This window comes from Taudactylus pleione, unplaced genomic scaffold (assembly GCF_031769625.1).
Source record: "Taudactylus pleione unplaced genomic scaffold, aTauple2 ptg000440l, whole genome shotgun sequence".
In the NCBI taxonomy this organism is placed as follows: Eukaryota; Metazoa; Chordata; class Amphibia; order Anura; family Myobatrachidae; genus Taudactylus; species Taudactylus pleione.
Genome location: NW_028284842.1, coordinates 1,681,169 through 2,175,453, shown reverse-complemented (window position 1 = coordinate 2,175,453; position 494,285 = coordinate 1,681,169). Strand labels below are relative to the sequence as shown.

The 494,285-nt window shown below is 48.2% G+C and overlaps 1 protein-coding gene across 1 annotated transcript; it reads left to right on the top strand.

Annotated features, from left to right (window-relative positions):
* Window positions 1–28,094: 28,094 nt before the first annotated feature.
* LOC148505738 (uncharacterized) lies at window positions 28,095–470,014 on the top strand (the record flags this gene model as incomplete). The annotated part of the gene is made up of 4 exons (XM_088447799.1): window positions 28,095–28,343; window positions 116,082–116,336; window positions 466,234–466,361; window positions 467,210–470,014. Coding segments are annotated over 3 exons (617 nt in total), but the record flags the coding sequence as incomplete, so codon positions are not given.
* Window positions 470,015–494,285: the final 24,271 nt, after the last annotated feature.

Here is a 494,285-nt window from a genome sequence, read left to right as displayed (position 1 = left end):
CGCAGAGCACCGTACACACTGTGCGGACATAGCTGCCGCAGAGCACCGTACACACTGCGCAGACATAGCTGCCGCAGAGCACCGTACACACTGCGCAGACATAGCTGCCGCAGAGCACCGTACACACTGTGCAGACATAGCTGCCGCAGAGCACCGTACACACTGTACAGACATAGCTGCCGCAGAGCACCGTACACACTGTGCGGACATAGCTGCCGCAGAGCACCGTACACACTGTGCGGACATAGCTGCCGCAGAGCACCGTACACACTGTACAGACATAGCTGCCGCAGAGCACCGTACACACTGTACAGACTTAGCTGCCGCAGAGCACCGTACACACTGTGCAGACATAGCTGCCGCAGAGCACCGTACACACTGTACAGACATAGCTGCCGCAGAGCACCGTACACACTGTACGGACATAGCTGCCGCAGAGCACCGTACACACTGTACAGACATAGCTGCCGCAGAGCACCGTACACACTGTACAGACATAGCTGCCGCAGAGCACCGTACACACTGTGCAGACATAGCTGCCGCAGAGCACCGTACACACTGTACAGACATAGCTGCCGCAGAGCACCGTACACACTGTGCGGACATAGCTGCCGCAGAGCACCGTACACACTGTACGGACATAGCTGCCGCAGAGCACCGTACACACTGTACGGACATAGCTGCCGCAGAGCACCGTACACACTGCGCGGACATAGCTGCCGCAGAGCACCGTACACACTGCGCAGACATAGCTGCCGCAGAGCACCGTACACACTGCGCAGACATAGCTGCCGCAGAGCACCGTACACACTGTGCAGACATAGCTGCCGCAGAGCACCGTACACACTGTACAGACATAGCTGCCGCAGAGCACCGTACACACTGTGCGGACATAGCTGCCGCAGAGCACCGTACACACTGTGCGGACATAGCTGCCGCAGAGCACCGTACACACTGTACAGACATAGCTGCCGCAGAGCACCGTACACACTGTACAGACTTAGCTGCCGCAGAGCACCGTACACACTGTGCAGACATAGCTGCCGCAGAGCACCGTACACACTGTACGGACATAGCTGCCGCAGAGCACCGTACACACTGTACAGACATAGCTGCCGCAGAGCACCGTACACACTGTACAGACATAGCTGCCGCAGAGCACCGTACACACTGTGCAGACATAGCTGCCGCAGAGCACCGTACACACTGTACAGACATAGCTGCCGCAGAGCACCGTACACACTGTGCGGACATAGCTGCCGCAGAGCACCGTACACACTGTACGGACATAGCTGCCGCAGAGCACCGTACACACTGCGCAGACATAGCTGCCGCAGAGCACCGTACACACTGCGCAGACATAGCTGCCGCAGAGCACCGTACACACTGTGCAGACATAGCTGCCGCAGAGCACCGTACACACTGTACAGACATAGCTGCCGCAGAGCACCGTACACACTGTGCGGACATAGCTGCCGCAGAGCACCGTACACACTGTGCGGACATAGCTGCCGCAGAGCACCGTACACACTGTACAGACATAGCTGCCGCAGAGCACCGTACACACTGTACAGACTTAGCTGCCGCAGAGCACCGTACACACTGTGCAGACATAGCTGCCGCAGAGCACCGTACACACTGTACAGACATAGCTGCCGCAGAGCACCGTACACACTGTACGGACATAGCTGCCGCAGAGCACCGTACACACTGTACAGACATAGCTGCCGCAGAGCACCGTACACACTGTACAGACATAGCTGCCGCAGAGCACCGTACACACTGTGCAGACATAGCTGCCGCAGAGCACCGTACACACTGTACAGACATAGCTGCCGCAGAGCACCGTACACACTGTGCGGACATAGCTGCCGCAGAGCACCGTACACACTGTACGGACATAGCTGCCGCAGAGCACCGTACACACTGTACGGACATAGCTGCCGCAGAGCACCGTAAACACTGCGCGGACATAGCTGCCGCAGAGCACCGTACACACTGCGCAGACATAGCTGCCGCAGAGCACCGTACACACTGCGCAGACATAGCTGCCGCAGAGCACCGTACACACTGTGCAGACATAGCTGCCGCAGAGCACCGTACACACTGTACAGACATAGCTGCCGCAGAGCACCGTACACACTGTGCGGACATAGCTGCCGCAGAGCACCGTACACACTGTGCGGACATAGCTGCCGCAGAGCACCGTACACACTGTACAGACATAGCTGCCGCAGAGCACCGTACACACTGTACAGACTTAGCTGCCGCAGAGCACCGTACACACTGTGCAGACATAGCTGCCGCAGAGCACCGTACACACTGTACGGACATAGCTGCCGCAGAGCACCGTACACACTGTACAGACATAGCTGCCGCAGAGCACCGTACACACTGTACGGACATAGCTGCCGCAGAGCACCGTACACACTGTGCGGACATAGCTGCCGCAGAGCACCGTACACACTGTGCAGACATAGCTGCCGCAGAGCACCGTACACACTGTGCGGACATAGCTGCCGCAGAGCACCGTACACACTGTACGGACATAGCTGCCGCAGAGCACCGTACACACTGTGCAGACATAGCTGCCGCAGAGCACCGTACACACTGTGCAGACATAGCTGCCGCAGAGCACCGTACACACTGTACGGACATAGCTGCCGCAGAGCACCGTACACACTGTGCGGACATAGCTGCCGCAGAGCACCGTACACACTGTGCGGACATAGCTGCCGCAGAGCACCGTACACACTGTACGGACATAGCTGCCGCAGAGCACCGTACACACTGTGCAGACATAGCTGCCGCAGAGCACCGTACACACTGCGCAGACATAGCTGCCGCAGAGCACCGTACACACTGTGCGGACATAGCTGCCGCAGAGCACCGTACACACTGTACGGACATAGCTGCCGCAGAGCACCGTACACACTGTACAGACATAGCTGCCGCAGAGCACCGTACACACTGTGCAGACATAGCTGCCGCAGAGCACCGTACACACTGTACAGACATAGCTGCCGCAGAGCACCGTACACACTGTACGGACATAGCTGCCGCAGAGCACCGTACACACTGTGCGGACATAGCTGCCGCAGAGCACCGTACACACTGTGCGGACATAGCTGCCGCAGAGCACCGTACACACTGTGCGGACATAGCTGCCGCAGAGCACCGTACACACTGTGCAGACATAGCTGCCGCAGAGCACCGTACACACTGCGCAGACATAGCTGCCGCAGAGCACCGTACACACTGTGCAGACATAGCTGCCGCAGAGCACCGTACACACTGTGCAGACATAGCTGCCGCAGAGCACCGTACACACTGTGCAGACATAGCTGCCGCAGAGCACCGTACACACTGTGCAGACATAGCTGCCGCAGAGCACCGTACACACTGTACGGACATAGCTGCCGCAGAGCACCGTACACACTGTACGGACATAGCTGCCGCAGAGCACCGTACACACTGCGCGGACATAGCTGCCGCAGAGCACCGTACACACTGCGCAGACATAGCTGCCGCAGAGCACCGTACACACTGCGCAGACATAGCTGCCGCAGAGCACCGTACACACTGTGCAGACATAGCTGCCGCAGAGCACCGTACACACTGTACAGACATAGCTGCCGCAGAGCACCATACACACTGTGCGGACATAGCTGCCGCAGAGCACCGTACACACTGTGCGGACATAGCTGCCGCAGAGCACCGTACACACTGTACAGACATAGCTGCCGCAGAGCACCGTACACACTGTACAGACTTAGCTGCCGCAGAGCACCGTACACACTGTGCAGACATAGCTGCCGCAGAGCACCGTACACACTGTACAGACATAGCTGCCGCAGAGCACCGTACACACTGTACGGACATAGCTGCCGCAGAGCACCGTACACACTGTACAGACATAGCTGCCGCAGAGCACCGTACACACTGTACAGACATAGCTGCCGCAGAGCACCGTACACACTGTGCAGACATAGCTGCCGCAGAGCACCGTACACACTGTACAGACATAGCTGCCGCAGAGCACCGTACACACTGTGCGGACATAGCTGCCGCAGAGCACCGTACACACTGTACGGACATAGCTGCCGCAGAGCACCGTACACACTGTACGGACATAGCTGCCGCAGAGCACCGTACACACTGTGCGGACATAGCTGCCGCAGAGCACCGTACACACTGCGCGGACATAGCTGCCGCAGAGCACCGTACACACTGCGCAGACATAGCTGCCGCAGAGCACCGTACACACTGTGCAGACATAGCTGCCGCAGAGCACCGTACACACTGTACAGACATAGCTGCCGCAGAGCACCGTACACACTGTGCGGACATAGCTGCCGCAGAGCACCGTACACACTGTGCGGACATAGCTGCCGCAGAGCACCGTACACACTGTACAGACATAGCTGCCGCAGAGCACCGTACACACTGTACAGACTTAGCTGCCGCAGAGCACCGTACACACTGTGCAGACATAGCTGCCGCAGAGCACCGTACACACTGTACAGACATAGCTGCCGCAGAGCACCGTACACACTGTACGGACATAGCTGCCGCAGAGCACCGTACACACTGTACAGACATAGCTGCCGCAGAGCACCGTACACACTGTACAGACATAGCTGCCGCAGAGCACCGTACACACTGTGCAGACATAGCTGCCGCAGAGCACCGTACACACTGTACAGACATAGCTGCCGCAGAGCACCGTACACACTGTGCGGACATAGCTGCCGCAGAGCACCGTACACACTGTACGGACATAGCTGCCGCAGAGCACCGTACACACTGTACGGACATAGCTGCCGCAGAGCACCGTAAACACTGCGCGGACATAGCTGCCGCAGAGCACCGTACACACTGCGCAGACATAGCTGCCGCAGAGCACCGTACACACTGCGCAGACATAGCTGCCGCAGAGCACCGTACACACTGTGCAGACATAGCTGCCGCAGAGCACCGTACACACTGTGCAGACATAGCTGCCGCAGAGCACCGTACACACTGTGCGGACATAGCTGCCGCAGAGCACCGTACACACTGTGCGGACATAGCTGCCGCAGAGCACCGTACACACTGTACAGACATAGCTGCCGCAGAGCACCGTACACACTGTACAGACTTAGCTGCCGCAGAGCACCGTACACACTGTGCAGACATAGCTGCCGCAGAGCACCGTACACACTGTGCAGACATAGCTGCCGCAGAGCACCGTACACACTGTACGGACATAGCTGCCGCAGAGCACCGTACACACTGTACAGACATAGCTGCCGCAGAGCACCGTACACACTGTACAGACATAGCTGCCGCAGAGCACCGTACACACTGTGCAGACATAGCTGCCGCAGAGCACCGTACACACTGTGCGGACATAGCTGCCGCAGAGCACCGTACACACTGTACGGACATAGCTGCCGCAGAGCACCGTACACACTGTGCGGACATAGCTGCCGCAGAGCACCGTACACACTGTACGGATAGAGCTGCCGCAGAGCACCGTACACACTGTGCGGACATAGCTGCCGCAGAGCACCGTACACACTGTGCGGACATAGCTGCCGCAGAGCACCGTACACACTGTACAGACATAGCTGCCGCAGAGCACCGTACACACTGTGCAGACATAGCTGCCGCAGAGCACCGTACACACTGTACGGACATAGCTGCCGCAGAGCACCGTACACACTGTACAGACATAGCTGCCGCAGAGCACCGTACACACTGTACAGACATAGCTGCCGCAGAGCACCGTACACACTGTACAGACATAGCTGCCGCAGAGCACCGTACACACTGTACGGACATAGCTGCCGCAGAGCACCGTACACACTGTACGGACATAGCTGCCGCAGAGCACCGTACACACTGTGCGGACATAGCTGCCGCAGAGCACCGTACACACTGTGCAGACATAGCTGCCGCAGAGCACCGTACACACTGTACAGACATAGCTGCCGCAGAGCACCGTACACACTGTGCGGACATAGCTGCCGCAGAGCACCGTACACACTGTGCGGACATAGCTGCCGCAGAGCACCGTACACACTGTACAGACATAGCTGCCGCAGAGCACCGTACACACTGTGCAGACATAGCTGCCGCAGAGCACCGTACACACTGTACGGACATAGCTGCCGCAGAGCACCGTACACACTGTACAGACATAGCTGCCGCAGAGCACCGTACACACTGTACAGACATAGCTGCCGCAGAGCACCGTACACACTGTACGGACATAGCTGCCGCAGAGCACCGTACACACTGTGCGGACATAGCTGCCGCAGAGCACCGTACACACTGTGCAGACATAGCTGCCGCAGAGCACCGTACACACTGTACGGACATAGCTGCCGCAGAGCACCGTACACACTGTACAGACATAGCTGCCGCAGAGCACCGTACACACTGTACAGACATAGCTGCCGCAGAGCACCGTACACACTGTGCAGACATAGCTGCCGCAGAGCACCGTACACACTGTACGGACATAGCTGCCGCAGAGCACCGTACACACTGTACAGACATAGCTGCCGCAGAGCACCGTACACACTGTACGGACATAGCTGCCGCAGAGCACCGTACACACTGTACGGACATAGCTGCCGCAGAGCACCGTACACACTGTGCGGACATAGCTGCCGCAGAGCACCGTACACACTGTACAGACATAGCTGCCGCAGAGCACCGTACACACTGTGCGGACATAGCTGCCGCAGAGCACCGTACACACTGTGCGGACATAGCTGCCGCAGAGCACCGTACACACTGTACAGACATAGCTGCCGCAGAGCACCGTACACACTGTGCAGACATAGCTGCCGCAGAGCACCGTACACACTGTACGGACATAGCTGCCGCAGAGCACCGTACACACTGTACAGACATAGCTGCCGCAGAGCACCGTACACACTGTACAGACATAGCTGCCGCAGAGCACCGTACACACTGTACAGACATAGCTGCCGCAGAGCACCGTACACACTGTACGGACATAGCTGCCGCAGAGCACCGTACACACTGTACGGACATAGCTGCCGCAGAGCACCGTACACACTGTGCGGACATAGCTGCCGCAGAGCACCGTACACACTGTGCAGACATAGCTGCCGCAGAGCACCGTACACACTGTACAGACATAGCTGCCGCAGAGCACCGTACACACTGTGCGGACATAGCTGCCGCAGAGCACCGTACACACTGTGCGGACATAGCTGCCGCAGAGCACCGTACACACTGTACAGACATAGCTGCCGCAGAGCACCGTACACACTGTACAGACTTAGCTGCCGCAGAGCACCGTACACACTGTGCAGACATAGCTGCCGCAGAGCACCGTACACACTGTACGGACATAGCTGCCGCAGAGCACCGTACACACTGTACAGACATAGCTGCCGCAGAGCACCGTACACACTGTACAGACATAGCTGCCGCAGAGCACCGTACACACTGTGCAGACATAGCTGCCGCAGAGCACCGTACACACTGTACGGACATAGCTGCCGCAGAGCACCGTACACACTGTACGGACATAGCTGCCGCAGAGCACCGTACACACTGTGCGGACATAGCTGCCGCAGAGCACCGTACACACTGTACAGACATAGCTGCCGCAGAGCACCGTACACACTGTGCGGACATAGCTGCCGCAGAGCACCGTACACACTGTGCGGACATAGCTGCCGCAGAGCACCGTACACACTGTACAGACATAGCTGCCGCAGAGCACCGTACACACTGTGCAGACATAGCTGCCGCAGAGCACCGTACACACTGTACGGACATAGCTGCCGCAGAGCACCGTACACACTGTACAGACATAGCTGCCGCAGAGCACCGTACACACTGTACAGACATAGCTGCCGCAGAGCACCGTACACACTGTACAGACATAGCTGCCGCAGAGCACCGTACACACTGTACGGACATAGCTGCCGCAGAGCACCGTACACACTGTACGGACATAGCTGCCGCAGAGCACCGTACACACTGTGCGGACATAGCTGCCGCAGAGCACCGTACACACTGTGCAGACATAGCTGCCGCAGAGCACCGTACACACTGTACAGACATAGCTGCCGCAGAGCACCGTACACACTGTGCGGACATAGCTGCCGCAGAGCACCGTACACACTGTGCGGACATAGCTGCCGCAGAGCACCGTACACACTGTACAGACATAGCTGCCGCAGAGCACCGTACACACTGTGCAGACATAGCTGCCGCAGAGCACCGTACACACTGTACGGACATAGCTGCCGCAGAGCACCGTACACACTGTACGGACATAGCTGCCGCAGAGCACCGTACACACTGTACAGACATAGCTGCCGCAGAGCACCGTACACACTGTACGGACATAGCTGCCGCAGAGCACCGTACACACTGTGCGGACATAGCTGCCGCAGAGCACCGTACACACTGTGCAGACATAGCTGCCGCAGAGCACCGTACACACTGTACGGACATAGCTGCCGCAGAGCACCGTACACACTGTACAGACATAGCTGCCGCAGAGCACCGTACACACTGTACAGACATAGCTGCCGCAGAGCACCGTACACACTGTGCAGACATAGCTGCCGCAGAGCACCGTACACACTGTACGGACATAGCTGCCGCAGAGCACCGTACACACTGTACAGACATAGCTGCCGCAGAGCACCGTACACACTGTACGGACATAGCTGCCGCAGAGCACCGTACACACTGTACGGACATAGCTGCCGCAGAGCACCGTACACACTGTGCGGACATAGCTGCCGCAGAGCACCGTACACACTGTACAGACATAGCTGCCGCAGAGCACCGTACACACTGTGCGGACATAGCTGCCGCAGAGCACCGTACACACTGTGCGGACATAGCTGCCGCAGAGCACCGTACACACTGTACAGACATAGCTGCCGCAGAGCACCGTACACACTGTGCAGACATAGCTGCCGCAGAGCACCGTACACACTGTACGGACATAGCTGCCGCAGAGCACCGTACACACTGTACAGACATAGCTGCCGCAGAGCACCGTACACACTGTACAGACATAGCTGCCGCAGAGCACCGTACACACTGTACAGACATAGCTGCCGCAGAGCACCGTACACACTGTACGGACATAGCTGCCGCAGAGCACCGTACACACTGTACGGACATAGCTGCCGCAGAGCACCGTACACACTGTGCGGACATAGCTGCCGCAGAGCACCGTACACACTGTGCAGACATAGCTGCCGCAGAGCACCGTACACACTGTACAGACATAGCTGCCGCAGAGCACCGTACACACTGTGCGGACATAGCTGCCGCAGAGCACCGTACACACTGTGCGGACATAGCTGCCGCAGAGCACCGTACACACTGTACAGACATAGCTGCCGCAGAGCACCGTACACACTGTGCAGACATAGCTGCCGCAGAGCACCGTACACACTGTACGGACATAGCTGCCGCAGAGCACCGTACACACTGTACAGACATAGCTGCCGCAGAGCACCGTACACACTGTACAGACATAGCTGCCGCAGAGCACCGTACACACTGTACGGACATAGCTGCCGCAGAGCACCGTACACACTGTGCGGACATAGCTGCCGCAGAGCACCGTACACACTGTGCAGACATAGCTGCCGCAGAGCACCGTACACACTGTACGGACATAGCTGCCGCAGAGCACCGTACACACTGTACGGACATAGCTGCCGCAGAGCACCGTACACACTGTGCGGACATAGCTGCCGCAGAGCACCGTACACACTGTACAGACATAGCTGCCGCAGAGCACCGTACACACTGTACAGACATAGCTGCCGCAGAGCACCGTACACACTGTGCGGACATAGCTGCCGCAGAGCACCGTACACACTGTACAGACATAGCTGCCGCAGAGCACCGTACACACTGTACGGACATAGCTGCCGCAGAGCACCGTACACACTGTGCAGACATAGCTGCCGCAGAGCACCGTACACACTGTACGAACATAGCTGCCGCAGAGCACCGTACACACTGTACGGACATAGCTGCCGCAGAGCACCGTACACACTGTACAGACATAGCTGCCGCAGAGCACCGTACACACTGTACAGACATAGCTGCCGCAGAGCACCGTACACACTGTACGGACATAGCTGCCGCAGAGCACCGTACACACTGTGCGGACATAGCTGCCGCAGAGCACCGTACACACTGTACAGACATAGCTGCCGCAGAGCACCGTACACACTGTACGGACATAGCTGCCGCAGAGCACCGTACACACTGTACAGACATAGCTGCCGCAGAGCACCGTACACACTGTGCGGACATAACTGCCGCAGAGCACCGTACACACTGTACAGACATAGCTGCCGCAGAGCACCGTACACACTGTACGGACATAGCTGCCGCAGAGCACCGTACACACTGTACGGACATAGCTGCCGCAGAGCACCGTACACACTGTGCGGACATAGCTGCCGCAGAGCACCGTACACACTGTACAGACATAGCTGCCGCAGAGCACCGTACACACTGTACGGACATAGCTGCCGCAGAGCACCGTACACACTGTACGGACATAGCTGCCGCAGAGCACCGTACACACTGTGCGGACATAGCTGCCGCAGAGCACCGTACACACTGTACAGACATAGCTGCCGCAGAGCACCGTACACACTGTACAGACATAGCTGCCGCAGAACACCGTACACACTGTACAGACATAGCTGCCACAGAACACCGTACACACTGTGCAGACATAGCTGCCGCAGAGCACCGTACACACTGTACAGACATAGCTGCCGCAGAGCACCGTACACACTGTGCAGACATAGCTGCCGCAGAGCACCGTACACACTGTACAGACTTAGCTGCCGCAGAGCACCGTACACACTGTACAGACTTAGCTGCCGCAGAGCACCGTACACACTGTACAGACATAGCTGCCGCAGAGCACCGTACACACTGTGTAGACATAGCTGCCGCAGAGCACCGTACACACTGTACAGACATAGCTGCCGCAGAGCACCGTACACACTGTACGGACATAGCTGCCGCAGAGCACCGTACACACTGTGCAGACATAGCTGCCGCAGAGCACCGTACACACTGTACGGACATAGCTGCCGCAGAGCACCGTACACACTGTACGGACATAGCTGCAGCAGAGCACCGTACACACTGCGCAGACATAGCTGCCGCAGAGCACCGTACACACTGCGCAGACAGCTGCCGCAGAGCACCGTACACACTGTACGGACATAGCTGCCGCAGAGCACCGTACACACTGTACGGACATAGCTGCCGCAGAGCACCGTACACACTGTACGGACATAGCTGCCGCAGAGCACCGTACACACTGTACGGACATAGCTGCCGCAGAGCACCGTACACACTGTACAGACATAGCTGCCGCAGAGCACCGTACACACTGTGCAGACATAGCTGCCGCAGAGCACCGTACACACTGTACAGACATAGCTGCCGCAGAGCACCGTACACACTGTACAGACATAGCTGCCGCAGAGCACCGTACACACTGTGCGGACATAGCTGCCGCAGAGCACCGTACACACTGTACGGACATAGCTGCCGCAGAGCACCGTACACACTGTGCGGACATAGCTGCCGCAGAGCACCGTACACACTGTACAGACATAGCTGCCGCAGAGCACCGTACACACTGTGCAGACATAGCTGCCGCAGAGCACCGTACACACTGTGCAGACATAGCTGCCGCAGAGCACCGTACACACTGTGCAGACATAGCTGCCGCAGAGCACCGTACACACTGTACAGACATAGCTGCCGCAGAGCACCGTACACACTGTACAGACATAGCTGCCGCAGAACACCGTACACACTTTACAGACTTAGCTGCCGCAGAGCACCGTACACACTGTACAGACATAGCTGCCGCAGAGCACCGTACACACTGTGCAGACATAGCTGCCGCAGAACACCGTACACACTGTACAGACATAGCTGCCGCAGAGCACCGTACACACTGTACAGACATAGCTGCCGCAGAACACCGTACACACTGTACAGACATAGCTGCCGCAGAGCACCGTACACACTGTGCAGACATAGCTGCCGCAGAGCACCGTACACACTGTACGGACATAGCTGCCGCAGAGCACCGTACACACTGTACGGACATAGCTGCCGCAGAGCACCGTACACACTGTGCGGACATAGCTGCCGCAGAGCACCGTACACACTGTACAGACATAGCTGCCGCAGAGCACCGTACACACTGTGCAGACATAGCTGCCGCAGAGCACCGTACACACTGTGCAGACATAGCTGCCGCAGAGCACCGTACACACTGTGCAGACATAGCTGCCGCAGAGCACCGTACACACTGTACAGACATAGCTGCCGCAGAACACCGTACACACTGTGCAGACATAGCTGCCGCAGAGCACCGTACACACTGTGCAGACATAGCTGCCGCAGAGCACCGTACACACTGTACAGACATAGCTGCCGCAGAACACCGTACACACTGTACAGACATAGCTGCCGCAGAACACCGTACACACTGTACAGACATAGCTGCCGCAGAGCACCGTACACACTGTACGGACATAGCTGCCGCAGAGCACCGTACACACTGTACAGACTTAGCTGCCGCAGAGCACCGTACACACTGTGCAGACATAGCTGCCGCAGAGCACCGTACACACTGTGCGGACATAGCTGCCGCAGAGCACCGTACACACTGTGCGGACATAGCTGCCGCAGAGCACCGTACACACTGTGCAGACATAGCTGCCGCAGAGCACCGTACACACTGTATGGACATAGCTGCCGCAGAGCACCGTACACACTGTGCGGACATAGCTGCCGCAGAGCACCGTACACACTGTGCGGACATAGCTGCCGCAGAGCACCGTACACACTGTGCGGACATAGCTGCCGCAGAGCACCGTACACACTGTGCAGACATAGCTGCCGCAGAGCACCGTACACACTGCGCAGACATAGCTGCCGCAGAGCACCGTACACACTGCGCAGACATAGCTGCCGCAGAGCACCGTACACACTGTACAGACATAGCTGCCGCAGAGCACCGTACACACTGTGCAGACATAGCTGCCGCAGAGCACCGTATGCAGACATAGCTGCCGCAGAGCACCGTACACACTGCACAGACATAGCTGCCGCAGAGCACCGTACACACTGTACAGACAGCTGCCGCAGAGCACCGTACACACTGTGCAGACATAGCTGCCGCAGAGCACCGTACACACTGCGCAGACATAGCTGCCGCAGAGCACCGTACACACTGTACAGACATAGCTGCCGCAGAGCACCGTATGCAGACATAGCTGCTGCAGAGCACCGTACACACTGCACAGACATAGCTGCCGCAGAGCACCGTACACACTGTACAGACAGCTGCCGCAGAGCACCGTACACACTGTGCAGACATAGCTGCCGCAGAGCACCGTACACACTGCGCAGACATAGCTGCCGCAGAGCACCGTACACACTGTACAGACATAGCTGCCGCAGAGCACCGTACACACTGTACAGACATAGCTGCCGCAGAGCACCGTACACACTGTGCAGACATAGCTGCCGCAGAGCACCGTATGCAGACATAGCTGCCGCAGAGCACCGTACACACTGCACAGACATAGCTGCCGCAGAGCACCGTATGCAGACATAGCTGCCGCAGAGCACCGTACACACTGCGCAGACATAGCTGCCGCAGAGCACCGTACACACTGCGCAGACATAGCTGCCGCAGAGCACCGTACACACTGCGCAGACATAGCTGCCGCAGAGCACCGTACACACTGCGCAGACATAGCTGCCGCAGACCACCGTACACACTGCGCAGACATAGCTGCCGCAGAGCACCGTACACACTGCGCAGACATAGCTGCCGCAGACCACCGTACACATTGTGCAGACATAGCTGCCGCAGAGCACCGTACACACTGTGCAGACATAGCTGCCGCAGAGCACCGTACACACTGTACAGACATAGCTGCCGCAGAGCACCGTACACACTGTACAGACATAGCTGCCGCAGAGCACCGTACACACTGTGCAGACATAGCTGCCGCAGAGCACCGTATGCAGACATAGCTGCCGCAGAGCACCGTACACACTGCACAGACATAGCTGCCGCAGAGCACCGTATGCAGACATAGCTGCCGCAGAGCACCGTACACACTGCGCAGACATAGCTGCCGCAGAGCACCGTACACACTGCGCAGACATAGCTGCCGCAGAGCACCGTACACACTGCGCAGACATAGCTGCCGCAGAGCACCGTACACACTGCGCAGACATAGCTGCCGCATAGCACCGTACACACTGCGCAGACATAGCTGCCGCAGAGCACCGTACACACTGCGCAGACATAGCTGCCGCAGAGCACCGTACACACTGCGCAGACATAGCTGCCGCAGAGCACCGTACACACTGCGCAGACATAGCTGCCGCAGAGCACCGTACACACTGCGCAGACATAGCTGCCGCAGAGCACCGTACACACTGCGCAGACATAGCTGCCGCAGAGCACCGTACACACTGCGCAGACATAGCTGCCGCAGAGCACCGTACACACTGCGCAGACATAGCTGCCGCAGAGCACCGTACACACTGCGCAGACATAGCTGCCGCAGAGCACCGTACACACTGTACAGACTTAGCTGCCGCAGAGCACCGTACACACTGTACAGACATAGCTGCCGCAGAGCACCGTACACACTGTGCAGACATAGCTGCCGCAGAGCACCGTACACACTGTACAGACTTAGCTGCCGCAGAGCACCGTACACACTGTACAGACAGCTGCCGCAGAGCACCGTACACACTGTGCAGACATAGCTGCCGCAGAGCACCGTACACACTGCGCAGACATAGCTGCCGCAGAGCACCGTACACACTGTACAGACATAGCTGCCGCAGAGCACCGTACACACTGTACAGACATAGCTGCCGCAGAGCACCGTACACACTGTGCAGACATAGCTGCCGCAGAGCACCGTATGCAGACATAGCTGCCGCAGAGCACCGTACACTCTGCACAGACATAGCTGCCGCAGAGCACCGTACACACTGTGCAGACATAGCTGCCGCAGAGCACCGTACACACTGTGCAGACATAGCTGCCGCAGAGCACCGTACACACTGTACAGACTTAGCTGCCGCAGAGCACCGTACACACTGTACAGACAGCTGCCGCAGAGCACCGTACACACTGTGCAGACATAGCTGCCGCAGAGCACCGTACACACTGCGCAGACATAGCTGCCGCAGAGCACCGTACACACTGTACAGACATAGCTGCCGCAGAGCACCGTACACACTGTACAGACATAGCTGCCGCAGAGCACCGTACACACTGTGCAGACATAGCTGCCGCAGAGCACCGTATGCAGACATAGCTGCCGCAGAGCACCGTACACACTGCACAGACATAGCTGCCGCAGAGCACCGTACACACTGTACAGACAGCTGCCGCAGAGCACCGTACACACTGTGCAGACATAGCTGCCGCAGAGCACCGTACACACTGCGCAGACATAGCTGCCGCAGAGCACCGTACACACTGTACAGACATAGCTGCCGCAGAGCACCGTACACACTGTACAGACATAGCTGCCGCAGAGCACCGTACACACTGTGCAGACATAGCTGCCGCAGAGCACCGTATGCAGACATAGCTGCCGCAGAGCACCGTACACACTGCACAGACATAGCTGCCGCAGAGCACCGTATGCAGACATAGCTGCCGCAGAGCACCGTACACACTGCGCAGACATAGCTGCCGCAGAGCACCGTACACACTGCGCAGACATAGCTGCCGCAGAGCACCGTACACACTGCGCAGACATAGCTGCCGCAGAGCACCGTACACACTGCGCAGACATAGCTGCCGCAGACCACCGTACACATTGTGCAGACATAGCTGCCGCAGAGCACCGTACACACTGTGCAGACATAGCTGCCGCAGAGCACCGTACACACTGTACAGACATAGCTGCCGCAGAGCACCGTACACACTGTACAGACATAGCTGCCGCAGAGCACCGTACACACTGTGCAGACATAGCTGCCGCAGAGCACCGTATGCAGACATAGCTGCCGCAGAGCACCGTACACACTGCACAGACATAGCTGCCGCAGAGCACCGTATGCAGACATAGCTGCCGCAGAGCACCGTACACACTGCGCAGACATAGCTGCCGCAGAGCACCGTACACACTGCGCAGACATAGCTGCCGCAGAGCACCGTACACACTGCGCAGACATAGCTGCCGCAGAGCACCGTACACACTGCGCAGACATAGCTGCCGCATAGCACCGTACACACTGCGCAGACATAGCTGCCGCAGAGCACCGTACACACTGCGCAGACATAGCTGCCGCAGAGCACCGTACACACTGCGCAGACATAGCTGCCGCAGAGCACCGTACACACTGCGCAGACATAGCTGCCGCAGAGCACCGTACACACTGCGCAGACATAGCTGCCGCAGAGCACCGTACACACTGCGCAGACATAGCTGCCGCAGAGCACCGTACACACTGCGCAGACATAGCTGCCGCAGAGCACCGTACACACTGCGCAGACATAGCTGCCGCAGAGCACCGTACACACTGCGCAGACATAGCTGCCGCAGAGCACCGTACACACTGTACAGACTTAGCTGCCGCAGAGCACCGTACACACTGTACAGACATAGCTGCCGCAGAGCACAGTACACACTGTGCAGACATAGCTGCCGCAGAGCACCGTACACACTGTACAGACTTAGCTGCCGCAGAGCACCGTACACACTGTACAGACAGCTGCCGCAGAGCACCGTACACACTGTGCAGACATAGCTGCCGCAGAGCACCGTACACACTGCGCAGACATAGCTGCCGCAGAGCACCGTACACACTGTACAGACATAGCTGCCGCAGAGCACCGTACACACTGTACAGACATAGCTGCCGCAGAGCACCGTACACACTGTGCAGACATAGCTGCCGCAGAGCACCGTATGCAGACATAGCTGCCGCAGAGCACCGTACACACTGCACAGACATAGCTGCCGCAGAGCACCGTATGCAGACATAGCTGCCGCAGAGCACCGTACACACTGCGCAGACATAGCTGCCGCAGAGCACCGTACACACTGCGCAGACATAGCTGCCGCAGAGCACCGTACACACTGCGCAGACATAGCTGCCGCAGAGCACCGTACACACTGCGCAGACATAGCTGCCGCAGACCACCGTACACATTGTGCAGACATAGCTGCCGCAGAGCACCGTACACACTGTGCAGACATAGCTGCCGCAGAGCACCGTACACACTGTGCAGACATAGCTGCCGCAGAGCACCGTACACACTGTACAGACATAGCTGCCGCAGAGCACCGTACACACTGTGCAGACATAGCTGCCGCAGAGCACCGTATGCAGACATAGCTGCCGCAGAGCACCGTACACACTGCACAGACATAGCTGCCGCAGAGCACCGTATGCAGACATAGCTGCCGCAGAGCACCGTACACACTGCGCAGACATAGCTGCCGCAGAGCACCGTACACACTGCGCAGACATAGCTGCCGCAGAGCACCGTACACACTGCGCAGACATAGCTGCCGCAGAGCACCGTACACACTGCGCAGACATAGCTGCCGCATAGCACCGTACACACTGCGCAGACATAGCTGCCGCAGAGCACCGTACACACTGCGCAGACATAGCTGCCGCAGAGCACCGTACACACTGCGCAGACATAGCTGCCGCAGAGCACCGTACACACTGCGCAGACATAGCTGCCGCAGAGCACCGTACACACTGCGCAGACATAGCTGCCGCAGAGCACCGTACACACTGCGCAGACATAGCTGCCGCAGAGCACCGTACACACTGCGCAGACATAGCTGCCGCAGAGCACCGTACACACTGCGCAGACATAGCTGCCGCAGAGCACCGTACACACTGCGCAGACATAGCTGCCGCAGAGCACCGTACACACTGCGCAGACATAGCTGCCGCAGAGCACCGTACACACTGCGCAGACATAGCTGCCGCAGAGCACCGTACACACTGCGCAGACATAGCTGCCGCAGAGCACCGTACACACTGCGCAGACATAGCTGCCGCAGAGCACCGTATGCAGACATAGCTGCCGCAGAGCACCGTACACACTGCGCAGACATAGCTGCCGCAGAGCACCGTACACACTGCGCAGACATAGCTGCCGCAGAGCACCGTACACACTGCGCAGACATAGCTGCCGCAGAGCACCGTACACACTGCGCAGACATAGCTGCCGCAGAGCACCGTACACACTGCGCAGACATAGCTGCCGCAGAGCACCATACACACTGCGCAGACATAGCTGCCGCAGAGCACCGTACACACTGCGCAGACATAGCTGCCGCAGAGCACCGTACACACTGCGCAGACATAGCTGCCGCAGAGCACCGTATACACTGTGCAGAATATCCGATAAAGCTCCTTCATCAGGACAGCGTACACACCTATACAATCAAATGGCCGTTCTCTCTATATCAAAAGAACAGCCCAACAATTGTATAGGTGTGTACACCACGTGCCTATACAGACACACTATACACCACGTGCCTATACAGACACACTATACACCACATGCCTATACAGACACACTATACACCACATGCCTATACAGTCACACTATACACCACATGCCTATACAGTCACACTATACACCACATCCCTATACAGTCAAACTATACACCACATGCCTATACAGACACACTATACACCACATGCCTATACAGTCACACTATACACCACATGCCTATACAGTCACACTATACACCACATGCCTATACAGACACACTATACACCACATGCCTATACAGACTCACTATACACCACATGCCTATACAGACACACTATTCACCACATGCCTATACAGACACACTATACACCACATGCCTATACAGACACACTATACACCACATGCCTATACAGACACACTATACACCACATGTCCATACAGTCACACTATACACCACATGCCTATACAGACACACTATACACCACATACCTATACAGACACACTATACACCAAATACCTATACAGTCATACTATACACCACATACCTATACAGACACACTATACACCACATGCCTATACAGTCACACTATACACCACATGCCTATACAGTCACACTATACACCACGTGCCTATACAGACACACTATACACCACATGTCCATACAGTCACACTATACACCACATGCCTATACAGTCACACTATACACCACATGCCTATACAGTCACACTATACACCACATCCCTATACAGTCAAACTATACACCACATGCCTATACAGACACACTATACACCACATGCCTATACAGTCACACTATACACCACATGCCTATACAGTCACACTATACACCACATGCCTATACAGACACACTATACACCACATGCCTATACAGACTCACTATACACCACATGCCTATACAGACACACTATTCACCACATGCCTATACAGACACACTATACACCACATGCCTATACAGACACACTATACACCACATGCCTATACAGACACACTATACACCACATGTCCATACAGTCACACTATACACCACATGCCTATACAGACACACTATACACCACATACCTATACAGACACACTATACACCAAATACCTATACAGTCATACTATACACCACATACCTATACAGACACACTATACACCACATGCCTATACAGTCACACTATACACCACATGCCTATACAGTCACACTATACACCACGTGCCTATACAGACACACTATACACCACATGCCTATACAGTCACACTATACACCACATGCCTATACAGTCACACTATACACCACATGCCTATACAGACACACTATACACCACATGCCTATACAGACACACTATACACCACATGCCTATACAGTCACACTATACACCACATGCCTTATACAGTCACACTATACACCACATGCCAATACAGTCACACTATACACCACATGCCTATACAGACACACTATTCACCACATGCCTATACAGACACACTATTCACCACATGCCTATACAGTCACACTATACACCACATGCCTTATACAGTCACACTATACACCACATGCCTATACAGACACACTATACACCACATGCCTATACAGACACACTATACACCACATGCCTATACAGTCACACTATACACCACATGCCTATACATACACACTATACACCACATGCCTATACAGTCACACTATACACCACATGCCTTATACAGTCACACTATACACCACATGCCAATACAGTCACACTATACACCACATGCCTATACAGACACACTATTCACCACATGCCTATACAGACACACTATACACCACATGCCTATACAGTCACACTATACACCACATGCCTTATACAGTCACACTATACACCACATGCCTATACAGTCACACTATACACCACATGCCTATACAGTCACACTATACACCACATGCCTATACAGACACACTATACACCACATGCCTATACAGTCACACTATACACCACATGCCTATACAGTCACACTATACACCACATGCCTATACAGTCACACTATACACCACATGCCTATACAGTCACACTATACACCACATGCCTATACAGACACTATACACCACATACCTATACAGACACACTATACACCACATGCCTATACAGACACTATACACCACGTGCATTTAGAGTATTTGGATTTGCAGCACTTACATTGGAGCATGTACTGTATATAGCAGATACAAGACTGGATATAGAGATGGAGGGATTAGCACTGCTGCACACAAGTGACTGTGCTAATCCGTCCATCAAATGCAAAAGGAGGCGTCAGACACCCTTTGCTGCATCTGTGCGATCTCATCACTGTCACCGAGGTTGCAGCCTGGGATCACCATTGGAACAATCACTATCACTGTTGCCCATCTCGCCAATATGTAATATGTAATAACATAGCGTATGCATTGCGTATGTTATTACATATTGCATAGCGTATGTTATTACATATTGCATATCGAATGTTATTACATATTGAATAACGAATGTATTAGATATTGCATAGCGTATGTTATTACATATTGCATAACGTATGTTATTACACATTGCATAACGAATGTTATAATGTATTCTTGGATGAAATCTCTGAATCAGGCCCTTAGTCTATAGGGAAATCATTATTTAAATTTAAGGGGCTCATTTATCACCAAGTTTAAAACTTTCACAATAAGGATAAGAGTACAATGCGCTGGTGTCCAGCCATATTTACTCTGACTTCAAAATGCCAAATTACACAGGGGGCTCTGCTCCCCGCAAAGACAATATAACAGAAAAAATGAAAAGTGGAGCAACATCAAGAATTCAATAAATTTTTTACACATTATTAGACTTATATAAATAGTTTTTTTTTTATTAAATAATCTTTACTGTACTACACTTCATTTTGTGCATACGTTTGTATTTCATGTTATTGTTGCATTTGTACATAATGTGACAGAAATATGCTGATTTGCTTTATTTACAGATGCAGAACGTCAGAGGCCTGAGTGGAAACTAGAGATGTGCGCCGACCCCGTGTCTTGGTTTTGGATCTGGATCTCCCCTGGTTTTGGATCTGGATTGGTTTTGCCAAAACCTCACCCCCGTGTTTTGTTTTCAGCTAAAATCACAGAAAATGGGCATTTTTTGTTCCTACAGTATTAATAACCTCAATAACATTTATTTCCACTCATTTCCAGTCAATTTTGACCACCTCACAGCTCACAATATTGAATTTTTTCATCTAGTTAAAGGGCCAAAAGATTGCATCCAGCTTGCTGGCTCAAAACTGATTGATATAATTATTAATAGAGTTGCAGACTGTGCAAGATGATGGTTGGGATACCCTTGAGGATTGAAGAATTGATAGTTGACGGTGCAGCCCCTGGCTGTAACATTGATAATAAATTAATTAAAAAACAATTCTTTGGGTGCAGCCCCTGGCTTTTAAATCGATAATAATTAAAAAAACAATTATTTGGGTGCAGCCCCTGGCTGCATAATTAATAAAAATAAATTAATTGGTGCAGCCCCTGGCTGTAAAATTGATAATAAATTATTTAAAAAACAATCAATTGGGTGCAGCCCCTGGCTGAATAATTAATAAATAGAAATTCATTGATACAGACCCTGGCTGTAAAATTGATGATAAATTAATTTAAAAACAAATCATTGGTTCCTAAACCAACCATAACATTAATTTAAAATGTCAGGCAGCAATGCCCCAACCAGCACATAATGGAAAGGAAAAAGGTGCAAGATGGAATAGTCCTTGGGCCCTCCCACCCACCTTTATGTTGTATACGAGACAGGACAGTTTAACAAACCAATCGTTTCAGCGACAAGGACCGCCAATTGTGGCTGAAATTATTGGTTTGTTTGGATCCCCATAAAACAAGCTACCAATGTGCATTGGACATAGATATGAAAATGATCCCATACACAAACTGACTTTACATTAGATGTTGTCGTTGTCCTCGTCATCCCCATCAGTGTGTACATTCTCTTCTTCACACAAAATTAATTTTTCCCTGCTGGAATCCACCATAGGCGCCTCTGTAATTTTTGATGTAACTGTTGGTAGAGGTCTTCCTCATGGAATTTATAATTCATTTTAATGAACATCATCTTTTCCACATTTTGAGGTAGTAACCTCCTACGCCGATCACTGACAAGTTTGGCAGCTGCACTGAAAACTATTTTGGAGTACACACTGGAGGGTGGGCAACTTAAGTAATGCAAAGCCAATTTGCGTATGGGACTCCAAATTGCCTCTTTTTCCTGCCAGTACTGAAAGGGACTGTCTGACACGCCTATTAGGCATGTCAGACAGTGCTACTATGCCTAATAGGCATGTCTATGCTATGTCTGAAATAGTCCTCCACCATTCTGTGAATGGAGACCGCATCACACATAGTCACGGTAGAAGACATGTCACTAGTAGGCAGTTCTCTCAGGCCCGACCAGATGTAATTTTTTGGTGAACGATCTGCATGACCAGCAGGCATTCCATAAGGAAAATTTAGGCCCTCATTCAGAGCCGTACGCTCTGAGCAGAGCGCACGCTCTGAATGAGGGCCGGCCTCCATAACTATGGAGCGTCCTCCTGGACGCCCGTATAGCTGTGGGTCACCACCCACAGCCTATACGAGCGTGCAGTTTGATGGCCGCGATGGTCATGACCATCGCGACCATCGAAACTGCGATCCGGAGCCTGCGGTTGAGGTTTTCAACCGCAAGGCCCGGAGTGATTTTGGCTCTATCAGAGCCAAAGTCACTCCCACTGACATCACTAGTGATGTCAGTGGGCCGGCTTCTGACGGGAGGCGCTCCCTTAGGAACCTCAGGCACGCCCCCGGTATGCCCACCAAAGGGGGCGTGCTGTCAATCAACATCGACAGCACGCCCCCTTAGATCAGACACAACGAGCGAAGGAAAGTCCTTCGCTCATTGCGTCTGGCGCATGTGCACGACGGAGCTCCCTCCGTCATGCGCATGCTCAGTGCAGAACATCAACCCACTTGCGAGCGGACAGCCGCTCGCGAGTGGGTCTGAATCAGGCCCTTAGTTTTTTCCTGGCACTGCAGAACTGAAGGAGGAGATGAAGGCATTTCACGTGCGGCTGCAGCTGACAATTTTTTTACCAACAGCTCTTTGCATAGTTTTAGATTTCGGTCTGTTGGAAAAAAAACTCACAAGGTAGGACTTATACCTAGGATCCAGAATGGTCGCCAAAATATATTTTTCAGATTTCAATAGAATGACGACTCTTGGATCCCGGTGAAGTGAATCAAGGGCTTGATCCACCAGTCTGACATACTTTGCGCAATCGCTCCGTTTCACCTCCTCCTTCAGTTTCTCCAGCTGTTTTTGCAAAAGTCCGATGAGGGGAATGACCTGGCAGTGTCTGAACTAACTTCACGTGTGGCAAGTTCAAAGGGTTTGAGAACCTTGAACAACACGGTAAGTATTCTCCACTGCACTTGAGTAAGGTGCATTCCCCCTCCACAGCCTATGTTACAGGCCGTTGTATTGCCCTGGATGGCATTTTGCTTTTCCACCATCCTATAGACATTAAACATGTGTTGACATGTGTTGATAAATAGACAATTAGTGAAGTAAATCATGATTAGCTAGTCGTGGTAACCAATTTCCTGTGATTGGACCTATTAAGCTCCTTATTTAAGATGAAGGACAGTACCATGGGCATCCAGCTTGAAAAAGTCCCAGGAACGGGATGAAACGTGTTGCTGCCCGTACCTGTCCTTGTGTCCTGTTTTGTAACCTGCTCCTGCAAGTGGTCTGAGTATTTGCAGCTTTCCGATCCCGGTGTGAGGGGATTTACAAGACGTGGCCACGCATACTCCTCCACCCGGCAAAACCCCCTTGGCTTCCTCCCAGTCCCAGCCTCCGGCAGAGAGCCTTGGAACGTGATTTTTGCTGCAATACAAAGGAGACTGATATCCGATCCGGCTAGTATCTCTCCACACAGTGTTCTCTCACCGGCTGTAGTGTAATCTTGTGATCGGTCAGTACCTACTTTGCTCCAATACAGTGTGCGCCCGACGGGGTGACACTTTGAGCTTACAAACCATTCACTATTTACAATATACAAGTCTCAGACTGGTCTCATTGTGGCTACCTGTTAGGATATTCTAACTGCAGGCTAGCGGTTACAATGTTACAGCATACAGCTACAAATCAGCCAGGTGTGTTTTATGTGAATTTAATACTCTGGAATTCTTCTGTGCAGTGACTACCTTTCCAGCGATTCCTCAACTTAGCACAACCATTCTGTATATTCTCCCTGTGCTTGCGTGGGTTTCCTCCGGGTGCTCCGGTTTCCTCCCACACTCCAAAAATATACTGGTAGGTATATTGGCTCCCAACACAAAATGAACCCTAGTGTGTATGCGTGTACATGTGATAGGGATCATAGAGTGTAAGCTCCACTGGGGCAGGGACTGATGTGAATGGTAAGATATTCTCTGTAAAGCGCTGCGGAATATGTGTGCGCTATATAAATAACTGGTAATAAATAATAAATAAATTACTACCATTTACACACCAGCTAGTTCAATTGAATTTTATTGCATGTATTTATTGTATTGTGTATATGTTTTATGGTTATATTGAACCCTTGTTGAATTTATATTCCAATTGGTACATTATTATATTAAATCTAATTTATACTGTTTCCTTTCCAGCGCGGTTATCTTATTTTTTCTTCAGTGTTTGCGGGGTTGCAATTTGTTCCCCTTCCTTATTTACCGCTTCAGGTCACTTGTAGTAGTTCTAGTGTGTTGTAGGCAATACACCTACCCAGTGGGCTGTCACATGACTGTGACAGCCCACTGGGTAGGTGTATTGCCTACAACAGCAACAGCAACATCTCCCAAAAGACAGCTGATACAGAGGCAGGATACTCTTTGTATAACTTTTTTCACTAAGAGGCATACCACTGAGAACCTCTTAGAAAAACTCAGGGAAATCATTGCTAAATGGCTTACCCCACTTGGACTCTCCTCAGGATTTGTGATTTCGGACAATGCCGCCAATATTGTGAGAGCATTACATCTGGGCGAATTCCAACACGTCCCATGTTTTGCTCACACAATTAATTTGGTGGTACAACATTTTTTAAAAAATGACAAGGGCGTGCAGGAGATGCTCTCCATGGCCCGCAAAATATCCAGACATTTTAGACATTGGGCAACCGCTTGTCAAAGATTGCATGACCAGTAGGTACTGTTAAATTTGCCCTGCCATCAGCTGAAGCAAAAGGTAGTAACTCGGTGGAAATCTACCCTCTATAGGCTTCAGCGGATGGAGGAGCAAAAAAATACCCAGCGAGAGCAGCACTGCTAGCGAGGTCACAGGCTGGTATCACCATAGCGACCATCGGTCACGTTGGTGGACGTCACAAGGCCGCCAGCCAGCTAAGCCTCACCTTACTCCTGGCCCTTGTCACTCCCAGAAACTGTGAAAAGACTAGATCAGGTCCTTAGCTATACAGTATCTGCGATCAGTTGCGATCACTCCTGGTTGCAATTGTGTTTGCTATCCTGTTAGTAATTGTGACTGTGTACCGGTGAGTGTGTTTAAAATGCTATTGCAGTTCTGTAGTTGATCGCACTTTTATGCGTACGCTGTTGCAGTTGCGATTCGTGCTGATTCAGGCCATAGCGCAGTGTGTTCGGCCTCTATGGAATCGGATGGTTGGTCTGATAAATAATAAACCGCACATTAGATGCGACCTCCCGATCCCGGCTGTTGCAGGAGCATTATAAACCGATTTTCGGCTAATGCTCCTGTATCGGGACTGCGCACTCACCTACACAATCCAAAGGCTGTTCTCTCAGTATCAAAAGAATGGCCCAACGATTGTATAGGTGTATACCCAGCTTATTACGGAGAAGTTACCCAGATTGTACCCATCCCCCAGACAGCAGACACACAGGAGCAAATGAGTTTATTCTGCTTTACAATTGTATTTCTCTGTCATTTTGTAATTAGCCCTGTGGCACCGACCTGTCACAATGTATCACCCATAGGATGAATATTCTTGTAACTAGTATCAGGCAGAATCACTGAGTAAGACTGATACCTGCACCAATCATACACCGAACAACCTTTGTACATATAGTGAGTGATTTCCATCTATTACGCAGAGTCCATTAGACTGAGGGGACCGGGGGTCTCCCCCTACACAATAAGGCTTCTGTGCTCCAATCATCTGTATAAGAAGCATCAGTCTCATAGAAAGTATTTACTATCATTCTAATCTGGGGGGACGGGATTTCCGCCTAATGTCTTACATACCGATGGTGAGGATGATAAATACCAGACCCTGTACAACGGATGCCATCTATAGGATATGTCCTGTATTATTAAGCCTTTTCCATTTAGTATTTAACAGGCATATAATATGAAGTGTATTACGTTAATGTTAAATCTAATTTTGCTTATGAATTATGTCGTAGGGCCTGATTCAGAGCCGGACGCAATTAGCGCTCGCTCGTCCAGAAAATAGGGGATGGCTATTCAAATGAACCGTTCGCTGTTTGCGGTCTTTTCACGCCTCTAGGTCTGAACGAGCGAACAAAACTTGCTGTCGTTTTTTGGGAAACTACGCCCCCTGGCCGCTTGCCTCCTACGTTATGTCCGCTATTTATTAGATTAATCGAGTACATCGACCAGGGTATGAACTGCTCGCTATTCTTGTGGTTGGTTTTTGCTACCGCTATATTGCGAGCAGTTCTGACTATAAAACAACCCAGTGACGTGGTCAATGACGCTGCTGTATTAATTATGCACACCCATAAAACGCCCGTTTTGACCTTTAAGCACGCCTGCGTTCTGATCTCCACTCCCCGTTTTCAAGCACCTTCCCCTGTTACCACCCACATACGCCTCCTCCTGTTACTGAAATTATCAAGCATTCGCTATTTTGCGAGCACATGAATTTCGACCGCACTGACTGGTTCGTGCATGCGTATAACGATCCGTACACATGCGCAGTTGGGCAAACATCGCTCGGAGCGAACGAGCTGCCGCTTACGAGTGGCTCTGAATCAGGCCCTAAGTTTGTAATATTAGTGTGAATACTGTAACCACACACCAAACCAATGATCCCAGCGCTAATCTGGAAGTCCAAATACTGTAACCACACTTTATATCATGTTTGTATTTTGTTTTCTATACAGGATTGACCTTGTGCTACAGCCTAGGACAGGGACATTCAACATGTGGACCTTCAGCTGCTGTGGAACTACACGTCCCAGCATACCCTGCCATAATTTAAGCATTCAGCCATAGGGAAACTGTGACAAGGCATCTTGGGATGTGTAGTTCAACAGCAGCTGGGGGCTACAGGTTGAATACCCCTGGTCTCGGAGGACATTATTAATATGTGGGAATAGCTTAGTACAGTATTCGGAATTGTATATTACTGAAGCTACACAGTACTGTAGCTAATGGAGGTTACACAGATATCAGCCCTAGTTATGTGCGTTCATTGGGTGTCTCCTTAGTACCTCTGTCTGTGCCTGTCGTTATCTCTTCATGCCATAAGGATGGAAGTGCTAATGTTTCCTGCATAGTAGAGGACGGGATGAATGCCTCATATACATGGACTGTGGATGGGGAATACTTTCATGGAAATAACAATAACATCACTTTACGTGAGAAATATTTCATCCCTGGTGCAATAAATGTCACATGTTCTGTAACAAACCCCATCAGCAACAGCACCAGTAACCCGACCGAAATCTCATGTACAGGTGAGTGGGGACTCTAATATAAAGTACACGCATACTCTGCTCCCTATTCTCACCCTGTGCTATCACCTCATACTCTGCTCCCTATTCTCACCCTGTGCTATCACCTCATACTCTGCTCCCTATTCTCTGCTCCCTATTCTCTCACCCACTACTATTACATCATACTTTACTCCCTATTCTCTACTCCCCCTCTACTATTACCTCATACTCTACTCCCTATTCTCTACTATCCCTCTACTATTACCTCATACTCTGCTCCCTATTCTCACCCTCTACTATCACCTCATACTCTACTCCCTATTCTCACCCTCTACTATCACTTCATACTCTACTCCCTATTCTCTCCCTCTACTATCACCTCATACTCTACTCCCTATTCTCTCCCTCTACTATCACCTCATACTCTGCTCCCTATTCTCTCCTCACCATCTACTAACACCTCATATTCTGCTCCCTATTCTCTCCTCACCATCTACTATCACCTCATACTCTACTCCCTATTCTCTCCCTCTACTAACACCTCATATTCTGCTCCCTATTCTCTCCTCACCATCTACTATCACCTCATACTTTGCTCCCTATTCTCTCCTGACCATCTACTATCACCTCATACTCTGCTCCCTATTCTCTCCTGACCATCTACTATCACCTCATACTCTGCTCCCTATTCTCTCCTCACCATCTACTAACACCTCATACTCTGCTCCCTATTCTCTCCTGACCATCTATTATTACCTCCTACTCTGCTCCCTATTCTCTCCTGACCATCTACTATCACCTCATACTCTGCTCCCTATTCTCTCCTGACCATCTACTATCACCTCATTCTCTGCTCCCTATTCTCTCCTCACCCTCTACTATTACCTCATACTCTGCTCCCTATTCTCTCCTCACCCTCTACTATTACATCATACTCTACTCCCTATTTACACCCTCTACTATCACCTCATACTCTGCTCCCTATTCTTTCCTCCTCTGCTATCACTTCATACTCTGCTCCCTATTCTCTCCTCACCATCTACTAACACCTCATACTCTGCTCCGTATTCTCTCCTCAACCTCTACTAACACCTCATACTCTGCTCCCTATTCTCTCCTGACCATCTATTATTACCTCCTACTCTGCTCCCTATTCTCTCCTGACCATCTACTATCACCTCATTCTCTGCTCCCTATTCTCTACTCAACCTCTACTATCACCTAATACTCTGCTCCCTATTCTCTCCTCACCATCTACTATTACCTCATACTCTGCTCCCTATTGTCTCCACACCTTCTACTATCACTTCATACTCTGCTCCCTATTCTTTCCTCACGCCCTCTCCTCACACTCTGCTCCCACCTCACGCCCTGCTCCCTCCTCACGCCCTGCTCCCTCCTCATGCCCTGCCCTCTCCTCATGCCCTGCCCTCTCCTAATGCCCTGCTCTCTCCTCACGCCCTGCTCTCTTCTCACACCCTGCTCCCTCCTCACACCCTGATCTCTCCTCACACTTTGCTCCCTCTGCTCCCTCCTCACACCCTGCTCCCTCCTCACACCCTACTCCCTCCTCACACTTTGCTCCGTCTGCTTTCTCCTCACACCCTGCTCTCTCCTCACACCCTGCTCCCTCCTCACACCCTGCTCTCTCCTCACACCCTGCTCCCTCCTCACACCCTGCTCTCTCCTCACACCCTGCTCTCTCCTCACACCCTGCTCTCTCCTCACACTTTGCTCCGTCTGCTTTCTCCATACACCCTGCTCTCTCCTCACACCCTGCTCTCTCCTCACACCCTGCTCTCTCCTCACACCCTGCTCCCTCCTCACACCCTGCTCTCTCCTGACACCCTGTTCTCTCCTCACACCCTGCTCTCTCCTCACACCCTGCTCTCTCCTCACACCCTGCTCTCTCCTCACACCCTGCTCCCTCCTCACACCCTGCTCTCTCCTGACACCCTGTTCTCTCCTCACACCCTGCTCTCTCCTAACACACTGCTCCCTCCTCACACCCTGCTCCCTCCTCACATCCTGCTCTCTCCTGACACCCTGCTCTCTTCTCACACTCTGCTCTCTCCTCACACTCTGCTCTCTCCTCACACCCTGCTCTCTCCTCACACCCTGCTCTCTCCTCACTCCCTGCTCTCTCCTCACACCCTGCTCTCTCCTCACACTCTGCTCTCTTCTCACACCCTGCTCTCTCCTCACACTCTGCTCCCTCCTCACACTCTGCTCTCTCCTCACACCCTGCTCTCTCCTCACACCCCGCTCTCTTCTCACACCCCGCTCTCTTCTCACGCCCTGCCCTCTCCTCATGCCCTGCTCTCTCATCACACTTTGCTCCCTCTGCTCCCTCCTCACACCCTGCTCCCTCCTCACACCCTGCTCTCTCCTCACACTTTGCTCCCTCTGCTTTCTCCATACACCCTGCTCTCTCCTCACACCCCGCTCTCTCCTCACACCCTGCTCCCTCCTCACACCCTGCTCTCATCACACTTTGCTCCCTCTGCTCCCTTTTCACACCCTGCTCCCTCCTCACACCCTGCTCTCTCCTCACACTTTGCTCCGTCTGCTTTCTCCATACACCCTGCTCTCTCCTCACACCCTGCTCTCTCCTCACACCCTGCTCTCTCCTCAAACCCTGCTCTCTCCTCACACTCTGCTCTCTCCTCACACTCTGCTCTCTCCTCACACCCTGCTCTCTCCTCACACCCTGCTATCTTCTCACACTGCTCCCTTTGCTCCCTCCTCACACCCTGCTCCCTCCTCACACCCTGCTCTCTCCTCACACTTTGCTCCCTCTGCTTTCTCCATACACCCTGCTCTCTCCTCACACCCTGCTCTCTCCTCACACCCTGCTCCCTCCTCACACCCTGCTCTCATCACACTTTGCTCCCTCTGCTCCCTCTTCACACCCTGCTCCCTCCTCACACCCTGCTCTCTCCTCACACTTTGCTCCCTCTGCTTTCTCCATACACCCTGCTCTCTCCTTACACTCTGCTCTCTCCTCACACTCTGCTCTCTCCTCACACTCTGCTCTCTCCTCACACCCTGCTCTCTTCTCACACTGCTCCCTTTGCTCCGTCCTCACACCCTGCTCCCTCCTCACACCCTGCTCTCTCCTCACACTTTGCTCCCTCTGCTTTCTCCATACACCCTGCTCTCTCCTCACACCCTGCTCTCTCCTCACACCCTGCTCTCTCCTCACACCCTGCTCTCTTCTCACACTGCTCCCTTTGCTCCCTCCTCACACACTGCTCCCTCCTCACACCCTGCTCTCTCCTCACACTTTGCTCCCTCTGCTTTCTCCATACACCCTGCTCTCTCCTCACACCCTGCTCTCTCCTCACACCCTGCTCTCTCCTCATACCCTGCTCTCCTCCCACCCTGCTCTCTCCTCACACCCTGCTCTCTTCTCACACTGCTCCCTTTGCTCCCTCCTCACACCCTGCTCCCTCCTCACACCCTGCTCTCTCCTCACACTTTGCTCCCTCTGCTTTCTCCATACACCCTGCTCTCTCCTCACACCCTGCTCTCTCCTCACACCCTGCTATCTCTGCACACCCTGTTCTCTCCTCACACCCTGCTCTCTCCTCACACCCTGCTCTCTCCGCACACCCTGCTCTCTCCTCATACCCTGATCCCTCCTCACACACTGCTCTCTCCTCACACCCTGCTCCCTCCTCACACCCTGCTCTCTCCTCACACCCTGCTCTCTCCTCACACCCTGCTCTCTCCTCACACTTTGCTCCCACTGCTCCCTCCTCATACCCTGCTCCCTCCTCACACCCTGCTCTCTCCTCACACTTTGCTCCCTCTGCTCCTTCCTCACACCCTGCTCCCTCCTCACACCCTGCTCTCTCCTCACACTTTGCTCCATCTGCTTTCTCCATACACCCTGCTCTCTCCTCACACCCTGCTCTCTCCTCACACCCTGCTCCCTCCTCACACCCTGCTCTCTCCTCACACCCTGCTCTCTCCTCACACTTTGCTCCGTCTGCATTCTCCATACACCCTGCTCTCTCCTCACACCCTGCTCCCACCTCACACCCTGCTCTCTCCTCACACCCTGCTCCCTCCTCACACCCTGCTCTCTCCTCACACTTTGCTCCATCTGCTTTCTCCATACACCCTGCTCTCTCCTCACACCCTGCTCTCTCCTCACACCCTGCTCCCTCCTCACACCCTGCTCTCATCACACTTTGCTCCCTCTGCTCCCTCTTCACACCCTGCTCCCTCCTCACACCCTGCTCTCTCCTCACACTTTGCTCCCTCTGCTTTCTCCATACACCCTGCTCTCTCCTTACACTCTGCTCTCTCCTCACACTCTGCTCTCTCCTCACTCTCTGCTCTCTCCTCACACCCTGCTCTCTTCTCACACTGCTCCCTTTGCTCCGTCCTCACACCCTGCTCCCTCCTCACACCCTGCTCTCTCCTCACACTTTGCTCCCTCTGCTTTCTCCATACACCCTGCTCTCTCCTCACACCCTGCTCTCTCCTCACACCCTGCTCTCTCCTCACACCCTGCTCTCTTCTCACACTGCTCCCTTTGCTCCCTCCTCACACACTGCTCCCTCCTCACACCCTGCTCTCTCCTCACACTTTGCTCCCTCTGCTTTCTCCATACACCCTGCTCTCTCCTCACACCCTGCTCTCTCCTCACACCCTGCTCTCTCCTCATACCCTGCTCTCCTCCCACCCTGCTCTCTCCTCACACCCTGCTCTCTTCTCACACTGCTCCCTTTGCTCCCTCCTCACACCCTGCTCCCTCCTCACACCCTGCTCTCTCCTCATACCCTGCTCTCCACATCCTGCTCTCTCCTGACACCCTGCTCTCTTCTCACACTCTGCTCTCTCCTCACACTCTGCTCTCTCCTCACACCCTGCTCTCTCCTCACACCCTGCTCTCTCCTCACTCCCTGCTCTCTCCTCACTCCCTGCTCTCTCCTCACACCCTGCTCCCTCCTCACGCCCTGCTCCCTCCTCATGCCCTGCCCTCTCCTCATGCCCTGCCCTCTCCTAATGCCCTGCTCTCTCCTCACGCCCTGCTCTCTTCTCACACCCTGCTCCCTCCTCACACCCTGATCTCTCCTCACACTTTGCTCCCTCTGCTCCCTCCTCACACCCTGCTCCCTCCTCACACCCTACTCCCTCCTCACACTTTGCTCCGTCTGCTTTCTCCTCACACCCTGCTCTCTCCTCACACCCTGCTCCCTCCTCACACCCTGCTCTCTCCTCACACCCTGCTCCCTCCTCACACCCTGCTCTCTCCTCACACCCTGCTCTCTCCTCACACCCTGCTCTCTCCTCACACTTTGCTCCGTCTGCTTTCTCCATACACCCTGCTCTCTCCTCACACCCTGCTCTCTCCTCACACCCTGCTCTCTCCTCACACCCTGCTCCCTCCTCACACCCTGCTCTCTCCTGACACCCTGTTCTCTCCTCACACCCTGCTCTCTCCTCACACCCTGCTCTCTCCTCACACCCTGCTCTCTCCTCACACCCTGCTCCCTCCTCACACCCTGCTCTCTCCTGACACCCTGTTCTCTCCTCACACCCTGCTCTCTCCTAACACACTGCTCCCTCCTCACACCCTGCTCCCTCCTCACATCCTGCTCTCTCCTGACACCCTGCTCTCTTCTCACACTCTGCTCTCTCCTCACACTCTGCTCTCTCCTCACACCCTGCTCTCTCCTCACTCCCTGCTCTCTCCTCACTCCCTGCTCTCTCCTCACACCCTGCTCTCTCCTCACACTCTGCTCTCTTCTCACACCCTGCTCTCTCCTCACACTCTGCTCCCTCCTCACACTCTGCTCTCTCCTCACACCCTGCTCTCTCCTCACACCCCGCTCTCTTCTCACACCCCGCTCTCTTCTCACGCCCTGCCCTCTCCTCATGCCCTGCTCTCTCATCACACTTTGCTCCCTCTGCTCCCTCCTCACACCCTGCTCCCTCCTCACACCCTGCTCTCTCCTCACACTTTGCTCCCTCTGCTTTCTCCATACACCCTGCTCTCTCCTCACACCCCGCTCTCTCCTCACACCCTGCTCCCTCCTCACACCCTGCTCTCATCACACTTTGCTCCCTCTGCTCCCTTTTCACACCCTGCTCCCTCCTCACACCCTGCTCTCTCCTCACACTTTGCTCCGTCTGCTTTCTCCATACACCCTGCTCTCTCCTCACACCCTGCTCTCTCCTCACACCCTGCTCTCTCCTCAAACCCTGCTCTCTCCTCACACTCTGCTCTCTCCTCACACTCTGCTCTCTCCTCACACCCTGCTCTCTCCTCACACCCTGCTCTCTTCTCACACTGCTCCCTTTGCTCCCTCCTCACACCCTGCTCCCTCCTCACACCCTGCTCTCTCCTCACACTTTGCTCCCTCTGCTTTCTCCATACACCCTGCTCTCTCCTCACACCCTGCTCTCTCCTCACACCCTGCTCCCTCCTCACACCCTGCTCTCATCACACTTTGCTCCCTCTGCTCCCTCTTCACACCCTGCTCCCTCCTCACACCCTGCTCTCTCCTCACACTTTGCTCCCTCTGCTTTCTCCATACACCCTGCTCTCTCCTTACACTCTGCTCTCTCCTCACACTCTGCTCTCTCCTCACACTCTGCTCTCTCCTCACACCCTGCTCTCTTCTCACACTGCTCCCTTTGCTCCGTCCTCACACCCTGCTCCCTCCTCACACCCTGCTCTCTCCTCACACTTTGCTCCCTCTGCTTTCTCCATACACCCTGCTCTCTCCTCACACCCTGCTCTCTCCTCACACCCTGCTCTCTCCTCACACCCTGCTCTCTTCTCACACTGCTCCCTTTGCTCCCTCCTCACACACTGCTCCCTCCTCACACCCTGCTCTCTCCTCACACTTTGCTCCCTCTGCTTTCTCCATACACCCTGCTCTCTCCTCACACCCTGCTCTCTCCTCACACCCTGCTCTCTCCTCATACCCTGCTCTCCTCCCACCCTGCTCTCTCCTCACACCCTGCTCTCTTCTCACACTGCTCCCTTTGCTCCCTCCTCACACCCTGCTCCCTCCTCACACCCTGCTCTCTCCTCACACTTTGCTCCCTCTGCTTTCTCCATACACCCTGCTCTCTCCTCACACCCTGCTCTCTCCTCACACCCTGCTATCTCTGCACACCCTGTTCTCTCCTCACACCCTGCTCTCTCCTCACACCCTGCTCTCTCCGCACACCCTGCTCTCTCCTCATACCCTGATCCCTCCTCACACACTGCTCTCTCCTCACACCCTGCTCCCTCCTCACACCCTGCTCTCTCCTCACACCCTGCTCTCTCCTCACACCCTGCTCTCTCCTCACACTTTGCTCCCACTGCTCCCTCCTCATACCCTGCTCCCTCCTCACACCCTGCTCTCTCCTCACACTTTGCTCCCTCTGCTCCTTCCTCACACCCTGCTCCCTCCTCACACCCTGCTCTCTCCTCACACTTTGCTCCATCTGCTTTCTCCATACACCCTGCTCTCTCCTCACACCCTGCTCTCTCCTCACACCCTGCTCCCTCCTCACACCCTGCTCTCTCCTCACACCCTGCTCTCTCCTCACACTTTGCTCCGTCTGCATTCTCCATACACCCTGCTCTCTCCTCACACCCTGCTCCCACCTCACACCCTGCTCTCTCCTCACACCCTGCTCCCTCCTCACACCCTGCTCTCTCCTCACACTTTGCTCCATCTGCTTTCTCCATACACCCTGCTCTCTCCTCACACCCTGCTCTCTCCTCACACCCTGCTCCCTCCTCACACCCTGCTCTCATCACACTTTGCTCCCTCTGCTCCCTCTTCACACCCTGCTCCCTCCTCACACCCTGCTCTCTCCTCACACTTTGCTCCCTCTGCTTTCTCCATACACCCTGCTCTCTCCTTACACTCTGCTCTCTCCTCACACTCTGCTCTCTCCTCACTCTCTGCTCTCTCCTCACACCCTGCTCTCTTCTCACACTGCTCCCTTTGCTCCGTCCTCACACCCTGCTCCCTCCTCACACCCTGCTCTCTCCTCACACTTTGCTCCCTCTGCTTTCTCCATACACCCTGCTCTCTCCTCACACCCTGCTCTCTCCTCACACCCTGCTCTCTCCTCACACCCTGCTCTCTTCTCACACTGCTCCCTTTGCTCCCTCCTCACACACTGCTCCCTCCTCACACCCTGCTCTCTCCTCACACTTTGCTCCCTCTGCTTTCTCCATACACCCTGCTCTCTCCTCACACCCTGCTCTCTCCTCACACCCTGCTCTCTCCTCATACCCTGCTCTCCTCCCACCCTGCTCTCTCCTCACACCCTGCTCTCTTCTCACACTGCTCCCTTTGCTCCCTCCTCACACCCTGCTCCCTCCTCACACCCTGCTCTCTCCTCATACCCTGCTCTCCACATCCTGCTCTCTCCTGACACCCTGCTCTCTTCTCACACTCTGCTCTCTCCTCACACTCTGCTCTCTCCTCACACCCTGCTCTCTCCTCACACCCTGCTCTCTCCTCACTCCCTGCTCTCTCCTCACACCCTGCTCTCTCCTCACACTCTGCTCTCTTCTCACACCCTGCTCTCTCCTCACACTCTGCTCCCTCCTCACACTCTGCTCTCTCCTCACACCCTGCTCTCTCCTCACACCCCGCTCTCTTCTCACACCCCGCTCTCTTCTCACGCCCTGCCCTCTCCTCATGCCCTGCTCTCTCATCACACTTTGCTCCCTCTGCTCCCTCCTCACACCCTGCTCCCTCCTCACACCCTGCTCTCTCCTCACACTTTGCTCCCTCTGCTTTCTCCATACACCCTGCTCTCTCCTCACACCCCGCTCTCTCCTCACACCCTGCTCCCTCCTCACACCCTGCTCTCATCACACTTTGCTCCCTCTGCTCCCTTTTCACACCCTGCTCCCTCCTCACACCCTGCTCTCTCCTCACACTTTGATCCGTCTGCTTTCTCCATACACCCTGCTCTCTCCTCACACCCTGCTCTCTCCTCACACCCTGCTCTCTCCTCAAACCCTGCTCTCTCCTCACACTCTGCTCTCTCCTCACACTCTGCTCTCTCCTCACACCCTGCTCTCTCCTCACACCCTGCTCTCTTCTCACACTGCTCCCTTTGCTCCCTCCTCACACCCTGCTCCCTCCTCACACCCTGCTCTCTCCTCACACTTTGCTCCCTCTGCTTTCTCCATACACCCTGCTCTCTCCTCACACCCTGCTCTCTCCTCACACCCTGCTCCCTCCTCACACCCTGCTCTCATCACACTTTGCTCCCTCTGCTCCCTCTTCACACCCTGCTCCCTCCTCACATCCTGCTCTCTCCTCACACTTTGCTCCCTCTGCTTTCTCCATACACCCTGCTCTCTCCTTACACTCTGCTCTCTCCTCACACTCTGCTCTCTCCTCACACTCTGCTCTCTCCTCACACCCTGCTCTCTTCTCACACTGCTCCCTTTGCTCCGTCCTCACACCCTGCTCCCTCCTCACACCCTGCTCTCTCCTCACACTTTGCTCCCTCTGCTTTCTCCATACACCCTGCTCTCTCCTCACACCCTGCTCTCTCCTCACACCCTGCTCTCTCCTCACACCCTGCTCTCTTCTCACACTGCTCCCTTTGCTCCCTCCTCACACACTGCTCCCTCCTCACACCCTGCTCTCTCCTCACACTTTGCTCCCTCTGCTTTCTCCATACACCCTGCTCTCTCCTCACACCCTGCTCTCTCCTCACACCCTGCTCTCTCCTCATACCCTGCTCTCCTCCCACCCTGCTCTCTCCTCACACCCTGCTCTCTTCTCACACTGCTCCCTTTACTCCCTCCTCACACCCTGCTCCCTCCTCACACCCTGCTCTCTCCTCACACTTTGCTCCCTCTGCTTTCTCCATACACCCTGCTCTCTCCTCACACCCTGCTCTCTCCTCACACCCTGCTATCTCTGCACACCCTGTTCTCTCCTCACACCCTGCTCTCTCCTCACACCCTGCTCTCTCCGCACACCCTGCTCTCTCCTCATACCCTGATCCCTCCTCACACACTGCTCTCTCCTCACACCCTGCTCCCTCCTCACACCCTGCTCTCTCCTCACACCCTGCTCTCTCCTCACACCCTGCTCTCTCCTCACACTTTGCTCCCACTGCTCCCTCCTCATACCCTGCTCCCTCCTCACACCCTGCTCTCTCCTCACACTTTGCTCCCTCTGCTCCTTCCTCACACCCTGCTCCCTCCTCACACCCTGCTCTCTCCTCACACTTTGCTCCATCTGCTTTCTCCATATACCCTGCTCTCTCCTCACACCCTGCTCTCTCCTCACATCCTGCTCCCTCCTCACACCCTGCTCTCTCCTCACACCCTGCTCTCTCCTCACACTTTGCTCCGTCTGCATTCTCCATACACCCTGCTCTCTCCTCACACCCTGCTCCCTCCTCACACCCTGCTCTCTCCTCACACCCTGCTCCCTCCTCACACCCTGCTCTCTCCTCACACTTTGCTCCACCTGCTTTCTCCATACACCCTGCTCTCTCCTCACACCCTGCTCTCTCCTCACACCCTGCTCCCTCCTCACACCCTGCTATCATCACACTTTGCTCCCTCTGCTCCCTCTTCACACCCTGCTCCCTCCTCACACCCTGCTCTCTCCTCACACTTTGCTCCCTCTGCTTTCTCCATACACCCTGCTCTCTCCTTACACTCTGCTCTCTCCTCACACTCTGCTCTCTCCTCACACTCTGCTCTCTCCTCACACCCTGCTCTCTTCTCACACTGCTCCCTTTGCTCCGTCCTCACACCCTGCTCCCTCCTCACACCCTGCTCTCTCCTCACACTTTGCTCCCTCTGCTTTCTCCATACACCCTGCTCTCTCCTCACACCCTGCTCTCTCCTCACACCCTGCTCTATCCTCACACCCTGCTCTTTCCTCACACCCTGCTCTCTTCTCACACTGCTCCCTTTGCTCCCTCCTCACACCCTGCTCCCTCCTCACACCCTGCTCTCTCCTCACACTTTGCTCCCTCTGCTTTCTCCATACACCCTGCTCTCTCCTCACACCCTGCTCTCTCCTCACACCCTGCTATCTCTGCACACCCTGTTCTCTCCTCACACCCTGCTCTCTCCTCACACCCTGCTCTCTCCGCACACCCTGCTCTCTCCTCATACCCTGATCCCTCCTCACACACTGCTCTCTCCTCACACCCTGCTCCCTCCTCACACCCTGCTCTCTCCTCACACCCTGCTCTCTCCTCACACCCTGCTCTCTCCTCACACTTTGCTCCCACTGCTCCCTCCTCATACCCTGCTCCCTCCTCACACCCTGCTCTCTCCTCACACTTTGCTCCCTCTGCTCCTTCCTCACACCCTGCTCCCTCCTCACACCCTGCTCTCTCCTCACACTTTGCTCCATCTGCTTTCTCCATACACCCTGCTCTCTCCTCACACCCTGCTCTCTCCTCACACCCTGCTCCCTCCTCACACCCTGCTCTCTCCTCACACCCTGCTCTCTCCTCACACTTTGCTCCGTCTGCATTCTCCATACACCCTGCTCTCTCCTCACACCCTGCTCCCACCTCACACCCTGCTCTCTCCTCACACCCTGCTCCCTCCTCACACCCTGCTCTCTCCTCACACTTTGCTCCATCTGCTTTCTCCATACACCCTGCTCTCTCCTCACACCCTGCTCTCTCCTCACACCCTGCTCCCTCCTCACACCCTGCTCTCATCACACTTTGCTCCCTCTGCTCCCTCTTCACACCCTGCTCCCTCCTCACACCCTGCTCTCTCCTCACACTTTGCTCCCTCTGCTTTCTCCATACACCCTGCTCTCTCCTTACACTCTGCTCTCTCCTCACACTCTGCTCTCTCCTCACTCTCTGCTCTCTCCTCACACCCTGCTCTCTTCTCACACTGCTCCCTTTGCTCCGTCCTCACACCCTGCTCCCTCCTCACACCCTGCTCTCTCCTCACACTTTGCTCCCTCTGCTTTCTCCATACACCCTGCTCTCTCCTCACACCCTGCTCTCTCCTCACACCCTGCTCTCTCCTCACACCCTGCTCTCTTCTCACACTGCTCCCTTTGCTCCCTCCTCACACACTGCTCCCTCCTCACACCCTGCTCTCTCCTCACACTTTGCTCCCTCTGCTTTCTCCATACACCCTGCTCTCTCCTCACACCCTGCTCTCTCCTCACACCCTGCTCTCTCCTCATACCCTGCTCTCCTCCCACCCTGCTCTCTCCTCACACCCTGCTCTCTTCTCACACTGCTCCCTTTGCTCCCTCCTCACACCCTGCTCCCTCCTCACACCCTGCTCTCTCCTCATACCCTGCTCTCCACATCCTGCTCTCTCCTGACACCCTGCTCTCTTCTCACACTCTGCTCTCTCCTCACACTCTGCTCTCTCCTCACACCCTGCTCTCTCCTCACACCCTGCTCTCTCCTCACTCCCTGCTCTCTCCTCACACCCTGCTCTCTCCTCACACTCTGCTCTCTTCTCACACCCTGCTCTCTCCTCACACTCTGCTCCCTCCTCACACTCTGCTCTCTCCTCACACCCTGCTCTCTCCTCACACCCCGCTCTCTTCTCACACCCCGCTCTCTTCTCACGCCCTGCCCTCTCCTCATGCCCTGCTCTCTCATCACACTTTGCTCCCTCTGCTCCCTCCTCACACCCTGCTCCCTCCTCACACCCTGCTCTCTCCTCACACTTTGCTCCCTCTGCTTTCTCCATACACCCTGCTCTCTCCTCACACCCCGCTCTCTCCTCACACCCTGCTCCCTCCTCACACCCTGCTCTCATCACACTTTGCTCCCTCTGCTCCCTTTTCACACCCTGCTCCCTCCTCACACCCTGCTCTCTCCTCACACTTTGATCCGTCTGCTTTCTCCATACACCCTGCTCTCTCCTCACACCCTGCTCTCTCCTCACACCCTGCTCTCTCCTCAAACCCTGCTCTCTCCTCACACTCTGCTCTCTCCTCACACTCTGCTCTCTCCTCACACCCTGCTCTCTCCTCACACCCTGCTCTCTTCTCACACTGCTCCCTTTGCTCCCTCCTCACACCCTGCTCCCTCCTCACACCCTGCTCTCTCCTCACACTTTGCTCCCTCTGCTTTCTCCATACACCCTGCTCTCTCCTCACACCCTGCTCTCTCCTCACACCCTGCTCCCTCCTCACACCCTGCTCTCATCACACTTTGCTCCCTCTGCTCCCTCTTCACACCCTGCTCCCTCCTCACATCCTGCTCTCTCCTCACACTTTGCTCCCTCTGCTTTCTCCATACACCCTGCTCTCTCCTTACACTCTGCTCTCTCCTCACACTCTGCTCTCTCCTCACACTCTGCTCTCTCCTCACACCCTGCTCTCTTCTCACACTGCTCCCTTTGCTCCGTCCTCACACCCTGCTCCCTCCTCACACCCTGCTCTCTCCTCACACTTTGCTCCCTCTGCTTTCTCCATACACCCTGCTCTCTCCTCACACCCTGCTCTCTCCTCACACCCTGCTCTCTCCTCACACCCTGCTCTCTTCTCACACTGCTCCCTTTGCTCCCTCCTCACACACTGCTCCCTCCTCACACCCTGCTCTCTCCTCACACTTTGCTCCCTCTGCTTTCTCCATACACCCTGCTCTCTCCTCACACCCTGCTCTCTCCTCACACCCTGCTCTCTCCTCATACCCTGCTCTCCTCCCACCCTGCTCTCTCCTCACACCCTGCTCTCTTCTCACACTGCTCCCTTTACTCCCTCCTCACACCCTGCTCCCTCCTCACACCCTGCTCTCTCCTCACACTTTGCTCCCTCTGCTTTCTCCATACACCCTGCTCTCTCCTCACACCCTGCTCTCTCCTCACACCCTGCTATCTCTGCACACCCTGTTCTCTCCTCACACCCTGCTCTCTCCTCACACCCTGCTCTCTCCGCACACCCTGCTCTCTCCTCATACCCTGATCCCTCCTCACACACTGCTCTCTCCTCACACCCTGCTCCCTCCTCACACCCTGCTCTCTCCTCACACCCTGCTCTCTCCTCACACCCTGCTCTCTCCTCACACTTTGCTCCCACTGCTCCCTCCTCATACCCTGCTCCCTCCTCACACCCTGCTCTCTCCTCACACTTTGCTCCCTCTGCTCCTTCCTCACACCCTGCTCCCTCCTCACACCCTGCTCTCTCCTCACACTTTGCTCCATCTGCTTTCTCCATATACCCTGCTCTCTCCTCACACCCTGCTCTCTCCTCACATCCTGCTCCCTCCTCACACCCTGCTCTCTCCTCACACCCTGCTCTCTCCTCACACTTTGCTCCGTCTGCATTCTCCATACACCCTGCTCTCTCCTCACACCCTGCTCCCTCCTCACACCCTGCTCTCTCCTCACACCCTGCTCCCTCCTCACACCCTGCTCTCTCCTCACACTTTGCTCCACCTGCTTTCTCCATACACCCTGCTCTCTCCTCACACCCTGCTCTCTCCTCACACCCTGCTCCCTCCTCACACCCTGCTATCATCACACTTTGCTCCCTCTGCTCCCTCTTCACACCCTGCTCCCTCCTCACACCCTGCTCTCTCCTCACACTTTGCTCCCTCTGCTTTCTCCATACACCCTGCTCTCTCCTTACACTCTGCTCTCTCCTCACACTCTGCTCTCTCCTCACACTCTGCTCTCTCCTCACACCCTGCTCTCTTCTCACACTGCTCCCTTTGCTCCGTCCTCACACCCTGCTCCCTCCTCACACCCTGCTCTCTCCTCACACTTTGCTCCCTCTGCTTTCTCCATACACCCTGCTCTCTCCTCACACCCTGCTCTCTCCTCACACCCTGCTCTATCCTCACACCCTGCTCTTTCCTCACACCCTGCTCTCTTCTCACACTGCTCCCTTTGCTCCCTCCTCACACACTGCTCCCTCCTCACACCCTGCTCTCTCCTCACACTTTGCTCCCTCTGCTTTCTCCATACACCCTGCTCTCTCCTCACACCCTGCTCTCTCCTCACACCCTGCTCTCTCCTCATACCCTGCTCTCCTCCCACCCTGCTCTCTCCTCACACCCTGCTCTCTTCTCACACTGCTCCCTTTGCTCCCTCCTCACACCCTGCTCCCTCCTCACACCCTGCTCTCTCCTCACACTTTGCTCCCTCTGCTTTCTCCATACACCCTGCTCTCTCCTCACACCCTGCTCTCTCCTCACACCCTGCTATCTCTGCACACCCTGTTCTCTCCTCATACCCTGATCCCTCCTCACACACTGCTCTCTCCTCACACCCTGCTCCCTCCTCACACCCTGCTCTCTCCTCACACCCTGCTCTCTCCTCACACCCTGCTCTCTCCTCACACTTTGCTCCCACTGCTCCCTCCTCATACCCTGCTCCCTCCTCACACCCTGCTCTCTCCTCACACTTTGCTCCCTCTGCTCCTTCCTCACACCCTGCTCCCTCCTCACACCCTGCTCTCTCCTCACACTTTGCTCCATCTGCTTTCTCCATACACCCTGCTCTCTCCTCACACCCTGCTCTCTCCTCACACCCTGCTCCCTCCTCACACCCTGCTCTCTCCTCACACCCTGCTCTCTCCTCACACTTTGCTCCGTCTGCATTCTCCATACACCCTGCTCTCTCCTCACACCCTGCTCCCTCCTCACACCCTGCTCTCTCCTCACACCCTGCTCCCTCTTCACACCCTGCTCTCTCCTCACACTTTGCTCCATCTGCTTTCTCCATACACCCTGTTCTCTCCTCACACCATGCTCTCTCCTCACACCCTGCTCCCTCCTCACACCCTGCTCTCTCCTCCCACCCTGCTCTCTCCTCACACCCTGCTCCCTCCTCACACCCTGCTCTCTCCTGACACCCTGCTCTCTTCTCACACCCTGCTCTCTCCTCACACTCTGCTCCCTCCTCACACTCTGCTACCTCCTCACACCCTGCTCTCTCCTCACACCCCTCTCTCTTCTCACACCCCGCTCTCTTCTCACGCCCTGCCCTCTCCTCATACCCTGCTCTCTCATCACACTTTGCTCCCTCTGCTCCCTCCTCACACCCTGCTCCCTCCTCACACCCTGCTCTCTCCTCACACTTTGCTCCCTCTGCTTTCTCCATACACCCTGCTCTCTCCTCACACCCTGCTCTCTCCTCACACCCTGCTCCCTCCTCACACCCTGCTCTCATCACACTTTGCTCCCTCTGCTCCCTCTTCACACCCTTCTCCCTCCTCACACCCTGCTCTCTCCTCACACTTTGCTCCCTCTGCTTTCTCCATACACCCTGCTCTCTCCTTACACTCTGCTCTCTCCTCACACTCTGCTCTCTCCTCACACCCTGCTCTCTCCTCACACCCTGCTCTCTTCTCACACTGCTCCCTTTGCTCCCTCCTCACACACTGCTCCCTCCTCACACCCTGCTCTCTCCTCACACTTTGCTCCCTCTGCTTTCTCCATACACCCTGCTCTCTCCTCACACCCTGCTCTCTCCTCACACCCTGCTCTCTCCTCATACCCTGCTCCCTCCTCACACCCTGCTCTCTCCTCACACCCTGCTCTCTCCTCACACCCTGCTCCCTCCTCACACCCTGCTCTCTCCTCACACCCTGCTCTCTCCTCACACTTTGCTCTGTCTGCTTTCTCCATACACCCTGCTCTCTCCTCACACCCTGCTCTCTCCTCACACCCTGCTCCCTCCTCACACCCTGCTCTCTCCTCACACTTTGCTCCGTCTGCATTCTCCATACACCCTGCTCTCTCCTCACACCCTGCTCCCTCCTCACACCCTGCTCCCTCCTCACACCCAGTTCTCTCCTCACACTTTGCTCAGTCAGCTTTCTCCATACACCCTGCTCTCTCCTCAAACCCTGCTCCCTCCTCACACCCTGCTCCCTCCTCACACCCTGCTCTCTCCTCACACCCTGCTCTCTCCTCACACCCTGCTCTCTCCTGACACTTTTCTCCCACTGCTCCCTCCTCACACCCTGCTCCCTCCTCACACCCTGCTCTCTCCTCACACTTTGCTCCCTCTGCTCCCTCCTCACACCCTGCTCCCTCCTCACACTTTGCTCCGTCTGCTTTCTCCTCACACCCTGCTCTCTCCTCACACCCTGCTCTCTCCTCACACCCTGCTTCCTCCTCACACCCTGCTCTCTCCTCACACCCTGCTCCCTCCTCACACCCTGCTCTCTCCTCACACCCTGCTCTCTCCTCACACTTTGCTCCGTCTGCTTTCTCCATACACCCTGCTCTCTCCTCACACCCTGCTCTCTCCTCACACCCTGCTCTCTCCTCACACCCTGCTCTCTCCTCACACTTTGCTCCGTCTGCTTTCTCCTCACACCCTGCTCTCTCCTCACACCCTGCTCTCTCCTCACACCCTGCTTCCTCCTCACACCCTGCTCTCTCCTCACACCCTGCTCCCTCCTCACACCCTGCTCTCTCCTCACACCCTGCTCTCTCCTCACACTTTGCTCCGTCTGCTTTCTCCATACACCCTGCTCTCTCCTCACACCCTGCTCTCTCCTCACACCCTGCTCTCTCCTCACACCCTGCTCTCTCCTCACACTTTGCTCCGTCTGCATTCTCCATACACCCTTCTCTCTCCTCACACCCTGCTCCCTCCTCACACCCTGCTCCCTCCTCACACCCAGGTCTCTCCTCACACTTTGCTCCGTCTGCTTTCTCCATACACCCTGCTCTCTCCTCACACCCTGCTCTCTCCTCACACCCTGCTCCCTCCTCACACCCTGCTCTCTCCTCACACCCTGCTCTCTCCTCACACCCTGCTCTCTCCTGACACTTTGCTCCCACTGCTCCCTCCTCACACCCTGCTCTCTCCTCACACTTTGCTCCCTCTTGCTCCTTCCTCACACCCTGCTCCCTCCTCACACCCTGCTCCCTCCTCACACTTTGCTCTGTCTGCTTTCTCCTCACACCCTGCTCTCTCCTCACACCCTGCTCTCTCCTCACACCCTGCTCCCTCCTCACACCCTGCTCTCTCCTCACACCCTGCTCCCTCCTCACACCCTGCTCTCTCCTCACACCCTGCTCTCTCCTCACACTTTGCTCCGTCTGCTTTCTCCATACACCCTGCTCTCTCCTCGCACCCTGCTCTCTCCTCACACCCTGCTCTCTCCTCACACCCTGCTCCCTCCTCACACCCTGCTCTCTCCTGACACCCTGCTCTCTCCTCACACCCTGCTCTCTCCTCACACCCTGCTCCCTCCTCACACCCTGCTCCCTCCTCACACCCTGCTCTCTCCTGACACCCTGCTCTCTTCTCACACTCTGCTCTCTCCTCACACTCTGCTCTCTCCTCACACCCTGCTCTCTCCTCACACCCTGCTCCCTCCTCACACTCTGCTCTCTTCTCACACCCTGCTCTCTCCTCACACTCTGCTCCCTCCTCACACCCTGCTCTCTCCTCACACCCTGCTCTCTCCTCACACCCCGCTCTCTTCTCACACCCCGCTCTCTTCTAACGCCCTGCCCTCTCCTCATTCCCTGCTCTCTCATCACACTTTGCTCCCTCTGCTCCCTCCTCACACTTTGCTCCCTCCTCACACCCTGCTATCTCCTCACACTTTGCTCCCTCTGCTTTCTCCATACACCCTGCTCTCTCCTCACACCCCGCTCTCTCCTCACACCCTGCTCCGTCCTCACACCCTGCTCTCATCACACTTTGCTCCCTCTGCTCCCTTTTCACACCCTGCTCCCTCCTCACACCCTGCTCTCTCCTCACACTTTGCTCCCTCTGCTTTCTCCATACACCCTGCTCTCTCCTCACACCCTGCTCACTCCTCACACCCTGCTCTCTCCTCACACTCTGCTCTCTCCTCACACTCTGCTCTCTCCTCACACCCTGCTCTCTCCTCACACTGCTCCCTTTGCTCCCTCCTCACACCCTGCTCCCTCCTCACACCCTTCTCTCTCCTCACACTTTGCTCCATCTGCTTTCTCCATACACCCTGCTCTCTCCTCACACCCTGCTCTCTCCTCACACCCTGCTATCTCTGCACACCCTGCTCTCTCACACCCTGCTCTCTCCTCACACCCTGCTCTCTCCTCACAACCTGCTCTCTCCTCATACCCTGATCCCTCCTCACACACTGCTCTCTCCTCACACCCTGCTCCCTCCTCACACCCTGCTCTCTCCTCACACCCTGCTCTCTCCTCACACTTTGCTCCCACTGCTCCCTCCTCATACCCTGCTCCCTCCTCACACCCTGCTCTCTCCTCACACTTTGCTCCCTCTGCTCCTTCCTCACACCCTGCTCCCTCCTCACACCCTGCTCTCTCCTCACACTTTGCTCCGTCTGCTTTCTCCATACACCCTGCTCTCTCCTCACACCCTGCTCTCTCCTCACACCCTGCTCCCTCCTCACACCCTGCTCTCTCCTCACACCCTGCTCTCTCCTCACACTTTGCTCCATCTGCATTCTCCATACACCCTGCTCTCTCCTCACACCCTACTCTCTCCTCACACCCTGCTCCCTCCTCACACCCTGCTCCCTCCTCACACCCTGCTCTCTCCTCACACTTTGCTCCTTCTGCTTTCTCCATACTCCCTGCTCTCTCCTCACACCATGCTCTCTCCTCACACCCTGCTCCCTCCTCACACCCTGCTTTCCTCCCACCCTGCTCTCTCCTCACACCCTGCTCCCTCCTCACACCCTGCTCTCTCCTGACACCCTGCTCTCTTCTCACACCCTGCTCTCTCCTCACACTCTGCTCCCTCCTCACACTCTGCTCTCTCCTCACACCCCTCTCTCTTCTCACACCCCGCTCTCTTCTCACGCCCTGCCCTCTCCTCATACCCTGCTCTCTCATCAAACTTTGCTCCCTCTGCTCCCTCCTCACACCCTGCTCCCTCCTCACACCCTGCTCTCTCCTCACACTTTGCTCCCTCTGCTTTCTCCATACACCCTGCTCTCTCCTCACACCCTGCTCTCTCCTCACACCCTGCTCCCTCCTCACACCCTGCTCTCATCACACTTTGCTCCCTCTGCTCCCTCTTCACACCCTGCTCCCTCCTCACACCCTGCTCTCTCCTCACACTTTGCTCCCTCTGCTTTCTCCATACACCCTGCTCTCTCCTTACACTCTGCTCTCTCCTCACACTCTGCTCTCTCCTCACACCCTGCTCTCTCCTCACACCCTGCTCTCTTCTCACACTGCTCCCTTTGCTCCGTCCTCACACCCTGCTCCCTCCTCACACCCTGTTCTCTCCTCACACTTTGCTCCCTCTGCTTTCTCCATACACCCTGCTCTCTCCTCACAACCTGCTCTCTCCTCACACCCTGCTCTCTCCTCATACCCTGCTCCCTCCTCACACCCTGCTCTCTCCTCACACCCTGCTCTCTCCTCACACCCTGCTCCCTCCTCACACCCTGGTCTCTCCTCACACCCTGCTCTCTCCTCACACTTTGCTCCGTCTGCTTTCTCCATACACACTGCTCTCTCCTCACACCCTGCTCTCTCCTCACACCCTGCTCCCTCCTCACACCCTGTTCTCTCCTCACACCCTGCTCTCTCCTCACACTTTGCTCCGTCTGCATTCTCCATACACCCTGCTCTCTCCTCACACCCTGCTCCCTCCTCACACCCTGCTCCCTCCTCACACACAGCTCTCTCCTCACACTTTGCTCCGTCTGCTTTCTCCATACACCCTGCTCTCTCCTCACACCCTGCTCTCTCCTCACACCCTGCTCTCTCCTCACACCCTGCTCTCTCCTCACACCCTGCTCCCTCCTCACACCCTGCTCTCTCCTGACACCCTGCTCTCTTCTCACACCCTGCTCTCTTCTCACATCCTGCTCTCTCCTCACACTCTGCTACCTCCTCACACCCTGCTCTCTCCTCACACCCTGCTCTCTTCTCACACCACGCTCTCTTCTCGAGCCCTGCCCTCTCCTCATACCCTGCTCTCTCATCACACTTTGCTCCCTCTGCTCCCTCCTCACACCCTGCTCCCTCCTCACACCCTGCTCTCTCCTCACACTTTGCTCCCTCTGCTTTCTCCATACACCCTGCTCTCTCCTCACACCCTGCTCTCTCCTCACACCCTGCTCCCTCCTCACACCCTGCTCTCATCACACTTTGCTCCCTCTGCTCCCTCTTCACACCCTGCTCCCTCCTCACACCCTGCTCTCTCCTCACACCCTGCTCTCTCCTCACAACCTGCTCTCTCCTCATACCCTGATCCCTCCTCACACACTGCTCTCTCCTCACACCCTGCTCCCTCCTCACACCCTGCTCTCTCCTCACACCCTGCTCTCTCCTCACACTTTGCTCCCACTGCTCCCTCCTCATACCCTGCTCCCTCCTCACACCCTGCTCTCTCCTCACACTTTGCTCCCTCTGCTCCTTCCTCACACCCTGCTCCCTCCTCACACCCTGCTCTCTCCTCACACTTTGCTCCGTCTGCTTTCTCCATACACCCTGCTCTCTCCTCACACCCTGCTCTCTCCTCACACCCTGCTCCCTCCTCACACCCTGCTCTCTCCTCACACCCTGCTCTCTCCTCACACTTTGCTCCATCTGCATTCTCCATACACCCTGCTCTCTCCTCACACCCTGCTCTCTCCTCACACCCTGCTCCCTCCTCACACCCTGCTCCCTTCTCACACCCTGCTCTCTCCTCACACTTTGCTCCTTCTGCTTTCTCCATACACCCTGCTCTCTCCTCACACCATGCTCTCTCCTCACACCCTGCTCCCTCCTCACACCCTGCTCTCCTCCCACCCTGCTCTCTCCTCACACCCTGCTCCCTCCTCACACCCTGCTCTCTCCTGACACCCTGCTCTCTTCTCACACCCTGCTCTCTCCTCACACTCTGCTCCCTCCTCACACTCTGCTCTCTCCTCACACCCCTCTCTCTTCTCACACCCCGCTCTCTTCTCACGCCCTGCCCTCTCCTCATACCCTGCTCTCTCATCAAACTTTGCTCCCTCTGCTCCCTCCTCACACCCTGCTCCCTCCTCACACCCTGCTCTCTCCTCACACTTTGCTCCCTCTGCTTTCTCCATACACCCTGCTCTCTCCTCACACCCTGCTCTCTCCTCACACCCTGCTCTCTCCTCACACCCTGCTCCCTCCTCACACCCTGCTCTCATCACACTTTGCTCCCTCTGCTCCCTCTTCACACCCTGCTCCCTCCTCACACCCTGCTCTCTCCTCACACTTTGCTCCCTCTGCTTTCTCCATACACCCTGCTCTCTCCTTACACTCTGCTCTCTCCTCACACTCTGCTCTCTCCTCACACCCTGCTCTCTCCTCACACCCTGCTCTCTTCTCAAACTGCTCCCTTTGCTCCGTCCTCACACCCTGCTCCCTCCTCACACCCTGTTCTCTCCTCACACTTTGCTCCCTCTGCTTTCTCCATACACCCTGCTCTCTCCTCACAACCTGCTCTCTCCTCACACCCTGCTCTCTCCTCATACCCTGCTCCCTCCTCACACCCTGCTCTCTCCTCACACCCTGCTCTCTCCTCACACCCTGCTCCCTCCTCACACCCTGCTCTCTCCTCACACCCTGCTCTCTCCTCACACTTTGCTCCGTCTGCTTTCTCCATACACACTGCTCTCTCCTCACACCCTGCTCTCTCCTCACACCCTGCTCCCTCCTCACACCCTGCTCTCTCCTCACACCCTGCTCTCTCCTCACACTTTGCTCCGTCTGCATTCTCCATACACCCTGCTCTCTCCTCACACCCTGCTCCCTCCTCACACCCTGCTCCCTCCTCACACCCAGCTCTCTCCTCACACTTTGCTCCGTCTGCTTTCTCCATACACCCTGCTCTCTCCTCACACCCTGCTCTCTCCTCACACCCTGCTCTCTCCTCACACCCTGCTCTCTCCTCACACCCTGCTCCCTCCTCACACCCTGCTCTCTCCTGACACCCTGCTCTCTTCTCACACCCTGCTCTCTTCTCACACCCTGCTCTCTCCTCACACTCTGCTACCTCCTCACACCCTGCTCTCTCCTCACACCCCGCTCTCTTCTCACACCACGCTCTCTTCTCGAGCCCTGCCCTCTCCTCATACCCTGCTCTCTCATCACACTTTGCTCCCTCTGCTCCCTCCTCACACCCTGCTCCCTCCTCACACCCTGCTCTCTCCTCACACTTTGCTCCCTCTGCTTTCTCCATACACCCTGCTCTCTCCTCACACCCTGCTCCCTCCTCACACCCTGCTCTCATCACACTTTGCTCCCTCTGCTCCCTCTTCACACCCTGCTCCCTCCTCACACCCTGCTCTCTCCTCACACTTTGCACCCTCTGCTTTCTCCATACACCCTGCTCTCTCCTCAAACTCTGCTTTCTCCTCACACCCTGCTCTCTCCTCACACCCTGCTCTCTCCTCACACCCTGCTCTCTCCTCACACTGCTCCCTTTGCTCCCTCCTCACACCCTGCTCCCTCCTCACACCCTGCTCTCTCCTCACACTTTGCTCCCTCTGCTTTCTCCATACACCCTGCTCTCTCCTCACACCCTGCTCTCTCCTCACACCCTGCTCTCTCCTCATACCCTGCTCCCTCCTCACACCCTGCTCTCTCCTCACACCCTGCTCTTTCCTCACACCCTGCTCTCTCCACACACCCTGCTCTCTCCTCACACCCTGCTCCCTCCTCACACTCTGCTCTCTCCTCACACCCTGCTCTCTCCTCACAGCCTGCTCTCTTCTCACACTTTGCTCCCTCTGCTCCTTCCTCACACCCTGCTCCCTCCTCACACCCTGCTCCCTCCTCACACTTTGCTCCCTCTGCTCCCTCCTCACACCCTGCTCCCTCCTCACACTCTGCTCTCTCCTCACACTTTGCTCCATCTGCTTTCTCCATACACCCTGCTCTCTCCTCACACCCTGCTCTCTCCTCACACCCTGCTCTCTCCTCATACCCTGCTCCCTCCTCACACCCTGCTCTCTCCTCACACCCTGCTCTTTCCTCACACCCTGCTCTCTCCTCACACCCTGCTCCCTCCTCACACCCTGCTCTCTCCTCACACTTTGCTCCCTCTGCTTTCTCCATACACCCTGCTCTCTCCTTACACTCTGCTCTCTCCTCACACTCTGCTCTCTCCTCACACTCTGCTCTCTCCTCACACCCTGCTCTCTTCTCACACTGCTCCCTTTGCTCCGTCCTCACACCCTGCTCCCTCACACCCTGTTCTCTCCTCACACTTTGCTCCCTCTGCTTTCTCCATACACCCTGCTCTCTCCTCACAACCTGCTCTCTCCTCACACCCTGCTCTCTCCTCATACCCTGCTCCCTCCTCACACCCTGCTCTCTCCTCACACCCTGCTCTCTCCTCACACCCTGCTCCCTCCTCATACCCTGCTCCCTCCTCACACCCTGCTCTCTCCTCACACTTTGCTCCTTCTGCTTTCTCCATACACCCTGCTCTCTCCTCACACCATGCTCTCTCCTCACACCCTGCTCCCTCCTCACACCCTGCTCTCCTCCCACCCTGCTCTCTCCTCACACCCTGCTCCCTCCTCACACCCTGCTCTCTCCTGACACCCTGCTCTCTTCTCACACCCTGCTCTCTCCTCACACTCTGCTCCCTCCTCACACTCTGCTCTCTCCTCACACCCCTCTCTCTTCTCACACCCCGCTCTCTTCTCACGCCCTGCCCTCTCCTCATACCCTGCTCTCTCATCAAACTTTGCTCCCTCTGCTCCCTCCTCACACCCTGCTCCCTCCTCACACCCTGCTCTCTCCTCACACTTTGCTCCCTCTGCTTTCTCCATACACCCTGCTCTCTCCTCACACCCTGCTCTTTCCTCACACCCTGCTCTCTCCTCACACCCTGCTCCCTCCTCACACCCTGCTCTCATCACACTTTGCTCCCTCTGCTCCCTCTTCACACCCTGCTCCCTCCTCACACCCTGCTCTCTCCTCACACTTTGCTCCCTCTGCTTTCTCCATACACCCTGCTCTCTCCTTACACTCTGCTCTCTCCTCACACCCTGCTCTCTCCTCACACCCTGCTCTCTTCTCACACTGCTCCCTTTGCTCCGTCCTCACACCCTGCTCCCTCCTCACACCCTGTTCTCTCCTCACACTTTGCTCCCTCTGCTTTCTCCATACACCCTGCTCTCTCCTCACAACCTGCTCTCTCCTCACACCCTGCTCTCTCCTCATACCCTGCTCCCTCCTCACACCCTGCTCTCTCCTCACACCCTGCTCTCTCCTCACACCCTGCTCCCTCCTCACACCCTGCTCTCTCCTCACACCCTGCTCTCTCCTCACACTTTGCTCGGTCTGCTTTCTCCATACACACTGCTCTCTCCTCACACCCTGCTCTCTCCTCACACCCTGCTCCCTCCTCACACCCTGCTCTCTCCTCACACCCTGCTCTCTCCTCACACTTTGCTCCGTCTGCATTCTCCATACACCCTGCTCTCTCCTCACACCCTGCTCCCTCCTCACACCCTGCTCCCTCCTCACACCCAGCTCTCTCCTCACACTTTGCTCCGTCTGCTTTCTCCATACACCCTGCTCTCTCCTCACACCCTGCTCTCTCCTCACACCCTGCTCTCTCCTCACACCCTGCTCTCTCCTCACACCCTGCTCCCTCCTCACACCCTGCTCTCTCCTGACACCCTGCTCTCTTCTCACACCCTGCTCTCTTCTCACACCCTGCTCTCTCCTCACACTCTGCTACCTCCTCACACCCTGCTCTCTCCTCACACCCCGCTCTCTTCTCACACCACGCTCTCTTCTCGAGCCCTGCCCTCTCCTCATACCCTGCTCTCTCATCACACTTTGCTCCCTCTGCTCCCTCCTCACACCCTGCTCTCTCCTCACACTTTGCTCCCTCTGCTTTCTCCATACACCCTGCTCTCTCCTCACACCCTGCTCTCTCCTCACACCCTGCTCCCTCCTCACACCCTGCTCTCATCACACTTTGCTCCCTCTGCTCCCTCTTCACACCCTGCTCCCTCCTCACACCCTGCTCTCTCCTCACACTTTGCACCCTCTGCTTTCTCCATACACCCTGCTCTCTCCTCAAACTCTGCTCTCTCCTCACACCCTGCTCTCTCCTCACACCCTGCTCTCTCCTCACACTGCTCCCTTTGCTCCCTCCTCACACCCTGCTCCCTCCTCACACCCTGCTCTCTCCTCACACTTTGCTCCCTCTGCTTTCTCCATACACCCTGCTCTCTCCTCACACCCTGCTCTCTCCTCACACCCTGCTCTCTCCTCATACCCTGCTCCCTCCTCACACCCTGCTCTCTCCTCACACCCTGCTCTTTCCTCACACCCTGCTCTCTCCTCACACCCTGCTCTCTCCTCACACCCTGCTCCCTCCTCACACTCTGCTCTCTCCTCACACCCTGCTCTCTCCTCACAGCCTGCTCTCTTCTCACACTTTGCTCCCTCTGCTCCTTCCTCACACCCTGCTCCCTCCTCACACCCTGCTCCCTCCTCACACTTTGCTCCCTCTGCTCCCTCCTCACACCCTGCTCCCTCCTCACACTCTGCTCTCTCCTCACACTTTGCTCCCTCTGCTTTCTCCATACACCCTGCTCTCTCCTCACACCCTGCTCTCTCCTCACACCCTGCTCTCTCCTCATACCCTGCTCCCTCCTCACACCCTGCTCTCTCCTCACACCCTGCTCTTTCCTCACACCCTGCTCTCTCCTCACACCCTGCTCCCTCCTCACACCCTGCTCTCTCCTCACACTTTGCTCCCTCTGCTTTCTCCATACACCCTGCTCTCTCCTTACACTCTGCTCTCTCCTCACACTCTGCTCTCTCCTCACACTCTGCTCTCTCCTCACACCCTGCTCTCTTCTCACACTGCTCCCTTTGCTCCGTCCTAACACCCTGCTCCCTCACACCCTGTTCTCTCCTCACACTTTGCTCCCTCTGCTTTCTCCATACACCCTGCTCTCTCCTCACAACCTGCTCTCTCCTCACACCCTGCTCTCTCCTCATACCCTGCTCCCTCCTCACACCCTGCTCTCTCCTCACACCCTGCTCTCTCCTCACACCCTGCTCCCTCCTCACACCCTGCTCTCTCCTCACACCCTGCTCTCTCCTCACACTTTGCTCCGTCTGCTTTCTCCATACACACTGCTCTCTCCTCACACCCTGCTCTCTCCTCACACCCTGCTCCCTCCTCACACCCTGCTCTCTCCTCACACCCTGCTCTCTACTCACACTTTGCTCCGTCTGCATTCTCCATACACCCTGCTCTCTACTCACACCCTGCTCCCTCCTCACACCCTGCTCCCTCCTCACACCCAGCTCTCTCCTCACACTTTGCTCCGTCTGCTTTCTCCATACACCCTGCTCTCTCCTCACACCCTGCTCTCTCCTCACAACCTGCTCTCTCCTCACACCCTGCTCTCTCCTCACACCCTGCTCCCTCCTCACACCCTGCTCTCTCCTGACAACCTGCTCTCTTCTCACACCCTGCTCTCTTCTCACACCCTGCTCTCTCCTCACACTCTGCTACCTCCTCACACCCTGCTCTCTCCTCACACCCCGCTCTCTTCTCACACCACGCTCTCTTCTCACGCCCTGCCCTCTCCTCATACCCTGCTCTCTCATCACACTTTGCTCCCTCTGCTCCCTCCTCACACCCTGCTCCCTCCTCACACCCTGCTCTCTCCTCACACTTTGCTCCCTCTGCTTTCTCCATACACCCTGCTCTCTCCTCACACCCTGCTCTCTCCTCACACCCTGCTCCCTCCTCACACCCTGCTCTCATCACACTTTGCTCCCTCTGCTCCCTCTTCACACCCTGCTCCCTCCTCACACCCTGCTCTCTCCTCACACTTTGCACCCTCTGCTTTCTCCATACACCCTGCTCTCTCCTCACACTCTGCTCTCTCCTCACACCCTGCTCTCTCCTCACACCCTGCTCTCTCCTCACACTGCTCACTTTGCTCCCTCCTCACACCCTGCTCCCTCCTCACACCCTGCTCTCTCCTCACACTTTGCTCCCTCTGCTTTCTCCATACACCCTGCTCTCTCATTACACCCTGCTCTCTCCTCACACCCTGCTCTCTCCTCATACCCTGCTCCCTCCTCACACCCTGCTCTCTCCTCACACCCTGCTCTTTCCTCACACCCTGCTCTCTCCTCACACCCTGCTCTCTCCTCACACCCTGCTCCCTCCTCACACTCTGCTCTCTCCTCACACCCTGCTCTCTCCTCACAGCCTGCTCTCTTCTCACACTTTGCTCCCTCTGCTCCTTCCTCACACTCTGCTCCCTCCTCACACCCTGCTCCCTCCTCACACTTTGCTCCCTCTGCTCCCTCCTCACACCCTGCTCCCTCCTCACACTCTGCTCTCTCCTCACACTTTGCTCCCTCTGCTTTCTCCATACACCCTGCTCTCTCCTCACACCCTGCTCTCTCCTCACACCCTGCTCTCTCCTCATACCCTGCTCCCTCCTCACACCCTGCTCTCTCCTCACACCCTGCTCTTTCCTCACACCCTGCTCTCTCCTCACACCCTGCTCTCTCCTCACACCCTGCTCTCTCCTCACACCGTGCTCTCTCCTCACGGCCTGCTCTCTTCTCACACTTTGCTCCCTCTGCTCCTTCCTCACACCCTGCTCCCTCCTCACACCCTGCTCCCTCCTCACACTTTGCTCCCTCTGCTCCCTCCTCACACCCTGCTCCCTCCTCACACTCTGCTCTCTCCTCACACTTTGCTCCATCTGCTTTCTCCATACACCCTGCACTCTCCTCACACCCTGCCCTCTCCTCACACCCTGCTCTCTCCTCACACCCTGCTCCCTCCTCACACCCTGCTCTCTCCTCACACCCTGCTCTCTCCTCACACTTTGCTCCATCTGCATTCTCCATACACCCTGCTCTCTCCTCACACCCTGCTCCCTCCTCACACCCTGCTCCCTCCTCACACCCTGCTCTCTCCTCACACTTTGCTCCGACTGCTTTCTCCATACACCCTGCTCTCTCCTCACACCCTGCTCTCTCCTCATACCCTGCTCCCTCCTCACACCCTGCTCTCTCCTCACACCCTGCTCCCTCCTCACACCCTGCTCTCTCCTCACACCCTGCTCTCTCCTCACACTTTGCTCCGTCTGCATTCTCCATACACCCTGCTCTCTCCTCACACCCTGCTCCCTCCTCACACCCTGCTCCCTCCTCACACCCTGCTCCATCTGCTTTCTCCATACACCCTGCTCTCTCCTCACACCCTGCTCTCTCCTCACACACTGCTCCCTCCTCACAACCTGCTCTCTCCTCACACCCTGCTCTCTCCTCACACCCTGCTCCCTCCTCACACCCTGCTCTCTCCTGACACCCTGCTCTCTTCTCACACCCTGCTCTCTTCTCACACCCTGCTCTCTCCTCACACTCTGCTCCCTCCTCACACTCTGCTACCTCCTCACACCCTGCTCCCTCCTCACACCCTGCTCTCTCCTCACACTTTGCTCCTTCTGCTTTCTCCATACACCCTGCTCTCTCCTCACACCATGCTCTCTCCTCACACCCTGCTCCCTCCTCACACCCTGCTCTCCTCCCACCCTGCTCTCTCCTCACACCCTGCTCCCTCCTCACACCCTGCTCTCTCCTGACACCCTGCTCTCTTCTCACACCCTGCTCTCTCCTCACACTCTGCTCCCTCCTCACACTCTGCTCTCTCCTCACACCCCTCTCTCTTCTCACACCCCGCTCTCTTCTCACGCCCTGCCCTCTCCTCATACCCTGCTCTCTCATCAAACTTTGCTCCCTCTGCTCCCTCCTCACACCCTGCTCCCTCCTCACACCCTGCTCTCTCCTCACACTTTGCTCCCTCTGCTTTCTCCATACACCCTGCTCTCTCCTCACACCCTGCTCTCTCCTCACACCCTGCTCTCTCCTCACACCCTGCTCCCTCCTCACACCCTGCTCTCATCACACTTTGCTCCCTCTGCTCCCTCTTCACACCCTGCTCCCTCCTCACACCCTGCTCTCTCCTCACACTTTGCTCCCTCTGCTTTCTCCATACACCCTGCTCTCTCCTTACACTCTGCTCTCTCCTCACACTCTGCTCTCTCCTCACACCCTGCTCTCTCCTCACACCCTGCTCCCTCCTCACACCCTGCTCTCTCCTCACACCCTGCTCTCTCCTCACACTTTGCTCCATCTGCATTCTCCATACACCCTGCTCTCTCCTCACACCCTGCTCTCTCCTCACACCCTGCTCCCTCCTCACACCCTGCTCCCTCCTCACACCCTGCTCTCTCCTCACACTTTGCTCCTTCTGCTTTCTCCATACACCCTGCTCTCTCCTCACACCATGCTCTCTCCTCACACCCTGCTCCCTCCTCACACCCTGCTCTCCTCCCACCCTGCTCTCTCCTCACACCCTGCTCCCTCCTCACACCCTGCTCTCTCCTGACACCCTGCTCTCTTCTCACACCCTGCTCTCTCCTCACACTCTGCTCCCTCCTCACACTCTGCTCTCTCCTCACACCCCTCTCTCTTCTCACACCCCGCTCTCTTCTCACGCCCTGCCCTCTCCTCATACCCTGCTCTCTCATCAAACTTTGCTCCCTCTGCTCCCTCCTCACACCCTGCTCCCTCCTCACACCCTGCTCTCTCCTCACACTTTGCTCCCTCTGCTTTCTCCATACACCCTGCTCTCTCCTCACACCCTGCTCTCTCCTCACACCCTGCTCTCTCCTCACACCCTGCTCCCTCCTCACACCCTGCTCTCATCACACTTTGCTCCCTCTGCTCCCTCTTCACACCCTGCTCCCTCCTCACACCCTGCTCTCTCCTCACACTTTGCTCCCTCTGCTTTCTCCATACACCCTGCTCTCTCCTTACACTCTGCTCTCTCCTCACACTCTGCTCTCTCCTCACACCCTGCTCTCTCCTCACACCCTGCTCTCTTCTCACACTGCTCCCTTTGCTCCGTCCTCACACCCTGCTCCCTCCTCACACCCTGTTCTCTCCTCACACTTTGCTCCCTCTGCTTTCTCCATACACCCTGCTCTCTCCTCACAACCTGCTCTCTCCTCACACCCTGCTCTCTCCTCATACCCTGCTCTTTCCTCACACCCTGCTCTCTCCTCACACCCTGCTCCCTCCTCACACCCTGCTCTCTCCTCACAACCTGCTCTCTCCTCACACCCTGCTCTCTCCTCACACCCTGCTCTTTCCTCACACCCTGCTCTCTCCTCACACCCTGCTCCCTCCTCACACCCTGCTCTCTCCTCACACTTTGCTCCCTCTGCTTTCTCCATACACCCTGCTCTCTCCTTACACTCTGCTCTCTCCTCACACTCTGCTCTCTCCTCACACTCTGCTCTCTCCTCACACCCTGCTCTCTTCTCACACTGCTCCCTTTGCTCCGTCCTCACACCCTGCTCCCTCACACCCTGTTCTCTCCTCACACTTTGCTCCCTCTGCTTTCTCCATACACCCTGCTCTCTCCTCACAACCTGCTCTCTCCTCACACCCTGCTCTCTCCTCATACCCTGCTCCCTCCTCACACCCTGCTCTCTCCTCACACCCTGCTCTCTCCTCACACCCTGCTCCCTCCTCACACCCTGCTCTCTCCTCACACCCTGCTCTCTCCTCACACTTTGCTCCGTCTGCTTTCTCCATACACACTGCTCTCTCCTCACACCCTGCTCTCTCCTCACACCCTGCTCCCTCCTCACACCCTGCTCTCTCCTCACACCCTGCTCTCTACTCACACTTTGCTCCGTCTGCATTCTCCATACACCCTGCTCTCTACTCACACCCTGCTCCCTCCTCACACCCTGCTCCCTCCTCACACCCAGCTCTCTCCTCACACTTTGCTCCGTCTGCTTTCTCCATACACCCTGCTCTCTCCTCACACCCTGCTCTCTCCTCACAACCTGCTCTCTCCTCACACCCTGCTCTCTCCTCACACCCTGCTCCCTCCTCACACCCTGCTCTCTCCTGACAACCTGCTCTCTTCTCACACCCTGCTCTCTTCTCACACCCTGCTCTCTCCTCACACTCTGCTACCTCCTCACACCCTGCTCTCTCCTCACACCCCGCTCTCTTCTCACACCACGCTCTCTTCTCACGCCCTGCCCTCTCCTCATACCCTGCTCTCTCATCACACTTTGCTCCCTCTGCTCCCTCCTCACACCCTGCTCCCTCCTCACACCCTGCTCTCTCCTCACACTTTGCTCCCTCTGCTTTCTCCATACACCCTGCTCTCTCCTCACACCCTGCTCTCTCCTCACACCCTGCTCCCTCCTCACACCCTGCTCTCATCACACTTTGCTCCCTCTGCTCCCTCTTCACACCCTGCTCCCTCCTCACACCCTGCTCTCTCCTCACACTTTGCACCCTCTGCTTTCTCCATACACCCTGCTCTCTCCTCACACTCTGCTCTCTCCTCACACCCTGCTCTCTCCTCACACCCTGCTCTCTCCTCACACTGCTCCCTTTGCTCCCTCCTCACACCCTGCTCCCTCCTCACACCCTGCTCTCTCCTCACACTTTGCTCCCTCTGCTTTCTCCATACACCCTGCTCTCTCCTCACACCCTGCTCTCTCCTCACACCCTGCTCTCTCCTCATACCCTGCTCCCTCCTCACACCCTGCTCTCTCCTCACACCCTGCTCTTTCCTCACACCCTGCTCTCTCCTCACACCCTGCTCTCTCCTCACACCCTGCTCCCTCCTCACACTCTGCTCTCTCCTCACACCCTGCTCTCTCCTCACAGCCTGCTCTCTTCTCACACTTTGCTCCCTCTGCTCCTTCCTCACACTCTGCTCCCTCCTCACACCCTGCTCCCTCCTCACACTTTGCTCCCTCTGCTCCCTCCTCACACCCTGCTCCCTCCTCACACTCTGCTCTCTCCTCACACTTTGCTCCCTCTGCTTTCTCCATACACCCTGCTCTCTCCTCACACCCTGCTCTCTCCTCACACCCTGCTCTCTCCTCATACCCTGCTCCCTCCTCACACCCTGCTCTCTCCTCACACCCTGCTCTTTCCTCACACCCTGCTCTCTCCTCACACCCTGCTCTCTCCTCACACCCTGCTCTCTCCTCACGGCCTGCTCTCTTCTCACACTTTGCTCCCTCTGCTCCTTCCTCACACCCTGCTCCCTCCTCACACCCTGCTCCCTCCTCACACTTTGCTCCCTCTGCTCCCTCCTCACACCCTGCTCCCTCCTCACACTCTGCTCTCTCCTCACACTTTGCTCCATCTGCTTTCTCCATACACCCTGCACTCTCCTCACACCCTGCTCTCTCCTCACACCCTGCTCTCTCCTCACACCCTGCTCCCTCCTCACACCCTGCTCTCTCCTCACACCCTGCTCTCTCCTCACACTTTGCTCCATCTGCATTCTCCATACACCCTGCTCTCTCCTCACACCCTGCTCCCTCCTCACACCCTGCTCCCTCCTCACACCCTGCTCTCTCCTCACACTTTGCTCCGACTGCTTTCTCCATACACCCTGCTCTCTCCTCACACCCTGCTCTCTCCTCATACCCTGCTCCCTCCTCACACCCTGCTCTCTCCTCACACCCTGCTCCCTCCTCACACCCTGCTCTCTCCTCACACCCTGCTCTCTCCTCACACTTTGCTCCGTATGCATTCTCCATACACCCTGCTCTCTCCTCACACCCTGCTCCCTCCTCACACCCTGCTCCCTCCTCACACCCTGCTCCATCTGCTTTCTCCATACACCCTGCTCTCTCCTCACACCCTGCTCTCTCCTCACACACTGCTCCCTCCTCACAACCTGCTCTCTCCTCACACCCTGCTCTCTCCTCACACCCTGCTCCCTCCTCACACCCTGCTCTCTCCTGACACCCTGCTCTCTTCTCACACCCTGCTCTCTTCTCACACCCTGCTCTCTCCTCACACTCTGCTCCCTCCTCACACTCTGCTACCTCCTCACACCCTGCTCTCTCCTCACACGCCGCTCTCTTCTCACACCCTGCTCCCTCCTCACACCCTGCTCTCTCCTCACACTTTGCTCCTTCTGCTTTCTCCATACACCCTGCTCTCTCCTCACACCATGCTCTCTCCTCACACCCTGCTCCCTCCTCACACCCTGCTCTCCTCCCACCCTGCTCTCTCCTCACACCCTGCTCCCTCCTCACACCCTGCTCTCTCCTGACACCCTGCTCTCTTCTCACACCCTGCTCTCTCCTCACACTCTGCTCCCTCCTCACACTCTGCTCTCTCCTCACACCCCTCTCTCTTCTCACACCCCGCTCTCTTCTCACGCCCTGCCCTCTCCTCATACCCTGCTCTCTCATCAAACTTTGCTCCCTCTGCTCCCTCCTCACACCCTGCTCCCTCCTCACACCCTGCTCTCTCCTCACACTTTGCTCCCTCTGCTTTCTCCATACACCCTGCTCTCTCCTCACACCCTGCTCTCTCCTCACACCCTGCTCTCTCCTCACACCCTGCTCCCTCCTCACACCCTGCTCTCATCACACTTTGCTCCCTCTGCTCCCTCTTCACACCCTGCTCCCTCCTCACACCCTGCTCTCTCCTCACACTTTGCTCCCTCTGCTTTCTCCATACACCCTGCTCTCTCCTTACACTCTGCTCTCTCCTCACACTCTGCTCTCTCCTCACACCCTGCTCTCTCCTCACACCCTGCTCCCTCCTCACACCCTGCTCTCTCCTCACACCCTGCTCTCTCCTCACACTTTGCTCCATCTGCATTCTCCATACACCCTGCTCTCTCCTCACACCCTGCTCTCTCCTCACACCCTGCTCCCTCCTCACACCCTGCTCCCTCCTCACACCCTGCTCTCTCCTCACACTTTGCTCCTTCTGCTTTCTCCATACACCCTGCTCTCTCCTCACACCATGCTCTCTCCTCACACCCTGCTCCCTCCTCACACCCTGCTCTCCTCCCACCCTGCTCTCTCCTCACACCCTGCTCCCTCCTCACACCCTGCTCTCTCCTGACACCCTGCTCTCTTCTCACACCCTGCTCTCTCCTCACACTCTGCTCCCTCCTCACACTCTGCTCTCTCCTCACACCCCTCTCTCTTCTCACACCCCGCTCTCTTCTCACGCCCTGCCCTCTCCTCATACCCTGCTCTCTCATCAAACTTTGCTCCCTCTGCTCCCTCCTCACACCCTGCTCCCTCCTCACACCCTGCTCTCTCCTCACACTTTGCTCCCTCTGCTTTCTCCATACACCCTGCTCTCTCCTCACACCCTGCTCTCTCCTCACACCCTGCTCTCTCCTCACACCCTGCTCCCTCCTCACACCCTGCTCTCATCACACTTTGCTCCCTCTGCTCCCTCTTCACACCCTGCTCCCTCCTCACACCCTGCTCTCTCCTCACACTTTGCTCCCTCTGCTTTCTCCATACACCCTGCTCTCTCCTTACACTCTGCTCTCTCCTCACACTCTGCTCTCTCCTCACACCCTGCTCTCTCCTCACACCCTGCTCTCTTCTCACACTGCTCCCTTTGCTCCGTCCTCACACCCTGCTCCCTCCTCACACCCTGTTCTCTCCTCACACTTTGCTCCCTCTGCTTTCTCCATACACCCTGCTCTCTCCTCACAACCTGCTCTCTCCTCACACCCTGCTCTCTCCTCATACCCTGCTCCCTCCTCACACCCTGCTCTCTCCTCACACCCTGCTCTCTCCTCACACCCTGCTCCCTCCTCACACCCTGGTCTCTCCTCACACCCTGCTCTCTCCTCACACTTTGCTCCGTCTGCTTTCTCCATACACACTGCTCTCTCCTCACACCCTGCTCTCTCCTCACACCCTGCTCCCTCCTCACACCCTGCTCTCTCCTCACACCCTGCTCTCTCCTCACACTTTGCTCCGTCTGCATTCTCCATACACCCTGCTCTCTCCTCACACCCTGCTCCCTCCTCACACCCTGCTCCCTCCTCACACCCAGCTCTCTCCTCACACTTTGCTCCGTCTGCTTTCTCCATACACCCTGCTCTCTCCTCACACCCTGCTCTCTCCTCACACCCTGCTCTCTCCTCACACCCTGCTCTCTCCTCACACCCTGCTCCCTCCTCACACCCTGCTCTCTCCTGACACCCTGCTCTCTTCTCACACCCTGCTCTCTCCTCACACCCTGCTCTCTCCTCACACTCTGCTACCTCCTCACACCCTGCTCTCTCCTCACACCCCGCTCTCTTCTCACACCACGCTCTCTTCTCGAGCCCTGCCCTCTCCTCATACCCTGCTCTCTCATCACACTTTGCTCCCTCTGCTCCCTCCTCACACCCTGCTCCCTCCTCACACCCTGCTCTCTCCTCACACTTTGCTCCCTCTGCTTTCTCCATACACCCTGCTCTCTCCTCACACCCTGCTCTCTCCTCACACCCTGCTCCCTCCTCACACCCTGCTCTCATCACACTTTGCTCCCTCTGCTCCCTCTTCACACCCTGCTCCCTCCTCACACCCTGCTCTCTCCTCACACCCTGCTCTCTCCTCACAACCTGCTCTCTCCTCATACCCTGATCCCTCCTCACACACTGCTCTCTCCTCACACCCTGCTCCCTCCTCACACCCTGCTCTCTCCTCACACCCTGCTCTCTCCTCACACTTTGCTCCCACTGCTCCCTCCTCATACCCTGCTCCCTCCTCACACCCTGCTCTCTCCTCACACTTTGCTCCCTCTGCTCCTTCCTCACACCCTGCTCCCTCCTCACACCCTGCTCTCTCCTCACACTTTGCTCCGTCTGCTTTCTCCATACACCCTGCTCTCTCCTCACACCCTGCTCTCTCCTCACACCCTGCTCCCTCCTCACACCCTGCTCTCTCCTCACACCCTGCTCTCTCCTCACACTTTGCTCCATCTGCATTCTCCATACACCCTGCTCTCTCCTCACACCCTGCTCTCTCCTCACACCCTGCTCCCTCCTCACACCCTGCTCCCTCCTCACACCCTGCTCTCTCCTCACACTTTGCTCCTTCTGCTTTCTCCATACACCCTGCTCTCTCCTCACACCATGCTCTCTCCTCACACCCTGCTCCCTCCTCACATCCTGCTCTCCTCCCACCCTGCTCTCTCCTCACACCCTGCTCCCTCCTCACACCCTGCTCTCTCCTGACACCCTGCTCTCTTCTCACACCCTGCTCTCTCCTCACACTCTGCTCCCTCCTCACACTCTGCTCTCTCCTCACACCCCTCTCTCTTCTCACACCCCGCTCTCTTCTCACGCCCTGCCCTCTCCTCATACCCTGCTCTCTCATCAAACTTTGATCCCTCTGCTCCCTCCTCACACCCTGCTCCCTCCTCACACCCTGCTCTCTCCTCACACTTTGCTCCCTCTGCTTTCTCCATACACCCTGCTCTCTCCTCACACCCTGCTCTCTCCTCACACCCTGCTCTCTCCTCAAACCCTGCTCCCTCCTCACACCCTGCTCTCATCACACTTTGCTCCCTCTGCTCCCTCTTCACACCCTGCTCCCTCCTCACACCCTGCTCTCTCCTCACACTTTGCTCCCTCTGCTTTCTCCATACACCCTGCTCTCTCCTTACACTCTGCTCTCTCCTCACACTCTGCTCTCTCCTCACACCCTGCTCTCTCCTCACACCCTGCTCTCTTCTCACACTGCTCCCTTTGCTCCGTCCTCACACCCTGCTCCCTCCTCACACCCTGTTCTCTCCTCACACTTTGCTCCCTCTGCTTTCTCCATACACCCTGCTCTCTCCTCACAACCTGCTCTCTCCTCACACCCTGCTCTCTCCTCATACCCTGCTCCCTCCTCACACCCTGCTCTCTCCTCACACCCTGCTCTCTCCTCACACCCTGCTCCCTCCTCACACCCTGGTCTCTCCTCACACCCTGCTCTCTCCTCACACTTTGCTCCGTCTGCTTTCTCCATACACACTGCTCTCTCCTCACACCCTGCTCTCTCCTCACACCCTGCTCCCTCCTCACACCCTGCTCTCTCCTCACACCCTGCTCTCTCCTCACACTTTGCTCCGTCTGCATTCTCCATACACCCTGCTCTCTCCTCACACCCTGCTCCCTCCTCACACCCTGCTCCCTCCTCACACCCAGCTCTCTCCTCACACTTTGCTCCGTCTGCTTTCTCCATACACCCTGCTCTCTCCTCACACCCTGCTCTCTCCTCACACCCTGCTCTCTCCTCACACCCTGCTCCCTCCTCACACCCTGCTCTCTCCTGACACCCTGCTCTCTTCTCACACCCTGCTCTCTTCTCACACCCTGCTCTCTCCTCACACTCTGCTACCTCCTCACACCCTGCTCTCTCCTCACACCCCGCTCTCTTCTCACACCATGCTCTCTTCTCGAGCCCTGCCCTCTCCTCATACCCTGCTCTCTCATCACACTTTGCTCCCTCTGCTCCCTCCTCACACCCTGCTCCCTCCTCACACCCTGCTCTCTCCTCACACTTTGCTCCCTCTGCTTTCTCCATACACCCTGCTCTCTCCTCACACCCTGCTCTCTCCTCACACCCTGCTCCCTCCTCACACCCTGCTCTCATCACACTTTGCTCCCTCTGCTCCCTCTTCACACCCTGCTCCCTCCTCACACCCTGCTCTCTCCTCACACTTTGCACCCTCTGCTTTCTCCATACACCCTGCTCTCTCCTCAAATTCTGCTCTCTCCTCACACCCTGCTCTCTCCTCACACCCTGCTCTCTCCTCACACCCTGCTCTCTCCTCACACTGCTCCCTTTGCTCCCTCCTCACACCCTGCTCCCTCCTCACACCCTGCTCTCTCCTCACACTTTGCTCCCTCTGCTTTCTCCATACACCCTGCTCTCTCCTCACACCCTGCTCTCTCCTCACACCCTGCTCTCTCCTCATACCCTGCTCCCTCCTCACACCCTGCTCTCTCCTCACACCCTGCTCTTTCCTCACACCCTGCTCTCTCCTCACACCCTGCTCTCTCCTCACACCCTGCTCCCTCCTCACACTCTGCTCTCTCCTCACACCCTGCTCTCTCCTCACAGCCTGCTCTCTTCTCACACTTTGCTCCCTCTGCTCCTTCCTCACACCCTGCTCCCTCCTCACACCCTGCTCCCTCCTCACACTTTGCTCCCTCTGCTCCCTCCTCACACCCTGCTCCCTCCTCACACTCTGCTCTCTCCTCACACTTTGCTCCCTCTGCTTTCTCCATACACCCTGCTCTCTCCTCACACCCTGCTCTCTCCTCACACCCTGCTCTCTCCTCATACCCTGCTCCCTCCTCACACCCTGCTCTCTCCTCACACCCTGCTCTTTCCTCACACCCTGCTCTCTCCTCACACCCTGCTCCCTCCTCACACCCTGCTCTCTCCTCACACTTTGCTCCCTCTGCTTTCTCCATACACCCTGCTCTCTCCTTACACTCTGCTCTCTCCTCACACTCTGCTCTCTCCTCACACTCTGCTCTCTCCTCACACCCTGCTCTCTTCTCACACTGCTCCCTTTGCTCCGTCCTCACACCCTGCTCCCTCACACCCTGTTCTCTCCTCACACTTTGCTCCCTCTGCTTTCTCCATACACCCTGCTCTCTCCTCACAACCTGCTCTCTCCTCACACCCTGCTCTCTCCTCATAACCTGCTCCCTCCTCACACCCTGCTCTCTCCTCACACCCTGCTCTCTCCTCACACCCTGCTCCCTCCTCACACCCTGCTCTCTCCTCACACCCTGCTCTCTCCTCACACTTTGCTCCGTCTGCTTTCTCCATACACACTGCTCTCTCCTCACACCCTGCTCTCTCCTCACACCCTGCTCCCTCCTCACACCCTGCTCTCTCCTCACACCCTGCTCTCTACTCACACTTTGCTCCGTCTGCATTCTCCATACACCCTGCTCTCTCCTCACACCCTGCTCCCTCCTCACACCCTGCTCCCTCCTCACACCCAGCTCTCTCCTCACACTTTGCTCCGTCTGCTTTCTCCATACACCCTGCTCTCTCCTCACACCCTGCTCTCTCCTCACACCCTGCTCTCTCCTCACACCCTGCTCCCTCCTCACACCCTGCTCCCTCCTCACACCCTGCTCTCTCCTCACACTTTGCTCCCTCTGCTTTCTCCATACACCCTGCTCTCTCCTCACACCCTGCTCTCTCCTCACACCCTGCTCTCTCCTCAAACCCTGCTCCCTCCTCACACCCTGCTCTCATCACACTTTGCTCCCTCTGCTCCCTCTTCACACCCTGCTCCCTCCTCACACCCTGCTCTCTCCTCACACTTTGCTCCCTCTGCTTTCTCCATACACCCTGCTCTCTCCTTACACTCTGCTCTCTCCTCACACTCTGCTCTCTCCTCACACCCTGCTCTCTCCTCACACCCTGCTCTATTCTCACACTGCTCCCTTTGCTCCGTCCTCACACCCTGCTCCCTCCTCACACCCTGTTCTCTCCTCACACTTTGCTCCCTCTGCTTTCTCCATACACCCTGCTCTCTCCTCACAACCTGCTCTCTCCTCACACCCTGCTCTCTCCTCATACCCTGCTCCCTCCTCACACCCTGCTCTCTCCTCACACCCTGCTCTCTCCTCACACCCTGCTCCCTCCTCACACCCTGGTCTCTCCTCACACCCTGCTCTCTCCTCACACTTTGCTCCGTCTGCTTTCTCCATACACACTGCTCTCTCCTCACACCCTGCTCTCTCCTCACACCCTGCTCCCTCCTCACACCCTGCTCTCTCCTCACACCCTGCTCTCTCCTCACACTTTGCTCCGTCTGCATTCTCCATACACCCTGCTCTCTCCTCACACCCTGCTCCCTCCTCACACCCTGCTCCCTCCTCACACCCAGCTCTCTCCTCACACTTTGCTCCGTCTGCTTTCTCCATACACCCTGCTCTCTCCTCACACCCTGCTCTCTCCTCACACCCTGCTCTCTCCTCACACCCTGCTCCCTCCTCACACCCTGCTCTCTCCTGACACCCTGCTCTCTTCTCACACCCTGCTCTCTTCTCACACCCTGCTCTCTCCTCACACTCTGCTACCTCCTCACACCCTGCTCTCTCCTCACACCCCGCTCTCTTCTCACACCACGCTCTCTTCTCGAGCCCTGCCCTCTCCTCATACCCTGCTCTCTCATCACACTTTGCTCCCTCTGCTCCCTCCTCACACCCTGCTCCCTCCTCACACCCTGCTCTCTCCTCACACTTTGCTCCCTCTGCTTTCTCCATACACCCTGCTCTCTCCTCACACCCTGCTCTCTCCTCACACCCTGCTCCCTCCTCACACCCTGCTCTCATCACACTTTGCTCCCTCTGCTCCCTCTTCACACCCTGCTCCCTCCTCACACCCTGCTCTCTCCTCACACTTTGCACCCTCTGCTTTCTCCATACACCCTGCTCTCTCCTCAAATTCTGCTCTCTCCTCACACCCTGCTCTCTCCTCACACCCTGCTCTCTCCTCACACTGCTCCCTTTGCTCCCTCCTCACACCCTGCTCCCTCCTCACACCCTGCTCTCTCCTCACACTTTGCTCCCTCTGCTTTCTCCATACACCCTGCTCTCTCCTCACACCCTGCTCTCTCCTCACACCCTGCTCTCTCCTCATACCCTGCTCCCTCCTCACACCCTGCTCTCTCCTCACACCCTGCTCTTTCCTCACACCCTGCTCTCTCCTCACACCCTGCTCTCTCCTCACACCCTGCTCCCTCCTCACACTCTGCTCTCTCCTCACACCCTGCTCTCTCCTCACAGCCTGCTCTCTTCTCACACTTTGCTCCCTCTGCTCCTTCCTCACACCCTGCTCCCTCCTCACACCCTGCTCCCTTCTCACACTTTGCTCCCTCTGCTCCCTCCTCACACCCTGCTCCCTCCTCACACTCTGCTCTCTCCTCACACTTTGCTCCCTCTGCTTTCTCCATACACCCTGCTCTCTCCTCACACCCTGCTCTCTCCTCACACCCTGCTCTCTCCTCATACCCTGCTCCCTCCTCACACCCTGCTCTCTCCTCACACCCTGCTCTTTCCACACACCCTGCTCTCTCCTCACACCCTGCTCCCTCCTCACACCCTGCTCTCTCCTCACACTTTGCTCCCTCTGCTTTCTCCATACACCCTGCTCTCTCCTTACACTCTGCTCTCTCCTCACACTCTGCTCTCTCCTCACACTCTGCTCTCTCCTCACACCCTGCTCTCTTCTCACACTGCTCCCTTTGCTCCGTCCTCACACCCTGCTCCCTCACACCCTGTTCTCTCCTCACACTTTGCTCCCTCTGCTTTCTCCATACACCCTGCTCTCTCCTCACAACCTGCTCTCTCCTCACACCCTGCTCTCTCCTCATACCCTGCTCCCTCCTCACACCCTGCTCTCTCCTCACACCCTGCTCTCTCCTCACACCCTGCTCCCTCCTCACACCCTGCTCTCTCCTCACACCCTGCTCTCTCCTCACACTTTGCTCCGTCTGCTTTCTCCATACACACTGCTCTCTCCTCACACCCTGCTCTCTCCTCACACCCTGCTCCCTCCTCACACCCTGCTCTCTCCTCACACCCTGCTCTCTACTCACACTTTGCTCCGTCTGCATTCTCCATACACCCTGCTCTCTCCTCACACCCTGCTCCCTCCTCACACCCTGCTCCCTCCTCACACCCAGCTCTCTCCTCACACTTTGCTCCGTCTGCTTTCTCCATACACCCTGCTCTCTCCTCACACCCTGCTCTCTCCTCACACCCTGCTCTCTCCTCACACCCTGCTCTCTCCTCACACCCTGCTCCCTCCGCACACCCTGCTCTCTCCTGACAACCTGCTCTCTTCTCACACCCTGCTCTCTTCTCACACCCTGCTCTCTCCTCACACTCTGCTACCTCCTCACACCCTGCTCTCTCCTCAAACCCCGCTCTCTTCTCACACCACGCTCTCTTCTCACGCCCTGCCCTCTCCTCATACCCTGCTCTCTCATCACACTTTGCTCCCTCTGCTCCCTCCTCACACCCTGCTCCCTCCTCACACCCTGCTCTCTCCTCACACTTTGCTCCCTCTGCTTTCTCCATACACCCTGCTCTCTCCTCACACCCTGCTCTCTCCTCACACCCTGCTCCCTCCTCACACCCTGCTCTCATCACACTTTGCTCCCTCTGCTCCCTCTTCACACCCTGCTCCCTCCTCACACCCTGCTCTCTCCTCACACTTTGCACCCTCTGCTTTCTCCATACACCCTGCTCTCTCCTCACACTCTGCTCTCTCCTCACACCCTGCTCTCTCCTCACACCCTGCTCTCTCCTCACACTGCTCCCTTTGCTCCCTCCTCACACCCTGCTCCCTCCTCACACCCTGCTCTCTCCTCACACTTTGCTCCCTCTGCTTTCTCCATACACCCTGCTCTCTCCTCACACCCTGCTCTCTCCTCACACCCTGCTCTCTCCTCATACCCTGCTCCCTCCTCACACCCTGCTCTCTCCTCACACCCTGCTCTTTCCTCACACCCTGCTCTCTCCTCACACCCTGCTCTCTCCTCACACCCTGCTCCCTCCTCACACTCTGCTCTCTCCTCACACCCTGCTCTCTCCTCACAGCCTGCTCTCTTCTCACACTTTGCTCCCTCTGCTCCTTCCTCACACTCTGCTCCCTCCTCACACCCTGCTCCCTCCTCACACTTTGCTCCCTCTGCTCCCTCCTCACACCCTGCTCCCTCCTCACACTCTGCTCTCTCCTCACACTTTGCTCCCTCTGCTTTCTCCATACACCCTGCTCTCTCCTCACACCCTGCTCTCTCCTCACACCCTGCTCTCTCCTCATACCCTGCTCCCTCCTCACACCCTGCTCTCTCCTCACACCCTGCTCTTTCCTCACACCCTGCTCTCTCCTCACACCCTGCTCTCTCCTCACACCCTGCTCTCTCCTCACACCCTGCTCTCTCCTCACGGCCTGCTCTCTTCTCACACTTTGCTCCCTCTGCTCCTTCCTCACACCCTGCTCCCTCCTCACACCCTGCTCCCTCCTCACACTTTGCTCCCTCTGCTCCCTCCTCACACCCTGCTCCCTCCTCACACTCTGCTCTCTCCTCACACTTTGCTCCATCTGCTTTCTCCATACACCCTGCACTCTCCTCACACCCTGCTCTCTCCTCACACCCTGCTCTCTCCTCACACCCTGCTCCCTCCTCACACCCTGCTCTCTCCTCACACCCTGCTCTCTCCTCACACTTTGCTCCATCTGCATTCTCCATACACCCTGCTCTCTCCTCACACCCTGCTCCCTCCTCACACCCTGCTCCCTCCTCACACCCTGCTCTCTCCTCACACTTTGCTCCGACTGCTTTCTCCATACACCCTGCTCTCTCCTCACACCCTGCTCTCTGCTCACACCCTGCTCCCTCCTCACACCCTGCTCTCTCCTCACACCCTGCTCCCTCCTCACACCCTGCTCTCTCCTCACACCCTGCTCTCTCCTCACACTTTGCTCCGTCTGCATTCTCCATACACCCTGCTCTCTCCTCACACCCTGCTCCCTCCTCACACCCTGCTCCCTCCTCACACCCTGCTCCATCTGCTTTCTCCATACACCCTGCTCTCTCCTCACACCCTGCTCTCTCCTCACACACTGCTCCCTCCTCACAACCTGCTCTCTCCTCACACCCTGCTCTCTCCTCACACCCTGCTCTCTCCTGACACCCTGCTCTCTTCTCACACCCTGCTCTCTTCTCACACCCTGCTCTCTCCTCACACTCTGCTCCCTCCTCACACTCTGCTACCTCCTCACACCCTGCTCTCTCCTCACACGCCGCTCTCTTCTCACACCCTGCTCCCTCCTCACACCCTGCTCCCTCCTCACACCCTGCTCTCTCCTCACACTTTGCTCCATCTGCTTTCTCCATACACCCTGCTCTCTCCTCACACCATGCTCTCTCCTCACACCCTGCTCCCTCCTCACACCCTGCTCTCCTCCCACCCTGCTCTCTCCTCACACCCTGCTCCCTCCTCACACCCTGCTCTCTCCTGACACCCTGCTCTCTTCTCACACCCTGCTCTCTCCTCACACTCTGCTCCCTCCTCACACTCTGCTCTCTCCTCACACCCCTCTCTCTTCTCACACCCCGCTCTCTTCTCACGCCCTGCCCTCTCCTCATACCCTGCTCTCTCATCAAACTTTGCTCCCTCTGCTCCCTCCTCACACCCTGCTCCCTCCTCACACCCTGCTCTCTCCTCACACTTTGCTCCCTCTGCTTTCTCCATACACCCAGCTCTCTCCTCACACCCTGCTCTCTCCTCACACCCTGCTCTCTCCTCACACCCTGCTCTCTCCTCACACCCTGCTCCCTCCTCACACCCTGCTCTCATCACACTTTGCTCCCTCTGCTCCCTCTTCACACCCTGCTCCCTCCTCACACCCTGCTCTCTCCTCACACTTTGCTCCCTCTGCTTTCTCCATACACCCTGCTCTCTCCTTACACTCTGCTCTCTCCTCACACTCTGCTCTCTCCTCACACCCTGCTCTCTCCTCACACCCTGCTCCCTCCTCACACCCTGCTCTCTCCTCACACCCTGCTCTCTCCTCACACTTTGCTCCATCTGCATTCTCCATACACCCTGCTCTCTCCTCACACCCTGCTCTCTCCTCACACCCTGCTCCCTCCTCACACCCTGCTCCCTCCTCACACCCTGCTCTCTCCTCACACTTTGCTCCTTCTGCTTTCTCCATACACCCTGCTCTCTCCTCAAACCATGCTCTCTCCTCACACCCTGCTCCCTCCTCACACCCTGCTCTCCTCCCACCCTGCTCTCTCCTCACACCCTGCTCCCTCCTCACACCCTGCTCTCTCCTGACACCCTGCTCTCTTCTCACACTCTGCTCTCTCCTCACACTCTGCTCCCTCCTCACACTCTGCTCTCTCCTCACACCCCTCTCTCTTCTCACACCCCGCTCTCTTCTCACGCCCTGCCCTCTCCTCATACCCTGCTCTCTCATCAAACTTTGCTCCCTCTGCTCCCTCCTCACACCCTGCTCCCTCCTCACACCCTGCTCTCTCCTCACACTTTGCTCCCTCTGCTTTCTCCATACACCCTGCTCTCTCCTCACACCCTGCTCTCTCCTCACACCCTGCTCTCTCCTCACACCCTGCTCCCTCCTCACACCCTGCTCTCATCACACTTTGCTCCCTCTGCTCCCTCTTCACACCCTGCTCCCTCCTCACACCCTGCTCTCTCCTCACACTTTGCTCCCTCTGCTTTCTCCATACACCCTGCTCTCTCCTTACACTCTGCTCTCTCCTCACACTCTGCTCTCTCCTCACACCCTGCTCTCTCCTCACACCCTGCTCTCTTCTCACACTGCTCCCTTTGCTCCGTCCTCACACCCTGCTCCCTCCTCACACCCTGTTCTCTCCTCACACTTTGCTCCCTCTGCTTTCTCCATACACCCTGCTCTCTCCTCACAACCTGCTCTCTCCTCACACCCTGCTCTCTCCTCATACCCTGCTCCCTCCTCACACCCTGCTCTCTCCTCACACCCTGCTCTCTCCTCACACCCTGCTCCCTCCTCACACCCTGGTCTCTCCTCACACCCTGCTCTCTCCTCACACTTTGCTCCGTCTGCTTTCTCCATACACACTGCTCTCTCCTCACACCCTGCTCTCTCCTCACACCCTGCTCCCTCCTCACACCCTGCTCTCTCCTCACACCCTGCTCTCTCCTCACACTTTGCTCCGTCTGCATTCTCCATACACCCTGCTCTCTCCTCACACCCTGCTCCCTCCTCACACCCTGCTCCCTCCTCACACCCAGCTCTCTCCTCACACTTTGCTCCGTCTGCTTTCTCCATACACCCTGCTCTCTCCTCACACCCTGCTCTCTCCTCACACCCTGCTCTCTCCTCACACCCTGCTCTCTCCTCACACCCTGCTCCCTCCTCACACCCTGCTCTCTCCTGACACCCTGCTCTCTTCTCACACCCTGCTCTCTTCTCACACCCTGCTCTCTCCTCACACTCTGCTACCTCCTCACACCCTGCTCTCTCCTCACACCCCGCTCTCTTCTCACACCACGCTCTCTTCTCGAGCCCTGCCCTCTCCTCATACCCTGCTCTCTCATCACACTTTGCTCCCTCTGCTCCCTCCTCACACCCTGCTCCCTCCTCACACCCTGCTCTCTCCTCACACTTTGCTCCCTCTGCTTTCTCCATACACCCTGCTCTCTCCTCACACCCTGCTCTCTCCTCACACCCTGCTCCCTCCTCACACCCTGCTCTCATCACACTTTGCTCCCTCTGCTCCCTCTTCACACCCTGCTCCCTCCTCACACCCTGCTCTCTCCTCACACCCTGCTCTCTCCTCACAACCTGCTCTCTCCTCATACCCTGATCCCTCCTCACACACTGCTCTCTCCTCACACCCTGCTCCCTCCTCACACCCTGCTCTCTCCTCACACCCTGCTCTCTCCTCACACTTTGCTCCCACTGCTCCCTCCTCATACCCTGCTCCCTCCTCACACCCTGCTCTCTCCTCACACTTTGCTCCCTCTGCTCCTTCCTCACACCCTGCTCCCTCCTCACACCCTGCTCTCTCCTCACACTTTGCTCCGTCTGCTTTCTCCATACACCCTGCTCTCTCCTCACACCCTGCTCTCTCCTCACACCCTGCTCCCTCCTCACACCCTGCTCTCTCCTCACACCCTGCTCTCTCCTCACACTTTGCTCCATCTGCATTCTCCATACACCCTGCTCTCTCCTCACACCCTGCTCTCTCCTCACACCCTGCTCCCTCCTCACACCCTGCTCCCTCCTCACACCCTGCTCTCTCCTCACACTTTGCTCCTTCTGCTTTCTCCATACACCCTGCTCTCTCCTCACACCATGCTCTCTCCTCACACCCTGCTCCCTCCTCACACCCTGCTCTCCTCCCACCCTGCTCTCTCCTCACACCCTGCTCCCTCCTCACACCCTGCTCTCTCCTGACACCCTGCTCTCTTCTCACACCCTGCTCTCTCCTCACACTCTGCTCCCTCCTCACACTCTGCTCTCTCCTCACACCCCTCTCTCTTCTCACACCCCGCTCTCTTCTCACGCCCTGCCCTCTCCTCATACCCTGCTCTCTCATCAAACTTTGCTCCCTCTGCTCCCTCCTCACACCCTGCTCCCTCCTCACACCCTGCTCTCTCCTCACACTTTGCTCCCTCTGCTTTCTCCATACACCCTGCTCTCTCCTCACACCCTGCTCTCTCCTCACACCCTGCTCTCTCCTCACACCCTGCTCCCTCCTCACACCCTGCTCTCATCACACTTTGCTCCCTCTGCTCCCTCTTCACACCCTGCTCCCTCCTCACACCCTGCTCTCTCCTCACACTTTGCTCCCTCTGCTTTGTCCATACACCCTGCTCTCTCCTTACACTCTGCTCTCTCCTCACACTCTGCTCTCTCCTCACACCCTGCTCTCTCCTCACACCCTGCTCTCTTCTCACACTGCTCCCTTTGCTCCGTCCTCACACCCTGCTCCCTCCTCACACCCTGTTCTCTCCTCACACTTTGCTCCCTCTGCTTTCTCCATACACCCTGCTCTCTCCTCACAACCTGCTCTCTCCTCACACCCTGCTCTCTCCTCATACCCTGCTCCCTCCTCACACCCTGCTCTCTCCTCACACCCTGCTCTCTCCTCACACCCTGCTCCCTCCTCACACCCTGGTCTCTCCTCACACCCTGCTCTCTCCTCACACTTTGCTCCGTCTGCTTTCTCTATACACACTGCTCTCTCCTCACACCCTGCTCTCTCCTCACACCCTGCTCCCTCCTCACACCCTGCTCTCTCCTCACACCCTGCTCTCTCCTCACACTTTGCTCCGTCTGCATTCTCCATACACCCTGCTCTCTCCTCACACCCTGCTCCCTCCTCACACCCTGCTCCCTCCTCACACCCAGCTCTCTCCTCACACTTTGCTCCGTCTGCTTTCTCCATACACCCTGCTCTCTCCTCACACCCTGCTCTCTCCTCACACCCTGCTCTCTCCTCACACCCTGCTCCCTCCTCACACCCTGCTCTCTCCTGACACCCTGCTCTCTTCTCACACCCTGCTCTCTTCTCACACCCTGCTCTCTCCTCACACTCTGCTACCTCCTCACACCCTGCTCTCTCCTCACACCCCGCTCTCTTCTCACACCACGCTCTCTTCTCGAGCCCTGCCCTCTCCTCATACCCTGCTCTCTCATCACACTTTGCTCCCTCTGCTCCCTCCTCACACCCTGCTCCCTCCTCACACCCTGCTCTCTCCTCACACTTTGCTCCCTCTGCTTTCTCCATACACCCTGCTCTCTCCTCACACCCTGCTCTCTCCTCACACCCTGCTCCCTCCTCACACCCTGCTCTCATCACACTTTGCTCCCTCTGCTCCCTCTTCACACCCTGCTCCCTCCTCACACCCTGCTCTCTCCTCACACTTTGCACCCTCTGCTTTCTCCATACACCCTGCTCTCTCCTCAAACTCTGCTCTCTCCTCACACCCTGCTCTCTCCTCACACCCTGCTCTCTCCTCACACCCTGCTCTCTCCTCACACTGCTCCCTTTGCTCCCTCCTCACACCCTGCTCCCTCCTCACACCCTGCTCTCTCCTCACACTTTGCTCCCTCTGCTTTCTCCATACACCCTGCTCTCTCCTCACACCCTGCTCTCTCCTCACACCCTGCTCTCTCCTCATACCCTGCTCCCTCCTCACACCCTGCTCTCTCCTCACACCCTGCTCTTTCCTCACACCCTGCTCTCTCCTCACACCCTGCTCTCTCCTCACACCCTGCTCCCTCCTCACACTCTGCTCTCTCCTCACACCCTGCTCTCTCCTCACAGCCTGCTCTCTTCTCACACTTTGCTCCCTCTGCTCCTTCCTCACACCCTGCTCCCTCCTCACACCCTGCTCCCTCCTCACACTTTGCTCCCTCTGCTCCCTCCTCACACCCTGCTCCCTCCTCACACTCTGCTCTCTCCTCACACTTTGCTCCCTCTGCTTTCTCCATACACCCTGCTCTCTCCTCACACCCTGCTCTCTCCTCACACCCTGCTCTCTCCTCATACCCTGCTCCCTCCTCACACCCTGCTCTCTCCTCACACCCTGCTCTTTCCTCACACCCTGCTCTCTCCTCACACCCTGCTCCCTCCTCACACCCTGCTCTCTCCTCACACTTTGCTCCCTCTGCTTTCTCCATACACCCTGCTCTCTCCTTACACTCTGCTCTCTCCTCACACTCTGCTCTCTCCTCACACTCTGCTCTCTCCTCACACCCTGCTCTCTTCTCACACTGCTCCCTTTGCTCCGTCCTCACACCCTGCTCCCTCACACCCTGTTCTCTCCTCACACTTTGCTCCCTCTGCTTTCTCCATACACCCTGCTCTCTCCTCACAACCTGCTCTCTCCTCACACCCTGCTCTCTCCTCATACCCTGCTCCCTCCTCACACCCTGCTCTCTCCTCACACCCTGCTCTCTCCTCACACCCTGCTCCCTCCTCACACCCTGCTCTCTCCTCACACCCTGCTCTCTCCTCACACTTTGCTCCATCTGCTTTCTCCATACACACTGCTCTCTCCTCACACCCTGCTCTCTCCTCACACCCTGCTCCCTCCTCACACCCTGCTCTCTCCTCACACCCTGCTCTCTACTCACACTTTGCTCCGTCTGCATTCTCCATACACCCTGCTCTCTCCTCACACCCTGCTCCCTCCTCACACCCTGCTCCCTCCTCACACCCAGCTCTCTCCTCACACTTTGCTCCGTCTGCTTTCTCCATACACCCTGCTCTCTCCTCACACCCTGCTCTCTCCTCACACCCTGCTCTCTCCTCACACCCTGCTCTCTCCTCACACCCTGCTCCCTCCTCACACCCTGCTCTCTCCTGACAACCTGCTCTCTTCTCACACCCTGCTCTCTTCTCACACCCTGCTCTCTCCTCACACTCTGCTACCTCCTCACACCCTGCTCTCTCCTCACACCCCGCTCTCTTCTCACACCACGCTCTCTTCTCACGCCCTGCCCTCTCCTCATACCCTGCTCTCTCATCACACTTTGCTCCCTCTGCTCCCTCCTCACACCCTGCTCCCTCCTCACACCCTGCTCTCTCCTCACACTTTGCTCCCTCTGCTTTCTCCATACACCCTGCTCTCTCCTCACACCCTGCTCTCTCCTCACACCCTGCTCCCTCCTCACACCCTGCTCTCATCACACTTTGCTCCCTCTGCTCCCTCTTCACACCCTGCTCCCTCCTCACACCCTGCTCTCTCCTCACACTTTGCACCCTCTGCTTTCTCCATACACCCTGCTCTCTCCTCACACTCTGCTCTCTCCTCACACCCTGCTCTCTCCTCACACCCTGCTCTCTCCTCACACCCTGCTCTCTCCTCACACTGCTCCCTTTGCTCCCTCCTCACACCCTGCTCCCTCCTCACACCCTGCTCTCTCCTCACACTTTGCTCCCTCTGCTTTCTCCATACACCCTGCTCTCTCCTCACACCCTGCTCTCTCCTCACACCCTGCTCTCTCCTCATACCCTGCTCCCTCCTCACACCCTGCTCTCTCCTCACACCCTGCTCTTTCCTCACACCCTGCTCTCTCCTCACACCCTGCTCTCTCCTCACACCCTGCTCCCTCCTCACACTCTGCTCTCTCCTCACACCCTGCTCTCTCCTCACAGCCTGCTCTCTTCTCACACTTTGCTCCCTCTGCTCCTTCCTCACACTCTGCTCCCTCCTCACACCCTGCTCCCTCCTCACACTTTGCTCCCTCTGCTCCCTCCTCACACCCTGCTCCCTCCTCACACTCTGCTCTCTCCTCACACTTTGCTCCCTCTGCTTTCTCCATACACCCTGCTCTCTCCTCACACCCTGCTCTCTCCTCACACCCTGCTCTCTCCTCATACCCTGCTGCCTCCTCACACCCTGCTCTCTCCTCACACCCTGCTCTTTCCTCACACCCTGCTCTCTCCTCACACCCTGCTCTCTCCTCACACCCTGCTCTCTCCTCACACCCTGCTCTCTCCTCACGGCCTGCTCTCTTCTCACACTTTGCTCCCTCTGCTCCTTCCTCACACCCTGCTCCCTCCTCACACCCTGCTCCCTCCTCACACTTTGCTCCCTCTGCTCCCTCCTCACACCCTGCTCCCTCCTCACACTCTGCTCTCTCCTCACACTTTGCTCCATCTGCTTTCTCCATACACCCTGCACTCTCCTCACACCCTGCTCTCTCCTCACACCCTGCTCTCTCCTCACACCCTGCTCCCTCCTCACACCCTGCTCTCTCCTCACACCCTGCTCTCTCCTCACACTTTGCTCCATCTGCATTCTCCATACACCCTGCTCTCTCCTCACACCCTGCTCCCTCCTCACACCCTGCTCCCTCCTCACACCCTGCTCTCTCCTCACACTTTGCTCCGACTGCTTTCTCCATACACCCTGCTCTCTCCTCACACCCTGCTCTCTCCTCACACCCTGCTCCCTCCTCACACCCTGCTCTCTCCTCACACCCTGCTCCCTCCTCACACCCTGCTCTCTCCTCACACCCTGCTCTCTCCTCACACTTTGCTCCGTCTGCATTCTCCATACACCCTGCTCTCTCCTCACACCCTGCTCCCTCCTCACACCCTGCTCCCTCCTCACACCCTGCTCCGTCTGCTTTCTCCATACACCCTGCTCTCTCCTCACACCCTGCTCTCTCCTCACACACTGCTCCCTCCTCACAACCTGCTCTCTCCTCACACCCTGCTCTCTCCTCACACCCTGCTCCCTCCTCACACCCTGCTCTCTCCTGACACCCTGCTCTCTTCTCACACCCTGCTCTCTTCTCACACCCTGCTCTCTCCTCACACTCTGCTCCCTCCTCACACTCTGCTACCTCCTCACACCCTGCTCTCTCCTCACACGCCGCTCTCTTCTCACACCCTGCTCCCTCCTCACACCCTGCTCTCTCCTCACACTTTGCTCCTTCTGCTTTCTCCATACACCCTGCTCTCTCCTCACACCATGCTCTCTCCTCACACCCTGCTCCCTCCTCACACCCTGCTCTCCTCCCACCCTGCTCTCTCCTCACACCCTGCTCCCTCCTCACACCCTGCTCTCTCCTGACACCCTGCTCTCTTCTCACACCCTGCTCTCTCCTCACACTCTGCTCCCTCCTCACACTCTGCTCTCTCCTCACACCCCTCTCTCTTCTCACACCCCGCTCTCTTCTCACGCCCTGCCCTCTCCTCATACCCTGCTCTCTCATCAAACTTTGCTCCCTCTGCTCCCTCCTCACACCCTGCTCCCTCCTCACACCCTGCTCTCTCCTCACACTTTGCTCCCTCTGCTTTCTCCATACACCCTGCTCTCTCCTCACACCCTGCTCTCTCCTCACACCCTGCTCTCTCCTCACACCCTGCTCCCTCCTCACACCCTGCTCTCATCACACTTTGCTCCCTCTGCTCCCTCTTCACACCCTGCTCCCTCCTCACACCCTGCTCTCTCCTCACACTTTGCTCCCTCTGCTTTCTCCATACACCCTGCTCTCTCCTTACACTCTGCTCTCTCCTCACACTCTGCTCTCTCCTCACACCCTGCTCTCTCCTCACACCCTGCTCTCTTCTCACACTGCTCCCTTTGCTCCGTCCTCACACCCTGCTCCCTCCTCACACCCTGTTCTCTCCTCACACTTTGCTCCGTCTGCATTCTCCATACACCCTGCTCTCTCCTCACACCCTGCTCCCTCCTCACACCCTGCTCCCTCCTCACACCCTGCTCTCTCCTCACACTTTGCTCCGACTGCTTTCTCCATACACCCTGCTCTCTCCTCACACCCTGCTCTCTCCTCACACCCTGCTCCCTCCTCACACCCTGCTCTCTCCTCACACCCTGCTCCCTCCTCACACCCTGCTCTCTCCTCACACCCTGCTCTCTCCTCACACTTTGCTCCGTCTGCATTCTCCATACACCCTGCTCTCTCCTCACACCCTGCTCCCTCCTCACACCCTGCTCCCTCCTCACACCCTGCTCCGTCTGCTTTCTCCATACACCCTGCTCTCTCCTCACACCCTGCTCTCTCCTCACACACTGCTCCCTCCTCACACCCTGCTCTCTCCTCACACCCTGCTCTCTCCTCACACCCTGCTCCCTCCTCACACCCTGCTCTCTCCTCACACCCTGCTCTTTCCTCACACACTGCTCTCTCCTCACACCCTGCTCCCTCCTCACACCCTGCTCTCTCCTCACACTTTGCTCCCTCTGCTTTCTCCATACACCCTGCTCTCTCCTCACACCCTGCTCTCTCCTCACACCCTGCTCCCTCCTCACACCCTGCTCTCATCACACTTTGCTCCCTCTGCTCCCTCTTCACACCCTGCTCCCTCCTCACACCCTGCTCTCTCCTCACACCCTGCTCTCTCCTCACAACCTGCTCTCTCCTCATACCCTGATCCCTCCTCACACACTGCTCTCTCCTCACACCCTGCTCCCTCCTCACACCCTGCTCTCTCCTCTCACCCTGCTCTCTCCTCACACTTTGCTCCCACTGCTCCCTCCTCATACCCTGCTCCCTCCTCACACCCTGCTCTCTCCTCACACTTTGCTCCCTCTGCTCCTTCCTCACACCCTGCTCCCTCCTCACACCCTGCTCTCTCCTCACACTTTGCTCAGTCTGCTTTCTCCATACACCCTGCTCTCTCCTCACACCCTGCTCTCTCCTCACACCCTGCTCCCTCCTCACACCCTGCTCTCTCCTCACACCCTGCTCTCTCCTCACACTTTGCTCCATCTGCATTCTCCATACACCCTGCTCTCTCCTCACACCCTGCTCTCTCCTCACACCCTGCTCCCTCCTCACACCCTGCTCCCTCCTCACACCCTGCTCTCTCCTCACACTTTGCTCCTTCTGCTTTCTCCATACACCCTGCTCTCTCCTCACACCATGCTCTCTCCTCACACCCTGCTCCCTCCTCACACCCTGCTCTCCTCCCACCCTGCTCTCTCCTCACACCCTGCTCCCTCCTCACACCCTGCTCTCTCCTGACACCCTGCTCTCTTCTCACACCCTGCTCTCTCCTCACACTCTGCTCCCTCCTCACACTCTGCTCTCTCCTCACACCCCTCTCTCTTCTCACACCCCGCTCTCTTCTCACGCCCTGCCCTCTCCTCATACCCTGCTCTCTCATCAAACTTTGCTCCCTCTGCTCCCTCCTCACACCCTGCTCCCTCCTCACACCCTGCTCTCTCCTCACACTTTGCTCCCTCTGCTTTCTCCATACACCCTGCTCTCTCCTCACACCCTGCTCTCTCCTCACACCCTGCTCTCTCCTCACACCCTGCTCCCTCCTCACACCCTGCTCTCATCACACTTTGCTCCCTCTGCTCCCTCTTCACACCCTGCTCCCTCCTCACACCCTGCTCTCTCCTCACACTTTGCTCCCTCTGCTTTGTCCATACACCCTGCTCTCTCCTTACACTCTGCTCTCTCCTCACACTCTGCTCTCTCCTCACACCCTGCTCTCTCCTCACACCCTGCTCTCTTCTCACACTGCTCCCTTTGCTCCGTCCTCACACCCTGCTCCCTCCTCACACCCTGTTCTCTCCTCACACTTTGCTCCCTCTGCTTTCTCCATACACCCTGCTCTCTCCTCACAACCTGCTCTCTCCTCACACCCTGCTCTCTCCTCATACCCTGCTCCCTCCTCACACCCTGCTCTCTCCTCACACCCTGCTCTCTCCTCACACCCTGCTCCCTCCTCACACCCTGGTCTCTCCTCACACCCTGCTCTCTCCTCACACTTTGCTCCGTCTGCTTTCTCCATACACACTGCTCTCTCCTCACACCCTGCTCTCTCCTCACACCCTGCTCCCTCCTCACACCCTGCTCTCTCCTCACACCCTGCTCTCTCCTCACACTTTGCTCCGTCTGCATTCTCCATACACCCTGCTCTCTCCTCACACCCTGCTCCCTCCTCACACCCTGCTCCCTCCTCACACCCAGCTCTCTCCTCACACTTTGCTCCGTCTGCTTTCTCCATACACCCTGCTCTCTCCTCACACCCTGCTCTCTCCTCACACCCTGCTCTCTCCTCACACCCTGCTCCCTCCTCACACCCTGCTCTCTCCTGACACCCTGCTCTCTTCTCACACCCTGCTCTCTTCTCACACCCTGCTCTCTCCTCACACTCTGCTACCTCCTCACACCCTGCTCTCTCCTCACACCCCGCTCTCTTCTCACACCACGCTCTCTTCTCGAGCCCTGCCCTCTCCTCATACCCTGCTCTCTCATCACACTTTGCTCCCTCTGCTCCCTCCTCACACCCTGCTCCCTCCTCACACCCTGCTCTCTCCTCACACTTTGCTCCCTCTGCTTTCTCCATACACCCTGCTCTCTCCTCACACCCTGCTCTCTCCTCACACCCTGCTCCCTCCTCACACCCTGCTCTCATCACACTTTGCTCACTCTGCTCCCTCTTCACACCCTGCTCCCTCCTCACACCCTGCTCTCTCCTCACACTTTGCACCCTCTGCTTTCTCCATACACCCTGCTCTCTCCTCAAACTCTGCTCTCTCCTCACACCCTGCTCTCTCCTCACACCCTGCTCTCTCCTCACACCCTGCTCTCTCCTCACACTGCTCCCTTTGCTCCCTCCTCACACCCTGCTCCCTCCTCACACCCTGCTCTCTCCTCACACTTTGCTCCCTCTGCTTTCTCCATACACCCTGCTCTCTCCTCACACCCTGCTCTCTCCTCACACCCTGCTCCCTCCTCACACCCTGCTCTCATCACACTTTGCTCCCTCTGCTCCCTCTTCACACCCTGCTCCCTCCTCACACCCTGCTCTCTCCTCACACTTTGCACCCTCTGCTTTCTCCATACACCCTGCTCTCTCCTCAAACTCTGCTCTCTCCTCACACCCTGCTCTCTCCTCACACCCTGCTCTCTCCTCACACCCTGCTCTCTCCTCACACTGCTCCCTTTGCTCCCTCCTCACACCCTGCTCCCTCCTCACACCCTGCTCTCTCCTCACACTTTGCTCCCTCTGCTTTCTCCATACACCCTGCTCTCTCCTCACACCCTGCTCTCTCCTCACACCCTGCTCTCTCCTCATACCCTGCTCCCTCCTCACACCCTGCTCTCTCCTCACACCCTGCTCTTTCCTCACACCCTGCTCTCTCCTCACACCCTGCTCTCTCCTCACACCCTGCTCCCTCCTCACACTCTGCTCTCTCCTCACACCCTGCTCTCTCCTCACAGCCTGCTCTCTTCTCACACTTTGCTCCCTCTGCTCCTTCCTCACACCCTGCTCCCTCCTCACACCCTGCTCCCTCCTCACACTTTGCTCCCTCTGCTCCCTCCTCACACCCTGCTCCCTCCTCACACTCTGCTCTCTCCTCACACTTTGCTCCCTCTGCTTTCTCCATACACCCTGCTCTCTCCTCACACCCTGCTCTCTCCTCACACCCTGCTCTCTCCTCATACCCTGCTCCCTCCTCACACCCTGCTCTCTCCTCACACCCTGCTCTTTCCTCACACCCTGCTCTCTCCTCACACCCTGCTCCCTCCTCACACCCTGCTCTCTCCTCACACTTTGCTCCCTCTGCTTTCTCCATACACCCTGCTCTCTCCTTACACTCTGCTCTCTCCTCACACTCTGCTCTCTCCTCACACTCTGCTCTCTCCTCACACCCTGCTCTCTTCTCACACTGCTCCCTTTGCTCCGTCCTCACACCCTGCTCCCTCACACCCTGTTCTCTCCTCACACTTTGCTCCCTCTGCTTTCTCCATACACCCTGCTCTCTCCTCACAACCTGCTCTCTCCTCACACCCTGCTCTCTCCTCATACCCTGCTCCCTCCTCACACCCTGCTCTCTCCTCACACCCTGCTCTCTCCTCACACCCTGCTCCCTCCTCACACCCTGCTCTCTCCTCACACCCTGCTCTCTCCTCACACTTTGCTCCATCTGCTTTCTCCATACACACTGCTCTCTCCTCACACCCTGCTCTCTCCTCACACCCTGCTCCCTCCTCACACCCTGCTCTCTCCTCACACCCTGCTCTCTACTCACACTTTGCTCCGTCTGCATTCTCCATACACCCTGCTCTCTCCTCACACCCTGCTCCCTCCTCACACCCTGCTCCCTCCTCACACCCAGCTCTCTCCTCACACTTTGCTCCGTCTGCTTTCTCCATACACCCTGCTCTCTCCTCACACCCTGCTCTCTCCTCACACCCTGCTCTCTCCTCACACCCTGCTCTCTCCTCACACCCTGCTCCCTCCTCACACCCTGCTCTCTCCTGACAACCTGCTCTCTTCTCACACCCTGCTCTCTTCTCACACCCTGCTCTCTCCTCACACTCTGCTACCTCCTCACACCCTGCTCTCTCCTCACACCCCGCTCTCTTCTCACACCACGCTCTCTTCTCACGCCCTGCCCTCTCCTCATACCCTGCTCTCTCATCACACTTTGCTCCCTCTGCTCCCTCCTCACACCCTGCTCCCTCCTCACACCCTGCTCTCTCCTCACACTTTGCTCCCTCTGCTTTCTCCATACACCCTGCTCTCTCCTCACACCCTGCTCTCTCCTCACACCCTGCTCCCTCCTCACACCCTGCTCTCATCACACTTTGCTCCCTCTGCTCCCTCTTCACACCCTGCTCCCTCCTCACACCCTGCTCTCTCCTCACACTTTGCACCCTCTGCTTTCTCCATACACCCTGCTCTCTCCTCACACTCTGCTCTCTCCTCACACCCTGCTCTCTCCTCACACCCTGCTCTCTCCTCACACCCTGCTCTCTCCTCACACTGCTCCCTTTGCTCCCTCCTCACACCCTGCTCCCTCCTCACACCCTGCTCTCTCCTCACACTTTGCTCCCTCTGCTTTCTCCATACACCCTGCTCTCTCCTCACACCCTGCTCTCTCCTCACACCCTGCTCTCTCCTCATACCCTGCTCCCTCCTCACACCCTGCTCTCTCCTCACACCCTGCTCTTTCCTCACACCCTGCTCTCTCCTCACACCCTGCTCTCTCCTCACACCCTGCTCCCTCCTCACACTCTGCTCTCTCCTCACACCCTGCTCTCTCCTCACAGCCTGCTCTCTTCTCACACTTTGCTCCCTCTGCTCCTTCCTCACACTCTGCTCCCTCCTCACACCCTGCTCCCTCCTCACACTTTGCTCCCTCTGCTCCCTCCTCACACCCTGCTCCCTCCTCACACTCTGCTCTCTCCTCACACTTTGCTCCCTCTGCTTTCTCCATACACCCTGCTCTCTCCTCACACCCTGCTCTCTCCTCACACCCTGCTCTCTCCTCATACCCTGCTGCCTCCTCACACCCTGCTCTCTCCTCACACCCTGCTCTTTCCTCACACCCTGCTCTCTCCTCACACCCTGCTCTCTCCTCACACCCTGCTCTCTCCTCACACCCTGCTCTCTCCTCACGGCCTGCTCTCTTCTCACACTTTGCTCCCTCTGCTCCTTCCTCACACCCTGCTCCCTCCTCACACCCTGCTCCCTCCTCACACTTTGCTCCCTCTGCTCCCTCCTCACACCCTGCTCCCTCCTCACACTCTGCTCTCTCCTCACACTTTGCTCCATCTGCTTTCTCCATACACCCTGCACTCTCCTCACACCCTGCTCTCTCCTCACACCCTGCTCTCTCCTCACACCCTGCTCCCTCCTCACACCCTGCTCTCTCCTCACACCCTGCTCTCTCCTCACACTTTGCTCCATCTGCATTCTCCATACACCCTGCTCTCTCCTCACACCCTGCTCCCTCCTCACACCCTGCTCCCTCCTCACACCCTGCTCTCTCCTCACACTTTGCTCCGACTGCTTTCTCCATACACCCTGCTCTCTCCTCACACCCTGCTCTCTCCTCACACCCTGCTCCCTCCTCACACCCTGCTCTCTCCTCACACCCTGCTCCCTCCTCACACCCTGCTCTCTCCTCACACCCTGCTCTCTCCTCACACTTTGCTCCGTCTGCATTCTCCATACACCCTGCTCTCTCCTCACACCCTGCTCCCTCCTCACACCCTGCTCCCTCCTCACACCCTGCTCCGTCTGCTTTCTCCATACACCCTGCTCTCTCCTCACACCCTGCTCTCTCCTCACACACTGCTCCCTCCTCACAACCTGCTCTCTCCTCACACCCTGCTCTCTCCTCACACCCTGCTCCCTCCTCACACCCTGCTCTCTCCTGACACCCTGCTCTCTTCTCACACCCTGCTCTCTTCTCACACCCTGCTCTCTCCTCACACTCTGCTCCCTCCTCACACTCTGCTACCTCCTCACACCCTGCTCTCTCCTCACACGCCGCTCTCTTCTCACACCCTGCTCCCTCCTCACACCCTGCTCTCTCCTCACACTTTGCTCCTTCTGCTTTCTCCATACACCCTGCTCTCTCCTCACACCATGCTCTCTCCTCACACCCTGCTCCCTCCTCACACCCTGCTCTCCTCCCACCCTGCTCTCTCCTCACACCCTGCTCCCTCCTCACACCCTGCTCTCTCCTGACACCCTGCTCTCTTCTCACACCCTGCTCTCTCCTCACACTCTGCTCCCTCCTCACACTCTGCTCTCTCCTCACACCCCTCTCTCTTCTCACACCCCGCTCTCTTCTCACGCCCTGCCCTCTCCTCATACCCTGCTCTCTCATCAAACTTTGCTCCCTCTGCTCCCTCCTCACACCCTGCTCCCTCCTCACACCCTGCTCTCTCCTCACACTTTGCTCCCTCTGCTTTCTCCATACACCCTGCTCTCTCCTCACACCCTGCTCTCTCCTCACACCCTGCTCCCTCCTCACACCCTGCTCTCATCACACTTTGCTCCCTCTGCTCCCTCTTCACACCCTGCTCCCTCCTCACACCCTGCTCTCTCCTCACACTTTGCTCCCTCTGCTTTCTCCATACACCCTGCTCTCTCCTTACACTCTGCTCTCTCCTCACACTCTGCTCTCTCCTCACACCCTGCTCTCTCCTCACACCCTGCTCTCTTCTCACACTGCTCCCTTTGCTCCGTCCTCACACCCTGCTCCCTCCTCACACCCTGTTCTCTCCTCACACTTTGCTCCGTCTGCATTCTCCATACACCCTGCTCTCTCCTCACACCCTGCTCCCTCCTCACACCCTGCTCCCTCCTCACACCCTGCTCTCTCCTCACACTTTGCTCCGACTGCTTTCTCCATACACCCTGCTCTCTCCTCACACCCTGCTCTCTCCTCACACCCTGCTCCCTCCTCACACCCTGCTCTCTCCTCACACCCTGCTCCCTCCTCACACCCTGCTCTCTCCTCACACCCTGCTCTCTCCTCACACTTTGCTCCGTCTGCATTCTCCATACACCCTGCTCTCTCCTCACACCCTGCTCCCTCCTCACACCCTGCTCCCTCCTCACACCCTGCTCCGTCTGCTTTCTCCATACACCCTGCTCTCTCCTCACACCCTGCTCTCTCCTCACACACTGCTCCCTCCTCACACCCTGCTCTCTCCTCACACCCTGCTCTCTCCTCACACCCTGCTCCCTCCTCACACCCTGCTCTCTCCTCACACCCTGCTCTTTCCTCACACCCTGCTCTCTCCTCACACCCTGCTCCCTCCTCACACCCTGCTCTCTCCTCACACTTTGCTCCCTCTGCTTTCTCCATACACCCTGCTCTCTCCTTACACTCTGCTCTCTCCTCACACTCTGCTCTCTCCTCACACCCTGCTCTCTTCTCACACTGCTCCCTTTGCTCCGTCCTCACACCCTGCTCCCTCCTCACACCCTGTTCTCTCCTCACACTTTGCTCCCTCTGCTTTCTCCATACACCCTGCTCTCTCCTCACAACCTGCTCTCTCCTCACACCCTGCTCTCTCCTCATACCCTGCTCCCTCCTCACACCCTGCTCTCTCCTCACACCCTGCTCTCTCCTCACACCCTGCTCCCTCCTCACACCCTGCTCTCTCCTCACACCCTGCTCTCTCCTCACACTTTGCTCCGTCTGCTTTCTCCATACACACTGCTCTCTCCTCACACCCTGCTCTCTCCTCACACCCTGCTCCCTCCTCACACCCTGCTCTCTCCTCACACCCTGCTCTCTCCTCACACTTTGCTCCGTCTGCATTCTCCATACACCCTGCTCTCTCCTCACACCCTGCTCCCTCCTCACACCCTGCTCCCTCCTCACACCCAGCTCTCTCCTCACACTTTGCTCCGTCTGCTTTCTCCATACACCCTGCTCTCTCCTCACACCCTGCTCTCTCCTCACACCCTGCTCTCTCCTCACACCCTGCTCCCTCCTCACACCCTGCTCTCTCCTGACAACCTGCTCTCTTCTCACACCCTGCTCTCTTCTCACACCCTGCTCTCTCCTCACACTCTGCTACCTCCTCACACCCTGCTCTCTCCTCACACCCCGCTCTCTTCTCACACCACGCTCTCTTCTCACGCCCTGCCCTCTCCTCATACCCTGCTCTCTCATCACACTTTGCTCCCTCTGCTCCCTCCTCACACCCTGCTCCCTCCTCACACCCTGCTCTCTCCTCACACTTTGCTCCCTCTGCTTTCTCCATACACCCTGCTCTCTCCTCACACCCTGCTCCCTCCTCACACCCTGCTCTCATCACACTTTGCTCCCTCTGCTCACTCTTCACACCCTGCTCCCTCCTCACACCCTGCTCTCTCCTCACACTTTGCACCCTCTGCTTTCTCCATACACCCTGCTCTCTCCTCACACTCTGCTCTCTCCTCACACCCTGCTCTCTCCTCACACCCTGCTCTCTCCTCACACTGCTCCCTTTGCTCCCTCCTCACACCCTGCTCCCTCCTCACACCCTGCTCTCTCCTCACACTTTGCTCCCTCTGCTTTCTCCATACACCCTGCTCTCTCCTCACACCCTGCTCTCTCCTCACACCCTGCTCTCTCCTCATACCCTGCTCCCTCCTCACACCCTGCTCTCTCCTCACACCCTGCTCTTTCCTCACACCCTGCTCTCTCCTCACACCCTGCTCTCTCCTCACACCCTGCTCCCTCCTCACACTCTGCTCTCTCCTCACACCCTGCTCTCTCCTCACAGCCTGCTCTCTTCTCACACTTTGCTCCCTCTGCTCCTTCCTCACACCCTGCTCCCTCCTCACACCCTGCTCCCTCCTCACACTTTGCTCCCTCTGCTCCCTCCTCACACCCTGCTCCCTCCTCACACTCTGCTCTCTCCTCACACTTTGCTCCCTCTGCTTTCTCCATACACCCTGCTCTCTCCTCACACCCTGCTCTCTCCTCACACCCTGCTCTCTCCTCATACCCTGCTCCCTCCTCACACCCTGCTCTCTCCTCACACCCTGCTCTTTCCTCACACCCTGCTCTCTCCTCACACCCTGCTCTCTCCTCACACCCTGCTCTCTCCTCACACCCTGCTCTCTCCTCACAGCCTGCTCTCTTCTCACACTTTGCTCCCTCTGCTCCTTCCTCACACCCTGCTCCCTCCTCACACCCTGCTCCCTCCTCACACTTTGCTCCCTCTGCTCCCTCCTCACACCCTGCTCCCTCCTCACACTCTGCTCTCTCCTCACACTTTGCTCCGTCTGCTTTCTCCATACACCCTGCTCTCTCCTCACACCCTGCTCTCTCCTCACACCCTGCTCTCTCCTCACACCCTGCTCCCTCCTCACACCCTGCTCTCTCCTCACACCCTGCTCTCTCCTCACACTTTGCTCCATCTGCATTCTCCATACACCCTGCTCTCTCCTCACACCCTGCTCCCTCCTCACACCCTGCTCCCTCCTCACACTTTGCTCCGACTGCTTTCTCCATACACCCTGCTCTCTCCTCACACCCTGCTCTCTCCTCACACCCTGCTCCCTCCTCACACCCTGCTCTCTCCTCACACCCTGCTCCCTCCTCACACCCTGCTCTCTCCTCACACCCTGCTCTCTCCTCACACCCTGCTCCCTCCTCACACCCTGCTCTCATCACACTTTGCTCCCTCTGCTCCCTCTTCACACCCTGCTCCCTCCTCACACCCTGCTCTCTCCTCACACTTTGCTCCCTCTGCTTTCTCCATACACCCTGCTCTCTCCTTACACTCTGCTCTCTCCTCACACTCTGCTCTCTCCTCACACCCTGCTCTCTCCTCACACCCTGCTCTCTTCTCACACTGCTCCCTTTGCTCCGTCCTCACACCCTGCTCCCTCCTCACACCCTGTTCTCTCCTCACACTTTGCTCCGTCTGCATTCTCCATACACCCTGCTCTCTCCTCACACCCTGCTCCCTCCTCACACCCTGCTCCCTCCTCACACCCTGCTCTCTCCTCACACTTTGCTCCGACTGCTTTCTCCATACACCCTGCTCTCTCCTCACACCCTGCTCTCTCCTCACACCCTGCTCCCTCCTCACACCCTGCTCTCTCCTCACACCCTGCTCCCTCCTCACACCCTGCTCTCTCCTCACACCCTGCTCTCTCCTCACACTTTGCTCCGTCTGCATTCTCCATACACCCTGCTCTCTCCTCACACCCTGCTCCCTCCTCACACCCTGCTCCCTCCTCACACCCTGCTCCGTCTGCTTTCTCCATACACCCTGCTCTCTCCTCACACCCTGCTCTCTCCTCACACACTGCTCCCTCCTCACACCCTGCTCTCTCCTCACACCCTGCTCTCTCCTCACACCCTGCTCCCTCCTCACACCCTGCTCTCTCCTCACACCCTGCTCTTTCCTCACACCCTGCTCTCTCCTCACACCCTGCTCCCTCCTCACACCCTGCTCTCTCCTCACACTTTGCTCCCTCTGCTTTCTCCATACACCCTGCTATCTCCTTACACTCTGCTCTCTCCTCACACTCTGCTCTCTCCTCACACCCTGCTCTCTTCTCACACTGCTCCCTTTGCTCCGTCCTCACACCCTGCTCCCTCCTCACACCCTGTTCTCTCCTCACACTTTGCTCCCTCTGCTTTCTCCATACACCCTGCTCTCTCCTCACAACCTGCTCTCTCCTCACACCCTGCTCTCTCCTCATACCCTGCTCCCTCCTCACACCCTGCTCTCTCCTCACACCCTGCTCTCTCCTCACACCCTGCTCCCTCCTCACACCCTGCTCTCTCCTCACACCCTGCTCTCTCCTCACACTTTGCTCCGTCTGCTTTCTCCATACACACTGCTCTCTCCTCACACCCTGCTCTCTCCTCACACCCTGCTCTCTCCTCACACCCTGCTCTCTCCTCACACTTTGCTCCGTCTGCATTCTCCATACACCCTGCTCTCTCCTCACACCCTGCTCCCTCCTCACACCCTGCTCCCTCCTCACACCCAGCTCTCTCCTCACACTTTGCTCCGTCTGCTTTCTCCATACACCCTGCTCTCTCCTCACACCCTGCTCTCTCCTCACACCCTGCTCTCTCCTCACACCCTGCTCCCTCCTCACACCCTGCTCTCTCCTGACAACCTGCTCTCTTCTCACACCCTGCTCTCTTCTCACACCCTGCTCTCTCCTCACACTCTGCTACCTCCTCACACCCTGCTCTCTCCTCACACCCCGCTCTCTTCTCACACCACGCTCTCTTCTCACGCCCTGCCCTCTCCTCATACCCTGCTCTCTCATCACACTTTGCTCCCTCTGCTCCCTCCTCACACCCTGCTCCCTCCTCACACCCTGCTCTCTCCTCACACTTTGCTCCCTCTGCTTTCTCCATACACCCTGCTCTCTCCTCACACCCTGCTCCCTCCTCACACCCTGCTCTCATCACACTTTGCTCCCTCTGCTCACTCTTCACACCCTGCTCCCTCCTCACACCCTGCTCTCTCCTCACACTTTGCACCCTCTGCTTTCTCCATACACCCTGCTCTCTCCTCACACTCTGCTCTCTCCTCACACCCTGCTCTCTCCTCACACCCTGCTCTCTCCTCACACTGCTCCCTTTGCTCCCTCCTCACACCCTGCTCCCTCCTCACACCCTGCTCTCTCCTCACACTTTGCTCCCTCTGCTTTCTCCATACACCCTGCTCTCTCCTCACACCCTGCTCTCTCCTCACACCCTGCTCTCTCCTCATACCCTGCTCCCTCCTCACACCCTGCTCTCTCCTCACACCCTGCTCTTTCCTCACACCCTGCTCTCTCCTCACACCCTGCTCTCTCCTCACACCCTGCTCCCTCCTCACACTCTGCTCTCTCCTCACACCCTGCTCTCTCCTCACAGCCTGCTCTCTTCTCACACTTTGCTCCCTCTGCTCCTTCCTCACACCCTGCTCCCTCCTCACACCCTGCTCCCTCCTCACACTTTGCTCCCTCTGCTCCCTCCTCACACCCTGCTCCCTCCTCACACTCTGCTCTCTCCTCACACTTTGCTCCCTCTGCTTTCTCCATACACCCTGCTCTCTCCTCACACCCTGCTCTCTCCTCACACCCTGCTCTCTCCTCATACCCTGCTCCCTCCTCACACCCTGCTCTCTCCTCACACCCTGCTCTTTCCTCACACCCTGCTCTCTCCTCACACCCTGCTCTCTCCTCACACCCTGCTCTCTCCTCACACCCTGCTCTCTCCTCACAGCCTGCTCTCTTCTCACACTTTGCTCCCTCTGCTCCTTCCTCACACCCTGCTCCCTCCTCACACCCTGCTCCCTCCTCACACTTTGCTCCCTCTGCTCCCTCCTCACACCCTGCTCCCTCCTCACACTCTGCTCTCTCCTCACACTTTGCTCCGTCTGCTTTCTCCATACACCCTGCTCTCTCCTCACACCCTGCTCTCTCCTCACACCCTGCTCTCTCCTCACACCCTGCTCCCTCCTCACACCCTGCTCTCTCCTCACACCCTGCTCTCTCCTCACACTTTGCTCCATCTGCATTCTCCATACACCCTGCTCTCTCCTCACACCCTGCTCCCTCCTCACACCCTGCTCCCTCCTCACACTTTGCTCCGACTGCTTTCTCCATACACCCTGCTCTCTCCTCACACCCTGCTCTCTCCTCACACCCTGCTCCCTCCTCACACCCTGCTCTCTCCTCACACCCTGCTCCCTCCTCACACCCTGCTCTCTCCTCACACCCTGCTCTCTCCTCACACTTTGCTCCGTCTGCATTCTCCATACACCCTGCTCTCTCCTCACACCCTGCTCCCTCCTCACACCCTGCTCCCTCCTCACACCCTGCTCCGTCTGCTTTCTCCATACACCCTGCTCTCTCCTCACACCCTGCTCTCTCCTCACACACTGCTCCCTCCTCACACCCTGCTCTCTCCTCACACCCTGCTCTCTCCTCACACCCTGCTCCCTCCTCACACCCTGCTCTCTCCTGACACCCTGCTCTCTTCTCACACCCTGCTCTCTTCTCACACCCTGCTCTCTCCTCACACTCTGCTCCCTCCTCACACTCTGCTACCTCCTCACACCCTGCTCTCTCCTCACACGCCGCTCTCTTCTCATGCCCTGCCCTCTCCTCATACCCTGCTCTCTCATCACACTTTGCTCCCTCTGCTCCCTCCTCACACCCTGCTCCCTCCTCACACTTTGCAACCTCTGCTTTCTCCATACACCCTGCTCTCTCCTCACACCCTGCTCTCTCCTCACACCCTGCTCCCTCCTCACACCCTGCTCTCATCACACTTTGCTCCCTCTGCTCCCTCTTCACACCCTGCTCCCTCCTCACACCCTGCTCTCTACTCACACTTTGCTCCCTCTGCTTTCTCCATACACCCTGCTCTCTCCTTACACTCTGCTCTCTCCTCACACTCTGCTCTCTCCTCACACTCTGCTCTCTCCTCACACCCTGCTCTCTCCTCACACCCTGCTCTCTTCTCACACTGCTCCCTTTGCTCCCTCCTCACACCCTGCTCCCTCCTCACACCCTGCTCTCTCCTCACACTTTGCTCCCTCTGCTTTCTCCTTACACCCTGCTCTCTCCTCACACCCTGCTCTCTCCTCACACCCTGCTCTCTCCTCATACCCTGCTCCGTCCTCACACCCTGCTCTCTCCTCACACCCTGCTCTCTCCTCACACCCTGCTCCCTCCTCACACCCTGCTCTCTCCTCACACCGTGGTCTCTCCTCACAGCCTGCTCTCTTCTCACACTTTGCTCCCTCTGCTCCTTCCTCACACCCTGCTCCCTCCTCACACCCTGCTCCCTCCTCACACTCTGCTCTCTCCTCACACTCTGCTCTCTCCTCACACCCTGCTTCCTCCTCACACTTTGCTCACTCTGCTCCCTCCTCACACCCTGCTCCCTCCTCACACTCTGCTCTCTCCTCACACCCTGCTCTCTCCTCACACCGTGCTCTCTCCTCACAACTTTGCTCCCTCTGCTTTCTCCATACACCCTGCTCTCTCCTGACACCCTGCTCCCTCCTCACACCCTGCTCTCTCCTCACACCCTGCTCCCTCCTCACACCCTGCTCCCTCCACACTCCCTGCTATCTCCTCACACTTTGCTCCGTCTGCTTTCTCCATACACCCTGCTCCCTCCTCACACCCTGCTCCCTCCTCACACTCTGCTCTCTCCTCACACCCTGCTCCCTCCTCACACTTTGTTCCCTCTGATCCCTCCTCACACCCTGCTCCCTCCTCACACTCTGCTCTCTACTCACACCCTGCTCTCTCCTCACACCCTGCTCCCTCTGCTTTCTCCATACACCCTGCTCTCTCCTCACACTCTGCTCCCTCCTAACACTCTGCTCCCTCCTCACACCATGCTCCCTCCTCACACTCTGCTCTCTCCTCACACCCTGCTCTCTCCTCACACCCTGCTCCCTCTGCTTTCTCCATACACCCTGCTCTCTCCTCACACCCTGCTCCCTCCTCACACTCTGCTCCCTCCTAACACTCTACTCCCTCCTCACACCCTGCTCCCTCCTCACACCCTGCTCTCTCCTCACACCCTGCTCTCTCCTCAGACCCTGCTTCCTCCTCACACTTTGCTCCCTCTGCTCCCTCCTCACACCCTGCTCCCTCCTCACACTCTGCTCTCTCCTCACACCCTGCTCTCTCCTCACACCGTGCTCTCTCCTCACAACTTTGCTCCCTCTGCTTTCTCCATACACCCTGCTCTCTCCTGACACCCTGCTCCCTCCTCACACCCTGCTCTCTCCTCACACCCTGCTCCCTCCTCACACCCTGCTCCCTCCTCACTCCCTGCTATCTCCTCACACTTTGCTCCGTCTGCTTTCTCCATACACCCTGCTCCCTCCTCACACCCTGCTCCCTCCTCACACTCTGCTCTCTCCTCACACCCTGCTCCCTCCTCACACTTTGCTCCCTCTGCTCCCTCCTCACACCCTGCTCCCTCCTCACACTTTGCTCTCTCCTCACACCCTGCTCTCTCCTCACACCCTGCTCCCTCTGCTTTCTCCATACACCTTGCTCTCTCCTCACACTCTGCTCCCTCCTAACACTCTGCTCCCTCCTCACACCCTGCTCCCTCCTCACACTCTGCTCTCTCCTCACACCCTGCTCTCTCCTCACACCCTGCTCCCTCTGCTTTCTCCATACACCCTGCTCTCTCCTCACACCCTGCTCTCTCCTCACACCCTGCTCTCTTCTCACACTGCTCCCTTTGCTCCCTCCTCACACCCTGCTCCCTCCTCACACCCTGCTCTCTCCTCACACTTTGCTCCCTCTGCTTTCTCCTTACACCCTGCTCTCTCCTCACACCCTGCTCTCTCCTCACACCCTGCTCTCTCCTCATACCCTGCTCCCTCCTCACCCTGCTCTCTCCTCACACCCTGCTCTCTCCTCACACCCTGCTCCCTCCTCACACCGTGCTCTCTCCTCACACCGTGCTCTCTCCTCACAGCCTGCTCTCTTCTCACACTTTGCTCCCTCTGCTCCTTCCTCACACCCTGCTCCCTCCTCACACCCTGCTCCCTCCTCACACTCTGCTCTCTCCTCACACTCTGCTCTCTCCTCACACTCTGCTCCCTCCTCACACTCTGCTACCTCCTCACACCCTGCTCTCTCCTCACACGCCGCTCTCTTCTCACGCCCTGCCCTCTCCTCATACCCTGCTCTCTCATCACACTTTGCTCCCTCTGCTCCCTCCTCACACCCTGCTCCCTCCTCACACTTTGCTCCCTCTGCTTTCTCCATACACCCTGCTCTCTCCTCACACCCTGCTCTCTCCTCACACCCTGCTCCCTCCTCACACCCTGCTCTCATCACACTTTGCTCCCTCTGCTCCCTCTTCACACCCTGCTCCCTCCTCACACCCTGCTCTCTACTCACACTTTGCTCCCTCTGCTTTCTCCATACACCCTGCTCTCTCCTTACACTCTGCTCTCTCCTCACACTCTGCTCTCTCCTCACACTCTGCTCTCTCCTCACACCCTGCTCTCTCCTCACACCCTGCTCTCTCCTCACACTGCTCCCTTTGCTCCCTCCTCACACCCTGCTCCCTCCTCACACCCTGCTCTCTCCTCACACTTTGCTCCCTCTGCTTTCTCCTTACACCCTGCTCTCTCCTCACACCCTGCTCTCTCCTCACACCCTGCTCTCTCCTCATACCCTGCTCCCTCCTCACACCCTGCTCTCTCCTCACACCCTGCTCTCTCCTCACACCCTGCTCTCTCCTCACACCGTGCTCTCTCCTCACAGCCTGCTCTCTTCTCACACTTTGCTCCCTCTGCTCCTTCCTCACACCCTGCTCCCTCCTCACACCCTGCTCCCTCCTCACACTCTGCTCTCTCCTCACACTCTGCTCTCTCCTCACACCCTGCTTCCTCCTCACACTTTGCTCCCTCTGCTCCCTCCTCACACCCTGCTCCCTCCTCACACTCTGCTCTCTCCTCACACCCTGCTCTCTCCTCACACCGTGCTCTCTCCTCACAACTTTGCTCCCTCTGCTTTCTCCATACACCCTGCTCTCTCCTGACACCCTGCTCCCTCCTCACACCCTGCTCTCTCCTCACACCCTGCTCCCTCCTCACACCCTGCTCCCTCCACACTCCCTGCTATCTCCTCACACTTTGCTCCGTCTGCTTTCTCCATACACCCTGCTCCCTCCTCACACCCTGCTCCCTCCTCACACTCTGCTCTCTCCTCACACCCTGCTCCCTCCTCACACTTTGCTCCCTCTGCTCCCTCCTCACACCCTGCTCCCTCCTCACACTCTGCTCTCTACTCACACCCTGCTCTCTCCTCACACCCTGCTCCCTCTGCTTTCTCCATACACCCTGCTCTCTCCTCACACTCTGCTCCCTCCTAACACTCTGCTCCCTCCTCACACCATGCTCCCTCCTCACACTCTGCTCTCTCCTCACACCCTGCTCTCTCCTCACACCCTGCTCCCTCTGCTTTCTCCATACACCCTGCTCTCTCCTCACACCCTGCTCCCTCCTCACACTCTGCTCCCTCCTAACACTCTGCTCCCTCCTCACACCCTGCTCCCTCCTCACACCCTGCTCTCTCCTCACACCCTGCTCTCTCCTCACACCCTGCTTCCTCCTCACACTTTGCTCCCTCTGCTCCCTCCTCACACCCTGCTCCCTCCTCACACTCTGCTCTCTCCTCACACCCTGCTCTCTCCTCACACCGTGCTCTCTCCTCACAACTTTGCTCCCTCTGCTTTCTCCATACACCCTGCTCTCTCCTGACACCCTGCTCCCTCCTCACACCCTGCTCTCTCCTCACACCCTGCTCCCTCCTCACACCCTGCTCCCTCCTCACTCCCTGCTATCTCCTCACACTTTGCTCCGTCTGCTTTCTCCATACACCCTGCTCCCTCCTCACACCCTGCTCCCTCCTCACACTCTGCTCTCTCCTCACACCCTGCTGCCTCCTCACACTTTGCTCCCTCTGCTCCCTCCTCACACCCTGCTCCCTCCTCACACTCTGCTCTCTCCTCACACCCTGCTCTCTCCTCACACCCTGCTCCCTCTGCTTTCTCCATACACCTTGCTCTCTCCTCACACTCTGCTCCCTCCTAACACTCTGCTCCCTCCTCACACCCTGCTCCCTCCTCACACTCTGCTCTCTCCTCACACCCTGCTCTCTCCTCACACCCTGCTCCCTCTGCTTTCTCCATACACCCTGCTCTCTCCTCACACCCTGCTCTCTCCTCACACCCTGCTCTCTTCTCACACTGCTCCCTTTGCTCCCTCCTCACACCCTGCTCCCTCCTCACACCCTGCTCTCTCCTCACACTTTGCTCCCTCTGCTTTCTCCTTACACCCTGCTCTCTCCTCACACCCTGCTCTCTCCTCACACCCTGCTCTCTCCTCATACCCTGCTCCCTCCTCACCCTGCTCTCTCCTCACACCCTGCTCTCTCCTCACACCCTGCTCCCTCCTCACACCGTGCTCTCTCCTCACACCGTGCTCTCTCCTCACAGCCTGCTCTCTTCTCACACTTTGCTCCCTCTGCTCCTTCCTCACACCCTGCTCCCTCCTCACACCCTGCTCCCTCCTCACACTCTGCTCTCTCCTCACACTCTGCTCTCTCCTCACACTCTGCTCCCTCCTCACACCCTGCTACCTCCTCACACCCTGCTCTCTCCTCACACGCCGCTCTCTTCTCACGCCCTGCCCTCTCCTCATACCCTGCTCTCTCATCACACTTTGCTCCCTCTGCTCCCTCCTCACACCCTGCTCCCTCCTCACACTTTGCTCCCTCTGCTTTCTCCATACACCCTGCTCTCTCCTCACACCCTGCTCTCTCCTCACACCCTGCTCCCTCCTCACACCCTGCTCTCATCACACTTTGCTCCCTCTGCTCCCTCTTCACACCCTGCTCCCTCCTCACACCCTGCTCTCTACTCACACTTTGCTCCCTCTGCTTTCTCCATACACCCTGCTCTCTCCTTACACTCTGCTCTCTCCTCACACTCTGCTCTCTCCTCACACTCTGCTCTCTCCTCACACCCTGCTCTCTCCTCACACCCTGCTCTCTTCTCACACTGCTCCCTTTGCTCCCTCCTCACACCCTGCTCCCTCCTCACACCCTGCTCTCTCCTCACACTTTGCTCCCTCTGCTTTCTCCTTACACCCTGCTCTCTCCTCACACCATGCTCTCTCCTCACACCCTGCTCTCTCCTCATACCCTGCTCCCTCCTCACACCCTGCTCTCTCCTCACACCCTGCTCTCTCCTCACACCCTGCTCTCTCCTCACACCGTGCTCTCTCCTCACAGCCTGCTCTCTTCTCACACTTTGCTCCCTCTGCTCCTTCCTCACACCCTGCTCCCTCCTCACACCCTGCTCCCTCCTCACACTCTGCTCTCTCCTCACACTCTGCTCTCTCCTCACACCCTGCTTCCTCCTCACACTTTGCTCCCTCTGCTCCCTCCTCACACCCTGCTCCCTCCTCACACTCTGCTCTCTCCTCACACCCTGCTCTCTCCTCACACCGTGCTCTCTCCTCACAACTTTGCTCCCTCTGCTTTCTCCATACACCCTGCTCTCTCCTGACACCCTGCTCCCTCCTCACACCCTGCTCTCTCCTCACACCCTGCTCCCTCCTCACACCCTGCTCCCTCCACACTCCCTGCTATCTCCTCACACTTTGCTCCGTCTGCTTTCTCCATACACCCTGCTCCCTCCTCACACCCTGCTCCCTCCTCACACTCTACTCTCTCCTCACACCCTGCTCCCTCCTCACACTTTGCTCCCTCTGCTCCCTCCTCACACCCTGCTCCCTCCTCACACTCTGCTCTCTACTCACACCCTGCTCTCTCCTCACACCCTGCTCCCTCTGCTTTCTCCATACACCCTGCTCTCTCCTCACACTCTGCTCCCTCCTAACACTCTGCTCCCTCCTCACACCATGCTCCCTCCTCACACTCTGCTCTCTCCTCACACCCTGCTCTCTCCTCACACCCTGCTCCCTCTGCTTTCTCCATACACCCTGCTCTCTCCTCACACCCTGCTCCCTCCTCACACTCTGCTCCCTCCTAACACTCTGCTCCCTCCTCACACCCTGCTCCCTCCTCACACCCTGCTCTCTCCTCACACCCTGCTCTCTCCTCACACCCTGCTTCCTCCTCACACTTTGCTCCCTCTGCTCCCTCCTCACACCCTGCTCCCTCCTCACACTCTGCTCTCTCCTCACACCCTGCTCTCTCCTCACACCGTGCTCTCTCCTCACAACTTTGCTCCCTCTGCTTTCTCCATACACCCTGCTCTCTCCTGACACCCTGCTCCCTCCTCACACCCTGCTCTCTCCTCACACCCTGCTCCCTCCTCACACCCTGCTCCCTCCTCACTCCCTGCTATCTCCTCACACTTTTCTCCGTCTGCTTTCTCCATACACCCTTCTCCCTCCTCACACCCTGCTCCCTCCTCACACTCTGCTCTCTCCTCACACCCTGCTCCCTCCTCACACTTTGCTCCCTCTGCTCCCTCCTCACACCCTGCTCCCTCCTCACACTCTGCTCTCTCCTCACACCCTGCTCTCTCCTCACACCCTGCTCCCTCTGCTTTCTCCATACACCCTGCTCTCTCCTCACACTCTGCTCCCTCCTAACACTCTGCTCCCTCCTCACACCCTGCTCCCTCCTCACACTCTGCTCTCTCCTCACACCCTGCTCTCTCCTCACACCCTGCTCCCTCTGCTTTCTCCATACACCCTGCTCTCTCCTCACACCCTGCTCTCTCCTCACACCCTGCTCTCTTCTCACACTGCTCCCTTTGCTCCCTCCTCACACCCTGCTCCCTCCTCACACCCTGCTCTCTCCTCACACTTTGCTCCCTCTGCTTTCTCCTTACACCCTGCTCTCTCCTCACACCCTGCTCTCTCCTCACACCCTGCTCTCTCCTCATACCCTGCTCCCTCCTCACACCCTGCTCTCTCCTCACACCCTGCTCTCTCCTCACACCCTGCTCCCTCCTCACACCGTGCTCTCTCCTCACACCGTGCTCTCTCCTCACAGCCTGCTCTCTTCTCACACTTTGCTCCCTCTGCTCCTTCCTCACACCCTGCTCCCTCCTCACACCCTGCTCCCTCCTCACACTCTGCTCTCTCCTCACACTCTGCTCTCTCCTCACACCCTGCTTCCTCCTCACACTTTGCTCCCTCTGCTCCCTCCTCACACCCTGCTCCCTCCTCACACTCTGCTCTCTCCTCACACCCTGCTCTCTCCTCACACTCTGCTACCTCCTCACACCCTGCTCTCTCCTCACACCCCGCTCTCTTCTCACACCACGCTCTCTTCTCACGCCCTGCCCTCTCCTCATACCCTGCTCTCTCATCACACTTTGCTCCCTCTGCTCCCTCCTCACACCCTGCTCCCTCCTCACACCCTGCTCTCTCCTCACACTTTGCTCCCTCTGCTTTCTCCATACACCCTGCTCTCTCCTCACACCCTGCTCTCTCCTCACACCCTGCTCCCTCCTCACACCCTGCTCTCATCACACTTTGCTCCCTCTGCTCACTCTTCACACCCTGCTCCCTCCTCACACCCTGCTCTCTCCTCACACTTTGCACCCTCTGCTTTCTCCATACACCCTGCTCTCTCCTCACACTCTGCTCTCTCCTCACACCCTGCTCTCTCCTCACACCCTGCTCTCTCCTCACACTGCTCCCTTTGCTCCCTCCTCACACCCTGCTCCCTCCTCACACCCTGCTCTCTCCTCACACTTTGCTCCCTCTGCTTTCTCCATACACCCTGCTCTCTCCTCACACCCTGCTCTCTCCTCACACCCTGCTCTCTCCTCATACCCTGCTCCCTCCTCACACCCTGCTCTCTCCTCACACCCTGCTCTTTCCTCACACCCTGCTCTCTCCTCACACCCTGCTCTCTCCTCACACCCTGCTCCCTCCTCACACTCTGCTCTCTCCTCACACCCTGCTCTCTCCTCACAGCCTGCTCTCTTCTCACACTTTGCTCCCTCTGCTCCTTCCTCACACCCTGCTCCCTCCTCACACCCTGCTCCCTCCTCACACTTTGCTCCCTCTGCTCCCTCCTCACACCCTGCTCCCTCCTCACACTCTGCTCTCTCCTCACACTTTGCTCCCTCTGCTTTCTCCATACACCCTGCTCTCTCCTCACACCCTGCTCTCTCCTCACACCCTGCTCTCTCCTCATACCCTGCTCCCTCCTCACACCCTGCTCTCTCCTAACACCCTGCTCTTTCCTCACACCCTGCTCTCTCCTCACACCCTGCTCTCTCCTCACACCCTGCTCCCTCCTCACACTCTGCTCTCTCCTCACACCCTGCTCTCTCCTCACAGCCTGCTCTCTTCTCACACTTTGCTCCCTCTGCTCCTTCCTCACACCCTGCTCCCTCCTCACACCCTGCTCCCTCCTCACACTTTGCTCCCTCTGCTCCCTCCTCACACCCTGCTCCCTCCTCACACTCTGCTCTCTCCTCACACTTTGCTCCGTCTGCTTTCTCCATACACCCTGCTCTCTCCTCACACCCTGCTCTCTCCTCACACCCTGCTCTCTCCTCACACCCTGCTCCCTCCTCACACCCTGCTCTCTCCTCACACCCTGCTCTCTCCTCACACTTTGCTCCGTCTGCATTCTCCATACACCCTGCTCTCTCCTCACACCCTGCTCCCTCCTCACACCCTGCTCCCTCCTCACACCCTGCTCTCTCCTCACACTTTGCTCCGACTGCTTTCTCCATACACCCTGCTCTCTCCTCACACCCTGCTCTCTCCTCACACCCTGCTCCCTCCTCACACCCTGCTCTCTCCTCACACCCTGCTCCCTCCTCACACCCTGCTCTCTCCTCACACCCTGCTCTCTCCTCACACTTTGCTCCGTCTGCATTCTCCATACACCCTGCTCTCTCCTCACACCCTGCTCCCTCCTCACACCCTGCTCCCTCCTCACACCCTGCTCCGTCTGCTTTCTCCATACACCCTGCTCTCTCCTCACACCCTGCTCTCTCCTCACACACTGCTCCCTCCTCACACCCTGCTCTCTCCTCACACCCTGCTCTCTCCTCACACCCTGCTCCCTCCTCACACCCTGCTCTCTCCTGACACCCTGCTCTCTTCTCACACCCTGCTCTCTCCTCACACTCTGCTCCCTCCTCATACTCTGCTACCTCCTCACACCCTGCTCTCTTCTCACGCCCTGCCCTCTCCTCATACCCTGCTCTCTCATCACACTTTGCTCCCTCTGCTCCCTCCTCACACCCTGCTCCCTCCTCACACTTTGCAACCTCTGCTTTCTCCATACACCCTGCTCTCTCCTCACACCCTGCTCTCTCCTCACACCCTGCTCCCTCCTCACACCCTGCTCTCATCACACTTTGCTCCCTCTGCTCCCTCTTCACACCCTGCTCCCTCCTCACACCCTGCTCTCTACTCACACTTTGCTCCCTCTGCTTTCTCCATACACCCTGCTCTCTCCTTACACTCTGCTCTCTCCTCACACTCTGCTCTCTCCTCACACTCTGCTCTCTCCTCACACCCTGCTCTCTCCTCACACCCTGCTCTCTTCTCACACTGCTCCCTTTGCTCCCTCCTCACACCCTGCTCCCTCCTCACACCCTGCTCTCTCCTCACACTTTGCTCCCTCTGCTTTCTCCTTACACCCTGCTCTCTCCTCACACCCTGCTCTCTCCTCATACCCTGCTCCCTCCTCACACCCTGCTCTCTCCTCACACCCTGCTCTCTCCTCACACCCTGCTCCCTCCTCACACCCTGCTCTCTCCTCACACCGTGCTCTCTCCTCACAGCCTGCTCTCTTCTCACACTTTGCTCCCTCTGCTCCTTCCTCACACCCTGCTCCCTCCTCACACCCTGCTCCCTCCTCACACTCTGCTCTCTCCTCACACTCTGCTCTCTCCTCACACCCTGCTTCCTCCTCACACTTTGCTCACTCTGCTCCCTCCTCACACCCTGCTCCCTCCTCACACTCTGCTCTCTCCTCACACCCTGCTCTCTCCTCACACCGTGCTCTCTCCTCACAACTTTGCTCCCTCTGCTTTCTCCATACACCCTTCTCTCTCCTGACACCCTGCTCCCTCCTCACACCCTGCTCTCTCCTCACACCCTGCTCCCTCCTCACACCCTGCTCCCTCCACACTCCCTGCTATCTCCTCACACTTTGCTCCGTCTGCTTTCTCCATACACCCTGCTCCCTCCTCACACCCTGCTCCCTCCTCACACTCTGCTCTCTCCTCACACCCTGCTCCCTCCTCACACTTTGTTCCCTCTGATCCCTCCTCACACCCTGCTCCCTCCTCACACTCTGCTCTCTCCTCACACCCTGCTCTCTCCTCACACCCTGCTCCCTCTGCTTTCTCCATACACCCTGCTCTCTCCTCACACTCTGCTCCCTCCTAACACTCTGCTCCCTCCTCACACCATGCTCCCTCCTCACACTCTGCTCTCTCCTCACACCCTGCTCTCTCCTCACACCCTGCTCCCTCTGCTTTCTCCATACACCCTGCTCTCTCCTCACACCCTGCTCCCTCCTCACACTCTGCTCCCTCCTAACACTCTGCTCCCTCCTCACACCCTGCTCCCTCCTCACACCCTGCTCCCTCCTCACACCCTGCTCTCTCCTCAGACCCTGCTTCCTCCTCACACTTTGCTCCCTCTGCTCCCTCCTCACACCCTGCTCCCTCCTCACACTCTGCTCTCTCCTCACACCCTGCTCTCTCCTCACACCGTGCTCTCTCCTCACAACTTTGCTCCCTCTGCTTTCTACATACACCCTGCTCTCTCCTGACACCCTGCTCCCTCCTCACACCCTGCTCTCTCCTCACACCCTGCTCCCTCCTCACACCCTGCTCCCTCCTCACTCCCTGCTATCTCCTCACACTTTGCTCCGTCTGCTTTCTCCATACACCCTGCTCCCTCCTCACACCCTGCTCCCTCCTCACACTCTGCTCTCTCCTCACACCCTGCTCCCTCCTAACACTTTGCTCCCTCTGCTCCCTCCTCACACCCTGCTCCCTCCTCACACTCTGCTCTCTCCTCACACCCTGCTCTCTCCTCACACCCTGCTCCCTCTGCTTTCTCCATACACCCTGCTCTCTCCTCACACTCTGCTCCCTCCTAACACTCTGCTCCCTCCTCACACCCTGCTCCCTCCTCACACTCTGCTCTCTCCTCACACCCTGCTCTCTCCTCACACCCTGCTCCCTCTGCTTTCTCCATACACCCTGCTCTCTCCTCACACCCTGCTCTCTCCTCACACCCTGCTCTCTTCTCACACTGCTCCCTTTGCTCCCTCCTCACACCCTGCTCCCTCCTCACACCCTGCTCTCTCCTCACACTTTGCTCCCTCTGCTTTCTCCTTACACCCTGCTCTCTCCTCACACCCTGCTCTCTCCTCACACCCTGCTCTCTCCTCATACCCTGCTCCCTCCTCACCCTGCTCTCTCCTCACACCCTGCTCTCTCCTCACACCCTGCTCCCTCCTCACACCGTGCTCTCTCCTCACACCGTGCTCTCTCCTCACAGCCTGCTCTCTTCTCACACTTTGCTCCCTCTGCTCCTTCCTCACACCCTGCTCCCTCCTCACACCCTGCTCCCTCCTCACACTCTGCTCTCTCCTCACACTCTGCTCTCTCCTCACACTCAGCTCCCTCCTCACAATCTGCTACCTCCTCACACCCTGCTCTCTCCTCACACGCCGCTCTCTTCTCACGCCCTGCCCTCTCCTCATACCCTGCTCTCTCATCACACTTTGCTCCCTCTGCTCCCTCCTCACACCCTGCTCCCTCCTCACACTTTGCTCCCTCTGCTTTCTCCATACACCCTGCTCTCTCCTCACACCCTGCTCTCTCCTCACACCCTGCTCCCTCCTCACACCCTGCTCTCATCACACTTTGCTCCCTCTGCTCCCTCTTCACACCCTGCTCCCTCCTCACACCCTGCTCTCTACTCACACTTTGCTCCCTCTGCTTTCTCCATACACCCTGCTCTCTCCTTACACTCTGCTCTCTCCTCACACTCTGCTCTCTCCTCACACTCTGCTCTCTCATCACACCCTGCTCTCTCCTCACACCCTGCTCTCTTCTCACACTGCTCCCTTTGCTCCCTCCTCACACCCTGCTCCCTCCTCACACCCTGCTCTCTCCTCACACTTTGCTCCCTCTGCTTTCTCCTTACACCCTGCTCTCTCCTCACACCCTGCTCTCTCCTCATACCCTGCTCCCTCCTCACACCCTGCTCTCTCCTCACACCCTGCTCTCTCCTCACACCCTGCTCTCTCCTCACACCGTGCTCTCTCCTCACAGCCTGCTCTCTTCTCACACTTTGCTCCCTCTGCTCCTTCCTCACACCCTGCTCCCTCCTCACACCCTGCTCCCTCCTCACACTCTGCTCTCTCCTCACACTCTGCTCTCTCCTCACACCCTGCTTCCTCCTCACACTTTGCTCCCTCTGCTCCCTCCTCACACCCTGCTCCCTCCTCACACTCTGCTCTCTCCTCACACCCTGCTCTCTCCTCACACCGTGCTCTCTCCTCACAACTTTGCTCCCTCTGCTTTCTCCATACACCCTGCTCTCTCCTGACACCCTGCTCCCTCCTCACACCCTGCTCTCTCCTCACACCCTGCTCCCTCCTCACACCCTGCTCCCTCCACACTCCCTGCTATCTCCTCACACTTTGCTCCGTCTGCTTTCTCCATACACCCTGCTCCCTCCTCACACCCTGCTCCCTCCTCACACTCTGCTCTCTCCTCACACCCTGCTCCCTCCTCACACTTTGCTCCCTCTGCTCCCTCCTCACACCCTGCTCCCTCCTCACACTCTGCTCTCTACTCACACCCTGCTCTCTCCTCACACCCTGCTCCCTCTGCTTTCTCCATACACCCTGCTCTCTCCTCACACTCTGCTCCCTCCTAACACTCTGCTCCCTCCTCACACCATGCTCCCTCCTCACACTCTGCTCTCTCCTCACACCCTGCTCTCTCCTCACACCCTGCTCCCTCTGCTTTCTCCATACACCCTGCTCTCTCCTCACACCCTGCTCCCTCCTCACACTCTGCTCCCTCCTAACACTCTGCTCCCTCCTCACACCCTGCTCCCTCCTCACACCCTGCTCTCTCCTCACACCCTGCTCTCTCCTCACACCCTGCTTCCTCCTCACACTTTGCTCCCTCTCCTCCCTCCTCACACCCTGCTCCCTCCTCACACTCTGCTCTCTCCTCACACCCTGCTCTCTCCTCACACCGTGCTCTCTCCTCACAACTTTGCTCCCTCTGCTTTCTCCATACACCCTGCTCTCTCCTGACACCCTGCTCCCTCCTCACACTCTGCTCTCTCCTCACACCCTGCTCCCTCCTCACACCCTGCTCCCTCCTCACTCCCTGCTATCTACTCACACTTTGCTCCGTCTGCTTTCTCCATACACCCTTCTCCCTCCTCACACCCTGCTCCCTCCTCACACTCTGCTCTCTCCTCACACCCTGCTCCCTCCTCACACTTTGCTCCCTCTGCTCCCTCCTCACACCCTGCTCCCTCCTCACACTCTGCTCTCTCCTCACACCCTGCTCTCTCCTCACACCCTGCTCCCTCTGCTTTCTCCATACACCCTGCTCTCTCCTCACACTCTGCTCCCTCCTAACACTCTGCTCCCTCCTCACACCCTGCTCCCTCCTCACACTCTGCTCTCTCCTCACACCCTGCTCTCTCCTCACACCCTGCTCCCTCTGCTTTCTCCATACACCCTGCTCTCTCCTCACACCCTGCTCTCTCCTCACACCCTGCTCTCTTCTCACACTGCTCCCTTTGCTCCCTCCTCACACCCTGCTCCCTCCTCACACCCTGCTCTCTCCTCACACTTTGCTCCCTCTGCTTTCTCCTTACACCCTGCTCTCTCCTCACACCCTGCTCTCTCCTCACACCCTGCTCTCTCCTCATACCCTGCTCCCTCCTCACACCCTGCTCTCTCCTCACACCCTGCTCTCTCCTCACACCCTGCTCAATCCTCACACCGTGCTCTCTCCTCACACCGTGCTCTCTCCTCACAGCCTGCTTTCTTCTCACACTTTGCTCCCTCTGCTCCTTCCTCACACCCTGCTCCCTCCTCACACCCTGCTCCCTCCTCACACTCTGCTCTCTCCTCACACTCTGCTCTCTCCTCACACCCTGCTTCCTCCTCACACTTTGTTCCCTCTGCTCCCTCCTCACACCCTGCTCCCTCCTCACACTCTGCTCTCTCCTCACACCCTGCTCTCTCCTCACACCGTGCTCTCTCCTCACAACTTTGCTCCCTCTGCTTTCTCCATACACCCTGCTCTCTCCTGACACCCTGCTCCCTCCTCACACCCTGCTCTCTCCTCACACCCTGCTCCCTCCTCACACCCTGCTCCCTCCTCACTCCCTGCTATCTCCTCACACTTTGCTCCGTCTGCTTTCTCCATACACCCTGCTCCCTCCTCACACCCTGCTCCCTCCTCACACTCTGCTCTCTCCTCACACCCTGCTCCCTCCTCACACTTTGCTCCCTCTGCTCCCTCCTCACACCCTGCTCCCTCCTCACACTCTGCTCTCTCCTCACACCCTGCTCTCTCCTCACACCCTGCTCCCTCTGCTTTCTCCATACACCCTGCTCTCTCCTCACACTCTGCTCCCTCCTAACACTCTGCTCCCTCCTCACACCCTGCTCCCTCCTCACACTCTGCTCTCTCCTCACACCCTGCTCCCTCCTCACACTTTGTTCCCTCTGATCCCTCCTCACACCCTGCTCCCTCCTCACACTCTGCTCTCTCCTCACACCCTGCTCTCTCCTCACACCCTGCTCCCTCTGCTTTCTCCATACACCCTGCTCTCTCCTCACACTCTGCTCCCTCCTAACACTCTGCTCCCTCCTCACACCATGCTCCCTCCTCACACTCTGCTCTCTCCTCACACCCTGCTCTCTCCTCACACCCTGCTCCCTCTGCTTTCTCCATACACCCTGCTCTCTCCTCACACCCTGCTCCCTCCTCACACTCTGCTCCCTCCTAACACTCTGCTCCCTCCTCACACCCTGCTCCCTCCTCACACCCTGCTCTCTCCTCACACCCTGCTCTCTCCTCAGACCCTGCTTCCTCCTCACACTTTGCTCCCTCTGCTCCCTCCTCACACCCTGCTCCCTCCTCACACTCTGCTCTCTCCTCACACCCTGCTCTCTCCTCACACCGTGCTCTCTCCTCACAACTTTGCTCCCTCTGCTTTCTACATACACCCTGCTCTCTCCTGACACCCTGCTCCCTCCTCACACCCTGCTCTCTCCTCACACCCTGCTCCCTCCTCACACCCTGCTCCCTCCTCACTCCCTGCTATCTCCTCACACTTTGCTCCGTCTGCTTTCTCCATACACCCTGCTCCCTCCTCACACCCTGCTCCCTCCTCACACTCTGCTCTCTCCTCACACCCTGCTCCCTCCTCACACTTTGCTCCCTCTGCTCCCTCCTCACACCCTGCTCCCTCCTCACACTCTGCTCTCTCCTCACACCCTGCTCTCTCCTCACACCCTGCTCCCTCTGCTTTCTCCATACACCCTGCTCTCTCCTCACACTCTGCTCCCTCCTAACACTCTGCTCCCTCCTCACACCCTGCTCCCTCCTCACACTCTGCTCTCTCCTCACACCCTGCTCTCTCCTCACACCCTGCTCCCTCTGCTTTCTCCATACACCCTGCTCTCTCCTCACACCCTGCTCTCTCCTCACACCCTGCTCTCTTCTCACACTGCTCCCTTTGCTCCCTCCTCACACCCTGCTCCCTCCTCACACCCTGCTCTCTCCTCACACTTTGCTCCCTCTGCTTTCTCCTTACACCCTGCTCTCTCCTCACACCCTGCTCTCTCCTCACACCCTGCTCTCTCCTCATACCCTGCTCCCTCCTCACCCTGCTCTCTCCTCACACCCTGCTCTCTCCTCACACCCTGCTCCCTCCTCACACCCTGCTCCCTCCTCACACCGTGCTCTCTCCTCACAGCCTGCTCTCTTCTCACACTTTGCTCCCTCTGCTCCTTCCTCACACCCTGCTCCCTCCTCACACCCTGCTCCCTCCTCACACTCTGCTCTCTCCTCACACTCTGCTCTCTCCTCACACTCAGCTCCCTCCTCACACTCTGCTACCTCCTCACACCCTGCTCTCTCCTCACACGCCGCTCTCTTCTCACGCCCTGCCCTCTCCTCATACCCTGCTCTCTCATCACACTTTGCTCCCTCTGCTCCCTCCTCACACCCTGCTCCCTCCTCACACTTTGCTCCCTCTGCTTTCTCCATACACCCTGCTCTCTCCTCACACCCTGCTCTCTCCTCACACCCTGCTCCCTCCTCACACCCTGCTCTCATCACACTTTGCTCCCTCTGCTCCCTCTTCACACCCTGCTCCCTCCTCACACCCTGCTCTCTACTCACACTTTGCTCCCTCTGCTTTCTCCATACACCCTGCTCTCTCCTTACACTCTGCTCTCTCCTCACACTCTGCTCTCTCCTCACACTCTGCTCTCTCATCACACCCTGCTCTCTCCTCACACCCTGCTCTCTTCTCACACTGCTCCCTTTGCTCCCTCCTCACACCCTGCTCCCTCCTCACACCCTGCTCTCTCCTCACACTTTGCTCCCTCTGCTTTCTCCTTACACCCTGCTCTCTCCTCACACCCTGCTCTCTCCTCATACCCTGCTCCCTCCTCACACCCTGCTCTCTCCTCACACCCTGCTCTCTCCTCACACCCTGCTCTCTCCTCACACCGTGCTCTCTCCTCACAGCCTGCTCTCTTCTCACACTTTGCTCCCTCTGCTCCTTCCTCACACCCTGCTCCCTCCTCACACCCTGCTCCCTCCTCACACTCTGCTCTCTCCTCACACTCTGCTCTCTCCTCACACCCTGCTTCCTCCTCACACTTTGCTCCCTCTGCTCCCTCCTCACACCCTGCTCCCTCCTCACACTCTGCTCTCTTCTCACACCCTGCTCTCTCCTCACACCGTGCTCTCTCCTCACAACTTTGCTCCCTCTGCTTTCTCCATACACCCTGCTCTCTCCTGACACCCTGCTCCCTCCTCACACCCTGCTCTCTCCTCACACCCTGCTCCCTCCTCACACCCTGCTCCCTCCACACTCCCTGCTATCTCCTCACACTTTGCTCCGTCTGCTTTCTCCATACACCCTGCTCCCTCCTCACACCCTGCTCCCTCCTCACACTCTGCTCTCTCCTCACACCCTGCTCCCTCCTCACACTTTGCTCCCTCTGCTCCCTCCTCACACCCTGCTCCCTCCTCACACTCTGCTCTCTACTCACACCCTGCTCTCTCCTCACACCCTGCTCCCTCTGCTTTCTCCATACACCCTGCTCTCTCCTCACACTCTGCTCCCTCCTAACACTCTGCTCCCTCCTCACACCATGCTCCCTCCTCACACTCTGCTCTCTCCTCACACCCTGCTCTCTCCTCACACCCTGCTCCCTCTGCTTTCTCCATACACCCTGCTCTCTCCTCACACCCTGCTCCCTCCTCACACTGCTCCCTCCTAACACTCTGCTCCCTCCTCACACCCTGCTCCCTCCTCACACCCTGCTCTCTCCTCACACCCTGCTCTCTCCTCACACCCTGCTTCCTCCTCACACTTTGCTCCCTCTCCTCCCTCCTCACACCCTGCTCCCTCCTCACACTCTGCTCTCTCCTCACACCCTGCTCTCTCCTCACACCGTGCTCTCTCCTCACAACTTTGCTCCCTCTGCTTTCTCCATACACCCTGCTCTCTCCTGACACCCTGCTCCCTCCTCACACTCTGCTCTCTCCTCACACCCTGCTCCCTCCTCACACCCTGCTCCCTCCTCACTCCCTGCTATCTCCTCACACTTTGCTCCGTCTGCTTTCTCCATACACCCTTCTCCCTCCTCACACCCTGCTCCCTCCTCACACTCTGCTCTCTCCTCACACCCTGCTCCCTCCTCACACTTTGCTCCCTCTGCTCCCTCCTCACACCCTGCTCCCTCCTCACACTCTGCTCTCTCCTCACACCCTGCTCTCTCCTCACACCCTGCTCCCTCTGCTTTCTCCATACACCCTGCTCTCTCCTCACACTCTGCTCCCTCCTAACACTCTGCTCCCTCCTCACACCCTGCTCCCTCCTCACACTCTGCTCTCTCCTCACACCCTGCTCTCTCCTCACACCCTGCTCCCTCTGCTTTCTCCATACACCCTGCTCTCTCCTCACACCCTGCTCTCTCCTCACACCCTGCTCTCTTCTCACACTGCTCCCTTTGCTCCCTCCTCACACCCTGCTCCCTCCTCACACCCTGCTCTCTCCTCACACTTTGCTCCCTCTGCTTTCTCCTTACACCCTGCTCTCTCCTCACACCCTGCTCTCTCCTCACACCCTGCTCTCTCCTCATACCCTGCTCCCTCCTCACACCCTGCTCTCTCCTCACACCCTGCTCTCTCCTCACACCCTGCTCCCTCCTCACACCGTGCTCTCTCCTCACACCGTGCTCTCTCCTCACAGCCTGCTCTCTTCTCACACTTTGCTCCCTCTGCTCCTTCCTCACACCCTGCTCCCTCCTCACACCCTGCTCCCTCCTCACACTCTGCTCTCTCCTCACACTCTGCTCTCTCCTCACACCCTGCTTCCTCCTCACACTTTGTTCCCTCTGCTCCCTCCTCACACCCTGCTCCCTCCTCACACTCTGCTCTCTCCTCACACCCTGCTCTCTCCTCACACCGTGCTCTCTCCTCACAACTTTGCTCCCTCTGCTTTCTCCATACACCCTGCTCTCTCCTGACACCCTGCTCCCTCCTCACACCCTGCTCTCTCCTCACACCCTGCTCCCTCCTCACACCCTGCTCCCTCCTCACTCCCTGCTATCTCCTCACACTTTGCTCCGTCTGCTTTCTCCATACACCCTGCTCCCTCCTCACACCCTGCTCCCTCCTCACACTCTGCTCTCTCCTCACACCCTGCTCCCTCCTCACACTTTGCTCCCTCTGCTCCCTCCTCACACCCTGCTCCCTCCTCACACTCTGCTCTCTCCTCACACCCTGCTCTCTCCTCACACCCTGCTCCCTCTGCTTTCTCCATACACCCTGCTCTCTCCTCACACTCTGCTCCCTCCTAACACTCTGCTCCCTCCTCACACCCTGCTCCCTCCTCACACTCTGCTCTCTCCTCACACCCTGCTCTCTCCTCACACCCTGCTCCCTCTGCTTTCTCCATACACCCTGCTCTCTCCTCACACCCTGCTCCCTCCTCACACTCTGCTCCCTCCTAACACTCTGCTCCCTCCTCACACCCTGCTCCCTCCTCACACCCTGCTCTCTCCTCACACCCTGCTCTCTCCTCACACCCTGCTTCCTCCTCACACTTTGCTCCCTCTGCTCCCTCCTCACACCCTGCTCCCTCCTCACACTCTGCTCTCTCCTCACACCCTGCTCTCTCCTCACACCGTGCTCTCTCCTCACAACTTTGCTCCCTCTGCTTTCTCCATACACCCTGCTCTCTCCTGACACCCTGCTCCCTCCTCACACCCTGCTCTCTCCTCACACCCTGCTCCCTCCTCACACCCTGCTCCCTCCTCACTCCCTGCTATCTCCTCACACTTTGCTCCGTCTGCTTTCTCCATACACCCTGCTCCCTCCTCACACCCTGCTCCCTCCTCACACTCTGCTCTCTCCTCACACCCTGCTCCCTCCTCACACTTTGCTCCCTCTGCTCCCTCCTCACACCCTGCTCCCTCCTCACACTCTGCTCTCTCCTCACACCCTGCTCTCTCCTCACACCCTGCTCCCTCTGCTTTCTCCATACACCCTGCTCTCTCCTCACACTCTGCTCCCTCCTAACACTCTGCTCCCTCCTCACACCCTGCTCCCTCCTCACACTCTGCTCTCTCCTCACACCCTGCTCTCTCCTCACACCCTGCTCCCCCTGCTTTCTCCATACACCCTGCTCTCTCCTCACACCCTGCTCCCTCCTCACACTCTGCTCCCTCCTAACACTCTGCTCCCTCCTCACACCCTGCTCCCTCCTCACACCCTGCTCTCTCCTCACACCCTGCTCTCTCCTCACACCCTGCTTCCTCCTCACACTCTGCTCCCTCCTAACACTCTGCTCTCTCCTCACACCCTGCTCCCTCCTCACACTTTGCTCCCTCTGCTCTCTCCATACACCCTGCTTACTCTTCTGGTTTACACTTTGTGTCACATTTTCTCTGCTCTCTCTCAATTAGCTCCAGTGTCAGAGCCTGTCCTGAATGTATCTTGTCTACAAAATGGCGGCGCTGTGTTCTCCTGCCAGTTGCTGAGTGGGACAGATCCCTTGTATTCCTTGGCAGTGAATGGAAAGTTAGTGCATGTGAATTCTAGTTCCTCATTGGCCGGTGTGAATCACACGGAGCCCTCAGGAGGTCCCTGGAATGTCTCCTGTACTGTAAGAAACCATTTGGGGGAATCTTTGTCCTATTCTTCAGTCCGTGCCTGTCCTGGTGAGTGTCACCTCTATCATTTCTGTGATATGTGAGATGTATGCTGTCTCCTAGAGTCACTAGCAGCAGCCCAGTGCCATACATGCCAAGTTACACCCACCCCCTCATTGGCATCTTGTAGTAAATCTCTCTGCCAGGGTAGGCCAAGGAAGGGTGATTAATATTCCCTTGGAGTCCTCTAACCATTAATATTGATCCAGCTAAGGCTCAGTGGCTGATCACCCCACCAGTCACCGCGCTGCTATCAGCCTTTATCCCACTTTATAGTGTATGTTCTCTGACTGTGCTCCTGCCCTTATGTATGTTATCGGGCTTCTGCCATTCTCTCACTATACAATACTATTGTGCTATGGGGATGAATCCCGAGCTTGGATTCTACTGGAAAACACAAACTAATAGATCAGAGGTTGGAAGGGCAGATTACCTTTCTTCCACATTGTACATAGAGCATACAGGGAGCAGCTGGGTGTGCGCTATGTTCATATATACTGACCATTATATAAAGGATATATAGTACTTTAGGAAATAACCAGCCATATAATAGTATATTTATATGTAAGTGAGTATATTGTAAGTGTTCCGTGGAAGGTGATATGATTATCACTCTGTCAGCTAACTATATTAATGAAGGATTCTGTTATATGGGTATTTAGTAGGAATTGTTTCGGACAGCAAAACATATTAATTAGATATATAATCCACATATAAAACTGGATAAATGACCACCCTCTCTAATAACATCAGCAAAGGACATGACTCTATATATGGTCGATGTAATTATCTAATATGTGATCTATATATAAACATATAGCCAGTGCGCTTATTGGAAGATTTCGGCTTAATTAAAACGTATAGCCAGGGTGCGTGCTGGGAAATTGTTACCAAGCTAATAATATACAATTTCCCATAGCCATAGACTCAGAGTCGCTACCTGTAGAAATGGTTACATATTGATACTATCTGATACAGCAGAGTAACAGAGCATCATCTGGGTATAATCTGTATCTATTATAAGAAATGTTACTCTGTATGAGTCTGTACAAAATCAACAGTGAGGAGCTTATTATTAATGGAGAATTTTGCTCACATTCTTGTATTAAACTAATAGTTTGTTATCATATAATTGACTATTGAAGTGAACTTTATCCTACGTGAATAAAGATTAAGGCCCTCATTCAGAGCCGAACGCTCTGAATGAGGGCCGCCCTCCATAAAAATGGAGCGTCCTCCTGGACGCTCGTATAGCTGTGGGTCACCACCCACAGCCTATACGAGCGTGCAGTTTGATGGCCGCGATGGTCGTGACCATCGTGACCATCGAAACTGCGAGCCGGAGCCTGCGGTTGAGGTTTTCAACCGCAAGGCCCGGAGTGATTTTGGCTCTATCAGAGCCAAAATCACTCCCACTGACATCACTAGTGATGTCAGTGGGCGGGCTTCTGACGGGAGGCTTTCCCGTGGGAACGCCCCCGTCAGGGAGGCACGCCCCCGGCACGCCCACCAAAGGGGGCGTGCTGTCAATCAACATCGACAGCACGCCCCCTTTGATCAGACACAACGAGTGAAGGACTTTCCTTCGCTCGTCGCGTCTGGCGCATGCGCACGACGGTGCTCCCTCCGTCGTGCGCATGCTCAGTGCAGACCATCGACCCACTTGCGAGTGGACAGCCGCTTGCGAGTGGGTCTGAATCAGGGCCTAAGGCCCGTATTCAATTAGATGTGAAAAGCCATTTTCCGCAAAAAAGTATCGCTGATGGCAGCTTTTCGCATGGTCAGAACTTATCACCGTATTCAGTTCCAGCCGCTTTTTGCGTACGCGGAAAGTCATTGCAATGTAATAGGCGAAAAACATTTGCCTCTGAATAGCAGGAGAAAAGAGGTGCAAAATGTTTATTTTGGGGTGCAAACGTGGGGAAACCACTCAGCACCCTTGGGACAACCCCCCAAAGGACAACTGTGTCAATACATCCAAGAAAACGCCTAAGAACACCCCCAAAAAATACTTTCAATTTGGGGGCGAAAAAGTAAAAAGTGGGGGTACAAGCATAAAAAGTAGCAAAATAAACTTCTTGGGGGTCTGCAAGGATGGGTCGGGGCATTTTAGGATTGCAGGTGATGTAACAGGTGCATGGTTCACATTTTTTAAAACTTCACTTTAGAGACTTTAAAATATGCTAGCACCCACTTTCATGTACCCCAAATTTGTCAGGACAACTTATTGTCCCCCCAAAATACTGCTTAATGCCTGTCTTCACCACTTTTACAAGGATGCTAATAGCCAGCAATTGTCAAAACTTAAGTACCCAAAATAGCTTTATTAGGGCTATTAGTAATCATCTATATTGATCCCCAGTGTTATGCATCTTTTTTAGGGGGTTCAGGCTGATTTCCCCAATTCTGACAGCACTTTCCACCTGTTTCACATTCGCCGGGTCCCGTTTTCGCCTGTCTTGGAATTAAATATGGCGAATAGTGGGGGCGCGCACAATAAGTTTCCACGTCCAAAACCTGTGATGTCAGCGTAAAGTCAGGGAGGCAATATTTTTTCGCGGATGCAAAACTAATTGAATACGGGCCTATGTTGAATATATACTATACTGGCACGCTTATAGGAAGCATTCATTTTACTGTGGTATAATATGTAATTTACATAAACCCTATTAGGATCATATACAGAGGAGAACCTGGAATATAGTATAAGAAGATCTAGGGGTAAATTTACTAAGAATCGAGTCTGGGAGAGTTTGCTCTTTTTTCCACCTCGATTAGCTTCACCGAAACTCGGGAGATTGAGGCTCCTGAAACTCTCAAATTTACCAAGAAGTGAGTTTAGCTGAGAATGAGATGTCCGATGGTGAATCAGAACGAGATATCTCCCCCGAGTAGCAGGTTTTGCGGGAGATTTCTCCCCCGAGTAGCAGGTTTTGCAGGAGATTTCTCCCCCGAGTAGCAGGTATTGCAGGAGATTTCTCCCCGAGTAGCAGGTTTTGCAGGAGATTTCTCCCCCGAGTAGCAGGTTTTGCAGGAGATTTCTCCCCCGAGTAGCAGGTTTTGCAGGAGATTTCTCCCCCGAGTAGCAGGTATTGCAGGAGATTTCTCCCCCGAGTAGCAGGTATTGCAGGAGATTTCTCTCCGAGTAGCAGGTATTGCAGGAGATTTCTCCCCGAGTAGCAGGTATTGCAGGAGATATCTCCCCCGAGTAGCTGGTTTTGCAGGAGATTTCTCCCCCGAGTAGCAGGTTTTGCAGGAGATTTGTCCCCCGAGTAGCAGGTATTGCAGGAGATTTCTCCCCTGAGTAGCAGGTTTTGCAGGAGATTTCTCCCCCGAGTAGCAGGTTTTGCAGGAGATTTCTCCCCCGAGTAGCAGGTATTGCAGGAGATTTCTCCCCCGAGTAGCAGGTTTTGCAGGAGATTTCTCCCCCGAGTAGCAGGTTTTGCAGGAGATTTCTCCCCGAGTAGCAGGTATTGCAGGAGATTTCTCCCCCGAGTAGCAGGTATTGCATGAGATTTCTCCCCCGAATAGCAGGTATTGCAGGAGATTTCTCCCCCGAGTAGCAGGTATTGCAGGAGATTTCTCCCCCGAGTAGCAGGTATTGCAGGAGATTTCTCCGCCGAGTATCAGGTATTGCAGGAGATTTCTCCCCCAAGTATCAGGTATTGCAGGAGATTTCTCCCCCGAGTAGCAGGTTTTGCAGGAGATGACTCACCCGAGTGTCCTCTCTCTGCAAATCTCTCCCGAGCCAGCAGCCTGCACATATAGTGAGATATATAAATGAGATTTGTGTAAGCTGCTTGTGTTGTAGCTGTAAAAAAAATGGGTTAAATGTTTTGTTAAAAAAATAACATGGGGTCTCCCCCTAAAGCTTAACCAGCCCCGGACTTGCCAGCCAGTCCTGGTTTCTAAAATTATGGGGAGCAAAATGTGTATGGTTCCCCCGTAATTTAGAAATCAACACCAGGCTGCAGGGCCAGTCCTGGTTTTAAATATAGGGGGAAACAATTGCGTAGGGTCCCCCTATATTTAAAACCAGCAATGGACCCAAAATGGCCAGGCAGTAATGCCACAGCCCAGAGACCCTTTCACCAGGGCTCCGGGGCCAAAGCATTATCATCCCAAGCCGGTCAGGCCAAGCCGGGGATCTCAGGGGAGGTGGGGACCTCTGAGAAAAGGGGTACCCCCTCTTCCTAAACCCCAGGCTTGGACTGAAGCCCGGGGCTCTTCCCCGCAACCCTGGAGTGTTCAGTACGGGGGTAATAAAGTGGGAAATAGAATTAAACTATTGTATTTTACAGTGGGACTACAGGGGCTAGCATACCTGTGCCCCCACTGTAAAATAAATAGTTAAACAAATACAAAACACATACACCGTGACTACTACGCTTTATTACATACACCTACCCATTCACACATACTTACCTATACCAGATGTTTCTGTCCTCTTCTCCAGTGTAATACTTAATGAGTGGCCCTGCAAAAAAGATTGCATACTCACCTATATCCTGGCGCTGGTCTCCGTAGCATCCCCGGGACTTGGCAAAAAAAAAGACGACTTACCTGAGCCACGGACCCACTATCTGTACATGTGTTGCCGCATATACAGATAGCTCGCGAACCTCAGCTGATGGGACTGCACGAGGTTTGCACATCCTGCCAGCCAATCAGCAGCCGCTAACTGTAGAGCAGCCACTGATTGGCTCCGGCTACTGACCGTTCCCACCTCCCATGAGTTCCCTGGCTTGGCCTGACCAGCTTGGGCTGATAGTGGTTTGGCCCCGGAGCCCCGGTGAAAGGGTATCTGGGCTGTGGCATTACACCCCGGTCGGTTTGGTCCGTTGCTGGTTTTAAATATAGGGGTACCCTACGCAATTTTTTTTCCCCTATACTTAAAACCAGGACTGGCCCTGCAGCCTGGTGCTGGTTTCTAAATTACGGTGGAAAACTACTCATTTTGTTCCCCATAAGTTTAGAAACCAGGACTGGCTGGCAAGTCCGGGGCTGTTTAAGCTTTAGGAGGGGGACCCTATGTCATATTTTTTCTACTTTTAACAATTTTTTCGCAATTTACAAACAGATACATACATGGATCACAGATTACAGGCAGAAACATACATGGATCACAGCGATCTGTGTATGTTTCTGCCAAACTCTCAGATCACAGACAGATGTATTTATTTCAGGAGTTTTTACAGGAGAGTTTTCCCATCTCATGAGAGTTTAGAAACTCTCCGCTTGGTAAATTCCCGAATCCTATCTTCACTAGTGAAAATGTTCTCGAGTTTTGCTGATGGTGAATTGTAGAGCGTTTGGTAACCAGTATTTTCCCGTAGTAAAGGAGATCTCTCTCCCGAGTTTGACATCAGTAAATTTGAGAGTGGGAAAAAAATTCCCAAAGTCTCCCTTAGTAAATTTACGACCTAATAGTGTATATTCAGCTGAGGTCCATAGCGTACACTGTGCTCTCTATTCTGACCTCAGATATTAATAATTGATATAGAGATTATTCTGTTACTGTCAGAGAAATAATGTATTTGTCTGATATATCTCCTTAATTATTCACCTATTAACCAATAATAACACTTGATACAAGTAAATACCATGCGGTGCCTAAATTACATTTCCCGAGGTAGCCTAAATAGGTTCACTAAGGGGCTCATTCACTACAGATCATGGCTGCGATTACGCACGCAGTCTGGCTGCGATGATATGCTAATCCATTGTAATCGCTATTCCCTCACAGCACTACATAGGGACGCCTACCTTACCTTACATACATCCGTAATACTTAGCAAGACTGTGACACCATCGGTAACATGGAGTACCATCACAGCACTACATAGGGACCCCCACCTTACCTTACACACATCTGTAATACTTAGTAAGTCTGTGACACCATCAGTAACATGGAGTACCATCACAGCACTACATAGGGACACCTACCTTACCTTACACACATCTGTAATACTTAGCAAGAATGTGACACCATCGGTAACATGGAGTACCATCACAGCACTACATAAGGACGCCCACCTTACCTTACACACATCTGTAATACTTAGTAAGTCTGTGACACCATCGGTAACATGGAGTACAATCGCAGCACTACATAGGGACGCCTACCTTACCTTACACACATCTGTTATACTTAGCAAGTCTGTGACACCATCGGTAACATGGAGTACCATCACAGCACTACATAGGGACGCCCACCTTACCTTACACACATCTGTAATACTTAGCAAGACTGTGACACCATCAGTAACATGGAGTACCATCGCAGCACTACATAGGGACACCTACCTTACCTTACACACATCTGTAATACTTAGCAAGACTGTGACACCATCAGTAACATGGAGTACCATCGCAGCACTGCATAGGGACGCCTACCTTACCTTACACACATACGTAATACTTAGCAAGACTGTGACACCATCAGTAACATGGAGTACCATCGCAGCACTACATAGGGACCCCTACCTTACCTTACATACATCTGTAATACTTAGCAAGACTGTGACACCATCGGTAACATGGAGTACCATCACAGCACTACATAGGGACACCTACCTTACATTATATACATCTGTAATACGTAGCAAGACTGTGACACCATCGGTAACATGGAGTACCATCACAGCACTACATAGGGACCCCTACCTTACCTTACACACATCTGTAATACTTAGCAAGACTGCGACACCATCAGTAACATGGAGTACCATCACAGCACTACATAGGGACGCCTACCTTACCTTACACACATCTGTAATACTTAGCAAGTCTGTGACACCATCGGTAACATGGAGTACCATCGCAGCACTACATAGGGACGCCTACCTTACATTACACACATCCGTAATACTTAGCAAGACTGTGACACCATCGGTAACATGGAGTACCATTGTAGCACTACATAGGGACGCCTACCTTACCTTACACACATCTGTAATACTTAGCAAGTCTGTGACACCATCGGTAACATGGAGTACCATCGCAGCACTACATAGGGACGCCTACCTTACCTTACACACATCTGTAATACTTAGCAAGACTGTGACACCATCGGTAACATGGAGTACCATCGCAGCACTACATAGGGACACCTACCTTACCTTACACCCATCTGTAATACTTAGCAAGACTGTGACACCATAGGTAACATTGGTACCATCGTAGCACTACATAGGGACATTTACCTTTCCTTACATACATCTGTAATACTTAGCAAGACTGTGACACCATCAGTAACATGGAGTACCATCCCAGCACTACAAAGGGACGCCTACCTTACCTTACACACATCTGTAATACTTAGCAAGACTGTGACACCATCGGTAACATGGAGTACCATCGCAACACTACATAGGGACGCTTACCTTACCTTACACACATCTGTAATACTTAGCAAGACTGTGACACCATCGGTAACATGGAGTACCATTGCAGCACTACATAGGGACGCCTACCTTACCTTACACACATCTGTAATACTTAGCAAGACTGTGACACCATCGGTAACATGGAGTACCATTGCAGCACTACGTAGGGACGCCTACCTTACCTTACACACATCTGTAATACTTAGCAAGACTGTGACACCATCGGTAACATGGAGTACCATCGCAGCACTACATAGGGACGTCTACCTTACCTTACACACATCTGTAATACTTAGCAAGACTGTGACACCATCGGTAACATGGAGTACCATCGCAGCACTACATAGGGACACCCACCTTACCTTACACACATCTGTAATACTTAGCAAGACTGTGACACCATAGGTAACATTGGTACCATCGCAGCACTACATAGGGACACCTACCTTACCTTACACACATCTGTAATACTTAGCAAGACTGTGACACCATAGGTAACATTGGTACCATCGCAGCACTACATAGGGACGTCTACCTTACCTTACACACATCTGTAATACTTAGCAAGACTGTGACACCATAGGTAACATTGGTACCATCGCAGCACTACATAAGGACGCCTACCTTACCTTACACACATCTGTAATTCTTAGCAAGTCTGTGACACCATCAGTAACATGGAGTACCATCGCAGCACTACATAGGGACGCCTACCTTACCTTACACACATCTCTAATACTTAGCAAGTCTGTGACACCATCGGTAACATGGAGTACCATCGCAGCACTACATAGGGACGCCTACCTTACCTTACACACATCTGTAATACTTAGCAAGACTGTGACACCATCGGTAACATGGAGTACCATCGCAGCACTACATAGGGACCCCTACCTTACCTTACACACATCTGTAATACTTAGCAAGTCTGTGACACCATCGGTAACATGGAGTACCATCGCAACACTACATAGGGACGCCTACCTTACATTACACACATCTGTAATACTTAGCAAGACTGTGACACCATCAGTAACATGGAGTACCATCGCAACACTACATAGGGACGCCTACCTTACCTTACACACCTCTGTAATACTTAGCAAGTCTGTGACACCATCTGTAACATGGAGAACCATCGCAGCACTACATAGGGACGCCTACCTTACCTTACACACATCTGTAATACTTAGCAAGACTGTGACACCATCAGTAACATGGAGTACCATCACAGCACTACATAGGGACGCCTACCTTACCTTACACACATCTGTAATACTTAGCAAGACTGTGACACCATCAGTAACATGGAGTACCATCGCAGCACTACATAGGGACACCTACCTTACCTTACACACATCTGTAATACTTAGCAAGACTGTGACACCATCGGTAACATGGAGTACCATCGCAGCACTACATATGGACGCCTACCTTACCTTACACACATCTGTAATACTTAGCAAGACTGTGACACCATCAGTAACATTGAGTACCATCACAGCACTACATAGGGACGCCTACCTTACCTTACACACATCTGTAATACTTAGCAAGTCTGTGACACCATCAGTAACATGGAGTACCATCACAGCACTACATAGGGACGCCTACCTTACCTTACATACATCTGTAATACTTAGCAAGTCTGTGACACCATTGGTAACATGGAGTACCATCGCAGCACTACATAGGGACGCCTACCTTACCTTACACACATCTGTAATACTTTGCAAGACTGTGACACCATAGGTAACATTGGTACCATCACAGCACTACATAGGGACACCTACCTTACCTTACATACATCTGTAATACTTAGCAAGACTGTGACACCATCAGTAACATGGAGTACCATCCCAGCACTACATAGGGACGCCTACCTTACCTTACACACATCTGTAATACTTAGCAAGACTGTGACACAATCAGTAACATGGAGTACCATCGCAGCACTACATAGGGACGCCCACCTTACCTTACACACATCTGTAATACTTAGCAAGTCTGTGACACCATCGGTAACATGGAGTACCATCGCAGCACTACATAGGGACGCCTACCTTACATTACACACATCCGTAATACTTAGCAAGACTGTGACACCATCGGTAACATGGAGTACCATCGTAGCACTACATAGGGACGCCTACCTTACCTTACACACATCTGTAATACTTAGCAAGTCTGTGACACCATCGGTAACATGGAGTACCATCGCAGCACTACATAGGGACGCCTACCTTACCTTACACACATCTGTAATACTTAGCAAGACTGTGACACCATCGGTAACATGGAGTACCATCGCAGCACTACATAGGGACACCTACCTTACCTTACACCCATCTGTAATACTTAGCAAGACTGTGACACCATAGGTAACATTGGTACCATCGTAGCACTACATAGGGACATTTACCTTTCCTTACATACATCTGTAATACTTAGCAAGACTGTGACACCATCAGTAACATGGAGTACCATCCCAGCACTACAAAGGGACGCCTACCTTACCTTACACACATCTGTAATACTTAGCAAGACTGTGACACCATCGGTAACATGGAGTACCATCGCAGCACTACATAGGGACGCTTACCTTACCTTACACACATCTGTAATACTTAGCAAGACTGTGACACCATCGGTAACATGGAGTACCATTGCAGCACTACATAGGGACGCCTACCTTACCTTACACACATCTGTAATACTTAGCAAGACTGTGACACCATCGGTAACATGGAGTACCATTGCAGCACTACGTAGGGACGCCTACCTTACCTTACACACATCTGTAATACTTAGCAAGACTGTGACACCATCGGTAACATGGAGTACCATCGCAGCACTACATAGGGACGCCTACCTTACCTTACACACATCTGTAATACTTAGCAAGACTGTGACACCATCGGTAACATGGAGTACCATCGCAGCACTACATAGGGACACCCACCTTACCTTACACACATCTGTAATACTTAGCAAGACTGTGACACCATAGGTAACATTGGTACCATCGCAGCACTACATAGGGACGCCTACCTTACCTTACACACATCTGTAATACTTAGCAAGACTGTGACACCATAGGTAACATTGGTACCATCGCAGCACTACATAGGGACGTCTACCTTACCTTACACACATCTGTAATACTTAGCAAGACTGTGACACCATAGGTAACATTGGTACCATCGCAGCACTACATAAGGACGCCTACCTTACCTTACACACATCTGTAATTCTTAGCAAGTCTGTGACACCATCAGTAACATGGAGTACCATCGCAGCACTACATAGGGACGCCTACCTTACCTTACACACATCTGTAATACTTAGCAAGTCTGTGACACCATCGGTAACATGGAGTACCATCGCAGCACTACATAGGGACGCCTACCTTACCTTACACACATCTGTAATACTTAGCAAGACTGTGACACCATCGGTAACATGGAGTACCATCGCAGCTCTACATAGGGACCCCTACCTTACCTTACACACATCTGTAATACTTAGCAAGTCTGTGACACCATCGGTAACATGGAGTACCATCGCAACACTACATAGGGACGCCTACCTTACATTACACACATCTGTAATACTTAGCAAGACTGTGACACCATCAGTAACATGGAGTACCATCGCAACACTACATAGGGACGCCTACCTTACCTTACACACCTCTGTAATACTTAGCAAGTCTGTGAAACCATCTGTAACATGGAGAACCATCGCAGCACTACATAGGGACGCCTACCTTACCTTACACACATCTGTAATACTTAGCAAGACTGTGACACCATCAGTAACATGGAGTACCATCACAGCACTACATAGGGACGCCTACCTTACCTTACACACATCTGTAATACTTAGCAAGACTGTGACACCATCAGTAACATGGAGTACCATCGCAGCACTACATAGGGACACCTACCTTACCTTACACACATCTATAATACTTAGCAAGACTGTGACACCATCGGTAACATGGAGTACCATCGCAGCACTACATATGGACACCTACCTTACCTTACACACATCTGTAATACTTAGCAAGACTGTGACACCATCAGTAACATTGAGTACCATCACAGCACTACATAGGGACGCCTACCTTACCTTACACACATCTGTAATACTTAGCAAGTCTGTGACACCATCAGTAACATGGAGTACCATCACAGCACTACATAGGGACGCCTACCTTACCTTACATACATCTGTAATACTTAGCAAGTCTGTGACACCATTGGTAACATGGAGTACCATCGCAGCACTACATAGGGACGCCTACCTTACCTTACACACATCTGTAATACTTTGCAAGACTGTGACACCATAGGTAACATTGGTACCATCACAGCACTACATAGGGACACCTACCTTACCTTACATACATCTGTAATACTTAGCAAGACTGTGACACCATCAGTAACATGGAGTACCATCCCAGCACTACATAGGGACGCCTACCTTACCTTACACACATCTGTAATACTTAGCAAGACTGTGACACCATCGGTAACATGGAGTACCATCGCAGCACTACATAGGGACGCTTACCTTACCTTACACACATCTGTAATACTTAGCAAGACTGTGACACCATCGGTAACATGGAGTACCATCGTAGCACTACATAGGGACGTCTACCTTACCTTACACACATCTGTAATACTTAGCAAGACTGTGACACCATAGGTAACATTGGTACCATCGCAGCACTACATAAGGACGCCTACCTTACCTTACACACATCTGTAATACTTAGCAAGACTGTGACACAATCGGTAACATGGAGTACCATCGCAGCACTACATAGGGACCCCTACCTTACCTTACACACATCTGTAATACTTAGCAAGTCTGTGACACCATCTGTAACATGGAGAACCATCGCAGCACTACATAGGGACGCCTACCTTACCTTACACACATCTGTAATACTTAGCAAGACTGTGACACCATCAGTAACGTGGAGTACCATCGCAGCACTACATAGGGACACCTACCTTACCTTACTCACATCTGTAATACTTAGCAAGCCTGTGACACCATCGGTAACATGGAGTTCCATCGCAGCACTACATAGGGACGCCTACCTTACATTATATACATCTGTAATACGTAGCAAGACTGTGACACCATCGGTAACATGGAGTACCATCGCAGCACTACATAGGGACGCCTACCTTACCTTACACACATCTGTAATACTTAGCAAGACTGTGACACCATCAGTAACATGGAGTACCATCGCAGCACTACATAGGGACACCTACCTTACCTTACACACATCTGTAATACTTAGCAAGACTGTGACACCATCAGTAACATGGAGTACCATCGCAGCACTACATAGGGACGCCCACCTTACCTTACACAAATCTGTAATACTTAGCAAGTCTGTGACACCATCAGTAACATGGAGTACCATCGCAGCACTACATAGGGACGCCCACCTTTCCTTACACACATCTGTAATACTTAGCAAGACTGTGACACCATCGGTAACATGGAGTACCATCGCAGCAGTACATAAGGACGCCTACCTTATACACATCTGTAATACTTAGCAAGTCTGTGACACCATCGGTAACATGGAGTACCATCACAGCACTACATAGGGACACCTACCTTCCCTTACACACATCTGTAATACTTAGCAAGACTGTGACACCATCGGTAACATGGAGTACCATCGCAGCACTACATAAGGACGCCTACCTTACCTTACACACATCTGTAATACTTAGCAAGACTGTGACACCATCGGTAACATGGAGTACCATCGCAGCACTACATAGGGACGCCTACCTTACCTTACACACATCTGTAATACTTAGCAAGACTGTGACACCATCAGTAACATGGAGTACCATCGCAGCACTACATAGGGACGCCTACCTTACATTACACACATCTATAATACTTAGCAAGACTGTGACACCATCAGTAACATGGAATACCATCGCAGCACTACATAAGGACGCCTACCTTATACACATCTGTAATACTTAGCAAGTCTGTGACACCATCGGTAACATGGAGTACCATCGCAGCACTACATAGGGACCCCTACCTTTCCTTACACACATCTGTAATACTTAGCAATTCTGTGACACCATCGGTAACATGGAGTACCATCGCAACACTACATAGGGACGCCTACCTTACATTACACACATCTGTAATACTTAGCAAGTCTGTGACACCATCGGTAACATGGAGTACCATCGCAGCACTACATAGGGACACCTACCTTTCCTTACACACATCTGTAATACTTAGCAAGTCTGTGACACCATCGGTAACATGGAGTACCATCGCAACACTACATAGGGACGCCTACCTTACATTACACACATCTGTAATACTTAGCAAGACTGTGACACCATCGGTAACATGGAGTACCATCGCAACACTACATAGGGACGCCTACCTTACCTTACACACCTCTGTAATACTTAGCAAGTCTGTGACACCATCGGTAACATGGAGTACCATCGCAACACTACATAGGGACGCCTACCTTACATTACACACATCTGTAATACTTAGCAAGACTGTGACACCATCGGTAACATGGAGTACCATCGCAGCACTACATAGGGACGCCTACCTTACCTTACACACATCTGTAATACTTAGCAAGACTGTGACACCATCAGTAACATGGAGTACCATCGCAGCACTACATAGGGACACCTACCTTACCTTACACACATCTGTAATACTTAGCAAGACTGTGACACCATCGGTAACATGGAGTACCATCGCAGCACTACATATGGACGCCTACCTTACCTTACACACATCTGTAATACTTAGCAAGACTGTGACACCATCAGTAACATGGAGTACCATCACAGCACTACATTGGGACACCTACCTTACCTTACACACATCTGTAATACTTAGCAAGACTGTGACACCATCGGTAACATGGAGTACCATCGCAGCACTACATAGGGACGCCTACCTTACCTTACACACATCTGTAATACTTAGCAAGACTGTGACACCATCAGTAACATGGAGTACCATCGCAGCACTACATAGGGATGCCTACCTTACCTTACACACATCTGTAATACTTAGCAAGTCTGTGACACCATCAGTAACATGGAGTACCATCGCAGCACTACATAGGGATGCCTACCTTACCTTACACACATCTGTAATACTTAGCAAGACTGTGACACCATCAGTAACATGGAGTACCATCACAGCACTACATAGGGACACCTACCTTACCTTACACACATCTGTAATACTTAGCAAGACTGTGACACCATCGGTAACATGGAGTACCATCGCAGCACTACATAGGGACACCTACCTTACATTACACACATCTGTAATACTTAGCAAGTCTGTGACACCATCAGTAACATGGAGTACCATCGCAGCACTACATAGGGACGCCTACCTTACCTTACACACATCTGTAATACTTTGCAAGACTGTGACACCATCAGTAACATGGAGTACCATCACAGCACTACATAGGGACTCCTACCTTACCTTACACACATCTGTAATACTTAGCAAGACTGTGACACCTTCAGTAACATGGAGTACCATCGCAGCACTACATAGGGAAACCTACCTTACATTACACACATCTATAATACTTAGCAAGACTGTGACACCATCAGTAACATGGAGTACCATCGCAGCACTACATAGGGACGCTTACCTTACCTTACACACATCTGTAATACTTAGCAAGAATGTGACACCATCGGTAACATGGAGTACCATCGCAGCACTACATAGGGACACCTACCTTACCTTACACACATCTGTAATACTTAGCAAGACTGTGACACCATCGGTAACATGGAGTACCATCGCAGCACTACATAGGGACACCTACCTTACCTTACACACATCTGTAATACTTAGCAAGACTGTGACACCATCAGTAACATGGAGTACCATCACAGCACTACATAGGGACGCCTACCTTACCTTACACACATCTGTAATACTTAGCAAGACTGTGACACCATCAGTAACATGGAGTACCATCACAGCACTACATAGGGACGCCTACCTTACATTACACACATCTGTAATACTTAGCAAGACTGTGACACCATCGGTAACATGGAGTACCATCGCAGCACTACATAGGGACCCCTACCTTACCTTACACACATCTGTAATACTTAGCAAGTCTGTGACACCATCGGTAACATGGAGTACCATCGCAACAATACATAGGGACGCCTACCTTACATTACACACATCTGTAATACTTAGCAAGACTGTGACACCATCAGTAACATGGAGTACCATCGCAACACTACATAGGGACGCCTACCTTACCTTACACACCTCTGTAATACTTAGCAAGTCTGTGACACCATCTGTAACATGGAGTACCATCGCAGCACTACATAGGGACGCCTACCTTACCTTACACACATCTGTAATACTTAGCAAGACTGTGACACCATCAGTAACATGGAGTACCATCGCAGCACTACATAGGGACGCCTACCTTACCTTACATACATCTGTAATACTTAGCAAGTCTGTGACACCATTGGTAACATGGAGTACCATCGCAGCACTACATAGGGACGCCTACCTTACCTTACACACATCTGTAATACTTTGCAAGACTGTGACACCATAGGTAACATTGGTACCATCACAGCACTACACAGGGACGCCTACCTTACCTTACATACATCTGTAATACTTAGCAAGACTGTGACACCATCAGTAACATGGAGTACCATCGCAGCACTACATAAGGACACCTACCTTACCTTACATACATCTGTAATACTTAGCAAGACTGTGACACCATCAGTAACATGGAGTACCATCGCAGCACTACATAGGGACGCCTACCTTACCTTACACACATCTGTAATACTTAGCAAGACTGTGACACCATCGGTAACATGGAGTATCATCGCAGCACTACATAGGGACGCCTACCTTACCTTACACACATCTGTAATGCTTAGCAAGACTGTGACACCATCGGTAACATGGAGTACCATCGCTGCACTACATAGGGACGCTTACCTTACCTTACACACATCTGTAATACTTAGCAAGACTGTGACACCATCGGTAACATGGAGTACCATCGCAGCACTACATAGGGACATCTACCTTACCTTACACACATCTGTAATACTTAGCAAGACTGTGACACCATAGGTAACATTGGTACCATCGCAGCACTACATAAGGACGCCTACCTTACCTTACACACATCTGTAATTCTTAGCAAGTTTGTGACACCATCAGTAACATGGAGTACCATCGCAGCACTACATAGGGACGCCTACCTTACCTTACACACATCTGTAATACTTAGCAAGTCTGTGACACCATCGGTAACATGGAGTAACATCGCAGCATTACATAGGGTCGCCTACCTTACCTTACACACATCTGTAATACTTAGCAAGACTGTGACACCATCGGTAACATGGAGTACCATCGCAGCACTACATAGGGACGCCTACCTTACCTTACACACATCTGTAATACTTAGCAAGACTGTGACACCATCGGTAACATGGAGTACCATCGCAGCACTACATAGGGACGCCTACCTTACCTTACACACATCTGTAATACTTAGCAAGACTGTGACACCATCGGTAATATGGAGTACCATCGCAGCACTACATAGGGACGCCTACCTTACCTTACACACATCTGTAATACTTAGCAAGACTGTGACACCATCGGTAACATGGAGTACCATCGCAGCACTACATAGGGACACCTACCTTACCTTACACACATCTGTAATACTTAGCAAGACTGTGACACCATCGGTAACATGGAGTACCATCGCAGCACTACATAGGGACACCTACCTTACCTTACACACATCTGTAATACTTAGCAAGACTGTGACACCATCGGTAACATGGAGTACCATCGCAGCACTACATAGGGACGCCTACCTTACCTTACACACATCTGTAATACTTAGCAAGTCTGTGACACCATCGGTAACATGGAGTACCATCGCAGCACTACATAGGGACGCCTACCTTACATTACACACATCTGTAATACTTAGCAAGTCTGTGACACCATCGGTAACATGGAGTACCATAACAGCACTACATAGGGACGCCTACCTTACCTTACACACATCTGTAATACTTAGCAAGTCTGTGACACCATCGGTAACATGGAGTACCATCGCAGCACTACATAGGGACACCTACCTTACCTTACACACATCCGTAATACTTAGCAAGACTGTGACACCATCAGTAACATGGAGTACCATCGCAGCACTACATAGGGACGCCTACCTTACCTTACACACATCTGTAATACTTAGCAAGACTGTGACACCATCAGTAACATGGAGTACCATCGCAGCACTACATAGGGACGCCTACCTTACCTTACACACATCTGTAATACTTAGCAAGTCTGTGACACCATCGGTAATATGGAGTACCATCGCAGCACTACATAGGGATGCCTACCTTACCTTACACACATCTGTAATACTTAGCAAGACTGTGACACCATCAGTAACATGGAGTACCATCGCAGCACTACATAGGGACGCCCACCTTACCTTACACAAATCTGTAATACTTAGCAAGTCTGTGACACCATCAGTAACATGGAGTACCATCGCAGCACTACATAGGGACGCCTACCTTACCTTACACACATCTGTAATACTTAGCAAGTCTGTGACACCATCGGTAACATGGAGTACCATCGCAGCAGTACATAAGGACGCCTACCTTATACACATCTGTAATACTTAGCAAGTCTGTGACACCATCGGTAACATGGAGTACCATCACAGCACTACATTGGGACACCTACCTTACCTTACACACATCTGTAATACTTAGCAAGACTGTGACACCATCGGTAACATGGAGTACCATCGCAGCACTACATAAGGACGCCTACCTTACCTTACACACATCTGTAATACTTAGCAAGACTGTGACACCATCGGTAACATGGAGTACCATCGCAGCACTACATAGGGACGCCTACCTTACCTTACACACATCTGTAATACTTAGCAAGACTGTGACACCATCAGTAACATGGAGTACCATCGCAGAACTACATAGGGACTCCTACCTTACCTTACACACATCTGTAATACTTAGCAAGACTGTGACACCATCAGTAACATGGAGTACCATCGCAGCACTACATAAGGACGCCTACCTTATACACATCTGTAATACTTAGCAAGTCTGTGACACCATCGGTAACATGGAGTACCATCGCAGCACTACATAGGGACCCCTACCTTACCTTACACACATCTGTAATACTTAGCAAGACTGTGACACCATCAGTAACATGGAGTACCATCGCAGCACTACATAGGGACGCCTACCTTACCTTACACACATCCGTAATACTTAGCAAGTCTGTGACACCATCGGTAACATGGAGTACCATCACAGGACTACATAGGGACGCCTACCTTACCTTACACACATCTGTAATACTTAGCAAGACTGTGACACCATCAGTAACATGGAGTACCATCGCAGCACTACATAGGGACGCTTACCTTACATTACACACATCTGTAATACTTAGCAAGAATGTGACACCATCGGTAACATGGAGTACCATCGCAGCACTACATAGGGACACCTACCTTACCTTACACACATCTGTAATACTTAGCAAGACTGTGACACCATCGGTAACATGGAGTACCATCGCAGCACTACATAGGGACACCTACCTTACCTTACACACATCTGTAATACTTAGCAAGACTGTGACACCATCAGTAACATGGAGTACCATCACAGCACTACATAGGGACGCCTACCTTACCTTACACACATCTGTAATACTTAGCAAGACTGTGACACCATCAGTAACATGGAGTACCATCACAGCACTACATAGGGACGCCTACCTTACATTACACACATCTGTAATACTTAGCAAGACTGTGACACCATCGGTAACATGGAGTACCATCGCAGCACTACATAGGGACCCCTACCTTACCTTACACACATCTGTAATACTTAGCAAGTCTGTGACACCATCGGTAACATGGAGTACCATCGCAACAATACATAGGGACGCCTACCTTACATTACACACATCTGTAATACTTAGCAAGACTGTGACACCATCAGTAACATGGAGTACCATCGCAACACTACATAGGGACGCATACCTTACCTTACACACCTCTGTAATACTTAGCAAGTCTGTGACACCATCTGTAACATGGAGTACCATCGCAGCACTACATAGGGACGCCTACCTTACCTTACACACATCTGTAATACTTAGCAAGACTGTGACACCATCAGTAACATGGAGTACCATCGCAGCACTACATAGGGACGCCTACCTTACCTTACATACATCTGTAATACTTAGCAAGTCTGTGACACCATTGGTAACATGGAGTACCATCGCAGCACTACATAGGGACGCCTACCTTACCTTACACACATCTGTAATACTTTGCAAGACTGTGACACCATAGGTAACATTGGTACCATCACAGCACTACACAGGGACGCCTACCTTACCTTACATACATCTGTAATACTTAGCAAGACTGTGACACCATCAGTAACATGGAGTACCATCGCAGCACTACATAAGGACACCTACCTTACCTTACATACATCTGTAATACTTAGCAAGACTGTGACACCATCAGTAACATGGAGTACCATCGCAGCACTACATAGGGACGCCTACCTTACCTTACACACATCTGTAATACTTAGCAAGACTGTGACACCATCGGTAACATGGAGTATCATCGCAGCACTACATAGGGACGCCTACCTTACCTTACACACATCTGTAATGCTTAGCAAGACTGTGACACCATCGGTAACATGGAGTACCATCGCTGCACTACATAGGGACGCTTACCTTACCTTACACACATCTGTAATACTTAGCAAGACTGTGACACCATCGGTAACATGGAGTACCATCGCAGCACTACATAGGGACATCTACCTTACCTTACACACATCTGTAATACTTAGCAAGACTGTGACACCATAGGTAACATTGGTACCATCGCAGCACTACATAAGGACGCCTACCTTACCTTACACACATCTGTAATTCTTAGCAAGTCTGTGACACCATCAGTAACATGGAGTACCATCGCAGCACTACATAGGGACGCCTACCTTACCTTACACACATCTGTAATACTTAGCAAGTCTGTGACACCATCGGTAACATGGAGTAACATCGCAGCATTACATAGGGTCGCCTACCTTACCTTACACACATCTGTAATACTTAGCAAGACTGTGACACCATCGGTAACATGGAGTACCATCGCAGCACTACATAGGGACGCCTACCTTACCTTACACACATCTGTAATACTTAGCAAGACTGTGACACCATCGGTAACATGGAGTACCATCGCAGCACTACATAGGGACGCCTACCTTACCTTACACACATCTGTAATACTTAGCAAGACTGTGACACCATCGGTAATATGGAGTACCATCGCAGCACTACATAGGGACGCCTACCTTACCTTACACACATCTGTAATACTTAGCAAGACTGTGACACCATCGGTAACATGGAGTACCATCGCAGCACTACATAGGGACACCTACCTTACCTTACACACATCTGTAATACTTAGCAAGACTGTGACACCATCGGTAACATGGAGTACCATCGCAGCACTACATAGGGACACCTACCTTACCTTACACACATCTGTAATACTTAGCAAGACTGTGACACCATCGGTAACATGGAGTACCATCGCAGCACTACATAGGGACGCCTACCTTACCTTACACACATCTGTAATACTTAGCAAGTCTGTGACACCATCGGTAACATGGAGTACCATCGCAGCACTACATAGGGACGCCTACCTTACATTACACACATCTGTAATACTTAGCAAGTCTGTGACACCATCGGTAACATGGAGTACCATAACAGCACTACATAGGGACGCCTACCTTACCTTACACACATCTGTAATACTTAGCAAGTCTGTGACACCATCGGTAACATGGAGTACCATCGCAGCACTACATAGGGACACCTACCTTACCTTACACACATCCGTAATACTTAGCAAGACTGTGACACCATCAGTAACATGGAGTACCATCGCAGCACTACATAGGGACGCCTACCTTACCTTACACACATCTGTAATACTTAGCAAGACTGTGACACCATCAGTAACATGGAGTACCATCGCAGCACTACATAGGGACGCCTACCTTACCTTACACACATCTGTAATACTTAGCAAGTCTGTGACACCATCGGTAATATGGAGTACCATCGCAGCACTACATAGGGACCCCTTACCTTACCTTACACACATCTGTAATACTTAGCAAGACTGTGACACCATCAGTAACATGGAGTACCATCGCAGCACTACATAGGGACGCCCACCTTACCTTACACAAATCTGTAATACTTAGCAAGTCTGTGACACCATCAGTAACATGGAGTACCATCGCAGCACTACATAGGGACGCCTACCTTACCTTACACACATCTGTAATACTTAGCAAGTCTGTGACACCATCGGTAACATGGAGTACCATCGCAGCAGTACATAAGGACGCCTACCTTATACACATCTGTAATACTTAGCAAGTCTGTGACACCATCGGTAACATGGAGTACCATCACAGCACTACATTGGGACACCTACCTTACCTTACACACATCTGTAATACTTAGCAAGACTGTGACACCATCGGTAACATGGAGTACCATCGCAGCACTACATAAGGACGCCTACCTTACCTTACACACATCTGTAATACTTAGCAAGACTGTGACACCATCGGTAACATGGAGTACCATCGCAGCACTACATAGGGACGCCTACCTTACCTTACACACATCTGTAATACTTAGCAAGACTGTGACACCATCAGTAACATGGAGTACCATCGCAGCACTACATAGGGACTCCTACCTTACCTTACACACATCTGTAATACTTAGCAAGACTGTGACACCATCAGTAACATGGAGTACCATCGCAGCACTACATAAGGACGCCTACCTTATACACATCTGTAATACTTAGCAAGTCTGTGACACCATCGGTAACATGGAGTACCATCGCAGCACTACATAGGGACCCCTACCTTACCTTACACACATCTGTAATACTTAGCAAGACTGTGACACCATCAGTAACATGGAGTACCATCGCAGCACTACATAGGGACGCCTACCTTACCTTACACACATCCGTAATACTTAGCAAGTCTGTGACACCATCGGTAACATGGAGTACCATCACAGGACTACATAGGGACGCCTACCTTACCTTACACACATCTGTAATACTTAGCAAGTCTGTGACACCATCGGTAACATGGAGTACCATCGCAACAATACATAGGGACGCCTACCTTACATTACACACATCTGTAATACTTAGCAAGACTGTGACACCATCAGTAACATGGAGTACCATCGCAACACTACATAGGGACGCATACCTTACCTTACACACCTCTGTAATACTTAGCAAGTCTGTGACACCATCTGTAACATGGAGTACCATCGCAGCACTACATAGGGACGCCTACCTTACCTTACACACATCTGTAATACTTAGCAAGACTGTGACACCATCAGTAACATGGAGTACCATCGCAGCACTACATAGGGACGCCTACCTTACCTTACATACATCTGTAATACTTAGCAAGTCTGTGACACCATTGGTAACATGGAGTACCATCGCAGCACTACATAGGGACGCCTACCTTACCTTACACACATCTGTAATACTTTGCAAGACTGTGACACCATAGGTAACATTGGTACCATCACAGCACTACACAGGGACGCCTACCTTACCTTACATACATCTGTAATACTTAGCAAGACTGTGACACCATCAGTAACATGGAGTACCATCGCAGCACTACATAAGGACACCTACCTTACCTTACATACATCTGTAATACTTAGCAAGACTGTGACACCATCAGTAACATGGAGTACCATCGCAGCACTACATAGGGACGCCTACCTTACCTTACACACATCTGTAATACTTAGCAAGACTGTGACACCATCGGTAACATGGAGTATCATCGCAGCACTACATAGGGACGCCTACCTTACCTTACACACATCTGTAATGCTTAGCAAGACTGTGACACCATCGGTAACATGGAGTACCATCGCTGCACTACATAGGGACGCTTACCTTACCTTACACACATCTGTAATACTTAGCAAGACTGTGACACCATCGGTAACATGGAGTACCATCGCAGCACTACATAGGGACATCTACCTTACCTTACACACATCTGTAATACTTAGCAAGACTGTGACACCATAGGTAACATTGGTACCATCGCAGCACTACATAAGGACGCCTACCTTACCTTACACACATCTGTAATTCTTAGCAAGTCTGTGACACCATCAGTAACATGGAGTACCATCGCAGCACTACATAGGGACGCCTACCTTACCTTACACACATCTGTAATACTTAGCAAGTCTGTGACACCATCGGTAACATGGAGTAACATCGCAGCATTACATAGGGTCGCCTACCTTACCTTACACACATCTGTAATACTTAGCAAGACTGTGACACCATCGGTAACATGGAGTACCATCGCAGCACTACATAGGGACGCCTACCTTACCTTACACACATCTGTAATACTTAGCAAGACTGTGACACCATCGGTAACATGGAGTACCATCGCAGCACTACATAGGGACGCCTACCTTACCTTACACACATCTGTAATACTTAGCAAGACTGTGACACCATCGGTAATATGGAGTACCATCGCAGCACTACATAGGGACGCCTACCTTACCTTACACACATCTGTAATACTTAGCAAGACTGTGACACCATCGGTAACATGGAGTACCATCGCAGCACTACATAGGGACACCTACCTTACCTTACACACATCTGTAATACTTAGCAAGACTGTGACACCATCGGTAACATGGAGTACCATCGCAGCACTACATAGGGACACCTACCTTACCTTACACACATCTGTAATACTTAGCAAGACTGTGACACCATCGGTAACATGGAGTACCATCGCAGCACTACATAGGGACGCCTACCTTACCTTACACACATCTGTAATACTTAGCAAGTCTGTGACACCATCGGTAACATGGAGTACCATCGCAGCACTACATAGGGACGCCTACCTTACATTACACACATCTGTAATACTTAGCAAGTCTGTGACACCATCGGTAACATGGAGTACCATAACAGCACTACATAGGGACGCCTACCTTACCTTACACACATCTGTAATACTTAGCAAGTCTGTGACACCATCGGTAACATGGAGTACCATCGCAGCACTACATAGGGACACCTACCTTACCTTACACACATCCGTAATACTTAGCAAGACTGTGACACCATCAGTAACATGGAGTACCATCGCAGCACTACATAGGGACGCCTACCTTACCTTACACACATCTGTAATACTTAGCAAGACTGTGACACCATCAGTAACATGGAGTACCATCGCAGCACTACATAGGGACGCCTACCTTACCTTACACACATCTGTAATACTTAGCAAGTCTGTGACACCATCGGTAATATGGAGTACCATCGCAGCACTACATAGGGACCCCTTACCTTACCTTACACACATCTGTAATACTTAGCAAGACTGTGACACCATCAGTAACATGGAGTACCATCGCAGCACTACATAGGGACGCCCACCTTACCTTACACAAATCTGTAATACTTAGCAAGTCTGTGACACCATCAGTAACATGGAGTACCATCGCAGCACTACATAGGGACGCCTACCTTACCTTACACACATCTGTAATACTTAGCAAGTCTGTGACACCATCGGTAACATGGAGTACCATCGCAGCAGTACATAAGGACGCCTACCTTATACACATCTGTAATACTTAGCAAGTCTGTGACACCATCGGTAACATGGAGTACCATCACAGCACTACATTGGGACACCTACCTTACCTTACACACATCTGTAATACTTAGCAAGACTGTGACACCATCGGTAACATGGAGTACCATCGCAGCACTACATAAGGACGCCTACCTTACCTTACACACATCTGTAATACTTAGCAAGACTGTGACACCATCGGTAACATGGAGTACCATCGCAGCACTACATAGGGACGCCTACCTTACCTTACACACATCTGTAATACTTAGCAAGACTGTGACACCATCAGTAACATGGAGTACCATCGCAGCACTACATAGGGACTCCTACCTTACCTTACACACATCTGTAATACTTAGCAAGACTGTGACACCATCAGTAACATGGAGTACCATCGCAGCACTACATAAGGACGCCTACCTTATACACATCTGTAATACTTAGCAAGTCTGTGACACCATCGGTAACATGGAGTACCATCGCAGCACTACATAGGGACCCCTACCTTACCTTACACACATCTGTAATACTTAGCAAGACTGTGACACCATCAGTAACATGGAGTACCATCGCAGCACTACATAGGGACGCCTACCTTACCTTACACACATCCGTAATACTTAGCAAGTCTGTGACACCATCGGTAACATGGAGTACCATCACAGGACTACATAGGGACGCCTACCTTACCTTACACACATCTGTAATACTTAGCAAGACTGTGACACCATCAGTAACATGGAGTACCATCGCAGCACTACATAAGGATGCCTACCTTATACACATCTGTAATACTTAGCAAGTCTGTGACACCATCGGTAACATGGAGTACCATCGCAGCACTACATAGGGACCCCTACCTTACCTTACACACATCTGTAATACTTAGCAAGACTCTGACACCATCGGTAACATGGAGTACCATCACAGCACTACATAGGGACGCCTACCTTACCTTACACACATCCGTAATACTTAGCAAGTCTGTGACACCATCGGTAACATGGAGTACCATCGCAGCACTACATAGGGACACCTACCTTACCTTACACACATCTGTAATACTTAGCAAGACTGTGACACCATCAGTAACATGGAGTACCATCGCAGCACTACATAGGGACCCCTACCTTTCCTTACACACATCTGTAATACTTAGCAAGTCTGTGACACCATCGGTAACATGGAGTACCATCGCAACACTACATAGGGACGCCTACCTTACATTACACACATCTGTAATACTTAGCAAGACTGTGACACCATCAGTAACATGGAGTACCATCGCAACACTACATAGGGACGCCTACCTTACCTTACACACCTCTGTAATACTTAGCAAGTCTGTGACACCATCTGTAACATGGAGTACCATCGCAGCACTACATAGGGACGCCTACCTTACCTAACACACATCTGTAATACTTAGCAAGACTGTGACACCATCAGTAACATGGAGTACCATCGCAGCACTACATAGGGACACCTACCTTACCTTACACACATCTGTAATACTTAGCAAGACTGTGACACCATCGGTAACATGGAGTACCATCACAGCGCTACATAGGGACACCTACCTTACCTTACACACATCTGTAATACTTAGCAAGACTGTGACACCATCGGTAACAAGGAGTACCATCGCAGCACTACATAGGGACGCCTACCTTACCTTACACACATCTGTAATACTTAGCAAGACTGTGACACCATCAGTAACATGGAGTACCATCGCAGCACTACATAGGGACGCCTACCTTACCTTACACACATCTGTAATACTTAGCAAGACTGTGATACCATCGGTAACATGGAGTACCATCACAGCACTACATTGGGACACCTACCTTACCTTACACACATCTGTAATACTTAGCAAGACTGTGACACCATCGGTAACATGGAGTACCATCGCAGCACTACATAGGGACACCTACCTTACCTTACACACATCTGTAATACTTAGCAAGTCTGTGACATTATCGGTAACATGGAGTACCATCGCAGCACTACATATGGACGCCTACCTTACCTTACACACATCTGTAATACTTAGCAAGACTGTGACACCATCAGTAACATGGAGTACCATCGCAGCACTACATAGGGACACCTACCTTACCTTACATACATCTGTAATACTTAGCAAGTCTGTGACACCATCAGTAACATGGAGTACCATCACAGCACTACATAGGGACACCTACCTTACCTTACACACATCTGTAATACTTAGCAAGACTGTGACACCATCGGTAACATGGAGTACCATCGCAGCACTACATAGGGACACCTACTTACATTACACACATCTGTAATACTTAGCAAGTCTGTGACACCATCAGTAACATGGAGTACCATCGCAGCACTACATAGGGACGCCTACCTTACCTTACACACATCTGTAATACTTTGCAAGACTGTGACACCATAGGTAACATTGGTACCATCGCAGCACTACATAGGGACGCCTACCTTACCTTACACACATCTGTAATACTTAGCAAGTCTGTGACACCATCAGTAACATGGAGTACCATCGCAGCACTACATAGGGACGCCTACCTTACCTTACTCACATCTGTAATACTTAGCAAGCCTGTGACACCTTCGGTAACATGGAGTACCATCACAGCACTACATAGGGACACCTACCTTACCTTACACACATCTGTAATACTTAGCAAGACTGTGACACCATCAGTAACATGGAGTACCATCACAGCACTACATAGGGACGCCTACCTTACATTACACACATCTGTAATACTTAGCAAGACTGTGACACCATCGGTAACATGAAGTACCATCGCAGCACTACATAGGGACCCCTACCTTACCTTACACACATCTGTAATACTTAGCAAGTCTGTGACACCATCGGTAACATGGAGTACCATCGCAACACTACATAGGGACGCCTACCTTACATTACACACATCTGTAATACTTAGCAAGACTGTGACACCATCAGTAACATGGAGTACCATCGCAACACTACATAGGGACGCCTACCTTACCTTACACACCTCTGTAATACTTAGCAAGTCTGTGACACCATCTGTAACATGGAGTACCATCGCAGCACTACATAGGGACGCCTACCTTACCTTACACACATCTGTAATACTTTGCAAGACTGTGACACCATAGGTAACATTGGTACCATCGCAGCACTACATAGGGACGCCTACCCTACCTTACACACATCTGTAATACTTAGCAAGTCTGTGACACCATCAGTAACATGGAGTACCATCGCAGCACTACATAGGGACGCCTACCTTACCTTACTCACATCTGTAATACTTAGCAAGCCTGTGACACCATCGGTAACATGGAGTACCATCGCAGCACTACATAGGGACGCCTACCTTACCTTACACACATCTGTAATACTTAGCAAGACTGTGACACCATCAGTAACATGAGTACCATCGCAGCACTACATAGGGACGCCCACCTTACCTTACACACATCTGTAATACTTAGCAGGTCTGTGACACCATCGGTAACATGGAGTACCATCACAGCACTACACAGGGATGCCTACCTTACCTTTCTCATGTCTGTAATACATAGCAAATCTGTGACACCATCGGTAACATGGAGTACCATCGCAGCATTACATAGGGTCGCCTACCTTACCTTACACACATCTGTAATACTTAGCAAGACTGTGACACCATCGGTAACATGGAGTACCATCGCAGCACTACATAGGGACGCCTACCTTACCTTACACACATCTGTAATACTTAGCAAGACTGTGACACCATCGGTAACATGGAGTACCATCGCAGCACTACATAGGGACGCCTACCTTACCTTACACACATCTGTAATACTTAGCAAGACTGTGACACCATCGGTAACATGGAGTACCATCGCAGCACTACATAGGGACACCTACCTTACCTTACACACATCTGTAATACTTAGCAAGTCAGTGACACCATCGGTAACATGGAGTACCATCGCAGCACTACATAGGGACACCTACCTTACCTTACACACATCCGTAATACTTAGCAAGACTGTGACACCATCGGTGACATGGAGTGCCATCGCAGCACTACATAAGGACGCCTACCTTACCTTACACACATCTGTAATACTTAGCAAGACTGTGACACCATCGGTAACATGGAGTACCATCGCAGCACTACATAGGGACGCCTACCTTACCTTACACACATCCGTAATACTTAGCAAGACTGTGACACCATCAGTAACATGGAGTACCATCGCAGCACTACATAGGGACTCCTACCTTACCTTACACACATCTGTAATACTTAGCAAGACTGTGACACCATCAGTAAAATGGAGTACCATCGCAGCACTACATAGGGAAACCTACCTTACATTACACACATCTATAATACTTAGCAAGACTGTGACACTATCAGTAACATGGAGTACCATCGCAGCACTACATAGGGACGCCTACCTTAGCTTATACACATCTGTAATACTTAGCAAGTCTGTGACACCATCGGTAACATGGAGTACCATCGCAGCACTACATAGGGACCCCTACCTTACCTTACACACATCTGTAATACTTAGCAAGACTGTGACACCATCAGTAACATGGAGTACCATCGCAGCACTACATAGGGACACCTACCTTACCTTACACACATCTGTAATACTTAGCAAGACTGTGACACCATCAGTAACTTGGAGTACCATCACAGCACTACATAGGGACGCCTACCTTACATTACACACATCTGTAATACTTAGCAAGACTGTGACACCATCGGTAACATGGAGTACCATCGCAGCACTACATAGGGACCTCTACCTTACCTTACACACATCCGTAATACTTAGCAAGACTGTGACACCATCGGTAACATGGAGTACCATCGCAGCACTACATAGGGACGCCTACCTTACCTTACACACATCTGTAATACTTAGCAAGTCCGTGACACCATCGGTAACATGGAGTACCATCGCAACACTACATAGGGACGCCTACCTTACATTACACACATCTGTAATACTTAGCAAGACTGTGACACCATCAGTAACATGGAGTACCATCGCAACACTACATAGGGACGCCTACCTTACCTTACACACCTCTGTAATACTTAGCAAGTCTGTGACACCATCTGTAACATGGAGTACCATCGCAGCACTACATAGGGACGCCTACCTTACCTTACACACATCTGTAATACTTAGCAAGACTGTGACACCATAGGTAACATTGGTACCATCGCAGCACTACATAGGGACGCCTACCTTACCTTACACACATCTGTAATACTTAGCAAGTCTGTGACACCATCAGTAACATGGAGTACCATCGCAGCACTACATAGGGACGCCTACCTTACCTTACACACATCTGTAATACTTAGCAAGTCTGTGACACCATCGTAACATGGAGTACCATCGCAGCACTACATAGGGACGCCTACCTTACATTACACACATCTGTAATACTTAGCAAGTCTGTGACACCATCGGTAACATGGAGTACCATCGCACCACTACATAGGGACGCCTACCTTACCTTACACACATCCGTAATACTTAGCAAGTTTATGACACCATCGGTAACATGGAGTACCATCGCAGCACTACATAGGGACGCCTACCTTACATTACACACATCTGTAATACTTAGCAAGTCTGTGACACTATCAGTAACATGGAGTACCATCGCAGCACTACATAGGGACACCTACCTTACATTATATACATCTGTAATACTTAGCAAGACTGTGACACCATCAGTAACATGGAGTACCATCGCAGCACTACATAGGGACCCCCACCTTACCTTACACACATCTGTAATACTTAGCAAGACTGTGACACCATCGGTAACATGGAGTACCATCACAGCACTACATAGGGACGCCTACCTTACCTTACACACATCTGTAATACTTAGCAAGTCTGTGACACCATCGGTAACATGGAGTACCATCGCAGCACTACATAGGGATGCCTACCTTACCTTACACACATCTGTAATACTTAGCAAAACTGTGACACCATCAGTAACATGGAGTACCATCGCAGCACTACATAGGGACGCCCACCTTACCTTACACACATCTGTAATACTTAGCAAGACTTTGACACCATCAGTAACATGGAGTACCATCGCAGCACTACATAGGGACGCCTACCTTACCTTACACACATCTGTAATACTTAGCAAGACTGTGACACCATCGGTAACATGGCGTACCATCGCAGCACTACATAGGGACGCCTACCATACATTACACACATCTATAATACTTAGCAAGACTGTGACACCATCAGTAACATGGAGTACCATCACAGCACTACATAGGGACGCCTACCTTACCTTACACACATCTGTAATACTTAGCAAGTCTGTGACACCATCGGTAACATGGAGTACCATCGCAGCACTACATAGGGACGTCTACCTTACCTTACATACATCCATAATACTTAGCAAGACTGTGACACCATCGGTAACATGGAGTACCATCACAGCACTACATAGGGACGCCTACCATACATTACACACATCTATAAAACTTAGCAAGACTGTGACACCATCAGTAACATGGAGTAACATCGCAGCACTACATAGGGACGCCTACCTTACCTTACACACATCTGTTATACTTAGCAAGACTGTGACACCATCGGTAACATGGAGTACCATCGCAGCACTACATAAGGACGCCTACCTTATACACATCTGTAATACTTAGCAAGTCTGTGACACCATCGGTAACATGGAGTACCATCGCAGCACTACATATGGACACCTACATTATACACATCTGTAATACTTAGCAAGTCTGTGACACCATCGGTAACATGGAGTACCATCACAGCACTACATAGGGACATCTACCTTACCTTACACACATCTGTAATACTTAGCAAGACTGTGACACCATCAGTAACATGGAGTACCATCGCAGCACTACATAAGGACGCCTACCTTATACACATCTGTAATACTTAGCAAGTCTGTGACACCATCGGTAACATGGATTACCATCGCAGCACTACATAGGGACACCTACCTTACCTTACACACATCTGTAATACTTAGCAAGACTGTGACACCATCAGTAACATGGAGTACCATCGCAGCACTACATAGGGACGCCTACCTTACCTTACACACATCTGTAATACTTAGCAAGACTGTGACACCATCGGTAACATGGAGTACCATCGCAGCACTACATAGGGACGCCTACCTTACCTTACACACATCTGTAATACTTAGCAAGACTGTGACACCATCAGTAACATGGAGTACCATCGCAGTACTACATAGGGACACCTACCTTACCTTACACACATCTGTAATACTTAGCAAGACTGTGACACCATCAGTAACATGGAGTACCATCGCAGCACTACATAGGGACGCCTACCTTACCTTACACACATCTGTAATACTTAGCAAGACTGTGACACCATCGGTAACATGGAGTACCATCGCAGCACTACATAGGGACGCCTACCTTACCTTACACACATCTGTAATACTTAGCAAGACTGTGACACCATCAGTAACATGGAGTACCATCGCAGTACTACATAGGGACACCTACCTTACCTTACACACATCTGTAATACTTAGCAAGACTGTGACACCATCAGTAACATGGAGTACCATCGCAGCACTACATAGGGACGCCTACCTTACCTTACACACATCTGTAATACTTAGCAAGACTGTGACACCATCAGTAACATGGAGTACCATCGCAGCACTACATAGGGACGCCTACCTTACCTTACACACATCTGTAATACTTAGCAAGACTGTGATACCATCGGTAACATGGAGTACCATCACAGCACTACATTGGGACACCTACCTTACCTTACACACATCTGTAATACTTAGCAAGACTGTGACACCATCGGTAACATGGAGTACCATCGCAGCACTACATAGGGACACCTACCTTACCTTACACACATCTGTAATACTTAGCAAGTCTGTGACATTATCGGTAACATGGAGTACCATCGCAGCACTACATATGGACGCCTACCTTACCTTACACACATCTGTAATACTTAGCAAGACTGTGACACCATCAGTAACATGGAGTACCATCGCAGCACTACATAGGGACACCTACCTTACCTTACATACATCTGTAATACTTAGCAAGTCTGTGACACCATCAGTAACATGGAGTACCATCACAGCACTACATAGGGACACCTACCTTACCTTACACACATCTGTAATACTTAGCAAGACTGTGACACCATCGGTAACATGGAGTACCATCGCAGCACTACATAGGGACACCTACTTACATTACACACATCTGTAATACTTAGCAAGTCTGTGACACCATCAGTAACATGGAGTACCATCGCAGCACTACATAGGGACGCCTACCTTACCTTACACACATCTGTAATACTTTGCAAGACTGTGACACCATAGGTAACATTGGTACCATCGCAGCACTACATAGGGACGCCTACCTTACCTTACACACATCTGTAATACTTAGCAAGTCTGTGACACCATCAGTAACATGGAGTACCATCGCAGCACTACATAGGGACGCCTACCTTACCTTACTCACATCTGTAATACTTAGCAAGCCTGTGACACCTTCAGTAACATGGAGTACCATCACAGCACTACATAGGGACACCTACCTTACCTTACACACATCTGTAATACTTAGCAAGACTGTGACACCATCAGTAACATGGAGTACCATCACAGCACTACATAGGGACGCCTACCTTACATTACACACATCTGTAATACTTAGCAAGACTGTGACACCATCGGTAACATGAAGTACCATCGCAGCACTACATAGGGACCCCTACCTTACCTTACACACATCTGTAATACTTAGCAAGTCTGTGACACCATCGGTAACATGGAGTACCATCGCAACACTACATAGGGACGCCTACCTTACATTACACACATCTGTAATACTTAGCAAGACTGTGACACCATCAGTAACATGGAGTACCATCGCAACACTACATAGGGACGCCTACCTTACCTTACACACCTCTGTAATACTTAGCAAGTCTGTGACACCATCTGTAACATGGAGTACCATCGCAGCACTACATAGGGACGCCTACCTTACCTTACACACATCTGTAATACTTTGCAAGACTGTGACACCATAGGTAACATTGGTACCATCGCAGCACTACATAGGGACGCCTACCCTACCTTACACACATCTGTAATACTTAGCAAGTCTGTGACACCATCAGTAACATGGAGTACCATCGCAGCACTACATAGGGACGCCTACCTTACCTTACTCACATCTGTAATACTTAGCAAGCCTGTGACACCATCGGTAACATGGAGTACCATCGCAGCACTACATAGGGACGCCTACCTTACCTTACACACATCTGTAATACTTAGCAAGACTGTGACACCATCAGTAACATGAGTACCATCGCAGCACTACATAGGGACGCCCACCTTACCTTACACACATCTGTAATACTTAGCAGGTCTGTGACACCATCGGTAACATGGAGTACCATCACAGCACTACACAGGGACGCCTACCTTACCTTTCTCATGTCTGTAATACATAGCAAATCTGTGACACCATCGGTAACATGGAGTACCATCGCAGCATTACATAGGGTCGCCTACCTTACCTTACACACATCTGTTATACTTAGCAAGACTGTGACACCATCGGTAACATGGAGTACCATCGCAGCACTACATAGGGACGCCTACCTTACCTTACACACATCTGTAATACTTAGCAAGACTGTGACACCATCGGTAACATGGAGTACCATCGCAACACTACATAGGGACGCCTACCTTACCTTACACACATCTGTAATACTTAGCAAGACTGTGACACCATCGGTAACATGGAGTACCATCGCAGCACTACATAGGGACACCTACCTTACCTTACACACATCTGTAATACTTAGCAAGTCAGTGACACCATCGGTAACATGGAGTACCATCGCAGCACTACATAGGGACACCTACCTTACCTTACACACATCCGTAATACTTAGCAAGACTGTGACACCATCGGTGACATGGAGTGCCATCGCAGCACTACATAAGGACGCCTACCTTACCTTACACACATCTGTAATACTTAGCAAGACTGTGACACCATCGTTAACATGGAGTACCATCGCAGCACTACATAGGGACGCCTACCTTACCTTACACACATCCGTAATACTTAGCAAGACTGTGACACCATCAGTAACATGGAGTACCATCGCAGCACTACATAGGGACTCCTACCTTACCTTACACACATCTGTAATACTTAGCAAGACTGTGACACCATCGGTGACATGGAGTGCCATCGCAGCACTACATAAGGACGCCTACCTTACCTTACACACATCTGTAATACTTAGCAAGACTGTGACACCATCGTTAACATGGAGTACCATCGCAGCACTACATAGGGACGCCTACCTTACCTTACACACATCCGTAATACTTAGCAAGACTGTGACACCATCAGTAACATGGAGTACCATCGCAGCACTACATAGGGACGCCTACCTTAGCTTATACACATCTGTAATACTTAGCAAGTCTGTGACACCATCGGTAACATGGAGTACCATCGCAGCACTACATAGGGACCCCTACCTTACCTTACACACATCTGTAATACTTAGCAAGACTGTGACACCATCAGTAACATGGAGTACCATCGCAGCACTACATAGGGACACCTACCTTACCTTACACACATCTGTAATACTTAGCAAGACTGTGACACCATCAGTAACTTGGAGTACCATCACAGCACTACATAGGGACGCCTACCTTACATTACACACATCTGTAATACTTAGCAAGACTGTGACACCATCGGTAACATGGAGTACCATCGCAGCACTACATAGGGACCTCTACCTTACCTTACACACATCCGTAATACTTAGCAAGACTGTGACACCATCGGTAACATGGAGTACCATCGCAGCACTACATAGGGACGCCTACCTTACCTTACACACATCTGTAATACTTAGCAAGTCCGTGACACCATCGGTAACATGGAGTACCATCGCAACACTACATAGGGACGCCTACCTTACATTACACACATCTGTAATACTTAGCAAGACTGTGACACCATCAGTAACATGGAGTACCATCGCAACACTACATAGGGACGCCTACCTTACCTTACACACCTCTGTAATACTTAGCAAGTCTGTGACACCATCTGTAACATGGAGTACCATCGCAGCACTACATAGGGACGCCTACCTTACCTTACACACATCTGTAATACTTAGCAAGACTGTGACACCATAGGTAACATTGGTACCATCGCAGCACTACATAGGGACGCCTACCTTACCTTACACACATCTGTAATACTTAGCAAGTCTGTGACACCATCAGTAACATGGAGTACCATCGCAGCACTACATAGGGACGCCTACCTTACCTTACACACATCTGTAATACTTAGCAAGTCTGTGACACCATCGTAACATGGAGTACCATCGCAGCACTACATAGGGACGCCTACCTTACATTACACACATCTGTAATACTTAGCAAGTCTGTGACACCATCGGTAACATGGAGTACCATCGCACCACTACATAGGGACGCCTACCTTACCTTACACACATCCGTAATACTTAGCAAGTTTATGACACCATCGGTAACATGGAGTACCATCGCAGCACTACATAGGGACGCCTACCTTACATTACACACATCTGTAATACTTAGCAAGTCTGTGACACTATCAGTAACATGGAGTACCATCGCAGCACTACATAGGGACACCTACCTTACATTATATACATCTGTAATACTTAGCAAGACTGTGACACCATCAGTAACATGGAGTACCATCGCAGCACTACATAGGGACCCCCACCTTACCTTACACACATCTGTAATACTTAGCAAGACTGTGACACCATCGGTAACATGGAGTACCATCACAGCACTACATAGGGACGCCTACCTTACCTTACACACATCTGTAATACTTAGCAAGTCTGTGACACCATCGGTAACATGGAGTACCATCGCAGCACTACATAGGGATGCCTACCTTACCTTACACACATCTGTAATACTTAGCAAAACTGTGACACCATCAGTAACATGGAGTACCATCGCAGCACTACATAGGGACGCCCACCTTACCTTACACACATCTGTAATACTTAGCAAGACTTTGACACCATCAGTAACATGGAGTACCATCGCAGCACTACATAGGGACGCCTACCTTACCTTACACACATCTGTAATACTTAGCAAGACTGTGACACCATCGGTAACATGGCGTACCATCGCAGCACTACATAGGGACGCCTACCATACATTACACACATCTATAATACTTAGCAAGACTGTGACACCATCAGTAACATGGAGTACCATCACAGCACTACATAGGGACGCCTACCTTACCTTACACACATCTGTAATACTTAGCAAGTCTGTGACACCATCGGTAACATGGAGTACCATCGCAGCACTACATAGGGACGTCTACCTTACCTTACATACATCCATAATACTTAGCAAGACTGTGACACCATCGGTAACATGGAGTACCATCACAGCACTACATAGGGACGTCTACCATACATTACACACATCTATAAAACTTAGCAAGACTGTGACACCATCAGTAACATGGAGTAACATCGCAGCACTACATAGGGACGCCTACCTTACCTTACACACATCTGTTATACTTAGCAAGACTGTGACACCATCGGTAACATGGAGTACCATCGCAGCACTACATAAGGACGCCTACCTTATACACATCTGTAATACTTAGCAAGTCTGTGACACCATCGGTAACATGGAGTACCATCGCAGCACTACATATGGACACCTACATTATACACATCTGTAATACTTAGCAAGTCTGTGACACCATCGGTAACATGGAGTACCATCACAGCACTACATAGGGACATCTACCTTACCTTACACACATCTGTAATACTTAGCAAGACTGTGACACCATCAGTAACATGGAGTACCATCGCAGCACTACATAAGGACGCCTACCTTATACACATCTGTAATACTTAGCAAGTCTGTGACACCATCGGTAACATGGATTACCATCGCAGCACTACATAGGGACACCTACCTTACCTTACACACATCTGTAATACTTAGCAAGACTGTGACACCATCAGTAACATGGAGTACCATCGCAGCACTACATAGGGACGCCTACCTTACCTTACACACATCTGTAATACTTAGCAAGACTGTGACACCATCGGTAACATGGAGTACCATCGCAGCACTACATAGGGACGCCTACCTTACCTTACACACATCTGTAATACTTAGCAAGACTGTGACACCATCAGTAACATGGAGTACCATCGCAGTACTACATAGGGACACCTACCTTACCTTACACACATCTGTAATACTTAGCAAGACTGTGACACCATCAGTAACATGGAGTACCATCGCAGCACTACATAGGGACGCCTACCTTACCTTACACACATCTGTAATACTTAGCAAGACTGTGACACCATCGGTAACATGGAGTACCATCGCAGCACTACATAGGGACGCCTACCTTACCTTACACACATCTGTAATACTTAGCAAGACTGTGACACCATCAGTAACATGGAGTACCATCGCAGTACTACATAGGGACACCTACCTTACCTTACACACATCTGTAATACTTAGCAAGACTGTGACACCATCAGTAACATGGAGTACCATCGCAGCACTACATAGGGACGCCTACCTTACCTTACACACATCTGTAAAACTTAGCAAGTCTGTGACACCATCGGTAACATGGAGTACCATCGCAGCACTACATAAGGACGCCTACCTTACCTTACACACATCTGTAATACTTAGCAAGACTGTGACACCATCGGTAACATGGAGTACCATCGCAGCACTACATAGGGACGCCCACCTTACCTTACACACATCTGTAATACTTAGCAAGACTGTGACACCATCGGTAACATGGAGTACCATCGCAGCACTACATAGGGACGCCTACCTTACCTTACACACATCTGTAATACTTAGCAAGACTGTGACACCATCGGTAACATGGAGTACCATCGCAGCACTACATAGGGACACCTACCTTACCTTACACACATCTGTAATACTTAGCAAGTCAGTGACACCATCGGTAACATGGAGTACCATCGCAGCACTACATAGGGACACCTACCTTACCTTACACACATCCGTAATACTTAGCAAGACTGTGACACCATCGGTGACATGGAGTACCATCGCAGCACTACATAGGGACGCCTACCTTACCTTACACACATCTGTAATACTTAGCAAGACTGTGACACCATCGGTAACATGGAGTACCATCGCAGCACTACATAGGGACGCCTACCTTACCTTACACACATCCGTAATACTTAGCAAGACTGTGACACCATCAGTAACATGGAGTACCATCGCAGCACTACATAGGGACTCCTACCTTACCTTACACACATCTGTAATACTTAGCAAGACTGTGACACCATCAGTAAAATGGAGTACCATCGCAGCACTACATAGGGAAACCTACCTTACATTACACACATCTATAATACTTAGCAAGACTGTGACACCATCAGTAACATGGAGTACCATCGCAGCACTACATAGGGACGCCTACCTTAGCTTATACACATCTGTAATACTTAGCAAGTCTGTGACACCATCGGTAACATGGAGTACCATCGCAGCACTACATAGGGACCCCTACCTTACCTTACACACATCTGTAATACTTAGCAAGACTGTGACACCATCAGTAACATGGAGTACCATCGCAGCACTACATAGGGACACCTACCTTACCTTACACACATCTGTAATACTTAGCAAGACTGTGACACCATCAGTAACATGGAGTACCATCACAGCACTACATAGGGACGCCTACCTTACCTTACACACATCTGTAATACTTAGCAAGACTGTGACACCATCAGTAACATGGAGTACCATCACAGCACTACATAGGGACGCCTACCTTACATTACACACATCTGTAATACTTAGCAAGACTGTGACACCATCGGTAACATGGAGTACCATCGCAGCACTACATAGGGACCTCTACCTTACCTTACACACATCCGTAATACTTAGCAAGACTGTGACACCATCGGTAACATGGAGTACCATCGCAGCACTACATAGGGACGCCTACCTTACCTTACACACATCTGTAATACTTAGCAAGTCCGTGACACCATCGGTAACATGGAGTACCATCGCAACACTACATAGGGACGCCTACCTTACATTACACACATCTGTAATACTTAGCAAGACTGTGACACCATCAGTAACATGGAGTACCATCGCAACACTACATAGGGACACCTACCTTACCTTACACACCTCTGTAATACTTAGCAAGTCTGTGACACCATCTGTAACATGGAGTACCATCGCAGCACTACATAGGGACGCCTACCTTACCTTACACACATCTGTAATACTTAGCAAGACTGTGACACCATCAGTAACATGGAGTACCATCGCAGCACTACATATGGACGCCTACCTTACCTTACACACATCTGTAATACTTAGCAAGACTGTGACACCATAGGTAACATTGGTACCATCGCAGCACTACATAGGGACGCCTACCTTACCTTACACACATCTGTAATACTTAGCAAGTCTGTGACACCATCAGTAACATGGAGTACCATCGCAGCACTACATAGGGACGCCTACCTTACCTTACACACATCTGTAATACTTAGCAAGTCTGTGACACCATCGTAACATGGAGTACCATCGCAGCACTACATAGGGACGCCTACCTTACATTACACACATCTGTAATACTTAGCAAGTCTGTGACACCATCGGTAACATGGAGTACCATCGCACCACTACATAGGGACGCCTACCTTACCTTACACACATCCGTAATACTTAGCAAGTTTATGACACCATCGGTAACATGGAGTACCATCGCAGCACTACATAGGGACGCCTACCTTACATTACACACATCTGTAATACTTAGCAAGTCTGTGACACTATCAGTAACATGGAGTACCATCGCAGCACTACATAGGGACACCTACCTTACATTATATACATCTGTAATACTTAGCAAGACTGTGACACCATCAGTAACATGGAGTACCATCGCAGCACTACATAGGGACCCCCACCTTACCTTACACACATCTGTAATACTTAGCAAGACTGTGACACCATCGGTAACATGGAGTACCATCACAGCACTACATAGGGACGCCTACCTTACCTTACACACATCTGTAATACTTAGCAAGTCTGTGACACCATCGGTAACATGGAGTACCATCACAGCACTACATAGGGATGCCTACCTTACCTTACACACATCTGTAATACTTAGCAAAACTGTGACACCATCAGTAACATGGAGTACCATCGCAGCACTACATAGGGACACCCACCTTACCTTACACACATCTGTAATACTTAGCAAGACTGTGACACCATCAGTAACATGGAGTACCATCACAGCACTACATAGGGACACCTACCTTACCTTACACACATCCGTAATACTTAGCAAGACTGTGACACCATCAGTAACATGGAGTACCATCGCAGCACTACATAGGGACGCCTACCTTACCTTACACACATCTGTAATACTTAGCAAGACTGTGACACCATCGGTAACATGGCGTACCATCGCAGTACTACATAGGGACGCCTACCATACATTACACACATCTATAATACTTAGCAAGACTGTGACACCATCAGTAACATGGAGTACCATCACAGCACTACATAGGGACGCCTACCTTACCTTACACACATCTGTAATACTTAGCAAGTCTGTGACACCATCGGTAACATGGAGTACCATCGCAGCACTACATAGGGACGTCTACCTTACCTTACATACATCCATAATACTTAGCAAGACTGTGACACCATCGGTAACATGGAGTACCATCACAGCACTACATAGGGACGCCTACCATACATTACACACATCTATAAAACTTAGCAAGACTGTGACACCATCAGTAACATGGAGTAACATCGCAGCACTACATAGGGACGCCTACCTTACCTTACACACATCTGTTATACTTAGCAAGACTGTGACACCATCGGTAACATGGAGTACCATCGCAGCACTACATAAGGACGCCTACCTTATACACATCTGTAATACTTAGCAAGTCTGTGACACCATCGGTAACATGGAGTACCATCGCAGCACTACATAGGGACGCCTACCTTACCTTACACACATCTGTAATACTTAGCAAGACTGTGACACCATCAGTAACATGGAGTACCATCGCAGCACTACATATGGACGCCTACCTTACCTTACACACATCTGTAATACTTAGCAAGACTGTGACACCATAGGTAACATTGGTACCATCGCAGCACTACATAGGGACGCCTACCTTACCTTACACACATCTGTAATACTTAGCAAGTCTGTGACACCATCAGTAACATGGAGTACCATCGCAGCACTACATAGGGACGCCTACCTTACCTTACACACATCTGTAATACTTAGCAAGTCTGTGACACCATCGTAACATGGAGTACCATCGCAGCACTACATAGGGACGCCTACCTTACATTACACACATCTGTAATACTTAGCAAGTCTGTGACACCATCGGTAACATGGAGTACCATCGCACCACTACATAGGGACGCCTACCTTACCTTACACACATCCGTAATACTTAGCAAGTTTATGACACCATCGGTAACATGGAGTACCATCGCAGCACTACATAGGGACGCCTACCTTACATTACACACATCTGTAATACTTAGCAAGTCTGTGACACTATCAGTAACATGGAGTACCATCGCAGCACTACATAGGGACACCTACCTTACATTATATACATCTGTAATACTTAGCAAGACTGTGACACCATCAGTAACATGGAGTACCATCGCAGCACTACATAGGGACCCCCACCTTACCTTACACACATCTGTAATACTTAGCAAGACTGTGACACCATCGGTAACATGGAGTACCATCACAGCACTACATAGGGACGCCTACCTTACCTTACACACATCTGTAATACTTAGCAAGTCTGTGACACCATCGGTAACATGGAGTACCATCACAGCACTACATAGGGATGCCTACCTTACCTTACACACATCTGTAATACTTAGCAAAACTGTGACACCATCAGTAACATGGAGTACCATCGCAGCACTACATAGGGACACCCACCTTACCTTACACACATCTGTAATACTTAGCAAGACTGTGACACCATCAGTAACATGGAGTACCATCACAGCACTACATAGGGACGCCTACCTTACCTTACACACATCCGTAATACTTAGCAAGACTGTGACACCATCAGTAACATGGAGTAACATCGCAGCACTACATAGGGACGCCTACCTTACCTTACACACATCTGTTATACTTAGCAAGACTGTGACACCATCGGTAACATGGAGTACCATCGCAGCACTACATAAGGACGCCTACCTTATACACATCTGTAATACTTAGCAAGTCTGTGACACCATCGGTAACATGGAGTACCATCGCAGCACTACATATGGACACCTACATTATACACATCTGTAATACTTAGCAAGTCTGTGACACCATCGGTAACATGGAGTACCATCACAGCACTACATAGGGACATCTACCTTACCTTACACACATCTGTAATACTTAGCAAGACTGTGACACCATCAGTAACATGGAGTACCATCGCAGCACTACATAAGGACGCCTACCTTACATTACACACATCTGTAATACTTAGCAAGACTGTGACACCATCAGTAACATGGAGTACCATCGCAGTACTACATAGGGACACCTACCTTACCTTACACACATCTGTAATACTTAGCAAGACTGTGACACCATCAGTAACATGGAGTACCATCGCAGCACTACATAGGGACGCCTACCTTACCTTACACACATCTGTAATACTTAGCAAGACTGTGACACCATCGGTAACATGGAGTACCATCGCAGCACTACATAGGGACGCCTACCTTACCTTACACACATCTGTAATACTTAGCAAGACTGTGACACCATCAGTAACATGGAGTACCATCGCAGTACTACATAGGGACACCTACCTTACCTTACACACATCTGTAATACTTAGCAAGACTGTGACACCATCAGTAACATGGAGTACCATCGCAGCACTACATAGGGACGCCTACCTTACCTTACACACATCTGTAATACTTAGCAAGTCTGTGACACCATCGGTAACATGGAGTACCATCGCAGCACTACATAAGGACGCCTACCTTACCTTACACACATCTGTAATACTTAGCAAGACTGTGACACCATCGGTAACATGGAGTACCATCGCAGCACTACATAGGGACGCCCACCTTACCTTACACACATCTGTAATACTTAGCAAGACTGTGACACCATCAGTAACATGGTGTACCATCGCAGCACTACATAGGGATCCCTACCTTACCTTACACACACCTGTAATACTTAGCAAGACTGTGACACCATCAGTAACATGGAGTACCATCGCAGCACTACATAGGGACACCTACCTTACCTTACACACCTCTGTAACACTTAGCAAGACTGTGACACCATCAGTAACATGGTGTACGATCGCAGCACTACATAGGGACGCCTACCTTACCTTACACACATCTGTAATACTTAGCAAGACTGTGACACCATCAGTAACATGGAGTACCATCGCAGCACTCCATAGGGACGCCTACCTTACATTACACACATCTGTAATACTTAGCAAGACTGTGACACCATCGGTAACATGGAGTACCATCACAGCACTACATAGGGACACCTACCTTACCTTACACACATCTGTAATACTTAGCAAGTCTGTGACACCATCGGTAACATGGAGTACCATCGCAGCACTACATAGGGACGCCTACCTTACCTTACACACATCTGTAATACTTAGCAAGTCTGTGACACCATCGGTAACATGGAGTACCATCACAGCACTACATAGGGACGCCTACCTTACCTTACACACATCTGTAATACTTAGCAAGTCTGTGACACCATCGGTAACATGGAGTACCATCACAGCACTACATAGGGACGCCTACCTTACCTTACACACATCTGTAATACTTAGCAAGACTGTGACACCATCGGTAACATGGAGTATCATCGCAGCACTACATAGGGACGCCTACCTTACCTTACACACATCTGTAATACTTAGCAAGTCTGTGACACCATCGGTAACATGGAGTACCATCACAGCACTACATAGGGACGCCTACCTTACCTTACACACATCTGTAATACTTAGCAAGACTGTGACACCATCGGTAACATGGAGTATCATCGCAGCACTACATAGGGACGCCTACCTTACCTTACACACATCTGTAATACTTAGCAAGTCTGTGACACCATCAGTAACATGGAGAACCATCGCAGCACTACATAGGGACACCTACCTTACCTTACACACATCTGTAATACTTAGCAAGACTGTGACACCATCGGTAACATGGAGTACCATCGCAGCACTACATAGGGACGCCTACCTTACCTTACACACATCTGTTATACTTAGCAAGACTGTGACACCATCAGTAACATGGAGTACCATCGCAGCACTACATAGGGACGCCTACCTTACCTTACACACATCTGTAATACTTAGCAAGTCTGTGACACCATCGGTAACATGGAGTACCATCACAGCACTACATAGGGACACCTACCTTACCTTACACACATCTGTAATACTTAGCAAGTCTGTGACACCATCGGTAACATGGAGTACCATCGCATCACTACATAGGGACGCCTACCTTACCTTACACACATCTGTAATACTTAGCAAGACTGTGACACCATCGGTAACATGGAGTGCCATCACAGCACTACATAGGGACGCCTACCTTACCTTACACACATCTGTTATACTTAGCAAGACTGTGACACCATCAGTAACATGGAGTACCATCGCAGCACTACATAGGGACGCCTACCTTACCTTACACACATCTGTAATACTTAGCAAGACTGTGACACCATCGGTAACATGGTGTACCATCGCAGCACTACATAGGGACGCCTACCTTACCTTACACACATCTGTAATACTTAGCAAGACTGTGACACCATCGGTAACATGGAGTAACATCGCAGCACTACATAGGGACGCCTACCTTACCTTACACACATCTGTAATACTTAGCAAGACTGTGACACCATCGGTAACATGGAGTACCATCGCAGCACTACATAGGGACGCCTACCTTACCTTACACACATCTGTAAAACTTAGCAAGACTGTGACACCATCGGTAACATGGAGTAACATCGCAGCACTACATAGGGACGCCTACCTTACCTTACACACATCTGTAATACTTAGCAAGACTGTGACTCCATCGGTAATATGGAGTACCATCGCAGCACTACATAGGGACGCCTACCTTACCTTACACACATCTGTAATACTTAGCAAGACTGTGACACCATCAGTAACATGGAGTACCATCGCAGCACTACATAGGGACGCCTACCTTACCTTACACACATCTGTAATACTTAGCAAGACTGTGACACCATCGGTAACATGGAGTACCATCGCAGCACTACATAGGGACGCCTACCTTACCTTACACACATCTGTAATACTTAGCAAGACTGTGACACCATCAGTAACATGGAGTACCATCACAGCACTACATAGGGACGCCTACCTTACCTTACACACGTCTGTAATACTTAGCAAGACTGTGACACCATCGGTAACATGGAGTACCATCACAGCACTACATAGGGACGCCTACCTTACCTTACACACATCCGTAATACTTAGCAAGTCTGTGACACCATCGGTAACATGGAGTACCATCACAGCACAACATAGGGACGCCTACCTTACCTTACACACATCTGTAATACTTAGCAAGTCTGTGACACCATCGGTAACATGGAGTACCATCGCAGCACTACATAGGGACCCCTACCTTACCTTACACACATCCGTAATACTTAGCAAGTCTGTGACACCATCGGTAACATGGAGTACCATCACAGCACTACATAGGGACGCCTACCTTACCTTACACACATCCGTAATACTTAGCAAGTCTGTGACACCATCGGTAACATGGAGTACCATCACAGCACAACATAGGGACGCCTACCTTACCTTACACACATCTGTAATACTTAGCAAGACTGTGACACCATCAGTAACATGGAGTACCATCACAGCACTACATAGGGACACCTACCTTACCTTACACACATCTGTAATACTTAGCAAGTCTGTGACACCATCGGTAACATGGAGTACCATCGCATCACTACATAGGGACGCCTACCTTACCTTACACACATCTGTAATACTTAGCAAGACTGTGACACCATCGGTAACATGGAGTGCCATCACAGCACTACATAGGGACGCCTACCTTACCTTACACACATCTGTTATACTTAGCAAGACTGTGACACCATCAGTAACATGGAGTACCATCGCAGCACTACATAGGGACGCCTACCTTACCTTACACACATCTGTAATACTTAGCAAGACTGTGACACCATCGGTAACATGGTGTACCATCGCAGCACTACATAGGGACGCCTACCTTACCTTACACACATCTGTAATACTTAGCAAGACTGTGACACCATCGGTAACATGGAGTAACATCGCAGCACTACATAGGGACGCCTACCTTACCTTACACACATCTGTAATACTTAGCAAGACTGTGACACCATCGGTAACATGGAGTACCATCGCAGCACTACATAGGGACGCCTACCTTACCTTACACACATCTGTAAAACTTAGCAAGACTGTGACACCATCGGTAACATGGAGTAACATCGCAGCACTACATAGGGACGCCTACCTTACCTTACACACATCTGTAATACTTAGCAAGACTGTGACTCCATCGGTAATATGGAGTACCATCGCAGCACTACATAGGGACGCCTACCTTACCTTACACACATCTGTAATACTTAGCAAGACTGTGACACCATCAGTAACATGGAGTACCATCGCAGCACTACATAGGGACGCCTACCTTACCTTACACACATCTGTAATACTTAGCAAGACTGTGACACCATCGGTAACATGGAGTACCATCGCAACACTACATAGGGACGCCTACCTTACCTTACACACATCTGTAATACTTAGCAAGACTGTGACACCATCAGTAACATGGAGTACCATCACAGCACTACATAGGGACGCCTACCTTACCTTACACACGTCTGTAATACTTAGCAAGACTGTGACACCATCGGTAACATGGAGTACCATCACAGCACTACATAGGGACGCCTACCTTACCTTACATACATCTGTAATACTTAGCAAGTCTGTGACACCATCGGTAACATGGAGTACCATCGCAGCACTACATAGGGACGCCTACCTTACCTTACACACATCCGTAATACTTAGCAAGTCTGTGACACCATCGGTAACATGGAGTACCATCACAGCACAACATAGGGACGCCTACCTTACCTTACACACATCCGTAATACTTAGCAAGTCTGTGACACCATCGGTAACATGGAGTACCATCACAGCACAACATAGGGACGCCTACCTTACCTTACACACATCTGTAATACTTAGCAAGTCTGTGACACCATCGGTAACATGGAGTACCATCGCAGCACTACATAGGGACCCCTACCTTACCTTACACACATCCGTAATACTTAGCAAGTCTGTGACACCATCGGTAACATGGAGTACCATCACAGCACTACATAGGGACGCCTACCTTACCTTACACACATCCGTAATACTTAGCAAGTCTGTGACACCATCGGTAACATGGAGTACCATCACAGCACAACATAGGGACGCCTACCTTACCTTACACACATCTGTAATACTTAGCAAGACTGTGACACCATCAGTAACATGGAGTACCATCGCAGCACTACATAGGGACGCCTACCTTACCTTACACACATCTGTAATACTTAGCAAGACTGTGACACCATCGGTAACATGGAGTACCATCACAGCACTACATAGGGACGCCTACCTTACCTTACACACATCCGTAATACATAGCAAGACTGTGACACCATCAGTAACATGGAGTACCATCGCAGCACTACATAGGGACGCCTACCTTACCTTACACACATCCGTAATACATAGCAAGACTGTGACACCATCAGTAACATGGAGTACCATCGCAGCACTACATAGGGACCCCTTACCTTACCTTACACACATCCGTAATACTTAGCAAGTCTGTGACACCATCGGTAACATGGAGTACCATCGCAGCACTACATAGGGACGCCTACCTTACATTACACACATCTGTAATACTTAGCAAGTCTGTGACACTATCAGTAACATGGAGTACCATCGCAGCACTACATAGGGACGCCTACCTTACCTTACACACATCTGTAATACTTAGCAAGTCTGTGACACCATCGGTAACATGGAGTACCATCGCAGCACTACATAGGGATGCCTACCTTACCTTACACACATCTGTAATACTTAGCAAAACTGTGACACCATCAGTAACATGGAGTACCATCGCAGCACTACATAGGGACGCCCACCTTACCTTACACACATCTGTAATACTTAGCAAGACTGTGACACCATCAGTAACATGGAGTACCATCACAGCACTACATAGGGACGCCTACCTTACCTTACACACATCTGTAATACTTAGCAAGACTGTGACACCATCGGTAACATGGCGTACCATCGCAGCACTACATAGGGACGCCTACCATACATTACACACATCTATAATACTTAGCAAGACTGTGACACCATCAGTAACATGGAGTACCATCACAGCACTACATAGGGACGCCTACCTTACCTTACACACATCTGTAATACTTAGCAAGTCTGTGACACCATCGGTAACATGGAGTACCATCGCAGCACTACATAGGGACGTCTACCTTACCTTACATACATCCATAATACTTAGCAAGACTGTGACACCATCGGTAACATGGAGTACCATCACAGCACTACATAGGGACGCCTACCTTACCTTACATACATCTGTAAAACTTAGCAAGACTGTGACACCATCAGTAACATGGAGTAACATCGCAGCACTACATAGGGACGCCTACCTTACCTTACACACATCTGTTATACTTAGCAAGACTGTGACACCATCGGTAACATGGAGTACCATCGCAGCACTACATAAGGACGCCTACCTTATACACATCTGTAATACTTAGCAAGTCTGTGACACCATCGGTAACATGGAGTACCATCGCAGCACTACATAGGGACACCTACATTATACACATCTGTAATACTTAGCAAGACTGTGACACCATCAGTAACATGGAGTACCATCGCAGCACTACATAGGGACGCCTACCTTACCTTACACACATCCGTAATACTTAGCAAGTCTGTGACACCATCGGTAACATGGAGTACCATCACAGCACAACATAGGGACGCCTACCTTACCTTACACACATCTGTAATACTTAGCAAGTCTGTGACACCATCGGTAACATGGAGTACCATCGCAGCACTACATAGGGACCCCTACCTTACCTTACACACATCCGTAATACTTAGCAAGTCTGTGACACCATCGGTAACATGGAGTACCATCACAGCACTACATAGGGACGCCTACCTTACCTTACACACATCCGTAATACTTAGCAAGTCTGTGACACCATCGGTAAATTGGAGTACCATCACAGCACAACATAGGGACGCCTACTTTACCTTACACACATCTGTAATACTTAGCAAGACTGTGACACCATCAGTAACATGGAGTACCATCGCAGCACTACATAGGGACGCCTACCTTACCTTACACACATCTGTAATACTTAGCAAGACTGTGACACCATCGGTAACATGGAGTACCATCACAGCACTACATAGGGACGCCTACCTTACCTTACACACATCCGTAATACATAGCAAGACTGTGACACCATCAGTAACATGGAGTACCATCACAGCACTACATAGGGACGCCTACCTTACCTTACACACATCCGTAATACATAGCAAGACTGTGACACCATCAGTAACATGGAGTACCATCGCAGCACTACATAGGGACCCCTTACCTTACCTTACACACATCCGTAATACTTAGCAAGTCTGTGACACCATCGGTAACATGGAGTACCATCGCAGCACTACATAGGGACGCCCACCTTACCTTACACACATCCGTAATACATAGCAAGACTGTGACACCATCAGTAACATGGAGTACCATCACAGCACTACATAGGGACGCCTACCTTACCTTACACACATCCGTAATACATAGCAAGACTGTGACACCATCAGTAACATGGAGTACCATCGCAGCACTACATAGGGACCCCTTACCTTACCTTACACACATCCGTAATACTTAGCAAGTCTGTGACACCATCGGTAACATGGAGTACCATCGCAGCACTACATAGGGACGCCTACCTTACCTTACACACATCCGTAATACATAGCAAGACTGTGACACCATCAGTAACATGGAGTACCATCACAGCACTACATAGGGACGCCTACCTTACCTTACATTATATACATCTGTAATACTTAGCAAGACTGTGACACCATCGGTAACATGGAGTACCATCGCAGCACTACATAGGGACGCCTACCTTACCTTACACACATCTGTAATACTTAGCAAGACTGTGACACCATCAGTAACATGGAGTACCATCGCAGCACTACATAGGGACGCCTACCTTACCTTACACACATCTGTAATACTTAGCAAGACTGTGACACCATCGGTAACATGGAGTACCATCACAGCACTACATAGGGACGCCTACCTTACCTTACACACATCCGTAATACATAGCAAGACTGTGACACCATCAGTAACATGGAGTACCATCACAGCACTACATAGGGACGCCTACCTTACCTTACATTATATACATCTGTAATACTTAGCAAGACTGTGACACCATCGGTAACATGGAGTACCATCGCAGCACTACATAGGGACGCCTACCTTACCTTACACACATCTGTAATACTTAGCAAGTCTGTGACACCATCGGTAACATGGAGTACCATCGCAGCACTACATAGGGACGCCTACCTTACCTTACACACATCTGTAATACTTAGCAAGACTGTGACACCATCAGTAACATGGAGTACCATCGCAGCACTACATAGGGACACCTACCTTACATTACACACATCTGTAATACTTAGCAAGACTGTGACACCATCGGTAACATGGAGTACCATCGCAGCACTACATAGGGACGCCTACCTTACCTTACATACATCTGTAATACTTAGCAAGACTGTGACACCATCGGTAACATGGAGTACCATCACAGCACTACATAGGGACACCTACCTTACATTATATACATCTGTAATACGTAGCAAGACTGTGACACCATCGGTAACATGGAGCACCATCGCAGCACTACATAGGGACCCCTACCTTACCTTACACACATCTGCAATACTTAGCAAGACTGTGACACCATCGGTAACATGGAGTACCATCACAGCACTACATAGGGACACCTACCTTACATTATATACATCTGTAATACTTAGCAAGTCTGTGACACCATCTGTAACATGGAGTACCATCACAGCACTATATAGGGACACCTACCTTACCTTACCTTACACACATCTGTAATACTTAGCAAGACTGTGACACCATCAGTAACATGGAGTACCATCGCAGCACTACATAGGGACGCCTACCTTACCTTACACACATCTGTAATACTTAGCAAGACTGTGACACCATCGGTAACATGGAGTACCATCGCAGCACTACATAGGGACTCCTACCTTACCTTACACACATCTGTAATACTTAGCAAGACTGTGACACCATCAGTAACATGGAGTACCATCGCAGCACTACATAGGGACACCTACCTTACCTTACACACATCTGTAATACTTAGCAAGACTGTGACACCATCAGTAACATGGAGTACCATCACAGCACTACATAGGGACGCCTACCTTACCTTACACACATCTGTAATACTTAGCAAGACTGTGACACCATCGGTAACATGGAGTACCATCGCAGCACTACATAGGGACGTCTACCTTACCTTACACACATCTGTAATACTTAGCAAGACTGTGACACCATAGGTAACATTGGTACCATCGCAGCACTACATAAGGACGCCTACCTTACCTTACACACATCTGTAATTCTTAGCAAGTCTGTGACACCATCAGTAACATGGAGTACCATCGCAGCACTACATAGGGATGCCTACCTTACCTTACACACATCTGTAATACTTAGCAAGTCTGTGACACCATCGGTAACATGGAGTACCATCGCAGCACTACATAGGGACGCCTACCTTACCTTACACACATCTGTAATACTTAGCAAGACTGTGACACCATCGGTAACATGGAGTACCATCGCAGCTCTACATAGGGACCCCTACCTTACCTTACACACATCTGTAATACTTAGCAAGTCTGTGACACCATCGGTAACATGGAGTACCATCGCAGCATTACATAGGGATGCCTACCTTACATTACACACATCTGTAATACTTAGCAAGACTGTGACACCATCAGTAACATGGAGTACCATCGCAACACTACATAGGGACGCCTACCTTACCTTACACACCTCTGTAATACTTAGCAAGTCTGTGACACCATCTGTAACATGGAGAACCATCGCAGCACTACATAGGGAGGCCTACCTTACCTTACACACATCTGTAATACTTAGCAAGACTGTGACACCATCAGTAACATGGAGTACCATCGCAGCACTACATAGGGACACCTACCTTACCTTACTCACATCTGTAATACTTAGCAAGCCTGTGACACCATCGGTAACATGGAGTACCATCGCAGCACTACATAGGGACGCCTACCTTACCTTACACACATCTGTAATACTTAGCAAAACTGTGACACCATCAGTAACATGGAGTACCATCGCAGCACTACATAGGGACGCCTACCTTACCTTACACACATCTGTAATACTTAGCAAGACTGTGACACCATCGGTAACATGGAGTACCATCGCAGCATTACATAGGGACGCCTACCTTACCTTACACACATCTGTAATACTTAGCAAGACTGTGACACCATCAGTAACATGGAGTACCATCGCAGCACTACATAGGGACGCCCACCTTACCTTACACACATCTGTAATACTTAGCAAGTCTGTGACACCATCTGTAACATGGAGTACCATCGCAGCACTACATAGGGACGCCCACCTTACCTTACACACATCTGTAATACTTATCAAGTCTGTGACACCATCGGTAACATGGAGTACCATCACAGCACTACACAGGGACGCCTACCTTACCTTACTCATATCTGTAATACATAGCAAGACTGTGACACCATCAGTAACATGGAGTACCATCGCAGCACTACATAGGGACACCTACCTTACATTACACACATCTGTAATACTTAGCAAGACTGTGACACCATCGGTAACATGGAGTACCATCGCAGCACTACATAGGGACGCCTACCTTACCTTACATACATCTGTAATACTTAGCAAGACTGTGACACCATCGGTAACATGGAGTACCATCACAGCACTACATAGGGACACCTACCTTACATTATATACATCTGTAATACGTAGCAAGACTGTGACACCATCGGTAACATGGAGTACCATCACAGCACTATATAGGGACACCTACCTTACCTTACCTTACACACATCTGTAATACTTAGCAAGACTGTGACACCATCGGTAACATGGAGTACCATCGCAGCACTACATGGGGACGCCTACCTTACCTTACACACATCTGTAATACTTAGCAAGACTGTGACACCATCAGTAACATGGAGTACCATCGCAGCACTACATAGGGACGCCTACCTTACCTTACACACATCTGTAATACTTAGCAAGACTGTGACACCATCGGTAACATGGAGTACCATCGCAGCACTACATAGGGACTCCTACCTTACCTTACACACATCTGTAATACTTAGCAAGACTGTGACACCATCAGTAACATGGAGTACCATCGCAGCACTACATAGGGACACCTACCTTACCTTACACACATCTGTAATACTTAGCAAGACTGTGACACCATCAGTAACATGGAGTACCATCACAGCACTACATAGGGACGCCTACCTTACCTTACACACATCTGTAATACTTAGCAAGACTGTGACACCATCGGTAACATGGAGTACCATCGCAGCACTACATAGGGACGCTTACCTTACCTTACACACATCTGTAATACTTAGCAAGACTGTGACACCATCAGTAACATGGAGTACCATCGCAGCACTACATAGGGACGCCTACCTTACCTTACACACATCCGTAATACTTAGCAAGACTGTGACACCATAGGTAACATTGGTACCATCGCAGCACTACATAAGGACGCCTACCTTACCTTACACACATCTGTAATTCTTAGCAAGTCTGTGACACCATCAGTAACATGGAGTACCATCGCAGCACTACATAGGGACGCCTACCTTACCTTACACACATCTGTAATACTTAGCAAGTCTGTGACACCATCGGTAACATGGAGTACCATCGCAGCACTACATAGGGACGCCTACCTTACCTTACACACATCTGTAATACTTAGCAAGACTGTGACACCATCGGTAACATGGAGTACCATCGCAGCTCTACATAGGGACCCCTACCTTACCTTACACACATCTGTAATACTTAGCAAGTCTGTGACACCATCGGTAACATGGAGTACCATCGCAACACTACATAGGGACACCTACCTTACCTTACTCACATCTGTAATACTTAGCAAGCCTGTGACACCATCGGTAACATGGAGTACCATCGCAGCACTACATAGGGACGCCTACCTTACCTTACACACATCTGTAATACTTAGCAAGACTGTGACACCATCAGTAACATGGAGTACCATCGCAGCACTACATAGGGACGCCTACCTTACCTTACACACATCTGTAATACTTAGCAAGACTGTGACACCATTGGTAACATGGAGTACCATCGCAGCATTACATAGGGACGCCTACCTTACCTTACACACATCTGTAATACTTAGCAAGACTGTGACACCATCAGTAACATGGAGTACCATCGCAGCACTACATAGGGACGCCCACCTTACCTTACACACATCTGTAATACTTAGCAAGTCTGTGACACCATCTGTAACATGGAGTACCATCGCAGCACTACATAGGGACGCCCACCTTACCTTACACACATCTGTAATACTTAGCAAGTCAGTGACACCATCGGTAACATGGAGTACCATCGCAGCACTACATAGGGACACCTACCTTACCTTACACACATCTGTAATACTTAGCAAGTCAGTGACACCATCGGTAACATGGAGTACCATCGCAGCACTACATAGGGACACCTACCTTACCTTACACACATCCGTAATACTTAGCAAGACTGTGACACCATCGGTAACATGGAGTACCATCGCAGCACTACATAAGGACGCCTACCTTACCTTACACACATCTGTAATACTTAGCAAGACTGTGACTCCATCGGTAACATGGAGTACCATCGCAGCACTACATAGGGACGCCTACCTTACCTTACACACCTCTGTAATACTTAGCAAGTCTGTGACACCATCTGTAACATGGAGTACCATCGCAGCACTACATAGGGACGCCTACCTTACCTTACACACATCTGTAATACTTAGCAAGACTGTGACACCATCAGTAACATGGAGTACCATCGCAGCACTACATATGGACGCCTACCTTACCTTACACACATCTGTAATACTTAGCAAGTCTGTGACACCATCAGTAACATGGAGTACCATCGCAGTACTACATAGGGACGCCTACCTTACCTTACACACATCTGTAATACTTAGCAAGTCTGTGACACCATCGTAACATGGAGTACCATCGCAGCACTACATAGGGACGCCTACCTTACATTACACACATCTGTAATACTTAGCAAGTCTGTGACACCATCGGTAACATGGAGTACCATCGCACCACTACATAGGGACGCCTACCTTACCTTACACACATCCGTAATACTTAGCAAGTTTATGACACCATCGGTAACATGGAGTACCATCGCAGCACTACATAGGGACGCCTACCTTACATTACACACATCTGTAATACTTAGCAAGTCTGTGACACTATCAGTAACATGGAGTACCATCGCAGCACTACATAGGGACGCCTACCTTACCTTACACACATCTGTAATACTTAGCAAGTCTGTGACACCATCGGTAACATGGAGTACCATCGCAGCACTACATAGGGATGCCTACCTTACCTTACACACATCTGTAATACTTAGCAAAACTGTGACACCATCAGTAACATGGAGTACCATCGCAGCACTACATAGGGACGCCCACCTTACCTTACACACATCTGTAATACTTAGCAAGACTGTGACACCATCAGTAACATGGAGTACCATCACAGCACTACATAGGGACGCCTACCTTACCTTACACACATCTGTAATACTTAGCAAGACTGTGACACCATCGGTAACATGGCGTACCATCGCAGCACTACATAGGGACGCCTACCATACATTACACACATCTATAATACTTAGCAAGACTGTGACACCATCAGTAACATGGAGTACCATCACAGCACTACATAGGGACGCCTACCTTACCTTACACACATCTGTAATACTTAGCAAGTCTGTGACACCATCGGTAACATGGAGTACCATCGCAGCACTACATAGGGACGTCTACCTTACCTTACATACATCCATAATACTTAGCAAGACTGTGACACCATCGGTAACATGGAGTACCATCACAGCACTACATAGGGACGCCTACCTTACCTTACATACATCTGTAAAACTTAGCAAGACTGTGACACCATCAGTAACATGGAGTAACATCGCAGCACTACATAGGGACGCCTACCTTACCTTACACACATCTGTTATACTTAGCAAGACTGTGACACCATCGGTAACATGGAGTACCATCGCAGCACTACATAAGGACGCCTACCTTATACACATCTGTAATACTTAGCAAGTCTGTGACACCATCGGTAACATGGAGTACCATCGCAGCACTACATAGGGACACCTACATTATACACATCTGTAATACTTAGCAAGTCTGTGACACCATCGGTAACATGGAGTACCATCACAGCACTACATAGGGACGCCTACCTTACCTTACACACATCTGTAATACTTAGCAAGACTGTGACACCATCAGTAACATGGAGTACCATCGCAGCACTACATAAGGACGCCTACCTTATACACATCTGTAATACTTAGCAAGTCTGTGACACCATCGGTAACATGGAGTACCATCGCAGCACTACATAGGGACGCCTACCTTACCTTACACACATCTGTAATACTTAGCAAGACTGTGACACCATCAGTAACATGGAGTACCATCGCAGCACTACATAGGGACGCCTACCTTACCTTACACACATCTGTAATACTTAGCAAGACTGTGACACCATCGGTAACATGGAGTACCATCGCAGCACTACATAGGGACGCCCACCTTACCTTACACACATCTGTAATACTTAGCAAGACTGTGACACCATCAGTAACATGGTGTACCATCGCAGCACTACATAGGGATCCCTACCTTACTTTACACACACCTGTAATACTTAGCAAGACTGTGACACCTTCAGTAACATGGAGTACCATCGCAGCACTACATAGGGACACCTACCTTACCTTACACACCTCTGTAACACTTAGCAAGACTGTGACACCATCAGTAACATGGAGTACCATCGCACCACTACATAGGGACGCCTACCTTACCTTACACACATCTGTAATACTTAGCAAGACTGTGACACCATCGGTAACATGGAGTACCATCGCAGCACTACATAGGGACGCCTACCTTACCTTACACACATCTGTAATACTTAGCAAGACTGTGACACCATCAGTAACATGGAGTACCATCGCAGCACTCCATAGGGACGCCTACCTTACCTTACACACATCTGTAATACTTAGCAAGACTGTGACACCATCAGTAACATGGAGTACCATCGCAGCACTACATAGGGACGCCTACCTTACCTTACACACATCCGTAATACTTAGCAAGTCTGTGACACCATCGGTAACATGGAGTACCATCACAGCACAACATAGGGACGCCTACCTTACCTTACACACATCTGTAATACTTAGCAAGTCTGTGACACCATCGGTAACATGGAGTACCATCGCAGCACTACATAGGGACCCCTACCTTACCTTACACACATCCCTAATACTTAGCAAGTCTGTGACACCATCGGTAACATGGAGTACCATCACAGCACTACATAGGGACGCCTACCTTACCTTACACACATCCGTAATACTTAGCAAGTCTGTGACACCATCGGTAACATGGAGTACCATCACAGCACAACATAGGGACGCCTACTTTACCTTACACACATCTGTAATACTTAGCAAGACTGTGACACCATCAGTAACATGGAGTACCATCGCAGCACTACATAGGGACGCCTACCTTACCTTACACACATCTGTAATACTTAGCAAGACTGTGACACCATCGGTAACATGGAGTACCATCACAGCACTACATAGGGATGCCTACCTTACCTTACACACATCCGTAATACTTAGCAAGTCTGTGACACCATCGGTAACATGGAGTACCATCACAGCACTACATAGGGACGCCTACCTTACCTTACACACATCCGTAATACATAGCAAGACTGTGACACCATCAGTAACATGGAGTACCATCACAGCACTACATAGGGACGCCTACCTTACCTTACACACATCCGTAATACATAGCAAGACTGTGACACCATCAGTAACATGGAGTACCATCGCAGCACTACATAGGGACCCCTTACCTTACCTTACACACATCCGTAATACTTAGCAAGTCTGTGACACCATCGGTAACATGGAGTACCATCGCAGCACTACATAGGGACGCCCACCTTACCTTACACACATCCGTAATACATAGCAAGACTGTGACACCATCAGTAACATGGAGTACCATCACAGCACTACATAGGGACACCTACCTTACCTTACACACATCCGTAATACATAGCAAGACTGTGACACCATCAGTACCATGGAGTACCATCGCAGCACTACATAGGGACCCCTTACCTTACCTTACACACATCCGTAATACTTAGCAAGTCTGTGACACCATCGGTAACATGGAGTACCATCGCAGCACTACATAGGGACGCCTACCTTACCTTACACACATCCGTAATACATAGCAAGACTGTGACACCATCAGTAACATGGAGTACCATCACAGCACTACATAGGGACGCCTACCTTACCTTACATTATATACATCTGTAATACTTAGCAAGACTGTGACACCATCGGTAACATGGAGTACCATCGCAGCACTACATAGGGACGCCTACCTTACCTTACACACATCTGTAATACTTAGCAAGACTGTGACACCATCAGTAACATGGAGTACCATCGCAGCACTACATAGGGACGCCTACCTTACCTTACACACATCTGTAATACTTAGCAAGACTGTGACACCATCGGTAACATGGAGTACCATCACAGCACTACATAGGGACGCCTACCTTACCTTACACACATCCGTAATACATAGCAAGACTGTGACACCATCAGTAACATGGAGTACCATCACAGCACTACATAGGGACGCCTACCTTACCTTACATTATATACATCTGTAATACTTAGCAAGACTGTGACACCATCGGTAACATGGAGTACCATCGCAGCACTACATAGGGACGCCTACCTTACCTTACACACATCTGTAATACTTAGCAAGTCTGTGACACCATCAGTAACATGGAGTACCATCGCAGCACTACATAGGGACGCCCACCTTACCTTACACAAATCTGTAATACTTAGCAAGTCTGTGACACCATCAGTAACATGGAGTACCATCGCAGCACTACATAGGGACGCCTACCTTACCTTACACACATCTGTAATACTTAGCAAGACTGTGACACCATCAGTAACATGGAGTACCATCGCAGCACTACATAGGGACACCTACCTTACATTACACACATCTGTAATACTTAGCAAGACTGTGACACCATCGGTAACATGGAGTACCATCGCAGCACTACATAGGGACGCCTACCTTACCTTACATACATCTGTAATACTTAGCAAGACTGTGACACCATCGGTAACATGGAGTACCATCACAGCACTACATAGGGACACCTACCTTACATTATATACATCTGTAATACGTAGCAAGACTGTGACACCATCGGTAACATGGAGCACCATCGCAGCACTACATAGGGACCCCTACCTTACCTTACACACATCTGCAATACTTAGCAAGACTGTGACACCATCGGTAACATGGAGTACCATCACAGCACTACATAGGGACACCTACCTTACATTATATACATCTGTAATACTTAGCAAGTCTGTGACACCATCTGTAACATGGAGTAGCATCACAGCACTATATAGGGACACCTACCTTACCTTACCTTACACACATCTGTAATACTTAGCAAGACTGTGACACCATCAGTAACATGGAGTACCATCGCAGCACTACATAGGGACGCCTACCTTACCTTACACACATCTGTAATACTTAGCAAGACTGTGACACCATCGGTAACATGGAGTACCATCGCAGCACTACATAGGGACTCCTACCTTACCTTACACACATCTGTAATACTTAGCAAGACTGTGACACCATCAGTAACATGGAGTACCATCGCAGCACTACATAGGGACACCTACCTTACCTTACACACATCTGTAATACTTAGCAAGACTGTGACACCATCAGTAACATGGAGTACCATCACAGCACTACATAGGGACGCCTACCTTACCTTACACACATCTGTAATACTTAGCAAGACTGTGACACCATCGGTAACATGGAGTACCATCGCAGCACTACATAGGGACGTCTACCTTACCTTACACACATCTGTAATACTTAGCAAGACTGTGACACCATAGGTAACATTGGTACCATCGCAGCACTACATAAGGACGCCTACCTTACCTTACACACATCTGTAATTCTTAGCAAGTCTGTGACACCATCAGTAACATGGAGTACCATCGCAGCACTACATAGGGATGCCTACCTTACCTTACACACATCTGTAATACTTAGCAAGTCTGTGACACCATCGGTAACATGGAGTACCATCGCAGCACTACATAGGGACGCCTACCTTACCTTACACACATCTGTAATACTTAGCAAGACTGTGACACCATCGGTAACATGGAGTACCATCGCAGCTCTACATAGGGACCCCTACCTTACCTTACACACATCTGTAATACTTAGCAAGTCTGTGACACCATCGGTAACATGGAGTACCATCGCAGCATTACATAGGGATGCCTACCTTACATTACACACATCTGTAATACTTAGCAAGACTGTGACACCATCAGTAAAATGGAGTACCATCGCAGCACTAAATAGGGACACCTACCTTACCTTACTCACATCTGTAATACTTAGCAAGCCTGTGACACCATCGGTAACATGGAGTACCATCGCAGCACTACATAGGGACGCCTACCTTACCTTACACACATCTGTAATACTTAGCAAAACTGTGACACCATCAGTAACATGGAGTACCATCGCAGCACTACATAGGGACGCCTACCTTACCTTACACACATCTGTAATACTTAGCAAGACTGTGACACCATCGGTAACATGGAGTACCATCGCAGCATTACATAGGGACGCCTACCTTACCTTACACACATCTGTAATACTTAGCAAGACTGTGACACCATCAGTAACATGGAGTACCATCGCAGCACTACATAGGGACGCCCACCTTACCTTACACACATCTGTAATACTTAGCAAGTCTGTGACACCATCTGTAACATGGAGTACCATCGCAGCACTACATAGGGACGCCCACCTTACCTTACACACATCTGTAATACTTATCAAGTCTGTGACACCATCGGTAACATGGAGTACCATCACAGCACTACACAGGGACGCCTACCTTACCTTACTCATATCTGTAATACATAGCAAGACTGTGACACCATCAGTAACATGGAGTACCATCGCAGCACTACATAGGGACACCCACCTTACCTTACACACATCTGTAATACTTAGCAAGACTGTGACACCATCGGTAACATGGAGTACCATCGCAGCACTACATAGGGACGCCTACCTTACCTTACATACATCTGTAATACTTAGCAAGACTGTGACACCATCGGTAACATGGAGTACCATCACAGCACTACATAGGGACACCTACCTTACATTATATACATCTGTAATACGTAGCAAGACTGTGACACCATCGGTAACATGGAGTACCATCACAGCACTATATAGGGACACCTACCTTACCTTACCTTACACACATCTGTAATACTTAGCAAGACTGTGACACCATCGGTAACATGGAGTACCATCGCAGCACTACATGGGGACGCCTACCTTACCTTACACACATCTGTAATACTTAGCAAGACTGTGACACCATCAGTAACATGGAGTACCATCGCAGCACTACATAGGGACGCCTACCTTACCTTACACACATCTGTAATACTTAGCAAGACTGTGACACCATCGGTAACATGGAGTACCATCGCAGCACTACATAGGGACTCCTACCTTACCTTACACACATCTGTAATACTTAGCAAGACTGTGACACCATCAGTAACATGGAGTACCATCGCAGCACTACATAGGGACACCTACCTTACCTTACACACATCTGTAATACTTAGCAAGACTGTGACACCATCAGTAACATGGAGTACCATCACAGCACTACATAGGGACGCCTACCTTACCTTACACACATCTGTAATACTTAGCAAGACTGTGACACCATCGGTAACATGGAGTACCATCGCAGCACTACATAGGGACGCTTACCTTACCTTACACACATCTGTAATACTTAGCAAGACTGTGACACCATCAGTAACATGGAGTACCATCGCAGCACTACATAGGGACGCCTACCTTACCTTACACACATCCGTAATACTTAGCAAGACTGTGACACCATAGGTAACATTGGTACCATCGCAGCACTACATAAGGACGCCTACCTTACCTTACACACATCTGTAATTCTTAGCAAGTCTGTGACACCATCAGTAACATGGAGTACCATCGCAGCACTACATAGGGACGCCTACCTTACCTTACACACATCTGTAATACTTAGCAAGTCTGTGACACCATCGGTAACATGGAGTACCATCGCAGCACTACATAGGGACGCCTACCTTACCTTACACACATCTGTAATACTTAGCAAGACTGTGACACCATCGGTAACATGGAGTACCATCGCAGCTCTACATAGGGACCCCTACCTTACCTTACACACATCTGTAATACTTAGCAAGTCTGTGACACCATCGGTAACATGGAGTACCATCGCAACACTACATAGGGACGCCTACCTTACATTACACACATCTGTAATACTTAGCAAGACTGTGACACCATCAGTAACATGGAGTACCATCACAGCACTACAAAGGGACGCCTACCTTACATTACACACATCTGTAATACTTAGCAAGACTGTGACACCATCAGTAACATGGAGTACCATCGCAACAGTACATAGGGACGCCTACCTTACCTTACACACCTCTGTAATACTTAGCAAGTCTGTGACACCATCTGTAACATGGAGAACCATCGCAGCACTACATAGGGAGGCCTACCTTACCTTACACACATCTGTAATACTTAGCAAGACTGTGACACCATCAGTAACATGGAGTACCATCGCAGCACTACATAGGGACACCTACCTTACCTTACTCACATCTGTAATACTTAGCAAGCCTGTGACACCATCGGTAACATGGAGTACCATCGCAGCACTACATAGGGACGCCTTCCTTACCTTACACACATCTGTAATACTTAGCAAGACTGTGACACCATCAGTAACATGGAGTACCATCGCAGCACTACATAGGGACGCCTACCTTACCTTACACACATCTGTAATACTTAGCAAGACTGTGACACCATTGGTAACATGGAGTACCATCGCAGCATTACATAGGGACGCCTACCTTACCTTACACACATCTGTAATACTTAGCAAGACTGTGACACCATCAGTAACATGGAGTACCATCGCAGCACTACATAGGGACGCCCACCTTACCTTACACACATCTGTAATACTTAGCAAGTCTGTGACACCATCTGTAACATGGAGTACCATCGCAGCACTACATAGGGACGCCCACCTTACCTTACACACATCTGTAATACTTATCAAGTCTGTGACACCATCGGTAACATGGAGTACCATAACAGCACTACACAGGGACGCCTACCTTACCTTACTCATATCTGTAATACTTAGCAAGTCTGTGACACCATCGGTAACATGGAGTAACATCGCAGCATTACATAGGGTCGCCTACCTTACCTTACACACATCTGTAATACTTAGCAAGACTGTGACACCATCGGTAACATGGAGTACCATCGCAGCACTACATAGGGACGCCTACCTTACCTTACACACATCTGTAATACTTAGCAAGACTGTGACACCATCGGTAACATGGAGTACCATCGCAGCACTACATAGGGACGCCTACCTTACCTTACACACATCTGTAATACTTAGCAAGACTGTGACACCATCGGTAACATGGAGTACCATCGCAGCACTACATAGGGACGCCTACCTTACCTTACACACATCTGTAATACTTAGCAAGACTGTGACACCATCGGTAACATGGAGTACCATCGCAGCACTACATAGGGACACCTACCTTACCTTACACACATCTGTAATACTTAGCAAGACTGTGACACCATCGGTAACATGGAGTACCATCGCAGCACTACATAGGGACGCCTACCTTACCTTACACACATCTGTAATACTTAGCAAGACTGTGACACCATCGGTAACATGGAGTACCATCGCAGCCATACATAGGGACACCTACCTTACCTTACACACATCTGTAATACTTAGCAAGACTGTGACACCATCGGTAACATGGAGTATCATCGCAGCACTACATAGGGACGCCTACCTTACCTTACACACATCTGTAATACTTAGCAAGTCTGTGACACCATCGGTAACATGGAGTACCATCGCAGCACTACATAGGGACGCCTAACTTACATTACACACATCTGTAATACTTAGCAAGACTGTGACACCATCGGTAACATGGTGTACCATCGCAGCACTACATAGGGACGCCTACCTTACCTTACACACATCTGTAATACTTAGCAAGTCTGTGACACCATCGGTAACATGGAGTACCATTGCAGCACTACATAGGGACGCCTACCTTACCTTACACACATCTGTAATACTTAGCAAGTCTGTGACACCATCGGTAACATGGAGTACCATCGCAGCACTACATAGGAACACCTACCTTTCCTTACACACATCCGTAATACTTAGCAAGACTGTGACACCATCGGTAACATGGAGTACCATCGCAGCACTACATAGGGACGCCTACCTTACCTTACACACATCTGTAATACTTAGCAAGACTGTGACACCATCAGTAACATGGAGTACCATCGCAGCACTACATAGGGATGCCTACCTTACCTTACACACATCTGTAATACTTAGCAAGTCTGTGACACCATCGGTAATATGGAGTACCATCGCAGCACTACATAGGGATGCCTACCTTACCTTACACACATCTGTAATACTTAGCAAGACTGTGACACCATCAGTAACATGAAGTACCATCGCAGCACTACATAGGGACGCCTACCTTACCTTACACACATCTGTAATACTTAGCAAGTCTGTGACACCATCAGTAACATGGAGTACCATCGCAGCACTACATAGGGACGCCTACCTTACCTTACACACATCTGTAATACTTAGCAAGTCTGTGACACCATCAGTAACATGGAGTACCATCGCAGCACTACATAGGGACGCCCACCTTACCTTACACACATCTGTAATACTTAGCAAGACTGTGACACCATCGGTAACATGGAGTACCATCGCAGCAGTACATAAGGACGCCTACCTTATACACATCTGTAATACTTAGCAAGTCTGTGACACCATCGGTAACATGGAGTACCATCACAGCAATACATAGGGACACCTACCTTACCTTACACACATCTGTAATACTTAGCAAGACTGTGACACCATCGGTAACATGGAGTACCATCGCAGCACTACATAAGGACGCCTACCTTACCTTACACACATCTGTAATACTTAGCAAGACTGTGACACCATCGGTAACATGGAGTACCATCGCAGCACTACATAGGGACGCCTACCTTACCTTACACACATCTGTAATACTTAGCAAGACTGTGACACCATCAGTAACATGGAGTACCATCGCAGCACTACATAGGGACTCCTACCTTACCTTACACACATCTGTAATACTTAGCAAGACTGTGACACCATCAGTAACATGGAGTACCATCGCAGCACTACATAGGGACGCCTACCTTACCTTACACACATCCGTAATACTTAGCAAGACTGTGACACCATCGGTAACATGGATTACCATCGCAGCACTACATAGGGACGCCTACCTTACATTACACACATCTATAATACTTAGCAAGACTGTGACACCATCAGTAACATGGAGTACCATCGCAGCACTACATAAGGACGCCTACCTTATACACATCTGTAATACTTAGCAAGTCTGTGACACCATCGGTAACATGGAGTACCATCGCACCACTACATAGGGACACCCACCTTACCGTACACACATCTGTAATACTTAGCAAGACTGTGACACCATCGGTAACATGGAGTACCATCGCAGCACTACATAGGGACGTCTACCTTACATTACACACATCTGTAATACTTAGCAAGACTGTGACACCATCAGTAACATGGAGTACCATCGCAACACTACATAGGGACGCCTACCTTACCTTACACACCTCTGTAATACTTAGCAAGTCTGTGACACCATCTGTAACATGGAGTACCATCGCAGCACTACATAGGGACGCCTACCTTACCTTACACACATCTGTAATACTTAGCAAGACTGTGACACCATCAGTAACATGGAGTACCATCGCAGCACTACATAGGGACACCTACCTTACCTTACACACATCTGTAATACTTAGCAAGACTGTGACACCATCGGTAACATGGAGTACCATCACAGCACTCCATAGGGACACCTACCTTACCTTACACACATCTGTAATACTTAGCAAGACTGTGACACCATCAGTAACATGGAGTACCATCACAGCACTACATAGGGACGCCTACCTTACCTTACACACATCTGTAAAACTTAGCAAGACTGTGACACCATCGGTAACATGGAGTACCATCGCAGCACTACATAGGGATGCCTACCTTACATTACACACATCTGTAATACTTAGCAAGACTGTGACACCATCGGTAACATGGAGTACCATCACAGCACTACATAGGGACACCTACCTTACCTTACACACATCTGTAATACTTAGCAAGACTGTGACACCATCGGTAACATGGAGTACCATCGCAGCACTACATAGGGACACCTACCTTACATTACACACATCTGTAATACTTAGCAAGTCTGTGACACCATCAGTAACATGGAGTACCATCGCAGCACTACATAGGGACGCCTACCTTACCGTACACACATCTGTTATACTTAGCAAGACTGTGACACCATCAGTAACATGGAGTACCATCGCAGCACTACATAGGGACGCCCACCTTACCTTACACACATCTGTAATACTTAGCAAGTCTGTGACACCATCTGTAACATGGAGTACCATCGCAGCAATACATAGGGACGCCCACCTTACCTTACACACATCTGTAATACTTATCAAGTCTGTGACACCATCGGTAACATGGAGTACCATCACAGCACTACACAGGGACGCCTACCTTACCTTACTCATATCTGTAATACTTAGCAAGTCTGTGACACCATCGGTAACATGGAGTAACATCGCAGCATTACATAGGGTCGCCTACCTTACCTTACACACATCTGTAATACTTAGCAAGACTGTGACACCATCGGTAACATGGAGTACCATTGCAGCACTACATAGGGACGCCTACCTTACCTTACACACATCTGTAATACTTAGCAAGACTGTGACACCATCGGTAACATGGAGTACCATCGCAGCACTACATAGGGACGCCTACCTTACCTTACACACATCTGTAATACTTAGCAAGACTGTGACACCATCGGTAACATGGAGTACCATCGCAGCACTACATAGGGACGCCTACCTTACCTTACACACATCTGTAATACTTAGCAAGACTGTGACACCATCGGTAACATGGAGTACCATCGCAGCACTACATAGGGACACCTACCTTACCTTACACAAATCTGTAATACTTAGCAAGACTGTGACACCATCGGTAACATGGAGTACCATCGCAGCACTACATAGGGACGCCTACCTTACCTTACACACATCTGTAATACTTAGCAAGACTGTGACACCATCGGTAACATGGAGTACCATCGCAGCACTACATAGGGACACCTACCTTACCTTACACACATCTGTAATACTTAGCAAGACTGTGACACCATCGGTAACATGGAGTATCATCGCAGCACTACATAGGGACGCCTACCTTACCTTACACACATCTGTAATACTTAGCAAGTCTGTGACACCATCGGTAACATGGAGTACCATCGCAGCACTACATAGGGACGCCTACCTTACATTACACACATCTGTAATACTTAGCAAGACTGTGACACCATCGGTAACATGGTGTACCATCGCAGAACTACATAGGGACGCCTACCTTACCTTACACACATCTGTAATACTTAGCAAGTCTGTGACACCATCGGTAACATGGAGTACCATCGCAGCACTACATAGGGACGCCTACCTTACCTTACACACATCTGTAATACTTAGCAAGTCTGTGACACCATCGGTAACATGGAGTACCATAACAGCACTACATAGGGACGCCTACCTTACCTTACACACATCTGTAATACTTAGCAAGTCTGTGACACCATCGGTAACATGGAGTACCATCGCAGCACTACATAGGAACACCTACCTTTCCTTACACACATCCGTAATACTTAGCAAGACTGTGACACCATCGGTAACATGGAGTACCATCGCAGCACTACATAGGGACGCCTACCTTACCTTACACACATCTGTAATACTTAGCAAGTCTGTGACACCATCGGTAATATGGAGTACCATCGCAGCACTACATAGGGATGCCTACCTTACCTTACACACATCTGTAATACTTAGCAAGACTGTGACACCATCGGTAACATGGAGTACCATCGCAGCAGTACATAAGGACGCCTACCTTATACACATCTGTAATACTTAGCAAGACTGTGACACCATCGGTAACATGGAGTACCATCGCAGCAGTACATAAGGACGCCTACCTTATACACATCTGTAATACTTAGCAAGTCTGTGACACCATCGGTAACATGGAGTACCATCACAGCAATACATAGGGACACCTACCTTACCTTACACACATCTGTAATACTTAGCAAGACTGTGACACCATCGGTAACATGGAGTACCATCGCAGCACTACATAGGGACGCCTACCTTACATTACACACATCTGTAATACTTAGCAAGACTGTGACACCATCGGTAACATGGTGTACCATCGCAGCACTACATAGGGACGCCTACCTTACCTTACACACATCTGTAATACTTAGCAAGTCTGTGACTCCATCGGTAACATGGAGTACCATCGCAGCACTACATAGGGACGCCTACCTTACCTTACACACATCTGTAATACTTAGCAAGTCTGTGACACCATCGGTAACATGGAGTACCATCGCAGCACTACATAGGAACACCTACCTTTCCTTACACACATCCGTAATACTTAGCAAGACTGTGACACCATCGGTAACATGGAGTACCATCGCAGCACTACATAGGGACGCCTACCTTACCTTACACACATCTGTAATACTTAGCAAGACTGTGACACCATCAGTAACATGGAGTACCATCGCAGCACTACATAGGGACGCCTACCTTACCTTACACACATCTGTAATACTTAGCAAGTCTGTGACACCATCGGTAACATGGAGTACCATCGCAGCACTACATAGGGACGCCTACCTTACCTTACACACATCTGTAATACTTAGCAAGTCTGTGACACCATCAGTAACATGGAGTACCATCGCAGCACTACATAGGGACGCCCACCTTACCTTACACACATCTGTAATACTTAGCAAGTCTGTGACACCATCAGTAACATGGAGTACCATCGCAGCACTACATAGGGACGCCCACCTTACCTTACACACATCTGTAATACTTAGCAAGACTGTGACACCATCGGTAACATGGAGTACCATCGCAGCAGTACATAAGGACGCCTACCTTATACACATCTGTAATACTTAGCAAGTCTGTGACACCATCGGTAACATGGAGTACCATCACAGCAATACATAGGGACACCTACCTTACCTTACACACATCTGTAATACTTAGCAAGACTGTGACACCATCGGTAACATGGAGTACCATCGCAGCACTACATAAGGACGCCTACCTTACTTTACACACATCTGTAATACTTAGCAAGACTGTGACACCATCGGTAACATGGAGTACCATCGCAGCACTACATAGGGACGCCTACCTTACCTTACACACATCTGTAATACTTAGCAAGACTGTGACACCATCAGTAACATGGAGTACCATCGCAGCACTACATAGGGACTCCTACCTTACCTTACACACATCTGTAATACTTAGCAAGACTGTGACACCATCAGTAACATGGAGTACCATCGCAGCACTACATAAGGACGCCTACCTTATACACATCTGTAATACTTAGCAAGTCTGTGACACCATCGGTAACATGGAGTACCATCGCACCACTACATAGGGACACCCACCTTACCGTACACACATCTGTAATACTTAGCAAGACTGTGACACCATCGGTAACATGGAGTACCATCGCAGCACTACATAGGGACGTCTACCTTACATTACACACATCTGTAATACTTAGCAAGACTGTGACACCATCAGTAACATGGAGTACCATCGCAACACTACATAGGGACGCCTACCTTACCTTACACACCTCTGTAATACTTAGCAAGTCTGTGACACCATCTGTAACATGGAGTACCATCGCAGCACTACATAGGGACGCCTACCTTACCTTACAAACATCTGTAATACTTAGCAAGACTGTGACACCATCAGTAACATGGAGTACCATCGCAGCACTACATAGGGACACCTACCTTACCTTACACACATCTGTAATACTTAGCAAGACTGTGACACCATCGGTAACATGGAGTACCATCGCAGCACTACATATGGACGCCTACCTTACCTTACACACATCTGTAATACTTAGCAAGACTGTGACACCATCAGTAACATGGAGTACCATCACAGCACTCCATAGGGACGCCTACCTTACATTACACACATCTGTAATACTTAGCAAGACTGTGACACCATCGGTAACATGGAGTACCATCACAGCACTACATAGGGACACCTACCTTACCTTACACACATCTGTAATACTTAGCAAGACTGTGACACCATCGGTAACATGGAGTACCATCGCAGCACTACATAGGGACACCTACCTTACATTACACACATCTGTAATACTTAGCAAGTCTGTGACACCATCAGTAACATGGAGTACCATCGCAGCACTACATAGGGACGCCTACCTTACCGTACACACATCTGTTATACTTAGCAAGACTGTGACACCATCAGTAACATGGAGTACCATCGCAGCACTACATAGGGACGCCCACCTTACCTTACACACATCTGTAATACTTAGCAAGTCTGTGACACCATCTGTAACATGGAGTACCATCGCAGCACTACATAGGGACGCCCACCTTACCTTACACACATCTGTAATACTTATCAAGTCTGTGACACCATCGGTAACATGGAGTACCATCACAGCACTACACAGGGACGCCTACCTTACCTTACTCATATCTGTAATACTTAGCAAGTCTGTGACACCATCGGTAACATGGAGTAACATCGCAGCATTACATAGGGTCCCCTACCTTACCTTACACACATCTGTAATACTTAGCAAGACTGTGACACCATCGGTAACATGGAGTACCATTGCAGCACTACATAGGGACGCCTACCTTACCTTACACACATCTGTAATACTTAGCAAGACTGTGACACCATCGGTAACATGGAGTACCATCGCAGCACTACATAGGGACACCTACCTTACCTTACACACATCTGTAATACTTAGCAAGACTGTGACACCATCGGTAACATGGAGTACCATCGCAGCACTACATAGGGACGCCTACCTTACCTTACACACATCTGTAATACTTAGCAAGACTGTGACACCATCGGTAACATGGAGTACCATCGCAGCACTACATAGGGACACCTACCTTACCTTACACACATCTGTAATACTTAGCAAGACTGTGACACCATCGGTAACATGGAGTATCATCGCAGCACTACATAGGGACGCCTACCTTACCTTACACACATCTGAAAATACTTAGCAAGTCTGTGACACCATCGGTAACATGGAGTACCATCGCAGCACTACATAGGGACGCCTACCTTACATTACACACATCTGTAATACTTAGCAAGACTGTGACACCATCGGTAACATGGTGTACCATCGCAGCACTACATAGGGACGCCTACCTTACCTTACACACATCTGTAATACTTAGCAAGTCTGTGACACCATCGGTAACATGGAGTACCATCGCAGCACTACATAGGGACGCCTACCTTACCTTACACACATCTGTAATACTTAGCAAGTCTGTGACACCATCGGTAACATGGAGTACCATAACAGCACTACATAGGGACGCCTACCTTACCTTACACACATCTGTAATACTTAGCAAGTCTGTGACACCATCGGTAACATGGAGTACCATCGCAGCACTACATAGGAACACCTACCTTTCCTTACACACATCCGTAATACTTAGCAAGACTGTGACACCATCGGTAACATGGAGTACCATCGCAGCACTACATAGGGACGCCTACCTTACCTTACACACATCTGTAATACTTAGCAAGACTGTGACACCATCAGTAACATGGAGTACCATCGCAGCACTACATAGGGACGCCTACCTTACCTTACACACATCTGTAATACTTAGCAAGTCTGTGACACCATCGGTAATATGGAGTACCATCGCAGCACTACATAGGGATGCCTACCTTACCTTACACACATCTGTAATACTTAGCAAGACTGTAACACCATCAGTAACATGAAGTACCATCGCAGCACTACATAGGGACGCCCACCTTACCTTACACAAATCTGTAATACTTAGCAAGTCTGTGACACCATCAGTAACATGGAGTACCAACGCAGCACTACATAGGGACGCCCACCTTACCTTACACACATCTGTAATACTTAGCAAGACTGTGACACCATCGGTAACATGGAGTACCATCGCAGCAGTACATAAGGACGCCTACCTTATACACATCTGTAATACTTAGCAAGTCTGTGACACCATCGGTAACATGGAGTACCATCACAGCAATACATAGGGACACCTACCTTACCTTACACACATCTGTAATACTTAGCAAGACTGTGACACCATCGGTAACATGGAGTACCATCGCAGCACTACATAAGGACGCCTACCTTACCTTACACACATCTGTAATACTTAGCAAGACTGTGACACCATCGGTAACATGGAGTACCATCGCAGCACTACATAGGGACGCCTACCTTACCTTACACACATCTGTAATACTTAGCAAGACTGTGACACCATCGGTAACATGGAGTACCATCGCAGCACTACATAGGGACGCCTAACTTACATTACACACATCTGTAATACTTAGCAAGACTGTGACACCATCGGTAACATGGTGTACCATCGCAGCACTACATAGGGACGCCTACCTTACCTTACACACATCTGTAATACTTAGCAAGTCTGTGACACCATCGGTAACATGGAGTACCATTGCAGCACTACATAGGGACGCCTACCTTACCTTACACACATCTGTAATACTTAGCAAGTCTGTGACACCATCGGTAACATGGAGTACCATCGCAGCACTACATAGGAACACCTACCTTTCCTTACACACATCCGTAATACTTAGCAAGACTGTGACACCATCGGTAACATGGAGTACCATCGCAGCACTACATAGGGACGCCTACCTTACCTTACACACATCTGTAATACTTAGCAAGACTGTGACACCATCAGTAACATGGAGTACCATCGCAGCACTACATAGGGATGCCTACCTTACCTTACACACATCTGTAATACTTAGCAAGTCTGTGACACCATCGGTAATATGGAGTACCATCGCAGCACTACATAGGGATGCCTACCTTACCTTACACACATCTGTAATACTTAGCAAGACTGTGACACCATCAGTAACATGAAGTACCATCGCAGCACTACATAGGGACGCCTACCTTACCTTACACACATCTGTAATACTTAGCAAGTCTGTGACACCATCAGTAACATGGAGTACCATCGCAGCACTACATAGGGACGCCTACCTTACCTTACACACATCTGTAATACTTAGCAAGTCTGTGACACCATCAGTAACATGGAGTACCATCGCAGCACTACATAGGGACGCCCACCTTACCTTACACACATCTGTAATACTTAGCAAGACTGTGACACCATCGGTAACATGGAGTACCATCGCAGCAGTACATAAGGACGCCTACCTTATACACATCTGTAATACTTAGCAAGTCTGTGACACCATCGGTAACATGGAGTACCATCACAGCAATACATAGGGACACCTACCTTACCTTACACACATCTGTAATACTTAGCAAGACTGTGACACCATCGGTAACATGGAGTACCATCGCAGCACTACATAAGGACGCCTACCTTACCTTACACACATCTGTAATACTTAGCAAGACTGTGACACCATCGGTAACATGGAGTACCATCGCAGCACTACATAGGGACGCCTACCTTACCTTACACACATCTGTAATACTTAGCAAGACTGTGACACCATCAGTAACATGGAGTACCATCGCAGCACTACATAGGGACTCCTACCTTACCTTACACACATCTGTAATACTTAGCAAGACTGTGACACCATCAGTAACATGGAGTACCATCGCAGCACTACATAGGGACGCCTACCTTACCTTACACACATCCGTAATACTTAGCAAGACTGTGACACCATCGGTAACATGGATTACCATCGCAGCACTACATAGGGACGCCTACCTTACATTACACACATCTATAATACTTAGCAAGACTGTGACACCATCAGTAACATGGAGTACCATCGCAGCACTACATAAGGACGCCTACCTTATACACATCTGTAATACTTAGCAAGTCTGTGACACCATCGGTAACATGGAGTACCATCGCACCACTACATAGGGACACCCACCTTACCGTACACACATCTGTAATACTTAGCAAGACTGTGACACCATCGGTAACATGGAGTACCATCGCAGCACTACATAGGGACGTCTACCTTACATTACACACATCTGTAATACTTAGCAAGACTGTGACACCATCAGTAACATGGAGTACCATCGCAACACTACATAGGGACGCCTACCTTACCTTACACACCTCTGTAATACTTAGCAAGTCTGTGACACCATCTGTAACATGGAGTACCATCGCAGCACTACATAGGGACGCCTACCTTACCTTACACACATCTGTAATACTTAGCAAGACTGTGACACCATCAGTAACATGGAGTACCATCGCAGCACTACATAGGGACACCTACCTTACCTTACACACATCTGTAATACTTAGCAAGACTGTGACACCATCGGTAACATGGAGTACCATCACAGCACTCCATAGGGACACCTACCTTACCTTACACACATCTGTAATACTTAGCAAGACTGTGACACCATCAGTAACATGGAGTACCATCACAGCACTACATAGGGACGCCTACCTTACCTTACACACATCTGTAAAACTTAGCAAGACTGTGACACCATCGGTAACATGGAGTACCATCGCAGCACTACATAGGGATGCCTACCTTACATTACACACATCTGTAATACTTAGCAAGACTGTGACACCATCGGTAACATGGAGTACCATCACAGCACTACATAGGGACACCTACCTTACCTTACACACATCTGTAATACTTAGCAAGACTGTGACACCATCGGTAACATGGAGTACCATCGCAGCACTACATAGGGACACCTACCTTACATTACACACATCTGTAATACTTAGCAAGTCTGTGACACCATCAGTAACATGGAGTACCATCGCAGCACTACATAGGGACGCCTACCTTACCGTACACACATCTGTTATACTTAGCAAGACTGTGACACCATCAGTAACATGGAGTACCATCGCAGCACTACATAGGGACGCCCACCTTACCTTACACACATCTGTAATACTTAGCAAGTCTGTGACACCATCTGTAACATGGAGTACCATCGCAGCAATACATAGGGACGCCCACCTTACCTTACACACATCTGTAATACTTATCAAGTCTGTGACACCATCGGTAACATGGAGTACCATCACAGCACTACACAGGGACGCCTACCTTACCTTACTCATATCTGTAATACTTAGCAAGTCTGTGACACCATCGGTAACATGGAGTAACATCGCAGCATTACATAGGGTCGCCTACCTTACCTTACACACATCTGTAATACTTAGCAAGACTGTGACACCATCGGTAACATGGAGTACCATTGCAGCACTACATAGGGACGCCTACCTTACCTTACACACATCTGTAATACTTAGCAAGACTGTGACACCATCGGTAACATGGAGTACCATCGCAGCACTACATAGGGACGCCTACCTTACCTTACACACATCTGTAATACTTAGCAAGACTGTGACACCATCGGTAACATGGAGTACCATCGCAGCACTACATAGGGACGCCTACCTTACCTTACACACATCTGTAATACTTAGCAAGACTGTGACACCATCGGTAACATGGAGTACCATCGCAGCACTACATAGGGACACCTACCTTACCTTACACAAATCTGTAATACTTAGCAAGACTGTGACACCATCGGTAACATGGAGTACCATCGCAGCACTACATAGGGACGCCTACCTTACCTTACACACATCTGTAATACTTAGCAAGACTGTGACACCATCGGTAACATGGAGTACCATCGCAGCACTACATAGGGACACCTACCTTACCTTACACACATCTGTAATACTTAGCAAGACTGTGACACCATCGGTAACATGGAGTATCATCGCAGCACTACATAGGGACGCCTACCTTACCTTACACACATCTGTAATACTTAGCAAGTCTGTGACACCATCGGTAACATGGAGTACCATCGCAGCACTACATAGGGACGCCTACCTTACATTACACACATCTGTAATACTTAGCAAGACTGTGACACCATCGGTAACATGGTGTACCATCGCAGCACTACATAGGGACGCCTACCTTACCTTACACACATCTGTAATACTTAGCAAGTCTGTGACACCATCGGTAACATGGAGTACCATCGCAGCACTACATAGGGACGCCTACCTTACCTTACACACATCTGTAATACTTAGCAAGTCTGTGACACCATCGGTAACATGGAGTACCATAACAGCACTACATAGGGACGCCTACCTTACCTTACACACATCTGTAATACTTAGCAAGTCTGTGACACCATCGGTAACATGGAGTACCATCGCAGCACTACATAGGAACACCTACCTTTCCTTACACACATCCGTAATACTTAGCAAGACTGTGACACCATCGGTAACATGGAGTACCATCGCAGCACTACATAGGGACGCCTACCTTACCTTACACACATCTGTAATACTTAGCAAGTCTGTGACACCATCGGTAATATGGAGTACCATCGCAGCACTACATAGGGATGCCTACCTTACCTTACACACATCTGTAATACTTAGCAAGACTGTGACACCATCGGTAACATGGAGTACCATCGCAGCAGTACATAAGGACGCCTACCTTATACACATCTGTAATACTTAGCAAGACTGTGACACCATCGGTAACATGGAGTACCATCGCAGCAGTACATAAGGACGCCTACCTTATACACATCTGTAATACTTAGCAAGTCTGTGACACCATCGGTAACATGGAGTACCATCACAGCAATACATAGGGACACCTACCTTACCTTACACACATCTGTAATACTTAGCAAGACTGTGACACCATCGGTAACATGGAGTACCATCGCAGCACTACATAGGGACGCCTACCTTACATTACACACATCTGTAATACTTAGCAAGACTGTGACACCATCGGTAACATGGTGTACCATCGCAGCACTACATAGGGACGCCTACCTTACCTTACACACATCTGTAATACTTAGCAAGTCTGTGACTCCATCGGTAACATGGAGTACCATCGCAGCACTACATAGGGACGCCTACCTTACCTTACACACATCTGTAATACTTAGCAAGTCTGTGACACCATCGGTAACATGGAGTACCATCGCAGCACTACATAGGAACACCTACCTTTCCTTACACACATCCGTAATACTTAGCAAGACTGTGACACCATCGGTAACATGGAGTACCATCGCAGCACTACATAGGGACGCCTACCTTACCTTACACACATCTGTAATACTTAGCAAGACTGTGACACCATCAGTAACATGGAGTACCATCGCAGCACTACATAGGGACGCCTACCTTACCTTACACACATCTGTAATACTTAGCAAGTCTGTGACACCATCGGTAACATGGAGTACCATCGCAGCACTACATAGGGACGCCTACCTTACCTTACACACATCTGTAATACTTAGCAAGTCTGTGACACCATCAGTAACATGGAGTACCATCGCAGCACTACATAGGGACGCCCACCTTACCTTACACACATCTGTAATACTTAGCAAGTCTGTGACACCATCAGTAACATGGAGTACCATCGCAGCACTACATAGGGACGCCCACCTTACCTTACACACATCTGTAATACTTAGCAAGACTGTGACACCATCGGTAACATGGAGTACCATCGCAGCAGTACATAAGGACGCCTACCTTATACACATCTGTAATACTTAGCAAGTCTGTGACACCATCGGTAACATGGAGTACCATCACAGCAATACATAGGGACACCTACCTTACCTTACACACATCTGTAATACTTAGCAAGACTGTGACACCATCGGTAACATGGAGTACCATCGCAGCACTACATAAGGACGCCTACCTTACTTTACACACATCTGTAATACTTAGCAAGACTGTGACACCATCGGTAACATGGAGTACCATCGCAGCACTACATAGGGACGCCTACCTTACCTTACACACATCTGTAATACTTAGCAAGACTGTGACACCATCAGTAACATGGAGTACCATCGCAGCACTACATAGGGACTCCTACCTTACCTTACACACATCTGTAATACTTAGCAAGACTGTGACACCATCAGTAACATGGAGTACCATCGCAGCACTACATAAGGACGCCTACCTTATACACATCTGTAATACTTAGCAAGTCTGTGACACCATCGGTAACATGGAGTACCATCGCACCACTACATAGGGACACCCACCTTACCGTACACACATCTGTAATACTTAGCAAGACTGTGACACCATCGGTAACATGGAGTACCATCGCAGCACTACATAGGGACGTCTACCTTACATTACACACATCTGTAATACTTAGCAAGACTGTGACACCATCAGTAACATGGAGTACCATCGCAACACTACATAGGGACGCCTACCTTACCTTACACACCTCTGTAATACTTAGCAAGTCTGTGACACCATCTGTAACATGGAGTACCATCGCAGCACTACATAGGGACGCCTACCTTACCTTACAAACATCTGTAATACTTAGCAAGACTGTGACACCATCAGTAACATGGAGTACCATCGCAGCACTACATAGGGACACCTACCTTACCTTACACACATCTGTAATACTTAGCAAGACTGTGACACCATCGGTAACATGGAGTACCATCGCAGCACTACATATGGACGCCTACCTTACCTTACACACATCTGTAATACTTAGCAAGACTGTGACACCATCAGTAACATGGAGTACCATCACAGCACTCCATAGGGACGCCTACCTTACATTACACACATCTGTAATACTTAGCAAGACTGTGACACCATCGGTAACATGGAGTACCATCACAGCACTACATAGGGACACCTACCTTACCTTACACACATCTGTAATACTTAGCAAGACTGTGACACCATCGGTAACATGGAGTACCATCGCAGCACTACATAGGGACACCTACCTTACATTACACACATCTGTAATACTTAGCAAGTCTGTGACACCATCAGTAACATGGAGTACCATCGCAGCACTACATAGGGACGCCTACCTTACCGTACACACATCTGTTATACTTAGCAAGACTGTGACACCATCAGTAACATGGAGTACCATCGCAGCACTACATAGGGACGCCCACCTTACCTTACACACATCTGTAATACTTAGCAAGTCTGTGACACCATCTGTAACATGGAGTACCATCGCAGCACTACATAGGGACGCCCACCTTACCTTACACACTTCTGTAATACTTATCAAGTCTGTGACACCATCGGTAACATGGAGTACCATCACAGCACTACACAGGGACGCCTACCTTACCTTACTCATATCTGTAATACTTAGCAAGTCTGTGACACCATCGGTAACATGGAGTAACATCGCAGCATTACATAGGGTCGCCTACCTTACCTTACACACATCTGTAATACTTAGCAAGACTGTGACACCATCGGTAACATGGAGTACCATTGCAGCACTACATAGGGACGCCTACCTTACCTTACACACATCTGTAATACTTAGCAAGACTGTGACACCATCGGTAACATGGAGTACCATCGCAGCACTACATAGGGACACCTACCTTACCTTACACACATCTGTAATACTTAGCAAGACTGTGACACCATCGGTAACATGGAGTACCATCGCAGCACTACATAGGGACGCCTACCTTACCTTACACACATCTGTAATACTTAGCAAGACTGTGACACCATCGGTAACATGGAGTACCATCGCAGCACTACATAGGGACACCTACCTTACCTTACACACATCTGTAATACTTAGCAAGACTGTGACACCATCGGTAACATGGAGTATCATCGCAGCACTACATAGGGACGCCTACCTTACCTTACACACATCTGAAAATACTTAGCAAGTCTGTGACACCATCGGTAACATGGAGTACCATCGCAGCACTACATAGGGACGCCTACCTTACATTACACACATCTGTAATACTTAGCAAGACTGTGACACCATCGGTAACATGGTGTACCATCGCAGCACTACATAGGGACGCCTACCTTACCTTACACACATCTGTAATACTTAGCAAGTCTGTGACACCATCGGTAACATGGAGTACCATCGCAGCACTACATAGGGACGCCTACCTTACCTTACACACATCTGTAATACTTAGCAAGTCTGTGACACCATCGGTAACATGGAGTACCATAACAGCACTACATAGGGACGCCTACCTTACCTTACACACATCTGTAATACTTAGCAAGTCTGTGACACCATCGGTAACATGGAGTACCATCGCAGCACTACATAGGAACACCTACCTTTCCTTACACACATCCGTAATACTTAGCAAGACTGTGACACCATCGGTAACATGGAGTACCATCGCAGCACTACATAGGGACGCCTACCTTACCTTACACACATCTGTAATACTTAGCAAGACTGTGACACCATCAGTAACATGGAGTACCATCGCAGCACTACATAGGGACGCCTACCTTACCTTACACACATCTGTAATACTTAGCAAGTCTGTGACACCATCGGTAATATGGAGTACCATCGCAGCACTACATAGGGATGCCTACCTTACCTTACACACATCTGTAATACTTAGCAAGACTGTAACACCATCAGTAACATGAAGTACCATCGCAGCACTACATAGGGACGCCCACCTTACCTTACACAAATCTGTAATACTTAGCAAGTCTGTGACACCATCAGTAACATGGAGTACCAACGCAGCACTACATAGGGACGCCCACCTTACCTTACACACATCTGTAATACTTAGCAAGACTGTGACACCATCGGTAACATGGAGTACCATCGCAGCAGTACATAAGGACGCCTACCTTATACACATCTGTAATACTTAGCAAGTCTGTGACACCATCGGTAACATGGAGTACCATCACAGCAATACATAGGGACACCTACCTTACCTTACACACATCTGTAATACTTAGCAAGACTGTGACACCATCGGTAACATGGAGTACCATCGCAGCACTACATAAGGACGCCTACCTTACCTTACACACATCTGTAATACTTAGCAAGACTGTGACACCATCGGTAACATGGAGTACCATCGCAGCACTACATAGGGACGCCTACCTTACCTTACACACATCTGTAATACTTAGCAAGACTGTGACACCATCAGTAACATGGAGTACCATCGCAGCACTACATAGGGACTCCTACCTTACCTTACACACATCTGTAATACTTAGTAAGACTGTGACACCATCAGTAACATGGAGTACCATCGCAGCACTACATAGGGACGCCTACCTTCCCTTACACACATCTGTAATACTTAGCAAGACTGTGACCCCATTGGTAACATGGAGTACCATCGCAGCACTACATAGGGACGCCTACCTTACATTACACACATCTATAATACTTAGCAAGACTGTGACACCATCAGTAACATGGAGTACCATCGCAGCACTACATAAGGACGCCTACCTTATACACATCTGTAATACTTAGCAAGTCTGTGACACCATCGGTAACATGGAGTACCATCGCACCACTACATAGGGACACCCACCTTACCGTACACACATCTGTAATACTTAGCAAGACTGTGACACCATCGGTAACATGGAGTACCATCGCAGCACTACATAGGGACGTCTACCTTACATTACACACATCTGTAATACTTAGCAAGACTGTGACACCATCAGTAACATGGAGTACCATCGCAACACTACATAGGGACGCCTACCTTACCTTACACACCTCTGTAATACTTAGCAAGTCTGTGACACCATCTGTAACATGGAGTACCATCGCAGCACTACATAGGGACGCCTACCTTACCTTACACACATCTGTAATACTTAGCAAGACTGTGACACCATCAGTAACATGGAGTACCATCGCAGCACTACATAGGGACACCTACCTTACCATACACACATCTGTAATACTTAGCAAGACTGTGACACCATCGGTAACATGGAGTACCATCGCAGCACTACATATGGACGCCTACCTTACCTTACACACATCTGTAATACTTAGCAAGACTGTGACACCATCAGTAACATGGAGTACCATCACAGCACTCCATAGGGACGCCTACCTTACATTACACACATCTGTAATACTTAGCAAGACTGTGACACCATCGGTAACATGGAGTACCATCACAGCACTACATAGGGACACCTACCTTACCTTACACACATCTGTAATACTTAGCAAGACTGTGACACCATCGGTAACATGGAGTACCATCGCAGCACTACATAGGGACACCTACCTTACATTACACACATCTGTAATACTTAGCAAGTCTGTGACACCATCAGTAACATGGAGTACCATCGCAGCACTACATAGGGACGCCTACCTTACCGTACACACAACTGTTATACTTAGCAAGACTGTGACACCATCAGTAACATGGAGTACCATCACAGCACTACATAGGGACACCTACCTTACCTTACACACATCTGTAATACTTAGCAAGACTGTGACACCATCGGTAACATGGAGTAACATCGCAGCACTACATAGGGACGCCTACCTTACCTTACACACATCTGTAATACTTAGCAAGACTGTGACACCATCGGTTACATGGAGTACCATCGCAGCACTACATAGGGACGCCTACCTTACATTACACACATCTGTAATACTTAGCAAGACTGTGACACCATCGGTAACATGGAGTACCATCGCAGCACTACATAGGGACGCCTACCTTACCTTACACACATCTGTAATACTTAGCAAGACTGTGACTCCATCGGTAATATGGAGTACCATCGCAGCACTACATAGGGACGCCTACCTTACCTTACACACATCTGTAATACTTAGCAAGACTGTGACACCATCAGTAACATGGAGTACCATCGCAGCACTACATAGGGACGCCTACCTTACCTTACACACATCTGTAATACTTAGCAAGACTGTGACACCATCGGTAACATGGAGTACCATCGCAGCACTACATAGGGACGCCTACCTTACATTACACACATCTATAATACTTAGCAAGACTGTGACACCATCAGTAACATGGAGTACCATCGCAGCACTACATAAGGACGCCTACCTTATACACATCTGTAATACTTAGCAAGTCTGTGACACCATCGGTAACATGGAGTACCATCGCACCACTACATAGGGACACCCACCTTACCGTACACACATCTGTAATACTTAGCAAGACTGTGACACCATCGGTAACATGGAGTACCATCGCAGCACTACATAGGGACGTCTACCTTACATTACACACATCTGTAATACTTAGCAAGACTGTGACACCATCAGTAACATGGAGTACCATCGCAACACTACATAGGGACGCCTACCTTACCTTACACACCTCTGTAATACTTAGCAAGTCTGTGACACCATCTGTAACATGGAGTACCATTGCAGCACTACATAGGGACGCCTACCTTACCTTACACACATCTGTAATACTTAGCAAGACTGTGACACCATCAGTAACATGGAGTACCATCGCAGCACTACATAGGGACACCTACCTTACCTTACACACATCTGTAATACTTAGCAAGACTGTGACACCATCGGTAACATGGAGTACCATCGCAGCACTACATATGGACGCCTACCTTACCTTACACACATCTGTAATACTTAGCAAGACTGTAACACCATCAGTAACATGGAGTACCATCACAGCACTACATTGGGACACCTACCTTACCTTACACACATCTGTAATACTTAGCAAGACTGTGACACCATCGGTAACATGGAGTACCATCGCAGCACTACATAGGGACACCTACCTTACCTTACACACATCTGTAATACTTAGCAAGACTGTGACACCATCGGTAACATGGAGTACCATCGCAGCACTCCATAGGGACGCCTACCTTACATTACACACATCTGTAATACTTAGCAAGACTGTGACACCATCGGTAACATGGAGTACCATCACAGCACTACATAGGGACACCTACCTTACCTTACACACATCTGTAATACTTAGCAAGACTGTGACACCATCGGTAACATGGAGTACCATCGCAGCACTACATAGGGACACCTACCTTACATTACACACATCTGTAATACTTAGCAAGTCTGTGACACCATCAGTAACATGGAGTACCATCGCAGCACTACATAGGGACGCCTACCTTACCGTACACACATCTGTTATACTTAGCAAGACTGTGACACCATCAGTAACATGGAGTACCATCGCAGCACTACATAGGGACACCTACCTTACCTTACACACATCTGTAATACTTAGCAAGACTGTGACACCATCGGTAACATGGAGTAACATCGCAGCACTACATAGGGACGCCTACCTTACCTTACACACATCTGTAATACTTAGCAAGACTGTGACACCATCGGTTACATGGAGTACCATCGCAGCACTACATAGGGACGCCTACCTTACATTACACACATCTGTAATACTTAGCAAGACTGTGACACCATCGGTAACATGGAGTACCATCACAGCACTACATAGGGACACCTACCTTACCTTACACACATCTGTAATACTTAGCAAGACTGTGACACCATCGGTAACATGGAGTAACATCGCAGCACTACATAGGGACGCCTACCTTACCTTACACACATCTGTAATACTTAGCAAGACTGTGACACCATCGGTTACATGGAGTACCATCGCAGCACTACATAGGGACGCCTACCTTACATTACACACATCTGTAATACTTAGCAAGACTGTGACACCATCGGTAACATGGAGTACCATCGCAGCACTACATAGGGACGCCTACCTTACCTTACACACATCTGTAATACTTAGCAAGACTGTGACTCCATCGGTAATATGGAGTACCATCGCAGCACTACATAGGGACGCCTACCTTACCTTACACACATCTGTAATACTTAGCAAGACTGTGACACCATCAGTAACATGGAGTAACATCGCAGCACTACATAGGGACGCCTACTTTACCTTACACACATCTGTAATACTTAGCAAGACTGTGACACCATCGGTAACATGGAGTACCATCGCAGCACTACATAGGGACGCCTACCTTACCTTACACACATCTGTAATACTTAGCAAGACTGTGACACCATCAGTAACATGGAGTACCATCACAGCACTACATAGGGACGCCTACCTTACCTTACACACATCCGTAATACTTAGCAAGACTGTGACACCATCGGTAACATGGAGTACCATCACAGCACTACATAGGGACGCCTACCTTACCTTACACACATCCGTAATACTTAGCAAGTCTGTGACACCATCGGTAACATGGAGTACCATCACAGCACAACATAGGGACGCCTACCTTACCTTACACACATCCGTAATACTTAGCAAGTCTGTGACACCATCGGTAACATGGAGTACCATCACAGCACAACATAGGGACGCCTACCTTACCTTACACACATCTGTAATACTTAACAAGTCTGTGACACCATCGGTAACATGGAGTACCATCGCAGCACTACATAGGGACCCCTACCTTACCTTACACACATCCGTAATACTTAGCAAGTCTGTGACACCATCAGTAACATGGAGTACCATCACAGCACTACATAGGGACGCCTACCTTACCTTACACACATCCGTAATACTTAGCAAGTCTGTGACACCATCGGTAACATGGAGTACCATCGCAGCACTACATAGGGACGCCTACCTTACCTTACACACATCTGTAATACTTAGCAAGACTGTGACACCATCGGTAACATGGAGTACCATCACAGCACTACATAGGGACGCCTACCTTACCTTACACACGTCCGTAATACTTAGCAAGACTGTGACACCATCAGTAACATGGAGTACCATCACAGCACTACATAGGGACACCTACCTTACATTATATACATCTGTAATACTTAGCAAGACTGTGACACCATCGGTAACATGGAGTACCATCGCAGCACTACATAGGGACGCCTACCTTACCTTACACACATCTGTAATCCTTAGCAAGTCTGTGACACCATCGGTAACATGGAGTACCATCGCAGCACTACATAGGGACGCCTACCTTACCTTACACACATCTGTAATACTTAGCAAGACTGTGACACCATCGGTAACATGGAGTACCATCACAGCACTACATAGGGACACCTACCTTACATTATATACATCTGTAATACTTAGCAAGTCTGTGATACCATCGGTAACATGGAGTACCATCGCAGCACTACATAGGGACGCCTACCTTACCTTACATACATCTGTAATACTTAGCAAGACTGTGACACCATCGGTAACATGGAGTACCATCACAGCACTACATAGGGACACCTACCTTACATTATATACATCTGTAATACGTAGCAAGACTGTGACACCATCGGTAACATGGAGCACCATCGCAGCACTACATAGGGACCCCTACCTTACCTTACACACATCTGCAATACTTAGCAAGACTGTGACACCATCGGTAACATGGAGTACCATCGCAGCACTACATAGGGACTCCTACCTTACCTTACACACATCTGTAATACTTAGCAAGACTGTGACACCATCGGTAACATGGAGTACCATCGCAGCACTACATAGGGACGCCTACCTTACCTTACATACATCTGTAATATTTAGCAAGACTGTGACACCATCGGTAACATGGAGTACCATCACAGCACTATATAGGGACACCTACCTTACCTTACCTTACACACATCTGTAATACTTAGCAAGACTGTGACACCATCGGTAACATGGAGTACCATCGCAGCACTACATAGGGACTCCTACCTTACCTTACACACATCTGTAATACTTAGCAAGACTGTGACACCATCGGTAACATGGAGTACCATCACAGCACTATATAGGGACACCTACCTTACCTTACCTTACACACATCTGTAATACTTCGCAAGACTGTGACACCATCGGTAACAAGGAGTACCATCGCAGCACTACATAGGGACACCCACCTTACCTTACACACATCTGTAATATTTAGCAAGACTGTGACACCATCAGTAACATGGAGTACCATCGCAGCACTACATAGGGACGCCTACCTTACCTTACACACATCTGTAATACTTAGCAAGACTGTGACACCATCGGTAACATGGAGTACCATCGCAGCACTACATAGGGACGTCTACCTTACCTTACACACATCTGTAATACTTAGCAAGACTGTGACACCATAGGTAACATTGGTACCATCGCAGCACTACATAAGGACGCCTACCTTACCTTACACACATCTGTAATTCTTAGCAAGTCTGTGACACCATCGGTAACATGGAGTACCATCGCAGCACTACATAGGGACGCCTACCTTACCTTACACACATCTGTAATACTTAGCAAGACTGTGACACCATCGGTAACATGGAGTACCATCGCAGCACTACATAGGGACGCCTACCTTACCTTACACACATCTGTAATACTTAGCAAGACTGTGACACCATCGGTAACATGGAGTACCATCGCAGCACTACATAGGGACACCTACCTTACCTTACACACATCTGTAATACTTAGCAAGACTGTGACACCATCGGTAACATGGAGTATCATCGCAGCACTACATAGGGACGCCTACCTTACCTTACACACATCTGTAATACTTAGCAAGTCTGTGACACCATCGGTAACATGGAGTACCATCGCAGCACTACATAGGGACGCCTACCTTACATTACACACATCTGTAATACTTAGCAAGACTGTGACACCATCGGTAACATGGAGTACCATCGCAGCACTACATAGGGACGCCTACCTTACCTTACATACATCTGTAATATTTAGCAAGACTGTGACACCATCGGTAACATGGAGTACCATCACAGCACTATATAGGGACACCTACCTTACCTTACCTTACACACATCTGTAATACTTAGCAAGACTGTGACACCATCGGTAACATGGAGTACCATCGCAGCACTACATAGGGACTCCTACCTTACCTTACACACATCTGTAATACTTAGCAAGACTGTGACACCATCGGTAACATGGAGTACCATCACAGCACTATATAGGGACACCTACCTTACCTTACCTTACACACATCTGTAATACTTCGCAAGACTGTGACACCATCGGTAACAAGGAGTACCATCGCAGCACTACATAGGGACACCCACCTTACCTTACACACATCTGTAATATTTAGCAAGACTGTGACACCATCAGTAACATGGAGTACCATCGCAGCACTACATAGGGACGCCTACCTTACCTTACACACATCTGTAATACTTAGCAAGACTGTGACACCATCGGTAACATGGAGTACCATCGCAGCACTACATAGGGACGTCTACCTTACCTTACACACATCTGTAATACTTAGCAAGACTGTGACACCATAGGTAACATTGGTACCATCGCAGCACTACATAAGGACGCCTACCTTACCTTACACACATCTGTAATTCTTAGCAAGTCTGTGACACCATCGGTAACATGGAGTACCATCGCAGCACTACATAGGGACGCCTACCTTACCTTACATACATCTGTAATATTTAGCAAGACTGTGACACCATCGGTAACATGGAGTACCATCACAGCACTATATAGGGACACCTACCTTACCTTACCTTACACACATCTGTAATACTTAGCAAGACTGTGACACCATCGGTAACATGGAGTACCATCGCAGCACTACATAGGGACTCCTACCTTACCTTACACACATCTGTAATACTTAGCAAGACTGTGACACCATCGGTAACATGGAGTACCATCACAGCACTATATAGGGACACCTACCTTACCTTACCTTACACACATCTGTAATACTTCGCAAGACTGTGACACCATCGGTAACAAGGAGTACCATCGCAGCACTACATAGGGACACCCACCTTACCTTACACACATCTGTAATATTTAGCAAGACTGTGACACCATCAGTAACATGGAGTACCATCGCAGCACTACATAGGGACGCCTACCTTACCTTACACACATCTGTAATACTTAGCAAGACTGTGACACCATCGGTAACATGGAGTACCATCGCAGCACTACATAGGGACGTCTACCTTACCTTACACACATCTGTAATACTTAGCAAGACTGTGACACCATAGGTAACATTGGTACCATCGCAGCACTACATAAGGACGCCTACCTTACCTTACACACATCTGTAATTCTTAGCAAGTCTGTGACACCATCGGTAACATGGAGTACCATCGCAGCACTACATAGGGACGCCTACCTTACCTTACACACATCTGTAATACTTAGCAAGACTGTGACACCATCGGTAACATGGAGTACCATCGCAGCACTACATAGGGACGCCTACCTTACCTTACACACATCTGTAATACTTAGCAAGACTGTGACACCATCGGTAACATGGAGTACCATCGCAGCACTACATAGGGACACCTACCTTACCTTACACACATCTGTAATACTTAGCAAGACTGTGACACCATCGGTAACATGGAGTATCATCGCAGCACTACATAGGGACGCCTACCTTACCTTACACACATCTGTAATACTTAGCAAGTCTGTGACACCATCGGTAACATGGAGTACCATCGCAGCACTACATAGGGACGCCTACCTTACATTACACACATCTGTAATACTTAGCAAGACTGTGACACCATCGGTAACATGGTGTACCATCGCAGCAGTACATAGGGACGCCTACCTTACCTTACACACATCTGTAATACTTAGCAAGTCTGTGACACCATCGGTAACATGGAGTACCATCGCAGCACTACATAGGGACGCCTACCTTACCTTACACACATCTGTAATACTTAGCAAGTCTGTGACACCATCGGTAACATGGAGTACCATCGCAGCACTACATAGGAACACCTACCTTTCCTTACACACATCCGTAATACTTAGCAAGACTGTGACACCATCGGTAACATGGAGTACCATCGCAGCACTACATAGGGACGCCTACCTTACCTTACACACATCTGTAATACTTAGCAAGTCTGTGACACCATCGGTAATATGGAGTACCATCGCAGCACTACATAGGGATGCCTACCTTACCTTACACACATCTGTAATACTTAGCAAGACTGTGACACCATCAGTAACATGAAGTACCATCGCAGCACTACATAGGGACGCCCACCTTACCTTACACAAATCTGTAATACTTAGCAAGTCTGTGACACCATCAGTAACATGGAGTACCAACGCAGCACTACATAGGGACGCCCACCTTACCTTACACACATCTGTAATACTTAGCAAGACTGTGACACCATCGGTAACATGGAGTACCATCGCAGCAGTACATAAGGACGCCTACCTTATACACATCTGTAATACTTAGCAAGTCTGTGACACCATCGGTAACATGGAGTACCATCACAGCAATACATAGGGACACCTACCTTACCTTACACACATCTGTAATACTTAGCAAGACTGTGACACCATCGGTAACATGGAGTACCATCGCAGCACTACATAAGGACGCCTACCTTACCTTACACACATCTGTAATACTTAGCAAGACTGTGACACCATCGGTAACATGGAGTACCATCGCAGCACTACATAGGGACGCCTACCTTACCTTACACACATCTGTAATACTTAGCAAGACTGTGACACCATCAGTAACATGGAGTACCATCGCAGCACTACATAGGGACTCCTACCTTACCTTACACACATCTGTAATACTTAGCAAGACTGTGACACCATCAGTAACATGGAGTACCATCGCAGCACTACATAGGGACGCCTACCTTCCCTTACACACATCTGTAATACTTAGCAAGACTGTGACACCATCGGTAACATGGAGTACCATCGCAGCACTACATAGGGACGCCTACCTTACATTACACACATCTATAATACTTAGCAAGACTGTGACACCATCAGTAACATGGAGTACCATCGCAGCACTACATAAGGACGCCTACCTTATACACATCTGTAATACTTAGCAAGTCTGTGACACCATCGGTAACATGGAGTACCATCGCACCACTACATAGGGACACCCACCTTACCGTACACACATCTGTAATACTTAGCAAGACTGTGACACCATCGGTAACATGGAGTACCATCGCAGCACTACATAGGGACGTCTACCTTACATTACACACATCTGTAATACTTAGCAAGACTGTGACACCATCAGTAACATGGAGTACCATCGCAACACTACATAGGGACGCCTACCTTACCTTACACACCTCTGTAATACTTAGCAAGTCTGTGACACCATCTGTAACATGGAGTACCATCGCAGCACTACATAGGGACGCCTACCTTACCTTACACACATCTGTAATACTTAGCAAGACTGTGACACCATCAGTAACATGGAGTACCATCGCAGCACTACATAGGGACACCTACCTTACCTTACACACATCTGTAATACTTAGCAAGACTGTGACACCATCGGTAACATGGAGTACCATCGCAGCACTACATATGGACGCCTACCTTACCTTACACACATCTGTAATACTTAGCAAGACTGTGACACCATCAGTAACATGGAGTACCATCACAGCACTCCATAGGGACGCCTACCTTACATTACACACATCTGTAATACTTAGCAAGACTGTGACACCATCGGTAACATGGAGTACCATCACAGCACTACATAGGGACACCTACCTTACCTTACACACATCTGTAATACTTAGCAAGACTGTGACACCATCGGTAACATGGAGTACCATCGCAGCACTACATAGGGACACCTACCTTACATTACACACATCTGTAATACTTAGCAAGTCTGGGACACCATCAGTAACATGGAGTACCATCGCAGCACTACATAGGGACGCCTACCTTACCGTACACACATCTGTTATACTTAGCAAGACTGTGACACCATCAGTAACATGGAGTACCATCACAGCACTACATAGGGACACCTACCTTACCTTACACACATCTGTAATACTTAGCAAGACTGTGACACCATCGGTAACATGGAGTAACATCGCAGCACTACATAGGGACGCCTACCTTACCTTACACACATCTGTAATACTTAGCAAGACTGTGACACCATCGGTTACATGGAGTACCATCGCAGCACTACATAGGGACGCCTACCTTACATTACACACATCTGTAATACTTAGCAAGACTGTGACACCATCGGTAACATGGAGTACCATCGCAGCACTACATAGGGACGCCTACCTTACCTTACACACATCTGTAATACTTAGCAAGACTGTGACTCCATCAGTAATATGGAGTACCATCGCAGCACTACATAGGGACGCCTACCTTACCTTACACACATCTGTAATACTTAGCAAGACTGTGACACCATCAGTAACATGGAGTACCATCGCAGCACTACATAGGGACTCCTACCTTACCTTACACACATCTGTAATACTTAGCAAGACTGTGACACCATCAGTAACATGGAGTACCATCGCAGCACTACATAGGGACGCCTACCTTACCTTACACACATCTGTAATACTTAGCAAGACTGTGACACCATCGGTAACATGGAGTACCATCGCAGCACTACATAGGGACGTCTACCTTACATTACACACATCTGTAATACTTAGCAAGACTGTGACACCATCAGTAACATGGAGTACCATCGCAACACTACATAGGGACGCCTACCTTACCTTACACACCTCTGTAATACTTAGCAAGTCTGTGACACCATCTGTAACATGGAGTACCATCGCAGCACTATATAGGGACACCTACCTTACCTTACCTTACACACATCTGTAATACTTCGCAAGACTGTGACACCATCGGTAACAAGGAGTACCATCGCAGCACTACATAGGGACACCCACCTTACCTTACACACATCTGTAATATTTAGCAAGACTGTGACACCATCAGTAACATGGAGTACCATCGCAGCACTACATAGGGACGCCTACCTTACCTTACACACATCTGTAATACTTAGCAAGACTGTGACACCATCGGTAACATGGAGTACCATCGCAGCACTACATAGGGACGTCTACCTTACCTTACACACATCTGTAATACTTAGCAAGACTGTGACACCATAGGTAACATTGGTACCATCGCAGCACTACATAAGGACGCCTACCTTACCTTACACACATCTGTAATTCTTAGCAAGTCTGTGACACCATCGGTAACATGGAGTACCATCGCAGCACTACACAGGGACGCCTACCTTACCTTACACACATCTGTAATACTTAGCAAGACTGTGACACCATCGGTAACATGGAGTACCATCGCAGCACTACATAGGGACGCCTACCTTACCTTACACACATCTGTAATACTTAGCAAGACTGTGACACCATCGGTAACATGGAGTACCATCACAGCACTACATAGGGACACCTACCTTACCTTACACACATCTGTAATACTTAGCAAGACTGTGACACCATCGGTAACATGGAGTATCATCGCAGCACTACATAGGGACGCCTACCTTACCTTACACACATCTGTAATATTTAGCAAGACTGTGACACCATCGGTAACATGGAGTACCATCACAGCACTATATAGGGACACCTACCTTACCTTACCTTACACACATCTGTAATACTTAGCAAGACTGTGACACCATCGGTAACATGGAGTACCATCGCAGCACTACATAGGGACTCCTACCTTACCTTACACACATCTGTAATACTTAGCAAGACTGTGACACCATCGGTAACATGGAGTACCATCACAGCACTATATAGGGACACCTACCTTACCTTACCTTACACACATCTGTAATACTTCGCAAGACTGTGACACCATCGGTAACAAGGAGTACCATCGCAGCACTACATAGGGACACCCACCTTACCTTACACACATCTGTAATATTTAGCAAGACTGTGACACCATCAGTAACATGGAGTACCATCGCAGCACTACATAGGGACGCCTACCTTACCTTACACACATCTGTAATACTTAGCAAGACTGTGACACCATCGGTAACATGGAGTACCATCGCAGCACTACATAGGGACGTCTACCTTACCTTACACACATCTGTAATACTTAGCAAGACTGTGACACCATAGGTAACATTGGTACCATCGCAGCACTACATAAGGACGCCTACCTTACCTTACACACATCTGTAATTCTTAGCAAGTCTGTGACACCATCGGTAACATGGAGTACCATCGCAGCACTACATAGGGACGCCTACCTTACCTTACATACATCTGTAATATTTAGCAAGACTGTGACACCATCGGTAACATGGAGTACCATCACAGCACTATATAGGGACACCTACCTTACCTTACCTTACACACATCTGTAATACTTAGCAAGACTGTGACACCATCGGTAACATGGAGTACCATCGCAGCACTACATAGGGACTCCTACCTTACCTTACACACATCTGTAATACTTAGCAAGACTGTGACACCATCGGTAACATGGAGTACCATCACAGCACTATATAGGGACACCTACCTTACCTTACCTTACACACATCTGTAATACTTCGCAAGACTGTGACACCATCGGTAACAAGGAGTACCATCGCAGCACTACATAGGGACACCCACCTTACCTTACACACATCTGTAATATTTAGCAAGACTGTGACACCATCAGTAACATGGAGTACCATCGCAGCACTACATAGGGACGCCTACCTTACCTTACACACATCTGTAATACTTAGCAAGACTGTGACACCATCGGTAACATGGAGTACCATCGCAGCACTACATAGGGACGTCTACCTTACCTTACACACATCTGTAATACTTAGCAAGACTGTGACACCATAGGTAACATTGGTACCATCGCAGCACTACATAAGGACGCCTACCTTACCTTACACACATCTGTAATTCTTAGCAAGTCTGTGACACCATCGGTAACATGGAGTACCATCGCAGCACTACATAGGGACGCCTACCTTACCTTACACACATCTGTAATACTTAGCAAGACTGTGACACCATCGGTAACATGGAGTACCATCGCAGCACTACATAGGGACGCCTACCTTACCTTACACACATCTGTAATACTTAGCAAGACTGTGACACCATCGGTAACATGGAGTACCATCGCAGCACTACATAGGGACACCTACCTTACCTTACACACATCTGTAATACTTAGCAAGACTGTGACACCATCGGTAACATGGAGTATCATCGCAGCACTACATAGGGACGCCTACCTTACCTTACACACATCTGTAATACTTAGCAAGTCTGTGACACCATCGGTAACATGGAGTACCATCGCAGCACTACATAGGGACGCCTACCTTACATTACACACATCTGTAATACTTAGCAAGACTGTGACACCATCGGTAACATGGTGTACCATCGCAGCACTACATAGGGACGCCTACCTTACCTTACACACATCTGTAATACTTAGCAAGTCTGTGACACCATCGGTAACATGGAGTACCATCGCAGCACTACATAGGGACGCCTACCTTACCTTACACACATCTGTAATACTTAGCAAGTCTGTGACACCATCGGTAACATGGAGTACCATCGCAGCACTACATAGGAACACCTACCTTTCCTTACACACATCCGTAATACTTAGCAAGACTGTGACACCATCGGTAACATGGAGTACCATCGCAGCACTACATAGGGACGCCTACCTTACCTTACACACATCTGTAATACTTAGCAAGTCTGTGACACCATCGGTAATATGGAGTACCATCGCAGCACTACATAGGGATGCCTACCTTACCTTACACACATCTGTAATACTTAGCAAGACTGTGACACCATCAGTAACATGAAGTACCATCGCAGCACTACATAGGGACGCCCACCTTACCTTACACAAATCTGTAATACTTAGCAAGTCTGTGACACCATCAGTAACATGGAGTACCAACGCAGCACTACATAGGGACGCCCACCTTACCTTACACACATCTGTAATACTTAGCAAGACTGTGACACCATCGGTAACATGGAGTACCATCGCAGCAGTACATAAGGACGCCTACCTTATACACATCTGTAATACTTAGCAAGTCTGTGACACCATCGGTAACATGGAGTACCATCACAGCAATACATAGGGACACCTACCTTACCTTACACACATCTGTAATACTTAGCAAGACTGTGACACCATCGGTAACATGGAGTACCATCGCAGCACTACATAAGGACGCCTACCTTACCTTACACACATCTGTAATACTTAGCAAGACTGTGACACCATCGGTAACATGGAGTACCATCGCAGCACTACATAGGGACGCCTACCTTACCTTACACACATCTGTAATACTTAGCAAGACTGTGACACCATCAGTAACATGGAGTACCATCGCAGCACTACATAGGGACTCCTACCTTACCTTACACACATCTGTAATACTTAGCAAGACTGTGACACCATCAGTAACATGGAGTACCATCGCAGCACTACATAGGGACGTCTACCTTCCCTTACACACATCTGTAATACTTAGCAAGACTGTGACACCATCGGTAACATGGAGTACCATCGCAGCACTACATAGGGACGCCTACCTTACATTACACACATCTATAATACTTAGCAAGACTGTGACACCATCAGTAACATGGAGTACCATCGCAGCACTACATAAGGACGCCTACCTTATACACATCTGTAATACTTAGCAAGTCTGTGACACCATCGGTAACATGAAGTACCATCGCACCACTACATAGGGACACCCACCTTACCGTACACACATCTGTAATACTTAGCAAGACTGTGACACCATCGGTAACATGGAGTACCATCACAGCACTACATAGGGACACCTACCTTACCTTACACACATCTGTAATACTTAGCAAGACTGTGACACCATCGGTAACATGGAGTACCATCGCAGCACTACATAGGGACACCTACCTTACATTACACACATCTGTAATACTTAGCAAGTCTGTGACACCATCAGTAACATGGAGTACCATCGCAGCACTACATAGGGACGCCTACCTTACCGTACACACATCTGTTATACTTAGCAAGACTGTGACACCATCAGTAACATGGAGTACCATCACAGCGCTACATAGGGACACCTACCTTACCTTACACACATCTGTAATACTTAGCAAGACTGTGACACCATCGGTAACATGGAGTAACATCGCAGCACTACATAGGGACGCCTACCTTACCTTACACACATCTGTAATACTTAGCAAGACTGTGACACCATCGGTTACATGGAGTACCATCGCAGCACTACATAGGGACGCCTACCTTACCTTACACACATCTGTAATACTTAGCAAGACTGTGACACCATCGGTAACATGGAGTACCATCGCAGCACTACATAGGGACACCTACCTTACATTACACACATCTGTAATACTTAGCAAGTCTGGGACACCATCAGTAACATGGAGTACCATCGCAGCACTACATAGGGACGCCTACCTTACCGTACACACATCTGTTATACTTAGCAAGACTGTGACACCATCAGTAACATGGAGTACCATCACAGCACTACATAGGGACACCTACCTTACCTTACACACATCTGTAATACTTAGCAAGACTGTGACACCATCGGTAACATGGAGTAACATCGCAGCACTACATAGGGACGCCTACCTTACCTTACACACATCTGTAATACTTAGCAAGACTGTGACACCATCGGTTACATGGAGTACCATCGCAGCACTACATAGGGACGCCTACCTTACATTACACACATCTGTAATACTTAGCAAGACTGTGACACCATCGGTAACATGGAGTACCATCGCAGCACTACATAGGGACGCCTACCTTACCTTACACACATCTGTAATACTTAGCAAGACTGTGACTCCATCGGTAATATGGAGTACCATCGCAGCACTACATAGGGACGCCTACCTTACCTTACACACATCTGTAATACTTAGCAAGACTGTGACACCATCAGTAACATGGAGTACCATCGCAGCACTACATAGGGACTCCTACCTTACCTTACACACATCTGTAATACTTAGCAAGACTGTGACACCATCAGTAACATGGAGTACCATCGCACCACTACATAGGGACACCCACCTTACCGTACACACATCTGTAATACTTAGCAAGACTGTGACACCATCGGTAACATGGAGTACCATCGCAGCACTACATAGGGACGTCTACCTTACATTACACACATCTGTAATACTTAGCAAGACTGTGACACCATCAGTAACATGGAGTACCATCGCAACACTACATAGGGACGCCTACCTTACCTTACACACCTCTGTAATACTTAGCAAGTCTGTGACACCATCTGTAACATGGAGTACCATCGCAGCACTATATAGGGACACCTACCTTACCTTACCTTACACACATCTGTAATACTTCGCAAGACTGTGACACCATCGGTAAAAAGGAGTACCATCGCAGCACTACATAGGGACACCCACCTTACCTTACACACATCTGTAATATTTAGCAAGACTGTGACACCATCAGTAACATGGAGTACCATCGCAGCACTACATAGGGACGCCTACCTTACCTTACACACATCTGTAATACTTAGCAAGACTGTGACACCATCGGTAACATGGAGTACCATCGCAGCACTACATAGGGACGTCTACCTTACCTTACACACATCTGTAATACTTAGCAAGACTGTGACACCATAGGTAACATTGGTACCATCGCAGCACTACATAAGGACGCCTACCTTACCTTACACACATCTGTAATTCTTAGCAAGTCTGTGACACCATCGGTAACATGGAGTACCATCGCAGCACTACATAGGGACGCCTACCTTACCTTACACACATCTGTAATACTTAGCAAGACTGTGACACCATCGGTAACATGGAGTACCATCGCAGCACTACATAGGGACGCCTACCTTACCTTACACACATTTGTAATACTTAGCAAGACTGTGACACCATCGGTAACATGGAGTACCATCACAGCACTACATAGGGACACCTACCTTACCTTACACACATCTGTAATACTTAGCAAGACTGTGACACCATCGGTAACATGGAGTATCATCGCAGCACTACATAGGGACGCCTACCTTACCTTACACACATCTGTAATATTTAGCAAGACTGTGACACCATCGGTAACATGGAGTACCATCACAGCACTATATAGGGACACCTACCTTACCTTACCTTACACACATCTGTAATACTTAGCAAGACTGTGACACCATCGGTAACATGGAGTACCATCGCAGCACTACATAGGGACTCCTACCTTACCTTACACACATCTGTAATACTTAGCAAGACTGTGACACCATCGGTAACATGGAGTACCATCACAGCACTATATAGGGACACCTACCTTACCTTACCTTACACACATCTGTAATACTTCGCAAGACTGTGACACCATCGGTAACAAGGAGTACCATCGCAGCACTACATAGGGACACCCACCTTACCTTACACACATCTGTAATATTTAGCAAGACTGTGACACCATCAGTAACATGGAGTACCATCGCAGCACTACATAGGGACGCCTACCTTACCTTACACACATCTGTAATACTTAGCAAGACTGTGACACCATCGGTAACATGGAGTACCATCGCAGCACTACATAGGGACGTCTACCTTACCTTACACACATCTGTAATACTTAGCAAGACTGTGACACCATAGGTAACATTGGTACCATCGCAGCACTACATAAGGACGCCTACCTTACCTTACACACATCTGTAATTCTTAGCAAGTCTGTGACACCATCGGTAACATGGAGTACCATCGCAGCACTACATAGGGACGCCTACCTTACCTTACATACATCTGTAATATTTAGCAAGACTGTGACACCATCGGTAACATGGAGTACCATCACAGCACTATATAGGGACACCTACCTTACCTTACCTTACACACATCTGTAATACTTAGCAAGAATGTGACACCATCGGTAACATGGAGTACCATCGCAGCACTACATAGGGACTCCTACCTTACCTTACACACATCTGTAATACTTAGCAAGACTGTGACACCATCGGTAACATGGAGTACCATCACAGCACTATATAGGGACACCTACCTTACCTTACCTTACACACATCTGTAATACTTCGCAAGACTGTGACACCATCGGTAACAAGGAGTACCATCGCAGCACTACATAGGGACACCCACCTTACCTTACACACATCTGTAATATTTAGCAAGACTGTGACACCATAGGTAACATTGGTACCATCGCAGCACTACATAAGGACGCCTACCTTACCTTACACACATCTGTAATTCTTAGCAAGTCTGTGACACCATCGGTAACATGGAGTACCATCGCAGCACTACATAGGGACGCCTACCTTACCTTACATACATCTGTAATATTTAGCAAGACTGTGACACCATCGGTAACATGGAGTACCATCACAGCACTATATAGGGACACCTACCTTACCTTACCTTACACACATCTGTAATACTTAGCAAGACTGTGACACCATCGGTAACATGGAGTACCATCGCAGCACTACATAGGGACTCCTACCTTACCTTACACACATCTGTAATACTTAGCAAGACTGTGACACCATCGGTAACATGGAGTACCATCACAGCACTATATAGGGACACCTACCTTACCTTACCTTACACACATCTGTAATACTTCGCAAGACTGTGACACCATCGGTAACAAGGAGTACCATCGCAGCACTACATAGGGACACCCACCTTACCTTACACACATCTGTAATATTTAGCAAGACTGTGACACCATCAGTAACATGGAGTACCATCGCAGCACTACATAGGGACGCCTACCTTACCTTACACACATCTGTAATACTTAGCAAGACTGTGACACCATCGGTAACATGGAGTAACATCGCAGCACTACATAGGGACGCCTACCTTACCTTACACACATCTGTAATACTTAGCAAGACTGTGACACCATCGGTTACATGGAGTACCATCGCAGCACTACATAGGGACGCCTACCTTACATTACACACATCTGTAATACTTAGCAAGACTGTGACACCATCGGTAACATGGAGTACCATCGCAGCACTACATAGGGACGCCTACCTTACCTTACACACATCTGTAATACTTAGCAAGACTGTGACTCCATCGGTAATATGGAGTACCATCGCAGCACTACATAGGGACGCCTACCTTACCTTACACACATCTGTAATACTTAGCAAGACTGTGACACCATCAGTAACATGGAGTACCATCGCAGCACTACATAGGGACTCCTACCTTACCTTACACACATCTGTAATACTTAGCAAGACTGTGACACCATCAGTAACATGGAGTACCATCGCAGCACTACATAGGGACGCCTACCTTACCTTACACACATCTGTAATACTTAGCAAGACTGTGACACCATCGGTAACATGGAGTACCATCGCAGCACTACATAGGGACGCCTACCTTACCTTACACACATCTATAATACTTAGCAAGACTGTGACACCATCAGTAACATGGAGTACCATCGCAGCACTACATAAGGACGCCTACCTTATACACATCTGTAATACTTAGCAAGTCTGTGACACCATCGGTAACATGGAGTACCATCGCACCACTACATAGGGACACCCACCTTACCGTACACACATCTGTAATACTTAGCAAGACTGTGACACCATCGGTAACATGGAGTACCATCGCAGCACTACATAGGGACGTCTACCTTACATTACACACATCTGTAATACTTAGCAAGACTGTGACACCATCAGTAACATGGAGTACCATCGCAACACTACATAGGGACGCCTACCTTACCTTACACACCTCTGTAATACTTAGCAAGTCTGTGACACCATCTGTAACATGGAGTACCATCGCAGCACTATATAGGGACACCTACCTTACCTTACCTTACACACATCTGTAATACTTCGCAAGACTGTGACACCATCGGTAACAAGGAGTACCATCGCAGCACTACATAGGGACACCCACCTTACCTTACACACATCTGTAATATTTAGCAAGACTGTGACACCATCAGTAACATGGAGTACCATCGCAGCACTACATAGGGACGCCTACCTTACCTTACACACATCTGTAATACTTAGCAAGACTGTGACACCATCGGTAACATGGAGTACCATCGCAGCACTACATAGGGACGTCTACCTTACCTTACACACATCTGTAATACTTAGCAAGACTGTGACACCATAGGTAACATTGGTACCATCGCAGCACTACATAAGGACGCCTACCTTACCTTACACACATCTGTAATTCTTAGCAAGTCTGTGACACCATCGGTAACATGGAGTACCATCGCAGCACTACATAGGGACGCCTACCTTACCTTACACACATCTGTAATACTTAGCAAGACTGTGACACCATCGGTAACATGGAGTACCATCGCAGCACTACATAGGGACGCCTACCTTACCTTACACACATCTGTAATACTTAGCAAGACTGTGACACCATCGGTAACATGGAGTACCATCACAGCACTACATAGGGACACCTACCTTACCTTACACACATCTGTAATACTTAGCAAGACTGTGACACCATCGGTAACATGGAGTATCATCGCAGCACTACATAGGGACGCCTACCTTACCTTACACACATCTGTAATATTTAACAAGACTGTGACACCATCGGTAACATGGAGTACCATCACAGCACTATATAGGGACACCTACCTTACCTTACCTTACACACATCTGTAATACTTAGCAAGACTGTGACACCATCGGTAACATGGAGTACCATCGCAGCACTACATAGGGACTCCTACCTTACCTTACACACATCTGTAATACTTAGCAAGACTGTGACACCATCGGTAACATGGAGTACCATCACAGCACTATATAGGGACACCTACCTTACCTTACCTTACACACATCTGTAATACTTCGCAAGACTGTGACACCATCGGTAACAAGGAGTACCATCGCAGCACTACATAGGGACACCCACCTTACCTTACACACATCTGTAATATTTAGCAAGACTGTGACACCATCAGTAACATGGAGTACCATCGCAGCACTACATAGGGACGCCTACCTTACCTTACACACATCTGTAATACTTAGCAAGACTGTGACACCATCGGTAACATGGAGTACCATCGCAGCACTACATAGGGACGTCTACCTTACCTTACACACATCTGTAATACTTAGCAAGACTGTGACACCATAGGTAACATTGGTACCATCGCAGCACTACATAAGGACGCCTACCTTACCTTACACACATCTGTAATTCTTAGCAAGTCTGTGACACCATCGGTAACATGGAGTACCATCGCAGCACTACATAGGGACGCCTACCTTACCTTACATACATCTGTAATATTTAGCAAGACTGTGACACCATCGGTAACATGGAGTACCATCACAGCACTATATAGGGACACCTACCTTACCTTACCTTACACACATCTGTAATACTTAGCAAGACTGTGACACCATCGGTAACATGGAGTACCATCGCAGCACTACATAGGGACTCCTACCTTACCTTACACACATCTGTAATACTTAGCAAGACTGTGACACCATCGGTAACATGGAGTACCATCACAGCACTATATAGGGACACCTACCTTACCTTACCTTACACACATCTGTAATACTTCGCAAGACTGTGACACCATCGGTAACAAGGAGTACCATCGCAGCACTACATAGGGACACCCACCTTACCTTACACACATCTGTAATATTTAGCAAGACTGTGACACCATCAGTAACATGGAGTACCATCGCAACACTACATAGGGACGCCTACCTTACCTTACACACATCTGTAATATTTAGCAAGACTGTGACACCATCAGTAACATGGAGTACCATCGCAGCACTACATAGGGACGCCTACCTTACCTTACACACATCTGTAATACTTAGCAAGACTGTGACACCATCGGTAACATGGAGTACCATCGCAGCACTACATAGGGACGTCTACCTTACCTTACACACATCTGTAATACTTAGCAAGACTGTGACACCATAGGTAACATTGGTACCATCGCAGCACTACATAAGGACGCCTACCTTACCTTACACACATCTGTAATTCTTAGCAAGTCTGTGACACCATCGGTAACATGGAGTACCATCGCAGCACTACATAGGGACGCCTACCTTACCTTACACACATCTGTAATACTTAGCAAGACTGTGACACCATCGGTAACATGGAGTACCATCGCAGCACTACATAGGGACGCCTACCTTACCTTACACACATCTGTAATACTTAGCAAGACTGTGACACCATCGGTAACATGGAGTACCATCGCAGCACTACATAGGGACACCTACCTTACCTTACACACATCTGTAATACTTAGCAAGACTGTGACACCATCGGTAACATGGAGTATCATCGCAGCACTACATAGGGACGCCTACCTTACCTTACACACATCTGTAATACTTAGCAAGTCTGTGACACCATCGGTAACATGGAGTACCATCGCAGCACTACATAGGGACGCCTACCTTACATTACACACATCTGTAATACTTAGCAAGACTGTGACACCATCGGTAACATGGTGTACCATCGCAGCACTACATAGGGACGCCTACCTTACCTTACACACATCTGTAATACTTAGCAAGTCTGTGACACCATCGGTAACATGGAGTACCATCGCAGCACTACATAGGGACGCCTACCTTACCTTACACACATCTGTAATACTTAGCAAGTCTGTGACACCATCGGTAACATGGAGTACCATCGCAGCACTACATAGGAACACCTACCTTTCCTTACACACATCCGTAATACTTAGCAAGACTGTGACACCATCGGTAACATGGAGTACCATCGCAGCACTACATAGGGACGCCTACCTTACCTTACACACATCTGTAATACTTAGCAAGTCTGTGACACCATCGGTAATATGGAGTACCATCGCAGCACTACATAGGGATGCCTACCTTACCTTACACACATCTGTAATACTTAGCAAGACTGTGACACCATCAGTAACATGAAGTACCATCGCAGCACTACATAGGGACGCCCACCTTACCTTACACAAATCTGTAATACTTAGCAAGTCTGTGACACCATCAGTAACATGGAGTACCAACGCAGCACTACATAGGGACGCCCACCTTACCTTACACACATCTGTAATACTTAGCAAGACTGTGACACCATCGGTAACATGGAGTACCATCGCAGCAGTACATAAGGACGCCTACCTTATACACATCTGTAATACTTAGCAAGTCTGTGACACCATCGGTAACATGGAGTACCATCACAGCAATACATAGGGACACCTACCTTACCTTACACACATCTGTAATACTTAGCAAGACTGTGACACCATCGGTAACATGGAGTACCATCGCAGCACTACATAAGGACGCCTACCTTACCTTACACACATCTGTAATACTTAGCAAGACTGTGACACCATCGGTAACATGGAGTACCATCGCAGCACTACATAGGGACGCCTACCTTACCTTACACACATCTGTAATACTTAGCAAGACTGTGACACCATCAGTAACATGGAGTACCATCGCAGCACTACATAGGGACTCCTACCTTACCTTACACACATCTGTAATACTTAGCAAGACTGTGACACCATCAGTAACATGGAGTACCATCGCAGCACTACATAGGGACGTCTACCTTCCCTTACACACATCTGTAATACTTAGCAAGACTGTGACACCATCGGTAACATGGAGTACCATCGCAGCACTACATAGGGACGCCTACCTTACATTACACACATCTATAATACTTAGCAAGACTGTGACACCATCAGTAACATGGAGTACCATCACAGCACTACATAGGGACACCCACCTTACCGTACACACATCTGTAATACTTAGCAAGACTGTGACACCATCGGTAACATGGAGTACCATCACAGCACTACATAGGGACACCTACCTTACCTTACACACATCTGTAATACTTAGCAAGACTGTGACACCATCGGTAACATGGAGTACCATCGCAGCACTACATAGGGACACCTACCTTACATTACACACATCTGTAATACTTAGCAAGTCTGTGACACCATCAGTAACATGGAGTACCATCGCAGCACTACATAGGGACGCCTACCTTACCGTACACACATCTGTTATACTTAGCAAGACTGTGACACCATCAGTAACATGGAGTACCATCACAGCGCTACATAGGGACACCTACCTTACCTTACACACATCTGTAATACTTAGCAAGACTGTGACACCATCGGTAACATGGAGTACCATCGCAGCACTACATAGGGACGCCTACCTTACATTACACACATCTGTAATACTTAGCAAGACTGTGACACCATCGGTAACATGGAGTACCATCGCAGCACTACATAGGGACGCCTACCTTACCTTACACACATCTGTAATACTTAGCAAGACTGTGACTCCATCGGTAATATGGAGTACCATCGCAGCACTACATAGGGACGCCTACCTTACCTTACACACATCTGTAATACTTAGCAAGACTGTGACACCATCAGTAACATGGAGTACCATCGCAGCACTACATAGGGACGCCTACCTTACCTTACACACATCCGTAATACTTAGCAAGACTGTGACACCATCGGTAACATGGAGTACCATCGCAGCACTACATAGGGACGCCTACCTTACCTTACACACATCCGTAATACTTAGCAAGTCTGTGACACCATCGGTAACATGGAGTACCATCACAGCACAACATAGGGACGCCTACCTTACCTTACACACATCCGTAATACTTAGCAAGTCTGTGACACCATCGGTAACATGGAGTACCATCACAGCACAACATAGGGACGCCTACCTTACCTTACACACATCTGTAATACTTAGCAAGTCTGTGACACAATCGGTAACATGGAGTACCATCGCAGCACTACATAGGGACCCCTACCTTACCTTACACACATCCGTAATACTTAGCAAGTCTGTGACACCATCAGTAACATGGAGTACCATCACAGCACTACATAGGGACGCCTACCTTACCTTACACACATCCGTAATACTTAGCAAGTCTGTGACACCATCGGTAACATGGAGTACCATCGCAGCACTACATAGGGACGCCTACCTTACCTTACACACATCTGTAATACTTAGCAAGACTGTGACACCATCGGTAACATGGAGTACCATCGCAGCACTACATAGGGACGCCTACCTTACCTTACACACGTCCGTAATACTTAGCAAGACTGTGACACCATCCATAACATGGAGTACCATCACAGCACTACATAGGGACACCTACCTTACATTATATACATCTGTAATACTTAGCAAGACTGTGACACCATCGGTAACATGGAGTACCATCGCAGCACTACATAGGGACGCCTACCTTACCTTACACACATCTGTAATACTTAGCAAGTCTGTGACACCATCGGTAACATGGAGTACCATCGCAGCACTACATAGGGACGCCTACCTTACCTTACACACATCTGTAATACTTAGCAAGACTGTGACACCATCAGTAACATGGAGTACCATCGCAGCACTACATAGGGACGCCTACCTTACCTTACACACATCTGTAATACTTAGCAAGACTGTGACACCATCGGTAACATGGAGTACCATCACAGCACTACATAGGGACACCTACCTTACATTATATACATCTGTAATACTTAGCAAGTCTGTGATACCATCGGTAACATGGAGTACCATCGCAGCACTACATAGGGACGCCTACCTTACCTTACATACATCTGTAATACTTAGCAAGACTGTGACACCATCGGTAACATGGAGTACCATCACAGCACTACATAGGGACACCTACCTTACATTATATACATCTGTAATACGTAGCAAGACTGTGACACCATCGGTATCATGGAGCACCATCGCAGCACTACATAGGGACCCCTACCTTACCTTACACACATCTGCAATACTTAGCAAGACTGTGACACCATCGGTAACATGGAGTACCATCGCAGCACTACATAGGGACTCCTACCTTACCTTACACACATCTGTAATACTTAGCAAGACTGTGACACCATCGGTAACATGGAGTACCATCGCAGCACTACATAGGGACGCCTACCTTACCTTACATACATCTGTAATATTTAGCAAAACTGTGACACCATCGGTAACATGGAGTACCATCACAGCACTATATAGGGACACCTACCTTACCTTACCTTACACACATCTGTAATACTTAGCAAGACTGTGACACCATCGGTAACATGGAGTACCATCGCAGCACTACATAGGGACTCCTACCTTACCTTACACACATCTGTAATACTTAGCAAGACTGTGACACCATCGGTAACATGGAGTACCATCACAGCACTATATAGGGACACCTACCTTACCTTACCTTACACACATCTGTAATACTTCGCAAGACTGTGACACCATCGGTAACAAGGAGTACCATCGCAGCACTACATAGGGACACCCACCTTACCTTACACACATCTGTAATATTTAGCAAGACTGTGACACCATCAGTAACATGGAGTACCATCGCAGCACTACATAGGGACGCCTACCTTACCTTACACACATCTGTAATACTTAGCAAGACTGTGACACCATCGGTAACATGGAGTACCATCGCAGCACTACATAGGGACGTCTACCTTACCTTACACACATCTGTAATACTTAGCAAGACTGTGACACCATAGGTAACATTGGTACCATCGCAGCACTACATAAGGACGCCTACCTTACCTTACACACATCTGTAATTCTTAGCAAGTCTGTGACACCATCAGTAACATGGAGTACCATCGCAGCACTACATAGGGACGCCTACCTTACCTTACACACATCTGTAATACTTAGCAAGTCTGTGACACCATCGGTAACATGGAGTACCATCGCAGCACTACATAGGGACGCCTACCTTACCTTACACACATCTGTAATACTTAGCAAGACTGTGACACCATCAGTAACATGGAGTACCATCGCAGCACTACATAGGGACACCTACCTTACCTTACTCACATCTGTAATACTTAGCAAGCCTGTGACACCATCGGTAACATGGAGTACCATCGCAGCACTACATAGGGACGCCTACCTTACCTTACACACATCTGTAATACTTAGCAAGACTGTGACACCATCAGTAACATGGAGTACCATCGCAGCACTACATAGGGACGCCTACCTTACCTTACACACATCTGTAATACTTAGCAAGTCTGTGACACCATCGGTAACATGGAGTACCATCGCAGCACTACATAGGGAAGCCTACCTTACCTTACACACATCTGTAATACTTAGCAAGACTGTGACACCATCGGTAACATGGAGTACCATCGCAGCACTACATAGGGAAGCCTACCTTACCTTACACACATCTGTAATACTTAGCAAGTCTGTGACACCATAGGTAACATGGAGTACCATCACAGCACTACATAGGGACGCCTACCTTACCTTACTCACATCTGTAATACTTAGCAAGCCTGTGACACCATCGGTAACATGGAGTACCATCGCAGCACTACATAGGGACACTTACCTTACCTTACACACATCTGTAATACTTAGCAAGACTGTGACACCATCGGTAACATGGAGTACCATCGCAGCATTACATAGGGACGCCTACCTTACCTTACACACATCTGTAATACTTAGCAAGACAGTGACACCATCAGTAACATGGAGTACCATCGCAGCACTACATAGGGACGCCCACCTTACCTTACACACATCTGTAATACTTAGCAAGTCTGTGACACCATCGGTAACATGGAGTAACATTGCAGCATTACATAGGGTCGCCTACCTTACCTTACACACATCTGTAATACTTAGCAAGACTGTGACACCATCGGTAACATGGAGTACCATCGCAGCACTACATAGGGACGCCTACCTTACCTTACACACATCTGTAATACTTAGCAAGACTGTGACACCATCGGTAACATGGAGTACCATCGCAGCACTACATAGGGACGCCTACCTTACCTTACACACATCTGTAATACTTAGCAAGACTGTGACACCATCGGTAACATGGAGTACCATCGCAGCACTACATAGGGACACCTACCTTACCTTACACACATCTGTAATACTTAGCAAGACTGTGACACCATCGGTAACATGGAGTATCATCGCAGCACTACATAGGGACGCCTACCTTACCTTACACACATCTGTAATACTTAGCAAGTCTGTGAAACCATCGTTAACATGGAGTACCATCGCAGCACTACATAGGGACGCCTACCTTACCTTACACACATCTGTAATACTTAGCAAGTCTGTGACACCATCGTTAACATGGAGTACCATCGCAGCACTACATAGGGACGCCTACCTTACATTACACACATCTGTAATACATAGCAAGTCTGTGACACCATCGGTAACATGGAGTACCATCGCAGCACTACATAGGGACGCCCACCTTACCTTACACACATCTGTAATACTTAGCAAGACTGTGACACCATCAGTAACATGGAGTACCATCGCAGCACTACATAGGGACGCCTACCTTACATTACACACATCTGTAATACTTAGCAAGACTGTGACACCATCGGTAATATGGAGTACCATTGCAGCACTACATAGGGACACCTACCTTACCTTACACACATCCGTAATACTTAGCAAGACTGTGACACCATCGGTAACATGGAGTACCATCGCAGCACTACATAGGGACGCCTACCTTACCTTACACACATCTGTAATACTTAGCAAGACTGTGACACCATAGGTAACATTGGTACCATCGCAGCACTACATAAGGACGCCTACCTTACCTTACACACATCTGTAATTCTTAGCAAGTCTGTGACACCATCAGTAACATGGAGTACCATCGCAGCACTACATAGGGACGCCTACCTTACCTTACACACATCTGTAATACTTAGCAAGTCTGTGACACCATCGGTAACATGGAGTACCATCGCAGCACTACATAGGGACGCCTACCTTACCTTACACACATCTGTAATACTTAGCAAGACTGTGACACCATCGGTAACATGGAGTACCATCGCAGCACTACATAGGGACCCCTACCTTACCTTACACACATCTGTAATACTTAGCAAGTCTGTGACACCATCGGTAACATGGAGTACCATCGCAACACTACATAGGGACGCCTACCTTACCTTACACACCTCTGTAATACTTAGCAAGTCTGTGACACCATCTGTAACATGGAGAACCATCGCAGCACTACATAGGGAGGCCTACCTTACCTTACACACATCTGTAATACTTAGCAAGACTGTGACACCATCAGTAACATGGAGTACCATCGCAGCACTACATAGGGACACCTACCTTACCTTACACACATCTGTAATACTTAGCAAGTCTGTGACACCATCGGTAACATGGAGTACCATCGCAGCACTACATAGGGACGCCTACCTTACCTTACTCACATCTGTAATACTTAGCAAGCCTGTGACACCATCGGTAACATGGAGTACCATCGCAGCACTACATAGGGACGCCTACCTTACCTTACACACATCTGTAATACTTAGCAAGACTGTGACACCATCAGTAACATGGAGTACCATCGCAGCACTACATAGGGACACCCACCTTACCTTACACACATCTGTAATACTTAGCAAGACTGTGACACCATCAGTAACATGGAGTACCATCGCAGCACTACATAGGGACGCCTACCTTACCTTACACACATCTGTAATACTTAGCAAGACTGTGACACCATCAGTAACATGGAGTACCATCACAGCACTACATAGGGACGCCTACCGTACCTTACACACATCTGTAATACTTAGCAAGACTGTGACACCATCGGTAACATGGAGTACCATCGCAGCACTACATAGGGACGTCTACCTTACCTTACACACATCTGTAATACTTAGCAAGACTGTGACACCATAGGTAACATTGGTACCATCGCAGCACTACATAAGGACGCCTACCTTACCTTACACACATCTGTAATTCTTAGCAAGTCTGTGACACCATCAGTAACATGGAGTACCATCGCAGCACTACATAGGGACGCCTACCTTACCTTACACACATCTGTAATACTTAGCAAGTCTGTGACACCATCGGTAACATGGAGTACCATCGCAGCACTACATAGGGACGCCTACCTTACCTTACACACATCTGTAATACTTAGCAAGACTGTGACACCATCGGTAACATGGAGTACCATCGCAGCACTACATAGGGACCCCTACCTTACCTTACACACATCTGTAATACTTAGCAAGTCTGTGACACCATCGGTAACATGGAGTACCATCGCAACACTACATAGGGATGCCTACCTTACATTACACACATCTGTAATACTTAGCAAGACTGTGACACCATCAGAAACATGGAGTACCATCGCAACACTACATAGGGACGCCTACCTTACCTTACACACATCTGTAATACTTAGCAAGTCTGTGACACCATCTGTAACATGGAGAACCATCGCAGCACTACATAGGGAGGCCTACCTTACCTTACACACATCTGTAATACTTAGCAAGACTGTGACACCATCAGTAACATGGAGTACCATCGCAGCACTACATAGGGACACCTACCTTACCTTACTCACATCTGTAATACTTAGCAAGCCTGTGACACCATCGGTAACATGGAGTACCATCGCAGCACTACATAGGGACGCCTACCTTACCTTACACACATCTGTAATACTTAGCAAGACTGTGACACCATCGGTAACATGGAGTACCATCGCAGCACTACATAGGGACACCTACCTTACCTTACACACATCTGTAATACTTAGCAAGACTGTGACACCATCGGTAACATGGAGTACCATCGCAGCACTACATAGGGACGCCTACCTTACCTTACACACATCTGTAATACTTAGCAAGACTGTGACACCATCGGTAACATGGAGTACCATCGCAGCACTACATAGGGACACCTACCTTACCTTACACACATCTGTAATACTTAGCAAGACTGTGACACCATCGGTAACATGGAGTATCATCGCAGCACTACATAGGGACGCCTACCTTACCTTACACACATCTGTAATACTTAGCAAGTCTGTGACACCATCGGTAATATGGAGTACCATTGCAGCACTACATAGGGACACCTACCTTACCTTACACACATCCGTAATACTTAGCAAGACTGTGACACCATCGGTAACATGGAGTACCATCGCAGCACTACATAGGGACGCCTACCTTACCTTACACACATCTGTAATACTTAGCAAGACTGTGACACCATCAGTAACATGGAGTACCATCGCAGCACTACATAGGGACACCCACCTTACCTTACACACATCTGTAATACTTAGCAAGACTGTGACACCATCGGTAACATGGAGTACCATCGCAGCACTACATAAGGACGCCTACCTTATACACATCTGTAATACTTAGCAAGTCTGTGACACCATCGGTAACATGGAGTACCATCACAGCAATACATAGGGACTCCTACCTTACCTTACACACATCTGTAATACTTAGCAAGACTGTGACACCATCAGTAACATGGAGTACCATCGCAGCACTACATAGGGACACCCACCTTACCTTACACACATCTGTAATACTTAGCAAGACTGTGACACCATCGGTAACATGGAGTACCATCGCAGCACTACATAAGGACGCCTACCTTACACACATCTGTAATACTTAGCAAGACTGTGACACCATCGGTAACATGGAGTACCATCGCAGCACTACATAGGGACGCCTACCTTACCTTACATACATCTGTAATACTTAGCAAGACTGTGACACCATCAGTAACATGGAGTACCATCGCAGCACTACATAGGGACGCCTACCTTACCTTACACACATCTGTAATACTTAGCAAGACTGTGACACCATCGGTAACATGGAGTACCATCGCAGCACTACATAGGGACGCCTACCTTATACACATCTGTAATACTTAGCAAGTCTGTGACACCATCGGTAACATGGAGTACCATCTCAGCACTACATAGGGACGCCTACCTTACATTACACACATCTGTAATACTTAGCAAGACTGTGACACCATCAGTAACATGGAGTACCATCGCAGCACTACATAGGGACGCCTACCTTACATTACACACATCTGTAATACTTAGCAAGACTGTGACACCATCGGTAATATGGAGTACCATTGCAGCACTACATAGGGACACCTACCTTACCTTACACACATCCGTAATACTTAGCAAGACTGTGACACCATCGGTAACATGGAGTACCATCGCAGCACTACATAGGGACGCCTACCTTACCTTACACACATCTGTAATACTTAGCAAGACTGTGACACCATAGGTAACATTGGTACCATCGCAGCACTACATAAGGACGCCTACCTTACCTTACACACATCTGTAATTCTTAGCAAGTCTGTGACACCATCAGTAACATGGAGTACCATCGCAGCACTACATAGGGACGCCTACCTTACCTTACACACATCTGTAATACTTAGCAAGTCTGTGACACCATCGGTAACATGGAGTACCATCGCAGCACTACATAGGGACGCCTACCTTACCTTACACACATCTGTAATACTTAGCAAGACTGTGACACCATCGGTAACATGGAGTACCATCGCAGCACTACATAGGGACCCCTACCTTACCTTACACACATCTGTAATACTTAGCAAGTCTGTGACACCATCGGTAACATGGAGTACCATCGCAGCACTACATAGGGACACCTACCTTACCTTACTCACATCTGTAATACTTAGCAAGCCTGTGACACCATCGGTAACATGGAGTACCATCGCAGCACTACATAGGGACGCCTACCTTACCTTACACACATCTGTAATACTTAGCAAGACTGTGGCACCATCGGTAACATGGAGTACCATCGCAGCACTACATAGGGACACCTACCTTACCTTACACACATCTGTAATACTTAGCAAGACTGTGACACCATCGGTAACATGGAGTACCATCGCAGCACTACATAGGGACGCCTACCTTACCTTACACACATCTGTAATACTTAGCAAGACTGTGACACCATCGGTAACATGGAGTACCATCGCAGCACTACATAGGGACGCCTACCTTACCTTACACACATCTGTAATACTTAGCAAGTCTGTGACACCATCTGTAACATGGAGAACCATCGCAGCACTACATAGGGAGGCCTACCTTACCTTACACACATCTGTAATACTTAGCAAGACTGTGACACCATCAGTAACATGGAGTACCATCGCAGCACTACATAGGGACACCTACCTTACCTTACTCACATCTGTAATACTTAGCAAGCCTGTGACACCATCGGTAACATGGAGTACCATCGCAGCACTACATAGGGACGCCTACCTTACCTTACACACATCTGTAATACTTAGCAAGACTGTGGCACCATCGGTAACATGGAGTACCATCGCAGCACTACATAGGGACACCTACCTTACCTTACACACATCTGTAATACTTAGCAAGACTGTGACACCATCGGTAACATGGAGTACCATCGCAGCACTACATAGGGACGCCTACCTTACCTTACACACATCTGTAATACTTAGCAAGACTGTGACACCATCGGTAACATGGAGTACCATCGCAGCACTACATAGGGACACCTACCTTACCTTACACACATCTGTAATACTTAGCAAGACTGTGACACCATCGGTAACATGGAGTACCATCGCAGCACTACATAGGGACGCCTACCTTACCTTACACACATCTGTAATACTTAGCAAGTCTGTGACACCATCGTTAACATGGAGTACCATCGCAGCACTACATAGGGACGCCTACCTTACATTACACACATCTGTAATACTTAGCAAGTCTGTGACACCATCGGTAATATGGAGTACCATTGCAGCACTACATAGGGACACCTACCTTACCTTACACACATCCGTAATACTTAGCAAGACTGTGACACCATCGGTAACATGGAGTACCATCGCAGCACTACATAGGGACGCCTACCTTACCTTACACACATCTGTAATACTTAGCAAGACTGTGACACCATCAGTAACATGGAGTACCATCGCAGCACTACATAGGGACGCCTACCTTACCTTACACACATCTGTAATACTTAGAAAGTCTGTGACACCATCGGTAATTTGGAGTACCATCGCAGCACTACATAGGGATGCCTACCTTACCTTACACACATCTGTAATACTTAGCAAGACTGTGACACCATCAGTAACATGGAGTACCATCGCAGCACTACATAGGGACGCCCACCTTACCTTACACACATCTGTAATACTTAGCAAGACTGTGACACCATCGGTAACATGGAGTACCATCGCAGCACTACATAAGGACGCCTACCTTATACACATCTGTAATACTTAGCAAGTCTGTGACACCATCGGTAACATGGAGTACCATCACAGCAATACATAGGGACACCTACCTTACCTTACACACATCTGTAATACTTAGCAAGACTGTGACACCTTCGGTAACATGGAGTACCATCGCAGCACTACATAGGGACGCCTACCTTACCTTACACACATCTGTAATACTTAGCAAGACTGTGACACCATCAGTAACATGGAGTACCATCGCAGCACTACATAGGGACTCCTACCTTACCTTACACACATCTGTAATACTTAGCAAGACTGTGACACCATCGGTAACATGGAGTACCATCGCAGCACTACATAGGGACGCCTACCTTACCTTACATACATCTGTAATACTTAGCAAGACTGTGACACCATCAGTAACATGGAGTACCATCGCAGCACTACATAGGGACGCCTACCTTACCTTACACACATCTGTAATACTTAGCAAGACTGTGACACCATCGGTAACATGGAGTACCATCGCAGCACTACATAGGGACGCCTACCTTACATTACACACATCTATAATACTTAGCAAGACTGTGACACCATCAGTAACATGGACTACCATCGCAGCACTACATAAGGACGCCTACCTTATACACATCTGTAATACTTAGCAAGTCTGTGACACCATCGGTAACATGGAGTACCATCTCAGCACTACATAGGGACGCCTACCTTACATTACACACATCTGTAATACTTAGCAAGACTGTGACACCATCAGTAACATGGAGTACCATCGCAACACTACATAGGGACGCCTACCTTACCTTACACACCTCTGTAATACTTAGCAAGTCTGTGACACCATCTGTAACATGGAGTACCATCGCAGCACTACATTGGGACGCCTACCTTACCTTACACACATCTGTAATACTTAGCAAGACTGTGACACCATCAGTAACATGGAGTACCATCGCAGCACTACATAGGGACACCTACCTTACCTTAAACACATCTGTAATACTTAGCAAGACTGTGACACCATCGGTAACATGGAGTACCATCGCAGCACTACATATGGACGCCTACCTTACCTTACCTTACACACATCTGTAATACTTAGCAAGACTGTGACACCATCAGTAACATGGAGTACCATCGCAGCACTACATAGGGACACCTACCTTACCTTACACACATCTGTAATACTTAGCAAGACTGTGACACCATCGGTAACATGGAGTACCATCGCAGCACTACATATGGACGCCTACCTTACCTTACACACATCTGTAATACTTAGCAAGACTGTGACACCATCAGTAACATGGAGTACCATCACAGCACTACATAGGGACGCCTACCTTACCTTACACACATCTGTAATACTTAGCAAGTCTGTGACACCATCGGTAACATGGAGTACCATCACAGCACTACATAGGGACGCCTACCTTACCTTACACACATCTGTAATACTTAGCAAGACTGTGACACCATCGGTAACATGGAGTACCATCACAGCACTACATTGGGACACCTACCTTACCTTACACACATCTGTAATACTTAGCAAGACTGTGACACCATCGGTAACATGGAGTACCATCGCAGCACTACATAGGGACACCTACCTTACCTTACACACATCTGTAATACTTAGCAAGACTGTGACACCATCGGTAACATGGAGTACCATCGCAGCACTCCATAGGGACGCCTACCTTACATTACACACATCTGTAATACTTAGCAAGACTGTGACACCATCGGTAACATGGAGTACCATCACAGCACTACATAGGGACACCTACCTTACCTTACACACATCTGTAATACTTAGCAAGACTGTGACACCATCGGTAACATGGAGTACCATCGCAGCACTACATAGGGACGCCTACCTTACCTTACACACATCTGTAATACTTAGCAAGACTGTGACACCATCGGTAACATGGAGTACCATCGCAGCACTCCATAGGGACACCTACCTTACATTACACACATCTGTAATACTTAGCAAGTCTGTGACACCATCAGTAACATGGAGTACCATCGCAGCACTACATAGGGACGCCTACCTCACCTTACACACATCTGTAATACTTTGCAAGACTGTGACACCATAGGTAACATTGGTACCATCGCAGCACTACATAGGGACGCCTACCTTACCTTACACACATCTGTAATACTTAGCAAGTCTGTGACACCATCAGTAACATGGAGTACCATCGCAGCACTACATAGGGACGCCTACCTTACCTTACACACATCTGTAATACTTAGCAAGACTGTGACACCATCGGTAACATGGAGTACCATCGCAGCACTACATAGGGACACCTACCTTACCTTACACACATCTGTAATACTTAGCAAGACTGTGACACCATCGGTAACATGGAGTATCATCGCAGCACTACATAGGGACGCCTACCTTACCTTACACACATCTGTAATACTTAGCAAGTCTGTGACACCATCGGTAACATGGAGTACCATCGCAGCACTACATAGGGACGCCTACCTTACATTACACACATCTGTAATACTTAGCAAGTCTGTGACACCATCGGTAACATGGAGTACCATAACAGCACTACATAGGGACGCCTACCTTACCTTACACACATCTGTAATACTTAGCAAGTCTGTGACACCATCGGTAACATGGAGTACCATCGCAGCACTACATAGGGACACCTACCTTACCTTACACACATCCGTAATACTTAGCAAGACTGTGACACCATCGGTAACATGGAGTACCATCGCAGCACTACATAGGGACGCCTACCTTACCTTACACACATCTGTAATACTTAGCAAGACTGTGACACCATCATTAACATGGAGTACCATCGCAGCACTACATAGGGACGCCTACCTTACCTTACACACATCTGTAATCCTTAGCAAGTCTGTGACACCATCGGTAATATGGAGTACCATCGCAGCACTACATAGGGATGCCTACCTTACCTTACACACATCTGTAATACTTAGCAAGACTGTGACACCATCAGTAACATGGAGTACCATCGCAGCACTACATAGGGACGCCCACCTTACCTTACACAAATCTGTAATACTTAGCAAGTCTGTGACACCATCAGTAACATGGAGTACCATCGCAGCACTACATAGGGACGCCTACCTTACCTTACACACATCTGTAATACTTAGCAAGACTGTGACACCATCGGTAACATGGAGTACCATCGCAGCAGTACATAAGGACGCCTACCTTATACACATCTGTAATACTTAGCAAGTCTGTGACACCATCGGTAACATGGAGTACCATCACAGCAATACATAGGGACACCTACCTTACCTTACACACATCTGTAATACTTAGCAAGACTGTGACACCATCGGTAACATGGAGTACCATCGCAGCACTACATAAGGACGCCTACCTTACCTTACACACATCTGTAATACTTAGCAAGACTGTGACACCATCGGTAACATGGAGTACCATCGCAGCACTACATAGGGACGCCTACCTTACCTTACACACATCTGTAATACTTAGCAAGACTGTGACACCATCAGTAACATGGAGTACCATCGCAGCACTACATAGGGACGCCTACCTTACCTTACACACATCTGTAATACTTAGCAAGACTGTGACACCATCAGTAACATGGAGTACCATCACAGCACTACACAGGGACGCCTACCTTACCTTACACACATCTGTAATACTTAGCAAGACTGTGACACCATCGGTAACATGGAGTACCATCGCAGCACTACATAGGGACGCCTACCTTACATTACACACATCTATAATACTTAGCAAGACTGTGACACCATCAGTAACATGGAGTACCATCGCAGCACTACATAGGGACGCCTACCTTACATTACACACATCTATAATACTTAGCAAGACTGTGACACCATCAGTAACATGGAGTACCATCGCAGCACTACATAAGGACGCCTACCTTATACACATCTGTAATACTTAGCAAGTCTGTGACACCATCGGTAACATGGAGTACCATCACAGCACTACATAGGGACGCCTACCTTACATTACACACATCTATAATACTTAGCAAGTCTGTGACACCATCGGTAACATGGAGAACCATCGCAGCACTACATAAGGACGCCTACCTTATACACATCTGTAATACTTAGCAAGTCTGTGACACCATCGGTAACATGGAGTACCATCTCAGCACTACATAGGGACGCCTACCTTACATTACACACATCTGTAATACTTAGCAAGACTGTGACACCATCAGTAACATGGAGTACCATCGCAACACTACATAGGGACGCCTACCTTACCTTACACACCTCTGTAATACTTAGCAAGTCTGTGACACCATCTGTAACATGGAGTACCATCACAGCACTACATAGGGACGCCTACCTTACCTTACACACATCTGTAATACTTAGCAAGACTGTGACACCATCAGTAACATGGAGTACCATCACAGCACTACATAGGGACTCCTACCTTACATTACACACATCTGTAATACTTAGCAAGTCTGTGACACCATCAGTAACATGGAGTACCATCTCAGCACTACATAGGGACGCCTACCTTACCTTACACACATCTGTAATACTTAGCAAGACTGTGACACCATCGGTAACATGGAGTACCATCGCAGCACTACATATGGACGCCTACCTTACCTTACACACATCTGTAATACTTAGCAAGACTGTGACACCATCAGTAACATGGAGTACCATCACAGCACTACATTGGGACACCTACCTTACCTTACACACATCTGTAATACTTAGCAAGTCTGTGACACCATCGGTAATATGGAGTACCATCGCAGCACTACATAGGGATGCCTACCTTACCTTACACACATCTGTAATACTTAGCAAGACTGTGACACCATCAGTAACATGGAGTACCATCGCAACACTACATAGGGACGCCCACCTTACCTTACACACATCTGTAATACTTAGCAAGACTGTGACACCATCGGTAACATGGAGTACCATCGCAGCAGTACATAAGGACGCCTACCTTATACACATCTGTAATACTTAGCAAGTCTGTGACACCATCGGTAACATGGAGTACCATCACAGCAATACATAGGGACACCTACCTTACCTTACACACATCTGTAATACTTAGCAAGACTGTGACACCATCGGTAACATGGAGTACCATCGCAACACTACATAAGGACGCCTACCTTACCTTACACACAGCTGTAATACTTAGCAAGACTGTGACACCATCAGTAACATGGAGTACCATCGCAGCACTACATAGGGACGCCTACCTTACCTTACACACATCTGTAATACTTAGCAAGACTGTGACACCATCAGTAACATGGAGTACCATCGCAGCACTACATAGGGACGCCTACCTTATACACATCTGTAATACTTAGCAAGTTTGTGACACAATCGGTAACATGGAGTACCATCGCAGCACTACATAGGGACGCCTACCTTACCTTACACACATCTGTAATACTTAGCAAGACTGTGACACCATCAGTAACCAGAGTTCCATCGCAGTACTACATAGGGACGCCTACCTTACATTACACACATCTGTAATACTTAGCAAGTCTGTGACACCATCAGTAACATGGAGTACCATCACAGCACTACATAGGGACGCCTACCTTACCTTACACACATCTGTAATACTTAGCAAGACTGTGACACCATCAGTAACATGGAGTACCATCGCAGCACTACATAGGGACGCCTACCTTACCTTACACACATCTGTAATACTTAGCAAGACTGTGACACCATCAGTAACATGGAGTACCATCGCAGCACTACATAGGGACACCTACCTTACCTTACACACATCTGTAATACTTAGCAAGACTGTGACACCATCAGTAACATGGAGTACCATCACAGCACTACATTGGGACACCTACCTTACCTTACACACATCTGTAATACTTAGCAAGACTGTGACACCATCGGTAACATGGAGTACCATCGCAGCACTACATAGGGACTCCTACCTTACCTTACACACATCTGTAATACTTAGCAAGACTGTGACACCATCGGTAACATGGAGTACCATCGCAGCACTCCATAGGGACACCTACCTTACCTTACACACATCTGTAATACTTAGCAAGACTGTGACACCATCAGTAACATGGAGTACCATCGCAGCACTACATAGGGACGCCTACCTTACCTTACACACATCTGTAATACTTAGCAAGACTGTGACACCATCAGTAACATGGAGTACCATCACAGCACTACATAGGGACGCCTACCTTACCTTACACACATCTGTAATACTTAGCAAGACTGTGACACCATCGGTAACATGGAGTACCATCGCAGCACTACATAGGGACGTCTACCTTACCTTACACACATCTGTAATACTTAGCAAGACTGTGACACCATAGGTAACATTGGTACCATCGCAGCACTACATAAGGACGCCTACCTTACCTTACACACATCTGTAATACTTAGCAAGACTGTGACACCATCAGTAACATGGAGTACCATCGCAGCACTACATAGGGACGCCTACCTTACCTTACACACATCTGTAATACTTAGCAAGACTGTGACACCATCGGTAACATGGAGTACCATCGCAGCACTACATAGGGACGCCTACCTTACCTTACACACATCTGTAATACTTAGCAAGACTGTGACACCATCAGTAACATGGAGTACCATCGCAACACTACATAGGGACGCCTACCTTACCTTACACACATCTGTAATACTTAGCAAGTCTGTGACACCATCGGTAACATGGAGTACCATCACAGCACTACATAGGGACGCCTACCTTACCTTACACACATCTGTAATACTTAGCAAGACTGTGACACCATCAGTAACCAGAGTTCCATCGCAGTACTACATAGGGACGCCTACCTTACATTACACACATCTGTAATACTTAGCAAGTCTGTGACACCATCAGTAACATGGAGTACCATCACAGCACTATATAGGGACGCCCACCTTACCTTACACACATCTGTAATACTTAGCAAGACTGTGACACCATCGGTAACATGGAGTACCATCGCAGCAGTACATAAGGACGCCTACCTTATACACATCTGTAATACTTAGCAAGTCTGTGACACCATCGGTAACATGGAGTACCATCACAGCAATACATAGGGACACCTACCTTACCTTACACACATCTGTAATACTTAGCAAGACTGTGACACCATCGGTAACATGGAGTACCATCGCAACACTACATAAGGACGCCTACCTTACCTTACACACAGCTGTAATACTTAGCAAGACTGTGACACCATCAGTAACATGGAGTACCATCGCAGCACTACATAGGGACGCCTACCTTACCTTACACACATCTGTAATACTTAGCAAGACTGTGACACCATCAGTAACATGGAGTACCATCGCAGCACTACATAGGGACGCCTACCTTATACACATCTGTAATACTTAGCAAGTTTGTGACACAATCGGTAACATGGAGTACCATCGCAGCACTACATAGGGACGCCTACCTTACCTTACACACATCTGTAATACTTAGCAAGACTGTGACACCATCAGTAACCAGAGTTCCATCGCAGTACTACATAGGGACGCCTACCTTACATTACACACATCTGTAATACTTAGCAAGTCTGTGACACCATCAGTAACATGGAGTACCATCACAGCACTACATAGGGACGCCTACCTTACCTTACACACATCTGTAATACTTAGCAAGACTGTGACACCATCAGTAACATGGAGTACCATCGCAGCACTACATAGGGACGCCTACCTTACCTTACACACATCTGTAATACTTAGCAAGACTGTGACACCATCAGTAACATGGAGTACCATCGCAGCACTACATAGGGACACCTACCTTACCTTACACACATCTGTAATACTTAGCAAGACTGTGACACCATCAGTAACATGGAGTACCATCACAGCACTACATTGGGACACCTACCTTACCTTACACACATCTGTAATACTTAGCAAGACTGTGACACCATCGGTAACATGGAGTACCATCGCAGCACTACATAGGGACTCCTACCTTACCTTACACACATCTGTAATACTTAGCAAGACTGTGACACCATCGGTAACATGGAGTACCATCGCAGCACTCCATAGGGACACCTACCTTACCTTACACACATCTGTAATACTTAGCAAGACTGTGACACCATCAGTAACATGGAGTACCATCGCAGCACTACATAGGGACGCCTACCTTACCTTACACACATCTGTAATACTTAGCAAGACTGTGACACCATCAGTAACATGGAGTACCATCACAGCACTACATAGGGACGCCTACCTTACCTTACACACATCTGTAATACTTAGCAAGACTGTGACACCATCGGTAACATGGAGTACCATCGCAGCACTACATAGGGACGTCTACCTTACCTTACACACATCTGTAATACTTAGCAAGACTGTGACACCATAGGTAACATTGGTACCATCGCAGCACTACATAAGGACGCCTACCTTACCTTACACACATCTGTAATACTTAGCAAGACTGTGACACCATCAGTAACATGGAGTACCATCGCAGCACTACATAGGGACGCCTACCTTACCTTACACACATCTGTAATACTTAGCAAGACTGTGACACCATCGGTAACATGGAGTACCATCGCAGCACTACATAGGGACGCCTACCTTACCTTACACACATCTGTAATACTTAGCAAGACTGTGACACCATCAGTAACATGGAGTACCATCGCAACACTACATAGGGACGCCTACCTTACCTTACACACATCTGTAATACTTAGCAAGTCTGTGACACCATCGGTAACATGGAGTACCATCACAGCACTACATAGGGACGCCTACCTTACCTTACACACATCTGTAATACTTAGCAAGACTGTGACACCATCAGTAACCAGAGTTCCATCGCAGTACTACATAGGGACGCCTACCTTACATTACACACATCTGTAATACTTAGCAAGTCTGTGACACCATCAGTAACATGGAGTACCATCACAGCACTATATAGGGACGCCTACCTTACCTTACACACATCTGTAATACTTAGCAAGACTGTGACACCATCAGTAACATGGAGTACCATCGCAGCACTACATAGGGACGCCTACCTTACCTTACACACATCTGTAATACTTAGCAAGTCTGTGACACCATCGGTAACATGGAGTACCATCGCAGCACTACATAGGGACGCCTACCTTACCTTACACACATCTGTAATACTTAGCAAGACTGTGACACCATCAGTAACATGGAGTACCATCGCAGCACTACATAGGGACGCCTACCTTACCTTACACACATCTGTAATACTTAGCAAGACTGTGACACCATCAGTAACATGGAGTACCATCGCAGCACTACATAGGGACGCCTACCTTACCTTACACACATCTGTAATACTTAGCAAGACTGTGACACCATCAGTAACATGGAGTACCATCGCAGCACTACATAGGGACACCTACCTTACCTTACACACATCTGTAATACTTAGCAAGACTGTGACACCATCGGTAACATGGAGTACCATCGCAGCACTACATAGGGACGCCTACCTTACCTTACACACATCTGTAATACTTAGCAAGACTGTGACACCATCAGTAACATGGAGTACCATCACAGCACTACATTGGGACACCTACCTTACCTTACACACATCTGTAATACTTAGCAAGACTGTGACACCATCGGTAACATGGAGTACCATCGCAGCACTACATAGGGACTCCTACCTTACCTTACACACATCTGTAATACTTAGCAAGACTGTGACACCATCGGTAACATGGAGTACCATCGCAGCACTCCATAGGGACACCTACCTTACCTTACACACATCTGTAATACTTAGCAAGACTGTGACACCATCAGTAACATGGAGTACCATCGCAGCACTACATAGGGACGCCTACCTTACCTTACACACATCTGTAATACTTAGCAAGACTGTGACACCATCAGTAACATGGAGTACCATCACAGCACTACATAGGGACGCCTACCTTACCTTACACACATCTGTAATACTTAGCAAGACTGTGACACCATCGGTAACATGGAGTACCATCGCAGCACTACATAGGGACGTCTACCTTACCTTACACACATCTGTAATACTTAGCAAGACTGTGACACCATAGGTAACATTGGTACCATCGCAGCACTACATAAGGACGCCTACCTTACCTTACACACATCTGTAATACTTAGCAAGACTGTGACACCATCAGTAACATGGAGTACCATCGCAGCACTACATAGGGACGCCTACCTTACCTTACACACATCTGTAATACTTAGCAAGACTGTGACACCATCAGTAACATGGAGTACCATCGCAGCATTACATAGGGACGCCTACCTTACCTTACACACATCTGTAATACTTAGCAAGACTGTGAAACCATCGGTAACATGGAGTACCATCGCAGCATTACATAGGGACGCCTACCTTACCTTACACACATCTGTAATACTTAGCAAGTCTGTGACACCATCGGTAACATGGAGTAACATCGCAGCATTACATAGGGTCGCCTACCTTACCTTACACACATCTGTAATACTTAGCAAGACTGTGACACCATCGGTAACATGGAGTACCATCGCAGCACTACATAGGGACGCCTACCTTACCTTACACACATCTGTAATACTTAGCAAGACTGTGACACCATCGGTAACATGGAGTACCATCGCAGCACTACATAGGGACGCCTACCTTACCTTACACACATCTGTAATACTTAGCAAGACTGTGACACCATCGGTAACATGGAGTACCATCGCAGCACTACATAGGGACGCCTACCTTACCTTACACACATCTGTAATACTTAGCAAGACTGTGACACCATCGGTAACATGGAGTACCATCGCAGCACTACATAGGGACACCTACCTTACCTTACACACATCTGTAATACTTAGCAAGACTGTGACACCATCGGTAACATGGAGTACCATCGCAGCACTACATAGGGACGCCTACCTTACCTTACACACATCTGTAATACTTAGCAAGACTGTGACACCATCGGTAACATGGAGTACCATCGCAGCACTACATAGGGACACCTACCTTACCTTACACACATCTGTAATACTTAGCAAGACTGTGACACCATCGGTAACATGGAGTATCATCGCAGCACTACATAGGGACGCCTACCTTACCTTACACACATCTGTAATACTTAGCAAGTCTGTGACACCATCGGTAACATGGAGTACCATCGCAGCACTACATAGGGACGCCTACCTTACATTACACACATCTGTAATACTTAGCAAGTCTGTGACACCATCGGTAACATGGAGTACCATAACAGCACTACATAGGGACGCCTACCTTACCTTACACACATCTGTAATACTTAGCAAGTCTGTGACACCATCGGTAACATGGAGTACCATCGCAGCACTACATAGGGACACCTACCTTACCTTACACACATCCGTAATACTTAGCAAGACTGTGACACCATCGGTAACATGGAGTACCATCGCAGCACAACATAGGGATGCCTACCTTACCTTACACACATCTGTAATACTTAGCAAGACTGTGACACCATCAGTAACATGGAGTACCATCGCAGCACTACATAGGGACGCCCACCTTACCTTACACAAATCTGTAATACTTAGCAAGTCTGTGACACCATCAGTAACATGGAGTACCATCGCAGCACTACATAGGGACGCCCACCTTACCTTACACACATCTGTAATACTTAGCAAGACTGTGACACCATCGGTAACATGGAGTACCATCGCAGCAGTACATAAGGACGCCTACCTTATACACATCTGTAATACTTAGCAAGTCTGTGACACCATCGGTAACATGGAGTACCATCACAGCAATACATAGGGACACCTACCTTACCTTACACACATCTGTAATACTTAGCAAGACTGTGACACCATCGGTAACATGGAGTACCATCTCAGCACTACATAGGGACGCCTACCTTACATTACACACATCTGTAATACTTAGCAAGACTGTGACACCATCGGTAACATGGAGTACCATCGCAGCACTACATAGGGACGCCTACCTTACATTACACACATCTATAATACTTAGCAAGACTGTGACACCATCGGTAACATGGAGTACCATCGCAGCACTACATAGGGACGCCTACCTTACATTACACACATCTATAATACTTAGCAAGACTGTGACACCATCAGTAACATGGAGTACCATCGCAGCACTACATAAGGACGCCTACCTTATACACATCTGTAATACTTAGCAAGTCTTTGACACCATCGGTAACATGGAGTACCATCTCAGCACTACATAGGGACGCCTACCTTACATTACACACATCTGTAATACTTAGCAAGACTGTGACACCATCAGTAACATGGAGTACCATCGCAGCACTACATAGGGACGCCTACCTTACATTACACACATCTGTAATACTTAGCAAGACTGTGACACCATCGGTAACATGGAGTACCATCGCAGCACTACATAGGGACGCCTACCTTACCTTACACACATCTGTAATACTTAGCAAGTCTGTTACACCATCTGTAACATGGAGTACCATCGCAGCACTACATAGGGACGCCTACCTTACCTTACACACATCTGTAATACTTAGCAAGTCTGTGACACCATCAGTAACATGGAGTACCATCGCAGCACTACATAGGGACGCCTACCTTACCTTACACACATCTGTAATACTTAGCAAGTCTGTGACACCATCGGTAACATGGAGTACCATCGCAGCACTACATAGGGACACCTACCTTACCTTACACACATCTGTAATACTTAGCAAGACTGTGACACCATCGGTAACATGGAGTACCATCGCAGCACTCCATAGGGACGCCTACCTTACATTACACACATCTGTAATACTTAGCAAGACTGTGACACCATCGGTAACATGGAGTACCATCACAGCACTACATAGGGACACCTACCTTACCTTACACACATCTGTAATACTTAGCAAGACTGTGACACCATCGGTAACATGGAGTACCATCGCAGCACTACATAGGGACACCTACCTTACATTACACACATCTGTAATACTTAGCAAGTCTGTGACACCATCAGTAACATGGAGTACCATCGCAGCACTACATAGGGACGCCTACCTTACCTTACACACATCTGTAATACTTTGCAAGACTGTGACACCATAGGTAATATTGGTACCATCGCAGCACTACATAGGGACGCCTACCTTACCTTACACACATCTGTAATACTTAGCAAGTCTGTGACCCCATCAGTAACATGGAGTACCATCGCAGCACTACATAGGGACGCCTACCTTACCTTACACACATCTGTAATACTTAGCAAGACTGTGACACCATCGGTAACATGGAGTACCATCGCAGCACTACATAGGGACGCCTACCTTACCTTACACACATCTGTAATACTTAGCAAGACTGTGACACCATCAGTAACATGGAGTACCATCACAGCACTACATAGGGACACCTACCTTACCTTACACACATCTGTAATACTTAGCAAGACTGTGACACCATCGGTAACATGGAGTACCATCGCAGCACTACATAGGGACGCCTACCTTACCTTACACACATCTGTAATACTTAGCAAGACTGTGACACCATCGGTAACATGGAGTACCATCGCAGCACTACATAGGGACACCTACCTTACCTTACACACATCTGTAATACTTAGCAAGACTGTGACACCATCGGTAACATGGAGTATCATCGCAGCACTACATAGGGACGCCTACCTTACCTTACACACATCTGTAATACTTAGCAAGACTGTGACACCATCAGTAACATGGAGTACCATCGCAGCACTACATAGGGACGCCTACCTTACCTTACACACATCTGTAATACTTAGCAAGACTGTGACACCATCAGTAACATGGAGTACCATCGCAGCACTACATAAGGACGCCTACCTTATACACATCTGTAATACTTAGCAAGTCTGTGACACCATCGGTAACATGGAGTACCATCTCAGCACTACATAAGGACGCCTACCTTATACACATCTGTAATACTTAGCAAGACTGTGACACCATCAGTAACATGGTGTACCATCTCAGCACTACATAGGGACGCCTACCTTACCTTACACACATCTGTAATACTTAGCAAGACTGTGACACCATCAGTAACATGGAGTACCATCGCAACACTACATAGGGACGCCTACCTTACCTTACACACCTCTGTAATACTTAGCAAGTCTGTGACACCATCTGTAACATGGAGTACCATCGCAGCACTACATAGGGACGCCTACCTTACCTTACACACATCTGTAATACTTAGCAAGACTGTGACACCATCAGTAACATGGAGTACCATCGCAGCACTACATAGGGACACCTACCTTACCTTACACACATCTGTAATACTTAGCAAGACTGTGACACCATCGGTAACATGGAGTACCATCGCAGCACTACATATGGACGCCTACCTTACCTTACACACATCTGTAATACTTAGCAAGACTGTGACACCATCAGTAACATGGAGTACCATCGCAGCACTACATAGGGACGTCTACCTTACTTTACACACATCTGTAATACTTAGCAAGTCTGTGACACCATCTGTAACATGGAGTACCATCGCAGCACTACATAGGGACACCTACCTTACCTTACACACATCTGTAATACTTAGCAAGACTGTGACACCATCGGTAACATGGAGTACCATCGCAGCACTCCATAGGGACGCCTACCTTACATTACACACATCTGTAATACTTAGCAAGACTGTGACACCATCGGTAACATGGAGTACCATCACAGCACTACATAGGGACACCTACCTTACCTTACACACATCTGTAATACTTAGCAAGACTGTGACACCATCGGTAACATGGAGTACCATCGCAGCACTACATAGGGACACCTACCTTACATTACACACATCTGTAATACTTAGCAAGTCTGTGACACCATCAGTAACATGGAGTACCATCGCAGCACTACATAGGGACGCCTACCTTACCTTACACACATCTGTAATACTTTGCAAGACTGTGACACCATAGCTAACATTGGTACCATCGCAGCACTACATAGGGACGCCTACCTTACCTTACACACATCTGTAATACTTAGCAAATCTGTGACACCATCAGTAACATGGAGTACCATCGCAGCACTACATAGGGACACCTACCTTACCTTACTCACATCTGTAATACTTAGCAAGCCTGTGACACCTTCGGTAACATGGAGTACCATCGCAGCACTACATAGGGACACCTACCTTACCTTACACACATCTGTAATACTTAGCAAGACTGTGAAACCATCGGTAACATGGAGTACCATCGCAGCACTACATATGGACGCCTACCTTACCTTACACACATCTGTAATACTTAGCAAGTCTGTGACACCATCTGTAACATGGAGTACCATCGCAGCACTACATAGGGACGCCTACCTTACCTTACACACATCTGTAATACTTAGAAAGTCTGTGACACCATCAGTAACATGGAGTACCATCGCAGCACTACATAGGGACGCCTACCTTACCTTACACACATCTGTAATACTTAGCAAGACTGTGACACCATCGGTAACATGGAGTACCATCGCAGCACTACATAAGGACGCCTACCTTACCTTACACACATCTGTAATACTTAGCAAGACTGTGACACCATCGGTAACATGGAGTACCATCGCAGCACTACATAGGGACGCCTACCTTACCTTACACACATCTGTAATACTTAGCAAGACTGTGACACCATCAGTAACATGGAGTACCATCACAGCACTACATAGGGACTCCTACCTTACCTTACACACATCTGTAATACTTAGCAAGACTGTGACACCATCAGTAACATGGAGTACCATCGCAGCACTACATAGGGACGCCTACCTTACCTTACATACATCTGTAATACTTAGCAAGTCTGTGACACCATTGGTAACATGGAGTACCATCACAGCACTACATAGGGACGCCTACCTTACCTTACACACATCTGTAATACTTTGCAAGACTGTGACACCATAGGTAACATTGGTACCATCGCAGCACTACATAGGGACGCCTACCCTACCTTACACACATCTGTAATACTTAGCAAGTCTGTGACACCATCAGTAACATGGAGTACCATCGCAGCACTACATAGGGACGCCTACCTTACCTTACTCACATCTGTAATACTTAGCAAGCCTGTGACACCATCGGTAACATGAAGTACCATCGCAGCACTACATAGGGACGCCTGCCTTACCTTACACACATCTGTAATACTTAGCAAGACTGTGACACCATCAGTAACATGAGTACCATCGCAGCACTACATAGGGACGCCCACCTTACCTTACACACATCTGTAATACTTAGCAGGTCTGTGACACCATCGGTAACATGGAGTACCATCACAGCACTACACAGGGACGCCTACCTTACCTTTCTCATATCTGTAATACATAGCAAATCTGTGACACCATCGGTAACATGGAGTACCATCGCAGCATTACATAGGGACCCCTACCTTACCTTACACACATCTGTAATACTTAGCAAGTCTGTGACACCATCAGTAACATGGAGTACCATCGCAGCACTACATAGGGACACCTACCTTACATTATATACATCTGTAATACTTAGCAAGACTGTGACACCATCAGTAACATGGAGTACCATCGCAGCACTACATAGGGACGCCTACCTTACCTTACACACATCTGTAATACTTAGCAAGACTGTGACACCATCGGTAACATGGAGTACCATCGCAGCACTACATAGGGACGCCTACCTTACCTTACACACATCTGTAATAATAAGCAAGACTGTGACACCATCGGTAACATGGAGTACCATCGCAGCACTACATAGGGACACCTACCTTACCTTACACACATCTGTAATACTTAGCAAGTCAGTGACACCATCGGTAACATGGAGTACCATCGCAGCACTACATAGGGACACCTACCTTACCTTACACACATCCGTAATACTTAGCAAGACTGTGATACCATCGGTAACATGGAGTGCCATCGCAGCACTACATAAGGACGCCTACCTTACCTTACACACATCTGTAATACTTAGCAAGACTGTGACACCATCGGTAACATGGAGTACCATCGCAGCACTACATAGGGACGCCTACCTTACCTTACACACATCTGTAATACTTAGCAAGACTGTGACACCATCAGTAACATGGAGTACCATCGCAGCACTACATAGGGACGCCTACCTTACACACATCTGTAATACTTAGCAAGACTGTGACACCATCGGTAACATGGAGTACCATCGCAGCACTACATAGGGAAACCTACCTTACATTACACACATCTATAATACTTAGCAAGACTGTGACACCATCAGTAACATGGAGTACCATCGCAGCACTACATAGGGACGCCTACCTTACCTTACTCACATCTGTAATACTTAGCAAGCCTGTGACACCATCGGTAACATGGAGTACCATCGCAGCACTACATAGGGACGCCTGCCTTACCTTACACACATCTGTAATACTTAGCAAGACTGTGACACCATCAGTAACATGGAGTACCATCGCAGCACTACATAGGGACGCCTACCTTACCTTACACACATCTGTAATCCTTAGCAAGTCTGTGACACCATCGGTAATATGGAGTACCATCGCAGCACTACATAGGGATGCCTACCTTACCTTACACACATCTGTAATACTTAGCAAGACTGTGACACCATCAGTAACATGGAGTACCATCGCAGCACTACATAGGGACGCCCACCTTACCTTACACAAATCTGTAATACTTAGCAAGTCTGTGACACCATCAGTAACATGGAGTACCATCGCAGCACTACATAGGGACGCCTACCTTACCTTACACACATCTGTAATACTTAGCAAGACTGTGACACCATCGGTAACATGGAGTACCATCGCAGCAGTACATAAGGACGCCTACCTTATACACATCTGTAATACTTAGCAAGTCTGTGACACCATCGGTAACATGGAGTACCATCACAGCAATACATAGGGACACCTACCTTACCTTACACACATCTGTAATACTTAGCAAGACTGTGACACCATCGGTAACATGGAGTACCATCGCAGCACTACATAAGGACGCCTACCTTACCTTACACACATCTGTAATACTTAGCAAGACTGTGACACCATCGGTAACATGGAGTACCATCGCAGCACTACATAGGGACGCCTACCTTACCTTACACACATCTGTAATACTTAGCAAGACTGTGACACCATCAGTAACATGGAGTACCATCGCAGCACTACATAGGGACGCCTACCTTACCTTACACACATCTGTAATACTTAGCAAGACTGTGACACCATCAGTAACATGGAGTACCATCACAGCACTACACAGGGACGCCTACCTTACCTTACACACATCTGTAATACTTAGCAAGACTGTGACACCATCGGTAACATGGAGTACCATCGCAGCACTACATAGGGACGCCTACCTTACATTACACACATCTATAATACTTAGCAAGACTGTGACACCATCAGTAACATGGAGTACCATCGCAGCACTACATAGGGACGCCTACCTTACATTACACACATCTATAATACTTAGCAAGACTGTGACACCATCAGTAACATGGAGTACCATCGCAGCACTACATAAGGACGCCTACCTTATACACATCTGTAATACTTCGCAAGTCTGTGACACCATCGGTAACATGGAGTACCATCACAGCACTACATAGGGACGCCTACCTTACATTACACACATCTATAATACTTAGCAAGTCTGTGACACCATCGGTAACATGGAGAACCATCGCAGCACTACATAAGGACGCCTACCTTATACACATCTGTAATACTTAGCAAGTCTGTGACACCATCGGTAACATGGAGTACCATCTCAGCACTACATAGGGACGCCTACCTTACATTACACACATCTGTAATACTTAGCAAGACTGTGACACCATCAGTAACATGGAGTACCATCGCAACACTACATAGGGACGCCTACCTTACCTTACACACCTCTGTAATACTTAGCAAGTCTGTGACACCATCTGTAACATGGAGTACCATCACAGCACTACATAGGGACGCCTACCTTACCTTACACACATCTGTAATACTTAGCAAGACTGTGACACCATCAGTAACATGGAGTACCATCACAGCACTACATAGGGACTCCTACCTTACATTACACACATCTGTAATACTTAGCAAGTCTGTGACACCATCAGTAACATGGAGTACCATCTCAGCACTACATAGGGACGCCTACCTTACCTTACACACATCTGTAATACTTAGCAAGACTGTGACACCATCGGTAACATGGAGTACCATCGCAGCACTACATATGGACGCCTACCTTACCTTACACACATCTGTAATACTTAGCAAGACTGTGACACCATCAGTAACATGGAGTACCATCACAGCACTACATTGGGACACCTACCTTACCTTACACACATCTGTAATACTTAGCAAGTCTGTGACACCATCGGTAATATGGAGTACCATCGCAGCACTACATAGGGATGCCTACCTTACCTTACACACATCTGTAATACTTAGCAAGACTGTGACACCATCAGTAACATGGAGTACCATCGCAACACTACATAGGGACGCCCACCTTACCTTACACACATCTGTAATACTTAGCAAGACTGTGACACCATCGGTAACATGGAGTACCATCGCAGCAGTACATAAGGACGCCTACCTTATACACATCTGTAATACTTAGCAAGTCTGTGACACCATCGGTAACATGGAGTACCATCACAGCAATACATAGGGACACCTACCTTACCTTACACACATCTGTAATACTTAGCAAGACTGTGACACCATCGGTAACATGGAGTACCATCGCAACACTACATAAGGACGCCTACCTTACCTTACACACAGCTGTAATACTTAGCAAGACTGTGACACCATCAGTAACATGGAGTACCATCGCAGCACTACATAGGGACGCCTACCTTACCTTACACACATCTGTAATACTTAGCAAGACTGTGACACCATCAGTAACATGGAGTACCATCGCAGCACTACATAGGGACGCCTACCTTATACACATCTGTAATACTTAGCAAGTTTGTGACACAATCGGTAACATGGAGTACCATCGCAGCACTACATAGGGACGCCTACCTTACCTTACACACATCTGTAATACTTAGCAAGACTGTGACACCATCAGTAACCAGAGTTCCATCGCAGTACTACATAGGGACGCCTACCTTACATTACACACATCTGTAATACTTAGCAAGTCTGTGACACCATCAGTAACATGGAGTACCATCACAGCACTACATAGGGACGCCTACCTTACCTTACACACATCTGTAATACTTAGCAAGACTGTGACACCATCAGTAACATGGAGTACCATCGCAGCACTACATAGGGACGCCTACCTTACCTTACACACATCTGTAATACTTAGCAAGACTGTGACACCATCAGTAACATGGAGTACCATCGCAGCACTACATAGGGACACCTACCTTACCTTACACACATCTGTAATACTTAGCAAGACTGTGACACCATCAGTAACATGGAGTACCATCACAGCACTACATTGGGACACCTACCTTACCTTACACACATCTGTAATACTTAGCAAGACTGTGACACCATCGGTAACATGGAGTACCATCGCAGCACTACATAGGGACTCCTACCTTACCTTACACACATCTGTAATACTTAGCAAGACTGTGACACCATCGGTAACATGGAGTACCATCGCAGCACTCCATAGGGACACCTACCTTACCTTACACACATCTGTAATACTTAGCAAGACTGTGACACCATCAGTAACATGGAGTACCATCGCAGCACTACATAGGGACGCCTACCTTACCTTACACACATCTGTAATACTTAGCAAGACTGTGACACCATCAGTAACATGGAGTACCATCACAGCACTACATAGGGACGCCTACCTTACCTTACACACATCTGTAATACTTAGCAAGACTGTGACACCATCGGTAACATGGAGTACCATCGCAGCACTACATAGGGACGTCTACCTTACCTTACACACATCTGTAATATTTAGCAAGACTGTGACACCATAGGTAACATTGGTACCATCGCAGCACTACATAAGGACGCCTACCTTACCTTACACACATCTGTAATACTTAGCAAGACTGTGACACCATCAGTAACATGGAGTACCATCGCAGCACTACATAGGGACGCCTACCTTACCTTACACACATCTGTAATACTTAGCAAGACTGTGACACCATCGGTAACATGGAGTACCATCGCAGCACTACATAGGGACGCCTACCTTACCTTACACACATCTGTAATACTTAGCAAGACTGTGACACCATCAGTAACATGGAGTACCATTGCAACACTACATAGGGACGCCTACCTTACCTTACACACATCTGTAATACTTAGCAAGTCTGTGACACCATCGGTAACATGGAGTACCATCACAGCACTACATAGGGACGCCTACCTTACCTTACACACATCTGTAATACTTAGCAAGACTGTGACACCATCAGTAACCAGAGTTCCATCGCAGTACTACATAGGGACGCCTACCTTACATTACACACATCTGTAATACTTAGCAAGTCTGTGACACCATCAGTAACATGGAGTACCATCACAGCACTATATAGGGACGCCTACCTTACCTTACACACATCTGTAATACTTAGCAAGACTGTGACACCATCAGTAACATGGAGTACCATCGCAGCACTACATAGGGACGCCTACCTTACCTTACACACATCTGTAATACTTAGCAAGTCTGTGACACCATCGGTAACATGGAGTACCATCGCAGCACTACATAGGGACGCCTACCTTACCTTACACACATCTGTAATACTTAGCAAGTCTGTGACACCATCAGTAACATGGAGTACCATCGCAGCACTACATAGGGACGCCTACCTTACCTTACACACATCTGTAATACTTAGCAAGTCTGTGACACCATCGGTAACATGGAGTACCATCGCAGCACTACATAGGGACACCTACCTTACCTTACACACATCTGTAATACTTAGCAAGACTGTGACACCATCGGTAACATGGAGTACCATCGCAGCACTCCATAGGGACGCCTACCTTACATTACACACATCTGTAATACTTAGCAAGACTGTGACACCATCGGTAACATGGAGTACCATCACAGCACTACATAGGGACACCTACCTTACCTTACACACATCTGTAATACTTAGCAAGACTGTGACACCATCGGTAACATGGAGTACCATCGCAGCACTACATAGGGACACCTACCTTACATTACACACATCTGTAATACTTAGCAAGTCTGTGACACCATCAGTAACATGGAGTACCATCGCAGCACTACATAGGGACGCCTACCTTACCTTACACACATCTGTAATACTTTGCAAGACTGTGACACCATAGGTAACATTGGTACCATCGCAGCACTACATAGGGACGCCTACCTTACCTTACACACATCTGTAATACTTAGCAAGTCTGTGACCCCATCAGTAACATGGAGTACCATCGCAGCACTACATAGGGACGCCTACCTTACCTTACACACATCTGTAATACTTAGCAAGACTGTGACACCATCGGTAACATGGAGTACCATCGCAGCACTACATAGGGACGCCTACCTTACCTTACACACATCTGTAATACTTAGCAAGACTGTGACACCATCAGTAACATGGAGTACCATCACAGCACTACATAGGGACACCTACCTTACCTTACACACATCTGTAATACTTAGCAAGACTGTGACACCATCGGTAACATGGAGTACCATCGCAGCACTACATAGGGACGCCTACCTTACCTTACACACATCTGTAATACTTAGCAAGACTGTGACACCATCGGTAACATGGAGTACCATCGCAGCACTACATAGGGACACCTACCTTACCTTACACACATCTGTAATACTTAGCAAGACTGTGACACCATCGGTAACATGGAGTATCATCGCAGCACTACATAGGGACGCCTACCTTACCTTACACACATCTGTAATACTTAGCAAGACTGTGACACCATCAGTAACATGGAGTACCATCGCAGCACTACATAGGGACGCCTACCTTACCTTACACACATCTGTAATACTTAGCAAGACTGTGACACCATCAGTAACATGGAGTACCATCGCAGCACTACATAAGGACGCCTACCTTATACACATCTGTAATACTTAGCAAGTCTGTGACACCATCGGTAACATGGAGTACCATCTCAGCACTACATAAGGACGCCTACCTTATACACATCTGTAATACTTAGCAAGACTGTGACACCATCAGTAACATGGTGTACCATCTCAGCACTACATAGGGACGCCTACCTTACCTTACACACATCTGTAATACTTAGCAAGACTGTGACACCATCAGTAACATGGAGTACCATCGCAACACTACATAGGGACGCCTACCTTACCTTACACACCTCTGTAATACTTAGCAAGTCTGTGACACCATCTGTAACATGGAGTACCATCGCAGCACTACATAGGGACGCCTACCTTACCTTACACACATCTGTAATACTTAGCAAGACTGTGACACCATCAGTAACATGGAGTACCATCGCAGCACTACATAGGGACACCTACCTTACCTTACACACATCTGTAATACTTAGCAAGACTGTGACACCATCGGTAACATGGAGTACCATCGCAGCACTACATATGGACGCCTACCTTACCTTACACACATCTGTAATACTTAGCAAGACTGTGACACCATCAGTAACATGGAGTACCATCGCAGCACTACATAGGGACGTCTACCTTACTTTACACACATCTGTAATACTTAGCAAGTCTGTGACACCATCTGTAACATGGAGTACCATCGCAGCACTACATAGGGACACCTACCTTACCTTACACACATCTGTAATACTTAGCAAGACTGTGACACCATCGGTAACATGGAGTACCATCGCAGCACTCCATAGGGACGCCTACCTTACATTACACACATCTGTAATACTTAGCAAGACTGTGACACCATCGGTAACATGGAGTACCATCACAGCACTACATAGGGACACCTACCTTACCTTACACACATCTGTAATACTTAGCAAGACTGTGACACCATCGGTAACATGGAGTACCATCGCAGCACTACATAGGGACACCTACCTTACATTACACACATCTGTAATACTTAGCAAGTCTGTGACACCATCAGTAACATGGAGTACCATCGCAGCACTACATAGGGACGCCTACCTTACCTTACACACATCTGTAATACTTTGCAAGACTGTGACACCATAGCTAACATTGGTACCATCGCAGCACTACATAGGGACGCCTACCTTACCTTACACACATCTGTAATACTTAGCAAATCTGTGACACCATCAGTAACATGGAGTACCATCGCAGCACTACATAGGGACACCTACCTTACCTTACTCACATCTGTAATACTTAGCAAGCCTGTGACACCTTCGGTAACATGGAGTACCATCGCAGCACTACATAGGGACACCTACCTTACCTTACACACATCTGTAATACTTAGCAAGACTGTGAAACCATCGGTAACATGGAGTACCATCGCAGCACTACATATGGACGCCTACCTTACCTTACACACATCTGTAATACTTAGCAAGTCTGTGACACCATCTGTAACATGGAGTACCATCGCAGCACTACATAGGGACGCCTACCTTACCTTACACACATCTGTAATACTTAGAAAGTCTGTGACACCATCAGTAACATGGAGTACCATCGCAGCACTACATAGGGACGCCTACCTTACCTTACACACATCTGTAATACTTAGCAAGACTGTGACACCATCGGTAACATGGAGTACCATCGCAGCACTACATAAGGACGCCTACCTTACCTTACACACATCTGTAATACTTAGCAAGACTGTGACACCATCGGTAACATGGAGTACCATCGCAGCACTACATAGGGACGCCTACCTTACCTTACACACATCTGTAATACTTAGCAAGACTGTGACACCATCAGTAACATGGAGTACCATCACAGCACTACATAGGGACTCCTACCTTACCTTACACACATCTGTAATACTTAGCAAGACTGTGACACCATCAGTAACATGGAGTACCATCGCAGCACTACATAGGGACGCCTACCTTACCTTACATACATCTGTAATACTTAGCAAGTCTGTGACACCATTGGTAACATGGAGTACCATCACAGCACTACATAGGGACGCCTACCTTACCTTACACACATCTGTAATACTTTGCAAGACTGTGACACCATAGGTAACATTGGTACCATCGCAGCACTACATAGGGACGCCTACCCTACCTTACACACATCTGTAATACTTAGCAAGTCTGTGACACCATCAGTAACATGGAGTACCATCGCAGCACTACATAGGGACGCCTACCTTACCTTACTCACATCTGTAATACTTAGCAAGCCTGTGACACCATCGGTAACATGAAGTACCATCGCAGCACTACATAGGGACGCCTGCCTTACCTTACACACATCTGTAATACTTAGCAAGACTGTGACACCATCAGTAACATGAGTACCATCGCAGCACTACATAGGGACGCCCACCTTACCTTACACACATCTGTAATACTTAGCAGGTCTGTGACACCATCGGTAACATGGAGTACCATCACAGCACTACACAGGGACGCCTACCTTACCTTTCTCATATCTGTAATACATAGCAAATCTGTGACACCATCGGTAACATGGAGTACCATCGCAGCATTACATAGGGACCCCTACCTTACCTTACACACATCTGTAATACTTAGCAAGTCTGTGACACCATCAGTAACATGGAGTACCATCGCAGCACTACATAGGGACACCTACCTTACATTATATACATCTGTAATACTTAGCAAGACTGTGACACCATCAGTAACATGGAGTACCATCGCAGCACTACATAGGGACGCCTACCTTACCTTACACACATCTGTAATACTTAGCAAGACTGTGACACCATCGGTAACATGGAGTACCATCGCAGCACTACATAGGGACGCCTACCTTACCTTACACACATCTGTAATAATAAGCAAGACTGTGACACCATCGGTAACATGGAGTACCATCGCAGCACTACATAGGGACACCTACCTTACCTTACACACATCTGTAATACTTAGCAAGTCAGTGACACCATCGGTAACATGGAGTACCATCGCAGCACTACATAGGGACACCTACCTTACCTTACACACATCCGTAATACTTAGCAAGACTGTGATACCATCGGTAACATGGAGTGCCATCGCAGCACTACATAAGGACGCCTACCTTACCTTACACACATCTGTAATACTTAGCAAGACTGTGACACCATCGGTAACATGGAGTACCATCGCAGCACTACATAGGGACGCCTACCTTACCTTACACACATCTGTAATACTTAGCAAGACTGTGACACCATCAGTAACATGGAGTACCATCGCAGCACTACATAGGGACGCCTACCTTACACACATCTGTAATACTTAGCAAGACTGTGACACCATCGGTAACATGGAGTACCATCGCAGCACTACATAGGGAAACCTACCTTACATTACACACATCTATAATACTTAGCAAGACTGTGACACCATCAGTAACATGGAGTACCATCGCAGCACTACATAGGGACGCCTACCTTACCTTACTCACATCTGTAATACTTAGCAAGCCTGTGACACCATCGGTAACATGGAGTACCATCGCAGCACTACATAGGGACGCCTGCCTTACCTTACACACATCTGTAATACTTAGCAAGACTGTGACACCATCAGTAACATGGAGTACCATCGCAGCACTACATAGGGACGCCTACCTTACCTTACACACATCTGTAATCCTTAGCAAGTCTGTGACACCATCGGTAATATGGAGTACCATCGCAGCACTACATAGGGATGCCTACCTTACCTTACACACATCTGTAATACTTAGCAAGACTGTGACACCATCAGTAACATGGAGTACCATCGCAGCACTACATAGGGACGCCCACCTTACCTTACACAAATCTGTAATACTTAGCAAGTCTGTGACACCATCAGTAACATGGAGTACCATCGCAGCACTACATAGGGACGCCTACCTTACCTTACACACATCTGTAATACTTAGCAAGACTGTGACACCATCGGTAACATGGAGTACCATCGCAGCAGTACATAAGGACGCCTACCTTATACACATCTGTAATACTTAGCAAGTCTGTGACACCATCGGTAACATGGAGTACCATCACAGCAATACATAGGGACACCTACCTTACCTTACACACATCTGTAATACTTAGCAAGACTGTGACACCATCGGTAACATGGAGTACCATCGCAGCACTACATAAGGACGCCTACCTTACCTTACACACATCTGTAATACTTAGCAAGACTGTGACACCATCGGTAACATGGAGTACCATCGCAGCACTACATAGGGACGCCTACCTTACCTTACACACATCTGTAATACTTAGCAAGACTGTGACACCATCAGTAACATGGAGTACCATCGCAGCACTACATAGGGACGCCTACCTTACCTTACACACATCTGTAATACTTAGCAAGACTGTGACACCATCAGTAACATGGAGTACCATCACAGCACTACACAGGGACGCCTACCTTACCTTACACACATCTGTAATACTTAGCAAGACTGTGACACCATCGGTAACATGGAGTACCATCGCAGCACTACATAGGGACGCCTACCTTACATTACACACATCTATAATACTTAGCAAGACTGTGACACCATCAGTAACATGGAGTACCATCGCAGCACTACATAGGGACGCCTACCTTACATTACACACATCTATAATACTTAGCAAGACTGTGACACCATCAGTAACATGGAGTACCATCGCAGCACTACATAAGGACGCCTACCTTATACACATCTGTAATACTTCGCAAGTCTGTGACACCATCGGTAACATGGAGTACCATCACAGCACTACATAGGGACGCCTACCTTACATTACACACATCTATAATACTTAGCAAGTCTGTGACACCATCGGTAACATGGAGAACCATCGCAGCACTACATAAGGACGCCTACCTTATACACATCTGTAATACTTAGCAAGTCTGTGACACCATCGGTAACATGGAGTACCATCTCAGCACTACATAGGGACGCCTACCTTACATTACACACATCTGTAATACTTAGCAAGACTGTGACACCATCAGTAACATGGAGTACCATCGCAACACTACATAGGGACGCCTACCTTACCTTACACACCTCTGTAATACTTAGCAAGTCTGTGACACCATCTGTAACATGGAGTACCATCACAGCACTACATAGGGACGCCTACCTTACCTTACACACATCTGTAATACTTAGCAAGACTGTGACACCATCAGTAACATGGAGTACCATCACAGCACTACATAGGGACTCCTACCTTACATTACACACATCTGTAATACTTAGCAAGTCTGTGACACCATCAGTAACATGGAGTACCATCTCAGCACTACATAGGGACGCCTACCTTACCTTACACACATCTGTAATACTTAGCAAGACTGTGACACCATCGGTAACATGGAGTACCATCGCAGCACTACATATGGACGCCTACCTTACCTTACACACATCTGTAATACTTAGCAAGACTGTGACACCATCAGTAACATGGAGTACCATCACAGCACTACATTGGGACACCTACCTTACCTTACACACATCTGTAATACTTAGCAAGTCTGTGACACCATCGGTAATATGGAGTACCATCGCAGCACTACATAGGGATGCCTACCTTACCTTACACACATCTGTAATACTTAGCAAGACTGTGACACCATCAGTAACATGGAGTACCATCGCAACACTACATAGGGACGCCCACCTTACCTTACACACATCTGTAATACTTAGCAAGACTGTGACACCATCGGTAACATGGAGTACCATCGCAGCAGTACATAAGGACGCCTACCTTATACACATCTGTAATACTTAGCAAGTCTGTGACACCATCGGTAACATGGAGTACCATCACAGCAATACATAGGGACACCTACCTTACCTTACACACATCTGTAATACTTAGCAAGACTGTGACACCATCGGTAACATGGAGTACCATCGCAACACTACATAAGGACGCCTACCTTACCTTACACACAGCTGTAATACTTAGCAAGACTGTGACACCATCAGTAACATGGAGTACCATCGCAGCACTACATAGGGACGCCTACCTTACCTTACACACATCTGTAATACTTAGCAAGACTGTGACACCATCAGTAACATGGAGTACCATCGCAGCACTACATAGGGACGCCTACCTTATACACATCTGTAATACTTAGCAAGTTTGTGACACAATCGGTAACATGGAGTACCATCGCAGCACTACATAGGGACGCCTACCTTACCTTACACACATCTGTAATACTTAGCAAGACTGTGACACCATCAGTAACCAGAGTTCCATCGCAGTACTACATAGGGACGCCTACCTTACATTACACACATCTGTAATACTTAGCAAGTCTGTGACACCATCAGTAACATGGAGTACCATCACAGCACTACATAGGGACGCCTACCTTACCTTACACACATCTGTAATACTTAGCAAGACTGTGACACCATCAGTAACATGGAGTACCATCGCAGCACTACATAGGGACGCCTACCTTACCTTACACACATCTGTAATACTTAGCAAGACTGTGACACCATCAGTAACATGGAGTACCATCGCAGCACTACATAGGGACACCTACCTTACCTTACACACATCTGTAATACTTAGCAAGACTGTGACACCATCAGTAACATGGAGTACCATCACAGCACTACATTGGGACACCTACCTTACCTTACACACATCTGTAATACTTAGCAAGACTGTGACACCATCGGTAACATGGAGTACCATCGCAGCACTACATAGGGACTCCTACCTTACCTTACACACATCTGTAATACTTAGCAAGACTGTGACACCATCGGTAACATGGAGTACCATCGCAGCACTCCATAGGGACACCTACCTTACCTTACACACATCTGTAATACTTAGCAAGACTGTGACACCATCAGTAACATGGAGTACCATCGCAGCACTACATAGGGACGCCTACCTTACCTTACACACATCTGTAATACTTAGCAAGACTGTGACACCATCAGTAACATGGAGTACCATCACAGCACTACATAGGGACGCCTACCTTACCTTACACACATCTGTAATACTTAGCAAGACTGTGACACCATCGGTAACATGGAGTACCATCGCAGCACTACATAGGGACGTCTACCTTACCTTACACACATCTGTAATATTTAGCAAGACTGTGACACCATAGGTAACATTGGTACCATCGCAGCACTACATAAGGACGCCTACCTTACCTTACACACATCTGTAATACTTAGCAAGACTGTGACACCATCAGTAACATGGAGTACCATCGCAGCACTACATAGGGACGCCTACCTTACCTTACACACATCTGTAATACTTAGCAAGACTGTGACACCATCGGTAACATGGAGTACCATCGCAGCACTACATAGGGACGCCTACCTTACCTTACACACATCTGTAATACTTAGCAAGACTGTGACACCATCAGTAACATGGAGTACCATTGCAACACTACATAGGGACGCCTACCTTACCTTACACACATCTGTAATACTTAGCAAGTCTGTGACACCATCGGTAACATGGAGTACCATCACAGCACTACATAGGGACGCCTACCTTACCTTACACACATCTGTAATACTTAGCAAGACTGTGACACCATCAGTAACCAGAGTTCCATCGCAGTACTACATAGGGACGCCTACCTTACATTACACACATCTGTAATACTTAGCAAGTCTGTGACACCATCAGTAACATGGAGTACCATCACAGCACTATATAGGGACGCCTACCTTACCTTACACACATCTGTAATACTTAGCAAGACTGTGACACCATCAGTAACATGGAGTACCATCGCAGCACTACATAGGGACGCCTACCTTACCTTACACACATCTGTAATACTTAGCAAGTCTGTGACACCATCGGTAACATGGAGTACCATCGCAGCACTACATAGGGACGCCTACCTTACCTTACACACATCTGTAATACTTAGCAAGACTGTGACACCATCAGTAACATGGAGTACCATCGCAGCACTACATAGGGACGCCTACCTTACCTTACACACATCTGTAATACTTAGCAAGACTGTGACACCATCAGTAACATGGAGTACCATCGCAGCACTACATAGGGACGCCTACCTTACCTTACACACATCTGTAATACTTAGCAAGACTGTGACACCATCAGTAACATGGAGTACCATCGCAGCACTACATAGGGACACCTACCTTACCTTACACACATCTGTAATACTTAGCAAGACTGTGACACCATCGGTAACATGGAGTACCATCGCAGCACTACATAGGGACGCCTACCTTACCTTACACACATCTGTAATACTTAGCAAGACTGTGACACCATCAGTAACATGGAGTACCATCACAGCACTACATTGGGACACCTACCTTACCTTACACACATCTGTAATACTTAGCAAGACTGTGACACCATCGGTAACATGGAGTACCATCGCAGCACTACATAGGGACTCCTACCTTACCTTACACACATCTGTAATACTTAGCAAGACTGTGACACCATCGGTAACATGGAGTACCATCGCAGCACTCCATAGGGACACCTACCTTACCTTACACACATCTGTAATACTTAGCAAGACTGTGACACCATCAGTAACATGGAGTACCATCGCAGCACTACATAGGGACGCCTACCTTACCTTACACACATCTGTAATACTTAGCAAGACTGTGACACCATCAGTAACATGGAGTACCATCACAGCACTACATAGGGACGCCTACCTTACCTTACACACATCTGTAATACTTAGCAAGACTGTGACACCATCGGTAACATGGAGTACCATCGCAGCACTACATAGGGACGTCTACCTTACCTTACACACATCTGTAATACTTAGCAAGACTGTGACACCATAGGTAACATTGGTACCATCGCAGCACTACATAAGGACGCCTACCTTACCTTACACACATCTGTAATACTTAGCAAGACTGTGACACCATCAGTAACATGGAGTACCATCGCAGCACTACATAGGGACGCCTACCTTACCTTACACACATCTGTAATACTTAGCAAGACTGTGACACCATCAGTAACATGGAGTACCATCGCAGCACTACATAGGGACGCCTACCTTACCTTACACACATCTGTAATACTTAGCAAGACTGTGAAACCATCGGTAACATGGAGTACCATCGCAGCATTACATAGGGACGCCTACCTTACCTTACACACATCTGTAATACTTAGCAAGTCTGTGACACCATCGGTAACATGGAGTAACATCGCAGCATTACATAGGGTCGCCTACCTTACCTTACACACATCTGTAATACTTAGCAAGACTGTGACACCATCGGTAACATGGAGTACCATCGCAGCACTACATAGGGACGCCTACCTTACCTTACACACATCTGTAATACTTAGCAAGACTGTGACACCATCGGTAACATGGAGTACCATCGCAGCACTACATAGGGACGCCTACCTTACCTTACACACATCTGTAATACTTAGCAAGACTGTGACACCATCGGTAACATGGAGTACCATCGCAGCACTACATAGGGACGCCTACCTTACCTTACACACATCTGTAATACTTAGCAAGACTGTGACACCATCGGTAACATGGAGTACCATCGCAGCACTACATAGGGACACCTACCTTACCTTACACACATCTGTAATACTTAGCAAGACTGTGACACCATCGGTAACATGGAGTACCATCGCAGCACTACATAGGGACGCCTACCTTACCTTACACACATCTGTAATACTTAGCAAGACTGTGACACCATCGGTAACATGGAGTACCATCGCAGCACTACATAGGGACACCTACCTTACCTTACACACATCTGTAATACTTAGCAAGACTGTGACACCATCGGTAACATGGAGTATCATCGCAGCACTACATAGGGACGCCTACCTTACCTTACACACATCTGTAATACTTAGCAAGTCTGTGACACCATCGGTAACATGGAGTACCATCGCAGCACTACATAGGGACGCCTACCTTACATTACACACATCTGTAATACTTAGCAAGTCTGTGACACCATCGGTAACATGGAGTACCATAACAGCACTACATAGGGACGCCTACCTTACCTTACACACATCTGTAATACTTAGCAAGTCTGTGACACCATCGGTAACATGGAGTACCATCGCAGCACTACATAGGGACACCTACCTTACCTTACACACATCCGTAATACTTAGCAAGACTGTGACACCATCGGTAACATGGAGTACCATCGCAGCACAACATAGGGATGCCTACCTTACCTTACACACATCTGTAATACTTAGCAAGACTGTGACACCATCAGTAACATGGAGTACCATCGCAGCACTACATAGGGACGCCCACCTTACCTTACACAAATCTGTAATACTTAGCAAGTCTGTGACACCATCAGTAACATGGAGTACCATCGCAGCACTACATAGGGACGCCCACCTTACCTTACACACATCTGTAATACTTAGCAAGACTGTGACACCATCGGTAACATGGAGTACCATCGCAGCAGTACATAAGGACGCCTACCTTATACACATCTGTAATACTTAGCAAGTCTGTGACACCATCGGTAACATGGAGTACCATCACAGCAATACATAGGGACACCTACCTTACCTTACACACATCTGTAATACTTAGCAAGACTGTGACACCATCGGTAACATGGAGTACCATCTCAGCACTACATAGGGACGCCTACCTTACATTACACACATCTGTAATACTTAGCAAGACTGTGACACCATCGGTAACATGGAGTACCATCGCAGCACTACATAGGGACGCCTACCTTACATTACACACATCTATAATACTTAGCAAGACTGTGACACCATCGGTAACATGGAGTACCATCGCAGCACTACATAGGGACGCCTACCTTACATTACACACATCTATAATACTTAGCAAGACTGTGACACCATCAGTAACATGGAGTACCATCGCAGCACTACATAAGGACGCCTACCTTATACACATCTGTAATACTTAGCAAGTCTTTGACACCATCGGTAACATGGAGTACCATCTCAGCACTACATAGGGACGCCTACCTTACATTACACACATCTGTAATACTTAGCAAGACTGTGACACCATCAGTAACATGGAGTACCATCGCAGCACTACATAGGGACGCCTACCTTACATTACACACATCTGTAATACTTAGCAAGACTGTGACACCATCGGTAACATGGAGTACCATCGCAGCACTACATAGGGACGCCTACCTTACCTTACACACATCTGTAATACTTAGCAAGTCTGTTACACCATCTGTAACATGGAGTACCATCGCAGCACTACATAGGGACGCCTACCTTACCTTACACACATCTGTAATACTTAGCAAGTCTGTGACACTATCAGTAACATGGAGTACCATCGCAGCACTACATAGGGACGCCTACCTTACCTTACACACATCTGTAATACTTAGCAAGTCTGTGACACCATCGGTAACATGGAGTACCATCGCAGCACTACATAGGGACACCTACCTTACCTTACACACATCTGTAATACTTAGCAAGACTGTGACACCATCGGTAACATGGAGTACCATCGCAGCACTCCATAGGGACGCCTACCTTACATTACACACATCTGTAATACTTAGCAAGACTGTGACACCATCGGTAACATGGAGTACCATCACAGCACTACATAGGGACACCTACCTTACCTTACACACATCTGTAATACTTAGCAAGACTGTGACACCATCGGTAACATGGAGTACCATCGCAGCACTACATAGGGACACCTACCTTACATTACACACATCTGTAATACTTAGCAAGTCTGTGACACCATCAGTAACATGGAGTACCATCGCAGCACTACATAGGGACGCCTACCTTACCTTACACACATCTGTAATACTTTGCAAGACTGTGACACCATAGGTAACATTGGTACCATCGCAGCACTACATAGGGACGCCTACCTTACCTTACACACATCTGTAATACTTAGCAAGTCTGTGACCCCATCAGTAACATGGAGTACCATCGCAGCACTACATAGGGACGCCTACCTTACCTTACACACATCTGTAATACTTAGCAAGACTGTGACACCATCGGTAACATGGAGTACCATCGCAGCACTACATAGGGACGCCTACCTTACCTTACACACATCTGTAATACTTAGCAAGACTGTGACACCATCAGTAACATGGAGTACCATCACAGCACTACATAGGGACACCTACCTTACCTTACACACATCTGTAATACTTAGCAAGACTGTGACACCATCGGTAACATGGAGTACCATCGCAGCACTACATAGGGACGCCTACCTTACCTTACACACATCTGTAATACTTAGCAAGACTGTGACACCATCGGTAACATGGAGTACCATCGCAGCACTACATAGGGACACCTACCTTACCTTACACACATCTGTAATACTTAGCAAGACTGTGACACCATCGGTAACATGGAGTATCATCGCAGCACTACATAGGGACGCCTACCTTACCTTACACACATCTGTAATACTTAGCAAGACTGTGACACCATCAGTAACATGGAGTACCATCGCAGCACTACATAGGGACGCCTACCTTACCTTACACACATCTGTAATACTTAGCAAGACTGTGACACCATCAGTAACATGGAGTACCATCGCAGCACTACATAAGGACGCCTACCTTATACACATCTGTAATACTTAGCAAGTCTGTGACACCATCGGTAACATGGAGTACCATCTCAGCACTACATAAGGACGCCTACCTTATACACATCTGTAATACTTAGCAAGACTGTGACACCATCAGTAACATGGTGTACCATCTCAGCACTACATAGGGACGCCTACCTTACCTTACACACATCTGTAATACTTAGCAAGACTGTGACACCATCAGTAACATGGAGTACCATCGCAACACTACATAGGGACGCCTACCTTACCTTACACACCTCTGTAATACTTAGCAAGTCTGTGACACCATCTGTAACATGGAGTACCATCGCAGCACTACATAGGGACGCCTACCTTACCTTACACACATCTGTAATACTTAGCAAGACTGTGACACCATCAGTAACATGGAGTACCATCGCAGCACTACATAGGGACACCTACCTTACCTTACACACATCTGTAATACTTAGCAAGACTGTGACACCATCGGTAACATGGAGTACCATCGCAGCACTACATATGGACGCCTACCTTACCTTACACACATCTGTAATACTTAGCAAGACTGTGACACCATCAGTAACATGGAGTACCATCGCAGCACTACATAGGGACGTCTACCTTACTTTACACACATCTGTAATACTTAGCAAGTCTGTGACACCATCTGTAACATGGAGTACCATCGCAGCACTACATAGGGACACCTACCTTACCTTACACACATCTGTAATACTTAGCAAGACTGTGACACCATCGGTAACATGGAGTACCATCGCAGCACTCCATAGGGACGCCTACCTTACATTACACACATCTGTAATACTTAGCAAGACTGTGACACCATCGGTAACATGGAGTACCATCACAGCACTACATAGGGACACCTACCTTACCTTACACACATCTGTAATACTTAGCAAGACTGTGACACCATCGGTAACATGGAGTACCATCGCAGCACTACATAGGGACACCTACCTTACATTACACACATCTGTAATACTTAGCAAGTCTGTGACACCATCAGTAACATGGAGTACCATCGCAGCACTACATAGGGACGCCTACCTTACCTTACACACATCTGTAATACTTTGCAAGACTGTGACACCATAGCTAACATTGGTACCATCGCAGCACTACATAGGGACGCCTACCTTACCTTACACACATCTGTAATACTTAGCAAATCTGTGACACCATCAGTAACATGGAGTACCATCGCAGCACTACATAGGGACACCTACCTTACCTTACTCACATCTGTAATACTTAGCAAGCCTGTGACACCTTCGGTAACATGGAGTACCATCGCAGCACTACATAGGGACACCTACCTTACCTTACACACATCTGTAATACTTAGCAAGACTGTGAAACCATCGGTAACATGGAGTACCATCGCAGCACTACATATGGACGCCTACCTTACCTTACACACATCTGTAATACTTAGCAAGTCTGTGACACCATCTGTAACATGGAATACCATCGCAGCACTACATAGGGACGCCTACCTTACCTTACACACATCTGTAATACTTAGAAAGTCTGTGACACCATCAGTAACATGGAGTACCATCGCAGCACTACATAGGGACGCCTACCTTACCTTACACACATCTGTAATACTTAGCAAGACTGTGACACCATCGGTAACATGGAGTACCATCGCAGCACTACATAAGGACGCCTACCTTACCTTACACACATCTGTAATACTTAGCAAGACTGTGACACCATTGGTAACATGGAGTACCATCGCAGCACTACATAGGGACGCCTACCTTACCTTACACACATCTGTAATACTTAGCAAGACTGTGACACCATCAGTAACATGGAGTACCATCACAGCACTACATAGGGACTCCTACCTTACCTTACACACATCTGTAATACTTAGCAAGACTGTGACACCATCAGTAACATGGAGTACCATCGCAGCACTACATAGGGACGCCTACCTTACCTTACATACATCTGTAATACTTAGCAAGTCTGTGACACCATTGGTAACATGGAGTACCATCACAGCACTACATAGGGACGCCTACCTTACCTTACACACATCTGTAATACTTTGCAAGACTGTGACACCATAGGTAACATTGGTACCATCGCAGCACTACATAGGGACGCCTACCCTACCTTACACACATCTGTAATACTTAGCAAGTCTGTGACACCATCAGTAACATGGAGTACCATCGCAGCACTACATAGGGACGCCTACCTTACCTTACTCACATCTGTAATACTTAGCAAGCCTGTGACACCATCGGTAACATGGAGTACCATCGCAGCACTACATAGGGACGCCTGCCTTACCTTACACACATCTGTAATACTTAGCAAGACTGTGACACCATCAGTAACATGAGTACCATCGCAGCACTACATAGGGACGCCCACCTTACCTTACACACATCTGTAATACTTAGCAGGTCTGTGACACCATCGGTAACATGGAGTACCATCACAGCACTACACAGGGACGCCTACCTTACCTTTCTCATATCTGTAATACATAGCAAATCTGTGACACCATCGGTAACATGGAGTACCATCGCAGCATTACATAGGGACCCCTACCTTACCTTACACACATCTGTAATACTTAGCAAGTCTGTGACACCATCAGTAACATGGAGTACCATCGCAGCACTACATAGGGACACCTACCTTACATTATATACATCTGTAATACTTAGCAAGACTGTGACACCATCAGTAACATGGAGTACCATCGCAGCACTACATAGGGACGCCTACCTTACCTTACACACATCTGTAATACTTAGCAAGACTGTGACACCATCGGTAACATGGAGTACCATCGCAGCACTACATAGGGACGCCTACCTTACCTTACACACATCTGTAATAATAAGCAAGACTGTGACACCATCGGTAACATGGAGTACCATCGCAGCACTACATAGGGACACCTACCTTACCTTACACACATCTGTAATACTTAGCAAGTCAGTGACACCATCGGTAACATGGAGTACCATCGCAGCACTACATAGGGACACCTACCTTACCTTACACACATCCGTAATACTTAGCAAGACTGTGATACCATCGGTAACATGGAGTGCCATCGCAGCACTACATAAGGACGCCTACCTTACCTTACACACATCTGTAATACTTAGCAAGACTGTGACACCATCGGTAACATGGAGTACCATCGCAGCACTACATAGGGACGCCTACCTTACCTTACACACATCTGTAATACTTAGCAAGACTGTGACACCATCAGTAACATGGAGTACCATCGCAGCACTACATAGGGACGCCTACCTTACACACATCTGTAATACTTAGCAAGACTGTGACACCATCGGTAACATGGAGTACCATCGCAGCACTACATAGGGAAACCTACCTTACATTACACACATCTATAATACTTAGCAAGACTGTGACACCATCAGTAACATGGAGTACCATCGCAGCACTACATAGGGACGCCTACCTTACCTTACTCACATCTGTAATACTTAGCAAGCCTGTGACACCATCGGTAACATGGAGTACCATCGCAGCACTACATAGGGACGCCTGCCTTACCTTACACACATCTGTAATACTTAGCAAGACTGTGACACCATCAGTAACATGAGTACCATCGCAGCACTACATAGGGACGCCCACCTTACCTTACACACATCTGTAATACTTAGCAAGTCAGTGACACCATCGGTAACATGGAGTACCATCGCAGCACTACATAGGGACACCTACCTTACCTTACACACATCCGTAATACTTAGCAAGACTGTGATACCATCGGTAACATGGAGTACCATCGCAGCACTACATAGGGACTCCTACCTTACCTTACACACATCTGTAATACTTAGCAAGACTGTGACACCATCAGTAACATGGAGTACCATCGCAGTACTACATAGGGACGCCTACCTTACACACATCTGTAATACTTAGCAAGACTGTGACACCATCGGTAACATGGAGTACCATCGCAGCACTACATAGGGAAACCTACCTTACATTACACACATCTATAATACTTAGCAAGACTGTGACACCATCAGTAACATGGAGTACCATCGCAGCACTACATAGGGACGCCTACCTTACCTTACACACATCTGTAATACTTAGCAAGACTGTGACACCATCAGTAACATGGAGTACCATCGCAGCACTACATAGGGACGCCTACCATACATTACACACATCTGTAATACTTAGCAAGTCTGTGACACTATCGGTAACATGGAGTACCATCGCAGCACTACATAGGGACGCCTACCTTACCTTATACACATCTGTAATACTTAGCAAGTCTGTGACACCATCGGTAACATGGAGTACCATCGCAGCACTACATAGGGACCCCTACCTTACCTTACACACATCTGTAATACTTAGCAAGACTGTGACACCATCAGTAACATGGAGTACCATCGCAGCACTACATAGGGACACCTACCTTACCTTACACACATCTGTAATACTTAGCAAGACTGTGACACCATCAGTAACATGGAGTACCATCACAGCACTACATAGGGACGCCTACCTTACCTTACACACATCTGTAATACTTAGCAAGACTGTGACACCATCGGTAACATGGAGTACCATCGCAGCACTACATATGGACGCCTACCTTACATTACACACATCTGTAATACTTAGCAAGACTGTGACACCATCGGTAACATGGAGTACCATCGCAGCACTACATAGGGACCCCTACCTTACCTTACACACATCTGTAGTACTTAGCAAGTCCGTGACACCATCGGTAACATGGAGTACCATCGCAACACTACATAGGGACGCCTACCTTACATTACACACATCTGTAATACTTAGCAAGACTGTGACACCATCAGTAACATGGAGTACCATCGCAACACTACATAGGGACGCCTACCTTACCTTACACACCTCTGTAATACTTAGCAAGTCTGTGACACCATCTGTAACATGGAGTACCATCGCAGCACTACATATGGACGCCTACCTTACCTTACACACATCTGTAATACTTAGCAAGACTGTGACACCATCAGTAACATGGTGTACCATCGCAGCACTACATAGGGACGCCTACCTTACCTTACACACATCTGTAATACTTTGCAAGACTGTGACACCATCAGTAACATGGAGTACCATCGCAGCACTACATAGGGATGCCTACCTTACCTTACACACATCTGTAATACTTAGCAAGTCTGTGACACCATCGTAACATGGAGTACCATCGCAGCACTACATAGGGACGCCTACCTTACATTACACACATCTGTAATACTTAGCAAGTCTGTGACACCATCGGTAACATGGAGTACCATCGCACCACTACATAGGGACGCCTACCTTACCTTACACACATCTGTAATACTTAGCAAGACTGTGACACCATCGGTAACATGGAGTACCATCGCAGCACTACATAGGGACGCCTACCTTACCTTACACACATCCGTAATACTTAGCAAGTTTATGACACCATCGGTAACATGGAGTACCATCGCAGCACTACATAGGGACGCCTACCTTACATTACACACATCTGTAATACTTAGCAAGTCTGTGACACTATCAGTAACATGGAGTACCATCGCAGCACTACATAGGGACGCCCACCTTACCTTACACACATCTGTAATACTTAGCAAGACTGTGACACCATCAGTAACATGGAGTACCATCGCAGCACTACATAGGGACGCCTACCTTACCTTACACACATCTGTAATACTTAGCAAGACTGTGACACCATCAGTAACATGGAGTACCATCGCAGCACTACATAGGGACGCCTACCTTACCTTACACACATCTGTAATACTTAGCAAGACTGTGACACCATCGGTAACATGGCGTACCATCACAGCACTACATAGGGACGCCTACCATACATTACACACATCTATAATACTTAGCAAGACTGTGACACCATCAGTAACATGGAGTACCATCGCAGCACTACATAGGGACGCCTACCTTACCTTACATACATCTGTAATACTTAGCAAGACTGTGACACCATCAGTAACATGGAGTACCATCGCAGCACTACATAAGGACGCCTACCTTATACACATCTGTAATACTTAGCAAGTCTGTGACACCATCGGTAACATGGAGTACCATCGCAGCACTACATAGGGACGCCTACCTTACCTTACACACATCTGTAATACTTAGCAAGACTGTGACACCATCAGTAACATGGTGTACCATCGCAGCACTACATAGGGATCCCTACCTTACCTTACACACACCTGTAATACTTAGCAAGACTGTGACACCTTCAGTAACATGGAGTACCATCGCAGCACTACATAGGGACACCTACCTTACCTTACACACCTCTGTAATACTTAGCAAGACTGTGACACCATCAGTAACATGGTGTACCATCGCAGCACTACATAGGGACGCCTACCTTACCTTACACACATCTGTAATACTTAGCAAGACTGTGACACCATCAGTAACATGGAGTACCATCGCAGCACTACATAGGGACGCCTACCTTACCTTACACACATCTGTAATACTTAGCAAGTCTGTGACACCATCGGTAACATGGAGTACCATCGCAGCACTACATAGGGACGCCTACCTTACCTTACACACATCTGTAATACTTAGCAAGACTGTGACACCATCGGTAACATGGAGTACCATCGCAGCACTACATAGGGACACCTACCTTACTTTACACACATCTGTAATACTTAGCAAGACTGTGACACCATCGGTAACATGGAGTACCATCGCAGCACTACATAGGGACGCCTACCTTACCTTACACACATCTGTAATACTTAGCAAGACTGTGACACCATCAGTAACATGGAGTACCATCGCAGCACTACATAGGGACTCCTACCTTACCTTACACACATCTGTAATACTTAGCAAGACTGTGACACCATCAGTAACATGGAGTACCATTGCAGTACTACATAGGGACGCCTACCTTACACACATCTGTAATACTTAGCAAGACTGTGACACCATCGGTAACATGGAGTACCATCGCAGCACTACATAGGGAAACCTACCTTACATTACACACATCTATAATACTTAGCAAGACTGTGACACCATCAGTAACATGGAGTACCATCGCAGCACTACATAGGGACGCCTACCTTACCTTACACACATCTGTAATACTTAGCAAGACTGTGACACCATCAGTAACATGGAGTACCATCGCAGCACTACATAGGGACGCCTACCATACATTACACACATCTGTAATACTTAGCAAGTCTGTGATACTATCGGTAACATGGAGTACCATCGCAGCACTACATAGGGACGCCTACCTTACCTTATACACATCTGTAATACTTAGCAAGTCTGTGACACCATCGGTAACATGGAGTACCATCGCAGCACTACATAGGGACCCCTACCTTACCTTACACACATCTGTAATACTTAGCAAGACTGTGACACCATCGGTAACATGGAGTACCATCGCAGCACTACATAGGGACCCCTACCTTACCTTACACACATCTGTAATACTTAGCAAGTCCGTGACACCATCGGTAACATGGAGTACCATCGCAACACTACATAGGGACGCCTACCTTACATTACACACATCTGTAATACTTAGCAAGACTGTGACACCATCAGTAACATGGAGTACCATCGCAACACTACATAGGGACGCCTACCTTACCTTACACACCTCTGTAATACTTAGCAAGTCTGTGACACCATCTGTAACATGGAGTACCATCGCAGCACTACATATGGACGCCTACCTTACCTTACACACATCTGTAATACTTAGCAAGACTGTGACACCATCAGTAACATGGTGTACCATCGCAGCACTACATAGGGACGCCTACCTTACCTTACACACATCTGTAATACTTAGCAAGACTGTGACACCATCAGTAACATGGAGTACCATGGCAGCACTACATAGGGACGCCTACCTTACCTTACACACATCTGTAATACTTTGCAAGACTGTGACACCATCAGTAACATGGAGTACCATCGCAGCACTACATAGGGACGCCTACCTTACCTTACACACATCTGTAATACTTAGCAAGACTGTGACACCATCGGTAACATGGAGTACCATCGCAGCACTACATAGGGACGCCTACCTTACCTTACACACATCCGTAATACTTAGCAAGTTTATGACACCATCGGTAACATGGAGTACCATCGCAGCACTACATAGGGACGCCTACCTTACATTACACACATCTGTAATACTTAGCAAGTCTGTGACACTATCAGTAACATGGAGTACCATCGCAGCACTACATAGGGATGCCTACCTTACCTTAAACACATCTGTAATACTTAGCAAGTCTGTGACACCATCGGTAACATGGAGTACCATCGCAGCACTACATAGGGATGCCTACCTTACCTTACACACATCTGTAATACTTAGCAAGACTGTGACACCATCAGTAACATGGAGTACCATCGCAGCACTACATAGGGACGCCCACCTTACCTTACACACATCTGTAATACTTAGCAAGACTGTGACACCATCAGTAACATGGAGTACCATCGCAACACTACATAGGGACGCCTACCTTACCTTACACACATCTGTAATACTTAGCAAGACTGTGACACCATCGGTAACATGGCGTACCATCGCAGCACTACATAGGGACGCCTACCATACATTACACACATCTATAATACTTAGCAAGACTGTGACACCATCAGTAACATGGAGTACCATCGCAGCACTACATAGGGACGCCTACCTTACCTTACATACATCTGTAATACTTAGCAAGACTGTGACACCATCAGTAACATGGAGTACCATCGCAGCACTACATAAGGACGCCTACCTTATACACATCTGTAATACTTAGCAAGTCTGTGACACCATCGGTAACATGGAGTACCATCGCAGCACTACATAGGGACGCCTACCTTACCTTACACACATCTGTAATACTTAGCAAGACTGTGACACCATCAGTAACATGGAGTACCATCGCAGCACTACATAGGGACACCTACCTTACCTTACACACATCTGTAATACTTAGCAAGACTGTGACACCATCAGTAACATGGAGTACCATCGCAGCACTACATAGGGACGCCTACCTTACCTTACACACATCTGTAATACTTAGCAAGACTGTGACACCATCGGTAACATGGAGTACCATCGCAGCACTACATAGGGACGCCCACCTTACCTTACACACATCTGTAATACTTAGCAAGACTGTGACACCATCGGTAACATGGAGTACCATCGCAGCACTACATAGGGATCCCTACCTTACCTTACACACACCTGTAATACTTAGCAAGACTGTGACACCTTCAGTAACATGGAGTACCATCGCAGCACTACATAGGGACACCTACCTTACCTTACACACCTCTGTAATACTTAGCAAGACTGTGACACCATCAGTAACATGGTGTACCATCGCAGCACTACATAGGGACGCCTACCTTACCTTACACACATCTGTAATACTTAGCAAGACTGTGACACCATCAGTAACATGGAGTACCATCGCAGCACTACATAGGGACGCCTACCTTACCTTACACACATCTGTAATACTTAGCAAGTCTGTGACACCATCGGTAACATGGAGTACCATCACAGCACTACATAGGGACGCCTACCTTACCTTACACACATCTGTAATACTTAGCAAGTCTGTGACACCATCGGTAACATGGAGTACAATCGCAGCACTACATAGGGACGCCTAACTTACCTTACACACATCTGTAATACTTAGCAAGACTGTGACACCATCGGTAACATGGAGTACCATTGCAGCACTACATAGGGACGCCTACCTTACCTTACACACATCTGTTATACTTAGCAAGACTGTGACACCATCAGTAACATGGAGTACCATCGCAACACTACATAGGGACGCCTACCTTACCTTACACACCTCTGTAATACTTAGCAAGTCTGTGACACCATCTGTAACATGGAGTACCATCGCAGCACTACATATGGACGCCTACCTTACCTTACACACATCTGTAATACTTAGCAAGACTGTGACACCATCAGTAACATGGTGTACCATCGCAGCACTACATAGGGACGCCTACCTTACCTTACACACATCTGTAATACTTAGCAAGACTGTGACACCATCAGTAACATGGAGTACCATGGCAGCACTACATAGGGACGCCTACCTTACCTTACACACATCTGTAATACTTTGCAAGACTGTGACACCATCAGTAACATGGAGTACCATCGCAGCACTACATAGGGATGCCTACCTTACCTTACACACATCTGTAATACTTAGCAAGTCTGTGACACCATCGTAACATGGAGTACCATCGCAGCACTACATAGGGACGCCTACCTTACATTACACACCTCTGTAATACTTAGCAAGTCTGTGACACCATCGGTAACATGGAGTACCATCGCACCACTACATAGGGACGCCTACCTTACCTTACACACATCTGTAATACTTAGCAAGACTGTGACACCATCGGTAACATGGAGTACCATCGCAGCACTACATAGGGACGCCTACCTTACCTTACACACATCCGTAATACTTAGCAAGTTTATGACACCATCGGTAACATGGAGTACCATCGCAGCACTACATAGGGACGCCTACCTTACATTACACACATCTGTAATACTTAGCAAGTCTGTGACACTATCAGTAACATGGAGTACCATCGCAGCACTACATAGGGATGCCTACCTTACCTTACACACATCTGTAATACTTAGCAAGTCTGTGACACCATCGGTAACATGGAGTACCATCGCAGCACTACATAGGGATGCCTACCTTACCTTACACACATCTGTAATACTTAGCAAGACTGTGACACTATCAGTAACATGGAGTACCATCGCAGCACTACATAGGGACGCCCACCTTACCTTACACACATCTGTAATACTTAGCAAGACTGTGACACCATCAGTAACATGGAGTACCATCGCAACACTACATAGGGACGCCTACCTTACCTTACACACATCTGTAATACTTAGCAAGACTGTGACACCATCGGTAACATGGCGTACCATCGCAGCACTACATAGGGACGCCTACCATACATTACACACATCTATAATACTTAGCAAGACTGTGACACCATCAGTAACATGGAGTACCATCGCAGCACTACATAGGGACGCCTACCTTACCTTACATACATCTGTAATACTTAGCAAGACTGTGACACCATCAGTAACATGGAGTACCATCGCAGCACTACATAAGGACGCCTACCTTATACACATCTGTAATACTTAGCAAGTCTGTGACACCATCGGTAACATGGAGTACCATCGCAGCACTACATAGGGACGCCTACCTTACCTTACACACATCTGTAATACTTAGCAAGACTGTGACACCATCAGTAACATGGAGTACCATCGCAGCACTACATAGGGACACCTACCTTACCTTACACACATCTGTAATACTTAGCAAGACTGTGACACCATCAGTAACATGGAGTACCATCGCAGCACTACATAGGGACGCCTACCTTACCTTACACACATCTGTAATACTTAGCAAGCATGTGACACCATCGGTAACATGGAGTACCATCGCAGCACTACATAGGGACGCCCACCTTACCTTACACACATCTGTAATACTTAGCAAGTCTGTGACACCATCGGTAACATGGAGTACCATCGCAGCACTACATAGGGATCCCTACCTTACCTTACACACACCTGTAATACTTAGCAAGACTGTGACACCTTCAGTAACATGGAGTACCATCGCAGCACTACATAGGGACACCTACCTTACCTTACACACCTCTGTAATACTTAGCAAGACTGTGACACCATCAGTAACATGGAGTACCATCGCAGCACTACATAGGGACGCCTACCTTACCTTACACACATCTGTAATACTTAGCAAGTCTGTGACACCATCGGTAACATGGAGTACCATCACAGCACTACATAGGGTCGCCTACCTTACCTTACACACATCTGTAATACTTAGCAAGTCTGTGACACCATCGGTAACATGGAGTACAATCGCAGCACTACATAGGGACGCCTACCTTACCTTACACACATCTGTAATACTTAGCAAGACTGTGACACCATCGGTAACATGGAGTACCATTGCAGCACTACATAGGGACGCCTACCTTACCTTACACACATCTGTTATACTTAGCAAGACTGTGACACCATCAGTAACATGGAGTACCATCGCAGCACTACATAGGGACGCCTACCTTACCTTACACACATCTGTAATACTTAGCAAGTCTGTGACACCATCGGTAACATGGAGTACTATCACAGCACTACATAGGGACACCTACCTTACCTTACACACATCTGTTATACTTAGCAAGACTGTGACACCATCAGTAACATGGAGTACCATCGCAGCACTACATAGGGACGCCTACCTTACCTTACACACATCTGTAATACTTAGCAAGACTGTGACACCATCGGTAACATGGTGTACCATCGCAGCACTACATAGGGACGCCTACCTTAACTTACACACATCTGTTATACTTAGCAAGACTGTGACACCATCGGTAACATGGAGTACCATCACAGCACTACATAGGGACACCTACCTTACCTTACACACATCTGTAATACTTAGCAAGACTGTGACACCATCGGTAACATGGAGTAACATCGCAGCACTACATAGGGACGCCTACCTTACCTTACACACATCTGTAATACTTAGCAAGACTGTGACACCATCGGTAACATGGAGTACCATCGCAGCACTACATAGGGACGCCTACCTTACCTTACACACATCTGTAAAACTTAGCAAGACTGTGACTCCATCGGTAATATGGAGTACCATCGCAGCACTACATAGGGACACCTACCTTTCCTTACACACATCTGTAATACTTAGCAAGTCTGTGACACCATCAGTAACATGGAGTACCATCACAGCACTACATAGGGACGCCTACCTTACCTTACACACATCCGTAATACTTAGCAAGACTGTGACACCATCGGTAACATGGAGTACCATCACAGCACTACATAGGGACGCCTACCTTACCTTACACACATCCGTAATACTTAGAAAGTCTGTGACACCATCGGTAACATGGAGTACCATCACAGCACAACATAGGGACGCCTACCTTACCTTACACACATCCGTAATACTTAGCAAGTCTGTGACACCATCGGTAACATGGAGTACCATCACAGCACAACATAGGGACGCCTACCTTACCTTACACACATCCGTAATACTTAGCAAGTCTGTGACACCATCGGTAACATGGAGTACCATCGCAGCACTACATAGGGACACCTACCTTACCTTACACACATCCGTAATACTTAGCAAGTCTGTGACACCATCGGTAACATGGAGTACCATCACAGCACTACATAGGGACGCCTACCTTACCTTACACACATCCGTAATACTTAGCAAGTCTGTGACACCATCGGTAACATGGAGTACCATCACAGCACTACATAGGGACGCCTACCTTACCTTACACACATCCGTAATACTTAGCAAGACTGTGACACCATCAGTAACATGGAGTACCATCACAGCACTACATAGGGACACCTACCTTACATTATATACATCTGTAATACTTAGCAAGACTGTGACACCATCGGTAACATGGAGTACCATCGCAGCACTACATAGGGACGCCTACCTTACCTTACACACATCTGTAATACTTAGCAAGTCTGTGACACCATCGGTAACATGGAGTACCATCGCAGCACTACATAGGGACACCTACCTTACATTACACACATCTGTAATACTTAGCAAGACTGTGACACCATCGGTAACATGGAGTATCATCGCAGCACTACATAGGGACGCCTACCTTACCTTACATACATCTGTAATACTTAGCAAGACTGTGACACCATCGGTAACATGGAGTACCATCACAGCACTACATAGGGACACCTACCTTACATTATATACATCTGTAATACGTAGCAAGACTGTGACACCATCGGTAACATGGAGTACCATCGCAGCACTACATAGGGACGCCTACCTTACATTACACACATCTGTAATACTTAGCAAGACTGTGACACCATCGGTAACATGGAGTACCATCACAGCACTACATAGGGACGCCTACCTTACCTTACACACATCCGTAATACTTAGCAAGTCTGTGACACCATCGGTAACATGGAGTACCATCACAGCACAACATAGGGACGCCTACCTTACCTTACACACATCCGTAATACTTAGCAAGTCTGTGACACCATCGGTAACATGGAGTACCATCACAGCACAACATAGGGACGCCTACCTTACCTTACACACATCCGTAATACTTAGCAAGTCTGTGACACCATCGGTAACATGGAGTACCATCGCAGCACTACATATTGACACCTACCTTACCTTACACACATCCGTAATACTTAGCAAGTCTGTGACACCATCGGTAACATGGAGTACCATCACAGCACTACATAGGGACGCCTACCTTACCTTACACACATCCGTAATACTTAGCAAGTCTGTGACACCATCGGTAACATGGAGTACCATCACAGCACTACATAGGGACGCCTACCTTACCTTACACACATCCGTAATACTTAGCAAGACTGTGACACCATCAGTAACATGGAGTACCATCACAGCACTACATAGGGACACCTACCTTACATTATATACATCTGTAATACTTAGCAAGACTGTGACACCATCGGTAACATGGAGTACCATCGCAGCACTACATAGGGACGCCTACCTTACCTTACACACATCCGTAATACTTAGCAAGACTGTGACACCATCAGTAACATGGAGTAACATCACAGCACTACATAGGGACACCTACCTTACATTATATACATCTGTAATACGTAGCAAGACTGTGACACCATCGGTAACATGGAGTACCATCGCAGCACTACATAGGGACGCCTACCTTACATTACACACATCTGTAATACTTAGAAAGACTGTGACACCATCGGTAACATGGAGTACCATCACAGCACTACATAGGGACGCCTACCTTACCTTACACACATCCGTAATACTTAGCAAGTCTGTGACACCATCGGTAACATGGAGTACCATCACAGCACAACATAGGGACGCCTACCTTACCTTACACACATCCGTAATACTTAGCAAGTCTGTGACACCATCGGTAACATGGAGTACCATCACAGCACAACATAGGGACGCCTACCTTACCTTACACACATCCGTAATACTTAGCAAGTCTGTGACACCATCGGTAACATGGAGTACCATCGCAGCACTACATATTGACACCTACCTTACCTTACACACATCCGTAATACTTAGCAAGTCTGTGACACCATCGGTAACATGGAGTACCATCACAGCACTACATAGGGACGCCTACCTTACCTTACACACATCCGTAATACTTAGCAAGTCTGTGACACCATCGGTAACATGGAGTACCATCACAGCACTACATAGGGACGCCTACCTTACCTTACACACATCCGTAATACTTAGCAAGACTGTGACACCATCAGTAACATGGAGTACCATCACAGCACTACATAGGGACACCTACCTTACATTATATACATCTGTAATACTTAGCAAGACTGTGACACCATCGGTAACATGCAGTACCATCGCAGCACTACATAGGGACGCCTACCTTACCTTACACACATCCGTAATACTTAGCAAGACTGTGACACCATCAGTAACATGGAGTAACATCACAGCACTACATAGGGACACCTACCTTACATTATATACATCTGTAATACTTAGCAAGACTGTGACACCATCGGTAACATGGAGTACCATCGCAGCACTACATAGGGACGCCTACCTTACCTTACACACATCCGTAATACTTAGCAAGACTGTGACACCATCAGTAACATGGAGTAACATCACAGCACTACATAGGGACACCTACCTTACATTATATACATCTGTAATACTTAGCAAGACTGTGACACCATCGGTAACATGGAGTACCATCGCAGCACTACATAGGGACGCCTACCTTACCTTACACACATCTGTAATACTTAGCAAGTCTGTGACACCATCGGTAACATGGAGTACCATCGCAGCACTACATAGGGACACCTACCTTACATTACACACATCTGTAATACTTAGCAAGACTGTGACACCATCGGTAACATGGAGTACCATCGCAGCACTACATAGGGACTCCTACCTTACCTTACATACATCTGTAATACTTAGAAAGACTGTGACACCATCGGTAACATGGAGTACCATCACAGCACTACATAGGGACACCTACCTTACATTATATACATCTGTAATACGTAGCAAGACTGTGACACCATCGGTAACATGGAGTACCATCGCAGCACTACATAGGGACGCCTACCTTACATTACACACATCTGTAATACTTAGCAAGACTGTGACACCATCGGTAACATGGAGTACCATCACAGCACTACATAGGGACGCCTACCTTACCTTACACACATCCGTAATACTTAGCAAGTCTGTGACACCATCGGTAACATGGAGTACCATCACAGCACAACATAGGGACGCCTACCTTACCTTACACACATCCGTAATACTTAGCAAGTCTGTGACACCATCGGTAACATGGAGTACCATCACAGCACAACATAGGGACGCCTACCTTACCTTACACACATCCGTAATACTTAGCAAGTCTGTGACACCATCGGTAACATGGAGTACCATCGCAGCACTACATAGGGACACCTACCTTACCTTACACACATCCGTAATACTTAGCAAGTCTGTGACACCATCGGTAACATGGAGTACCATCACAGCACTACATAGGGACGCCTACCTTAACTTACACACATCCGTAATACTTAGCAAGTCTGTGACACCATCGGTAACATGGAGTACCATCACAGCACTACATAGGGACGCCTACCTTACCTTACACACATCCGTAATACTTAGCAAGACTGTGACACCATCAGTAACATGGAGTACCATCACAGCACTACATAGGGACACCTACCTTACATTATATACATCTGTAATACTTAGCAAGACTGTGACACCATCGGTAACATGGAGTACCATCGCAGCACTACATAGGGACGCCTACCTTACCTTACACACATCTGTAATACTTAGCAAGTCTGTGACACCATCGGTAACATGGAGTACCATCGCAGCACTACATAGGGACACCTACCTTACATTACACACATCTGTAATACTTAGCAAGACTGTGACACCATCGGTAACATGGAGTACCATCGCAGCACTACATAGGGACACCTACCTTACATTATATACATCTGTAATACGTAGCAAGACTGTGACACCATCGGTAACATGGAGTACCATCGCAGCACTACATAGGGACGCCTACCTTACATTACACACATCTGTAATACTTAGCAAGTCTGTGACACCATCGGTAACATGGAGTACCATCGCAGCACTACATAGGGACGCCTACCTTACATTACACACATCTGTAATACTTAGCAAGACTGTGACACCATCAGTAACATGGAGTACCATCACAGCACTACATAGGGACACCTACCTTACATTATATACATCTGTAATACTTAGCAAGTCTGTGACACCATCTGTAACATGGAGCACCATCGCAGCACTACATAAGGACGCCTACCTTACCTTACCTTACACACATCTGTAATACTTAGCAAGACTGTGACACCATCTGTAACATGGAGTACCATCACAGCACTATATAGGGACACCTACCTTACCTTACCTTACACACATCTGTAATACTTAGCAAGACTGTGACACCATCGGTAACATGGAGTACCATCGCAGCACTACATAGGGACTCCTACCTTACCTTACACACATCTGTAATACTTAGCAAGACTGTGACACCATCAGTAACATGGAGTACCATCACAGCACTACATAGGGACGCCAACCTTAACTTACACACATCTGTAATACTTAGCAAGACTGTGACACCATCGGTAACATGGAGTACCATCGCAGCACTACATAGGGACTCCTACCTTACCTTACACACATCTATTATACTTAGCAAGACTGTGACACCATCAGTAACATGGAGTACCATCACAGCACTACATAGGGACGCCTACCTTACCTTACACACATCTGTAATACTTAGCAAGACTGTGACACCATCGGTAACATGGAGTACCATCACAGCACTACATAAGGACGCCTACCTTACCTTACACACATCTGTAATACTTAGCAAGACTGTGACACCATCGGTAACATGGAGTACCATCGCAGCACTACATAGGGACGCCTACCTTACCTTACACACATCTGTAATACTTAGCAAGACTGTGACACCATCGGTAACATGGAGTACCATCGCAGCACTACATAGGGATGCCTACCTTACACGCATCTGTAATACTTAGCAAGACTGTGACACCATCGGTAACATGGAGTACCATCGCAGCACTACATAGGGACGCCTACCTTACCTTACACACATCTGTAATACTTAGCAAGACTGTGACACCATCGGTAACATGGAGTACCATCACAGCACTACATAGGGACGTCTACCTTACCTTACACACATCTGTAATACTTAGCAAGACTGTGACACCATCGGTAACATGGAGTACCATCACAGGACTACATAGGGACGCCTACATTACCTTACACACATCTGTAATACTTAGCAAGTCTGTGACACCATCGGTAACATGGAGTTCCATCGCAGCACTACATAAGGACGCCTACCTTACCTTACACACATCTGTAATACTTAGCAAGACTGTGACACCATCGTTAACATGGAGTACCATCACAGGACTTCATAGGGACGCCTACATTACCTTACACACATCTGTAATACTTAGCAAGACTGTGACACCATCGGTAACATGGAGTACCATCGCAGCACTACATAGGGACGCCTACCTTACCTTACACACATCTGTAATACTTAGCAAGTCTGTGACACCATCGGTAACATGGAGTACCATCGCAGCACTACATAGGGACACCTACCTTACCTTACACACATCTGTAATACTTAGCAAGACTGTGACACCATCAGTAACATGGTGTACCATCGCAGCACTACATAGGGACGCCTACCTTACCTTACACACATCTGTAATACTTAGCAAGTCTGTGACACCATCGGTAACATGGAGTACCATCGCAGCACTACATAGGGACCCCCACCTTACCTTACACACATCTGTAATACTTAGCAAGACTGTGACACCATCAGTAACATGGTGTACCATCGCAGCACTACATAGGGACGCCTACCTTACCTTACACACATCTGTAATACTTAGCAAGACTGTGACACCATCAGTAACATGGAGTACCATCACAGCACTACATAGGGACACCTACCTTACCTTATACACATCTGTAATACTTAGCAAGTCTGTGACACCATCGGTAACATTGGTACCATCGCAGCACTACATAGGGATGCCTACCTTACCTTACACACATCTGTAATACTTAGCAAGTCTGTGACACCATCAGTAACATGGAGTACCATCGCAGCACTACATAGGGATGCCTACCTTACCTTACACACATCTGTAATACTTAGCAAGTCTGTGACACCATCGTAACATGGAGTACCATCGCAGCACTACATAGGGACGCCTACCTTACATTACACACATCTGTAATACTTAGCAAGTCTGTGACACCATCGGTAACATGGAGTACCATCGCACCACTACATAGGGACGCCTACCTTACCTTACACACATCTGTAATACTTAGCAAGACTGTGACACCATCGGTAACATGGAGTACCATCGCAGCACTACATAGGGACGCCTACCTTACCTTACACACATCCGTAATACTTAGCAAGTTTATAACACCATCGGTAACATGGAGTACCATCGCAGCACTACATAGGGATGCCTACCTTACATTACACACATCTGTAATACTTAGCAAGTCTGTGACACTATCAGTAACATGGAGTACCATCGCAGCACTACATAGGGACGCCTACCTTACCTTACACACATCTGTAATACTTAGCAAGTCTGTGACACCATCGGTAACATGGAGTACCATCGCAGCACTACATAGGGATGCCTACCTTACCTTACACACATCTGTAATACTTAGCAAGACTGTGACACCATCGGTAACATGGTGTACCATCGCAGCACTACATAGGGACGCCTACCTTAACTTACACACATCTTTAATACTTAGCAAGACTGTGACACCATCGGTAACATGGAGTAACATCGCAGCACTACATAGGGACACCTACCTTACCTTACACACATCTGTAATACTTAGCAAGACTGTGACTCCATCGGTAATATGGAGTACCATCGCAGCACTACATAGGGACACCTACCTTTCCTTACACACATCTGTAATACTTAGCAAGTCTGTGACACCATCAGTAACATGGAGTACCATCGCAGCACTACATAGGGACGCCTACCTTACCTTACACACATCTGTAATACTTAGCAAGACTGTGACACCATCGGTAACATGGAGTACCATCACAGCACTACATAGGGACGCCTACCTTACCTTACACACATCCGTAATACTTAGCAAGACTGTGACACCATCGGTAACATGGAGTACCATCACAGCACTACATAGGGACGCCTATCTTACCTTACACACATCCGTAATACTTAGCAAGTCTGTGACGCCATCGGTAACATGGAGTACCATCACAGCACAACATAGGGACGCCTACCTTACCTTACACACATCCGTAATACTTAGCAAGTCTGTGACACCATCGGTAACATGGAGTACCATCACAGCACAACATAGGGACGCCTACCTTACCTTACACACATCCGTAATACTTAGCAAGTCTGTGACACCATCGGTAACATGGAGTACCATCGCAGCACTACATAGGGACACCTACCTTACCTTACACACATCCGTAATACTTAGCAAGTCTGTGACACCATCGGTAACATGGAGTACCATCACAGCACTACATAGGGATGCCTACCTTACCTTACACACATCCGTAATACTTAGCAAGTCTGTGACACCATCGGTAACATGGAGTACCATCACAGCACTACATAGGGACGCCTACCTTACCTTACACACATCCGTAATACTTAGCAAGACTGTGACACCATCAGTAACATGGAGTACCATCACAGCACTACATAGGGACACCTACCTTACATTATATACATCTGTAATACTTAGCAAGACTGTGACACCATCGGTAACATGGAGTACCATCGCAGCACTACATAGGGACGCCTACCTTACCTTACACACATCTGTAATACTTAGCAAGTCTGTGACACCATCGGTAACATGGAGTACCATCGCAGCACTACATAGGGACACCTACCTTACATTACACACATCTGTAATACTTAGCAAGACTGTGACACCATCGGTAACATGGAGTACCATCGCAGCACTACATAGGGACGCCTACCTTACCTTACATACATCTGTAATACTTAGCAAGACTGTGACACCATCGGTAACATGGAGTACCATCACAGCACTACATAGGGACACCTACCTTACATTATATACATCTGTAATACGTAGCAAGACTGTGACACCATCGGTAACATGGAGTACCATCACAGCACTACATAGGGACGCCTACCTTACATTACACACATCTGTAATACTTAGCAAGACTGTGACACCATCGGTAACATGGAGTACCATCACAGCACTACATAGGGACGCCTACCTTACCTTACACACATCCGTAATACTTAGCAAGTCTGTGACACCATCGGTAACATGGAGTACCATCACAGCACAACATAGGGACGCCTACCTTACCTTACACACATCCGTAATACTTAGCAAGTCTGTGACACCATCGGTAACATGGAGTACCATCACAGCACAACATAGGGACGCCTACCTTACCTTACACACATCCGTAATACTTAGCAAGTCTGTGACACCATCGGTAACATGGAGTACCATCGCAGCACTACATATTGACACCTACCTTACCTTACACACATCCGTAATACTTAGCAAGTCTGTGACACCATCGGTAACATGGAGTACCATCACAGCACTACATAGGGACGCCTACCTTACCTTACACACATCCGTAATACTTAGCAAGTCTGTGACACCATCGGTAACATGGAGTACCATCACAGCACTACATAGGGACGCCTACCTTACCTTACACACATCCGTAATACTTAGCAAGACTGTGACACCATCAGTAACATGGAGTACCATCACAGCACTACATAGGGACACCTACCTTACATTATATACATCTGTAATACTTAGCAAGACTGTGACACCATCGGTAACATGGAGTACCATCGCAGCACTACATAGGGACGCCTACCTTACCTTACACACATCCGTAATACTTAGCAAGACTGTGACACCATCAGTAACATGGAGTAACATCACAGCACTACATAGGGACACCTACCTTACATTATATACATCTGTAATACGTAGCAAGACTGTGACACCATCGGTAACATGGAGTACCATCGCAGCACTACATAGGGACGCCTACCTTACATTACACACATCTGTAATACTTAGAAAGACTGTGACACCATCAGTAACATGGTGTACCATCGCAGCACTACATAGGGACGCCTACCTTACCTTACACACATCTGTAATACTTAGCAAGTCTGTGACACCATCGGTAACATGGAGTACCATCGCAGCACTACATAGGGACCCCCACCTTACCTTACACACATCTGTAATACTTAGCAAGACTGTGACACCATCAGTAACATGGTGTACCATCGCAGCACTACATAGGGACGCCTACCTTACCTTACACACATCTGTAATACTTAGCAAGACTGTGACACCATCAGTAACATGGAGTACCATCACAGCACTACATAGGGACACCTACCTTACCTTATACACATCTGTAATACTTAGCAAGTCTGTGACACCATCGGTAACATTGGTACCATCGCAGCACTACATAGGGATGCCTACCTTACCTTACACACATCTGTAATACTTAGCAAGTCTGTGACACCATCAGTAACATGGAGTACCATCGCAGCACTACATAGGGATGCCTACCTTACCTTACACACATCTGTAATACTTAGCAAGTCTGTGACACCATCGTAACATGGAGTACCATCGCAGCACTACATAGGGACGCCTACCTTACATTACACACATCTGTAATACTTAGCAAGTCTGTGACACCATCGGTAACATGGAGTACCATCGCACCACTACATAGGGACGCCTACCTTACCTTACACACATCTGTAATACTTAGCAAGACTGTGACACCATCGGTAACATGGAGTACCATCGCAGCACTACATAGGGACGCCTACCTTACCTTACACACATCCGTAATACTTAGCAAGTTTATAACACCATCGGTAACATGGAGTACCATCGCAGCACTACATAGGGATGCCTACCTTACATTACACACATCTGTAATACTTAGCAAGTCTGTGACACTATCAGTAACATGGAGTACCATCGCAGCACTACATAGGGACGCCTACCTTACCTTACACACATCTGTAATACTTAGCAAGTCTGTGACACCATCGGTAACATGGAGTACCATCGCAGCACTACATAGGGATGCCTACCTTACCTTACACACATCTGTAATACTTAGCAAGACTGTGACACCATCGGTAACATGGTGTACCATCGCAGCACTACATAGGGACGCCTACCTTAACTTACACACATCTTTAATACTTAGCAAGACTGTGACACCATCGGTAACATGGAGTAACATCGCAGCACTACATAGGGACACCTACCTTACCTTACACACATCTGTAATACTTAGCAAGACTGTGACTCCATCGGTAATATGGAGTACCATCGCAGCACTACATAGGGACACCTACCTTTCCTTACACACATCTGTAATACTTAGCAAGTCTGTGACACCATCAGTAACATGGAGTACCATCGCAGCACTACATAGGGACGCCTACCTTACCTTACACACATCTGTAATACTTAGCAAGACTGTGACACCATCGGTAACATGGAGTACCATCACAGCACTACATAGGGACGCCTACCTTACCTTACACACATCCGTAATACTTAGCAAGACTGTGACACCATCGGTAACATGGAGTACCATCACAGCACTACATAGGGACGCCTATCTTACCTTACACACATCCGTAATACTTAGCAAGTCTGTGACGCCATCGGTAACATGGAGTACCATCACAGCACAACATAGGGACGCCTACCTTACCTTACACACATCCGTAATACTTAGCAAGTCTGTGACACCATCGGTAACATGGAGTACCATCACAGCACAACATAGGGACGCCTACCTTACCTTACACACATCCGTAATACTTAGCAAGTCTGTGACACCATCGGTAACATGGAGTACCATCGCAGCACTACATAGGGACACCTACCTTACCTTACACACATCCGTAATACTTAGCAAGTCTGTGACACCATCGGTAACATGGAGTACCATCACAGCACTACATAGGGATGCCTACCTTACCTTACACACATCCGTAATACTTAGCAAGTCTGTGACACCATCGGTAACATGGAGTACCATCACAGCACTACATAGGGACGCCTACCTTACCTTACACACATCCGTAATACTTAGCAAGACTGTGACACCATCAGTAACATGGAGTACCATCACAGCACTACATAGGGACACCTACCTTACATTATATACATCTGTAATACTTAGCAAGACTGTGACACCATCGGTAACATGGAGTACCATCGCAGCACTACATAGGGACGCCTACCTTACCTTACACACATCTGTAATACTTAGCAAGTCTGTGACACCATCGGTAACATGGAGTACCATCGCAGCACTACATAGGGACACCTACCTTACATTACACACATCTGTAATACTTAGCAAGACTGTGACACCATCGGTAACATGGAGTACCATCGCAGCACTACATAGGGACGCCTACCTTACCTTACATACATCTGTAATACTTAGCAAGACTGTGACACCATCGGTAACATGGAGTACTATCACAGCACTACATAGGGACACCTACTTTACATTATATACATCTGTAATACGTAGCAAGACTGTGACACCATCGGTAACATGGAGTACCATCACAGCACTACATAGGGACGCCTACCTTACATTACACACATCTGTAATACTTAGCAAGACTGTGACACCATCGGTAACATGGAGTACCATCACAGCACTACATAGGGACGCCTACCTTACCTTACACACATCCGTAATACTTAGCAAGTCTGTGACACCATCGGTAACATGGAGTACCATCACAGCACAACATAGGGACGCCTACCTTACCTTACACACATCCGTAATACTTAGCAAGTCTGTGACACCATCGGTAACATGGAGTACCATCACAGCACAACATAGGGACGCCTACCTTACCTTACACACATCCGTAATACTTAGCAAGTCTGTGACACCATCGGTAACATGGAGTACCATCGCAGCACTACATATTGACACCTACCTTACCTTACACACATCCGTAATACTTAGCAAGTCTGTGACACCATCGGTAACATGGAGTACCATCACAGCACTACATAGGGACGCCTACCTTACCTTACACACATCCGTAATACTTAGCAAGTCTGTGACACCATCGGTAACATGGAGTACCATCACAGCACTACATAGGGACGCCTACCTTACCTTACACACATCCGTAATACTTAGCAAGACTGTGACACCATCAGTAACATGGAGTACCATCACAGCACTACATAGGGACACCTACCTTACATTATATACATCTGTAATACTTAGCAAGACTGTGACACCATCGGTAACATGGAGTACCATCGCAGCACTACATAGGGACGCCTACCTTACCTTACACACATCCGTAATACTTAGCAAGACTGTGACACCATCAGTAACATGGAGTAACATCACAGCACTACATAGGGACACCTACCTTACATTATATACATCTGTAATACGTAGCAAGACTGTGACACCATCGGTAACATGGAGTACCATCGCAGCACTACATAGGGACGCCTACCTTACATTACACACATCTGTAATACTTAGAAAGACTGTGACACCATCGGTAACATGGAGTACCATCACAGCACTACATAGGGACGCCTACCTTACCTTACACACATCCGTAATACTTAGCAAGTCTGTGACACCATCGGTAACATGGAGTACCATCACAGCACAACATAGGGACGCCTACCTTACCTTACACACATCCGTAATACTTAGCAAGTCTGTGACACCATCGGTAACATGGAGTACCATCACAGCACAACATAGGGACGCCTACCTTACCTTACACACATCCGTAATACTTAGCAAGTCTGTGACACCATCGGTAACATGGAGTACCATCGCAGCACTACATATTGACACCTACCTTACCTTACACACATCCGTAATACTTAGCAAGTCTGTGACACCATCGGTAACATGGAGTACCATCACAGCACTACATAGGGACGCCTACCTTACCTTACACACATCCGTAATACTTAGCAAGTCTGTGACACCATCGGTAACATGGAGTACCATCACAGCACTACATAGGGACGCCTACCTTACCTTACACACATCCGTAATACTTAGCAAGACTGTGACACCATCAGTAACATGGAGTACCATCACAGCACTACATAGGGACACCTACCTTACATTATATACATCTGTAATACTTAGCAAGACTGTGACACCATCGGTAACATGCAGTACCATCGCAGCACTACATAGGGACGCCTACCTTACCTTACACACATCCGTAATACTTAGCAAGACTGTGACACCATCAGTAACATGGAGTAACATCACAGCACTACATAGGGACACCTACCTTACATTATATACATCTGTAATACTTAGCAAGACTGTGACACCATCGGTAACATGGAGTACCATCGCAGCACTACATAGGGACGCCTACCTTACCTTACACACATCCGTAATACTTAGCAAGACTGTGACACCATCAGTAACATGGAGTAACATCACAGCACTACATAGGGACACCTACCTTACATTATATACATCTGTAATACTTAGCAAGACTGTGACACCATCGGTAACATGGAGTACCATCGCAGCACTACATAGGGACGCCTACCTTACCTTACACACATCTGTAATACTTAGCAAGTCTGTGACACCATCGGTAACATGGAGTACCATCGCAGCACTACATAGGGACACCTACCTTACATTACACACATCTGTAATACTTAGCAAGACTGTGACACCATCGGTAACATGGAGTACCATCGCAGCACTACATAGGGACTCCTACCTTACCTTACATACATCTGTAATACTTAGAAAGACTGTGACACCATCGGTAACATGGAGTACCATCACAGCACTACATAGGGACACCTACCTTACATTATATACATCTGTAATACGTAGCAAGACTGTGACACCATCGGTAACATGGAGTACCATCGCAGCACTACATAGGGACGCCTACCTTACATTACACACATCTGTAATACTTAGCAAGACTGTGACACCATCGGTAACATGGAGTACCATCACAGCACTACATAGGGACGCCTACCTTACCTTACACACATCCGTAATACTTAGCAAGTCTGTGACACCATCGGTAACATGGAGTACCATCACAGCACAACATAGGGACGCCTACCTTACCTTACACACATCCGTAATACTTAGCAAGTCTGTGACACCATCGGTAACATGGAGTACCATCACAGCACAACATAGGGACGCCTACCTTACCTTACACACATCCGTAATACTTAGCAAGTCTGTGACACCATCGGTAACATGGAGTACCATCGCAGCACTACATAGGGACACCTACCTTACCTTACACACATCCGTAATACTTAGCAAGTCTGTGACACCATCGGTAACATGGAGTACCATCACAGCACTACATAGGGACGCCTACCTTAACTTACACACATCCGTAATACTTAGCAAGTCTGTGACACCATCGGTAACATGGAGTACCATCACAGCACTACATAGGGACGCCTACCTTACCTTACACACATCCGTAATACTTAGCAAGACTGTGACACCATCAGTAACATGGAGTACCATCACAGCACTACATAGGGACACCTACCTTACATTATATACATCTGTAATACTTAGCAAGACTGTGACACCATCGGTAACATGGAGTACCATCGCAGCACTACATAGGGACGCCTACCTTACCTTACACACATCTGTAATACTTAGCAAGTCTGTGACACCATCGGTAACATGGAGTACCATCGCAGCACTACATAGGGACACCTACCTTACATTACACACATCTGTAATACTTAGCAAGACTGTGACACCATCGGTAACATGGAGTACCATCGCAGCACTACATAGGGACACCTACCTTACATTATATACATCTGTAATACGTAGCAAGACTGTGACACCATCGGTAACATGGAGTACCATCGCAGCACTACATAGGGACGCCTACCTTACATTACACACATCTGTAATACTTAGCAAGTCTGTGACACCATCGGTAACATGGAGTACCATCGCAGCACTACATAGGGACGCCTACCTTACATTACACACATCTGTAATACTTAGCAAGACTGTGACACCATCAGTAACATGGAGTACCATCACAGCACTACATAGGGACACCTACCTTACATTATATACATCTGTAATACTTAGCAAGTCTGTGACACCATCTGTAACATGGAGCACCATCGCAGCACTACATAAGGACGCCTACCTTACCTTACCTTACACACATCTGTAATACTTAGCAAGACTGTGACACCATCTGTAACATGGAGTACCATCACAGCACTATATAGGGACACCTACCTTACCTTACCTTACACACATCTGTAATACTTAGCAAGACTGTGACACCATCGGTAACATGGAGTACCATCGCAGCACTACATAGGGACTCCTACCTTACCTTACACACATCTGTAATACTTAGCAAGACTGTGACACCATCAGTAACATGGAGTACCATCACAGCACTACATAGGGACGCCAACCTTAACTTACACACATCTGTAATACTTAGCAAGACTGTGACACCATCGGTAACATGGAGTACCATCGCAGCACTACATAGGGACTCCTACCTTACCTTACACACATCTATTATACTTAGCAAGACTGTGACACCATCAGTAACATGGAGTACCATCACAGCACTACATAGGGACGCCTACCTTACCTTACACACATCTGTAATACTTAGCAAGACTGTGACACCATCGGTAACATGGAGTACCATCACAGCACTACATAAGGACGCCTACCTTACCTTACACACATCTGTAATACTTAGCAAGACTGTGACACCATCGGTAACATGGAGTACCATCGCAGCACTACATAGGGACGCCTACCTTACCTTACACACATCTGTAATACTTAGCAAGACTGTGACACCATCGGTAACATGGAGTACCATCGCAGCACTACATAGGGATGCCTACCTTACACGCATCTGTAATACTTAGCAAGACTGTGACACCATCGGTAACATGGAGTACCATCGCAGCACTACATAGGGACGCCTACCTTACCTTACACACATCTGTAATACTTAGCAAGACTGTGACACCATCGGTAACATGGAGTACCATCACAGCACTACATAGGGACGTCTACCTTACCTTACACACATCTGTAATACTTAGCAAGACTGTGACACCATCGGTAACATGGAGTACCATCACAGGACTACATAGGGACGCCTACATTACCTTACACACATCTGTAATACTTAGCAAGTCTGTGACACCATCGGTAACATGGAGTTCCATCGCAGCACTACATAAGGACGCCTACCTTACCTTACACACATCTGTAATACTTAGCAAGACTGTGACACCATCGTTAACATGGAGTACCATCACAGGACTTCATAGGGACGCCTACATTACCTTACACACATCTGTAATACTTAGCAAGACTGTGACACCATCGGTAACATGGAGTACCATCGCAGCACTACATAGGGACGCCTACCTTACCTTACACACATCTGTAATACTTAGCAAGTCTGTGACACCATCGGTAACATGGAGTACCATCGCAGCACTACATAGGGACACCTACCTTACCTTACACACATCTGTAATACTTAGCAAGACTGTGACACCATCAGTAACATGGTGTACCATCGCAGCACTACATAGGGACGCCTACCTTACCTTACACACATCTGTAATACTTAGCAAGTCTGTGACACCATCGGTAACATGGAGTACCATCGCAGCACTACATAGGGACCCCCACCTTACCTTACACACATCTGTAATACTTAGCAAGACTGTGACACCATCAGTAACATGGTGTACCATCGCAGCACTACATAGGGACGCCTACCTTACCTTACACACATCTGTAATACTTAGCAAGACTGTGACACCATCAGTAACATGGAGTACCATCACAGCACTACATAGGGACACCTACCTTACCTTATACACATCTGTAATACTTAGCAAGTCTGTGACACCATCGGTAACATTGGTACCATCGCAGCACTACATAGGGATGCCTACCTTACCTTACACACATCTGTAATACTTAGCAAGTCTGTGACACCATCAGTAACATGGAGTACCATCGCAGCACTACATAGGGATGCCTACCTTACCTTACACACATCTGTAATACTTAGCAAGTCTGTGACACCATCGTAACATGGAGTACCATCGCAGCACTACATAGGGACGCCTACCTTACATTACACACATCTGTAATACTTAGCAAGTCTGTGACACCATCGGTAACATGGAGTACCATCGCACCACTACATAGGGACGCCTACCTTACCTTACACACATCTGTAATACTTAGCAAGACTGTGACACCATCGGTAACATGGAGTACCATCGCAGCACTACATAGGGACGCCTACCTTACCTTACACACATCCGTAATACTTAGCAAGTTTATAACACCATCGGTAACATGGAGTACCATCGCAGCACTACATAGGGATGCCTACCTTACATTACACACATCTGTAATACTTAGCAAGTCTGTGACACTATCAGTAACATGGAGTACCATCGCAGCACTACATAGGGACGCCTACCTTACCTTACACACATCTGTAATACTTAGCAAGTCTGTGACACCATCGGTAACATGGAGTACCATCGCAGCACTACATAGGGATGCCTACCTTACCTTACACACATCTGTAATACTTAGCAAGACTGTGACACCATCGGTAACATGGTGTACCATCGCAGCACTACATAGGGACGCCTACCTTAACTTACACACATCTTTAATACTTAGCAAGACTGTGACACCATCGGTAACATGGAGTAACATCGCAGCACTACATAGGGACACCTACCTTACCTTACACACATCTGTAATACTTAGCAAGACTGTGACTCCATCGGTAATATGGAGTACCATCGCAGCACTACATAGGGACACCTACCTTTCCTTACACACATCTGTAATACTTAGCAAGTCTGTGACACCATCAGTAACATGGAGTACCATCGCAGCACTACATAGGGACGCCTACCTTACCTTACACACATCTGTAATACTTAGCAAGACTGTGACACCATCGGTAACATGGAGTACCATCACAGCACTACATAGGGACGCCTACCTTACCTTACACACATCCGTAATACTTAGCAAGACTGTGACACCATCGGTAACATGGAGTACCATCACAGCACTACATAGGGACGCCTATCTTACCTTACACACATCCGTAATACTTAGCAAGTCTGTGACGCCATCGGTAACATGGAGTACCATCACAGCACAACATAGGGACGCCTACCTTACCTTACACACATCCGTAATACTTAGCAAGTCTGTGACACCATCGGTAACATGGAGTACCATCACAGCACAACATAGGGACGCCTACCTTACCTTACACACATCCGTAATACTTAGCAAGTCTGTGACACCATCGGTAACATGGAGTACCATCGCAGCACTACATAGGGACACCTACCTTACCTTACACACATCCGTAATACTTAGCAAGTCTGTGACACCATCGGTAACATGGAGTACCATCACAGCACTACATAGGGATGCCTACCTTACCTTACACACATCCGTAATACTTAGCAAGTCTGTGACACCATCGGTAACATGGAGTACCATCACAGCACTACATAGGGACGCCTACCTTACCTTACACACATCCGTAATACTTAGCAAGACTGTGACACCATCAGTAACATGGAGTACCATCACAGCACTACATAGGGACACCTACCTTACATTATATACATCTGTAATACTTAGCAAGACTGTGACACCATCGGTAACATGGAGTACCATCGCAGCACTACATAGGGACGCCTACCTTACCTTACACACATCTGTAATACTTAGCAAGTCTGTGACACCATCGGTAACATGGAGTACCATCACAGCACTACATAGGGACGCCTACCTTACATTACACACATCTGTAATACTTAGCAAGACTGTGACACCATCGGTAACATGGAGTACCATCACAGCACTACATAGGGACACCTACCTTACCTTACACACATCCGTAATACTTAGCAAGTCTGTGACACCATCGGTAACATGGAGTACCATCACAGCACAACATAGGGACGCCTACCTTACCTTACACACATCCGTAATACTTAGCAAGTCTGTGACACCATCGGTAACATGGAGTACCATCACAGCACAACATAGGGACGCCTACCTTACCTTACACACATCCGTAATACTTAGCAAGTCTGTGACACCATCGGTAACATGGAGTACCATCGCAGCACTACATAGGGACACCTACCTTACCTTACACACATCCGTAATACTTAGCAAGTCTGTGACACCATCGGTAACATGGAGTACCATCACAGCACTACATAGGGACGCCTACCTTACCTTACACACATCCGTAATACTTAGCAAGTCTGTGACACCATCGGTAACATGGAGTACCATCACAGCACTACATAGGGACGCCTACCTTACCTTACACACATCCGTAATACTTAGCAAGACTGTGACACCATCAGTAACATGGAGTACCATCACAGCACTACATAGGGACACCTACCTTACATTATATACATCTGTAATACTTAGCAAGACTGTGACACCATCGGTAACATGGAGTACCATCGCAGCACTACATAGGGACGCCTACCTTACCTTACACACATCCGTAATACTTAGCAAGACTGTGACACCATCAGTAACATGGAGTACCATCACAGCACTACATAGGGACACCTACCTTACATTATATACATCTGTAATACTTAGCAAGACTGTGACACCATCGGTAACATGGAGTACCATCGCAGCACTACATAGGGACGCCTACCTTAACTTACACACATCTGTAATACTTAGCAAGTCTGTGACACCATCGGTAACATGGAGTACCATCGCAGCACTACATAGGGACACCTACCTTACATTACACACATCTGTAATACGTAGCAAGACTGTGACACCATCGGTAACATGGAGTACCATCACAGCACTACATAGGGACGCCTACCTTACATTACACACATCTGTAATACTTAGCAAGACTGTGACACCATCGGTAACATGGAGTACCATCACAGCACTACATAGGGACACCTACCTTACCTTACACACATCCGTAATACTTAGCAAGTCTGTGACACCATCGGTAACATGGAGTACCATCACAGCACAACATAGGGACGCCTACCTTACCTTACACACATCTGTAATACTTAGCAAGTCTGTGACACCATCGGTAACATGGAGTACCATCGCAGCACTACATAGGGACACCTACCTTACATTACACACATCTGTAATACGTAGCAAGACTGTGACACCATCGGTAACATGGAGTACCATCACAGCACTACATAGGGACGCCTACCTTACATTACACACATCTGTAATACTTAGCAAGACTGTGACACCATCGGTAACATGGAGTACCATCACAGCACTACATAGGGACACCTACCTTACCTTACACACATCCGTAATACTTAGCAAGTCTGTGACACCATCGGTAACATGGAGTACCATCACAGCACAACATAGGGACGCCTACCTTACCTTACACACATCCGTAATACTTAGCAAGTCTGTGACACCATCGGTAACATGGAGTACCATCACAGCACAACATAGGGACGCCTACCTTACCTTACACACATCCGTAATACTTAGCAAGTCTGTGACACCATCGGTAACATGGAGTACCATCGCAGCACTACATAGGGACACCTACCTTACCTTACACACATCCGTAATACTTAGCAAGTCTGTGACACCATCGGTAACATGGAGTACCATCACAGCACTACATAGGGACGCCTACCTTACCTTACACACATCCGTAATACCTAGCAAGTCTGTGACACCATCGGTAACATGGAGTACCATCACAGCACTACATAGGGACGCCTACCTTACCTTACACACATCCGTAATACTTAGCAAGACTGTGACACCATCAGTAACATGGAGTACCATCACAGCACTACATAGGGACACCTACCTTACATTATATACATCTGTAATACTTAGCAAGACTGTGACACCATCGGTAACATGGAGTACCATCGCAGCACTACATAGGGACGCCTACCTTACCTTACACACATCCGTAATACTTAGCAAGACTGTGACACCATCAGTAACATGGAGTACCATCACAGCACTACATAGGGACACCTACCTTACATTATATACATCTGTAATACTTAGCAAGACTGTGACACCATCGGTAACATGGAGTACCATCGCAGCACTACATAGGGACGCCTACCTTACCTTACACACATCTGTAATACTTAGCAAGTCTGTGACACCATCGGTAACATGGAGTACCATCGCAGCACTACATAGGGACACCTACCTTACATTACACACATCTGTAATACGTAGCAAGACTGTGACACCATCGGTAACATGGAGTACCATCACAGCACTACATAGGGACGCCTACCTTACATTACACACATCTGTAATACTTAGCAAGACTGTGACACCATCGGTAACATGGAGTACCATCACAGCACTACATAGGGACACCTACCTTACCTTACACACATCCGTAATACTTAGCAAGTCTGTGACACCATCGGTAACATGGAGTACCATCACAGCACAACATAGGGACGCCTACCTTACCTTACACACATCCGTAATACTTAGCAAGTCTGTGACACCATCGGTAACATGGAGTACCATCACAGCACAACATAGGGACGCCTACCTTACCTTACACACATCCGTAATACTTAGCAAGTCTGTGACACCATCGGTAACATGGAGTACCATCGCAGCACTACATAGGGACACCTACCTTACCTTACACACATCCGTAATACTTAGCAAGTCTGTGACACCATCGGTAACATGGAGTACCATCACAGCACTACATAGGGACGCCTACCTTACCTTACACACATCCGTAATACCTAGCAAGTCTGTGACACCATCGGTAACATGGAGTACCATCACAGCACTACATAGGGACGCCTACCTTACCTTACACACATCCGTAATACTTAGCAAGACTGTGACACCATCAGTAACATGGAGTACCATCACAGCACTACATAGGGACACCTACCTTACATTATATACATCTGTAATACTTAGCAAGACTGTGACACCATCGGTAACATGGAGTACCATCGCAGCACTACATAGGGACGCCTACCTTACCTTACACACATCCGTAATACTTAGCAAGACTGTGACACCATCAGTAACATGGAGTACCATCACAGCACTACATAGGGACACCTACCTTACATTATATACATCTGTAATACTTAGCAAGACTGTGACACCATCGGTAACATGGAGTACCATCGCAGCACTACATAGGGACGCCTACCTTACCTTACACACATCTGTAATACTTAGCAAGTCTGTGACACCATCGGTAACATGGAGTACCATCGCAGCACTACATAGGGACACCTACCTTACATTACACACATCTGTAATACTTAGCAAGACTGTGACACCATCGGTAACATGGAGTACCATCGCAGCACTACATAGGGACGCCTACCTTACCTTACATACATCTGTAATACTTAGCAAGACTGTGACACCATCGGTAACATGGAGTACCATCACAGCACTACATAGGGACACCTACCTTACATTATATACATCTGTAATACGTAGCAAGACTGTGACACCATCGGTAACATGGAGTACCATCGCAGCACTACATAGGGACGCCTACCTTACATTACACACATCTGTAATACTTAGCAAGACTGTGACACCATCGGTAACATGGAGTACCATCACAGCACTACATAGGGACGCCTACCTTACCTTACACACATCCGTAATACTTAGCAAGTCTGTGACACCATCGGTAACATGGAGTACCATCACAGCACAACATAGGGACGCCTACCTTACCTTACACACATCTGTAATACTTAGCAAGTCTGTGACACCATCGGTAACATGGAGTACCATCGCAGCACTACATAGGGACACCTACCTTACCTTACACACATCCGTAATACTTAGCAAGTCTGTGACACCATCGGTAACATGGAGTACCATCACAGCACTACATAGGGACGCCTACCTTACCTTACACACATCCGTAATACTTAGCAAGTCTGTGACACCATCGGTAACATGGAGTACCATCACAGCACTACATAGGGACGCCTACCTTACCTTACACACATCCGTAATACTTAGCAAGACTGTGACACCATCAGTAACATGGAGTACCATCACAGCACTACATAGGGACACCTACCTTACATTATATACATCTGTAATACTTAGCAAGACTGTGACACCATCGGTAACATGGAGTACCATCGCAGCACTACATAGGGACGCCTACCTTACCTTACACACATCTGTAATACTTAGCAAGTCTGTGACACCATCGGTAACATGGAGTACCATCGCAGCACTACATAGGGACACCTACCTTACATTACACACATCTGTAATACTTAGCAAGACTGTGACACCATCGGTAACATGGAGTACCATCGCAGCACTACATAGGGACGCCTACCTTACCTTACATACATCTGTAATACTTAGCAAGACTGTGACACCATCGGTAACATGGAGTACCATCACAGCACTACATAGGGACACCTACCTTACATTATATACATCTGTAATACGTAGCAAGACTGTGACACCATCGGTAACATGGAGTACCATCGCAGCACTACATAGGGACGCCTACCTTACATTACACACATCTGTAATACTTAGCAAGTCTGTGACACCATCGGTAACATGGAGTACCATCGCAGCACTACATAGGGACGCCTACCTTACCTTACACACATCTGTAATACTTAGCAAGTCTGTGACACCATCGGTAACATGGATTACCATCGCAGCACTACATAGGGACACCTACCTTACCTTACACACATCTGTAATACTTAGCAAGACTGTGACACCATCGGTAACATGGAGTACCATCGCAGCACTACATAGGGACTCCTACCTTACCTTACACACATCTGTAATACTTAGCAAGACTGTGACACCATCAGTAACATGGAGTACCATCGCAGCACTACATAGGGACGCCTACCTTACCTTACACACATCTGTAATACTTAGCAAGACTGTGACACCATCGGTAACATGGAGTACCATCGCAGCACTACATAGGGACACCTACCTTACCTTACACACATCTGTAATACTTAGCAAGACTGTGACTCCATCGGTAATATGGAGTACCATCGCAGCACTACATAGGGACACCTACCTTTCCTTACACACATCTGTAATACTTAGCAAGTCTGTGACACCATCAGTAACATGGAGTACCATCGCAGCACTACATAGGGACGCCTACCTTACCTTACACACATCTGTAATACTTAGCAAGACTGTGACACCATCGGTAACATGGAGTACCATCACAGCACTACATAGGGACGCCTACCTTACCTTACACACATCCGTAATACTTAGCAAGACTGTGACACCATCGGTAACATGGAGTACCATCACAGCACTACATAGGGACGCCTATCTTACCTTACACACATCCGTAATACTTAGCAAGTCTGTGACGCCATCGGTAACATGGAGTACCATCACAGCACAACATAGGGACGCCTACCTTACCTTACACACATCCGTAATACTTAGCAAGTCTGTGACACCATCGGTAACATGGAGTACCATCACAGCACAACATAGGGACGCCTACCTTACCTTACACACATCCGTAATACTTAGCAAGTCTGTGACACCATCGGTAACATGGAGTACCATCGCAGCACTACATAGGGACACCTACCTTACCTTACACACATCCGTAATACTTAGCAAGTCTGTGACACCATCGGTAACATGGAGTACCATCACAGCACTACATAGGGATGCCTACCTTACCTTACACACATCCGTAATACTTAGCAAGTCTGTAACACCATCGGTAACATGGAGTACCATCACAGCACTACATAGGGACGCCTACCTTACCTTACACACATCCGTAATACTTAGCAAGACTGTGACACCATCAGTAACATGGAGTACCATCACAGCACTACATAGGGACACCTACCTTACATTATATACATCTGTAATACTTAGCAAGACTGTGACACCATCGGTAACATGGAGTACCATCGCAGCACTACATAGGGACGCCTACCTTACCTTACACACATCTGTAATACTTAGCAAGTCTGTGACACCATCGGTAACATGGAGTACCATCGCAGCACTACATAGGGACACCTACCTTACATTACACACATCTGTAATACTTAGCAAGACTGTGACACCATCGGTAACATGGAGTACCATCGCAGCACTACATAGGGACTCCTACCTTACCTTACATACATCTGTAATACTTAGCAAGACTGTGACACCATCGGTAACATGGAGTACCATCACAGCACTACATAGGGACACCTACCTTACATTATATACATCTGTAATACGTAGCAAGACTGTGACACCATCGGTAACATGGAGTACCATCACAGCACTACATAGGGACGCCTACCTTACATTACACACATCTGTAATACTTAGCAAGACTGTGACACCATCGGTAACATGGAGTACCATCACAGCACTACATAGGGACACCTACCTTACCTTACACACATCTGTAATACTTAGCAAGACTGTGACACCATCGGTAACATGGAGTACCATCGCAGCACTACATAGGGACGCCTACCTTACCTTACATACATCTGTAATACTTAGCAAGACTGTGACACCATCGGTAACATGGAGTACCATCACAGCACTACATAGGGACACCTACCTTACATTATATACATCTGTAATACGTAGCAAGACTGTGACACCATCGGTAACATGGAGTACCATCGCAGCACTACATAGGGACGCCTACCTTACCTTACACACATCTGTAATACTTAGCAAGACTGTGACACCATCGGTAACATGGAGTACCATCACAGCACTACATAGGGACGCCTACCTTACCTTACACACATCCGTAATACTTAGCAAGACTGTGACACCATCGGTAACATGGAGTACCATCACAGCACTACATAGGGACGCCTATCTTACCTTACACACATCCGTAATACTTAGCAAGTCTGTGACGCCATCGGTAACATGGAGTACCATCACAGCACAACATAGGGACGCCTACCTTACCTTACACACATCCGTAATACTTAGCAAGTCTGTGACACCATCGGTAACATGGAGTACCATCACAGCACAACATAGGGACGCCTACCTTACCTTACACACATCCGTAATACTTAGCAAGTCTGTGACACCATCGGTAACATGGAGTACCATCGCAGCACTACATAGGGACACCTACCTTACCTTACACACATCCGTAATACTTAGCAAGTCTGTGACACCATCGGTAACATGGAGTACCATCACAGCACTACATAGGGATGCCTACCTTACCTTACACACATCCGTAATACTTAGCAAGTCTGTGACACCATCGGTAACATGGAGTACCATCACAGCACTACATAGGGACGCCTACCTTACCTTACACACATCCGTAATACTTAGCAAGACTGTGACACCATCAGTAACATGGAGTACCATCACAGCACTACATAGGGACACCTACCTTACATTATATACATCTGTAATACGTAGCAAGACTGTGACACCATCGGTAACATGGAGTACCATCACAGCACTACATAGGGACGCCTACCTTACATTACACACATCTGTAATACTTAGCAAGACTGTGACACCATCGGTAACATGGAGTACCATCACAGCACTACATAGGGACACCTACCTTACCTTACACACATCTGTAATACTTAGCAAGACTGTGACACCATCGGTAACATGGAGTACCATCGCAGCACTACATAGGGACGCCTACCTTACCTTACATACATCTGTAATACTTAGCAAGACTGTGACACCATCGGTAACATGGAGTACCATCACAGCACTACATAGGGACACCTACCTTACATTATATACATCTGTAATACGTAGCAAGACTGTGACACCATCGGTAACATGGAGTACCATCGCAGCACTACATAGGGACGCCTACCTTACATTACACACATCTGTAATACTTAGCAAGACTGTGACACCATCGGTAACATGGAGTACCATCACAGCACTACATAGGGACGCCTACCTTACCTTACACACATCCGTAATACTTAGCAAGTCTGTGACACCATCGGTAACATGGAGTACCATCACAGCACAACATAGGGACGCCTACCTTACCTTACACACATCTGTAATACTTAGCAAGTCTGTGACACCATCGGTAACATGGAGTACCATCACAGCACAACATAGGGACGCCTACCTTACCTTACACACATCCGTAATACTTAGCAAGTCTGTGACACCATCGGTAACATGGAGTACCATCGCAGCACTACATAGGGACACCTACCTTACCTTACACACATCCGTAATACTTAGCAAGTCTGTGACACCATCGGTAACATGGAGTACCATCACAGCACTACATAGGGACGCCTACCTTACCTTACACACATCCGTAATACTTAGCAAGTCTGTGACACCATCGGTAACATGGAGTACCATCACAGCACTACATAGGGACGCCTACCTTACCTTACACACATCCGTAATACTTAGCAAGACTGTGACACCATCAGTAACATGGAGTACCATCACAGCACTACATAGGGACACCTACCTTACATTATATACATCTGTAATACTTAGCAAGACTGTGACACCATCGGTAACATGGAGTACCATCGCAGCACTACATAGGGACGCCTACCTTACCTTACACACATCTGTAATACTTAGCAAGTCTGTGACACCATCGGTAACATGGAGTACCATCGCAGCACTACATAGGGACACCTACCTTACATTACACACATCTGTAATACTTAGCAAGACTGTGACACCATCGGTAACATGGAGTACCATCGCAGCACTACATAGGGACGCCTACCTTACCTTACATACATCTGTAATACTTAGCAAGACTGTGACACCATCGGTAACATGGAGTACCATCACAGCACTACATAGGGACACCTACCTTACATTATATACATCTGTAATACGTAGCAAGACTGTGACACCATCGGTAACATGGAGTACCATCGCAGCACTACATAGGGACGCCTACCTTACATTACACACATCTGTAATACTTAGCAAGACTGTGACACCATCAGTAACATGGAGTACCATCACAGCACTACATAGGGACACCTACCTTACCTTACACACATCTGTAATACTTAGCAAGACTGTGACACCATCGGTAACATGGAGTACCATCGCAGCACTACATAGGGACTCCTACCTTACCTTACACACATCTGTAATACTTAGCAAGACTGTGACACCATCAGTAACATGGAGTACCATCGCAGCACTACATAGGGACGCCTACCTTACCTTACACACATCTGTAATACTTAGCAAGACTGTGACACCATCGGTAACATGGAGTAACATCGCAGCACTACATAGGGACACCTACCTTACCTTACACACATCTGTAATACTTAGCAAGACTGTGACTCCATCGGTAATATGGAGTACCATCGCAGCACTACATAGGGACACCTACCTTTCCTTACACACATCTGTAATACTTAGCAAGTCTGTGACACCATCAGTAACATGGAGTACCATCGCAGCACTACATAGGGACGCCTACCTTACCTTACACACATCTGTAATACTTAGCAAGACTGTGACACCATCGGTAACATGGAGTACCATCACAGCACTACATAGGGACGCCTACCTTACCTTACACACATCCGTAATACTTAGCAAGACTGTGACACCATCGGTAACATGGAGTACCATCACAGCACTACATAGGGACGCCTATCTTACCTTACACACATCCGTAATACTTAGCAAGTCTGTGACGCCATCGGTAACATGGAGTACCATCACAGCACAACATAGGGACGCCTACCTTACCTTACACACATCCGTAATACTTAGCAAGTCTGTGACACCATCGGTAACATGGAGTACCATCACAGCACAACATAGGGACGCCTACCTTACCTTACACACATCCGTAATACTTAGCAAGTCTGTGACACCATCGGTAACATGGAGTACCATCGCAGCACTACATAGGGACACCTACCTTACCTTACACACATCCGTAATACTTAGCAAGTCTGTGACACCATCGGTAACATGGAGTACCATCACAGCACTACATAGGGATGCCTACCTTACCTTACACACATCCGTAATACTTAGCAAGTCTGTAACACCATCGGTAACATGGAGTACCATCACAGCACTACATAGGGACGCCTACCTTACCTTACACACATCCGTAATACTTAGCAAGACTGTGACACCATCAGTAACATGGAGTACCATCACAGCACTACATAGGGACACCTACCTTACATTATATACATCTGTAATACTTAGCAAGACTGTGACACCATCGGTAACATGGAGTACCATCGCAGCACTACATAGGGACGCCTACCTTACCTTACACACATCTGTAATACTTAGCAAGTCTGTGACACCATCGGTAACATGGAGTACCATCGCAGCACTACATAGGGACACCTACCTTACATTACACACATCTGTAATACTTAGCAAGACTGTGACACCATCGGTAACATGGAGTACCATCGCAGCACTACATAGGGACTCCTACCTTACCTTACATACATCTGTAATACTTAGCAAGACTGTGACACCATCGGTAACATGGAGTACCATCACAGCACTACATAGGGACACCTACCTTACATTATATACATCTGTAATACGTAGCAAGACTGTGACACCATCGGTAACATGGAGTACCATCACAGCACTACATAGGGACGCCTACCTTACATTACACACATCTGTAATACTTAGCAAGACTGTGACACCATCGGTAACATGGAGTACCATCACAGCACTACATAGGGACACCTACCTTACCTTACACACATCTGTAATACTTAGCAAGACTGTGACACCATCGGTAACATGGAGTACCATCGCAGCACTACATAGGGACGCCTACCTTACCTTACATACATCTGTAATACTTAGCAAGACTGTGACACCATCGGTAACATGGAGTACCATCACAGCACTACATAGGGACACCTACCTTACATTATATACATCTGTAATACGTAGCAAGACTGTGACACCATCGGTAACATGGAGTACCATCGCAGCACTACATAGGGACGCCTACCTTACCTTACACACATCTGTAATACTTAGCAAGACTGTGACACCATCGGTAACATGGAGTACCATCACAGCACTACATAGGGACGCCTACCTTACCTTACACACATCCGTAATACTTAGCAAGACTGTGACACCATCGGTAACATGGAGTACCATCACAGCACTACATAGGGACGCCTATCTTACCTTACACACATCCGTAATACTTAGCAAGTCTGTGACGCCATCGGTAACATGGAGTACCATCACAGCACAACATAGGGACGCCTACCTTACCTTACACACATCCGTAATACTTAGCAAGTCTGTGACACCATCGGTAACATGGAGTACCATCACAGCACAACATAGGGACGCCTACCTTACCTTACACACATCCGTAATACTTAGCAAGTCTGTGACACCATCGGTAACATGGAGTACCATCGCAGCACTACATAGGGACACCTACCTTACCTTACACACATCCGTAATACTTAGCAAGTCTGTGACACCATCGGTAACATGGAGTACCATCACAGCACTACATAGGGATGCCTACCTTACCTTACACACATCCGTAATACTTAGCAAGTCTGTGACACCATCGGTAACATGGAGTACCATCACAGCACTACATAGGGACGCCTACCTTACCTTACACACATCCGTAATACTTAGCAAGACTGTGACACCATCAGTAACATGGAGTACCATCACAGCACTACATAGGGACACCTACCTTACATTATATACATCTGTAATACTTAGCAAGACTGTGACACCATCGGTAACATGGAGTACCATCGCAGCACTACATAGGGACGCCTACCTTACCTTACACACATCTGTAATACTTAGCAAGTCTGTGACACCATCGGTAACATGGAGTACCATCGCAGCACTACATAGGGACACCTACCTTACATTACACACATCTGTAATACTTAGCAAGACTGTGACACCATCGGTAACATGGAGTACCATCGCAGCACTACATAGGGACGCCTACCTTACCTTACATACATCTGTAATACTTAGCAAGACTGTGACACCATCGGTAACATGGAGTACCATCACAGCACTACATAGGGACACCTACCTTACATTATATACATCTGTAATACGTAGCAAGACTGTGACACCATCGGTAACATGGAGTACCATCACAGCACTACATAGGGACGCCTACCTTACATTACACACATCTGTAATACTTAGCAAGACTGTGACACCATCGGTAACATGGAGTACCATCACAGCACTACATAGGGACACCTACCTTACCTTACACACATCTGTAATACTTAGCAAGACTGTGACACCATCGGTAACATGGAGTACCATCGCAGCACTACATAGGGACGCCTACCTTACCTTACATACATCTGTAATACTTAGCAAGACTGTGACACCATCGGTAACATGGAGTACCATCACAGCACTACATAGGGACACCTACCTTACATTATATACATCTGTAATACGTAGCAAGACTGTGACACCATCGGTAACATGGAGTACCATCGCAGCACTACATAGGGACGCCTACCTTACATTACACACATCTGTAATACTTAGCAAGACTGTGACACCATCGGTAACATGGAGTACCATCACAGCACTACATAGGGACGCCTACCTTACCTTACACACATCCGTAATACTTAGCAAGTCTGTGACACCATCGGTAACATGGAGTACCATCACAGCACAACATAGGGACGCCTACCTTACCTTACACACATCTGTAATACTTAGCAAGTCTGTGACACCATCGGTAACATGGAGTACCATCACAGCACAACATAGGGACGCCTACCTTACCTTACACACATCCGTAATACTTAGCAAGTCTGTGACACCATCGGTAACATGGAGTACCATCGCAGCACTACATAGGGACACCTACCTTACCTTACACACATCCGTAATACTTAGCAAGTCTGTGACACCATCGGTAACATGGAGTACCATCACAGCACTACATAGGGACGCCTACCTTACCTTACACACATCCGTAATACTTAGCAAGTCTGTGACACCATCGGTAACATGGAGTACCATCACAGCACTACATAGGGACGCCTACCTTACCTTACACACATCCGTAATACTTAGCAAGACTGTGACACCATCAGTAACATGGAGTACCATCACAGCACTACATAGGGACACCTACCTTACATTATATACATCTGTAATACTTAGCAAGACTGTGACACCATCGGTAACATGGAGTACCATCGCAGCACTACATAGGGACGCCTACCTTACCTTACACACATCTGTAATACTTAGCAAGTCTGTGACACCATCGGTAACATGGAGTACCATCGCAGCACTACATAGGGACACCTACCTTACATTACACACATCTGTAATACTTAGCAAGACTGTGACACCATCGGTAACATGGAGTACCATCGCAGCACTACATAGGGACGCCTACCTTACCTTACATACATCTGTAATACTTAGCAAGACTGTGACACCATCGGTAACATGGAGTACCATCACAGCACTACATAGGGACACCTACCTTACATTATATACATCTGTAATACGTAGCAAGACTGTGACACCATCGGTAACATGGAGTACCATCGCAGCACTACATAGGGACGCCTACCTTACATTACACACATCTGTAATACTTAGCAAGTCTGTGACACCATCGGTAACATGGAGTACCATCGCAGCACTACATAGGGACGCCTACCTTACATTACACACATCTGTAATACTTAGCAAGACTGTGACACCATCAGTAACATGGAGTACCATCACAGCACTACATAGGGACACCTACCTTACCTTACACACATCTGTAATACTTAGCAAGACTGTGACACCATCGGTAACATGGAGTACCATCGCAGCACTACATAGGGACTCCTACCTTACCTTACACACATCTGTAATACTTAGCAAGACTGTGACACCATCAGTAACATGGAGTACCATCGCAGCACTACATAGGGACGCCTACCTTACCTTACACACATCTGTAATACTTAGCAAGACTGTGACACCATCGGTAACATGGAGTAACATCGCAGCACTACATAGGGACACCTACCTTACCTTACACACATCTGTAATACTTAGCAAGACTGTGACTCCATCGGTAATATGGAGTACCATCGCAGCACTACATAGGGACACCTACCTTTCCTTACACACATCTGTAATACTTAGCAAGTCTGTGACACCATCAGTAACATGGAGTACCATCGCAGCACTACATAGGGACGCCTACCTTACCTTACACACATCTGTAATACTTAGCAAGACTGTGACACCATCGGTAACATGGAGTACCATCACAGCACTACATAGGGACGCCTACCTTACCTTACACACATCCGTAATACTTAGCAAGACTGTGACACCATCGGTAACATGGAGTACCATCACAGCACTACATAGGGACGCCTATCTTACCTTATACACATCCGTAATACTTAGCAAGTCTGTGACGCCATCGGTAACATGGAGTACCATCACAGCACAACATAGGGACGCCTACCTTACCTTACACACATCCGTAATACTTAGCAAGTCTGTGACACCATCGGTAACATGGAGTACCATCACAGCACAACATAGGGACACCTACCTTACCTTACACACATCCGTAATACTTAGCAAGTCTGTGACACCATCGGTAACATGGAGTACCATCGCAGCACTACATAGGGACACCTACCTTACCTTACACACATCCGTAATACTTAGCAAGTCTGTGACACCATCGGTAACATGGAGTACCATCACAGCACTACATAGGGATGCCTACCTTACCTTACACACATCCGTAATACTTAGCAAGTCTGTGACACCATCGGTAACATGGAGTACCATCACAGCACTACATAGGGACGCCTACCTTACCTTACACACATCCGTAATACTTAGCAAGACTGTGACACCATCAGTAACATGGAGTACCATCACAGCACTACATAGGGACACCTACCTTACATTATATACATCTGTAATACTTAGCAAGACTGTGACACCATCGGTAACATGGAGTACCATCGCAGCACTACATAGGGACGCCTACCTTACCTTACACACATCTGTAATACTTAGCAAGTCTGTGACACCATCGGTAACATGGAGTACCATCGCAGCACTACATAGGGACACCTACCTTACATTACACACATCTGTAATACTTAGCAAGACTGTGACACCATCGGTAACATGGAGTACCATCGCAGCACTACATAGGGATGCCTACCTTACCTTACATACATCTGTAATACTTAGCAAGACTGTGACACCATCGGTAACATGGAGTACCATCACAGCACTACATAGGGACACCTACCTTACATTATATACATCTGTAATACGTAGCAAGACTGTGACACCATCGGTAACATGGAGTACCATCACAGCACTACATAGGGACGCCTACCTTACATTACACACATCTGTAATACTTAGCAAGACTGTGACACCATCGGTAACATGGAGTACCATCACAGCACTACATAGGGACACCTACCTTACCTTACACACATCCGTAATACTTAGCAAGTCTGTGACACCATCGGTAACATGGAGTACCATCACAGCACAACATAGGGACGCCTACCTTACCTTACACACATCCGTAATACTTAGCAAGTCTGTGACACCATCGGTAACATGGAGTACCATCGCAGCACTACATAGGGACACCTACCTTACCTTACACACATCCGTAATACTTAGCAAGTCTGTGACACCATCGGTAACATGGAGTACCATCACAGCACTACATAGGGACGCCTACCTTACCTTACACACATCCGTAATACTTAGCAAGTCTGTGACACCATCGGTAACATGGAGTACCATCACAGCACTACATAGGGACGCCTACCTTACCTTACACACATCCGTAATACTTAACAAGACTGTGACACCATCAGTAACATGGAGTACCATCACAGCACTACATAGGGACACCTACCTTACATTATATACATCTGTAATACTTAGCAAGACTGTGACACCATCGGTAACATGGAGTACCATCGCAGCACTACATAGGGACGCCTACCTTACCTTACACACATCCGTAATACTTAGCAAGACTGTGACACCATCAGTAACATGGAGTACCATCACAGCACTACATAGGGACACCTACCTTACATTATATACATCTGTAATACTTAGCAAGACTGTGACACCATCGGTAACATGGAGTACCATCGCAGCACTACATAGGGACGCCTACCTTACCTTACACACATCTGTAATACTTAGCAAGTCTGTGACACCATCGGTAACATGGAGTACCATCGCAGCACTACATAGGGACACCTACCTTACATTACACACATCTGTAATACTTAGCAAGACTGTGACACCATCGGTAACATGGAGTACCATCGCAGCACTACATAGGGACGCCTACCTTACCTTACATACATCTGTAATACTTAGCAAGACTGTGACACCATCGGTAACATGGAGTACCATCACAGCACTACATAGGGACACCTACCTTACATTATATACATCTGTAATACGTAGCAAGACTGTGACACCATCGGTAACATGGAGTACCATCACAGCACTACATAGGGACGCCTACCTTACATTACACACATCTGTAATACTTAGCAAGACTGTGACACCATCGGTAACATGGAGTACCATCACAGCACTACATAGGGACACCTACCTTACCTTACACACATCCGTAATACTTAGCAAGTCTGTGACACCATCGGTAACATGGAGTACCATCACAGCACAACATAGGGACGCCTACCTTACCTTACACACATCCGTAATACTTAGCAAGTCTGTGACACCATCGGTAACATGGAGTACCATCACAGCACAACATAGGGACGCCTACCTTACCTTACACACATCCGTAATACTTAGCAAGACTGTGACACCATCAGTAACATGGAGTACCATCACAGCACTACATAGGGACACCTACCTTACATTATATACATCTGTAATACTTAGCAAGACTGTGACACCATCGGTAACATGGAGTACCATCGCAGCACTACATAGGGACGCCTACCTTACCTTACACACATCTGTAATACTTAGCAAGTCTGTGACACCATCGGTAACATGGAGTACCATCGCAGCACTACATAGGGACACCTACCTTACATTACACACATCTGTAATACTTAGCAAGACTGTGACACCATCGGTAACATGGAGTACCATCGCAGCACTACATAGGGACGCCTACCTTACCTTACATACATCTGTAATACTTAGCAAGACTGTGACACCATCGGTAACATGGAGTACCATCACAGCACTACATAGGGACACCTACCTTACATTATATACATCTGTAATACGTAGCAAGACTGTGACACCATCGGTAACATGGAGTACCATCGCAGCACTACATAGGGACGCCTACCTTACATTACACACATCTGTAATACTTAGCAAGTCTGTGACACCATCGGTAACATGGAGTACCATCGCAGCACTACATAGGGACGCCTACCTTACATTACACACATCTGTAATACTTAGCAAGACTGTGACACCATCAGTAACATGGAGTACCATCACAGCACTACATAGGGACACCTACCTTACCTTACACACATCTGTAATACTTAGCAAGACTGTGACACCATCGGTAACATGGAGTACCATCGCAGCACTACATAGGGACTCCTACCTTACCTTACACACATCTGTAATACTTAGCAAGACTGTGACACCATCAGTAACATGGAGTACCATCGCAGCACTACATAGGGACGCCTACCTTACCTTACACACATCTGTAATACTTAGCAAGACTGTGACACCATCGGTAACATGGAGTAACATCGCAGCACTACATAGGGACACCTACCTTACCTTACACACATCTGTAATACTTAGCAAGACTGTGACTCCATCGGTAAAATGGAGTACCATCGCAGCACTACATAGGGACACCTACCTTTCCTTACACACATCTGTAATACTTAGCAAGTCTGTGACACCATCAGTAACATGGAGTACCATCGCAGCACTACATAGGGACGCCTACCTTACCTTACACACATCTGTAATACTTAGCAAGACTGTGACACCATCGGTAACATGGAGTACCATCACAGCACTACATAGGGACGCCTACCTTACCTTACACACATCCGTAATACTTAGCAAGACTGTGACATCATCGGTAACATGGAGTACCATCACAGCACTACATAGGGACGCCTATCTTACCTTACACACATCCGTAATACTTAGCAAGTCTGTGACGCCATCGGTAACATGGAGTACCATCACAGCACAACATAGGGACGCCTACCTTACCTTACACACATCCGTAATACTTAGCAAGTCTGTGACACCATCGGTAACATGGAGTACCATCACAGCACAACATAGGGACACCTACCTTACCTTACACACATCCGTAATACTTAGCAAGTCTGTGACACCATCGGTAACATGGAGTACCATCGCAGCACTACATAGGGACACCTACCTTACCTTACACACATCCGTAATACTTAGCAAGTCTGTGACACCATCGGTAACATGGAGTACCATCACAGCACTACATAGGGACGCCTACCTTACCTTACACACATCCGTAATACTTAGCAAGTCTGTGACACCATCGGTAACATGGAGTACCATCACAGCACTACATAGGGACGCCTACCTTACCTTACACACATCCGTAATACTTAGCAAGACTGTGACACCATCAGTAACATGGAGTACCATCACAGCACTACATAGGGACACCTACCTTACATTATATACATCTGTAATACTTAGCAAGACTGTGACACCATCGGTAACATGGAGTACCATCGCAGCACTACATAGGGACGCCTACCTTACCTTACACACATCCGTAATACTTAGCAAGACTGTGACACCATCAGTAACATGGAGTACCATCACAGCACTACATAGGGACACCTACCTTACATTATATACATCTGTAATACTTAGCAAGACTGTGACACCATCGGTAACATGGAGTACCATCGCAGCACTACATAGGGACGCCTACCTTACCTTACACACATCTGTAATACTTAGCAAGTCTGTGACACCATCGGTAACATGGAGTACCATCGCAGCACTACATAGGGACACCTACCTTACATTACACACATCTGTAATACGTAGCAAGACTGTGACACCATCGGTAACATGGAGTACCATCACAGCACTACATAGGGACGCCTACCTTACATTACACACATCTGTAATACTTAGCAAGACTGTGACACCATCGGTAACATGGAGTACCATCACAGCACTACATAGGGACGCCTACCTTACCTTACACACATCCGTAATACTTAGCAAGACTGTGACACCATCAGTAACATGGAGTACCATCACAGCACTACATAGGGACACCTACCTTACATTATATACATCTGTAATACTTAGCAAGACTGTGACACCATCGGTAACATGGAGTACCATCGCAGCACTACATAGGGACGCCTACCTTACCTTACACACATCCGTAATACTTAGCAAGACTGTGACACCATCAGTAACATGGAGTACCATCACAGCACTACATAGGGACACCTACCTTACATTATATACATCTGTAATACTTAGCAAGACTGTGACACCATCGGTAACATGGAGTACCATCGCAGCACTACATAGGGACGCCTACCTTACCTTACACACATCTGTAATACTTAGCAAGTCTGTGACACCATCGGTAACATGGAGTACCATCGCAGCACTACATAGGGACACCTACCTTACATTACACACATCTGTAATACGTAGCAAGACTGTGACACCATCGGTAACATGGAGTACCATCACAGCACTACATAGGGACGCCTACCTTACATTACACACATCTGTAATACTTAGCAAGACTGTGACACCATCGGTAACATGGAGTACCATCACAGCACTACATAGGGACACCTACCTTACCTTACACACATCCGTAATACTTAGCAAGTCTGTGACACCATCGGTAACATGGAGTACCATCACAGCACAACATAGGGACGCCTACCTTACCTTACACACATCCGTAATACTTAGCAAGTCTGTGACACCATCGGTAACATGGAGTACCATCACAGCACAACATAGGGACGCCTACCTTACCTTACACACATCCGTAATACTTAGCAAGTCTGTGACACCATCGGTAACATGGAGTACCATCGCAGCACTACATAGGGACACCTACCTTACCTTACACACATCCGTAATACTTAGCAAGTCTGTGACACCATCGGTAACATGGAGTACCATCACAGCACTACATAGGGACGCCTACCTTACCTTACACACATCCGTAATACTTAGCAAGTCTGTGACACCATCGGTAACATGGAGTACCATCACAGCACTACATAGGGACGCCTACCTTACCTTACACACATCCGTAATACTTAGCAAGACTGTGACACCATCAGTAACATGGAGTACCATCACAGCACTACATAGGGACACCTACCTTACATTATATACATCTGTAATACTTAGCAAGACTGTGACACCATCGGTAACATGGAGTACCATCGCAGCACTACATAGGGACGCCTACCTTACCTTACACACATCCGTAATACTTAGCAAGACTGTGACACCATCAGTAACATGGAGTACCATCACAGCACTACATAGGGACACCTACCTTACATTATATACATCTGTAATACTTAGCAAGACTGTGACACCATCGGTAACATGGAGTACCATCGCAGCACTACATAGGGACGCCTACCTTACCTTACACACATCTGTAATACTTAGCAAGTCTGTGACACCATCGGTAACATGGAGTACCATCGCAGCACTACATAGGGACACCTACCTTACATTACACACATCTGTAATACTTAGCAAGACTGTGACACCATCGGTAACATGGAGTACCATCGCAGCACTACATAGGGACGCCTACCTTACCTTACATACATCTGTAATACTTAGCAAGACTGTGACACCATCGGTAACATGGAGTACCATCACAGCACTACATAGGGACACCTACCTTACATTATATACATCTGTAATACGTAGCAAGACTGTGACACCATCGGTAACATGGAGTACCATCGCAGCACTACATAGGGACGCCTACCTTACATTACACACATCTGTAATACTTAGCAAGACTGTGACACCATCGGTAACATGGAGTACCATCACAGCACTACATAGGGACGCCTACCTTACCTTACACACATCCGTAATACTTAGCAAGTCTGTGACACCATCGGTAACATGGAGTACCATCACAGCACAACATAGGGACGCCTACCTTACCTTACACACATCTGTAATACTTAGCAAGTCTGTGACACCATCGGTAACATGGAGTACCATCACAGCACAACATAGGGACGCCTACCTTACCTTACACACATCCGTAATACTTAGCAAGTCTGTGACACCATCGGTAACATGGAGTACCATCGCAGCACTACATAGGGACACCTACCTTACCTTACACACATCCGTAATACTTAGCAAGTCTGTGACACCATCGGTAACATGGAGTACCATCACAGCACTACATAGGGACGCCTACCTTACCTTACACACATCCGTAATACTTAGCAAGTCTGTGACACCATCGGTAACATGGAGTACCATCACAGCACTACATAGGGACGCCTACCTTACCTTACACACATCCGTAATACTTACCAAGACTGTGACACCATCAGTAACATGGAGTACCATCACAGCACTACATAGGGACACCTACCTTACATTATATACATCTGTAATACTTAGCAAGACTGTGACACCATCGGTAACATGGAGTACCATCGCAGCACTACATAGGGACGCCTACCTTACCTTACACACATCTGTAATACTTAGCAAGACTGTGACACCATCGGTAACATGGAGTACCATCGCAGCACTACATAGGGACACCTACCTTACATTACACACATCTGTAATACTTAGCAAGACTGTGACACCATCGGTAACATGGAGTACCATCGCAGCACTACATAGGGACGCCTACCTTACCTTACATACATCTGTAATACTTAGCAAGACTGTGACACCATCGGTAACATGGAGTACCATCACAGCACTACATAGGGACACCTACCTTACATTATATACATCTGTAATACGTAGCAAGACTGTGACACCATCGGTAACATGGAGTACCATCGCAGCACTACATAGGGACGCCTACCTTACATTACACACATCTGTAATACTTAGCAAGTCTGTGACACCATCGGTAACATGGAGTACCATCGCAGCACTACATAGGGACGCCTACCTTACATTACACACATCTGTAATACTTAGCAAGACTGTGACACCATCAGTAACATGGAGTACCATCACAGCACTACATAGGGACACCTACCTTACCTTACACACATCTGTAATACTTAGCAAGACTGTGACACCATCGGTAACATGGAGTACCATCGCAGCACTACATAGGGACTCCTACCTTACCTTACACACATCTGTAATACTTAGCAAGACTGTGACACCATCAGTAACATGGAGTACCATCGCAGCACTACATAGGGACACCTACCTTACCTTACACACATCTGTAATACTTAGCAAGACTGTGACTCCATCGGTAATATGGAGTACCATCGCAGCACTACATAGGGACACCTACCTTTCCTTACACACATCTGTAATACTTAGCAAGTCTGTGACACCATCAGTAACATGGAGTACCATCGCAGCACTACATAGGGACGCCTACCTTACCTTACACACATCTGTAATACTTAGCAAGACTGTGACACCATCGGTAACATGGAGTACCATCACAGCACTACATAGGGACGCCTACCTTACCTTACACACATCCGTAATACTTAGCAAGACTGTGACACCATCGGTAACATGGAGTACCATCACAGCACTACATAGGGACGCCTATCTTACCTTACACACATCCGTAATACTTAGCAAGTCTGTGACGCCATCGGTAACATGGAGTACCATCACAGCACAACATAGGGACGCCTACCTTACCTTACACACATCCGTAATACTTAGCAAGTCTGTGACACCATCGGTAACATGGAGTACCATCACAGCACAACATAGGGACGCCTACCTTACCTTACACACATCCGTAATACTTAGCAAGTCTGTGACACCATCGGTAACATGGAGTACCATCGCAGCACTACATAGGGACACCTACCTTACCTTACACACATCCGTAATACTTAGCAAGTCTGTGACACCATCGGTAACATGGAGTACCATCACAGCACTACATAGGGATGCCTACCTTACCTTACACACATCCGTAATACTTAGCAAGTCTGTGACACCATCGGTAACATGGAGTACCATCACAGCACTACATAGGGACGCCTACCTTACCTTACACACATCCGTAATACTTAGCAAGACTGTGACACCATCAGTAACATGGAGTACCATCACAGCACTACATAGGGACACCTACCTTACATTATATACATCTGTAATACTTAGCAAGACTGTGACACCATCGGTAACATGGAGTACCATCGCAGCACTACATAGGGACGCCTACCTTACCTTACACACATCTGTAATACTTAGCAAGTCTGTGACACCATCGGTAACATGGAGTACCATCACAGCACTACATAGGGACACCTACCTTACCTTACACACATCTGTAATACTTAGCAAGACTGTGACACCATCGGTAACATGGAGTATCATCGCAGCACTACATAGGGACGCCTACCTTACCTTACATACATCTGTAATACTTAGCAAGACTGTGACACCATCGGTAACATGGAGTACCATCACAGCACTACATAGGGATGCCTACCTTACCTTACACACATCCGTAATACTTAGCAAGTCTGTGACACCATCGGTAACATGGAGTACCATCACAGCACTACATAGGGACGCCTACCTTACCTTACACACATCCGTAATACTTAGCAAGACTGTGACACCATCAGTAACATGGAGTACCATCACAGCACTACATAGGGACACCTACCTTACATTATATACATCTGTAATACTTAGCAAGACTGTGACACCATCGGTAACATGGAGTACCATCGCAGCACTACATAGGGACGCCTACCTTACCTTACACACATCTGTAATACTTAGCAAGTCTGTGACACCATCGGTAACATGGAGTACCATCACAGCACTACATAGGGACACCTACCTTACCTTACACACATCTGTAATACTTAGCAAGACTGTGACACCATCGGTAACATGGAGTACCATCGCAGCACTACATAGGGACGCCTACCTTACCTTACATACATCTGTAATACTTAGCAAGACTGTGACACCATCGGTAACATGGAGTACCATCACAGCACTACATAGGGACACCTACCTTACATTATATACATCTGTAATACGTAGCAAGACTGTGACACCATCGGTAACATGGAGTACCATCGCAGCACTACATAGGGACGCCTACCTTACCTTACACACATCTGTAATACTTAGCAAGACTGTGACACCATCGGTAACATGGAGTACCATCACAGCACTACATAGGGACGCCTACCTTACCTTACACACATCCGTAATACTTAGCAAGACTGTGACACCATCGGTAACATGGAGTACCATCACAGCACTACATAGGGACGCCTATCTTACCTTACACACATCCGTAATACTTAGCAAGTCTGTGACGCCATCGGTAACATGGAGTACCATCACAGCACAACATAGGGACGCCTACCTTACCTTACACACATCCGTAATACTTAGCAAGTCTGTGACACCATCGGTAACATGGAGTACCATCACAGCACAACATAGGGACGCCTACCTTACCTTACACACATCCGTAATACTTAGCAAGTCTGTGACACCATCGGTAACATGGAGTACCATCGCAGCACTACATAGGGACACCTACCTTACCTTACACACATCCGTAATACTTAGCAAGTCTGTGACACCATCGGTAACATGGAGTACCATCACAGCACTACATAGGGATGCCTACCTTACCTTACACACATCCGTAATACTTAGCAAGTCTGTGACACCATCGGTAACATGGAGTACCATCACAGCACTACATAGGGACGCCTACCTTACCTTACACACATCCGTAATACTTAGCAAGTCTGTGACACCATCGGTAACATGGAGTACCATCACAGCACTACATAGGGACGCCTACCTTACCTTACACACATCCGTAATACTTAGCAAGACTGTGACACCATCAGTAACATGGAGTACCATCACAGCACTACATAGGGACACCTACCTTACATTATATACATCTGTAATACTTAGCAAGACTGTGACACCATCGGTAACATGGAGTACCATCGCAGCACTACATAGGGACGCCTACCTTACCTTACACACATCCGTAATACTTAGCAAGACTGTGACACCATCAGTAACATGGAGTACCATCACAGCACTACATAGGGACACCTACCTTACATTATATACATCTGTAATACTTAGCAAGACTGTGACACCATCGGTAACATGGAGTACCATCGCAGCACTACATAGGGACGCCTACCTTACCTTACACACATCTGTAATACTTAGCAAGTCTGTGACACCATCGGTAACATGGAGTACCATCGCAGCACTACATAGGGACACCTACCTTACATTACACACATCTGTAATACGTAGCAAGACTGTGACACCATCGGTAACATGGAGTACCATCACAGCACTACATAGGGACGCCTACCTTACATTACACACATCTGTAATACTTAGCAAGACTGTGACACCATCGGTAACATGGAGTACCATCACAGCACTACATAGGGACGCCTACCTTACCTTACACACATCCGTAATACTTAGCAAGACTGTGACACCATCAGTAACATGGAGTACCATCACAGCACTACATAGGGACACCTACCTTACATTATATACATCTGTAATACTTAGCAAGACTGTGACACCATCGGTAACATGGAGTACCATCGCAGCACTACATAGGGACGCCTACCTTACCTTACACACATCCGTAATACTTAGCAAGACTGTGACACCATCAGTAACATGGAGTACCATCACAGCACTACATAGGGACACCTACCTTACATTATATACATCTGTAATACTTAGCAAGACTGTGACACCATCGGTAACATGGAGTACCATCGCAGCACTACATAGGGACGCCTACCTTACCTTACACACATCTGTAATACTTAGCAAGTCTGTGACACCATCGGTAACATGGAGTACCATCGCAGCACTACATAGGGACACCTACCTTACATTACACACATCTGTAATACGTAGCAAGACTGTGACACCATCGGTAACATGGAGTACCATCACAGCACTACATAGGGACGCCTACCTTACATTACACACATCTGTAATACTTAGCAAGACTGTGACACCATCGGTAACATGGAGTACCATCACAGCACTACATAGGGACACCTACCTTACCTTACACACATCCGTAATACTTAGCAAGTCTGTGACACCATCGGTAACATGGAGTACCATCACAGCACAACATAGGGACGCCTACCTTACCTTACACACATCCGTAATACTTAGCAAGTCTGTGACACCATCGGTAACATGGAGTACCATCACAGCACAACATAGGGACGCCTACCTTACCTTACACACATCCGTAATACTTAGCAAGTCTGTGACACCATCGGTAACATGGAGTACCATCGCAGCACTACATAGGGACACCTACCTTACCTTACACACATCCGTAATACTTAGCAAGTCTGTGACACCATCGGTAACATGGAGTACCATCACAGCACTACATAGGGACGCCTACCTTACCTTACACACATCCGTAATACTTAGCAAGTCTGTGACACCATCGGTAACATGGAGTACCATCACAGCACTACATAGGGACGCCTACCTTACCTTACACACATCCGTAATACTTAGCAAGACTGTGACACCATCAGTAACATGGAGTACCATCACAGCACTACATAGGGACACCTACCTTACATTATATACATCTGTAATACTTAGCAAGACTGTGACACCATCGGTAACATGGAGTACCATCGCAGCACTACATAGGGACGCCTACCTTACCTTACACACATCCGTAATACTTAGCAAGACTGTGACACCATCAGTAACATGGAGTACCATCACAGCACTACATAGGGACACCTACCTTACATTATATACATCTGTAATACTTAGCAAGACTGTGACACCATCGGTAACATGGAGTACCATCGCAGCACTACATAGGGACGCCTACCTTACCTTACACACATCTGTAATACTTAGCAAGTCTGTGACACCATCGGTAACATGGAGTACCATCGCAGCACTACATAGGGACACCTACCTTACATTACACACATCTGTAATACTTAGCAAGACTGTGACACCATCGGTAACATGGAGTACCATCGCAGCACTACATAGGGACGCCTACCTTACCTTACATACATCTGTAATACTTAGCAAGACTGTGACACCATCGGTAACATGGAGTACCATCACAGCACTACATAGGGACACCTACCTTACATTATATACATCTGTAATACGTAGCAAGACTGTGACACCATCGGTAACATGGAGTACCATCGCAGCACTACATAGGGACGCCTACCTTACATTACACACATCTGTAATACTTAGCAAGACTGTGACACCATCGGTAACATGGAGTACCATCACAGCACTACATAGGGACGCCTACCTTACCTTACACACATCCGTAATACTTAGCAAGTCTGTGACACCATCGGTAACATGGAGTACCATCACAGCACAACATAGGGACGCCTACCTTACCTTACACACATCTGTAATACTTAGCAAGTCTGTGACACCATCGGTAACATGGAGTACCATCACAGCACAACATAGGGACGCCTACCTTACCTTACACACATCCGTAATACTTAGCAAGTCTGTGACACCATCGGTAACATGGAGTACCATCGCAGCACTACATAGGGACACCTACCTTACCTTACACACATCCGTAATACTTAGCAAGTCTGTGACACCATCGGTAACATGGAGTACCATCACAGCACTACATAGGGACGCCTACCTTACCTTACACACATCCGTAATACTTAGCAAGTCTGTGACACCATCGGTAACATGGAGTACCATCACAGCACTACATAGGGACGCCTACCTTACCTTACACACATCCGTAATACTTACCAAGACTGTGACACCATCAGTAACATGGAGTACCATCACAGCACTACATAGGGACACCTACCTTACATTATATACATCTGTAATACTTAGCAAGACTGTGACACCATCGGTAACATGGAGTACCATCGCAGCACTACATAGGGACGCCTACCTTACCTTACACACATCTGTAATACTTAGCAAGACTGTGACACCATCGGTAACATGGAGTACCATCGCAGCACTACATAGGGACACCTACCTTACATTACACACATCTGTAATACTTAGCAAGACTGTGACACCATCGGTAACATGGAGTACCATCGCAGCACTACATAGGGACGCCTACCTTACCTTACATACATCTGTAATACTTAGCAAGACTGTGACACCATCGGTAACATGGAGTACCATCACAGCACTACATAGGGACACCTACCTTACATTATATACATCTGTAATACGTAGCAAGACTGTGACACCATCGGTAACATGGAGTACCATCGCAGCACTACATAGGGACGCCTACCTTACATTACACACATCTGTAATACTTAGCAAGTCTGTGACACCATCGGTAACATGGAGTACCATCGCAGCACTACATAGGGACGCCTACCTTACATTACACACATCTGTAATACTTAGCAAGACTGTGACACCATCAGTAACATGGAGTACCATCACAGCACTACATAGGGACACCTACCTTACCTTACACACATCTGTAATACTTAGCAAGACTGTGACACCATCGGTAACATGGAGTACCATCGCAGCACTACATAGGGACTCCTACCTTACCTTACACACATCTGTAATACTTAGCAAGACTGTGACACCATCAGTAACATGGAGTACCATCGCAGCACTACATAGGGACACCTACCTTACCTTACACACATCTGTAATACTTAGCAAGACTGTGACTCCATCGGTAATATGGAGTACCATCGCAGCACTACATAGGGACACCTACCTTTCCTTACACACATCTGTAATACTTAGCAAGTCTGTGACACCATCAGTAACATGGAGTACCATCGCAGCACTACATAGGGACGCCTACCTTACCTTACACACATCTGTAATACTTAGCAAGACTGTGACACCATCGGTAACATGGAGTACCATCACAGCACTACATAGGGACGCCTACCTTACCTTACACACATCCGTAATACTTAGCAAGACTGTGACACCATCGGTAACATGGAGTACCATCACAGCACTACATAGGGACGCCTATCTTACCTTACACACATCCGTAATACTTAGCAAGTCTGTGACGCCATCGGTAACATGGAGTACCATCACAGCACAACATAGGGACGCCTACCTTACCTTACACACATCCGTAATACTTAGCAAGTCTGTGACACCATCGGTAACATGGAGTACCATCACAGCACAACATAGGGACGCCTACCTTACCTTACACACATCCGTAATACTTAGCAAGTCTGTGACACCATCGGTAACATGGAGTACCATCGCAGCACTACATAGGGACACCTACCTTACCTTACACACATCCGTAATACTTAGCAAGTCTGTGACACCATCGGTAACATGGAGTACCATCACAGCACTACATAGGGATGCCTACCTTACCTTACACACATCCGTAATACTTAGCAAGTCTGTGACACCATCGGTAACATGGAGTACCATCACAGCACTACATAGGGACGCCTACCTTACCTTACACACATCCGTAATACTTAGCAAGACTGTGACACCATCAGTAACATGGAGTACCATCACAGCACTACATAGGGACACCTACCTTACATTATATACATCTGTAATACTTAGCAAGACTGTGACACCATCGGTAACATGGAGTACCATCGCAGCACTACATAGGGACGCCTACCTTACCTTACACACATCTGTAATACTTAGCAAGTCTGTGACACCATCGGTAACATGGAGTACCATCACAGCACTACATAGGGACACCTACCTTACCTTACACACATCTGTAATACTTAGCAAGACTGTGACACCATCGGTAACATGGAGTATCATCGCAGCACTACATAGGGACGCCTACCTTACCTTACATACATCTGTAATACTTAGCAAGACTGTGACACCATCGGTAACATGGAGTACCATCACAGCACTACATAGGGATGCCTACCTTACCTTACACACATCCGTAATACTTAGCAAGTCTGTGACACCATCGGTAACATGGAGTACCATCACAGCACTACATAGGGACGCCTACCTTACCTTACACACATCCGTAATACTTAGCAAGACTGTGACACCATCAGTAACATGGAGTACCATCACAGCACTACATAGGGACACCTACCTTACATTATATACATCTGTAATACTTAGCAAGACTGTGACACCATCGGTAACATGGAGTACCATCGCAGCACTACATAGGGACGCCTACCTTACCTTACACACATCTGTAATACTTAGCAAGTCTGTGACACCATCGGTAACATGGAGTACCATCACAGCACTACATAGGGACACCTACCTTACCTTACACACATCTGTAATACTTAGCAAGACTGTGACACCATCGGTAACATGGAGTACCATCGCAGCACTACATAGGGACGCCTACCTTACCTTACATACATCTGTAATACTTAGCAAGACTGTGACACCATCGGTAACATGGAGTACCATCACAGCACTACATAGGGACACCTACCTTACATTATATACATCTGTAATACGTAGCAAGACTGTGACACCATCGGTAACATGGAGTACCATCGCAGCACTACATAGGGACGCCTACCTTACCTTACACACATCTGTAATACTTAGCAAGACTGTGACACCATCGGTAACATGGAGTACCATCACAGCACTACATAGGGACGCCTACCTTACCTTACACACATCCGTAATACTTAGCAAGACTGTGACACCATCGGTAACATGGAGTACCATCACAGCACTACATAGGGACGCCTATCTTACCTTACACACATCCGTAATACTTAGCAAGTCTGTGACGCCATCGGTAACATGGAGTACCATCACAGCACAACATAGGGACGCCTACCTTACCTTACACACATCCGTAATACTTAGCAAGTCTGTGACACCATCGGTAACATGGAGTACCATCACAGCACAACATAGGGACGCCTACCTTACCTTACACACATCCGTAATACTTAGCAAGTCTGTGACACCATCGGTAACATGGAGTACCATCGCAGCACTACATAGGGACACCTACCTTACCTTACACACATCCGTAATACTTAGCAAGTCTGTGACACCATCGGTAACATGGAGTACCATCACAGCACTACATAGGGATGCCTACCTTACCTTACACACATCCGTAATACTTAGCAAGTCTGTGACACCATCGGTAACATGGAGTACCATCACAGCACTACATAGGGACGCCTACCTTACCTTACACACATCCGTAATACTTAGCAAGACTGTGACACCATCAGTAACATGGAGTACCATCACAGCACTACATAGGGACACCTACCTTACATTATATACATCTGTAATACTTAGCAAGACTGTGACACCATCGGTAACATGGAGTACCATCGCAGCACTACATAGGGACGCCTACCTTACCTTACACACATCTGTAATACTTAGCAAGTCTGTGACACCATCGGTAACATGGAGTACCATCGCAGCACTACATAGGGACACCTACCTTACATTACACACATCTGTAATACTTAGCAAGACTGTGACACCATCGGTAACATGGAGTACCATCGCAGCACTACATAGGGACGCCTACCTTACCTTACATACATCTGTAATACTTAGCAAGACTGTGACACCATCGGTAACATGGAGTACCATCACAGCACTACATAGGGACACCTACCTTACATTATATACATCTGTAATACGTAGCAAGACTGTGACACCATCGGTAACATGGAGTACCATCACAGCACTACATAGGGACGCCTACCTTACATTACACACATCTGTAATACTTAGCAAGACTGTGACACCATCGGTAACATGGAGTACCATCACAGCACTACATAGGGACACCTACCTTACCTTACACACATCTGTAATACTTAGCAAGACTGTGACACCATCGGTAACATGGAGTACCATCGCAGCACTACATAGGGACGCCTACCTTACCTTACATACATCTGTAATACTTAGCAAGACTGTGACACCATCGGTAACATGGAGTACCATCACAGCACTACATAGGGACACCTACCTTACATTATATACATCTGTAATACGTAGCAAGACTGTGACACCATCGGTAACATGGAGTACCATCGCAGCACTACATAGGGACGCCTACCTTACATTACACACATCTGTAATACTTAGCAAGACTGTGACACCATCGGTAACATGGAGTACCATCACAGCACTACATAGGGACGCCTACCTTACCTTACACACATCCGTAATACTTAGCAAGTCTGTGACACCATCGGTAACATGGAGTACCATCACAGCACAACATAGGGACGCCTACCTTACCTTACACACATCTGTAATACTTAGCAAGTCTGTGACACCATCGGTAACATGGAGTACCATCACAGCACAACATAGGGACGCCTACCTTACCTTACACACATCCGTAATACTTAGCAAGTCTGTGACACCATCGGTAACATGGAGTACCATCGCAGCACTACATAGGGACACCTACCTTACCTTACACACATCCGTAATACTTAGCAAGTCTGTGACACCATCGGTAACATGGAGTACCATCACAGCACTACATAGGGACGCCTACCTTACCTTACACACATCCGTAATACTTAGCAAGTCTGTGACACCATCGGTAACATGGAGTACCATCACAGCACTACATAGGGACGCCTACCTTACCTTACACACATCCGTAATACTTAGCAAGACTGTGACACCATCAGTAACATGGAGTACCATCACAGCACTACATAGGGACACCTACCTTACATTATATACATCTGTAATACTTAGCAAGACTGTGACACCATCGGTAACATGGAGTACCATCGCAGCACTACATAGGGACGCCTACCTTACCTTACACACATCTGTAATACTTAGCAAGTCTGTGACACCATCGGTAACATGGAGTACCATCGCAGCACTACATAGGGACACCTACCTTACATTACACACATCTGTAATACTTAGCAAGACTGTGACACCATCGGTAACATGGAGTACCATCGCAGCACTACATAGGGACGCCTACCTTACCTTACATACATCTGTAATACTTAGCAAGACTGTGACACCATCGGTAACATGGAGTACCATCACAGCACTACATAGGGACACCTACCTTACATTATATACATCTGTAATACGTAGCAAGACTGTGACACCATCGGTAACATGGAGTACCATCGCAGCACTACATAGGGACGCCTACCTTACATTACACACATCTGTAATACTTAGCAAGTCTGTGACACCATCGGTAACATGGAGTACCATCGCAGCACTACATAGGGACGCCTACCTTACATTACACACATCTGTAATACTTAGCAAGACTGTGACACCATCAGTAACATGGAGTACCATCACAGCACTACATAGGGACACCTACCTTACCTTACACACATCTGTAATACTTAGCAAGACTGTGACACCATCGGTAACATGGAGTACCATCGCAGCACTACATAGGGACTCCTACCTTACCTTACACACATCTGTAATACTTAGCAAGACTGTGACACCATCAGTAACATGGAGTACCATCGCAGCACTACATAGGGACGCCTACCTTACCTTACACACATCTGTAATACTTAGCAAGACTGTGACACCATCGGTAACATGGAGTAACATCGCAGCACTACATAGGGACACCTACCTTACCTTACACACATCTGTAATACTTAGCAAGACTGTGACTCCATCGGTAATATGGAGTACCATCGCAGCACTACATAGGGACACCTACCTTTCCTTACACACATCTGTAATACTTAGCAAGTCTGTGACACCATCAGTAACATGGAGTACCATCGCAGCACTACATAGGGACGCCTACCTTACCTTACACACATCTGTAATACTTAGCAAGACTGTGACACCATCGGTAACATGGAGTACCATCACAGCACTACATAGGGACGCCTACCTTACCTTACACACATCCGTAATACTTAGCAAGACTGTGACACCATCGGTAACATGGAGTACCATCACAGCACTACATAGGGACGCCTATCTTACCTTACACACATCCGTAATACTTAGCAAGTCTGTGACGCCATCGGTAACATGGAGTACCATCACAGCACAACATAGGGACGCCTACCTTACCTTACACACATCCGTAATACTTAGCAAGTCTGTGACACCATCGGTAACATGGAGTACCATCACAGCACTACATAGGGATGCCTACCTTACCTTACACACATCCGTAATACTTAGCAAGTCTGTGACACCATCGGTAACATGGAGTACCATCACAGCACTACATAGGGACGCCTACCTTACCTTACACACATCCGTAATACTTAGCAAGACTGTGACACCATCAGTAACATGGAGTACCATCACAGCACTACATAGGGACACCTACCTTACATTATATACATCTGTAATACTTAGCAAGACTGTGACACCATCGGTAACATGGAGTACCATCGCAGCACTACATAGGGACGCCTACCTTACCTTACACACATCTGTAATACTTAGCAAGTCTGTGACACCATCGGTAACATGGAGTACCATCACAGCACTACATAGGGACACCTACCTTACATTACACACATCTGTAATACTTAGCAAGACTGTGACACCATCGGTAACATGGAGTACCATCGCAGCACTACATAGGGACGCCTACCTTACCTTACATACATCTGTAATACTTAGCAAGACTGTGACACCATCGGTAACATGGAGTACCATCACAGCACTACATAGGGACACCTACCTTACATTATATACATCTGTAATACGTAGCAAGACTGTGACACCATCGGTAACATGGAGTACCATCACAGCACTACATAGGGACGCCTACCTTACATTACACACATCTGTAATACTTAGCAAGACTGTGACACCATCGGTAACATGGAGTACCATCACAGCACTACATAGGGACACCTACCTTACCTTACACACATCCGTAATACTTAGCAAGTCTGTGACACCATCGGTAACATGGAGTACCATCACAGCACAACATAGGGACGCCTACCTTACCTTACACACATCCGTAATACTTAGCAAGTCTGTGACACCATCGGTAACATGGAGTACCATCGCAGCACTACATAGGGACACCTACCTTACCTTACACACATCCGTAATACTTAGCAAGTCTGTGACACCATCGGTAACATGGAGTACCATCACAGCACTACATAGGGACGCCTACCTTACCTTACACACATCCGTAATACTTAGCAAGTCTGTGACACCATCGGTAACATGGAGTACCATCACAGCACTACATAGGGACGCCTACCTTACCTTAAACACATCCGTAATACTTAACAAGACTGTGACACCATCAGTAACATGGAGTACCATCACAGCACTACATAGGGACACCTACCTTACATTATATACATCTGTAATACTTAGCAAGACTGTGACACCATCGGTAACATGGAGTACCATCGCAGCACTACATAGGGACGCCTACCTTACCTTACACACATCCGTAATACTTAGCAAGACTGTGACACCATCAGTAACATGGAGTACCATCACAGCACTACATAGGGACACCTACCTTACATTATATACATCTGTAATACTTAGCAAGACTGTGACACCATCGGTAACATGGAGTACCATCGCAGCACTACATAGGGACGCCTACCTTACCTTACACACATCTGTAATACTTAGCAAGTCTGTGACACCATCGGTAACATGGAGTACCATCGCAGCACTACATAGGGACACCTACCTTACATTACACACATCTGTAATACTTAGCAAGACTGTGACACCATCGGTAACATGGAGTACCATCGCAGCACTACATAGGGACGCCTACCTTACCTTACATACATCTGTAATACTTAGCAAGACTGTGACACCATCGGTAACATGGAGTACCATCACAGCACTACATAGGGACGCCTACCTTACCTTACACACATCTGTAATACTTAGCAAGTCTGTGACACCATCGGTAACATGGAGTACCATCACAGCACAACATAGGGACGCCTACCTTACCTTACACACATCCGTAATACTTAGCAAGTCTGTGACACCATCGGTAACATGGAGTACCATCACAGCACAACATAGGGACGCCTACCTTACCTTACACACATCCGTAATACTTAGCAAGACTGTGACACCATCAGTAACATGGAGTACCATCACAGCACTACATAGGGACACCTACCTTACATTATATACATCTGTAATACTTAGCAAGACTGTGACACCATCGGTAACATGGAGTACCATCGCAGCACTACATAGGGACGCCTACCTTACCTTACACACATCTGTAATACTTAGCAAGTCTGTGACACCATCGGTAACATGGAGTACCATCGCAGCACTACATAGGGACACCTACCTTACATTACACACATCTGTAATACTTAGCAAGACTGTGACACCATCGGTAACATGGAGTACCATCGCAGCACTACATAGGGACGCCTACCTTACCTTACATACATCTGTAATACTTAGCAAGACTGTGACACCATCGGTAACATGGAGTACCATCACAGCACTACATAGGGACACCTACCTTACATTATATACATCTGTAATACGTAGCAAGACTGTGACACCATCGGTAACATGGAGTACCATCGCAGCACTACATAGGGACGCCTACCTTACATTACACACATCTGTAATACTTAGCAAGTCTGTGACACCATCGGTAACATGGAGTACCATCGCAGCACTACATAGGGACGCCTACCTTACATTACACACATCTGTAATACTTAGCAAGACTGTGACACCATCAGTAACATGGAGTACCATCACAGCACTACATAGGGACACCTACCTTACCTTACACACATCTGTAATACTTAGCAAGACTGTGACACCATCGGTAACATGGAGTACCATCGCAGCACTACATAGGGACTCCTACCTTACCTTACACACATCTGTAATACTTAGCAAGACTGTGACACCATCAGTAACATGGAGTACCATCGCAGCACTACATAGGGACGCCTACCTTACCTTACACACATCTGTAATACTTAGCAAGACTGTGACACCATCGGTAACATGGAGTAACATCGCAGCACTACATAGGGACACCTACCTTACCTTACACACATCTGTAATACTTAGCAAGACTGTGACTCCATCGGTAATATGGAGTACCATCGCAGCACTACATAGGGACACCTACCTTTCCTTACACACATCTGTAATACTTAGCAAGTCTGTGACACCATCAGTAACATGGAGTACCATCGCAGCACTACATAGGGACGCCTACCTTACCTTACACACATCTGTAATACTTAGCAAGACTGTGACACCATCGGTAACATGGAGTACCATCACAGCACTACATAGGGACGCCTACCTTACCTTACACACATCCGTAATACTTAGCAAGACTGTGACATCATCGGTAACATGGAGTACCATCACAGCACTACATAGGGACGCCTATCTTACCTTACACACATCCGTAATACTTAGCAAGTCTGTGACGCCATCGGTAACATGGAGTACCATCACAGCACAACATAGGGACGCCTACCTTACCTTACACACATCCGTAATACTTAGCAAGTCTGTGACACCATCGGTAACATGGAGTACCATCACAGCACAACATAGGGACACCTACCTTACCTTACACACATCCGTAATACTTAGCAAGTCTGTGACACCATCGGTAACATGGAGTACCATCGCAGCACTACATAGGGACACCTATCTTACCTTACACACATCCGTAATACTTAGCAAGTCTGTGACACCATCGGTAACATGGAGTACCATCACAGCACTACATAGGGATGCCTACCTTACCTTACACACATCCGTAATACTTAGCAAGTCTGTGACACCATCGGTAACATGGAGTACCATCACAGCACTACATAGGGACGCCTACCTTACCTTACACACATCCGTAATACTTAGCAAGACTGTGACACCATCAGTAACATGGAGTACCATCACAGCACTACATAGGGACACCTACCTTACATTATATACATCTGTAATACTTAGCAAGACTGTGACACCATCGGTAACATGGAGTACCATCGCAGCACTACATAGGGACGCCTACCTTACCTTACACACATCTGTAATACTTAGCAAGTCTGTGACACCATCGGTAACATGGAGTACCATCGCAGCACTACATAGGGACACCTACCTTACATTACACACATCTGTAATACTTAGCAAGACTGTGACACCATCGGTAACATGGAGTACCATCGCAGCACTACATAGGGACGCCTACCTTACCTTACATACATCTGTAATACTTAGCAAGACTGTGACACCATCGGTAACATGGAGTACCATCACAGCACTACATAGGGACACCTACCTTACATTATATACATCTGTAATACGTAGCAAGACTGTGACACCATCGGTAACATGGAGTACCATCACAGCACTACATAGGGACGCCTACCTTACATTACACACATCTGTAATACTTAGCAAGACTGTGACACCATCGGTAACATGGAGTACCATCACAGCACTACATAGGGACACCTACCTTACCTTACACACATCCGTAATACTTAGCAAGTCTGTGACACCATCGGTAACATGGAGTACCATCACAGCACAACATAGGGACGCCTACCTTACCTTACACACATCCGTAATACTTAGCAAGTCTGTGACACCATCGGTAACATGGAGTACCATCGCAGCACTACATAGGGACACCTACCTTACCTTACACACATCCGTAATACTTAGCAAGTCTGTGACACCATCGGTAACATGGAGTACCATCACAGCACTACATAGGGACGCCTACCTTACCTTACACACATCCGTAATACTTAGCAAGTCTGTGACACCATCGGTAACATGGAGTACCATCACAGCACTACATAGGGACGCCTACCTTACCTTACACACATCCGTAATACTTAACAAGACTGTGACACCATCAGTAACATGGAGTACCATCACAGCACTACATAGGGACACCTACCTTACATTATATACATCTGTAATACTTAGCAAGACTGTGACACCATCGGTAACATGGAGTACCATCGCAGCACTACATAGGGACGCCTACCTTACCTTACACACATCCGTAATACTTAGCAAGACTGTGACACCATCAGTAACATGGAGTACCATCACAGCACTACATAGGGACACCTACCTTACATTATATACATCTGTAATACTTAGCAAGACTGTGACACCATCGGTAACATGGAGTACCATCGCAGCACTACATAGGGACGCCTACCTTACCTTACACACATCTGTAATACTTAGCAAGTCTGTGACACCATCGGTAACATGGAGTACCATCGCAGCACTACATAGGGACACCTACCTTACATTACACACATCTGTAATACTTAGCAAGACTGTGACACCATCGGTAACATGGAGTACCATCGCAGCACTACATAGGGACGCCTACCTTACCTTACATACATCTGTAATACTTAGCAAGACTGTGACACCATCGGTAACATGGAGTACCATCACAGCACTACATAGGGACACCTACCTTACATTATATACATCTGTAATACGTAGCAAGACTGTGACACCATCGGTAACATGGAGTACCATCACAGCACTACATAGGGACGCCTACCTTACATTACACACATCTGTAATACTTAGCAAGACTGTGACACCATCGGTAACATGGAGTACCATCACAGCACTACATAGGGACACCTACCTTACCTTACACACATCCGTAATACTTAGCAAGTCTGTGACACCATCGGTAACATGGAGTACCATCACAGCACAACATAGGGACGCCTACCTTACCTTACACACATCCGTAATACTTAGCAAGTCTGTGACACCATCGGTAACATGGAGTACCATCACAGCACAACATAGGGACGCCTACCTTACCTTACACACATCCGTAATACTTAGCAAGTCTGTGACACCATCGGTAACATGGAGTACCATCACAGCACTACATAGGGACGCCTACCTTACCTTACACACATCCGTAATACTTAGCAAGACTGTGACACCATCAGTAACATGGAGTACCATCACAGCACTACATAGGGACACCTACCTTACATTATATACATCTGTAATACTTAGCAAGACTGTGACACCATCGGTAACATGGAGTACCATCGCAGCACTACATAGGGACGCCTACCTTACCTTACACACATCCGTAATACTTAGCAAGACTGTGACACCATCAGTAACATGGAGTACCATCACAGCACTACATAGGGACACCTACCTTACATTATATACATCTGTAATACTTAGCAAGACTGTGACACCATCGGTAACATGGAGTACCATCGCAGCACTACATAGGGACGCCTACCTTACCTTACACACATCTGTAATACTTAGCAAGTCTGTGACACCATCGGTAACATGGAGTACCATCGCAGCACTACATAGGGACACCTACCTTACATTACACACATCTGTAATACTTAGCAAGACTGTGACACCATCGGTAACATGGAGTACCATCGCAGCACTACATAGGGACGCCTACCTTACCTTACATACATCTGTAATACTTAGCAAGACTGTGACACCATCGGTAACATGGAGTACCATCACAGCACTACATAGGGACACCTACCTTACATTATATACATCTGTAATACGTAGCAAGACTGTGACACCATCGGTAACATGGAGTACCATCGCAGCACTACATAGGGACGCCTACCTTACATTACACACATCTGTAATACTTAGCAAGACTGTGACACCATCGGTAACATGGAGTACCATCACAGCACTACATAGGGACGCCTACCTTACCTTACACACATCCGTAATACTTAGCAAGTCTGTGACACCATCGGTAACATGGAGTACCATCACAGCACAACATAGGGACGCCTACCTTACCTTACACACATCTGTAATACTTAGCAAGTCTGTGACACCATCGGTAACATGGAGTACCATCACAGCACAACATAGGGACGCCTACCTTACCTTACACACATCCGTAATACTTAGCAAGTCTGTGACACCATCGGTAACATGGAGTACCATCGCAGCAGTACATAGGGACACCTACCTTACCTTACACACATCCGTAATACTTAGCAAGTCTGTGACACCATCGGTAACATGGAGTACCATCACAGCACTACATAGGGACGCCTACCTTACCTTACACACATCCGTAATACTTAGCAAGTCTGTGACACCATCGGTAACATGGAGTACCATCACAGCACTACATAGGGACGCCTACCTTACCTTACACACATCCGTAATACTTAGCAAGACTGTGACACCATCAGTAACATGGAGTACCATCACAGCACTACATAGGGACACCTACCTTACATTATATACATCTGTAATACTTAGCAAGACTGTGACACCATCGGTAACATGGAGTACCATCGCAGCACTACATAGGGACGCCTACCTTACCTTACACACATCTGTAATACTTAGCAAGTCTGTGACACCATCGGTAACATGGAGTACCATCGCAGCACTACATAGGGACACCTACCTTACATTACACACATCTGTAATACTTAGCAAGACTGTGACACCATCGGTAACATGGAGTACCATCGCAGCACTACATAGGGACGCCTACCTTACCTTACATACATCTGTAATACTTAGCAAGACTGTGACACCATCGGTAACATGGAGTACCATCACAGCACTACATAGGGACACCTACCTTACATTATATACATCTGTAATACGTAGCAAGACTGTGACACCATCGGTAACATGGAGTACCATCGCAGCACTACATAGGGACGCCTACCTTACATTACACACATCTGTAATACTTAGCAAGTCTGTGACACCATCGGTAACATGGAGTACCATCGCAGCACTACATAGGGACGCCTACCTTACATTACACACATCTGTAATACTTAGCAAGACTGTGACACCATCAGTAACATGGAGTACCATCACAGCACTACATAGGGACACCTACCTTACCTTACACACATCTGTAATACTTAGCAAGACTGTGACACCATCGGTAACATGGAGTACCATCGCAGCACTACATAGGGACTCCTACCTTACCTTACACACATCTGTAATACTTAGCAAGACTGTGACACCATCAGTAACATGGAGTACCATCGCAGCACTACATAGGGACGCCTACCTTACCTTACACACATCTGTAATACTTAGCAAGACTGTGACACCATCGGTAACATGGAGTACCATCGCAGCACTACATAGGGACTCCTACCTTACCTTACACACATCTATTATACTTAGCAAGACTGTGACACCATCAGTAACATGGAGTACCATCACAGCACTACATAGGGACGCCTACCTTACCTTACACACATCTGTAATACTTAGCAAGACTGTGACACCATCGGTAACATGGAGTACCATCACAGCACTACATAAGGACGCCTACCTTACACGCATCTGTAATACTTAGCAAGACTGTGACACCATCGGTAACATGGAGTACCATCGCAGCACTACATAGGGACGCCTACCTTACCTTACACACATCTGTAATACTTAGCAAGACTGTGACACCATCGGTAACATGGAGAACCATCGCAGCACTACATAGGGATGCCTACCTTACACGCATCTGTAATACTTAGCAAGACTGTGACACCATCGGTAACATGGAGTACCATCGCAGCACTACATAGGGACGCCTACCTTGCCTTACACACATCTGTAATACTTAGCAAGACTGTGACACCATCGGTAACATGGAGTACCATCACAGCACTACATAGGGACGTCTACCTTACCTTACACACATCTGTAATACTTAGCAAGACTGTGACACCATCGGTAACATGGAGTACCATCACAGGACTACATAGGGACGCCTACATTACCTTACACACATCTGTAATACTTAGCAAGTCTGTGACACCATCGGTAACATGGAGTTCCATCGCAGCACTACATAGGGACGCCTACCTTACCTTACACACATCTGTAATACTTAGCAAGACTGTGACACCATCGGTAACATGGAGTACCATCACAGGACTTCATAGGGACGCCTACATTACCTTACACACATCTGTAATACTTAGCAAGACTGTGACACCATCGGTAACATGGAGTACCATCGCAGCACTACATAGGGACGCCTACCTTACCTTACACACATCTGTAATACTTAGCAAGTCTGTGACACCATCGGTAACATGGAGTACCATCGCAGCACTACATAGGGACACCTACCTTACCTTACACACATCTGTAATACTTAGCAAGACTGTGACACCATCAGTAACATGGTGTACCATCGCAGCACTACATAGGGACGCCTACCTTACCTTACACACATCTGTAATACTTAGGAAGTCTGTGACACCATCGGTAACATGGAGTACCATCGCAGCACTACATAGGGACCCCCACCTTACCTTACACACATCTGTAATACTTAGCAAGACTGTGACACCATCAGTAACATGGTGTACCATCGCAGCACTACATAGGGACGCCTACCTTACCTTACACACATCTGTAATACTTAGCAAGACTGTGACACCATCAGTAACATGGAGTACCATCACAGCACTACATAGGGACGCCTACCTTACCTTATACACATCTGTAATACTTAGCAAGTCTGTGACACCATCGGTAACATGGAGTACCATCGCAGCACTACATAGGGACACCTACCTTACCTTACACACATCTGTAATACTTAGCAAGACTGTGACACCATCAGTAACATGGAGTACCATCGCAGCACTACATAGGGACACCTACCTTACCTTACACACATCTGTAATACTTAGCAAGACTGTGACACCATCAGTAACATGGAGTACCATCACAGCACTACATAGGGACGCCTACCTTACCTTATACACATCTGTAATACTTAGCAAGTCTGTGACACCATCGGTAACATGGAGTACCATCGCAGCACTACATAGGGACACCTACCTTACCTTACACACATCTGTAATACTTAGCAAGACTGTGACACCATCGGTAACATGGAGTACCATCGCAACACTACATAGGGACGCCTACCTTACCTTACACACCTCTGTAATACTTAGCAAGTCTGTGACACCATCTGTAACATGGAGTACCATCGCAGCACTACATAGGGACGCCTACCTTACCTTACACACATCTGTAATACTTAGCAAGACTGTGACACCATCAGTAACATGGAGTACCATGGCAGCACTACATAGGGACGCCTACCTTACCTTACACACATCTGTAATACTTTGCAAGACTGTGACACCATAGGTAACATTGGTACCATCGCAGCACTACATAGGGATGCCTACCTTACCTTACACACATCTGTAATACTTAGCAAGTCTGTGACACCATCAGTAACATGGAGTACCATCGCAGCACTACATAGGGATGCCTACCTTACCTTACAAACATCTGTAATACTTAGCAAGTCTGTGACACCATCGTAACATGGAGTACCATCGCAGCACTACATAGGGACGCCTACCTTACATTACACACATCTGTAACACTTAGCAAGTCTGTGACACCATCGGTAACATGGAGTACCATCGCACCACTACATAGGGACGCCTACCTTACCTTACACACATCTGTAATACTTAGCAAGACTGTGACACCATCGGTAACATGGAGTACCATCGCAGCACTACATAGGGACGCCTACCTTACCTTACACACATCTGTAATACTTAGCAAGACTGTGACACCATCGGTAACATGGAGTACCATCGCAGCAGTACATAAGGACGCCTACCTTATACACATCTGTAATACTTAGCAAGTCTGTGACACCATCGGTAACATGGAGTACCATCACAGCAATACATAGGGACACCTACCTTACCTTACACACATCTGTAATACTTAGCAAGACTGTGACACCATCGGTAACATGGAGTACCATCGCAGCACTACATAAGGACGCCTACCTTACCTTACATACATCTGTAATACTTAGCAAGTTTATGACACCATCGGTAACATGGAGTACCATCGCAGCACTACATAGGGACGCCTACCTTACATTACACACATCTGTAATACTTAGCAAGTCTGTGACACTATCAGTAACATGGAGTACCATCGCAGCACTACATAGGGACGCCTACCTTACCTTACACACATCTGTAATACTTAGCAAGACTGTGACACCATCAGTAACATGGAGTACCATGGCAGCACTACATAGGGACGCCTACCTTACCTTACACACATCTGTAATACTTTGCAAGACTGTGACACCATAGGTAACATTGGTACCATCGCAGCACTACATAGGGATGCCTACCTTACCTTACACACATCTGTAATACTTAGCAAGTCTGTGACACCATCAGTAACATGGAGTACCATCGCAGCACTACATAGGGATGCCTACCTTACCTTACACACATCTGTAATACTTAGCAAGTCTGTGACACCATCGTAACATGGAGTACCATCGCAGCACTACATAGGGACGCCTACCTTACATTACACACATCTGTAATACTTAGCAAGTCTGTGACACCATCGGTAACATGGAGTACCATCGCACCACTACATAGGGACGCCTACCTTACCTTACACACATCTGTAATACTTAGCAAGACTGTGACACCATCGGTAACATGGAGTACCATCGCAGCACTACATAGGGACGCCTACCTTACCTTACACACATCCGTAATACTTAGCAAGTTTATGACACCATCGGTAACATGGAGTACCATCGCAGCACTACATAGGGACGCCTACCTTACATTACACACATCTGTAATACTTAGCAAGTCTGTGACACTATCAGTAACATGGAGTACCATCGCAGCACTACATAGGGACGCCTACCTTACCTTACACACATCTGTAATACTTAGCAAGTCTGTGACACCATCGGTAACATGGAGTACCATCGCAGCACTACATAGGGATGCCTACCTTACCTTACACACATCTGTAATACTTAGCAAGACTGTGACACCATCAGTAACATGGAGTACCATCGCAGCACTACATAGGGACGCCTACCTTACCTTACACACATCTGTAATACTTAGCAAGACTGTGACACCATCAGTAACATGGAGTACCATCGCAGCACTACATAGGGACGCCTACCTTACCTTACACACATCTGTAATACTTAGCAAGTCTGTGACACCATCAGTAACATGGAGTACCATCGCAGCACTACATAGGGACGCCTACCTTACCTTACACACATCTGTAATACTTAGCAAGTCTGTGACACCATCAGTAACATGGAGTGCCATCGCAGCACTACATAGGGACGCCTACCTTACCTTACACACATCTGTAATACTTAGAAAGACTGTGACACCATCAGTAACATGGAGTACCATCGCAGCACTACATAGGGACGCCTACCTTACCTTACACACATCTGTAATACTTAGCAAGACTGTGACACCATCGGTAACATGGCGTACCATCGCAGCACTACATAGGGACGCCTACCATACATTACACACATCTATAATACTTAGCAAGACTGTGACACCATCAGTAACATGGAGTACCATCGCAGCACTACATAGGGATCCCTACCTTACCTTACACACACCTGTAATACTTAGCAAGACTGTGACACCTTCAGTAACATGGAGTACCATCGCAGCACTACATAGGGACACCTACCTTACCTTACACACCTCTGTAATACTTAGCAAGACTGTGACACCATCGGTAACATGGAGTACCATCGCAGCACTACATAGGGACACCTACCTTACCTTACACACCTCTGTAATACTTAGCAAGTCTGTGACACCATCGGTAACATGGAGTACCATCACAGCACTACATAGGGACGCCTACCTTACCTTACACACATCCGTAATACTTAGCAAGTCTGTGACACCATCGGTAACATGGAGTACCATCACAGCACTACATAGGGACGCCTACCTTACCTTACACACATCCGTAATACTTAGCAAGACTGTGACACCATCAGTAACATGGAGTACCATCACAGCACTACATAGGGACACCTACCTTACATTATATACATCTGTAATACTTAGCAAGACTGTGACACCATCGGTAACATGGAGTACCATCGCAGCACTACATAGGGACGCCTACCTTACCTTACACACATCCGTAATACTTAGCAAGACTGTGACACCATCAGTAACATGGAGTACCATCACAGCACTACATAGGGACACCTACCTTACATTATATACATCTGTAATACTTAGCAAGACTGTGACACCATCGGTAACATGGAGTACCATCGCAGCACTACATAGGGACGCCTACCTTACCTTACACACATCTGTAATACTTAGCAAGTCTGTGACACCATCGGTAACATGGAGTACCATCGCAGCACTACATAGGGACACCTACCTTACATTACACACATCTGTAATACTTAGCAAGACTGTGACACCATCGGTAACATGGAGTACCATCGCAGCACTACATAGGGACGCCTACCTTACCTTACATACATCTGTAATACTTAGCAAGACTGTGACACCATCGGTAACATGGAGTACCATCACAGCACTACATAGGGACACCTACCTTACATTATATACATCTGTAATACTTAGCAAGACTGTGACACCATCGGTAACATGGAGTACCATCGCAGCACTACATAGGGACGCCTACCTTACCTTCCACACATCTGTAATACTTAGCAAGTCTGTGACACCATCGGTAACATGGAGTACCATCGCAGCACTACATAGGGACACCTACCTTACATTACACACATCTGTAATACTTAGCAAGACTGTGACACCATCGGTAACATGGAGTACCATCGCAGCACTACATAGGGACGCCTACCTTACCTTACATACATCTGTAATACTTAGCAAGACTGTGACACCATCGGTAACATGGAGTACCATCACAGCACTACATAGGGACACCTACCTTACATTATATACATCTGTAATACGTAGCAAGACTGTGACACCATCGGTAACATGGAGTACCATCGCAGCACTACATAGGGACACCTACCTTACATTATATACATCTGTAATACTTAGCAAGACTGTGACACCATCGGTAACATGGAGTACCATCGCAGCACTACATAGGGACTCCTACCTTACCTTACACACATCTGTAATACTTAGCAAGACTGTGACACCATCAGTAACATGGAGTACCATCGCAGCACTACATAGGGACGCCTACCTTACCTTACACACATCTGTAATACTTAGCAAGACTGTGACACCATCGGTAACATGGAGTACCATCGCAGCACTACATAGGGACTCCTACCTTACCTTACACACATCTATTATACTTAGCAAGACTGTGACACCATCAGTAACATGGAGTACCATCACAGCACTACATAGGGACGCCTACCTTACCTTACACACATCTGTAATACTTAGCAAGACTGTGACACCATCGGTAACATGGAGTACCATCACAGCACTACATAAGGACGCCTACCTTACACGCATCTGTAATACTTAGCAAGACTGTGACACCATCGGTAACATGGAGTACCATCGCAGCACTACATAGGGACGCCTACCTTACCTTACACACATCTGTAATACTTAGCAAGACTGTGACACCATCGGTAACATGGAGAACCATCGCAGCACTACATAGGGATGCCTACCTTACACGCATCTGTAATACTTAGCAAGACTGTGACACCATCGGTAACATGGAGTACCATCGCAGCACTACATAGGGACGCCTACCTTGCCTTACACACATCTGTAATACTTAGCAAGACTGTGACACCATCGGTAACATGGAGTACCATCACAGCACTACATAGGGACGTCTACCTTACCTTACACACATCTGTAATACTTAGCAAGACTGTGACACCATCGGTAACATGGAGTACCATCACAGGACTACATAGGGACGCCTACATTACCTTACACACATCTGTAATACTTAGCAAGTCTGTGACACCATCGGTAACATGGAGTTCCATCGCAGCACTACATAGGGACGCCTACCTTACCTTACACACATCTGTAATACTTAGCAAGACTGTGACACCATCGTTAACATGGAGTACCATCACAGGACTTCATAGGGACGCCTACATTACCTTACACACATCTTTAATACTTAGCAAGACTGTGACACCATCGGTAACATGGAGTACCATCGCAGCACTACATAGGGACGCCTACCTTACCTTACACACATCTGTAATACTTAGCAAGTCTGTGACACCATCGGTAACATGGAGTACCATCGCAGCACTACATAGGGACCCCTACCTTACCTTACACACATCTGTAATACTTAGCAAGACTGTGACACCATCAGTAACATGGAGTACCATCGCAGCACTACATAGGGACGCCTACCTTACCTTACACACATCTGTAATACTTAGCAAGTCTGTGACACCATCGGTAACATGGAGTACCATCGCAGCACTACATAGGGACCCCTACCTTACCTTACACACATCTGTAATACTTAGCAAGACTGTGACACCATCGGTAACATGGAGTACCATCGCAGCACTACATAGGGACGCCTACCTTACCTTACACACATCTGTAATACTTAGCAAGTCTGTGACACCATCGGTAACATGGAGTACCATCGCAGCACTACATAGGGACCCCTACCTTACCTTACACACATCTGTAATACTTAGCAAGACTGTGACACCATCAGTAACATGGAGTACCATCGCAGCACTACATAGGGACGCCTACCTTACCTTACACACATCTGTAATACTTAGCAAGACTGTGACACCATCAGTAACATGGAGTACCATCGCAGCACTACATAGGGACACCTACCTTACCTTACACACATCTGTAATACTTAGCAAGACTGTGACACCATCAGTAACATGGTGTACCATCGCAGCACTACATAGGGACGCCTACCTTACCTTACACACATCTGTAATACTTAGGAAGTCTGTGACACCATCGGTAACATGGAGTACCATCGCAGCACTACATAGGGACCCCCACCTTACCTTACACACATCTGTAATACTTAGCAAGACTGTGACACCATCAGTAACATGGTGTACCATCGCAGCACTACATAGGGACGCCTACCTTACCTTACACACATCTGTAATACTTAGCAAGACTGTGACACCATCAGTAACATGGAGTACCATCACAGCACTACATAGGGACGCCTACCTTACCTTATACACATCTGTAATACTTAGCAAGTCTGTGACACCATCGGTAACATGGAGTACCATCGCAGCACTACATAGGGACACCTACCTTACCTTACACACATCTGTAATACTTAGCAAGACTGTGACACCATCAGTAACATGGAGTACCATCGCAACACTACATAGGGACGCCTACCTTACCTTACACACCTCTGTAATACTTAGCAAGTCTGTGACACCATCTGTAACATGGAGTACCATCGCAGCACTACATAGGGACGCCTACCTTACCTTACACACATCTGTAATACTTAGCAAGACTGTGACACCATCAGTAACATGGAGTACCATCGCAGCACTACATAGGGACGCCTACCTTACCTTACACACATCTGTAATACTTTGCAAGACTGTGACACCATAGGTAACATTGGTACCATCGCAGCACTACATAGGGATGCCTACCTTACCTTACACACATCTGTAATACTTAGCAAGTCTGTGACACCATCAGTAACATGGAGTACCATCGCAGCACTACATAGGGATGCCTACCTTACCTTACACACATCTGTAATACTTAGCAAGTCTGTGACACCATCGTAACATGGAGTACCATCGCAGCACTACATAGGGACGCCTACCTTACATTACACACATCTGTAATACTTAGCAAGTCTGTGACACCATCGGTAACATGGAGTACCATCGCACCACTACATAGGGACGCCTACCTTACCTTACACACATCTGTAATACTTAGCAAGACTGTGACACCATCGGTAACATGGAGTACCATCGCAGCACTACATAGGGACGCCTACCTTACCTTACACACATCCGTAATACTTAGCAAGTTTATGACACCATCGGTAACATGGAGTACCATCGCAGCACTACATAGGGACGCCTACCTTACATTACACACATCTGTAATACTTAGCAAGTCTGTGACACTATCAGTAACATGGAGTACCATCGCAGCACTACATAGGGACGCCTACCTTACCTTACACACATCTGTAATACTTAGCAAGACTGTGACACCATCAGTAACATGGAGTACCATGGCAGCACTACATAGGGACGCATACCTTACCTTACACACATCTGTAATACTTTGCAAGACTGTGACACCATAGGTAACATTGGTACCATCGCAGCACTACATAGGGATGCCTACCTTACCTTACACACATCTGTCATACTTAGCAAGTCTGTGACACCATCAGTAACATGGAGTACCATCGCAGCACTACATAGGGATGCCTACCTTACCTTACACACATCTGTAATACTTAGCAAGTCTGTGACACCATCGTAACATGGAGTACCATCGCAGCACTACATAGGGACGCCTACCTTACATTACACACATCTGTAATACTTAGCAAGTCTGTGACACCATCGGTAACATGGAGTACCATCGCACCACTACATAGGGACGCCTACCTTACCTTACACACATCTGTAATACTTAGCAAGACTGTGACACCATCGGTAACATGGAGTACCATCGCAGCACTACATAGGGACGCCTACCTTACCTTACACACATCCGTAATACTTAGCAAGTTTATGACACCATCGGTAACATGGAGTACCATCGCAGCACTACATAGGGACGCCTACCTTACATTACACACATCTGTAATACTTAGCAAGTCTGTGACACTATCAGTAACATGGAGTACCATCGCAGCACTACATAGGGACGCCTACCTTACCTTACACACATCTGTAATACTTAGCAAGTCTGTGACACCATCGGTAACATGGAGTACCATCGCAGCACTACATAGGGATGCCTACCTTACCTTACACACATCTGTAATACTTAGCAAGACTGTGACACCATCAGTAACATGGAGTACCATCGCAGCACTACATAGGGACGCCTACCTTACCTTACACACATCTGTAATACTTAGCAAGACTGTGACACCATCAGTAACATGGAGTACCATCGCAGCACTACATAGGGACGCCTACCTTACCTTACACACATCTGTAATACTTAGCAAGTCTGTGACACCATCAGTAACATGGAGTACCATCGCAGCACTACATAGGGACGCCTACCTTACCTTACACACATCTGTAATACTTAGCAAGTCTGTGACACCATCAGTAACATGGAGTACCATCGCAGCACTACATAGGGACGCCTACCTTACCTTACACACATCTGTAATACTTAGAAAGACTGTGACACCATCAGTAACATGGAGTACCATCACAGCACTACATAGGGACGCCTACCTTACCTTACACACATCCGTAATACTTAACAAGACTGTGACACCATCAGTAACATGGAGTACCATCACAGCACTACATAGGGACACCTACCTTACATTATATACATCTGTAATACTTAGCAAGACTGTGACACCATCGGTAACATGGAGTACCATCGCAGCACTACATAGGGACGCCTACCTTACCTTACACACATCCGTAATACTTAGCAAGACTGTGACACCATCAGTAACATGGAGTACCATCACAGCACTACATAGGGACACCTACCTTACATTATATACATCTGTAATACTTAGCAAGACTGTGACACCATCGGTAACATGGAGTACCATCGCAGCACTACATAGGGACGCCTACCTTACCTTACACACATCTGTAATACTTAGCAAGTCTGTGACACCATCGGTAACATGGAGTACCATCGCAGCACTACATAGGGACACCTACCTTACATTACACACATCTGTAATACTTAGCAAGACTGTGACACCATCGGTAACATGGAGTACCATCGCAGCACTACATAGGGACGCCTACCTTACCTTACATACATCTGTAATACTTAGCAAGACTGTGACACCATCGGTAACATGGAGTACCATCACAGCACTACATAGGGACACCTACCTTACATTATATACATCTGTAATACGTAGCAAGACTGTGACACCATCGGTAACATGGAGTACCATCACAGCACTACATAGGGACGCCTACCTTACATTACACACATCTGTAATACTTAGCAAGACTGTGACACCATCGGTAACATGGAGTACCATCACAGCACTACATAGGGACACCTACCTTACCTTACACACATCCGTAATACTTAGCAAGTCTGTGACACCATCGGTAACATGGAGTACCATCACAGCACAACATAGGGACGCCTACCTTACCTTACACACATCCGTAATACTTAGCAAGTCTGTGACACCATCGGTAACATGGAGTACCATCACAGCACAACATAGGGACGCCTACCTTACCTTACACACATCCGTAATACTTAGCAAGTCTGTGACACCATCGGTAACATGGAGTACCATCGCAGCACTACATAGGGACACCTACCTTACCTTACACACATCCGTAATACTTAGCAAGTCTGTGACACCATCGGTAACATGGAGTACCATCACAGCACTACATAGGGACGCCTACCTTACCTTACACACATCCGTAATACTTAGCAAGTCTGTGACACCATCGGTAACATGGAGTACCATCACAGCACTACATAGGGACGCCTACCTTACCTTACACACATCCGTAATACTTAGCAAGACTGTGACACCATCAGTAACATGGAGTACCATCACAGCACTACATAGGGACACCTACCTTACATTATATACATCTGTAATACTTAGCAAGACTGTGACACCATCGGTAACATGGAGTACCATCGCAGCACTACATAGGGACGCCTACCTTACCTTACACACATCCGTAATACTTAGCAAGACTGTGACACCATCAGTAACATGGAGTACCATCACAGCACTACATAGGGACACCTACCTTACATTATATACATCTGTAATACTTAGCAAGACTGTGACACCATCGGTAACATGGAGTACCATCGCAGCACTACATAGGGACGCCTACCTTACCTTACACACATCTGTAATACTTAGCAAGTCTGTGACACCATCGGTAACATGGAGTACCATCGCAGCACTACATAGGGACACCTACCTTACATTACACACATCTGTAATACTTAGCAAGACTGTGACACCATCGGTAACATGGAGTACCATCGCAGCACTACATAGGGACGCCTACCTTACCTTACATACATCTGTAATACTTAGCAAGACTGTGACACCATCGGTAACATGGAGTACCATCACAGCACTACATAGGGACACCTACCTTACATTATATACATCTGTAATACGTAGCAAGACTGTGACACCATCGGTAACATGGAGTACCATCGCAGCACTACATAGGGACGCCTACCTTACATTACACACATCTGTAATACTTAGCAAGACTGTGACACCATCGGTAACATGGAGTACCATCACAGCACTACATAGGGACGCCTACCTTACCTTACACACATCCGTAATACTTAGCAAGTCTGTGACACCATCGGTAACATGGAGTACCATCACAGCACAACATAGGGACGCCTACCTTACCTTACACACATCTGTAATACTTAGCAAGTCTGTGACACCATCGGTAACATGGAGTACCATCACAGCACAACATAGGGACGCCTACCTTACCTTACACACATCCGTAATACTTAGCAAGTCTGTGACACCATCGGTAACATGGAGTACCATCGCAGCAGTACATAGGGACACCTACCTTACCTTACACACATCCGTAATACTTAGCAAGTCTGTGACACCATCGGTAACATGGAGTACCATCACAGCACTACATAGGGACGCCTACCTTACCTTACACACATCCGTAATACTTAGCAAGTCTGTGACACCATCGGTAACATGGAGTACCATCACAGCACTACATAGGGACGCCTACCTTACCTTACACACATCCGTAATACTTAGCAAGACTGTGACACCATCAGTAACATGGAGTACCATCACAGCACTACATAGGGACACCTACCTTACATTATATACATCTGTAATACTTAGCAAGACTGTGACACCATCGGTAACATGGAGTACCATCGCAGCACTACATAGGGACGCCTACCTTACCTTACACACATCTGTAATACTTAGCAAGTCTGTGACACCATCGGTAACATGGAGTACCATCGCAGCACTACATAGGGACACCTACCTTACATTACACACATCTGTAATACTTAGCAAGACTGTGACACCATCGGTAACATGGAGTACCATCGCAGCACTACATAGGGACGCCTACCTTACCTTACATACATCTGTAATACTTAGCAAGACTGTGACACCATCGGTAACATGGAGTACCATCACAGCACTACATAGGGACACCTACCTTACATTATATACATCTGTAATACGTAGCAAGACTGTGACACCATCGGTAACATGGAGTACCATCGCAGCACTACATAGGGACGCCTACCTTACATTACACACATCTGTAATACTTAGCAAGTCTGTGACACCATCGGTAACATGGAGTACCATCGCAGCACTACATAGGGACGCCTACCTTACATTACACACATCTGTAATACTTAGCAAGACTGTGACACCATCAGTAACATGGAGTACCATCACAGCACTACATAGGGACACCTACCTTACCTTACACACATCTGTAATACTTAGCAAGACTGTGACACCATCGGTAACATGGAGTACCATCGCAGCACTACATAGGGACTCCTACCTTACCTTACACACATCTGTAATACTTAGCAAGACTGTGACACCATCAGTAACATGGAGTACCATCGCAGCACTACATAGGGACGCCTACCTTACCTTACACACATCTGTAATACTTAGCAAGACTGTGACACCATCGGTAACATGGAGTACCATCGCAGCACTACATAGGGACTCCTACCTTACCTTACACACATCTATTATACTTAGCAAGACTGTGACACCATCAGTAACATGGAGTACCATCACAGCACTACATAGGGACGCCTACCTTACCTTACACACATCTGTAATACTTAGCAAGACTGTGACACCATCGGTAACATGGAGTACCATCACAGCACTACATAAGGACGCCTACCTTACACGCATCTGTAATACTTAGCAAGACTGTGACACCATCGGTAACATGGAGTACCATCGCAGCACTACATAGGGACGCCTACCTTACCTTACACACATCTGTAATACTTAGCAAGACTGTGACACCATCGGTAACATGGAGAACCATCGCAGCACTACATAGGGATGCCTACCTTACACGCATCTGTAATACTTAGCAAGACTGTGACACCATCGGTAACATGGAGTACCATCGCAGCACTACATAGGGACGCCTACCTTGCCTTACACACATCTGTAATACTTAGCAAGACTGTGACACCATCGGTAACATGGAGTACCATCACAGCACTACATAGGGACGTCTACCTTACCTTACACACATCTGTAATACTTAGCAAGACTGTGACACCATCGGTAACATGGAGTACCATCACAGGACTACATAGGGACGCCTACATTACCTTACACACATCTGTAATACTTAGCAAGTCTGTGACACCATCGGTAACATGGAGTTCCATCGCAGCACTACATAGGGACGCCTACCTTACCTTACACACATCTGTAATACTTAGCAAGACTGTGACACCATCGGTAACATGGAGTACCATCACAGGACTTCATAGGGACGCCTACATTACCTTACACACATCTGTAATACTTAGCAAGACTGTGACACCATCGGTAACATGGAGTACCATCGCAGCACTACATAGGGACGCCTACCTTACCTTACACACATCTGTAATACTTAGCAAGTCTGTGACACCATCGGTAACATGGAGTACCATCGCAGCACTACATAGGGACACCTACCTTACCTTACACACATCTGTAATACTTAGCAAGACTGTGACACCATCAGTAACATGGTGTACCATCGCAGCACTACATAGGGACGCCTACCTTACCTTACACACATCTGTAATACTTAGGAAGTCTGTGACACCATCGGTAACATGGAGTACCATCGCAGCACTACATAGGGACCCCCACCTTACCTTACACACATCTGTAATACTTAGCAAGACTGTGACACCATCAGTAACATGGTGTACCATCGCAGCACTACATAGGGACGCCTACCTTACCTTACACACATCTGTAATACTTAGCAAGACTGTGACACCATCAGTAACATGGAGTACCATCACAGCACTACATAGGGACGCCTACCTTACCTTATACACATCTGTAATACTTAGCAAGTCTGTGACACCATCGGTAACATGGAGTACCATCGCAGCACTACATAGGGACACCTACCTTACCTTACACACATCTGTAATACTTAGCAAGACTGTGACACCATCAGTAACATGGAGTACCATCGCAGCACTACATAGGGACACCTACCTTACCTTACACACATCTGTAATACTTAGCAAGACTGTGACACCATCAGTAACATGGAGTACCATCACAGCACTACATAGGGACGCCTACCTTACCTTATACACATCTGTAATACTTAGCAAGTCTGTGACACCATCGGTAACATGGAGTACCATCGCAGCACTACATAGGGACACCTACCTTACCTTACACACATCTGTAATACTTAGCAAGACTGTGACACCATCGGTAACATGGAGTACCATCGCAACACTACATAGGGACGCCTACCTTACCTTACACACCTCTGTAATACTTAGCAAGTCTGTGACACCATCTGTAACATGGAGTACCATCGCAGCACTACATAGGGACGCCTACCTTACCTTACACACATCTGTAATACTTAGCAAGACTGTGACACCATCAGTAACATGGAGTACCATGGCAGCACTACATAGGGACGCCTACCTTACCTTACACACATCTGTAATACTTAGCAAGTCTGTGACACCATCGGTAACATGGAGTACCATCACAGCACTACATAGGGACGCCTACCTTACACACATCTGTAATACTTAGCAAGTCTGTGACACCATAGGTAACATTGGTACCATCGCAACAATACATAGGGACGCCTACCTTACCTTACACACATCTGTAATACTTTGCAAGACTGTGACACCATAGGTAACATTGGTACCATCGCAGCACTACATAGGGATGCCTACCTTACCTTACAAACATCTGTAATACTTAGCAAGTCTGTGACACCATCGTAACATGGAGTACCATCGCAGCACTACATAGGGACGCCTACCTTACATTACACACATCTGTAATACTTAGCAAGTCTGTGACACCATCGGTAACATGGAGTACCATCGCACCACTACATAGGGACGCCTACCTTACCTTACACACATCTGTAATACTTAGCAAGACTGTGACACCATCGGTAACATGGAGTACCATCGCAGCACTACATAGGGACGCCTACCTTACCTTACACACATCTGTAATACTTAGCAAGACTGTGACACCATCGGTAACATGGAGTACCATCGCAGCAGTACATAAGGACGCCTACCTTATACACATCTGTAATACTTAGCAAGTCTGTGACACCATCGGTAACATGGAGTACCATCACAGCAATACATAGGGACACCTACCTTACCTTACACACATCTGTAATACTTAGCAAGACTGTGACACCATCGGTAACATGGAGTACCATCGCAGCACTACATAAGGACGCCTACCTTACCTTACACACATCCGTAATACTTAGCAAGTTTATGACACCATCGGTAACATGGAGTACCATCGCAGCACTACATAGGGACGCCTACCTTACATTACACACATCTGTAATACTTAGCAAGTCTGTGACACTATCAGTAACATGGAGTACCATCGCAGCACTACATAGGGACGCCTACCTTACCTTACACACATCTGTAATACTTAGCAAGACTGTGACACCATCAGTAACATGGAGTACCATCGCAGCACTACATAGGGACACCTACCTTACCTTACACACATCCGTAATACTTAGCAAGACTGTGACACCATCGGTAACATGGAGTACCATGGCAGCACTACATAGGGACGCCTACCTTACCTTACACACATCTGTAATACTTTGCAAGACTGTGACACCATAGGTAACATTGGTACCATCGCAGCACTACATAGGGATGCCTACCTTACCTTACACACATCTGTAATACTTAGCAAGTCTGTGACACCATCAGTAACATGGAGTACCATCGCAGCACTACATAGGGATGCCTACCTTACCTTACACACATCTGTAATACTTAGCAAGTCTGTGACACCATCGTAACATGGAGTACCATCGCAGCACTACATAGGGACGCCTACCTTACATTACACACATCTGTAATACTTAGCAAGTCTGTGACACCATCGGTAACATGGAGTACCATCGCACCACTACATAGGGACGCCTACCTTACCTTACACACATCTGTAATACTTAGCAAGACTGTGACACCATCGGTAACATGGAGTACCATCGCAGCACTACATAGGGACGCCTACCTTACCTTACACACATCCGTAATACTTAGCAAGTTTATGACACCATCGGTAACATGGAGTACCATCGCAGCACTACATAGGGACGCCTACCTTACATTACACACATCTGTAATACTTAGCAAGTCTGTGACACTATCAGTAACATGGAGTACCATCGCAGCACTACATAGGGACGCCTACCTTACCTTACACACATCTGTAATACTTAGCAAGTCTGTGACACCATCGGTAACATGGAGTACCATCGCAGCACTACATAGGGATGCCTACCTTACCTTACACACATCTGTAATACTTAGCAAGACTGTGACACCATCAGTAACATGGAGTACCATCGCAGCACTACATAGGGACGCCTACCTTACCTTACACACATCTGTAATACTTAGCAAGACTGTGACACCATCAGTAACATGGAGTACCATCGCAGCACTACATAGGGACACCTACCTTACCTTACACACATCTGTAATACTTAGCAAGTCTGTGACACCATCAGTAACATGGAGTACCATCGCAGCACTACATAGGGACGCCTACCTTACCTTACACACATCTGTAATACTTAGCAAGTCTGTGACACCATCAGTAACATGGAGTACCATCGCAGCACTACATAGGGACGCCTACCTTACCTTACACACATCTGTAATACTTAGAAAGACTGTGACACCATCAGTAACATGGAGTACCATCGCAGCACTACATAGGGACGCCTACCTTACCTTACACACATCTGTAATACTTAGCAAGACTGTGACACCATCGGTAACATGGCGTACCATCGCAGCACTACATAGGGACGCCTACCATACATTACACACATCTATAATACTTAGCAAGACTGTGACACCATCAGTAACATGGAGTACCATCGCAGCACTACATAGGGATCCCTACCTTACCTTACACACACCTGTAATACTTAGCAAGACTGTGACACCTTCAGTAACATGGAGTACCATCGCAGCACTACATAGGGACACCTACCTTACCTTACACACCTCTGTAATACTTAGCAAGACTGTGACACCATCGGTAACATGGAGTACCATCGCAGCACTACATAGGGACACCTACCTTACCTTACACACCTCTGTAATACTTAGCAAGTCTGTGACACCATCGGTAACATGGAGTACCATCACAGCACTACATAGGGACGCCTACCTTACCTTACACACATCCGTAATACTTAGCAAGTCTGTGACACCATCGGTAACATGGAGTACCATCACAGCACTACATAGGGACGCCTACCTTACCTTACACACATCCGTAATACTTAGCAAGACTGTGACACCATCAGTAACATGGAGTACCATCACAGCACTACATAGGGACACCTACCTTACATTATATACATCTGTAATACTTAGCAAGACTGTGACACCATCGGTAACATGGAGTACCATCGCAGCACTACATAGGGACGCCTACCTTACCTTACACACATCCGTAATACTTAGCAAGACTGTGACACCATCAGTAACATGGAGTACCATCACAGCACTACATAGGGACACCTACCTTACATTATATACATCTGTAATACTTAGCAAGACTGTGACACCATCGGTAACATGGAGTACCATCGCAGCACTACATAGGGACGCCTACCTTACCTTACACACATCTGTAATACTTAGCAAGTCTGTGACACCATCGGTAACATGGAGTACCATCGCAGCACTACATAGGGACACCTACCTTACATTACACACATCTGTAATACTTAGCAAGACTGTGACACCATCGGTAACATGGAGTACCATCGCAGCACTACATAGGGACGCCTACCTTACCTTACATACATCTGTAATACTTAGCAAGACTGTGACACCATCGGTAACATGGAGTACCATCACAGCACTACATAGGGACACCTACCTTACATTATATACATCTGTAATACGTAGCAAGACTGTGACACCATCGGTAACATGGAGTACCATCGCAGCACTACATAGGGACGCCTACCTTACATTACACACATCTGTAATACTTAGCAAGACTGTGACACCATCGGTAACATGGAGTACCATCACAGCACTACATAGGGACGCCTACCTTACCTTACACACATCCGTAATACTTAGCAAGTCTGTGACACCATCGGTAACATGGAGTACCATCACAGCACAACATAGGGACGCCTACCTTACCTTACACACATCTGTAATACTTAGCAAGTCTGTGACACCATCGGTAACATGGAGTACCATCACAGCACAACATAGGGACGCCTACCTTACCTTACACACATCCGTAATACTTAGCAAGTCTGTGACACCATCGGTAACATGGAGTACCATCGCAGCACTACATAGGGACACCTACCTTACCTTACACACATCCGTAATACTTAGCAAGTCTGTGACACCATCGGTAACATGGAGTACCATCACAGCACTACATAGGGACGCCTACCTTACCTTACACACATCCGTAATACTTAGCAAGTCTGTGACACCATCGGTAACATGGAGTACCATCACAGCACTACATAGGGACGCCTACCTTACCTTACACACATCCGTAATACTTAGCAAGACTGTGACACCATCAGTAACATGGAGTACCATCGCAGCACTACATAGGGACCCCCACCTTACCTTACACACATCTGTAATACTTAGCAAGTCTGTGACACCATCAGTAACATGGAGTACCATCACAGCACTACATAGGGACACCTACCTTACATTATATACATCTGTAATACTTAGCAAGACTGTGACACCATCGGTAACATGGAGTACCATCGCAGCACTACATAGGGACGCCTACCTTACCTTACACACATCTGTAATACTTAGCAAGTCTGTGACACCATCGGTAACATGGAGTACCATCGCAGCACTACATAGGGACACCTACCTTACATTACACACATCTGTAATACTTAGCAAGACTGTGACACCATCGGTAACATGGAGTACCATCGCAGCACTACATAGGGACGCCTACCTTACCTTACATACATCTGTAATACTTAGCAAGACTGTGACACCATCGGTAACATGGAGTACCATCACAGCACTACATAGGGACACCTACCTTACATTATATACATCTGTAATACGTAGCAAGACTGTGACACCATCGGTAACATGGAGTACCATCGCAGCACTACATAGGGACACCTACCTTACATTATATACATCTGTAATACTTAGCAAGACTGTGACACCATCGGTAACATGGAGTACCATCGCAGCACTACATAGGGACTCCTACCTTACCTTACACACATCTGTAATACTTAGCAAGACTGTGACACCATCAGTAACATGGAGTACCATCGCAGCACTACATAGGGACGCCTACCTTACCTTACACACATCTGTAATACTTAGCAAGACTGTGACACCATCGGTAACATGGAGTACCATCGCAGCACTACATAGGGACTCCTACCTTACCTTACACACATCTATTATACTTAGCAAGACTGTGACACCATCAGTAACATGGAGTACCATCACAGCACTACATAGGGACGCCTACCTTACCTTACACACATCTGTAATACTTAGCAAGACTGTGACACCATCGGTAACATGGAGTACCATCACAGCACTACATAAGGACGCCTACCTTACACGCATCTGTAATACTTAGCAAGACTGTGACACCATCGGTAACATGGAGTACCATCGCAGCACTACATAGGGACGCCTACCTTACCTTACACACATCTGTAATACTTAGCAAGACTGTGACACCATCGGTAACATGGAGAACCATCGCAGCACTACATAGGGATGCCTACCTTACACGCATCTGTAATACTTAGCAAGACTGTGACACCATCGGTAACATGGAGTACCATCGCAGCACTACATAGGGACGCCTACCTTGCCTTACACACATCTGTAATACTTAGCAAGACTGTGACACCATCGGTAACATGGAGTACCATCACAGCACTACATAGGGACGTCTACCTTACCTTACACACATCTGTAATACTTAGCAAGACTGTGACACCATCGGTAACATGGAGTACCATCACAGGACTACATAGGGACGCCTACATTACCTTACACACATCTGTAATACTTAGCAAGTCTGTGACACCATCGGTAACATGGAGTTCCATCGCAGCACTACATAGGGACGCCTACCTTACCTTACACACATCTGTAATACTTAGCAAGACTGTGACACCATCGTTAACATGGAGTACCATCACAGGACTTCATAGGGACGCCTACATTACCTTACACACATCTTTAATACTTAGCAAGACTGTGACACCATCGGTAACATGGAGTACCATCGCAGCACTACATAGGGACGCCTACCTTACCTTACACACATCTGTAATACTTAGCAAGTCTGTGACACCATCGGTAACATGGAGTACCATCGCAGCACTACATAGGGACCCCTACCTTACCTTACACACATCTGTAATACTTAGCAAGACTGTGACACCATCAGTAACATGGAGTACCATCGCAGCACTACATAGGGACGCCTACCTTACCTTACACACATCTGTAATACTTAGCAAGTCTGTGACACCATCGGTAACATGGAGTACCATCGCAGCACTACATAGGGACCCCTACCTTACCTTACACACATCTGTAATACTTAGCAAGACTGTGACACCATCGGTAACATGGAGTACCATCGCAGCACTACATAGGGACGCCTACCTTACCTTACACACATCTGTAATACTTAGCAAGTCTGTGACACCATCGGTAACATGGAGTACCATCGCAGCACTACATAGGGACCCCTAACTTACCTTACACACATCTGTAATACTTAGCAAGACTGTGACACCATCAGTAACATGGAGTACCATCGCAGCACTACATAGGGACGCCTACCTTACCTTACACACATCTGTAATACTTAGCAAGACTGTGACACCATCAGTAACATGGAGTACCATCGCAGCACTACATAGGGACACCTACCTTACCTTACACACATCTGTAATACTTAGCAAGACTGTGACACCATCAGTAACATGGTGTACCATCGCAGCACTACATAGGGACGCCTACCTTACCTTACACACATCTGTAATACTTAGGAAGTCTGTGACACCATCGGTAACATGGAGTACCATCGCAGCACTACATAGGGACCCCCACCTTACCTTACACACATCTGTAATACTTAGCAAGACTGTGACACCATCAGTAACATGGTGTACCATCGCAGCACTACATAGGGACGCCTACCTTACCTTACACACATCTGTAATACTTAGCAAGACTGTGACACCATCAGTAACATGGAGTACCATCACAGCACTACATAGGGACGCCTACCTTACCTTATACACATCTGTAATACTTAGCAAGTCTGTGACACCATCGGTAACATGGAGTACCATCGCAGCACTACATAGGGACACCTACCTTACCTTACACACATCTGTAATACTTAGCAAGACTGTGACACCATCAGTAACATGGAGTACCATCGCAACACTACATAGGGACGCCTACCTTACCTTACACACCTCTGTAATACTTAGCAAGTCTGTGACACCATCTGTAACATGGTGTACCATCGCAGCACTACATAGGGACGCCTACCTTACCTTACACACATCTGTAATACTTAGCAAGACTGTGACACCATCAGTAACATGGAGTACCATCGCAGCACTACATAGGGACGCCTACCTTACCTTACACACATCTGTAATACTTTGCAAGACTGTGACACCATAGGTAACATTGGTACCATCGCAGCACTACATAGGGATGCCTACCTTACCTTACACACATCTGTAATACTTAGCAAGTCTGTGACACCATCAGTAACATGGAGTACCATCGCAGCACTACATAGGGATGCCTACCTTACCTTACACACATCTGTAATACTTAGCAAGTCTGTGACACCATCGTAACATGGAGTACCATCGCAGCACTACATAGGGACGCCTACCTTACATTACACACATCTGTAATACTTAGCAAGTCTGTGACACCATCGGTAACATGGAGTACCATCGCACCACTACATAGGGACGCCTACCTTACCTTACACACATCTGTAATACTTAGCAAGACTGTGACACCATCGGTAACATGGAGTACCATCGCAGCACTACATAGGGACGCCTACCTTACCTTACACACATCCGTAATACTTAGCAAGTTTATGACACCATCGGTAACATGGAGTACCATCGCAGCACTACATAGGGACGCCTACCTTACATTACACACATCTGTAATACTTAGCAAGTCTGTGACACTATCAGTAACATGGAGTACCATCGCAGCACTACATAGGGACGCCTACCTTACCTTACACACATCTGTAATACTTAGCAAGACTGTGACACCATCAGTAACATGGAGTACCATGGCAGCACTACATAGGGACGCCTACCTTACCTTACACACATCTGTAATACTTTGCAAGACTGTGACACCATCAGTAACATTGGTACCATCGCAGCACTACATAGGGATGCCTACCTTACCTTACACACATCTGTAATACTTAGCAAGTCTGTGACACCATCAGTAACATGGAGTACCATCGCAGCACTACATAGGGATGCCTACCTTACCTTACACACATCTGTAATACTTAGCAAGTCTGTGACACCATCGTAACATGGAGTACCATCGCAGCACTACATAGGGACGCCTACCTTACATTACACACATCTGTAATACTTAGCAAGTCTGTGACACCATCGGTAACATGGAGTACCATCGCACCACTACATAGGGACGCCTACCTTACCTTACACACATCTGTAATACTTAGCAAGACTGTGACACCATCGGTAACATGGAGTACCATCGCAGCACTACATAGGGACGCCTACCTTACCTTACACACATCCGTAATACTTAGCAAGTTTATGACACCATCGGTAACATGGAGTACCATCGCAGCACTACATAGGGACGCCTACCTTACATTACACACATCTGTAATACTTAGCAAGTCTGTGACACTATCAGTAACATGGAGTACCATCGCAGCACTACATAGGGACGCCTACCTTACCTTACACACATCTGTAATACTTAGCAAGTCTGTGACACCATCGGTAACATGGAGTACCATCGCAGCACTACATAGGGATGCCTACCTTACCTTACACACATCTGTAATACTTAGCAAGACTGTGACACCATCAGTAACATGGAGTACCATCGCAGCACTACATAGGGACGCCTACCTTACCTTACACACATCTGTAATACTTAGCAAGACTGTGACACCATCAGTAACATGGAGTACCATCGCAGCACTACATAGGGACGCCTACCTTACCTTACACACATCTGTAATACTTAGCAAGTCTGTGACACCATCAGTAACATGGAGTACCATCGCAGCACTACATAGGGACGCCTACCTTACCTTACACACATCTGTAATACTTAGCAAGTCTGTGACACCATCAGTAACATGGAGTACCATCGCAGCACTACATAGGGACGCCTACCTTACCTTACACACATCTGTAATACTTAGAAAGACTGTGACACCATCAGTAACATGGAGTACCATCGCAGCACTACATAGGGACGCCTACCTTACCTTACACACATCTGTAATACTTAGCAAGACTGTGACACCATCGGTAACATGGCGTACCATCGCAGCACTACATAGGGACGCCTACCATACATTACACACATCTATAATACTTAGCAAGACTGTGACACCATCAGTAACATGGAGTACCATCGCAGCACTACATAGGGATCCCTACCTTACCTTACACACACCTGTAATACTTAGCAAGACTGTGACACCTTCAGTAACATGGAGTACCATCGCAGCACTACATAGGGACACCTACCTTACCTTACACACCTCTGTAATACTTAGCAAGACTGTGACACCATCGGTAACATGGAGTACCATCGCAGCACTACATAGGGACACCTACCTTACCTTACACACCTCTGTAATACTTAGCAAGTCTGTGACACCATCGGTAACATGGAGTACCATCGCAGCACTACATAGGGACGCCCACCTTACCTTACATACATCTGTAATACTTAGCAAGACTGTGACACCATCAGTAACATGGAGTACCATCGCAGCACTACATAAGGACGCCTACCTTACACACATCTGTAATACTTAGCAAGTCTGTGACACCATCGGTAACATGGAGTACCATCGCAGCACTACATAGGGACGCCTACCTTACCTTACACACATCTGTAATACTTAGCAAGACTGTGACACCATCAGTAACATGGAGTACCATCGCAACACTACATAGGGACACCTACCTTACCTTACACACATCTGTAATACTTAGCAAGACTGTGACACCATCAGTAACATGGAGTACCATCGCAGCACTACATAGGGACACCTACCTTACCTTACACACATCTGTAATACTTAGCAAGACTGTGACACCATCAGTAACATGGAGTACCATCGCAGCACTACATAGGGACGCCTACCTTACCTTACACACATCTGTAATACTTAGCAAGACTGTGACACCATCGGTAACATGGAGTACCATCGCAGCACTACATAGGGACGCCCACCTTACCTTACACACATCTGTAATACTTAGCAAGACTGTGACACCATCAGTAACATGGTGTACCATCGCAGCACTACATAGGGATCCCTACCTTACCTTACACACACCTGTAATTCTTAGCAAGACTGTGACACCTTCAGTAACATGGAGTACCATCGCAGCACTACATAGGGACACCTACCTTACCTTACACACCTCTGTAATACTTAGCAAGACTGTGACACCATCAGTAACATGGAGTACCATCGCAGCACTACATAGGGACACCTACCTTACCTTACAGACCTCTGTAATACTTAGCAAGACTGTGACACCATCGGTAACATGGAGTACCATCGCAGCACTACATAGGGACACCTACCTTACCTTACACACCTCTGTAATACTTAGCAAGTCTGTGACACCATCGGTAACATGGAGTACCATCGCAGCACTACATAGGGACGCCCACCTTACCTTACATACATCTGTAATACTTAGCAAGACTGTGACACCATCAGTAACATGGAGTACCATCGCAGCACTACATAAGGACGCCTACCTTACACACATCTGTAATACTTAGCAAGTCTGTGACACCATCGGTAACATGGAGTACCATCGCAGCACTACATAGGGACGCCTACCTTACCTTACACACATCTGTAATACTTAGCAAGACTGTGACACCATCAGTAACATGGAGTACCATCGCAACACTACATAGGGACACCTACCTTACCTTACACACATCTGTAATACTTAGCAAGACTGTGACACCATCAGTAACATGGAGTACCATCGCAGCACTACATAGGGACACCTACCTTACCTTGCACACATCTGTAATACTTAGCAAGACTGTGACACCATCAGTAACATGGAGTACCATCGCAGCACTACATAGGGACGCCTACCTTACCTTACACACATCTGTAATACTTAGCAAGACTGTGACACCATCGGTAACATGGAGTACCATCGCAGCACTACATAGGGACGCCCACCTTACCTTACACACATCTGTAATACTTAGCAAGACTGTGATACCATCAGTAACATGGTGTACCATCGCAGCACTACATAGGGATCCCTACCTTACCTTACACACACCTGTAATTCTTAGCAAGACTGTGACACCTTCAGTAACATGGAGTACCATCGCAGCACTACATAGGGACACCTACCTTACCTTACACACCTCTGTAATACTTAGCAAGACTGTGACACCATCAGTAACATGGAGTACCATCGCAGCACAACATAGGGACGACTACCTTACCTTACACACATCTGTAATACTTAGCAAGACTGTGACACCATCGGTAACATGGAGTACCATCACAGCACTACATAGGGACGCCTACCTTACCTTACACACATCTGTAATACTTAGCAAGTCTGTGACACCATCGGTAACATGGAGTACCATCGCAGCACTACATAGGGACGCCTACCTTACCTTACACAGATCTGTAATACTTAGCAAGACTGTGACACCATCGGTAACATGGAGTACCATCGCAGCACTACATAGGGACGCCTACCTTACCTTACACACATCTGTTATACTTAGCAAGACTGTGAAACCATCAGTAACATGGAGTACCATCGCAGCACTACATAGGGACGCCTACCTTACCTTACACACATCTGTAATACTTAGCAAGTCTGTGACACCATCGGTAACATGGAGTACCATCACAGCACTACATAGGGACACCTACCTTACCTTACACACATCTGTTATACTTAGCAAGACTGTGACACCATCAGTAACATGGAGTACCATCGCAGCACTACATAGGGACGCCTACCTTACCTTACACACATCTGTAATACTTAGCAAGACTGTGACACCATCGGTAACATGGTGTACCATCGCAGCACTACATAGGGACGCCTACCTTAACTTACACACATCTGTTATACTTAGCAAGACTGTGACACCATCGGTAACATGGAGTACCATCACAGCACTACATAGGGACACCTACCTTACCTTACACACATCTGTAATACTTAGCAAGACTGTGACACCATCGGTAACATGGAGTAACATCGCAGCACTACATAGGGACGCCTACCTTACCTTACACACATCTGTAATACTTAGCAAGACTGTGACACCATCGGTAACATGGAGTACCATCGCAGCACTACTTAGGGACGCCTACCTTACCTTACACACATCTGTAAAACTTAGCAAGACTGTGACACCATCGGTAACATGGAGTACCATCGCAGCACTACATAGGGACGCCCACCTTACCTTACACACATCTGTAATACTTAGCAAGTCTGTGACACCATCGGTAACATGGAGTACCATCGCAGCACTACATAGGGACGCCTACCTTACCTTACACACATCTGTAATACTTAGCAAGACTGTGACTCCATCGGTAATATGGAGTACCATCGCAGCACTACATAGGGACACCTACCTTTCCTTACACACATCTGTAATACTTAGCAAGTCTGTGACACCATCAGTAACATGGAGTACCATCGCAGCACTACATAAGGACGCCTACCTTACATTACACACATCTGTAATACTTAGCAAGTCTGTGACACCATCGGTAACATGGAGTACCATCACAGCACAACATAGGGACGCCTACCTTACCTTACACACATCCGTAATACTTAGCAAGTCTGTGACACCATCGGTAACATGGAGTACCATCGCAGCACTACATAGGGACACGTACCTTACCTTACACACATCCGTAATACTTAGCAAGTCTGTGACACCATCGGTAACATGGAGTACCATCACAGCACTACATAGGGACGCCTACCTTACCTTACACACATCCGTAATACTTAGCAAGTCTGTGACACCATCGGTAACATGGAGTACCATCACAGCACTACATAGGGACGCCTACCTTACCTTACACACATCCGTAATACTTAGCAAGACTGTGACACCATCAGTAACATGGAGTACCATCACAGCACTACATAGGGACACCTACCTTACATTATATACATCTGTAATACTTAGCAAGACTATGACACCATCGGTAACATGGAGTACCATCGCAGCACTACATAGGGATGCCTACCTTACCTTACACACATCTGTAATACTTAGCAAGTCTGTGACACCATCGGTAACATGGAGTACCATCGCAGCACTACATAGGGACACCTACCTTACATTACACACATCTGTAATACTTAGCAAGACTGTGACACCATCGGTAACATGGAGTACCATCGCAGCACTACATAGGGACGCCTACCTTACCTTACATACATCTGTAATACTTAGCAAGACTGTGACACCATCGGTAACATGGAGTAACATCGCAGCACTACATAGGGACGCCTACCTTACCTTACACACATCTGTAATACTTAGCAAGACTGTGACACCATCGGTAACATGGAGTACCATCGCAGCACTACTTAGGGACGCCTACCTTACCTTACACACATCTGTAAAACTTAGCAAGACTGTGACACCATCGGTAACATGGAGTACCATCGCAGCACTACATAGGGACGCCCACCTTACCTTACACACATCTGTAATACTTAGCAAGTCTGTGACACCATCGGTAACATGGAGTACCATCGCAGCACTACATAGGGACGCCTACCTTACCTTACACACATCTGTAATACTTAGCAAGACTGTGACTCCATCGGTAATATGGAGTACCATCGCAGCACTACATAGGGACACCTACCTTTCCTTACACACATCTGTAATACTTAGCAAGTCTGTGACACCATCAGTAACATGGAGTACCATCGCAGCACTACATAAGGACGCCTACCTTACATTACACACATCTGTAATACTTAGCAAGTCTGTGACACCATCGGTAACATGGAGTACCATCACAGCACAACATAGGGACGCCTACCTTACCTTACACACATCCGTAATACTTAGCAAGTCTGTGACACCATCGGTAACATGGAGTACCATCACAGCACTACATAGGGACGCCTACCTTACCTTACACACATCCGTAATACTTAGCAAGTCTGTGACACCATCGGTAACATGGAGTACCATCACAGCACTACATAGGGACGCCTACCTTACCTTACACACATCCGTAATACTTAGCAAGACTGTGACACCATCAGTAACATGGAGTACCATCACAGCACTACATAGGGACACCTACCTTACATTATATACATCTGTAATACTTAGCAAGACTATGACACCATCGGTAACATGGAGTACCATCGCAGCACTACATAGGGATGCCTACCTTACCTTACACACATCTGTAATACTTAGCAAGTCTGTGACACCATCGGTAACATGGAGTACCATCGCAGCACTACATAGGGACACCTACCTTACATTACACACATCTGTAATACTTAGCAAGACTGTGACACCATCGGTAACATGGAGTACCATCGCAGCACTACATAGGGACGCCTACCTTACCTTACATACATCTGTAATACTTAGCAAGACTGTAACACCATCGGTAACATGGAGTACCATCACAGCACTACATAGGGACACCTACCTTACCTTACATACATCTGTAATACTTAGCAAGACTGTAACACCATCGGTAACATGGAGTACCATCACAGCACTACATAGGGACACCTACCTTACATTATATACATCTGTAATACGTAGCAAGACTGTGACACCATCGGTAACATGGAGTACCATCGCAGCACTACATAGGGATGCCTACCTTACATTACACACATCTGTAATACTTAGCAAGACTGTGACACCATCGGTAACATGGAGTACCATCACAGCACTACATAGGGACGCCTACCTTACCTTACACACATCCGTAATACTTAGCAAGTCTGTGACACCATCGGTAACATGGAGTACCATCACAGCACTACACAGGGACGCCTACCTTACCTTACACACATCCGTAATACTTAGCAAGTCTGTGACACCATCGGTAACATGGAGTACCATCACAGCACAACATAGGGACGCCTACCTTACCTTACACACATCCGTAATACTTAGCAAGTCTGTGACACCATCGGTAACATGGAGTACCATCGCAGCACTACATAGGGACACCTACCTTATCTTACACACATCCGTAATACTTAGCAAGTCTGTGACACCATCGGTAACATGGAGTACCATCACAGCACTACATAGGGACGCCTACCTTACCTTACACACATCCGTAATACTTAGCAAGTCTGTGACACCATCGGTAACATGGAGTACCATCACAGCACTACATAGGGACGCCTACCTTACCTTACACACATCCGTAATACTTAGCAAGACTGTGACACCATCAGTAACATGGAGTACCATCACAGCACTACATAGGGACACCTACCTTACATTATATACATCTGTAATACTTAGCAAGACTGTGACACCATCGGTAACATGGAGTACCATCGCAGCACTACATAGGGACACCTACCTTACATTACACACATCTGTATTACTTAGCAAGACTGTGACACCATCGGTAACATGGAGTACCATCGCAGCACTACATAGGGACGCCTACCTTACCTTACATACATCTGTAATACTTAGCAAGACTGTGACACCATCGGTAACATGGAGTACCATCACAGCACTACATAGGGACGCCTACCTTACCTTACATACATCTGTAATACTTAGCAAGACTGTGACACCATCGGTAACATGGAGTACCATCACAGCACTACATAGGGACACCTACCTTACATTATATACATCTGTAATACGTAGCAAGACTGTGACACCATCAGTAACATGGAGTACCATCGCAGCACTACATAGGGACGCCTACCTTTCATTACACACATCTGTAATACTTATCAAGTCTGTGACACCATCGGTAACATGGAGTACCATCGCAGCACTACATAGGGACGCCTACCTTACATTACACACATCTGTAATACTTAGCAAGACTGTGACACCATCAGTAACATGGAGTACCATCACAGCACTACATAGGGACACCTACCTTACATTATATACATCTGTAATACTTAGCAAGTCTGTGACATCATCTGTAACATGGAGTACCATCACAGCACTATATAGGAACACCTACCTTACCTTACCTTACACACATCTGTAATACTTAGCAAGACTGTGACACCATCGGTAACATGGAGTACCATCGCAGCACTACATAGGGACGCCTACCTTACATTACACACATCTGTAATACTTAGCAAGACTGTGACACCATCAGTAACATGGAGTACCATCACAGCACTACATAGGGACACCTACCTTACATTATATACATCTGTAATACTTAGCAAGACTGTGACACCATCAGTAACATGGAGTACCATCACAGCACTACATAGGGACGCCTACCTTACCTTACACACATCTGTAATACTTAGCAAGACTGTGACACCATCGGTAACCTGGAGTACCATCGCAGCACTACATAGGGACTCCTACCTTACCTTACACACATCTGTAATACTTAGTAAGACTGTGACACCATCGGTAACATGGAGTACCATCGCAACACTACATAGGGACGCCTACCTTACCTTACACACATCTGTAATACTTAGCAAGTCTGTGACACCATCGGTAACATGGAGTACCATCGCAGCATTACATAGGGACGCCTTCCTTACCTTACACACATCTGTAATACTTAGCAAGACTGTGACACCATCAGTAACATGGAGTACCATCACAGCACTACATAGGGACACCTACCTTACATTACACACATCTGTAATACTTAGCAAGTCTGTGACACCATCGGTAACATGGAGTACCATCACAGCACTACATAGGGACGCCTACCTTACCTTACATACATCTGTAATACTTAGCAAGACTGTGACACCATCGGTAACATGGAGTACCATCACAGCACTACATAGGGACACCTACCTTACATTATATACATCTGTAATACGTAGCAAGACTGTGACACCATCAGTAACATGGAGTACCATCGCAGCACTACATAGGGACGCCTACCTTTCATTACACACATCTGTAATACTTATCAAGTCTGTGACACCATCGGTAACATGGAGTACCATCGCAGCACTACATAGGGACGCCTACCTTACATTACACACATCTGTAATACTTAGCAAGACTGTGACACCATCAGTAACATGGAGTACCATCACAGCACTACATAGGGACACCTACCTTACATTATATACATCTGTAATACTTAGCAAGTCTGTGACATCATCTGTAACATGGAGTACCATCACAGCACTATATAGGAACACCTACCTTACCTTACCTTACACACATCTGTAATACTTAGCAAGACTGTGACACCATCGGTAACATGGAGTACCATCGCAGCACTACATAGGGACGCCTACCTTACATTACACACATCTGTAATACTTAGCAAGACTGTGACACCATCAGTAACATGGAGTACCATCACAGCACTACATAGGGACACCTACCTTACATTATATACATCTGTAATACTTAGCAAGACTGTGACACCATCAGTAACATGGAGTACCATCACAGCACTACATAGGGACGCCTACCTTACCTTACACACATCTGTAATACTTAGCAAGACTGTGACACCATCGGTAACCTGGAGTACCATCGCAGCACTACATAGGGACTCCTACCTTACCTTACACACATCTGTAATACTTAGTAAGACTGTGACACCATCGGTAACATGGAGTACCATCGCAACACTACATAGGGACGCCTACCTTACCTTACACACATCTGTAATACTTAGCAAGTCTGTGACACCATCGGTAACATGGAGTACCATCGCAGCATTACATAGGGACGCCTTCCTTACCTTACACACATCTGTAATACTTAGCAAGACTGTGACACCATCAGTAACATGGAGTACCATCACAGCACTACATAGGGACACCTACCTTACATTACACACATCTGTAATACTTAGCAAGTCTGTGACACCATCGGTAACATGGAGTACCATCGCAGCACTACATAGGGACACCTACCTTACATTATATACATCTGTAATACGTAGCAACACTGTGACACCATCGGTAACATGGAGTACCATCGCAGCACTACATAGGGACGCCTACCTTACATTATATACATCTGTAATACTTAGCAAGACTGTGACACCATCAGTAACATGGAGTACCATCGCAGCACTACATAGGGACGCCTACCTTACATTACACACATCTGTAATACTTAGCAAGACTGTGACACCATCGGTAAGAAGGAGTACCATCGCAGCGCTACATAGGGACGCCTACCTTACCTTACACACATCTGTAATACTTAGCAAGACTGTGACACCATCAGTAACATGGAGTACCATCGCAGCACTACATAGGGACGCCTACCTTACCTTACACACATCTGTAATACTTAGCAAGACTGTGACACCATCAGTAACATGGAGTACCATCGCAGCACTACATAGGGACGCCCACCTTACCTTACACACATCTGTAATACTTAGCAAGTCTGTGACACCATCAGTAACATGGAGTACCATCGCAGCACTACATAGGGACGCCTACCTTACCTTACACACATCTGTAATACTTAGCAAGTCTGTGACACCATCGGTAACATGGAGTACCATCGCAGCACTACATAGGGACACCTACCTTACCTTACACACATCTGTAATACTTAGCAAGACTGTGACACCATCAGTAACATGGTGTACCATCGCAGCACTACATAGGGACGCCTACCTTACCTTACACACATCTGTAATACTTAGCAAGTCTGTGACACCATCGGTAACATGGAGTACCATCGCAGCACTACATAGGGACGCCCACCTTACCTTACACACATCTGTAATACTTAGCAAGTCTGTGACACCATCGGTAACATGGAGTACCATCGCAGCACTACATAAGGACGCCTACCTTACCTTACACACATCTGTAATACTTAGCAAGACAGTGACACCATCAGTAACATGGAGTACCATCGCAGCACTACATAGGGACGCCTACCTTACCTTATACACATCTGTAATACTTAGCAAGTCTGTGACACCATCGGTAACATGGAGTACCATTGCAGCACTACATAGGGACACCTACCTTACCTTACACACATCTGTAATACTTAGCAAGATTGTGACACCATCAGTAACATGGAGTACCATCGCAGCACTCCATAGGGACGCCTACCTTACATTACACACATCTGTAATACTTAGCATGTCTGTGACACCATCGGTAACATGGTGTACCATCGCAGCACTACATAGGGACGCCTACCTTACCTTACACACATATGTAATACTTAGCAAGTCTGTGACACCATTGGTAACATGGAGTACCATCGCAAAACTACATAGGGACGCCTACCTTACCTTACACACATCTGTAATACTTAGCAAGACTGTGACACCATCAGTAACATGGAGTACCATCGCAGCACTACATAGGGACGCCTACCTTACCTTACACACATCTGTAATACTTAGCAAGTCTGTGACACCATCTGTAACATGGAGTACCATCGCAGCACTACATAGGGACGCCTACCTTACCTTACACACATCTGTAATACTTAGCAAGACTGTGACACCATCGGTAACATGGAGTAACATCGCAGCACTACATAGGGACGCACCAACCTTACCTTACACACATCTGTAATACTTAGCAAGACTGTGACACCATCGGTAACATGGAGTACCATCGCAACACTACATAGGGACGCCTACCTTACCTTACACACATCTGTAATACTTAGCAAGTCTGTGACACCATCGGTAACATGGAGTACCATCGCAGCACTACATAGGGACGCCTACCTTACCTTACACACATCCGTAATACTTAGCAAGTCTGTGACACCATCGATAACATGGAGTACCATCGCAGCACTACAGAGGGACCCCTACCTTACCTTACACACATCCGTAATACTTAGCAAGTCTGTGACACCATCGGTAACATGGAGTACCATCACAGCACTACATAGGGACGCCTACCTTACCTTACACACATCCGTAATACTTAGCAAGTCTGTGACACCATCGGTAACATGGGGTACCATAACAGCACTACATAGGGACGCCTACCTTACCTTACACACATCCGTAATACTTAGCAAGTCTGTGACACCATCGGTAACATGGAGTACCATCGCAGCACTACATAGGGACACCTACCTTACATTACACACATCTGTAATACTTAGCAAGACTGTGACACCATCGTTAACATGGAGTACCATCGCAGCACTACATAGGGACGCCTACCTTACCTTACATACATCTGTAATACTTAGCAAGATTGTGACACCATCGGTAACATGGAGTACCATCACAGCACTACATAGGGACACCTACCTTACATTATATACATCTGTAATACGTAGCAAGACTGTGACACCATCGGTAACATGGAGTACCATCGCAGCACTACATAGGGACGCCTACCTTACCTTACATACATCTGTAATACTTAGCAAGATTGTGACACCATCGGTAACATGGAGTACCATCACAGCACTACATAGGGACACCTACCTTACATTATATACATCTGTAATACTTAGCAAGATTGTGACACCATCGGTAACATGGAGTACCATCACAGCACTACATAGGGACACCTACCTTACATTATATACATCTGTAATACTTAGCAAGTCTGTGACACCATCGGTAACATGGAGTACCATCGCAGCACTACATATGGACGCCTACCTTACCTTACACACATCTGTAATGCTTAGCAAGACTGTGACACCATCAGTAACATGGAGTACCATCACAGCACTACATAGGGACGCCTACCTTACACGCATCTGTAATACTTAGCAAGACTGTGACACCATCGGTAACATGGAGTACCATCGCAGCACTACATAGGGACGCCTACCTTACCTTACACACATCTGTAATACTTAGCAAGACTGTGATACCATTGGTAACATGGAGTATCATTGCAGCACTACATAGGGACGCCTACCTTACCTTACACACATCTGTAATACTTAGAAAGACTGTGACACCATCGGTAACATGGAGTACCATCGCAGCACTACATAGGGACACCTACCTTACCTTTCATACATCTGTAATACTTAGCAAGACTGTGACACCATCGGTAACATGGAGTACCATCACAGCACTACATAGGGACACCTACCTTACATTATATACATCTGTAATACGTAGCAAGTCTGTGACACCATCGGTAACATGGAGTACCATCGCAGCACTACATAGGGACGCCTACCTTACATTACACACATCCGTAATACTTAGCAAGACTGTGACACCATCGGTAACATGGAGTACCATCGTAGCACTACATAGGGACGCCTACCTTACCTTACACACATCTGTAATACTTAGCAAGACTGTGACACCATCGGTAACATGGAGTATCATCGCAGCACTACATAGGGACGCCTACCTTACCTTACACACATTCGTAATACTTAGCAAGACTGTGACACCATCGGTAACATGGAATATCATCGCAGCACTACATAGGGACGCCTACCTTACCTTACACACATCTGTAATACTTAGCAAGACTGTGACACCATCGGTAACATGGAGTACCATCGCAGCACTACATAGGGACGCCTACCTTACCTTACACACATCTGTAATACTTAGCAAGACTGTGACACCATCAGTAACATGGAGTACCATCGCAGCACTACATAGGGACGCCTACCTTACATTACACACATCTGTAATACTTAGCAAGACTGTGACACCATCGGTAACAAGGAGTACCATCGCAGCACTACATAGGGACGCCTACCTTACCTTACACACATCTGTAATACTTAGCAAGACTGTGACACCATCAGTAACATGGAGTACCATCGCAGCACTACATGGGGACGCCTACCTTACCTTACACACATATGTAATACTTAGCATGACTGTAACACCATCGGTAACATGGAGTACCATCGCAGCACTACATAGGGACTCCTACCTTACCTTACACACATCTGTAATACTTAGCAAGTCTGTGACACCATCAGTAACATGGAGTACCATCGCAGCACTACTTAGGGATGCCTACCTTACCTTACATACATCTGTAATACTTAGCAAGACTGTGACACCATCAGTAACATGGAGTACCATCGCAGCACTACATAGGGACGCCCACCTTACCTTACACACATCTGTAATACTTAGCAAGTCTGTGACACCATCAGTAACATGGAGTACCATCACAGCACTACATAGGGACACCTACCTTACCTTACACACATCTGTAATACTTAGCAAGACTGTGACACCATCAGTAACATGGAGTACCATCGCAGCACTACATAGGGACGCCTACCTTACCTTACACACATCTGTAATACTTAGCAAGTCTGTGACACCATCGGTAACATGGAGTACCATCGCAGCACTACATAGGGACACCTACCTTACCTTACACACATCTGTAATACTTAGCAAGACTGTGACACCATCAGTAACATGGTGTACCATCGCAGCACTACATAGGGACGCCTACCTTACCTTACACACATCTGTAATACTTAGCAAGTCTGTGACACCATCGGTAACATGGAGTACCATTGCAGCACTACATAGGGACCCCCACCTTACCTTACACACATCTGTAATACTTAGCAAGACTGTGACACCATCGGTAACATGGAGTACCATCGCAGCACTACATAGGGACGCCTACCTTACCTTACACACATCTGTAATACTTAGCAGGACTGTGACACCATCAGTAACATGGAGTACCAACACAGCACTACATAGGGACGCCTACCTTACCTTATACACATCTGTAATACTTAGCAAGTCTGTGACACCATCGGTAACATGGGGTACCATCGCAGCACTACATAGGGACACCTACCTTACCTTACACACATCTGTAATACTTAGCAAGACTGTGACACCATCGGTAACATGGAGTACCATCGCAGCACTACATAGGGACGCACCAACCTTACCTTACACACATCTGTAATACCTAGCAAGACTGTGACACCATCGGTAACATGGAGTACCATCACAGCACTACATAGGGAAGCCTACCTTACCTTACACACATCTGTAATACTTAGCAAGTCTGTGACACCATCGGTAACATGGAGTACCATCGCAGCACTACATAGGGACGCCTACCTTACCTTACACACATCCGTAATACTTAGCAAGTCTGTGACACCATCGGTAACATGGAGTACCATCGCAGCACTACAGAGGGACCCCTACCTTACCTTACACACATCCGTAATACTTAGCAAGTCTGTGACACCATCGGTAACATGGAGTACCATCGCAGCACTACATAGGGACACCTATCTTACCTTACATACATCTGTAATACTTAGCAAGATTGTGACACCATCGGTAACATGGAGTACCATCACAGCACTACATAGGGACGCCTACCTTACCTTACACACATCCGTAATACTTAGCAAGTCTGTGACACCATCGGTAACATGGAGTACCATCGCAGCACTACATAGGGACACCTACCTTACATTACACACATCTGTAATACTTAGCAAGACTGTGACACCATCGGTAACATGGAGTACCATCGCAGCACTACATAGGGACGCCTACCTTACCTTACATACATCTGTAATACTTAGCAAGATTGTGACACCATCGGTAACATGGAGTACCTTCACAACACTACATAGGGACACCTACCTTACATTATATACATCTGTAATACGTAGCAAGACTGTGACACCATCGGTAACATGGAGTACCATTGCAGCACTACATAGGGACGCCTACCTTACCTTACATACATCTGTAATACTTAGCAAGATTGTGACACCATCGGTAACATGGAGTACCATCACAGCACTACATAGGGACACCTACCTTACATTATATACATCTGTAATACGTAGCAAGACTGTGACACCATCGGTAACATGGAGTACCATCGCAGCACTACATAGGGACGCCTACCTTACCTTACATACATCTGTAATACTTAGCAAGATTGTGACACCATCGGTAACATGGAGTACCATCACAGCACTACATAGGGAAACCTACCTTACATTATATACATCTGTAATACTTAGCAAGATTGTGACACCATCGGTAACATGGAGTACCATCACAGCACTACATAGGGACACCTACCTTACATTATATACATCTGTAATACTTAGCAAGTCTGTGACACCATCGGTAACATGGAGTACCATCGCAGCACTACATATGGACGCCTACCTTACCTTACACACATCTGTAATGCTTAGCAAGACTGTGACACCATCAGTAACATGGAGTACCATCACAGCACTACATAGGGACGCCTACCTTACACGCATCTGTAATACTTAGCAAGACTGTGACACCATCGGTAACATGGGGTACCATCGCAGCACTACATAGGGACGCCTACCTTACCTTACACACATCTGTAATACTTAGCAAGACTGTGATACCATCGGTAACATGGAGTATCATTGCAGCACTACATAGGGACGCCTACCTTACCTTACACACATCTGTAATACTTAGAAAGACTGTGACACCATCGGTAACATGGAGTACCATCGCAGCACTACATAGGGACGCCTACCTTACCTTTCATACATCTGTAATACTTAGCAAGACTGTGACACCATCGGTAACATGGAGTACCATCACAGCACTACATAGGGACACCTACCTTACATTATATACATCTGTAATACGTAGCAAGTCTGTGACACCATCGGTAACATGGAGTACCATCGCAGTACTACATAGGGACGCCTACCTTACATTACACACATCCGTAATACTTAGGAAGACTGTGACACCATCGGTAACATGGAGTACCATCGTAGCACTACATAGGGACGCCTACCTTACCTTACACACATCTGTAATACTTAGCAAGACTGTGACACCATCGGTAACATGGAGTATCATCGCAGCACTACATAGGGACGCCTACCTTACCTTACACACATTCGTAATACTTAGCAAGACTGTGACACCATCGGTAACATGGAGTATCATCGCAGCACTACATAGGGACGCCTACCTTACCTTACACACATCTGTAATACTTAGCAAGACTGTGACACCATCGGTAACATGGAGTACCATCGCAGCACTACATAGGGACGCCTACCTTACCTTACACACATCTGTAATACTTAGCAAGACTGTGACACCATCAGTAACATGGAGTACCATCGCAGCACTACATAGGGACGCCTACCTTACATTACACACATCTGTAATACTTAGCAAGACTGTGACACCATCGGTAACAAGGAGTACCATCGCAGCACTACAGAGGGACGCCTACCTTACCTTACACACATCTGTAATACTTAGCAAGACTGTGACACCATCAGTAACATGGAGTACCATCGCAGCACTACATGGGGACGCCTACCTTACCTTACACACATCTGTAATACTTAGCAAGACTGTGACACCATCGGTAACATGGAGTACCATCGCAGCACTACATAGGGACTCCTACCTTACCTTACACACATCTGTAATACTTAGCAAGTCTGTGACACCATCAGTAACATGGAGTACCATCGCAGCACTACTTAGGGACGCCTACCTTACCTTACATACATCTGTAATACTTAGCAAGACTGTGACACCATCAGTAACATGGAGTACCATCGCAGCACTACATAGGGACGCCCACCTTACCTTACACACATCTGTAATACTTAGCAAGTCTGTGACACCATCAGTAACATGGAGTACCATCACAGCACTACATAGGGACACCTACCTTACCTTACACACATCTGTAATACTTAGCAAGACTGTGACACCATCAGTAACATGGAGTACCATCGCAGCACTACATAGGGACGCCTACCTTACCTTACACACATCTGTAATACTTAGCAAGTCTGTGACACCATCGGTAACATGGAGTACCATCGCAGCACTACATAGGGACACCTACCTTACCTTACACACATCTGTAATACTTAGCAAGACTGTGACACCATCAGTAACATGGTGTACCATCGCAGCACAACATAGGGACGCCTACCTTACCTTACACACATCTGTAATACTTAGCAAGTCTGTGACACCATCGGTAACATGGAGTACCATCGCAGCACTACATAGGGACCCCCACCTTACCTTACACACATCTGTAATACTTAGCAAGACTGTGACACCATCGGTAACATGGAGTACCATCGCAGCACTACATAGGGACGCCTACCTTACCTTACACACATCTGTAATACTTAGCAAGACTGTGACACCATCAGTAACATGGAGTACCAACACAGCACTACATAGGGACGCCTACCTTACCTTATACACATCTGTAATACTTAGCAAGTCTGTGACACCATCGGTAACATGGGGTACCATCGCAGCACTACATAGGGACACCTACCTTACCTTACACACATCTGTAATACTTAGCAAGACTGTGACACCATCGGTAACATGGAGTACCATCGCAGCACTACATAGGGACGCACCAACCTTACCTTACACACATCTGTAATACTTAGCAAGACTGTGACACCATCGGTAACATGTAGTACCATCACAGCACTACATAGGGAAGCCTACCTTACCTTACACACATCTGTAATACTTAGCAAGTCTGTGACACCATCGGTAACATGGAGTACCATCGCAGCACTACATAGGGACGCCTACCTTACCTTACACACATCCGTAATACTTAGCAAGTCTGTGACACCATCTGTAACATGGAGTACCATCGCAGCACTACAGAGGGACCCCTACCTTACCTTACACACATCCGTAATACTTAGCAAGTCTGTGAAACCATCGGTAACATGGAGTACCATCACAGCACTACATAGGGACGCCTACCTTACCTTACACACATCCGTAATACTTAGCAAGTCTGTGACACCATCGGTAACATGGGGTACCATAACAGCACTACATAGGGACGCCTACCTTACCTTACACACATCCGTAATACTTAGCAAGTCTGTGACACCATCGGTAACATGGAGTACCATCGCAGCACTACATAGGGACACCTACCTTACATTACATACATCTGTAATACTTAGCAAGATTGTGACACCATCGGTAACATGGAGTACCATCACAGCACTACATAGGGACGCCTACCTTACCTTACACACATCTGTAATACTTAGCAAGACTGTGATACCATCGGTAACATGGAGTACCATCGCAGCACTACATAGGGACACCTACCTTACATTATATACATCTGTAATACGTAGCAAGACTGTGACACCATCGGTAACATGGAGTACCATTGCAGCACTACATAGGGACGCCTACCTTACCTTACACACATCTGTAATACTTAGCAAGACTGTGACACCATCGGTAACATGGAGTACCATCACAGCACTACATAGGGACACCTACCTTACATTATATACATCTGTAATACGTAGCAAGACTGGGACACCATCGGTAACATGGAGTACCATTGCAGCACTACATAGGGACCCCTACCTTACCTTACACACATCTGTAATACTTAGCAAGACTGTGACACCATCGGTAACATGGAGTACCATCACAGCACTACATAGGGACACCTACCTTACATTATATACATCTGTAATACTTAGCAAGTCTGTGACACCATCTGTAACATGGAGTACCATCGCAGCACAACATAAGGACGCCCACCTTACCTTACACACATCTGTAATACTTAGCAAGACTGTAACACCATCGGTAATATGGAGTACCATCGCAGCACTACATAAGGACGCCTACCTTACCTTACACACATCTGTAATACTTAGCAAGTCTGTGACACCATCGGTAACATGGAGTACCATCGCAGCACTACATAGGGACGCCTACCTTACCTTACACACATCTGTAATGCTTAGCAAGACTGTGACACCATCAGTAACATGGAGTACCATCACAGCACTACATAGGGACGCCTACCTTACACGCATCTGTAATACTTAGCAAGACTGTGACACCATCGGTAACATGGAGTACCATCGCAGCACTACATAGGGATGCCTACCTTACCTTACACACATCTGTAATACTTAGCAAGACTGTGATACCATCGGTAACATGGAGTATCATTGCAGCACTACATAGGGACGCCTACCTTACCTTACACACATCTGTAATACTTAGCAAGTCTGTGACACCATCGGTAACATGGAGTACCATCGCAGCACTACATAAGGACGCTTACCTTACCTTACACACATCTGTAATACTTAGAAAGACTGTGACACCATCAGTAACATGGAGTACCATCACAGCACTACATAGGGACGCCTACCTTACCTTACACACATCTGTAATACTTAGCAAGACTGTGACACCATCAGTAACATGGAGTACCATCACAGCACTACATAAGGACACCTACCTTACCTTACACACATCTGTAATACTTAGCAAGACTGTGACACCATCGGTAACATGGAGTACCATCACAGCACTACATAGGGAAGCCTACCTTACCTTACACACATCTGTAATACTTAGCAAGACTGTGACACCATCGGTAACATGGAGTACCATCACAGCACTACATAGGGAAGCCTACCTTACCTTACACACATCTGTAATACTTAGCAAGTCTGTGACACCATCGGTAACATGGAGTACCATCGCAGCACTACATAGGGACGCCTACCTTACCTTACACACATCCGTAATACTTAGCAAGTCTGTGACACCATCGGTAACATGGAGTACCATCGCAGCACTAAAGAGGGACCCCTACCTTACCTTACACACATCCGTAATACTTAGCAAGTCTGTGACACCATCGGTAACATGGAGTACCATCACAGCACTACATAGGGACGCCTACCTTACCTTACACACATCCGTAATACTTAGCAAGTCTGTGACACCATCGGTAACATGGGGTACCATAACAGCACTACATAGGGACGCCTACCTTACCTTACACACATCCGTAATACTTAGCAAGTCTGTGACACCATCGGTAACATGGAGTACCATCGCAGCACTACATAGGGACACCTACCTTACATTACACACATCTGTAATACTTAGCAAGACTGTGACACCATCGGTAACATGGAGTACCATCGCAGCACTACATAGGGACGCCTACCTTACCTTACATACATCTTTAATACTTAGCAAGATTGTGACACCATCGGTAACATGGAGTACCATCACAGCACTACATAGGGACACCTACCTTACATTATATACATCTGTAATACGTAGCAAGACTGTGACACCATCGGTAACATGGAGTACCATTGCAGCACTACATAGGGACCCCTACCTTACCTTACACACATCTGTAATACTTAGCAAGACTGTGACACCATCAGTAACATGGAGTACCATCACAGCACTACATAGGGACACCTACCTTACCTTACACACATCTGTAATACTTAGCAAGACTGTGACACCATCAGTAACATGGAGTACCATCGCAGCACTACATAGGGATGCCTACCTTACCTTACACACATCTGTAATACTTAGCAAGACTGTGACACCATCAGTAACATGGAGTACCATCGCAGCACTACATAGGGACGCCTACCTTACCTTACATACATCTGTAATACTTAGCAAGACTGTGATACCATCGGTAACATGGAGTACCATCGCAGCACTACATAGGGACGCCTACCTTACCTTTCATACATCTGTAATACTTAGCAAGACTGTGACACCATCGGTAACATGGAGTACCATCACAGCACTACATAGGGACACCTACCTTACATTATATACATCTGTAATACGTAGCAAGACTGTGACACCATCGGTAACATGGAGTACCATCACAGCTCTACATAGGGACGCCTACCTTACCTTACACACATCTGTAATACTTAGCAAGTCTGTGACACCATCGGTAACATGGAGTACCATCGCAGCACTACATAGGGACGCCTACCTTACCTTACACACATCTGTAATACTTAGCAAGACTGTGACACCATCAGTAACATGGAGTATCATCGCAGCACTACATAGGGACGCCTACCTTACCTTACACACATCTGTAATACTTAGCAAGTCTGTGACACCATCGGTAACATGGAGTACCATCGCAGCACTACATAGGGACGCCTACCTTACATTACACACATCCGTAATACTTAGCAAGACTGTGACACCATCGGTAACATGGAGTACCATCGTAGCACTACATAGGGACGCCTACCTTACCTTACACACATCTGTAATACTTAGCAAGACTGTGATACCATCGGTAACATGGAGTATCATCGCAGCACTACATAGGGACGCCTACCTTACCTTACACACATCTGTAATACTTAGCAAGACTGTGACACCATCGGTAACATGGAGTACCATCGCAGCACTACATAGGGACGCCTACCTTACCTTACACACATCTGTAATACTTAGCAAGACTGTGACACCATCAGTAACATGGAGTACCATCGCAGCACTACATAGGGACGCCTACCTTACATTACACACATCTGTAATACTTAGCAAGACTGTGACACCATCGGTAACAAGGAGTACCATCGCAGCACTACATAGGGACGCCTACCTTACCTTACACACATCTGTAATACTTAGCAAGACTGTGACACCATCAGTAACATGGAGTACCATCGCAGCACTACATAGGGACGCCTACCTTACCTTACATACATCTGTAATACTTAGCAAGACTGTGACACCATCAGTAACATGGAGTACCATCGCAGCACTACATAGGGACGCCCACCTTACCTTACACACATCTGTAATACTTAGCAAGTCTGTGACACCATCAGTAACATGGAGTACCATCGCAGCACTACATAGGGACGCCTACCTTACCTTACACACATCTGTAATACTTAGCAAGTCTGTGACACCATCGGTAACATGGAGTACCATCGCAGCACTACATAAGGACACCTACCTTACCTTACACACATCTGTAATACTTAGCAAGACTGTGACACCATCAGTAACATGGTGTACCATCGCAGCACTACATAGGGACGCCTACCTTACCTTACACACATCTGTAATACTTAGCAAGTCTGTGACACCATCGGTAACATGGAGTACCATCGCAGCACTACATAGGGACGCCTACCTTACCTTACACACATCTGTAATACTTAGCAAGACTGTGACACCATCGGTAACATGGTGTACCATCGCAGCACTACATAGGGACACCCACCTTACCTTACACACATCTGTAATACTTAGCAAGACTGTGACACCATCAGTAACATGGAGTACCATCGCAGCACTACATAAGGACGCCTACCTTACCTTACACACATCTGTAATACTTAGCAAGACTGTGACACCATCGGTAACATGGAGAACCATCGCAGCACTACATAGGGACGCACCAACCTTACCTTACACACATCTGTAATACTTAGCAAGACTGTGACACCATCGGTAACATGGAGTACCATCACAGCACTACATAGGGAAGCCTACCTTACCTTGCACACATCTGTAATACTTAGCAAGTCTGTGACACCATCGGTAACATGGAGTACCATCGCAGCACTACATAGGGACGCCTACCTTACCTTACACACATCCGTAATACTTAGCAAGTCTGTGACACCATCGGTAACATGGAGTACCATCGCAGCACTACATAGGGACGCCTACCTTACCTTACACACATCCGTAATACTTAGCAAGTCTGTGACACCATCGGTAACATGGAGTACCATCACAGCACTACATAGGGACGCCTACCTTATCTTACACACATCTGTAATACTTAGCAAGACTGTGACACCATCGGTAACATGGAGTACCATCACAGCACTACATAGGGACACCTACCTTACATTATATACATCTGTAATACGTAGCAAGACTGTGACACCATCAGTAACATGGAGTACCATCACAGCTCTACATAGGGACGCCTACCTTACCTTACACACATCTGTAATACTTAGCAAGTCTGTGACACCATCAGTAACATGGAGTACCATCACAGCACTACATAGGGACCCCTACCTTACCTTACACACATCTGTAATACTTAGCAAGTCTGTGACACCATCGGTAACATGGGGTACCATCGCTGCACTACATAGGGACGCCTACCTTACATTACACACATCCGTAATACTTAGCAAGACTGTGACACCATCGGTAACATGGAGTACCATCGTAGCACTACATAGGGACGCCTACCTTACCTTACACACATCTGTAATACTTAGCAAGTCTGTGACACCATCGGTAACATGGAGTACCATCGCAGCACTACATAGGGACGCCTACCTTACCTTACCTTACACACATCTGTAATACTTAGCAAGACTGTGACACCATCGGTAACATGGAGTACCATCGCAGCACTACATAGGGACGCCTACCTTACCTTACACCCATCTGTAATACTTAGCAAGACTGTGACACCATAGGTAACATTGGTACCATCGCAGCACTACATAGGGACGCCTACCTTACCTTACACCCATCTGTAATACTTAGCAAGACTGTGACACCATAGGTAACATGGAGTACCATCGCAGCACTACATAGGGACACCTACCTTACCTTACATACATCTGTAATACTTAGCAAGACTGTGACACCATCAGTAACATGGAGTACCATCCCAGCACTACATAAGGACGCCTACCTTACCTTACACACATCTGTAATACTTAGCAAGACTGTGACACCATCGGTAACATGGAGTACCATCGCAGCACTACATAGGGACGCCTACCTTACCTTACACACATCTGTAATACTTAGCAAGACTGTGACACCATCGGTAACATGGAGTACCATTGCAGCACTACATAGGGACGCCTACCTTACCTTACACACATCTGTAATACTTAGCAAGACTGTGACACCATCGGTAACATGGAGTACCATCGCAGCACTACATAGGGACGTCTACCTTACCTTACACACATCTGTAATACTTAGCAAGACTGTGACACCATCGGTAACATGGAGTACCATCGCAGCACTACATAGGGACACCCACCTTACCTTACACACATCTGTAATACTTAGCAAGACTGTGACACCATAGGTAACATTGGTACCATCGCAGCACTACATAGGGACGCCTACCTTACCTTACACACATCTGTAATACTTAGCAAGACTGTGACACCATAGGTAACATTGGTACCATCGCAGCACTACATAGGGACGCCTACCTTACCTTACACACATCTGTAATTCTTAGCAAGTCTGTGACACCATCAGTAACATGGAGTACCATCGTAGCACTACATAGGGACGCCTACCTTACCTTACACACATCTGTAATACTTAGCAAGTCTGTGACACCATCGGTAACATGGAGTACCATCACAGCACTACATAGGGACTCCCACCTTACCTTACACAAATCTGTAATACTTAGCAAGTCTGTGACACCATCGGTAACATGGAGTACCATCACAACACTACATAGGGACACCCACCTTACCTTACACACATCTCTAATACTTAGCAAGACTGTGACACCATCAGTAACATGGAGTACCATCGCAGCACTACATACGGACGCCTACCTTACCTTACACACATCTGTAATACTTAGCAAGACTGTGACACCATCGGTAACATGGAGTACCATCACAGCACTACATAGGGACACCTACCTTACCTTACACACATCTGTAATACTTAGCAAGACTGTGACACCATCGGTAACATGGAGTACCATCGCAGCACTACATAGGGACGCCTACCTTACCTTACACACATCTGTAATACTTAGCAAGACTGTGACACCATCGGTAACATGGAGTACCATCGCAGCACTACATAGGGACCCCTACCTTACCTTACACACATCTGTAATACTTAGCAAGTCTGTGACACCATCGGTAACATGGAGTACCATCGCAACACTACATAGGGACGGCTACCTTACATTACACACATCTGTAATACTTAGCAAGACTGTGACACCATCAGTAACATGGAGTACCATCGCAACACTACATAGGGACGCCTACCTTACCTTACACACCTCTGTAATACTTAGCAAGTCTGTGACACCATCTGTAACATGGAGTACCATCGCAGCACTACATAGGGACGCCTACCTTACCTTACACACATCTGTAATACTTAGCAATACTGTGACACCATCAGTAACATGGAGTACCATCGCAGCACTACATAGGGACACCTACCTTACCTTACAAACATCTGTAATACTTAGCAAGACTGTGACACCATCGGTAACATGGAGTACCATCGCAGCACTGCATATGGAAGCCTACCTTACCTTACACACATCTGTAATACTTAGCAAGACTGTGACACCATCGGTAACATGGAGTACCATCACAGCACTACATAGGGACACCTACCTTACCTTACACACATCTGTAATATTTAGCAAGACTGTGACACCATCAGTAACATGGAGTAACATCACAGCACTACATAGGGACACCTACCTTACCTTACACACATCTGTAATACTTAGCAAGACTGTGACACCATCGGTAACATGGAGTACCATCACAGCACTACATAGGGACACCTACCTTACATTATATACATCTGTAATACTTAGCAAGACTGTGACACCATCAGTAACATGGAGTAACATCGCAGCACTACATAGGGACGCCTACCTTACCTTACACACATCTGTAATGCTTAGCAAGACTGTGACACCATCAGTAACATGGAGTACCATCACAGCACTACATAGGGACGCCTACCTTATCTTACACACATCTGTAATACTTAGCAAGACTGTGATACCATCGGTAACATGGAGTATCATTGCAGCACTACATAGGGACGCCTACCTTACCTTACACACATCTGTAATACTTAGCAAGACTGTGACACCATCGGTAACATGGAGTACCATCGCAGCACTACATAGGGACGCCTACCTTACCTTACACACATCTGTAATACTTAGCAAGACTGTGACACCATCGGTAACATGGAGTACCATCACAGCACTACATAGGGACACCTACCTTACATTATATACATCTGTAATACGTAGCAAGACTGTGACACCATCGGTAACATGGAGTACCATCACAGCTCTACATAGGGACGCCTACCTTACCTTACACACATCTGTAATACTTAGCAAGTCTGTGACACCATCGGTAACATGGAGTACCATCGCAGCACTACATAGGGACGCCTACCTTACCTTACACACATCTGTAATACTTAGCAAGACTGTGACACCATCAGTAACATGGAGTACCATCGCAGCACTACATAGGGACGCCTAATTTACCTTACACACATCTGTAATACTTAGCAAGTCTGTGACACCATCGGTAACATGGAGTACCATCGCAGCACTACATAGGGACGCCTACCTTACCTTACACACATCTGTAATACTTAGCAAGACTGTGACACCATCGGTAACATGGAGTACCATCACAGCACTACATAGGGACCCCTACCTTACCTTACACACATCTGTAATACTTAGCAAGTCTGTGACACCATCGGTAACATGGGGTACCATCGCTGCACTACATAGGGACGCCTACCTTACATTACACACATCCGTAATACTTAGCAAGACTGTGACACCATCGGTAACATGGAGTACCATCGTAGCACTACATAGGGACGCCTACCTTACCTTACACACATCTGTAATTCTTAGCAAGTCTGTGACACCATCGGTAACATGGAGTACCATCGCAGCACTACATAGGGACGCCTACCTTACCTTACCTTACACACATCTGTAATACTTAGCAAGACTGTGACACCATCGGTAACATGGAGTACCATCGCAGCACTACATAGGGACGCCTACCTTACCTTACACCCATCTGTAATACTTAGCAAGACTGTGACACCATCAGTAACATGGAGTACCATCGCAGCACTACATAGGGACACCTACCTTACCTTACACCCATCTGTAATACTTAGCAAGACTGTGACACCATAGGTAACATTGGTACCATCGCAGCACTACATAGGGACGCCTACCTTACCTTACACCCATCTGTAATACTTAGCAAGACTGTGACACCATAGGTAACATGGAGTACCATCGCAGCACTACATAGGGACACCTACCTTAACTTACATACATCTGTAATACTTAGCAAGACTGTGACACCATCAGTAACATGGAGTACCATCCCAGCACTACATAAGGACGCCTACCTTACCTTACACACATCTGTAATACTTAGCAAGACTGTGACACCATCGGTAACATGGAGTACCATCGCAGCACTACATAGGGACGCTTACCTTACCTTACACACATCTGTAAAACTTAGCAAGACTGTGACACCATCGGTAACATGGAGTACCATTGCAGCACTACATAGGGACGCCTACCTTACCTTACACACATCTGTAATACTTAGCAAGACTGTGACACCATCGGTAACATGGAGTACCATTGCAGCACTACATAGGGACGCCTACCTTACCTTACACACATCTGTAATACTTAGCAAGACTGTGACACCATCGGTAACATGGAGTACCATCGCAGCACTACATAGGGACGTCTACCTTACCTTACACACATCTGTAATACTTAGCAAGACTGTGACACCATCGGTAACATGGAGTACCATCGCAGCACTACATAGGGACACCCACCTTACCTTACACACATCTGTAATACTTAGCAAGACTGTGACACCATAGGTAACATTGGTACCATCGCAGCACTACATAGGGACGCCTACCTTACCTTACACACATCTGTAATACTTAGCAAGACTGTGACACCATAGGTAACATTGGTACCATCGCAGCACTACATAGGGACGCCTACCTTACCTTACACACATCTGTAATTCTTAGCAAGTCTGTGACACCATCAGTAACATGGAGTACCATCGCAGCACTACATACGGACGCCTACCTTACCTTACACACATCTGTAATACTTAGCAAGACTGTGACACCATCGGTAACATGGAGTACCATCACAGCACTACATAGGGACACCTACCTTACCTTACACACATCTGTAATACTTAGCAAGACTGTGACACCATCGGTAACATGGAGTACCATCGCAGCACTACATAGGGACGCCTACCTTACCTTACACACATCTGTAATACTTAGCAAGACTGTGACACCATCGGTAACATGGAGTACCATCGCAGCACTACATAGGGACCCCTACCTTACCTTACACACATCTGTAATACTTAGCAAGTCTGTGACACCATCGGTAACATGGAGTACCATCGCAACACTACATAGGGACGGCTACCTTACATTACACACATCTGTAATACTTAGCAAGACTGTGACACCATCAGTAACATGGAGTACCATCGCAACACTACATAGGGACGCCTACCTTACCTTACACACCTCTGTAATACTTAGCAAGTCTGTGACACCATCTGTAACATGGAGTACCATCGCAGCACTACATAGGGACGCCTACCTTACCTTACACACATCTGTAATACTTAGCAATACTGTGACACCATCAGTAACATGGAGTACCATCGCAGCACTACATAGGGACACCTACCTTACCTTACAAACATCTGTAATACTTAGCAAGACTGTGACACCATCGGTAACATGGAGTACCATCGCAGCACTACATAGGGACCCCTACCTTACCTTACACACATCTGTAATATTTAGCAAGACTGTGACACCATCAGTAACATGGAGTAACATCACAGCACTACATAGGGACCCCTACCTTACCTTACACACATCTGTAATACTTAGCAAGACTGTGACACCATCGGTAACATGGAGTACCATCGCAGCACTACATAGGGACGCCTACCTTACCTTACACACATCTGTAATACTTAGCAAGACTGTGACACCATCGCTAACATGGAGTACCATCGCAGCACTACATAGGGACGCCTACCTTACCTTTCATACATCTGTAATACTTAGCAAGTCTGTGACACCATTGGTAACATGGAGTACCATCGCAGCACTACATAGGGACGCCTACCTTACCTTACACACATCTGTAATACTTTGCAAGACTGTGACACCATAGGTAACATTGGTACCATCGCAGCACTACATAGGGACGCCTACCTTACCTTACACACATCTGTAATTCTTAACAAGTCTGTGACACCATCAGTAACATGGAGTACCATCGTAGCACTACATAGGGACGCCTACCTTACCTTACACACATCTGTAATACTTAGCAAGTCTGTGACACCATCGGTAACATGGAGTACCATCACAGCACTACATAGGGACGCCCACCTTACCTTACACAAATCTGTAAAACTTAGCAAGTCTGTGACACCATCGGTAACATGGAGTACCATCGCAGCACTACATAGGGACACCTACCTTACCTTACACACATCTGTAATACTTAGCAAGACTGTGACACCATCAGTAACATGGAGTACCATCACAGCACTACATAGGGACGCCTACCTTACACGCATCTGTAATACTTAGCAAGACTGTGACACCATCGGTAACATGGAGTACCATCGCAGCACTACATAGGGACGCCTACCTTACCTTATATACATCTGTAATACTTAGCAAGTCTGTGACACCATCTGTAACATGGAGTACCATCGCAGCACTACATAGGGACGCCTACCTTACCTTACACACATCTGTAATGCTTAGCAAGACTGTGACACCATCAGTAACATGGAGTACCATCACAGCACTACATAGGGACGCCTACCTTACACGCATCTGTAATACTTAGCAAGACTGTGACACCATCGGTAACATGGAGTACCATCGCAGCACTACATAGGGACGCCTACCTTACCTTACACACATCTGTAATACTTAGCAAGACTGTGATACCATCGGTAACATGGAGTATCATTGCAGCACTACATAGGGATGCCTACCTTACCTTACACACATCTGTAATACTTAGCAAGACTGTGACACCATCGGTAACATGGAGTACCATCGCAGCACTACATAGGGACGCCTACCTTACCTTACACACATCTGTAATACTTAGCAAGACTGTGACACCATCGGTAACATGGAGTACCATCACAGCACTACATAGGGACACCTACCTTACATTATATACATCTGTAATACGTAGCAAGACTGTGACACCATCGGTAACATGGAGTACCATCACAGCTCTACATAGGGACGCCTACCTTACCTTACACACATCTGTAATACTTAGCAAGTCTGTGACACCATCGGTAACATGGAGTACCATCGCAGCACTACATAGGGACGCCTACCTTACCTTACACACATCTGTAATACTTAGCAAGACTGTGACACCATCAGTAACATGGAGTACCATCACAGCACTACATAGGGACGCCTACCTTACCTTACACACATCTGTAATACTTAGCAAGTCTGTGACACCATCGGTAACATGGATTACCATCGCTGCACTACATAGGGACGCCTACCTTACATTACACACATCCGTAATACTTAGCAAGACTGTGACACCATCGGTAACATGGAGTACCATCGTAGCACTACATAGGGACGCCTACCTTACCTTACACACATCTGTAATACTTAGCAAGTCTGTGACACCATCGGTAACATGGAGTACCATCGCAGCACTACATAGGGACGCCTACCTTACCTTACATACATCTGTAATACTTAGCAAGACTGTGACACCATCAGTAACATGGAGTACCATCGCAGCACTACATAGGGACGCTTACCTTACCTTACACACATCTGTAAAACTTAGCAAGACTGTGACACCATCGGTAACATGGAGTACCATTGCAGCACTACATAGGGACGCCTACCTTACCTTACACACATCTGTAATACTTAGCAAGACTGTGACACCATCGGTAACATGGAGTACCATTGCAGCACTACATAGGGACGCCTACCTTACCTTACACACATCTGTAATACTTAGCAAGACTGTGACACCATCGGTAACATGGAGTACCATCGCAGCACTACATAGGGACGTCTACCTTACCTTACACACATCTGTAATACTTAGCAAGACTGTGACACCATCGGTAACATGGAGTACCATCGCAGCACTACATAGGGACGCCTACCTTACCTTACACACATCTGTAATACTTAGCAAGACTGTGATACCATCGGTAACATGGAGTATCATTGCAGCACTACATAGGGATGCCTACCTTACCTTACACACATCTGTAATACTTAGCAAGACTGTGACACCATCGGTAACATGGAGTACCATCGCAGCACTACATAGGGACGCCTACCTTACCTTACACACATCTGTAATACTTAGCAAGACTGTGACACCATCGGTAACATGGAGTACCATCACAGCACTACATAGGGACACCTACCTTACATTATATACATCTGTAATACGTAGCAAGACTGTGACACCATCGGTAACATGGAGTACCATCACAGCTCTACATAGGGACGCCTACCTTACCTTACACACATCTGTAATACTTAGCAAGTCTGTGACACCATCGGTAACATGGAGTACCATCGCAGCACTACATAGGGACGCCTACCTTACCTTACACACATCTGTAATACTTAGCAAGACTGTGACACCATCAGTAACATGGAGTACCATCACAGCACTACATAGGGACGCCTACCTTACCTTACACACATCTGTAATACTTAGCAAGTCTGTGACACCATCGGTAACATGGATTACCATCGCTGCACTACATAGGGACGCCTACCTTACATTACACACATCCGTAATACTTAGCAAGACTGTGACACCATCGGTAACATGGAGTACCATCGTAGCACTACATAGGGACGCCTACCTTACCTTACACACATCTGTAATACTTAGCAAGTCTGTGACACCATCGGTAACATGGAGTACCATCGCAGCACTACATAGGGACGCCTACCTTACCTTACATACATCTGTAATACTTAGCAAGACTGTGACACCATCAGTAACATGGAGTACCATCGCAGCACTACATAGGGACGCTTACCTTACCTTACACACATCTGTAAAACTTAGCAAGACTGTGACACCATCGGTAACATGGAGTACCATTGCAGCACTACATAGGGACGCCTACCTTACCTTACACACATCTGTAATACTTAGCAAGACTGTGACACCATCGGTAACATGGAGTACCATTGCAGCACTACATAGGGACGCCTACCTTACCTTACACACATCTGTAATACTTAGCAAGACTGTGACACCATCGGTAACATGGAGTACCATCGCAGCACTACATAGGGACGTCTACCTTACCTTACACACATCTGTAATACTTAGCAAGACTGTGACACCATCGGTAACATGGAGTACCATCGCAGCACTACATAGGGACACCCACCTTACCTTACACACATCTGTAATACTTAGCAAGACTGTGACACCATAGGTAACATTGGTACCATCGCAGCACTACATAGGGACGCCTACCTTACCTTACACACATCTGTAATACTTAGCAAGACTGTGACACCATAGGTAACATTGGTACCATCGCAGCACTACATAGGGACGCCTACCTTACCTTACACACATCTGTAATTCTTAGCAAGTCTGTGACACCATCAGTAACATGGAGTACCATCGTAGCACTACATAGGGACGCCTACCTTACCTTACACACATCTGTAATACTTAGCAAGTCTGTGACACCATCGGTAACATGGAGTACCATCACAACACTACATAGGGACACCCACCTTACCTTACACACATCTGTAATACTTAGCAAGTCTGTGACACCATCGGTAACATGGAGTACCATCACAACACTACATAGGGACGCCCACCTTACCTTACACAAATCTGTAATACTTAGCAAGTCTGTGACACCATCGTTAACATGGAGTACCATCACAACACTACATAGGGACACCCACCTTACCTTACACACATCTGTAATACTTAGCAAGACTGTGACACCATCAGTAACATGGAGTACCATCGCAGCACTACATAGGGACGCCTACCTTACCTTACACAAATCTGTAATACTTAGCAAGACTGTGACACCATCGGTAACATGGAGTACCATCGCAGCACTACATAGGGACGCCTACCTTACCTTACACACATCTGTAATACTTAGCAAGTCTGTGACACCATCGGTAACATGGAGTACCATCGCAGCACTACATAGGGACGCCTACCTTACCTTACACACATCTGTAATACTTAGCAAGACTGTGACACCATCGGTAACATGGAGTACCATCGCAGCACTACATAGGGACCCCTACCTTACCTTACACACATCTGTAATACTTAGCAAGACTGTGACACCATCGGTAACATGGAGTACCATCACAGGACTACATAGGGACACCTACCTTACATTACACACATCTGTAATACTTAGCAAGACTGTGACACCATCAGTAACATGGAGTACCATCACAGCACTACATAGGGACACCTACCTTACCTTACACACATCTGTAATACTTAGCAAGACTGTGAAACCTTCGGTAACATGGAGTACCATCGCAGCACTACATAGGGACGCCTACCTTACCTTACACACATCTGTAATACTTAGCAAGACTGTGACACCATCGGTAACATGGAGTACCATCGCAGCACTACATAGGGACGCCTACCTTACCTTACACACATCTGTAATACTTAGCAAGACAGTGACACCATCAGTAACATGGAGTACCATCGCAGCACTACATAGGGACACCTACCTTACCTTACACACATCTGTAATACTTAGCAAGTCTGTGACACCATTGGTAACATGGAGTACCATCGCAGCACTACATAGGGACGCCTACCTTACCTTTCATACATCTGTAATACTTAGCAAGTCTGTGACACCATTGGTAACATGGAGTACCATCGCAGCACTACATAGGGACGCCTACCTTACCTTACACACATCTGTAATACTTTGCAAGACTGTGACACCATAGGTAACATTGGTACCATCGCAGCACTACATAGGGACGCCTACCTTACCTTACACACATCTGTAATACTTAGCAAGTCTGTGACACCATCAGTAACATGGTGTACCATCGCAGCACTACATAGGGACGCCTACCTTACCTTACACACCTCTGTAATACTTAGCAAGTCTGTGACACCATCTGTAACATGGAGTACCATCGCAGCACTACATAGGGACGCCTACCTTACCTTACACACATCTGTAATACTTAGCAATACTGTGACACCATCAGTAACATGGAGTACCATCGCAGCACTACATAGGGACACCTACCTTACCTTACAAACATCTGTAATACTTAGCAAGACTGTGACACCATCGGTAACATGGAGTACCATCGCAGCACTACATAGGGACCCCTACCTTACCTTACACACATCTGTAATATTTAGCAAGACTGTGACACCATCAGTAACATGGAGTAACATCACAGCACTACATAGGGACCCCTACCTTACCTTACACACATCTGTAATACTTAGCAAGACTGTGACACCATCGGTAACATGGAGTACCATCGCAGCACTACATAGGGACGCCTACCTTACCTTACACACATCTGTAATACTTAGCAAGACTGTGACACCATCGCTAACATGGAGTACCATCGCAGCACTACATAGGGACGCCTACCTTACCTTTCATACATCTGTAATACTTAGCAAGTCTGTGACACCATTGGTAACATGGAGTACCATCGCAGCACTACATAGGGACGCCTACCTTACCTTACACACATCTGTAATACTTTGCAAGACTGTGACACCATAGGTAACATTGGTACCATCGCAGCACTACATAGGGACGCCTACCTTACCTTACACACATCTGTAATTCTTAACAAGTCTGTGACACCATCAGTAACATGGAGTACCATCGTAGCACTACATAGGGACGCCTACCTTACCTTACACACATCTGTAATACTTAGCAAGTCTGTGACACCATCGGTAACATGGAGTACCATCACAGCACTACATAGGGACGCCCACCTTACCTTACACAAATCTGTAAAACTTAGCAAGTCTGTGACACCATCGGTAACATGGAGTACCATCGCAGCACTACATAGGGACACCTACCTTACCTTACACACATCTGTAATACTTAGCAAGACTGTGACACCATCAGTAACATGGAGTACCATCACAGCACTACATAGGGACGCCTACCTTACACGCATCTGTAATACTTAGCAAGACTGTGACACCATCGGTAACATGGAGTACCATCGCAGCACTACATAGGGACGCCTACCTTACCTTATATACATCTGTAATACTTAGCAAGTCTGTGACACCATCTGTAACATGGAGTACCATCGCAGCACTACATAGGGACGCCTACCTTACCTTACACACATCTGTAATGCTTAGCAAGACTGTGACACCATCAGTAACATGGAGTACCATCACAGCACTACATAGGGACGCCTACCTTACACGCATCTGTAATACTTAGCAAGACTGTGACACCATCGGTAACATGGAGTACCATCGCAGCACTACATAGGGACGCCTACCTTACCTTACACACATCTGTAATACTTAGCAAGACTGTGATACCATCGGTAACATGGAGTATCATTGCAGCACTACATAGGGATGCCTACCTTACCTTACACACATCTGTAATACTTAGCAAGACTGTGACACCATCGGTAACATGGAGTACCATCGCAGCACTACATAGGGACGCCTACCTTACCTTACACACATCTGTAATACTTAGCAAGACTGTGACACCATCGGTAACATGGAGTACCATCACAGCACTACATAGGGACACCTACCTTACATTATATACATCTGTAATACGTAGCAAGACTGTGACACCATCGGTAACATGGAGTACCATCACAGCTCTACATAGGGACGCCTACCTTACCTTACACACATCTGTAATACTTAGCAAGTCTGTGACACCATCGGTAACATGGAGTACCATCGCAGCACTACATAGGGACGCCTACCTTACCTTACACACATCTGTAATACTTAGCAAGACTGTGACACCATCAGTAACATGGAGTACCATCACAGCACTACATAGGGACGCCTACCTTACCTTACACACATCTGTAATACTTAGCAAGTCTGTGACACCATCGGTAACATGGATTACCATCGCTGCACTACATAGGGACGCCTACCTTACATTACACACATCCGTAATACTTAGCAAGACTGTGACACCATCGGTAACATGGAGTACCATCGTAGCACTACATAGGGACGCCTACCTTACCTTACACACATCTGTAATACTTAGCAAGTCTGTGACACCATCGGTAACATGGAGTACCATCGCAGCACTACATAGGGACGCCTACCTTACCTTACATACATCTGTAATACTTAGCAAGACTGTGACACCATCAGTAACATGGAGTACCATCGCAGCACTACATAGGGACGCTTACCTTACCTTACACACATCTGTAAAACTTAGCAAGACTGTGACACCATCGGTAACATGGAGTACCATTGCAGCACTACATAGGGACGCCTACCTTACCTTACACACATCTGTAATACTTAGCAAGACTGTGACACCATCGGTAACATGGAGTACCATTGCAGCACTACATAGGGACGCCTACCTTACCTTACACACATCTGTAATACTTAGCAAGACTGTGACACCATCGGTAACATGGAGTACCATCGCAGCACTACATAGGGACGTCTACCTTACCTTACACACATCTGTAATACTTAGCAAGACTGTGACACCATCGGTAACATGGAGTACCATCGCAGCACTACATAGGGACGCCTACCTTACCTTACACACATCTGTAATACTTAGCAAGACTGTGATACCATCGGTAACATGGAGTATCATTGCAGCACTACATAGGGATGCCTACCTTACCTTACACACATCTGTAATACTTAGCAAGACTGTGACACCATCGGTAACATGGAGTACCATCGCAGCACTACATAGGGACGCCTACCTTACCTTACACACATCTGTAATACTTAGCAAGACTGTGACACCATCGGTAACATGGAGTACCATCACAGCACTACATAGGGACACCTACCTTACATTATATACATCTGTAATACGTAGCAAGACTGTGACACCATCGGTAACATGGAGTACCATCACAGCTCTACATAGGGACGCCTACCTTACCTTACACACATCTGTAATACTTAGCAAGTCTGTGACACCATCGGTAACATGGAGTACCATCGCAGCACTACATAGGGACGCCTACCTTACCTTACACACATCTGTAATACTTAGCAAGACTGTGACACCATCAGTAACATGGAGTACCATCACAGCACTACATAGGGACGCCTACCTTACCTTACACACATCTGTAATACTTAGCAAGTCTGTGACACCATCGGTAACATGGATTACCATCGCTGCACTACATAGGGACGCCTACCTTACATTACACACATCCGTAATACTTAGCAAGACTGTGACACCATCGGTAACATGGAGTACCATCGTAGCACTACATAGGGACGCCTACCTTACCTTACACACATCTGTAATACTTAGCAAGTCTGTGACACCATCGGTAACATGGAGTACCATCGCAGCACTACATAGGGACGCCTACCTTACCTTACATACATCTGTAATACTTAGCAAGACTGTGACACCATCAGTAACATGGAGTACCATCGCAGCACTACATAGGGACGCTTACCTTACCTTACACACATCTGTAAAACTTAGCAAGACTGTGACACCATCGGTAACATGGAGTACCATTGCAGCACTACATAGGGACGCCTACCTTACCTTACACACATCTGTAATACTTAGCAAGACTGTGACACCATCGGTAACATGGAGTACCATTGCAGCACTACATAGGGACGCCTACCTTACCTTACACACATCTGTAATACTTAGCAAGACTGTGACACCATCGGTAACATGGAGTACCATCGCAGCACTACATAGGGACGTCTACCTTACCTTACACACATCTGTAATACTTAGCAAGACTGTGACACCATCGGTAACATGGAGTACCATCGCAGCACTACATAGGGACACCCACCTTACCTTACACACATCTGTAATACTTAGCAAGACTGTGACACCATAGGTAACATTGGTACCATCGCAGCACTACATAGGGACGCCTACCTTACCTTACACACATCTGTAATACTTAGCAAGACTGTGACACCATAGGTAACATTGGTACCATCGCAGCACTACATAGGGACGCCTACCTTACCTTACACACATCTGTAATTCTTAGCAAGTCTGTGACACCATCAGTAACATGGAGTACCATCGTAGCACTACATAGGGACGCCTACCTTACCTTACACACATCTGTAATACTTAGCAAGTCTGTGACACCATCGGTAACATGGAGTACCATCACAACACTACATAGGGACACCCACCTTACCTTACACACATCTGTAATACTTAGCAAGTCTGTGACACCATCGGTAACATGGAGTACCATCACAACACTACATAGGGACGCCCACCTTACCTTACACAAATCTGTAATACTTAGCAAGTCTGTGACACCATCGTTAACATGGAGTACCATCACAACACTACATAGGGACACCCACCTTACCTTACACACATCTGTAATACTTAGCAAGACTGTGACACCATCAGTAACATGGAGTACCATCGCAGCACTACATAGGGACGCCTACCTTACCTTACACAAATCTGTAATACTTAGCAAGACTGTGACACCATCGGTAACATGGAGTACCATCGCAGCACTACATAGGGACGCCTACCTTACCTTACACACATCTGTAATACTTAGCAAGTCTGTGACACCATCGGTAACATGGAGTACCATCGCAGCACTACATAGGGACGCCTACCTTACCTTACACACATCTGTAATACTTAGCAAGACTGTGACACCATCGGTAACATGGAGTACCATCGCAGCACTACATAGGGACCCCTACCTTACCTTACACACATCTGTAATACTTAGCAAGACTGTGACACCATCGGTAACATGGAGTACCATCACAGGACTACATAGGGACACCTACCTTACATTACACACATCTGTAATACTTAGCAAGACTGTGACACCATCAGTAACATGGAGTACCATCACAGCACTACATAGGGACACCTACCTTACCTTACACACATCTGTAATACTTAGCAAGACTGTGAAACCTTCGGTAACATGGAGTACCATCGCAGCACTACATAGGGACGCCTACCTTACCTTACACACATCTGTAATACTTAGCAAGACTGTGACACCATCGGTAACATGGAGTACCATCGCAGCACTACATAGGGACGCCTACCTTACCTTACACACATCTGTAATACTTAGCAAGACAGTGACACCATCAGTAACATGGAGTACCATCGCAGCACTACATAGGGACACCTACCTTACCTTACACACATCTGTAATACTTAGCAAGTCTGTGACACCATTGGTAACATGGAGTACCATCGCAGCACTACATAGGGACGCCTACCTTACCTTTCATACATCTGTAATACTTAGCAAGTCTGTGACACCATTGGTAACATGGAGTACCATCGCAGCACTACATAGGGACGCCTACCTTACCTTACACACATCTGTAATACTTTGCAAGACTGTGACACCATAGGTAACATTGGTACCATCGCAGCACTACATAGGGACGCCTACCTTACCTTACACACATCTGTAATACTTAGCAAGTCTGTGACACCATCAGTAACATGGTGTACCATCGCAGCACTACATAGGGACGCCTACCTTACCTTACTCACATCTGTAATACTTAGCAAGCCTGTGACACCATCGGTAACATGGAGTACCATTGCAGCACTACATAGGGACGCCTACCTTACCTTACACACATCTGTAATACTTAGCAAGACTGTGACACCATCGGTAACATGGAGTACCATCGCAGCACTACATAGGGACGTCTACCTTACCTTACACACATCTGTAATACTTAGTAAGACTGTGACACCATCGGTAACATGGAGTACCATCGCAGCACTACATAGGGACACCCACCTTACCTTACACACATCTGTAATACTTAGCAAGACTGTGACACCATCGGTAACATGGAGTACCATCGCAGCACTACATAGGGACGCCTACCTTACCTTACATACATCTGTAATACTTAGCAAGACTGTGACACCATAGGTAACATTGGTACCATCGCAGCACTACATAGGGACGCCTACCTTACCTTACACACATCTGTAATACTTAGCAAGACTGTGACACCATAGGTAACATTGGTACCATCGCAGCACTACATAGGGACGCCTACCTTACCTTACACACATCTGTAATTCTTAGCAAGTCTGTGACACCATCAGTAACATGGAGTACCATCGTAGCACTACATAGGGACGCCTACCTTACCTTACACACATCTGTAATACTTAGCAAGTCTGTGACACCATCGGTAACATGGAGTACCATCACAGCACTACATAGGGACGCCCACCTTACCTTACACAAATCTGTAAAACTTAGCAAGTCTGTGACACCATCGGTAACATGGAGTACCATCACAACACTACATAGGGACACCCACCTTACCTTACACACATCTGTAATACTTAGCAAGACTGTGACACCATCAGTAACATGGAGTACCATCGCAGCACTACATAGGGACGCCTACCTTACCTTACACACATCTGTAATACTTAGCAAGACTGTGACACCATCGGTAACATGGAGTACCATCGCAGCACTACATAGGGACGCCTACCTTACCTTACACACATCTGTAATACTTAGCAAGTCTGTGACACCATCAGTAACATGGAGTACCATCGCAGCACTACATAGGGACGCCTACCTTACCTTGCACATATCTGTAATACTTAGGAAGACTGTGACACCATCGGTAACATGGAGTACCATCGCTGCACTACATAGGGACCCCTACCTTACCTTACACACATCTGTAATACTTAGCAAGTCTGTGACACCATCGGTAACATGGAGTACCATCACAACACTACATAGGGACGCCTACCTTACATTACACACATCTGTAATACTTATCAAGTCTGTGACACCATCGGTAACATGGAGTACCATCACAGCTCTACATAGGGACGCCCACCTTACCTTACACAAATCTGTAAAACTTAGCAAGTCTGTGACACCATCGGTAACATGGAGTACCATCACAACACTACATAGGGACACCCACCTTACCTTACACACATCTGTAATACTTAGCAAGACTGTGACACCATCGGTAACATGGAGTACCATCGCAGCACTACATAGGGACCCCTACCTTACCTTACACACATCTGTAATACTTAGCAAGACTGTGACACCATCAGTAACATGGAGTACCATCACAGCACTACATAGGGACACCTACCTTACCTTACACACATCTGTAATACTTAGCAAGACTGTGACACCATCAGTAACATGGAGTACCATCACAGTACTACATAGGGACGCCTACCTTACCTTACACACATCTGTAATACTTAGCAAGACTGTGACACCATCGGTAACATGGAGTACCATCGCAGCACTACATAGGGACGCCTACCTTACCTTTCATACATCTGTAATACTTAGCAAGTCTGTGACACCATCGGTAACATGGAGTACCATCGCAGCACTACATAGGGACGCCTACCTTACCTTACACACATCTGTAATACTTTGCAAGACTGTGACACCATAGGTAACATTGGTACCATCGCAGCACTACATAGGGACGCCTACCTTACCTTACACACATCTGTAATACTTAGCAAGTCTGTGACACCATCAGTAACATGGTGTACCATCGCAGCACTACATAGGGACGCCTACCTTACCTTACTCACATCTGTAATACTTAGCAAGCCTGTGACACCATCAGTAACATGGAGTACCATTGCAGCACTACATAGGGACGCCTACCTTACCTTACACACATCTGTAATACTTAGCAAGACTGTGACACCATCGGTAACATGGAGTACCATCGCAGCACTACATAGGGACGTCTACCTTACCTTACACACATCTGTAATACTTAGCAAGACTGTGACACCATCGGTAACATGGAGTACCATCGCAGCACTACATAGGGACACCCACCTTACCTTACACACATCTGTAATACTTAGCAAGACTGTGACACCATAGGTAACATTGGTACCATCGCAGCACTACATAGGGACGCCTACCTTACCTTACACACATCTGTAATACTTAGCAAGACTGTGACACCATAGGTAACATTGGTACCATCGCAGCACTACATAGGGACGCCTACCTTACCTTACACACATCTGTAATACTTATCAAGTCTGTGACACCATCGGTAACATGGAGTACCATCACAACACTACATAGGGACACCCACCTTACCTTACACACATCTGTAATACTTAGCAAGACTGTGACACCATCAGTAACATGGAGTACCATCGCAGCACTACATAGGGACGCCTACCTTACCTTACTCACATCTGTAATACTTAGCAAGACTGTGACACCATCGGTAACATGGAGTACCATTGCAGCACTACATAGGGACCCCTACCTTACCTTACACACATCTGTAATACTTAGCAAGTCTGTGACACCATCGGTAACATGGAGTACCATCGCAACACTACATAGGGACGCCTACCTTACATTACACACATCTGTAATACTTAGCAAGACTGTGACACCATCAGTAACATGGAGTACCATCGCAACACTACATAGGGACGCCTACCTTACCTTACACACCTCTGTAATACTTATCAATTCTGTGACACCATCTCTAACATGGAGTACCATCGCAGCACTACATAGGGACGCCTACCTTACCTTACACACATCTGTAATACTTAGCAATACTGTGACACCATCAGTAACATGGAGTACCATCGCAGCACTACATAGGGACACCTACCTTACCTTACACACATCTGTAATACTTAGCAAGACTGTGACACCATCGGTAACATGGAGTACCATCGCAGCACTACATAGGGACACCTACCTTACCTTACACACATCTGTAATACTTAGCAAGACTGTGACACCATCAGTAACATGGAGTACCATCACAGCACTACATAGGGACGCCTACCTTACCTTACACACATCTGTAATACTTAGCAAGTCTGTGACACCATCTGTAACATGGAGTACCATCACAGCACTACATAGGGACACCTACCTTACCTTACACACATCTGTAATACTTTGCAAGACTGTGACACCATAGGTAACATTGGTACCATCGCAGCACTACATAGGGACGCCTAAATTACCTTACACACATCTGTAATACTTAGCAAGTCTGTGACACCATCTGTAACATGGAGTACCATCGCAGCACTACATAGGGACGCCTACCTTACCTTACACACATCTGTAATACTTTGCAAGACTGTGACACCATAGGTAACATTGGTACCATCGCAACACTACATAGGGACGCCTACCTTACCTTTCATACATCTGTAATACTGAGCAAGTCTGTGACACCATTGGTAACATGGAGTACCATCGCAGCACTACATAGGGACGCCTACCTTACCTTACACACATCTGTAATACTTTGCAAGACTGTGACACCATAGGTAACATTGGTACCATCGCAGCACTACATAGGGACGCCTACCTTACCTTACACACATCTGTAATACTTAGCAAGTCTGTGACACCATCAGTAACATGGAGTACCATCGCAGCACTACATAGGGACGCCTACCTTACCTTACACACATCTGTAATACTTAGCAAGCCTGTGACACCATCGGTAACATGGAGTACCATCGCAGTACTACATAGGGATGCCTACCTTACATTACACACATCTGTAATACTTAGCAAGTCTGTGACACCATCGGTAACATGGAGTACCATCGCAGCACTACATAGGGACGCCTACCTTACCTTACACACATCTGTAATACTTAGCAAGTCTGTGACACCATCGGTAACATGGAGTACCATCGCAGCACTACATAGGGACTCCTACCTTACCTTACACACATCTGTAATACTTAGCAAGTCTGTGACACCATCGGTAACATGGAGTACCATCACAGCACTACATAGGGACACCTACCTTACCTTACATACATCTGTAATACTTAGCAAGACTGTGACACCATCGGTAACATGGAGTACCATCGCAGCACTACATAGGGACGCGTACCTTACCTTACACACATCTGTAATACTTAGCAAGTCTGTGACACCATCAGTAACATGGAGTACCATCGCAGCACTACATAGGGACGCCCACCTTACCTTACACACATCTGTAATACTTAGCAAGACTGTGACACCATCAGTAACATGGAGTACCATCGCAGCACTACATAGGGACGCCTACCTTACCTTACACACATCTGTAATACTTAGCAAGTCTGTGACACCATCAGTAACATGGAGTACCATCGCAGCACTACATAGGGACGCCTACCTTACCTTACACACATCTGTAATACTTAGCAAGACTGTGACACCATCGGTAACATGGAGTACCATCGCAGCACTACATATGGACGCCTACCTTACCTTACACACATCTGTAATACTTAGCAAGACTGTGACACCATCGGTAACATGGCGTACCATCGCAGCACTACATAGGGACACCTACCTTACCTTACACACATCTGTAATACTTAGCAAGACTGTGACATCATCGGTAACATGGAGAACCATCGCAGCACTACATAAGGACGCCTACCATACATTACACACATCTATAATACTTAGCAAGACTGTGACACCATCAGTAACATGGAGTACCATCGCAGCACTACATAGGGACGCCTACCTTACATTACACACATCTATAATACTTAGCAAGACTGTGACACCATCAGTAACATGGAGTAAAATCGCAGCACTACATAAGGACGCCTACCTTATACACATCTGTAATACTTAGCAAGTCTGTGACACCATCGGTAACATGGAGTACCATCGCAGCACTACATAGGGACGCCTACCTTACATTACACACATCCGTAATACTTAGCAAGACTGTGACACCATCGGTAACATGGAGTACCATCGTAGCACTACATAGGGTTGCCTACCTTACCTTACACACATCTGTAATACTTAGCAAGACTGTGACACCATCGGTAACATGGAGTACCATCGCAGCACTACATAGGGATGCCTACCTTACACGCATCTGTAATACTTAGCAAGACTGTGACACCATCGGTAACATGGAGTACCATCGCAGCACTACATAGGGACGCCTACCTTACCTTACACACATCTGTAATACTTAGCAAGACTATGACACCATCGGTAACATGGAGTACCATCGCAGCACTACATAGGGACGTCTACCTTACCTTACACACATCTGTAATACTTAGCAAGACTGTGACACCATCGGTAACATGGAGTACCATCACAGGACTACATAGGGACGCCTACATTACCTTACACACATCTGTAATACTTAGCAAGTCTGTGACACCATCGGTAACATGGAGTTCCATCGCAGCACTACATAGGGACGCCTACCTTACCTTACACACATCTGTAATACTTTGCAAGACTGTGACACCATAGGTAACATTGGTACCATCGCAGCACTACATAGGGACGCCTACCTTACCTTACACACATCTGTAATACTTAGCAAGTCTGTGACACCATCAGTAACATGGAGTACCATCGCAGCACTACATAGGGACGCCTACCTTACCTTACACACATCTGTAATACTTAGCAAGCCTGTGACACCATCGGTAACATGGAGTACCATCGCAGCACTACATAGGGACGCCTACCTTACCTTACACACATCTGTAATACTTAGCAAGACTGTGACACCATCAGTAACCAGAGTTCCATCGCAGTACTACATAGGGACGCCTACCTTACATTACACACATCTGTAATACTTAGCAAGTCTGTGACACCATCAGTAACATGGAGTACCATCGCAGCACTACATAGGGACGCCTACCTTACCTTACACACATCTGTAATACTTTGCAAGACTGTGACACCATAGGTAACATTGGTACCATCGCAGCACTACATAGGGACACCTACCTTACCTTACACACATCCGTAATACTTAGCAAGACTGTGACACCATCGGTAACATGGAGTACCATCGCAGCACTACATAGGGACGCCTACCTTACCTTACACACATCTGTAATACTTAGCAAGACTGTGACACCATCAGTAACATGGAGTACCATCGCAGCACTACATAGGGACGCCTACCTTACCTTACACACATCCGTAATACTTAGCAAGTCTGTGACACCATCGGTAACATGGAGTACCATCGCAGCACTACATAGGGACACCTACCTTACCTTACACACATCCGTAATACTTAGCAAGACTGTGACACCATCGGTAACATGGAGTACCATCGCAGCACTACATAGGGACGCCTACCTTACCTTACACACATCTGTAATACTTAGCAAGTCTGTGACACCATCGGTAAGATGGAGTACCATCGCAGCACTACATAGGGACACCTACCTTACCTTACACACATCCGTAATACTTAGCAAGACTGTGACACCATCGGTAACATGGAGTACCATCGCAGCACTACATAGGGACGCCTACCTTACCTTACACACATCTGTAATACTTAGCAAGACTGTGACACCATCAGTAACATGGAGTACCATCGCAGCACTACATAGGGACGCCTACCTTACCTTACACACATCTGTAATACTTAGCAAGACTGTGACACCATCGGTAACATGGCGTACCATCGCAGCACTACATAGGGACACCTACCTTACCTTACACACATCTGTAATACTTAGCAAGACTGTGACATCATCGGTAACATGGAGAACCATCGCAGCACTACATAAGGACGCCTACCATACATTACACACATCTATAATACTTAGCAAGACTGTGACACCATCAGTAACATGGAGTACCATCGCAGCAGTACATAAGGACGCCTACCTTACCTTATACACATCTGTAATACTTAGCAAGTCTGTGACACCATCGGTAACATGGAGTACCATCACAGCACTACATAGGGACACCTACCTTACCTTACACACATCTGTAATACTTAGCAAGACTGTGACACCATCGGTAACATGGAGTACCATCGCAGCACTACATAGGGACTCCTACCTTACCTTACACACATCTGTAATACTTAGCAAGACTGTGACACCATCAGTAACATGGAGTACCATCGCAGCACTACATAGGGACGCCTACCTTACATTACACACATCTATAATACTTAGCAAGACTGTGACACCATCAGTAACATGGAGTAAAATCGCAGCACTACATAAGGACGCCTACCTTATACACATCTGTAATACTTAGCAAGTCTGTGACACCATCGGTAACATGGAGTACCATCGCAGCACTACATAGGGATGCCTACCTTACACGCATCTGTAATACTTAGCAAGACTGTGACACCATCGGTAACATGGAGTACCATCGCAGCACTACATAGGGACGCCTACCTTACCTTACACACATCTGTAATACTTAGCAAGACTGTGACACCATCGGTAACATGGAGTACCATCGCAGCACTACATAGGGACGTCTACCTTACCTTACACACATCTGTAATACTTAGCAAGACTGTGACACCATCGGTAACATGGAGTACCATCACAGGACTACATAGGGACGCCTACATTACCTTACACACATCTGTAATACTTAGCAAGTCTGTGACACCATCGGTAACATGGAGTTCCATCGCAGCACTACATAGGGACGCCTACCTTACCTTACACACATCTGTAATACTTTGCAAGACTGTGACACCATAGGTAACATTGGTACCATCGCAGCACTACATAGGGACGCCTACCTTACCTTACACCCATCTGTAATACTTAGCAAGACTGTGACACCAATAGTAACATGGAGTACCATCGCAGCACTACATAGGGACGCCTACCTTACCTTACACCCATCTGTAATACTTTGCAAGACTGTGACACCATAGGTAACATTGGTACCATCGCAGCACTACATAGGGACACCTACCTTACCTTACACCCATCTGTAATACTTAGCAAGACTGTGACACCATAGGTAACATTGGTACCATCGCAGCACTACATAGGGACGCCTACCTTACCTTACACCCATCTGTAATACTTAGCAAGACTGTGACACCATAGGTAACATGGAGTACCATCGCAGCACTACATAGGGATGCCTACCTTACACGCATCTGTAATACTTAGCAAGACTGTGACACCATCGGTAACATGGAGTACCATCGCAGCACTACATAGGGACGCCTACCTTACCTTACACACATCTGTAATACTTAGCAAGACTGTGACACCATCGGTAACATGGAGTACCATCGCAGCACTACATAGGGACGTCTACCTTACCTTACACACATCTGTAATACTTAGCAAGACTGTGACACCATCGGTAACATGGAGTACCATCACAGGACTACATAGGGACGCCTACATTACCTTACACACATCTGTAATACTTAGCAAGTCTGTGACACCATCGGTAACATGGAGTTCCATCGCAGCACTACATAGGGACGCCTACCTTACCTTACACACATCTGTAATACTTTGCAAGACTGTGACACCATAGGTAACATTGGTACCATCGCAGCACTACATAGGGACGCCTACCTTACCTTACACCCATCTGTAATACTTAGCAAGACTGTGACACCAATAGTAACATGGAGTACCATCGCAGCACTACATAGGGACGCCTACCTTACCTTACACCCATCTGTAATACTTTGCAAGACTGTGACACCATAGGTAACATTGGTACCATCGCAGCACTACATAGGGACACCTACCTTACCTTACACCCATCTGTAATACTTAGCAAGACTGTGACACCATAGGTAACATTGGTACCATCGCAGCACTACATAGGGACGCCTACCTTACCTTACACCCATCTGTAATACTTAGCAAGACTGTGACACCATAGGTAACATGGAGTACCATCGCAGCACTACATAGGGACACCTACCTTACCTTACATACATCTGTAATACTTAGCAAGACTGTGACACCATCAGTAACATGGAGTACCATCCCAGCACTACATAAGGACGCCTACCTTACCTTACACACATCTGTAATACTTAGCAAGACTGTGACACCATCGGTAACATGGAGTACCATCGCAGCACTACATAGGGATGCCTACCTTACACGCATCTGTAATACTTAGCAAGACTGTGACACCATCGGTAACATGGAGTACCATCGCAGCACTACATAGGGACGCCTACCTTACCTTACACACATCTGTAATACTTAGCAAGACTGTGACACCATCGGTAACATGGAGTACCATCGCAGCACTACATAGGGACGTCTACCTTACCTTACACACATCTGTAATACTTAGCAAGACTGTGACACCATCGGTAACATGGAGTACCATCACAGGACTACATAGGGACGCCTACATTACCTTACACACATCTGTAATACTTAGCAAGTCTGTGACACCATCGGTAACATGGAGTTCCATCGCAGCACTACATAGGGACGCCTACCTTACCTTACACACATCTGTAATACTTTGCAAGACTGTGACACCATAGGTAACATTGGTACCATCGCAGCACTACATAGGGACGCCTACCTTACCTTACACCCATCTGTAATACTTAGCAAGACTGTGACACCAATAGTAACATGGAGTACCATCGCAGCACTACATAGGGACGCCTACCTTACCTTACACCCATCTGTAATACTTTGCAAGACTGTGACACCATAGGTAACATTGGTACCATCGCAGCACTACATAGGGACACCTACCTTACCTTACACCCATCTGTAATACTTAGCAAGACTGTGACACCATAGGTAACATTGGTACCATCGCAGCACTACATAGGGACGCCTACCTTACCTTACACCCATCTGTAATACTTAGCAAGACTGTGACACCATAGGTAACATGGAGTACCATCGCAGCACTACATAGGGACACCTACCTTACCTTACATACATCTGTAATACTTAGCAAGACTGTGACACCATCAGTAACATGGAGTACCATCCCAGCACTACATAAGGACGCCTACCTTACCTTACACACATCTGTAATACTTAGCAAGACTGTGACACCATCGGTAACATGGAGTACCATCGCAGCACTACATAGGGACGCTTACCTTAACTTACACACATCTGTAATACTTAGCAAGACTGTGACACCATCGGTAACATGGAGTACCATCGCAGCACTACATAGGGACGCCTACCTTACCTTACACACATCTGTAATACTTAGCAAGACTGTGACACCATCGGTAACATGGAGTACCATCGCAGCAGTACATAGGGACCCCTACCTTACCTTACACACATCTGTAAAACTTAGCAAGTCTGTGACACCATCGGTAACATGGAGTACCATCGCAACACTACATAGGGACGGCTACCTTACATTACACACATCTGTAATACTTAGCAAGACTGTGACACCATCAGTAACATGGAGTACCATCGCAACACTACATAGGGACGCCTACCTTACCTTACACACCTCTGTAATACTTAGCAAGTCTGTGACACCATCTGTAACATGGAGTACCATCGCAGCACTACATAGGGACGCCTACCTTACCTTACAAACATCTGTAATACTTAGCAAGACTGTGACACCATCGGTAACATGGAGTACCATCGCAGCACTACATATGGAAGCCTACCTTACCTTACACACATCTGTAATACTTAGCAAGACTGTGACACCATCAGTAACATGGAGTACCATCGCAGCACTACATAGGGACGCCTACCTTACCTTACTCACATCTGTAATACTTAGCAAGACTGTGACACCATCGGTAACATGGAGTACCATCACAGCACTACATAGGGACACCTACCTTACCTTACACACATCTGTAATATTTAGCAAGACTGTGACACCATCAGTAACATGGAGTACCATCACAGCACTACATAGGGACACCTACCTTACCTTACACACATCTGTAATACTTAGCAAGACTGTGACACCATCGGTAACATGGAGTACCATCGCAGCACTACATAGGGACGCCTACCTTACCTTACACACATCTGTAATACTTAGCAAGACTGTGACACCATCGCTAACATGGAGTACCATCGCAGCACTACATAGGGACGCCTACCTTACCTTTCATACATCTGTAATACTTAGCAAGTCTGTGACACCATTGGTAACATGGAGTACCATCGCAGCACTACATAGGGACGCCTACCTTACCTTACACACATCTGTAATACTTTGCAAGACTGTGACACCATAGGTAACATTGGTACCATCGCAGCACTACATAGGGACGCCTACCTTACCTTACACACATCTGTAATACTTAGCAAGTCTGTGACACCATCAGTACCATGGAGTACCATCGCAGCACTACATAGGGACGCCTACCTTACCTTACTCACATCTGTAATACTTAGCAAGCCTGTGACACCATCGGTAACATGGAGTACCATTGCAGCACTACATAGGGACGCCTACCTTACCTTACACACATCTGTAATACTTAGCAAGACTGTGACATCATCGGTAACATGGAGTACCATCGCAGCACTACATAGGGACGTCTACCTTACCTTACACACATCTGTAATACTTAGCAAGACTGTGACACCATCGGTAACATGGAGTACCATCGCAGCACTACATAGGGACACCCACCTTACCTTACACACATCTGTAATACTTAGCAAGACTGTGACACCATAGGTAACATTGGTACCATCGCAGCACTACATAGGGACGCCTACCTTACCTTACACACATCTGTAATACTTAGCAAGACTGTGACACCATAGGTAACATTGGTACCATCGCAGCACTACATAGGGACGCCTACCTTACCTTACACACATCTGTAATTCTTAGCAAGTCTGTGACACCATCAGTAACATGGAGTACCATCACAGCACTACATAGGGACGCCTACCTTACACGCATCTGTAATACTTAGCAAGACTGTGACACCATCGGTAACATGGAGTACCATCGCAGCACTACATAGGGACGCCTACCTTACCTTATATACATCTGTAATACTTAGCAAGTCTGTGACACCATCTGTAACATGGAGTACCATCGCAGCACTACATAGGGACGCCTACCTTACCTTACACACATCTGTAATGCTTAGCAAGACTGTGACACCATCAGTAACATGGAGTACCATCACAGCACTACATAGGGACGCCTACCTTACACGCATCTGTAATACTTAGCAAGACTGTGACACCATCGGTAACATGGAGTACCATCGCAGCACTACATAGGGACGCCTACCTTACCTTACACACATCTGTAATACTTAGCAAGACTGTGACACCATCGGTAACATGGAGTACCATCACAGCACTACATAGGGACGCCTACCTTACCTTACACACGTCCGTAATACTTAGCAAGACTGTGACACCATCAGTAACATGGAGTACCATCACAGCACTACATTGGGACACCTACCTTACATTATATACATCTGTAATACGTAGCAAGACTGTGACACCATCGGTAACATGGAGTACCATCGCAGCACTACATAGGGACGCCTACCTTACCTTACACACATCTGTAATACTTAGCAAGACTGTGACACCATCGCTAACATGGAGTACCATCGCAGCACTACATAGGGACGCCTACCTTACCTTTCATATATCTGTAATACCTAGCAAGTCTGTGACACCATTGGTAACATGGAGTACCATCGCAGCACTACATAGGGACGCCTACCTTACCTTACACACATCTGTAATACTTTGCAAGACTGTGACACCATAGGTAACATTGGTACCATCGCAGCACTACATAGGGACGCCTACCTTACCTTACACACATCTGTAATACTTAGCAAGTCTGTGACACCATCAGTACCATGGAGTACCATCGCAGCACTACATAGGGACGCCTACCTTACCTTACTCACATCTGTAATACTTAGCAAGCCTGTGACACCATCGGTAACATGGAGTACCATTGCAGCACTACATAGGGACGCCTACCTTACCTTACACACATCTGTAATACTTAGCAAGACTGTGACACCATCGGTAACATGGAGTACCATCGCAGCACTACATAGGGACGCCTACCTTACCTTACACACATCTGTAATGCTTAGCAAGACTGTGACACCATCAGTAACATGGAGTACCATCACAGCACTACATAGGGACGCCTACCTTACACGCATCTGTAATACTTAGCAAGACTGTGACACCATCGGTAACATGGAGTACCATCGCAGCACTACATAGGGACGCCTACCTTACCTTACACACATCTGTAATACTTAGCAAGACTGTGATACCATCGGTAACATGGAGTATCATTGCAGCACTACATAGGGATGCCTACCTTACCTTACACACATCTGTAATACTTAGCAAGACTGTGACACCATCGGTAACATGGAGTACCATCGCAGCACTACATAGGGACGCCTACCTTACCTTACACACATCTGTAATACTTAGCAAGACTGTGACACCATCGGTAACATGGAGTACCATCACAGCACTACATAGGGACACCTACCTTACATTATAGACATCTGTAATACGTAGCAAGACTGTGACACCATCGGTAACATGGAGTACCATCACAGCTCTACATAGGGACGCCTACCTTACCTTACACACATCTGTAATACTTAGCAAGTCTGTGACACCATCGGTAACATGGAGTACCATCGCAGCACTACATAGGGACGCCTACCTTACCTTACACACATCTGTAATACTTAGCAAGACTGTGACACCATCAGTAACATGGAGTACCATCACAGCACTACATAGGGACGCCTACCTTACCTTACACACATCTGTAATACTTAGCAAGTCTGTGACACCATCGGTAACATGGAGTACCATCGCTGCACTACATAGGGACGCCTACCTTACATTACACACATCCGTAATACTTAGCAAGACTGTGACACCATCGGTAACATGGAGTACCATCGTAGCACTACATAGGGACGCCTACCTTACCTTACACACATCTGTAATACTTAGCAAGTCTGTGACACCATCGGTAACATGGAGTACCATCGCAGCACTACATAGGGACGCCTACCTTACCTTACATACATCTGTAATACTTAGCAAGACTGTGACACCATCGGTAACATGGAGTACCATCGCAGCACTACATAGGGACGCTTACCTTACCTTACACACATCTGTAAAACTTAGCAAGACTGTGACACCATCGGTAACATGGAGTACCATTGCAGCACTACATAGGGACGCCTACCTTACCTTACACACATCTGTAATACTTAGCAAGACTGTGACACCATCGGTAACATGGAGTACCATTGCAGCACTACATAGGGACGCCTACCTTACCTTACACACATCTGTAATACTTAGCAAGACTGTGACACCATCGGTAACATGGAGTACCATCACAGCACTACATAGGGACGTCTACCTTACCTTACACACATCTGTAATACTTAGCAAGACTGTGACACCATCGGTAACATGGAGTACCATCGCAGCACTACATAGGGACACCCACCTTACCTTACACACATCTGTAATACTTAGCAAGACTGTGACACCATAGGTAACATTGGTACCATCGCAGCACTACATAGGGACGCCTACCTTACCTTACACACATCTGTAATACTTAGCAAGACTGTGACACCATAGGTAACATTGGTACCATCGCAGCACTACATAGGGACGCCTACCTTACCTTACACACATCTGTAATTCTTAGCAAGTCTGTGACACCATCAGTAACATGGAGTACCATCGTAGCACTACATAGGGACGCCTACCTTACCTTACACACATCTGTAATACTTAGCAAGTCTGTGACACCATCGGTAACATGGAGTACCATCACAACACTACATAGGGACACCCACCTTACCTTACACACATCTGTAATACTTAGCAAGTCTGTGACACCATCGGTAACATGGAGTACCATCACAACACTACATAGGGACGCCCACCTTACCTTACACAAATCTGTAATACTTAGCAAGTCTGTGACACCATCGGTAACATGGAGTACCATCACAACACTACATAGGGACACCCACCTTACCTTACACACATCTGTAATACTTAGCAAGACTGTGACACCATCAGTAACATGGAGTACCATCGCAGCACTACATAGGGACGCCTACCTTACCTTACACAAATCTGTAATACTTAGCAAGACTGTGACACCATCGGTAACATGGAGTACCATCGCAGCACTACATAGGGACCCCTACCTTACCTTACACACATCTGTAATACTTAGCAAGTCTGTGACACCATCGGTAACATGGAGTACCATCGCAGCACTACATAGGGACGCCTACCTTACCTTACACACATCTGTAATACTTAGCAAGACTGTGACACCATCGGTAACATGGAGTACCATCGCAGCACTACATAGGGACCCCTACCTTACCTTACACACATCTGTAATACTTAGCAAGACTGTGACACCATCAGTAACATGGAGTACCATCACAGCACTACATAGGGACACCTACCTTACATTACACACATCTGTAATACTTAGCAAGACTGTGACACCATCAGTAACATGGAGTACCATCACAGCACTACATAGGGACACCTACCTTACCTTACACACATCTGTAATACTTAGCAAGACTGTGACACCTTCGGTAACATGGAGTACCATCGCAGCACTACATAGGGACGCCTACCTTACCTTACACACATCTGTAATACTTAGCAAGACTGTGACACCATCGGTAACATGGAGTACCATCGCAGCACTACATAGGGACGCCTACCTTACCTTACACACATCTGTAATACTTAGCAAGACAGTGACACCATCAGTAACATGGAGTACCATCGCAGCACTACATAGGGACACCTACCTTACCTTACACACATCTGTAATACTTAGCAAGTCTGTGACACCATTGGTAACATGGAGTACCATCGCAGCACTACATAGGGACGCCTACCTTACCTTTCATACATCTGTAATACTTAGCAAGTCTGTGACACCATTGGTAAAATGGAGTACCATCGCAGCACTACATAGGGACGCCTACCTTACCTTACTCACATCTGTAATACTTAGCAAGCCTGTGACACCATCGGTAACATGGAGTACCATTGCAGCACTACATAGGGACGCCTACCTTACCTTACACACATCTGTAATACTTAGCAAGACTGTGACACCATCGGTAACATGGAGTACCATCGCAGCACTACATAGGTACGTCTACCTTACCTTACACACATCTGTAAATCTTAGCAAGACTGTGACACCATCGGTAACATGGAGTACCATCGCAGCACTACATAGGGACACCCACCTTACCTTACACACATCTGTAATACTTAGCAAGACTGTGACACCATCGGTAACATGGAGTACCATCGCAGCACTACATAGGGACGCCTACCTTACCTTACATACATCTGTAATACTTAGCAAGACTGTGACACCATAGGTAACATTGGTACCATCGCAGCACTACATAGGGACGCCTACCTTACCTTACACACATCTGTAATACTTAGCAAGACTGTGACACCATAGGTAACATTGGTACCATCGCAGCACTACATAGGGACGCCTACCTTACCTTACACACATCTGTAATTCTTAGCAAGTCTGTGACACCTTCAGTAACATGGAGTACCATCGTAGCACTACATAGGGACGCCTACCTTACCTTACACACATCTGTAATACTTAGCAAGTCTGTGACACCATCGGTAACATGGAGTACCATCACAGCACTACATAGGGACGCCCACCTTACCTTACACAAATCTGTAAAACTTAGCAAGTCTGTGACACCATCGGTAACATGGAGTACCATCACAACACTACATAGGGACACCCACCTTACCTTACACACATCTGTAATACTTAGCAAGACTGTGACACCATCAGTAACATGGAGTACCATCGCAGCACTACATAGGGACGCCTACCTTACCTTACACACATCTGTAATACTTAGCAAGACTGTGACACCATCGGTAACATGGAGTACCATCACAGCACTACATAGGGACGCCTACCTTACCTTACACACATCTGTAATACTTAGCAAGTCTGTTACACCATCGGTAACATGGAGTACCATCGCAGCACTACATAGGGACGCCTACCTTACCTTACACATATCTGTAATACTTAGCAAGACTGACACCATCGGTAACATGGAGTACCATCGCTGCACTACATAGGGACCCCTACCTTACCTTACACACATCTGTAATACTTAGCAAGTCTGTGACACCATCGGTAACATGGAGTACCATCGCAACACTACATAGGGACGCCTACCTTACATTACACACATCTGTAATACTTAGCAAGTCTGTGACACCATCGGTAACATGGAGTACCATCACAGCTCTACATAGGGACGCCCACCTTACCTTACACAAATCTGTAAAACTTAGCAAGTCTGTGACACCATCGGTAACATGGAGTACCATCACAACACTACATAGGGACACCCACCTTACCTTACACACATCTGTAATACTTAGCAAGACTGTGACACCATCGGTAACATGGAGTACCATCGCAGCACTACATAGGGACCCCTACCTTACCTTACACACATCTGTAATACTTAGCAAGACTGTGACACCATCAGTAACATGGAGTACCATCACAGCACTACATAGGGACACCTACCTTACCTTACACACATCTGTAATACTTAGCAAGACTGTGACACCATCAGTAACATGGAGTACCATCACAGCACTACATAGGGACACCTACCTTACCTTACACACATCTGTAATACTTAGCAAGACTGTGACACCATCGGTAACATGAAGTACCATCGCAGCACTACATAGGGACGCCTACCTTACCTTACACACATCTGTAATACTTAGCAAGACTGTGACACCATCGGTAACATGGAGTACCATCGCAGCACTACATAGGGACGCCTACCTTACCTTTCATACATCTGTAATACTTAGCAAGTCTGTAACACCATTGGTAACATGGAGTACCATCGCAGCACTACATAGGGACGCCTACCTTACCTTACACACATCTGTAATACTTTGCAAGACTGTGACACCATAGGTAACATTGGTACCATCGCAGCACTACATAGGGACGCCTACCTTACCTTACACACATCTGTAATACTTAGCAAGTCTGTGACACCATCAGTAACATGGTGTACCATCGCAGCACTACATAGGGACGCCTACCTTACCTTACTCACATCTGTAATACTTAGCAAGCCTGTGACACCATCAGTAACATGGAGTACCATTGCAGCACTACATAGGGACGCCTACCTTACCTTACACACATCTGTAATACTTAGCAAGACTGTGACACCATCGGTAACATGGAGTACCATCGCAGCACTACATAGGGACGTCTACCTTACCTTACACACATCTGTAATACTTAGCAAGACTGTGACACCATCGGTAACATGGAGTACCATCGCAGCACTACATAGGGACACCCACCTTACCTTACACACATCTGTAATACTTAGCAAGACTGTGACACCATAGGTAACATTGGTACCATCGCAGCACTACATAGGGACGCCTACCTTACCTTACACACATCTGTAATACTTAGCAAGACTGTGACACCATAGGTAACATTGGTACCATCGCAGCACTACATAGGGACGCCTACCTTACCTTACACACATCTGTAATTCTTAGCAAGTCTGTGACACCATCAGTAACATGGAGTTCCATCGTAGCACTACATAGGGACGCCTACCTTACCTTACACACATCTGTAATACTTATCAAGTCTGTGACACCATCGGTAACATGGAGTACCATCACAGCACTACATAGGGACGCCCACCTTTCCTTACACAAATCTGTAAAACTTAGCAAGTCTGTGACACCATCGGTAACATGGAGTACCATCACAACACTACATAGGGACGCCCACCTTACCTTACACACATCTGTAATACTTAGCAAGACTGTGACACCATCAGTAACATGGAGTACCATCGCAGCACTACATAGGGACGCCTACCTTACCTTACACACATCTGTAATACTTAGCAAGACTGTGACACCATCGGTAACATGGAGTACCATCGCAGCACTACATAGGGACGCCTACCTTACCTTACACACATCTGTAATACTTAGCAAGTCTGTGACACCATCGGTAACATGGAGTACCATCGCAGCACTACATAGGGACGCCTACCTTACCTTACACATATCTGTAATACTTAGCAAGACTGTGACACCATCGGTAACATGGAGTACCATCGCTGCACTACATAGGGACCCCTACCTTACCTTACACACATCTGTAATACTTAGCAAGTCTGTGACACCATCGGTAACATGGAGTACCATCGCAACACTACATAGGGACGCCTACCTTACATTACACACATCTGTAATACTTAGCAAGACTGTGACACCATCAGTAACATGGAGTACCATCGCAACACTACATAGGGACGCCTACCTTACCTTACACACCTCTGTAATACTTATCAAGTCTGTGACACCATCTGTAACATGGAGTACCATCGCAGCACTACATAGGGACGCCTACCTTACCTTACACACATCTGTAATACTTAGCAATACTGTGACACCATCAGTAACATGGAGTACCATCGCAGCACTACATAGGGACACCTACCTTACCTTACACACATCTGTAATACTTAGCAAGACTGTGACACCATCGGTAACATGGAGTACCATCGCAGCACTACATAGGGACACCTACCTTACCTTACACACATCTGTAATACTTAGCAAGACTGTGACACCATCAGTAACATGGAGTACCATCACAGCACTACATAGGGACGCCTACCTTACCTTACACACATCTGTAATACTTAGCAAGTCTGTGACACCATCTGTAACATGGAGTACCATCGCAGCACTACATAGGGACGCCTACCTTACCTTACACACATCTGTAATACTTTGCAAGACTGTGACACCATAGGTAACATTGGTACCATCGCAGCACTACATAGGGACGCCTACCTTACCTTACACACATCTGTAATACTTAGCAAGTCTGTGACACCATCTGTAACATGGAGTACCATCGCAGCACTACATAGGGACGCCTACCTTACCTTACACACATCTGTAATACTTTGCAAGACTGTGACACCATAGGTAACATTGGTACCATCGCAACACTACATAGGGACGCCTACCTTACCTTTCATACATCTGTAATACTGAGCAAGTCTGTGACACCATTGGTAACATGGAGTACCATCGCAGCACTACATAGGGACGCCTACCTTACCTTACACACATCTGTAATACTTTGCAAGACTGTGACACCATAGGTAACATTGGTACCATCGCAGCACTACATAGGGACGCCTACCTTACCTTACACACATCTGTAATACTTAGCAAGTATGTGACACCATCAGTAACATGGAGTACCATCGCAGCACTACATAGGGACGCCTACCTTACCTTACACACATCTGTAATACTTAGCAAGCCTGTGACACCATCGGTAACATGGAGTACCATCGCAGTACTACATAGGGATGCCTACCTTACATTACACACATCTGTAATACTTAGCAAGTCTGTGACACCATCGGTAACATGGAGTACCATCGCAGCACTACATAGGGACGCCTACCTTACCTTACACACATCTGTAATACTTAGCAAGTCTGTGACACCATCGGTAACATGGAGTACCATCACAGCACTACATAGGGACACCTACCTTACCTTACATACATCTGTAATACTTAGCAAGACTGTGACACCATCGGTAACATGGAGTACCATCGCAGCACTACATAGGGACGCGTACCTTACCTTACACACATCTGTAATACTTAGCAAGTCTGTGACACCATCAGTAACATGGAGTACCATCGCAGCACTACATAGGGACGCCCACCTTACCTTACACACATCTGTAATACTTAGCAAGACTGTGACACCATCAGTAACATGGAGTACCATCGCAGCACTACATAGGGACGCCTACCTTACCTCACACACATCTGTAATACTTAGCAAGACTGTGACACCATCGGTAACATGGCGTACCATCGCAGCACTACATAGGGACACCTACCTTACCTTACACACATCTGTAATACTTAGCAAGACTGTGACATCATCGGTAACATGGAGAACCATCGCAGCACTACATAAGGACGCCTACCATACATTACACACATCTATAATACTTAGCAAGACTGTGACACCATCAGTAACATGGAGTAACATCGCAGCAGTACATAAGGACGCCTACCTTACCTTATACACATCTGTAATACTTAGCAAGTCTGTGACACCATCGGTAACATGGAGTACCATCACAGCACTACATAGGGACACCTACCTTACCTTACACACATCTGTAATACTTAGCAAGACTGTGACACCATCGGTAACATGGAGTACCATCGCAGCACTACATAGGGACTCCTACCTTACCTTACACACATCTGTAATACTTAGCAAGTCTGTGACACCATCGGTAACATGGAGTACCATCACAGCACTACATAGGGACACCTACCTTACCTTACACACATCTGTAATACTTAGCAAGACTGTGACACCATCAGTAACATGGAGTACCATCGCAGCACTACATAGGGACGCCTACCTTACATTACACACATCTATAATACTTAGCAAGACTGTGACACCATCAGTAACATGGAGTATAATCGCAGCACTACATAAGGACGCCTACCTTATACACATCTGTAATACTTAGCAAGTCTGTGACACCATCGGTAACATGGAGTACCATCGCAGCACTACATAGGGACGCCTACCTTACATTACACACATCCGTAATACTTAGCAAGACTGTGACACCATCGGTAACATGGAGTACCATCGTAGCACTACATAGGGTTGCCTACCTTACCTTACACACATCTGTAATACTTAGCAAGACTGTGACACCATCGGTAACATGGAGTACCATCGCAGCACTACATAGGGATGCCTACCTTACACGCATCTGTAATACTTAGCAAGACTGTGACACCATCGGTAACATGGAGTACCATCGCAGCACTACATAGGGACGCCTACCTTACCTTACACACATCTGTAATACTTAGCAAGACTGTGACACCATCGGTAACATGGAGTACCATCGCAGCACTACATAGGGACGTCTACCTTACCTTACACACATCTGTAATACTTAGCAAGACTGTGACACCATCGGTAACATGGAGTACCATCACAGGACTACATAGGGACGCCTACATTACCTTACACACATCTGTAATACTTAGCAAGTCTGTGACACCATCGGTAACATGGAGTTCCATCGCAGCACTACATAGGGACGCCTACCTTACCTTACACACATCTGTAATACTTTGCAAGACTGTGACACCATAGGTAACATTGGTACCATCGCAGCACTACATAGGGACGCCTACCTTACCTTACACACATCTGTAATACTTAGCAAGTCTGTGACACCATCAGTAACATGGAGTACCATCGCAGCACTACATAGGGACGCCTACCTTACCTTACTCACATCTGTAATACTTAGCAAGCCTGTGACACCATCGGTAACATGGAGTACCATCGCAGCACTACATAGGGACGCCTACCTTACCTTACACACATCTGTAATACTTAGCAAGACTGTGACACCATCAGTAACCAGAGTTCCATCGCAGTACTACATAGGGACGCCTACCTTACATTACACACATCTGTAATACTTAGCAAGTCTGTGACACCATCGGTAACATGGAGTACCATCACAGCACTACATAGGGACGCCTACCTTACCATACACACATCTGTAATACTTAGCAAGTCTGTGACACCATCGGTAACATTGGTACCATCGCAGCACTACATAGGGACGCCTACCTTACCTTACACACATCTGTAATACTTAGCAAGTCTGTGACACCATCAGTAACATGGTGTACCATCGCAGCACTACATAGGGACGCCTACCTTACCTTACTCACATCTGTAATACTTAGCAAGCCTGTGACACCATCAGTAACATGGAGTACCATTGCAGCACTACATAGGGACGCCTACCTTACCTTACACACATCTGTAATACTTAGCAAGACTGTGACACCATCGGTAACATGGAGTACCATCGCAGCACTACATAGGGACGTCTACCTTACCTTACACACATCTGTAATACTTAGCAAGACTGTGACACCATCGGTAACATGGAGTACCATCGCAGCACTACATAGGGACACCCACCTTACCTTACACACATCTGTAATACTTAGCAAGACTGTGACACCATAGGTAACATTGGTACCATCGCAGCACTACATAGGGACGCCTACCTTACCTTACACACATCTGTAATACTTAGCAAGACTGTGACACCATAGGTAACATTGGTACCATCGCAGCACTACATAGGGACGCCTACCTTACCTTACACACATCTGTAATTCTTAGCAAGTCTGTGACACCATCAGTAACATGGAGTTCCATCGTAGCACTACATAGGGACGCCTACCTTACCTTACACACATCTGTAATACTTATCAAGTCTGTGACACCATCGGTAACATGGAGTACCATCACAGCACTACATAGGGACGCCCACCTTTCCTTACACAAATCTGTAAAACTTAGCAAGTCTGTGACACCATCGGTAACATGGAGTACCATCACAACACTACATAGGGACGCCCACCTTACCTTACACACATCTGTAATACTTAGCAAGACTGTGACACCATCGGTAACATGGAGTACCATCGCAGCACTACATAGGGACGCCTACCTTACCTTACACACATCTGTAATACTTAGCAAGTCTGTGACACCATCGGTAACATGGAGTACCATCGCAGCACTACATAGGGACGCCTACCTTACCTTACACATATCTGTAATACTTAGCAAGACTGTGACACCATCGGTAACATGGAGTACCATCGCTGCACTACATAGGGACCCCTACCTTACCTTACACACATCTGTAATACTTAGCAAGTCTGTGACACCATCGGTAACATGGAGTACCATCGCAACACTACATAGGGACGCCTACCTTACATTACACACATCTGTAATACTTAGCAAGACTGTGACACCATCAGTAACATGGAGTACCATCGCAACACTACATAGGGACGCCTACCTTACCTTACACACCTCTGTAATACTTATCAAGTCTGTGACACCATCTGTAACATGGAGTACCATCGCAGCACTACATAGGGACGCCTACCTTACCTTACACACATCTGTAATACTTAGCAATACTGTGACACCATCAGTAACATGGAGTACCATCGCAGCACTACATAGGGACACCTACCTTACCTTACACACATCTGTAATACTTAGCAAGACTGTGACACCATCGGTAACATGGAGTACCATCGCAGCACTACATAGGGACACCTACCTTACCTTACACACATCTGTAATACTTAGCAAGACTGTGACACCATCAGTAACATGGAGTACCATCACAGCACTACATAGGGACGCCTACCTTACCTTACACACATCTGTAATACTTAGCAAGTCTGTGACACCATCTGTAACATGGAGTACCATCGCAGCACTACATAGGGACGCCTACCTTACCTTACACACATCTGTAATACTTTGCAAGACTGTGACACCATAGGTAACATTGGTACCATCGCAGCACTACATAGGGACGCCTACCTTACCTTACACACATCTGTAATACTTAGCAAGTCTGTGACACCATCTGTAACATGGAGTACCATCGCAGCACTACATAGGGACGCCTACCTTACCTTACACACATCTGTAATACTTTGCAAGACTGTGACACCATAGGTAACATTGGTACCATCGCAACACTACATAGGGACGCCTACCTTACCTTTCATACATCTGTAATACTGAGCAAGTCTGTGACACCATTGGTAACATGGAGTACCATCGCAGCACTACATAGGGACGCCTACCTTACCTTACACACATCTGTAATACTTTGCAAGACTGTGACACCATAGGTAACATTGGTACCATCGCAGCACTACATAGGGACGCCTACCTTACCTTACACACATCTGTAATACTTAGCAAGTATGTGACACCATCAGTAACATGGAGTACCATCGCAGCACTACATAGGGACGCCTACCTTACCTTACACACATCTGTAATACTTAGCAAGCCTGTGACACCATCGGTAACATGGAGTACCATCGCAGTACTACATAGGGATGCCTACCTTACATTACACACATCTGTAATACTTAGCAAGTCTGTGACACCATCGGTAACATGGAGTACCATCGCAGCACTACATAGGGACGCCTACCTTACCTTACACACATCTGTAATACTTAGCAAGTCTGTGACACCATCGGTAACATGGAGTACCATCACAGCACTACATAGGGACACCTACCTTACCTTACATACATCTGTAATACTTAGCAAGACTGTGACACCATCGGTAACATGGAGTACCATCGCAGCACTACATAGGGACGCGTACCTTACCTTACACACATCTGTAATACTTAGCAAGTCTGTGACACCATCAGTAACATGGAGTACCATCGCAGCACTACATAGGGACGCCCACCTTACCTTACACACATCTGTAATACTTAGCAAGACTGTGACACCATCAGTAACATGGAGTACCATCGCAGCACTACATAGGGACGCCTACCTTACCTCACACACATCTGTAATACTTAGCAAGACTGTGACACCATCGGTAACATGGCGTACCATCGCAGCACTACATAGGGACACCAACCTTACCTTACACACATCTGTAATACTTAGCAAGACTGTGACATCATCGGTAACATGGAGAACCATCGCAGCACTACATAAGGACGCCTACCATACATTACACACATCTATAATACTTAGCAAGACTGTGACACCATCAGTAACATGGAGTAACATCGCAGCAGTACATAAGGACGCCTACCTTACCTTATACACATCTGTAATACTTAGCAAGTCTGTGACACCATCGGTAACATGGAGTACCATCACAGCACTACATAGGGACACCTACCTTACCTTACACACATCTGTAATACTTAGCAAGACTGTGACACCATCGGTAACATGGAGTACCATCGCAGCACTACATAGGGACTCCTACCTTACCTTACACACATCTGTAATACTTAGCAAGTCTGTGACACCATCGGTAACATGGAGTACCATCACAGCACTACATAGGGACACCTACCTTACCTTACACACATCTGTAATACTTAGCAAGACTGTGACACCATCAGTAACATGGAGTACCATCGCAGCACTACATAGGGACGCCTACCTTACATTACACACATCTATAATACTTAGCAAGACTGTGACACCATCAGTAACATGGAGTATAATCGCAGCACTACATAAGGACGCCTACCTTATACACATCTGTAATACTTAGCAAGTCTGTGACACCATCGGTAACATGGAGTACCATCGCAGCACTACATAGGGACGCCTACCTTACATTACACACATCCGTAATACTTAGCAAGACTGTGACACCATCGGTAACATGGAGTACCATCGTAGCACTACATAGGGTTGCCTACCTTACCTTACACACATCTGTAATACTTAGCAAGACTGTGACACCATCGGTAACATGGAGTACCATCGCAGCACTACATAGGGATGCCTACCTTACACGCATCTGTAATACTTAGCAAGACTGTGACACCATCGGTAACATGGAGTACCATCGCAGCACTACATAGGGACGCCTACCTTACCTTACACACATCTGTAATACTTAGCAAGACTGTGACACCATCGGTAACATGGAGTACCATCGCAGCACTACATAGGGACGTCTACCTTACCTTACACACATCTGTAATACTTAGCAAGACTGTGACACCATCGGTAACATGGAGTACCATCACAGGACTACATAGGGACGCCTACATTACCTTACACACATCTGTAATACTTAGCAAGTCTGTGACACCATCGGTAACATGGAGTTCCATCGCAGCACTACATAGGGACGCCTACCTTACCTTACACACATCTGTAATACTTTGCAAGACTGTGACACCATAGGTAACATTGGTACCATCGCAGCACTACATAGGGACGCCTACCTTACCTTACACACATCTGTAATACTTAGCAAGTCTGTGACACCATCAGTAACATGGAGTACCATCGCAGCACTACATAGGGACGCCTACCTTACCTTACTCACATCTGTAATACTTAGCAAGCCTGTGACACCATCGGTAACATGGAGTACCATCGCAGCACTACATAGGGACGCCTACCTTACCTTACACACATCTGTAATACTTAGCAAGACTGTGACACCATCAGTAACCAGAGTTCCATCGCAGTACTACATAGGGACGCCTACCTTACATTACACACATCTGTAATACTTAGCAAGTCTGTGACACCATCGGTAACATGGAGTACCATCACAGCACTACATAGGGACGCCTACCTTACCATACACACATCTGTAATACTTAGCAAGTCTGTGACACCATCGGTAACATGGAGTACCATCGCAGCACTACATAGGGACACCTACCTTACCTTACACACATCCGTAATACTTAGCAAGACTGTGACACCATCGGTAACATGGAGTACCATCGCAGCACTACATAGGGACGCCTACCTTACCTTACACACATCTGTAATACTTAGCAAGACTGTGACACCATCAGTAACATGGAGTACCATCGCAGCACTACATAGGGACGCCTACCTTACCTTACACACATCCGTAATACTTAGCAAGTCTGTGACACCATCGGTAACATGGAGTACCATCGCAGCACTACATAGGGACACCTACCTTACCTTACACACATCCGTAATACTTAGCAAGACTGTGACACCATCGGTAACATGGAGTACCATCGCAGCACTACATAGGGACGCCTACCTTACCTTACACACATCTGTAATACTTAGCAAGTCTGTGACACCATCGGTAAGATGGAGTACCATCGCAGCACTACATAGGGACACCTACCTTACCTTACACACATCCGTAATACTTAGCAAGACTGTGACACCATCGGTAACATGGAGTACCATCGCAGCACTACATAGGGACGCCTACCTTACCTTACACACATCTGTAATACTTAGCAAGACTGTGACAAAATCAGTAACATGGAGTACCATCGCAGCACTACATAGGGACGCCTACCTTACCTTACACACATCTGTAATACTTAGCAAGTCTGTGACACCATCGTAACATGGAGTACCATCGCAGCACTACATAGAGACGCCTACCTTACATTACACACAACTGTAATACTTAGCAAGTCTGTGACACCATCGGTAACAAGGAGTACCATCGCAGCACTACATAGGGACGCCTACCTTACCTTACACACATCAGTAATACTTAGCAAGTCTGTGACACCATCGGTAACATGGAGTACCATCGCAGCACTACATAGGGACGCCTACCTTACATTACACACATCTGTAATACTTAGCAAGTCTGTGACACCATCAGTAACATGGAGTACCATCGCTGCACTACATAGGGATGCCTACCTTACATTACACACATCTGTAATACTTAGCAAGTCTGTGACACCATCGGTAACATGGAGTACCATCGCAGCACTACATAGGGACGCCTACCTTACCTTACACACATCTGTAATACTTAGCAAGTCTGTGACACCATCGGTAACATGGAGTACCATCGCAGTACTACATAGGGATGCCTACCTTACCTTACATACATCTGTAATACTTAGCAAGACTGTGACACCATCGGTAACATGGAGTACCATCGCAGCACTACATAGGGACGCGTACCTTACCTTACACACATCTGTAATACTTAGCAAGTCTGTGACACCATCAGTAACATGGAGTACCATCGCAGCACTACATAGGGACCCCTACCTTACCTTACATACATCTGTAATACTTAGCAAGTCTGTAACACCATCGGTAACATGGAGTACCATCGCAGCACTACATAGGGACACCCACCTTACCTTACACACATCTGTAATACTTAGCAAGACTGTGACACCATCGGTAACATGGAGTACCATCACAGCACTACATAAGGACGCCCACCTTACCTTACACACATCTGTAATACTTAGCAAGACTGTGACACCATCGGTAACATGGAGTACCATCGCAGTACTACATAGGGATGCCTACCTTACCTTACATACATCTGTAATACTTAGCAAGACTGTGACACCATCAGTAACATGGAGTACCATCACAGCACTACATAGGGACACCTACCTTACCTTACATACATCTGTAATACTTAGCAAGACTGTGACACCATCGGTAACATGGAGTACCATCGCAGCACTACATAGGGACGCGTACCTTACCTTACACACATCTGTAATACTTAGCAAGTCTGTGACACCATCAGTAACATGGAGTACCATCGCAGCACTACATAGGGACGCCCACCTTACCTTACACACATCTGTAATACTTAGCAAGACTGTGACACCATCGGTAACATGGAGTACCATCGCAGCACTACATATGGACGCCTACCTTACCTTACACACATCTGTAATACTTAGCAAGACTGTGACACCATCGGTAACATGGAGTACCATCGCAGCACTACATAGGGACACCTACCTTACCTTACACACATCTGTAAATCTTAGCAAGACTGTGACACCATCGGTAACATGGAGTACCATCGCAGCACTACATAAGGACGCCTACCATACATTACACACATCTATAATACTTAGCAAGACTGTGACACCATCAGTAACATGGAGTACCATCGCAGCAGTACATAAGGACGCCTACCTTACCTTATACACATCTGTAATACTTAGCAAGTCTGTGACACCATCGGTAACATGGAGTACCATCACAGCACTACATAGGGACACCTACCTTACCTTACACACATCTGTAATACTTAGCAAGACTGTGACACCATCGGTAACATGGAGTACCATCGCAGCACTACATAAGGACGCCTACCTTACCTTACACACATCTGTAATACTTAGCAAGACTGTGACACCATCAGTAACATGGAGTACCATCGCAGCACTACATAGGGACTCCTACCTTACCTTACACACATCTGTAATACTTAGCAAGACTGTGACACCATCAGTAACATGGAGTACCATCGCAGCACTACATAGGGACGCCTACCTTACATTACACACATCTATAATACTTAGCAAGACTGTGACACCATCAGTAACATGGAGTACCATCACAGCACTACATAAGGACGCCTACCTTATACACATCTGTAATACTTAGCAAGTCTGTGACACCATCGGTAACATGGAGTACCATCGCAGCACTACATAGGGACGCCTACCTTACATTACACACATCCGTAATACTTAGCAAGACTGTGACACCATCGGTAACATGGAGTACCATCGTAGCACTACATAGGGTTGCCTACCTTACCTTACACACATCTGTAATACTTAGCAAGACTGTGACACCATCGGTAACATGGAGTACCATCGCAGCACTACATAGGGATGCCTACCTTACACGCATCTGTAATACTTAGCAAGACTGTGACACCATCGGTAACATGGAGTACCATCACAGGACTACATAGGGACGCCTACATTACCTTACACACATCTGTAATACTTTGCAAGACTGTGACACCATAGGTAACATTGGTACCATCGCAGCACTACATAGGGACGCCTACCTTACCTTACACACATCTGTAATACTTAGCAAGACTGTGACACCATCAGTAACCAGAGTTCCATCGCAGTACTACATAGGGACGCCTACCTTACATTACACACATCTGTAATACTTAGCAAGTCTGTGACACCATCGGTAACATGGAGTACCATCACAGCACTACATAGGGACGCCTACCTTACCATACACACATCTGTAATACTTAGCAAGTCTGTGACACCATCGGTAACATGGAGTACCATCGCAGCACTACATAGGGACACCTACCTTACCTTACACACATCCGTAATACTTAGCAAGACTGTGACACCATCGGTAACATGGAGTACCATCGCAGCACTACATAGGGACGCCTACCTTACCTTACACACATCTGTAATACTTAGCAAGACTGTGACACCATCAGTAACATGGAGTACCATCGCAGCACTACATAGGGACGCCTACCTTACCTTACACACATCCGTAATACTTAGCAAGTCTGTGACACCATCGGTAACATGGAGTACCATCGCAGCACTACATAGGGACACCTACCTTACCTTACACACATCCGTAATACTTAGCAAGACTGTGACACCATCGGTAACATGGAGTACCATCGCAGCACTACATAGGGACGCCTACCTTACCTTACACACATCTGTAATACTTAGCAAGTCTGTGACACCATCGGTAAGATGGAGTACCATCGCAGCACTACATAGGGACACCTACCTTACCTTACACACATCCGTATTACTTAGCAAGACTGTGACACCATCGGTAACATGGAGTACCATCGCAGCACTACATAGGGACGCCTACCTTACCTTACACACATCTGTAATACTTAGCAAGACTGTGACACCATCAGTAACATGGAGTACCATCGCAGCACTACATAGGGACGTCTACCTTACCTTACACACATCTGTAATACTTAGCAAGTCTGTGACACCATCGTAACATGGAGTACCATCGCAGCACTACATAGGGACGCCTACCTTACATTACACACATCTGTAATACTTAGCAAGTCTGTGACACCATCAGTAACATGGAGTACCATCGCAGCACTACATAGGGACGCCTACCTTACATTACACACATCTGTAATACTTAGCAAGTCTGTGACACCATCGGTAACATGGAGTACCATCGCAGCACTACATAGGGACGCCTACCTTACCTTACACACATCTGTAATACTTAGCAAGTCTGTGACACCATCGGTAACATGGAGTACCATCGCAGTACTACATAGGGATGCCTACCTTACCTTACATACATCTGTAATACTTAGCAAGACTGTGACACCATCAGTAACATGGAGTACCATCACAGCACTACATAGGGACACCTACCTTACCTTACATACATCTGTAATACTTAGCAAGACTGTGACACCATCGGTAACATGGAGTACCATCGCAGCACTACATAGGGACGCGTACCTTACCTTACACACATCTGTAATACTTAGCAAGTCTGTGACACCATCAGTAACATGGAGTACCATCGCAGCACTACATAGGGACCCCTACCTTACCTTACATACATCTGTAATACTTAGCAAGTCTGTGACACCATCGGTAACATGGAGTACCATCGCAGCACTACATAGGGACACCCACCTTACCTTACACACATCTGTAATACTTAGCAAGACTGTGACACCATCGGTAACATGGAGTACCATCACAGCACTACATAAGGACGCCCACCTTACCTTACACACATCTGTAATACTTAGCAAGACTGTGACACCATCAGTAACATGGAGTACCATCGCAGCACTACATAGGGACGCCCACCTTACCTTACACACATCTGTAATACTTAGCAAGACTGTGACACCATCGGTAACATGGAGTACCATCGCAGCACTACATATGGACGCCTACCTTACCTTACACACATCTGTAATACTTAGCAAGACTGTGACACCATCGGTAACATGGCGTACCAACGCAGCACTACATAGGGACACCTACCTTACCTTACACACATCTGTAATACTTAGCAAGACTGTGACACCATCGGTAACATGGTGTACCATCGCAGCACTACATAAGGACGCCTACCATACATTACACACATCTATAATACTTAGCAAGACTGTGACACCATCAGTAACATGGAGTACCATCGCAGCAGTACATAAGGACGCCTACCTTACCTTATACACATCTGTAATACTTAGCAAGTCTGTGACACCATCGGTAACATGGAGTACCATCACAGCACTACATAGGGACACCTACCTTACCTTACACACATCTGTAATACTTAGCAAGACTGTGACACCATCGGTAACATGGAGTACCATCGCAGCACTACATAAGGACGTCTACCTTACCTTACACACATCTGTAATACTTAGCAAGACTGTGACACCATCAGTAACATGGAGTACCATCACAGCACTACATAGGGACGCCTACCTTATACACATCTGTAATACTTAGCAAGTCTGTGACACCATCGGTAACATGGAGTACCATCGCAGCACTACATAGGGACGCCTACCTTACATTACACACATCCGTAATACTTAGCAAGACTGTGACACCATCGGTAACATGGAGTACCATCGTAGCACTACATAGGGTTGCCTACCTTACCTTACACACATCTGTAATACTTAGCAAGACTGTGACACCATCGGTAACATGGAGTACCATCGCAGCACTACATAGGGATGCCTACCTTACACGCATCTGTAATACTTAGCAAGACTGTGACACCATCGGTAACATGGAGTACCATCACAGCTCTACATAGGGACGTCTACCTTACCTTACACACATCTGTAATACTTAGCAAGACTGTGACACCATCGGTAACATGGAGTACCATCACAGGACTACATAGGGACGCCTACATTACCTTACACACATCTGTAATACTTAGCAAGTCTGTGACACCATCGGTAACATGGAGTTCCATCGCAGCACTACATAGGGACGCCTACCTTACCTTACACACATCTGTAATACTTTGCAAGACTGTGACACCATAGGTAACATTGGTACCATCGCAGCACTACATAGGGACGCCTACCTTACCTTACACACATCTGTAATACTTAGCAAGTCTGTGACACCATCAGTAACATGGAGTACCATCGCAGCACTACATAGGGACGCCTACCTTACCTTACTCACATCTGTAATACTTAGCAAGCCTGTGACACCATCGGTAACATGGAGTACCATCGCAGCACTACATAGGGACGCCTACCTTACATTATATACATCCGTAATACTTAGCAAGACTGTGACACCATCGGTAACATGGAGTACCATCGCAGCACTACATAGGGACGCCTACCTTACCTTACACACATCTGTAATACTTAGCAAGACTGTGACACCATCAGTAACCAGAGTACCATCGCAGTACTACATAGGGACGCCTACCTTACCTTACACACATCTGTAATACTTAGCAAGTCTGTGACACCATCGGTAACATGGAGTACCATCGCAGCACTACATAGGGACGCCTACCTTACATTATATACATCTGTAGTACTTAGCAAGTCTGTGACACCATCGGTAACATGGAGTACCATCGCAGCACTACATAGGGACGCCTACCTTACATTATATACATCTGTAATACTTAGCAAGTCTGTGACACCATCGGTAACATGGAGTACCATCGCAGCACTACATAGGGATCCCCACCTTACCTTACACACATCCGTAATACTTAGCAAGACTGTGACACCATCGGTAAGATGGAGTACCATCGCAGCACTACATAGAGACGCCTACCTTACCTTACACACATCTGTAATACTTAGCAAGACTGTGACACCATCGGTAACATGGAGTACCATCACAGCACTACATAGGGACGCCTACCTTACCTTACACACATCTATAATACTTAGCAAGTCTGTGACACCATCGGTAACATGGAGTACCATCGCAGCACTACATAGGGACGCCTACCTTACCTTACACACATCTGTAATACTTAGCAAGACTGTGACACCATCGGTAACATGGAGTACCATCGCAGCACTACATAGGGACGCCCACCTTACCTTACACACATCTGTAATACTTAGCAAGACTGTGACACCATCGGTAACATTGGTACCATTGCAGCACTACATAGGGACGCCTACCTTACCTTACACACATCTGTAATACTTAGCAAGACTGTGACACCATCGGTAACATGGAGTACCATCACAGCACTACATAGAGACGCCTACCTTACCTTACACACATCTGTAATACTTAGCAAGACTGTGACACCATCGGTAACATTGGTACCATCACAGCACTACATAGGGACGCCTACTTTACCTTACACACATCTGTAATACTTAGCAAGACTGTGACACCATCGGTAACATTGGTACCATTGCAGCCTCACACACACTAGGACAAGCTCTGACCTCAGCTTATGATACAAGGCCTCAGGCTGCATAAGGCATCGCAGTGGATAATGTATGGACGCCTATGGAACAGCTTCCAACGCAATGGCACGCCTGCATTTCACACACCCCCGTCACCAGCCACAAATGGCGCTTCCTGTCACTCACTCTGCGATAGGTCTGTGCAGTCACTGCGATCGCTGTGGCTATGTCGCACACTGAGGTACATACACATGCACAGAATGTAACAATCGGCCGACTGTGTGCGGAATTACAGTAGCGATCTGTAATGAATGAGGCCCTAAGACGTAAGCAGATTACAGCAATTGCTCAGTCATAGCCAGTTAGTAGTAAATGAATATAAAATCAATTGCAGCGTCACAGAGAACATATCGCTCACACACCTCATATTTAGTATAACTCTAAACCAAAGGTCAGTGGGGCGAGACACCACCCTGCCCGGGTCACACATTACAGTGAGAAAACACCTGGTGCTCTGGTTATTTTCCAGCTAATCATAGAAGAGCTGTAACTGTGCGATATCTCATTATATTACATCAGAGCTGTCACTTAGCAGTGTGATATCTCATTATATTACATCAGAGCTGTCACTTAGCAGTGTGATATCTCATTATATTACATCCGAGCTGTCACTTAGCAGTGTGATATCTCATTATATTACATCAGAGCTGCCAGTTAGCAGTGTGATATCTCATTATATTACATCAGAGCTGTCACTTAGCAGTGTGATATCTCATTATATTACATCAGAGCTGTCACTTAGCAGTGTGATATTACATCAGAGCTGTCACTTAGCAGTGTGATATCTCATTATATTACATCAGAGCTGTCACTTAGCAGTGTGATATCTCATTATATTACATCAGAGCTGTCAATTAGCAGTGTGATATCTCATTATATTACATCAGAGCTGTCAATTAGCAGTGTGATATCTCATTATATTACATCAGAGCTGTCACTTAGCAATATGATATCTCATTATATTACATCAGAGCTGTCACTTAGCAGTGTGATATCTCATTATATTACATCAGAGCTGTCACTTAGCAGTGTGATATCTCATTATATTACATCAGAGCTGTCACTTAGCAGTGTGATATCTCATTATATTACATCAGAACTGTCACTTAGCAGTGTGATATCTCATTATATTACATCAGAGCTGTCACTTAGCAGTGTGATATCTCATTATATTACATCAGAGCTGTCACTTAGCAGTGTGATATCTCATTATATTACATCAGAGCTGTCACCTAGCAGTGTGATATCTCATTATATTACATCAGAGCTGTCACTTAGCAGTGTGATATCTCATTATATTACATCAGAGCTGTCACTTAGCAGTGTGATATCTCATTATATTACATCAGAGCTGTCACTTAGCAGTGTGATATCTCATTATATTACATCAGAGCTGTCACTTAGCAGTGTGATATCTCATTATATTACATCAGAGCTGTCACTTAGCAGTGTGATATTACATCAGAGCTGTCACTTAGCAGTGTGATATCTCATTATATTACATCAGAGCTGTCACTTAGCAGTGTGATATCTCATTATATTACATCAGAGCTGTCAATTAGCAGTGTGATATCTCATTATATTACATCAGAGCTGTCACTTAGCAGTGTGATATCTCATTATATTACATCAGAGCTGTCACTTAGCAGTGTGATATCTCATTATACTACATCAGAGCTGTCACTTAGCAGTGTGATATCTCATTATATTACATCAGAGCTGTCACTTAGCAGTGTGATATCTCATTATATTACATCAGAGCTGTCACTTAGCAGTGTGATATCTCATTATATTACATCAGAGCTGTCAATTAGCAGTGTGATATCTCATTATATTACATCAGAGCTGTCACTTAGCAATATGATATCTCATTATATTACATCAGAGCTGTCACTTAGCAGTGTGATATCTCATTATATTACATCAGAGCTGTCACTTAGCAGTGTGATATCTCATTATATTACATCAGAGCTGTCACTTAGCAGTGTGATATCTCATTATATTACATCAGAGCTGTCACTTAGCAGTGTGATATCTCATTATACTACATCAGAGCTGTCACTTAGCAGTGTGATATCTCATTATATTACATCAGAGCTGTCACTTAGCAGTGTGATATCTCATTATATTACATCAGAGCTGTCACTTAGCAGTGTGATATCTCATTATATTACATCAGAGCTGTCACTTAGCAGTGTGATATCTCATTATATTACATCAAGCTGTCACTTAGCAGTGTGATATCTCATTATATTACATCAGAGCTGTCACTTAGCAGTGTGATATCTCATTATACTTCATCAGAGCTGTCACTTAGCAGTGTGATATCTCATTATATTACATCAGAGCTGTCACTTAGCAGTGTGATATCTCATTATACTACATCAGATCTGTCACTTAGCAGTGTGATATCTCATTATATTACATCAGAGCTGTCACTTAGCAGTGTGATATCTCATTATATTACATCAGAGCTGTCACTTAGAAGGGTGATATCTCATTATATTACATCAGAGCTGTCACTTAACAGTGTGGTATCTCATTATATTTCATCAGAGCTGTCACTTAGCAGTGTGATATCTCATTATATTACATCAGAGCTGTCACTTAGCAGTGTGATATCTCATTATATTACATCAGAGCTGCCAGTTAGCAGTGTGATATCTCATTATATTACATCAGAGCTGCCAGTTAGCAGTGTGTGACGGACACCTTTCGTCTAGGCCAGCCCTGGTCTCGGGTTAGCGCTTTTCGAACTCTCAGTGACCGCCTGTCACTGACTCCGCCCACTGTGCCGGGGGCGATTACTGAAGCTGCCACCACCAAGCTCCTCAAGGCACACTAACAGTCCAGGTTTTGAGGATAGCCATACTGGAGCACAGGTGACTTAATTAGTACCTCAGTTATTTTGATTTAACCACTTGTGCTTAAGCCTGGATATCACCAAAACCAGGACTGTTAGTGTGAATTGAGGACCGAGGTTGGGAATCGCTGATGTACAACATTACCAGGCATGGAGCCTTCTTTTATGCTTCTTCAATACACATTATCACAGGGGGTAAGTCTACCCTGTGGTTTACAACCAATCACCTTAAGTGCATGACCTGTGCATGTGCTAGCCACATTTAACATTGTCCCCTATGGACAGTGGGGAGTGGTCACTCCCCTGAGCCTGAGACTACCTGGGGTTTTGGTCGCCACCCAGGAGTTGGCTTGTCTAGGGCTGGGGGAGGTTTCCCTCCAAAGCCCTACTTCCAGGAATCTGCTAAGAGACCAAGCCAGCCACCTCTGCCTGAATCTGAGCTCCAGAGGTGGGAAGCAGGGTCCCTGGGCATGGTTTCCTGGCCACAGAAGGGAAGCTCATTTGGAGCTCCCTACCACACTTAGCTGGCTGCCTTAGCCAACTCCCTGTGCACCCCCTCATACCACTTCCAGACATGAGGCTGCATAGGAGAATATTTTATTCCCCTAGGGAAGAGGCTGGGGGTTCCAGCAGCCCACGGAGGATGCTGGATCCCCTGGCCGTCCAGAGCATCACAGGTAAGTGCACTTTTCCTTAAATTATACACTTTAAACATACATTTTTATGTACATTAACATTTCCTGCCTGTGCACAGCATCAGGCTTGTAAACACTTGCAGCACTGCAGCCCGGGACCTCCTGTCCTGGCTCAGGGCTGCACAGGCCATTTATAATGTGTTTGTTTTTATTTATTATGTTGTTGTGCCCAGCGCTCAGCACTGGGTACCCTTATCCCTGCCGTCCTGCACTGCTGGGGCTCCACCAGGGGTTAATCCTCCTGAGCGCCCCAGCACAGAATTCTGGCTGCGAGCGCTCCATACTTCCCCCCTCTCAGCGTGGGGACTTAGGGAGCCAATGCTCCCTGTCCCCCCAACCGGCAGCCACGCTGCCCTAACTGGCGGCTACAGCCCCGCTGCTGTGCTGCACTGGGAGCTGGCGTCTCCAATCTCCCAATTCTCCAATCTCCCAGTGTGTGGCCATCGCAGTCCTTCCCTTGGTGCGGCGCTCTGAGGGTTAACTGCCCCCATGCTGTGCTGTGGAGCTGGGACGCTGGGAGCTAGGCTCCCAGTCTCCAGCGTCAGTGCACAGCACCACCTGGGGAGCCGGCTAGCCCAGTCCCCCTGTGTGCCACTTAGCCCTGCAGTCCGGGACAATCATGTCCTAGCTGCAGCGGCTTTCTGCTGTCCTGGGGTGCCGGGAGCGTTGCTCACGGTCCCCAGCAGCCAGCACTCAGCCCTGCCCTCCGCTGAGTGGCCACGAGGAGCAGCCGGCATGGAGGGGCCAGCAGCGTCCATGTGGAACTGGGGTGTCGGGAGACCCCAGCGTGGAGCCCTCATTGCCAGAGATGATCCGGGGGTTGCGGCGCTGACTTACAGCCCCCACCCCTGGCTCAGCATTGCAGGGGTTAACACAAACCACTGCTGTGGCCACCGGGGAACGTCCGGGGTCCGTGACCGAGCATTACATATAATTTAAGCACTCAGCGTCTAGCGTCGGTAATTCATTTATAACATGGCGACTAGCACCCTCAATACAATCAATTATGGCACCTAGTGCCCATTGCTATATTTAAAAATGGCGCAGCAGCATGGAGGTTAACCCCTTCAGTGCCGCGGCCACCATTGTACACGTGGGGCCAGCCTCCGGCCACACAGTGGAAGCATATAATCCGCTGCACAGCAAGTACACTATGTAGACAAAAGTGATTGGACACCCCTGCGCCAGCTAAATGGTCCCATACATACCACCGCACACCAGTTCCACATGGCCACTAAGTGGTGGTCTGACAATAACACTTGGTAGTGGGGCCCAGGCACTTGCAGTTCTATGGAAACAACAAATGTATTTATCAGGGCAACAATGTCACCTGTCATATTTCCAGGGTGACGCTGGACTGGTATACAGAAAATTTGGTAAACCGGATAAACTGGGCAGCTCAGAGTCCAGATCTTATCCCCATTGAGAACCTTTGGGACGAATTGGAGCGACAGGTGCTGTCTAGGCTGACCCCACCTTCCTCAGTGTCATTGGTGGTCACTATATATAAGGCAGAATGGCAGAACATAGCTCCTGCTGCAGTCCAGGAACTTGTGGACACAAGAAGGGGGAGAGCAGTAATCACTGCACGTGGTGACCTACACAGTACTGACATCACTATAACATCTCACTGCACGTGGTGACCTACACAGTACTGACATCACTATAACATCTCACTGCACGTGGTGACCTACACAGTACTGACCTCACTATAACATCTCACTGCACGTGGTGACCTACACAGTACTGACCTCACTATAACATCTCACTGCACGTGGTGACCTACACAGCACTGACCTCACTAACATCTCACTGCACGTGGTGACCTACACAGCACTGACCTCACTAACATCTCACTGCACATGGTGACCTACACAGTACTGACATCACTATAACATCTCACTGCACGTGGTGACCTACACAGTACTGACCTCACTATAACATCTCACTGCACGTGGTGACCTACACAGTACTGACATCACTATAACATCTCACTGCACGTGGTGACCTACACAGTACTGACCTCACTATAACATCTCACTGCACGTGGTGACCTACACAGCACTGACCTCACTAACATCTCACTGCACATGGTGACCTACACAGTACTGACATCACTATAACATCTCACTGCACGTGGTGACCTACACAGTAATGACCTCACTATAACATCTCACTGCACGTGGTGACCTACACAGTACTGACATCACTATAACATCTCACTGCACGTGGTGACCTACACAGTACTGACCTCACTATAACATCTCACTGCACGTGGTGACCTACACAGCACTGACCTCACTAACATCTCACTGCACATGGTGACCTACACAGTACTGACATCACTATAACATCTCACTGCACGTGGTGACCTACACAGTACTGACCTCACTATAACATCTCACTGCACGTGGTGACCTACAGAGTACTGACGTCACTATAACATCTCACTGCACGCGGTGACCTACACAGTACTGACATCACTATAACATCTCACTGCACGTGGTGACCTACACAGTACTGACCTCACTATAACATCTCACTGCACGTGGTGACCTACACAGTACTGACCTCACTATAACATCTCACTGCACGTGGTGACCTACACAGCACTGACCTCACTAACATCTCACTGCACATGGTGACCTACACAGTACTGACATCACTATAACATCTCACTGCACGTGGTGACCTACACAGTACTGACCTCACTATAACATCTCACTGCACGTGGTGACCTACACAGTACTGACATCACTATAATATCTCACTGCACGTGGTGACCTACACAGTACTGACCTCACTATAACATCTCACTGCACGTGGTGACCTACACAGCACTGACCTCACTAACATCTCACTGCACATGGTGACCTACACAGTACTGACATCACTATAACATCTCACTGCACGTGGTGACCTACACAGTACTGACATCACTATAACATCTCACTGCACGTGGTGACCTACACAGTACTGACATCACTATAACATCTCACTGCACGTGGTGACCTACACAGTACTGACATCACTACCATCTCACTGCACGTGGTGACCTACACAGTACTGACCTCACTAACATCTCACTGCACGTGGTGACCTACACAGTACTTACGTCACTAACATCTCACTGCACGTGGTGACCTACACAGTACTGACATCACTATAACATCTCACTGCACGTGGTGACCTACACAGTACTGACATCACTATAACATCTCACTGCACGTGGTGACCTACACAGTACTGACATCACTAACATCTCACTGCACGTGGTGACCTACACAGTACTGACCTCACTAACATCTCACTGCACGTGGTGACCTACACAGTACTGACCTCACTAACATCTCACTGCACGTGGTGACCTACACAGTACTGACCTCACTAACATCTCACTGCACGTGGTGACCTACACAGTACTGACCTCACTATAACATCTCACTGCACGTGGTGACCTACACAGTACTGACATCACTATAACATCTCACTGCACGTGGTGACCTACACAGTACTGACCTCACTATAACATCTCACTGCACGTGGTGACCTACACAGCACTGACCTCACTAACATCTCACTGCACATGGTGACCTACACAGTACTGACATCACTATAACATCTCACTGCACGTGGTGACCTACACAGTACTGACATCACTATAACATCTCACTGCACGTGGTGACCTACACAGTACTGACATCACTATAACATCTCACTGCACGTGGTGACCTACACAGTACTGACATCACTAACATCTCACTGCACGTGGTGACCTACACAGTACTGACATCACTAACATCTCACTGCACGTGGTGACCTACACAGTACTGACCTCACTAACATCTCACTGCACGTGGTGACCTACACAGTACTGACCTCACTAACATCTCACTGCACGTGGTGACCTACACAGTACTGACCTCACTATAACATCTCACTGCACGTGGTGACCTACACAGTACTGACATCACTATAACATCTCACTGCACGTGGTGACCTACACAGTACTGACATCACTATAACATCTCACTGCACGTGGTGACCTACACAGTACTGACCTCACTATAACATCTCACTGCACGTGGTGACCTACACAGTACTGACCTCACTATAACATCTCACTGCACGTGGTGACCTACACAGTACTGACCTCACTAACATCTCACTGCACGTGGTGACCTACACAGTACTGACCTCACTATAACATCTCACTGCACGTGGTGACCTACACAGTACTGACATCACTATAACATCTCACTGCACGTGGTGACCTACACAGTACTGACCTCACTATAACATCTCACTGCACGTGGTGACCTACACAGCACTGACCTCACTAACATCTCACTGCACATGGTGACCTACACAGTACTGACATCACTATAACATCTCACTGCACGTGGTGACCTACACAGTACTGACATCACTATAACATCTCACTGCACGTGGTGACCTACACAGTACTGACATCACTATAACATCTCACTGCACGTGGTGACCTACACAGTACTGACATCACTAACATCTCACTGCACGTGGTGACCTACACAGTACTGACATCACTAACATCTCACTGCACGTGGTGACCTACACAGTACTGACCTCACTAACATCTCACTGCACGTGGTGACCTACACAGTACTGACCTCACTAACATCTCACTGCACGTGGTGACCTACACAGTACTGACCTCACTATAACATCTCACTGCACGTGGTGACCTACACAGTACTGACATCACTATAACATCTCACTGCACGTGGTGACCTACACAGTACTGACATCACTATAACATCTCACTGCACGTGGTGACCTACACAGTACTGACCTCACTATAATATCTCACTGCACGTGGTGACCTACACAGTACTGACCTCACTATAACATCTCACTGCACGTGGTGACCTACACAGTACTGACCTCACTAACATCTCACTGCACGTGGTGACCTACACAGTACTGACCTCACTATAACATCTCACTGCACGTGGTGACCTACACAGTACTGACATCACTATAACATCTCACTGCACGTGGTGACCTACACAGTACTGACATACTATAACATCTCACTGCACGTGGTGACCTACACAGTACTGACCTCACTAACATCTCACTGCACGTGGTGACCTACACAGTACTGACCTCACTATAACATCTCACTGCACGTGGTGACCTACACAGTACTGACATCACTATAACATCTCACTGCACGTGGTGACCTACACAGTACTGACCTCACTATAACATCTCACTGCACGTGGTGACCTACACAGTACTGACCTCACTATAACATCTCACTGCACGTGGAGACCTACTCAGTACTGACATCACTATAACATCTCACTGCACGTGGTGACCTACACAGTACTGACCTCACTATAACATCTCACTGCACGTGGTGACCTACACAGTACTGACATCACTATAACATCTCACTGCACGTGGTGACCTACACAGTACTGACATCACTATAACATCTCACTGCACGTGGTGACCTACACAGTACTGACCTCACTATAACATCTCACTGCACGTGGTGACCTACACAGTACTGACCTCACTATAACATCTCACTGCACGTGGTGACCTACACAGTACTGACAGCACTATAACATCTCACTGCACGTGGTGACCTACACAGTACTGACATCACTATAACATCTCACTGCACGTGGTGACCTACACAGTACTGACATCACTAACATCTCACTGCACGTGGTGACCTACACAGTACTGACATCACTAACATCTCACTGCACGTGGTGACCTACACAGTACTGACCTCACTAACATCTCACTGCACGTGGTGACCTACACAGTACTGACCTCACTATAACATCTCACTGCACGTGGTGACCTACACAGTACTGACATCACTATAACATCTCACTGCACGTGGTGACCTACACAGTACTGACATCACTATAACATCTCACTGCACGTGGTGACCTACACAGTACTGACCTCACTATAACATCTCACTGCACGTGGTGACCTACACAGTACTGACCTCACTATAACATCTCACTGCACGTGGTGACCTACACAGTACTGACCTCACTAACATCTCACTGCACGTGGTGACCTACACAGTACTGACCTCACTATAACATCTCACTGCACGTGGTGACCTAAACAGTACTGACATCACTATAACATCTCACTGCACGTGGTGACCTACACAGTACTGACATCACTATAACATCTCACTGCACGTGGTGACCTACACAGTACTGACCTCACTAACATCTCACTGCACGTGGTGACCTACACAGTACTGACCTCACTATAACATCTCACTGCACGTGGTGACCTACACAGTACTGACATCACTATAACATCTCACTGCACGTGGTGACCTACACAGTACTGACATCACTATAACATCTCACTGCACGTGGTGACCTACACAGTACTGACATCACTATAACATCTCACTGCACGTGGTGACCTACACAGTACTGACCTCACTATAACATCTCACTGCACGTGGTGACCTACACAGTACTGACCTCACTATAACATCTCACTGCACGTGGTGACCTACACAGTACTGACAGCACTATAACATCTCACTGCACGTGGTGACCTACACAGTACTGACATCACTATAACATCTCACTGCATGTGGTGACCTACACAGTACTGACCTCACTATAACATCTCACTGCACGTGGTGACCTACACAGTACTGACCTCACTAACATCTCACTGCACGTGGTGACCTACACAGTACTGACCTCACTATAACATCTCACTGCACGTGGTGACCTACACAGTACTGACATCACTATAACATCTCACTGCATGTGGTGACCTACACAGTTCTGACCTCACTAACATCTCACTGCACGTGGTGACCTACACAGTACTGACCTCACTATAACATCTCACTGCACGTGGTGACCTACACAGTACTGACATCACTATAACATCTCACTGCACGTGGTGACCTACACAGTACTGACATCACTATAACATCTCACTGCACGTGGTGACCTACACAGTACTGACATCACTATAACATCTCACTGCACGTGGTGACCTACACAGTACTGACATCACTATAACATCTCACTGCACGTGGTGACCTACACAGTACTGACATCACTAACATCTCACTGCCCGTGGTGACCTACACAGTACTGACATCACTAACATCTCACTGCACGTGGTGACCTACACAGTACTGACCTCACTAACATCTCACTGCACGTGGTGACCTACACAGTACTGACCTCACTAACATCTCACTGCACGTGGTGACCTACACAGTACTGACCTCACTATAACATCTCACTGCACGTGATGACCTACACAGTACTGACATCACTATAACATCTCACTGCACGTGGTGACCTACACAGTACTGACATCACTATAACATCTCACTGCACGTGGTGACCTACACAGTACTGACCTCACTATAACATCTCACTGCACGTGGTGACCTACACAGTACTGACCTCACTAACATCTCACTGCACTTGGTGACTTACACAGTACTGACCTCACTATAACATCTCACTGCACGTGGTGACCTACACAGTACTGACATCACTATAACATCTCACTGCACGTGGTGACCTACACAGTACTGACATCACTATAACATCTCACTGCACGTGGTGACCTACACAGTACTGACCTCACTATAACATCTCACTGCACGTGGTGACCTACACAGTACTGACCTCACTATAACATCTCACTGCACGTGGTGACCTACACAGTACTGACGTCACTATAACATCTCACTGCACGTGGTGACCTAGACAGTACTGACGTCACTATAACATCTCACTGCACGTGGTGACCTACACAGTACTGACATCACTATAACATCTCACTGCACGTGGTGACCTACACAGTACTGACATCACTATAACATCTCACTGCACGTGGTGACCTACAAAGTACTGACATCACTATAACATCTCACTACACGTGGTGACCTACACAGTACTGACCTCACTATAACATCTCACTGCACGTGGTGACCTACACAGTACTGACCTCACTATAACATCTCACTGCACGTGGTGACCTACACAGTACTGACCTCACTATAACATCTCACTGCTCGTGGTGACCTACACAGTACTGACATCACTATAACATCTCACTGCACGTGGTGACCTACACAGTACTGACGTCACTATAACATCTCACTGCACGTGGTGACCTACACAGTACTGACGTCACTATAACATCTCACTGCACGTGGTGACCTACACAGTACTGACATCACTAAAACATCTCACTGCACGTGGTGACCTACACAGTACTGACATCACTATAACATCTCACTGCACGTGGTGACCTACACAGTACTGACGTCACTAACATCTCACTGCACGTGGTGACCTACACAGTACTGACGTCACTATAACATCTCACTGCACGTGGTGACCTACACAGTACTGACTTCACTATAACATCTCACTGCACGTGGTGACCTACACAGTACTGACTTCACTATAACATCTCACTGCACGTGGTGACCTACACAGTACTGACCTCACTATAACATCTCACAGCACGTGGAGACCTACACAGTACTGACCTCACTATAACATCTCACTGCACGTGGAGACCTACACAGTACTGACAGCACTATAACATCTCACTGCACGTGGTGACCTACACAGTACTGACCTCACTATAACATCTCACTGCACGTGGTGACCTACACAGTACTGACCTCACTATAACATCTCACTGCACGTGGTGACCTACACAGTACTGACCTCACTATAACATCTCACTGCACGTGGTGACCTACACAGTACTGACCTCACTATAACATCTCACTGCACGTGGTGACCTACACAGTACTGACCTCACTATAACATCTCACTGCACGTGGTGACCTACACAGTACTGACCTCACTATAACATCTCACTGCACGTGGTGACCTACACAGTACTGACCTCACTATAACATCTCACTGCACGTGGTGACCTACACAGTACTGACAGCACTATAACATCTCACTGCACGTGGTGACCTACACAGTACTGACAGCACTATAACATCTCACTGCACGTGGTGACCTACACAGTACTGACCTCACTATAACATCTCACTGCACGTGGTGACCTACACAGTACTGACCTCACTATAACATCTCACTGCACGTGGTGACCTACACAGTACTGACCTCACTATAACATCTCACTGCACGTGGTGACCTACACAGTACTGACCTCACTATAACATCTCACTGCACGTGGTGACCTACACAGTACTGACCTCACTATAACATCTCACTGCACGTGGTGACCTACACAGTACTGACCTCACTATAACATCTCACTGCACGTGGTGACCTACACAGTACTGACGTCACTATAACATCTCACTGCACGTGGTGACCTACACAGTACTGACGTCACTATAACATCTCACTGCACGTGGTGACCTAGACAGTACTGACGTCACTATAACATCTCACTGCACGTGGTGACCTACACAGTACTGACGTCACTATAACATCTCACTGCACGTGGTGACCTACACAGTACTGACGTCACTATAACATCTCACTGCACGTGGTGACCTACACAGTACTGACAGCACTATAACATCTCACTGCACGTGGTGACCTACACAGTACTGACCTCACTATAACATCTCACTGCACGTGGTGACCTACACAGTACTGACCTCACTATAACATCTCACTGCATGTGGTGACCTACACAGTACTGACCTCACTATAACATCTCACTGCACGTGGTGACCTACACAGTACTGACCTCACTATAACATCTCACTGCACGTGGTGACCTACACAGTACTGACGTCTCTATAACATCTCACTGCACGTGGTGACCTACACAGTACTGACGTCACTATAACATCTCACTGCACGTGGTGACCTACACAGTACTGACCTCACTATAACATCTCACTGCACGTGGTGACCTACACAGTACTGACATCACTAAAACATCTCACTGCACGTGGTGACCTACACAGTACTGACCTCACTATAACATCTCACTGCACGTGGTGACCTACACAGTACTGACGTCACTATAACATCTCACTGCACGTGGTGACCTACACAGTACTGACCTCACTATAACATCTCACTGCACGTGGAGACCTACACAGTACTGACAGCACTATAACATCTCACTGCACGTGGTTACCTACCCAGTACTGACCTCACTATAACATCTCACTGCACGTGGAGACCTACACAGTACTGACAGCACTATAACATCTCACTGCACGTGGTGACCTACACAGTACTGACCTCTCTATAAAATCTCACTGCACGTGGTGACCTACACAGTACTGACCTCACTATAACATCTCACTGCACGTGGTGACCTACACAGTACTGACCTCACTATAACATCTCACTGCACGTGGTGACCTACACAGTACTGACCTCACTATAACATCTCACTGCACGTGGTGACCTACACAGTACTGACCTCACTATAACATCTCACTGCACGTGGTGACCTACACAGTACTGACCTCACTATAACATCTCACTGCACGTGGTGACCTACACAGTACTGACCTCACTATAACATCTCACTGCACGTGGTGACCTAGACAGTACTGACCTCACTATAACATCTCACTGCACGTGGTGACCTACACAGTACTGACGTCACTATAACATCTCACTGCACGTGGTGACCTACACAGTACTGACATCACTATAACATCTCACTGCACGTGGTGACCTACACAGTACTGACAGCACTATAACATCTCACTGCACGTGGTGACCTACACAGTACTGACCTCACTATAACATCTCACTGCACGTGGTGACCTACACAGTACTGACCTCACTATAACATCTCACTGCACGTGGTGACCTACACAGTACTGACCTCACTATAACATCTCACTGCACGTGGTGACCTACACAGTACTGACCTCACTATAACATCTCACTGCACGTGGTGACCTACACAGTACTGACCTCACTATAACATCTCACTGCACGTGGTGACCTACACAGTACTGACATCACTAAAACATCTCACTGCACGTGGTGACCTACACAGTACTGACGTCACTATAACATCTCACTGCACGTGGTGACCTACACAGTACTGACGTCACTAACATCTCACTGCACGTGGTGACCTACACAGTACTGACGTCACTATAACATCTCACTGCACGTGGTAACCTACACAGTACTGACTTCACTATAACATCTCACTGCACGTGGTGACCTACACAGTACTGACTTCACTATAACATCTCACTGCACGTGGTGACCTACACAGTACTGACCTCACTATAACATCTCACTGCACGAGGAGACCTACACAGTACTGACAGCACTATAACATCTCACTGCACGTGGTGACCTACACAGTACTGACCTCACTATAACATCTCACTGCACGTGGTGACCTACACAGTTCTGACCTCACTATAACATCTCACTGCACGTGGTGACCTACACAGTACTGACCTCACTATAACATCTCACTGCACGTGGTGACCTACACAGTACTGACCTCACTATAACATCTCACTGCACGTGGTGACCTACACAGTACTGACCTCAATATAACATCTCACTGCACGTGGTGACCTACACAGTACTGACCTCACTATAACATCTCACTGCACGTGGTGACCTAGACAGTACTGACGTCACTATAACATCTCACTGCACGTGGTGACCTACACAGTACTGACGTCACTATAACATCTCACTGCACGTGGTGACCTACACAGTACTGACATCACTATAACATCTCACTGCACGTGGTGACCTACACAGTACTGACAGCACTATAACATCTCACTGCACGTGGTGACCTACACAGTACTGACCTCACTATAACATCTCACTGCACGTGGTGACCTACACAGTACTGACCTCACTATAACATCTCACTGCACGTGGTGACCTACACAGTACTGACGTCACTATAACATCTCACTGCACGTGGTGACCTACACAGTACTGACCTCACTATAACATCTCACTGCACGTGGTGACCTACACAGTACTGACATCACTAAAACATCTCACTGCACGTGGTGACCTACACAGTACTGACATCACTATAACATCTCACTGCACGTGGTGACCTACACAGTACTGACGTCACTATAACATCTCACTGCACGTGGAGACCTACACAATAACTGACAGCACTATAACATCTCACTGCACGTGGTGACCTACACAGTACTGACCTCACTATAACATCTCACTGCACGTGGAGACCTACACAGTACTGACAGCACTATAACATCTCACTGCACGTGGTGACCTACACAGTACTGACCTCACTATAACATCTCACTGCACGTGGTGACCTACACAGTACTGACCTCACTATAACATCTCACTGCACGTGGTGACCTACACAGTACTGACCTCACTATAACATCTCACTGCACGTGGTGACCTACACAGTACTGACCTCACTATAACATCTCACTGCACGTGGTGACCTACACAGTACTGACCTCACTATAACATCTCACTGCACGTGGTGACCTACACAGTACTGACGTCACTATAACATCTCACTGCACGTGGTGACCTACACAGTACTGACAGCACTATAACATCTCACTGCACGTGGTGACCTACACAGTACTGACGTCACTATAACATCTCACTGCACGTGGTGACCTACACAGTACTGACCTCACTATAACATCTCACTGCACGTGGTGACCTACACAGTACTGACAGCACTATAACATCTCACTGCACGTGGTGACCTACACAGTACTGACCTCACTATAACATCTCACTGCACGTGGTGACCTACACAGTACTGACCTCACTATAACATCTCACTGCACGTGGTGACCTACACAGTACTGACGTCACTATAACATCTCACTGCACGTGGTGACCTACACAGTACTGACGTCACTATAACATCTCACTGCACGTGGTGACCTACACAGTACTGACGTCACTATAACATCTCACTGCACGTGGTGACCTAGACAGTACTGACGTCACTATAACATCTCACTGCACGTGGTGACCTACACAGTACTGACGTCACTATAAAATCTCACTGCACGTGGTGACCTACACAGTACTGACGTCACTATAACATCTCACTGCACGTGGTGACCTACACAGTACTGACAGCACTATAACATCTCACTGCACGTGGTGACCTACACAGTACTGACCTCACGATAACATCTCACTGCACGTGGTGACCTACACAGTACTGACCTCACTATAACATCTCACTGCACGTGGTGACCTACACAGTACTGACCTCACTATAACATCTCACTGCACGTGGTGACCTACACAGTACTGACATCACTATAACATCTCACTGCACGTGGTGACCTACACAGTACTGACGTCACTATAACATCTCACTGCACGTGGTGACCTACACAGTACTGACCTCACTATAACATCTCACTGCACGTGGTGACCTACACAGTACTGACCTCACTATAACATCTCACTGCACGTGGTGACCTAGACAGTACTGACGTCACTATAACATCTCACTGCACGTGGTGACCTACACAGTACTGACGTCACTATAACATCTCACTGCACGTGGTGACCTACACAGTACTGACATCACTATAACATCTCACTGCACGTGGTGACCTACACAATTCTGACAGCACTATAACATCTCACTGCACGTGGTGACCTACACAGTACTGACCTCACTATAACATCTCACTGCACGTGGTGACCTACACAGTACTGACCTCACTATAACATCTCACTGCACGTGGTGACCTACACAGTACTGACCTCACTATAACATCTCACTGCACGTGGTGACCTACACAGTACTGACGTCACTATAACATCTCACTGCACGTGGTGACCTACACAGTACTGACGTCACTATAACATCTCACTGCACGTGGTGACCTACACAGTACTGACGTCACTATAACATCTCTCTGCACGTGGTGACCTACACAGTACTGACCTCACTATAACATCTCACTGCACGTGGTGACCTACACAGTACTGACATCACTAAAACATCTCACTGCACGTGGTGACCTACACAGTACTGACATCACTATAACATCTCACTGCACGTGGTGACCTACACAGTACTGACGTCACTATAACATCTCACTGCACGTGGTGACCTACACAGTACTGACGTCACTATAACATCTCACTGCACGTGGTGACCTACACAGTACTGACCTCACTATAACATCTCACTGCACGTGGAGACCTACACAGTACTGACAGCACTATAACATCTCACTGCACGTGGTGACCTACACAGTACTGACCTCACTATAACATCTCACTGCACGTGGTGACCTACACAGTACTGACCTCACTATAACATCTCACTGCACGTGGTGACCTACACAGTACTGACCTCACTATAACATCTCACTGCACGTGGTGACCTACACAGTACTGACATCACTATAACATCTCACTGCACGTGGTGACCTACACAGTACTGACCTCACTATAACATCTCACTGCACGTGGTGACCTACACAGTACTGACCTCACTATAACATCTCACTGCACGTGGTGACCTACACAGTACTGACGTCACTATAACATCTCACAGCACGTGGTGACCTACACAGTACTGACGTCACTATAACATCTCACTGCACGTGGTGACCTACACAGTACTGACGTCACTATAACATCTCACTGCACGTGGTGACCTACACAGTACTGACGTCACTATAACATCTCACTCTACGTGGTGACCTACACAGTACTGACGTCACTATAACATCTCACTGTACGTGGTGACCTACACAGTACTTACGTCACTATAACATCTCACTGCACGTGGTGACCTACACAGTACTGACCTCACTATAACATCTCACTGCACGTGGTGACCTACACAGTACTGACGTCACTATAACATCTCACTGCACGTGGTGACCTACACAGTACTGACGTCACTATATCATCTCACTGCACGTGGTGACCTACACAGTACTGACGTCACTATAACATCTCACTGCACGTGGTGATCTACACAGTACTGACGTCACTATAACATCTCACTGCACGTGGTGACCTACACAGTACTGACGTCGCTATAACATCTCACTGCACGTGGTGACCTACACAGTACTGACCTCGCTATAACATCTCACTGCACGTGGTGACCTACACAGTACTGACATCACTATAACATCTCACTGCACGTGGTGACCTACACAGTACTGACGTCACTAACATCTCACTGCACTTGGTGACCTACACAGTACTGACATCACTATAACATCTCACTGCACGTTGTGACCTACACAGTACTGACCTCACTATAACATCTCACTGCACGTGGTGACCTACACAGTACTGACGTCACTATAACATCTCACTGCACGTGGTGACCTACACAGTACTGACGTCACTATAACATCTCACTGCACGTGGTGACCTACACAGTACTGACGTCACTATAACATCTCACTGCACGTGGTGACCTACACAGTACTGACTTCACTATAACATCTCACTGCACGTGGTGACCTACACAGTACTGACCTCACTATAACATCTCACTGCACGTGGAGACCTACACAGTACTGACATCACTATAAGATCTCACTGCACGTGGTGACCTACACAGTACTGACCCCACTATAACATCTCACTGCACGTGGTGACCTACACAGTACTGACGTCACTATAACATCTCACTGCACGTGGTGACCTACACAGTACTGACCTCACTATAACATCTCTCTGCACGTGGTGACCTACACAGTACTGACGTCACTATAACATCAACAACATGGAGTATTATATATTGTTTCTTCTCCTTCCTTCCCTAGAGTACATATCTTCTTCTTGTCTCATATTTGTAACACACTGCCCCTTACCCTCCCTTCAATGCACCAGGCGGCAGTACGGCAGTGCCCCCCGCCTGGCCCTCTGCCCCATAGTGTTGGATAAGTAATAAATAGAGGTTCTTCACCTAATACAATCATAAGAAAAGTCTGACAATAGCCAGTTAGGTAGTTATAGTAAGTAACAGTATAAATCTTTCTATGAAATGAATAAACATTATCTGTTACAAATGCACCATCCCTATGGATATGATCACGTAGAACAATATAACATAATACAGGCACGCTTTGTAATTGTTTTGTGTCTTACAGGTACAAAATGTTCCACCTGTCTGCAGAAATCTGTAATGTGGGGCTCAGTGGTGCTGATTGTAACGACAGCCCCCCTCATCATCGCCACGTTCTACACCGTGTACAGCACATAGGGGAACCCCTGACGTGTAAGTATCTGTCCCAGCGCAGGAGAGCACCTGCTCTGTGCATATAATATAGGTGATCTGACTTCTATGTCTATACAAAGGTGCATTTACTTACAGTCAGCAAAATGCTCCCTGTCAGTAAGAAACAATATAATAGAAAATCCAGCTGCTGAATTATACATAATATTCTCCTGTCTAATATATTATATTCTACACCTGACTCACTTTATGCTCTGAATGTTTCCTCTGATAAACCTTCGAGTAGAGATGTCGCCGACTCCCGTGTTTTGGTTTTGGATCTGTATTTTATAAAAATAAAAATATACATATATTTTTTTAAAAGGCTAAAATTTGGTTGTTGTGGGTTCTCTGAGAACTGGCCCCGCACTTCGCTTGTTTACAGTGACCTCAATAATGAGTAAAACTACACAGCACAAGATACTGCGTAACACACCCCATGCACCCCAAGGCGGACACACGTAATATATTATCTCAGGCGCATCTCTGCTACCTGTTACTTATTTTATCATTAATATAGACACCTCCGAGGGCCGCACCACCGAGCTCCTAGTACTAAGTGACTCGTTCCAACTCTTTCCCGGACTGGACACAGTATTCCAAGAGTCCGGTGGTCCCCATTGTGCTCCTCCTGCAAATATGGAAGAACACATCTGTGCCCTAATGCATACCCCCATCTGTCACTACAGTATGAGACTGACACACTTCCCCCTTGTTGTTACTGTCCAGATCTTAGTGACTCTGAGGGGAAAAGTCGCTCCATGTTCTCTTCATAATGCTGATAAGGCTGCTGTAATAAATTATATTCACTACAAATCTCACATTCCTCATTTTGTCTCATTTGTTCACAGAACGTTCTGTTATTGGCCTTTTGGATACTTTGCGCAGCATTTGGCAGATTTGCACTGAGCTTTATTTGTTGCTAATGGCTGGATTCCTGCTTACTATCCTCCCCTACGCACCATGATAATGGAAGAATCCTGCAGATTGTCAGAAGTTACCCAGAGGCCCTTGTAACATCCCGAGGACTTGTAGCATCCCGAGGACTTGTAACATCCCAAGGACTTTAAACATTCCGAAGACTTGTAACATCCCGAAGATTTGTAACATCCCGAAGACTTGTAACATCCTGAGGCCCTTGTAACATCCAGAGGATTTGTAACATCCCGAAGATTTGTAACATCCCGAAGACTTGTAGCATACCAAGGAATTGTAACATCCCAAGGACTTGTAGCATACCAAGGAATTGTAACATCCCAAGGACTTGTAACATCCCGAAGATTTGTAACATCCCGAAGACTTGTAACATCCTGAGGCCCTTGTAACATCCCAAGGACTTGTAACATCCCGAGGACTTGTAACATCCCGAGGACTTGTAACATCCCGAGGACTTGTAACATCCCGAGGACTTGTAACATCCTGAGGCCCTTGTAACATCCCGAGGACTTGTAACATCCCGAGGACTTGTAACATCCCGAGGACTTGTAACATCCCGAGGACTTGTAACATCCCGAGGACTTGTAACATCCCGAGGACTTGTAACATCCCAAAGATTTTAAACATTCCGAAGACTTGTAACATCCTGAGGCCCTTGTAACATCCCGAGGACTTGTAGCATACCAAGGAATTGTAACATCCCAAGGACTTGTAACATCCCGAAGATTTGTAACATCCCGAAGACTTGTAACATCCTGAGGCCCTTGTAACATCCAGAGGATTTGTAACATCCCGAAGACTTGTAGCATACCAAGGAATTGTAACATCCCAAGGACTTGTAGCATACCAAGGAATTGTAACATCCCAAGGACTTGTAACATCCCGAAGATTTGTAACATCCCGAAGACTTGTAACATCCTGAGGCCCTTGTAACATCCCAAGGACTTGTAACATCCCGAGGAATTGTAACATCCCAAGGACTTGTAGCATACCAAGGAATTGTAACATCCCAAGGACTTGTAACATCCCGAAGATTTGTAACATCCCGAAGACTTGTAACATCCTGAGGCCCTTGTAACATCCAGAGGATTTGTAACATCCCGAAGATTTGTAACATCCCGAAGACTTGTAGCATACCAAGGAATTGTAACATCCCAAGGACTTGTAGCATACCAAGGAATTGTAACATCCCAAGGACTTGTAACATCCCGAAGATTTGTAACATCCCGAAGACTTGTAACATCCTGAGGCCCTTGTAACATCCAGAGGATTTGTAACATCCCGAAGACTTGTAGCATACCAAGGAATTGTAACATCCCAAGGACTTGTAGCATACCAAGGAATTGTAACATCCCAAGGACTTGTAACATCCCGAAGATTTGTAACATCCCGAAGACTTGTAACATCCTGAGGCCCTTGTAACATCCAGAGGATTTGTAACATCCCGAAGACTTGTAGCATACCAAGGAATTGTAACATCCCAAGGACTTGTAGCATACCAAGGAATTGTAACATCCCAAGGACTTGTAACATCCCGAAGATTTGTAACATCCCGAAGACTTGTAACATCCTGAGGCCCTTGTAACATCCCAAGGACTTGTAACATCCCGAGGAATTGTAACATCCCAAGGACTTGTAGCATACCAAGGAATTGTAACATCCCAAGGACTTGTAACATCCCGAAGATTTGTAACATCCCGAAGACTTGTAACATCCTGAGGCCCTTGTAACATCCAGAGGATTTGTAAAATCCTGAAGATTTGTAACATCCCGAAGACTTGTAGCATACCAAGGAATTGTAACATCCCAAGGACTTGTAGCATACCAAGGAATTGTAACATCCCAAGGACTTGTAACATCCCGAAGATTTGTAACATCCCGAAGACTTGTAACATCCTGAGGCCCTTGTAACATCCCAAGGACTTGTAACATCCCGAAGATTTGTAACATCCCGAAGACTTGTAACATCCTGAGGCCCTTGTAACATCCAGAGGATTTGTAACATATTGAGGAATCGTAATATTCAGAGGAATCGTAACATTCAGAGGAATCGTAACATCCTGAGGACTTGTAACATCCCGAAGACTTGTAACATCCCGAAGACTTGTAACGTCCAGAGGCCCTTGTAACATCCAGAAGCCCTTGTAACGTCCAGAGGCATTTGAAACATCCTGAGGAATTGTAACATTCAGAGGACTAGTAACATCCTGAGGAATTGTACTCCCTGCTCTTGGAGTAACTTTGTTGGACGACCATCCCTGTGAGAAATACACCAGGTGCTCAGCTTGATTCTGGCTGGATGCAGGACAGTCTCCCAGGAATGTAATATACTCATCTTCAGCCCCCGACCATGACAGCCCCGATCTACACAAACTTCTATTGAATGAGCCTTATGAATAAGTAGAATTATATTTTTCTTATATATTTGTAATTACTCCTATAATAGTACAAGCGTTTAGATATCAGTCATTCTCTGGAGCTATTTTCTATGCTTCCTATATTGTTCTGTGAGTGTATGTTATGGAGTTTCTAGCGTAGTGATTTAGGATCTGTGATGTGTCCTATCGGGAGGATTAGTGTAGTTTTGCTTTTTTGTTTTTCTTTACATATTTCATTACTCTTATCAGTGTCGTCCTATTACTGTCTGCGTTTGGTCTTATACAACTAATTTGCCCCCACCTGATGCCATCTGACTGGTTTCAATAAAGACACAAAGTGCTGATGTTTTGTGTTATTTGTGTAAGTGAAATCTCTTCATCTCGTGTCAGGTTTACACTAGGTCATCGCTTATATCACATTACTGCAGGAATATAGCCCGGGTACCAGCAACAATGCAGCCATTAATATTAATCTCCCACCGTACCTGTCCTAATGATTAGCCACAACCTTCCGATGAAGCTCCCCAGATCCAGGAGCTATAATAAACCATCTGTGTAATGTATTAGATATCTACATCCAGCCAATAAAGCCAGTGTATGCTGCTGGGAAACTGTATCCAAACCCATAACACCTGGAGAAAAGGGATACAGTAGGGGCCCTGACAATTAGTGTGGCCCCTCACCCTGCCATCTTTGGGGGGGGGGGGCATATACTCATCCATCTACTCAATATGTAGCTAGCTGGTCATTATATATACCAGGACCAATTATATATCCCAGGATCCATGTTCATATCCAACTCAGAGAAGGTCCAATCAATCAACAAGCTGGGAAGGTGACAGGACATTCATCGCACATGGTGTAATCAGTGGTACTCTGTGTACTGGAGTCCCCACAATGTCCCAGGATTAGCACAGTACAATTGTTTCCTTTGCTCAGTAAGTGCTGAATGTTAAGGACTGTACAGGATTTCTCACAGAAGGTCTCTGTGATTTCCCCCTCATGTAGTGTGTATACCTTACCTAGCACACGCGTGTAATCTTTCCTAGCACATGTGTGTAATCCTTACATAGCACACGTGTGTAATCCTTACCTAGCGCACAGGGGAGTAGTGAGGGTGGTTCCAGTAGAGCATGAGCTCCAGGTGCCAAAATGGACAGAGGGCGCCATCCAGGTTTCCGGTATTCATGGGGTGCTGCACTGTATGACGGACGCCTGTTAGTTTTATCTCGGTTTCTTTGCATCCAAAATAAGTTACAGATCTGAGATCCGTTTTTACATTTCATGCTCCCTCAAGCTGCCCAGATTACCTCCCCTCCGGCCCTCCCTCCTCTGTGATCATCTTCTGTCACCTCCCCTTCGGCCCTCCCTCCTCTGTGATCATCTTCTGTCACCTCCCCTCCGGCCCCCCGTCCTCTGTGATCATCTTCTGTCACCTCCACTCCGTCCCCCCCTCCTCTGTGATCATCATCTATCACCTCCTTTCTGGCCCCCCCTCCTCTGTGACCATCTTCTGTCACCTCCCCTCCGGCCCCCCCTCCTCTGTGATCATCTTCTGTCACCTCCCCTCCGGCCCTCCCTCCTCTGTGATCATCTTCTGTCACCTCTCCTCCGGCCCCCCTCCTCTGTGATCATCATCTGTCATCTCCCCCCCGGCCCCCCTCCTCTGTGATCATCTTCTGTCACCTCCCCAATCCCCTTCCTCCTCTGTGATCATCTTCTGTCACCTCCCTTCAGGCCCTTCCTCCTCTGTGATCATCTTCTGTCACCTACCCTCCAGCCCTCCCTCCTCTGTGATCATCTTCTGTCACCTCCCCAATCCCCTTCCTCCTCTGTGATCATCTTCTGTCACCTCCCTTCAGGCCCTTCCTCCTCTGTGATCATCTTCTGTCACCTCCCCTCCGGCCCCCCTCCTCTGTGATCATCTGTCACCTCCCCTCCGGCCCCCTTCCTCTGTGATCATCTGTCACCTCCCCTCCAGCCCTCCCTCCTATGTGATCATCTTCTGACACCTCCCCTCCGGCCCCCCCTTCCTCTGTGATCATCTTCTGTCACCTCCCCTCCGGACCTCCCTCCTCTGTGATCATCTTCTGTCACCTCCCCTCCGGCCCCCCCTCCTCTGTGATCATCTTCTGTCACCTCCCCTCCGGCCCTCCCTCCCTCTGTGATCATCTTCTGTCACCTCCCCTCTGCCCCTCCAACCTCTGTGATCATCTTCTGCCACCTCCCCTTCGGCCCTCCCTCCTCTGTGATCATCTTCTGTCACATCCCCTCCGGCCCCCCCTCCTCTGTGATCATCTTCTGTCACATCCCCTCCGGCCCCCCCTCCTCTGTGATCATCTTCTGTCACCTCCCCTCCGGCCCTCCCTCCTCTGTGATCATCTTCTGTCACTTTCCCTCCAGCCCTCCCTCCTCTGTGATCATCTTCTTTCACCTCCCCTCCGGCCACCCTCCTCTGTGACCATCTTCTGTCACCTCCCCTCCGGCCCTCCCTCCTCTGTGATCATCTTCTGTCACCTCCCCTACAGCCCCCCCTCCTCTGTGATCATCTTCTGTCACCGCCCCTCCGGCCCTCCCTCCTCTGTGATCATCTTCTGTCACCTCCACTCCGGCCCCCCCTCCTCTGTAATCATATTCTGTCACCTCCCCTCCGGCCCTCCCTCCTCTGTGATCATCTTTTGTCACCTCCCCTCCGGCCCTCCCTCCTCTATGATCATCATCTGTCACCTCCCCTTCCCTGTCAGATTGATTACATTCACTTCTCACCTTTTAATGCCCTCCCCTCTCTACCATGGGATTGGCTCTTTGCCCGTCCATTCCATTCTTAATGGCCTATGTCACCTCCCCTCTCCTCTTATTATGGCCTATGTCACCTCCCCTCTCCTCTTATTATTGCCTCTGTCACCTCCCCTCTCCTCTTATTATTGCCTCTGTCACCTCCACTCTCCTCTTATTATTGGCTCTGTCACCTCCCCTCTCCTCTTATTATGGCCTATGTCACCTCCCCTCTCCTCTTATTATTCCCTCTGTCACCTCCCCTCTCCTCTTTTTATTGCCTCTGTCACCTCCCCTCTCCTCTTATTATTTCCTCTGTCACCTCCCCTCTCCTCTAATTATTGCCTCTGTCACCTCCCCTCTCCTCTTTTTTATTGACTCTGTCACCTCCCCTCTCCTCTTATTATTGGCTCTGTCACCTCCCCTCTCCTCTTATTATTGGCTCTGTCACCTCCCCTCTCCTCTTATTATTGGCTCTGTCACCTCCCCTCTCCTCTTATTATTGGCTCTGTCACCTCCCCTCTCCTCTTATTATGGGCTCTGTCACCTCCCTTCTCTTATTATTGCCTCTGTCACCTCCCCACTCCTCTTATTATGGCCTCTGTCACCTCCCCTCTCTTATTATTATGGCCTCTGTCACCTCACCTCTCCTCTTATTATGGGCTCTGTCACCTCCCCTCTCCTCTTATTATTGCCTTTGTCACCTCCCCTCTCCTCTTATTACTGGTCTCTGTCACCTCCCCTCTCCTCTTATTATTGCCTTTGTCACCTCCCCTCTCCTCTTATTATGGGCTCTGTCACCTCCCCTCTCCTCTTATTATGGGCTCTGTCACCTCCCCTCTCCTCTTATTATTGCCTCTGTCACCTCCCCTCTCCTCTTATTATTGTCTCTGTCACCTCACCTCTCCTCTTATTATTGCCTCTGTCACCTCCCCTCTCTTCTTATTAAGGCCTCTGTCACCTCCCCTCTCCTCTTATTATTGTCTCTGTCACCTCCCCTCTCCTCTTATTATTGGCCTCTGTCACCTCCCCTCTCCTCTTATTATTACCTCTGTCACCTCCCCTCTCCTCTTATTATGGCCTCTGTCACCTCCCCTCTCCTCTTTTTATTGCCTCTGTCACCTCCCCTCTCCTCTTATTATTCCCTCTGTCACCTCCCCTCTCCTCTTATTATTGTCCTCTGACACCTCCCCTCTCCTCTTATTATTCCCTCTATCACCTCCCCTCTCCTCTTATTATTGTCTCTGTCACCTCACCTCTCCTCTTATTATTGCCTCTGTCACCTCCCCTCTCCTCTTATTATGGCCTCTGTCACCTCCCCTCTCCTCTTATTATTGTCTCTGTCACCTCCCCTCTCCTCTTATTATTGGCCTCTGTCACCTCCCCTCTCCTCTTATTATTGGCCTCTGTCACCTCCCCTCTCCTCTTTTTATTGCCTCTGTCACCTCCCCTCTCCTCTTATTATTCCCTCTGTCACCTCCCCTCTCCTCTTATTATTGGCCTCTGACACCTCCCCTCTCCTCTTATTATTCCCTCTGTCACCTCCCCTCTCCTCTTATTATTGGCTCTGTCACCTCCCCTCTCCTCTTATTATGGCCTCTGTCACCTCCCCTCTCCTCTTATTATTCCCTCTGTCACCTCCCCTCTCCTCTTATTATTGGCCTCTGACACCTCCCCTCTCCTCTTATTATTCCCTCTGTCACCTCCCCTCTCCTCTTATTATTGGCTCTGTCACCTCCCCTCTCCTCTTATTATGGCCTCTGTCACCTCCCCTCTCCTCTTATTATTGCCTTTGATACCTCCCCTCTCCTCTTATTATTGCCTCTGTCACCTCCCCTCTCCTCTTATTATTGCCTTTGTCACCTCCCCTCTCCTCTTATTATTGGCCTCTGTCACCTCCCCTCTCCTCTTATTATTGGCCTCTGTCACCTCACCTCTCCTCTTATTATTGGTCTCTGTCACCTCCCCTCTCCTCTTTTTATTGCCTCTGACACAGTGTACACAACGCTGCTTTTAAGGCCTGAATTTCCCTCTCTGCTTCATGACCCCATTCCACCAGGACTTTCTGTTTGCCTTCGGTAAGGTCAGTCAGTGGGACTAGAATGGTGGCAAAATTGGGTATAAATCTCCTATAATACCCAGTAATCCCTAAGAGGCTCTCACCTGCTTCTTATTCAGGGCTCATGGCCAGTTTTGTATTGCCTCAGTTTTATTAAGCTGTGGCTTTATCTCTGCCAATGGTGTACCCAAGATACTTTACTTCTTCCATCCCCAGACAACACTTTTTTGGGTTGGCTGCCAAACGTGCTCTATAAATGGAGTCCAACACTGCTTGTACTCTGGGCAAGTGAGACTGCCAATCAGGGCTATGAATAGCCACGTCATCCAGATAAGCAGCCTTAGAATCCTATCCATCATTCTTTGAAAGGTCGCAGGTGCCCCATGTAACCCAAAGAGCAACATCTTGTATTGAAACAACCCTTCTGGTGCTGAAAAATCTGTCTTTTCTTAGGCATTCTCAGTTAATGGACATAACAAACAATGATAGAGATCTACCATACTCCTGGCGCTAATAGTGAATTTAATGAATTGTCAATCGTGATCTGCAGCAAATGTTGGGAATTTTGTGTGAGCTCCCAAAAGTAATTATAATCAAACGAACAACACAAACATTGCGCTAAGATCACAGCTGACTAGTATAATGATTGTGCATACAAATATACAAAGTAAATGGTTGAATGAATTAATCTTTACTGGTATATAATAACATGTATAGAATACTGAGAAATCATAGCGATCTAACCAAGGAAATTAAAAGACATAAAACACATATATCATACAATAGCAGTGTGAAATAGAACTCTGGCAAATAAAAGTCTGGGGAAGATATGAACTGGTTACACTGTTGCTATAGCATGTGGAAAAGTTTAATTCCAGTTATTTGTAACAAGTAATTCATTGAATGTATCCTTGTGTGAGACAGTAAGCTACTAAACTTTTGCTGCATTTAGACATCCGTTATTCTAAATGGAGATTGTTACTTAGTGTGAGTACCTGTGAGCCAGATGAAAAATACGTGAGCTGCGCTGATGTCCCAACGTGGTAGGCAAGCTCTGGTGTCCAGGTACATGATCTGTAACTCCGGATGAATGAAGAATGACCCTATGGGAGTCTGTGACCGCCAGCACAGGAGCTATGTGTTGTGTCCAATAAGAGATCCTGCTCTCTCTGAAAGGGAGTGGATGAGAGAGTGTGTTTTGCCACTGTGGAGGGTTGGGGGCAAGCGCTCCATGCGCTGCGGCTTCAGCTGTCTGTATCTCTATGGTCGGTCGGCTCTAGGGGTGTCTCTGTAAGGCAGGTGTGGGAGATAGCAGCAGGAAACAGTAGGCAATGATGTCAATGCGTTTCATCTCTATAGGCAACAGAGAGTCTCTTGCCTGTAGAGACGAAACGCGTTGAAATAACAAGACCCTATTTCTTTAACTTCCTGCTGTTGAATGGCTGACAGGGTTTTTGCTACTGTCACTTTGGGAACCAAGGGCCCTGGGTTTACTGGAGGGGCCGGGATGGCTGACAGTGCTGCTCTATCCTTCCAGGGTTTTATAAGATTTACATGGTATATCTGTTCTGGCTTTCTTTTCCCTGGCTGGTAAACTTTGTAGTTAACTTCCCCCACTTTTTCTAGAATTTCAAAGGGTCCTTGCCACTTAGCTAAAAGTTTACTTTCTACTGTGGGAACCAATACCAACACTCTGTCCCCGGGAGTAAAGTTGCGTAAGCGAGCATTGCGGTTGTATACCCTCTGCTGTGCCTGTTGGTCCTGTTCCAAGTGCTCTCTTACTATCGGCACCACTGCAGCAATTCTTTCTTACATGTGGGAACATGCTCAATAACTGTTTTATATGGACTGGACTGCCCCTCCCATGTCCTTTGGCAATGTCAAGTAACCCCCTTGGATGTCTCCCATACAATAATCAAAAGGGGAAAACCCTGTGGAGGAGTGGGGAACCTCTCTTATGGGCAACAGCAAATAAGGTAACAAGTAATCCCAATCTCTACCATCTTTGTCCACTACTTTCCTTAGCATGTGCTTTAAAGTTTTATTAAACCTCTCCACTAACCCATCGGACTGGGGATGGTACACAGAGGTTCTTAACTAATCAATTGTAAACAGGCGGCATAACTCTTTCATGACTTTTGACATAACTGGGGTACCTTGGTCAGTCATGATCTCCTTAGGTATTCCCAGCCTGCTAAAGACATGGACCAATTCCCTAGCAATGGTCTTTGTTGATGTATTGCGCAATATTATAATTTCCGGGTACCGGGTAGCATAATCCATTATCACTAGAATATATTGATGGCCCTGGGCAGACTTCATTAATGGTCCAACCAAATCCATAGCTATTCTTTCGAAAGGAACCTCAATAATAGGAACGGGACAAGTGGACTTTTAAAATGCAGCCTCGGAGCATGATACTGACATTCAGGACAGGACGCACAATAGTCAGACACCTCTTTATGGACCCCAGGCTAGGAAAACCTCTGCAAGATCCGCTCAGTTGTTTTTCTCTACCCCTAGGTGACCTGCCGTTATATGACAATGAGCCAGGTCTAACACTGTTCTTCTGTATGCCTTGGGAACTATTAATTGTTTCACAATGTTTTCCCCTTTCTTAGTCACTTGATACAAAAAATCCTGGCACACTGCCATGTGAGGATATGACAACGGACTATCGGGGACTATGGGTTTACCATCAATTACTTTTACATTCTCCCTGGCTTTTACTAGAGTAGGGTCATTCAACTGCTCCACGACAAAGACCTCTCTCCTGACCTCAAGATCAGGTAGGTGATCCATGGGCTCAATAACACTCCCCACCTCAGTGGGAGGCACGCCGCCTGGTGAGCCACCATCACTCTCAGGTTCGCCAATCATGCTAGAAAAAGGGAACATCACAGACTCTGAAGAAACTCCCCCTTCTACTGCATCAGTAACCTTCTCAAATGGGTCGGGGTTGTTAACTTGTGGAACAAATCGGATTTCCCACAACTTCCAGAAGTGAGCAAAGTCTCTCCCCACTATTGCATCATACATTAAGCCATGCACCAAACCCACAGAGACTATAGCGGAACCACACTGTGTTTCTATGTTCACTTCTGCCGTAACATAATACCGGGTATCCCCATGTATGCAGGTCACACCAACCGTTTTCCCCTTGCGCCTTAAGGGGATCACCAGTTCAGCTTTCATAAGTGTCACCAGGCTACCAGAATCTAACAAAGCCTCTATACGGTTGCCTTCTACAGTGAGTACACACATGTGCTTATCAGTCTCAGCCTGCCGGTCAGCAGTACAGGCTGGCTGTGCAAAGAAAGACATCCTGTGGTTAACTTGAGCAGTATCACATTGCATAGGTTCAGAGGTAAGTGAACAATTAGCCGCAATATGGCCGAAACCACCACATCGGAAACACTGAATCACATTATAACCTAGTCTTTTATGGGGTAGGAACCTTCCTGGCCTGGCTGGCCTGTCTCCAGGTTCCTCACCCTCAGTCTTAGGTACATTCCAACGCCCAGCACCCTTCTCCCCTGGAACAGTCTTACCAGTCTTGATGGGAGTTCGCCGGTGCGTCATCGGGGCTCGGTGGGGCAGACTCAACAGCTCCTCAGCCACCACGTATCTCTCCACCAGTTCGACTAACTGGTCTGCGGATTTAGGGTCTGCATGGCTCACCCACTTGCGCAGAGAGGCAAGTAGATCGTAGATACTGGTCCATCATGACTCTTTCCACAATCTGTGGTCCTGTTAGCATCTCGGGCTGCAGCTATTTTGTGGTAAGATGGACGAGGTCATGCATCTGTGAGCATGGAGGCTTTTCCATTTGGAACTCCCAGTTGGACTCGTTGGGCACAAATGAATACAATGACTCCTAGATAAGTTAGGATCTCTCGTTTCATTTTTCATAGTCTGTGGCATCAGCTAGGCACAAGCCGTAGTAGGCCTTTTGTGGCTCTCCAGACAGGAAAGGTGCCACCAGACTTGCCCATTGTTCCTTGGGCCAAATCTCCCTCTCTGCTGTTCACTCAAATGTGGTGAGATATGCTTCCACATCATCACCCGAAGTCATCTTCTGTAGGAAGTGACTGGCGCATATGGAGCGAGCGGTGGTGGGAGGACCAGTGGGAGCATCACCAGACTGGGCTACTAGATGTTGTTGCATCTCCTTCAAGGCCTGGCTGTTTTCAGCTAAGGCCTGGCGGGTTTCCTCAATGGTAACCTGTTGCTGCCTATGGGCCACCTCCAAGGTGACAGTTACATCTGGGTGGATGCCTGCTGAGCTCTGGTAGCTTCATGCTGAGCCCTGGTAGCTTCTTGCTGAGCTGTCGTAGCTTGGAGTAAGGCTTTAATGATGTCCTCCATGCTGCCTTTAGGTGTGGGCCGGAAGCAAAATCTGGCTTCTCTAAGCATCTGCGGGTGCCACCTCCATGGACTTCAACGTTAATATCCACTCCACAAAAAAACTGGTGTCTGTCACTTTAAATTTTAAATGTAGAATTTTTTTTCTGGCTGCTATTTCAGTGTGTATGCCCGCATTCTCCACCAAATGTGGGGTAGATGGACTCCCTGTCTACACTCAGCAGCCGTAGAAACAGGAGACAAGTCTGGGTATCTCGTTCAAACTGGTCAGCGCCAGTCTTTATTGTGCCACACACAAAAGTATAAACAAAAGCATAAACATAAAACTTAGCCCGGCTGGGCACTAACTACACAACAGATTCCCTTGCTAAACAATGGTGGGCCTAGTGCCCTAACTATCAACAAAACACATGCATAATACTTACAGGGATTTAACCAAGTGTCTCTGAACAAACTAGACTGCCAGCTCCCCCAGGTTTGAGACACTGTACCAAAAGATTCCACAGCTCTTATGAGCCAGTTCCAGGTGAAACCACTAATTGGCCAGCTCCCAGGCCAAAAGGCCCAAAACCTGGAGTGGACCTCTCCTCACATCCATACCCCCAGGACCCAAACTGGCTTTTCCAAAAAGCCGACACTCTGGTCTGTTTACAAAAACAGACTTCTCCTGGGGGTTTCTAGAACACATAGGCCAAAAACCTAGGACAAACGTACCTGCCATTGACCACTTTACCAGTGCTTGTATCGCAATATATTATATATATATAAATAAATAAAGGCACTAATCCACGGCACTCACCATTCCCAGTTTTGGGGTGCAACATGGTATGTGACCACATTGTTTAAATAGAAATCTCAGTCCTGTGTATACATCTGTAACATCAGCCACAGCACAGCCAGTATAGAGACACCCAATACTGCTATCTCATATCTGTAATACCTCACAGTCCTGTCTATACATCTGTAACATCAGCCACAGCTCAGCCAGAATAGAGACACCCACTACTGCTATCTCACATCTGTAATACCTCACAGTCCTGTGTATACATCTGTAACATCAGCCACAGCTCAGCCAGCATAGAGACACCCAATACTGCTATCTCACATCTTTAATACCTCACAGTCCTGTGTATAAATTTGTAACATCAGCCACAGCACAGCCAGCATAGAGACACCGACTACTGCTATCTCACATCTGTAATACCTCACAGACCTGTGTATACATCAGTAACATCAGCCACAGCTCAGCCAGCATAGAGAAGACTCCTACTGCTATCTCACATCTTTAATACCTCACAGTCTTGTGTATACATCTGTAACATCAGCCACAGCTCAGCCAGCATAGAGACACCCACTACTGCTATCTCACATCTGTAATACCAAACAGTCCTGCGTATACATCTTTAACATCAGCCAAAGGTCAGCCAGCATAGAGACACCCACTACTGCTTTCTCATAACCATAATACCTCACAGTCCTGTGTATACATCTGTAACATCAGCCAAAGGTCAGCCAGCATAGAGACACCCACTACTGCTATCTCACATCTGTAATACCTCACAGTCCTGTGTATACATCTGTAACATCAGCCACAGCTCAGCCAGCATAGAGACACCCACTACTGCTATCTCACATCTGTAATACCTCATAGTCCTGTGTATACATCAGTAACATCAGCCACAGCACAGCCAGCATAGAGACACCCACTACTGCTATCTCACATCTGTAATACCTCATAGTCCTGTGTATACATCTGTAACATCAGCCACAGCACAGCCAGCATAGAGACATCCACTACTGTTATCTCACATCTGTAATACCTCACAGTCGTGTGTATACATCTGTAACATCAGCCACTGCTCAGCCAGCATAGAAACACACACTACTGCTATCTCACATCTGTAATACCTCACAGTCCTGTGTTTACAACAGTAACATCAGCCACAGCTCAGCCAGCATAGAGACGCCCACTACTGCTATCTCACATCTGTAATACCTCACAGTCCTGTGTTTACAACAGTAACATCAGCCACAGCTCAGCCAGCATAGAGACGCCCACTACTGCTATCTCACATCTGTAATACCTCACTGTCCTGCGTATTCTTCAGTAACATCAGCCACAGCTCAGCCAGCATAGAGACACCAACTATTGCTTTCTCACATCTTTAATACCTTACAGTCCTGTGTATAAATTTTTAACATCAGCCACAGCACAGCCAGCATTGAGACGCCCACTACTGCTATCTAACATCTGTAATACCTCACAGTCTTGTGTATACTTCTGTAACATCAGCCTCCACTCAGCCAGCATAGAGAAACCCACTACTGCTATCTCACATCTGGAATACCTCACAGTCCTGTGTATTCATCAGTAACATCAGCCACAGCTCAGCCAGCATAGAGACACCCATTACCACATTCTCACATCCGTAATACCTCACAGTCCTGTGTATACATCTGAAACATCAGCCACAGCTCAGCCAGTATAGAGACACCCACTACTGCTATCTCACATCTGTAATACCTCACAGTGCTGTGTATACATCTGTAACATTGAAGAACAGCACAGCCAGCATAGAGACACCCAGTACTGCTATCTCACGTCTGTAATACCTCACAGTCCTGTGTATACATCTGTAACATCAGCCACAGCACAGCCAGCATAGAGAAACCCACTACTGCTATCTCACATCTGTAATACCTCACAGTCCTGTGTATACATCTGTAACAACAGCCACAGCACAGCCAGCATAGAGACACCCACTACTGCTATCTCACATCTGTAATACCTCACAGTCCTGTGTATAAATTTGTAACATCAGCCACAGTACAACCAGCATAGACACCGACTACTGCTATCTCACATCTGTAATACCTCACAGACCTGTGTATACATCAGTAACATCAGCCACAGCTCAGCCAGCATAGACACCCACTGCTAACTTCTCAAATCCATAATACATCACAGTCCTGCATATACATCTGTAACATCAACCACAGCTCAGCCAGCATAGAGACACCCACTACTGCTTTCTCACATCTTTAATACCTCACAGTCCTGTGTATACATCAGTAACATCAGCCACAGCTCAGCCAGCATAGATTCCCACTGCTGCCTTCTCAAATCCATAATACATCACTGTCCTGTGTATACATCTGTAACATCAGCCACAGCTCAGCCGGTATAGAGACACCCACTACTGCTATCTCACATCTGTAATACCTCACAGTCCTGTGTATAAATTTGTAACATCAGCCACAGAACAACCAGCATAGACACCGACTACTGCTATCTCACATCTGTAATACCTCACAGACCTGTGTATACATCTGTAACATCAGCCACAGCTCAGCCAGCATAGACACCCACTGCTGCCTTCTCAAATCCATAATACATCACAGTCCTGCATATACATCTGTAACATCAACCACAGCTCAGTGAGCATAGAGACACCCACTGCTGCTATCTCACATCTGTAATACCTCACAGTCCTGTGTATACATCAGTAACATCAGCCACAGCTCAGCCAGCATAGAGACACCCACTACTGCTATCTCACATCTGTAATACCTCACAGTCCTGTGTATACATCTGTAACATCAGCCACAGCAAAACCAGCATAGAGACACCCACTACTGCTATCTCACATCTGTAATACCCCACAGTCCTGTGAATACATCTGTAACATCAACCACAGCTCAGCCAGCATAGAGACACCCACTACTGCTATCTCACTTCCATAATAAATCATAGTCTTCTGTAAACATCTGTAACATCAACCACAGCTCAGCCAGCATAGAGACACCCACTACTGCTATCTCACATCAGTAATACCTCACAGTCCTGTGTATACATCTGTAACATTGAAGAACAGCACAGCCAGGCTAGAGACACCCACTACTGCTAACTCACATCTGTAATACCTCACAGTCCTGTGTATTCATCAGTAATATCAGCCACAGCTCAGCCAGCATAGAGACACCCACTACAGCCTTCTCACATCTGTAATACCTCACAGTCCTGTGTATACATCTGTAACATGAGCCACAGCTCAGCCAGCATAGAGACACCCACTACTGCTATCTCACATCTGTAATACCTCACAGTCCTGTATATACATCTGTAACATCAGCCACAGCACAGCCAGCATAGAGACACCCACTACTGCTATCTCACATCTGTAATACCTCACAGTCCTGTGTATACATCTGAAACATCAGCCACAGCTCAGCCAGCATAGAGACACCCACTACTGCTATCTCACATCTGTAATACCTCACAGTCCTGTGTATACATCTGTAACATCATCCACAGCACAGCCAGCATAGAGACACCACTACTGCTATCTCACATCTGTAATACCTCACAGTCCTGTGTATACTTCTGAAACATCAGCCACAGCACAGCCAGCATAGAGACACCACTACTGCTATCTCACATCTGTAATACCTCACAGTCCTGTGTATACTTCTGAAACATCAGCCACAGCACAGCCAGCATAGAAACGCCAACTACTGCTTTCTCACATCTGTAATACCTCACGGGCCTGTGTATACATCTGTAACGTCAGCCACAGCTCAGCCAGCATAGAGACGCCCACTACTGCTATCTCACATCTGTAATACCTCACAGTCCTGTGTATATATCTGTAACATCAGCCATAGTGCATCCAGGATAGAGACACCCACTGCTGGTGTCTCACATCTGTAATACCTAACAGTCCTGTGTATACATCAGTAACATCAGCCTCCAGTCAGCCAGCCTAGAGACACCCAAATCTGCTTTCCACATCCGTAATACCTCACAGTCCTGTGTATTCATCAGTAACATCAGCCACAGCTCAGCCAGCATAGAGACACCCATTACCGCATTCTCACATCCGTAATACCTCACAGTCCTGTGTATATATCTGTAACATCAGCCACAGCTCAGCCAGCATAGAGCCACCCACTACTGCTATCTCACATCCGTAATACCTCACAGTCCTGTGTATATATCTGTAACATCTGCCACAGCTCAGCCAGTATAGAGCCACCCATTACTGCTTTCTCACATCCGTAACACCTTACAGTCCTGTGTATACATCTGTAACATCAGCCACAGCTCAGCCAGCATAGAGACACCCACTACTGCTATCTCACATCTGTAATACCTCACAGTCCTGTGTTTACATCAGTAACATCAGCCACAGCACAGCCAGCATAGAGACGCCCTCTACTGCTATCTTACATCTGTAATACCTCACTGTCCTGCGTGTACTTCAGTAACTTCAGCCACAGCTCAGCCAGCATAGAAACCCCCACTACCACTTTCTCACATCTGTAATACCTCACAGTCCTGTGTATTCATCAGTAATATCAGCCACAGCTCAGCCAGCATAGAGACACCCACTACAGCCTTCTCACATCTGTAATACCTCACAGTCCTGTGTATACATCTGTAACATGAGCCACAGCTCAGCCAGCATAGAGACACCCACTACTGCTATCTCACATCTGTAATACCTCACAGTCCTGTATATACATCTGTAACATCAGCCACAGCACAGCCAGCATAGAGACACCCACTACTGCTATCTCACATCTGTAATACCTCACAGTCCTGTGTATACATCTGAAACATCAGCCACAGCTCAGCCAGCATAGAGACACCCACTACTGCTATCTCACATCTGTAATACCTCACAGTCCTGTGTATACATCTGTAACATCATCCACAGCACAGCCAGCATAGAGACACCACTACTGCTATCTCACATCTGTAATACCTCACAGTCCTGTGTATACTTCTGAAACATCAGCCACAGCACAGCCAGCATAGAAACGCCAACTACTGCTTTCTCACATCTGTAATACCTCACGGGCCTGTGTATACATCTGTAACGTCAGCCACAGCTCAGCCAGCATAGAGACGCCCACTACTGCTATCTCACATCTGTAATACCTCACAGTCCTGTGTATATATCTGTAACATCAGCCATAGTGCATCCAGGATAGAGACACCCACTGCTGGTGTCTCACATCTGTAATACCTAACAGTCCTGTGTATACATCAGTAACATCAGCCTCCAGTCAGCCAGCCTAGAGACACCCAAATCTGCTTTCCACATCCGTAATACCTCACAGTCCTGTGTATTCATCAGTAACATCAGCCACAGCTCAGCCAGCATAGAGACACCCATTACCGCATTCTCACATCCGTAATACCTCACAGTCCTGTGTATATATCTGTAACATCAGCCACAGCTCAGCCAGCATAGAGCCACCCACTACTGCTATCTCACATCCGTAATACCTCACAGTTCTGTGTATATATCTGTAACATCTGCCACAGCTCAGCCAGTATAGAGCCACCCATTACTGCTTTCTCACATCCGTAACACCTTACAGTCCTGTGTATACATCTGTAACATCAGCCACAGCTCAGCCAGCATAGAGACACCCACTACTGCTATCTCACATCTGTAATACCTCACAGTCCTGTGTTTACATCAGTAACATCAGCCACAGCACAGCCAGCATAGAGACGCCCTCTACTGCTATCTTACATCTGTAATACCTCACTGTCCTGCGTGTACTTCAGTAACTTCAGCCACAGCTCAGCCAGCATAGAAACCCCCACTACCACTTTCTCACATCTGTAATACCTCACAGTCCTGTGTATACATCTGTAACATCAGCCACAGCACAGCCAGCATAGAGACACCAACTATTGCTTTCTCACATCTTTAATACCTTACAGTCCTGTGTATAAATTTTTAACATCAGCCACAGCACAGCCAGCATAGAGACACCACTACTGCTATCTCACATCTGTAATACCTCACAGTCCTGTGTATACATCAGTAACATCAGCCACAGCTCAGCCAGCATAGAGACACCCAGTACTGCTATCTCACATCTGTAACACCTCACAGTCCTGTGTATATATCTGTAACATCAGCCACAGCTCAGCCAGCATAGAGACACCCACTACTGCTATCTCATATCTCTAATACCTCACAGTCCTGTGTATACATCAGTAACATTAGCCACAGCACAACCAGCATAGAGACACCCACTACAGCTATCTCACATCTGTAATACCTCACAGTCCTGTATATACATCGGTAACATCAGCCACAGCACAGCAAGCACAGAGACGCCCACTACTGTTATCTCACATCAGTAATACCTCACAGTCCTGTGTATACATCTGTAACATCAGCCACAGCTCAGCCAGCATAGAGACGCCCACTACTGCTATCTCACATCTGTAATACCTCACAGTCCTGTATATATATCTGTAACATCAGCCACAGCACAGCCAGCATAGAGACACCCACTACTGCTATCTAACATCTATAATACCTCACAGTCTTGTGTATACTTCTGTAACATCAGCCTCCACTCAGCCAGCATAGAGACACCCACTACTGCTATCTCACATCTGTAATACCTCACAGTCCTGTGTATTCATCAGTAACATCAGCCACAGATCAGCCAGTATAGAGACACACACTACTGCTATCTCACATCTGTAATACCTCACAGTCCTGTGTATACATCTGTAACATTGAAGAACAGCACAGCCAGCATAGAGACACCCACTACTGCTATCTCACATCTGTAATACCTCACCGTCCTGTGTATACATCTGTAACATCAGCCACAGCACAGCCAGCATAGAGACACCCACTACTGCTATCTCACATCTGTAATACCTCACAGTCCTGTGTATACATCTGTAACATCAGCCACAGCACAGCCAGCATAGAGACACCCACTACTGCTATCTCACATCTGTAATACCTCACAGTCCTGTGTATAAATTTGTAACATCAGCCACAGCACAACCAGCATAGACACCGACTACTGCTATCTCACATCTGTAATACCTCACAGACCTGTGTATACATCAGTAACATCAGCCACAGCTCAGCCAGCATAGACACCCACTACTGCATTCTCAAATCCATAATACATCACAGTCCTGCATATACATCTGTAACATCAACCACAGCTCAGCCAGCATAGAGACACCCACTACTGCTTTCTCACATCTTTAATACCTCATAGTCCTGTGTTAACATCAGTAATATCAGCCACAGCTCAGCCAGCATAGACTCCCACTGCTGCCTTCTCAAATCCATAATACATCACAGTCCTGTGTATACATCTGTAACATCAGCCACAGCTCAGCCAGTATAGAGACACCCACTACTGCTATCTCACATCTGTAATACCTCACAGTCCTGTGTATAAATTTGTAACATCAGCCACAGAACAACCAGCATAGACACCGACTACTGCTATCTCACATCTGTAATACCTCACAGACCTGTGTATACATCAGTAACATCAGCCACAGCTCAGCCAGCATAGACACCCTCTGCTGCCTTCTCAAATCCATAATACATCACAGTCCTGCATATACATCTGTAACATCAACCACAGCTCAGCCAGCATAGAGACACCCGCTACTGCTTTCTCACATCTGTATTACCTCACAGTCCTGAGTATACATCTGTAACTTCAGCCACAGCTCTGCCAGCATAGAGACACCCACTGCTGCTATCTCACATCTGTAATACCTCACAGTCCTGAGTATACATCTGTAACATCAGCCACAGTACAGCCAGCATAGAAACACAAACTACTGCTTTCTCACATCAGTAATACCTCACAGTCCTGTGTATACATCTATAACATCAGCCACAGCTCAGCCAGCATAGAGACACCCACTGCTGCTATCTCACATCTGTAATACCTCACAGTCCTGTGTATACATCTGTAACATCAGCCACAGCTCAGCCAGCATAGAGACACCCACTACTGCTATCTCACATCTGTAATACCTCACAGTCCTGTGTATACATCAGTAACATCAGCCACAGCTCAGCCAGCACAGAGACACCCACTACTGCTTTCTCACATCTGTAATACCCCACTGTCCTGTGTATACATCTGTAACATCAACCACAGCTCAGCCAGCATAGAGACACCCACTACTGCTTTCTCACATCCATAATAACTCATAGTCTTGTGTAAACATCTGTAACATCAGCCACAGCTCAGCCAGCATAGAGATGACCACTACTGCTATCTCACATCAGTAATACCTCACAGTCCTGTGTATACATCTGTAACATTGAAGAACAGCACAGCCAGCATAGACACCGACTACTGCTATCTCACATCTGTAATACCTCACAGTCCTGAGTATACATCTGTAACATCAGCCACAGTACAGCCAGCATAGAAACACAAACTACTGCTTTCTCACATCAGTAATACCTCACAGTCCTGTGTATACATCTATAACATCAGCCACAGCTCAGCCAGCATAGAGACACCCACTGCTGCTATCTCACATCTGTAATACCTCACAGTCATGTGTATACATCTGTAACATCAGCCACAGCTCAGCCAGCATAGAGACACCCACTACTGCTATCTCACATCTGTAATACCTCACAGTCCTGTGTATACATCAGTAACATCAGCCACAGCTCAGCCAGCACAGAGACACCCACTACTGCTTTCTCACATCTGTAATACCCCACTGTCCTGTGTATACATCTGTAACATCAACCACAGCTCAGCCAGCATAGAGACACCCACTACTGCTTTCTCACATCCATAATAACTCATAGTCTTGTGTAAACATCTGTAACATCAGCCACAGCTCAGCCAGCATAGAGATGACCACTACTGCTATCTCACATCAGTAATACCTCACAATCCTGTGTATACATCAGTAACATCAGCCACAGCTCAGCAGCATAGAGACACCCACTACTGCTTTCTCACATGTTTAATACCTCACAGTCCTGTGTATACATCTGTAACATCAGCCACAGCTCAGCCAGCATAGAGACACCCACTACTGCTATCTCACATCAGTAATACCTCACAGTCCTGTGTATATATCTGTAACATCAGCCATTGTGCAGCCAGCATAGAGACACTCACTACTGCTATCTCACATATGTAATACCCCACAGTCCTGTGTATACATCTGTAACATCAGCCACAGCACAGCCAGCATAGAGACACCCACTACTGCTATCTCACATCTGTACTACCTCACAGTCCTATGTATACATCTGTAACATCAGCCACAGCACAGCCAGCATAGAGACACCCACTACTGCTATCTCACATCTGTAATACCTCACAGTCCTGTGTATATATCTGTAACATCAGCCATAGTGCAGCCAGCATAGAGACACTCACTACTGCTATCTCACATCTGTAATACCCCACAGTCCTGTGTATACATCTGTAACATCAGCCACAGCACATCCAGCATAGAGACACCCACTACTGCTTTCTCACATCTGTAATACCTCACAGTCCTGTGTATACATCTTTAACATCAGCCACAGCACAGCCAGCATAGAGACACCCACTACTGCTATCTCACATCTGTAATACCTCATAGTCCTGTGTATACATCTGTAACATCATCCACAGCTCAGCCAGCATAGAGACACCCACTGCTGCTTTCACACATCTTTAATACCTCACAGTCATGTGTATACATCTGTAACATCAGCCACTGCTCAGCCAGCATAGAGACACACACTACTGCTATCTCACATCTGTAATACCTCACAGTCCTGTGTTTACAACAGTAACATCAGCCACAGCTCAGCCAGCATAGAGACACCCACTACTGCTATCTCACATCTGTAATACCTCACAGTCCTGTGTTTACATCAGTAACATCAGCCACAGCACAGCCAGCATAGAGACGCCCACTACTGCTTTCTCACATCTGTAATACCTCACTGTCCTGCGTATACTTCAGTAACATCAGCCACAGCTCAGCCAGCATAGAAACCACCACTACCACTTTCTCACTACTGTAATACCTCACAGTCCTGTGTATACATCTGTAACATCAGCCACAGCACAGCCATCATAGAGACACCAACTATTGCTTTCTCACATCTTTAATACCTTACAGTAGTGTGTATAAATTTTTAACATCAGCCACAGCACAGCCAGCATAGAGACACCACTACTGCTATCTCACATCTGTAATACCTCACAGTCCTGTGTATACATCTGTAACATCAGCCACAGCACAGCCAGCATAGAGACTCCCACTACTGCTATCTCACATCTGTAATACCTCACAGTCCTGTGTATACATCTGTAACATCAGCCACAGCTCAGCCAGCATAGAGATGCCCACTACTGCTATCTCACGTCTGTAATACCTCACAGTCCTGTGTATATATCTGTAACATCAGGCACAGCACAGCCAGCACAGAGACACCCACTACTGCTATCTAACATCTGTAATACCTCACAGTCTTGTGTATACTTCTGTAACATCAGCCTCCACTCAGCCAGCATAGAGACACCCACTACTGCTATCTCACATATGTAATACCTCACAGTCCTGTGTATTCATCAGAAACATCAGCCACAGCTCAGCCAGCATAGAGACACCCACTACTGCTATCTCACATCTGTAATACCTCACAGTCCTGTGTATACATCTGTAACATTGAAGAACAGCACAGCCAGCATAGAGACACCCACTACTGCTATCTCACATCTGTAATACCTCACAGTCCTGTGTATACAACTGTAACATCAGCCACAGCACAGCCAGCATAGAGACACCCACTACTGCTATCTCACATCTGTAATACCTCACAGACCTGTGTATACATCAGTAACATCAGCCACAGCTCAGCCAGCATAGACACCCTCTGCTGCCTTCTCAAATCCATAATACATCACAGTCCTGCATATACATCTGTAACATCAACCACAGCTCAGCCAGCATAGAGACACCCACTACTGCTTTCTCACATCTGTATTACCTCACAGTCCTGAGTATACATCTGTAACTTCAGCCACAGCTCAGCCAGCATAGAGACACCCACTGCTGCTATCTCACATCTGTAATACCTCACAGTCCTGAGTATACATCTGTAACATCAGCCACAGTACAGCCAGCATAGAAACACAAACTACTGCTTTCTCACATCAGTAATACCTCACAGTCCTGTGTATACATCTGTAACATCAGCCACAGCTCAGCCAGCATAGAGACACCCACTACTGCTATCTCACATCTGTAATACCTCACAGTCCTGTGTATACATCAGTAACATCAGCCACAGCTCAGCCAGCACAGAGACACCCACTACTGCTTTCTCACATCTGTAATACCCCACTGTCCTGTGTATACATCTGTAAAATCAACCACAGCTCAGCCAGCATAGAGACACCCACTACTGCTTTCTCACATCCATAATAACTCATAGTCTTGTGTAAACATCTGTAACATCAGCCACAGCTCAGCCAGCATAGAGACACCCACTACTGCTATCTCACATCAGTAATACCTCACAGTCCTGTGTATACATCTGTAACATTGAAGAACAGCACAGCCAGCATAGACACCGACTACTGCTATCTCACATCTGTAATACCTCACAATCCTGTGTATACATCAGTAACATCAGCCACAGCTCAGCAGCATAGAGACACCCACTACTGCTTTCTCACATGTTTAATACCTCACAGTCCTGTGTATACATCTGTAACATCAGCCACAGCTCAGCCAGCATAGAGACACCCACTACTGCTATCTCACATCAGTAATACCTCACAGACCTGTGTATATATCTGTAACATCAGCCATAGTGCAGCCAGCATAGAGACACTCACTACTGCTATCTCACATATGTAATACCCCACAGTCCTGTGTATACATCTGTAACATCAGCCACAGCACAGCCAGCATAGAGACACTCACTACTGCTATCTCACATCTGTACTACCTCACAGTCCTGTGTATACATCTGTAACATCAGCCACAGCACAGCCAGCATAGAGACACCCACTACTGCTATCTCACATCTGTAATACCTCACAGTCCTGTGTATATATCTGTAACATCAGCCATAGTGCAGCCAGCATAGAGACACTCACTACTGCTATCTCACATATGTAATACCCCACAGTCCTGTGTATACATCTGTAACATCAGCCACAGCACAGCCAGCATAGAGACACTCACTACTGCTATCTCACATCTGTACTACCTCACAGTCCTGTGTATACATCAGTAACATCAGCCACAGCTCAGCCAGCACAGAGACACCCACTACTGCTTTCTCACATGTTTAATACCTCACAGTCCTGTGTATACATCTGTAACATCAGCCACAGCTCAGCCAGCATAGAGACACCCACTACTGCTATCTCACATCAGTAATACCTCACAGACCTGTGTATATATCTGTAACATCAGCCATAGTGCAGCCAGCATAGAGACACTCACTACTGCTATCTCACATATGTAATACCCCACAGTCCTGTGTATACATCTGTAACATCAGCCACAGCACAGCCAGCATAGAGACACTCACTACTGCTATCTCACATCTGTACTACCTCACAGTCCTGTGTATACATCAGTAACATCAGCCACAGCTCAGCCAGCACAGAGACACCCACTACTGCTTTCTCACATCTGTAATACCCCACTGTCCTGTGTATACATCTGTAACATCAACCACAGCTCAGCCAGCATAGAGACACCCACTACTGCTTTCTCACATCCATAATAACTCATAGTCTTGTGTAAACATCTGTAACATCAGCCACAGCTCAGCCAGCATAGAGATGACCACTACTGCTATCTCACATCAGTAATACCTCACAGTCCTGTGTATACATCTGTAACATTGAAGAACAGCACAGCCAGCATAGACACCGACTACTGCTATCTCACATCTGTAATACCTCACAGTCCTGAGTATACATCTGTAACATCAGCCACAGTACAGCCAGCATAGAAACACAAACTACTGCTTTCTCACATCAGTAATACCTCACAGTCCTGTGTATACATCTATAACATCAGCCACAGCTCAGCCAGCATAGAGACACCCACTGCTGCTATCTCACATCTGTAATACCTCACAGTCATGTGTATACATCTGTAACATCAGCCACAGCTCAGCCAGCATAGAGACACCCACTACTGCTATCTCACATCTGTAATACCTCACAGTCCTGTGTATACATCAGTAACATCAGCCACAGCTCAGCCAGCACAGAGACACCCACTACTGCTTTCTCACATCTGTAATACCCCACTGTCCTGTGTATACATCTGTAACATCAACCACAGCTCAGCCAGCATAGAGACACCCACTACTGCTTTCTCACATCCATAATAACTCATAGTCTTGTGTAAACATCTGTAACATCAGCCACAGCTCAGCCAGCATAGAGATGACCACTACTGCTATCTCACATCAGTAATACCTCACAATCCTGTGTATACATCAGTAACATCAGCCACAGCTCAGCAGCATAGAGACACCCACTACTGCTTTCTCACATGTTTAATACCTCACAGTCCTGTGTATACATCTGTAACATCAGCCACAGCTCAGCCAGCATAGAGACACCCACTACTGCTATCTCACATCAGTAATACCTCACAGTCCTGTGTATATATCTGTAACATCAGCCATTGTGCAGCCAGCATAGAGACACTCACTACTGCTATCTCACATATGTAATACCCCACAGTCCTGTGTATACATCTGTAACATCAGCCACAGCACAGCCAGCATAGAGACACCCACTACTGCTATCTCACATCTGTACTACCTCACAGTCCTATGTATACATCTGTAACATCAGCCACAGCACAGCCAGCATAGAGACACCCACTACTGCTATCTCACATCTGTAATACCTCACAGTCCTGTGTATATATCTGTAACATCAGCCATAGTGCAGCCAGCATAGAGACACTCACTACTGCTATCTCACATCTGTAATACCCCACAGTCCTGTGTATACATCTGTAACATCAGCCACAGCACATCCAGCATAGAGACACCCACTACTGCTTTCTCACATCTGTAATACCTCACAGTCCTGTGTATACATCTTTAACATCAGCCACAGCACAGCCAGCATAGAGACACCCACTACTGCTATCTCACATCTGTAATACCTCATAGTCCTGTGTATACATCTGTAACATCATCCACAGCTCAGCCAGCATAGAGACACCCACTGCTGCTTTCACACATCTTTAATACCTCACAGTCATGTGTATACATCTGTAACATCAGCCACTGCTCAGCCAGCATAGAGACACACACTACTGCTATCTCACATCTGTAATACCTCACAGTCCTGTGTTTACAACAGTAACATCAGCCACAGCTCAGCCAGCATAGAGACACCCACTACTGCTATCTCACATCTGTAATACCTCACAGTCCTGTGTTTACATCAGTAACATCAGCCACAGCACAGCCAGCATAGAGACGCCCACTACTGCTTTCTCACATCTGTAATACCTCACTGTCCTGCGTATACTTCAGTAACATCAGCCACAGCTCAGCCAGCATAGAAACCACCACTACCACTTTC